The sequence below is a fragment of the Sarcophilus harrisii genome, chromosome 4, assembly GCF_902635505.1.
Source record: "Sarcophilus harrisii chromosome 4, mSarHar1.11, whole genome shotgun sequence".
In the NCBI taxonomy this organism is placed as follows: domain Eukaryota; kingdom Metazoa; phylum Chordata; class Mammalia; order Dasyuromorphia; family Dasyuridae; genus Sarcophilus; species Sarcophilus harrisii.
The window spans coordinates 120,666,430-121,243,145 of record NC_045429.1 but is presented as its reverse complement, the minus strand read 5'-3'; the positions used below and the strand labels follow the sequence as shown (position 1 = coordinate 121,243,145).

At 33.4% G+C, this 576,716-nt stretch overlaps 1 protein-coding gene and 1 long non-coding RNA gene across 6 annotated transcripts; both read left to right on the top strand.

The window, feature by feature from the left end:
• The first annotated feature begins 40,372 nt into the window (after window positions 1-40,372).
• On the top strand, window positions 40,373-90,136 carry LOC116419121. The gene is made up of 3 exons (XR_004229385.1): window positions 40,373-40,679; window positions 60,173-60,282; window positions 89,767-90,136. It is a non-coding gene; the product is annotated as an uncharacterized LOC116419121 (long non-coding RNA).
• A 78,711-nt stretch (window positions 90,137-168,847) lies between these two features.
• On the top strand, window positions 168,848-426,067 carry SMOC2 (SPARC related modular calcium binding 2). 5 transcript variants are annotated; one of them, XM_031937464.1, is made up of 14 exons: window positions 168,850-169,423; window positions 242,114-242,285; window positions 260,246-260,352; window positions 261,587-261,686; window positions 289,506-289,553; window positions 295,158-295,184; window positions 297,676-297,726; window positions 298,784-298,858; window positions 347,568-347,754; window positions 354,812-354,894; window positions 414,660-414,762; window positions 417,947-418,221; window positions 420,544-420,581; window positions 424,435-426,067. In XM_031937464.1, the coding sequence occupies exons 1-14, from the start codon at window positions 169,286-169,288 to the stop codon at window positions 424,450-424,452; spliced, it is 1,422 nt and encodes a 473-aa protein (XP_031793324.1). In that variant the 5' UTR covers window positions 168,850-169,285; the 3' UTR covers window positions 424,453-426,067. The 5 variants fall into 5 exon arrangements, with proteins under 5 accessions (XP_031793325.1, XP_023359097.1, XP_031793323.1 ...); XM_031937465.1 differs by lacking the exon at window positions 295,158-295,184 and having other exon boundaries at window positions 168,848-169,423; window positions 297,643-297,726; window positions 417,947-418,194; XM_023503329.2 differs by lacking the exon at window positions 295,158-295,184 and having other exon boundaries at window positions 168,849-169,423; window positions 417,947-418,194.
• Window positions 426,068-576,716: the final 150,649 nt, after the last annotated feature.

The window sequence follows — 576,716 nt, the reverse complement described above, 5'->3', positions numbered from 1 at the left end:
TCTCTCTCACTTCCCCCTACTCCTCCCTCAACAAATCCATTCATTATCTGATTGTGAAAGATTGCTCACAGGTATTGGACCTACCAGCCTCTTCTTATCCATCTTAGTGATAAGTAAAGAAGAGGTATTTGTGTTTGAGGTAGGAGGGGGTGGGGTGTAGAAGGACCTAAAAAGAGACTTTAGGTCTCTAAGAAAACAAAGAGGATCAGTGTTTAGGTCGGCAAAATTTGAGTACTCCTTCAGTATTCTTCATGGGCTATGTACTTTTTGTTGTAGTTAACAAGCTACTTTTGTGACCCTCATCATTATTTTTAGGCTTAGATAAAGAATCTGAAGGGAGTGATTTAATTTTGAAAGAAGCTGTCTTCATAACTTAAAGATAAATTCTGGTAAGTGAAACTTTGTCAGGAAGTGCTCAGTGAATTCAGTTCCAATGGGGGGAAAGTGGTTTTTTGATCAAAGCTTATAAAGGGATCGACAGGAAGGAGCAGAGCCAACAGCTGGAATTCCTTTAGGAAAAACAGATTTTGTTTGATGGCCCTGTTTGGAAAGAGAGGGAATCAGTTGAAAACATGAATAAAATCCTGCCTGTGACCAGTGGGGATTAGAAAGTGTCCATCTGTTTTGGTGATTATTTCTGTTTATTTTTCACAAGGTTACAGTTTTTATTCTTTTGCAACTCTCCCAACATAAATAAGAGAGTAAGGTTTCCCATACAACCAGGCCCATTTATCATTACATTTATTATTCTGCCCATCTTTCCCATCTAGACATGGATTTTTTTTTCTTTTCTACATTTAAAGTCCTTATATTTCAGTAAAATAATTAAAACACACACTGATGTAACAAAATTATCTTTTATTAAAATAAAAAATTTGGTTTAAAAAATCATGCTAATAATTGTTATTGTTCTTTAGTGTCTGACTCTTCATGACTACATGGGCAATATCACAGTAATACTACCCATAAGGTTTTCTTGTCAAAGACAGTGAGTGGAGTGGTCTGCTATAACAATAAAAAGCTTAAGAGATTATGAAATACAGAACTATATGTAGATCACAGATTTGGTCTTATTCTTCCAATCTCAATTTCACTGCAGGATGAATCTTCAGAATCAGGCTACATTATTCTATCTCTACTTAGGGTCCTACAAGGTACACTGAGAAAAATAAGTATTCTTCCAGGCTATTACTTTGAACCTCCATTCTAGAGTATTCCCCCTCAATATCAAATAATTATATTAATATCAATTAGTATTTACAAGGGGTATTCACTGAGGAGAAATTGTAAGACCACAAATACCAAAATAAGGCTTACTCTTTTCTTTACCACCTCAATTACTAGATAGGATAGACTTAAAGTAACTGCTACAAGCATTTCTACTACCAATTGCACTTTTGGGAGATGGTTGAAGGGCTCTTTTGCTTGTAGATCATAGTTTCTTGGTTGCCAGAGAGATTCATTTCTCAGAACTAGATAAATCTTAAATTCTACCCCTGGACCTCTGCAGCTTTTCAATCTTTCAAAATTTCAAAAGGCCTTGTACTAAGACAGAAATAGGAGCATCTCTATCTCAGACATAGTCCTTTCCTACAAGATTATGCACTAATTGGTTGTTTTGGCCATGTTATAAGTTGCTTTCCCACCAGCTTTTTAGAGCTAGAGAGTCATCCTTACATCTCTTAACTACCAGGAGAAAAAGATAGTTTCTCAAGTGGAGTCTATTCTATATACTCTGAGTTCTAGCTGGGCATCCTGCTAAAAGGATCAATAAGTAAGCACACAGCAAAAAGCTACAGCATACTTGCAAACACAAAAAGTTGAAGGGTACAACCTGGTAGGTAACCATTTTAAAGATATATTATCTTTCAGTGATAAGATGTTGCCAAATTCTATACTAAAGTGAAATGCAGAATTAACAGGAAATCAACAACAATAATCAACAACATATTCATAAAGATAAATGTCAACAAAAATCATAGGATTTAGAGCTCATTTCAAATATGGAATAAGTATTGTCTGCCTTGGTAGATTCAAACACAGATATTATGAACATAGAAGAAAAAACAGCTGAATCCCCAAGAAGACAAAGAGAAAGAAGAAACAGGAGGGGAAAAAACAAGCCCTACAAAATTACAAAGAATAGTTAGTTGAGTAACATGTGAAGCAGAAATTATAGATGGCCAGGAGCTAAAGGAATCAATCATGGAAGTAGGGAATGTTTTAATATGTCTTATGACATTTGTTGTCACTTTATATGCTCAGGCCCTCAAAAAGTCAGCACCCCAAAGCCTATTTGTTTCCTCCTAGAACATTGCCTGAAATTAAAGTACACAGCCACCAGGAGAATAGTGGTGTTTCAGTTATGATGTCATGAACTAAATGGTCAAGTTTCTTTTAGATATATTTGAGGGAGATTAATATATTTTTTCAACTCAGTTAAAAATATAATCATAAAATATATTATATATAAACATATACATAAATTAATATAAATATAAATAATATCATCACTTAGGCATGTCAAGAATAAACTTGATAATCAACATTCAATAAGTATTTAATAAGTGTTTACTATATGTCAAGTATTGCATTAAGCACTGAGGATACAAATAAATTCCCCTAAAACAAACTAACAAATCCTCCTGTTCTCTGATCTCCAGGAGTTCACAATCTAATAGAGGAGACAATATGAGAAATTAGATATGAATGATATATACACACTAAATTGGAGATGATCAAGAGACAAGTCACTAGCACTAGGGAAATAGGAAAGAGCAAAGCATGCTTTCCATATAATAGTTGATTTTCTTTTCTTTTCTTTTTTCTTTTTTTTTTTTTTAGAGGTAATGAGGTTAAGTGACTTGCCAGTGTCATCCAGCTAGTAAGTGTCTAAAACTGGATTTAGGTCTTCCTGACTCTAGGGCCCATGTTCTGTCCACTTTGGTACCTACCTACCCTCAACGTTGATTTAAGATATGAGGTTAGTGTATCTACTTTGTCTCAGGGTTCTATTAAAAAAGACATCTACTATCATCTTTTTTCATTTCCACATTTCATTTCTACAATTTCTTTCCACTGGTGACTGTGTTTTGAGTCCCCTGGCTATTTCAAGCTTGTAACAATTGGTTTTCCTTCTTTTGGTTTTCCTGTTTAACAGCCTTGTCCAGCTTTGTTTGCACCTTCTGCTTGGCATTTAGCCATGTTGGATGTGATGGTTTGTTGGGCTCTTATACATCCTACTTCTTTGGTTCTGTAATTTTTGGCTCACTTCAAACTCCTTGTTTTGTCCATTAAAGTGAAATGCATTATCCTCCCACAAAAAGTGTTTACAGAGTGCCTGCTTGAAATTCAGGTACTAGCTTCTTGCAGTGAGTTAATAGAATAACCTCCACCCAGTTCTGATAGCAGCTGCAGCTGGTGGTCATTAACTCATCTCCTGCCACAACTGGCAGAGCCTTGACAGAAAGCATTAGAGAAAAGCAAACACCTAAGTACAATTTGATAACTTTCTCATTAATCTTTAACCAGTATCAATCATTGCTTAATTTCATCCTGAGACTTGAGTAGAATTTTTTTTCACCACTTTGAATCATCATATATTTCAAATTAAAAGTCCTTATCATATGCTTATACTCAGTGATCCAAACTTTCAGGTCAGTTTTTGTGAAATTCCTACCCGCAACACATCTCTATCCCATCTTTGTTCTTGCAAAGAAAAAAAAAAAAAGGATACTTGCTCATAATCTATGCAGAGGAAGAAGCTTGGTAGAAGACTGTTTAGAATGTTGTGATTGGTTCATTTCTAGATTCTGACACTAGCTGTGGGAATCTCGACTTTTTTTCATTCTCAATTTCCTCATCTGTAAAATGAAGATAATAATAGGACCAACCTCACAGGATGATTGTGAGTATATATGAGATAATACACAGTCTTTACAAACCTTAAAGCATTACATAAAAGCTAGCTATTATTTTTAATTCTCTTTTTAAAATGTATAGTTAACTCACTGAGGAAATCATAGATGTAACAAAGCTTTGGGTAGAATTTGGCTAATATATATTAAAGCAAAACTTTATAAGACTTTCAATGAATTTGTGAAAGAGTTTCACCTAACTTTTCAGACTGTGATAATTGATTCAGAAAAAAATATCAATTAACTTTTTCAGCAAATATGTGGAAGTAACTAACTTTTCTCAAGACAATGTCCTCTCCTGGGATTCAGACAGTGAAAAGTTCAGGAGAGAAATTTAGCTCACAATGCAACCCCACTCCCCAACCCAAAAAAAACAATTCTACTTTTTGCTTGAAGATTCTTAAGGACTTTGAAATAATTTTCTATTTAATCTTTCTTTCTGAAGTATAAGTTTGGGAAATGCCTCCAAAGCTGTGATTAATCAAATTGACTGTTCTGGTACCATTAAGATAAGCCTGGAATAGGAAAAAGTTTGAAACAGGTGTCAAAATAAAAGGAAATGATTGTTCAACTGAATCCTCCTCTTAATGTTTCCAGATACACTAGTCAGTAAAGTCCTTCCATTTAACTACTTCCTCATCTCTGTTGCCCATCCCTTTTGTCATTGGGCCATGGTCCAGTTATTTCAGTACTATATGTAGGAAGGTTCTAAGCTACATAAATCTTAAAAATAGGAGATTGAAGGAAGTAGTGCTACTCTAATAACCCTAAAGCAAACTCTTGTAATAGTTAAATCATTTCAAAATATGAAGCAAAGTATATTCCCAGATTGGACATGTTAGTTGTTCATTGTTATCTTCACTCTTTTCATGGTTTGCTAAGATAGAAGGGACTTCAAAAACTCATCTAATCTACCTTCTACTTTCTGGAACCTTTCCAGGTAGATTATACATGACAAATGAAAATATAGTCCACTTTTAAAGATATTTCAAGAAGGGAATTTCGACCAACTCTTATTCCATTGTTTTTATTATATACTTTCAGTCCATTTTCTTCTATAGTTGATGTCTCAGTTTCCCAATTAATGGTTTCTACCTTGACCTCTAATATTTGGCTTTCATACCCAACAACCTACTAAATAAAAGATGCCCAATAACTTCTTTTTTTCCTGCTCATCTTCCTTCTCATCCTCTTCTTTGAATATCACCCCTTCCTTTTGAAAAACATTTTTTTAAATTTATTTTATCTTTAATTTATGGAATAAAACAAGCATATTTGTAGCAGTATAATTAAAAAAGATGATTGCATATGAAACTGAAAATCTATTATGTATAACTTGCTATTCCTTTTAAAAATATAATTAAGTTATCATGTAAATTTAATTTTTCCCCTTTTTTTCTTCCCATCCCCCATCTTACCATAGAGATGGCTACCATTAGACACAAACAGATATGTGTATATATAATATGTATATACACACATATATATACATATAAATTATTCTATGCATAATTCTGTTTATCAGTTCTTTCTCTGGATGTAGCAAGTGTCTTTCTTCATAAGTCCTTTATTTTTAATTTGTGTATTTATAGTAGACAAAATGAATTAGATGCCTAAAATCATTCTTAAAACAATGTTGCTGTCATTATATAGATTGTTCTCTTGGTTCTGTTCATTTTGCTTTTCAACATTTCATGCAGTCTTTCTATATCTTTCTAAAATCACTGAGTTAAGGAAACAAAACTATCACCCTTGCAAATGATATGATGGTATATTTAAGGAAGCCTAGAGAATCAACTAAAAACTACTTGAAACAATTAACATTTTTAGCAAAGATGCAGGTTATAAAATAAATCCACATGAATCATCAGCATTTATACATTACCAACAATGACGGCAGCAAGAGATAGAAAGAGAAATTCCATTTAGATAATTATAGATAATACAAAATATTTTGGAGTTTACCTGCCAAGAGAAACCCAGGAACTTTATGAACACAATTACACAACATTTTTCACACCAATAAAGTCAGTTCTAAACAATTAGAAATATATCAATTGCTAATTTGATAAATATGACAATTCTACCTAAATTAATTCTACTTATTTAATCAAGCTGCCAAAAATATTTTATAGAACTAGAAAAAATAATCAACAAAATTCATTTAGAAGATCAAAAGATCAAGACTATCAGGGGAACTAATAAAAAAAAAAAGGCAAAAGAAGGTGGCCTAGCCATAACAAACCTAAAATTATATTATAAAATGGCAGTTATCAAAACCATTTGGTACTGGCTAAGAAACAGAGTGGTAGAGCAGTGGAATAGGTTAGGTATACAAGATACAACAGTCAATAATTACTCTATTGTTTGATAAGCCTATAGACTCCAACTTCTGAGATAAGAACTCACTATTTGACAAAAATTGCTGGGAAAATTGGAAAATAGTATGGCAAAATTAGGCATAGATGAACATTTCATACTCTATGCAAAGATAAGATCAAAATAGGTTCACAATTTAGACATAAAGAGTGTACTATAAGAAAATTAGGAGAGCAAGAGATAATTGACCTGTCAGATCTTTGGATAAGATTTTTTTTTTTCTTGACAATACTTTTATTTAACAAAGTATACCATGGAAAAACATCTATCTTTTAAAAGTTCATTTTCTTTTATGGTTAGACATGCTTGACCAAAACAAAGCATAAAACTTTCAAAGAAAATATATACATGGTCCCTAATTAAGCTGCATTAACTTTAGTAGAGGTGATTAAATTATCCTGCTCCTATTCATACTGAGCAAAAGAGCAGTTTATTGTCCTTTTGAAAAGAAATCTACATTGAACCAAGAAATGAGGAGGGTGGGAAGAGGTTTAAAACATATTTAAATGTATTATCTGTAGTTATCCCATCGTTAAATTTGTATGTCCTTGAAAATATCAGAAGTGATGCAATCTATAATGAAGGCAATAACTTAACCTTTGTCCTGCTATAGTACTTTCCAGATTATTGCTCTTTAGAGACATTTTATTTACATTTCAAGTACAAATGTTTAAGGAAGAACATTTATAGATATTTGCTAAATTGATTTCAGAAAAAAGGTTCATGGTTCTATAGGAGGAAAAATTTTAACTAGAAATTGCTAACTTTGTAATATTTCTAATTTATGACCAAAAAAGAAATAGAGAACACAATAGAGAAATACAAAATGGATAATTTTGATTACATTAAATTAAAAAGGGTTATGCACAAACAAAATCAATGTAGCCAAGATTAGAAGGGAAGCATAAAGCTGGGAAATAATTTTTACAACTAGTGCTTCTGATAAAGGTCTCATTTCTAAAATATAAAAAGAACTGAGTCAAATTTATGAATACAAATTGTTCCCCAATTGATAAGTGATCACAAGATATGAACAAACAATTTTCAGATGAAGAAATTAAAGTCATCTATAATTATATGAAAAAAAAAAAAGCTCTGCCACTATTGAGAAATGCAGATTAAAACTACTCTGAGGTATCACCTCACACTTATCAGATTGACTAAGATAATAGGAAAAGATAATGATAAATGCTGGAGGGGATGTGGGAAAACTGAAACACTAATTAATGAATTGTTATTGGAGTTACAAACTGATCCAGAAATGTTGGAAAACAATTTGGAACTACCCCCAAAGGACTATTAAATTGTGCATACCCTTCGATCCATCAGTGTCACTACTGGATCTGGATCTAAAAGAGATCATAAAAATAGGAGAAAGAGTCCATATGTCCAAAAATGTTTATAGCAGCTCTTTTTGTGGTGGCAAGGAATTAGAAGTGAATGGATGCCCATCAACTGGGGAATGGCTGAATAAATTTTTGTATATGAATGTAATGGAATATTATTGTTGTATAAGAAATGATGAGCTGGCTAATTTCAGAAAAGCCTGCAAAGATTTACATGAACTGATGCTGAGTGAAGTGAGCAGAAATAGGAGAACATTGTACACAATAACAGTAAGATTGGGTGTTTTGTCAACTTATGAAAGACTAAGCTCTTCTCAGCAATGTGGTATCCAAGACAATCCAATAAACTTGGAATGGAAAATGCCATCTGCATCCACAGAGATAGCTATAGAAAAGCAATGTAGATTGAATTTTAATGTTTTAGTCTTTTATGTTGTTTGCTTATTTTTTCATTTTTCCCCCTTTTTGGTCTGATTTTTATTGCACAACATGACAAATATGGAAATACACTTAAAAGCACTGTATATGTATAGCCTGTATTAGATTCCTTGCTATCTTGGAAAGAGGGAGGTAGAGGAAGAAGGGAGAAAAAAATTGGAACTCAAAATGTCACAAAAATAAATGTTGAAAACTATATTAAATGTAATTAAAAAAATAAAATACTATTGAAATTTAAAAATAAAGTCGAGTTCATAATTTTTAAGAGAACAATAGTATTCCATCACAATCATATACCACAACTTGTTCAACCATTCCTCACTGGAAAAATTAGAGAAAAAATAAAAACAGTCTAACAAAATTATGAAAATAAAGTTAATCAATTGAAAAAAGAGATACATTTTAAAAGATTTTTTCCCACTTTTATCATTCACTTCCTTAGGTTTAATTATCATCTCTATGCAGATGACACATATATGTATGTGTGCATATGTTTATATATATAAATATAACTTTTACTTTGGATATATTGAATTTCATATGTCTGTAGCATCTAGGTAGAGATGTTGCAAGGCAAGTTGATCATGTGGATATGGAAATCAGAGGGTTAAGCATGTATGCACACACACGCACACATATATATGTATGTCATATAACATCCTGTCCTCATCCTTCTGGTATGTGTATAGAATATTTTATAAAATATATATGATATGTATCTATATACATGCATACATACACACATATATACATATTTGTAGTCCTCATCCATCTGATTTCCAGATCCACATGATCAATTTGTCTTGCAATAGTTTTACCTGGAAGTAACATTGGCCTGAAACAACATGCCAAAGTAAAAATTATTATTTTCCCCCTTATATAGCACTCCTTTCTAACTTTCCAATTGTTTGTACTATCATTTTCATAGTTACCAGGTTTGTAACAAGAATTATTCTCAATTTTTCACTTTTGTCTTTTTTACCCCATCTCTAAATAGTGATCAAGTCTTCTAATTCTATATCTCCAACACTTCTTGTATCTGTCCCCTCACATAATCCTAGTTCAGGTTCTCATCACTTCTTGCCTGGAATATTGCAAAATATTTACTAGCTTCTGGTTCTCCCCTCTTTAATCCTTCCTTCATGCAGCCAAATTGATATTTCTAAATGTAAGGACTCTATGTCATTTCTCCACTCAAGAACTCAAGAAACTTCAGTGGCTCCCTTTTGCTTCCAAGGTAAAACAAAACTCTTCTGTTTGACATTTAAAATCCTGTACATCCTAGATTCACTTTATCTTTCTAGATTGATTTTATATTTCTCCCTCTCACATACTCTTTAGATCAGGACAAATAATCTACTTACTGTTGTCTGTACATGGTATTCCATCTCTCGCTGACATGCCTCTGCATAGGCTCTTTCTCCTGCCTAGAATTCTCTCTTTATTGGAATTCCTAGCTCTCTTCAAGGCTTAACTCCAAACATTTGGTATTGGATAAAAACACAGAATAAAATTTTGATATTCCATAAATAAAACAGGTGAGAGAAGAGAATTCAGTAAATTAGTACTCAATTCACCTGAAAACATAAATCACATTGGAAAGGGTTCTTTACTTGATAAGTAGTTCTTATACCACATTCCAAAATGAATTCAATTCTACCATGCTATATAGGATCTAGTTTATACTCAGTAAATACCAAGTCCCTACTTTTGGTACTTAGACTAATTTTGTGTTTTCTTCATAATAGATTTAAAGAAAGCTAATATGAGTTCACTAATGTTTAGAAAATTTGAATATCCTTATATCATGACTTTAAAGAGACACAGCATAGCATTGTGGGAGAAATAGAGTTATGGTATGAAAGTTCTGCTATTTAATCACTCTAAACCTCAGTTTTCTCATCTGTAAAATGAGAATAACAATACTCATGGCATTTAAGTCACTGAATTGGAATGAAGCTAAAATGTGACTGTATAAATCATTCAGTACCTACTTACACAAAGTCATAGATCCATCAAACTATTAAATGTTCTGATAATTATATCTTATAAATTTAGGTCTACATAATGCAATTATTTCATGGCTGTTTAGGAATTCAAGTTCCCAGAACTTCCAAGCACCTTGCCTAAGGTTTACCATGAATTCTATTAGTTAATGATACACAAATTGATCTCCTTCATTTATCATTATTAGGGAAAAAGTAGAACTTTCCATTACCTTAAGTCATCTTTATTACTAAGATAATTAACCATAAACTAGTATTAAGTCAGACAGTCTCTCAAAAGTACCTGTCCATATTTTGATTCTTAAAATGTTATTAATAAAACAATGCTATCTTGGCTAAAAAATTCTCTTGATACTTGCACAATATTTTTAAATCTAAAAATAATAAATAAGAGTGGAATTATAAATAATTAGACAAGTCTATCTAAGAGGGTAAATTTTGTCTCTCAGGGCCAAATTTTTGGCTAGTTGTCAATGGTATATAGCAATAATTTACCATCTTTTATACATAAAGATAACAGAGGACTTTATATTTGGTTTTAAAGGTAACAAGGAACTACTGGTTTTTATTGAATAAAGTATGGAATATGACACAGAATTAAAACTTTATTTCTAACCCCATCTCCAATTCAACAAACAGGATGAACATTTTGATGCTTTTTTGTACAGGAATGATCTAAAGATTCATTATATAACATTGATAAATTATTTGAAACTTTTCAGAGATTCATTCTAGAATGGAGACAGAAGAATCTCTCTCTCTCTTTCTCTCTCTCTCTCTCTCTCTCTCTCTCTCTCTCTCTCTCTCTTTCTCTCATACATACATATACACACACAGATACACACAGAATGAAAAGTCTACCTTGGGAAACAAGACTAATATTCATAAAAAAGAAATTATGGCCCTAATTCACATTGACATATCACTTTATAATTGACAAAACACTTTTCTTAGAGCAACCTTGTAAGACAGATAGTGAAAGTACTGTTATCATTTACATCAGCTATAAAGTGTGAGATTTACTTTGTTAATTTTAATTTGTACCAAGTTCCCAAAACTAATGAAATCGAAAGTTCAGTTTCAACTCCAAAACATATTTTATGTCATTTACTAGATCTTCTCAAAGATCTTCCTGCCCTTCCCATTCTCTCCCCACTTCAAAAGTTCAGGTCTTATCTGACCATATAGGCTTCCTTGAGAAGAGAGATGGTCTTTTAATTAGTAACAGTTCTGAACCTAAGTCTACAATGTAATCAATTCACAAATTGTCAGCACACATTTATTCATTATTCATTATGTGCCAGGCACTGTACTAAGCATTGGAGATCCAAAGAAAGAAAATCAGACTTCTTTGAAGGAGCTTATATTTTAATGGGATGAGACAACATGTATAATAATAGATAATTAAAAGTATACATACACACTACAAAAATATATATAGAGAAAGACAGAGACACATAGAGAGAGTAAATGGAAGATAATCTTAGAGGGACTGACTTCAGTGGTTGGGGTAGGGAGGTTGAAAAGGTCTCTTTCAGTGGGAAAAGATTTCCAGGGATGAATAGCCAGTACAAAGTCAGAGAAGATAATATATTATGAATAAGCAACAGCATGTGGTCCATAAAGACTGGATTGTAGATGGTGTGAAGGAGAATAAAATATTAGAAAATGGAAAAAATAGCTATAGAAATAATAATAATAGCTAATATTTACATAAAGCTTACTATGTGCCAAGCACTTTACATTTATTTGATTTATTTGAAACTGAGGCAAGCTGGTTAAGTAACTTGCCTAAGTGTCTGAGGCTGGATTTGAACTCCAACCTTTCTGGCTCCAGACCCAGTGCATCTAGCTTCCAAGGAAAGATAGGAAATGACCAGGCTATGAAGAATTTTAAATGCCAAACCAAGGGACATTATATTAATTTTTCAAAATAACTAGAAAGATATACATCAGATCAGTTGGATCCAAATTGACATTTCAATATCCTATTTCAATTTCAAGAAACTGCTGTGACAGCAGGACACAATGAAGTTCAGCTTATCCTATATATTTCTCTATGGATGCTATGGTTCATTTTAACAGTTACATAGAGTTGTGAATCAATCCCATTGTTCTATCAAAAAAATGTTTTTCCTCTAAAGAAAATAAAGGACATAGAAGGAGCCCTGCAGAAAAACGAAGTCAAACTCACCAAGTGCCAAGGTTCAGGTGGAGCTGATGTCAACCTGTCACTTTCTACCACCTTTTCTGGACAGGTGCCCAATAGAGAATTAGTCTTTAAAGTCTTCATAATTACCGACAAAGAAAAGACTCCTCTGTAGCTTCTTCTGTGGATAAGCCTGAGCAGAGATGCAGCTGCTCAACGAGTTGTGTTTGAACTGCACAGTCCACAGGTGCTAACTTGTTGAAAATGAGCCTTAGAGGAGAACAACCAATACAGGGAAGTCAGAAGAAAAAAGTAATTGAAATCAACCTCAGTTGGAATACTGGACAGCTATTTGGTAACTCCCTTTGGATCAAGAGAAGGAGAACATATTTTCACTTTCTAAAGATCTGGAATTTAGCAAAGTCATCAGTTGATGAAATTCATCAACAGAAACACAGTTGCATATTGTTGAGTCTGGTTTATTATTCTTCAACAAACAAAGATTTGCTGAGTTCTATGGATGTTCCCAGAATTATGCTACACAGTGTAAGAGACACAGAAGCAGCTTAAGTATTGATGCTTTCAAAGAGTTTACAATCTAGCTGAGGAGGCAAAGCTAATATCCACAAAAAATCCAGCAAATTATAATCCTAACTCACATTGTTCTATTACTTTATGACAAACAAAATACTTTCCTCAAAGCAATCCTGTGAAGTAGATAGTGAACAGTATTATAATTCTCATTTTGTTTTTGAGGAAATTAAGATTCAGTCAAGTTAAATGACTTGCCCATAAGTATAAATAGTCAGTTTCAAGCGTCAGATTTGAATCTAGGTCATTCTTGACTCTAGGTCCACCATGGCATTGTCTATGGATAGTTAAAATTAAATGTTTAACTCATATTCATTATTAAAATAATTAGCTACATATGAATTTGATCCAATTTTTAATTGGTCCTCATTTCAACCAGGTAATCCTTTAACTTCTTTCTAATGGATTTTCTATCCCATTTCTCATAGAGACTATCCCATACCTTTTTTTTTTTTTTTTTTTTTTTTTTTTTTGCCTTTAGCTTTCCATATCTCCTCCATCTCCATTTACTCAGCTAAAAAAAATAGAACTCATTTAAAGTGAAATTCCACTTCTTTCTTCTCATCTCAATGTAGCTTGATATTACTCTCTACTTTTTTCTCCTTTATTTCTACAATGAAGCAGTTCTTCTCATTCAGGCCAATCTCCTCTATATGAACCCTTAATCTGATTCCTTTCTAGTTTTTCCTGCAGATTGTCCCTTCAATCACATTCTATTTTCCTGTAGTATTCAATCTTTCCCTATTTACTGGGTCTTCCTCCTTACCTGCAAAGATATTAAAATTTCTGACATCCTTCAAAAATACTTTTTATTAAACCATTTCCTTCTACCATTCCTATCTTTCACAATTGTTGACTCCACTTTCTTTCCTCTCAATTCTCAGATCTTTGCAATCTAACTTCTGTCATCATTTCTCAAAGTAAACTGCTCCTCCAAAGTTTCCAATGATTAAAAAGAAATCTTAAGATCTTTTCTTAGTCTTACCATTTTAACCTTTCTATAGCATTCAACACCATTGATTATAATCCCTTTTTGTATCAGGGGTTATTAACCTTATTTTTTAATAACTATTTTTCAATATAATGATTTTACTTTTTAATCCTGTGTATTTTTTTTTTTTGCATTTAAAAGATTATGTTTAAAGTGAACAGTTAACCAGAAAAAATATATTTGTCCCAGGTTTCTCTTATACTGGTCTCATTTCTAAAATATATTAGGAAAATATTCAAGTTTATGAGAATAAGATTCATTCTGCAAGTGAATAAGATTCATTCCTCAAGTGATTAATGGTCTTCATGTTAAAAAATGCTCAAAAAATCACCAATAATTAGAGAAGTACAAATTTAAGGAAATTCTACATCACACTGATCTGATTGGCAAAGTTAAAAAAAAATGACAAATGTTAGAAAACTGGTTCATTGATGGATTGTTGGTGGAATTGTTAACTGTTGCAAGCACTCTGAAAGGCAATTTAGAACTTATGTTTAAATGTTACTAAACTGTGCATATTCCTTGACTACTAAGCTTATATCTCAAAAAGATCAAAGAAAAAGGAAAAGATCTTATACATACAAAAATAGATCTTTTTGTACAGCAAAGAGCTGAAAACTAAGGAAATAACTTTCTTTTTAGGAATGACTAAAAACTTATTGTAGATTAAGGTAATAAACTACTATTATGGTACATGAAATAATGAAACAATATCAGAGAAGTCTGGGAAGAGTTTCATAAACTGATGCAGAGTGAAGTTAGTAGAACCTGGAGAAGAATTTATATTATAATGATATTATAAAAACAAAAAAATTTTTATGAACTTAACTTATTAGCATAATGATTGACCATGATTCCAGAAGACTGATGATAAAAATGCTAATTACTTCATGACAAAATTTAACTACATTTGAAGAAAACAGAAAACATTTTGGACATTTGGTTAACATAGGAATTCATTTTTCTTAACTATAAATATTTATTGTGAGTATTTGTCTAGCTTTGTTTTTGAGTTGGGGTGGTGATAGAAAGAAAAAAAAAACCCTAAATGCTTGAGAATTCAAAAAACCAAAATATGATATTATTCTAAAGAAGATTTGATAGGCTTTTTCAGACTGATAAAGGAATGAATCAAGTTAAGTCAGGCCAACAAGCATTTATTAGCACCTAACATACTGTGTTAAGTACTGAAGCTTCAAGGAAGGACAACAAGTTCCTCTCTCCATGCATTTTAATGGTGGATACAACATGTAAAGCTATGTACAAAATAATATTTGTGCAGAATATACTGAAAATAACAGGGGGAAGATACTGGTATTAAAGGGGATTCAGAAAGTTTTCTTATAGAAAGTGGAACTGGAAAGAAGAAAGGAAGTCCAACAGAAAGAACTGAAGAAGGAGTTAGAGCCATGGGGGACAATTTAGTGAAAATGCCCAATCCCAAAGTTAAAAGATCGAGTGTCTTGTGCAAGGAAGAGTGAAGATTCCAATGACACTGTATCAGAGAGCATATGATAGGTAGTAAAGTGTAAGAAAACTGGAAAGGTAGGAGGTGGTCAGGGTTATGAAGGGTTTTAAAAGACAAATAGAATTTTTTATATATAATCCCTGAGATAATAGGGAGTCATTGAATTTGTTGAAGTGGGGAGAGTGACATAGTGAAACCTATTTAGTTTCATGCTTTAGGGAGATCAATTTAAGGATTAGTTATTAATTTGAGGATCAATTAGAGGATAGATTGGAGTGTAGAGAAAAGATGCAAAGAGACAGGCCTATTATATTCTAAATGTGATGTAGTAATTAAAAAAAAATTAAAAACACATGTAGTAGTTAGAAGTGCTTTCTTGACACTTTTCTCCATTCTCCTCTTACCTGCTGAGTACTCTTTCTTAGTGTCCTTTGTTTATTCATCATCCATATTATAATCATTAACTGTGAGTATCTTCTTGTAAGGTCTTCTTCTTTTCTATTTACACTCTCTCACATGTTAACTTTATCAGTTCCCATTGCTTTAATTATCATCCCTATTCAGATAATTGAGATGAATCAAGATCAATATATCTAATTATAATCTCTCTCTGAACTACCAGTACTGCATCATTAACTATTTAGCTATTTCAAATTGGATGCCCATAGGCATCCTCTGGCTCATCAAAGAAGAACTCAGTATCCAAACTCAAACTTTTTCTGAACTCTTCTGTCTTCTAAACTTTTCTATCATCATCTCAGTGTCCCAGAATAGCAACCTTGGTGTTGTCTTTGACTTCTCATTCTCTCTCACCCACGTATACAGTCAGTGGCCAAATCTTGCCATCGCTACCTCCATAACATTTTTTATATACATCTTTTTCTCACTACTCACATGGCTACACCCTTAGTTTAAACCCTCATTATCTTTCACTTGGACTATTATAGTAGCCTCAGTCTCTCATCTCAAGTCTCTTTTCACTATAACCCATCCTCCATGTAGTTATCAAAGTGATTTTCCTTAACTGCAGGTCTAACCATGTCATTCCCATACTTAATAAACTACAGTGGTTACCTATTGCCTCTAGGATAAATTATAAACTCTTTCATTTGCTTTTTAAAACCCTTTGCAACCTGGCCTTAACCTACCTTCACAGCTTCATTGTATAACATTCTCCTTTCTATCCTCTATGGTCTGGTCAAACTGGCTTTTCCCCCCTTCCTCATATAGAGTATTTATTATAGTTCCCATTTCTGTACCCTGGACTGATTATCCCTATACTTGTAATTGTTGTTGTTGTTGTTTGTCCTTTGTTTTTAACAGTGTCATGACATCAGGAAGGTGATGTCATCACTTGGAAGTAAATTGGTTTTAAGTGAAACAGAGCTGTACAAAGTCACTCAGAGCCAACTGGTTCTAGGAGCTAGCATAGATCAGGACAACTGGAGATGGTTCTGGATTCAGTAGGAGATTTTGGTCTTTTAAAGCTAGAATCTTTCTGATATCTCAGTTTGTCCAAGGCACTGTCTCTTCAGTGATTAAGTCTAAGTAAAAAAATGAGGCAAGGAATAAACTCTTTTATCTAGTCAAAAAAAAATCAGTCTTGGGAGGGGAAGATCCTCAGGGTTTCTACCCAAATATACTTCCTTCCTCATAACTCATTTCTCTCAAACACAACCTTCTGCATGAAACTTTTCCTAATCTTTACCCCCTCAACTGCAGTCTTCCTTCCTTAAAGTATATATATATATATATATATACATATATATATATATATATATGTATATATATATATATCCATAACCTATATCTGCCAGTATGTACACACATTCATACACACACACACATTTGTGTATATATGTATATATATACATATATCTTTGTATCCTGGCACATAGTAAATATGTTTAATACATTTTTGTTGATTAGATTTTCAGAGAACTGCTCAAAGAACAGCCTCCCTAGGAGTTCTCATTATTCAATCACCTGTTTAGCATCCTCCAAAACTGTCATCATATTTTCCAATTTGAAAGACATTGAGTTTTCTTGATGCATATGTGATGATTGAGGGCATTGAAGAGGGTGATAATTGTGTGAGGTAATTGTCTTTTTTTCACCTTTCTTAGATGAAACGATCTAAACTAGTTCAATTAGTCATATAGAGAAAAACATAGGAAAGATTTTATTTAATTAAATTTCTTGTTTGGAATATGATATTGGAATGATATTTGTTATGTTTCAACCACACAGGTGTTGTAGATCAGTGATGCACAGGTTTCCATGGTAATTTAGCAACACAGTGTATTCATAAAGGTCATGGAAATATCACGTAATTCATTAGTTTTTGAGATTCCTAAGGCTAAGGTCTGAATAGGTCAGTATTCTACTTTTAGTGAACATTTTCTCACCTTTTATATAAATTCACTTTAAAAAAGCATAAATATCTTCTGAGTTACAGAGATTTGATGAACCAGATTCTGACTTTATAGAATTTTAAAATTAGACTACATATTCCCTCTAAAAACTGTTTTCCCCAGATTTATGAAATTTAAAAGGAAAATCTAATTTAGTAGAATCAGTTACTCTTGCTGCCTTTCTCTCTTTTTTTCATGCCTATCTCTGCTGTATGAATCTCTTTCAACATTTGCTATCACTAATTCACATTACTGTGAGTTCAGAGGGTACTCTTGGTACTGTACCAGAGACTACATACAGCATCTTAACTTGAAGTTCATAGGCTCCTTGGGGACTAGGGATAGATTTCAGAAGGTCCCTGATAATATACTTTTCCTGGCTACTTTTTTTTGTACTGACTGCACCTATCTATACTCATTCCTCTAGGCTCACTGATTGAGACAGGGGAGTTAGAATACTCCTTGCCCTCCATTACCATTTCCATGTTCTTTCCCTATCTCTATCACTCAGTAACTTCTTTGATGTTCCTCCTATTCTTCTCTACAACTAGATCAAAATCCTGACAGCTGTTATCTTCAGACCCTTCAGGTCACTCCCCTTCCTCAATGAGTCTGTTACAGGACTCAACAACCCTTTCCTTTATTCTAGGGGATATCAACATACCTATTGACTTTCCCTTCAACACCCTAATCACTCAGTTCCTCAGCCCTAACTACTATACTAGTAACCTCTCTAACTACTTACCCTAACTACTATACCCTAATTTCTAACTTTCCATGATCTACTCCTCCATTGCACCTCAGCCACACGCAAAAATGCTCATATCCTTAATGTAGCTATCACCCACAAATGTACAAGCTTTCACATTTAAGAATTCTAAAATCTTATCTAATTATGTTCTTTTTGGCTTTCCATCTCTTTACTTTTTATTGTGTCTTTATATTTATACTACTTAGGGTGACCTATACATAATAGGTGCTTAATAATTTTTTTTATGTAATTCTGGCTCTCCTGCTAATATTTTCAGTGATCTTGGTCAAATCATTTATCTACCTTGTGACTCAGTTTCTACATAATATCTTTCTAATTTTTCTATAGTAGTTTGAGAAATAGATTTTCAGTATACCTAGTTTACCACTTATCTCTTTTCACATGACTTTCTGTCATACTATTTCTATGCAGTTTGGATTGTTTTGTCTCAAGGTTTGACTGCTCTTGTGACTTGGTCATTATTATCACCCAATTCATTTATCTGCTTTTTCTAGTAAGTAGTCTGGCAGAAATACCCATTACTTTGCTCCTTTATTCGTGGAAAAATGCCTTACTTGGGAGTTTTATTGAAAGGAGAGGTGAACAACTTACCTCAGTCTGGGGAGTAGAAGGTTTTGAGAAGGAGTAATTGACAGATTAGCCTTAATTTCTGAGGTATTATTGGCTCTGTAAGGGTCAAATGAGACACTGCATGTAAAGTGATTTAGAAAAAACATTTTTATGCAGAATAAAATACATTTATTATTAAGCTTTTCTATTATATAAGGTAATGAAAGACAGAAAGAAGACTTCTCATACTTCATCACCACGACTTATCTGTCTTCTCATTTTATAAGTTCCTTTGGCTTATGGGTTATTTTCATCTTGGATCATTCCTCCATTCTATAGCCCCCCTTCTCCCATTGGTAAGTTCCTTTTGGGTCTACCATTTAAGGGAGGGGCCTCAAACAGGAATGCTTTATTTTCCTTCCAGCTCAGTTTATGACTCTGGACTTTACTACCATGTCCCAAACTTACTTTAACCCCCTTCCCTCCCTTTCAGCTCCCTTTTATCTATTGTCTTCCCTTATGTGATGCAAGCTCTTTAAGGACTGTTTATCTTGATTTTTGCTTGTATTTATATTCCCATCACTTAGAACAGTCCCTAACATGAAGTAAGAATCTAAAAACTGCTTTTTGTTGACTGCTTGATGGGGAGGGTATTGAAATTTTACTCATTTAATCAACTTAAATGAAGGTCTTACCTGAATGAAATGGTTATATTATATTTCATAGTTTCTTAATTCTAGCTCTTTTTTCTTGTCTTTAGGAAATAAGTTTATTGAAGGCAAGAGCTAGGTACTATTTCCCCAGCACCTAGAACAGTGTTTTGCACTTGGTAAGTGCTTAATAAATGCTTATTAGATGAAAGCTGGATAAATGGGTACCTCCACTGTAACAGATTTTATGACAACACATGCCATTATGATGATATTACTTAGAAGACTTTTTTGGCTGGCTAGTGGGGCTAGTTGTACATAGTTATCCACCTGTCATCATCACTCATAAGGATTGATGATTGCCCTTTTCCATTTCCATACCTTTCTTTATCCTGCTTTTACTTCCATTCCTAGATAGAGCCTCTTCCTGAAATTGCTGCTTTTTTTTTTAAGTCCTTCCCTTTCTTGGGGAAGACTCAATCTGGCCCAATCTGGAGACTATAATTCTTCCACAAAGTTTTCCCTGCCATGATACAAAGATATAGAGAGCCTCAGATAGTGGGGGAGCTCTGAGTAAGGTATAAGACCCTTAGTCCTCCAGCAGCTACTGGCAGGTGGCTCCCATATTACAACACAAAAATGTTAAGAATCCTTGGATTAGCTGCAACTCAATTTTCTAGCTGATTTTTTCTGGGGAGAAGAGGAACTACTGACTTATCATTTTGCATATTATCTATTCTTCTAAGCTTGTGCCATTTGTAAAGTTGATAAGGATTATATCAATGTCTTTATTCAAATCATTGATAAAAATGTAAATACAAATTGGCTCCCTGCAGGGGTGGGGGGTGGGGGTGGGGGCAACCCCATTGGAAATCTCCTTTTAAGATTCAAGTAACATTAAACTATTAAATACCACTCTTTGAGTCTGGGCAGTCAATCCATTCTGAATCTAAATAATTGTTTACACTTCATCTTGCCATATTTTCTACAAGAATGATACAAGGCAATTTATTAAACATTTGCTAAAAATCCAGGTCAATTATCACTATAGCATTTCCTCTGATCTACCACTTTAGTCATTTGCCCAAAAAAGGAAATAAAGTTAGTTTAGTATGACCTATACTTATTGAAGTCATTCTGGCCCTTTGTGATTTTAATTTCCTCTTCTACATTTTCAATAATCATCTCATTAATAGTCTGGTGTAGAATTTCACCTAGGATCAAGGCTCATTAGCCTATAACTTGTAGGTTTTAGTCCTTTTTATGAAAAACAGATTATTTTTGCTTTTTTCTCTGGTCCTGTAGAACCCTTTAAATTCTCCACAATTTTTTAAGATATCACTAACAAATAATTCTTTTGTACTTCTCAACCTTTCAGGTCTGGAATTTCCACCTATAAACTGGTCTGATTGGTGAGTACTTGACCTGGATCACTGAATCTAAGTAGCTCTTAGCTTCTTAAAATAAGACTGTACTTCATTTTACTCTCTGTCTTCTTGCCTCTCTCCTTACCATATCCTTTCTCCATCTATTCTTTTCCAGGTCTGGAAATTAAAATACTATTACTACCCCCCCAAAAGTGTGTCAGTCTCATTCCCTACTGCTTTATTCACCATCTTTATAATTTTCTAAACCATTATATCCTGTTCTGGCCACAAGTCCTTTATTTGTGTTGTCAATTTTTATTAAAATGGAAGCTCTTTGACAATAGGGACTATCTTTACTTTTTTTTTTTTTTGTATCCCCAGTATATGATAAGCACTTAATAAATGTATTTTCATTCATTCTTACTCAAATATGATATTTATCTGGAGCAGTATAGGAAAATTGATTTTAAAAAGCTAAGTACTCTCTTATTATTTCCTTATTTTTTTAGATATCATTCCATTTTAGTCATTTTTATTGTTTTTTCCTACTTCAAATTTTCTTTGTCAGAAAAAGCAAAAGAATTATTCATCTCTTTTTTTCCTCTATCAATAGTCAGCACCCTACCAAACTAAGCCTAAAACTTCTTTAATTGTCCTATTTTCCTGCAAAATAAGTTGTAGAAAGGCTATGATGAAAACGCCATTTATGTCCTTATGGTCTTCACTTTCTTGCCCAATACCATGTAATCTTTGGCAATGCTTTCGAGATTTCTTTTGGCAGTATCATTTGTGCCCATGTAGGTTACTAGAAGTGGGTAGTAGTCATTCGTTTTGACAAGTCTTGGGAGTTTCTCTGTTATGTCTTGGATCCATGCCTCAGTAAACAACAGACCTCTCTGTTGTTGTTATCAGATCTGCAAAGAGCTGTCTCAGTTTCCTTCAGCAAGAAGTCAACAGTGACCAGGATTACTCTTTCCTTCTTCCTTGGATCATTAGTGAATGTTTTCATATAGAATAGCTCCTATATTCACTCTTCCTTTAAGGAAAAGTGGCTTTTTTTCCCCTTCTAGCATTCTCCTCTCCCTTCTTCAAAAATAATCTTAAATTCATTTCTTAGCTTCAAGTATTCAATGATAATTTTTCATCTCATCTTCTCTATGACATTATCCTATCTTCTATCCTCCCAATATAGATTACAATTCTTTTATAATCCTTTAGATTGCTTTTTTCCTCTTGGTTTTGACATTGAAGCCTTTCTGGTTTTTAAAGGAATACTTCACACTCCTTGAATATTTGCAGTGTGGAAATATGCCTCAAAACACTTCATTCTTTCCCTTTTAGAATAGAGACCATTTCATACCTTATGCAAGAGTAGCCACCATTTGGTCAAAAGAGAAGCATAAGCATTAAACACTTTCAAATTTCCCTGGCTATCTACACTTAACTGATAGTATACTCCACACATCCTTTTATCATATCTTTACACTTTTACACCTTTATCTCCATTTATTATCTTTGTTGATTCCATTTTTACTCACTCTAATACCTTTCATTACCCTCTTAACAACTGGGTAGCCAAACTCAACTTACATTCCCTTTTAATATCTCTATAGCCATATCTTGGTACAATTTTAAAATATGAAAGCTTAAGGTTATATAAGATTTTAGGGACATTTTATATATATATATATATATATATATATATATATATATATATATATATTTGTGTATGCATACATATACATACATTTATATACATGCATATATACCACAACAAGGTGGCACAATGAATAGAGTACTTAGAATCAGGAAGACTCATCTTCATAAGTTTAAATCTAGTTTCAGGCACTTATTAGTTGTGGGATGGTGGGCAAATCACTTAACCCTGTTTGCCTAAGTTCCTTAATGATGGCAAAAGCTGATTGAATGTTCTTACTAAGACTAGCCATCACTAGTGTGGTGAGCTCCCATGAATTTAGGGGAGTTTTGACCCAGCAGTATTACTACTGGGTTTATATCCCAAAGAGATCTTAAAGGAGGGAAAGGGACCCAAATGTGCAATAATGTTTGTGGCAGCCTTTTTTGTAGTGGCAAGGAACTGGAAACTCAATGGATGCTCATCAGTTGGAGAATGGCTGAATAAATTGTGGTAGAGGCCTGGAGGGAGAGACTGGAACTGATTCTGAGTGAAATGAGCAGAACCAAAAGATCATTGTACACAGCAACAACAAGACTATACGATGATTAATTCTGATGGACGTAGCTCTCTTCAACAATGAAATGATTCCAACCAGTTCCAGTTGTTCAGTGATGAAGAGAGACATCTACACCCAGAGAAAGAACTATGGGAACTGAGTGTGGACTACAACATAGCATTTTCATTCTTTCTGTTATTGTTTGCTTACATTTTTGTTTTCCTTCTCAGGTTTTTTCTTTCCAGTTCCAATTTTTCTTGTGCAGCAAGATAACTGTAAATATGTATACATATGTTGGATTTAACATATATTTTAACATATTTAACATGTATTGGACTACCTGCCATCTAGGGATGGGGATGGGAGGAAGGAAGGGAAAATTTGGAACAGAAGGTTTTGGAAGGGTCAATGATGAAAAAAATTACCCATGTATATGTTTTGTAAACAAAAAGCTATAATAATAATAAAAAAAAAGAATTTAGCGGAAGGGGAGTACAAAGCTGCCTAAGAAGGGACAAACTAACACAAAGTGGAAATGGATCAGGGCAAAACTTCTATAGCTGATCATAAGTGGGGTTAGGTGTGTGAATGAGTGCTACATTCTCAGCCATGAAAAAAAAAATAAGAAAAAGGAAGAGGAAGAGAGGGATCAGTTGAAATTCCTAGGGAGCTCAAGATAGTTAACCTGGAGATGATAAGACTCTGGGGAATGAGGTGGGGGAGGGCTAAGGGATCAAAAGCTTTCTTGAAAGCTCATCATATGAACCAAATGAGTTCCAATAAAGCAGTAATGAATTGAACCAGCTACACCCAGCGAAAGAATTCTGAGAAATGAATATGAACCACTACATAGAATTCCCAATTCCGCTATTTTTGTCTGCCTGCATTTTTGATTTCCTTCACAGGTTAATTGCACACTATTTCAAAGTCCGATTATTTTTGTACAGCAAAATAACTGTATGGATACATATACATATATACATATATGTATATATATATATATATATATATATAATTTAACTTGTACTTTAACATATTTAACATGTATTGGTCAACCTGCCATATGGGGGAGGGGGTGGGAGGAAGGAGGGGAAAAATTGGAACAAAAGGTTTTGCAACTGTCAATGCTGAAAAATTACCCATGCATATATCTTGTAAATAAAAAAGTTATAATAAAAAAAAACAACAAAAAAAGAAAGATCATCATAAAGAAAAAAGGGACTAACTTTTATAGCTTGAGCCCAGAAGATAAAATTACAAACAATATAGACATTGGAGAAAATTAGATTTCAGTTCAATGTAAGGAGAAATTTATTAGGGCTATCATCAAAGTGGAATTAATCTTTTCAGGAAGGAATAGATTGTACCTCACTGAGCATTTTCAGGCATTGATTTTTAAAAATTCATTTTGAGGTATATTTTAGAAATATTCTTGGTCAAGTTTACTGGGACTAAATGGTCATTGATGTCCCTCCTAGCCCTAAGGTTATGATCTGACTGTTATTCTATTATTATCTGAATCACTTAGTGCAAGTCGTTTAACATCTATATCAGTCTCAGTTTCTTCATCTATCAAGTAATCTTTATGATGTCTTTAAATTGAAAACTTTGAACTTCCTCTGAACTGTAAATGACCTAAGAATCTATAGGGAATGAACATTAGATGTTCAGTTCTGGACCTTTGATCTTGTAACTATTGTCATTGTTGACATCAAAGAGCATTTCCTGTTTGCTGTCCCTAAAAGTTCTTTTTGGTTTCTTGTTGTCAGAAAGTGTCAGATAATTTTCATCAAAAATTATTTCCCAAGTCTGAGTAAAGTTCTAAACCAAGAGAAATAAGATAACTCCAAATATAGCTTGGGCTATAGAAGCAGTAAAACAGTCTACAATTATTTAATGTACTCTTTCCTCTAATCTGGCCCAAAAAGAAAAATGCATTTCACTGGGCATAAAGAATAGAAGTGTTTTTCTTAGTCTTCTTTTATGCAAAGAAAGAAAAGGCATTATTACAAAGATGAGCAAGACAGTTGAAGGTCACGAAGAGGCTTTAGAGACTGAGTTCAAATTTCTCATTTTACAGATGAGGAAACAGTCACAGAGAAATTAAGTGTCTTGCTCAGTAAAGTCTAGCACCTACTAGCTGCCTCAATGATAAAAGGATGTCTAAATATAGTAAGCACCAATGTGTTATTTCCACTTTCTAATGAATTTTAAAACTAGGAGGAAAAACAGACATGAATTTGGATAGAGTTTAAATCTGACTTCTTTTACTGGTTATTTATCCACACCAATCCTAAAGCTTCAAACATGTTTTTGCTCATGAAAAATAAATAAATACAAAGGCAAGAAATAAGTGATGTGTTTAAGCAAGGAGAAATGATTAGCAATTCTAATCAACAACTGGAAGCCTGGCTTATCTCCCTTCACCCATATTTTGTCACACAGACTGGTCATAAGATAAGACCAGTTTTCATCCTGTCTCTCCCTTTCTCTATGTTGTAATATCCTCATGAAGTTTCTCCATTTTCTTTGCTGGAAGGCAAAATCTATTTAGATTTCTCTGTTCTTCTAACAGGAAGGATTTGTCACTCATTATTTTCTTTCTCTGAATGGAATCCTCATCCAGGCAGGACAAGATACTGTTCTGAAGGAAGGCAGAAGGCTGACAAGGGCTCTCAATCTGCCAAATGTCCTATTAGGAGGAATCCACATCTTCAATGGAAGGAGATTTCATATCTTCTGGAATCCCATACACTCACTGAATTGAGTTAAAATGAACTCCACCCATGCTGATGTATGCATTATATATAATCATGGAAAAATTAATGATGAGCAAACTTTTTTTATTTGTAGGTAGACTACTGTCAATTTGATAATGATTGTCATAGATACACCAATAGACTAAAATGCCTTTTGAAGAAATTTATCATCTACATACCTATTCACCTGTCTACCTATTTTTCTGTCCATCTGTCCATTGATCTATCTGTTGGTAATGGTGTTTCAGAAGGAATGAAAGAAAAAAAATAACCCTTGGTATTTGGGAAACATGTTTGGATAATTCCCAGATGAAGTTTCCTTTCTAAATATTAAATATCCTCTATAAAAATGCTTGGATTGGTTAGCTGTCATCTGTTCCCTTCTTTCAAAGTCTGATAATAAACCTTCTCATGTTCTCTGTCATTATCTCATTTATTTCTATATCCTTTCCCTTAGGGTTTATATGTATGCATCTAGATCTATTGTTTGTTCCAACATGAAAAATGAACTTACTTCTTTAGACTAAAGTGCTTTAGCAAATCCTAGGAAGGGTTAGAGGCAGAGATATTTAAGTCAGAATGAGCTTTTCTCCTTAAAATGCCAAGAGTTTAGAGGTTATGATTGTCTCAAATTCTTCCAAAGCCTTCTCTCATCTTTATTTAGAACTTGGTACAATTAATCCTTTCAGTCTATAATTTAATCAATCAATAATTCTTTATGGAATACAGGAATTTGGAATGATAAGCACATTTTAGGTGGTTTCGGGGAAAATCATAAGCATGCATAGAGGAAAGTGTCTGGATGTATGATACTTCTCACTTATTCTCTCTATATAACATTATTTATGTTTTTAAAAGCATTAAGCAAAGTCTCAAGGAATTTGTAATCAACATCTGGGAAAATTGACATATGCAACAGAAAAAAATATAGCTATTCAAAGAAAGGACAGATCAGTGTGGGTTAGAGTAGTCAGACAAGGCCTCTTGGAGGAGATGAGACTTTAATTAGGCTTTCAAAGGATAGGAAAGTATTAAATAGAGTGGAGGAAAGATGCATGTCAAGTATTTGCTTTTTCTTGGAATTGACATATTTAAATCCTCAGTGTTTGTTTCTTACTTGCCAATGAAAGGTGCTTTTGTACATGGTTTTGACTGAGTGAGGAAGAAGACCATATCATTAGTTTACAATCAACAATTATAACACTTTCATTTTACTGATGAGGAAATTAAAGCCCAGAGTGACCTGCCCAAAGTCACAAAGGTAATAAAGTGCCTTTAGGTAAAGCTTTTGGTGTACTTGGAAAAGGATTTGGGGAGCTGGGAGGAGGACTGAGAGGAATATAGCATAGAATATCTCATTCATTCTGCTTAGCTGATTTATAAGTAAATTTTTGTGAAATCCTATAAAGAGGATTTTGGGGGCAAACCTAAGATTTGGTTTCTGTAAGGTGTTCCTGATCTAGAAATCAAAATTGGAGTGGGGAAGGATGTTCCCTTCCCCCAAGACCTGGGTTGCTTTGCTGTTTGCCATCACACAAATGTTTTCAGCATTCAACAATTCAGCAGGCATATTGTCAGGGCTTTCAGAATAAAGAATTTCAATCCTAACCTCCTATTTATGGAATAACAGATAAGAACAGCAATTCAAGGCTGTAATTTTCTCTGCTGCTGAACCACTGTGACTGACATGATCTGTCAACAGGTGCATGTAAAATGTCATGCTCTGATGGCTTTGGAACTACAGAAAGCTGAGGTTTTGAGAGAAGGCCAATTCATCAGCATCCTTAAATCTGAGAATGATAAGGTCAGAGGAAGAAGTCCAAAGATTTCTAGAAGTACATCTTGCTCCCACTTCAGAAGGCAAATCTATATAAAAACCTCCATATAAAGAGTTAATTAAAAACATCAAACCCATTCACTAATAAAACAAGCAAACAAAAATCAATATGACTTTGCTTTCTTTATTCAGTGACCTTCAGCACATCTTAAGCAATACCCAGGAGCATTACCTGACCTTTCTTTGTGGTATGACTCAGCTTTAGGAGGCAGCATGGTATCATGGAAAGAAAGATTGGTGTGTTTTGGAGTTGGGGTGATGATGGGTATTCAAATTCCCTGTCTCCCACTTATTATTTATCTCAGACAATTGGTCAATTAATCACTAAATATTTGTTTAGTATCTACTATGTGCCAGATCTGGTATTAGTACTGAAAAACAAAAACAAAAATCAGCCTACATTCTAACAAAAGATCAAATATGTATGTAAATAAGGTCAGAATCAATACTAGGTATATTTATGAAGGAGCATTAGTTGCTGGGGCATCAGGAAAAGCTTGGTATACAAAGTAGCATTTGATGAAAGCTTAGAAGTGAACATGAGATATAAGGGTGTAAAGGTGGAAGTATGGCATGTGGGAAGACCAATGCAAAGAATGGGGATAAAGATGGCATGCTATCTGTGAGAAACAGCAAGAAGGTAAGTTTGGCTAGTAATTTAACCTCTCTGGGCCTCAATTGCCTTCTCTGTAAAACTAGGAAGGTGGGATCAGGTGAGCAGAAGTTTGATTTCATTTCTAAAGCTATTATCCTTTTTCCCCTGGATTTTCAAGTTATTAAAAACAATTTTTTTTTTAAAAAGTGAAAAGAAGCAACATTAGCCCAGTTTTATGGTGACCCAGGTTAAGTAAAGTATAAAAATGATAGGTCTTTAAAGTTTTATTTTTATTGATATATTTTGTTTTTATATCATCTAAATTTTTCCTTGTATCTTCTCCCCTCCCACAATCAGCCTTTATAACAAAGAAATTTTTGATAAAAAGAGGAAAAATGAAAAAAAAAAACTACTAATATTTTTTCCAATAGTATTTTATTTTTTTCCAAATACATTCAAAGAGTTTTCAAATTCACTTTTTCAAAACTTTGTTTCAAATTTTTTCCCTTTCTCCTAAAACAGCAAGTAATATAGGTTAAAGATATACAATTCTTCTAAAATATTTCCATATTTGTCATTCTGTGCAGTAAAAAAAATCAGACCATAAAGGAAAAAAAAAAAAACAATAAACCAACAAACAACAACAACAAAAAGTTGAAAGTACTATACTTTGATCCACATTCAGTTTTCATAATTCTCTCCCTGGACACGGATGGCATTTCCATTCCAAGTCTGAAATTGTCTTGAATTACTGAAACATTTAATATATATTTATAAAAGACATCTAACACTATATTAAGTGTTCTAAACTAGTAGATATTCACCCCAAAGAAATGGGGGACACCTTTTTACATTTTTTGCAAGGAATCATTCTTCAGGTAAACTATAGGAATTTAGAGGCAAATAAGCTTACAAATTTACAAGTTTCACTTTCCTTATTAGTAAAATGAGAGTTTGAATATCATCTTTTATTAGTTGAGAAATATAAACAGACTTTTACTCTGAAAGTTCCTTTAAAATTTGGTATCTCTCTTTTTTAATTTTAATTTTTAGTTCCAAATTCTATCCTTCTTTCCATTTTCATCTAAACCATTAAAGAAGGCAAAAACATGACACTCATATGTAAGAAATCATGCAAATTACATTTCCACATTAGCCATGTTGCCAAAGAGAAAAATGAGCAAGAAAAATAAAGGAAATGAAAAAAATGTTTCAATTTTCAGCCTGAACCGAGTCCATCAATTCTCTCTCTGGAAATTGAAACATTGATATTTCTTTTCTTTTCTCTTTTTACATCAAGTTTATTTCTAAGCATATCTTTTTATAGTAAAGAAAAAAAGAATAAAAAGTTTACCAAAAATTACCAACAAATCAACTATGCCTGAACATGTATTTTATACCCAAAGACTCCTAACTCTCCAAATAAAGTAAAAAGTACATATTCTCAACTCTTTTCCAGAGCCCAAATTGGCTGCTTCAATTGCCTACTTAGAGCTCAGCAGTTCTCTCCTTCCATTACATGATAGAATGATCATGTAGATTCTCTTCTGGTTTTCCTTATTTATTTTGCGTCAGTTTATATCCAGTCTTTCCAAGTTTCTCAGAATTCTTAATAGTCATCATTTCTTATGGTGCAGTAAGAGCAAAGTTCTTTCTTTAAAATCCATGAAATCAGTTTTAAGAGCTAACTTACATACAGAGTGCTTTAAAGTTAATGAGTCAATGTGTATGTACATATGTGTATGTGTTTCTAATGTATATAAGTATGTTTATGTGTTTATGTTTATATATGCATATTTATTGTATATTTGTGTTCATAATTGTGTATATATTTGTGTGTGTATATACATAGCTCATAAGCATTTCTGACCTTCCCCCCACATCTAGTATTCTATTCATTAAGCCACATGATTCAGACCTCCTGCATATCCTTGATATCCTATGTTTCTTACTGTGATTTTCCATGACTTGGAGCTGATGCTGCAGAAAGTTGAAAGAACTGAAATATTTGATCAGTCTATAGTCTAGTTTGCAGTGGAAAACACTAGAGTAGATTACTTCTAAGACCCCATCCATACTATAATCTGAGTTCAAATTAGACCTGAGGGACTTAACCAACTGTATATAACAGGACCCAGGTAATCTGATTCCAAATGCAGTCCTTCTTTTATAGCAAAATATGTCCTATCACCAAAATATTTTGAGAATATCTTAAGTGTTAGGAACAGACCATCTTTTGTCATAATCAATATAATGGCAGTAACATATACTTTCCATATCTTTACTTATTCATTTTCTTTTAAAATGGGACTTGCTTAGCTTTCTCAAGGAGAAACAATGGTACTCAAAACAGGACTTCTTATTGTAGCAAAAAAAAAAAACAAAAAACAAAAAACAAAAACAGGAAACAAAATGAATGTCTATTAATTAAAGAATAGGTGTGAAAAAAATAAAACTATGGTATATGAATTTAAGAAAATATTATCATGTAGTAATAAATTAATTCTGAGACACATGGGAAACTTTGTATGAATTGATTCAGAATAAAATAAAAATAGTAAACAAGTACATAATGACTACATCTATGTAAAATATTCCTGAAAAGGAAAGGGAACTCAGACCAAGTAAGTTAATAGTCCAGAAAACAGAGAAACGTGCCTTCTTCCTCACAATAGAAAGTTGAGGGACTATAAGGGCAGAATATATTAGATTCCTTGTCAAATGTAATCATTGCATTGTGTATCTTTACTAACTTATTTTTATTTTATTATACAAGATATGATTCAATCTATTGCTGTAGCGCTTTAAAAATAACTGTTCAAAGACAAAATTTAAAGTAATAGTAAAAAATTGAGGAATAATTTATTTCTTTTCAAGACTATACACTTCAGTACAATAATATTTTTAGTCAGAAGAAGAGAGAACACATATTAATTTTGCTACTTAGAACTTGTGAGAACTTAGAGAAGTATCTTGCCTCTTGGGGAGTAAATTTTCCCATCTGTACATTGGGGAAATTCAGCTTTATCTGTAGGATTCCTTCCAACTCTGATGATCCTCAGAACCACATAAAATCATTTTAAAAGTTGAATATAAATTTATAATGATTTAATATTACAAAGATAAAGAAAAATTATTACAACTGAACAAAACCATTAAGGGCTTATACTTAGACTCTGGCTACCTTATTGTACATTATTATGTATTATTTTGATTCATCTCTATATATTTTCTAGCTAAAGCTTTTTTTCTAGAGTTGGGAAACATCTATGAAAGTATAGATTTAATAGAATTTGGACTCTCACAAAACAGCAGACCTGTTGTAATGCTGCCTTTATTACTTTATCGAGGTTTTTTGAAAAATATCTTTTTGTTAATCCCTTAGCAATTTAAAAAAACAAACAAATCCCAGCAACCTCCAAATTTTAAAATAATATACATTATTCAGTATGTTGCTATTTACAAAATTCTTTTCTCATAATAATCCTGGGAGTTAGATAATGCATTCTACTTACTGAAATTATCCAGGATCGTGAATTATCTAGGGTCACAAAGTAAGTTGAAAGCAAAAATACTTAAGTTCAGAACTTTTGACTCTGAATCCAGTCATCTTTCCAGGAGACTTCATTGCCTCTCTGTTAATGGAAAGTCATCTCTGAAGAAGTAGAAATAAATGCAAGAACTCAGTCCAATAGTAGTGCTTCTTCCATTATGCCAGAACATGTCAATAACCTTTTAAGAGTCTGGGTAAATCCTCCCCTGAGTTTTATTTTGAACAGATGGAGTAATTAATCCATTTCCATCTTGCTGAGGCACCAAGTGATCTGCATTAAAGAAATCAAATTGATTAGATTACAAAGTACCTCCACCTCCTAGGGTTTGTGAAATTGGTTGGAATTAATAGACTCCACATGGCAATGGATGTAAAAGGGAAATAGCCATCAGAAGGAGGCTTTGTCCTCCAACCCAGAACAAGCAGAAATCTGTAAGAGTCCCAATAGTGGTTTGAAATCAATGGAGGATTAAAGTTTTGATTTAAATTAGTATTGTGACCTATCAACTCCATGTAGCTGCAGCCTTAGTTTTCCGCTTTAGACAAATTCTGGGTCATGTTTGTATGGTAGGAGCGACACCTGGTGTCATTATTGAAAGCTGCAACAATGAATGAATGTTTAATTTTATTTAATTTTAAGATAAATGATTTAGCCCAATGCAGCCAGTTGATGTGTTTAACAATCAACTCTCTGGGAAAAAAAAAATGTATGCATGATGTATTAAGTTTAATTTGCATTATTAGAATTTTCTCTATCACTTTCTTAAATTTAGACAATCAACAAAGTTAGAAAAACAGCCTTAATATGTAGTGTTTGATGATTTGTAAGATTTGGCTTAAATTGAGCTATTTCTAGGACCCCTCTCTCTATGGTTAGCTAAACATATATACACATCCATATCTATGTATGTATAAGTATATGTGTGTGCACATCCATCTATTAGGATTTCCATTTATCTCTATGTGTGTCTATATATGTATATACACATGTACATAATACATACATACATACATATAAACACACACTGTGTATAGGTATATATGTATATAGTTACCTCTGCCACATAGTAACTTTGCTCATCATGGATTTTGACATATCATGGGTCAGCATAATAAGTCAAATGGGAATTTGGGGGAAATTTTGCAGAAGCTGCAAAAACTCCATAAAGGCTGAAGTTCAGACAATGTTTTTAAGTTCATATAATAAAACATGTAAGATGATAAAGGAATCTAAGACACAAAATACATAGGATTATTAAAAAAAAGGTTAGTAAAAGTTAAGATGTATTTTTTTCATTCAGATTGACAGCCCCCTGAAATCTCTCCAGGTCTGTGGCCCAGGTTTAGAAGTCCTGATCTAGTTCCCCCCATCATTTTATAGATAAACTATTGAAGGACCACAGGGGTGAACCGACTTCGACAAGATCACACAAAAAATTCATATTGGACCAAAATATGCTAACAGTATAAGAACTATAAGAAAATTAGACCTATTAACTAGAATCTGTCCTTACTCAACATCAGAAAATTTATACCATAGAGAATATACTGAAAGTGGGGGAAAAAAACCCTTAAATTGCACAGTCCATGAAAACAGAATGTTCTCTTATGTTATCTGTTCTGCTGTCTCCTACTTCTACCTTTCATTGGAAGTTCTTGACCTAGTACTTTGCACAGTTTAGGTACTTAATAAATGTTTGTTGAATTTAATTAATACTAGTCAGTCTCCATTATTTTAATTGTATACTATTAATACTATCCATTGATGAATCATTTATTCATTCAACAAGTATTTATTGAATGACTTGATTGTCCTAAGTGTGGGTTCAACCACATCATCCTCCTATTCAATCAATGTCACTGACTCCTCATCACCTCCAGGATCAAAAGGAAATCTTTTGGTATTCAGAACCCTTTATAACGCTGAATCCTTTCAGCCTGTGCAATCTTCTACATTACTCTCTTCAGATGACACTGGGCTCTTTTCTGTTCCTTGAACAAGACACTACATCTTCTAACTCTGGGCATTTTCACTGGCTATTCCTGGAAAGAATGTTTTATAGATTTGTATTTTCAAGTGTATATAGATTTTCATTTTTCACTAGTCTGTATTATGGACTTCATCACCATGCCCCAGAAACCTCTTCATCCTGGAAGCTCAATTCAGTCCTGGAATTCAAAACTCAGAAATATCCTCTTCTTGTTTGTTTGTTTGTTTTTTTTTTGACTGGAGGACCTTCACTGAATGAGGGCCAATCACATCTTTATTTTTCTCTTCAAACTTTCCCTGGGAGTCTCTTTTATCCTAACCCATTCTAGGGGTTGTCTTAGGTCTTAGGAAAAATGAATGATATCATTGAGTCCAACTTCTCATTTTTATAAATGAGGAAACTAAGGTCCAGAGAGCTTCAATAACTTGTCTAAGATAATAAAGTTAGCATCTTAGGTAGGATTTGAATGGAGATCTTCCTAATTCCAAATCCAAAACTGTGCTTCATCTTTACATTCTTTCCAACCATCTTTTCTTTTGTCATCATGCAGAATAACCATCTCCACATTCTCTTTCCCTCTCTACCTTTTGTTCTAGACAAAGTCATCAAATAAACAGCACTATTAATTCAGGAAAGGGCACATCAGTCCCTTGTTCTTTAAATCTCTGTAATTCCATAGATTAAAATTCCCTCTATTTAAATGTAAGATCCTTGAGGGCAGAGATTGTCTCCTTTTCATATTTATTTTCCTAGCACTTAAGAGAGTGTCTGGCACATAGTAAGCAATTAAAATATGTTTTTTTTTACTTCCCCCTTCATTCATAAATTTATCTGTTCATTCCTCTATACTATTGACAAATGGCCAAGAGTTTTATTTCTTCATTTAAATAAAATCAATCCATTCTCAATATTCTGATGTATTATCCTCAAGTGAAAAAATAATATTTGTACTCTTTCATTATTTTCTTTTAACCTAGAGCAGAAACATAAATAATCACAAATGTGATGTTGTAGCATAATTAGTTTTGTAATGAGAAGAAGGGACTGGTCAATGAAGACATAGTCCTTGAAATATACATAGATATTTCCTGCCTGCTGCCAATACAATGAGAGGAATTTCAGAAGCTAATTTTGGCCATGATGATTAGGAGGTAGGGAGGGGAATGGGATGGGTATACTGGTGGCTGGTAATTGGATGGGTATACTGATAACTGACTCCAGAGCTAGAGGGATTAATGACTTAGCAGGCATAGAGCCAGAAATAAGTTTCCCTACAAAAGAATCAATATCCTATTTCCCTCAACTCTTTAATGGTGGGAACAAATCAGGAATCATTGTGAGCTATCAGTAGGGAATAGGGTACATAGAAAGGGTACTGGTTGTTCAATCACCCTCTTAGGAACCATAAGTCTGTGAATGCATGGTTCCAATGATCCTTTTTTTTTTCTTCCTATCTTAAGTAAATGAACATTCTAAGTAGATGAGACTGAGATACATCAAAACAACCAGAGAGAGAGCTGACCAATATATGGAACTGTTAGCAGCAACAGGTACAAATGGTGAAGACTCAGCAAGCAATCTTATTAACCCAGCATAGAAGTGGATTGACTTGTCAACTGGAATATTTTATTCTATAGGGAGCTAGTCCCACTTAGCAAAAAGCAACTCTTCAATTACTGGTACCTTACCACAAAGTGACCTTGGTGGATACTTTTTGAAGGGATCAAAGGCCTCCCAAAGTCAGGATTCAAAAGGTATCCCTAAGTCACAAATGACTTCACTACCTTTGTACTGTAAGTTAGCTCTCCTTGTCCCTGTATATGCAAGAGCAGAGTATGTTTATTGTTTTGGGATATTGTTTTTAAATGACTGATCTTGTTATATTTTCACAGTAAATACTGAGAAATAATCCATCTGGAATTACTTGAAAAGAATAATAATAGAAACTAATTATTTACCATTACTCCTAGAATTTTGAATGGGGTAGTAATCATTATTATCCTTTGGGAAACCTACTGGATAGTCCATTAGGAATCCAAAGTAAGTCCAAAAGGATTGCTATGCTTTTCAACAACAAAAATAATTTTTTAACCAAATTATTATGAATTTAGAAGTTAGATATAAGCCTTGCTCTCTCCCTTATTGCATTCTGAATTCATTTCCCCCCCCATCTGTTCTTTATCTATTTATCCTAGTCTAGTAGGTTCTATCCTTGTTCAAGATTGACATCCTGGTTTCTACCCCTCATATCATATTTAATTCAATAATTATTGGTTAAACTTTTACTATCTGTGTTAGGGAAGGGAGTTACAAAGATAAGTAATCCAGATTCTTATCTTAATATTGGGAGTTGGGTAGGGAGAATTGGGGAAGAAGACACAAATAACTACATACTTAGTACAGGGGAGAATGTAATTAAGTGCAAAGGAGAGATCCAGGCAGTTTGCAGTGAGAAATTTGAGGAGGGAGTGATCACCTTAAAGTGAAGGAGGAAAAGGGCCATAATTAGTAGGATATGGAATGAATTTAACCTATGCCTGGGGGACATTGTGAACAAAGTCAGAGAACAGTATTTATTTGCTTTTCATTTATTCAATTACTTTGAAAGTTATATTACGTAAGGAAAATTTAAAATAATAACACATCAGAAAAGATGGGTTGTAGGCACAAAATAGAAAGCCTTTAATGCCAGGGGTTTAAATTGTATTAGATAAACACAAGATGCTGGGTGTCTCTGTGTCTGGTGAAATATTAATTAGCATTTATATAGTGCTTTAAGGTTTGCAAAGCACTTCATAAATACTATCTCTTCTATCTTCACAACTACCCTGGAGGTAAGAGCTATTATTATCCTGATTTTACAGATAAGTTTTCAATACCAATGAAATCTTTAGGCTAGTCCCTATCCCTAGGTGGTTAATGAAGAGCTATTGAAAGTTTATGAATAGTGAAGAGATATGATCAGATTAGTGTTTTAGGGAGATTACTTAGGTAATGGTGTGAAGAATATAAAAGAAGATAAATGGAAGTCCAGAAGAATTGATAGGAACCTGCTGCTGACTGGCTGTATGTAAAATTAGGACTTTAGTGTTGGGCCAGAGAATGAGATCACAAAAAGACTGCAACTCTGCCCTCCTTAACTCTTTTCTGAATGGCAAACAGCATTACGTCTTACCTCGTGAGTCCTCTCTTATTACAATAATGTGCATCTTTTCACTGAAACTGAATTCTATCCTCCCTATATAGAAGTGCCTCCCCCAGCTCTACAAATCATTTCCCCTTTAATCCCAATGAATGTTCTTGTACTTTTAAATTTTATTCACTTTATATTTTTGTTGCACATATTTTTCTATGTATTTATCATCTCCCTCATTAGAATTCAAGCTCTTTGCAAGAGGGGATTTTTTTCATTTTTTTTGAACTTGTATATGCAGTGTCTAAAACAGTGACTGGTTCATAGTAGGCCCAGTGGTAGAACAGTCACTTCTTGATTGAATGAATGATTTCACAGTGTCCATCCCAAGTAGTTATTCAATGTAAGTTCTTCAGATGAAATAGGTCTCAGAAAACAAAATGAAAGCCCAAGGTTTCAATGATATTCTTTGGATGTTAGACTATGATAACAATTGACATTTATTTGATCCTTTAAAGCAAGGATCCTTAGCCTGGGTCCAGGACTATGCATAGATTTCAGGGGGTTTTGTGAACTTGAATGGGAAAAATTATACTTTAATTTCAAAATAATTGTTTTCCTGTGTAACCCCACATATTTCATTTTATGCTTTTAAAACATTTTTTGAAGAGTCTATAAGTTTCACCAGATTGCCAAATTGGTCCATAATACAGAAATGGTTCAGAATCATGTCTGCAAAATACTGTACATATATTATGTTCTTGGGGTTTCACAGCCTTCCTGTATCTATTTCAGAGATAAAGAGATTGAAATGCAAAGATTTTATGATTTTTAAAGCATTCTGACAAGATTTAAACCCTCTGACTTCCCAGAATTCTTTCCACTATACTATGCTGTCTTTCCTATGCTCTGTAACTAGTGATTTCTTATGGATTTGTCTACCAATAAAATATTGTTTTGGGAAAACAAGAGTTAAATTTAGATATATTATCATTTACTAAATTTAAGCATTCACCTGTCTCCTTCAAAATACTTTATCTGTTTATGATCTTTCATCAATTTGGGCACTACCAATTATAAAGGAAAATCAAGAAGAGAATACACTATCTACTGTAGGTTTGTTAGTTGGATTATTTCTTTGGTTTGTTTAAAAGCCAATTGGTTGAAAAAATCATATATTTTTACAAATGGGGACTATTTCACAGCCCAAATTTGCTATCTGAATAGGGAACCCTGTATGTAAGAAAAACACATTATTTTCATATTGGGTGAAACCCAAGTTCAATCTTTTCAATATTTGCTTTTTGACTGGCCCCATGGGACACTTTGTGGAACATTTCATGTTTTTTTTTCCCATGATGCCAACTTCAAAAAAATTAGGAATACATTCCAAAAATGCAACTGAAAGTTAGCCTTTCATTTGCAAGGTGTACCATGCCTTCTTGTCTTGTATAAAGGGAGATGACATCCTCAGTGAAGAGTTGATAACTAATCTTCTAAACCATCTAAATGTTTTTAGAGACTTCTCTCCCTCTCTCTTTTTTCTTTCAACAGAGAACTACAAATTATTGGATTAATATTCCTTCTTATTTTAGTCATCATAATGAGTTCAGAACACTTCTTGCCAAAGTCTCAAGGGTAGTCTTTGCCAAGATCTGATCATTACCAATGTGTTTTTTCCAAATGTAACCCATAATACTCTTATACCACACTAGTGGTTTTGTAAGAAAGTTTGGGAGCCATACAGAAACATACTGAGCAAGTTGTCTTTAGTCGTTTCAATTTGAGAACATGTCTTTTTATAAATGATTCATTTTTACTGAAGCATCTGAATTTACTTGGTTTTTGAAATAAAAGAACCCTCTATTTCTAACATTCATGGTAAGATTAGATAATATAATTATTACTTCAATAGATGTTCTTTTTTAATCAATAGAGTCATAGAACATGAACTATGATTTGATTTTAGAGGTCATATAAACCAGCCATCCCATCTGACAGATAAGGAAACTGAGGTCCAAGGAGGTCAAATGACTTGACTCAAGTTACAAAGGGGACTTATTCAAGTAGGATTTGAACATATCCTTTTTGACTCCAGATCTAGTTCAGGAATACTTTCCACTGCCCACATGCACAAGCATTGAACTCACATAAAGTAATTATGTTTTACCCAGATTATGTCTCCTTATTTGGATTGAAATACAGAAATGAAGACTTTCCTAGATATATCTAATCAATGCAAATAACCAAAATATACAATTCATATCCCAGGCTCTTCTTAATTATAGGAATGTTGCCATAATTATTGACTCCATTTTATTTTGCCTATCTAGACACAACCTTCATAATATGAATTCTAAATTATTATTTGTATATCAATTGCTAGTTAAAATGTGATTATGTTATTAGCTAACTAGTATCAGATCATCACCAATGTATTTTTTTCTGTTATCTCCATTTAGGCTGTTATTCAAATGTCACCTTGACTCTTGGCAGTTATTGGCCAGTCAGGACCTCCTGTTATTCCTCATGGTTAGGGACTCCCTCCAATCTTTCCCTACTTGTTTTTGTTCAGGGATATTTGTTATAATTGCATGTCATTAATCTGCTCCCTGTTAAGTCTCAAAAAATGTGTTCAGGCCTTGAGTGGTCATGACAACTTCTCTGTGGAAACTCTTGCCTAATCTAGCAAGAATCAAAGTATTGCTATCATAGAGGATCCCATGTTCTGTAATCTTTCGTTTTCCTACATCTCATTGAATTTTTTTTTGAGAGAAAGGATAGGTCACATTCAGAAGGTATATCAGTTGAAATAATAATACTCACTAGTTTTTAAATGGCAGGAGCAGAATCCTATGAAATAGGGGTTTATAATACTTTCATGGCCTACCATACATGTTTTTTTAAAATATATATATTTTTTTTTGTGAAGAAAGTGCTTTGTAAATAACAAAATATTACTGAAACAGGATTGTTTATTGTTGTTGCTGCTAGTCTAGTATTGTAGTCTACAAAAGTATTTTTGGCCATTTTTTAAGTCTCCTTTGAGAAGTTGGTAAAACTAGCAAATCTAGTAGTTCCCTTAGTATTTTGGGAAGCTTTAGCTATTCATTTGGGTCCAATTCACGTCAATAAAAGTTTTCACACTGGACTGAGTGGTAGTGAATTGGACCCTTTCTTCTTTGTGTACTGATGGCCCCAAGTAGGGGATTTCAGTTGAACAGCTCAGGCCTAAAGGTTCAGATTCTTCATACCACTGAACATTTGGCAGCCAGTGTTTGGAGGCCCACATATTCGGAATATTTGTTCTTTTATACTCAAAAGAAGGTCTTATAATTAATTACATGTAATTTCACAGCTGCCCTGAAGGATAGGCTTTAGTTCTCAAGAAATACAGTCTCTATTGTTTTATAAGCTCTGCCTGTGGCTACTTCAGCAATACAAGGAAATTCTCAATGTGTATTTGTGTCCTTGTGTGAAAGAACCTTTTCTTTATCTTAGAAGAGCCATCCAGTGCTTGGAAATGAGAAGTTAACATTACCTGGAGAAAACACATGAGAACATCAGGATTCTGGGGAGGTAAGAAAACAAAATATTCCTTTTGGCTGTCTTAAAATAGTACTTCATGTATGCTTAGATGCAATGAAAATTTGAAAACTTGTACTTTGAAACTAAGAAGCAGAAACAAATAATTCAGATAGTCATTCATTTAGTTAGTCAATCAACATTTTTTTTATGGCTCCTACAATGAACATTGCCCTCCTCCTCTCTAATTCATACTAAATTTAAGCTCAGAATCCTTTCTATTCTCCCAGTCTATTTTCTTTGTCACTAACAATAATATTTTCATCAAATCTCGTGTTCCCTGGGCCTCAGTTTCCTCATCTGTAAAATAAGAAAGTTGAATTAAATGAGCTTTAAGACTTTTTCCACTTCTAGATATGGTCTATCCTAGCATAGTCTTATTCTTCTTCCAGTTTAGTAAGCTTGACTGAAAAGATATAAAGTTAACTTGGAATGACCTGTTAGTGATGAAACAATGTGGATTCTATGTTTTCTCCCCTTATCATATAGATTACCTTTAAAAGGGTTCTTGCCTCTTTCCTGAATCCTAGATTCACATTTTCAAATGTCTGTGGCACATCTTAATCTGAGTGTTCCACTAGTACCTCAAATTTAGGATGTTCAAAACAGAACTGATGAACCTTCCCTTAAATCTGCTTCTCCTCATTATATGGTATCATTGTCCAACCTAAATCTCAATTTTGGGGATATTTTTGATTCTTTCTATTTCCCTACCTGTAATGTTTAATCAATTGCTGAATCCTATTAATCCCACCTGTATAACATATCTGAAATCTGTCTATTCTGCTCAGTTTCCACTGAGAATATTATTACCCATGCATACTTTTCCAATAATTTTCTGACTTCTCTTCAAATATCTATACTGTCTCCTTTCAAATCTGCCCTTCATAGCATTACCAGAAAAATTATTTTATAATGAAATATGGCCATGCCATTCCTTTGCTTAAAATTCTTTTTTTCTTTCTGAGATAATTGGGGTTAGGTGACTTGCCCAGGGTCACACAGCTAAGAAGTGTTAAGTGTGTGAGACCATATTTGAATTCAGGTCCTCCTGACTTCAGGGCTGGTGTTTTATCCACTGTGCTACTTAGCTGCCCCTGCTTAAGATTCTTTAGAGGTTTTCTATTACCTATTGAATAAAATTCAGAAAGGCCTGGCAATTAAAGGCCCTCCACAATCAGGCAAGAGACTAAATATTTAATTATATTTAATATTATTTGGTGGTATAGTGGATAGAGTGCTGTGTCTAGAGTCAGAAGATTCATCTTCTTGTGTTCAAATTTGGTCTCAGATACTTTCTAGTTGTACAACTCTGGGCAAATCATTTAACCCAGTCTGCCCCAGTTTCCTCATCTATAAAATGAGATTGAGAAGAAAATGGCAAACCACTCTAGTGTTTTGCCAAGAAAATACCAAATGAGGTCACAAAGAATCTGAAATTACTGAACAACAACAACAAAATTTCATATTATGCCCTTTTACCTACTTTGAGTTTCAGTTAAGCTGAATGACTGTATATTACACCTATCTTTGACTTTCCTAGCTCTATGCTCACAACTCATGGTATTTCCTATAATCTTGAATGTCAGCTCTAACTAATTCTTTACTTGTTGAATTTCTATCTATTCTTTGCAGTTCAATTAAAACATCACTTTTTCCATAAAACTTTCCTTAATCATTAATTAATGGTTTTCCTCTCTGAGTATCACTTTCTTTGTTTTACACATCTGTAATGCACTTATTTCTAATAGTGTATTAAAGTTTACATATATGGGCATAATTTATCTACAGGAGAGTTGTTTGAGGCAAGAAGTTCATGGAGACAGATTAATTAAAAAAATAAGTATTGAGAACAGGAGACAGTTGAATTCAATTGTTTAACAGACTTCACATGATGAACAAAGGGTAGATTGGTTACAATCGAAGATTTAGTTTGGAAGAGATCTTAGAATTAATTATGTCCAAGGTCTTAATTTTACAGAAGGGGAAACTGAGTCCTAGAAATGTTAAAGGATTTGCCTAAAATCACATTGGATTTTAAGTGTATATCTGGCTTCACTTAGGTCATTTGACTCTTAATTATTGCTCTCATTTTCTCTCCAGTAGTAATCTTGGAGGGAGTACTCAAATTAAATTACCCATTCATTTTTTATATTGGGTTATTAGAATGAATTACAAAAGAACAAATAGGCCTGCATTGATGCCCTGGATTTCTGGGAGAAAGATATAGTGGATTCAAATGTTAAATTAATAATATCTATCTATCTATCTATATATATATTTTCTTATAGGTCTTTCCTGTCATCCTCTTCTTATAATTTCTGTTTTGTTTGCACAACTTAAGAAGTTGGCATTGAGTATACTAGTGCATTGGGGCTATCTATAGATTTTTATTAAATTAGGTGGTGTGTCTTTTACTGGCTAGTTCAAAAAGGGCATTTGCACTAAGGGGAGTTATCTAGTTGAAGGAAATTCAGTAAAACCTAGGACATGAAACTTAAAACTTCACATTTTTCAGTAGAAAATGGAAATAACAAATTGAGCATTTAATGAGTTCAAGCTCCTATTGCTATGCAGTATGCTTCTCTTCGTTCTTTTTAAAAATATTTATTTAAAATATTTATTTGTTATTTATTTTTTTTAAATATTATTTTTATATTTATTTTTTAAAAATATTTTATTTATGTTTTCCAATTAAATGTGAAAACAAATCTTAACATTCATGTTTTAAGATTTTTGAGCTCCAAATTCTCATTTTCTTTCATTATCCTTCCCCTTTCTGGAAAAGGGAAGCAATTTGATATAGATTATATGTGTGTAGTCATGCAAACCATATTTTTATATTAGTCATCTTGTGAAAGAAAACATCTACTAAAAAAAGAATTCAAAAAAAGTACAAAAATTATGCTTTGTGGGGCAGCTATGTGGCACAGTGAATAGAGCACCAGCCTTGATGTCAGGAAGACCTGAGTTCAAATCTGACCTCAGACACTTAACACTTCTTAACTGTGTGACCCTGGGCAAGTCACTTAAACCCAATTGCCTCAGGAAAAAAAAAAAAGTGTGCTTTAATCTATATTCAGATTCCTTCAGTTCTTTCTCTGGAAATGTATAACATTTTTCATCATGAGTCCTTTTGAATTGTATTACTGATCATTGTATTACTGAGAATAACTAAATAATTGAATCACTATATAATATTGCTGTTACATATGTTCTATGAGCAGAATCAATGCTCTCCTGATTCTGCTCCTGATTCTGATGCTCTTTGCATCAGGTCATATTAAATCTTCCTGTGTTTTTTCTGAAATTATCCTACTCATCATTTCTTATAGTCCAAGAATATTCCATCACAATCTTAGACCACAACTGAAAATAAATGTCAATGACGGTGGCCTAGTTGTGCCAGACCTAAAACTAAAAGCAGCAGTCATCAAAACCATTTAGTACTGGCTAAGAAATAGTTGATTAGTGGAATAGGTTAGGATCACAGGACAAAATAGTCAATAACTATAGCAACCTAGTGTTTGACAAACCCAAAGACCCCAACTTCTGGGATAAGAACTCACTATTTGACAAAAACTGCTGGAAAAATTGGAAACCAGTATGGAAGAAACTAGGTATTGACCCACACCTAACACCACATACCAAGATAAGGTTGAAATGAGATCATGATTTAGACATAAAGAGTGATATTATAAGCAAATTAGAAGAACATAGGATAGTTTATTTCTCAGATATGTAGAGAAGGAAAGAATTTATGTCCAAAGAACTGGAATTCATAATTGAACACCAAATAGATAATTTTGATTATATTAAGTTAAAACAAATTTGCACCAACAAAACTAATGCAGACAAGATTAGAAGGGAAGCAATAAATTGGGAAAACATTTTTACATTTAAGCGTTCTGATAAAGGCTTCATTTCTAAAATATATAGAGAATTGACTCAAATTTATAAGAATTAAAGCCATTTTCCAATTGATAAATGGTCAAAGGATATGAACAGACAATTTTCAGATGAAGAAATTAAAACCATTTCTAATCATATGAAAAGATACTCCAAATCCCTATTGATCAAAGAAATGCAAATAAAGACAACTCTGAGACACTATACACCTCTGAAATTGGCTAAGATGACAGGAAAAGAGGGGATGTAGGAAAACTGGGACACTATTCTGGAATGCAATATGGAATTATGCTCAAAAGATTATCAAACTGTGCATACCCTTTGACCCAGCAGTGTTTCTATTGGGCTTGTATCTTAAAGAGATCTTAAAGGAAGGAAAGGTACTCACATGTGCAAAAATGTTTGTGGCATCCATTTTCGTAGAGGCAAGAAACTGGAAAGTGAATGGATGCCCATCAGCTGGAGCATGACTGAGTAAGTTATGGTATAAGAACGTTATGGAATATTATTGTTTTGTAAGAAATGATCAGGAGGATGATTTTAAAGAGACCTGGAGAGACTTACATGAACTGATGCAAAGTGAAATGAGCAGAACCAGGAGATTGTTGTACATGGCAACATCAATATTGTACAACAATCAATTCTGATGAACATGACTCTTTCCAACAGTGAGACGATTGAGGCCAGTTCCAATGATCTTGCAATGAAGAGAGCCATCTATACCCAGAGAGGAGACTGTGGGAACAAAATGTGGATCACAACATAACATTTTTATTCTTTGCTGCCGTTCATTTGCATTTTGTTTTATTACTCATTTTCTTTCCTTTTTGATCTGATTTTTCTTGTGCAAAGAGAATTGTATAAGAATTGTATAAATATGTTTATACACAATAGATTTAACATATATTTTAACATGTATAACATTTATTGGATTGATTACCATCTAGGGGAGGGGGTAGGTGGAAGGAGGGGAAAATTTGTAATACAAGGCTATGCAAGGGCAAATGTTGTTAAATTATTCATGCATATGTTTTGAAAATAAAAAGCTTTAAAAAAATAAAACAAGAAAAAAAGCTCTTTGGAATACAGATCTAGTGGTAGTATTTCTGGGTGAAAGGGTAGGCATAGTTTTATAGACCTTTGGGTCTAGTACCAAATTGCTCTCCAGAATGTTTGGATTAGTTCACAATTCTACTGTTTTTTCTACATTCCCTACATTTGTTATTTTCCTTTTCCATCATATTTGTCAATCTGAGAGGTGGAAGATGGTATTTCAGAGTTGTTTTAATGTGTATTTTTCTAATTAATAGTGAATTAGAGCATTTTTTCTCATAAGACTATAGGTAGCTTTGATTTCTTCTTTTGAAAACTTTTTGTTTTTGTATACTTAAACTAATTCACTTATCTACCTCTCTATTTCTTAGCCAGTATCAGATTGTTTAGATAATTACCATTTTGTGATACAGTTTAAAATCTGATACTTTTAAACCACCTTCCTTGCATTTTTTTTCATTTATTTCCTTGATATTCTTACCTTTTATAATTTCAGATGAATTTTGTTATGACTTTTCCAGCTCTACAAAATAATTTTTGTTAGTTTAATTAGTATGATACTGACAAAGAAAATTAATTTAGGTAGAATTATCATTTTTGTAGTATTGCCTCACTCTACCCACATTCCTTGATTGTTAAACCTGGTAATTCATAGCTCACTAGTCTTCCTGGTTTTGAATATGTTACTGGATTTGTCTGGATCTCCACTTTGGACAGTGGTATTATTCCCCACCTATTTAGGTCAATCAATAAATAAACATTTATTAAGTATCCACCATGTACCAGGTATTATGCCAAGTGCTGGATTGTCATTGCAATCCCAATTCCAATCATGTCTCCTGCTTCAACTGACAATGATTTCTAATTATATCTTTGGGTATTGACTTCCTGTTGCACTAATTTTGGTAATATTTCTACTGTAATAACCCAGCAGAAATTTCTCACTCACTTCCCACTCATGTTTAGTTTTGACCCGGACACTCCTAAGGATATGGCTAGATGGAACCATATGAGATGATGGATACAGTTTATTCCCACTGTTACTTTTCAGTTCTTTACCTTGTAAAATATAATTTCTCTTGGTTAAAATGAAATATTAAAACAAGTTAATGTCTTTTTTGAGATGTAATTTTTCTCATTTGATCTCCATGAAATTTTGTGGAGTTGATAGGATTTCTATAGCTTCAAAATAAATTTAAATGGATAAAAACTGGCTCATTCACTGATTTGACAAATATTTACTGAGCATCATTGTGTAAATTTGCTTGAGTCTGTGCTTCACAAATTTAAGTTTATATAAGATTAGGTTCTAAAATTAGGTGTAAAATGAAAATTGCTCTTGTCAAAATCACCATTGAAAATACCTTAAATTGTTCATAAATAGCATAATATATAAAGTTTATCCTTCTTTAAACAGTTATATCTCAAAAGGGGCTAGGATTCCTTTAAAAGATGATACTCTATATCAGAGAAATGATGAATCTAATATGATTTTTAAGAAAAAAATGAAAATACATTTTATTTTTCACAATGTCTGGATTCAGGAGCCAGGTACCAGGTAGAATTTATACTTACATAGCAGGGAAAAAAACAGGTAAAGATTTATCTGGCAGAAAAATTTATTAGAAAGAAAAAAAATATTTTAAAGGGCTTTCACATATATGGGGTGATTATATTAAAGAGTGATTGTACTATTACATAACTTTCTCCTTGCTTCAACTTGGGGCAAGAGAGGACACAATGATGTCATGGAGAACACAGCAGGGGATTTCCATTAGCTGAGCAAGAAAGCTAAGAAAGCCAACTAAAGCTATCCCTCTCGGCTCCACTAACTTAAGCAGAATGAATAAACTATCTGTGGATTTGATGAAGAGGAAATTCTAGAATCACATGGTGAAGATAGATGCTAACATTATGAGTTGCATAAAGGAATTGGGATTCATTGAAAGAACAGAAGAACATATCTTATCTCTTGTCACTTTACTATTTATTTAGTGGCAAAGCCAATTAGTATAAGGTTGGAGTTATTGTTATTTAAATTGTTATGTCTACCCTCTATTTTTTTTTCCAGGCATAAGTAGAATTGGAGTGATTTATAAGTGCATATTGTATACAGTAATAGTAATATTATTTTAAGAACAACTTTGAGTGATTAAATTCTTTTGATGATTATAAAAACCCAGATTAACTACGAAGGGCCTACTAATGAAGACACTCTGCATCCAAAGAAAGAACTGATAATGGAAGTATGTATAAAGTGATTTTACATACATATATACACATGTACATAAATATATAAAACTATATATGTATATACATACATATTTCTGTCTAATGCTAGCTCTCTCTAGGGAATGGCATGGAAAGGAAGAAAAAAAGGAGAAAAAAAGGAAGTTAAATGATAACTTTATTATATATTTAAAAGAATTAGCAAATTGTATATAAGTTTGCAGTTTCATGTGCAATCATCTTTTTTGCTACTTTTATTCTATATTTTGGAAATTTCATTTTATTTCATAAATTAAAAGAAAAATAAATAAAAAAATTAAAATGTGTATGGGATACAATTCCATTATTTTCTAAAAGATGACTAGTTTTATAGTGAATCTGGGCCAGTCACCAGGACTTCCTTAGGATAAAGGAATAGCTTATGACTAACATCAAATACTTAGGATTTAAGCAAAAAAAAATGCTATAGATCATGCAAATCTTTTTTAGTAATTTTTTGTCTTATGTTTCACAGAGTGAATGTCTTAACAATAATACAATAAGGCAGCAACAAAAATCATACTGTATCCTAGGGAAAAAGGCAAGTCAAGGACAAAACAATGAACTTAATACCCTTAACATATAAACTAATGAATGGTAGGCACAGCTCAAGAAGTAAAAAATAGAACAAGTTGGGGGCAGGAGGGAGGGAAGAAAGCCAAAACAATGAAATAAAGAAGAGATCAGTGGGCAATCTTAGGGTTTGCTTTTCCAAGGATACCCCAAGTGACAAATAAGAAATAGTTATTTTTTACTCATTTTCCTTTATTTTTGATGTCTCCTATTTTCTCATATTGGCATTTCTACCTTTATCATAGCTATCCTGCATGTCCCATCCTTTCTGTTTCCATAGCTACCACTTTAGTATCAGCTTTCTTTGCTACCTGTCTGGACTACTATAATATCTTCTTTCTGCTTCCACTCTGTTTCTTTTCTAATCCATCCTTCACTTCTTATCCATAAATAAACATTCTTATTAATAAATATCTGCTTGATATATTTCTGTTCAATCATCTCTGTTATGTATTCAAATCACCTCTACTGATTAATAGAGGAAGGTCAGCCTCTTATGTATGTCATTCAAAACCCTTCACATTCTGGTGCCATTCTTCCCTTTCACACTTGCAGAAGGTTAACCCCCATCATATATGTTGCCATATAGCCAAAATGGACTCTGGATTTCCTCTGGATACATTCCTCTGGAACTTTTATTACCCAGTTCCTAATATCTATAACCCAGTACCACCCTCTGACCTGTTGAGATCTTACTCAAACTTTTACTTTTGTATATTTGTTTATTGTTCAGTCATATCCAACTCTTTGGGAACCCATTTGGAATTTTCTTGGCAGAGATGCTGGAGTAGTTTGCCATTTCTTTCTCCAACTCATTTTATGGATGAGGAAACTGAGATAAAAGGGGTTAAGTGAATTGTCCAGAATCATAACACTAGTGTCTGAGGCCAGATTTGAACTCAGGAGGAAGACTCTTTCTGACTCCAGGTCTTGTGTTCTATCCACTGCACCATCTAACTGCCATGCTTATACTTTTAAGCCCAAATTATGTTTTACCTTATCTAATCTTCCCTGCTCACCTTATAATGATGACTTTTCCTATTGGACATACATGATAGATACACAAGGAGGTAAAATGGCTTGATTAAAATCAAATTAGGAAGAAAAAAACAGAGTAAAGGATGTCATCAAACAAAGGTTTGCCTGAAATAGAAAATGGGCCATATACGTGCTGGGAGTAAGGGATAATGGGCAGAAAGCCCATACGTTTCATTAATATCCTTGCAATATCAAGAGAAAAATTGGAAAGCTCTTAGCACATAGGATGTATCTTCTCTAATATACTTGTGGAAGTAATAAGATTAGAGTTGCACAGAATGAATAGGCATGAACAGACTGCATTCTACATGAATGGAGGGAAAACCTACATTGATAAGATCACTGGTCTGTCTGCATACTGGAGCAAGAGGGATTATCTGGTTTATGACAGCAAATAGAGGGAAAAAATAATGAATAGAAAGCCTTGAAATATTGTCCAGGAGTAATAAGTTCTAAAAAACTCTTTTTTTCCCCTCAAGTACATTTAGAAACATACAACACACTGGGAATGATCCTAAACTAGGCAAGAAGAAAATATAAATTCTTCCATTTGGGGGCAAAGTTGGTTGTACAAAATGTGAGCAAATACTGGAAATGGGATCCAGGTGTCCAGAGTGACAAGAATGACTTACTTTAGTGTATGTTCTTTGTTTATGCTGTGAAAAATGCTTTGTTTGTTTAAATTATAATTGTGGAATGTGAAGTTGAACTTTGTTTAACATACATTTGGTTGTGGTGCAAAATAACCCATTGCCTAAAAAAAATCAGGTTGTAAAATTCGAAGCCATGCTGAGTCACATAGCCAGAAAGAGTTTGAGTGAGTTAATTAGGAACACAGCTGGAAAAGACACAATGCTTTCCCAGTGACTAGCATAAGAAGCAGCTTCAAAGCTCAAAACAGAAAGAAATTGTTCCAGAAGATGGGCTAGAGTAGAGCTGATTGCCTGGCAAAAGGGAAAGTCACTCCATGAGAGAAGAGTTAAGAAGTTGCCCAAAAGCTTGTTTTCTCTGGAACATATGAAGGAAAATTTAGGGTAAAAGAATAAAAAAAATTGAGATATTAGCACTGGGATCTAATACTTAATGCTCTTAACACTTAGCCCCATTGCTGTTTTGTGTTCGGGGTAAATTTCAGGGGATGTTCATTAATTATTACTCTGTAGTGGTTGTCTCATGGTACTTTTTGATACTATCTCTTCCAAGAAGTCATCTTTCACTTTTCTATTTCATATTGTTGTCTTTTTTTCTATAACTTCTTGCATCACTTATTAGTTGAATTACATTTGAAAATATCTAATTACATAGTATCCTATGTCATTTCTTAAGTCACAACATATTATTTTGGAAGGTACCACAAAGGCCATCTTGACTCTATGCCTAAATGATTAAGCACGTAAAGAAATAAACTTATATTGAGCACCTTTTATGTGTGAGGTTCTGGGGATACAAAGAGAAAAGAACTGAATTCAGAATTGGTTGAATGATGAATCAAACAATTGTGATTAATTGATGTCAACCTAGATGTTTCCAGCGGAATACCATGAAGATCCTTGGTTCTGTACATCTTTTTTTTAAAACCACAATATTAAAGATTTGAATTAAAACATATGCTGCCTGCTAAATTAATTTGTGAAGACAGAACTCTGCAGATGAAATTAGTAAGAATAGTTAATATTCTGTATGCCAGCCATAATTTTAAAAGAAATAAAATCATAGGGAACTACTACATAGAATTCCCAATTCCTCTATTTTTGTCTGCCTGCATTTTTGATTTCCTTCACAGGCTAATTGTACACTATTTCAAAGACCAATTCTTTTTGTACAGCAAAATAACTGTTTGGGCATGTATACATATATTGTTTAACTTATACTTTAACATATTCAACATGCATTGGTCAACCTGCCATTTGGGGGAAGGGGTGGGGGGAAGGAGGGGAAAAGTTGGAACAAAAGTTCTTGCAATTGTCAATGCTGAAAAATTACCCATGCATATATCTTGTAAATAAAAATCTATAATAAAAAAAAGTTCACCAAAAAACCAACCAACCAACCAAACAAAAAAGAAATAAAATCATAGGGATAAAAAGAAAAGAAGTTTCTTTTAAAATATTCCCAAAAGTAGTTATCTAGCTTCTGCATTAAGACCTTGAATGATAGGGAACTTCCTGTCTTTTGAATCATCCCATTTTACTTTTCAACAGTCCTTGTTAATAGAAAGTTTCCCTCTCTCAAGTCTAAATATGCCTTCCTATAAAGTTTACTCACTAGTCCTAGTTGTATAGTATGAATCTAAATATAACCCATCTTCTCTATTGAATGATAGTTTGGGTGTTGGGAGAAGTATCCACAGCCATTAAATTTAATCTCCTCATTTAAAAATGAAGAAACCAAAGCTCAGTGAGGTTGTTTATGGTCATTCAGATAACAAGCAAGAGTAGTGGAATTTGAACCTCGGTCCTTGACTCCAGGTCTAGTGATATTTCTACACTGTTTTGAGCTACTAAAGTCAAATATACCTTAATAACCTATGTTCCTTTAAGTTTTCTCTTCTCCACAGTAAAAAAAAAACAAAAAAACAACAAAAAAAACCTCACCTTCTTCAACTGCTTCTTAGTCTCCAATACTCTCACTGTATTATTGTCCTGCTTTTATAAACTTTCTAGTTTACCAATATCTTTCTTAAAATTTGATGTAAAGAGATGAATATAATGTATATTCTAACATGGCAAGATGTTTAACTTCATCATTCTGGACTTTATTAATGAATTCTAATATAGATTAGCATTTTTCTTGGATGACATATATTAGCTTACTAAGTTCAAAGCTCATGAAAACCTTTGAAGTCATTTTCATAACAACATTTGCATTATTTGTCCTATATTAGTACATTTAATTGCTATACTTTATAAATGCTGTGCTTTACATTCCTTCCTTCTTTCCTTCCTTCCTTCCTTTCTTTCTTTCTCTTTCCTTTTTATTTATATTATTTATTTCCTTTTGATTCCTTTTTGAATTATAACTAATACAGATATTAATTATTCTTACTAATATCATCCACGAATGTCATCATAAATTGATTTAGCAGAAAATATATATTTTCATTCATGTCATAAATGTTTGTTGAATTTAACTGGCTTGACAAAAAATGTGTTGAGCCAAGGATAAATCTTCATGGCACTATACTAGAAATCTCCAGGTATATATCAATTAATTAGTCACAATAAAATGATTTTAGTCATTCAATTTATTCTGAATCTACTTTATTGTATTATTATTGATACAACCCCATTCTATTTTGTACACAGTTATCATGAGATCTTGTCAAATGGCTTAATAGTATCCAAGAATCTTAAACTGACAACATTTTCCTAATCCATCAGTCTAATAACCTAGTTAAAAAATGTGATTAATATTGATGACTTGCTCTTGATAAATTAATAGTACTTCTCAGTGGCATTACTTCTCTTTCTTAAAGATTACAAACTATTATTTTATTGGTATGTTTCAAAATTTTGTAAGGAATATAAATAAGTTTATATTCTTTATTTGAATAAATCAAACACTATTTTATAGTTTGTAAAATTAACTCTTTCCCTCTTTTTATTTATTTTAAAAATATTTATTTATTTAAAACTATATACAAAATAAGAAATAAAAAACAAAATAGAAAAAAGAAAGACAAAAAAGGAAAAAATGCCATGTCTCTAGCAGAATATCAGGAAGTATTCAAAATATCTAACAAATTTTCACTTCAAGAAAACATATATAATAACAGAAAAAATTATATTCATGGCTGTTCATCTTTGCTTCCTTGTAAGTTATTCTTTTGTTCTCTGCATTTTTTACTTTATTCTTTTTTTCCTTTTCATTCTCCCTTCTCTCCCAAGCAGACTACAGGTAAGATGAGTATACATACATATATATATGTATATATATATATATATATACACCTAGATGCATACATATATACATACACACACATATATATTTATATATAAACACTCATTTACAGATATGTTGAAATGGATCTAAAACAATATGACTGACATAATGCAGATTTCTCTTCATTAAATATTTAAATTTGACTTTGTCTGAGATCAATGATTACTAGCTATACTTTTTTTCCTGATAAATTTTACTCCTAATCCTTGTTATGATGTTTTCCTCTTTTTAAAATACTTGCCCATTTCAAAAAAATGAGAGACTACTTTTGTTCTCTGCATCAAAACAAACAAACAAACAAAAAGCATTGAAAGATGCTGGGTGTGTTCAATTTCTAGGGAAACAGCATGACATAAGAGAAAGCACCTTGAATTTCAGGTTCATGAGATACGAGTTTGAATCCTATTTGAGACAGCAGCTGTAATGTCATTTTATCTCTTAAAAAGTCTCAGTTTCCTCATATATAAAATGGGGTTAATATTACTTGCAAAATCTCTACTGAATGAGGTTTTTGAGAGTTGTGCTTTTAAATGTTAAAGATTGATGTAAATAAAGGTTTAATTCTTTCAGTAGTATGGAATGTATTTTGTCTAGACAAACTTACCTGAATTCATTCAGGGAAAGTAAATGCTCTCTTATAGTCTCCACACTCACCTTGGATTTCAGTTTTCAATTTGGCAGTCTTGTACTGCCAAGATGCATAGGCACACCGTCTTGGGCAGTCTTGTATTAGTGTATTCCATATCTCACAATTGATTCCTAAGTTCTTCAGAGAGACCTTGAATGTCCTTTTATCATTTCTACTGACCTCCAGGTGATTACTTGCCTTGTATTAGATCTCTATAAAATAATCTTTTAAGAAAATGTATGTTTGGCATATGAATAAAATAGCAAGCCCATTGAAGTTGGTACTCTTTGAAATAAAGTTTGAATGCTTGGCATTTCAGCTTAGGAAAGGACTTTCGTTTCTGGTACCTTATCTTTCCAAGTGATCTTCAGAATCTTCCTAAATCAATTCAAATGAAAGCAATTCAGTTTTCTGGTATGGTATTGGTATAATATCCAAGTTTCACAGGCAAACAGCATTGAAGTCAGCACAACGGTTTTTAGACCTTTAATTTGCTAGGCAGTCTAATACCCTTTCTCTTCCATACTTTCCTTCTCAAGCATGAGCCAGCTCTGGCAATGCATGTGTTAATCTCATCATCTTTTGGGCTCTGCTTCTTCTTAGACTGCTTTCTTTGCAAATCACTCACACTTCTGCCTCACTATATAAATTTGTTTTTCAGTGAATCTTCATAGCATATCTTCAGCCCATCTATCTACTTCAAATTTCTCACCCAATGCAGCTTCATTGTTACTCAAGCCCAATGCCAAGGGCATGTCTTTGTGGTTCATCTTTTCCTTCTTCACATATTGTGTGAAACAGGGCTTTTTGTATGTTAGAAAGAACATTTGAATGATACTATGGCCTCTTCAGTAACCAAATATCAATACACTAAGGCAGAGATGTCACATTAATCTCTTAATGATCATAAATTTTTTCATAATCATAAATATTTTCTTTAACATGAATTCCTTTGGTAAAGGATGTGAACTTTGAAACCATAAGACTGGTGATATAGTTTTCATGTATGAGTAAAAGAAGATGAACTCCATCAACCAGCCAGCATTTATTAAGCATTGGTTATGTGCAAGTCCTCTGGTAGGTCTTGGTATGATCTTCTCAGAACAAGACTGAAACAAAACCACTAGAGACAGAAATAATTGAGCATTTGTTGAGTTCACTTCTACTTTATGGTTACTTTCAATAATCTTAATTAATCTTTGAAATTTTTTACTCAGTTTTACTAAGAAAAGTGACTTGTTCAGAGTTACACACAAACAGTGATAAAATTCACTTAAATATAGTTCAGTTAACATTTTTCCTTTCTTTGTTCTAATCATAATTCCAAAAAGATGAAAGGTAGAGATAAATAAGGAAAAGAGTCAACTGGGTAGTCATAGAAGGGTGATATTTTCTTAAATCCACCCCAGTTAATATCTAGTCCTTATCTCTTGCTATCATTTACACTTTCATTTGCCCTTGTAATATCCCTATTCTAAAGTTATTGAGGAATCTACACTAGATATTAAGAGTAAATAGAGATATATGATACTTTATCAGACTTTCTCCAATGGATGTCCATTAGCATGCTCTCTGGTCCATTCTTCCTTTCACAGTGTTCACTCATTCATTCAACAAAGATTTATTGAAATATCTATTATTTGGAGAACAATACCAAGATGTTGAAGTGAAGCTAGAATTTTTGTTGAGCTTTCCCAACATACTCTCTACAAAATGTTAAAAAAAAAAAAACAGGTTAAACTGAATTCTAAGTGGAAAAGCCAAGAAAAATCACAGTGAGGTATTTTTCTAAGCTAGGGCAGCATAGGAAGACAGAAAGAGAGATCTGAAAACTCTGGGGTGAATAATAACTGGAAGTTCTGCTAGGTAAAAGTACGACTGGCTGTGGGCTGTGGCTGTTGTAGCAATAAGAACATTGCTACATGTCCCAGAGATGGGAAAGGGGATTGAACACCTGATCAGAAAGAGATTATAAAAGATCTTTATATTAGCACTAGCACTGGAAGTAGGATCAGGTGCCACTTGGCAACTCTTTGTCCATTGCCTAGTTCCAGATTACAATTCTAGGATGGAGAAAAGCATTTGCAATCATAAGGAAGCAAAGACTCTGCATGGTTAAGGCCAGGAGGGCAGAAATGAGACCTCTCCTTGGATCACATCACTTTGTGAACACTGAAAACTTATAAGCTTCCACTGAGCTATGAAAATGGTAGGCTATTAAAAACCAAACCAAAACAAAACCAGAAGCTCAGGATAGACATCCCATCCTTCCCAACCCTCAGCAATGAGCAGAGTTAAACTCTAACATAAAGCCCAAAGTAAAAAAAAAAAAATAGGCTGGGAAATAACAAAAAATTTATCTAATCATAAAAAGCTACTGTGGTGATAGGAAAGCTCAAGACAATGAAGAAGGCAAAGACTTGAAAATGTCAGCAAAGTGAAGCCTCAAAAAAATTCCTAGAAGAGCTAAATAAAGAGATTTTTTTAAAAGACAAAAATGATTTTTTAAAATCTGTATTATTTGCAAAGCACTGTATTAGGAATTATGGGCAATGCAATTGAATCAGAAGGCATCGCCTCCTTTCAAAGAATTTATAATCATATGAATTAGAAACCAGATTTAATAATTAGAAAATGGAAAAGATTTATTTTAAAGGAACATCAGAAATCCTCTAATTCAAGCCATATCTTATGATTAGGTATCACTTTGACCAAATCCTTTCAGATACTTCTCCCTCTATTTGTGTGATTTTTTTTGAACCTGTTTTGAACTTTGCACTTACTGTTAATTTTATCCTTTCATATTTAGCCAATATTTTCAATCCTATAGAGATATTGGATTCCAATTTTTTCTTCCAACATGTCATTTATCTGTAGCACCTTTATGTCTTCAGCAAATTTGATAATTTTGCAATTTTTACTTTGATCCTTAGACATTGATAGAGAAAAAATTAGTCGACTTAAAAATATCTTACTTGTTTATGATTTTGTAACATTCTTTCATCCCAAACCATAGGATGTTAGAGATAAAAAGGATCTGGAGATTATCTATCCTACCCTTTCCTCAGTTTATAGATTAGGAAATAAAATCCAAAGAGAAGTCAAAAGACTTAACCAATGTCACAGAGACAGAGCTATAACTTAGATAGCCTGAATCTCATCCAGTGTCATATCATGTGATTTCTCTAATTAATTGCTATTTAATACTGTTTTTAATATTGTTTTGAAAGTATTTAATGACAGTCCTAAAAGGATAATGCTCACAAGATCATTTCAAAGTGGGAAGCAGAGAGCCTCACTTGGGTATATAAAATATCAAAGACCTCTGGTCTTAAATTCTCACTCTGAGACTTTATACTGATAACTCTCATTTTTTTCATTTCTAGTATTTTCAAAAATGAGTTAATCAGCACTCCTATTTAGCATTTAAGGAAGACTCAGAAAAATATTGACTTTAAAGTCCTTACAAATATAAACTAATTAATATTGCTACTGTATTTGAATAGAGTATATATATATATATATATATATATATATATAATATCCTTTTACAGAAATCAAGAAATTCACCCCACCAGTGGTCAAAACAAAACATTGCTCTCAGTGGAACCCATAGCTACACACCTGGTCTTACTAAAATTCTACTTAAAGTCAAATTTCACCACTTGAGTTATTATTATTATTATTTTCATTTTTCATCTTGCAAATGACTTACAGACTTGCTGGCTCTCTTTGAATCTTCTAGTATTTTGCAATTCAACTTCAAATTCTTTGGCATGGATGTAGCCTTGAGTGTGCCAAAATGAGCAAAGGGTGCTGAGTTTGGGGAAAGACAAATGTCCTGCAAAAAAAGAGTCTATGGCCTAATGATATAGAAGCATGTAGCTGTGTGTTGGCTCATCATATTCAATCATTTCTCATTTTCTCTCCACAGGAGCTTAGAATAAAGCAGGGGAAAAGAAGAGAGCTTGTCAATCAACAGTCTCTCTTCTCCCCTCCTTTTTGAATTTCCAAAGAGTATGACAAAAACAGTAATTATTTTAGTTTTTCTCTTTGCTAGCACACAGTACTTCATAGCTACAGCCTGTAATAATCTTCTCTGGAGACAGAGCATGTGTTAGAGAATGTGTAGGGATGTCTGGCCAGAAATTATTTGTTGAGAGCTTAATTCAGCTTGAGAGAGAACATGGTAGATTAGATAGAAAGCCAGCTTTGGAATCAGAAAGTTCTGGATTCAAATCTTGTCTCTGAGTTAAATTATCTGTGGAACTATGGGAAAGTCAGTGAATCTTTCAATGACCCAAGCAACTCTCTAAGACTATAAATTACAGATGTGTAACAAATCTGCGTCCGAAGAAAGTTTTCTCAAATGGGAGTTGCTTACCCTGATAAAAAAAGCAAGAACAGACAAAGAAATAATTCAGCATTTTCCAAAGGCTCGGAGCAGGATGGGAAGTCAGTAACATACATTTTTGCTAAAGCCTTTTCAAGGTTCAAGGAAAGTCATCAGATATCCATTTGAAATCAACTTAAGAATTCAATAAGGAAAACTATAGAACTTTTTTAAAAATATGAGAAAGACACAATATATGTCTTAATAGGAAGATCATGAATGTGTTATTACAAATTTGTTTACCTTGACTGTAAGCTTCCCTAGGGTAGGGAGTGTGTTTGTTTGCATCGGTAACACAACTTAGAAAAGTGTCTTCTCTAGTTATTTTTCAGGATGATTTGGTTTAATTTGATTTTCTTGCTAAAGTCAATATATAAAGCATATGGCATAAAGACATTGTGAAAATATGCATTTTCATCCATATAAGAACAATCATTTTCTATATATTGAATTTTTAATATTAAATTACTGTGCCGCTCATTTCTGCCTTCTTCTTTTATTTAGCCTCAAAGTCCCACATGGAATTTTAGGAAATGAAATCCTATGAAGTCAATTGCAAAACTGAATTTATTAAAAGAATCTATTAAAATAGCCTTTGTTAATCTATTACATAATCTATTAAGATAGTCCTGTCCAATAGTAGGCATTTCTAGATTACTTCTCCTGCATTGATTTATGTTTATCTACTCCACAATATCAATTGAGCAGCCCAGATATGAAGTATCTTAGAAGTTAAATTCTTACATATACCGCTTTTATAGTAGCAATCTTAAATCATGTTCCTGGCAGACTCCTTAACCACTTATGGTGTTTTAAAGTTGAAGTTCAGGGATGGAAGAGAGAAGGGCTTCTAGAGGTGAACCAGCTTTTGTACTCTGCCCTCTGCCTCCACCTTACCCTCCAGTCCCTAAATTGTTTAGTGCAATTGCTTGTACAAATATAAATTCATCAAAAATCTGTGATTCCATCACTAAAATGCCTCTAATTTTTGAGGCTCAGAGAGAATGTGACATATCTATGATTACATAGCTAGTAGATAGTAGAAGAAGGATTTGAGCTAATGTTTGCTAAATTCAACAACTGATTTAATATACCATCCTGACTTTTAAATACTCTTGTACTTAGTAGGTAATGAATAATGTTTGTAGAATTGAATTAAAATCACCTTTAGAGAAGTAGTATCAGAATTCAAAGTTGAAACCTCACCTATGGCATTTTTTTTGTGAGGAAAACAATGTATAAACTAAAAAGTAAATCTATAGCAGGTGTTCATCCACCAATAATTATCAGAATTATATTTAGCTGAATGACAGTTCCCCAGGTAAAGGCTTGAAGTAGACCTGCCATATACAGAGAAGGGATTTTTCTGAGAGAACAGGCTTGAAAGGATTAGAAAAATTACTTGGGGAGTGGAGGGTGGAAGGGGAAGAGGGACATGATTCAGTGTATCCCAATACTATTTCCCCCTTAAACTTCTCTTCATAATTCTTATCTAAACATTTCCAAAGTCTATCTGAACCCTGAGAAATAAGTTATTGACCACAAATAATAATTTAAGAATAGACCAAGTTCTCCAAAGGCTGTTCTCAAGTGTTTAAATAGGTATTTTTGATCTGTGGGTCTTCCCATCCCATCTTAAAAAAATCAGTCTCAGGACCTAACAATGTTTTCATTTTTCCACAGAAACATTCTATGTTTTCTTCTACTAAAGCTACAGGAAAGGTGTTGCGGGTAGAGAGGGGACCTTTACATCCCAACAGATGTTCAAAGCTAATTGATGACTGCATTCCAAGGTGAGGGGAAACCATACTCTTCAACCTGTGTGGTTTGTGTTAATCTTGTACACAAAACAAATTGGGCATCATTGATATTAGATCTAGGGCAGAAATGTTTCAATAGTTATATATCAAGATATTAAAATGAAACCTCCCTAGGAATATACATTAAGTTTCACATTCAGTGGGACATGCATATGTAGGAAGAGTTTAAAAATCCATCTTCAATCATAATTACTGGTTTATGTTGTGCATATTTTTATTAAATGTGAAAGATGTCTTTTTTTAGCTGACTTCAAACTATTAGCAATTTAATATGTTATATCTTATGTATTGTTTTGATTGGTTTGAAAAATCTTCAGATAAGTATAGTTTAGGACAACATATTGATGACTCAAGTTCTTAGCAGGTTTTGCTTAGGTTTTCAGAAACTGATCAGAAATACTTAAATTTAAAAGTATCATTTTGGGATTCTGGATAATATATTCTTGGACACACATGACTTTAGCCAAGTGACATAAACGTCTGTGAGTCTCTATTTCTCCATCTGCAAAAAAATGACATTGTTGGGCTAGATGACCTTTTAGATATATTCTCATTCTACATCTATATCTTCATTTAACATATATTCCATACAATAAGATGTAACATTTTCTATGCTTTATGCTATACTATGAACCGTCCACCAGAGGGCAAACTTAATCTATTCATTTGCCAAGAGCAGATAGGGACATTTGGTTATCCATAATCCCTGATTGTATCTTATACTTTGCACCCAGGTGTGGGCTTCATGACAGTTGTTTCTGGTTAAGAGAAAATAGTACTGGAGCTGGTTTGCATATACAGGGTTTTCCAGTTCCCTCACTGTGGGCTCCCTTTGCATCCTCAACTTTAAACCAATTCTCCCCACTTCCCTAAACTAAAACCAGATGCCATCTCCTGAAGTGAACAAGTGCTCCTTTCTTTGTTTAGTAGAGGAGTGGTCCAGATGAAATGCCAACAATGTAACACGCACAAAAGAGAGAAAGGGGAAATGTGATTCTGTAGCACCAGAACCACATGGACATGTGAGAGGCTTCATCCGAGACAGCCTAGTAAACCATCAGACAGCCCTTGATGTCCTTCCTAGTCTGGAAAGCATTAAGGGAATTGTTGTCTTTTTGTTTTTGACAGATTGGCAGGCATATGGTACTTGGAGATCCACAGGACTTTATGATTTAGAAAAACACACACATACACAAATGAATTGTTATTTAAAAAATCTGTAGTGTAATGAATCGTTTGGGTCAGGAAATACAAGACTGCCTGACCTCTTTGTTGTCGTTTTCAAAAAAAAAAAAAGAGGCAGAGACATTTCCTAGAGGAGTGTAACATTGATTTGGAAATGGAAACATTGATTTCCCTCAAAGGCAGAGGGAAATATCAAAGTATGGCTTTGGTCTAACCAGGCTCATTTTAACCATCTATAGCAGGTGTTCATAATCTGGAGTTTACATGCTGGTTTTTAAAATATTTCAATCACTGTATTTCAATGTAATTGATTTCCTTTGTAATCCTATGTATTTTATTTTATGCATTTAAAAACATTATTTTGAAATGTAGCCTGTAGACTTCACCAAATTGTCCAGTGTCCTCACATATTCATAGGCAAAATTTGAGAAAATGGACCCTGCTTTGTCTATATTCCTCATGCCTTCCCCACTGTTAAGAACAGAGAAAAGTAAACTTTATAGATTTTATTTTAAACCTTTGGGGTTTACACCTCCTTAACTATTGTCTGTTTAGTGACAACCGCCAAGTATGTCTACTTTAGCACTTGGTTTGTTACGATTTATAAGAACTTGGAGTAATGCCTGTTTGTTGCAAATTTTTGATTAGCTTCCTTTCCAAAAACGATTATTTGCAAGAGCAGATTTTTCTCCTGCAGATGTGTCTCCATGTGTCACTCCATCTCTGCTTCTCTCTCTCTGTCTTTCTCCATCTTTCTATTTTTTTCTTTGCTTTATTCTACTTCCTTGGCTCTATGACTTACAAATTGCTGTGGAATAGATCTTTGGAACAAGTGCTAGACTAGGAAGTCCTCGTGAGCCAGAGTTGATAGAAAACAATAACCTGCCTCTTTTGTTTATATGTATTGCATTATGGGCTGTGAGGTAGGTGATCACCGAGATTCTGCATGGAAGAAGCAGCAGTATGGATGCAGCCTAATTTGTTGGTCTAACTAATGCAGTATCCAAGAGAAAAGAATCTAATTTGAACTGAATTAAAGTCTGAAATGTACTTTTCTTTGTAATGCTCCATTAGATGTGATTACAAAGCATTAGTGGTTTCTTATAAGAACACTCAGGACAGAGAGCTCAGACATGGTACTTGTTTGGTCAGGGAAGGAAATGGTAGCACAGAGGAAAGTAGAAATGACTTCTTCAGGATCTTAGAAACTGGATATCTTGACTTAGTCCTATACTACAACATTTTGTATTCTTTAAAAACCAGACTTTCTCTAGAAGTAGGTCTTTGTCAAAAGCTAGATAAGAAAATGAGAGAGGTTCACTTTTCAAAATTTCATATGCATTATATCTTTGGAACCTTGCAAAACAATAATCAAAAGTTTTGTTTCAATTCAGTGCAATAAATATGAAAAAAAAATCCACTATAGGATTATATGCATAGTAAAAAAGAACTTTGACTTGAGTCAGAGGACTTGGCTTCCAGTTCTACCCATAACATTTACTGCATGACCTTAGGCAAGTCCCTGAGCCTCAGTTTCCTTATCTGTAAAATTAGAGGGTTCAATAAGATGGTTGCTAAGGTCCCTTTTAGATTTAAGTCACTTTTAGCTCTGAATCTATGATCTTATAATTTTAAAACATGCTGTTGGATTTTTAGGACATCACTTCAGACACTAGCACACCTGAATAATCTTACACAAGTCATTTAACCTTTTTTGCAGATCAGTTTTCCCCTTTGTAAAAATAAAGGGGATGGACTTCTAATGCTCTTTACAACCTTAAATCTATAATTCTTTTATGTGGAAGTCAACAAGTGTGATATGGAAAATAAAAAAAGTTTAAAATGGTACAACCCCTACCTTTTAAAAAGCATATAAATGAATAAGGAAAGAAGGAAATAAACTAACACCTCTACAGATGTACCTAAGTCAGGAAAAACTATATGTCAAAAGACCATATGTCGTATTTATAATGCATGCACTTTACATACATATATATATATATATATATATACACACACATATATTTATATGTGTATATATATTTTGACATGTCTCTTTCACTGATTGGAATGTTATTTTAAGGGCAGGGATTATGGTGGTTGATTGTTTTGTTTTGTTTTGTTTTGTTTTGCCTTTCTTTGTATCACTAGACTTTAGCACAATGCCTGGCTCAGAGGAAGTACTTAATCAGTGTTTGTGGACTGACATCACTGCTTCCATTTCATTGATGTAGTACTTGAGGCATAATTCAATAATTTGCCCAAAGTTATATAGCAATTAAATGGCAGAGGCAGAATCAATTGCCTCTCAATCAAAGGTGTTTCCTACTACACTCTACTATTTATCATTGGTATTAAAGCCTAAATTCAAGTTATTTTCATTGCCAAATCCATCTTACATCCACTGACTGCTCAGTAGGTTCTATAGTAGCTGGGGGAGGTAGATAAAGAAAAATAATACTATTACATTCTCAAGAATACATAAGCACTTCCCTGAACTTCTAAGTTCATTTAGGCTGTAATCATTTGAGGGAAGGAAAAGAGGCCATTTAGTTTCTTCTTGGCCTTGAATGAGGTTATGTTCAAGCTCAGAAACATGAGGACTAATGGGAGAGTCTGGCTCTTCTATTTCCCTTAGGCACTCTCTCTCCTTTGAAAAAATGTATTAGACAAAGGATATGTAGAGACTTGAAGCTTTTTGTTGGGCTGTGAAAAACATTCCTTTTAGAAATGGGATCTAGTCCCTTGACGCTGAGTCATCAGCAATCAAATCCACCTGCTTCTTGTCCAGCCACAGAGCACTGTGCAAGGCACATGCTGTCTGTGGTTTTTTATCAGTATTGCTCATTCACCATAAAAGGTTAATTGTCTATTCTGCTTTCTTTTTTCATCTAAAAATGCACTTTGGGGTTCACCAATAGCACCCTTGTTGGTGAGATTTGCATGTTAATTTCTTTCTCTTATAATTAGTTAACCCAGGTTTCCTTCAACCAGCCTTTTCCCTCATCTTACATTAATAGGAAATTTCCTCATGGAGAGAATGAATTTAAAGGAGTCTTTAACTGAGGTTGGCAGAAAGTCATATAGGTTTCTTTTAAGACAAAAATTAGTCTGTGACTATTTAACAGAAGCACATGTAGATCTGTGCTCCATTCTCTTCTTAATTTCTTTGGATATGGGTTTGTTGCATACGTTGATCACATTCAAGAAATGTTTGCACCTTCTTGCTTAATATAATTTTAGGAGAAAAAAAATCCTACAAAACCACAATGAGGGGAGGGACATGCACTGATATTCTTGCCAAGAAAAAAATTATCACTAGATGTCACCATGAAATAAAGGTATGAAGTGACTTACATCTTAAGATTTTAGTCTTTTAAGATCATATAATTTTTTTTTTAATTTAATAGCCTTTTATTTACAGGATATATACATGGGTAACTTTACAGCATTAACAATTGCCAAACCTCTTGTTCCAATTTTTCACCTCTTACCCCCCCCCCCCTAGATGGCAGGATGACCAGTAGATGTTAAATATATTAAAATATAAATTAGATACACAATAAGTATACCTGACCAAAACGTTATTTTGCTGTAGAAAAAGAATCAGACTCTGAAATATTGTACAATTAGCTTGTGAAGGAAATCAATGCAGGTGTGCATAAATATAGGGATTGGGAATTCAATGTAATGGTTTTTAGTCATCTCCCAGAGTTCTTTTTCTGGGCATAGCTAATTCAGTTCATTACTGCTTCATTAGAAATGATTTGGTTGATCTCGTTGCTGAGGATGGCCTGATCCATCAGAACTGGTCATCATATAGTATTGTTGTTGAAGTATATAATGATCTCCTGGTCCTGCTCATTTCACTCAGCATCAGTTCATGTAAGTCTCTCTTTTTTTTTTTTTTATTTTTTATTTAATAGCCTTTTATTTACAGGATATATACATGGGTAACTTTACAGGATTAACAATTGCCAAACCTCTTGTTCCAATTTTCCCTCTTACCCTCCCCTCCCTAGATGGCAGGGTGACCAGTAGATGTTAAATATATTAAAATATAACTTAGATACACAATAAGTATACATGACCAAAACATTATTTTGCTGTACAAAAAGAATCAGACTCTGAATTATTGTACAATTAGCTTGTGAAGGAAATCAAAATGCATGTGTGCATAAATATAGGGATTAGAATTCAATGCAATGGTTTTAGTCATCTCCCAGAGTTCTTTTTCTGGGCATAGCTAGTTCAGTTCATTACTGCTCCATTAGAAATGATTTGGTTGATCTGTTGCTGAGGATGGCCTGATCCATCAGAACTGGTCATCATCTAGTATTGTTGTTGAAGTATATAATGATCTCCTGGTCCTGCTCATTTCACTCAGCATCAGTTCAGTTAAGTCTCTCCAGGCCTTTCTGAAATCATCCTGTTGGTCATTTCTTACAGAACAGTAATATTCCATAATTTTCATATACCACAATTTATTCAGCCATTCTCCAACTGATGGACATCCATTCAGTTTCCAGTTTCTAGCCACTACAAAAGGGCTGCCACAAACATTCGTGCACATACAGGTCCCTTTCCCTTCTTTATAATCTCTTTGGGATATAATCCCAGTAGTAACACTGCTGGATCAAAGGGTATGCACAATTTGATAACTTTTGAGCATAGTTCCAAACTACTCTCCAAAATGGTTGGATTGTTCACAACTCCACCAACAATGCATCAATGTCCCAGTTTTCCGCATCCCTCCAACAATCATCATTATTTTTCCTGTCATCTTAGCCAATCTGACAGGTGTGTAGCGTATCTTAGAGTTGTCTTAATTTGCATTTCTCTGATTAATAATGACTTGGAGCATCTTTTCATATGACTAGAAATAGTTTCAATTTCTTCATCTGAGAATTGTCTGTTCATATCCTTTGACCATTTTTCAATTGGAGAATGGCTTGATTTTTTATAAATTAGAGTTAATTCTCTATATATTTTGGAAATGAGGCCTTTATCAGAACCTTTGACTGTAAAAATATTTTCCCAGTTTATTGCTTCCCTTCTAATCTTGTCTGCATTAGTTTTTTTTTTATTTAATAGCCTTTTATTTACAGGATATATACATAGGTAACTTTACAGCATTAACAATTGCCAAACCTCTTGTTCCAATTTTTCACCTCTTACCCCCCCCTCCCCTAAATGTCAGGATGACCAGTAGATGTTAAAATATATTAAAATATAACTTAGATACACAATAAGTATACATGACCAAAACATTATTTTGCTGTACAAAAAGAATCAGACTCTGAATTATTGTACAATTAGCTTGTGAAGGAAATCAAAAATGCAGGTGTGCATAACTATAGGGATTGGGAATTCAATGTAATGGTTTTAGTCATCTCCCAGAGTTCTTTTCTGGGTATAGCTAGTTCAGTTCATTACTGCTCCATTAGAAATGATTTGGTTGATCTCGTTGCTGAGGATGGCCTGATCCATCAGAACTGGTCATCATCTAGTATTGTTGTAGAAGTATATAATGATCTCCTGGTCCTGCTCATTTCACTCAGCATCAGTTAGTGTAAGTCTCTCCAGGCCTTTCTGAAATCATCCTGTTGGTCATTTCTTACAGAACAGTAATATTCCATAATTTTCATATACCACAATTTATTCAGCCATTCTCCAACTGATGGACATCCATTCAGTTTCCAGTTTCTAGCCACTACAAAAGGGCTGCCACAAACATTCGTGTACATACAGGTCCCTTTCCCTTCTTTATAATCTCTTTGGGATATAATCCCAGTAGTAACACTGCTGGATCAAAGGGTATGCACAGTTTGATAACTTTTTGAGCATAGATCCAAACTACTCTCCAAAATGGTTGGATTCGTTCACAACTCCACCAACAATGAATCAATGTCCCAGTTTTCCCACATCCCCTCCAACAATCATCATTATTTTTTCCTGTCATCTTAGCCAATCTGACAGGTGTGTAGTGGTATCTTAGAGTTGTCTTAATTTGCATTTCTCTGATTAATAATGACTTGGAGCATCTTTTCATATGACTAGAAATAGTTTCAATTTCTTCATCTGAGAATTGTCTGTTCATATCCTTTGACCATTTTCAATTGGAGAATGGCTTGATTTTTATAAATTAGAGTTAATTCTCTATATATTTTGGAAATGAGGCCTTTATCAGAACCTTTGACTGTAAAAATATTTTCCCAGTTTATTGCTTCCCTTCTAATCTTGTCTGCATTAGTTTTGTTTGTGCAAAAACTTTTCAGTTTGGTATAATCGAAATTTTCTATTTTGTGATCAGTAATGATCTCTAGTTCTGCTTTGGTCATAAAGACCTTCCCCTTCCACAGGTCTGAGAGGTAAACTATCCTATGTTCCTCTAATTTAAGATCATATAATTTTAGAACTAAAAGGGATCTCGGTGCTCCTCTAGGTCAATGACCTCATTCTTTCAGAGCAGAAAATTGAGATCCAGAGAGGTAAGATGACTGGTTCAACTTTAAACAGTCAGTTACTGGCAGAACTCATTTCTCCTCATTTCTAGTTTAGTATTCTTCTGTCTCTCAACTATGAACATAAAATCACTGCTGAATATAAAAAAGAAAATCCTCATTGCTAATGAAGTATAGGTATTGGCTGAGTCTCAGTACCCAACACAGTGCTTAATACATATTTGCTAAATTAAATTAAATCAATTTAAGGAGAAAAATCTTAAATTATGGTTGTTACTGGTCCTTCTAGCACTTTAGGATTTATAAAACAGATGGAGGAAAGAGAATTTTAGACCCATTTAATAAAGAACCTCAGTCATTTGATAATTACATAAACTCCTGTATAGAAACAGCAGAAGACCCACAGAGAGGAGTATAGGAACTGAGTGTGGTTCACAACATAGCATTTTCACTCTTTTTGTTGTTGTTTGCTTGCATTTTATTTTCTTCCTCATTTTTTTTCCTGTTTGATCTGATTTTTCTTGTGCAGCAAGATAATTGTATAAATATGTATGCATATATTGGATTTAGCATATATTTCTACCATGTTTAACATATATTGGATTACAACAAACTAGGGGAGTGGGTAAGGGAAAGGGAGGAAAAACACAAGGTTTTGCAGGGGGTTAATGTTGAAAAAGTATCCATGCATATGTTTTGAAAATAAAAAGCTTTAATTAAAAAAAAAAAAAAACCAGCAGTAGAAAAACAGTTTAACCAATGATAGTCAGATATGGAATGATATATTGGGAATGTAGAGATAACCACAAATGATGGCCTGGTACACAAGATATAGACTAATCTGTAAACAGGTTACATGAATGGCTACTCTGGAAAGGACTAAAGACTTACTGGGTCCCTTGGGGATTCTAATATATGTGTCACTTTGTTAATGATACCACTTTCAAATATCAATGTCTTGGGGTACTATACTTTTCAAACATGTGACTTCAATTGAGGAATTCTCTTGAATGAAAAAGCCTTGAACTGGAGATGTGAATGAAGGAATGAAAACCACAACAACACATTTATTAAGGACTTCCCATGTACCAAACATTTTGCTTATCATTGGGGAAACAAAAAGGAAAAATGACACTGTCTCTGCTCTCAGAGAACTTATATTCTAATTGGAAGAGAACACACATAAGAGAAATCTTCTTTAGGGCAACTGGAGAAGTATAAAAGTAATAAAGATTCAATGACAGAGTAGATAGCATGACCCATGGGGTTTTAACCTTAATTATAATATTCTCTCATTAAAGGTATAGCACACTATGTTGTTCTAAAGCATTAGTTACTGGACATTGCACTTGATGTATTTATTTCTTAAATATGTAAACAAGAAGTTGACATTCATTCATATTTTGCTTTCTAGTTTCCAAAGAACTGTCACATATATTATCTCAACCAAAATCCTATCAACATATTTATGTCTTCTTCTGGCAGCTATATAAGTGCCTGATGCACATTTTCACTGAAATTTAACACACTTAGATAAACATGTCTATTGAGAAAAGGAAGGAAAAACAAAAGTCTTGGGTAATGTTCTTTCCAATCAAGTCAGAGGGTTTTCTTGTGTTATTCCTGTTGAGCAATCTTTTATCACAGCATAGGAAACATATAACTTCACAAAGCTGGTATCTTGTAGAAAATGATTAATAAATCAAATACTGAGTATAAAACAAACTCTAGGTGATGATTCCTTAAAATAAGAATCATTTTGACAGTGAGGTGAACTGAGGTGAATGGAAAAAAGATTATTAAAAAAAGAAAAAGACAAGCAGTCAACAACTGCAAGAGCAGGTACAGAACACCTGTGTTTACTCATTTCAAAAGAGGAAATGTATTTTTAAACAATTTGCACATTTTATTTATCTACTAAAATCTGCAATTCCATTTCTTCATCAGAGAAGTGATGGTGTCAAAAAAGAGGGGAGTCTTGTCTTTTTGGGATTAGTGATGTGAAAATGTTAACTTTTTCATGGGGAAGGATCCTTAATTAGATCTTTGGCAAATGTGACACTTGTCACAACTCAGGCCAAGACACAGTTAATGTTTATGTGCAACAAGAGGAAGAAATGAAGAGAGTAGGTAAAAATTTTCAAGTCCCCCTATTTGCAGCAATGAACAATGGCAGAAATGGGGTATGCTTCTTTTAAGAGAAATATTTTGATTTCCTACAAGAAAGAACCAAAAGGGAGATGGGCAGAAACAATTTGTATAGATACACAATAGTGCCAAAATAATTTCAGAAAGAACTTATCTATTTTGGGGTCAAAAAATTGGTGTTGTCTTTGGTACTTTGCACAAGCTTATGATTTTTTTTTAACTGGTAGGGGGTGGGTAGAACCTGGACCAGTGAACTACCAATGAAACTTCCTCTTACCATTGAGGTTTTCAACATAGGTCAGTTACTGCCCTGAAACTTAAAAGATTTCCTGAGACAAGTCAAGGTTATTGGTTCCAGATTTAGATCTGGAAGAGAGGTCAGATGCCACTTAATCTGAGACCTTCATTTTATAGATGAGGAGACTGGTTCAGGTAAACTATACAATTTGCCCAGGGTCACATAGATAGTATGTGCTAAACTTGAAGAAAAATCCTCCTTGGTACATTGTCAATCCATATGTCATGCTGCCATATAAATCTTTATTTAACCAAAGATCAGTATTGGCTGGCTAAATAAAACTTTATCCTTATTACATATCTTCTTGGAATTATGATGTGTCACACACCCTCTTCCAAGCAGATCATTGCTGAATTCTTTGAACATGGACAATGTGAGCCAAATATAATAAATCTATGCATTTAGATAATTTTTCAGAGTAGGGATGTTTGAATTATCTCTTTTGACTCAATGACTACAGTAAAGCTTTAGAAAGTGAGAATGGGAAGAAAGTTATAGAGGCAGCTGTCACTAGCCAACTAATAGAACTCTGAGATAGTAATCTAACCTTGGTGATCATCTACAGATTAGAAACATCAAGAGCAGCCAGTGGGAAAAATCTTGGATTTATAAATGGCCCCCAATATGGCATTTATACTATCTCTTTCCCCTTATGCTTTATTGCTGTACATCCAGCCAATCGTGGGATTATAGGAATGGAGAAATGAGAATATTGGGGAAGTTCTTCCACTGAGTTAGCTGTTCTGAGTACTAAAAAACATTGGCTGGGAAAAAAACACTACTAAAAATTGATGGACTTAATGTACTTGCTACACTTGGACACAGGATATAAGGGTAGACTAAAGATGGAACCTACATTTTCAGACAAGGCTCTTTAGCTAGGATCTCTCCTCCTAAGTAGTTGGTCAGCCTGAACATGAGGGAAAGGCAACACAGAATGGATTAAATAACAACTGGTTTGAACCTATGCCCAAAACGGAAACTGAACCAGATCCAAACCTCTAGGGGAAAATGTACTCCAGATAACTGAAATTATGGAAACTATACTCTCTCTCATTAACTTGAGCAGCTGCCTGAGCAGGGACTTCTGAGTTCCTCTGTCTCCCACTTCATGTGACCTCAGAAAAGGTGGGTGGGCTAGGACCCAGCGCAGCTGGTCAAAAGAATGATTATGATGGTGCAGTGGTGTGGGAACCAAAGGACAAAGGAGAACATTAGGCCAGCCAAAAGAAAAAGGAACACCCCAGCTCAAGACTGAGAGCTACAGGGAAGGGTTTGCTCTTTCTTTAACCCTAGCAAAATATAAAGTTTTATTAAGTTTATGCAAAAGTAGTTCTTTATTATTAAATATTTAGAGAAGTTTTAAAAATCAATAAAGAACCCCTTGGTTACAAGTTGTCTGTAGGGTATGACTTTGAGTTGGCAACTCCAATAATAAAACTACCCAGGGTCCTTCAAATAGAATGTTTCTCAGATTTCTCAGTGATCAGTCGATATATCACCTAAACCATGGATTCCTAACATAGGTTCAGACCCTTCTTCAAAGGGTTTACTTCTAGATTTCAGGGGCTCCATAAACTTGGATAAGAAAAAAATGATATCTTTATTTTCAGTAACATTTACTGAATACTGAAATTTAGTATTTCCTTCAATTAAATAAAAACATTATTCTGAGAAGGGGCCCATAGACTATCAAAGGGATGTATGACATAAAAAAGTTTGAGGATTAAACTTAAATGATTAGGGGGGATTTTCTTCTGCAAGACAGTTGAGTAAAGAGAAAGGATTAAATATTTAGTATCAAAAACCTATGTTTTAATCTAGATGCTATGCTTTACTATATATGTGACCTTGAGGACTTTGTGACCTTGACTTTTTATCTCTCTCTAGATCTCAGTTTGGTCATCAGAAAAAAATGTATTATCTGACCCCTTCTAAAGTTCCTTCCCACTCTAAATACCATGAATCTTTAGAGATGTAAAACTGAAGCCTAGTCCTGTGGTGTTTCTCTTCTGTGATGAATTCTCCAGATATTACATTCCTAGTCAACTGTTTAGAATACAAAAATGTACATTATTTCTCTGATAGTAATCTTAGAGCATAGTTGATGCTCCATAAACAGTTTTTTATAACCATAGGTCAAATATAGGTAGTCATTTTAGACATGGAAACAACTCATATTAGAAAAGCTAAGAAACATTCCTTCCCAGATATCTTGTATGTCAATAGTTTTTCATAGATTGTCTCCCCAACTAGATTGTAAGTTCTTTAATGGTAGGTATTGTTCTTGCCTTTTAAAAAATGTCTAGTGCTTAACATAATACTTGATATATAGTAAGTACATAACAAATATTTGTTGAATTGACATAGATAACACACGAGGGAATTTTATCCTAAATTTTAGCTCAGGTCAGCTAAACTATCATTTGTAGATATCAGTCCTTGTGGAAAATAAGGTTCTTGGGGAAAAAGAAGGTCATTCTAGATCAGGCTCAAGATACAGCCCTTGGTTCTAGGTCAGAACTACTTTAAATATTATTCAACATTCCTATATTGCTTGGTTTTTTTCTTGAAATCCTTGTTTTTCCAGGATTCCTTTTCTCCGAATATTCCAAGCAATTTCTTTTTTTCAGTCCTTATTCACCTGGAAACATTTCATGTAACCTTTCTACCAATTCCATCTAGTATGACCTTAATTGTAATCATTTTCTTATTTCTTTGTTTTCTGGGTTTGTGTCAACAGGGAAATGTTGATAACAACAGTAGATGCGCTGGTGATGGGAAGGCAGGGATGATGAATAGCTTTGATGATATCAGGAGAAAAGAGAGAGGATATTTTAATATCATTTGAGGAAGATCTAGAATCAAGTATGGAGTAGTGCCACAAGACATAACATCAAGAGAATGGAATCAATGGAAATCAAGTCAATGAAACCAATTATTTTGTTTGTAAATATATCAAGAAGGGCATAGTTATAGGTCAGGGGTCTTTTCAGGGATTCCCAGTGGAAAGGGGGTATGCAAATCAGCTAAGCTTATTGAATTTTTAGAGGGTTCTTGTCTGAGTCAAGCAGAACTAGGTACTGGGAGACTGGAAATTGATTATTTAAAGTCTTGACCATTACCACAATTCTTATTTTGGCAAAATGACTTAGGGGATTTGAACTTCCCTGGTAATTTTTTCCATTAGCAAGGTGAAGAGGCTAACTAAAATCCTTTTTTAAAAAGATTTTGAGCCATTTAATGACAATTGGCAACTAGGAGGTTGGTTTTGTACTAAAAATTATGGAGTAAAGATTCAATATGAGATACCTTCAATATTGTGGTTGAGGAATTGGTTCTGAAATACTGTGGCAAAGACAAGAACCAGCTATTAAGTATCTGGACCACTCCCTTTTGCACCTGGCCTTTTTTATCAGCCTTTGATACCTGATTGGTCCAATGCAACATGTGGTATCACTCAGGTAAAAGTAATTCAATATGTGAATTAATTATCCTATATGTTAAAAAGACATATGGAAGTAGGAGTTTTGATAATAGATCAGGTCCTTGGTCCTTTTTCTAGAAAGAGGTCAATATGATTTGCTTTTTATCTATTTTCCCTCCTTTTAAAGTCTTCCTGTTTTTTGCCTGTTTGTAAATATCTCCCATTAACAACATTAGTTTCCATTCAATTGATAATTTTAAATATTCAAAGTATTCTTCCCCCTTTTTTCCTCAGGGTCCCATTAAAAACTGACATTTATAATCTTTCTTCAGCTGCAATTTAAAAAATAAAAGAGTGGTACCACTGAGGTGGCCTGTGTCACATATGGACATGGTTAAATGCATTTTTTAAAAATAAAGGCATCTTTCAGAGTTTTTTTTTTGTTTGTTTGTTTGTTTTCATACCACAAGATGCTAAGTAATCTGTTTACTTAGTAAAGTATGTATTTAATCCCCAAAGAAAACTCTAAAAGGTTTAGCATGCTCAAAAGCAGCAAGGGTATCTAATTGAATTAAGAATGAAATTCATTTGGGGAGTTCTTTGAATATCTGATATAGGAACAGAGCTTATAAGTGAACTGTTCATCTTAGTAACAATGAATGGTTTATACTAGAAGTTACTGGTAAGACTTAGGTACTGTATGGAGCATATTATTTGGGTAGCTAAAAAATTTCTTAGAATTACAAGTTACCTCAGAAACTAGGTTTATCCAAATTATGCTTAAGAATTCTCTCCACCACATAATCTGATAAGTTTGCCATTGTCTGAAGATTTCTAATAAAGAGATGTCCTTCTTCCTGATATAGCCCATTCCACTTTTGGACAGCTTGAGTTGATGGGAAGTTTTTCTTTCCAGCCAATCTAAATATGCATGCTATCATTCAACTTTTAATCAATTAACCAATCAAACAAAAAGGACTTATTATGAGTCGGGTGCTAGGAATACAAAGACAAAATTAAAAACAGGTCTTAGAGATATTGTAGTTTTGGTCCCAGAGCACTGCAAGAAAGTAAAAATTACAATAATACAAATCACACAATTTTTTTGGCTTTTTGGTGCATATAAAGTTCATGTTTATGTTATATGATAGTCTATTAAGTATACAATAGCATTATTTCTAAAAATTTATATCTAATCAATTATAGCTCAAATTTACATCAATTTAAAAATAATTTATTGCTAAAAATGCTAACTATTTTCTATCCTAATCTTTTTTGTTGGTGGAAGGTCTTGCTTCAATGTTGATGGCTGCTGACTAATCAGGGAAGCCACTGCTGAAGACTGGGTTGACTGTAGCAATTTCTTAAAATAAGACAATGAAATCTGCCTAATCAATTGACTCCTTCTTTCACTTGAACATTTAAAAATTTTTGTAGGATTACTAATTAACCTAATTTCAATATTGTGTTTAAGAGAACAGGAAGACCCAAGGAAAGGGAGAGAGATGGGAAATGGCTTTATAGAGAAGTGAAATTGTAGATAGCATTTATCAATTAAGTTTTCATTCTTATATGGGCACAACTTATGGTGTAACAAAGCAATTATAATAGAAACAGTAAAGATCAGTGATCAGAGATCGCCAGAAAAGCTATAATAATAGTGAAAAAGTTTGAAATAGTGCTATAATTACCAAAATGTGATACAGACACAATGTGAGCACATGCTATTGGAAAAATGACTTTAACAGACTGACCTGATGCAGGGTTGACCAAACCTTTCATTTGTTTAAAAAAAGGTAGTATTTAATAAATGCACTAAAGCAAAGTACAACAAAAGAAGTATGCTTGTAGTCCCACCTCTTCCCTACCCTAGGTTTACATTCAACTGGAGTGGTAATGTGGTTTCACCTTCATTTTCAAAGTGGACCAATGACATGGCAGGGTGACCTTTCATGGATAAATTGAATTTAAATAAGGCAGAGTTGTGCAAAGTCATCAACTTCATCCTCATTTCACAGTTGTCAAAATCCAGTGGGAAGACAAAAATCAGTAGGACTGGCAATAGACCAAGATATAGTGAATGACTTCGGTGACTTTAATGTTTGACCAGTCTTTAAGTGCTTAACAATGACTGCTTTGGCCATCTTCATTGGAACAAATTATTCTCATCTGGGCATTCCATGGGAGAAGACTTCACATTCTTGAAGTATAGATATCCTAATTTGCTAATGGATTTGAGGTCTATGGTTTTAGCATACCTGCTAAGTTTACAGGGTGTGTCTACTGTACATGCCATATCTTCTTGGAAGCACAGGTGATAGTTGAGAGCTTGGTGGACATCAAGAGTGGATGAGCAACCTTGAAAAGGGCTCATCAAGCTCTTGCACTTAGAGGTGCTAGTCTTCCTTGAATATCCCTTATAACTTAGGAGATACTTTTATACACACACACACACGCGCGCGCGCGCACACACACGCGTTATTAGTTAAAAAATGTAAAGGGAACTTCTACATAGCAAAATATTCAATGTTGATTTACTTATAATAATGAAAAGTTAGTAATATACTATACACATAAAAATAGGACCAGGACTAATAAATTATGATACATTAATGTATTTGAATGTACTTGTTCTGTGAAAATGATAAATACAAAATGATACGATTAATTATCTTGATGCAGTACAAAGTGATGGGAAAAACTAAAAACAACATATTCTTTTACTAATAATTATATTAAATAAAATTATGAATACATCATTCAGAAAGCAATACAGAATAAATTGTTCCATCAATAACTTCTAAGCCTACCTTTTAGGACCTGATGGAATAAAGGCAAAGTCCCTTTTACAATATAGAACTTTAAATACTTGAAGAAAACTGTCTTCTAAATCCTTTTACCTTCCTCTAAGTCATCTCATCTCTAGGCTAAACACCTCCATTTCCTTCAATAGATATACAAAGGTCAAGTTTGTAAGGTCTTTGTTCATTCTGGTTGTCAATAGAAACCAAAATGATTAAAGTCTCACTTGTTCTGTTCTATATTCTTTATTCTTCCTACCAGTCATTTTTTTTCCAGTTTTAATGAAAAAATTCAGATATTTTTGTATTCAACTCAAAGAATAATGATTTTTTATACATTGGAACCTCACTATAAACCTCAAATAGAGATCTTTCTTCACTGTGAGAAAGAATGTAAGACCTCATGGAATTTGAAAGTTGCTTCTTTAATGGAAAAGTATTCTCTTCTTTAAAAAAAAATTCTTTATTTGAAAAAACAGAGTAAGAAAAAAAGAAAAACAGAAAAGGAATACAAAACAAAATAATGCAAAACAAAAGAGAACACTGTCATGTATCTAGCAAAACATCAGGGAGGATTCAAAATATATAACAACAAATTACTAGATTAAGAAAATATATATATTAGTAGAAGAAATTATATTCAGGTATGTCCATTTTTTCTTTACTTTTTTATAAATTTTTCTTTGCTTTTCTGCTGCACACCTTATTTACTTTATTCTTCTTTCTCCCTTTCATTCCCCCCAGTACCCCAAAGGAAGTGGCAGTTAAGAAAAGATAAATTTATGTACACATATGTAGATATATAAATACATACATACATACAATACACATCATACACACTTTCCTATCTCTGCTGACTCTTCAATTAAATTCTGCTCCATAATTTGCCTTGCTACTACTTAACCTCCCCCCTACTCAAAGATCCCTCCTTTGTTGTAAAGGGCTGAAACTCTTAAAAGGTGTGCTTGAATCAGACAACCAGGCACTTACGGCTAATTACCTATTCCACAATGACTCTTAGCATATGTTTGGAATTGCTCTTCTCACAGTTAATGCTGGCTCAATGTTTGGGGTTAAGAGAATCATAGGTAAGGATTAGAGGGTGGGGTGAGAGTCAAGAGAATTGCACTTGGCCAGGGGACAAGGAGGAGAAAAGTGTGGAGATTCTGGACTCTAGAATCAAGGAGGGATCCTTGGCAAAACTCTTGGCAGTTTTGTCTGTCTCCTTCACTTCTACCCCTAAAGACCAAGGACTTTTGCTTATCCTGACTCTGGCTATCTTGAGGCCTCCAGGGAGCTAGCTTGGACTTTACACCTTGTCTTCTTTTTGTATTCTTTGCTTCCCCATCCATCCATCCCTCCCCTCTTATTTCTTTATAGATTCTGGAAGGTACAATACCTTTCATGGTATATATGCAGAATTGACTATTGAACCCATTTCCCAATGTGAATAGGTTTTTAGAACTACAAGCCCTCCTATCCCTTCTAATGCTTTTGTTTTGATTCTTCCTCTGCACCTCATTTATATGACGATTATTATTTTTATTTTAATTCTGACAATCTCTTTTTTTGAGCTACCCTATTATTGATATGAATCTTAAATATATAATATACATTCTCCATGCAAAAAAATCATAAACAATTTGTCCATGTTTAAACAGTCTGTCCATGTTGAGTTCCTTAAAATTGATCTTTGATATTGGCTTTTTATGTGCTAAATTTTCTTTTAAATTTGAGTTTGGTTGATAGAAAGTCCTGAAAATCTGCAAGTTTGTTTACGATCCATTTTTTCTCATTCAAAAATTATAGATAATTTTGCTGGATATGACACTTTTGGTCACAGGCCTAGTTCTTTTGATTGTTGGTAGATATGATTCCAGAATCTGTGATCTTTTATTATAGCTGCTAAGTCTTGTAAAATTCTAATTGTAGCTCCAGGATATTTGAATTGTTATTTTTTCTTATTTCTTGCAAAATTTTCTTTTTATCTAGGGATTTTAAAATTTGGCAACAATATTTCTGTATGTTTTTCACAAAGGATTTTTTTTGGGGGGCGGTGATCTGTGGATTTTTCTACTTTCCTTTAATATTCTATCATTCTAGGACAATTTTCTTTTTTTTTCCCAGTTTTTTTAGGGTCATTTAATTTTAATTTTTTCCCTTTTTTATTAAAGGTTTTTATTTTCAAAACATATGCATGGATAATTTTCAGCATTCACTCTTGCAAAACCTTATGCTCCAAATTTTTTCCCTTCCTTCCCCCCATTCTCCCAGATGGCAAATAATCCAATATATATTAAACAGTGCATTTCTTATATACATATTTCCTCAATTATCATGCTGCACAAAAAAAATCAGATCAAAAAAGAAAAAAACGAGAAAGAAAACAAAATGCAAACAAAAAACAACAGAGTGAAAAAACTATGTTGTGATCAAATTCAATTACCACAATCCTCTCTCTGAATGCAGATGGGTCTCTTCATTACAAGACCATTGGAACTGGCCTGAATCATCTTATTGTTGAAAAGAGCCGCCCTGTATATCAAAATTAATCATCATGTAATCTTTCTGATCTCTTGGTTTTGCTCACTTCACTTAGCATCAGTTCATGGAAGTCTCTCCAGGCCTTTCTGAAATCAATCTGCTGATCATTTCTTATAGAACAATAATATTCCATAGCATTAATATACCATAATTTATTTAGCCATTCTCTAATTGATGGGCATCCATCCAGTTTCCAGTTTCTTGCCACTACAAAAAGGGCTGCCACAAGCATTTTGTTCATGTGACAAGGCAATTTTATTGGATTATTTCCTGCATTATTGTGTCAAGGTTCTCTTTTTGGTCACAACTTTCTGGCAGTCCAAATATTCTAATATTTTCTCTTCTTGATCTGTTCTCTAGATCTGTTATTTTTATTATAAGATATTTTACATTCTGTTCTATTTTCTCATTCTTTGTAATGTGTTTTGTTATTTCTTTCATAGTCTCTCATAGTTTCACTGGCTTCTCTTTGCCCAATTCTAATTTTCAAAGATTTATTTTGATCTTTATTTATTTTTATTGAAAAAAACTTTTTTTCCCAATTGGTTAACTCTTTTGTTTCATAATTTTGGTTTCATAATAATGGTTTTCATTATTTATTTATTTATTAGTTTTTCCTCAGTGTCTCTCATTTTATTTTTAAAATTCTTCTTTAAGTTATTCTATAAATTTTTTGGGGGAGGGGGGCAGTGAGCCATTTCACCTTACTCTTTGGGGTAAAAGGTTTTTTTTTTTTTAAATTAAAGTGTTCTCTTCTAAAGATGAACTCTGGTCTTCCATATTCCCATGATGTTTCAATGGTGGGGTTCTTTCTTCTTTGTTGGTTCTTTTTTTTTTTTTTTTTTTTAAGGAAGGGTATCTCGAATTGTAGGGTAGTGGGATGATTCTTCAAGCTTCCTTTAAGCTTTCCCTTTGGACCAGAAACCTCAAAGCAAGAGTTCCATCCTTCTGCAAGTGCCCACAGTCATGAGTGCCCTTGCCCTGCTGTTTCTGCCCTCACTGGGTGCTGGTCTCTTCTCTCCCAGGACCACATCTTAGCAGCACAGTTAGGCTTAGTGTTCCCAATCAACTGAGGTTCACTTCACAGACTCAACAAATAGTTGAAAGTCTCTGTGGTTCCTGATAAGACTCCAGCCACACCCCACTAGCCCTAGGTTTCCCCATTTTATGTTTCTGTGGAGCTAATCTGGAGATGTTTGTACTTCAGATAGATTACTCCCAAACCTGGAGTCTTTCTTCAAATCTTCAGGAGTTGTATCAAGAGAACCTGTGTTCTGCCCAAAATCTTCTTGATTTTTCAACAGTCTATGTTCACTCTGAGATGGAAATTTATTCTATTTGTGGGGAAAATCAGGAGAGCTTGAAATTTACCAATTTACTCCATCATCTTTCCAAAATCCTCTCCAAGTATTCTCTTAAAAATGTTGTTAATATAAAAACTGATCTGTTTAGTTTGCATATATGAGAGTTTCCTATCAGTACTCTGAAGGACTAGAATATGTTAAGCTAAAGATGTGGTTCTCTGAAGTACTGCCTTGCCTTCCAAGTTTGATCAGTTCTTGGAAGATGAGCCTGATATAGGCCCATGCTTATTTCATGCTATATCCTTGCTTATTCCTTGAGTTGAAATTTAGGTAATTTTCATTCCATTCCAATAGTTCAGTAGTTAGTTTCATCTTTGCTTTTTTACTTGAATCAGCTATTTAAACCAAATTGTTCTGTTTTACCAAACTCATCTGGGATTTAGTAATTTCAGAAAATAATAGAAGTTTTGATCTCAACCCTAATAGTTGCTTATTATGCGACTTTGGAATGGACTCTTAACATTTGGATCTCTCAGTTTTCTCATCCATAACTCAAAGAATTCTTAAAAGCAGTCCTTAATATGGGTAATTATTTTGTCCTTGCTAATGCCAGAAGTGCTTTTTCTGATCCATCTAGAAAATCAGTAACAGGCAGGACAAATTCTGGTGGGTTAGGACTACTATTTCATTGTGATCTGAAAGGTACAGAGTTTAATGCCAGTTTCTGAAAGCTATAGGTAAATGTTCTATGGAGCTTATTGTGAACATCTTTGTAGAACTGGAAGATTCAAATATCCAAAGTCCAAGTTCTATATAAATGAGTGATATTATTTGTGGTGAAACTCAGGAAACCTACTGAAACCTACCAATGGAACTACATATAAAATGTAAGTCTGTGGGGTCCCACAATAACAGTGAGCCACATTCATTCTGAGAAAATTAGCAAGGCAAACACAGCATCTGTGAGTCATTTTCAGTGTCCACACTGACATCAGGCTTATTCTTATAAATAATGGAGCTTCTAAATATAAGATGACCTCATAAATAATAATACTTGTCAATATCAATAATTGTTTCATTTTAAAATATCCATGGACAAGTCACATCATGATGTACATAAAGATATTTTCATATAACCTATGTAAAATCTTTGCAAATATGGTAGGTGACAGATTTCCACCTAATAACATCCATATTTTAGTCTATTTTTTTAATTTCTAAAAGTGGTATAAATATGGTCAGATGCAGGACTGACTTAGAAATGTGACATAGGTTAGGTAAAGCTTTGGAATCCTTTTACATCTCTTTTCTGTTTTTTTTTTAATCTCCCCTGGTTTCTTGACAGTATATTTATACTGTCCTGAATTTTTTTCCTGTTACATTGAGACTACCTTCACTGGCACTGCCCTGAGGTCCAGAATTTTTTTTTTCAATACTCCCTTTTATCAGAATTCTTATTCTTGATCTCACCCATCTAAGAAGGGGGAAAAAGAATCTCTAGTTAAATTGATACATTGTAAAGTGTTAAAATTGCATTACTTTTCCCAAAGACATTTATATTTGAAAAAAGAACTTCTAAAAAAGTGAATTTGTAAAGGTTAAACTTCATACCCTATGACAGCTGAAGAATGGGGTACTTTAGAAAGGGGATAGGGCAACTTTTCCATTGTTTCTTATATCCAAAGCCTGATATTCTACATAGATGAACAATATTCTTTGATGGTGAAACTCAGGAAACCTACTAAAGCCTAGATCAATAGAACTACATATAAAGTGTAAGTCTGTGAAGTCCCACAGTAATAGTGAGCCACATTCATTCTGAGAAAATTAGCAAGGAAAACACAGCATCTGTGAGATTATCTATGGATAAGCATTCAAAACTTGACTCATTTGAGGAGCTCTTTCTTCCTTATTTCTCTGTCTTTGAAGGTGAAGTCGCTTGACTATTTTTAGAATTAACTTATTCCTCCAAAGCCTGTGTATATAGTACAACTAATACTTTGCACATTAGCCTAAGGCTTTGGCTGTCTGATTTATAATGTTCAATAGAAAACAAAACAAATAATTCCTTCCCCAGTTGTGGGAATATACTTCTCATTTTGTGATTATGTCTTTCCTGATTGACCTTGTAAAGTTAAATGAGTACTATAGAATTGGTATTATCTGGTATTTTCCTTAAATGGAATAATAGATAAGTCCTGGATCATAAGTTGGACATTAGCTCATGCTACAACATTAGCTCTCTCCAATAAAAACAATTGTGGCATGGCAGACCCAAGGAATTTGGTCTGCCATGACTTGTTTATTTGGTTTGTACAGATGAATCAAAGCCAACCCAATCATAATTTTGTTGCAGTATTGTGTAGTGGAAAGAGTTCTGGATTTGGAATCTGTTGATTGCAGATCAACAGACCTGGATTCAAATCTTAACTCTGCTTTTTACTACCCATATAACTTGGGTAGATAAGTTACCTTTTCTCCCTTATATATAAAATAAGAGGTCTTGACTGGGCAAATACTGGTAAAAGGAATGGTTCCTTATACTTCTGAATTTATATCCCATTAAATTGAAATAGATGATTAGAATAGTTGAAGTAAAAAGTACAATTACTATATGATTACAATAAAAATAGTAAGGCTTTCAGAAAGGATTCTGAGAACATGGAAGAATAGGTCAGAGAACTTTTGGCTTTCCAAATTTCCCCCAGAAAAAAATGAGAACATTATCTCAGAGAACAGACATAAAAACAGAGGTAAAGGAATTGTCTTCCTAAGACAATTTGAGAAGACCCCAGGAAAGAATTGACTTCCAGGGGGCAAAGGTTTGACTTGAGTGAAGTGTAAATATCTCCAGGCCAACTCTGAAGAATCAGAAATAACCATTTCTTGGGCAGTTGGGTTGAAAGGCAGCCTCAGTCTTAGAGACTTTCATCTTGTCAACAGTAGGGGGGCTCTGATTACTAAATACTAGAAGTGTGAATGACCTTCCACTGTTGAGGGACCCCAAGTACAGTTATGGAAATCAGACACATCCCAGGCTGTAGCTACAGGGAGGAGCTGGCACAAACCTGATGAATACAGTTTCAAGGGGACAGAAACTCTTTTGATTGTGGGTGCATACAGGAGACCAGAGTCCCTTGTTTCAGTTCTAGGGCACAGAGAACAGCTGTAGTTTGCAGCTACAGGAGGTTCAATAGAGAGAAAAATAATTTGCAGAATGGATGGCTGATGGCCCTAGCTGTGACTTAGGGTGGAGAGGATGGGGCTTGAGAAAGACCTTAGAAAATAATAGTAAGAAAGACCTGCGGCTCAGGGCATTTTCCATGCCTTGGGATTACAATTTAATTATATTAATAGCTGCTAAAAACAAAATAAAACAAAAATAAATAAAAGTAACCAAAGAAGAATGAACTCAACCATAGATAGTTACTATGGGAATAGAGAAGATCTGGGTTCATATTCAGAGGAAGATGGTAAAGCTTTCAAAAGCTACTCCTTTTTCAATGAGAAACAGCAAATAAAAAGAGTTTTTTGGAAGAACTTAAATAGGACCTCAAAAATCAAATGAGAAAAACTGAGGAAAATTAGAAAAAAATGAGAGCAATTGAAGAAAATCAAGAAAATTATGAAAAAGAAAGTCAATCAACTGGAAATAAAAACTCAAAAATAGAGAATAAAAATTCAAGAAAGAAAATAATTCATTGAAAATTAAAACTGGACAAAAGAAAGCTAACAGTGTTCTAAGACAACAAGAAATCATAAAAACAAAATCTAGAAGGATATGTTTTCCAAATTCAGAAATAAATAAAAAGTCAAGGAGATAGAGTGAGGGGAGGGGATAAGGGAGAAATTATTGAAGGGGGAAACAGGTTAAGGAATAGGAGGACAAGATAAAAGGTAGAAGTAAAGCAGAGGAGTAAGGAGAGATAGGGTAAATAGAGTGAGAAGGAAAATAAAGAAAAATACCCAATAAGAAATTATATCTTAGACTGTGAATGGGACAAATTTACCCATACCACAGAAACCAGAGTAAAAATTTTAATTCAATAATGTGTTGCTTTAAGAGACACTACAAAAATGAGAAATATCCACAAAGATGAAATAAATTGTAGAAGTAGAATTTAGTATGTGAAAAAAAGCAGGGATAGAAATCATGATCTCAAAGTTAAAGTTAAAATAGATTTAATCAAAAATGAAAAATAAAGAAACTAAACTATTTGTCAGCAATATTATTCAATATTATTTTAGATCATTTAAACTATCTACAGCAGTGTAAAATACATTAGCATACATCTCCTAAAATAAACATAGGATCTATATGAACATAAAAATAAAACCCTTTTTATATAAATTCAAATCTAAATAATTATAGTAATATTGTGCATGGTTAGGTAAAGCAAGGGAGATTTTCATAGACAAACTCTCAGGATATGATTGGATTAGAATATTGCTGTGGTGTAGGAAATGATGAGCTAGTAAATTTAGAAAAACATGGAAAAACTTGAACCTATGAAGGAAGATGTTATCCACATTCAGAAAATAGGAGGAAAAGGAGTATAGCATAGTTTTACTTATATGTCTATGAGTATAAACATGTATGTGTTTATGTATGTGCCTGTGTGTGTTTGTGTGTTTCTTCACACTTAATTGTAGCCTTCTTTAGAATGGTGATGGAAGGGAGTGGGAAAAAAAGGTAAAAAGTACACAGCAGAGAATAAAACAAAACCAACAAGAAAGTACAGAGAAGCTGAGCAGCTACAAAAAAAATGTGTAACATTTTCATATAAGTTTTCTTGAAATAAAAATTGTATCATATCGAATCCTCTCTTATGGTCTGATGTGTACATACTAATTTTTTTTCATTTTGTATTTAAGTTTTAAAGTTTACAAAAATATATAAATTGAGATGCTCTCAAACTATTCTATTAATGTTAGATAAATATAAGGATTGGCCCTGTAATATGTATGTATAGAGGATTTGGGGGTAAAGAAACTTTTTTTCTACTTGTACAGAATGAATGAATGGCTATTGGATAGAGTACCAAGCCTGGAGTCAGTATCTGACTTCAAATCTAACTTCAGACACTTACTAGCTATGTGACCCTAGGCAAGTCACTTAATTCTGTTTGCCTCAGTTACCTCATCTGGAAAATGATCTGGAGAAGGAAATGACAAACCACTCCAGTATTTTTGCCAAGAAAACCCCAAATGGGGTCACAAAAAGTCAGACATCACTGGGAACAGATGAATAATAACAGATTGGACCTTTCTCAGTATTTTATGGTGGAGAGTTATTTTGCCTAAAGCAGTACTGTCAAACTGAAATAGATACAGGGGCTACTAAAACATACAATAAGAATGCCTGAAGGCTGCATATTAACCTTATATATGTATTATATTATTTTTATTTATTTTGTTAAATATTTTCCAATTATATTTTAATCTGATTCAGGGTGCACTCTGGAGTATCGAGCAATGGCAAATTAAGTGACTTGTCCAGGGTTACACAGGAAATGTAACAGATATAGGAAGACTATTTCTATCTATTATGCCATGTTTCCTCCATATTTTATTTTTGTTAACTGGTTTTTTTTTTTTCAGTCCTATCTGACTCTTTGGGACTTTTTTGGGATTTTCTTAGCAAAGATACTGAAGTGGTTTGCCATTTCCAACTCCAGTTCATTTTATACCCAAGGAAACTGAGGCATATAATAGTAACTTGCCTATTTAAGTATTTAAGTCTGAATTTGAACTCAATTCTTTCCAGGGCCTGCATTCTATGCACTGCACCATTAAGTGTCCAAGTTTTTTTTTTTTTTTTTTTGTCTTTGTTCAATCATTTCCCACTCTTCATGTCTCCATTTGGGGTTTTCTTGGCAAAGATATAGGAGTGTTTTTCCATTTCCTTTTTCAGTTCATTTTACAGATGAGGAAACTGAGGAAAACAAGATTAAGTGGCTTACCCAAGGTCACTAGTGTCAGGGACCAGATTTGAAATCAGAAAGAGAAGTATTTTTTTTAATTTCATAAATTTTTTACATCAGACCACATTTTATCACCATTCAAATAATTTAATATTTGACAATTACTTCATCAACAAACTATACACATCCCTACAGTGCTTATGATCCATTTCAATTAACAAGCATATATTAAGTGCTTACTAGTTTAAATTGCAATTATGTATTTTTATTTTTAAAAAATTTAATAATAGCTTTTAATTTTCAAAATACATGCAAAGATAGTTTTCAACATTCACTCTTACAAAACCCTATGTTCCAAGTTTTTTTTCCCTCCCTTCATCCCACCTCCTCCCCTAGACAGCAAGCAATCCAATACACGTTAAACATATATAATTCTTCTATACATATTTCCACATTTATCATGCTGCACAACAAAAATCAGATCATAAAGGAAAAAATGAGAAAGAAAATAAAATGCAAACAAACAATAACAAAGGTGCAAATACTATGTAATAATCCACATTCAGTCTTCTTTCTGGATGGAGATGGCTCTCTCTATCACAAGTCCATTCAAATTTACCTGAATCACCTCGTTGTTGAAAAGAACATGACTATCAAATCATCACATGATTTTGTTGCCACTGTGTACAGTGTTCTCTTGGTTCTACTAACTTCATTTAGCATTAGTTTATATCAGTTTCTCCAAGTAAGAAAAGTCTTCTTGACTCCAAGCCCAGCACTCTATCCATTGTGCCACCTAACTGCCTTCACATTTTAGAGCTCAATTTAAATATTCTTTCTACATTTAGATAATTCACATTCAACTATCTTGGATGGTAGTGAATAGGATGACTCAGGATACTTGCAGAGGACTTTAAATGTTCTCTTATAAAAAAGAATGGATATTTATAATTTTCAGGTTACACATTTCAAAAATACAGAGAAATAACAATGGAAATCGGTGAAAGTTCTTGTGTAGTTTCTCAAAAACATTTTTGTAGGATTCAGAGAAAAGAGCTTTTAGTGTTGAGTTTTAGTGACCAAGAGATGGAGTCAAATATATTTTTAGTTTGTATAAAATAAAGATGTCTCCAAATTATTCAGCTGCCCAAGTTTGTCCAAATATTCCAGATGTGCCCAAATTCATGCAACTTTGATACATTTCTTTTCTGGATAGAATGCTAGGCCTGCAAGCAGGAAGATCTGAGAATACATCCAGTCTCATATACTTCCTGTGACTCTGGATAAGTCACTTAATGAGAATAATCATTTAACATATCTCCCAGGATGGTTGCAAAGATAAAACAAGATAATATTTGTGAAATGCTTAGTGTAATGGCACATAGCTGAAACTTAATAAATGCCAATTTTCTTCCCTCCGTCCTTTCTTCCTTCTTTCCTTCCTTCCTCCCTCTCCCTTCCTTCCTTCTTTCCTTCCTTCTCTCCCTTCCTCCCTTCCCTTCCTCTTTCTTTATTTCATTCCTACCTCCTTCCCATCCCTATGGCCAAGTATAATTTTTTTTTCACAAGAGAAAACTTCAAATACTTGAAGACAGCTATCATCCCCTACTCTCCCTTTGTCTTTTTTTTTTTTTTTCCCCCAGGCTAAGCAGCTCCACTTCCTTCAGTGAATTTTCACATAACATGGCCTTACTATAAGACTACCATACTGATCACCAACAGAAGTTGTCATCAGCAGAATCTGGCCTGCTTTGTTTACTCTTACCATATTTATGCCACTCCTCTTAGCCACCCTTTGTACTTTCTGGCAGCCACATTTGGCAATTTGAAGTCCATAGATTCAAAGAGATTTTTCTAATCCACTTTTTGTGTTCTCCTTCTAGTTCCATTTGTGCTCTCCTGTGTGAAAAAAACTTTAGTCTTCAGTATACAGGTGGCTAGTGTCACTCCCCTTTCTCCTTCAAGTCTTCATTATAATTGATAAGCTTATTTAGGGGGTTTCAGCAGAGAAGTCCAAGTAAAGGAACTGAATCACCCTCTTAACCTCCACTGAAGATCTCTATAACACAGTCAAAGTACAATAAACAAATGGGCAATCAGAGACCTCAAATGGGGGCAAAGGAGCAGAGTTCAGAACATCCAAAATGAGAAAATTCCCTTGAGTTATGACTCCCCTTTGCACCTGAGGAGAGCAATCTGTAATGACCATCAAGCTGAGATGTAAATGATCCCCGAGGTGAACAGGTCACTGACCTCTTAACTCCAGTCTTGACTGGCCCCAATCTTAAAGGAAGGGCTTTGTGTAGTTTGTAAATCTCTTTCTTATCTGAAATGATGTTATTACCTCTGATAACATAGTTGAGATTTTCACCGGATCTTTTCTTCTTAAGAGCCAAGGAAACTGCAGTTGGGTGGGTTGAGAGGGGTGAAGAAGGAACTTCCCTATCTTTGCTGTTGGATTTCCTTTCTTTGCTCATCCTCCTAGATTTCAACCTATCAGTTCTGAAAGCAGAGTCAAGGAAGTAGTTCATTTATGGAAGTGTTGGAGATGGATAGTCCCATGTCTGGAAAAAGCATAGTTTGTCAACTCCCCAGATTCCTGTGGCAGACTGTGAGCTTTCACTGTCAGTCAAGGACAGGGAAAACACACACACACACACACACACACGCACACACGCACATTTTGCCAAGTTTAAAACCACTCACAAATCACAGGTTATGAGTTTCAACTCAAATTCAACCCTTTTCAGGTTTTTTTTTTTTTGAATTATGTGAATTGTGCACATATGCCATAATTTTATACAGATATTGGAAAAAAGCAGCTTCCAATTTCTAAGGACACTAAAGAGATGGTGGGCAGGGTTCATTTTTTTTTATTTTTAAAAGACTTTAAGAGTCATCCTTCAACAAATGCCCAACTTCCAGCACCCAACATTTTGGTGAAACTGTGAATGAATCAGAGATGCATAGATTACATTTCCCTAAAAATAAATACATGTTCAGAAATTAAAAGGAAATGTGGTTAGCCAAATGTATTTGGGGTTTCAATCAAAACCAAGATATGGGGAAAACAACCATCCTGAAATCTTTAACTAATACCAGCAAGCATGTCCTCTCGCTGGTGCCCATCAGTACAAATATACAAAAGACCTTCTTAGGAGTTACCTAAAAAAGAAACTATGACTTTCTTAATAGAGTAAAATATATACTTTTATCTTCTACTAGAAAAAGGTACTATGAAACTCAATACTTGCCAAATGTTTTTATGATGCAAAGCTCTATTTGCAGTAAATGAAGTATATTTGTCTGAATCAGAAATAAATGCATGCATTAATTTTTTTTTTTTTGCCTTTTCTCTTTAGAGAGACCCAGAAATCATCTGACAGCTAGAGTTTTCTAAAATACACACTCTCCAAGAGGCATTAAGAGGGGAATAAAAAGCTTAAGCTGGCAGACTGACTATACTGCTTTGCTTTTTATGACGTGTCTATCAAAATGAAACCTCAGGGAATGTTTATATATCTGACAAGAAATAGTTGGAGATAGTTAGAAATATAAGTTTGAAAAGCCAACCTATCAAGAAATAGTCTTCAGAGTACATTTTTAGGGCTCGGTGCTGAATTTGGCTTTGGATACCGCTGTATTTTATCTAGCCGAGTTTATGAGAACGTTTAGAGCTTGATAGCCGAAGAGTGTAAAATACGTTAGAGAGCATTGTCCCTGACTTCCAGAGAAGCAGTCTGGGGACCTGTTGCTGGGTTTCTGTCCGGGGTTATAGTCTTCTTGAATGGCAACCACTGGGTTGAGCAGGGAGCCAAACCCACATCTAAGCTCACTCGGCCGGCCGATCCATCCTATCTGCAAGAGGCGATGTTATCCTCTGTACTGCTGGCAAACCAGAGACCAAGGTCTTCCTCCTGTGGAAAGTGGAGTGGAATCGTTTGATTCATGTTCTGTGAGATAAGAACATTTGTGGACTGGAAACAAAACTAAGTTTAAACAAATCCTCCTACCAAGCAGAAAACTGCTACTGCGGGTAGGTCTTCTCTCCTCCTCCCCACGCCTGCGGCTTCAGTTTGAGCCTCTGAAAGTCCATTGAAAAACAATGGGAGCTGCTGAGCAAGCTAATGATGTGTAAAAATACCCTTTGGCTGCTGAGGCAACAGCCCAGCTGCCAATCCTTTTGCTAAAAGCAGCTGTGCATCTCTGCGGACTCCTCGTTCCATATTTTCTTTCTGCTGTGAAATCCACAGGGCCCAAGAGCCCCAGGACGTAGAAACCAAAAGCTGTCACACATCCTTCAGGCAAGTCAGCTTTTAATCCCTGGAAGAAAGCAAGCGAAAATGCAGAGCTATGTACACAAGTATAAATGGGAAAATGGGGTGGGGGTGGTGAATAGCTGTATCCCCTAACCAGATCCATACATCAAAACCTAACCAAAACCGGCGCAAACTCCTTGGTTCTGGGGTTGTGCTCTCTGATCCTAAATTTGGCTCTTGCTTCGGGGAACCTTTGCCAAACATTGGGTCTAATGTTCGTTCTAGAGGAGAGGTCATAACCTTTGATCAAATTTTCAAAGACAGGGATGTGATGGGCTCAAACCTTTCAGTGAACCTCTGCCATATTTTTGGCAATGTTTCCTGGAAACCTGGCCTGAGGTTTGAGCACACCTGGGCTGATTTATAGTTTTGATTGGGAGCCATGCTTGATTCACTGACTTGGAGGAGGGGGAAGAGAGGTAAAACAAAGAGGTGGGGAATGTAGTATTTGTTTTGAAACCAGGTGACCCCCTTTTCAGTTTTGAAGCTCTTACTTTGATCCCCAAAGTTCTAACGGTAATCCCTAGAAGGCAGATACAAAATGAATTCAAAGAAAATACTGGGTTGACCCTATCCCCTATAGAAATTGTTGAATTATTTTACTGACCAGATTTATGGATTTAGGGGATCATAGACAATATAAAATTCGAGGCATTATAGAGTGATGAGCCCTCAAAGATTTTTCAGTCTAGTCTTGTTCAAGAAACTTTAAAAAAGCCTTTTGTAACGTATCTCTGGGGTACTTCGATATCTCCAAGTCTTGGTTAACTGAGAGTTAATCCCAGGCAAAATTGAATTGTGATGTCTGAGATTTGGTTTGTACTTTCTTCCTTTGTTTCGTTCCTCTCTATCCATCCTCCCTCAACTCCACTTTTCTCCTCCCACAAGGTACTCAATTTCTTATCTAACTCTGTTCTTCCTATAGATCAATCTATTAAGTAAAGAGACTAATTTTATGCAAGCTTAAAAAACCCCCAGCAATTTATTGTGTTTAACTCAATTGATCCTCTCAACAAGCCTGAAAAGTAGTTGCTATTATCTCCATTTTACAACGGAGGAAACTGAGGCAAAAAAGTTAAATTATTTGTCCAGGATTACATAGCTAGTAAATTCCTGAAACTGGATTTGAACTCATCTTTTTTTAAAATTTTAGGTTATACATGTACATTCATTTTTACATATTTCCATATGAGTTGGTTTGGGAGAAAAAAATCAGAACAAAAGGGAAAAAATACAAAAAGAAAAAAAAAGGTGAAAATAATATGTGTTGATCCACATTTCAACTCCATAGGTCTCTCTCTGAATGGGGATGGTATTTTCCATTTAAAGTTCATTGGGATTGTCTTGGATCACTGAATTGCTAAGAAGAACCTGTCTATCATAGCTGATCAACCCCTAATCCATTTGTTCCTGTGTATAATGTTTTCTGGGTTCTGTTTGTGAACTCAAGTCTTTCTGACTCCAGATCCCAACTTATCTACTGAACTCTTTAGGTTTCTCTAAAAAAATTATCAGATTTGTTGGTAACTGTGGAGACTATAGTTTCAGTTGAATAGTCAAGAAGCCAAATTGAGTTGAGTTAGTGAGAGAAGAGGAAGTAAAAACATCTGTGTGTTTTCTAAGAGTTTAACTAGGAAAAGGAGGAGAGCTATAGAATTCTAGCTTCTTATTTTGATGAATAATTCTTGCTTACTAGATATTAGGTATTACATAGTCAACCTCAGGGCCCTGTGTACTTCTTTCAAGAGGGCAATTAGAATGAAGAAAAAACTTGAGATTATCAATTAAAGTAGACAGGATACTAAAACATTATTTCGAGTAACATAATACTTGTTTTTATATATATTTGAAGGGCTCCATATAATGGAGGAATTAGACTTCACAGAATCTTAGAATTTTAGATTTGGAAGGTACTCCCTACTTCCTGAGGAAATCCATCACACTTTAGGGTAGATTTGATTTTTGTTGAGATTCAATCTAAATTTGCCTCTTTGCTATTTTTTTCCTATTGCAGTAACAGGTTTATCTCCTGAGACCAAACAAGATTAATCCCTATTCAACATGAGAGTCTTTGAAATATTTGAAGATAGCTGTCATGTCCCTCTTGAGTTTTCTCTTTTCCAAGCTAAACATTCCTTGTTCTTTCAATTAATCTCTATATGGCATGAACTCAGAGACCATCAACATCTTTTTTGACCTTGGCATACTCAGAGACATTATTATGTCTTTGTAAGACTTTGGGGTAAGGAAGAAGAAATGAATATAATAATTCAGAAGTGCTCTGAACAGTGGAATTGTTGCCTCCTAAACAACATTACCCGTTTTGGCTGATGTATCATAAATTCAATTTATGTTGATCTCATATTGATCCCAAGACCTTTTTAGACAAATTGTCTACATCTTTCCCATCTTCTGAAGGCTTTATTTGTAATTCATGCTAAAGGTTTTATACTTGTTCCTATTTAAAAAAATGTTCTTTTTAGAGTAAGAACAATATTCTAGTCTCTAATACCTGTTGAGTAATAATTCATTGTGTAAATGAACCCTCCCAACCCATAGGGTAGAATTAGTAGCAATAAATAGAAAGTGACAGAGAAACAGATTTTGACTAAAGGTCAGTAAAACCTTCCCAGCAATGAGAGCTGTCCAAAATGTGTAATGAATTGCCTCAGGAAGCAGTGTATTCTCCTTTATTAGAGATCTCCAATTGGAAGAAAAGATGACCATTTATCAGGAATGTGGCAAAAGTGATTCACATTTAGGGATGGATTGGTCTAACTAAATTAATATCCTTTCCAATGCTGAGGTTCTCCAATTCTAAGGCCTGGGATTTATTTAATAAGCACAATTATTAAATTATTAAATAGGCATGTAGGCCATATCTATGCATGATCTGGTCAACAGGTGATGAAAATTGTAATGCAAATGCATAGTAAGGGAAGCAAATGTATAGTAAGACTAGAGCTGTATATTTTGATGGTTTGGACAAATGTAACACATGTTGGGAACAGATCAGATGGAAGGCAGATTAGGAAAAATTCAGGGTTCAAATTTGAATGAGGATAGGCTTCAAATTCTTAAGAAGGCTAGAAGTAGAGAGTTTCCAGGCAAGAAAGGCAGGCATTGTTAAATTGACTAGGAAGGACACTATCCTTTATAATTCTTTGATGTTTAGCAGAATGGGTAGTAGAATGGCCAATCTTAGAAACTCAGGAGTGAATTTTGTCTAAGCTTAGAGGTAATATTTTGAGTCAAAGTAGCCTTTTGTTGGCTTCATTACAAAGAGTTGCCATAAATATAATTTGTTCATCCCAAGAAAACCATAGTACCACGTCTAAGAGCCATCTATACTTGTACTGATTTAATTCACTTTCAATTCTAAAATCCTATTGTACCTAAAGCACTAATACTAAACTAATATAAAATAAAGGTTTAGATAAGCAGTGGTTTCTATTTTCATGAAACTTACTTGTGCAAAAGAGCTCTAGATTCATATAGATCAAATTTAGTTGTGTAGCTTCTTATGCAGTCATGTTTTTTGACTTATCCATATCAACTAGCAGAGCATTAGAATTCAACTTGTCTCTAGGTTTCTTTAAAAAAAAAAAGAAAGAAGAAAGACCCTTGGTTCTTATGTAAGCACTATGACTAACAAGGCATAAGATAAAAAATAGATAATATTTACCCTCATGTAGAATTGCAAAGTACTTGTCTGCAAGCCTATAAACAGTCAAGAATTCCTCCAAAGATTTTAGACTTAGAGATTTGTATTGGGCAAACTCAAAGGGCAAAGAAATTAGGGTTGCTACAAAGTCAAGCATTTCTTTTGTGTATTCTACATTCCAGGAAGCAATATGATCCTTTAGCACTATAATGCTACTCTGTTTGAAATCTCTGAAATAAGAAAGAATTTAGGGTTGCTGGAGAGTAAATCAACTATTTCTTGATGATACCAATTTCCTAAGAAACTATATCTTCTTTACTATATTGGATAGCATCCCCTTATGAGAAGGGAATCCCTACTATAACATACTTGACAAGAAATTATCAAATCTCCTTAAAAACCTTTGATGAGAAGGAACTCTGTAGCTAAAAAACATTACAATTTTTGCTATATATCTAATTGTTAGCAATTTTTTCCCTCAAGCTTAAACAAGCTTCATTTCAATTTCTATCAGCTGTTCCCTATTATTCTCTCAGGCTCTAAACAAAGCAAATCTAATCCTTCTGCTATAGTCTTTGATATAATTAAAGATAGTTGTCACCTGTATAGTTCTAAAATATGTCACTATGGTCTATGATGGTAAACTGTTACATAGCCTAAAAACTGTAAGGCAATAAAATACAAGGCAAAGATAAGTATATTCATGGACTGCATAGTGAGTAATTAAGTTTTTAATCTACTGGAAAAACATAAATAAATAATGTTCCCCTTGATATTGGTGGACTGACAATCCACAAATAGAACAAATAAACAGATCCGACTTGGTATGGTAGAATATGTATTAAACACAAAGATAGAAAGGACCTGGGTTTGAATTGCAACTCCACCACTAAATAGCCATGTGCCTCTGAGCAAGCTCAGTTTTAACCTAAATTTCAATTTCTTCATCAGCAAAATGAGTAATTATTATAACTACCTCACTGTTTAAAGATCACATGAAATAATGTCTTTAAATCATTCTGTAAACATTAAGAAACTATATTCAAATGTTAGCTATTAGTGCAGTTAGAGACTATCAATAGTGTAACAATAGCAGTTTTAATAAGCAATAATTCAACAATTGTCTGCATATAAATTGATTTATATTTTATTTATATAATTCATTATTGGTTAATAATGAATGATCAAAAATGGTCAAAGAATATGGACAATTTTCAGATGAAGAATTGAAAGCCATTTCTAGTTATATGAAAAAAATGCTCTAAATCAGTATTGATTAGAGACATGCAAATTAAGATAACTCTCAGGTAACACTTCATACCTCTCAAATTGGCTAAGAAGATAATGATAAATGTTGGAGGGGATGCGAGAAAACTGAAACACTAAGACATTATTGTGGAGTTGTGAACTGATCCAACCAGCAATTTGGAACCATGCCTAAAGGATATCAAACTGTGTATACCCTTGGATTCATCAGTGTCTCTACTGGGACTGTATCCCAAAGAGATCATAAAAAAGGGAAACGAATCCACAAATACAAAAATATTTGTAGCAGTTCTTTTTATAGTGGCAAGCTGAAAACTGAGTGATGCCTATCAGTTGGGGAATGGCTGAATAAGTTGTGATATGTGAATGTAATGTAATATTATTGTTCTATAAGAAATGATCAGCAGAATGATTTCAGAAAGGCCTGGAGAGACTTACATGAACTGACACTAAATGAAATGAGTAGAATCAAAAGAACATTGATATAGCAACAACAAAATTATATGATGATCAACTGTGATGGACTTGGCTCTTTTCAACAATGAGGTGATTCAAACCAATTCCAATAGACTTGTAATTGAGAAAGCCATCTAAATTTAGAAAGAGGATTATAGGGACTGGATGTGGATCACAACATAGTATTTCCACCTTTGTTGTTTGGTTGCTTTTTTCTAATTTTAACTTTTTTTGATTTGATTTTTCTTGTGCATGATAAATGTGGAAATATATTTATAAGAATTGCACATTTAACCTATATTGTGCATTACTTGCTATCTAGGGAAGGGGGGAAGTAGAGAGGGGAGAAGAAAAATAAGGAATACAAGGTTTTGCAAAGGTGAATGTTGAGAACTATCTTTGAATGTATTTTGAAAAATAAAAAGCTATAATAAAAAATAAAGCAGCAGTGATTAAAAAATGAATGATCAATAGTAATAAACAATAATACTTTCAAAGCCCAAATCATCATACATGCTATAAGGTGGGAAGTAGCCAATCAGGTAATAAACATTAAATGCCTTTTATGTGCCAGGTGCTGTGCTAAGGGTTAAGAATGCAAAGAAAGGCAAAAGACAGTCCTTACCCTTGAGGAGATTGTGATCTAATGGAAGAGACAACAGGCAAACAATTTTGTATATATATTCAGGATAAATGGGAAGTAATTAACAATGGTGAGACACTAGAATCACTGCCTATAGAAGATGGAGATTGATAAAGTAAGAGAATCCTAACCAGGGTGATGTTCCATGGGCCCTCTTATGTACCCTGTTATAGGAGCTCTGAGGACCTGCCAGGAATCCTGAAATAGTAAATTATACTCTCAGAATAATAATTTATTATTGATTATGATCAATTAGTCATTGGTTAATATCCTGGACTTTGCAATGTAACTGTACCCACTAACCGTATAAGATATAGAGTGGGATACTGTCACAGATTGATTATTTTTGGAACCATCGTGATGATCAGCTTGACATGGAATATAAATGAAACTGTATCAAGTAGTGCTCCTTTATGTTACCACAATAAGGCATGGGAACAAATTTGAAACATGTAAACCAAGAACCTGAAAAGACTTATATGAATTGATGCTGAATGAAGTGAGCAGAACCAGGAGAACATTGTACACAGCAACAGCAAGATTATATGATGATAATTAGGTAGATTCTAAGATAACTTTTCTTAGCAACTCAGTAATCCAGGGCAATTACAATAAACTTGGATGGAAAATGCCATCTGTATCTAGAGAGAGAGAAAGAGAGATATGGAAACGCAAAGCATATTATTTTTACTTTTTTTTTCTTTCTCGTGTTTTTCCCTTTTGTTCTGATTTTTTTTCTCCCAACATGACTCATATGGAAATATGTAAAAAAAAATGAAGATAAATTATAAACTGTGTGTGTGTGAAAAAGTGGGAAAAGCATGAAAACACATGAAATTCTCTAAAGAAATGAATTTATTAATCTACAATTCTACATACTAACAAAAATGAATATAGATCTTAACAATTATAGATAAGAGTTTCATGATGATTTTTGTCAATGATATCTTGAGTTTTGAGTTACACAATAGCATATTTCAGACCAATGCAGGATAATCATAAGAAATAGCTTCATTGCTAAAATCAGATTAGATAAAATTAAAATGAAAGTTGAGGAGTGACTTAAATGTGAAAATAGACAAATAGAAGTTTGTAGGCATTAAAAATTTGTACCATGCAAGCATTAGACATGATACCTAATAGTGAAATAAATTATAAAAACAATGTTGATGTCTGAAATGGTTTCTAAAGAAGAGATAGCTATATTTAGAATTAGAATTCAAAGTCCTTTATGAACAAACACACTCTCAAAATATATGACAATAAAATATGAAAAATAATCAGGAACTTCACATAGCACTATATGATATGGCCACTACCCTAATAAACACCATAGGAGTAAAGGTGAAACTGTCAAGAAAAATTTGTTCATCAAAAACCATCTTGCAGAATAAGTTTGAGAATAGTATGGAAGATTCATGAAAAGACATTGAAATATCATTAATATGTAAGCAATATGTATAGTAGAATATGGGAATATCCATTTTGCATAATTAAAGGGAACAAAAAAAGAAATACATAAGTAAAATTGAATTCAGAAAACAAGAGTCAGAAATTTTTTATACTTATAAGGAATAAATGAAAACGAGTCAAAAGATTAAGACAACATGAAGAGTCAAAGTAGCATAAAGAATAAAATAAATACCTCAACATTTAAAAAACCACACTCTTCTATACAGTCTTGGGAAACAAAAAAATATTAGAGAAGAGAGAAAAATCTTTCAAAAGAATAGAATTTCTGGTTATTTTGCCCAACACAAAGTCTAAGTTGAACCAAATGCAAAATAGAAGACTTGTTACAGTAAACAAAAAAATTGTTAGTGGATATAATTGCAATACTTTTCTGCAAAAATGGAAAGTTATAGAGCTGAATGTGATCCATAATCATTGGTTCACATGTTTCACATGCACACATAAATTACCTGAAATGTACTTTATTAGGTTCCTTTCTGACATAAGCCTGATTTTTCCTTTTTTAAAATAGAAAGCTTCACCTACTTATTTCCAAAATATAAGAAAACCAAATAAAGACAAATTATGTGTTGTTATACTTTATGTACAACTTGTATTATTCAAAAATATTGTGAATGCTTATAAGCAAGAAATAACAAAATGTGCCAAAAAAGTCCTAGGAGATATAAATTCACGTTCAATTTTTGGATTATTTTTATGGGTCACCCAAAAGCCAAATAGCACATATATCACCATTGCTGAGTATCACAAATTCTCAGCTTCATTTCACCCTCATGGTTTATTCACCAATATTTAAAATAAATCCAGTCATAGTAAGAACACTATAGTAGTTGATGTCTACTTAGGGAACTATTCTTTATTTTTAAAATGCCAATAATACAATAATGTCAAGAATAGCTGATATAAAACATAGGCAAATAGATTAAGACTGTTGTGATTCTACAGAGACCCAAACCTATAATTCTCACTCCTGAGTAGAATTAACTTTCAAAGTTTTCAAGAATGCAATCACACCAGAATATTATATAAATCATTAGAGGTGCAAGGAAGGCATCAAGTTATATATTCCACTCAAAAATACATTAAAACACTTTCTTAATTGAAACTTTCTCCAATTTAAAAAAAAAAAAGTCACTTGGACTCAAGAAATGTAAAGTTCTTAAGGCATACCAAGGAAGAATGGAAACTGAAGACTTTTTACTTGAATTCAACAGCCAAATTAAATTGACTCAACATAGATAATATTTAGAAATGCCATAGTTTTGTCCAGGTAATGCATACTAAGTTTAACTAAAACTGACAAGGAGAAAGCTAAAGTGGTATATATTGAAAGTTAAGGGTATGTGTATATATATGTATAGGCTGATTTGTAACCTATAGTCAAAGTGTAAGGGGAAGAATATAGTTAGAGCAATTAATACCCACTCAATGCTATTCTTAATGTATATTTTTGGCGTGGTAGCCTGATAATGGATCTAGATGGAATCTAAGTAAAAATTCATAGGGGCTTATTAGGGAAATATAGAGATCATCACTTAAATGCAACAATAGACGGACTGATCTTTCATCAAAAATAGGAAGAAGTGTGCAATGTGGAAATATATTTAGAAGAATTGTACATGTTTAACCTATATTGGATTGCTTTTTAACTAGGAGGGGAAGGACAAAGGGAGAAAAAAATTGGAACACAAGGTTTTGTAAGGGTGAATGTTGAAAACTATCTTTGCATGTATTTTGAAAAATAAAAATCTTCTATAAAAAATAGGAAGAAGACTGATAATTTCCAAAGCATATTATAAATAGATTAAATGTTTAGAGAAATATAGTGATAAAGGATGTTAACATATATGTATCACTGTTATTTGTCAAATGTAATCAAAAGTGATTTAATGTCGAGATGGACCTTAAGTAACAGCTAAGATCCAAGAGTGAATTTAAAAGATGACATTCACAAAATCTCCTCCAACATATGTTGATAAAGAAGCATAAAACAAATAGCTGAGTCACTTTTAAAAAATGAAAATATAAAGGTTTTATGACAGTGATTGAGGACTGAGTCATTGCCAACCAGAAGTTATAGAAAGTCTGTCCTTGAAAAGTCTAATGTTATTGATTGATGCAGATTATGTAATAAAATGAAGAAAATAATGCAACATAGTACAACAATGACAAAAATTTAGCCTCTATAAAATACCAGAAAAGACACGATTGAAGGGCTAGGCTTATGCACCAGAAACTTATCATTTAGAAATGGTTAATTTCCATATTTGATACAAATAAAATTATATTTGAGAATTCAATTAATATTCTGAGCTAGAACCGGACAATAAGGACAACTATTTCATACAACTGCTTGGGCAAAATATTGATCTGTAAAAATTCAAGAACAAAAGATGTTGCCACATTGAATGCTCAAAATTTTCAAACTAGGGAAAGTTTTCAAGGGAAAGGGAAAGGAAAGGGAAGTTTTCAAAATTTGGAGTCTGGCAGAAGATATTGAAAACATGTAAACAGGGCATTCCTTGTGTCTAGTATACTACAGGAGGAAGTATATTGCAGAAAATGCTTTCACAAAGAGTCTATACAAATATTAGCCTACATCACAATATTTATATTCAATTATGCAAAACAGTTATTTTAGCCATTTGTTTAATAGGCCACAGAACACTAAATATAAGAATATTAGCAGGTGAGCAATTTTTCCTCAGACTACTTCTGTTTGACTTCAAATGTTTATAAAATGAGCAAGATAATGATAGTCATTTTTAGCATCAATGCTTTGCCAAATGCATTCACAGACATTGACATATTTTTTTCTTTACCGTAGTTCATTGAGGTAAATGAGGTTGGGATTATGATCTCTTCAGAGAAGCAAACTAAGCTTGGGCTAAGTGGTTTTTCCAAGCATATTCATCACAGCTAGTAAATAGCAGAAGCAGAATTTAAATTCAGGCTTTCTGATCTCCAATTCAATGGTCCTTCTGCTACATTATGTTTCTATCAGACCTCTGTATGGAATCCAAGACAAAAATCATACCTCGAAGTGGAAAACCTGAACAATGCTCTAAATGTAATGGTTAAGTCAGTATTAACCAGAAAGAAGAAACTCACCAACACTGATAATGCTTAACTCCTTAGAAATGAATTTAATAAATTACCTGGAAAATTTTTCCTTTCATACCTATAGATAAGAGAAAAGTTTGTGACCATACAAGAGATAGAGAGGATTATGAGAAGTAGAATGGAAAATTCTGGTTACATTACATCTAAAAAGCTTTTACACAAACAAAACTAATGCAACCAAAATTAGAATGAAAGCAAAAAAAAAAAAAAAAAAAGGGTGAAAGGATTATGATAATTTTTTTTTCTAAAAAAGGTCTCATTTTTCAAATATATAGGGAACTGAGCCAGCTTTATAAAAATTAGAGCCATTCTCTAATTGATAAATGTTCAAAGGATATAAACAGGTAGTTTCAAAAGAAAATGTTTCACTAACGCAGAGATAGGGAATGTCTGGCTCATGGTGGTATAAGTTCCTCAAAGTCATTTGCTAAGGCAACCACAGGTGAACTTCTTGAATGTAATGTTAATAATTTTGTATGGCATGTGAATGATTTCATAAATATCCAAATGGCCCTTGGCAAAAAAAAAGGTCCTGTCTTGGATTAGAGAAATGTACATTAAAATGATTCTAAGATATCATCTTTTTTTGTGTGTTCTTATTGTTTATTTGCTTTGTTTTTTCTTGTGATTTCCCCCCCCCTTTTGTTCTGTGTTTTCTTATACAATATGATAAATAGGGAAACATGTTTAAAATAATTGTACATATTTAACTTATATCAGATTGCTTGCTGTCTTGGGAAAGGGAGAGATAAGGGAGAGAGGGAGAAAAACTTGGAACACTAATTCAAAATGAAATGAGCAAAGATAGAAGAGCACTGTACACATTAATAGAAGTATTGCAATGATTATCAATTGTGAAAGATTTAGCTACTTTGATCAAGACACTTATCCAAGACAATTCTAAAGACCAATGAAGAAAAATGCTATCCATTTCCAGAGAGAAGAACTGATGAATTGAATATAGATTAAGACATATTTTTCCCAATTTCTCTATCCCAGTCTGTCTCTCTCTCTCTCTCTCTCTCTCTCTCTCTCTCTCTCTCTCTCTCCCTCTCCCCCCGCTCTCTGTCTCTCTCTTCCCTTTTCTGTATTTTCTTCTGCAATATGATTAATATATAAATATCTTTGCATGACTTCAAATGTATAATTAATATTATATTGTTTACCTTCCTAAGTGGCTAGGGAGGGACAGGAGAGAATTTGGAACTCAAAATCAAAACAAATCAATGTTATTTTTTACATGTAATTGGAAAATGAAATAAACAAAAAAGAAATAAACCTAGGTTATTGTCAATAATCACAAAAAAATATGTCTTTCTCTTACATAATCTGCTCTCAATACTCTCGTAGAACCAGAGATTTAGAGGTAGAAAGAATCTTAGAGACCATTTACTCCAATTACTCTCTTTTACAATTGGAAAAACGAAGACCCAGATGAGTGAAGGGACTTGCCCAAAATTAAAAGAACAGCAAGTAACAAGGCTGGGATTTGAAATCAAGATTCTCTAACTCCATATCTAGCTTCCTTTTTACTATATCACTCTGCTTTCAATATAGGAAATGTCATACTTTTGATATCTTTTAAAATGTTCTTAAGATCATTCAGAGTTGCTGCTTTCTCTTTGCAGACCTACTTCCTTAGAGAGCTTACAATTAACTTGTCCAGAAACAGGTTGTGTTCACTATTCTTAGAAACTATTCTGAAATCTAGGATGTATATAATAGATACATTACTTGCAATGCAACTTTTTAAGTTAAAAGGTGTCCATGTCACTATAGTTGGTTGGACAAAATCTCAGCAAAACATTTTAAGCACTAACATTCTATTTTAACAGATTGTAAATTCAATTCAATTCAAACCATTTTATGTAAAAATTTTTCAAAAAGTTAGTTGAACTAACATATTGAAATGGTTAAAGAATGAACTTCAGCATTATTGTTCTATAAGAAATAATCAGAAGAACGATTTCAGAGAGGCCTGGAGAGACTTACATGAACTGATGCTAAGGGAAATGAGCAGAACTAGGAGATCATTTTTATGGCAACAGCAAGATTATACAATGATCAATTCTGATGGACATGGCTCTCATCAATGAGATGATTCAGGCCAGTTCCAATGGTCTTGTGATGAAGAAAGCCATCTACATCTAGAGAAAGAACTGTGGGAACTGAATATGGATCACAACATAGTATTTTCATCTTTTTTGTTGTTTGCTTGCATTTTGCTTTCTTTCTTATTTTTTTCTTTTTGATCTGATTTTTCTTGCGCAGCATGATATTTGTGGAATTATGTATAGAAGAATTGCACATGTTTAATATATATTGGATCAATTGCCCTCTAGGAGAGGGGGTTAGGGGAAGGGAGGGGAAAAATTAGAAAACAAAGTTTTGTAAGAGTGAATGTTGAAAATTATCCATGTATATATTTTGAAAATAAAAAGCTTTAACTAAACAAAAAAAGAACTTCAGAATCAAGAAGACCTGACTTGAAGTTCTGCTTTTAACATATATTGCCTATGTGACTTGGACAAGCCACTTGATATCTTCGTGTCTTAGGCAACTAAGACTTTCCGTGTCAAAGTAGCTGCTGAACTAAATTGTGAGAGAAAGCTCCCTCACCAGGAGTTCCCTACACCAAAGAAATCATAGGTTCAGTTGGGGGAGGTAGTGGTGACCAGTCATTGCACTGGGCCTGAGAATACAAAGAGAAAAATGGACACTTTTTTTTTTTTCTGGGCACAAAATGTTATTCCCACAAAGAATATTTTATTTGGTCTTCTTGGAACTTGACCAATGTTATCCATCACTGAAATAATTTCTGTTTTCCAGTATCTGCTAACATGTCATAACTATGGGAATAGAGCTAGATTTAACTCAAATCTCCAAACTCTAAAAAACATTATTCATGTGTTCTTGATTCTTTTAATTCAATTCCTTCATCTGTTTGCCAGCATGAAAGATGAACTATCTCATTTCTATCATACAAATAGAACTATTTTCTTGCAGGAAACGCTATAAAATATCAAACAAAAAGAAGTCAAACTATTTTCAATATTGCGAAGAAAACTGATTAATTGATATTGAAGTAATTAAGGAAAAGTCAGATCTATCCAAACTCCAGGTCTGATGAATTATAAAATAAAGGAGTATTCACCGTCTTTTCCTTCATTCATGATGAGACAAATATTGAGTTTTAGAAATCAGTTCTAGAACTTATTTATCTTTATAAGCACAATAAGACCAAAGGGTTCAATTACAAGAAAGACAGAAAATGTCAGAGGATAGTAAAATAGTTTGGGAGTTTATTTCAAAAGTTCAATAACTGAACCATTCAGCAATCAATTAGCAAATTAAAATGTTTTATCTTTCTTTGTCTCATGCTATTTTTGTTACCTCTCAAAAAACTTCTTTCTGCAAGTAGCTTGCCATTTGTAAATCTATCATGCACTTAATTTCCTCCTAGATACAGTTTTATACCCCCTTACTGGGTTTTTAACCAAGAGAAGATTTGTGTCTGGGAAGAAAATCTGGCACATATATCATCAGCTAGAGAGTATCTCTCATTATACTGTTCTTAATCAAAATCCTGTAAATATTTCTACTTCCTAAACAAGTTTTTTTTTCTCTCTCTTTGAGTTGTTTATCCTGGGGCCAATGGACTTGATTTCATTAAACTCATATATTAATGATACACCCTCATGTGCAGAAGTGCTATCTGAACAAAAGGATCAAGGCACTGCTATCAGACTTTCTTGTAGAGATTTTGGGTGTGTCACTTGATGAGGTGACATCCTGACAAATGACACTGTGACCTATTCAAATGTGGTATGCATTTAAACAAAACAGGGCCACATTTCATTAAGTGAAAGAGGGATGGCAGTGGAAATGAAAGGTGAAGAGGTGAAGTAGGGGGCAGGTTTACCAGGTTTTTCTATCCCAGAATACTTAAAAAGTTGAATAGACAAATATTTTGAAATGCATTTTATATATATATATATATATTTTTTTTTTCTTAATCTTCTATCTTTTATTTTTTAAAAGGCAGACTTAGAGTAAGGGAAAACTTACAGGTGATACTTGGGTAAAACAAGATGCTTAGCCAGAATCATTTCCATCTTGCATTTTACGAGATGACTCTTGAGAATCTGAAATGGAGAACACATTTTGCCACATTTATAATCCCCTTGATCATTACAGGCTTTTGGTTTAGTCCTTTTTGAAGTCTTGTTCTTATTCATTCTAGGCAAATCACAAGGTTCTACTTCTAAGAAGAAATAGGATTAAAAAGACCATTACAAGGCATCATTGACATTAAATAGCTTTAATATTTTGAGGAGGTAAGTACAAATAAATCAGAGGCAGACATCACATTTCCATCAGATCTGCTGATTTAAAAAATTTAAGGACTGGGTGGATATCAGAAAGCATGTGGCTTTTGCCAAGCCCACCAAGTTAGAGGAATAATTTATACCACTCTTGGTCAAATGAGATTCAGATCAGGCACTTCTTATGAGATGCTTGTTTGCCTGAGATACTGACAGAAATATTTCTACCTGCCTAGAATTCTCTGACCAAGCTAATTCTTCCAATATTGACTCTTTCTGAAGAACTTCCCTTCATAGCTGCATGAGGGCTCCTTGTCTCTGTGTAGCATTTTTTAGGCAACAAGAGGGTGTTAATCACTATCTCAAACACAGAGCCTCCACGTAACACTGTGGAGGCTCTTAAAATACCCATTTCATTTGGTTGGAAAAGACATGGTAGGAAAACAAATCAACACATTGTGTCTGGAAATGTATGTATTATTTTGCAGTATTGGTCCATCATCATTCTGTCAAAAAATGTGTGATAGGCAGGGGGAAAGCAGCTAGCACACAAACATGCTCTACTGTTAAATTTTTAGGATGAGCATTTACACCTCAAAAACCCAGAAAATGTTAAAATCAGAGCTTGATTTAGTGTTCTGTTGATGATCTTAAGAAACTGATGAAGAAAATATGAACAATACAGATTAAACTTAAAAGGGTGTCCTAAACCCATTTTTGACCTCTCATCCTGAGTCCATTGTTAAATGTTTACCAGCACACTTCTGGTGATAAGCTTCATCATTTGTCTTCTGAAGCTAAAATTTGTCATTGAATTGATTAACCAGAGTTCTCTTAACTTTCAAAGTTGTTTTCCTTTATATTGTTGTAGCCCTAATGCAAAATATTTTTTAGTTTTCCTCATTTTCATCTGGATTAGTTAATCTAAGATCTTTTGGGCTTCTATGCATTCACTATATTTATTTCTTATAGTATTTCAAATATATACGTCAATCTTTAGATTCTTTGTTAGAAGAGAGGACTTCTAGGAAATGGGTGAAGTAGTAGGTAATGATAAAGAGGTAAAGAAAAGAAATAACATGCCATCAATAAAAGCATTAAAAAATACATAGAAGCAAACAAATTCAGAAGGAAGCACAAATGGGAACATTTTGTTACTATTAAGTTTAAATTCAGTGTATACTTTTCAGAAAAACCCTATACCAGAAATGTATAATACAATACATGTGTAAAATCACTGTTTTTTTTGTATACCAAAATATAAATGTTACTACAATTGTTATTTATTATTAAAAAAAACTTGAAAAATAGGTTGTAAATTTTAATAATAATTGATTAACCACTGTTCTAATCCTCTTATGAATAACTCTCACTTTTTTTTTCTTTTAAAAGAAATTTCTGTGGTATTTTATTTTCCCAAAGCAATGTAAAGATAGTTTTCAACATTCGTTTTTGGCAAGACTTTGTGTTCCAAATTTTTCTCCCTCCCCCCTCTCTATTCTCCCTTCCCAAGACACTAAGCAATCTCAAATAGGTTATATATGTGCAATTCTTTTAGACATAATTTTATATTTGTCAGGCTACACAGGAAAAAAGTAGACCGAATGTGAAAAACCATGGGAAAGAAAAAAAAAACACAAAGAAAAAAAAACAAAAAAAGGTATAAATATTATGCTTTGATCCACATCCAGTTTTCATAGTTATTCTCTGTATGTGGATGGAATTTGGAATTCTATTGGAATTAACTTGAATCATTGCATGTTGAGAAGGTACAAGTCATCACAGTTGATTGTCATGTAATCTTCTTGTTACTGTGTACATTGTTCTCTTGATTTTGCTCATTTCACTGAATACCTCTCATTTTTAATAGCATTTCAGAAATCAATTTCTTTGACATTTGCACAAAATAGGAAATAAGCAAATTAAGGGAAAGGAATTAGAGAAGTGATCAATATAGTCTTTTGCTGATCCTTATTCCCTCATCTTATTCCACAGAAAAGTCTAGAGCAATGGTATTGAACTTGATTAGAAAATCACATCAATGTTACTCATATTTTATTGTATTTTCAGTCATTTTATTAAATATTTCACAATTATATTTTAACCTGGTTCTGACTGTACTCAAGGGTATTGTGGGTCACTTGTACCCAAAGGGCAAAACTTTGACTCCTCTAGTCTTTAACTCCAGGCTTTTGAACAACTCTAAGAACCAGGAAGCTGCCATTTCTTAAGTACTCAAATGGATCTGAAATCTCATAGGTTTGGATATTTCTTTCATTGGTGCAGATTAAAACCCATTTTTGTCTGATCATTTACTGCTACTCTTAGCAGGGGTCAGAGACACCAATTTAACAGCATCTTAGACATTATCATTCATAGAACAACACAAAGCAATTCAATGCAATTCAATAAGCACCTATGGAGTGTTTACTTTGTGCCAAATACTTGTTTCTCAATTAAAAAACATAGCCTCTGAAAATATAATAAATGAAATACACTCTATTTTACATGGGAAAAACCACAAGTGCAGAAATGGTTAAGTACACAGAAATTTGGGGAGAATATAGTTCCTGAAGTGAACACAGAAGGAAGTTTTTGTTGTTCAGTCATGTTAAGATTCTTTTGTGACCTTGCAGGAGTCAATACTATTCAGGGGGTTTTCATGGCAAAGATATTGAAGTGGTTTACCATTTTTTTTCTAGTGAATTAAGGCAAACATAGTCAAATGATTTGTTTAAGATCACATAGCCAGGAAGTGTCTGAGGCTGGATTTTAATTCCAGCCTTCTTGACTCTATGTCCAGCACTATACTCACTGTGTCACCTAGCCACTTCCTTTGAAAACTATTAGGAATTCTAAGAGACAAGCAAAAAGAGAAAGAATATTTCAGACATCAAGGATATAAAATGGGGGGGGGACATAAAATGGATTTTCACATACATAAAATAGCAATTTAGTCAATCTGGATGAAATGCGGAGTATGCAAAGAGGTGGAATATGAGATCAGTCTAGAAAGACAGTTTGAAGCCAAATAATGAAGGATTTTAAATGTCAAACAGAGAAGCTTATATTTTCACCATAAAGCAGTAAAAACTCACTAACAATTCTTGAATTGAGAAGTGATATTTTAAAACCTATAATTTATTTTTTTGGAGCATAATTTCTACCTACTTATTTATTATAGAATTATAAGTTATTGGGCCAACCTGGAAAAATATGATAATCTTAATGTCAGTTTTTTCTTGTAATGAAGATCTGCAGCAAATTATAATGATTTTTTTTTTGTTTTATTTTTGAAGAGAACCAATGACATCACAGTGTGATGTCTTGACTTCAAGGGAACTGGATTTAAGTGAGACAGGATTGTTCGGGCATTGGGTTCACTCTCTTTTCTAGCGTTATCAAAGACCAGTGGCAGAATAAAAGTCAAGTTTACTAGCAAAAGCCTGAGATGTAGTGAATGACCTTTGGTACTTTAATACCTGACCAAGCTCAAATACCCCACAGCATCTGTTTTAGCTGCCTTCATGGCAATTGGAACAAATTGTTCTCATCTGTCCATTCTGCCAGGGAAGTCTTCACATTCTTGGGGGATGTCCTCCCCACCCCCAACTCATCAATGGGTTTGAGGCTCTTTGGTCACCCTCAAGCTAGGTTAGCCCATGTGCTCAGATGGCAGATTTTGCCAGGCTATAGCCACTGTGTGTGCTACAGTTTCTTGGAGTCTCGGGTGAAAGTTGGGTGAAGCTAGGCACCAAAGGTGGATGAGTAGCCCTGAAAAGGACTTGTCAAACTCTCATTCCAAAAGTGCTAGTCCCCCTGAAAATTCCTTATACTCATACTGAGCTATGAAAATAGCAGAAGCATTTGCAAAATACTTTACAAATATCTTAACTTATTCTTATAACAATGCAGGGAGAGAGATCCTTTTATTATCCCCATTTTGCAGGAGAGGAAATTAAGATTAATTGACTTGCAAAGGGTCATACAATTAGTAGGTGTTGGCTCTAAATTCAGAATTCTATTCATTGTAATCCTGGCTGTCTCTGATCTGTAAATGTTAACAATAATATAGTAATTTTCACTTAAGGAGCACTTTCTATCACTTACTTTTTTCTATCCTGACAAAATTAGTCTGTTTTTCTTCACCTCACCAGAGAGGGAGGGAACAAGCAACAGATTATTTGCATTTTTCAAATTTGAATATGATCCCAGATGAAAATGGCATGAAAATTTAAGTTAACATTAGTATTTAAAACCCAGAAGCCTGCCTTCAGTCCCTTTTCCCCTTCCTTCAATACTGCCACCATTCTAGAAACCATACTAAGCAGCCTTCCTTCCAAATCTGTAACAGCCTATACCTGTCATCTCTATTTCTCCAAAGATATATTCTTCCATTGGTGGGACCAGGTATGTTCCTCTCTACTTTTGTGCTCCTTCATCACTTTGTCTTTTTTTAACTCTCCCTTTCTCATTCTTTTGCCAAAATTCAACTTGTTAGATTAAATGTTGTGTTATAAATTTCCCCATATTGATAGGATGATCTGTGTTTCTCTTCACACTCTCAAAAAAAAAAAATGTCATTCCACAAGGAAAAAGAATAAAACTTGTGTGTGTATGTAGATGTGTGTATTTTGCAATCTGAAAGGGAGGTTAATACAATCTCTTTTTATATTAAATTAATTTTTAAAAAAGTTAACTAAATCCACTCTTCTCTCTCCAATTCCCTACATCCCTTGAGAAAGAAAGAAAAATAAAAAAATAAAACCCTTTTTACATACATGTAGCCAAGGAAAACACATTCATGCATTGGCCATATCTAAAAAAAGATATGTCCCAGTCTGTACTCTGAGTTCATCACCTCTCTATCAGAAAATGGGAAGCATATTTTATCATGAGTTGTCTGGAATCAGAGTTATTCATCATATTGATCAGAGCCCTTAAGTCTTTCAAAGTTGTTTGTCTTTCCTATATTGCTATTGTTATATAAATTGTTCTCTTGGTTTTATTCCTTACACTCTACAGCAGTTCATATGTCTTGCTAGTTTTCTTTGGAACTATTCTTTTTATCATTTCTTATAGAAAAATAGCATTCCATCACACTTGTAATATCATAATTTGTTCAGCTATTCTATAATTAATGGTCATCCTCTGTTTCTAATTCTTCACGACTACAAAAAGGTGCTATAAATACTTTTATACCAATGAGTTCATTCCTTTTTTATATCTTCAAATATTCTAAATTTCATCAGTGTTGACAAATTTTCACAAAAGCAAACTAACTACAGCTTATAGTCAAGTCAATCAGCTAATTAACATATATTAAGTGTCTACTAAGTGTTGGGCATTAAGAACTGAATATATGCCAGGTACTGTGCTTGGCACTGGGGAAAAGAGAAACCATTTTGGCCAGGAGAGTTAGCAATACATTGGGGATAATACAAAGAAAGTCCATCTTCTGAGACAACATGCAAGCTTTTATGTACAAAATGAGTAAGTCTTTATAGAAATATATGAATTAGGTGGTTTGTTTTCAATGTCTCCTATATTTCTATATCTTTTCCCCTTTCTACACTTTCCTATACTATACTCCTCTACCTCTCCAGTTCCACAAATTGACCAAGTGCTTTCACACTGTTCAGGGTAGCTAGGTGGCTCAGCAGATAGAGAGCTGGGCTTGAAATCAGGAAGATTCAAATCTAGCCTCAGGCACTTATTAGCTGTGTGACCCTGGACAAGTCACTTAGTCTTGTCTACCTCAATTCTTCATCAGTAAAATGAGCTAGAGAAGGAAACCACTCCATTATTTTTATGACTCAAATTGGGTTACATAAAATTTGACATAACTGAAAAAGACTGAACAACTCATACTTTTCCTTTAGCTTCGCAAGATCTTGCACCTGGGAAACTTCTAGGTTCAATACACTTCCTTCAGAAAATCAAATTGTATAGTCCCTTCCCTACTCCTACTCTCAGTACCTACATCTACATGTATGCCTTGTATCTAGGACAGGACTTAGCTCAGTTATTTTATTTCTACAAAGGATGAGAGGGTTATGGACACTTGACTTCAAAAATATTTCAAGTGAAAAAAGACAAGGGCTATTTTCTGATTTCAAACAAACTCAGTATGAGTCTGCAGTATGAGAAAAGTGACTCAAACATGTAATATAGCCTTTAATAAATATAATAGTTTTCTGAAGAAAGAGGCTAATGGTCTCAATCAACAAACATTTATTAAGAACTGAATATATGCCAGGTACCGTGCTTGGCACTGGGCAAAAGAGAAACCAATCTGACCAGGAGAGTTAGCAAGACAAGCTACCAATGAAATCACAGTTCCCAACTCTTTCTTAATTCATTTAAATGTAGCATTATTTAAAATACCCCCCAACCACCAGCAGTAACAACAAACAACATAGCACTAGGCTAGAATTTTTAAGACAGAAATTGAATTTATTCTCCAGAGACCCGAGTTAAGTAGGAGATATGAAGTAGATGTTTCAGAGAGTGAGAGTTTGGTTCAATATAAGGAAGAACTTCTTGACGCTTAGAACTGTCTAAAAATGAAATGAACTGTTTTGTGAGATAGTGAGGTCTCCATCTGATGATTTCTATTTTGGGAGGGATAATGACCCAAACGGACCAATTCTAAGATTCCATTACTCTATAATTTTGTAAATTGAGAAAAAAGAGTTTAAATGATTTACCTGTAGTCTCTCAAGGTGAAGGAGTGCAAGGATTAGAAAGAGAACTCAGATCTTCTGACTCCCACCTTAGTGCTCCAACTATCCTATACCATCTTTGTACTTTGTCTCAAGGTCCTATTGTCTACTAGGGGTTAGCTGACTTATCCTATTTACTAATCCATATAGGGCAACTTTGTGGCTCAGCGGACAGAGTCCTAATTTTGAAGTCAGTAAGTTTAAATTCAATTTTGGACACTTACAAGCTTTGTGATCCTAGGCAAGCCAGTAGATTCTGTTTGCCTCAGTTTTCTCATCTGTAAAATAAGCTGGAGAAGGAAGGCAAACTACTCTAGTATCTTTGCCGAGAAAACTCCAACTGGGGCTACAAAGAGCTGAACACAACTGAAAAAATGACTGAACAGCAACGCACATCAAGGTACCAATAAATATTATTAGATAAATTGCTAACTTCTCTATTATATCACAAGCATTTTAGAATTGAATGGCAGCATGGAAAGAATGTTGGACTTGGAGTTAGTGAGACCTACCTATTGCACATACTGGTTGTGTGACCTGAAGCAAATCAATTAATCTTTTGGTGCCCAAGGACTCACTGAAACAAGAAATTATAGATGAGTTTTTGAGAGAATTTTTGTAAGAGGAAATGCTTGGTCCCTATAATAGACATAAACAAAAAAATTCCATTCTTAAGAACTTATTCCAAAAAACCTGAAAAAACTAAAATCAAAACCAAAAAACTTTTAATGGTACAAATGGAACAAATATTTCACAGTAGGGAGGGAAATATTTGAGGGTAGATTGATCTATCATTGCTCCTCAAATCATAGTTTATAGATGATTGTCTATGAATAGAGACTGTGTAACATACTAGAAAAATAAATAATTAAGATTGTAAAGATCTAGGTTTAGGAATACACTGAATCCCGCTTAACTAGCTCTTGAGAGCTGAGTGTTAAATTTTCAGTGTGATTTCAGCAAATACTATAAATAAGGGTTTGAGTTCCTATTTTGTTGATTATCTAGACTTAAGAAAGTTGTAATAATGCAGATTCAGTTTAAAAGTTTGTCATGTGTGCTTTTCCCTCAAGTGGTCTGCTAAACATTTCCCAGTATGGGTCCTATTATTAACCTCACAAGTAATTGTGTAGCCTGCATTTGAAGGCCTCTAGTGAAGGGAATCCTAATGTAATTCATAGTACTTTGGGATAGTGATCATTGTTGGGAAGTCTCTTCTCTACAAAATTCCAAACCTATCTTTTCTGAAATTCCAACCCAATGCTTTTAGTTTTTTTGTCTTCCAAGAGAGCTTATAGTCCACAAAGATTCCCTGATTTTTTTCATAAGAACAACCACTCAGATCTTTTTTCCCCCTCTGTAAAATGAGAGGGGGGATTAGATTAGATAATTTCTAAGGATCATTCCATGTTCAACATTTTATGGTTCTACTTGCCAGCCTTGAAAACTATCGATTGTCAGGGTAGGAGTTTGCAAAAACTAAGTTAGGGCAGTCTCCAAGACTGAGATCAGCAAGTCTGCTAGAGGTAGGCGAATGAGTTTTTCTCTCCTTTCTCCTACCCTTATCCCTTGGCATAGAGCAGGGACTTGGCATGAGGTAGGAGAGACTGGCCAACAGCCTGTTGGGAGGTTGACAATAGCAGCTTTTTGAGAGGCTGATTGCAGCTGCCAGAGGCAAATACTTATAACTAGTGTTTGTTGTTAATGTTGGGGCCTTACATCCAGGGGGTAAAGGCTTCTGGCCCATCTAGTGCTTCATTGCTTCAGGCCCTCTGGGATTTGTCCAAACTGCCAGATGACCACTCTAGGTCTGGCAACAGATCCAGGTGTTGCCAACCAATTCATATTCCAGTAGATTTTTTGTAGCTACTGGAAACAGAGATTGCCTGGGACCTCAAAACAGCAGAAATGGTGAAATCTGGGGACAAAAGAGAAATTAGAATTAGGATACTGGTTACCAGAAATTTAAGTAATCAAGAAACTTTATATGACAGCAGATTAGAAATAGATATCATAAGAACTGAAACAGTAAGGAAAAAAATAGGAGATATGGTGGATTTTAGCCTATTTAAGGAATAGAAACACCATAAAGAAGACTAAATCTGTGATGTGGTAAAAATGCTTCCTTGAGAATCAAATAATCTCCCTATTAGTAGGCTGTGTAAATTTGGAATTTCATTTCACCTTTCTATATTATAAAGCCACTCAATTTGTAAAATGAGGGTCCTTAACCTGGAGTCCATGATTTGAGATTTTAAAAGATATTTTGATCATTCTATTTCAATATAATTAATTTCCTCCATAATTTTATATATTTCATTTTATTTTTTTTGCTGAGGCTGAGGTGTGACTTGCCTAGGGTCACACAGCTAGGAAGTGTTAAGTGCCTGAGGCCACATTTGAATGCAGATCCTGATTTCAGGGCTGGTGCTCAATCCATGGTATCACCTCACTGCCCCTATATTTTATTTCAAACATTTAAAAAAATATTCAGAAGTGGGAAGTCATTGACTTCACTAGTCTGCCAAAGAGATCCACAACCTCAAAAAAGATTAAAGACTCTTGGCTCCAAGGTTCCTTCCAGTTCTGAAATAGTATAGTAGCATGATGAGACACTGGTAGTATTTAAGTAGTCTGGAAGATAGGAAGTCCTTGGGAAACTTGACATGGGAATCACAGGACAAGATTTTCACAGGTTGAGATCAAGGTCCCAAAAAGACTCCAGGCAAAAACAAGGCAGTTCAAAAGGCATTTAGTGCTTTCTTTTAAACCTAGAAACTTACTGATTAATTCAACTAAACTTATTTCTAACTCTACAGTATTTTTTCAATAGTTCCCTTCTGACCACTCAAACAGTTTTTACTCAAGTGCAGGTCATGCACATCTTGCCTAGCCCATTCCAGTGGTTTCTTAATTGGCTTTCCTGCCTCAAGCTTCTTTCCACTATGATCCATTCACCAAAGCACAACTCTCTTCCTCACTCTCTCCTCTCTGCCTCCCTCCTTCCCTTCTTTCCTCTTTCCCTCTTCTTCTCTGCTTCCCTTCTTCTTCTTTATTTTCTTTCTTCCCTCCCTCCCTCTCTCCTCTCTCCCTATCCCTCTCTCACACCGGTGTTTTCTCTCTCTCCTTCCTTTTTCTCTTACTTTTTTCTCTCTCACTTACTTTCTCTCTTTCACACAGACACACACAGACACACACACACACACACACACACACACACAGACACACACACACACACACACACACACACAAATTCCAGAGGCTCCCTATCACTCCCAATATGAAGCCCCCTTTTTAGCTTTTAAAGCCTTCACAATTTATCCCTGTCTTTTCTTTAATGTGACTTCTTTGTGTATACTCCACAATCTAGCCATACTGACCTTACTGTTGTTCCCCACATACTAAATTCCAGCTCCCATCTGGTTTTTCATTGGCTATTCCTATACCTGTAATGTCCTCCCTCCTCATCTTCACATTTGGCTTTTCTCATTTACTTTAAGATTCAGCTCAAATGCCTACACGAAGTCTATCCAGATCCCTTTACCTGCCTTATTTCCTTAATCCAAAAAAGTTCTGTATTCATTTTATACACAAAGTGCCTCAAAATTCTTAGTGTAATTTTGAATAAGTAAAGCTTAAAGACTCTGTGACACTATACACATAAATACTTGTATACATATGCATATATATACTATATATACATACACACTTAAATCCTTGTGACACTATATATATACACACATATATAATAATGCACACAGACATATACATATAAACACATAATACAGATGCATATACATAGATATACACACACATGCCTTTTTTCCTTCTTTGAAGAGGTAGGAGACTATGGTTATATAACATTGCATATACTAGCAGACTCAGTTGATATATTGGTTATTTTTGCTGCTTTTTCTCTCATTCTTTATTACAAAGATATCTTGTTGGGTAAGAGATGGAAAAGGACATATTTGGGAATTAAAATGATATAAAAACAATACACACATATGTTTTTAAATGGAATGTTTCCAGCTGGGTTGTGTGAAAGTAATATAACTGTTTTTTTCTGTCACCTCAGGTTAGCCCAATGCCTGGCAAATAGTAATTGATTAGTAACTGCTTATTGACTTCTTGACCTGGAGAATTTAGGGCACATTAGTTGTGTCACAGCCTTCTAAGACTCTTTTCAGCTCCAAAGCTATGATCTGCTGATCTTATAACCTTAAATTTATCTCTAGCTTTGTCACTAGTAAGAATCTCTTTAAATGCCAATTTTCTCTTTGACAAAATGGTGATAAAAGTACTACTTGTACTACGTATCTTCTAGGGGTAGCTTGAAAATCAAATGAAATAGTATATGTAAATATTATACATATATAAGTATTAATATGAAAGGTGTTATCTGTTATTATTTAGTAAACAAAGAAACCATCCAGACATCTATCTGGAGTCAGAAAGATCTGAGTTTAAATCCCTTCTAAGATTCTTTCTAGCTATGTGACTGTGGTTAAGTCATAACTTCTTTTAGCTTGAGTTTTTCATTTATAAAATGGGAATAATAATATTATCTCCCTCCCAGAGTTGTTGTGATGATTAAATGACATAACATATGTAAAACTCTTTGCAAAAAGTGTTATATAAATGCTAACTAGGCTTAGAGAAAGCAGGTAGGTAGCAGAGCAAATAGGAAGGCTTGAATTCAAATCTAGCCAAAGATACAACCATGCTGTGTGAATCTGGACAAAGCCTTTAACTACTCTCTGCTTCAGTTTTCCCAATTATAAGAGGGGGATAATAATAACATCTACTATAATAATACCAAATAAGGATAATAATATTTGTAAAGTTCTTACTATGTGTCTAGTACATAGTGGGCATTTGTTTCTTTTGTTCTTTTAGCTATCCTTATCATCAATAACTATTATTATTAATATATCATTAACTATATAGCATCAGTGTTAATTATAGAATTAATATTATGACAAATATTATGTATTATTAAATTTATATATTATATATTGTGTAATTTTCATATTATATGTGTAGTAATAATATATAATTATGTAAAATATTATTATATGCTATATAATTTATTACAAGTAATATATTGTATTATAATATAATTGTTATATGTTATTTAAATTGCAATATTTTTAATATAATATGATTATTACATTATTAAATAGCTATAGCTATCATTTTAATTTCCTATTTATTCAGGAGCTGATTTGTACCAACTTGTTTTTGTGATAAATCCAGCTTTGGTAATGGAAATTAAAGCCTCCTCATAGACTGACACACATATGTACAAAGATAAAATGGGCAAAGAAGGAATAGATTCTTCTTTACACAGAAATGAACAAGAATGGTAAGTTTTAAAAATGTGAGAAAGCAGAAAAAAGTACACAGACTTGTTTGTTTGGCATATGATACTTTTTGAAAGGGTCCCAGATACAGCTGCTGCCTGGGTTGTGTCTATATCCAAAAATTTCCTAACAATTTAGTCAGTCCTTTGAGAAATGGCTCTCTTTCCCATCAATCCTCTTTCACTTTCTACTCAGCATTGTCTCTTGCATACATTACTTAAAAATCTGGTTTAAGAGAGAAAAGGGGCAATCTAAGGACGAGTTCTCTAATAGACTCTTTCAGACTAACATGTAGGATCTCTATGTGTGTTACTATTTCTCCTAATTTGCAGTCTTTAGAATCCAACACAGTACCTGACACACAATAGGCACATAATCAATTTTAATTGACTCATGGGTAAAGCTGAGCAATTGTTATTATTTATTTCTGAGTTAAGAGTTTTAAAAATTAAAGTTGAGTTACTGCTTTAAAAATTAAAGTTGTACCTTTGTAAATATATATAAAAGAAGAATCCAGTTCCCTCTGGATTGTTGATTCTTTCCTGGTTGAATATTTCAAACCCCACTGAAGGTATATCTCCAGCATGAAGACCCCTGATTCCTCTAGTGGTTAATGCTTCCCCCCTCTAAATTAACTTGTGATTTCTTAGTATATATTTCCACACACATACATATGTATACATATTTATATGCACACAATATATAATGTACACATATGCAGTACATATGCATGTGCATTTATTTATATGTGTGTATGTATATGTATATATACATAAAATGTGTGTATCTATATGTGTCTTACATATATAATTAAATGTAAATTCCTTGAGATCAGGGAATCTTTCATCTTTGTTTTTGCACGCCCAGACTCTAGCACTACAATATGTTCTTAATAAGTGACTCATTTTAAAAATTAACAATTAATTTATATTTGCATATCATTAAAAAACAAAATTATTGATATATTTTGGTTTTTCATCATCTTTATTTCATAATGAATCAGTCACCCCTTTCTCTGTTGTAATGCTTCACGTTCAGCAAATTTCTTTCCTCACAATTACTTTGTATTATTATTTTCATTTTTAAGGTAAGAAAAATGAAGCATGAAAAGGAGGCAGTTTACTGAGGAACACTAGCCAGAGACAGAGGCCTTGATTTAGAACTTTGATTCCAAGTCCAGCCCCAAGTCCTGCCCTATGTAAATTCCACTTCCTCAATGCCTGTATGCAACCCATGTCAATCAGACAGTTGTCCAATTAACATTTATTGTTATTAATACATTATCAATTTATTAATTATAAATAAATTATTAATGAAACTTATTACATATGATCACTGTATATCTAACTGCTCTCAAGAAGTTATATTTTAATGGAGGAAACAAGCTGCAAATCATTGTGTATAAATAAGATTAACACAATTTAAAGGAATAGCAAAGACCACTTGTAGAAGTTATATTGAAGTTTTATATATATATATATATATATATATATATATAATATTACTTCTTAGAAAGAACTTATGTTGAAATTATATATATGTAGCTTTTATGTAATTATATATGATGTGTGTCTATCTATCTATTTGTCCATCTATCCACATATTAGAAGTCATATTGAAGAAAGCTGAGAAATCAAGGAAAGAGAGATAAGGAGAAATAATATTCAAGGAAAAATCAGTGAAAAGACAGATTCTGAAGCTAGAGTGTTCTTGAAGGCCTGATCATGGGGTATCTAGAATAGGATAAAGTTTTAGAAGTCTGAAAAGGTAGAAAGAAACTAAATTCTGAAGGACTTTTATGATCACATAGTTCTCATATTTGATCCTTGAGATAGTAGGAAGTCACTAGATCTTATTGATTTAGAGGAGGGAGGGAGGAGACATGATCAAACTAATGCTTTAGGAAAATCACACAGGTGACTCAAAGAAAGAATGGAAAGGAGACTCTTCTTTGCCATAGGTTGTGATCTTTCTATGGCTGAGCACGAACAGTTAAAAAAAAAAATCCTTCCTGCTTGTCAATGATAGAGACACCATGTTTGAAAGTAGCACACCAAAAATGTGCTGTCCCAATTAAACAAAGACTCACTGTCAGCTGGAAATGAGCTTTGAGTTGTTTTTCCAGTAGGGGGATTTGTGCTAATCCCTTCAGACCCTCTTGCTCAGTGACCAATGGAATGCATCAGCTAGATGGTTGGATTGGGTGAGACAGAGAGGTGCTGTCTGTGTCTCTGAAACAAAGGGAAGATGTTTCCTAGTTTCAAGTAGGAAATCAAACTTGACTTTAAAAATATTAAAGAATGTTTGGAAGAAACTAATTTTTGTCTTCATTTATACTCATTATGTATACTAGTTAATATTAATTCAAATACAATTAGTATAATTATGTAATTAATATAGTTAATAAAGTCAATGTATAGACTCTCTAAGTGAGTTGATAACTATCAAATCCTGGCTTTTCAAGTGTGTCCTAGGGCCAGTCATTTCACCTGGACAGCTCAGATTCTTGATCTTTAAATAAGAGAATTGGTTTATATAAACCTCTGAGATCAATGGTGGGGGGTTTTCCACAGAAGGGGTTTTCTACCTCCATAAAATCTTAGATCTTTCATTGTATCTCCAATAACTCAACACAGTGCCTGGCACACAGTAGGCACTTAAGCAATTTTAGTTGACTAAAGGGCAAAACTACTTAATTGATATTATTTATTTCTGAGTTAAAACAACTTTTAAAATAATATAATCTTTGAAACATTGTATAAAAGAGAATTCAATTCTCTATGTATTGTTGATTCTTTCCTGGTTGAATATTTCAAGTCCATCAATTTGGCTTACTTTTTATTTCTTTTATAACAGAATGCTATTTTTTTCAACAAGATGGTTTATAGGTTAAACCACCATCATTTCCAAAAAAATTCTCTCCTCATTTCTATTTTATTTATTGAGTAAGGAAGGGGATGATAGAAGTCTTTAACTTGAATGTAGCTTTAACCCAGGCATCAAATGCTGCATGACCTAGCTCCCCCCTAAGTTTTGCATTACTTTTCTACCTAGACATACAACAGGGCTTAAGGGGAGTTCTTCCAGAGCTTTTGGTGTGGCTGAAGCAGGAAGAGGTCATCCGCATTTCCATGATGGCAAAGAGCTTCAAATAATTCTCTTGACAAGTTAGTGACTAAAATTAAATGTTCAATTTTAGGTTTTCTATGATAGAAAAAACAGTTCCCTATATCCATTGAAGAAAACCAATTTGTGGCTAATGACTCCCTAGAACTTGTCCCACATGTCTCTCCTGAATGAGCCACTGTTTATATTGCAGAAGGGGGAAGGGAGCTCTATTTTCCTGGGCCTTACTCATTCCAGGGTAATCCAGACAATCATCTACATGTTTTCAAAGACACAACATTTCCAACACCTTATGGATGAATGTTTATGGAGCCTGACAGAGAGTTAAACTCACCATGAAAAGGAAGGTTTTTCTTTAACCGTGTGAAGCTAACAACTTGACTAGTGTCAAGCAAAAAGGACAGAAGGTCTTGGCAGATTGTTTACCTTAGCAGTCAGGTTGCAGTCTCTGAGCCTGTAACTTGGTTTGCACTCATTATTAACCATAACTTCCCCTTATCCACCTTAAAACAGCTCTTTCTTTTTGCAGGCTTGAGGGATACATATCCAAGACTGCTTCCCTAAACACTTAACGCAAAGCAAAATTTAAAGTGGCCACATACAAAATTATTCTGCTTTCCACCTTTCCAGTGACCTCTTTTCACTGGTTGTGGGTTAAAATGATAGTGGCCATATATTATAGTAAGAGCTGGGATTGCAGAGATTGTTCTTAATTGGTTTAAAGGTTATTAATACAATCACTTTAAAGTTAGCAAAGCATTTCCCCAATAATATGATGAGATAAATTGCATAAGTATTATTCCCATAGAACAGGTGAAGAACTAAGCCTTAGAAAGTAGAAGTGACTTGCCTGTGCTGACATAGCTACTGTGAAAATTAGTATTTGACTTTTGATCCTGAGTACATTCTCTCCCTCTCCCTCTCCCTCTCCCTCTCCCTCTCCCTCTCCCTCTCCCTCTCCCTCTCCTCTCCCTCTCCCTCTCCCTCTCCTCTCCCTCTCCTCTCCCTCTCCCTCTCTCCCTTTCTCTCCCCTCTCTCTTCTCTCCCCCTCTTTCCCTCTATCTTCCCTTGCTCTCCTTCTCTCTCTCTTCTCCTCCCTCCCTTCTCTCTCTTTCTCCCTGCTCCTCTCTTTCCTCTCTCTCTCTCTCTCTCTCTCTCTCTCTCTCTCTCTCTCTCTCCCCCCTCTCTCCCCTCCTGTCTCTGTCATCATCATCATCTTCATCATCACCATCATCTAGATAGATTTCAAAGACATTTCTTAAATTTAGAATTTTCATGTAAATCCTTACTCCACATTCAGTGTACAAAATAAATAAAATAGAAATAAGGAGAGAATTTTTTTGGAAGTGATGGTGATTTGATCCATAAACAGTCTTGTTGAAAAAATAATAGCATTCTGTTATAAAAGAAATAAAGAGTATACTGCATTGGGGAACGTGAAATATTATTCAACCAGGAAAGAATCAACAAGGAGCTAGATTCTTTTTAAAAATATAATCTTGCAAAGGTAAAACTTTAATTTTTAAAATAGTTAATTCAACTCAGAAATAAATAATAAAGAAGGCAGTGTGCCCTTTGAATAGTTACAGAATACTGCTTAGTTGTAGGATATAAGAAGGTTTCTGCAGGGAAATTAACAAAAAAAAATTATTAAGCAAATTTCTATTATTTATATTCGAAGTATCCTTATATTTTTTGAAGATCTGTAAGTTGTCCTGTGTGATTCCCTTCCCAAGCAATGAAGATAACAAAACTTACCATATAACACTTGATAGCCAGTCTTTCAGAGTTATTATGGCCAGAACCCTTTTCACTTTTTCCCCTTTATAGCTTATTTGACACTTCTTCAGTATGTAGTGCAGACCTTCTGCCAGGCCCTCAGGCTAGGGGTTGACTGGATAAATGGAAGTGTTAATGAAATTAAAGTTCCTATCTGAGGAAAGTCAACAAGCTAATTAGGAAAGCAGAATGGACATACCCCAAAGAACACAAGAATAATTACACAATGGTGTATTGATAAGCACAAAAAGACAATAAAACATGAGTAATCAGGAGATGTTGATCAAAGAGATGAGCAAGACTGGATACAATTTGTCAATTAGAAAAGGCTTCCTAGAGGAAGTAAGTTTTAACCTGGCTCATGAAGTGAGTAAAATGAACATTGGTTTGTAGAAAGAAAAAAAGGAAGAGGAATCCAGATTGGAGACCAAAGGCATAGAAATAAATACCAGCAGATCCTAACAAGTTATTTCCCCCCAATCTCTAACAAAAGAGTTATTTTCTTTTATTTTTAAACCATTTTAATGGATTCTCTCTTGGATTACCATGAATTTGTTTGGAATGAATGCTCCTTGAGAATAAAATTATTACATCCTTTGTCCTGTTTCTCCTGTGCCTAGGATAGTACCTGGAACATAGTAGGCACTTAATACTTCAAAATATGTGGTGTTTAGTTCTTCTCTCCCTGTTTTTCTGTCAATACTAGCTTGCATTTCCTTCTCCAGCTCATTTTACAGATGAAGAAACTGAAGCAAACAGGGTTAAATGACTTGCCCAAATCACACAGCTACTAACTGTCTGACACCAGATCAAAACTTAAGAACATGATTCTTCTTGTCTTCAGAACTGGTACTCTATCCACTGTGCCATCTAGCTGCATTTCTGTCCCTAATAAGTTGTGTTAATTTAAACAAATCACTTTACTTCTTGTGACTGTTTTCTGGAAATGAGAGTAATACCATTTACTTACTTCACAGGATTATTGTGAAATAAAATGAGATAATAAATAAGTACACATTTTTAAAAATTAAAAGTACTAGTGAGAGATGATAATTTAATCATTAGAATGCCTGTTTTGACATTTTTATATTCTGCACAATTTCCTTTTGACTCTAAGAGATCTTCACTAGAAACTTTCACTAGAAAGGCACATTAGAGCACCACTCTCTCACTCCTCCTTCTAATGACTTATCTCTAAAGTTTTATAACCTCCAGCCTTCAGGATGAAGAATTGTACTTCTAAGAAAGCTGGTGTAGCTAATGTTATAATTTCTTCTTTATCTGAAGGATAGAAAGGACTGAAACTTGACTAGAGGTTTTTCTCCAGTCAAAATGATTATGAGAAGCATATTGATTTTTAAAAGAAAGCTTGATTTGGAGTTGGTTTTTTTCTGGAAGATGTTAATTTTTTTCTTTATAGAATTTTTCTGGAAGAGAGTTATTTAAGAATAATCAGCATTTACATTATTACAGAGGTACAACAATAAGGGTGCTGTAGCTGGAGCCAAAGACATGAGTCCAAGTCTATTCTACTTATTGTCTTATTTGGGCAATTTTATTCACTTCTTCAAATCTCAGTTTCCTCATCTGGCTCACATGGCTAGTGCTCTTGACCTCAAGAGGGTCCCTCAAGCAAAGAACATTTTGATCAATGAGTCTGTTAGATAAGAACAAAAAGATATGAATGTGATACATGTGCTATTGGTTATTTAATTTTTTTTCTTTTTTTCATGGTTTGTGACGGCCAGAGAATTCATTGTACAGTGGCAAAATTATGAGGAATAAATCTCTCCATACTGAGCTAGGTGTGTCCTCAGGTAACAGATGAAGTCATTCTAGCATGGAAAACTGCCAGAGCTGATTGTGTTTTGACAGAGACTTCATCAAATCAGAGTTAGCTCTAAATCATAATAAAGGACTCAAATAGGACTTTGTGGCAGGTTGGGTCTATCTATTCAAAAATTGTTGGTGATCAAAGAAATCTTTATTTTCTTAAATATCTGCTTCTACTATGGAAAATCCTGATACACTGTTTCTTAATTTTAAATTAACACACAAAATCACCTTTTGGTTGAAAAATTGTCCAGAAAATAATGATTCACTAAATATAGGATTCTTATGAAAGTCTGTGATCAAATGTAAAATATTGGTGCCAGTATAGGTGATACTCTCCTTTCAAATCAAACTTTAATTAGGATCTTTTAATACCATAGACACAGCATGTCTCATTAGTCTTGAACTTCAAAATATATTTCTTTTGGATTTTTTAACCTAACTTCCAATGTTTTCTTCAAAATTCTATACTTTTAGTCTTAGAGAAACAGTTAAAAACTACTTGAAACTATTAACAACTTTAGCAAAGTTGCAGGATATAAAATAAATCTGCACAAATATCAGCATTTCTATATATTACCAACAAAGTCCAGAAGCAAGATATAGAAAGAGAAATCCATTTAAAATAATTATAGACAATATAAAATATTTGGGAGTACACCTGCCAAAACAAATCCAAGAGCCATATAAACACAATTACAAAACACCTTTCACACAAAGTGAGATCTAAACAACTGGAAACAAATATCAATTGCTCATGGTTAGTCTGATCTAATATAATAATAATAAAAATCATATCTAAATTAATCTATTTATTCCATGCCATCCCAATTAAACTGCCAAAAATTATTCTATAGAAATAGAAAAAATTCATCTGGAAGAACAAAAGTTCAAAAATATCAAGGGAATTAATGAAAAAAATGCAAAGGCAAACCATACCTGACCTAAAATTGTATTATAAAGTAGCAGTCATCAAAATCATTTGGTATTGTCTGAGAAATAGAATGGTAAATCAATGGGATAGATTAGGTACATAAGATACTATGCTAAATTAATATTGTAATCTACTATTGAATAAACTAAAAGACTATAGCTTCTGGATTAAGAACTCACTATTTGACAAAAATTTTTGGGAGAACTGGAAAATAGTATGATAGAAACTAGGCATAGTTCATCCCCATACCAAGATAAAGTCAAAATGGGTTCATGATTTAGATATAAAGGGTGATATATATAAGCAAATTAGGAGAACAATGGATAGTTTACTTGTCAGCTCTTTGGAGAAGGGAAGGGATTTTATGGCCAAACAAGAAATAGGGAACATTGTAAAATGCAAAATGGATAATTTTGATTACATTAAATTGAAAAAAATCTGCACAAAAAACCCCAGTGCAGCCAAAATGAGAAGGGAAGCAGAAAGGTGGGAAATAATTTTTACAGTGGTATTTATGATAAAGGCTTCATTTCTCAAATTTATGGATAATTAAGTCAAATTTATAAACATACAAACCATAAATGGTCAGAGGATATGAACAGGCAGTGTTCTGATGAAGAAATTAAAACTGTAGACATATGAAAAATGCTCTTAATCATAAAAATGCAAATAAAAACAACTCTGAGGTACTACCTGATGCCTATTAGATTGGCTAATATAACAAAAAAGGAAAATAAAAGAGAAAAAAACAAATTGGAATACTACTCCATTGTCTGTGGAGCTGTGAACAGATCCAACTATTCTGGAGAGCAGTTTGGAACTGTGCTCAAAGAGCTATAAAACTATGTACATTCTTTAATCCATCAATACCACTATTAGGTCTGTATGAATAAAAATGTATAAATGCTATAGCATGTGGTGACTAGGAATTGGAAATTGAGGGGATATCCATCAATTGGGAAATGGCTAAATAAGTAGTGGTATTTGAATGTAATGGATTACTATTGTTTTTATAAGAAATGATGAGCCGATAGATTTCAGAAAAAAACTGGGAAAGAACTGCACGAACTGGTGCTGAGTGAAGTGAGCAGAATCAAGAGAACATTGTATATAATAACAGCAGAATTATGATAGATTTATTTAGCTCTTCTCAGCAATATAGTGATGGAAGACAATTCCAATAGACTTGGGATGATAAATGCCATCTGCATCCAAAGGAAGAACTGTGGAGACAATGCATATTGAAGCATACTATTTTCACTTTTTGTGTTGTTTTTTTTTTTTTCTTGCTCATAGTTTTTCCTTTTGTTCTGATTTTTCTTTCACAGCATGACTAATATGGAAATATGTTTAACATGATTGTACATGTATAGCCTATATCAGATTGCTTGCTATCTTGAGGAAGAGGAGAGAGTAGGGAGGAAGAAAAATTTGAAATCCTAAATCTTACAAAATGAATTCTGAAAACTATCTTTACATATAATTGGAAGAAATAAAATACTATTAAATGCTAAAAAAAGAAAAAAGAAAAAAAATTCCATACTTTCCTACTTTACTATTGATTCATCAGATCATAAGATGAATGAATGAATGACTGAAAGAAATAAATGATTACTATATTCTAGGTATGTATTAAAGACTATAGTTTGAGAGCTGGAAAAGGACCTCAGAGAACATCTAATCTTAATTTATACATGAAGAAAATGAGTGCCGGGAAAATTAACTGATTTGTCTAGAGTCACACAAGTCATAAATGGCAGCTCTTGGACTGGAATTATGATTCCATGACTCCAAGATGAGCATCATTTCTATTGCATCACTAACCTTTTCATTTATTTTATTTTAATTTTTAAAGGTTTTTATTTTCAAAACATATGCATGGATAATTTTTTTAACAATCACCCTTGCATAGCCTTGTGTTACAGATTTTCCCCTCCCACAAAATACAAGTGAACAACAACAAAAAGAGTGATAATGTTATGTTGTGATCCACATTTAGTAACCACAGTCCTCTCCCTGGCTGTAGATGGCTCTTTTTATCACAAGATCATTGGAACTGGCATCAATCATTTTATTGTTGGAAAGAGTCATGATCATCAGAATTGATTGCCGCATTATATTGTTGTTGCTGTGTACAATGATCTTCTGGATCTACTCATTTCACTTAGCATCAATTCATGTAGGTCTCTAAAATCATCCTCCTGATAGTTTCTTATAGAACAATAATATTCCATATCATTCATATACTATAACTTATTCAGCCATTTTTCCAAATGATGGACATCCACTCAGTTTCCAGCTTCTTGCCACTACAAAAAGGGCTGCCACAAACATTTTTGCACATGTGGGTGGGTCCCTTTCCCTCCTTTAAGATCTCTTTGGGATATGGATCCAGTAGAAAAACTGGTGGGTTAAAAGATATGCATAGTTTGATAGCTTTTTGAACATAGTTCCAAATTGTTCTCCACAATGGCTGGATCTGTTCACATTTCCACCAACAATGTATCAATGTCTCAGTTTTCCCACATCACCTCCGATATTCATCATTATCTTTTCCTGTCATTTTAGCCAATCTGAGAGGTATATTCTGGTATCTCAGAGTTGTCTTAATTTATAGTGATTTAGGATACCTTTTCATATGATTAGAAATAGTTTTTAATTTTTTCATCTGAAAATTGTCTATTCATATCCTTTGACCATTTATCAATTGGAAAATGGTTTGAATTCTTATAAATTTGAGTCAAATCTCTATGTATTTTAGAAATGAGGCCTTTATCAGAACCCTTAAATGTAAAAATGTTTTCCCAATTTATTGCTTCCCTTCTAATCTTGTCTGCATTAGTTTTGTTGGTACAAATTATTTTTTAACTTAATATAATCAAAACCATCTATTTGGTGTTCAATTATGAATTCCAGTTCTTATTTGGCCACAAAATCCTTCCTTCTCCACAGATCTGAGAGGTAAACTATCCTATGTTCTTCTAATTTGTTTATACTATCACTCTTTATTTCTAAATCATGAACCCATTCTGAACTTATCTTGGTATGTGGTGTTAGATGTGGGTCAATGCCAAGTTTCTTCCATACTAGTTTCTAATTTTCCCAGCAGTTTTTGTCAAATAGTGAGTTCTTACCCCCAAAGTTGGAGTCTTTGGGTTTGTCAAACACTAGGTTGCTATAGTTATTGACTATTTTATCCTGTGATCCTAACCTATTCCACTGATCAACTACTATATTTCTTAGCCAGTATCAAATGGCTTTGATTACTGCTGCTTTATAATATAGTTTTAGGTCTGGCACAGGTAGGCCACCTTCATTGGGATTTTTTTTCATTAATTCCTTTGAAATTCTTGACCTTCCAGATGAACTTTGTTATTATTTTTTCTAAGTATGTAAAATAATTTGATTGACATAGCACTAAATAAGTAGATTAATTTAGATATTGGCTTAGCCTACCCATGAGCACTTGATATTTTCCTAACTGATTAGATCTTTATTTGTGTGGAAAGTGTTTAGATTCCCAAATATTTTATATTATCAACAGTTATTTTGAATAGAATTTCTTTTTGTATCTCTTGCTGCTGGACTTTGTTGGTAATATATCAAAATGCTGATGATTTATGTGGATTTATTTTGTATCCTGCAACTTTGCTAAAGGTGTGAATTATTTCTAGTAGTATTTTTAATTGGTTCTCTAGGTTTTTCTCAGTGTATCATCATATCATTTGCAAAGAGTGACAATTTGTTTTCCACATTACCTACTTTAATTCCTTTAATCTCTTTTTCTTCTCTCATTGCCAAAGCTAACATTTCTAATACAATATTGAATAGTAATGGTGATAATGGGCAACATTGTTTTACTCCTGATATTATTGGGAATGGTTCTAGTTTGTCCCTATTACATATGATGCTTGTTGATGATTTTAAATAGATACTATTGATTATTTTAAGCAAAAGTCCATTTATTCCTATACTCTCTAGCTTTTAATAGGAATGGGCATTGCATTTTATCAAATGCTTTATCTGCATCTATTGAGATAATTATATGATTTTAGTTTGGTTATCGATATAGTCAATTATGCTAATAGTATTCCTAATATTGAACTATCTCTGCCTTCCTGTTATAAGTCTTATTTGGTCATTGTGTATTATCCTGGGGATAACTTTCAGAAATCTCATTGCTAATATTTTATTTAAGATTTTTGCATCAATATTCATTAAGGAAATTGGTATATAATTTTCTTTCTCTGTTTTCAACCTACCTGGTTTAGGTATCAGCACCATATCTGTATCATAAAAGGAATTTGGTAGGACTCCTTCTCTCCCTATTTTTTCAAATAGTTTATATAGTATTAGAATTAACTGTTCTTTAAATGTTTGGTAGAATTCACATGTAAATCCATCTGGCTCTGGAGATTTTTTCTTAAGAAGTTGAATAATAGCTTGATCTATTTCTTTTTCTAAAATGGGATTATTTAAATAATTGATTTCCTCTTCTGTTATCCTGGGCAATCTATATTTTTGTAAATATTCCTCTATTTCATTTAGATTATTAAATTTAGGGCATATAGTTGAGCAAAATAACTTCTAATTATTGCTCTAATTTCCTCTTCATTGGTGGAAAGTTCTCCTTTTCATTTTTGAGACTAACAAATTGATTTTTCCTCTTTCCTTTTTCTAATCAAATTCACTGAAGTTTTGTTTATTTTCTTTTTATTTTCAATAAAAACAACTCTTAGTTTTATTTATTAATTGAATAGTTTTTTTTTTTACTTTCAATTTTATTAATCTCTCCTCTTATTTTTAGAATTTCAAGTTTAGTATTTGATTGGGGTTTTTAAATTTGTTCTTTTTCTAGCTTTTTTTTTTTTTTTCGCTGTAAACCCAATTTGTTGATTCCTTTCTCTATTTTATGCAAATAAACATCTAGAGATATAAAATTTCCCCTTAAAACTGCTTTGGCTGCATCCCACAAATTTTAGTATGTTGTCTTATTATTGTTGTTTTCTATCAAGTTACTGATTGTGTCTATGATTTGTTGTTTCACCCATTCATTCTTTAGAATTAGATTATTCAATTTCCAATTATTTTTTCATCTATTTTCTCCTGGCCTTATATTGCATGTGATTTTTATTGCATGATGATCTGAAAAAAAAGTATTTACTATTTTTGCCTTTCTATATTTGATTTTGAGGGTTTTATGCTATAATACATGATCAATTTTTGTACAGGTTCTATGAACCACCAAGAAAAAGTAAACTTCTTTCTATCTCCATTCAATTTTCTCCAAAGAGCTATCATGCCTAACTTTTCTAACATTCTGTTTACCTCCTTAACTTCTTTCTTATTTATTTTGTAGTTTGATTTATTTAGTTCTGAGAGAGCAAGGTTGAGTATCATTTTGCTGTCTATTTCTTCTTGCATCTCTCTTAACTTCTCCTCTTGAAATTTGGATGCTATATCATTTAGTGCATATATGTTTAATATTGATATTGCTTTATTATCTATAATTTCCTTCCTTATCTCTTTTAATTAGATCTATCTTTGCTTTTATTTGATTTGAGATCAGGATTGCTACCCCTGCTTTTCTTACTTCAACTGAAGCATAATAGATTCTGCTCCAGTCCTTTACCTTCACTCTGTATCATTCTGCTTTAAATGTATTTCTTTTAAACAACATATCGTAGAATTCTGGCTTTTAATCCAATCTACTATCTGCTTCCATTTTATGGGAGAGTTTATCCCATTCATATTCACAGTTAAAATAACTAATACTGTATTTCCTGTCATCTTATTTACCCTGTTATGCTTTTCTCTTTTCTTTCCCCCTTCCTTCCTCCCCAGTATTTTGCTTTTGATGACCAGCTCCTTCAAATAGCCCGCCTTTAGAGCACCTTCCCTTTTTTTACACCTTTCCTCTAATATGTCTGTTTTCCTTTCTGTTACTCTTTTCCTTTCTTTTCTCTTTCCTCCTCCCATTTCTCTATAAGGTGAGACAAGTTTCTTTAAACCAAACATGTCTGATATTCTCTCTTTGAGCCAAATCTTATGAGAGTAGGATTTACACAGTGCTCATCCAGGTTCCTTCTTTCCCTTAAGTATAATAGGTCTTCTTTGACTCTTATTTCCTTTTCCTTTATTTTGCCTTCTTTTTCCTCTTTTTTCAGTATGAGTCCCTTTCCACCTCTAGTTTTTTTTTTTAATAATAAAATCATAGTATATGCACACTTCCCATGTATACCCATATACCCATTAACAGAGATATAGTTCTCAAGAATATATATATATATATATATAAAAAGGTAAATATATATATATATATATATATATATATATATATTTATTTTTATGGTTCTCTTGAATTCTGTGTTTGGAGATAAATTTTTTGTTTAGTTCTGGTATTTTCATTAGAAATAGATGAAATTGACCTGTATCATTGAATGCCCATCTTCTTCCCTGAAAGATAATGCTTATTTTAGCTGGATAGCTTATTCTTGGCTGCAATCCAAGTTCCTTTGCCTTTTAGAATAACCAATTCAAGATCCTTTGATTCTTTAAGGTGGAAACTTGTAGGTCCTGGGTAATCCTAATTGTGGCTCCTTTGTATTTAAATTGTTTCTTTCTGGCTGCTTTCAATATCTTTTCCTTGGTGTGATAGTTTTGAAATTTAGCACAATATTCCTTGGGGTTTTAACTTTGGGGTTTCTTTCAGGAGGTGATTGGTGAATTCTTTCAATGGCTATTTTATCTTCTGATTCTATAATATCAGGGCAGTTTTCCTTTATGATTTCCTGTATGATAATGTCTAAGTTCTTTTTTTCATCATGGATTTCAGGAAGTCCAATAATCCTTAGCTTGTCTCTCCTAGATCTATTTTCCAGGTCAGTTGTTTTCCTAGGAGATATTTCTTATTTTCTTCTATTTTTTTAATTTTTGGGGGGCTTCTGTTTGACTGATTCTTAAAGTCTTATTGAGTCATTCACTTCCATTTGTTCAAGTCTAATTTTTAGTGTATTATTTTCTTCAGGTACCTTTTAAAGCTCTTTTTATATTTAGCCAATTGAGTTGTTTTATTCATTGCATTTTTTCCCATTTCAAAATTATGTTTTTTAATGAATTAGTATCTTTTTCATATCTATTTTATAAGGCATTATATGCTTTTCCCATTTCATCAAATCTAATTTGTAGGGAGTTATATGTTTTTCCCATCCTTTCTTGCAAAGATCTCATTTCCTTTCCCCATTTTTCTTCTAATTTTTTAATAAGATCCTTTATGCAATCTTCCAAGAAAGCCTTATGAAAAATGGACCAACTCATATTTCCTTTTGAGACTTCATCTAGAGTTGATTTGCCTGTGGAACCTGAGAATCTGAGGTTTGCTCTTCTCTCTCCATAAAAGCTGCCTATGATGAGAGTTCTTTGTTTTTGTTTTTTTGTTTTTTTTTGCTCATTTTTTAAAGGCTTGAGGTCTGCTTAATGCAAAGAAACAACATCTGCTTTAGTTTTCCCTGGGGCAGTTCTGCTGATTGTCTTCCAGTTCTGGGTAATTGGGCCTAGGTCCTTTGTTCTTTTGGGTCTCAGTGGTTTACAATTTGTCTTTTGTAGCAAATCTGCCAGAGCATATGCTTGCAACCAGAACAGAATAGCCTAAGAGGTTCACAGAAGATTCCCAGGTGTATGTAAGCTGCAATGCTCTGACTCCCTGCCATCACTCCTTGCTGTGCTGTGGTCTGGTCTCAATAGACTGTTCCCCTGCCCCTTTGAAACATACCTGTTCTGAAGTTCTTCCAAGGTATCTTCTTCTAGAAATGTGTTGTACTTCAAATATTTGTGGGCTCTTTGACTCCAAAACCAGTTTAGAGGTTTAATCTACTGTTGATTTGAAAGAAGGTCAGAAGAGGTCACAGAAAGTCATGTCTGTTCTCCATCTTGGGTCTACCCCCTAGATTCATCAGTAACCTTTTCAAAGAATTATAGATTTAGAATCTGAAGTCACATCAGATAACTTCTAATAAAAATCTCCTCATTTCCTAGATAAAGAAATTGAGGTCTTACAAGTTAAGGGACCTTGTCTAAGATCACACACATAGTTATCTGCTGAATTGTATTTGAATTCAGACCAAATCCATTGCTTATTCATCTGTAGAAAACAATAAAATAGAATTTGAAAATAAAAATAATTAAAAAAATAATATGGCAATTTTGTGAAGGGGCAGATAGGTAGCTAGTGGATAGAGTGCTGGGTCTGGAATCAGGGAGACTCATTTTCATGAGTCCAAATCTAAACTCAGACACTTACTGGCTGTGTGACCCTATGCAAGTCATTACACTCTGTTGCTTCAGTTCTTCATCTCTAAAGTGAACTGGAAAAGAAAGTGGCAAACCACTCTGGTATCTCTGCCAAGAAAACATCAAATGGAGTCACAAAGAGTTGGATTTCTTTTCATAGTGGCAAGAAACTGGAAACTGAGTAGGTGCCCATCAATTGGAAAATGGCTGTATAAATTATAATATCTGAATGTGATGGAATATTACTATTATATAAGAAATGATAAGGAGGATATTTTTAGAGAGGCCTGAAGACACTTACATGAACTGATACTAAGTGAAATGAGCAAAACCAGAAGATCATTGTACACAGCAACATCAATATTATGCAACAATCAATTTTAATGAACATGACTCTTTTCATCAATGGGATAACTGATCTTGTGACCAAGAGAGCCATCTCGATTTAGAGAGAGGAGTGGGGGTACTGAATGTGGATCACAACATAACATTATCATTCTTTTTGTTGTTGTTCACTTGTATTTTGTTTTCTTACTCATTTACTTTCCCTTTTGATCTGATTTTTCTTGTGCAGCATGAGAATTGTATAAATATATTTACACATATTGGATTTAACATATATTTTAACATGTACAACACATATTGGTTTGCTATCTAGGGGAGGGGATAGGGGGAAGGAGTGGAAAATCTATAACAAAAGGTTATGCAAGGGTCAATGTTGAAAAATTATTTGTACATATGTTTTGAAAATAAAAAGCTTTTAAAATAAAAAAAGTAAAAACAAAAAAAACAGAGTTGGATTTGACTGAAACCACTGAAAACCACTGAAAAACATTAACAAAAATTCTGTGAAATAACTTTCTAATGGATGCCTGCTCTGCGTTTTGCTTCCAACATGTAGTCACAGGTTAAGGGAATGACTATCTTAGATTCTTTTAGTCGTACCCAGGTAATCCGTGGGTTTTGACTCTTAAAACGATAGCTTGCAAACTCATAGGGATATATTTGACTTCATTCATCAACTAGACAATACAATTATCTCAAAGATGTCTGCTTAAATAGAGTAGTAGTAATAATAGGATCTATAAAATACTACTTTCATAATCCTGGGGTACACTCTTCCACATATACAGTGTCAATGAAAAGGGAGGGAACACAAATTCAATACTATATGTATTTTCTTTTACTTTTCAGTGAAGTGTCATCTTAAAGGATGAGATTACTGTGATGTTTTCTATATTTTCTCCCATTTTCTTTTAATTTTTATCCATCTTTTCCTTTAAAGTATCTCAAAGCTTTGCTCCTCCAAGAAAGCTTTCATTGATCAACTAATTGCATTTCACAAAATGCATTCTTTTATTTCAGATTCCTTTCAGGGGTCCTCAAACTACAGCCCGCAGGCCAGATGCAGCAGCTGAGGATGTTTATCCCCCTCACTCAGAGCTGTGAAGTTTCTTTATTTAAAGGCCCACAAAACAAAGTTTTTGTTTTTACTATAGTCTGGCCCTCCAACAGTCTGAGGGACAGTGAACTGGCCCCCTATTTAAAAATTTTGAGGATCCCTGCCTTAGATATTTATGTTTTCTACTATAATGTTTTGCTGATATATTATTTAATTGTTCTTATTTTTTGTGTGTTTCTTTCTCTTCTTTACTCGGGCATTTGCTAATGACATTTTGCTGATGTATTATTATATAATTGTACTTATATCATATTTCTTTTTCCTCTTTACTTAGCTTCACCTAGGCAGAGAAAAGTATCTTGCCATTGTGCCTACTGAAAAAGTGGAAAGAATAAAACCAAAATTAACAATCAAACATTAGATAATGGAAGACTTAAACTTATTCCACCATTGCTGGAGTTTTATGTGATCAGTGATGTGTTAATCAAGGAAATTTGTAAACTTTGCTGAAAAGACATTTAGTTCGTTGGATACACTGTTGTTTTTCACATATCATGAGAAAAAAACCATCAAAAATGTTTCCAGTTATTTAAAAGCAAAAAACAGAAGCAACAATAAGCAGTTGCAGCTAACAAGTGAGATTTGCTCCTCTTCCAGGACATTCCCTTGAATGAACTACTCATGTTTGTGCCAAATGGACTACATGATAATGAGACTGAGGCTAATTCTCCCTGGGGGTTTGGGGTTGCCATGGTTTATATGTCTGAGCAGGTCTGGGCAACCCTGCTCTTGCTGCCCAGTGTGAAATAATGGGCTTCTTCCCATGCAAAGAGAAATGTGGCTTTATTTACGAACGTACTTCCTTTATACACTGGTCTGCATAACCATCATAGTGAACTTGAATAAGAATGGGATGGGGGGGATCAACTTGCACTTCTTGTCCTCCTTATCTGCTTCCCTCACACTGCTTTTCTCCTTAAAAGAACAAAAACCTTGATCTCACCTCACTGGTATTGAAATCATAAATAAAGTATTTGATTTTCTAATAATCAGAGCAACTTGAAGTGTTTTGTCTAATTTGGCGTACTATATTTAAAAGTGGACATTGAATAAATGCATGCCCTAAATAGAACAGATTAGAATAGCAAGAGGACTTGAAATCATGTTATATAAGAACAAGTTAAAGAAACTGGGGTTGATCAGTTTAGAGAAGAGGTGTGTGTGTGTGTGTGTGTGTGTGTGTGTGTGCGTGCAAGAGAAACATCATAAAATATTTGAAAAATTGCCATGTAGAAGAGGGATTATGAGATTATAGTAATTATGTGTGGCTCCAGAGGGGAAAAACAACAACTAGGACCAGTGTTTAAAGAGGATGATGATGAATATTTTATGACATATGAAAGAACATCCTGACAATGAGTTACCCCAAAATGGAATAGTTGCATTGAAAGTGCAAAAGTTCTTAGACTTTTTTGTGTGTGTAATGGACTCCTTTGTCAGTCTGGTTAATCCTGTAGCTCTCATCTCAGAATAATGCTTTTAAGTGCATAAAGTAATATACATAGTACTATAAAAGAAATAAATTTTGTTGAAATAGTTATTAATTTTTTTAAAGATCTTGCACCTTAAGTGCCTTGTTAAATTTTGATTTGTCCTTTATTTAGTCCAAATAATTATATAGAAACTTGGTACACTTATCAGGGATATTGTAGGTTTGATTCATGCTTCAAGTAGTCTGAATGTGGACACTATTCAAAAAGATAAATGGATTTCCAATTCTGAAATTCTCTGATTCAAGGATCCTGTTTCTATTGTCTCCTCTAATTGTCCTGGTTGGGTGTATCAAGCAATAGTTCCTACTTTAATAAGATAAATATACTACCACAATTTTCGAATTTGTTAGAATTTAGCATCCTATAAAATTTTCCCCTGAGGGAAGATTATTTTATCTAATTTGAAAATATAAGTAAAGAAGTATGAGCAATGGAGAAAAGAATAAGTGAGTGAGACCCCTAAGATGTAATAATCTATTTATTGTTCTCAACAAAGCTCCCCTAACTGTGCTTTCTCTCTCTCTCTCTCTCTCTCTCTCTCTCTCTCTCTCTCTCTCTCTCTCTCTCTCTCTCTTTGTAGTCTCTCTGTCTCTGTCTCTCTCTGTCTTTCTCTGTCTCTCTATGTCTCTGTCTCTCTCTTTCTTTCCATCCTTCCACTTAGTCACAAAAATCATATAGTTATAAAATCTTAGAGATGGAATGAACTTGGTCCAACCTCTACCTGAAGCATGGATCTTTTCCATGGTATCTTGACAAGTTATCATCAAGCTTCCATATAAAAGATTCCCATTGATTTTTGGGAAACAGTCGTTTCTGGGGCAGTACATTCAATTTTTAGATAGCAATAATTTTAAAGACAGAATTGAGAGAGAATTACTCTTTAAATGGTTTTAACATATGGCTTTCTCTCTAAGGCTAAGATGAAGAAGTGAATTACTTAAGGAGGTAGTGTCTTTAAATAATGCTGGATTCCAATTGCATATGCTATAGAAAGGATTCTGGTTCAGCTACAATCTAGTCTAGATAGCTTTGAAGAGCCCTTCTAATTCAGATCCCATGATTTTCTGCATGAAATTCAATTCCTCTTCTTCATGAAAGACAACCAGAACTTGAAAACAATCACATTTCTCCTAATTCTTCTCTTCTATAGGCTAAACTTCCCTAGTTTTTTCCACTAGATGTCTCACTAGCACCTTAAACTCAACATGTTTAAACCTGAACATTATATTTCCTCCCTGACCTATCCCTTCTCAGATCTAGTTAACATACTCCACTACTCAGTTTCCCTACCTCTATTGATGATTCCACAACTGTAGTCTTGCCGATTCGAAATCTTGAACTCATCTTTGATTTTCTCCTTTCATTCATGTCTACATCCATTCTATTATCACATTCTGTTTATTTTTTTTTCTGTTTTAATTCTTTTCATCACCCACTTTTTTCTATTCCTATTGTTACCATTCTAATTCATTTCCTCATTATTTCTCATATGGACCCTCATAATGTTTACCTTAAATCCATGCTTCATTTCATTTCCACAGTAATTTCCCCAGTGCAAAGATCTGGTCACATCATTCCCCTGCTCAAAGACCTTTCGTAGCTCCCCACTAACCATAATCTAAAATATAGTCTCCTTTTCGTGAAATTCAAAATTCTTTATAGTTCTGACTCCAATAGACCTTTTTAATCTTAGTTATTCATACTTCCCTTTATGGACTCAAATTTCCAACAGAATTCCAACAATACTCCCTGATTCTATTTTGTTCTTTTCTATTTCTGTGTTCATGAAGACAACCTCTTACTCTTGGATCATACTCTTTCTGCAGTATAAATTGAAATCTGGCCTTTTCTTCACAATGTAGCTAATGTGACAACTTTTCTTTGAGTCCTTCTCTTATGTCCTCAGCAAGAGGCAATTCATTTTTTCCAAAAATCTCATCCTTTGATTTCTACACAACAATTATAAGCTGACTTATTATTTATGAACATGTTATTCCTCTTACCTACAAGTAATTTGGTTGCAAATTCCTTGAAGGCAAGCCATTATTTTCTTCTATCTTTGCATCCCCAAAGTTTGCATGATGTATCATGCATAGTAGATGTAACTATTTGCTGAATCCAACTGCTTCAAATTCAACTTCTGGGGCAAAGGCTTGAGTATAATTGCCTCACCATTCCAGCTAAAACCTCAGAAAGTACATTATTATGTTAATTAATAACTTTTCTTAAATGGCACTCCAAATTAAATATAGTGTTCTAGATCAGTAGACTCAAAAATCAGAATATAATGGAATCATTTTTACTTTATTCTAAAACTTATATTTTTATTAAGTTTATTGTTATTTAATTTATTAATATTAATATTTTTATTAATACAGCTTAAAATCATGTTGATTTTTGGGGGTATTACATCATAGTACTGACACTTTCAGAATGGAAAGATCATAGGTAATACTGCAGTACAGGAAACTTAATACTCTATAGCAGAGGTTGTTAATTTGGTATCCACCAATCCTATGGGGAAAAAAAAATGAAATGGTCTATGAATTTGGATAAGAAGAAAATTACAACTTTGCTTTCATTAACCTCTAACTGACATTTAGCATTTCCTTCAATTATTTAAAACTGTGATTCTGAGAAAGGTTCTATATGCTTCATTAGACTGTCAGAGGGTTTGCCCATAATCTAGAGATCCAGTTCGATATAACACAGTAATCTCTGTAGATCACACTCTCAGAACTACTCTTTGGATGCCAAGTTTTCATTCTATGAAATTAAAGAACTGGAATCTATTTGCTTAGAGTTAAATTATGAGTTTCTCATGAATAGGGAATATGCCTTTTAACAAAATTAAGTATTGTGTTTAATATAGGTCTTTGGCTATATATGCTACTCAATAAATATTTGATAAATGATTAATAATATTAACTCTGTAACTATATATACATGATTTACTCTGAAAATGATAAATTACGAATACAAAGGACTGATGATAAAGTATATTATGCCACTTGACAAAGATATGACAGAGAAATAGAATGGAATATATATTTTTGGACATGGCCAATTGGAGAATTTGTCTTATTTCACTTTGCATAGTTCTATAAGGTTTTTGTTCTCCTCCTCTCCCTCCCCCCAAAAGGAGGGGAAGCTGAAAGAAAGAATTGGAATTGGGATAGAGTTGAGCTATCTCTATCTCCTCCACCAAAAACAAACAAACAAAACAAAATAAAGGAAGGGGTTATCAAAGCATTAAAAAAAAAAAAAAAAAACTAAAGAGAACAAAGGGAAATCTAGAAGGAACCACAAATCATTAGGACAGCTTTGAAAATTTCATGTTCGATTTATACTTTTGCATATACATGTATATATGTATACTTATATCAAGCAAATTCTCCATAATAGAGATTCTCAGTTTTACTCATGTATTGTTGCCCTTTAAATTACTTTATACATATATTTGTTTTTATGTTCACATCTTCTCAAAATAATGTAACCTTCTTTAGAGGACTATTTCATTTTTATTTCTGTATCCCTAGTGACTAATGCCTGGCATATACTGGACAATTCTTTTTTTTTCCATTTAAAAGTAGCATTTTAGTTTTTTTCACTTTTTTTTTAACTTATGGAATGAAACAAACATTTTCATAACATAGTATAATAAAAAGATGATTGCACATGAAACTAAAAATCTATGTCATGTCTCTATCCTCAAGGAGGTTCTATGTGGTGTTCACATGTGGTGACACAGATGTACAGAGGCAGCAATTATGTTCATATTCCTGAAAATGGGAGCAAAAAATTAGACAATTCTTTACATTTCAGACCACTGAGCATATCAATCCAAGTATATTATGGTGATTTTTGTTTCAATCCATTTAAATATATGGCTATGAGATGCTATGAAAATTAATTGAAAAATATACATGAAAGACTTTGACCTTCTCAAAAAGATTCTATGCAAACAAAGGCAGCCTGGGTAACTTGCCAAAGCCTTTAAACAAGTTTGCCTTGAAGCACACAGTGGAATTGAAGTTTCTTAACTCTTGGCCCTATGGTCTGTCTATGGTTAGCACATGCTGTTTCGTTAACTATGAATGTATTCTTAATAGCTCCTCCAGGCTTTTCTGATGTTCTGGAGAACTGAGGTGGCCAGTGGGGAGGAAGCTGTTTTTGGCATCTGCCTGCATTTATTCTAGCAAGCCTCAAAATTATGAGATATAAACTACTGTTCTAGTCCAATGAAAGGGTTGATACAAGGTTTCCCTCTCCTCTTCCATTGGCAAAGTGGGACCCAATGAAGGGCAGAGAGGGCAGTGCTATAGTTTGTATAGATGGCCTTCAGTGGGAGATAATTCTAGGGTCACTACTAAGTTGCTGGTTTGTAGTCTTTGTGGAAACAGCAGGCCAAAGGGGTGGGCATAAGGCCAGGGCTTTGTGGCTTTCCCCATCAGAGTTCAGCTGTGTGGACATACCTAGTTTTCAGCATAATTTTCATGAAATCTGCCTCCATCATTTTGAATTCATATCAGTTGAACAAAGCAAACTTAACTTTAGGACATGTCAAAAACTGTACAAGTCCCAGGTGGGCTGGGGAAGAAGTAAAATTGGCCTAAATGAGCCAAGAGTTTTTGTTTGTTGATGAAAGGTAAAATTACCCACCTGGCACTCACTGAACTCCTGAGCTACAGTGAAGAAATGCTTTTTTCCCCCTGAGATTTTTCTTAAGCATTTTTGCTATGCTGGGCTAAAATGGAAAGTCTATTCACATATGACAAAGTAGGGCTTGCATCCACTTTCCTTGGATATGGACTGAAACTGAGATGAAGTAAATTGAGTCCCCAAAGATCCCAAACTCTGATACACTGGAGAATTACTAATATTTTGGGAGTTTGTAAACATTTTTATGAATTATTCTGTAATTGTTGTCTAAAGCTAAACAATGCATAGTAAAAGTTTCTTATTTGGGATGGAAAACAAAGAGAAAAAAGAAAAGGGAAAAGGAAAAGCCTGAAGAGGAAGAGGAGAAAGAAGGGAGTTTAGGAAGCTAAAATGAAAGAAATAAATGAACGAAGAAAGAGAAAAGATTTACAGGCTTTAGAGATATGAGAACCTTAAAGATCAATCAAGCAATTAGTTTTCAGTTTACAAAGGAAGAAAATGAAACTGAAAGAGGATAAATGACTTCTTCAGGCTATAAGCAATACAGACCTGTTTTGAATGGAGGTTTTTATGATGCCAGATTCAGTGCTTTTTTTCATTTTATACACCTTATTTTTCATTTAAACACACTAAGACGAGAATATGAGCAATATATGCAAGATAATTTTCATGAAATGTTACTTTCAGGAATTTTATTGTCCTTGGTTGCTTTTAACACCTTGCCTACATATACTAGTCAGCACAGTTGCATGATTTTTTTTCTACCTCAGTTCATCAGAAGGCAGCTAGGAACACAAAGAAAGCAAATATGAGTCATCTAAAATTAGGGTTTTGTAAGAAATGAGCTGCAACAGGCCAAAGAAGGCAACAGGTTCCTGGATGAGAGGAGCAATGATCTCAGTAAGAGTTAGGATCATTTCTTCAAGCATTCAGACTTTTAAAAACCTGCCTGCCAGTTGGATATTGTAAAAATTGGTCAAAAATGCATCTCTTTTCTTTTGTCATTGAGAGTTTGGAGACTATAAATGCAGAATGTTACAATACATAATTGCCATATCATTTGGTTTTGCTTATTTGTTTTTCTTGATTATGAGAGAAAACTGATTGGGAAGTTTAGGAAAAATATCTGGAAGTGACAATAATATAAGAAAATATTGACCAAAATATCATATTTTATATGAAAAAATTAAAGGACCTTGGCTATAATGCCAATATAAAATGTCAGGACTAGAATCCTTCATACATTGCACAGAGGCCTTTGGGAAGATAATTAATGGCCCTCTTTATCATCATCATCTTCTTCATTAGTATGAGCAGCATAGCAATAGTAGTCATTAAAGACCATCAAAACAATCTTCTTTGGAAGGGATCACCAACATTTTTATTTCCATTTCTGTCAACATTGAAACTAAGGCAGAAGGAAATTAAACTCATATAGCAAATGGATGTGAACTCAAGTTTTTTGACTCCTATACGAATGTTCTTTTTACTAACGCCCTTCTGGGCTTCTGGTTCTTCAGAACCCATTCCAATTACTACCATCTGTCTAGTTCTTCTCCTATGTCTAACATGGTAATTGTGCGCTATTGACTATTGGAATATAAAACACCAATAACATATCACATACCTTTGCATTTTTACAATCTACAATTCTTTATATGCAGAAAGGAGCAACATTTCAAGAAGGAAGACAGGCCAGGAAGAGAAGTGTCTACCTTAGGAAGACACTTGAATAAAATAGAAGGAACATAAATCCTGTATCACTGAGTAAAGAGGTCAGAAGCAAGAGATTAGAGAGTGATCATGTAGCTTGACGGATAACTAAGAGGCAAGAGTGTCGACAATATCCAGGAAGAAGTTAATAGAATCACTTGTTACAGAGGTCTAGAAGGGTAAGGGCTGAAAGTCTTTAGATTTGACTGTAAATATCATTGGTAATTTTCTTTGATGTCCTTCCTAAATTGTTACTTCAGTGATTGAACATAATTCTTCAGAGTTGTTATGACTAGGATAGAGTCCAGAGAGGCTGTGGCCTTCTTATTCAGGGACACTATGTCTCTCTAAAGAAAGCCTAAGATTTCATTGCTTCTTTGGCTGATCTTTTGACACCTATTGAGCTTGCAGTACTTGAAATCTTCAGATACTTTTCAGTTTTTAAAAAATTATCTTAATCAAGCTTACTCCATTTTGTAATTATGAAGTTGATTTCCAAAACACTGTCTTTACATTTGTTCTTTTTCAGTTTAAATTTATTATATTTAATCTTATTGGAATGTTCAAATCTCTCAAGATGTTATTGGATCATGATTCTCACTGTAAATGTTATTTCCATTCCTTAGATGAGAAAACTGAAGTTAGGAGCATTTAAGTGATTTGTTTATGGTCATACATGATTTGAACTCTGGTATCTTCACTTTGAGCCAAGCACTATGGCTAAGCCTTTACTTATTTGATGATACTTTATTAAAAGCAAAAGAAAAAGATTTGAACAAATTTATTTACAAAATGTCTTACTGTCCACCTTGCAAAATGTATGGTTTCAGGGCTTGCTGAATCAGATACCTTGAATGAGAACTATAGGAGATTGTCCAAATCATATTGAAATTCCTTAAGCCATCAAATTTAATCTTTACATTAAAGAGCTTTCCACTATGACATATATGATTTTTCCATCCTGTCTAAAGACCTTCCAGAAGAGGGAACCTACCATCTCTCAAGGCAGCTTATTCCAATTTTAAAAAGTTATAAAGTTATACAAAATGATTTATAGGAAAATTCTTCAACTTCCCCCTGTTTTTCCTGATTCTGCCGTCTAGAGTAAAACAGAGCAAGTCTAATTCTTTCTCTGTGTCAGGCTTCTTCTGCCTTTGGGTGTTAGAGCCTCAATATTTTCTTTCTTTCTTGAACAACCTCCTGCTCCAACTCACCAAACTTTGACGTTTCCATAATATAAAATTCAGCTCAAGTGTGTCATATTCTCTATAACATACTTGGTTGAGCAGTTGGCAGGTAATGCCAAAATTCTATGTAATCCACCAGCTCAATAAATTTGTTATCTTATTTGACTCTTAAAATAACTTTAATGAGCAGGGACTATTACCCTCATTTTATACATAAGGAAATTGAAGTTGGCAGAGGTTAAGTTACTTGCTCAGCTAGTTAAGTGTCTGAGGCAGGACTTAAACTTAGGTCTTCCTCACTCAAAATGCAAAACTATATACCATGTTACCTTGCTTTCTCCTGACAATTATAATTACATGTAAATAAATATGTATTAAAATTATCTATAGCTTAAAATTGGAAAGTATAATCATAAAGACCCTATTTTTATATTATGTATTCTGAAAATTAAAATCAAGTAAACCCTGCCCTGATATTTACAGAAAATTTTTAACCCACTTACAGAAAATTACAACATGCACTTATGGATTGAGAGGTGTCTCAATCAAATTACGCACTACTCTGTCATAACTTTGAGGGGTTGCTTCATACACCATCAGAGGAGTCTATTCCACAAAGATTCTCACTTACTTGTGAAGGTGACCTTCAACTCTCAAAGACGATATCATTGGGTCACAAGATCTGGCAGATTCCACTAAACTAGAAAGACTGAGACTATGGTCCTGGAAATAGCTAGATGTCTGTTTGCTGAGAACCAATCTAGTGACATATAGAGAGGCTCATTATCAGTATAATGATCACTTACTGATGAATTATTTGGTCTCATAATAGGGGGTAGATAATTCTGAGAATCACATTGTTACCAGATCTACAATCTTAAAACTAATTTGGTAGTCTAAATGTGAGATTACTACTCAATGTATTCAAATTATTGACTTTTATTTGTCTTGAGATTCTCATTAGAAATGAAACTAGCAGACAGAAGGCAATTGCAGTTAAATGGAAGGATGGTTCACTTGTTCTCCTTGTAGAGATACATAAAGTAACTGGCAAAATTGTTTTTCTCATTGGTCCAAATGTACATCATGGCAATATGGTTATCTCATTTTGCAATGCTTATGATAAGAATTTTTAAAAAGACCAACATGAAAATAATTGAAATTAATATACCAACCTCTGAAATGGTAGAGGAATTCAGTGAAGAACTCAATAAGATCTTCCAAGTTAAATTAACACATACATTTATTCTAATAACTTTAGTGCAAAAGTAAAAACAGGAGAATATATAAAATATGAAACATTAATAAGGAATGAAAAAAGCTAAAGATTTAGAGACTCTATAGAAACTGTGTCTATAGAACTGAATACCTATGTTGGAAGCAAAATCAGAAGACAGAATAATATTATTCCCCAAAAGAGAGAAATTAATTATATTTTAATAAACAGGAAATGACTTGTTACTGATGTGAGAGTCATTCTTGAATAACCAGTCTGTGTAGTCAGGCCACCAACTTGTTAGAGCAAAGATCAAATTAGTATAAAGTTAGAAAAAAGAATAAAAGTGAGAAAAATATATGACATGCAATTAAAACAATTCCAAATTTATCCATTTAAACAAAATAGGCTGTGGGTGGAAGAAAGGATATATATACCAACTGCAAGAATTTCAACAGAAGGTTAACTCATGTAAATTAATTGATATAATGAGATCAACAGAGACTAAAAGTTCCTTTGATAGCAAACATTTGACTTACTTGCCAAGAAGAAGGATTCAGCAGCCAAAGGCAACACAGATTTAGAATATAAACTCACTTGTAAAATCTTAAAGAGAAAGATGTTGAAAGATTATAAGCATTATTGGTTCTTAAAACAGAGAAGAGCAAGAAAATTAATGTAAAGCTATTTTTTTAAAACAAAAAGTTTGGTTATAGACTGAACTAAGCAAAGTCATCCCATGGGCATTTAAGCATGAAATTGGAAAGAGATCAACAAACAGATGAAAGATAGAAAAATATTTCTAAAGATCACTATAGCAAATTCTTTTCTCCTTCATGGATAGTTAAAACTAGCATTTGAGTGTTTTATTCCTAGAGGTGCTTAAGGTATAAATAAAAACTCCATTTAAGAAGGAAAAAATATTATTAAAAGAATGTACTAAACAATCATGTTGTAGGTGGCATGCAACACTGAGGGACTGGTTCACAAGGTAGTGAAAGATGATCAAGGCATGGGGGGAAAATATCTCATATTTTTATAGTACTAACAATAACATAAAAATAAAAAGATCAATGACTACTGACTTATGTGACTAATTTGCATCTATATAAGTTTTTGGTTTACTACTTTGTTGATTTGATTTTTAAAATTAGATTTCTTTAAGAATTATCAACTTTATTGGTTTTTGCAAAGAACTGGTTTTTATTTTTATTTATAATTTCTATAGCTTTTAAAATTTCCAGTTTATCTACTTCTGCTTTAATATCTGGTATCTCTCCCTTTCAATTTTAGGTTTGTTTATTTGTTTGTCTTTTAATTTAATATATATATATATATTCAGTTCATTGTTTTTCCCTTTTTTATTATATTAATTTGTTTTTATAAAAAAATAATGAACCACCTCCATCCTCAAGAGGCTTTTAGTTATATCCCAGAAATATTGGTATTTTTTTCGTTATTATAATTACCTGTCACATAATTATGGTTTCTATGACTTGTTCTTTGACCTACTCATTATTTAGGATTTCATTGTTAAGATTCTGCTTAGATTCATTTTTTTCTTTATTTGAAAGCATGATTACAAATCCTGCTTTTTTGGATTAACCTCATAAATAGTAAATTTTGTTCCAGTTACTTGTATTTATTGTTGTTTTGCTTTTAAGATGTGTTTCTTGTAAGCAACAGATTATAGGGTTTTGTTTTCTTATATAATTTGTCACACTTTTAAAAAATTGGATTGTTTGATCCATTACATTTAAAATTATGAGTTATGTACATTTCTTCCATTTGTTTTTAATACCCAATCTCCTCTCTCCCAGAATAATCTAGTTCCCTTTTTCTAAATATGTAATACTTTGTCTCTTTAGTTATCTTAACTCAATCTATTTGAAGGAAACCTTATTTCCACTGATTTCTCTATTTCTCAAAATTTTCCTCAGTTATCTTTTATTTGTTATCTCTTATCCTAGTTTTGGAGTTTTGCTTAATTTATTAATTTTTCTTTCTTCTTTTTAATATAATTATTTAATTTAATTTTTTTGGTTTCTTTTCTTAATTAAGTAGTAAAGTAAAATCATTCTACTTTAATTTGTTTTGTTTAATGGTTTTGAAATTTTATTTTCAATGTCTTTCTTCCTTAAAAAAAACTTGCTTCTCATTTTCTTAATTATCTTTCCTTTTTGCTTATTCTAGATTTTTGTTTTTTTGGTTCATGACCATATATCAATTTAGTCTTTTCGTATCCTCTATATTTCTTAAGGAATTAAAGTTTCTAAGGGACTATTTTAGTGTTCTTTTACTGATTCTGTATTAATTGCTGAAGAGATTTTTGCCTCCTGACTCCTTGCCCCTTTTCTATTGTGCCTCATTATTAGAAATTCCAATTTTTGTGGTAAGAGACACTATTGCCCATCACTAGGATTCTCTCACTATCCTTCACTTTGCCATTCATTATTTACCTTTGCCCTTTCATTGGTCATTTCTCCCCCAATTTTCCATGAAATCTGTTTTCTGGATTAATGTCTTATTACTTTACTGGGAGTCAGTTGCCCTCAAGAGCTGTACTTCCACTTTTTCTCAGGCAAGATAAGCAAAAATTCCTGCAGATCATTGGGATTATATGATCTCTATCTCCTTTTATAGAACTCCCTATGCTAATAATCATCAGTGGTAACTCTTCTACAAGATTTTCCAGTGAAACCAGATTTTCCCTTTTCTTTCCCCCATTTCAATTCCTCACTATCTCTTCTCATCCCTTTTCTCTGAGGTATCTTATTCCTAAGAGATGACAGGAATTGTTTTTCATTATTAACCTTAGACTTGATTAGGGCTTTCACATATTCTCCTCTATTTTCTTCATCCTTTCTCCCCTTTTATGTACCCACAAATTCTATAATTTGTTTCTTTAAAGATGTTGATTCACTAATAGCTGGAGTGTTATAAAGGTTTAATTTACAATATCTAAAGGTTATTGCTCCATGCTCATTTTTATTTAATTTTTCCTTTCATTTATCTTTGTGTATTTTTCTAAAGAAGTCTCTTATGATGATTTTTATAAAGAAATATGTTTTTATTTTTTTTGTTTGTCCTTAGTTGATGAATTATTTCCCCTCATATTTCTGTTGAATGAGGTATCAGTAAAGCAAATAGTTTGTTCAGGTCTCTTTTTTTCTGGCAATGTTTCAAATACCTCCTTTTATTGAATTCTCATTTTTTCCCAAAAGAAATTATTTAGCTATTTTTAACTTAATAGTATTTTATTTTTCTAATTACATAGAAAGACAACTTTCAATATTTGCTTTTGTAAGATTTTGCATTTCACATTTTCTTTCTCCTTTCCTTCCTTCCCTTCCCCCCTCTAAGAGAGTAAACAATCTGATATAGGTTATTCATGTATAATCATTTAAAAAATATTTCCATATTAGTCATGTGAAAGAAAAATCAAAACAAAAGGTTTTGAAAAGCCACAAGAAAGAAAAACAGCTAACAAAAGTGAAAATAGTATGATTCAATCTGCAATTCAGTCTCCATAGTTCTTTCTCTGGATGTGAAATGCATTTTCCATCTCAATTCTATCAGAATTATCTTGGATCAATGTTTTACTGAGGAGAGATAAGTCTATCTTAGTTGATCATCATATAATCTTGCTGCTACTATGAACTATGTTGTATTGGTTTTTCTCACTTCACACAGCATTAGTTCATGTTAAGTCTTTTCAGGCTTTTCGAAATCAGTCTGCTTATCATTTCTTTAAGAACAATAAAATTCCATTACATTCATATACTATAACTTATTAAACCATTCCCCAATTGATGGTCATTGCCTCAATTTCCAATTCCTTGCCATCATAAAAAGAGCTGCCACAAACATATTTGCACATTTGACTCCTTTCTCCTCTTTTATGATGTCTTTGGGATACAGACTCTGTAGTGATACAATTGGATCAAAGGAGATGCACAGTTTTATAGCCTTTTGGTCATAGTTCCAAATTGCTGCCCAGAATGGCTCATCAGTCTACAATTCCAACTACAATGCATTTGTGTCCCAGGTTCCCACATCCCCTCCAATATTTATCATTACCTTTTTCTTTCATCTTAACCAATCTGATAGATGGTACCTCAGAATTGTTTTAATTTGCATTTCTCTAATCAATAGTGACTTAGAATATTTTTCTTTGAATATATATTTTTTAAATTAATAGTTAGATTTAGATATGTAGGATTTATCAGGCTTGGTTACATCTTAAGCTTCTTTGCTCTGAGGAATACAATTTTCTATTCCATCCTGTGGTAGATGAAGATTAGTCTTGTGTTATTTTAATTTATTTTCCTTTGCATTTGGAGATCTTCCTCTTGGTTGTTTGAAAATTTTTCTTCAGTTGGAACTGACCAATTTAAACAATATATGTACTATAATTTGTGTAACAGGGTTTTTTTTGTGTGTGCAATATTTTTTCAATTTATTTTTTCTATCCAAAAATTGTGTGCAGCTTTTTGGTGTTATTACTTGAATTGTGGTATTTACATTTTATTTTTTTCTTTGTCTTTTCTGGGTTAACTATTATTCTTAATTGTTTCAATACATCTTGTCTTTGAAATTAATAGATTTTGCTTGTATGGAGATCAGATTTTCTTTTAATGTTATTGCTTTTAACTTCACTTCTTCTAGATTGTTTTTCAATTCTTGTAGTTCTAATCAGTGATGCTTCTTTTTTGTTTCATGGTTGAGATATGCCACTGTTAATTCATTTCCTCCCATTTTTCCAATTACTTCTGCTATATGTCACAAATCTTGCTCCCACAATTTCTATTTGTCTTTTTAACTATCTAAGAACTCAATTTCTGTGTTCGTTTGGGAACTCACAAAATTTTCTGCCTCATCACATATTAATTTTCTGTTGTCTTACACAGGTCAGCTTGTGTAGTCTTGTCAGACTGGTGATGGGTGGTGTAGGGGGTGATGAGTGAATCAATTAAAGCTCAAGAAATAGCCATCTCTGATCTTAGGTTATTAATTTTTTACATCATTAAGGTTCTTGATATTCTAGATCATGTTGATAGATGAAATAGCTTCATATCTTGTGCATAATTTCTATTTTGAGGAAGTTTAAGATATTGTGAGGGTCAGGAAAGTGTTTAGTACTCCATATTGATAGTCATGTACCCAAGATGTTTAGATATAATTATTATAAAAATAATCTATACACACATTGGTGGCATTTTTGATGAAGATATTCATAGGGAACTGGCAGGTTTTTATATTATATTCCATAAAATACCTTGTTTTTACTATCCCATAATTGATTCAAAGTTAGAAAGACTACAAATTCCCACTTATCCTTTTGTTTATTGAATATAAAAAGAATAAAATATCCTTTTAAGTTTTTTTTCTCATCTACAAGTCAAAATCATACATTTTCCTTGAAAAATAGAATGATATAAAGAGTCCTCCTTGAAATTTCTTGGAATTACTATCATGTTAAGTATAGAATGGTCATATACTACAAAGCAGTTTGTCACAGAATAGATCCAAGTTAAAGACCTATTGAAAGTAAAGTTTTCCAAGTATTTATGTTTTTGTATGACATTTTATTGATTGCATCAGACCCCAGAATAATGTCCTGGAGGAGAAATGATACTTAATATTATTTAATTGTATAGGAAAAGTCTTCTTTAGTAAGGAAAAAAAAAACAGGAGAAACCAAGTGAATGAAGACTACCTTTTGCCCAGAGTATGATACACAACTTGATTGACAGAGAATTCATCAATACACACACATACAAGCCCACGCAAATATATGCATGTCTTGGAAAGATACTGCATGGACAATGAATTGGGCCTAATATTTAAAATGAGGAGAGCAGAGCCTTGATTACTTTAAGAAATTTCAAATTTGTTTTGATAATCCCAAACTTCTCCTTGAAACAAAATGTTTTTTTTTTTTAATAAAAATTCCAATATTCTGGCCTTGTTGTTATATGCTTTGTTAATCATAGGGTACTACAGATCAAAAAAAATTTTTTTTAAATAAATGCTACTCATAGGGCAGTAGAAAAGGGAAAATAAAAATAAAAATCATTCCCTAATTGATAAATGCTTAAAAGACATGAATAGGCAGTTTTTGAAAGAAGAAATCAAAGCTATCAATAGTCACATAAAATACCCTAAATTAGGAACATTAAAGAAATGCAAATTAAAACAAGTCTGAGATACCACTTCACACCTATCAGATTGGCTAACATGACAAAAAAGGAAAATGACAAATATTGTAGGGGATGTGGGAAAATAGGTAGAATAATACATTGCTTATAGAATTGCAAAACATTTTGGAGAAAAATTTGGAACAGTGTTCAAAGGATTATATAACTTTGCATATCCTTTAACCCAATTGAACTTCTATTTGGACTTTACCCTAAAAAGATCTAAGAAAAATAAAGATGATTTATGTATATAAAAAACCCCAAAACATTTATAGCAGTTTTTTTTTAATGTTGGCAAAATATTGAAAGTGAGGGAATGCTCATCAACTAGAGAGTGGCTAAACAAGAGGTGGTATATTATTGTGATGGAATACTACTGTGGTTTAAGAAAAAGATGAAAGGTATGCTTTCCAAAAAAAACATAAAATTTATATAAACTGATACAAAGTAAAGTGAACAGAACTAGGAGAACACTGTACACAGTAACTGCAATATTTTAAAGATAATCAGTTATGAAACATTTTGTTACTCTGATCAAGACACTGATTGACTATAATTCCTTTTTTTTTTATTTAATAGCCTTTTATTTACAGGTTATATGCATGGGTAACTTTACAGCATTAACAATTGCCAAATCTCTTGTTCCAGTTTTTCACCTCTTACCCCCCCTACCCCCTCCCCTAGATGGCAGGATGACCAGTAGATGTTAAATACATTAAAATATAAATTAGATACACAATAAGTATACATTACCAAAACGTTATTTTGCTGTACAGAAAGAATCAGACTCTGAAATCTTGTACAATTAGCTTGTGAAGGAAATAAAAAATGCAGGTGGGCATAAATATAGGGATTGGGAATTCAATGTAATGGTTTTTATGATTGACTATAATTCCAAAAGATTTATAGTAAAAAGTACTATCCACTTCCAGAAAGAATTGATGGACTAATGAAGATCGAAGCATATTTTCTCACTTTATTTTTCTTACCTTTTTGGTCACAATATGGTTAATGCAGAACTGTTTTAAATGACTTAATATGATAATGGATATTGTACTTCTTGCCTTCTCGGTGGGTAGGGAAGAAAGTGGAGAAAATGATAGAATTTGGAACTAAAAATAAATAAATTACAAATATATACATTATGTAATGTGTGTATTATTGGACTCTAATTGTTGAAAAATGGTCATTCAAATGTAGCCTGGGTATGGTATGGTATCACCATTTTTTCATCTGGTTAACTCATTCTCAAATTTGTATTCATGATAGGTTCTTTCAAGAGAATACCTAACCACACAGCTATAACTTAACTCCTTTCTCAAAGGCCCAGGAGTAACCCTAGCATGGGAAAGATACTGTCCTACTTGCCATTGTAGTCTTTAAACACCCATTAGCTTATCACTTACCTAAAATCAATCACTGTGCTATTAATTTTGAAATATAAAATTTTATCTAAATAATATTAATCTTAACAATTAATTAATAGCAGGGAACACCAGGAATAATCCAAATGTCATAACAAACCAATAAATCTGGGTCACTTTTCTACCAATGCACAAAGACTCCATAGGGGATAGTGGAGATATAGTTATAGAAATCTCCAGTGGAAAAACGCATGTATTCATAACAATTCACACTTCTGGACCTTTCTTCAATCAATAAAACAATCTCACTCTTCCATTCAACAAATTCCCAGCAAACTAGCTGAAGGAACATCTTAAAGGAAGGAAGCTCTCTTTGTCAGCAGCTTCTTCTGACTCTTCCAGAGTTCAGCTGAATCTTCTGCTTCTTCTCTGGCTTCTTAACAATTTTCCTATTAGTTTCTCAACTCTTCTACTTCTGGTTTCATAACAACTTCTAATTTAATATCTTAACTTAAAGCGACTGGTGGTCAGTGCATCAATTATCATTGTGGTAAAATTTACATTGGTATGAACCCAATAGTTTTTATATGATCTTCCCATAACACAGAGATATTTTATTTATAATTTTATCAATTATAAATTTCAAACCTCTAAAAAAAAGTCATATGCAAATGAGCTGATGTACCACAATGCCCTACAGCCACCCTTACCACAATTTGGGCTTTGTTTTTGAACAGTTTCTCTCAGTGCATCCATCTGAGGGATTGTTTTCTATCTGGTCTTTGAGAAAAAAAGAGAAAAAGGATAACAAGGAGAAGGAGAAACATACACACATAGAATGTAGCAGTACTCATTTAAGTTGTTCAGTTTAGCTGTCTTCTCACCAGCTACTACTATTGGAACTCATTAGCAAATAGTTCATAAAAGCTAACACTCAGGATAAACCATGCTGTTGATATGCTCTCTATTTTATTGTATCAATCTATCTAAGATAAATAATTACAGTGGGAGAAACAATGATTTTGAGGGCAGGAATTTGAGCAGGAGTTTGAGCAAAATTATGATTTGAAGGGATTCTTGAAATGAAGCCCTTTGGGATCTTGTCTTTTTTTGGACCTGAATGAATTTATAGGACTCCCTTGGGAAATTACTCTCCTGCAGCTGTTACAGGGAAGCAAGTCAAACCTGTATGTTTTTGGGAGAGTTGAGATACTTGGAGTGGAGTCTTGCTAATCTGTATTTGTTTGTGTAGTAGGAATGATCTGAGGAATTGACTTAAATTGTCCACATTGCTAATAAATTTGAGAGGCTATATAGATCATTGGCTCAACAGACTAAGTTTTAATCTGACAGTGTTGCTCTGAGGCCTTCCCTGTCTCCTTTCTTAAAAATAAAAGGCCTTTTCTGCATATTATGTATGCTCACCATAAGCATATACAAAACATTTTCTACTAACTAAACTAAAACAACTGTTATGAGGTTTTGGGGTTATGGATTCCCTTGTAAGCAGAAAAGGAATTTCTCAGAGCCTAGTTGTAAGAGTTTCTGGGAAACACAGTCCCAAACAGACAAAACCATTTTTTTCCCTCCTGGTAAAGATTAAAAGATTCTTAGGTAGAGATTGGGTAGAAATGGACATTGTAGAAAGAAACTAAATACAATTTTTATTTTCAGCTTTGCTTGCATTGGGAGATTTGATTAGAATTGGTCCAGTGAGAGCTAGAGAAAATACAATTTGGGCAGCTAGACTCAGAAATTTCTTTCTTCCTGCTGAGGAACAAGTTTCTTCTAAATCTTAATATGCAACTAAACTTATTATTTTTTTACAATTAACAACTAAACTTTAATTAAAAAGCAATCTAAGTATGGGTCTCCTTTTGATCAAATCATTTTCCTTTTTTCCCCAAAAAATAACTATTAAATTGTATCTTGTTGATCTAGAAAGCATACTTACAAATATATCCTGCTCCCATATAACTACACTTTATTGTGAAGGACTTCTGTTGACAATAACAAAGGATTAATAACTAGAATACCATTTTTCTAAAAAAGTTAACTTTTTGCCTTCTTTGATATACCAACAAGAATCCCAGGGCCACAACTACAGGCTGAGTAGAAAACAAAGTGGCCAAGGGTGCTAAAGGGAAAATTTATTTATATAATTTTTCTAGCTGTAGTGGTTTGGAGTGGGGGGGGGTCACAGATACATTTTAGCTGAGTGACCTTGGGCAAGTTAACAACTGTCACAACTTGGCTCAAGAAAAAGCACAATCTTACTACCAATTTGTGAAGAATTGAATTGGTAGGAAGAGAATGGGGTGGGTAGCTTTTCTCTGACCTTGCTCATTGTTGCATTTCTATCAGGTCCAAAAGATTCCTATCTTACTGGATTATTTATTATAGTCCTATTCTTCCTTGAAGTCTTGCAACTGAGGCCATTTAATCTTTGGATTTCCCCTATCTGAGTTTATAAGTCACCTCATTTTGGAGAACCCTGACTCCCTTCAAGGAGCAAAGTCAATTGAGATTAAACAAATTTTACACTATTATATTTTCCTTTCTCCCTCCCCCTCACTCAGGTACAAACCAGCCTTTATTTCATTTCACAGAAAATGAAAGACTCACAGGATCTCAAACAATGCAGAAAAATATAACAACTCATAAATGATTCATAATAACATAAGCCATCAATTTCTCTTCCTTTTTTAGTGATTCCCACTTTCCACCAGACTGTTAAAGTCCTCCAAACTCTAATTTGGACTCCTTTCAGAAAAGAAATACCAATGGAACTGTCAGATAGGCACCTTTCCTTTCCCTTTCTTTGGGATCTACGTGGTCAGTAAAATTCCTTGTAAGGACAGAGTGAAAAGTTTGGGTCACTTGTTCCTTCACAGTAGGGTTTAAACCTCTTGGTACATTAAAAACAGGGAGCCATAGTTCTGATCCATATTTCTTTCCAAGAAGCACACCACTGAGTCAATTTCTCTTTTCTCACTAAAAGTTCAAATTTCAAGGCTCAGACTTAGGCTATCACAGAAACATACCTCATGAACTCTCTTGAACTTTTCCCCCAAACCTAAACTTTCTTTTTAGGTCACCCAGGTAAGATCACAAAATTCTTCAGCTTCAAGGAAACCATCTTGGGGATGGGGGTGAGGGCATAATCACTTTCCCTTGCCTCCAATTTCTATATTCAGAATCTCTTTGGAAGTGAAAAAAGGAAAGAGAAAAGGGAACCCACTCGTCATCACAGTTCCCACTCATTTTTTGGGAGTCAATCAGAATTAAGTGACTTGACCAGGAACACATAACTAGTAAGTATCTGAGGCAAAGTTGAACTCAAGTCCTCCTGACTATTATTGTGGCCAGTGTTCTATCCAATGCCTCACATAGGTGCCTAAGACACTTGTTTCTTGAATCCATTAATACAACTGAGTACCTTATCCTGAGAACTTTAAACTGGATTCTTTTCTTCCACTGGCACCCAACCAAATGAAATACTGCAAGACCTTAGGAAATGTACTTCATGGTTTTATTAAATATCCAGTGAATAGTCTACCAACATTAGTGCCTTCTCTTCGGTTCAAATTCTACTCATTTTATAAATAGATTATCATAAACAGCCTGGCTTCAGTTTCTTCATATTCCAATTTATTCTTCATATGCTTGCTAGGCTATTTTTCATAATATTCTAGTTCAAAAGTTCCTTCCTTCCTTCCTTCTTTCCTTCCTTCCTTCCTTCCTTCCTTCCTTCCTTCCTTCCTTCCTTCCTTCCTTCCTTCCTTCCTTCCTTCCTTCCTTTTTTCTTTCTTTCCCTCTTCCTTCCTTCCTTCCTTTTTTCTTTCTTTCCCTCTTCCTTCCTTCCTTCCTTTCTTTTTTATTAAATTAAAAAAAAGTTTTACTTATTTATTGTTCTTAAACTATAGCCCTTCTCTAGTGTAGATATTTTATCTGCTGAAAGGGTCAGACAAAGTGCTTTTGAATGAAACACTCAGAAAAAGTACTTGAGGAGTGATACATGAAGTTTCAAAAGTACCAGAGTGAAAGCATGTTCTTCACAGGCAAGAGTACTTGTAAAATTGACTGCAGCACCTAATTTCCCATTAGTGAATTTACATTTGACTATTTTGAGGACCTGTGAGTTTATGCTGGGAAAGTGAATCGCCTAACTGTTTTGGGAGCCATTAGATTATTGTATATTAATTATTTGTGCAAAGATTAAGATGGGTCACTACATAAGAGGAACCTTTAATTTATGACATAAATAGCTAGATCAGAGATAAGAGGCTACATTGAGAAGCAACAAAAGACGTTGAAAAGAGAAGTTACTTAAAAAAAACAAGTCATTAGAAACTAGACAAAACATAGCTAACATAACTAAGAAGTCAACAAGGTGGTGAAATTGTCATGAGGTAAGTGTTAAGAACAACAGACTTATCTCTAGATAAGGCCTGAAGTTAATGAGGAGAGCTTTTCTGATTGGAGAAAAACTTTAATGCTGGCAGCTTACTGGAGAAAGCTGCATTTTTTTGCCAGATTTAAAGGTAACTACTTTTCACAAGAAAAGTGTTACATTGCCTTAGCACCTAGTTAACAGAACAGATTTGGGATACTCTGAAGATCCCAGACATAGGATTGCCATTACTTCATAGATCGTAACACTGCTTCAATGGCACAGGAGTAGCAGAAAAGTGGCTTTATCCAGTAGAAGACAAGAGAGGCTCTTCAGAGATGTATCTACTAAGAGGTAGACCATTCCCTAAAGAGACATCCAAAATTGTGGATTTCTTCCTACAGACAGATTTTCTCACTTATATTGCCTTAGTGTCAGATTACTACATCTGTATTTGCACTCTTGGTCTTCCTCTCACCAATCATTTTGCCATTTTTAGGAATTTTGTTAATTTTGGGGGTAGAAAAACCTTTAGAACTGTTTTATTTTCATTTCCCTTATTAGTGATTTTGAGCCATTTTCAGTTATCAGTAGTTTGCAAAACTTCCTTTTGAAAAAAAAATTCATATCCATGACCACTTATCTATTGAAGAATGGCACTTGGTCTTACATGTTTGCATCATTTACTTGGGGCAGCTAGATGATGAAGGTGATAGAGCACTGGACCTGGAGTCAAAAGATTCATGTTTCTGATTTCAAATCTCTCTTCAGATAGTTATTAGCCATGTGACCCTGGGCAAGTCACTTAACTCTGCCTCAGTTTTCCATCTGTAAAATGAGCTGAAGAAGAAAATGGCAAATATTTTAGTATTTGTTCCAAGAAAATCCCAAATGGGATCACAAGTCATATACAATTGAACAACTAATAATTATCTATATGTTTTGGATATCTAATTTCTTTTAATGCAAAGGTTTCCCACTACTGGATAGTTTATCTTCTTAGTTAGTTAGTTAGTAGTTTTGTTTTGTTTTTAAATCATGGGGGTGTGTGGGTGTGGTGGAGTGGCTATGTGTGATCAGGGTTAAGTGACTTGCCCAAGATCACACAGCTAGTGCACATCAAGTGTTTGAGGTTAAATTTTAACTCAGGTCCTCCTGACTACAGGGCTGGTGCTCTATCCACTGTATACCTAGCTAGTAAGCTGAAAAAAGCTTGTTTAATTTTATATAATCAAAATTATTTTTTTTTGTTATTTCAACTCCTTTTTGGTCAAAAATTCTGCCTTTAACTATTGATGTGAAAGAAATTTCACTCCCTTATGCTCTAATTTTTATTATATGTTCTTTTAGATATATAAGTAGAGCTGTATAGTGTAAGATGTTCATCTAAAGCTAATTTCTGTAAAATTGCTTCAAAGTTTTCCTAGCAGTTTTTATCAGCAAATCTTATCTTATCAGTAGCTTGTGTTTTTGACTTATTGGATACTGAGTTAGCCTTCTTGATTCCTTCTAATTCTTCATTATCTTGTTTCTTCTACTGATTTACTTTTGCCTTTAAATAACAGAAAATAGTGCTAATAAATCTTTTGGGTGGAGAAAGAAGAGGGAAAGGTTTAACCTGTGATTTAATTGGCTTTTATATCTTTATAATATACATTAAAGTTCTTCCTTTCTTTTTAATGATATTATTAATTTTATTTTTAATGTCAATATAAATAATTATAATTATTTATAATAAATGAACTTTAGTCAATAAAATATGTCATTTAAATCATCTCTTTTCATTTGTCTATTTCTGCCTATTTGCTTTTCCATTTATATGCTCATAGTTTTTTGTTCTCCTGGTTATGCTATTTGTATTATTTCATAAAGGCATTTCCTAATTTCTCTACATGACTCATATATGTTGAATTTAATTCTATTATAATATCCCATTAAACTAATGAACTACAATTTCTTTAACCATTTCTATGTCTGAAAGCTTTTGATTTGTTTTCCTTTAAATATTTTTTAACAATTCAATTTAAATATTTTTGAACAGATAAATTTTTTTGATGAGGAATATCACATTTGATGTAATTACTAGATTAAAGGTATTGTTATGTTTGTATTTTTTACTGAACATTGCCATATAGTTTTCTAGAAATGTTTTGTTACTAGTTTAAGATTCCATTGAAATTTAGCAAGTCAGTTTTTCTTTAATCTATCCAGCATTGCTTCATTGCTTTTGATTATTTTTACCAATTTGAGAGATCTTAGATGGTACCTCAAAATGGCTTAAATTTGTACCTCTGTTTTTAATAAAGTCACGCATTTTCCCTGTGATTCACAATCTATCTTTCCATTTTTATATAAATTATTCAAATCTTGACCTTTTGGATTTTGTCTTCAATATTTGTAGTAATAACAGAACTCTTAGGAGTCTTTACTATCAAATAAGTAAGACACCTGATTTTTCTTTTCTAAGTATAGGTTTTATAGAAATAGATGAGTGAAATGAGCTAAAAGAGATCATTTAATCCAGCATTCTGAATTGTCACTCCTATTTGATGGGGACAATAAGAGTTGAGAAATTTGCCCAATGCATCTCAAAACTAGAACTAGGATGCAAAATACGATAAATACTATCCCTGAACTCAGAGTAGGACTCCCTTGTGTATGAAGATGAAATAAAGCCAAGCCTGTAATAGGGCCAAAATTCCACTAAAAAACAATGAACTGGTTCCACCAAAGGCTTGAAACCTAGCCTATATTTGTAAGGTCAAAGTGCACATACTTTGTAAATCACCTTTTCTATTACCATGTGTCTCAAACATCATGTCATTTTTATAAAATATCTAAGGATTTTTTTTTTCCACGTGTTTCATTTTTTTCCTACTTTGAAAGAGGTAGAGAGAAAAAGAGTTGAATGGAATGTCATTCTGATGTGCATAAAAGGTTAAGAGGAAGACAGAGAGGGGGGAGGGGAAAATGCTGAGGGTAATTTGAAAGGTTTCTTTATTAGAGTATCTACTTACACTACTTTTCTGTCTGTATAAATTGCATCTGTGTGGTCCATGCTGCCAAGTGCTCCTGGCAAGTTGTGTCTCTGTTGTCATTTTAAAACTTTTTTTTTTTTTAAAGTAAGGCTTTGCTGGAGTTCTTTACTAACCCACTATCTAGTAAACTTCCAGGAACTATTAAGGGGATCGCAACCATCAGATGTGAAAGTTGTAAAGGTCTTTAGATTTACTCCATCTCTTCATTTTACAGGTAGGTAAACTGAGGTCAGAGAAATAAAGTGATTTGTCTAAGGTTGCATAATTAAGGACAAAACCAAGATTGCTGCCTACATTATCGCTTCATTCTCATGGTAATAGGTCGATAGAGGTCAACTTTTACTTAATGACTTAGATCAATTGAACAATTTGAATTTAGTTTATTTTCATTGCTTTCTGGAGTCATTTCCTTTTCTTTGTACTCATTGATCCTGACTGGATTTTGTACCAACTAACTTTTAATCAGTTCTATGTTAATATATTCCCTTTGTTTCATACACTAAATAATGTCATTGTTGAGTGACATGGGCAAAAATACAATCAGCACAATTGTGCCAACATGATAAATAAATAATATAAGCAATATGTCTCTACCATATAAGTTATAACATATCTTTTCCCTACTACCAAATTGCCAAGCTAATGAATTATCTGCTGTAATGCTCTGCCACTTCCTCTCAGAATGGTAGAGTGGTAGGATGATAGCATATTTATTGACCTTGAAGGGAGTGTTACAATGGAAAAGTTTTTAGACTATACTTAGGCTTGTGAAATAGAACTATCTTAGGAACTATACAAGTGTACTCATAGTAATTGCATTCATTAGAACAAGCAAAACCCTAAATATTTTAAAGATTGCACTTTTAGAATACAATTATGGTATAATACTAAATCAATATCAACTACTGTCGTTGTAACCTGTCAGTGGAGCTGTTGTAAACAAGAAGATTTTCATAAGCTTCTGTGAAATAAAATTAATATTAAATTAAAATGAAAAATTATTAAATTGATAAGATTAATATTAATTAATTAACATTAAAATCACCATTAAAATATTCAAAGATTTTTGTTTCCTTAGACATTAAGCAGGAGATTCAGGTTTCTTGATTTTCCACTGAAAGAGGAGAAGAAAGTACTTTATTGTATTTTAATTAGAATAACAAAAAATAAATCTCTGCTAATCTAATATATTAAACTCTAAGCTTAAAGAGCTTAAATTTCTTGCTTGCTACCAAAATCCTGAAATACATGCATATCTGTGTATGTAAAGAGAGAATATCTAGATATTATAAATGGTCAGATCTAAATATGCATATGGTATATATATGTATTTATATATTTGTGCACACATATATGTAATCTTTGAAATCATAGTTAAGTCATGGTCATAGTATCATAATATGTAAAAAGTAAACTATTTGGAAACTGATTAATAAAAAACCTCATTTAACCAAGATCTTCCCTGTCCTTCCCCTTCCAACATACAGCTTTTAAGAATGAAAGAAAATGGGAATAAAATAAGCTGAATTAAGTGGCATCTTTAAAAAACAAAATTAATTGCCAGAGTATTTTCTTAGTCAACACAGTTTCTACAACTTGTCCATTTATAGTTAAAGAAAAAAAAAATATTTAAAAATGATGACCTTAAAGCACAATAAAGCTTTAAAAAGCATCAAAAAATCAACCACATCCTAATGTTGTATTTAGTAAGTAAGCAAGAAAGTAATAAAAGCAAGAAAGAAATCCTAATGCATTTAATAAATAATTACACTACACGCTACAGTGGATACAGTGCTAGACCTGAAGCCAGAGAGACTCATCTTCCTATGTTGAAATCTAACCTAGACACTTACTAGCTGTGCCACTTTGGGCAAGTTACTTAATTTTATTTGCCTTAGTTCCTTATCTGCAAAATGTGGAGAGGGAATTGGGAAAAACACTCCAGTTCTTTGTTGAGAAAACAAATGGGGTCATGAAGAGTTGGACATGACTGAAAATGGCTGAAAAAACTAAATAAAGTAGCTCCCTAGGTAACTTTGAATTAACATGTAAAATAGTTAGTCAGAGCCTAGCATTCCAATAAGCATAATGCTATTCTTAATCATTGCCATTTTAGTATAATAAAATATAAAAGAATAAAACTATTTGATACAATAGTAATTTGGGAGAGGAGACATATAGAGAGAGGATATAGAAAAAAGGTACTAAGATTGTGAAAACTTGGAGATTATGTCATAGAAATGTCTGTTGGAAGCACCAGATATGCTTGCCCTGGAGAAGAGAATAAAATGCTGAAACTGAGGTGAGGAAAGGAGGCTCCAAGGTATCTTTCTTCAAGTATTTGAAAGACTGCAATGTAGAAGAGGGACTGGGATTATTCTGACTGGCTGCACAGGACAGAACTAGGAATGATAGATAGAAGTGACAAAGAACATTTGATATAAGAAAATTAGAATTTTCCAAAAGTGGAATGAAGATTATTCTTCGAAAGTGGGTTCCTATTCTCTGGAAGTCTTCAACTAGACTGAAAGATCACTTATTTAATATATCACAGAGGGACTCCTCAGTCAAGTAGTCATGCATCTGAGATTTTTTCCATTTCTCTGGTATATGATGATTAAATACAATACTTGGTGAGTTTTCCTCATAGTTTTTCTCAGTGATGCTAGTTTAAATTCTGTACCCAGGACAAAACTTTGTCCAACAGGAAAATTCCCAAAGAGTATCCATGCTACTTATTGATCACAAAATAAAGATGTCTCTGATCTTTAGAAAACTCTGATCTTTCTGCAACTCACCTGCACCCATCAACCATCAACAATATTTGTACATGTAATTTTCATAATTATTAAGTACTTTCACATATGAATCTTTCCTAAGTTGGCGTTTATCTGACACATATATCATTAATAACTTTTTATGTGTGTGATTTAAGGATGACAGACATACACATTTTATAGTGTAATTCATGAAGGTCTGATCCTTTTCTTTTGATATTGTAACTGAATAATTATTATCTCAATTCCATTTCATGATATCTATCATGGTGTCTTTGAGGTCTCTAAGATATTACTGGCTTTTCATTTAGGAAGTAGATTCTACTTTAGTGGATTGCACACATTATGATGGAGTGCAGCCCAGAAATCTTTTGGCAATCTTGGGCAATGCATATCATTTATGCTTAATGGGTTGGAAACCACCTGAGGATTTGTGGGTTGAAATGTAAAATATGTTTTTCAATCTCTGAATAAAAAAATATTGGTAAGGCCAAGAATTTTTTTCTACCCTGGAATTACTATTTCTTTTGCTTTCTCTCAGACTCTCTATCTTCCCTTAATTACTCCTCCTCTTCTTCCTCTTCCTTTTTTTCTCTTTGTCTCTCCCTTTCTTCCCCCTTCCCATAAAAATGTAAAAAGAAATTGTAATCCTATTTGAAACTTTTTGCAGCAATGCACATTGACAATTGGACTTTATAATCTTCGAGAATTACCTGGAGATGCTGAGAGTTTATTGAATAGCTTACATTGCAAGTATGTTTCAGAAGTAAGGTTTGAACTCAGCTCTTTTTTCCTCTGAGGTTGATCCTTTATAGTCACCATACCACACTGACTTCTTAAAATTATTAATTAGAAAATGTGGGCTCTATTTCTGGTTTTGCCACTAACTGAACCATATGGGATACCATATGAGGCCATACCAAGTCATTTAGTCCCTTTGTGTCTTGGATGTTCCTATATGAAGTAGGAATGACTAATTTTTTTCCTTTAACTTTCAATAAAGTGGTGAAGATAAATGAGAAATATATAAAGTTGTTTGAGCTTTATAGGATAATAACCTACTGACAATATTTGCAATGCTCTTGATAAGACAGAATTATAAGTGAACCTTATTCTGCTCCTATCTTTTAAAAATTCTAAATATTAAAAATTTAATTTTATAAGTCATAATTTCCAAGTATTCCATTTAATGTCTGGGGGATCGATCTCTTAAAATTAAATGAACTCATATTTTCTTTATCTTTATATTTATTAGATATCTTTTTTACCTGAACTCAATCTAGCTTGAACAACTCTAATTTCTTTTTGCTGAGCCATACATGGATCTCCAATGGGTTTATGTTATTATTAATATCTGTGTTTTTGAACTATAGAGAATAGCTTAGTCAATGAGTCTTTGGAACTGTATTAATTCCTTTGAAGTAAGACTTTTTCTTTCTCCTTCCTCTCAATGACATTTTCTCTATCATCTACACTACTACCAATAAATGAACAGCCAATAGCAAAATATTGCCCCTCTGTAAAAATGAGGTTTAAAATGATTTGAATTGCTTATCATAATCAAAATTAGTATATGAATTACCTCCTTGCTTCCAGACTTTAGTTTATATGGTCAAAAAGCTTTTTCAAAAATGACAGAATAAACACTTGGATATATTTTGATTGTCAAATGTATTTCATCATTTTCCAAATCAAATTAATTCTTTTTTTTAGCTCCAATAGCCATTTTCCATCGTTCTTTAAAGTTTGTACTCCTTTTCTTTTATATTATTTAAAACTGAAACTAATTTTTGTAAAGTTATAAAACTGAAGTTAAAGTATTTCAGTAATGCTGGATAGTTAAGAATATTATCCAGAGTTGAGTGTGCAAGATTCCCTAACTTACTGATTCAGCAATCAAAAAGAATTGTCTTGTTCTTGTCTCTGAACATTCATAGAATACCACATAAAATTCATCGTAAATTCTTTGTCAAAATGAAGTAAAACACATGTAATTGATACTCACACTTATTAAAACTACACGTGATATTTTTCAAATACTGTCTACCTTAGGGTCCAATTTGGGGGTCCAAGAACATACTTTTAGGATGGTTGGACTTAAGCTAGCTTCACTGGAACATAGAATTGTATTCTAGAGACCATCTAATTTAACTCATTTCTATAGAAATATTCACTACAAAATACCCAACATTGATCATTCAAGCTATCCTTGAAGATCTCTAGCAAATGAAAAAAAAAATGTTGTTTTCTGATTTTAAAGTACCACAATACATTTTAATTATTGTTAATATCATTATTATTCTTTGAAGATAACCTATTTTACTTTATTGTTGTTCGGTCAATTTAGTCATGTCTGACTCTTTGTGATCCTGTTTGAAGTTTTCTTGGTAAAGATACTAGAGTGGTTTGCTATTTTCTTCTACAAATGAGGAAACTGAGTTAAACAGAGTTAAGTGACTTGCCCAGGGTTACATAACTGTTAAGTGTCTGACGCCAGATTTGAACTCGGGAAAATGAGTCTCCCTGATTTTAGGCCTGGCACTCTATCCACTATAGCTCCAAGCTGCCCCTACATTTCACTTTAGGAAACTCTAATTCAGGGGTGGGGAAACTTTTTTTTTTCTGCCAAGGGTCATTTGGATATTTATAACATCATTTGTGGGCCATACAAAATTGTCAACTGAAAGATTTCATTCAGTGGGAGGTTGTTGTTGCCTGTGGCTGCCACGGCAGGGCCAGACCAAATGACTTTTCAGTCCTTATTCTGGCCCAGAGATAGGCCCAGGACTCCTGCTCTAAATATTAGAATTAAATCTTTTTTTTATGCAACTCCCACTTATTGCTCATTGCTCTGCCTTCTGATGCCAAGTGGAATGAACATGATGACATTTTTGAGAATATGATGACTACTGTCAAGTCATTTTTTTACTCTCATTACTCAGTTCTTTGAGCTAATCATTGTATATTATGATTTGATGCATTCTGTCATATTGGGTACTTTCTACTTCATACTTTTTTGCTTGTCAATTTATTTTCCAAAAGTCTATCATAATTAACTTTTCTAAAATTCTATTTACTTCCTAACTTCTTTTTTAAAATTTATTTTGTGATTTGAGGTATCTAATTCTGATAGAGCAAGGTTGGGATTTCCCCACTGGTATAGTTTTGCTGTCTGTTTCTCCTTGCACCTCTCCTAACTTCTCCTCTAGGAACTAAGATGCTATACCACTTGGTGCATATATATTTAGTATTGATAATACTTCATTATCTATGGTATCTTTAGTAAGATGTAGTTTCCTCCCTTATCTTTTTGAATTAGATGTTTTTGCTTTTACTTTCTCAGAGATCAGGATCATTACCCCTGATTTTTTTTTTACTTCAGCTGAGACATAATATATTCTGCTCCTGCCTTTTACCTTTACCCTATATGCATTACTCTGCTTTAAATGTATTTCCTGTAAACAACACATTGTAGGATTCTGGCTTCTAATCCAGTTTGCTATTCACTTCCGTTTTATGAGAGACTTCATCCCATTCACATTCACAGTTAAAATTACTAATTATTTTCAATTGGTTTTCTAAAGTATATATATATATATAAAACATCATTTTTCATCTGTGTGCTCCTGATATGATCCTCATTTGATATCAGTCAACCACTCAGTTTCTAGAAAAGGATATTTACTAAGGTACATATAAGAATTATTTTTATAATGCATCTCCTAAAAATCTGTGACATACTCTCCCATCAGTGGTCTAAAGCTTATAGAACACATATGGCAAAGTGGTATTTTTCAGTTCCTAGAAGTCCATTTGATGGAATCCTCAAAACTTTCCAATTAGGTATGGTGAACTTTTTCCACTGGGCTCACAATGATGTTTTCCATTTGTGTTTAGAGTGTCCTTAGTTTATGATGTAGACATTGCCATCAATCAACTGTTCCAAGGATGCTACTAGAACACTGTTGGGAAAAGGGGAAAGGACAAATCTTTTGGACCCTTTGAAGTTAACAAGTTTCTTTTTTACCAAAAAGGAAGGGGGGAGAGAATGTTACCAAATTCAAGAACAAGGCAAAGGCCGAGACTCTGCTTCTCTCCTCTCAAATGTTTCTCAGTGTTTAATTAGAATGTTCTGTCCTCTTCAAGATTATGCACTTGAATCTCTTCTCCATTTGGCTCAAAATTTTATAGATAACCCGTAGGGATTGACAGAGTTTTCTTAGCCAATGCAAATTTCCTGTAGAATATTACTCTAGTTGATAAATGCCTTTTTTGTGCTTAAGTTAGAATTTATGATTCATTGATTTAATAGAGACCTTGGTTAAAATACACAGGGCTAGTATCTTGACATGATTGTAGATAGTATGAGTGATTTGTTTGATTAACTCAATCTCCCTCTCCCATCCTTACAGTAAATTATGGTACCTAGAACTGAACGCAGAATGCCAGATGTACTCAAATCTGAGCAGGCCACAGTGAGACTGCCTTCTCCCTTTTTGTGAATACATTTTAAGAGTTTAATGTTTATGGCTCTCATGGTGCACTGACCTTGTAGGCCACCAAAAGTTTTAGATCTTTTCATATTAACTGTTGTCTAATCATACTTCTCTCCTTTTGTACATGTGAAGTTGATCTTTGGAGCCTAAATATTGGACTTTATATTTATCTTTACCAAATGTCTTTTATATTAGATTTGACCTTACATTCTACTATGTGGACTAATCAATCAGCCAATCCAACAGAAGAAATGCTGCATTAAAGGATGTGAGAAGAATCATGGAAGGTATATAAGATTCAAAGATGAAAGATACTTTGGAATGTAACTAAAGAGCATAAAATTTAGTCAGAGAATCTTGCTGATTAGTTAAGCCATTTGAGTTCTAAGCTTCAATTATACTATTATACTATAATATATATTAGTATTATACTAGAGTATCTTTATTTTCCCTTTACCCCTAATATCTGCTATATTCCACTCTTCCCTTTAAATTCCATATGAGGAAATTTACAAAGAGATACAATGACTTGTCTTGTATCATATAGGCAAACATTTACAACCAATCCTCTGATTCCAAATCTTGTGCATACTTGTTATACTGAAAGTGGCGATTTGGGAGCTTGCTGGAGGATGGACTAGTATGCTCTGGTTACATGCGATTTATTTAGCTTTCACCTGAAAATGCAGTACAGCTGTAGTGTGTGTGTGTGTGTGTGTGTGTGTGTGTGTGTGTAAGGGGAGCTGACAGTAGGGGTAAGAGTGATGACCTTTCATTGTAGGCAATGACAAAGATGGGAGCAGTGAGAATTTATATGTAAACACATATACATACACATACACACACACCTCCATAAATTTTAAACCACCTCTCTTCTTTTTGCTCTGCCTTTTGCAATCTACGAGCAGAGTTTCAAAGATCTCAGCTAAGGAAGGCTTCCAACCTGAGCTGGGAGGCAGCCGCAGCATCTGATCTGATAAGGGAGCTGAGAGCAGTGGCAGCCTAGGAAGCCAGCAAGGAAGGTGGAGCTGAAGTGTGGTGGTGGATGGGGTGGTGGTGGGAGGGGGTAAGGGGTGGAATCTGAGCGAAAAAGGGGTGTGTGGTGGTGGGGGGTGTGGGCGAAAGAAGGAGGATCCTGGAAGTTTCAGAGAAGATCTGTCAGAAGTGAAGGAAGTAGAAAAAAGGACTCGGGAGATATCTCTCCGTGCCCGGAGGGGGAGGTTATAAAATCCAAACAGCAAAGAGGGGGGGGTGGGAAGAGAGAATAAAGGAAGCAGCAGTTGCATCTCCCCCACCCCTCCCCCTCAGCCCCTCTCCTCAGCCCAGCCCAAATTTCAGAGGGGGCAAAAGAAAAAGCAGATCTCAGCCTTAACCCAGGCGCAGAAGAGGAGGATCGCTCTCGGTTGCGCTTTCTCTCCAGCCTAGCTAGGAGATTCGAGGAAAGAAGGAGCCAAGGGGCTTAAGGAAGAGCAGTGAGACTGCCGGGCAAAACTCTCTCTGTGTTGCACCCTGTCAAGGCCCGTGCGTGCCATTCTCCCTCTCTCGCTGTGTATGTGTGTATGCATCTGTGCGCGCGTGGCTGTCTGTGTACGTCTCCGCTCCGGATCAGGATGTTGTTCCCCAAAATTTGGTGGCTGCTGCTGCTGCTCCCGGAGCTGGTCCTACTGGTCCCGGCACAGAAGTTCTCCGCTCTCACGGTAAGCTCAAGGAGGTGCCTCTTCTCTTCTCTATCTTCCTCCCTCCCTTTCGCGGGCCGACCCAGAAGGCTACTACTCCAAGCTGTTTCGGCCGGCACTAGGGGTGACCCTTGGGTCCGCACGAGCGCACGCCCAAGACTGCCCTCTCTCCCCTAGCCCGCGTTTCTCTCTCACTGCCCCGTGCGCCCTCTGTCCCCTCCCAGCCAAATTGCTCTCCTTCCTTTTCCCTAACCTCGGAACAGGTTGGTTCACAGAGCTAACAACATCGGCAACCGCGCGTCTTCTTGAGGTGTCTTTATTATCCTATTTCTCTTCCCCCTCTAAATTGGGTGGCTTGATAGAGTGACAGTTCCGCATCCCTGTTAACTTCTTTTGCGAGATCCTGGGGCAGAGCAGTCACTGGTCTATATCTTGTAAGGGGTTCCTGTTGCGCTGTGGTCTGAAATGCTGGGGATCCGGGAGCCCCTCCTTCGTGCTTAAAATCCCAGAGGATTGAGAATTGGGTGGGTGGGGTGAATGTTTCAGAATTCGACTCTTGGGCTTGTGGACTTCATGGACCGACAGGAAAAGTGGATAAAAAGGAATAAAAGAAAAGTTGTGTTGTTTGAGGGTGATGAACTATGCTGGTCCTAGCTGACAGGCAGCTTCGGGACTGTCAGTCCAACTCGACAGAGCTTGGGGATACCCACCTGACCTCTGAAGCGGGAACTTTTGCACCCCATTCCCTGGTTTTTGTCCCCTTTACCCGACCCCATCCCATCCCACTCCCGTCTCATCTATTCCCTCCGTTTGACCTTTGTTGGATGGGGAGAACTAGCATTGGTAATTCTTACTCTCCCAGGGACCACGGAACTGAGGGTGGGGGTGGAGGGGATGGGAGCAATGGGTCAGAAAAGAAGAAAGAATGAATATTATTTTCTCTCTGAACTTCAGCATAATAGAACAAGTTGTTTTAATTTGTCCTCCCTCTCTGGGAAAGGCTAAGGGAGAAAGCAGTTTAAGTATGAGGTTAGCCTTAAGTCTCCTGGGCTTGAATCCATCCTTAGGTTTATTTCCCTAGCTAGGGCAAAAATCCTGCATTGAAGCAGCTCTCCCAAATGTGTGGGTCATCCGTGGTTGACCACTATATATTTTTTTCTTCTCAACTGCAAGCTTCTATGAGACAGTCTCTGGCTGTGTCCAGCACCTTATGCCAAAGGCAGAGCTATGTATAGGGGATGGGTGAGCCAATTCATTAGGATTGCTAAATAAACCATAAACCTTTCCCTAGCCAAGACCTGAGGTTTGCAGCTAATGGCTCAGTTCAGTCTTCTTGCGGCGCTTGCAGTGTTTGCAAAGCTATAATTAATGCAATCTGCAGAAATAAAAACATTCCACTTAGATGTGTTTTTAAACAAGTGCTTGAGAAAACACGAAGGTAGAGAGAACACCTCTTGTAGAGAGCAGCTTTTAAGTGGTGAGGGATGTGTCCTAAAGGTGTTTATTATATTAAAAATAAGGACAGTTGTGAAATGAGCTGTTTTCAAATTCTACTTTTCAGCAAGTATAAAGCATTTGTAGAGTTTTTTTTTTTTTTAAGAGAGAGTTAAAGAGTTAGTGAATTTGATTGTTCATACCTAAAATTCTTCACAAGAGGTCCCCAGTACCTGTTTTGTAGCCCAAGAGTTCAAAAGACTGGAGATTATAAATTGCTAATTGAAAACATTAAAGGCAAGGTTTCATATGTAGACCACTTGACTATCATTTCATCACCCAGATAAAAGCAAGTTAATTAAGTTGGAACATATATGTATATATTATATAAATGTATATGTATTCAATTCATAGATTGTCCCCTAAATATAACACCATAGTGTCTCCTTTCCCCACCAAAAACATGATAGCAAAAACTAGTGAGAGCACTGAAAGGAAAAGAAAAGATGTCAAAAATTTCACTGTTAGGATTGTTAGGAGATTGTTGGCTTTACACTGTAATCAGCAGACTAGGTAAATTCTCATGAAACCAGACCACTAAGGAGATTATAACAGTGCAGCATCAGCTACACAGCAGTAGGTCACTTCTAGTTTCTGCTTTTTTTTTTAAGAATAAAAAGCATACTCCAGGGCCCTATGGGATATTCCAATGTTGTTTGATTCATGACTGAAAAACAGAATCAAATAATTGCTAACATATATTTTTTCTTTTTCTAAGTATATTACACCTAGCTGTATTACAAGTTTCTCTCCCCCCTCCCCCATAGTTGTTGGGTGGCAGGTGGAGAGAGGAGGATTCTTAAAAGTTGCTATAGGCTTTTGTGTGCATGTGTATGTATATGTGTGTGTGTGTTCAAAGATTAGGATTGACAGGATTTTCATGGGATTTCTTTAATAAAGTTGAAAGTACCTCCTAAATTGTACCATTTTTTTAAAGCATAAAATTTTGCCACATTAAAACCTTTACTATAATAAGATTTTTAAAAAATAAATAAATAATTTATTGATTCAGGGGATAAATGGAAAATTTAGTTTTGTATCCTTATTATTTTTCTTTCTTTCTTTCTTTCTTTTTGTTGAGGTAATGGGGGTTGACTTGCTCAGGGTCAAACAGCTGGATTTATACTCAGGTCCTTCTAATTCCAGAACAAATAATTTGGGACAGAGATTTTATTATTTGGCCATCAAAAATATTGGGAGAGTGCTCATCTCTTTGCATCAAGATATGGGGTGTTTTTGATGATCTTTTTAGAGGCACTCATTCAAAGAGATGGCACACTCTTAAGGCAGTTTCTTTGGATCTCCAGCAGGATGCTGTCGACTGTAACTTGGTCCATGTAAACTACGTAAAGACCCTGTGATGTAACTAATCCCACACTGATGTGTCCTGGGGAAAATATTCTACTTGCTTGTAGAGAGCCTGTACATACATCCAACTAAAAGTCTTGAAAATATTACATTTCATATTTATCTATATTTGTATCAAGGTGTAGTTTAGGCAAATTGAGGGTGGCAAGTGAAGCTTGATGATTTATCTATTCCTTTCTGGATCACTCATTTCTCATTACCTATTAAAAGAAAGTCAGCCTCCTCTGAGAGTGAAAAATTTGTCAAAGGCTAGATCCTACCAATGAAGCAACTCTTACTACTTTGCAGTCCCTCTTTGTTTTCAAATACATAATGTGCCATGCTAATGAAAATGAAGCTTTTAGAGTCTATCACTGAATTTGATCATGTATTCATTTGTAGTGATGTGAATTACTCTACATGAAATCTAAACATTTTGGTTTTCCTCAGGAAGTCCCCCCCTTTTTTTTTTTTAAATAACTGAGCATGTAGAAAGACATAAGCAGAGAGCATCTTTTCATACTAACAGTCAGTGATTCATTCTAGGATTAGGCAATATCAATTTTTCATGTTGACAAATGATTTGTTTCATTTTGATACTCTTGGTGTGGGCTAAGGAATTATTTTAAGGAGCTCTTATTAATCACACTTTCTTTTATTCTTTCCCAAAGGACGAAATAGAGAAAATACTATTGTATGAGATGAGTATTGGGGTAAGATCAAAGCCATTTGGATTCTAATTTTAGCTGATGCAATTCTCATATTTCAGTTTTTGTACTGAGGAAAAGGGGATAACAATACATGATATATATATTCCTTCAGAAGTTTTTGAGGGTAATTAAGAGTAAGTGGTGAATTTTATAATTGGACCAATAATGACCTTTAGTTCCTCACCTTATCCTTTGCTGTTTCATTTTGAGTGAACATCCGTTTTTTATTTTCTGCTTTTGTTCTCTAAGATTCTACTGGTTGACTATTTTAGGAACTTCTCATACTGTCACTATCATGCTTTTTTGATTCCATGTGCCACTATCCTGAATGAAACATATAATCCATCTGTATACTAAATAATTAAAACAATTGTTGTCAGCCTATTTATATTCATCTATGTCCGAAAAAGACTGAGAAATGGATACTATCTGTCTAAATATACATAAAAGAATTAAAAGTACTTTCTCCTATTCTGGGCCAAACCCATGTGGCAGTTTGACTGGGAGATCTAATATTGATCTTGATGAAGCAGAAAGAAAAAAAAAATACTTTTCCATTTCTGAGGAAATTTCTCTTTGAAGTATAGCCACCAGTCTCTTTAACGATTTCTTTCATTAGAAGTTAAATATTTTAGGGAACTAATGTGGTTTCCCCCTCCATCCTTGTCTCATTGCATGTGCTTTGCAGTATTCAGTACCCTGAATAGACTCTATTTTAGTCACTGGTGTGAAATGTACCACTAAGGTAGTAGAGCAGAAGGAAACTAAACACAATCAACACTTTGCAACTTAGAAACCCACTTAGATGGCGTCTCCAAACCCAAACATTTGCAAGAGTTGCTTTAATTTTGACTTGAAACCAAGACCATAAATAAAACATAAGCAGCTCCAGATCCTAACAAGATCAGGCAGCAAATGGGCACTGGGGTTAGAGCAGCTCTGACAATAATGCATGGCTCAGGAATTCTCCATCAAAATAAATCTTTAAGACAACTCACACTTGAGGACTGGGAGCTATTAGTAGAGAATGGAAACTCTGATTGGAGGTCCTAGGTCTGATTTACACATAGAATACCATACATTGTATTTTGCCCAATACAAGACCTAAATCATCAGCTGACAACTGTCATTAGTATGGCATAGTAGATAGTTTGTTAGACTTGGGAGTCAAGAAGATGGTGTGACTTTGGACAAGCCATTTAAATTGTTGCAGCCTAAAATTAGGTTACAATCACATTTCTGCCATGGGGTGATTGTGAAGATTGAAGAACATAAAGTATATAAAACATTCTGCTGTATAAATCTTAAAGTACTGTATAAATGTGGGGCTTTTACTGGGAAGATTTAGAAGCTAAGCTTTCAAAAAAGATTCCACTTGTATGAATAAGCTATTGATTTAAAGCATTTTTATTTGCACCCAACTTGTAATAGATATTCTTGAGGGGAGAGATATTATTTCATTATACCCATGGTACATTGCAAGCTGTTTATGCAAGATAGTATGGTGTGAAGGAATGATTTCTTAATTTGGAATCAAAGGACCTGGAGTTTTAATTGTAACTACACTGCTAATTACATGTGTGACCTTGGACAAGTTGTTTAAATGGTCAAGGCCTCATTTTCACAATCTGCAAAAATGAGAGTTGGAGAGTGTGACCATTAAATCTTACTGATCCAGCTTTAAGTTCTAATAGCTTTAAAATTTGAATTTATTTTACTATAGATCATTTAAATATAGACATGAGAGTGGGATTGTTTTGTCAATTCCTAATTTCATCCATACTGAAATGAAGATTCTAAAAGAAAAAATAAATAAAGAAAGAAAAATTATCTTACAGTCCTTTAGCTGCAGGCTTCAAGAGACTAGGGCAAAAACTGTAGTGAAATCCAAAGAGAATGATAAGATAGTTAATATCTTATAGTTAATTATATAACAATAAGATTGTTAAAAGTAACATTTTCAACTTCAAAAATTGAAATATTATTAAATGAGAAGCATTTTTGAGTAGAAGAAATTTTAACATTTGAGGTTACTGGCAAAGAATCTTCAAATAATAAGGAAGTTTTTTAGGAAAGCAGGAAGAGTCATGGGTAAATACAAATAATCTGTGACATGTTTGATCAGTGGTTCAAACCACTTTAGTATGGCATCATTAGGATAATCTATTACAACAATTACATATCAGTGGCTATGAAACTGGTTGTATTTCTGTTAGTTCTTAAAGAACCAGTTCATCAGTTTAACAAGAAAAAAAATTTAAAAAGGAAGAAAAAGAAGCTCTAAGTACATAAAATGATCTCATTTAAGTTGGGTTGTTTGCTTTATTTGCATTTTGCTCTCTTTAATTATCAGAGAATTGTAAGCAATTGAAGGTTCCCTATCTGCTAGCTTTAGGCTCAGAAAAAGAAATTAGAATTCCTTCATGTGATTAGCAAGACCATATATTCTGTCTTCCAGAAAATGGGGTGATTTTTCTTTTTTGTTGCAATGAATAGATTTCTGAATGTCCTGGATAAATTCAGTGACCAGACTATAGTTTCACAAAGATAGTTGATAATTTCCTAGTCAATGCTAAGGATGCTTAAAATGTATTAATGGGTAAATATTTGATTGGTTGTTGATGATGATGATACTGATGAAGGTAGGGACTCATAAAAACTTGTTAAATAAAATGATTAAAACTCGACCTATCCCACAGAAAATATTCAACGAAATTTTCTGTCCTGAAGATTATAGTCCCAATTTGCTCAAAGAAAGCTTGAATGTATTTACCTAAGGGATGAGAATTTCGTCCTTAGCTGCCATGTAGAAACAGTAGAAGCAATTTACTCACTCCTCATGTCTCTGGAAGGTATATTGAGACATCATAGGATCACAGATCACAGTTTTAGAGAGTGAAGACACTTCTGGCTCAGCGCTTTCCTTTTACAGTTGAGGAAATTGAGGGTCAAACAGTTGGCAATAGTTAAATTTGAACCCTGGCTTTCTTGACTTGAAGATATCTCCTGCATCAAGCTGTTCCTCTGTGTCACATCTCTTCTTTGATAACATTTCTTCTATTCCTGCTTGTACTAGTACTACTATTGTTGTTGCTGCTGCTGCTACCACCACTACCACTACACTACAACTGCTACTACTACTACCACCATTACCACCACTATTGCTACTAGTACTAGTACTACTACCACTATTATTAACACCACTATCACCACCATTACAACTACTATTACTACCACCACTTCTCTTCTTCATTCTCCTCTTCCTCTTCTTTCTTCTCCTTCCACTCCTACTCCTATTCTTACTACTAGTCAGCTAGTGCTTTTTACAAAGTAGTTTGCAGAAATTATCTCATTTTATCCTCACAACAACCCTATAAGATAGGCAATACTATTATAATCTGTGAAAAATATGACTAAGAGAGTTTAATGACTTGGTAATAAAGTATATAAAGCAGGGTTTGAATAAGTCTTCTTGAGTCCCAGTTTAGCACTCTATCCACAGTATCACATTATCTCTCAAAATAATGAAATAATTTCTCTGTTTTCAAAATATTTTGAGAAGTTGTGAGTAGAGTACACTACTGAAATGAGAAATAACATTACTGTTGATCTTTGAATTTCCTTTTAAGCCCCAAATACTAAAATTTTGCAGATTATTAGTGACACTATTATGTACTTCAGAGGTCAGTTTCATCAGCTTATTTCCAAATATATCATATCTTTCCTATTAATAAATACTTCCAGCAACTAATCTAACACTTTATAAGCTATATAATGCATTGCTCAATTCCCTTTTTGGACAAGGACTGATTTTTTTTCCTGACCTGAGATTGGATTTATACTTCTCTGCTCATGTTTGCCCATTGATTTCTTCTGTCTTTTGACAAATCAAGTCCCTTAATTTACCTTATGACTACTCTTGCCATTTATAGATCAAAACTTTTAGTCAGTTATATTTCGTTTGCATCTGACTCTTCATCACCCATCTGAGGTTTTCTTGGTAAAGATCCTGGAGTAGTTTGCCATTTCCTTCTCCAGCTCATTTTATGATGAGGAAACAGGCAAACAGGGTGAAGTGACTTGTCTAGGGTGCCCTAACTACTAAGAATCTGAGGTCATATTTGAACCCAAGAAGAGATAGGTCTTTCTGTATCAAGGCCCAGTACTCTATTCAGAATACCACCTAGATAAGCTTGAAATGATATACATGCTATTTCTGCAGACTCTCTGTGAATAAACTTTCCCTAGGGAACTTGCCCATATATGTTTGAGATTAAAAGAATAGTTTAGTATTCCAATACATTTTTAGCATGGATATTGGCATTTTTTCCAGTGATGCAGATTTCAATCCTTCTATACCTGCCCATCCCATGAGACTCTTGTACGTGTCATCTGATAAATTCACCACAGAGGATCCACCCACTCCTAGTCATTGAGAAGATCCAACAGATAAGCTGTTTCCAACAGAGAAACATTGCAAATCCATAACATAAGTAAGCTTCAGATCTTCTGAACATTATTCCATTTTTCTTTTGTTTAAAAAAATATACTGTACTATGATGCCTTTAGCAAAAAGGTTTCTTCATAAAGACTTAATTTAATTATGCTCTACAAAATGTCAATAGTGAATTAAATTGATTTTCAAAAGCTTAGGTAACACTGAGATTCTTGTAGAGCATTTAAAATATAGTGGACATTTTCAGTATTATATCTCTTCATATGATAGAGGAGCACCTGGGCCTTTGTGGACTTTGAGTATTCAAGTAATCAAAAAAGTTTTAGGGAAGCTAAGTAACAAACATGGTTTCCTCTTCTTTTCTGATGTTCAGCAGTTTTAGAACAATGCAAAAACTTTTGAAGGTTTTGAGGATGGTTTCTTTATAATGAGGCATTGAAAAACAAAAATTGTTTCCCAAAATCTTTTTCTTCAATAAAATGTAAAAAAAAAGCCCAAATAAACCAAACACATATTTTCTCACGATAACTGTCTCAAAATGAAATAAAATTAAATGTTTAATAATACATATATATTTAAAACATAATTTCATATCGATTGAAATGAAAGCTAAGATAAAATAGCATCAAAGAATACACTTGTCAAGCTCCCTATTTCTTTTTGGCCAATCTTTAACTGGAAATATTCCTTCATTGCTAGAGTTAGGCATTCCCAAACAAAAACAAGTAGTTTTTCTCCTTAATAAAATGGTTCCTTGTCAGATATGGGCTATTAGCAATAAAAATTATTTTTAAATGTTAGCTACTAAAAAAGACAAGAGTACTCACCTTTTGTGTTACTGCCACTCCCTTGCTCCACTTAGAGCCTTTACAATTTATACAGTACTTTCAAATATATCATTCCATTTAATCCTGACAGGAACCCTAGAATGTCAGTCTTCTTTTTTCCAGTTTTGCAAAGGAGTCTCACAGAGGCTGACTGATCCAAGGCTACAAAACCAGAGAATTATGGGCTCTAGATTCAAATTCAGGTTTTTAGACTCCCTCTTTATCCAGCCTCCCTAACTATTCTGTCTCACAACAAATACAAAAATTAAGTCATGTGTTTTTTGCAAGAAACAGAAATTGGCCATTTAGAATCAATCACCATTGGAAAGGCACACGTGACTTTATAACTTCCGGTCAGAAAATCTAGGTGGTTTAAGTGAAAATAATATACTGGAGTTTTGTGATAATGTAATTTATTAAAGATTTGTTTTAAGGAACATTAATCTTGTACCCCATACAAAAATATATGGTCATTAAATCTATCAGCTTGTCTGGATTTTTGTGTAGTTTTAAAATCATAAAATCATGATGTTAGAACAGGTTACAGAATCACTTTAATATGTTGATGGTCTGATCAACTAACCTCTGTTTGCCACAGTTTCTGCAGTGGAAAATGAAGGAATTGGACCAGATGAACTCAAAATTATGATATTTCCAACCTTGTGATCTTAGCTCTAAAACTGGAAGAAACTTCAGAGGCTATCTCATTTTATAGATGAAGAAATAAAAATTCAGGGACCTTAAATGATTTGCCCAAGTTCACAAAGGGCTTAAGGATCAGAGGCAGTATTGGAATCCAAGTCCTCTGACTCAAGTGCCATATCATGCTACCTTAGGAGTTGACTATACAGCATCTGATTGCATATTTTTGGACAATTCTAATTGTTAGAAAGTTCTGCCTTATATTGAGCTGAAATCAGAGCTGAAAACATTGCTTATAACAAGAGATTTTATTTTACATATATTGATTAATCAAATGCCTTTTTCATCATGTACCCTTTCACAAATGAGGCAGTTATGATGTACCCATCATGTGTTTTATCCAGTTTTAGTATTCCAAGATCTTTCTATCATTCTTAGTATATCATTATTCTGAGATTCTGTTTGCCTTCTTCTGATAATCTTTAGTATCCCTTTTAAAATATGGAGGAAAGGTCTGAGTAAAGGTAATATTCCAGGGAATGGTTAGATGATGAATTATTTATGAGTTTAGGGGAAATGTCAGCTTTCCTGTTCTGAATACTTTACTTCTCTTAATGTATCCTAAAAGAGTAGTCACTTTACATTGTTGACCCATGTTCTTATTGTAGACCTCTAAAGCCTATAGTTCTTTTTCTTGTGTTATAAAATCACATATCTCCAAACCTATGTTTTTGTAGCTATTTTTGAACTAAGTACAAAATATTTGTTTCCATCAAGTTACATTTATTTAGTTTTGGTCTGTTCACAGAAATTTTATGCCTGGGGCTAGAGTGATTGATTCACCTAGGATATGGTCTTTTAGGAAGAGAAGCAAGCTATGGGACACTGAGATTTCTGTACTTTTGGAGGGACTTGCTGCTGCTGAGAAAATTTGATTCTTTTAGCTGAAGAAAGGACCAAGGCCTTATGCAATGGTCATCATAGGTGGTAGTATACTTTAAGATGATACTGAGGGAGAGGGGTGGTGAGGAATATATTATTTAGAGTATGGTCACTAGAAATGTATATAGGTACACGTGTCTTAGGAAACACCCTCAGGAAGATGATCAACACCTTACAGTTTCAGTGCCTTGGAATAAAGTATCAATCACTGTACCTTGGTTACAACTCTGTATACTGTTTTTCAACCAGCTACAAATATAGGAAACCTTGTTACTATTTCTCTCATATTTTCTTCCTTGCTTAAAACAATCTTTTTTAGAATGTAGCATTACAATAAGTCTCCGGGGGTGATATATCTCAGGCTTACATTCTACTTTTTTCTCCCAAAGCTCATGGCAATTTTATAAATATTATCTCATTTGTCCTTATGACAGATATCCTTCCCTGCCAGGTAGGGATATATTCAGTATGTATATATTTAAGGTTTTAGTAAATACCTCAGGGTAAGGAAAGTGAGCAGCAGCTCTGACCTGAACATACATGTCTATTATAAGTTATAACTTTGCCAGATACACGGATATGTGCTTATGATAATAAGTTCTCTATACTTAAAAGATTTACCTCTTGGAGGCAGTTGCCAAGGATAGATCTTTCTTTTATTCAGAGATATAATCCAGGTGGAGTCAAGACTATTTCCCCTACTCTTGGCTTTTATTTCTACCCGTCTTCATAATATCCTTTTATATACTGCCTGAAATACCCAGGTGCTATCATTCAGCTTGTTGAGCATGCCTGACAACTTTTTTGGAAATGATTTTACCTAGTATTTCCTGAATCTACCACATGAGGGAGCCCAAGAACAAACATCATCTCTTCTGACTTTGGGGAGGGGTAATGAAGGGTGGGATTTGGAGATGGGCCATGCACCTGAAAGCCCCACTATTCATGTCACTGACATCTTGGGATGCAAACACCAACTCCACATCATAGCATTTGATCTCAGTTTTCATGTCCATCTTTCAAAGTTTTAATGTTGGATTTAATAGGATACATGATGGAAATGTATGGAATAAAGAAACATTAGAACTAGCCTATTTAAAAAAAAATCTAATCATTTTAGTTACAAAGATTCTTATATTCAATATAAGACATACAAAATATAGTCAAGAAAAAGTTTTTCTGGTGCTAATGTTAAACTTCCTTTCTTCCTTCCTTCCTTCCTTCCTTCCTTCCTTCCTTCCTTCCTTCTCCTTCCTTCCTTCTTTCCTTCCTTCCTTCCTTCCTTCCTTCCTTCCTTCCTTCCTTCCTTCCTTCCTTCCTTCCTTCTTTCCTTCCTTCTTTCCTTTCTTCTTTCCTTCCTTCTTTCCTTCCTTTTTTCCTTCCTTCTTTCCTTCCTTCCTTCTTTCCTTCCTTCCTTCCTTCCTTCCTTCCTTCCTTCCTTCCTTCCTTCCTTCCTCCTTCCTTTCTCCCTCCCTCCCCTTCTTTCCTTCCTTCCTTCCTTCCTTCCTTCCTTCCTTTCTTTCTTTCTTTCTTTCTTTCTTTCTTTCTTTCTTTCTTTCCTCTTTTCCTTCTTTGTTTCTTTTTTCTTTTTAATCTGTCTCTCTCTTATCCTGGATGATTGATAAGAGATTCTCTGTCGAAACATTAACTTGGTTGACTTTGCTTGCTGTTTTCTTTCCCTAGCAATATAAGTTCATTCAATGAATCAGATTTTATTTAAAGAGATGACTTAATTTATTTTTGCTGCCAAATTTATAGGACTATGTTTCAGTGTTCTCAAGGGATGGCCATTCTCAAGCATGTCAGATTTTGTGATGGATTTTGACCTGAAAGGATTTAGCTGTTACAAATCTGAACACTGTGCTAAGGGTTTCAAAGTCATCTTTTCACTAAACATTTTCCCATAGAGACTTCAAATATGGCTTTATGGAAATAATATCTCATTTGAAGTTAATTGGCTACCTCCCTGTTCTATATAGCCTTTTATTGATCATGTATTAGAATGATGATTTAAAGACACATAAGAATTCCTAGCACAAACAACTGAGAATCTTGATTAAAAAACAAAACAAAACAACCTCATTAGCCCCACTTATTTATCATTACCATTCCTTGGCCCCACCCATATTTACCAACACCATCCTTTAGCTTCCTTTCTATTCTACCACCTTATTCTGTTCCCTATGCCACTGAAAGAAATAGGGAATTGTTTACTGAAAGTATGCTCAAAGTTTTCTTACAAACCTAGCTTTCCATGAAAAGAAATAGAAACAAAAGTAAGAAGTTATTAATTTTCAAATAGTCTCCCAGCTTGATTTTCCATTTATTAAAGGTGGGAAACCTTCTCTCATTAAAAGGATAAAAATTTCTCCAGAGTCTTTATCACCTATCAAGCTGTGCATATGTCAAACTGGAAGTTACGTAAAAAAAAAAAAAAAAAAAAGTGATATATTATATAAACGGAAGCAAACAAAAATCATGCTAATTTTCTTTACATTTATGAATTTGAAAACACAAGAAACTAAATTTTTAATAATTTTGTGTGTCTATTGATTATGAGTTAAGAATCTAATGTCTGTTCTGGAACTTTTATACTACTATTAATTTTCCACTAAATTTTCATTTCTTGTCACAGATAACTTTCTGGTTTAATTTCATACAATTTCTTTTCAGATACTCTATATTCACATTGATGCACCTACATTTCCGTAATGCATCCTACATTTTCACCATTCTTTCACCATTAATGCTTTGTCCACATTATTTCCTGTGCCTTGAATGACCTTTTACCTAGCACATTCCTACATATCTTTTAAGGTCCAAAGATAATAATACTCCCTTTTTAAAAGCCATTACTAATGTGTAATATCTTCTGTCAATCACATTGTATATTATTTTGTATTATATTTATGTGTGCACATGTCATATTTCTCTACCAGACTGTAAGTTTCCTGAGGATAGAGCCAATTTTAATCAAAGAAGTCATTGTAGTATAATAATAAATGACATTTAAAAATTTTAGAGTTTGCAAAGAAGTTTATATAAATTATATTATTTGGATCGGACAAAAACTCTATGAGCTAAATGCTCTTATTATTCTAATTCTCTGAAACTGAGATTCAGATAAGTTAAATGACCTGCTTGTAGTCATATATAGCCAGACAGTATCAGAGGTGGAATTTGAAACCAGATTTTTCTGATAGCAAGTATTGTACTCTATGTATCTGGGTCTAAGCTCCCTTATACCACATTGAGACCTTCAGAAATTCTCCCTGGGCCCTTGATCAAAATGCTAGAGTTAAACTACATGAGTTCTGAAGTTCTTTCTAAGTCCAACATTCTGTCCTCTAAGATTTGCATCTTCTCTTATGCAATGCTGTGCCAAGAGTAGACATTAATAAATATTAATGGAATTGACTTCAGGTATTATTTGATTGAGTTATGTGTGAAAATATTGATTCACAATGAAGCTCTTACAATGCATGACACCTATTTTAATTCTTTATTAGGATGTTTTAAATGTCTACTATGTGTAAAGCAGTACGCCATTATTCCCATTAAAACAAGGAATGATTTTATTGGATTTTGTGTAATTACATTACAACTACAAAGTCCAAAAAAATAATTATTTCAAAGGATTGTCATTGGGGCACAGGCTATGATGACCCTGGGAAAAAAAGTGTTTGAATTTCTCTCCAATATATGCATATAGTCTATGTTTCTGACAATATCACCTAAAGTAGAGAGTTTATTTTTGGGTTATTTGGCAGTCTGGTGGAAACTATAATCTTCTTCTTTGAATGCATAAAAGAGGAAATCAATTATATTGATATACATTTATCAAGACTTTTAAAAAAAAAACTGGTTTGCCAACTTTATGTTAAGAATATGTCTTAGAATATGACCTCAGAGAAATGTATAACAGTAAAAAAGATAGACTGGTTTCATAGAGAATGATAACTCATGGTCAGCCCAAGTACTATTGATATATATGCAATGTCAGATTAAAAAGAAAGGTTTTCAACATGCTGGGTGGATGCCATGCTGGGTGGATGCCTTGTGGTGGCGGATTTATGAAAATCCATGAACAATAGTCACAGTATGGGCAGTCATATAGGCTGTGATCTACTTTGCTGAATTGAATACCCACATAAATGAAATAAAAGATTCTTTAACGTTAGTTTCTATTTACTTATTAACATGTATTTCACTTATGTGTTATCAATGGGCATTCCAGTTTGTGTTTAATTATGAACATCATCTTCATGAGCAAAAAAAAAAATGGTGTACAGGTCATAAAAAGCCCTATTGGGGTTTGGGGATTCATGGGAGATTGTGATTACAAAGGAAGGAGCACTGGCTCTAGAGTTAGAGGGTCCTGGATTCAAATCTTGACTCTGTTTCTATGTGGATGATTTTGGGCAAGTCACTTACCCACTGAGACCTCAGTTTCCTGATTTGTAAAATGTAAACATATGCTAGACTCCCTCATTTTAGTTCAAACTTTATGACTCTATAATGTGCCCACATATTTATGGTGCCCTCTTCTGTATAAAAAAGACAGAGAAATGGGGGAGTTAAAATTGGAAAGACAATATCGAAGGAGAGACAAGCTTTTTAAATTTCTACTTCTTTGGAAATTTTTTTTTTAATCAAAATACAAGGAGCCTCAACTTACCAATGGGCTGTGTCCCACAAGTTTAATTGCAAGTTAGATTGCCAATCAAAACATATTTTCTCACAGATACATAGTGATTAGATTTTCAGGTGAGCCCCGGGGAAATCTATAAAACTCATAATGTATCTGAATTGTAAAATAATACCAAAGTAGAGATAAAATACTATTTCTGTGGGAAAATGAATTCAGAGTTCCATCTTGGGATATAAGAAATGTTTTTTTTTTTTTTTTTTTTTTTTTTTTTTTTTTTTCCTGCAGCTAAAACAGAAAGTAATAGCTTATATTTATATGGCACTAAAGTACTATGTATCTAAATTGTTTTTCATGACAAGTCTGTAAAGTAGGTAATAGAAGTATTTTTTAAAACCCTATTTAACAGTTGAAGGAGAGGTTAAATGATTTGCCTAGGGCAACGGAGGAAGCAAGTGTCAAAGCCAGGTTTCAAACCTAGAACTTTCCTGATTCTCAGTCCTGAAACCATGCTGTGTCATTTGAGATTGTGGACTTCCTCTCCCCACATCTTGCTGGTCAGTAGGAACTGGTACTTCCTCAGGTTTAAGTGACCAGTGGTGCTTTCTGTGGCCTGGCATATATTCTTCTTCATTTTAGGGGCCAGGCTTTCAGGGAGTTGGTGCTCCCTGCTAGTATAAAGTTGAGATACTTCTCAGTCTCAGTCTGGCTTCACATACCTTTTTTCTTTTCTTCCAAGAGGTGCAGAAATGAGTTACTCTCTTTTTCCATTGCCACTATTTGCTTCTTGGGTTTTAAAATTAATAAGAATGATAGAAAACAAATAAGTTAAGGAGAAGCTCTCAAAAGCACTATTTCCCCCCCCCCTTTTTTTTTCATTTGAATGATGCTGAAAATGTTCTTAACCTGAGGTACTTTATTAAATTAATTAAAAGTAAATTAGTTAAATATTTAAAATATTTTTATTACTATTTGATCTAATTAGTTTCTTTTTAATCCTCTGTATTTTATTTTGTGAATTTAAAGACATTTAGAGAAGGGTTAGGTTTTATTAGATTACTGAAGGGATCCATGAAACAATAAAGGTTAAGAACCTATCCTCTACCAAGAAAAACAAAAGTACATACAGTGAAAAAAACTAATGTAAAACATTTATGTTTCAATGAAAAACTGGGTTCACATGGGATTAAATGAAAGCTCAGAGATAAAACGTAGGACAAACTTTCTGGGAAAAATGGGTAAGGTTTGGCATCATTTTTGCCTTGTCCTAGCATTGAAGGAAGTTAAACAAAATGTGATTCTCAAAAATGCACTGCACTTTTTGGTATGTTTTTTAACTGCATCTTTTTTCTAAATATTTCTTTGGGGGAATATAAACTCATTTTAAAAATAAAAAGTAGTGGAAAAGTGAAATTCAGCATACAAAAACTCATTTTAAGGTAGTTTTTTCTTGGACAATGAGAGGAAGTATGATGGAATAGGTAGAGAGTTGACCTTGAACCTAAGTTTATGTACTACTTCTAATACATCCATAGTTGCTGTATTACCCTGGACAAGACATTTACCTCTCACTACTTTGAAAAACTCAATAACACTATAAGTTGCAGAGAAATTGCTGACCTGCTTTGGTAGAGGGAGTTTCCTCTTTGGGTCTTCCTTATATTAAGAAATTAATGGTCCAGGCCTAATCCCTATTCTTATTTTTCTTTTTTCCTTTTCTGTCATGTTAGCCTATCTAATAGGTGGTACATCTTGAGTTGTTTTAATTTGTATTTCTCAATTCAATAGTAATTTAGAGCATTACTCTAACCACCTGTTCATATTTTTTGGCCATTTGTCAATTGGAGAATGATATATATATTCTTTTAAATTTGACTCAGTTCTTTATATAATTGAGAAATGAGGCCTTTATAACAGGCATTTACTGTAAAAATTGTTTTTGAGCTTTATTCCTATTTTTTGAGACTTACTCTATCCTATAAATTGAGGTATTCTGGTACAAGCAACATTATTGCAATTATTTTAAAGATAATTTCATTTTGGAGAAAGATTCTGGTTTTAATAAAAATGTTTATATTAATAGAAATGACAATACTTAAAAATCCTTTCATCCTTAACATCAAGCATTCTCATGAAATTGCATCTTCCATCAACAATTTTGGAGAACAATTTTTAACATATATTTTAATTTGTTTACAATCTAGATTTGATCCTTTATAACCTTCTCTCTCTCTCTCTCTCTCTCTCTCTCTCTCTCTCTCACTCTCGCTCTTGCTCTCTCTTTCTGTCCATCTCTCCTCCTACTCTTTCAGTTTCACTGAAAAGTTAGTTTTATATAACTCAGTCATTCTCTCTACAATTTGAATGGCTTTGGCTATGTGGCCATGTGTGCCTGATTTGAAAACAAACATCTGACAGCTCTAACAAAACACAAAGTTGTTTACAAGGTGATCACTGGGATGAAGCCATCTTGTCTAACTCAACAAGAACAACTTGCATTTATATGACATTGTAAAGTTTATAAAACACTTTATATGCGCTATGTCATTTGATTCTCATGACAGCCTGCTGAGATTACTGAATTTATTATACCTGCTTTATAAATGAGAAAACAGAGACAAGTTAAATGAATTCTTGGTTCTCACAGCTATTAAGTATCTAAAGCAGAATTGGGATTTGAAATCATCTTTCTCACTCCAAATTCAGTAACCAATTAATCAATCATTTTTAAGGACCTACTATGTACTAGGCAGTGTGCTAATAAAAGAGGATACAAAAAGAGGCAAAATATACTCTATACTCTCAAACAAACCATAAATAAAATAAATAGGGAATAATCAATAGAGGGAAACAACAAGGATTGAGACATGTTGAGAAAAGCTTCTTGTAAAAGATGGAATTTTAATTAGGAATTAAAGGAACGCAAAGAACTAAGTAGGTAGAGTTGAACAGAGATTGTTTCAGGCATGAGGGATATCTAGAGAAAGTCACCGGATCCAAGAGATGTGCAATCTTTTTATGGAACAGCCAGGAAGCCAGTATCACTTGACCTAAGAGTATGTGTTGGGAAGTAAGATAGAAGACTGGAAAAGTAGGAGGGGAATAGGTTATGAAAGGCTTTGACTGCCAAACAGATGATTTTGTATTTGTTCTGAAGGTGATAATAGGCACGTGAGTTTATGGAATCTAAGGGACCACTACTTTAGGGAAATAATTTCAATGGCAATTATTAGTATTAGTATTAGTATTGGATGGAGGATGGATTGGAATAGGGAGAGACCTGAGGCAGACACAGATGAAAAGGACCCATGTGAAGTGAAGATTATTGACAGTGTAGGAGGAGAGAAGGGGGCATATTAGAGAGATGTATATTCTAATTTATTTACCCTTTAATTTTTCACAAGGTGCACTATCTTTCTAGTTAGCATCTTTCCAGCTGACTTTTGAAGTCTTTATTTGATCCTTATCCTGGGACTGGCTCATTAGGGAACTAGAATCTCTTTTTTTTCCTGGTTGGGGGGGCAAATGAGTGCAAGAATTTTACTTTGAAGCCAAGGCCTACTTACCCTATCCTCTTCCTTGAGTTTTGGAAAAACATACTTGCAGGAGGATACCAAGGAACACATAAGAAGGAGGATTATCACAACAAAATGGCACATTTTTTTATTTTTGCTTCAAAGTTCATGCTGGTATCAGTTATTACTTTTACAGATCTATAATATTGGTTTAAAAGTAGGTTTTGATATAAAATATAGAATTTTTGTTTTCAAATTTAAATTTAATTAATATTTTAACATTCAATGTTTAAATATCTACATTAAATATAATTTATATGTATATGGGATTCTAGCATCTATTGAATGCCATTTCAATCTCATTATGTAGAAAAGTAATCTTGAAATATATACAAGATATGTATTGTAATTTGTGCTATTATAGAATCATTTGGAAATAGCATGATTGATAGAATACTTCATAGATCAGAAATTTAGGTACATATGAGTCTAATTTTATGTCTATAAAGCATATGCCACATAAAATGTGAATATAGATGGTAAGCAATTAATAACCCTCATCAAATAGAATTGCACACATTCAAAGGAAGTTTTCATATCCTTCTGATTAAAAGGGCTATAATATTTGATAGGCCATTCTACATGGTATAAATAGTATTCAATAACAATTTTTGTTAATACTTTCTTTTTTTTTTTTTGAGGAGTTTGAGTGTACATCCACAAAATAAAACTGTAAAGTTTAGCTGAAATGTTTTTTTTCTTCTTAATTTAGTCTTCTTGACTTCTAATCTGAATTACAAATAATAAGAGAATTTCTCACAGATATTCAAGACTGTCAATTTAAGTCTGGCTGGAAATACCACAGAAATAGCCTTTTGAGGTATGTTGGTGCTTTTGCTTCCAACCCAAACCAGAGATTATAATGGAATGTAAAACTGAGATGGGTGGGGGTGGGGAGGAGAAGAGAGAAACAAATCAACTTTTGTAAATTTGGTCAGGGTACAAGATCATTTTGAGTTTGAAAGAAATGTGTATACGGTATGATTTATATATTATTTTAGTAGATCATTCCACCTGCTTTTGGTCTAACTCATTTAATTTACAAAGCAGGACCTATACTTGTAGTTACCTACAAGAGAATATATTGATTGTCACAGTGGCATAGCTTATAACCCTATGGCTCTGAGTGGAAGGGGAAAGCCGGGGGTGACTTTATCTTTAAATCAGTTTTAGAATATAGGTTTATGGGGGACAGAGGGAAAAGGGGAAAAGAAACATTATAAATCAGTAGGTATATGTGGAATCATTGGAGTAGAAAATGGCAAACCATCCAGTATCTTTGCCAAGAAAACCCCAAAGGGGTCATCAAGAGTTAGACATGAGTGCAACGATTGAACAACAATCACACAAATGCAATCAATGAGTTTTGAGTGTTTTCATCTCAAGCCTAGCATCCCTCTTTCCTTTCATTAGTTTCCCTAGAATGCTTGCTATATTGGGATGTTTAAGAAACCTCTGCTCCCTCTTGGTAGGGCAACAGGGCCTCTGAACCCCTGGGACACTGAACCATGCCTGAGGACTTTTCTTAAAGTTACACTGTCATCAACAATTTATTAACAATAAATTATGTGAACAATAATGGTTATCGCTTGCATATTAGAACTAACATTTCTATAATGCTTTAAGGTTTACAATGTGTTTTACCTATATATCATTTGACCCTTAACAATTCTGTGAGTTAAGTGCTACAGGCTGACATACATATTTTTCTCCCCCCTTATATCTGTTTGTCTCTATGTCTCTGTCTCTGTCTCTGCCTCTATCTCCATCTCTCTGTCTCTGTGTCTCTATCTTTGTTTCTGTTTCTGTTTGTCTGTCTTTCTGTCTCTCTCTGTCTTCTCTGTCTTTCTCTGTCTCTGTCCCTGTCTCTCTGTCTCCACTTCTCTCACGTTTGTTGAAATTTCTCTTTCAGTCTCTGTCTCTCTCTCTGTTTCTTCCTCTTTCCCTCTCTAATGTCTCTGTATGGAAGCCCTAGATTAGATTGATCTTCATTTGCTAATTTTCTGAATAGTTTTAGACCATCAACATTCCTATTTGCTTCTGAGGAGAGTTTTGGTATAGTGATTTGGGATTCCTGGATGACAGATCTGTATCAGAATAAGGAGGGAAATTTTCCAAGTCTATATTTTATTCCATCTTTTTCATTTGCTATCGATGACTAAATATTTATTGAATTATTGGTTATTTTCTGAAATGAGATAGAGATGTTTGCATAAAGGGCAGAAGCAGGGGGAGAGAGAAAGAGAAAGAGAAAGCAAGAGAGAGAAAGAGAGAGAGAGAGAGATGTGAGTTTGAGAAGGTAGGAAGAAGAAAGGAGAAGATAATAGTGGGTAAAGAAGAGAGAATAAACATAAATATTTGATAGAAAAGATTAAATTGTCAAATGCATCACAATTTCATAGGTCAGAGTTCAGATTGTGATGCCCGTACAATAGAGACTATATTTCCAGGAAGGACCCTAAAACAATGACCATAAAAAAGGAAGAAAAGAATAGCTCATAAACAGATGTGCACACATATGCTAGAATTTTTATTATCAATACTTAACATTTGCTTGTCTCTTCTTTCTGCATGTATGCTACTGCCTCATCTCACTCTACTCCATTCCAAACACTCCATTCTGAGGTTGGATGAACATTGATTTTAGATTCTTATATTATTTCCTCTTTGTGTATATATATATATATATATATATATATATATATATACACACATGTGTGTGTGTATGTATGTGTACACATGTGTTAATTAAATCATCTAATTTTTGCATCATTTTTGAAATAAAATTAATAATTCTTGTCTTTCTTAACTGTTACCTGACTTTATAACATAAATACCATGTTTTGTGTATTGTAGGTACTTAATAAATACCTATTTTTGTTGGCTCCCTTTGACTAAAGACACTTGTGTGATTTCCAGGGAATTAATATTATTCTTCCTTTTAAAATATCACATTTAACACAAAACAAACATAGAAAAACCCACCCTACCACTATCACCACATGCTGCTAAACAAAATACCAACATTTGCCAGGAGGATTTTGGTTTTGCCGTGACTGATTCAGCTACAAAGAAAACTCCTGGGAGAAGTCACTCAAGCCACAATTACTTAATCCCTTTCTTTTGCTTATCCTAACCCTTGAAGACATCATTTGTAAACACACAGGATGCCAGATTCTAATCTTATATATGTGGTTAAAACAATCCTTTCAGACTGAAAGAAAGCAAAGCTCAATGACAAATTTTTCAAGACACCTTCCTGATTGCTGCCACGGATGTGAGATTAGTTGCACATTTATCTCTATGTTGCTTAGCAGGCAAGCAGGGAGGCAGAGAGGCTTTGTAGATAGTACTATCCTGTAACTCTCTGTTGGACCTCTTAATGACAAAGAAAAATAAATTTTTAGAAATTAACTCATTGGATAATAGAATTGCAAAAAAGAGAACCTAAGAAGGCTAAAACTGAAAGGGATCTGCCTTGGGGACTGGCAAAGTTGACCTAATATTGTTGTGTTGGAGGAGAAAAGATAATCCATATGAGAGAAAGTCTGACCCTGAGATTTGTTCATCTTAATGATAATACTAGCTATAACATGTATTTATGTAGTACTTTAAAGTTTGCAAAGCACTTTAAAAAAATAATTTAATTTTATCCTTACAATTACTCCAGGAAGTATGTGCTTCTTGTTATCCCCATTTTACAGAGAAAGAAACTGAGTTAGGTGCCGGTTTAGTGTCTTGCCCAGGTAAATGTCTGAGGCTGAATTTGAACTCAAGTCTTCCTAGTTCCATGTTCTGAAACTCTACCTACTGTGTCCCCTAGCTGTTTTACAGTCGATATAAGGCTCTTTCTTTAATTTTGGCTTAAATCCCTAGAAGCAATTATTCTGCTACTACTACCATATGGGGTCAAAATTAACACACAGGTGAGGGTTCATTTTCTTTAAACATGTGGCTCAAATGGACACAATCCATTATATATCTGAGAAACTATTAGGTTAAGTTGCATTTGTACTGGCTATTTTATCTCAGTGTATGGAATGGTTTGGGAAAATATAATTAATACTAAGAGATTTAGACAACAGAGAAATCAAAGGCAAAGGTCAGATTTGCACCCAATACATACAAAGGCCTGTAGCAAGTATTGAAAAACTAACTTCTCATAGACTCATATACTCTATAAGAAAGCTATTGATTATACCTGATTTCATTGAATGGAAGTTAAAGTTATCTATAGAAAACAAAGCATGACAAGATAATCTGACAATTACATATATATGTGTGTGTGTGTGTGTGTGTGTGTGTACACACACACGATATTCAGAGAAAGAGATTTTAAGAGTGACACAAAATGCTTGAAATACTTTAAGACTTAGCAAAGTAGATATTATCTGGTTTGGTGAATGTATTACTTTTATTTTTTAAGCAAACATAATTTGGAGCTCCCTCTATTAAGGGATTGTCTTATGGATTAGTAACATGAGAGAAGAGGTTTGTTTCTTTTGTTTGAAAACAGAAAAGGTCAGTGAGCCAAAGAAGTGATAACAAATTCAGGAGTTATCATACTGGGGACAATATTGCATTAATTCTCAATTTGGAAATTTTTAAAATACTAGATCTCCCTATTTCACCTGCTGGAAATGCAGCAGCCACTCATGGATTGATCACACACATCACAGAAACTTTGACCTGCTCCATTTATAACTTGGACCAATTATGATGTTTAGGTATCCTGGTGATCCCCCAAAGCTCAAGTCTGGGCTATCTATCAGCCTCAGTTTTTCCTGGTAGTGAGAACTACAGGTGGACATCACCACATAAACTATGAATTCTAATGTTCTGTTAATCTATAGACCCCAGAGCCAGAAGGGACATGAGAGATCATTTAGTCCAAACATGTCATTCTTCAAATGAGCAAAGGGAAGCCCAGAGACTTATTAGGCTCATGGTAAATAACATTTACCATGCCTTTAACTCAAGGTTCAGTATGCTTCTTCTTTAGAATGTTTCCTCTAATGCTTCTAATCCTAATGTCCTTTCTAATATGGTTTTGATAGATGTAATTTGTCTGCTGGGACCCTATTTTTATCATATTCAATGTGGCATAAATAAGAACCATAAAAATCTTTTGAAAATCTGAAGAATGAAGCTCTGGTAAGACAGGTCACAAGTAATACTCATGCTGGTAGTTTTCATTCACAGCATGTTTTGCTTTTTGGAGGGTTTTTGATTGATTAGCAATCAGGCAAACTCTGCCTCAAGTGATTAATATTCCCCAAAAGAAATTATAGTTTAGAACTTGATGTGGAAACAAATGCTATGTTTCTTAATTGAATTTGATTCTCTTCTTGAACTTGAGTAAGTAATAAAAGTATGATCAATGTAGAAAGAACACTGTATAGGGAAATAGAGAATTTAGGTTTGATTGTTTCTCTCTATCTTTGTGATCATCAGTAAATCACTTACCCTTCTTTGTATCTCAGTTTTCCAATATGAATAAAATATAAGTGTACATAATCTTTAAGAGCCCATTCAATGATAAAACCTCAGACACATGCCTCATATACATACAGGTGCAGGCAAAGGTTGAAGGGATACTGTTGGGTGCCATTCTTGGAAGATTTTAAAAGAATTAGCTAAATCAATTTTGCTTTGGGAGTTTGTAAAATATCTTTGAAAATTTTCATGCACTTGTCATGAGATTGAAGGCCTCATGAAAGAAGGAGAGGGATTTGTAATTGTACCCGAGTGGGTAACAGGATACATTGCATGTTTAGTTAGCTTGTAAACATCTTGAATGACTGCAAGGAGATAACCTCTAGCTGTTTAGTTGCTAAGTAATAGGAACATCATACTTATATAGCTGGTATAGTTTCTGCCTCAGAATGGACCCTTTTTTTTCTTTTGAGTTATATGATAAGCACACATCAATGAATTATAATAGCTTCTGTAGAAACAGAGATGATGTGTTTCTTTTTAGATACAGTACCTATTTTGTCTTTTCATGCTATTATTTCAATCACTATATAACCAGGGAAAAATTCAGCCCATATGTTTAATTATTGTTTCTTAATTATTTCAGTCATGTTTGACTCTTTGTGACCTCATTTGGAGTTTTCTTGTCAGAGATAGTGAAACTATTTGCCATTTCCTTCTCTAGCTCATTTTACAGATGAGAAAAGTAAGGCAATGAAAATTAAGTGACTTGTTCAAAGTCATATACTTAGTAAGTTTCTGAGACCAAATTTGAACTCAGAAACATGAGTTTTCCTGTTTCCAGACCCAATACTAGATCCACTTACCCACTTAGCTGCCCCACCTATATATTAAGATAATACAATATTAGAGGTAGAAGTGATCTTAAAAAGATGTAAATTTCTTGAAGGCACAGTGCTTGGTACAAGTCTTATATTGTTCAACTCCCTCATTTAAGAAGAGGAAACCCAAACTCAGAAAGATGAGATTCACAAAAATTCATATGGTGAGTGCCATGGCCAGGGTTCAAAAATGGGTCCTTTCACTTAAAACCTATTATGTTTTCCCATTGTATTATACTACATCATTGAGACAAAAGACAGTTAATTATATCCTTTGATATTACATGTTTGAAGTCACAAGGAAAATCCAAGGTGACAGTTTATAATCCATTTCACCAGCCTACAATCTCAGTGCTAGAATTAATTCTTTCCCCAAGATTTAGGGTTGCTATGACTTCTTACTCAAGTCCCCTAAGGGCTTGATAAGCCATATTCAAGGCTGCTCTTTCACCTTTGATGTCCATTTTTCACCTAACTCTCACCTGTGGCTCCAAGAGGCTGTAACATTGTTCAGTGGACACACCTTGATAAAACCTTCTTGGCAGAAAAGTTAAATCAGAGTGAAGATGAGTGATAAGTGACTGAAGGAAGCTGAAGCAGGCTCTATGGAGCACTTACCATTTGGTCAGATATGGAAGGCTCCAAGGTCATCCACTGCCTCCTGGGCCATCACTTTTCTCTTGTCACTGGAATTTGATGACTCAGGAAGAGAGTGAGACTGACAACTTTGTACAACTCTGCCTTACTCAAATCAAATTCATGTACAAGTCAAGACATCACTGCATGATGTCACTGGTCTTCTTAGAAACAAAAGAACAACATTCAAGTCGTTTATGACAACTATTATTATGAACAGCTGATTTTGTTGGTTGAGTGGTATTAGAGAGCCAATATTACCTTTATATAAAATGATTTTCAAATTACTACTACCATTACTATTATTATCATTTTTGGATTAAAAACATACGATTCAAATTTTATGAGCATTGACTTAGGTTTTCTTTAATTTTAAAACTATTTAATCACCAACACCATAGTAAGAATGCTTGATCATGGTGAACTGGTGAATTCTTAGAGATGAGAGTATTGAGAACTAGTCTATAGTCTGTTTGGAGTTGAGGTATTAAATATTTTAGTATATTTTAGCAAAGTTTGGTGTGTCTCAGAAAAAAATTTTGAGGACTTGATTGAAAAGGTTAGTCAAATTAAGCATTGTTGCTATAGGATATTAGACATACTTTGTGTTTAAAGTGAAACACATGTGAATATTGTGAGAAACATCATATAGACCCCCCCCCCCCCAAAGAATAATAAATCCCCAGGACAAATGGATTTTCTTATACTGTACTCACTATTTCCCTTGAAGAACTTGTAACTATAATTTGACATTCTATTGGCTTTACATTAAATACTGGTACTATATTGAATTTTCTGATTATTTATTTTGCTATTTTGGAAGACATTTCTATGAATTTTCAATGTAGCTTGAAGCATCTTGGAAGTAGGATGAAAACTTAATATGATTAAAAATCTAACAATGCATTAAGACCTTTCTAATTGTCAATAATGAAGTATGTTTCAGATGATCAAATTTGGTGAATAAGAAAACAAACACATCAGATAGCATAGCTGTCTAGCTGATGTTTGTTCATTTTGAAAAGTACAATTGGTTCTTAATGTAGTATCAGAAAATAATTTGTGTCAGATTTTGAGCTTCCCCCTCCTCTATAGTATCAGTAGGATTATAGAAATTAACTATAAGGTGCTTTACAAAATACCTATTTTAGTAAAATGAAGTCACAGTTAAATACCCAATTCAAGCTCTGTTATTTTAGGAACAAAACTTCTTCCCCTCAGATTCATTTTGTTCAAATACAATATCAGTATTTTCCTCTTCCTTGCATCTTCATTTTCTATATTCTTTTGGATTTCTGCTCCCTACCTTGTACTTTAGGGTCTTATATAGATTTCTTGTCCCTCTGGCAGTTTATTCTCTTATCCTGTTCTTAGAATTAATATATATACATACATATATATATATATTAAAATTGTAAGGCACCTAAGAGCACATTTACTATAGTCTGACCCTTTTATTTTATATATAAGGGAGTGAAGCTCAGGAGCATAATGTTACTTCTGAAGGTCACATAGGTAGTAAGCAGAAGAATTAGGATCTGAATTCTGGTTTTGCAACTCCAAAACTAATATATGTTCTACAATACAACATTTCCTCTCCTATTCTCCTAGTTCAATGCTCTGTTATCTACGTGAATCCTGTCTTCAATTTTTCTTTCCCTCATCCTCCCCCATTTTGACCCCCGAATGGAACCATGGACACTACCTCTGGGATTCTGAGTTTTAATAGAAGAGCTTTTGTCTCATCTTGCCCAGAACCAAACATTCATTCCCCTTCCAGATCATCTCTATGCCCTATGGTCTCCTGCTTCCTGTTCTACTCTTTTCTACTTTATATGCTCTTTTTCTCCTTTAGAATATGTACTCTGAGGGCAGGGAAAATCTAGCTTGCTTGTATATCCATATGTTTTAACACTTGAGCTTCCTATCTTTTAAAGCCATGTCAATGGTTTTATTATTGAAGCTGTATCTTTAATTTATTAAGGAGGTTATTTAGCACCAGAAATACAAGGAGCAGAAAAGAGGACTCAATTAAGAATCAAGATAGTGGTGGTTTTAGGGCTAACTAATAACTGGGGCCACTAGCAAGTCCTAGAAGATGAATTTTCCCCCCTCAATATATGTAAAGATAGTTTCCAAGATTCATTTTTTAAAAATGTTATTTAAAAAATGTTATTAGCCTTCTATTCTCCAAATATATGGAAAGATAGTTTCCACATTTACCTTTGCAAAATCTTGTATTGCAAATTTTTCTCTTTTCCCTTCCCCCATCCTCTCCCATGGACAATAAGCAATCCAATATAGGTTAAACACAAATATTTTCATTTTTGCAATGTTTTCGTCCTCTCTCCCTTATCTCTTCTTTCTCCAAAAATCAAGCAACCTGACATAGATTGTACAGTGTACATTGTACAATAGATTGCACATGTACAATCTTTTTGAACACGTTTTCATTTTTTGTCATGTTGTGCAAATAAAATAAGACCAAAAGGTAAAAAAAAAAAAAAAAAAAAAAAAAAAAAAAAAAAAAAAAAAAAAAAAAAGGACAAAAAAAGCGAACAAGCAAGAAAACAAGCAAACAAAAAAGGTGAAAACACCATGCTTTCATTCACATTCAGTTTCCATAGTTCTTTCCATGGATGCCAATGGCATTTTCCATCCCAAGTTAGAAGATGACTTCTGATTTCTTTTAAAGATGTACATATTGGTTGGCTACATAATTGCTTTTTTTTATAATTATAACTTTTTTATTATTGACAGAACCCATGTCTGGGTAATTTTTTACAACATTATCCTTTGCACTCATTTCTGTTCCAACTTTTCCCCTCCCTCCTTCCACCCCCTCCCCCAGGTGGCAAGCAGTCCTATACATGTTAAATATGTCACAGTATATCCCAGATACAATATATGAGTGATATATGAGTGCATAACCAAACACTTCTCTTGTTGCACAGGAAGAATTGGATCCAGAAGGTAAAAATAACTCGGGAAGAGAAACAAAAATGCAAACAGTTTATGTTCATTTCCCAGTGTTCTTTCTTTGGGTGTAGCTTTGGGTGTAGAAGGATCTGTCCATCATTGATCAATTGAAACTGAGTGAGATCTCTTTATTGAAGAAATCCATTTCCATCAGAATACATCCTCATATAGTATCATTGTTGAAGCATATAATGATGTCCTGGTTCTGCTCATTTCACTTAGCATCAGTTCATGTAAGTCTCTCCAAGCCTCTCTATTTATCCTACTGGTCATTTCTTACAGAATAATAACATTCCATAACATTCTTATACACAGTTTACCCAACCATTCTCCAATTGATGGGTATCCATTCAGTTTCCAGTTTCTAGCCACTACAAACAGGGCTGTCACAAACATTTTGACACATACAGGTCCCTTTCCCTTCTTTAGTATCTCTTTGGGATATAAGCCCAGTAGTAGCACTGCTGGATCAAAAGGTATGCACAGTTTGATAACTTTTTTAAGCATAGTTCCAAATTGCTCTCCAGAATGGCTGGATGTGTTCACAATTCCACCAACAATGTAACAGTGTCCCAGTTTTCCCACATCCCCTCCAACATTCCATATTATCTTTCCCTGTCATTCTAGCCAATATGTGTAGTGTGTATCTCAGGTGTGTAGTGGTATCTCAGAGTTGTCTTAATTTGCATTTCTCTGATTAATAATGACTTGGAGCATCTTTTCATATGGCTAGAAATAGTTTCAATTTCTTCATCTGACATAATGTTCTTTAACTTATTTGAGAAAATAGCTATTTCAGAGGTTAAGTAGAGGAATAAAATTTTTTTTTCTCTTCTTATTGTAGGTAGAGTTGAGAACAACTTATTCCAGCTTCCAGTAGAAATCTGGATTGGGCATGCCAAAATGCATTTAAAACAGTTTGTTCTTTTCACTGAAGACATGAATCAAGCAACTGGAAAAGGGACTGCTACAATGGTGATAACTTTTGTGAATCAACATTGTGATAGCTATTGTGTCACAAGTTATTCACAAATGATTTCCAGCCAGCCATTTTTTGTTAAGGACATCAATGAAACTGGCCCACTAAATAATTTATAAAAGCTAGGAGAGAAGAGTCTTTGTAATTTTTAGAATGACCAAGAAACTTTTAAATTAACTAATTCCAATATTACCTCTCCTGATTCATCCAGAAATAAGCACATTGAAAATCAATCATTTTCCTAAGTCTTCTCAAATGACTTATAGATTACATCAAAAGGGCATAGGAAACTGAGATGTTAATACAGGTGGTACTACCATATGAAAAAACAGTGTACCTCCATGAGTTAGTTGACCTTGTGGATGGAGGGGCTGACAAAATTAGAACATGGAATGTATTTTAACTTGAATAACTCTTCTTCCAACTCCCCTCTGCCAAATGATTCAGGATCCCTTTACATTCTGATAATTCCAGGGGGACTGACCTTGTAACTCCTCAATAATGACTCATTTCCGCAGGTGACTGAGAATCTTTTTGGGGTAGAGATTTCCATAAAATACCCACTTTGAGTATTTTACCATTCACTATGCTTTGCCACAGGGGCCTTGCAGAAATGAATTGAATGAATTAGATATAACTTTGTTTTATGAAAATTCAAATAATATTTTTCCCCAATTACTTTTCATGAACACCAACTCTGGATTTCCAGATTCAGAAGCTGTAGTTTCAAGTACTGTATGACATGCAGCTATTACAATATTTTCAGATTGGCCAGGAGAGGCAGACCTGGAAATCTCATATGCTTAAGTCTGTTTTTATTATTAATATACATGGTAGCAATAATATCCTGAAGGATTTCAGGTCATTTTCAAAATTATATTAATAAAACTCATTCTACCTCTAAAGTGTTTACCCCTACAACAAAATATGCCTGTCATTTCACTTCATCAGCTTAATCTGTGAAAACATTCAGAAAAAGGTATTGAAGGTATGCATTGTGCAAGGCAGGAGGATATTCTACCACAAACTGTAAGGAACTGTATAAATGTAAACTATAGATACTTTGCAGCATGAAACCAATAATGGTGTCAATTCTTGGATAGTTGGGTCGAAGGATGCATCAGAGTTCTGAATGTTTATATTTAGAAATATCTGTGGGTATAAATATCATAGGTAGAAAAGCAAGGCTATTTTCCTTCACCTCTCTCCACCCCTTAAAAAGGTGATTTTATTATTTCATAGACACTGCTCTCTAGCCAGCAGCATTCTGTCCTTCTCCATCTTTGTGAGCACTCCTTCTCCTCCCTCCCCCAATTATGAAAGCTTTATTAGGACTTGTCCTTGATCTCTCTTAGAAAGAGAAAGTTGTCAACTTTCATATTCTCATGAGATGTTGTTTCCTAATTTTTTGTGTAGGTTTTTTGTTTTTTGTCCCATGTAGCCAATATCAATTTTCTTTAATGTTAAAGATCTTTTCACTTTGGTTAAAATGCTCTCTGCCAAGGAAGATGGATACAGACCATAGTATCTGCATTTATTTTTAGTTATTATTTGATTATTATTAATTATTTAGTTATTAATTAATTATTAGTTATTATTAATTTTATGAGGGTGGCACCACAAAATATTAGAGTAGAGAATTTTAGCCCTGGGAGAAAGCTTACACATGCTAATGACTAAGTCAACTCTACGCCAGGGTTTGGTTTAAAGAAGACAGGGAATTGTTTGGGAGAACAGTATTAGGGTGTCCATGGGTAGCAGAATCCTCAGGCCTAAGATAAATGGGATCAACAATTGCTTGGGCAGAGTTTGGGGGCATAAAACCTGCCCCAGATTAGTTAGTAAAAATACTAGAAGTGCCAGAGACTTAACTGGCTGAGTCAGTGGGAATCCTCCAAGCTCCATTTTATTTATTCCAGCTGTTTGCATTTCCTGCCCTTGGATGATGTGGTAATGAGAGAAGTCCCCAAGTCTCTTTCTGAGTCACCTGAACCTCCTCCTTCATCATAGACACATAAGAAGACAGTTTAGATATACTTGTGGATAACCCCATTAATTTACAAATGAAAGGAGTAAGGTCCTAAGAGATTATGTATGTTGCCCAAAGGGGCTCTCCTGATCTTCTGACTTCTGATCCATCATGTTTTCCATCACCTCAGATTACCTCTGATGCAGAAGGAAGAACATTTTCCTTTACTTTTTGGAGGCTGTATGACCAAATTTAAGAGAATCTGCTTTTATAACAATATCCCAAAGCCAACCTGAAGAGCTAATTATTTCCCAGTTGCCTGGATTCAGCTATAATGTTGGAGTCTAAAACACTCAGATTCTGGAGCACCTACTTCTTTTCCCTAAAAGTTTAGACTTGAGCTCTTATCTCTCCAGACTAAAAACCAAGTACAGTGATGAGCATTAAGATAAGCCATTGTTTTTATGCTGTGACAAACCAAGGAAGAGTTAATGAAATCTAAGTGATTCATTAGGGGAAATTGTGATTAAATCTGTATTAGGACATTGCATTCTTGACAGGCAAGTGAGGACACAGCTTCTTAATTTTCCTCTTTTGCTTCCTCCAGTTGCAGACAATTTTAAGAAGAAGGCATATTTTCCATGAGTATTAGTAAGTGCAATATAATTGTTTGGGCTTTCTGTGGTATGTCCCAGGAGACCAATACTTCACAACTCAAATAAGAACACACCTGCAATGTGTTTATTTCAGTGTCAGCCAGGGCTAATATGTGGGAAGGAAAGAAGGATGCAGGGTTGGCTAGAAAGGTTCAACAAATATGATAATCATAAAAGTACTCATTCCCCAAAGATACTTTACTTGATCTAAAGAATGGTGGATGGTGCACTGGGAATCCAAATCACCAGCTGCTCCTTAAGCACTTATTTAGGAAGAACATGTTCTTTCCTGGGATAATTTTCATCACTGCTGCAAGTGTATCATGTATGAAGATGGATAGAAGTTATGTCCACTGTTACCAACAATCTTAGATGTTGACCTCTCGGTGCTAGTAGAGGAATATTATTTAAGCAGTAACATAATCATGCCCAAAGAACAAGCATTTTTAACCTGTTCCAGTCCTAATGTTTTTTCAGAAGTTTTATACTTTACAATTAAAGGAAATGCTTAAAATAGAGGCATGATACAAATGTGGTACATAAAAATTACAGAAAGGCATTTCCTGTGATGTCACTTGAAAGATTTCAATGAACATCTTAGAGAACTATTTAGCCATCTGCCTTTGGAGTAGTTATGTACTCAACCACAAAAAATTTCCTCCAGTATTTCTAGGATAAACTTCTCACTTGAGTTTAAATTTTCCTTTACTCATAGAACTAGTCACAGACTGTTAGAGCAGAATAGAACCTTGGAGATTATCTAATTCAACTCTTTCACTTTATGAATAGCAAAACTGAGTGGAGGGGTGGGGAAGGGGTAGCTAGGTGGCTCAATGGATAGAGAATCAGCCCTGAAGTCAGGAGGACCTGAGTTCAAATGTGGCCTCAGACACTTAACACTTGTCAGCTGTGTGACCCTGGACAAATCACTTAACCCCAGTTGCCTCAGCAAAAACAAAACAAAACAAACAAACAAACAAAAAAACCACAAACAAAACCCAAAATTGAGGCCCAAAGATTTGCTTAAAGCCATACAGTGAATAAGTGGAAGACTGAGGATTGGAACTCTGTATGACTCATAAATTCCACCTCATTCCCACATCACTATGATTTTTGATTAATGCTAGAGTGTCATCTCTGTCTTTCCATTGAAATGGTCTTGCCTGCATATTGTTAGATGGATGGGTAAATAAAGGAGGTTCTCCTTCCTATTATTACCCAGCATTTTGAGATAATTCTAACTATAGCCAAGATAAGATCCATCCCTCATGTCTATACTCATCACCACATGAATTTTGAAACATTTATAGTGTGACAATATGAATGGTAGTTATATAGCTTCCCCCTCCCTGAAATTCATGTCCAGGAATTTTCTTCTTTCTTTTTTTTCCTAAGAGCTTTATAATACTGTAGTGATGATATCCAAATAGCTTGAGGAAGAAAGACACACTTGAAACGAGTGACAGCTTTTCTTTGTTAGTAGTGACTTGCTGAATTCTTAAAAACAGAAATGGAATTGTTACATTATCAAAAGATAAAGATTTTGTCAGTTGGGTCTTACAAATAAATGTAATACAAGAAAGTAAACCTTTGGATAGAGAAGCAAATTGATTTTTAGCTTCTAAGTTGCAACTTATACCCCTAAAGTTAATTGAGTATTTCAAACCCACCATACAAATTCAAGTCTGTAACTAAAAGCAAATTATTTCACATAGTGATGAAAACAAACAAAACATTTTGGTTTTCTTACCAACTTAATTGGTCAACACAGATGACCTTTCTAAAGACAAAAACTATTTACTCTTGTCCAGAATGCTGCCAAATTTGCCAATTTGAAATGTTCATTGAAATACTAGTATATTTCTTTAAAAAAAAGTCAATAGAACTGACAATTCATTCAATAAATAAATTCATTTTTGTGTCTCTCAGCTGGAAATTGTGGGATAATTGGATTGTAACTTTAGAGCTGGAAAGGAGCTCAGAGGCCATCTAGTTCAACTTATTTTCTTGAAGATGAGTAAATTTAGGCCAAAAGAGATTAAGGGATAGTACTTGTATGCTCCCTATCATTCCCTCTTACAACTCTGGCTAAATACTCTCTATTATTATCCCCATTTCTTGCTAATTTTTTTCTTTCCATTCTGTGCCCTGGCTTTTTTCTTGTTGCTTATAAACATTGCCCTCAACCTTAAAAAGAGAAATTCTCTTCATTGACCCCTACTAACCCTTCCAGCTGTTGTCTTTTCTCTACTCCCTTAATAATTAAACTCCTAGGGGGAAAATGTTATCTCTACTTAATGTCTCTATTTCCTCTCCCCTCACTCATTTCTCAACTCCTTGTAATTTGGCTTCCAATCTCATCACTCAGCTAAAACTACTCATTCCAAGGTTACCACTAATCTACTCAATGGCCTTTTATACATCCACATTCTTCTTGTACTCTGTAGTATTTAACACTGTTGATTACTCTTCTGTCTTTCTCTCTGTGTCTCTATCTCTATGTCTCACTCTGTCTCTCTTGTCTCTGTCAGTCTTTCATTTTTTAAAATTGTTTCTCCTTTCTGAGTGGGCTTCCTAAATCTCCCTTGTTATTCTAACTTTGAAAGTTTTCCTGGGCTCTGTTCCCCCTTATACTTTCTTTCAGTGACTTCATCAGCTCACATAATCTCCCTGATCATTTCTATTTAAATGACTCCTAAATATTCTGCATATGTCTATTCCTAGGTCTTTCTCCTGAAGTCCTATCTTTTGTTGACTATACCTATGGTTGTCCCAAAGACATCTCAAACTGAACGTACTCCAAAACAATACTTTTTATCTTTTCTCCCACATCTATTCCTTTTACAAATTTCCTTATTTCTTTCAAGAGTATAATCATCTTTCCAGTCAGTCAGCTAGGCAACTTCACAGTCAACCTTTCTTCTTCATTCCCCCTTACTCACATATCCAATCAATTGTCAAGTCCTATCAGTTCTCTTTCCACATTATTTCTTACTTCCATACAATTCTCTCTATTCAGAAAGTTATCGGCCTAATTTAAAGCCCCTATCACCGCTTGACTACAACAATAGCCTATAATTGGTCATTTTTCTATCCACTCCAATCAATTACACAATTTCAAAGCGATAGTGCTAACAGTCAGTCTCATCTTGTAATTCCCTTGCTTAAAAACTCCATTGATTTCCCCATTACTTTTAGGATCAAATATAAACTATTCTTGACTTCCCTTCCCTCCCCAGGAAGGCATTAATTCCAAAAGCATAGGTCCTACAGTCAAATCTCCCATCTGATGCTTCATATCTTTGTGACTCTGGACATTAAAACCACTTAATCTTCTCTTTTTAGTGTTCTCTTCAAATGAGGAGGATGGGGTGAGAGGCTCCTGACAGCTCTAAATCTTTGATCCTAGGATCCCTTCTGGTTCTAGATCTATAAAATGATTCTACCTTTTTGTACTTTTTGTACATGACTTTCCTTATCACACTGTATTGTTATTATTTGTCCTTTGTTTTCAAAGAGGACCAATGATATTATGTATGACAGTTCAGACAAATGTGTGTGCCACCCCCTAGCTTTGAACCTTTGCAGAGGTGTTCTCTTATGCTTGGAATGCCGAATTTCCTCATCACTGCCTTTCTTCAAATCTATGCTCCACTGCCATCTCCTATATTAGGGTTTTCTGGATCCCTCTGATTGCTAGCAACTACCCCAACATCTGAAATCATCTGTATTGTATTTTCATTGTATTTATTTTACATGCATAGATGCATGTATACATATATGTGGTCATATGTATATGCATATACACATATAAATACTATATATCCTTTGATCTAATGTAAACATCTTAATGTCAAGGACTATTTCATCTTTGTTTTTGTTTCCCCAGCTCCTATCACAGTACATGGTATGTCATAATAAATGTTTTATTAAGTGGTTACAATGCTTATTGGTAAGATCACATAGCATATAACTGTCAAAGACAATATTTGAACTGAAATCCTGTAACTCCAAATCCAGCTCCTATTAATGGTTACAAGATTAGAAGAAATTTCCCCATATTTTCCTTTTAATAAAATGCACATACACATGCTTGTACACACACACACACACACACACACACAGACAATGCAATTTACTTTTCTTTATTTGAACCAATTTCAGAAAAACATTTAACAAACTTTTATTAAGCTTCTATTTTATGGAAGGCATGGAGGCTTTCAGTGACCAGTTCTCATAATTGTGTAACCTATATAACCAATCATCCTTTCAAAGGAATAAAAGAATTTTATTTTAATGGCTTAAAATAGCAAATGGTAGCCTTTGTCTTTTTGTCCTTAAATTATTTTCATTCTTATGGACTCTACCAGAAAAACAAAACAAAACAAAACAACATAATAAAAGATAATTTGGGAATATGCAATGGTAAAACTATAGCAAAAATTCTCTGAAAGGTAACTTTTTCTGAATTTTATATATCCTCCATCATCAATTTTTTCTTTAAAAAACTTACATCAGGCACAGTTAGGATTTTGCTTCTAGAATTTTACCAATTCTTCCCTCTGTGTCACTTGATAGTAAGCTTTCTAGACTAACAACAGTTAAAGAAAACAATACATATTACATATGTCCTTTGAGGATTAAGGAAGTGCTACATTTTTACTGTGTATCATGAGCACCTAAAACAATGGTGGCAAGTGCTTAATAAGATTTGCTTGCTTGACATTTTTAAAAGATTATCATATCTGCATTCTGAGATTTTATTTGCCTTAAGAACTAAAATCTTTACTTAATCTTACAATAATTTTGTAGTTTCTATTTCTATAGGACTATGGAATGTTTTTCATTTTTCAATGTGTATATAATGGCAATAATGATGAATGCTATAGGAACAGCAAAAGAATTGTTTCTTTAGTTGCCAGTTCTTTTCTATACAAGGCAGTATTGCTTCATCTTTATTTAAAATAGAAATACTTCTACTTCTCTACAACATGAAAAGATTATTGGATTTTGGTATTTTGTTTCTACAGAATAACAAGGCTTTGCTGAGTTTGATTTGCATATCATCAATCATAAACATGGCAGGAAATCCAGATTCCTTTTCTTCCAAGAAATTAATCATAGATCACAATCCAGTGATTTTTGTGCATAGGAATCACATAACTTCTGCACTTGTTTAACTTATTTGCTAATCTTTTAAGTTGCATGGCATTATAAAAGTAAGACTTAGCCCTTTTCATGACAGAGATTATCAAAATGCAAAGGTACTGTAATATTCCACAGGGATTTATGTTTGGATCGTCCCTCCAATGATGAAGTTGTTGTCCATTAATAAATGCCCATCCTGGATGGAATCTGCTAATGTTCTCTTATCATTTGGCCAAATATAGTCCAACAACTGTGCTAGTTGTCTTCCTTTGGATCTCTTGCCAATATGTAGATACTAATGAACCATATAAATTAGTTTTTTGTTATCCTTCCTTTTCAACATTTTTATTTTTATGTTATATATTTCTTTTGTAATATTTTTTATACTCCTTATTTTAAAACTATTGGAGCCTGAGCCTGCTCATTCTGAACTCATTACCCATTGGCCTCTGAGTAATCTCAAACTTCAGTTCTTTAAAGACTGGAACATTCTATGGCCCACAGACATACAGTATTATTTGGACAACAATGTTATCTAAAATATGTCCTTTTTTTAGGTATAAATTAGGAAGAACTTATTATTAAAGGAATTCTGTAATTTTCCAAAGGCTTTCTAATTTACAAAATAAGCTTAATAGTGTATATGGTATCAATAAAAGAAGTAAGAGAGAGCTATAATTCTTTTCCAATTACACTCCTTAACCATTGCATATAGTTTGAGATCCTACACTAATAGGTTTATTCAGTCATTTTGTAATAGTATGTGACCCTTTGTGATTTCATTTGGGATTTTCTTGGCAAAGATACTGGAGTGATTTGTGATTTTCTTCTCAAGTTCATTTTACAGATGAAGAAATTAAGGCAAAACAGGTTAAATGATTTGCCCAGGGCCATTACAACTAGCAACTGTTTGAGGCCATATTTAAGCTAAGGAAGATTAATCTTCCTAACTCTAGGCCTGGCACTCTATGCTTTACTAAGGTAAGAATTTGTTACTGTATCAAAATACTCCTTGCAGGTAAAGACTTTACATTCTTTATCATTCTTTTGCATCTTAGTGTAAACCATTTCCCCCTGAGGACAAAGTTTTAGTAGGAGAGAAGGGGGCAAAAACCTAATGGAGAAAAACCATCAGGTAGAAAAGATTAGGAATTTGGGACAGATGTGGCCAGTTGTGAAGGCTGAGGTCACCAAATAGAACCTACTTATTTTACAATTTTATAAAGAATCATTTTTTTAAAGGAGTCAAGTGGTAGCCATAGAAATTAAGGTTCTTTTTATGGTATAATGACAACATATTTTAAACACTTTAAAAATACAGATTTTCTTCTCCATTTTTATAGTCTCTCATAAACATTATAACGAAGTTCTCTACCTTGACAAGAATACTTATTTATTCATTCAACCAATAATCATTGAACACTATGTATAAAACTATATGGAGGACACAAAGAGATTGTCCTTGCCCTGGTATTTGTAATATATTGGAAGATAATTACAAAGATACTGTTATAATTCAAGATGTAATGTGATAAATAGCATAAATGTGTAATATCATGGGGTTCATTTGTGAAGACATAAGAAATATTTACATGATCCTGGCCATAAAGAAATAAGTAACAAAAATTTTATGAGTATTTGTTTGGGACCCTGGATTCCCTGTTTTTTTTCTTCCCCCAGTAGTTAGATACCTTTATTAGCTTGTTTTATTACCTTGCTCCCTGATTCAATCTACTGGAAATCTCCCCATTTCTTTTTAGCTTCAGGAATGTTGACAAGTGTCATTAGACTTCATATCAGTAATAATGACCAATTATTTTAAAAACAATTTAAAAAACAAGCATTATGATTTCACGAAATATGTTGTAAGCAGCATTCCTAATGCCTGTGCCCTGAAGAAGCTCATTTTCTGTCACAATGGGAAGTTGGAAGGGACCTCAGCAACCACACAAAGAATCCTTACTGTCACATACAAAATAAGGAGTGTTCTGGTTTCTGCTTGAAGACCCCAGAGGAAGAGAAACTTGTTATATCATAAGGCAGTCCATTTTACTTTTGAAGAGCTCTAATTATTAGAAAATGTATCTTGACATCAAGCCTAATTGCTTTATGATTTTGAAAAACTATCATCTTAATTGATCTTCTGAGAGCCTCCACTGTGTCCCTTACATCATCAGACAGTGATAATTCTTTAAGTGATGATCTAATCTTTCCTAATTATCAGGACATCTGATTAAAGTTTCATTCCTAGTTCAAACTTTTACTGAATTTTGGCTGAAACAATATATAGTTTTGTGACTTCTAGTTGTGACAAGATGTGATCAGAAAAAAAGACTGTCACTTATTACTTAAACCTCAAAGTATATTTGTATGTGGGAATCCAAAATTAAATATAGATGGAATTTAGAAAGTAAGGAACTGTCAAGAAATAATCATTGCCCCCCCCCAATTACTTGAAAATTAATTGTGTATTTCAGAGTATTCTAACTATATTCTGGGTAGAGCTGTAGCTCAGCGTATCTTAGTAGATAAGTATGTGATTCTGTGAAGCAATTAGGTAGTTGGATAGACTGGTGAGCTTGGAGAGAAGAAAATCCAAGATCAGTTCTAACCTTAGACATTTGCTACCTGAGTGGTGCTGAGCATATCAATTAATCTCTAGCTTCCTCAGTTTATGGGTAAAATAGGGATAATAATAGCACTTATCATTGGAAGTTTTTTGGTAAGGATAAGATGAAATAATAATTGTAATTACTTTGCAAATTGTAAAGCACCATATAAATAATAGTTATTATCATCTCTTTTAAAAATGTATATTGCTATTTTTTTGTTCTTACATTACCTTAATTTCCCAATATATCTCTTCCAAAGAGCCCTATTATATAACATTTTTTTTTAATGGAAGGAAACAGTTATATGACACTAACTCATAAAACAAATATAAAATTAAATGATTTAGTCTATACTGATAATCTCTTACCTCAACCTATAGGTGAATAGTGCATTTTTATAACTCTTCTTTGCTGGTCCCATATTTCTTGTAATATGTCTTTATATGTGAAATATTCCTTTTTCTTTGATGTGATCTTTCAATATATATTTTTTTACCAAGAACAAGTAGCTTCTCTCAGAAAATATGTACTCCCATAATAATGAGACCTCACCTTCATTTGTAAATTTAGCATTTAATACTGGAAGTTAGGAATATCTGCCTCTGAAACATATTCATTGTGGTACCCTCGGAAAAATTGATTAACCTCGTAATGCCTGGGTAACCCTTTAAGATTCTTTGTTTCAGTGACAATTTTGTATTGGTCAGGGGTGATGCTATGCCAAAGAAATCATAGATTCAAAACAAGAAGAAAATTTATATCATAATGACAACCAGGCCATTATCCAAGTCTGATACTGACACAACTTTTTACTTGAATGACTTTGAACTTTTTTCAAGTTTAAAATGAGAGAGTTAGATTAGATTCCCTAACATGGAGATGTTATTACCACCCACTTAGATTATTGCAAATGGTCTCTTTACAATTCTATCTTCATCAATTCTTCTTTCCCTTTTAATTCATCTTTCCTAAGTCAGAATTATCTTTATTGTGTATATAACTGTACATATTTTTTTGCTCAAAACTCACTGTTTTTCTATTGTTGACCTAAATAAAGTTCAAAACCCTATACCTTGTCTTCAGAGCCCTTTCCAATCTCTTCCCAATTTGGTTTTGTTCCACTTTTCCAATCTAATTATACATTATTCCTCTTGTGCCAAACTACCCTTCTTTATATATATCTTTTTTCATCTCTTGGCCTTTCATTGACTTGCTTCTTTGATTGAAATACATTTCCTCTCTAGTTTCACACCTCAAAATCTGCCTTAAATAATCAAAAGGAACTTTTTGGCTTTTCTCAGAAACCAGTATGTTGTCTTCCCTTGAGGGTAAAAACAGTTTTATTTTGTATTTTCTCTCTAGTGTTTAGTTTAGTATAGAGACTAGAAAACAATACAAAAAATTCTTGTTGACTTAGTAATCGACTAATTGATGACATGTATATGACATATACAGGCTATGTCCTATTTATATTTTGTAATTTTCCCAATAACTACCATAGGCTTATTTACGCAGAAAATCCTTAATAAATGATAATAAATGTTAGATGTTGTAGTTTTCCCTTTTTATTCTCAGTTCTGTGATCCATATTGAGAGAGGATCTATATGTCTGAGTAAATGACTATAGGGAAGAAAAGGGAAAGGGAAGAAGACATTTTTTGTCTCATTTACTGCTATTTCATAAAGGTTAGTCATGAGAAGCATAGCAAATATTAGAGGCTTGATTTGGCATATTTAAACGTCTAAAAGAGCTGTTCTTTATCATATTAATTTAGTGTTGGCTCATATTTCTTTAGTTTCCAAAACTAATGTTGGTTGCAAATGTATCCAAACCAATCATAATTCACCAATGAATCAGTAACAGAGTATTTGGGAGTTGATAAGTGAAAACATATCTGATTCCATATTTAGTTTGCTTGGATTCTCTTGTGCTTCTACAGTGTTTTGCAAAAAAAAAAAAATTCCAGACCCAACTTTATACTGTCCAAAGCCATGTCATATAACTAACTCTTTATTATCGAATATTAGCCCTAAGACCTTAGTTATGAGAGTATAGTATTCCTCCTGGAAGAGAAGCATATATGAAAGAGAGAGAAAGAGACAGAGAGAGGGAAAGAAAGAACGAGAGGACAAAAAAGAGAGACAGAAACAGAGAAAGAGGCAGAAACAGAGAGACAGAAACAGAGACAGTGACAGTGAGAAAGACACAGAGAAAGACAGACAGACAAGGAAGTGGGGAGGGAGAGAGAAAGAACAATGTAATGAGTGAATAGGACTTTCCACTGTCAATTGTACTAACTTTTTAATAGGTGTTTTTCAAACCTATATAATCATGTCCAGGTGTACTGTGCATAATGCATGAAGTTTTGAAGATTATGGGTATGTTTCTAACATTAGTTCTTCATGTTCTACTTGAGAGAGGTTGGGGGTACATGAAAGATTACATTTAAAAAATTTTTAGCATCAGTGACAGAAATTTATATTCTTCCTTGAACCTCAGGATTTCTTGTTGAGAATTAGCAAGATTGACTGAGTTTTCTATCTTGTCAGTCAGTCAGTCATCATCATCACCATCAATATCATCATCATCACAGTACTTATTATATGCCTGGCACTGTGCTAACAACTTTATAATTATTATTTCATTTGATCCTTATAATAATCTTGGAAGATAGGTATTATTATTATTACCTCCACTTTTAGGTGAGGAAACTGAATTTAAATAATTTGTCCAGGATTATAGAACTAGGAAGTATTTGAGACTGGATTTCCACTCAATTCTTCCTGACTCTAGAATACCACCTAGAATTCCCCAGTAATGGTTATTTGACCTAGTTACTGGAATGTTTGGTCAAAGCAGTATATATCTTATGTATAATTAATAAAGGATATTTGCTTTTACAGTCCTCCCTTTTGCTTTCAGTCATCCTGATATATATCTGGCCACTGGACCCAGAGGAAAAAGTAAGGCAGGTGACCTGGTACAGCCCTTTCTCACTCAAATCCAACTCACTTGCACATCATGACATCATCTGAATCACATTCCTTCCTCTTTCTCTTCTCTTTGATAAGTTCCCCATCAAATCTCACCTAGTCTGTGTTTCATCCCCTTAGGCAAGGCTGTTGATGGATTGAATAGAATTGGAAGTGTATTGTAGAAATAAAACCTGGTTGGGAGCTAGGAGATTTCTCTTGTGCTCTGTCATCAGTTTGATTTCCCAGTCCTCAGTTCCTTATTTGTAAAATGAAGAACTCTAAGGGCCATTTCAACTCTCACTTTCTATGAATTAAAACTGTGAACAAATTCATTAACTGTGTATCTTGATTCTTGTTTCATCTCATCTGTTATGTAGTGCACTATTTTACCTTCACCTAGCATTTTTTGCATTCTTTATGTTTAGCAGAATACTCACTGTGGAGTCCCTTCATCTTATCATTGCCAGCCTTAAAATTATCTTTCTTTTGGTAAAAAAAAAATAAAAGTTCCATTTTCTCAATGTTCTAGAACTTATGTTTTGAAGAAAACATTTGGATCAAATAATTTACACTGAAGTATGGGTGGTTGAATTTTAGCATGCAGAGTAATTACATTCTTTATAAAGAAGAACTTATTCTATACAACTCAATCCATACAAAAGGACTTTATTAGTGCTGAAGATAAAAAGATGAAAAACACCACAGGACTTGATTTTGAGTTTATAGTCTAGTAGGAATGATTACATATGCACACAAATAACTACAACATAAGTTAGAAAGTGATTTAGTGCACAAGGATTCAAATAGAGTTGTTTCAGAAATTCATATAGGAAGATATAATTTGTAGTTGTGTTGGTTCTTGTCTATGTAGCTTTCAAAAAATCACTTTTAACCATTGAGCTTTATTTTTCTCATTTACAAATTGAATAAGTTGGATTCTAAGGTCCTTTCTAACAGTAAAATCTTATGATCTTAGGAATTATATGAAGGAACACATTATAAGAGGGACACCTGAGCTGGGTCTAGCAACCAAGTGATTTCACTAGACAGAGATGGGAAAGTCTGAAAAGGATGAGGTCTGTTCTGCATATGGCAAAGGGTTTGCAAATACCTGAAAGAGATTAAAATGTGGGGAAAGCAAAATGAGGAACAAAGAATCATTGGCTTAAACAAAATACATTGTGCTTATTACGGCTAGAAGGTTGTTAATTAAAATATGAAAATGGCTTAATGACTAAGGAGTTGACATTACATGGTAAAAGTAACTAAGCCTGTGATTTTGTAGGTAAAGAGTATTCTCAAGTGAGGAAACTAGTTATACCAGTCTTTTCTGCAATTAAATTCTTACAGAATTGCCTAGGACATTGAGCAGATAAATGACTTCCTTAGAGTCACATAGCCAGTTTATGTGAGTTGAACCCAGGTCTTTTGAGTCTTGAGGAGAATTTTCCATCCAGTATGCCATACTTTCTCTGAAAGGGAGTGATGGGATCAAGACTGTACATTATGACATTGCTTTGACACTATGAAGAATGAATTGGACAATTGAGACCCTGAATGCAGGAAGATTCATTAGGAAATTATTATGATAATCCAGACAAAAGTTGATGAGGTACTGAAATTCCATTTTATCACCTATCAAGTGATCCAGTCACAAAAATAGTACTTTCACACATTGAAGTTGATCCCAGAAGATAAGAATATGGAATAGAACAGGCTGAAGAAACATTGCAATTCCTCACAAACATACCAACCATCCTGTATTGTGTTCATCTGTAGACGTGTACATAGATTTGTGTGTAATGTGTGCAACATAGGTGGCAAGCTGGCTATGACATTGTATTAGTCATAAACAGCTATATAATTGTTTTGATTTAAGGAGAAAAAAAATCCACAGATAGATGAACTGTCTTGATTTTGGGATTAGAAAAATGTATTAACCATTCATATTCTAGGCAAATTGGGGTTCTCATTCCCTCTCTTCTGATTTCTCATCTATATAGCTTTATTCCTACTGATTTTTTTTGCCTTGGAATGAATATATGTTTATTAGGAAGAAATCACTTTATTTGTATTGTTGGTTATAAATTATAGTGCACAGCTAGGTAACAAAGTGAATAGAATGCCAAACCTGGAGTCAGGAAAACCTTTTTAATTTCTGAATTGTCAAGACCTCCCATAATGACTTGCTGATATTGTAAGAGGCCAATAAATATCTGTTGAACTGCATATAATTAAATGAAGGGTTTTCTGCTGCCTAATAAATTATGCCATGGGTGTTTCCATGTATTCATTCTAATTTAATATGGTCATTTAAAAATATTCAATAGATGTCATGATTTAATTTTGAAGAATAGTCTCAATTTTAAACATTTTACTTGTTTTCTCTGTAGACAATCCAAATCTCCTGGATATGCCACTTTTTTTTTTTTTTTTTTTTTTTGTAAATAGTAACTGAATCTATGCAATCAATTAACCATAAAATAGAAATCACAAAGGACTGTAAGTCATGGAAAATGGATATTCACAAGTTGAAGAAACATTATGATTACTCACAAAACACATGCAGGCTATTCTGGGTTTTTACATTTATAGCTATGATACATGCAGAATCTATGTCACTGGTGTATATATAGTACAGGTAACAGGGAATAACTGTGTGGATGTACCATTGGTCTTGACATTTTTTCCCTATGATCAAATGGGAGCTCCTTGAAAGCAGGCCTATTTTATTTTTTTGCCCTTGTGTGCCCTATAGTTAGCAAAATGCCTGATGTGGTGAATGTTTAATAAATGCTTATTGACACATAAAAGCACTTATTTATTTTTAAAATTGAATTTTATTGTCTTTTATGAAATGTAAGCTCCTCAACACCATTCACTATTAGATTTCTGTTTTTGTATCTCATATATAATCATCGATAAATTATTTGCTTTCTTGTTTGATTGGAAACTTTAAGAAAATTTTTGCTCATTAATAGTCATATTCAGTGCAACACTCAATTACTATTTCTTCTTGTTATTCATGGGGAAATGTTGGATGATGACAAAGGTTGAAAGTTGTAGTATTTCTACTTTATCTGTTTTACTGTACCATATGGATTCAGTGACAGGCTATAAAATAAGAAAAAGAAAAAAAATGGTAGCATGTGTTTATGATAACAAAGAAAAAATTCCTAGCACCTTTGAAAACTGTGGTCTTTGGGGATTTACTATTAGGAATGATCTGATAATTTATTGGTTTCTAAAACAATGAGATAGACTATAAGCGATAAGTATAATGTCTTAAAATATCCATTTTTGTATCAAGGCCCTAGCATCCAATTGATTTTAATCATTGTGCCAATATGCAAATGTATTAAAGATCTTATCAGTTTGGATGCTATATGCAATGGCTTAGGTTACAACCCACCTGTGCCTTTACAACCTGCACAACACTTATTGATGTGCTGCCATTAATTTTGTTGTAGGATGTACATCCAATGCAATGGAAACCTTTTTTTTTTTTTTTTTTGCTTTTATCTTTTCTTATATAAATACAAGAACTAAATTTGAGTAGAAAAGGCCATAGAATCACAGAACCTGGATTCAAATATCATGCCTGATGCTTATTATCTACATTTGGTACATCATTTAATCTCTTTGAGTATCAGTTACCTAATTCATAAAGTGAGAGGGTTGGTTCTGTAAAGGATCAACTTTCATTGAATTTAATTTACAGTATCAAAATGCTATAGGAAGAGTTTTGAATGAAAAGTGGGGAGATTTAGCCTCGAGTCCTAGTTGTCTAATTAAAAGACTGTGAGATAAGAATCAATGTTTTTTTTTATTTTTTTTCTGAATTTTAATGTTCTTTGTAAATGACAGAGTTGGGATAGATGGTTCCCAAAGACCCTTGTAGATCTAACTTGCTTTGATACCGGTTTCTAAAGCCCCTTCAAATGCATATTTTATTGTCCATTATTTATGATTTATGCATTGGAAAAATTACTGACCTGGGAGTCAACAGAACTGATTTCAAATTTCACCCTTAATACTTACTACCTGTTTGACTCAGAGCAAGTAACAATCTTCTCGGGCCTCAGTTTCTTTTTCTGTAAAATGAAGGGGGTTGCATTAGATCCCAGATTCTTAAGCTATGGTTCGTGACCCCATATATTGTCTCATAACTGAATAGGTCTCATAATGAAATTATGACTTATCAGTAAATTTTTATTTGATCAGTTTTCCTATTTCATATATCTCTATATATGGGGTTATGTAAAAATTTCTCTGGCGAAAAGGGGTTGTGAATGGAAAAAAAGTTTAAGAAGCCCTATATTTGATGATCCAAGAAGTCCATTTTGGATCTATGATTTCTCAAATATCCTTGAACATTTCCTGTACTGCCATTCATCTTATCAATGTCATTTTACAGATTTGAAGAATATTTTTAAATAGGTTTCCTTGGAACTTCCCTTTTGCCACCATACATTTTCCTCTGAGTCTAACTCAACTGCCTCCAGCAAGGACATCTCTAAGGAGAATGCAACCTGATGCTTGATGAATTTCTAAAGTAGTAAATTAAAGGACCCAGTGATAAATTGACAGTTTCACCTTTCTACCTGCTGTCTGGCTAATCATCTGCTGTCTTTGTTATTTTGCTTCTCTTATTTTCCCTGAAAGACAGATAACTTCCAACCTTTACACTTGTAAAGGTTTTTTTAAATGATGGAAAATATGTCTTGACCTTCTTTCCCTTTCTTAAAATGTCTTGGAGACCTGAAATCTAAAACAAGCTCCCCCCAAACCCCCCATATCTCTGAGTCTGATTTTCTTCAACTGCTAAAAAGTGTACCAAATAATCTCTAAAGTTCCTTATTAGCTCTGGAATTTTCTTTTCTTCTGTGCCATATTCTCAAAATATAGTCTCACAAGTTAACTTTAAATACCATTTTCCCCTAAAATGCTTCCATGTTTCAATACTTTTTGATCTACTGTATATTGTACTGTAAGGAAACACGCACAACAAGCACAAAATATCATCTTTGCCCACAGAGTTTATAAACTAGATGAGTAGATGAGACAGTAAAACGAAGAAATGGTCACAAAAACAGTACAGTCTTGGAGGTGACATCTCAGAAACATAGCTATTTGAGATTTAGCTAAGAACTCATAATAAATAAAAATGTCTTTTAGCAGCCAAAGTGGATGATACAAAGTGCCCATACTAAAGTTTATATATTTTCTTCATAGTAGAGTCTCTTGAGCTTTCACTTGGAGCTTATTTATTATTATTTTAGACATGATAATAAACTTGATGAGCTGTTTTTTCCACTCATAGAAATTTAGAAGGGGGTGTACTGGGGACAAGCACCCTGCTAGCAGCAAGAAGTGACAAGGGACAGCTCAACAGAAGAAGACAGAAAATGTAGGAGAAAAAAAAGAACAGTAATATAGAAGCCAACATTCCTACCTTTCTTAGTAGTCTGAATTATAGTAGAATAAGTATGCTAACACAAGTTTCTCAGTTTTCAAAAAAGTTAAATGCTGTTCAACATTCTTTGTGTAAGCAGATTGGGAAATATATAACAAATTTTAGAAAGCTTTCTGTAAAAAGTAGTAAAACAAAATGATTTTGGCACAGAATGAATTTTTACTTTTCTAAAAACATTTATTTTTTCAAAGATAAACTTTGAATTTAAAAATTATTAAGCACTAGAAAATATAACAGCCAATTTTTCCTAAGTCCTTACCTCTCTTTTTAATGAAGGGCAAAACAGCTTTTGGTAAAATTGTATGAAACTGATAAATTGATTTTGGACTTCAGTGATAACTTCACTTTAAGTGAAGTGAGGACTTCACTTTAAATCCTCTGATCAGAAACCTAGTGTTGCTTCCACTATATCATGCATCAGTGCTCAAATCTTTAATCATAGTGCCTATTTAAAAAGCACTGCTTAATGACATTTGCTTATTTGTCTAGAGGCTGCTAGATAGCATAGGGGGCAAAGTTCTGTGAATGGAGTCTGGAAAACCTGAATTCAAATCTGACTTCAGACAGTAACAAGCTGTGTGATCCTAGGCAAATCACTTACCTTCTCTCTATCTAAATTTTCTTAAAGGTAAAATGGGGATAATAATAACTATTCCATAACAGGATTGTTGGGAGGTTGAAATGAGATAATATATGTAAAACCCTTAGCAAATTGCTGGACACACAGTAGATGCTTAATAAATGTTTATTCTTTCCCTTCTCCAAAACACTTTTAACTAAAGATAGGAAAAGCTACTATAGAAATCAGAATGGATTTTGCAGTATGATGGGCTTATTCCCTTTATTTTATAGATGAAGAAATCCCTCATGGAATGGAGAAATACTTTCCTGGGCTTTTCCCTCTGGTTGGATAGGTCATCTATCTGAGGAGGATGCCCTGACCAGACATCTCTTCACTTATCACAAAGCTATGTACTCCAGACTTTTCTATCATGCTTCCACCTTGGGTAACTTTCTTCTATCCCTTTTCCAATTTCTTTTTATCTTTCCCCTCCAGAATACAAGCTTTTCAAAGGCAGAGACTATCTTTCTTTTTGCTTTTAGTTGTATTCACAGTGCTTAGCATTTTGCCTAATCCATAGTAAGCATTTGATAAATGCTTATTGAGTGATTGATTGATCAGCGATAGTAGAATAAGAGGGATTTTGTAAACCACAGAGCTTAATAATTACTAATGAAGTGCCACAATGATTCTAAAAATTTTGCTGGGCTTTCCTCCCTAGGGATATTCCTTCATTTCAGCACAATTTCACATCATTCCAAATGCCCTAACTCTGTCTCCATGGGAGTCCAGGTTAAGACTTAATTTGAGATGTGGAAGTCCTAGACCCATCAGTAAATTAGGATAGCTCACTGAAGAGATTGACTTCACTTAAGTATGTTTACATATAATTTAAAATTCAGAACTGAATGAGTGGTAGGCAACATATTTTCCCTTATAAAAGATGACCCTGTATAACTCTTGGTAGATCACCCCTAACAATGGGAAATATTTCTGAGTGATCTTGTATAATTCTCAGTAGGTCATCCTTATTAGTTGGAAATACTTTTCATATCAGGCTTCTACTATCATGTATCTAACTAATGCAGTGTTTTTGATCTAGGTCCAGTTGAAGTTGGCTGAGTTTGAATTATGAAGAAGAGAGGCAGTGCTGAAAGGAGAATATTGACTTTATTTTGTGGAAATGACAAGCTAACTCTGTGCACATAAAATTAGGGTTGCCAAGGTAATGTCAGGCAGCTAGTTTCCAAAACACTTGAATAGTGGGGTGAAAGTGAAGGGTGAGCATCAGAGAAGAAGTTTTTAAGGCTCTGATCATATGAAAAGAGTTCAGGCAGGCTGGAATGTTGAGATTTGTTTGGCTTTGGAGCCTTGTAGTGATGATATCTCTTATGGCATGTCTCTCTTAAACCAAGCATCCTGGGTCAAATTCAGCTCTGAAATCTGCATGCCTGACTTCCACCAAAGTTAGTGGAAGTTGCAAGGGAATATCTCAGGATCAAAATTATTATGACTACTAAAAATAAAATAATGAAAAATTTAAATCCAAACATTAATTTGATCCACTAGTTAAAACAGCTCCACAAACAAGCAGAGTTAGTGTTTCCAATCTTATTAACTGGGGAAGTAAAAGAACGATTTGTCTTCAACTAATTGTGATTTCATTTTATTGTCTTCAAGGAGATATTAGCTTGCAGGACATGTTGGAAACTATTTAAGTAAAATAAGCTAAAAATGAAATGGAAATCAGGGCTTGAAAAGTTATAAACTCAATTGAAACAAAAGTTGTGGGTTTGTAGATAGCTAATTTACCACAATTATTTTAGGAGTATCATGTAGCAAGCCATCCAGTTCTTCTGTTTTTTTGGTACTCCTTTGTTTTGCTTTTTAAAACAATTCTTTGGGATCTTCTCTACCTCCAATATTAAAAGACAAGTATTGTTTGATTCCCTTCACCCCTCATCCACCCCCCATCCACCCCCTACTCATATATGGAATAAGCCTCTATTGTATTTTTCCAGCTAGAATTTATATATTTCATTGAAGGTTTTTTTTAAACCTTCATTATAATTATACACACACACACACACACACATATATATATATTCAATATAAATTCATGAACATGTGCCTATGTTCACGCAGTTAGTTGGTGGATAAGGCCAGATTTGAACTCTGGTGACTTCAGATCTAACACTCTGCTTATTGTGCCATAATTATGAACATCTTTTTTTGGGCTGGATTCCCTCCTATTCGGAATAGAGACCTTTAGTATCCATTTTTTTGGTAGTTGATTAATCTGGAAAGTCAAAAAGTATGTATTAAGTAGGTATTATATATCGACAGTGCCTTCAGTCTGAATTTACTTGTGTCCTAAGAATGTGTAAATAAGGGAGTGTAAAGGAATAGACAGTTTCCTCAGAGACACAATTTTCAACTATCCCTCCCTATTTATGAGTTTAAAGGCAACTTAAAGAAAGAAATCCTGACTTGTCACTTTATGGAAACATTCTTTGTGCTTGCCTCTCTCCCCACTCCTGCATCTACATAGACATATAAACTATGTAGCCATAATTGTATCAGTAACTAATACGTGGTGGTTGTACCTTTTCCCAGCAACAGTTTCGAACAGCCTTTTCTCTTCTAGCTATCAATTTTCTTTAAGGAAGAAACAATTACAAAAACATATAGAAAATAATATAATCACATAGTATAGGGCAAGTTCCCACTGTTATTTGTTTCTCCAACCTTCCTTGACATAAATCAGTGGTAGAACCTAGAAAAAGAGCACTCTTTATATGTTCAGTTGAGATCTCTGATATATTCTAGTAAAGTGGAAGCAGCTAATTACAGTGACAAACCAAAAGCAGCAAGACAATGGTCAATTTCATGGTGATAAATACATAGCAATAAAAAAAAGTACTTTACAGACTAGAGAACTTACCATTGTGAAGCTACTGAGCTGTCTTTTGATTGACATCCTGGTAACGGAATTGTGAGATATCATAACTTTGGAAACAGATTCATTTGAGATAAATGTATTCAAATGGGATTCAGAAAGCTTGTATTCTAGTCTCAATATTGCTACCAATTTATTATATGACTTGAAAAGTTTCCACATTTCTAGGCCATGTTTTTCTTTTCTGTTAAATAATAATTTAACAATTCATATATATCATGTATAATAGGAACAAAACACTTTATATGTATATAACATATAATAGGAATAATAATTTTGCAATTTAATTTAATTTAGCAAGACTTAATTAAGTACCTATAATGTATCAAAATTCTGATCTGAGTGATGATTGATGAAAAATAGCCTGGTCTCTATTCCTATGGTAGTCCATATTCTATTAAAATAGATGTATATTAATAATTATGGTAGCGTGTAGAATGGAAAAAGGTAAAGGTGGAGGCATGTTCCAAATAAAATAATGATCTATTTATATAGCACTTCAGGGTTTATAAAAAGGCTTTTCTTATTTTTTAATTTTTTTAAATATCTTTTTTTTATTATTTTATTATTTATTATTATTATTTTTTATTTAATAGTCTTTTATTTACAGGTTATATGTATGGGTAACTTTACAGCATTAACAATTGCCAAACCTCTTGTTCCAATTTTTCACCTCTTACCCCCCACCCCCTCCCCCAGATGGCAGGATGACCAGTAGATGTTAAATATATTAAAATATAAATTAGATACACAATAAGTATACATGACCAAACCGTTATTTTGCTGTACAAAAAGAAGCAGACTCTGAAATATTGTACAATTAGCTTGTGAAGGAAATCAAAAATGCATTTGGGCATAAATATAGGGATTGGGAATTCAATGTAATGGTTTTTAGTCATCTCCCAGAGTTCTTTCTCTGGGCGTAGCTGGTTCAGTTCATTACTGCTCCATTGGAAATGATTTGGTTGATCTCGTTGCTGAGGATGGCCAGGTCCATCAGAACTGGTCATCATATAGTATTGTTGTTGAAGTATATAATGATCTCCTGGTCCTGCTCATTTCACTCAGCATCAGTTTGTGTAAGTCTCTCCAGGTCTTTCTGAAATCATCCTGTTGGTCATTTCTTACAGAACAATAATATTCCATAATATTCATATACCACAATTTATTCAGCCATTCTCCAACTGATGGGCATCCATTCAGTTTCCAGTTTCTAGCCACTACAAAGAGGGCTACCACAAACATTCGTGCACATACAGGTCCCTTTCCCTTCTTTATGATCTCTTTGGGATATAAGCCCAGTAGTAACACTCTGGATCAAAGAGTATGCACAGTTTGATAACTTTTTGAGCATAGTTCCAAACTACTCTCCAGAATGGTTGGATTCGTTCACAACTCCACCAACAATGCATCAATGTCCCAGTTTTCCCTCATCCCCTCCAACAATCATCATTATTTTTTCCTGTCATCTTAAAAGGCTTTTCTTATAATGACTTTGATAAATTATTAAGGACAAATATTACTGCAACCAATAAATAAGGAAATTGAGAGATTTTTTTTCTTATAGTGCCTTACTTATATGACAAAGCTGAATTTTTAAATTGACTCTTCTGATTGCAAGTTCTGTACTTTTTTATTGCCTCTATAACATACATTTTCCTCAATTAAAAGCACTACTTTGATGTCTCATGTGGTATCATGGTAACCCTTGGTGCTTCAAAGTAGAACAATAGATATTGGAACAAATTTTGAGGGGTAGTTAAGCTCAAATTTAGAGAAATCACAAAAAGTTTGGCCTTCAGGTGATTATGATTTTTAAGTTTTTTTTGGCAATGGTAAATTATGAAGATAATCTTTTAAACCATAGAGGGGCTGCAACCTGTACTGGTTTGATGAAATCACAGATCAAAAAAAGCAATATTTGTCCTGTATATCTCAACAGATTATTGGAATGAAATAAATTCTCAAAGGTGAAAAAGAATTGTGGAAATAAATAATTAATTGATGGAATTAATGAAAAAATTAAGTATAAAATGCTTACAACTTGTCAAGCACTATGCTATTCACTTTGGGTAAAAATACAAAGCAGAACCTTCAGGAAACTTATCTTCTTCTTCTTCTTCTCCTTCTTTTTAAAGAGGATTGTAGTATAGAAAGAGAGCCCATGCATTGTGACTATGAATTAATGAGTATGATTCAGTAAAAAAAAAAAATTATTTGGCTAAAAAAAGGTTACACTTCCAAAAATATTTTGAACAATGGCAATAATATTAGAATGGCCTGAGCAATTTTAAATTTTATTTAAATAGGAAAACAATATTACAGATTTGAATTTATAAATTTAGATAACATCACTTTAAAAAATGTCAGTAACTGATCAACATTTAGCAACCCTTCTGTGTACTAATTGATATATTATTCAAACCTTTTATAAGAGGAATGCTATGTTGTTACTGTGGATGAAAGTTTTGTGAATTAATGTTATTCATTCACTTTTATAAGGTACTTAATTCTCTTTAAGAATGAAAGCAGCCATGTTATGGCTCTGAAATGGATGTCCTGTATCTAAAGGTCAAGGTTTCTCAAGTTAGTGGTTGCTCATGAAAATGAGGAACATCACTCTCTGATAAGATTTGGCTCCATACTTGATCACATCTATAATAGCACTACCTAGCAACATTATACTCAGGATTCTGTCATGCTTCCCATCCTAATATCCAATTTATAGTCATTTTAATTTCTGGCTAGTTTAAGTCAGGTTGGGTTGAAGTTTGGCAGGCATGTTGACAAATCTGGATATAATTTTATTTTTCAAGAAATGGTGTAAGCCAGCCATTATCCCCCTCCTTGGTTAGCTGGGTCCAAAATGAGATATTTCATGGACAGCTTTGGATTAACTACACATCTTTTGGTTAAAGAAGGCCTTGTTGCTACAAAAACAAAAGTGATTCTTGCCATTCAGTAGCACTATATACAGATTTTCAACAACCTTTCCTAACAGAGTAACATTCCCTTTAGAAAACATAAGCTGCATATATGCAGTAGCTGCTTTGTGTAATTTTGTACTGTCAACAGCCATGGAACCAGTAACACTGAAATGTTTTGATTGTGGAATCATTATGATGGAATGGAACCATCCTAAATTAAAGTTCTGTCTCAGTTTCCATTATAAACCTCACTGTTTTCTTGGTTTGACAGTGTTCCAGTCACGTTGGTCTCCATCTTGGCAAGATCATTGAATACTTACACCAGATGTTATTAGAAATACTTCTCCTCCTTAAGTATCATGAGTGAATTTAGCTTCTATGAACTGGCAGAATAACAAACAGTCTTAAAACCAAGAAGCTGGGCATGTGGTAGCAGTTGCTGGGATAACCTCTTCATTTGTTCCAATTTAGGAGTTTTTATATACAAAGGTTTTTAGCAGACACACACCTGCACACACATATGGCACCACAGGAAACACCTGGCCCATTAAACACATTAATACAAAGAGATGACTCCTCCTCTCCCCTGGAATTCCACACCCAACTAGGCTTTTTGGCTTTTAGCTCAAAGACTTCAGTAGGATGAGCAAATTTAGCAGCCTATTTTTTGATAAATGGATATAAACTGAATATGACTTCCTCTATACCCTCACTGGAATAATATGAAAAATAGATTTTAAATTGCTGTTAAAAAGAGCTGCTCCATTTTTCTTCCAGGGAGATCCTTATTAGTAGCACTGCTCTGGAGACTAGTTGAACTGAGAAAAGTTCATTTAGAACTATTGAAAATTGAGAAGGTAACCATTTCCTTCTCCAAAATGATATATTATGAATCTTCCTACATTCTCATTTCCTCCCCCAAAATATAGGGAAGTAGGGAAATGGTAAGACATCAATTACTCTATGGTCCAATACAATCCTTAATTAATTAATAAGTGTTTATTAAATGTCTACTATGTGCAGGCGTTGTGCTAAGCACTAGAGATACAAAGTAAGGCAAAAGGTAGTCCTTACTCTCAAGTTGCTCACAGACCAAAGAGGGAGACTACAGGTAAAAAATTATGTATAAACAAGAATATATACACATACACACACACACACGTGCATTCATGACATATGATAAATTAGAGATAATCAACAGGGAGAAGTCATTAGTATTAAAGTAGATCAGAAAAGCCTTCTTGGGGAAGGTGGGATTTTTATCTAGGAGTTGGAAGCCAGGAAAATCAGGAGAAGATATAATGACAGAGAGCATTCTGTACAGCAGGAGGAGTGGGAGAGGCAATCATTGAAAATTCCTGGAATTGGGAAATAGTTTGTCTGTATGAGAAACAATATGGAGGTCACTGAACTGCAGAGTATATGAGAAGATTAAGTTTTAAGAACAATGGAAATTTAAGGGCAGTCTAGTATATGAATGACTTTGAATACCAAACAAAGGAATTTATATTTGATCCTGGAAATGAGAGAAAGTAGTAGATATCATGCTTTTATCTGGCTACTTCTGTATGTATTACTAAAATGGAGGAGGAAAAAAGGACTGCTTCAGCTATAGCCAGTGCATGTCTCTTTCAGCCATCAGAAGCCATGAGGCAAGGGAAGATGCAGCTGTTTTCTAGATACTAACAGCTTTCTCCTCCATCTAGACTTGCACCTACCTGGAGGAATTAATGAATATGTACAATAAATAAGTACACATTGTAAGTCACTAGTTCTCCCTCTAATTTATTATGAGAACGTGTGTTACATGTTAAGAAAATGTGCTATATTTAACTCAAAATTATAGTTTGGAGATGTTTGCTAGTATGTGACCTCCCAAAAACTCTAGTGTGAAAAATGTAATCATCTCTAATTAAGTTTATACATCTATAGTTGCAATGGAATTTAGGGGGTGTAAGGGGATGGTAGTTCATCCTTCTTATATTACAGAGGAAAAACTTAGGTCCAATGAGATTAAGGGACATATGCATCATCATACAAGTAATGAGTGACAAACTTAGGTCTTCTGACTTCAAATGCAGTACTATTTTCACTATGTCATGTTACCTCCTTTGTTTCTTAGAAAGACAATGATCATGATTATTTTCTGGTGAACAGAAAAGTTAACAATATTTCTTATGACTTCTTTTGAATAGATGCTCTGGACCTATTCTTAAGGCAGATTCAATATTCTTCCCACTATGGTATAACTAAATAATTATTTGTAGGCATTAAGGGAACCGTGAATCCAACAGAAGAAATTCTGCCTCTACTGAATATGGATTACACTGTTCCATGCCTTGGTTGAAAGTTTTCTTGATTGCTTCATGATCTGGCTAAATAAAATTAATCAGCTGATATCCATATGTAAAAATGATATCATATGTAAAATTTTGATTGGTCCTTGGACAACAGTTATTCTAAATCTTGTTACAACTTGGTAGTACCTCATAGAGCTTGTGATCTGCTAACACAACCTCTGAGAACTGAAGGTCACTTCCAGACCACAAAGGCAGAAAGATTTAGGTATAATGTGTGTAAAATATGAATTATAAGCTTTACCATACAAAAATATACTTGCTTGCTGTATATACACCTTTATATCTTATGATGCTCTTTCACTCATTATTTGTTAAAATACAATAAAAATATTCCTTGAGTTTCAAACTCCCAATCAAAATGTATTCTGAAACTGGGGTCCATGAACTCACCATCCACCTATATAGCTATTTCAATATTATTTGATAACTGCTTCAATATATTACAATATTTCTTTTATAAATTGATGTATTCAATTTTATGCATTTAAAAATTCTGGATTTCACCAAACTGTCATAGAGGTTTGTTGCACAAAAATTTCCAATCCCCTTCTCTTTGAGATTTCCTGCAAATATTTTTGCTGTCCTTGCAATTTTCTTTCTGATGTAGTTTCTTTCTCTATAAAGTCCAATCTATGTTTAATAGTTTTATGAGAATGTCAGTGGTTTCCGTAAAGTGAAGTGAACTGAGTGCCCACCAACCATCATCTATTCCCTTTCAATTTCTCCATCAACCCCTCCCCATATCAGATGGTTCCTATCTACACAATCATGTTTTTCTCTCTTGGTTTTTCATTGTTCACAATTCAATTAATTCCAACTTAAACAATCTCTTTGTTCTTTCACTCTTATAACAGTATTGTCCTGTTACTTCAGGAAAATATTTCCTTCTTTCTGTTCTATTTGTGAGCCTTCCAAATCAAGAAGATCTGATTTTAAATAGAGGGCTCAGATAGTAGCTATGTGATCCTGGTCAAGTCACATAAATCCCTGCCTCAGTTTCCTTAACTATAAAAAGGGGAAAATAATTACATCTAATTTCCAGGTTTGTTGTGAGAATTACATAAGATAATATACGTAAAGTATTTAACATAGTGACTGACATGACAATGTAGGCATGATATAAATGCTTATTCCTTATCTGCTCTTCTTGAAGATAAAGACTTTAAAAAAAATTCACTGTGGCATTATTATCGTCTTGCACAATACTTGCCATGTAGAACAAGCTTAATGAATGTGTACTGCATTGAAATGATAAGCATTATAGTGATAATGTAGTACAATTTTATTTAAAAAAGAAATTCCTTTTCAAGTGAAATTCAACCCAAAGAAGATGGACAATGTCTAAAATCCATGAAAATGACCAGAAGGTCTTTTCTTTGTGAAGTACCATTTATTTTTTATTTATATGTAATAAAAGGGCCACTATTAAAGATAAATATGAAATGATATCTTATTCAATTTGATTTTGTTTTGCTTCATTTTATTAGGAATGTTGCAGCAATTTTTTACTATTCTCTGAATGTTCAGTATATCATAGTTTAATAGATTGTATGGGCTAACTATAATTTAAAATGATGTTTTTATGGGAAAATATATTCTACATTTCAAACAAGTGACTTACAATTGATTTTTATAGCATTGCAGTTTATAAGTTCTGAGTATATTTGTTTTTTTAATATACTTAAAATTTTCACTAAGTTTTATGAGTGGGTTATATTGTATTCAGTTAGATACTAGAATATTTTTTGGTTGATGTAAAAACATAAAAAGGATAAAGGATGCTGGCAGCATCGTTCAGAATTATGATTGTTTTTACCTGAGATAAAAAAGAAAGGTTAAAAAAAAACTGCTGCAACATACTTAAGAGGTGTCAGATGATCCATTACAGAATCAGCTTATGTGTAGAATATGCTAGCTTTCTAGAATGGTTTCTAACTATCTCTGAAATTGTATTTACACATTTCAGTAATCAAGATAATTCTGCACAGTGATGTGAGAGCATCAAGGGATTCAGATGTTCTATCTCAAAGACCCATGAAAGAAATTCTCTTTGAAAGACCTGCTTCCCTGGCTATCTTATAATGTAAACAAAGTATGCTAAAAATGTGAAGAATCTATTAGGGTTATATAAACCAAGGAAAGAGGGAAAAATGAGTCATTGAGCATTTTCTTCTTCTTGATTGTGCTGAAATAGGAGCAGGCATCGAGCTTCATGCAATAGAGGGTGAAATGACAAAAGGAACTTTGTTTCTGGGTTTCTAAGTACTCAGGAAATGGGATCATAAGTTCATAGACTCAGAATTAGGAGGAAGGAGACCTTAGAGGCTATATAGTCCAATGCTTTAATTTATCAGATGAGAAAAGTGTCCCTAAGGGCTAAGTAGCTCATCTAGAGTCACACAGATAAAATTCAGGTCAGAAACCTGGATAAAATCCAGGTCAGATAATGGCAATTTTACCTTAGTGACTTCTCAAGTGTTCAGTAGTGTCCAATTCACCAGCACTTCATTTTAGTTTTTCTTGGTAAAGATACCGGAGTTAATTTGCCATTTTTTTCTCCATTCCACTTTACAGATGAAGAAAGTGAGGCAAAATGGATTGAGCCCATAGTCTCCTAGCTAGTAACTGTCTGAGAGTAGGTGGTATAAGGGATAGAGTGCTAGGTCTGGATTCATCTATGTGAATTCAAATCTGGCCTTAGACATTTACTAACTATGTGACTGAACAGATCTCAAGTACCATATGTAAAAGCCACAGAATCTTGGAGTGACTCCAGTGTCCTCTTTTTCCATCAACTCAGATAGAAATACATATACATATACATATATATATATATATATATATATATATGCAGCCTATTCCTGAGTTAATAAAGTTATAAACAATAATAAATAATAAAGTTATAAAAGTTAAGGAATACTAATTTTATATTTATTCTAATTAAGAGATTCCCTTGCTGTTTCCATAGATGTTTGGGAATGAATACTAGAAACCTTGTTTAAGCTTAAGTCATATCTCTGATTATAGAAGTAAAAAAAATTAAAAAAAAATTAGACCATTGAATTATCTAATTGAAAGCCATGTGATTACTTTAGTTGGTTTACTGTCTGTGCCACATTTTTTCCTGCTCTAATTGAACTCTTTCCAGATTACATTTAGGTGCCTTATACCTCTCTAGGGCTTAACTCCCTGGATTTAAGTTTGAAGACCACATGATATTTTGCTCCCAACTTAGTTCAGACCCTTATTCTCTTTTGCTTTGACTGGGAAGATAAAGTATAGCCTGACCCTTCCAATTCTTTCAGAACTCTCTCGCCTATATACCTTTTCAGTAAACTCTAATGGCTGCTTACAGTCTTTAGGATCAGACCTGAACTTTTTGGAATTTGTTACCTCATAATTGTGTCCAATCCCCCTCGGCTCAGTCTGTGGTCAAACAAAACTGGCATCTTTGCTATTTCTCTTGCTCAATATCCCATCTCACTATTCCATGCCTTTATGTTATTAGAATGTATTCTTTCTCTCCTCCTTTTGCAGTCCCTTATTTCCTTTAGTACTTATCATTCTTGTTCTCTGTTCTAGCTTATCATGTCTTTTCCCATCATGTTATCTTGTATTTTAAAAATATTTTGTTTATACTTAATCATGTTGTCTTTCTTTTTAGAACATAAAGTCCTCAAAGACGGAGAGAAGCATATTTCTGTCATTTTCTAATGCCAGCACAGTGACTAGCACTTAATGTGTTTAAATGGAGGTATATGTAGAGGAATGAAAGTTTTTCTGCTTCTCACCTTCAACTCTGCTCCTCTGTGACTTTTGTTTACTTCCACTATTTGATGAATGATAGTTCTTATGCATTCCCAATATCCTCAGATGTCATGCTTTAATGGAGAGACCAGAATTAGCTCAAATGCTTTTTTTTGTTCTCTAAGCATGACTGAGTTATCTTCAGCTGGACACCACATTCAACAGAACTAGCATAAGTGAACTAATCCATTTAGGCACATATTGAGTTCCTATTACGTATTTAACACTTGCCTGAGGAACAGGTTAAAAATATTAGTTATGATCTGAATAATATATAATATTTTAACATTATTTCTTTCTATCAACAACTAGGAATTCAAACATTCTGAAATCCTCCAATCCAATCAATATTCTCAAGATTTATTCCAGAACATTGTAAAATGAAAGATGTATAGAGGGTATCATCAGGATTTTAAAAAAAGATTGGAAGAATGTGGTAGACATTTTAGAATAATGTGAATGTCTCTAAAGAACCTACAACTGAGGAGAAACAGGACTGGATAATAATAGTAGAGAGCTATATGAGGAGAGTATCTTAAAGTATGTACAAACTTTCACTGGAGACAATCTTTCTCATTCAGAGATAAAAGTTCATTCATGTCTGATATATTCAATCCCTAACACCATTTTAAAAAGTGAAAATAAGATTGGCATATCTATACATCAGGGCTACCATGTAATCTTTTTAAAGTGTGAACAATTCCTCCTCACCTGTTTTGATAGAAGAAAAGGTAATTTTAATAATCTCCACCCCCCACCCTGGACATCTCTACTATTTTTTCCTTTGGCAGAAGTTTAATAATTCTACCTAGTACTTAATTTAAACTGAGATAGGAAAAGCCATTTCATGCCCCAGTAAGTTTCTAGAAAGCAGTAATTTTAATTAGCATCATAGTCATCCTCATCAAAATATATTTTGTTATTTTTAATTCTATTTATTTAATGACTATGATCATGGAAGCTTACAATCTAAAATAAACAAACTAACTTGATAAATAATTAAAGATGGTATATGATGAAATCAAAAGCAGAAGATCAATTCACAATTAGATGGTAAGCATCATAATCAGATGAATCTTGGGGATGATAGTCATTTACAATAGAGGAAGCAGGTTTCAATCTCCCTCCCTCCCTTCTTTGTTCCTTTTCATAAGGTCAATGTTGGAAAGGACCATAGAAGCTATTCAGTCCAATCCATTATACAGATTAGAGAGAGAAGTTAAGTGATTTGCCCATGATCACACAGGTAATAAGTATCAGAAAGGGTATTTGATTTCAGAGTCAGTATTCTTTTCATTATGTTTCCTATGATGCTATTTATTAAACTATTTATTTATATGTGTTTATACATACATAGTTAAATGTATATATGTACAAAGTGTTCCAAATATCTTAGTGTAGTTTTAAACTATTAGGATTCAAAATGGAAATAAGACTTGGGATAGCCAGCACACATACACACATATATCTATACATATGTATGTACATATATGTATGTGTGGGATACACAGACTTTTTCATGTATGAATGTGAATATGCATACACTTGCATACACTTTTTAGTGACTAAGCTTCTAAACTGGCCATTGCCAGAAATCTGAAAGGTGCTTCAGAAGCTATCTAATGTGATCTCTAGCTGAATGAGAATTGCTTTTATAACATAATTGTCCCAACCTTTCTTGGGAGGGAGGGAGAATAATGGGAAGAGAGACAGAGAGAGAGAGGGAGAGAGAGAGAGAGAGAGAGAGAGAGAGAGAGAGAGAAAGAGAGAGAGAGAGAGAAAGAGGAGGAAGGAAAAGAGGGAGAGAAGAAGGGAGGGAAGGAGGGAGGAAGAAAAGGAAGGAAGGAGGGAGGGAGGGAAAGGGAGAAGAGAAAGACAGAGAAGGAGAGGGAGAGGGAAAGAGAAAACAAGAGAGGGAGACACAGAAAGAGAGAGAGCATTAATAGTGATACGTTTCAGGCTCTTTTTCCTTATGTTAAACTGAACTCTATCCATGTTCAGTATAAACCATTATTATCTGTACAATTAGAAGGAAGAAATGTTAAGTATAGGTACCTTCTTGCTTAAGCTTTTATTATCACATATGTGTATATGTTAGATGTACACATATCTTTATAGTTCTTGGAAAGATATGGAATATTATTGATTTCCTCTATTGATGCCAATTACAACATCTCTACCCATAGTAGTTCATCTTCATATATCCATGAACATCACTATCATCATTTGGTATTTCACTTGGCATTATCACTTTCTGTCACAGTCTTCTGGTGATGAGCCTTTCCAAACTTAAAATGAATGGTTCTTGATGACAGACTTACGGACCCTTCTTGGTATTAGATTTGACATCTTTCAATCTTGATTGGATAGAAAAACGTTTGGACCTTGCTGGAATGGCCATGCAGCCTCCAGCATCACTAAAAAGTTACAAAGTAAGACTTTAATAGGAGAAACTGATACACATGTTTTGATATGTTAAAAGGTTGTTGAGAGGAAAGTGTTTTATAAATTTTGAAATAGGAGCTATATTTCTTATATTTATACATAAAATATATCTATATCTATAGCTATATCTCTATAACTATATACATATGTAGATATTGCATATTTAAATATTGAATATATTTAATGTAATAAATACATATTTATTACAATTTCAATGTATCCACAGAGATTTAGAGAAAATATGCAAGTATATATGCATATATAGGAGCAACTTGATGGCACAGTGGCTAGAGCACTGGCCCTGAGGACCTGAGTTCAAATATTTCTATTGAGTTTGCCACCATTTCCCCAAAGTTACCCTGGTTCACAGCCTTGATTTTACACTCTTTCTTACCCAACATAGCAATTAATTGGCAAGTTTTATCTATTCTTCCTCTTCCACATCCTTATATCTATCCTGAACTAGGATAGTTCAGGCTGTCATTATCTCTCATCTGGATAATTGCAGTAACCTCTTATTAATTTTCCCTCACTCAAGTCTTTCCTTACTTCAATACATCCTCCAAGTATGCCGGTATTGATGGTCCTGAAGTACAAGCTTTCCTATGTTACTCCACTGTTCCTCTAACTCCAATTGCCTCCTTTTGACTTAGGACCAGATAAAATCTTAACTATTTGTCATTTTAAGTCCTTCATGATTTGGTTCTAACTTTTCTTCCAAATTTTATTACATATTTCTCCCCTCCATGTAGTTCATATGAACGAGCCTCCTATATTCATCAAATAGTGTTCTGTGTCTTATCTCCTTGTCTTGTATAGGATGGTTTCAACTCATGGAATATAATCTTTTTTACCTTTGCCTCTCAAAATACCTATCTTCCTCCAAAATTTAGCTAAACAGTTTGTAACTATGCCCAAAGGGCTATAAAATTGCATATACATAAAGAAAAGTTTTGAATAGATGATCTCCATTCTATCTGTAAATTTGAAGTATATATTATACATGTATGTATAACCATTGAACATATGGATATTTTGTCCTCTATGCTCAAATATAATGTTGTAGATGATTTCTATATAGTTTAAGAGAGTGATTCAGAATGTGAATACAGCCTTTTACTCTATATCATTTCCCTGATGCACATGCAAAATACCTCTAGTCTATACCTGTTACCATTCTTTTTGTGTCCTGGTGCCATTTGTGATTTCCTTCCTAGTTACCATATGATACCTTAACATCAATTAAGCTACTCTCATTTCCAAGAGATGCATGTGATAAGATCAGCTCATCCATTTTCTTGCATTCCACATCTTTCCCATATCATTTGAAGCTGGGCTCTAGTACTTCCTTAAAGTATTTCTTTTGCCCAATGTCCTTGTGGTTACCCTACTTTAATTTCTTTACATAGTAGCCAAGATTTTTTATTATCCACAAAGACTCAGAAAATTCCTAGTTTAGACTTAAGCTTTCTAAAAGCTAAAAATGGAATTAGATTAAAATCTCTGCCTATCAATCAAGCAAATAAATAGCATATATTAACTGAAGTCTTATTTCGTCTATACCTGGCACCTATGAGATGTTATAATTGCTATAAATGGTATGGAAATTTGCTATACATTGGGGAAAGCTGTATGAAACTTTAATTCTTTTAACCTGATCTTTTTGTTTACTAAATTCCTAATACTCAAAATTGTAGAACTAGAACTTAGAGATCAACTAGATGCTTGATGATGATTTATTAGTTATAATATACTGACAGCCTGTGTAACATCAGGAAAGACTGGGGTCAAGCCCTATCTCTATGACATTGTGATTATTGGCAAGACACACTAACTTTTAGTGTTTCAGGCCATTTTCTAAGTTCTGAGTTGCAGATAGTTGCTGATCCATGTGGATAGAGAGGGTTTGATTTTCTGTGTTCGATTTTCTCTTTATCTGTGAAATCACAAAAAAAAAGAAAAGAAAGAATATAATTATGATAATTTATATTTATATTATTTTTTAAAGTTTACAAAGTCTTGTCCCATAACAACTCTGTAATGTAGGAGGACAAATAATTATGAGCCTCATTTTAAGAATGAGGACTGAAGTCTATAACATTGAAATGCCCTGCCTGCCATCACACAATTAACTAGTTACTGGCAGAAGAAAGGCTTGAAGGAAAATATGTTGACTATTTATCCAGAGCCCATTTCATTAGAACATATTTTGCCTCCTGATACCCTTACTGTGGATAAAAGAGAAGCACAGCAAAACTCTCTAAAAATAAAATAAAACTATTGTAAATAGGCATGATGGCACATTGGAAAAAGGACAGGCAGGATGCAAAGTGAGGAAAAAAGTCAAGTCTTTAATGTACTGGCTGTATGACCTTGATCAAGTTATTTACCTTCTCAGTATCCCAAGCAACATTTTAAAAGTATAAATTGTAGAGTTTTTGTAGAAGTTTTCATTACCAATGAAATCACAAACCTACCCTTGTTTACACTGCCTTTTTCCTCAAAAAGTGTTGTCATGAACAATGCTCTTTTCTTTAGAGAAAAAAAGAAAGGGGGGAAAAGTTTCATAAGAGTCATTTAGCTTTTCCTTTCCAAATTCTTAAAGAAAAGAGTATTTTTCAAGGCAACGCTCTTTATTAGAAGTCTTTGTAGACATAAAACATTTAACCACCCTCTTGGATGTTATATTTTACATAGGAAGAGTAGAATCACTAAAAGAGTAAGCTTATTTAAGCATTATTCAAATGCTATGGAAATAACTAATCTTAATTACTTTGCCTCTTTCTTGTGGCTCATCACCTGAAATCAATATATGACATTAGCAGCCATAATAACTAGCCAATAGCAATGATAATAACATATATTGCTTCAAAGGTTTGACCCAGCATACTTTATCCCATAGCAACCTTGTGAAGTAGGCAGTGTGAGTTTCAAGTGATCTAATATCAAGTGATGGGCTTGATTCAATTTTAATTGGTTACCATAATGATTTTTTTGACTAGATGACCTCTAATGTATTTTACAGTTTTAGATTTCACCAAAGAGGCTATACACACTGTATAAATACATATTTAGAGAGGGTATGTGAGTGTCCAGAAGCTTTACTTAAGAATCCAGATAATAAACTTGTTGAGGGAAGGGCTTGGCTCACTTTTGTTTTTGGATCCATCTAACTACCTATCTATCTATCTGTCATCTACCTACATCCACTTATGTGTACATATGCATGTACATTTGTATTTACATATGTATAATGTACACGCACATGCACAAGTGTAAATGTACATTCATATTTGTGCGTATACATATATAGAGAGAGCAGAAAGAGAGACAGAGAAACAGAGATTTGATGACAGTTCTTGCCCTCATTTTACCTGCTTTTCTTGTTTTCCTTTCCTTGTTCTTCAACTTTCGCAAAATGTGTTCAGAACTGGGAAGGACATGGAGAAAAAAAATATTTTGGTACTCATGCAAAACATATGGGGTAACACCATGGTATTTGGTAGAAAAATGGCTTTCAGTTAACTGTTATGGAAATGAAATTGTCTCCCATTCTTTGCTTCAGTGAAGTTCCCAGATTCCAAGCTTGACCATTCCTAGTAACAGATTACCATCCAAAATCCATTAAAGAGCTCCTGAATAGGAAAATCTAGCATCTAATTAGTCTTTAACATCAGTGACTTAGGAATTCACCTTTGAAATATTATGATTGAAATTTGCCCTTTGGCATTAGTGATTTAGAAGTTCACCCCTGAAATATTATGATGAAAATGGCCCTTTGGTTAAGTTTGTATTTCATTTTCAATTTCATCACTTCAGCAGTATAGAGAGTTTGGAGGAAATAATGATTCAGCCCTTCCCTTGTTATACACATAAGTATATAAATCTAGACTCTATTTATATCCACACAACTAATATTGTTACTTTTTCCTAGTCAGAACACATCTAGAGTATTGTATTTCACTTGGGATACATATTTTAGGAAGAGCAGAAGATGATGAGGATGATAAATAGAATTGGCTGGGGAAAAAAGAAGTCAACAGTGACATAATTGTTTTCAACTATTAGAAGAATGGCCATTTTGAAGAGTGGTAAGATTTGTTAGACTTGGATCCCCAAAGCAGAATTATGCATCACAGATTTAGTTATCATATAAATATTTTTAACAAATAGAACTATACAATAGTGGAACATGTTGGTATGTAGAGAAATTGAGCTCTCTCTCAGTGACAAATCATTTTGCCTTCATTTGGATAAGGATTACATCAGGACATAACATTATAGAATTTGAAAGGATTGTAGATATGACATAATCCAAATGTTTCCTTTTACAGATTAGGAAACAGAGGCCCAAAATCAGCTGGTAAATTGACAAAAATAAGCACATTGATTTTGTTGCATGAAACTATCAAGTATCAGGAGTAGTGTCTAAATTAATTTCTTTTGAGAATACTTCTGAGACAATACCATTAAATAGATAGTGTGTATTAAAATTGTCTTAGCTTTCTCTCATCTATACTTCCTTCTGGTTTGGTATCTACTTTTTTTCTGATCAGTTGATCTGACTCCATGCAGATAGCTAGATTCTAAAATTATATATATATATAATTCCTGATGATAAATAATTAGTAGACTCCTAAGTTATCTATAAGAATCACAAGTCTTAATTTTCTGACATGCAAATGATTTTACTGATCTTCAGTGACCACCTTCCTATTACAGTGACTGATTTACCTTTGAGGTATACAATGTATTAGTTTGGAGGATATTCTCAGGATCTTATAGAAATTCTATATTCCCCCAGTTTATGTACCAAATGTTAATACATTATTAGCTAAAATTTATGGTTATATGTTTATTTATTCTCTTCCTAAGATTGTTGTTCAGCTTGTTCCAGCTGTGATAGATTCTTTGTGACCCTATTTGGGATTTTCTTAGTAGCTACTAGAGTGGTTTGCCAATTTCTTGTATAGCTAATTTTACAGATGAAGAAACTGAGTCAAACATGGTTAATTGGCTAGCCCAGGGTCACATAACTAGTAAGTGTCTGAGGCTGGATTTGAACTCAGGTTTCCTGATTCCAGGCCTTCTATCCACTCTCTACCATCTCTTGCTGGTGGCCTCTTGAATACTGAAAAGTAAAATGGTCAAAAAGGTATAATATTGCATTTGGTTTCATGAGGTAATGGACATGCTTTTTTATTGCCTCTTCAAAGATAGCTTGTGAGTTGTTCTACTAATTGCAACTTCATTTTCTCCTCTGGTTTAATGTATAGCAAGAATATCATTAAAGTAGTGTTGCTTAGGAGAGAATAAGAATAGCTATTGTTTTTGTTTTTGTTTTTTTTTTTTTTTTTTTTAGTATTTTAAGGCTTATAAAGCACTTTATTTCTATCATCTCATTTTATCCTCACAATAAGTGCATAAAGTAGAACAAATATATTGACAGTACCTCCTTTCTAGCTACTGGGGTATCATTTTATCAATCATTGTGACCTTGAATCTCATATGTAGAGTCTCATGCTTTTCAACCAAGTTTTTCTCACATTGGCCTGACTTGTTATATTTCTAATTTTAAAAAGTTGGCTTCAGCCTACTGAGAAGGTGGGTAAATTTGATAATGCTTATTAAATATTTAGCCTATTTGTCAGATATTTGGAGTTTATTGTTAAGTCTCCAATTATATTTCTCCCTTTTCCCCCACTTGACTCCCGTTCACCTGTATGCATGTTGTAGGAAATTTAATCCACATGTTTTTGATTCATTAATTTATTGAATGTATAAGCATCATGATGTCCAAGAAAGAGACTCCTTTAAACTTTTTAAATGATATTTTTAAAAAAGCAAATTATAAATTTGCAAACATTCTAGTTAGGAATTTCTTCAAAATCTGGGGACATTCCAATTCCAATGGGTTCTCAACTATGTAATAGTCAATGATCATTTATTAATCTCCTTATAAGTTTCAGGCACTGTGCTAAGTGCTGGAAATACAGCATATTTTCCCAAGAAAGGCAAAAGTCTCTCTAGGAGCTCTCAGACTAAGGAGGAGGAGGGGAGGGAAGGTGATAAAAACAAGTATGAATTTACAGAATATGTACAGAGTACATTGAGGATTATCTCAGAAGGAAGACATCAAGATTAGGAAGAATTAGAAATATTTCTTATAGATGCTGGGATTTTAATTGAGTTTTGAAAGGAGCTAGGAAAACTATACAAGGAGGGAGAGAGTTCTAGGCATGAAGGAGAGAAAGAGGAAATAGCCACAGCTGGGAGATTGAGTGTCATGTGTAAAGAACAGAAAGATTAATATCACTGGTTTGCATATTATGTGAATGAAGGTATAAGGGGGGTGTAAGATTATAAAAAAAAACTGGGAAAGTAGAAAAGCCTGTTATATATATTTATAAAAGTCTCTATATGAAGGCTTTTATATCTAATTCTGCAGACAATAGGGAGCCACTGGAGTTGAGATAGGAGGGTGACATAATCAGACTAGCAATTTAGGAAGAGCAATTTGATAGCTGGGTAGTGTGGGTAGAGGATAGCAAGTGCCTTTTTTTTTTTTTTTTTGACTCATTCAAAGCCCCTCAGCCATGTACCTTTATGAATAAATTTTCTTGAACATTAAAAACTCAGTTTCTCTGAAATAGCTTGGATTAAAAATGCAAACAATTTAGTTAGAAAATTACTTTTCTTTCTTGGACTGTCTTGAATTGCTATTAAAAAGAGAGGGAAAACGTGCATAAAGTGTTCTCTTATTGCTGGATAAGAATACTTTCATTGTTAGTTCCTGTGCCATGAAATTATCAAGAATTATGGTCAAATTCCAACCTCATGAATGCTATTTTTATTTTTTTTAAATAAAAAGATGTGGAGGTTGTCTTTTTTCATTTACAGAAAATGATAATTACAATGTCTTATCCCTAAGTCATATGCATTTCCTCACTTAAGATTTAAGGAAATGCTAATAGACCACAGCTTAACTACAAAAATGAACTGGATCTAGGTTGTCCTCCTCTTCTGTCTAAAATAGAAAAGAATTAAACCTTTTATGCATGTCATAAATCTCACTGGTCCTCTATCAAAACTAGGGATCCTTTCACAGAATAATGTTTTTAAATTCATAAAATAAAATACAACATTTTTACCAAGAGAAAAAATAAAATAGAATAGAACTGTTTATGGGTCAGGTCTTCATTTAAAATAAGGAGTCACGATTTGGGGTATGATCAAATTGAAACCTCTGTTGCTTTCTCTTTGCTTCCTCTTGTGAAATGCTAAACTCTCCAATTCAGCTATGTATTTTGAGAACAAATCTATCACAATTTGCAAATATTTAGAATTGAGGGAAATGAAGCAATGTTAAAACTTGATTGAGGCAACATTTTAGTGGGTGGATGAAATATCTAAGGGACTGTCTTACAGTACCCAAGAGAATGATTATCTCTTGGCATCTACATGCCTTTCATGCCTTAATGCTTATACAGAAAACAGTCAAATGCTAGAAAAATGTGTTTAAGGACTTCTGTTCTTCTGGTTCTTCCTGAACATTAGCTCTCTGGTACTAGGAAATTAAAATGCATTTTATTTTAAATGAAAAAATGGGTGGAGGATTAAAATGCCTCTTTTTGTCAAAATTCATTTAAAATAATTAGTGCTTACTTTGTCCAATTTTGAATAATTGGGATAAAAAGAAAATGACTTATTTTCTATATCCTCATAACATAATAATTATTTCCATTTAACCTTTTCTAAAATATCAAGTGCTACTTTCTTAAAATGGATTTCTTAGAAATATAGAGCCAGCAGTTTAAAAACTAATTTGAAAAACAACAAACAAACAAAACCCAAAATATTAGCCTTGTGCCAGAAGTGCCTGAGCAGGACAGCCCTGGATTATCTCTAAGGGCTTTATGATACCCCTATTGGCTTTAGCCATAGCCTTATACTTCTCCCTTTGTCAACACTCATGGCTTAAATGACCAAAAAGATTTCCACAGCAATAATTATGTAGCACTGTCTACTACTCTGCCAAAGATAGTGCACTTTCCACTCCTATTTCCATTTTATGGAATTGCCATATGGTATGTGAGGACAGTATCTACTCCTATAGATCATATGCCAAAGAAATGATTGTACTTCGTTGGCAGCTACTCTTCTTTGTACTTCATTGTATCATTAAAATCTGGAATATCTATTGATCATTTGCTATCTATTATGTACAAGACATGATGGCAAACTTTATGTACACAAAGGCAACAATAAAACAATCCCTATATTCATGGGTGAGAGATAGATATATATGAAGATAGAAAGATGAATAGGTATATTTAGATAGATAGATGGATAGATAGATAGATAGATGACAGGAAGAAAGAAAGATGGATGCATGTGGTTAGATAGAACATTTATCATGTTCCAGAAACTATGTTAAGTATTTAGGAGAAAAAAAGAAGTTCCTTGTTCTCAAGGAGTATTATTTTGTTCCAATAAGGAACACTAGAAAAGGAGAAGAGGGCGTGGGAGATGGAACAAATGCCAGGACGAGCCAGAACTGAAGCCAACAATGTAGTTGGACTACATTGGTGTGGTAATCCCCAAATATCATAATCCTGGGTATGATTACTTCAAAGTCTGCCTTTATTTTATTCCTACTGTTTGTACTACTGATTTGTTGAGGCATTAAGCAGGCATTGATCATTTCCCCATGTTCCCAGATAATTCAACATTATGTTTAGTTATTACTTGGACAATTACCCCCGCTAACACCTGATTAGAACAAGACCCACTGTAATCCATTGCAAAGAAAAGTATAGAGGAATAATATTATGGTGTCTCAACAAGGAAAGACACCAGAGCTATAACCAGGTAGATCAGGTGTTCTTTATCCATGACATGACCAAATTTTGACAAAGTATTTTGCAAACTGGGATCACCAGCACTTTTAGCTTCTCTACCAAAGATGATTGAAGAGTAGGAGCCAAGAACCTCTATTTTCTTTTTGCCTCAGAGTTCATTTGATCATGGTTCATAGTTCCACAACTCTAGGTGGGGCAGAGGCTATAGAAGGCACAATTATCAATTGTTACATTAAGAGACAATTGATCTAGACAACTGACTCATGGCTAATTAAACATTTCCAAATAAATATACAAAGACATTCATGATAATGTGTTAATACTTTATTTGTTTTTTTGTTCTTACTCCTTTGCTACATCATTATATATTTTTCCAAAATGTATTTTTTTCCCTTCCTTAGTTTTTGAGAGTGGATCAAGATAAAGATAAAGAGTGTAGCCTGGATTGTGCAGGATCCCCTCAGAAATCACTCTGTGCTTCTGATGGAAGGACTTTCTTATCCCGATGTGAATTTCAACGAGCCAAATGCAAAGATCCTCAGCTGGAAATTGCCTATCGAGGAAATTGCAAAGGTAAATCTCTCAATTCCTTAGTTTACATGATATTTGGCTGAAACTATTTGTGTATATTTATGTTCTCAGGTCTTCCAAATTTTTGTATTTTTTGCTTGTTTTTATGGTTATCCTTTGGCAAATACTTTTCTCTATTTGTAACTTTTAATTTACTTTTTTTTTAAAGAAAAGAGATAATATCGCTGCAGTTTAGAAACTGAATAAATTGTATAAGTTTGAAGATCTTAGAAATGCTTATACCATAATTTGTTGTCTACTCAAGTGCTTTCCACAGGGTTTTCCCAACTCTTCTAAATATTCCTCTTTACTCAGTTCCTTTGGCTATTCTTCCTTATGAAAGATACTTCACATTTGTCTGCGTAGCCATTGTGGTCATTGCATTTATTTATTTAGTTTTATTGCTGTCCCCCCAATTATGTTTCACTCTTTGGACTTAAGAAATGGACAGTTTTTTGCCATGTTTGGAAGGTCTGAAATAGTTGGAACACAACAGAAAGCACTGAAAATCTTCCCATTATAAGTACAGGAAGCCAATGACCTGCTATTAAAAATTAATGTATTTGGGAAAGAGATTTGCTTCCTTTACTTTGCTAAATAGAAGAGAGGAGACTACACAGACAACCTTGTAGAGATGGTTGTTTTCTATTATCTACCTCTAGTAACCCTAATAAGTCAATAAAGAAAAAAACAATTATTTCAGAGAAATGAGTTTTCTTATTTCCAGGCTAGACAGTTTTTACACTACCTTATTTCTGTTTCCATGAAATGTTTCCTTGTTACCAGATTGGCCTGTATCACTTCTTTCTTTGACAATTGTAATTACTATGTTCCTTGGGCTAGAGGTTCTGTTTGTCCCCATGAATTATACAGGGAAGCAGAATATGCTTTTACTGACCATATTTTATGTGTTAGAAAAATACCATGACAACAGGCTTGGGATAATTTTCATTGGCCTGAGCAGTCCGATTGTCATTTATTTATGACTTCAAGTTTGCCACTGGAACTTAACATCCCTAGAGCATTTGCTTTTATATTTATAATTTAGATAATTCCAGGCCTAAGGCCTACAGCTATAGTTTATTAAGCTGTGCTTTTGTTCTTCACATACTACATGTTTTAAGTTTATTTTAAATGTTTTGATATCTTTTTAAAATGTCAACTGAATTTTCCAATTTCTCATGCCCTCCCTAGAGATCTTGATATTTAAAGACAAAAAAGAGAAGAAAATAAAGGAATGAAAAGAAAATCTCAAGAAAATAACTAGCATATTTGTATACAGTGTTAAACAGTGAATATACACTCATGGCTGGGGCCTCTGCAAATAAGGGAGGAAGGTACATTCCCCTATCTTTTCTTTGGGAGCAAATTTGGTATTGTATTCATATAGATTTAAATTTGCAGTATCCTCTCCCCCTTTTCATTATTGTAGTAATTGTGTTTACTGTTTTCCTGTGTTTACTTACCTCTCTTTGCATCATTTCATATAAGACATCAAGATCTCGGATGGAGCTTCAGACAGTCTTGGAAACCATTAATTGCAAAAGGAGTTTAATGAGCAAGAAATGTAAGATACCAGAGATGTTACCAGTTATGAATATTGGTGAATGTAATGTTCAGACCTCATATAATAGTGAATATCATATCATAAAACAAACTTTCAAAACTAACTTTACTGCTAAAGAATTTTTAGTGGATTCCCATTACCTCTAGGATGAAATACAAACCCATCAGAACAATCTGGTTCTCCCTATCATACATTTTGTCTTCACTATCTACATTCTGATTATGTATCTGTTTGCTGACTTTCTCCCATACTGGGAATTCCCTTCTTTAACTCTGCTTCTTAGAATCTTACCTTGGTTTCACTTTCAGCTCAGATGTCATGTCTAATATGAAACTTTTTCTGGAAATTGCATGTTGTTAATGCTCTCTTATTTCTCAAATTGCCTACTGTTTATTTATCTGTATATCTTATATTTCCACCAATAGATTCTAAATTCCTTGTGATCGAGGACTATTTTTCATTCTTGTCTTTTCATTTTTGCTTAGTACTTCATGTTTGTGGCATTGAATTGATTTGGAAGTAAAATTTAAGCAACTCTGACAATGAAAAGGAAGAGAGAGAAATTTCCCACTTTAGCTATTTAAAGCAATTATTCCAGTAAGGTAGTCAGGCATTCCAAATTCAAGCAAGTTAGGGTACTTAAAAATTTAATTATTATCTAGGTATTATATCTAGAAAGATACTAGATATGAAAGTCACGATTAGAAAAAGAATTACAAAAAATTTAAATCTCATTACCATTAAAATCATTGCTGAAAGTCAATTTCTTTATCAGTATACTTATAAATTCTTAAAAATAATTTTAAAGCAACCATCTCAAATTTGATTTTTCATCTCTATTTTTACAACTCAGATTTTTTTTGTGTCATTTCTTCCTTGATATCCATCCCACCCCACAAAATGCTTGCATGCCCTTCCATTTTTTATCTCAAGAAACAATTATCAGAAGTGTTTCACAGTGAGTGTGAGATGGAAAATGTGAATCTATGGTGAAAGTTATCACTGTGCCTCTCCTAGTACAAACATCTCAAAGATGAGCATGATTCTAGGATGTCCTCTTTATCATGTTCACAGTCTATCTGTTCTCCTTAGGTTGGTAGTACTACTGGGAGGGTAGCTGATGTTCCTAGTTCTCCTGGTCATCTAAAAGACCTCTGCTTTGTTCTCTTTAACTCCTTTTATCCTCTCTTGCCTCTAGGTAAAACTGGAAGAACAAATAAGATGATGTGATTGACATCCAATGTAATCACATCTATGTATCTGAAGCCTTTTAAGCATATTTTCCCCAAATTATCAATTTTCCTGCTTTTGTTTTTGTTTAAAGAGAAGTCCTAGTTACAGCCTCTCTCATTCATAACTGAGCTGTGTGTAATGAAAAATAAAAGAACCATAGCTAACATCCCATATCCGTTAAAAGAGACAATAACACTTTCTGCTATAACTATTTGAATATACTGAATTGAACTTTTTGCAAAATTTCAATGAATATCTTCCTTCCTCTCTCCCTCTCTTCCTCCTTTCCTTCTTCCCTCCCTCCCTCCCTCCCTCCTTCCCTCTCTCTCTCTCTTTCTCTCTCTCTCTCTTTTTCTTTCTTTTTTCTCTCTCTTTTTCTCTCTTTTTTTCTTTCTCTCTTTCTCTCTCTTTCTTTCTCTCTCTTTCTTTCTTTCTCTCTCTTTCTCTCTCTCTCTCTCTCTCTCTCTCCCTTTTTCTCTTTCTCTCTTTCTTACTTTTCCAGGGTCACACAGCTAGTAAGGATTAAACTGTCTGAGGCCATATTTGAACTTAAATCCTCTTAACTCCAGGGTTGTTGCTCCATTTACTGCACTCCCTTGCTGCCTCCAAAATTTAAGTGGTTTTTAAGGATAATGTTTATCATTCATGATGTTCATTTTGTTTTCTTTAGAATTTAAACCTATGTGATTCTACTGTAATTAGAACTCACCTTCAGTGGAAGGGACTGTTTTGAGAAGTCATGAGTTTTCTCTTAGTAATGATTAATGACAACAACAATAATGATGATAACTTGGATTTATATATTGCTTTTTGACGCTTTACAGATAGTGTTATTTGAGCCATTATCACAACCTCATGAGGCAGGTGCCATTATTGGTATTTTACAGATGAAGAAACAGAAAGGCAAAGGTTAAATGATTTGACTATAATCATCTAACTAGTAAGTGTCTGCACTGGGGTTTGAATTCAGGGCTTCATTATTCTAGGTCTAGTGCACTATCCCCTGCTCCTCCTCCTTTGGATTAGTGGTTAAGTACTTGTCAGCAAAGTTGAGGGAAATTCCTGTTTAAATTAAGGATCAGTTATGATGTTCATACTTTGAAAAGCATGGGAGAAGCTTAGACCAACTAAGGAATAATTGATTTCATTTTCCTATCTAAACCAGATGGCCTTTGAGGTCCCTTCCAATTCTGGCCCTCCCTGATAATGTATAGGGGCTTTTTACCCTATTTGAAAAACATATGAAAGGCTTTGTGGGCTTTGTGTCAGTATGTGACATTTTCTTAATGTTAACTAGCACCAATTGTTTCCCATACTGCTAAGCAGGTCAATATATCTCTCCATAAAGGAAACAGTAATAACTTTCATAGCAATGCAGAGCATTTGAAGATAACCCACTGAATTGGAAATCCAGGGCACTTTAATTCTAAAGGGCCTTATAGCACTTGTTCCTGCTGCACTTTGAGAAAGGAGAGAACTTATCCTTTCTCTAAAGTTTAGGAACATAATTGAGACTGGGGGTGTATGATAATTATAATTTGAATATGAGAGAATGCAGAGAGGGGGTCCTTGTGGGAGGTGCAGCCTGATCATCAGAAAACATGAAGAAGGCAAATGGAGAAAGGCTTTACGCTCATGTTATCTGAGTGGAGAAAAGAAAACTAGGGCTTAGTGTCATTAAAATTGTTCTCAAATACTTTCTGGAATATGCAATTGTCACTGAAAGGTACAGAGTTGAGAGATCAATTGTCTTGTATGCATAACTTGCATGAAATCTTTTATATCTGCAGGGATTTTTTGCTGCTCCCTCCAAAAAGCAATTATTGACTATATCATCAAAGACAGTAGAATCTGTCTTTGGATTCTGAATAGTAGAGCCAGTTAGTTTCCCTTTCTTTATTTGAACTCAATAAATATTTATTATATTTAAAACTTTATGTTAAGGCTGGATGGTGATAATATAGAGACAAAATATATATATATATAATACTTTTTTTTTCCTTCAAGAGGCTTATATTCTCTTAAGATGGGAGAATCAATTGTGGTTTCTTCACAGAGGCTGAATATTTAATTACCATCTTTACTGTCAAGAAGTTCCTGCATTATATGGTGGTGTTAAGAAAATGAAAGAATGAGTATCTCCTTTTAGAGATCTGCATATTTATTACAAAGGATAATTGATAACTTTCTAAAATTTTGATTGAAGCTCCAAATTCAAACCCACATTCCTCAAATAAGAAGATAATCTTTGTTTCTGTATGATGTTGATCAAATGGGTCATTTTGATTTATTTTTTCCATCTTGAACTGCAACTGTCAGGATTCCCATATTTTTATTTAGAGAAATGTAAGATTTGATGATAAAATTAACTTAAAGTACAAATTATGAATAAGAAACTTCTTCCAGTTTGTAGCAGGTTATTTTGGATGGATGTAGGCAGGCAAAAGGAGTTATATTCCTTTGACTGTGTTTATCTACAATGAGTAAATACCAACCTCACTTATGATCTTGAACAGAAGATATATTTTCACATAGTAATAGTTGTCATATATCTCCATGTAGGGAAATAAGGAAATACTTTACCCTTGAATATTAAATGGCCTGTTTCTTCTTTACTTATAGAAGTAATTATTAATGTAGGCTTAAGATATATAAGCATAAAGAAAAACATAGGGGAGGTGAGTTCACCTCATTAATAGTTTTAGTTTCATATTCTTTTCTTTGCTATCTTCCTTTAGATAATTTTGATTAAATATACTGGTGAGGACATTGCAGATTTCCTCAAATTAAGTTTTTAACTTCACCTTTTTTGCCTTTGAAGATGGAATTCTGTTTCTAGATCTTACAAAAATTTATTAGATATGGACCAGAAGGCTTCTACCAATAGAAATCAAACAATTACAGAAGTTTGTATTATAGTCGACTTTAAAAACTTATATTTTAGCATTTTTTCTGACCTCTTAAAGATACAAAACTGAATTACTTTTTGACATGGGTAGTAAATTTGAATGAGATATAGATATATTCTTGTGAGCCTGTCTATGGGTATAGCCTGATTTAACCTTGTACTATTTTCTTGTTTGTTTTATCAAAGTTTTACACCATGAAAAGTGAGTTTCTTATCTCCTACTTTATGCTGAAGTAACAGGGTTCTCAGCTCCACGTAACAGTTGTTCAGTCATTTCACTTGCATCTAACTCTTTGTGATTCTATATATTTTTTTGCAAATACATTTCCTTTTTTAGATAATTTTGCAGAAGAGGGAACTGAGGCAAACATAGTTAAGTGACTTGCTCAGGGTCAGACAGAGAGTATCTGAGGTCAGAGTGAAACTCAATGAGAGTAGTCTTCCTGACTCAAAACTTGGTATTTTATCCACACTGTACAACCTAGATGAAACAGAAGTAGCTAGCCATTAACTTTTTGCTACTTTCTTCAATATCAGGTAAAAAAAGGAAGTTAAATAAAACAATACAATATTAGAGCTGGAGGCAAACTAATCATTATTTAATCTACTCCATTTTGCAGATGAAGAAACAGAAGTCAAAGAAGATTCATTGGCTAAAATCACATAGATAGTGGATGGGTAGAGACTGGATTATAGATTTCTTTAACTTCTCTTCCTGACCCTTTCTACTATATCACTTTGTACTGTTTAAACAGTTCTAAAAAGGAAACAAAATTTATAACTGGTAGCCCTCTGTTAAGTCAAGAGATTTGCAGACACTTATAGGATTCGAAATATGGTCTGGTATTATATAACTTTTTGGCTTTACTCTTAGAAGTCATATTGTCTATCTGTGGCTGCAATTCACTTGGAATGTGACTATGATAATCCCATGAATTTCTAAATCAATGATTGAAAAATCCATATGCTTATTTTAACATAACATGTAACAGGAGTCTATATGTCTTAACTCAGAATTTACATTGATAAAAGGACAAAGGGCAAGATGACTAGAAAGTACCCTGGAAGTTATGTTTAAATGGGTTATTCCTCTGGTTTCATCACAGGCCTCCTGCTTGCAGAAAATAATAGAGAATTCTACTCTGGTGAGTTACCTGCAGGACTGATGCTTGTTTGCCTTTACATCATCCACAGTTTCCTTACATTCTAATAGTTGTAGACATCTCCCATACAGAGGAAATGTATCCCATTTCCACTCTCACTCCCACCCCTGATATCCTTGATTATTTTAGACTTCCTATATTGACTATTTCTTTATTATCATTTCAGTCATTTCAGATTTCCAGTCTATGATGTTCACCATCTATCTTTTGAGAAAATGCAGAAGGGTGTGGGAAGATGGATAGTATGTGTCAATTATAATAATTTTTAAGGAAGGAAGGAAACAGGCATTTATTAAGCATTTACCATGTTCTAGGCATGGTGTTAAATGCTGAGGACACAACTATAAACAAAAAATATAGAATTTGTCCTTAAGAAGCTTAATTGCTCAAAAGGGAAGACATTACATGAAAGGGAGTTGGCAGCAATGAAGAGAAAGGAATATACCTGATGCAGGGGTATAATTTTGAAGTTCAAAGAAAGTCAAGAAAAGGATTGAGATAGGAATAAAAAAAGATTGGCTTAGGCCCCCTCACAAAATGGAAGCTCCAGGAAGAACTTCAGTAAAGTTAGAAAGAAGGAAAGCCTCTTGGAACATATTCTGGGTTGAATAGATTGCATGGTAGGATGTTTCAAGACAAGGAGACTCCAGGAGGTCAGAGAAGTTATAGGATGAAGCAGCAAAAGAAACATGATTTTGAAGTGCAGGGAAAATCAGGAACAAGGATAGCAAGGAAATAAATATAATAAACAAAGAAATAAAAGACTGAAACAAAGTTATACTTTCCTTAAAAGTAATAAGAGGCTATCCTTCATGTAATTCTCCTATATGAATTTTCTTATCTTGAATGAGAGTCTCATCTATTTAAGTCTCCAGTTCCTATATATGTTTGTTGCATTACTTTTTTGGGGAGATTGTGAGGTATCACTTTTAGATGATACATAGAATTTCAAATCCAAAAGTAATTAGATTTATTTTAAAATGTCATATTTCACATGATAATTTTACTATATCATTGATTTTATACATAATCATGATACTTCAAGCTGATTAATTTCATGTTTGTGGTGCTTGTTCTTCTTGAATGAAGCATAAAAATTAATGTTTTATTTTTGAACCAGGAGTCCAAATTTTTTTTGTTTTGTTTAATTTTCAGCCTGGACAAATAAAAAGTAGCTAAATACTATTAATCCATGGAACTGTGCTGATATTTCTAATATCAGAATATGACATGTTCAAAAGCAAAACAAAAATTAGCTCTTTGAGAATATTAAGGTAATTTATAAAAAGCAAACTGAATTTGGATGAAGGAGATTTAATAACTTATCATTTACTTTCTTATGTTGTATTATTATTATCATCATCACTATTATTATTGATAGAGTCAGCACTTCTTCCTGAGCAACAAGTTCTAAGAATTATTATATAGGAAGTGAACTATTATCATTATAAAGTCAGATTCACATCCTATACAAAGAAGAGAATTACTATTGTCACTATTAAAACTGAGATGATAAGTTCTTGGCTCCTTTGTTCTTCCCTCAAATAATTCCCGTAGTGTTGTGTAGGATTTTAATCTGGCCTAATAATGAGTATTATTGTTATATAAGACTTAGTACTTATTTATGGTACCTTTCATCTAAATTCAGTTTACTTATTACAAAGCTTTTTATCTTTATAATCTCCTGAGAAAGCTTGTTGCTTAAATTTTTTTCTACATGATTAAGTTAAATAACTGAAAGTTTTTCTTATTTTCTACATCATATATTATAAAGATATTGATACGAGTAGTACTCTTACAGCACCTTTTGTAAAATACTGGTCATCATTTAGTTGTTACTGATCATTCCTGAGAAGGACATTAAGGAGCTCCTGACTTGATTTGTTTGAGAACAAATTTTCAAAAATCTGATAAAGCAAGATCATATAAATTAAGGCATTTTAGATAATGGTCAAATCTCTTTATCTTCCATGTCTGACCTACTCCTTGAATGTATTTGGTCTTTAAGTGAGTAATATCCATAGAAGAGGTGTCTAGTGAAATAAAACCAGATTTTTAATTGTTCAGATAGAACAGTGGATATTTGTCAACAGTAACTTGTTTGACTGCATGCCTTAATTTCTTTTTCTTTCTACTCTTCTCTTTTGGTATGTTTTTCTGCTTCTTTATGTGTTCTCCTTTCCTTCCATCTCTCTCTCTCTCTCTCTCTCTCTCTCTCTCTCTCTCTCTCTCTCTCTCTCTCTCTCCTCCTCTCCCCTTCCTTCCCCTCCCCTCCCCTCCCCTCTCCTCTCCTCACCTCTCCTCCTCACCTCTCCTCATCTCTCCTCTCCTCTCCTCTCCTCTCTTTCCTCCTTTTTCTCTTTTTCCGTTGCTTCTATGTCTCTGCCTTTGTCTCTCCTCATCTCCCTTTGTATGTATGCATGGTTTGGCTCTGCCTCTCTCTGTCTCTGTTTTCCTTTTTCCTCTTTCTTTCCTTTCTCTCTTACATACATGACCAGATATATATATATATATATATATATATATATATATATATGTATATATACATATATATATATATATATATATAATACACAGAGAGAGAGAGACAAAGAGACAGAGAAAGAGAGAGAGAGAGAGAGAGAGAGAGAGAGAGAGAGAGAGAGAGAGAAGAGGATCCAAGCTGCTGGCATATATCTTCTTAAAGATTCAGTCAAGTTATTTGAGTAAGTAATAAGTAATATCAAAAGGACTTGTCATATTTGAAGTCAATAAAGCTTTCCAGTAGGATCTTGGCTGAGTTTCTGTAGTTATAAATCATCTTCAATTGGTACAATAGTATATTCTCAGAATTTCCTTTCTTAATTTTTATTTTCATTGTGGAGTACAGGATATAGTACCTAGCATAGTTCTGGATAACTTGCATGCACTTTATAAATATAATAATAAGATATTCTTGTTATTTTATTTTTTCATGTATTTTTGTTTAGTCCTGGTTATATACCATTAACTGGATAAATGACTAACTTCACTCTTCCAGTCTCAGTTTCCTTATTTACAAGGAAGAGATTGAAATAAATGATCTTTAAGGTTTAAGAGGTTATGATCATTGGGGTGTTTTGGTTACAGTCTTCATCTGCTCCTTTTCTTGAAGCATGAACCTTAGGAATCATGAAGATGACAGGACAATTTACAATTGTACCATCAACAACTGAGATGTTGGGATGGTTTGCTTAATCCATAAAAGAGCACTTAGTGACAGTGAACCCTCTTTAGTCACTGCAAGACTATGGAATTACTTGTCCTTGATAACCTGGAAGTAAAAAGTTTACATTTTGTTACCTGAATCACCCTTCCCCTTCCTGAAACAAGGTGTTCTAAGAACATGACGAATAAGAACAATGACTCTTTTCTTTAAATGGGCTCCTAGAACTGGTCCTCATTCATATTTTCTGCTTTTAAATTATAATTTCATTTGATTCTAAATACACAAGGTCCATATCTGAAACAGTCATTTCAAATACAATTGGACTTGTGCTTTTTAATCATATCTGCTCTCCTCTCTTACTGAAATTCTATATGCTTGACGTTTACCTTAACTTTTTTATGGTCCTTTAAATAGGTTTGGTGTTTAGAAATGTCTTTCTTTATAGGCTAAAGTAGACATAACAAGAGGTTTTACCTTAGGTCTCAGGTTCAAGAAATGATCAGAAACACACCAAAATATGTTTGGAATGTCACAAAAATATATATCCCTCCCTTTTTGCTTAAATGACCTATATAGCTATGAAATAATAAGTAGTCATGAGGTGAAATACCTTCAAAATAGGTAAATCGACTGAACTCCCAAGTAGGTCTTAGACAGTGTTAAAATATGTCTCCATACATCATTGGTCTCAGGAATCTTGTAGTCAAATCTAACTACTTTGGAAATGATGGCCTTATATATAGTCATACAATCTGATGATGATAATGGCCATGAATAGTCTCCATCTTAGCATATTTTGCAGTGATTGTTTATATGTTTTAATAAACCACAAATGGCACATAGTTCTAAGTTTAACCTCATTGGCAGCTGTAGCTACTCTGGCAAAAAGCCCACTACTCTTGATCCCATGTGTCTCTTGCACTTAAAATAAAATTAGTTCTAGTGGCTGAAAACAGTGTCTTTTTCAAATTATTTGGAATACTTTATTAATATGCTTGCCAGTTATAGACAAACTGAAGCTTTTAATATAATTCCCAGCAAAATCTTATGGAGAAATGCCACTATATTAGGCAACCCGACTGCATATGAATATTTCAAGTGCTTGGTCCTATTTGAGGACCTAACATATTTTTCAGTCAAAATACAACATTTAATTTAGGTTTTCTAAAGAGAAAGAAAGTATTGTTTATGCCAGTGAGAATACCAGCACAATATTTTAGTTCATAGTTAACTATTAGAATGATAAGTGGTTTAAATATTACCAATTGGAAAGTCACAGTGTCTGTTTCTGTCAGATGCCTATCAAAAGTATATGATGTGTAAGTAAACTTATTTTGTATTTAATTTATACTTTAATATATTTAACATGTATTGGCCATCCTTCCATCTAGGGGAGGGGGTGGGGAGAAGGAAGGGAAAAATTGGAATAAAAGGTTTGCCAATTGTCAATGCTGTAAAATTACCCATGCAAATAACTTGTAAATAAAAAGCTATAATTAAAAAAAGTATATGATGGATTAAGATTCTAGTACTGGACAAATAAGATTGGTAGGGAATTTATTTCAATATTATAAGAAATATAATGAAGGCTTGAACTAGAAGGACAGACATAAAAAGATGACAGGTATGAAATATTTTGGGGGGATAGAATCAATAGTATTTCATGATGAATTGGATATTATGATTTTTCTGGGATAGAGTTGATTCAGGACAGTACCTTGGTATTTTGTTCAATATTGGAACAATAATAAATACTTGTAGTCCATTCAATAGTTAATAAAAAGAGATTGACTTAGCCATAAAAATAAATATTCAATAAAGATAGGCTTTGGAAACATGTTGAGTTGAAGAGGGAAACTTCTTTGTCTAAGTTGCTATTGTTGCCATCCCTTATGCCAAACATCAGAGAGTAAGTAGCTCTCTGTGGTTCTCTTGTACTCAGGCAAGCAAAACCTGATTTCAACAGCCTCAGTCTCCAATTCCTTGAACTAATGAAGCCTTGTGGGTGGTTTGAATACACTTTCAAGGAAAAAAAATAATCTATATAATCTGAAACAGGGGTAATGAGTAGGATGTATTAAATATATGTCCAGGGTTTTGAGCACAGAAGGACTGGAAAAATGACTGGCAATAACCAAAATAAGGGAAGCAGCACCCCTGGGTTTAGTGTAAAAAATCTGAGGATTTCATCTAGTCCTGTCACTTACTACTAATTGATCTTGGGTATATCTGGGCCTCAGTTTGCTCATCTGTTCAATGAGGATGTTTCAGTAGATGATCTCTAAAGTTCTTTCTAGGTCTAAATGCGACAAGTCAGAAAGGAGAAAGTTTTGCTGAATTTGTTTTTAACATGTTAAGTATGAAGTGTCAGCAACACATCAAGAAACAAATATCCATTAAGTAATCAGATCAATGAATCTGTATCTTTGGAGAGAATTCAGGACTAGACATACCAATTTGGTATTCATCTTCTTTAAGCTACAATCAAACCATTGGATGTGTATATGATTATGAAAGAATATAGTATAGAAAGAGAAAAGTAGTGAATATTTGAGGGGACTGGCCTTGTAGAAGGAACAGGATCCAGCAAATGGAAGGAGAGCAATCAAATAAATATAGTAGGACAACCAGGTCAAAAAGAAGAATTCAATGTCACAGGAGTTTAGAGGAGGAAAATTGATCAAGAAGTATTGAATGCTGCAGAAAGATAAAAAAGAGAAGAGAGTATAAGAATGATTTGTTAGGAGATCATTAGTAACTTCCTATCCAGTGACAATAAAGGAGTAGAAGGGGAAGCCAAATTGAGAAGAGTTAAGGAGAGAGTGGTGATGAGGAGATAGCTAATGTTTAATACTTGTTGATGAAGCCTGACAGAAAAATGAAAGAGAAACATAAGCCACTTGTAAATATTGTGAAAAGCTCAAAGGAAGTTTTTTTTTTTTTAAATAGGTTAAAGAATTATTGAAACAGATTCTGTTGAAAAGTAAAGTCATTACTATGTGAAAGGCACTATTGTAGGCACTGAGGCCACAATGACAAAAATAAAATAATCACTCCATTCAAAGACCTTAAATTCTACTGGGTTTGGGATAAAGGAAGCTATAGCATATACAAAGATAAGAAAAATACAAGGTAAATTTGTTTGTTGAACTGAATGGACTTGATCCAGGGAAATAGTAAACTAAGACACTAATTTTATATCACATAAATTGGGACCTTTAAAAATAACTTTTTCATTATTTCCTAAATATAGTATCTTTTAGAACTCTGGTGAATTTACTCAGGAGGGGTTAAAAGTATGAGTTGAAAGCATAACACATTTATTTCCAGGTTTTTTTTTAACTTTTATACAGTGCTGCATCATGTAGAACTTATAAATAAAAATGTCAATTAGAAGGCCTTACCAGGGGAGCTGTTCAGCCTTTGTAACTATCAAACTCAGTGGTGTCTATAAACATCAGTGTATTATTAGTCCCCCTTGGTTTCATCAAAGCTTTTAGCACAGTTCAAGTAATGCTTTCTAAAATCTTTCTATGTAAGATCTTCAGGACAGCTGTCTCTTCAAATTATTGTTTAACCCCTATCTGAGAAGTTTTTAAAAAGTAGGAAATTGTTTGCTTCCTGCTAAAAGAAAAACCATCATCAGTACTAACAGATGTAAGACACTGTGGTTTGTTTCTATTTCCTAGTTAGAGCCATTTTAATGCTTCTTATGAAAAAAATATTTTGTTGAACAAACAAACCATTTCTAGTTATCAAAGTAGAAAAAAAGAATAAACAGTTTTATTTCCAGTGAGAGAAAAATTCTTTATTATACACATTAAAATTTTATGTTAATTAAAGTTATTGTTTTAAAAACAATTCATTTATGAAAAACCTTGTCTGTGGCTATATTGACCTGATGCAGTCTTTGAAGTAAAAATTCCCAGTATCCATAATCAAATCCATGTCACACACTTTTTTCTTCCCATTTGTAAGGTTGAAAAGCTGGGACTGGATGAAATGAACTACTTGCCCTCTTTTAGGATTATAAGTATGATCTTTTAGGTTTACTTTTAATTTGCTGTGGGGTAAAAATTGGCCAAGCCATCATGGTTTAAAAACAGCTATGAACAAGAATGGCATAACACTTGTCCTTTGAAGATTCAACATCTGGACAACTAGAATTACAGTGTCCAGAACAAAACCGCAACAGATGCCTGAGCACTAAAGAGCAAAACTATTCGAGAATGGGCCAGATCTTACTGTTTTCATGACTGAACATATCAAAGTAAAAAATAATGTAGGTGCAAGCATTCATGAATTATAAATATTTAAAAAATGAAGAGACAGCTTGTAGTTCTATAGTTCTACTATAGAAAATGTAAAGAAAATCAGCTTTGAAGTAGAATAGAATGTATGTAATTAGGAAGAGATATTAAAAAATTAGGTACTGAATTTGCATGAATTAGCAAGTAGTATAAGAAATATATATGAAACATAAAGAATTTAAGGTGGTACTAGTAACAAACAGGAATTTTACTTTGTTTTTTAAAATTTCTTTGAAGTGCTGATTTGTTTGAAATAGCAGCTATTTAAAAATATGCATACACATTAATACCTAAGATTGGGCTTATATGCTTATATATGGACATATGCATGCACATGCACACATCTACAGATTGGGAGCTAGAACTATGATTTTGTTGACATAAACAGGTAAGAAGGAAACTCTACAATATGGATTAGCACTTTCTTTGCAACAATAATTTTGAAGAGTTACCTTGAACATTGAGACATTAAATGACTTATTCAAAGTTATCCTGCCAATATATATCAAAGGTGGAACAATGAACCAACTCAACTCTTCATGACTTTGAGCTTCTGTCTTTCTCTTTTTGTACCACACACACACACACATACATACACACACACATATATAATTATAAGAACTGTTTAAATTATTCCACAAAAGCAAGTTAGTAGTCACCTTTACTTTATTAAATAGAAATATTACAATAATGAAGGAAGGGTCTAAATATTATTCCTCATATCTCATACATTATTCTTTTCATCCCATTATCCAGATATTCCCTGTCAGTAAACCTTAATTGCTTCCTATGACTAAAAAAATTAAGAAATGTTAGGCATAAAGTTGAAATTTAATATTCTATAAAATTGACAACTACAGGTTTTGGGAGTATTAGATCAGTTGCAAATATGAAGTTTTTAATAGACATAGAGGTCCAGGCCAGGAATAAAACTGGTGAGTCTTAGAAAATTCATCATTTTTTGACATTTTCCATGATAATTCAAATATTAGAGATAATTTATAACTCTATCTGTACCATAGTCGAGTCCTTGCACACTGAAACTTACATCACTTTTCCTTTTTAGACAGTCAAACCACAGATTCTACAAAAAAAAAAAAATGAGGACAGAAGTCCACCAAAAGCAGTGATTTATCCTCAGTTAAAAACACAGGCTACATTAAAACCACATGTTGCTAAGTGCTGGATAGCCAAGACCAGTATTCAGAATAAAACTTAAGGCACTGAAACTTGGATAAAGGAGATGTTCTTAAATGCTCAGGTCTGTAGTATATAATAGAGGATGTTAACTAGGTTGAGTCTGTCAAAAGATGGTGTCAGAAACTCAGCAATCTTAAAGAAATGTTGAGGGCAGAAACTGTCTCTAATTTAGCACACCCGCTGCTACAGTGCAATGGCCTAGAATTCCTTAGCAGAAGCGCTATAGAACTCCTTATCTTACACAGTTGATTTAATAGTACTGATGATTAAAAAGTCCTGAAACAAAGGCTCTGGAGAAGAGAGACCATGTTTGAGGAGTATCCTCAACATATGAGGAAACCTTTAAGCTCTCCTAAAGCAGCTGATGATGCTTGCCCAAACAGGGGGTACAATTACTTTTAAATTATAAAATTTAAGGCAACTATATTTTATGATCCAAAACAAGTAAAATATATTCTTGAGGTGCTAATCCTAGGACTGTAAATTGTTGGGAGAAAGCATCAAGAAGTATTCAATTCTTAGAAAAATGTTTTTTCTGGCCCTGAATTTCTCAATTTCACTGCGGTAATGTCAAAACTTTAATTTTATCAGAGGCCTAAGTGTAGCATTGATAAATAATATAATTAATATCTTAATATATTTGAGAATAGTTCAAGATTGACAAGAAAAACTTATCTTGAATTACCTATTCCATTTGTTCCAATCAACTAAGCCAGCATATCTACATAAATTTATATGTAGTATGAAAATATGAGTCTTATACATTCCTATTTATTTATATATTGCTGTTTTAACTATTATTGATTAGAATATAAGTTCTTTGAGGGTAGGCATTGCCGTTTTTATATTTGGGGGAAAATATTCTCTGTGCTTGGTAAGTTGTAAAAATTTTAAAAAATGGTTGTTGATTCATTGATGTACATCCTTCGGTATTAATTTTGTGATCTTTCCATGTACTAATCAAATTTTCCCATAATATTATAGACTTTTATTGAACACATTTGTATCAATTCATTGAGAACAGATATGCAATTTTTCTAAGTAAAGAAAAATAAAAGATATGATAATACAGTAGAAATATTTTAATACTTCAAGCATTTTTAAGGGCCTCTAGGTGGTATATAAAATGTTGAACCTGAAGACAGAAAGACTTAACTTTATAAATCCAAATTTGGACTAGGCACTTATTAGTTCTATGATTCTGGACAAGTAATCTAAGCCTATTTACCTCAGTTTCTCATTTGTAATATGAACTAGAGAAAAAAATGGCAAACCACTCCAGTTTCTTTGCCAAGAAAACCCCAAATGGGGCTCCGAAGAGTTGGACGTAACTGAAAAACTGAACAACAATAACAATAACAAGCTTTATTACATAAGAGTGGATGTTCCTTTTATAGATTCAGGTGACAATCTTTCTATAATTTAGCAACTAGTCATCAAAATACTGTGGTCCCCAAATTTGTCACTTTGCAGATAATCTGGGGAGGAGTTTCTTCAGAGTTATTTCAGATGGTCCTCCGGAAATAGTCCTTACTGAAAGCTTTGCCAGATTAATGGCAACTTCCATAGCTCTCTCACTGTTGTGCTTAGCATAGTGTTTGGCACATAGTAGACATTTAATAAATTTTTATTGATTAATTTGTTGATTACTTAAAAAAGCTACAGTCGCATCTATTCCTTGAAGGCAATAGCATAAGATTTTAGTAGAAGATGGCAAAAATAATAGTTTAAGCTTATTGAAGAATTTTGTTTCCTAGTTATCCATATTTTTTTCCCTAAATAATTCCTTGAAGTTGGAAGAGGAAAAATCATTTTCTTTTTTATGCCAGGCAAACTAAGGAATGAATAATTGGCATAGTCTTACACATAGCCTGAGTTCCTATTTTATGAGCATCGTGGATACCTCTATTTCTCTAGGACATTTCTTAATTCCATCTATTTTTTTATCTTTCGTCTAGCTTCTGGAGTGAACCTAGGGCTGTTTTCTTTCTGAGCGTCCATGTGATTGGTACAGTTCATTTGAATATGTCTTTACTCTACAGATAGGATCTAGTTGTAGATAAGCTTGTAACTTCTATCTTTTATTAAAAGGTGCTTATCAATTTGTTACCAATATTGCATCATTGCCATGGTATTTCTCTTTTTTCTAACTTTGCTATGGATCAGATGACTTCTTTTGTTATATAGTGTTATAAAGAGTAAACGGTGTTGTAAATATTCAATACAGGTTAAATGATCTTATTTGCTTTTCTTTTAATGGATAAAAAGTAGATTCTACATGGGAAAATTTTATAGAGAAAAAAAGTTGATTTTTTTCTTAACTCTAACATTTCTATGCCCTTTGCATGCCAATCTCTACATTTTAAATGAGATGCTACCATTTTCTTTTCTGTAGATATATCAAGATGTGTGGCAGAAAGAAAGTATACCCAGGAACAAGCACGGAAGGAATTTCAACAAGTTTTCATTCCAGAATGCAATGATGATGGGACATACAGCCAGGTTACAAACTTTTTTTGAGTTCTGCATCTGAGCAAGTAGGGGAAGAGGCCAATGAAAAAGGGAGGGAGAAGGTAGTCAAGAAATAGATGGATGTAGTACAGGGAGGAAATTAGCCATTTGTGATTTGATGTTTGTTTTAAGTCATTATTTACTTAGATAACTATGGGAGAATTCATTTGCACTCACAATTATTCCTGTATATATTTATTATTAAGTGGTGGGAAGCGGATTTATTGTAATAGAATTTATATCTCATGCTGATGATGAGTATAATATAGGCTAGCTTCCATTTTTATGATTCTCATATTAGGACATAACAGTTCTTACATTATCACCTTTCAGAAGGAGGAGAATCTTTTTTAAACCCTTATTGTCGCAGAATCATTGTAAAATTATATTAAATTGTCTAAGCTAATGTCTAAAATATACAGGTAAGAATTTAAGAGGCTTAGAGAGTTTAAATGATTTCTTTCAAATCATAATTGCTAGTTGATGACAGAGCATATCCCAGAACTCAAGCCTACCAATACCCAATTCGTTGATTCTAAGGATGGTAATTTATATTTTATAATACTGCTATTTTTTCATTATTTTAAGACCAAATAAATAAAATTTTAAGTAATATAATTTTATTGAAAATAAAAGATGTAGATTTTTAAGAGTCCATTATTCAGATTGGCTCTCTAAAATTTCCATGATTTACAGAATGATTTTATTATTCATTTATACTATTTGATTATATAGATCTCTGTTCTTTGTGAAAGTTATAAAATATCTGAATGAGGAAGAGGGAGAATGGCAAGAGAGGTAATTTTATGGTCTTTCAAAACACATGATGCTCATTAGATGGGGTCTTTGTAAAAACAGAACCAAGAACAAGGCTTGTATAATAAAAGAAACAAAAGGGCACTTGAGTTTCAGTCCAAGCTCTCTTGCACTGTATCCTTGAGCAAATTATTTAATTTTTTGGACCACAGATCCATGTTTATTAAAAAAGGAATGGTTGGATTAGATGACCTGAAAGTTCTCTTAAAGCTCAAATATTTTATGAATAGAACCATGGAGCTATTTTTTCCCTTTATTATAATAATTACCAACATATCAAAGACTCTGTGTATATCCTAGATAAAATAACTTTTCATCTGTTAAAATGTTTTTAAAACCACATGTGCTAGAATAAGTATGGTACATCTCTCTATGATGAAATTCTATTCATTGTGCTATTTCCTGACAGGTACAATGTCACAGTTACACGGGATATTGTTGGTGTGTTACTCCCAATGGACGGCCAATCAGTGGCACTGCAGTAGCTCATAAAACACCCCGTTGTCCAGGTAGGTTTAATAAACTGGTCACACATACATGGTTGCCCTGTTATAGTCAACAGGGTAAAGGGCAGGAATTGAATAGTTTGTTTTTATTTTTCTTTTTGTTAGGCAAGTGAATGATATTAGAGATAGAGACTGAGTCATAAAGATGGTGGAAATGGGTTCTAGTCACCCACCGGAAAGTCTAAAAGTCTTCATTTTTTTTCCTTCTCCTCTCTGCAGTATAAGCAAATCAAGGGCAGGGTGTGTTCAGTTTCTATCTTTATATTCTCATTGTTTGGTACTATGTTGTACATGTTATAAGCACTGAAAAATACTTGGAAATGATTATCTTTCTTTGGGGTGGAGTGGGGAAACCATTTCAATTAGGAGACAACTTACAAATATTTCTTAAAGAAGCTACCATCAAAGCAAAATTGTGATAGATGATCTGATCTTTTCCCCCACTGTATCTTGAAGATCATAGTCACTAGAGAAAATAACCAAATTTTGCTCTTGGAGAAAATATTTATGTGTTCTCGTTTTGTGTATAAATCTTTGCTAAGGAAAAGTGACTAGTTCTACATCACTCTATTTCCAGACATTTTATTTGTGTTATTTTATTATCCATATAAAATGGGCTTGATGTACTAAAGGTAATAATGTTGGCAGAAGAATAATCCATAAACTGGTCTGTTTCCTATTACTATTTTATGGCAAATGCTGTAAAAGATTCAGATCATTTTCATTTTTAAAAGGTTTTGCTATCCAACTGCAAGCTCCTTTTCTGGGACTGTCTTATCAAATATTCATGATCAACCCATCAAAATCATTCAATTGGGAATTTTGGAATGGGTACATTGTACATTTTAAGAAGACTAATCAAGTCAAAAGTATATTTACAGATTATTATTCATTATGATACAAATTTATATTTTAGAACTCAGAATATTTTCTCTTCAGAGCAGTAGATATCTATCAAAAGCTTCTAAAAGCTGTTAAAGATAGAATGATGAAATGTATATTTATTATGTACTTGATGATCCAAAATATTTGGTTAACTAATATTTATGGAATATCTATTACAGAGTGTCAAGGATTTAAAAAAAAATTAAATACAATTACCCAGATTCTGAATGTATTCTACTTTTAAAACAGACTTTTATAGTTTAAAATGAATTATCTGATACTTTAATATTCAAAATATATGATATAATTGGCAAAATGTTTTTAATTTAAAGTTAATTGTGTAACAATATAATTTAATATTTAAAATACAAATAAATTACTCCTGCTTCAAAACTTTTTGAAACTTTATTATGATTTAGAAAGTGCTAATTAAGTTTTCTGAATATATTGTCTGAGAAAATGTGAGCTGTAGATTGCACAGAATGGGCTTGGAAAAAAATAAATTTTCAAATTCTAATGTCTATATCAAATTGGTTTCTTCCCTCTTTATAGTTTATCTACATTAGTCTTTTCCCGACCAATTTTCTAACCAACATTTTGATGTAATGAAAAGTACTGGATTTAGCTTCACAAATTCCATCTAATTTTTTATGATGATTGGACAAACAAGTTGTAGTAAAAGGTTACTGATATGTTTTTGTAATTGTATACAAATAATAAAAATGCAATGGGAAATAGTAAAAAAATCTGGGGAAATGGTAATGTAGAAGCACGACTGAAGAAGAAATGAGATAGTGTGTGAAAAATAAGGGAGAACATTCTTCTGATTCAAAGATAATTGGCAAAGAATATGGTGCAGAACATTCTAATCAATCTAGAACAAAAATATTTTGAATTTGTTTTTAAAAAGAAAAATTAGGTAGAATTTGTCCCTGTTTATGACATTGTCTTCCAAAGCTGTTTAGTCTCTCTCTAAATGTTTGTTTCTTAGTATGTAGACACATCCTTAATGATGGTTTAGAAGCACTCCTTTACACCTGGTTGTTACTATTAATTTGTTCCACAAATCTCACAGAATATTTATATGGATTTTTTTTACCTCCAGATGTCATTCATGTTTTAGTTTGGAAGGGGAAAAGCATTAGCAGTGGAGCAGGTGCATATACAAAGACTTCTTTTGGAAATTGCATATAAATGTGGCAAAATGTCAAAGGGCTGTTAAATTTTAAAGCAGAGGAAAGGAATAGGAAAAATCTGCACACATTAAGAATATACTTCCACTTTTTATGGATATGAATGGCTCTCTTCCTTTGTTGGTACGGTGGAAAGAATGCCTCGCACAGTGCCTGACACATAGTTGGAGTTTAATAAATGCTTGTCAATTGTTTGTTTTTATTTATTTTTGTTTGTTTGTTTTCAGTCCAAAGAACCAGGTTTGAATCATAGTGCTACCATTTCTTAATTGTGTGTAACCTTGGAGAGGTTCACTGAGCCTGGTTCCTTATCTGTAAGATGATCTATAATTTTGAAGACTCCTTCTACCACTAAATCTTATAATCTTTGTTTTACATGCCCCAATATAGATAATTTAGAACAAAAGACAGAGTATTTTTGTTTCAATCAAGCAATGAACTTACTGCTTGCCAGACACTGTGCTAAGGACAGGGAATACAAAAAGAGGTTTATAAGATATAGGATATCTGTTTATAATATATCATTGCTAGTACCAGAAGGAATATTTTGCCAAGGGTTCAATTGAAAAATGCAAGAATTTCAGCTAAAGGGCAGTCAAAATGAGCTAGCCTTTCCTCTGAAGGAGCTTACATTCTTTTGGGGGGATAGTAGTGAGAGAAGAGGACAGCAATAAGTATCTGAATATGTATGTAGAAAATATAAAATGAAAAAAGTATCCCATAGTAATTTGGGGGGCAAGAGCACTAGGATGGAGAAGAGGCAGGAAAGACTTCATATAGAAAGGATACTTTGAGTTGAATTTTGAAGGAAACAAAAGATTTTAAGCAGGGGTGCTGAGGAAAGAGTGCATTCCATACAGGAGGAACAAACAGTCAACACTATGATGTACTGTTAAAATTCAAGAATTAAAATTGAAAAAAAGGCTACAGTATTTGGCAAATGGGAATTATTGATTTCCCGGGAAGAATCCCATAACTCCAGGAATCTGAAAATTAGCTAGAACCTTGGTAGTCATCTAGTCTAATCTATATATCTATATATCTCTCTATATAGATATATAATGTATATATCTATATCTCTAATACAGTATACTAGCAACTGGTCATCAGATCTTTAAGGAGATTTTAAAGAGTTAAGCAATCTTTTCTACTTTTTGAACAATTCTAATTGCTAGGTATTTTCCCCTACATCAAATCTAAACAGCTCTTCAAAACTTACCTCATTTATATATCAAGACAATTTTTCCCCAACACTTATAATTTTCTTTTTTTATTATATTAACTCATATGATAGGTGTGAAGTGGTTTCTCAGAGTTGTTTTCATTTTTACAACATTTGAATTCCAAATTTTTCTTTCTCCCTCCCATCCCTTTCTTTTTTCAAAAATGGTAGGCAGTTCAATATAGTTTATACATGTGCTATCCTGTAAAACATATTTCCATATTAGTCACAGTTGTTCAAGAAGAAACAAATCAAAAGAAAAAAAACACAATATTCTACATTTAGAGCCCATCAGTTTTTATCTGGATATGTATAGCACTTTCCTTCATAAGTCCTTTTTATTTGTTTTGGATCATTGGATTGCTGAGAAGAGCTGAGTCATTGATAATGGATCATCACCTAAAGCTGCTGATATTGTGTACACTGATTTCCTGGTCTTGTTGATTTAACTTTTATCAGTTCATAAAAGTCTTTCTAAGTTTTTCTGAAATCTGCCTGTTCATAATTTCTTTATGCTCAAAAATATTCCATTGCATTCATATAGTACAGCTTGTTCAGCCATTCTCCAGTTGATGGGTAGCCACTCAATTTCTAATAATTTGCCACCACAAAAAGAGCTGCTATAGGTATTTTTTCATAGTAGATCTTCTCCCCCCCATTCTTTAAAGATCTCTTTAAAATACAGATCTTGGGGTTTTGTTGGATCAAAGGGTTTGTACAGTGTATTTGCCTTTTGGGCATAATTACAATTTTTTCTGCGGAAGAGTTGGATTAGTTCACAACTTCACTAACTAGTGCATTAGTTTCCCAGTTTTCCCATATTCTGTCTAACATTTATCATTTTTCCTTTTTTTTGTCACATTAGCCAATGTGATACATGTGAAGAAGTATCTCAGAGTTGTTTTAGTTTATACTTTCCAATGAGTTGTTTAGTAGATTTTTTTATATAGCCTTTTCCATTTGCCTAATTTTACTTTTTAAGCAATTGTTAATCCAAGCTGTGGATTCCATTCTCCCCGCCCCCCCCCCCCATTCTCTTTGTATCACTCTCATTTCTTTTCCCAATTTTTTCTTCTATTTCTTTTATATGATTTTTATGCTCCTTTTTTATCTCTTCCACAAGTTCTTTCTGGACTTGCGATCACTTCCAGATTTTCTTCGGGGCTTTGCCCATAGATGTTTTGACTTTGTTGTCTTCTGAGTTTGTGTCTTGATCTTCCCTGTCATCAGGATCACTTTCTATGATCAAGTTTTTGGTTATTGTTTTTTGCTCATTTTTAAGAGAGGGTTTCCTTTCTTTTAAATTTGAGCTCTATTTCCAAGGTGGAAGGAATGCTCTTAGGCTTCTTGTGACACTGAATATAAGCACTGGCTGTTTACTTAGTGCTGCACTGATGTTGTCCTGAGACCTATGGAGACCCGTGGTTCTGATGCTGTACTAAGGGAATGGGAATAAGGAATAACTGTAGCTAATGGATGGTGTAGAGATCTGGTAGCCTAACTGGTGATGAGATATGGGGTCTTAGTCTGTTTTTCTGTTGAAGGTGTTTTTGCATTTATTTGAGGCTACACTAAAGCTCATGATAGTCTGACTTCTGGAGGCTATACTGAGACGTGGAGGAGTTTGCACTGCAGCAGCCTGTTTGGTTAGGCATCTGTAGGGTTGACATCTGCCTGTTTGCCCAGCATGTGGAAGCAAATGGTGGTCTGGCTTCTGGAGAATGCCTGTTTGCCCAAGGCTACACTGAAGCACATGGAAGTTCTGGTAGCTGGAGTCCACCACATCTAAACTCAGGATCTCCTGGTTTGCTGACATGGGGCTTGTTGTCAACTCTCTTGCAAGTTTTCTGTCCTGGCTGTTTCTCCTTTTCTTCCACCTTTACTAAAGTGTACTCCTATTGCCAATCCTTCAAGTTTCTTGGGTTAAAAAATATCTTCACCCCATCTACTTGCTGGTTCTGCTGTTCCATGACAGTTTTGGAGTGCTATTTTTTTATTTCTGGCAGGTGAACATGGGAAAGTTCCAGCAATTCACTGCTTACTCCATCATCTTGGCTCCTGGAAGTAGTATTTCTGTGAAGTTTTATAATCTATATCAAAAACTCAATATCCATTCTTCCACCTAACATTCTGCAGTGAGTCTGAGCAAAGATATTTTAGTTTTTCGCCCCTCTTTTTATTCTAACTTGAATATTCTTTATCATGTGTCTCCCTTTGGATTAGTGGGATTTTTTGAAAGTGGTACACTTTTAGATATACAGTATTCCACCATTAGCCTTGTAATCAAAATTTTGGCAAAATTAGAACTTCTATTTTCTCATTTCAGTCATGGTTTCCATCACTAAATTTCATTGATATTTATTGTCACAGTTATCTGCCTCCTTGTATTGAAATCTTATACTCATATTATTACATATAAACCATATTACTGGGAGAAAGAATTGTCAAACAGAAGCTAAATGACCAACAATAGGAATGTACAGAGATAATCTATTTATCTATCTATCTATCTATCTATCTGTATGTGAGAAAGATAAAGAGAAAGAAAGAAAAAGTGAGGGTTTAAAAAACACTAAAGTACCTACAGTTTTCCACTTTTTATAGGAAGAAAGGCAGTGGATTTCTGAAGGTAGGTAGGTAAAGCAAAAAGTGTGAATTTTATCCATGAAAGGAGGCGTCTAGTGCCTCAAGTGATTAGAGCCCTGGGTCTGAGTCAAGAAGACCTGAATTCAAATCTGTCTTCAGATAATTTCTAGCTGTGTGATCTTGGCAAGTCACTTAACCTCTGTTTGACTTAATCCATTGTAGAAGGAAATGGCAAACCACTATAATATCAATGCCAAAAAAACTCTATGGAGAATATTGGCATGCTGTAGTCCACGGGGTCATGAAGAGGTGGACACGATTGAACAACAACAACAATTATCCATGAAAATGACTATCTGGTTACCCTGACATAGTATTTTTTGGCTGACTAGGGAGTGGTATGCTATGGTGGAAAGAACATGATTTGAAGTTGGGAGACTTGAGTTTCATTTTCAGCTTCATCTCTGTCTTTGTGATGTCATATGAATAATTTTATGTCTTTGGGACTCATGTTTCTTAGCTTCAAAATGAGGGGTTGGATTATAGCTATCTTTCAGTTTTGTGATTTTAAAAAGTACTTCATAGTTTTGCCATATGGAGTATGCATATCATTTTCCCCTTGAGCTAGCTGGTAAAAAATAAGTTTCAGATGGTAAGAGGATAGGGGTTAGGAATTACCTAATGCAATATGGATGCCTAACATTAAAAGCCAATCTTTAAAATACTTCTATTACATAAAGTGGGTCAATTAAAAATAAAATAAATCAAATGGATTTCCAAACTAGTTTTGCTTGCGGTAAAAACCATTGAATACTTTTTCTTTAGCTTTCCTTTAACCTCTGACTCTCACAGTCAAATTCTAAGAAAAGAGTTAGAATAACACTCTTGAGGAAAATCAGTGGATGGAGTAGATGGACATAATGACACCAGCTACTTCAAATCTCTTTGATGGCTCTCCTCTGACCTGTGGCAAAGAGCAAACAATGAATTTGCTAAAGGGGCAGAAGTTGTCATTCACTGGAGGGATAAAGCACTATTTATATATTAGCTAGTGGATAGAATTCTGGGCTTAATGTTACAAAAATCTAGAATGTGGATGGGAAGTGATCGGTCATCTAATCCTGGAAGTACCTATATGAGAATTTCTTCTATAGCAAACCTTGACAGTGTTTAAAACTTACCTTTGTTAAAAACCAAAACCCAAACTAAAAACTTAGAGTGATGGAGAAACAATATTTATTGCCTGAGTCAGACCATTCTACATTTTAAAAAATAAAACTCTAATTCTTTTTGGATATAAAATTCTCAGTGAAGAAACTTCCTCTACTGAGGCAGATCTGTAATTGTTCTGAAATTTCTAATCTTAAGAGTTGCTGGGAGTGGGGAAAAGGAATGGGAGATAGATATTTTAAGTGATTTGCTCAGGATCACTTGGCTAATACCTATCTTTCTGACTCTGGGGATTGTTGTTTATTCACTATATTTCAGGATCTCTCATTTTACATTTAGATAATTAGTGAATTATTAAGAAATATTTTCTCACATTGAAACTAAAAATGAGATAATATTTTTTAAACCTTATACAAATCTTAAAGCATATATAAATGCTGGTGATGTTATTATTATTCCTTCTATTCACTGGTTTTGTTTCTGTTCTCTAGGACTAAGCCGAATGCATCTAATTCCTTTCCCAAATGACAATCTTTCACATAATTGAAGAGAATTATCACCCACCTTTCCCCTACACCCATCCTAGTTTTCTCTTCTCTTGGCCAACCATTCCAATTTCTTCAAACTATTCCAGGGGATACTTTCCAATTTGGATTTAAATATTGTTCCAAACTCCTCTTGTTTGATAATTTCTGATTTGTTTAAACTCTTAGAATGTCAGTTTCTTCTTCTATAAAATAAGTATAATTATATTTTTGCAACTTATCTGACACGGCTGGTATAAGGAATGTAAATTGTAAATTTAAAGCACTTCGTAAAAGTGATTGATTATAATAAAGGTCATTGGAGCCCTCTGACGCAAAATACACAGCTAAAGAAGTGTGAGAGACCAATTTATAATCCTAGAGTCAGAAGTTGATAAATTATAAAAATAATAAAGTTTTGTTTCAGGCTTTTTTGTAAGTGTGTCCTGATTTAGTAGAATAATCAAAGTTTCCATGATAAATGTCCTTTTTACAAGAAATTAATTTGACCTCGACCTTTATCTTTCCTTCCTTTCTTACTCCCATCAGCAAACAGGACAGTCTGAAAGACTTAAAGTTGGGATGCTTAAAGAGCTTTTGGATATTCTTTTTGGGCTTGGAGAGACATTTGTCAAGGGTTATCAATGTATATTTTGTGGGTATACTGGGCCAATAAACTGTCTTTGCCTGCTTGCTTAGGCTTATCTATAGAAACTTTTAATTGGTCTCCTTTTCTTAAATTTCTCTTGTCTTCAATTCATCTTACACTCAGCTACCAAAGTGACTTTCCTAATATGTAAGTCTGACCACCACTACTAGCAGACATTTGTTAAAATGAATAAATAATATATATATATATATATATATATATATATATATATGTATAGCATATATATGGGTATATGTGTACGCACATATGTGTTTATGTAATAGTTTATTTTCCCAATTAAATGTTAAACCAATTTCATACATTTTTAAAAAAATTTTGAGTTTCAAATTCTATCCCTTGCTCCATCCCTGCCTCTGCTTCCTGCCTCCCCTCTCCCCTTTCCCCCATCCTGAGGCAGTAAACAATCAGATATAGATTATACATGTGCAATCATATAAACATGTTCATATTAGTCGTTTTCCAACAAGAATTTATTAAAAATTCTATATGACATTGCACTTAGCTCTAGGAATACAAAGAAAGGGAAAAACAAAAACAAAACTTATTCTCTGCTCTCAGAGGTCTTATTTTAATGAAATACAATGCTACCTCAATGTTTAGTGAACTCCACTGTCTTTATATTTTTTTCAGGATAATAAAAATCTAACACATATGCATGCATGCGTGCGTGTGTGTGTGTATGTATGTGTGTGTGTGTGTGTGTGTGTAGGGCAGCAATGAATAGAGTACTGGGGCTATAGTCAGGAAAACTTATCTTCCTAAGTTCAAATTTGGACTTAGGAATTTAATAGCTAGTTGTGTGACCATATGTTACATGTGGGCAGCACAGTGGATAGAGCACTGGTTTTAAAAATCAAGAAAACTCATCTTCAGGAGTTCAAATCTAGTCTCAGACATTTACTAGCTATATAACCCTGACCATGTCACTTAATCATGTCTGTCTCAGTTCCTCATCTGTAAAGTAAGTTGGAAAAAGAAATGGCAAAACCACCACAATATCTTTGCCAAGAAAACTAAAATTAGACTTATGAAGAGCCAGCAATGACTGAAACAACTGAATAATGCTAACAAAATTATATGTTACATTAGCACCTATTGTATCTGTGTATGTATATATGTCTGTATTATATGTTCATATATGTGTATGTGTATATAACACATGAATATTCATATACTTATTTTATATGTAGGTGCAAATATACATACATGTATCTGTATATTTGTAAATAGATTCATGATGCACATCTTTATTTATAAATATGCATTATACAGTTGTGTATATACACAGATACATTCATACATATGTATATATATGTACATAGATCTACTTATTCATGTTTGTGTGTATATGTGTACAGGCACTAGAGACTGGATAAGATCTCATCTTATCCACTGAACAGCTGAATAATTAATTTATCTACTACTTTCACACCTTTATTCATAAACTTTACCTGTCTAGATGGTGTGGTATTCAAGGATTCTTTACATGAGCCAAGGTCATACTAACCTCAAGAGAAATATAATGGTGAAATGCAGATTTATGCAGTTTATTTTTCCATCCAAATGGAACCTTTTGTACTAGCAGATGAATCAATATCAATATCTCTACATTTGTACATATTTGATTTATGTTCCTTAATTATGTTTTCCATTAGATAACAAATTTAGAGCTAGAAGGGGCCATACATTTCCAATCTCTCTTTTTATAGATGAAGAACTGAACCCCCGAAAGGTTAAGTAACTTTTTCAGGAACACAGAGATAGCAGCAAATGGCATTTTTGGGACATAAACCCAAGTCTTTTGTGTTTAGTTTCACTACTTTTTGCACTATCTCAAGTGATTTGTGTACATTTAAACAAAAATGGAGGGAAAATAAGCTTTTAAAAAAAGAAAGATTTTTCTTTCCCAAAGGAAAACAGATAGCGTGTTTTCTATTACTAGGGAATGGTTTCATCTTTTTAATCTCATTTCTTTTCTGTAACTATGGTCTGTGGCCAAGATCTTACTTCTGGCCTAAAGACAAACTGTAGTTTAATATATTGCAAACTGAACCTTTTTGCAAATTTTTGAATAGTTTACAAATTAATTAATTTTATTGTTTAGCTCAGCAGTAAGGGTGTTTTTAAGGAAATCTAAAGACATCAATACACAGAAAAAGGGAGTAGAAACTCATTGTAAAAATCTTAGCTAATCAGAGAGAAATGTAGTGTTTAAAAATAATAGACAAAACTTTATCAAACACAATTTATAGGTAGTACACTTTCTTGTGCAAGGAACACAGAATACCTCAAGTACTTTAAGTTTCTATTTTTCAAAGTATAGATGAGAAGACATTTATGTTTATTTCATACTGCTTGTATTTTATTCCAAATTATATGTTATATCTTGAAAAATGATCCCAAATTCATTTTAATAGCTTATCCTTGATAATTTCAAACTTGTCTTTTTACTTGGCATTTCAGACTTTGTATTTTGAAAACAGAAAAAAAGCCATGTTTCCCCTAAAATTATCCTCTCATTCCAACTTTCCTATTCCAGTTGAGGTCATAACCTCTTTCCAGCTATCCAGTTATCATCCTTGATGTCACCCTCAATTCAACTCTCACTTCACATATCTAATCAGTTCCTATCTCTCATATAGATTAATATAAAGTCTTATTTACTATTTTCCCTGTCTCAAGTATCTCTTCATTTCAACATTTTCTTCACTTATATACCTGAAATGGATATCTAACCATGAATCTGCTCAATTAGTTACAATGTTTCCCTGTTACCTCCAGGATCAAATATAGTTCTTTGTTTATTTGCAACTCATCCTCTTTCCATCCTTCCTGTTTTCTCATGCTTTATTCTCTTCCAAAATCCCTAAAATCTGATTGCTGCTCTTCACACAGAACACTTATTTTACATCTATGTGTCTTAGTGTTGAGTATTTTCCATACTTGGAATTTTCTCTGTTTCTGTCTCTTTGTCTGTGTTTGTATCTATTTGTCTATTTGTCTCCCTCCCTCTTTTCATTACCTCTCCTTGTTTCTTCCTTCTTTTTTCATCATCATTTTTTTCTTCTCTTTTTCTCTTCCTTTTCTTCCTCCTCTTCTTTCTGTTCTTGTTCTTCTTGTTTTTGCTTGTTCTCCTCCCTCTTTTCCTCCTCTTCTTCCTCTTTCATCTCTTTTTTCACACACACCTCATTTTATTCTCACATCAACCCTAGAAGGCACATACTACTATTAACCCCAGTTTATCATTGAGAAAGCTGAGGCAAACAGAGGTTTAAGTGCTCAGGCTCACACAACTAAGACTGGATTTGAACTCAAAGCTTCTTGATTCTAGCCCCAGCACTTCCCATTTTACAGATTTGAAGAAATTGAGTGACAGAGAGGTTAAATCATTCTCACAGAGTCACACAGCTATTAAGTATTTGGGGTAGGAATTAAATTCAAATCTTTCCGAGTGCAAGTCTAGCAATAGGTCTATGTCAAAATCTTAATTTTTTTTCCAAAGAAGAATTGAAAATCTAATGGCCTTGGGTAAAACAGATTGAAAACTGTTGAAGGCTCTCTGGCTCTATCTAATGTTATTCTTAATCTCTGAGTAACAATCTCTTAACTGTATCCTTTGTCTTTTTATAACATTTATTCTTTTATTGCATAAGATGAATTGTTTTTGAAATATTAACGATAGTTATGTGATACTCTCTATGATTTGGGAGAAGAGCTTTATACAAAGAAAAGAAGGCAATATATTTTATTTTCACTAGTTGGGAAGGTAGGAACAGAGCTTGGATGCGCTGAGATATTTAATAATCTTATGTTGTTGTTAGTATTTTTTCATACAAATTTAAAAATGAACCCCTTCATTTAATTTAATTTTTATTCCATTAAATAACTAATCAGATATTTAATGTACTCATTCATTTATTTTTCAAATATAAAAATTGTTTTTGAACATTCATGTATTAAAAATCAACACAATAGTATAAACACTGCTACTGTTTTAGTGTTCCATACTATGGCTTAGCAAGATGTGCTTAAATTTTCAATATAAAGTTTCCTCATTTCAATTTAGCAAGGATAAGAATGAAAGGAAAACTTTAATATTTCCCAGAACATTATTTCCTTAGCTCTGAAGCTTCAGTTTATAAGAAATTACATTAAAAATAAAATCTTTCTCTCCCAAATTACACTTTCCCCATAGAATTTAGAATTAAAAGAACCTTAGCAAATATCTAATCTAGTACCTCCATTTTCCTAAGGAGAAAACTGAAGTTCAGAAAACAAAACTATAACTGTATTTCCAGGTGAAGTGAGAAATATTTTACAAAAATATCTTTGATATGAAATAATTGGTCTCTATTCAAGTGGTGCATGAATTGTTGAATTTGTTAGTTCTGCCCAGCTCCAAAAGGATATCCATGAAACTGCAAACATGTATTTGTCTTAATTCAGTAAGACTTAAAAAAGTCAGAAATAAGATCTAGGGAATCAGAAATATATAATGAAAATGAGAATAAACCTGCTTAGCACCTTTTTGTTGCCTCTATAATATTCACAGATGAAATTCTTAATATTCAAACAATAATAATTTTGATCTTAGATTTCTCAAAGTTAAGTGCACTTTTATGTTAGCCAAAAGACATGGCTAGACCTTAAAGAAAAGCTTTTGAACTTGAAAGGAATTTCAGTTATTACAAAAGAAAATATTTTTACCATCAGTACATTGTTAAGATGTTGAGCATAGGCCTTTTCAGTCTCTTAAGGTCCAGTTAAGAGGCTTGATCATTTATAATTTGGCCTATTTAGGCAATTTATTTAAATTTAAAGTTTAATTCTTTTTAGGGAATCCTATGAACTAAAATAATGATAAAATATGATAAAAATGAACTACCCCATATTAAATTAGGCAACTCAAATTGTACCTGGTCAGAGATCTAGCTTGATTTTCTCTCTGCCTCTTTTCTCTATGTTTCTCTGTATATGTCTTTGTGTTTCTCTCTCCCTCCACATACATATACACAAGAACATATAAAAATGTGTATGTAATAAACACAATACACACATCTACATTAACACAAATAATGAATGTGTATATGTGTGTATAGTTATATATGTGTGCATGCACATTTCAGAAATCAACATAGTTCTCAATTAACTCTATAAAAAAAGGAATTTTCATTATTATTATTACACAACTATTTTTCTAGTTTTTTTTTCTCAAGCCTCAAATTTGACCAGCTTTAAATTGATCTAAATAAATTTTCTGCTGAGGACAAAATTATAAATATAAACCACTTGTACACCAATATATATTGTGTTCCTAAAGTCTTATGATAGTTTTAAACTTTAAAACATATTATTAACATGTACTGTTATTATATTATGTTAACATATATTATATATATAGTATGTATGCCAGCACAATATACATATACATACATATACATATTTGAATGGAACAAGTTCTTTTCATTCATAATTAGTTTTTAAAATATATTTCCTTGTGTTTATCAGATTAATGAAATGGATTCAAAGGTGGGTTTTTTCTGCTAATTAAAGCAAAGTGCTTTTGACTGTGAACTGCTCTCTTATTTTCATCTTCAATTTGTTTTTATAGATGTTATTTTGAATTTGGTTTTGGACTCTATAATTGAAGCCATCACCAGTTTATATGAATGTAATATAAAAAACCTGATCAAGTATTCCTTACTTATATTTCTGCATGCAAATATCATGTTTTCCATACTTTTTAATTCAAATTATTAAAAAGAGAAATGGTCTCAATTTAGAGGAACCTTTTTTTGAAATAAAAAAGCTGTGAGAGACAGTGATTTATTGAAGGCTCTGGAGTTAGTGTCAGACTTAAAATTGGAGATCTAAATACTTCTTCTTAGTACTTCATTTCACCTATTTGGTGGTCACTTCTTTGGCAAGTTCAACTATTTGAACACAGCCAAAAGCCAGAAATAATAACTGTTCATATTTCTATAACCCTTTAAGACTTTATAAAGCACATTTCCTTACAGCAACACTTTGAGATGGTGTAAGCTTATTATTACCACTATTTTGCAGACTGAGGGGGATTAAGTGAGGGTCACATATCTAGTAAATGGCAGGGATAGGATTCAAAGCAAGATCTCCTAAATTCAAGAACAGTGATTGTTGTACTCCATAATACCTTGTGGAAATTAAGCAAGCAGAATGTCAAAGCAAAAATTTGCACAATATGCAACAGAGTTCATTGAATTTACACATAGCATAATGCTTTATGTCCATATTCTAAGTCTATTGATTATTTTCCAGTTTATTTGATTTATGGAGTAAATCAGTAAAGTGGAAGAGAAAAAAATAGCTGGTTATGTAGGTAGGTACTCTAGTTGCCCCCAAAAGCAAGAAGTGATAGTGGAACTTTCCATAGAGAGACTAAGCAACCATGAAAAGCATAAAGAAAAACTCAAATAATCATAATGATAACTGGCATGTATATAGTGTTTGAAGCTTGCAAAAAAATTCATTTTTTTGGTTTTGTTTGTTTGTTTTTGCAAGACAATTGCAAAAATTAAGGCAACTGGGGTTAAATGTCTTGCCTAGGATCACACAGCTAGTATGTGTTAGGTATCTAAAGCTAGATTTGAATTCAGGTCTTCCTGACTCCAGGATTGATGCTCTATCTATCTAGCTATTCTTTTTTTTTTATTTTAATAGCTTTTTATTTACAAGTTAGATGCATGGGTAATTTTACAGCATTGACAATTGTCAAACCTTTTGTTCCAATTTTTCCCTTCCTTCTCTCCATCCCTTCCCCTAGATGGAAGGATGACCAATACATGTTAAATATATTAGAGTATAAATTAAATACAAAATAGGTATACATGTCCAAACCATTATTTTGATGTACAAAAAGAATCGGACTCTGAAATATTGTACAGTTTCTAGCTATTCTTTGTAAAGAATTTTTAAAACATCGTTTCAATTCATAACTGTTTGGCCCATTTAATTAGGAGCAAAATACCCCAGTTGTTTTAATAATGTCTGAGGGCAGATGTTAATTCAAACATTTATTGGCCACTTAGGCAAGATGCTATCTTTTTCATAGATTTTGTAGTCTAGTAAGAGGATTTGAGATAAAAAAAATATGAAAAAAACCTTACTGTTATCATTATTATTAATAGCTAACATTTATATAGCACTATGTCCCAGGCATTGTGCTAATTGCAATTATTGTCTCACTTGATCCTTTATAACAAATCTGGTGGGATTATTATCACATTTACTAATGAGAAAACTGAGACAAAGAGGGATTAAGTGACTTGATCAGGATGGCACAGCTAGCAATTGTCCGACGCTGTATTTGAACTAAGATCTTTCTGAGGTTAGCCTTTCTCCATTAGAAAGGTGAAAATAAAGTGCTTTGTGGAATTCATAAGGAAGTTAAGGATGGCTTCCTAGAGAACGTGGCATTGGTTCTTGGCTTTAAAAGATGATAAAACAGAGGAGAGGGAGGTATGATATTTCAGCAACTGTACAGGTATAAAGGAGAGAGGTCAGGTATAAAGGATGGAATGGAATAATAGTATGATATAAAGCTGAAAAGCTAGGATTGGTGTAAGATTAGGAAGGACCTGCAATATCAGACAATATATGTGCTCCTTATTTGCAAGGCGACAAGGAGTAACTGAAAGATTTTGAACTTAATGTCACTGCCAGAACTATTTATTAGGACTATAAGTTATATAGCCAGTAGACAACTGGATCTGGAATCAGGAAGAACTGAATTCAAATCTGGTCTCAGACACTTACTGGTTGTGTGACTTGAAATGTCACTTAACCTTGGTCTATTTCAACTATAAAATGGAAATAATCCCAGTATAGATTTTGAGGATCAAATGAGATCTATGTTTGTAAAGCACCAGTGCCTGACATGATAGATACTTAACAGAAATTTATTTCTTTCCTTCCTGTAGAGAAAATTCATGAGGTAGTACTGATATGAAATGTAAATTGGGGGAAGATGGGAAATAGAGGTAGAAGGGCTAATTAAACAGTTAAAATATAACAGGGTAGTGGAAGTATGAAGCTGTGCTGAGATGATGACAGGGGTCATAAGATGTTTAATAAATTACATCCAATGGAATTTGGACACAACTGTTTAACACTTAAGGTGAGAGGGAAGAATTGATGATAGCAGTTATAATTATTGATATCATAACAATGACTCTAAGAATAAAATTAAAATTCAGTATATTTGAATTATTATCAACATTCATAATAATTGATGTTCATAATTGTAATTGTTGACATTCATAGCAATAACTGAGAATAAAATCAAAATTCAGCATACCCCATTAAAGAAAATACAGAAGTGTATCGCTTATTTTAAAAACAAAACATGATGTGAGTAGATTGTCAACATCTCAAGGACAGCAACTGTTTTATTTCTTCATTTTCTTCCATCAGAGTGCTTTACCCATAGTAAGTACTTAATTAATATTGATTTAATTGTTCAACTGAATTGATATCTATGAAAAATAGTTAAAATTTAAAAATTCGTTTTGGTGCTTGAATAGGTCAGTTTATCTAGAAAACAGACTATTTTGAATACCTTAATGCTAATAATGCTGGATAATAAAATAACCAATAGAATGCCATTGAAAGTCTCAGTGTGCAGGAGTGACATGAGTCTAGGTTTCCTTTCCTGCATTTCAATATTTTTTATGAATAAAAGCTTTGTGTAGTTATTAGGGATTTTAAAAATGAATAGATGCAAAATGCTCTTTAGTTACTTTCCTTTCTCAAAATTGACCTGACTTAACTGAGTAATGAATGGGAGGTAGATGCTTTACCCCCAGCAGTTACAGACTTTATTCTACTCATTTCCAACTATCTTGCTTGGGTGACTGTTGGGCCAGAATGTGACGACTGAATCTAAAGAGTAAGATAGAGATTTCCCACGATTTAAATGATGCTTAGCAGTGTTGTATTCATAGCAGACACTTAGCAAATTGAATACTTAGTGAAGTGAATTGAATTGAAATATTGCTGGTGATACTTTTAAATAATCAACTGATAAATAAGCATTCTTAGATACCTATTATGTGACAAACACTGTGCTTGGAATTAAGAATAAATATGCCAAAATAAAAAAAAATCCTGCTGCTCTTAAAAATATATTTTCTTGAGGAAGGCAATTGGCACATAGGTAAATATTTTCAAAATACCTACGATAAATACAAAACAACTGTAGAGGAGTTTAGGAAATGATTAGCATGAATCACCTTCTTAATTCTTTAAAGTTTTTTTTAATAATACTTATGGGCATTAATCACTTAACTAATGTTTCTAATGAGAGAGATCCAGTAAATTTAATTTTTAGCATAGATTAGATCAAAGAAGAAAGGAGCAGTATCCTTTTGAAATACTGCAGATCACACAGATTTTTGAGGAACAAGCAGTAGTCTTTTGGATGGTATAGTAAAGAGAAACTGAAGCTTCCAAATGAAATTATTGTATTATTAAAATATACTGTGCCTCCTTCAAGTAAGTGTTAAAGACACTAGTAGCCAGGAATTATTGTAAAATGTTTCTCTACTCTGGTGAATAATAACCAAATATCTCCTAGTGATGACCACACTGTGTATTGCAGATGAACAAAGTTTTTATTTAGATTATGCTATGATGGAGCTGATTGTTCTTTAAAGGGGTAGTGGTGGTGTAGTGCAAAGACTTTATTACTATGGAACTGTATCCCAAAGTCACTAAATTGTGCATAGTCTTAGACAAAGGAAAAGGACCCATTATATAAAAAAAAAAAAAGATTCATAACAGTATTTTTTTTTGTTGCAGGAAAGAAAAACAAATTAATGAGATGCCTATCAATTGGAGAATGGCTAAACTAATAATAAAATAAAGATAAGTAGCATTTATATGGCTCCTACTTGTGTGCCATGAACTGTATAATCATTTTACAATTATTTCAATTTATCTTCACAGTAACTATGGAAGATAGGTGCTACTGTTATCCAAATTTTATATTTGAGAAAACTGAGGAAGAGGTAAAAGGATTTGTCTAAGGTCATATAATTAGTAACTGAAGTCATATTTGAATTCAGGTCTTTCTAACTCTGGTCCTAGTGCTCTATCTATTGCACTACCCAGTTGTCTACAAATTATGACTTATGAATTTAGTGGAATACAATTGCAGTATAAGAAAAAGACAAAATAATGGTTTCAGATAAACCTGATGATGTGAAATCTAACCTAGTCCATCCTGTCTCCACTTTCAGGAATGATGTGAACTTTAATCAAGTCCATCCTATTCCCATTGTCAACTATAGCATGCACAAAGTAAGGCACATTTCCTGGGATTGTCGTTAGCATATCTAAGGCATACTCGACAGTCTCATTGTGTAGTTGCTCACATAGACATAATGTGCATGTGAGTTGTTCTTCATTAAGACCCTCCCTCACTCTTCTCTAATCCTTTACGTTAAAAGCTTACTTCCCTTTCCCTCTTCCTTCTGACCTATAAAAAAAGAAAAACCTTGAGTCACAGTTTGTTGCTAATTTAGTTTGATTTTGCTCATGAGCCTTTTCATTACAATAAAGGGTCCTTGTGACTATGATAATGCCTAATGTGAATTTTTCACATTCTGAATCACTCTTCCACAATGGAAGAGTGATTTTATTCATCATTGGGGAGATTTGTATCAAATTGAACTGAGTTGAAATATCCCTCTTATACCTGTCAATATATTTATCTACTTAAGATAACCAGACTAGGTTGGTTTATTTACTTCTTCCATGTTGCTGGGTAAATCAAATTGTCACAGAATCGATCCCAACGGTGTGTGAGTAGATTATATGCATAATCCCAAATGCATAATCAGAGTTAAGTGGGAAGAGCTAGAGAAAAAATTATATTATTAAAATGATGTAAAGGAAAATAGTTTGAAATATATAAGAACTCTGATGAATACATTGACAAATCATGGATTCAGAAAATTAAAGGTGAAATATTCTTTTGGAAAAGAGATAACGGACTAGAAGTGATGGATAAGATGTTTTCTGAAATGGTCAGTGTGTGGATTTGTTTTGCCTTGACTGTTTTTATTTGCAACAGGGAAAGGATTTTATTTAGAAATGGGGAGAGTGGGGTGAAAATAATATGATTCAAAAACAAAACCAAAAAAACATAAATAAAGCATTTTAAAAATACATAGAAAGAGCTGAAGTTCAGAAAAAGTGAGTAGGATAATTTTGTACTATTAGATTTAATAGATTGAAAACCAAACCATTCATAATAATTCTCATTTTAATATAGAGCCCTCTTTTTCTGTTTTACTATTTAAATGTTTGTTTTTATTGATATTTCTTGTTCATTTTACATGTACCTATATTTATGTGGATACACATGCATGAATTTATACATATACATGCATACATTTATATATGCAACACATATAAATACATATGTGTATGCAAAGAATCTTGAGACAGTCTTTTTACATATATACAATATATGTATATATATATAGTCCTTCATATACATACATAATCTTTCTTCATATATATACATATGTATATATAGTCCTTCATATATATGTATATATATATATATATATATATACACACACATATAAATAAACATGTACCAATATGTGTATAGTCTTTCTTCATATATACCCAAGTGTATCTGAAAAAACAAAAAAACAAGACTTCAATCTGAAGATTTTGTCTGAATCTTGAATTTGACATCTAGATATGTGTCCATGGCCAAGTCACTTAATGTTTCTCAGTTCTCATATATAAAAGTGGGACTATAATATAAATTCTTTCTGGAGCCTATACTACCTTTCTCTCAGAGTTGCTGGGGTCAATGAAATCTGTCAGTCCTAAAGTGCTAAGAAAATGAGTGTTATTCTATATACATGTGATTAACAATGATTAATAATATATTTGATTCCCAAAAGTTTTCTTAGTGAAACTAACTTTGCTTTATGATTTAACTTTGCTTTCAAAAGTATCTTATGACTGCCCTTCTCACAGAATCCTAGGATATTAGAACTCATAAAAACCCAAGATGTTATCCAGGCCAATTTTAACTCCCTTGTTTTACAAAGAAAAAAAAAAAAAACAAGGCTCAAGGATCATGAAGGTAGTTAATGACAAAACTGGAACTAGAACCTAACACTACCAATTCCCCATAGATTGTTCTTTTACAAACCTCATGGGACTCTTCTGTTGAGCCCTGAACAAGAATAGCAGAGGCAAAATTGATTTTTATATCCTTATTCTAGAGATTTACTCTTACTCCCTAGACTCGCTAGAAAAGAAGAAAGACTTCCTTTCTTATCTGTCTCCTTTCAAGCAAGAGTTGTGACTACATCTGTGTGGCTTCAAAAAAAGATTAAGGTGAATTTGAGCTTTAGGATTATGCATATAGTCTACTTTTCATATAACCTTTGAATTCAATTCTGGGGCAATTTGATTTGCTCAGAAAGATGAAATAACTAAACCAACCTAAGTCCAGTTATTTTCAATAGAGAGCTACACTTATAGATATAAGTTGGATATTTTAATTTATTTCAATTAACATAATATTTAAAAAACTCTACTGTGTATTAGACACTGGGCATTCAAAGACAAAAGGGAAAAAAAAACTGTTTCTGCCATCAAGGAGCTCATATTTCTTCTTGAAAGTTGCAGAAGGGGTAAGGAGCACTAAATTTCTGTAATAATTTAGAGAATCTGGAAATCTCATCAATGTGATTGTTCCTGTCTGTTGATCACAGTCTGTCCATCCTTGCCCATGCTATGTGAGTTTTGCCCTTGGCCTCCCATAAGCTCTGTCTGAAGAGTTAGGACGTATCCACCCATCAATTTGGCTGTTCTCCTCTGGCTCTCTTGACACATTAAGGAAAGAATGGGACAAGTTGGCTGTCAGTAACTTATCCATTGCTCTTGTTACGTGAGTGGTCCATGTCTATGAAAACATCCTTTCCACTGTTCTCCTAGGCAATTTCTTGTTTATAATGTGTAGAGGTCTGCTCACAACCAGATAATTAAATAAAAGATAATTTGAAGAAGAAAGAACATTAACAGCTGTGTGATCAGGCAAGGCTTATAATGGAGAATGTCACCTAAGTTGAGATACCTGCTTTCAGGTTGTCTAGAGTTAACTATGATGTTTGCAAAAATGAAAAAAAAAATGGTTCACTGAACATAGTAAGTACATAGCCCTCTGGGGCCTGTGGGTATATTTTGCCAAAGAAAAGCCATCTGGCATTATAAATCTGTCCCAGAGACTTAAGAATTCCAGAGATGGATAAATCACCACAGACTGGCTTGTTTAACTTTGTGCTGATGGATCGATCAATCCAGCATGTTAAACAAGTGCTTAGCACAAAGATCTGACCTCATTAAATGCACTCACTTCTCCTTTAACAGTCAGTATCACAGATCTTTCTTTTCTTATTTATTTTTCAAGTGCATTTAGAGCTTGTGAAACAAGATGTTTTTAGACCACCAACTCATTTAGCATAATGCTATGTATTGCATGGGGGTTGGCTTTGGCACCATCTTGCAACTACTAGACTAGTCTAGTTGATTTGAAACAATTATTCTTAGAAATGAGAGACTTAATAGCTCATTATTCTTCCCTAAACTGTAGCATTCCCCCCCACCCCCATTATATGTTTTGTGGTTTCCTTCACAAGCAATACATATACTAATTGCTGAAAAAAGTAAAATTTAAATTGAGTGAGATTTCACAGAATCTCAGACTGAAAGAAGTAGAATTATGTATCTTTAAGAAGAGGAAGATGAGTGATATATAATATATAATAAAGTTCTTTAAAAATATCACTCATCTTCCTCTTCCTAAAGAGCCTAGAGATTGTGGGAAAGGAAGAGATAAGACATTAGTGAATGTGGAGTAGAACAAGGAAGATTTTATAAGCTGATGAATATATTCATATACCCCGAGGTTTATAAAATCTTCCTTGTTCTACTCCACATTCACTAGTGTCTTATCTCTTCCTTTCTTACAATCTCTAGGCTCTTTTCCTACTTTAAAAACAAGATTCTTGACTATGCCAAACATACTCCAATGTTCTCCCACCAACACAAATTTCCCGAAAATATAGAAAGAAAAGAAAAAAAATAGTATTAAATTGCTTTTCATTCTTGGGCACATTTTAGTTTGCATGCTTGAGTTAATACTGCTGAGAATAAGGTTAAGCTATTTTCCATCTTCCCTGAAGACAGACTAAGCAAAAATGGACTTTCATTGGGAAACTGGGAAGCAGAAGGAAAGAGTTCTTTTCTGCCTAGCGGCATTGGGATTGACTAAATGACTTCTCAGCAAATCTTTCATCTGTACCATAAGATAAATTACATATTAAGCATCTTAATTGCCTACTTATTTAGGGAAGCTCTGGAGTCTTCTTTCCTACATTTAAAGAATAGACTATAACTTTTGAAAAAATCTGGAATGATTCAAGTTATCATGGTAATGAATAGATAATGATGAATATTTTTTTTTTTTTTTTGCTTCTGTTCTTTGGAATTAGCAGGCATCTTGAATAGAGTTAACTGCTCATTTAAGTTTGAATCCTGGCTCTGATATTTCACTGTGTGACCAAAGCAAGTCATTTAACATTTTGTCACCTCAATTTCCTCATTGTTAAAATTAAGGGATTGGCCTTAATAAATTCTAAGGTCCCTTCAAATTTCTTTGGAACAATATCTTTTCTTTGACTACACAATGAAATAAACTTTTTTATTATGTCATTCTCTTGCCCAACAAAACTATTAGTTGTCTATCTTTTCATTTAGATTTCATTTCTTTGGATCTTCTGCTTCTATTAATAGTGAGAACATTAATAGAGATATTGTTTAGCCTTTTCAGACATTGATCCATTCAGTGACTGTTAGATAAAGGTCAAACATTAAAAAATGGATAATTCAGGGTAATATTTGCATATGATCTAACCATTATATGATCTTTTGACCCCTTAACCTTATTCTACCACTGTTCTACCATCGTTACATGGTGGTCAGATCATGGCATGCCACTAAATAGATTAGTACACATATTATGAGCAGACATGACAAATGGACAATGAACTGAGAATAGATTAGAATAAAAACCAGGAGACTTGGCTCAAGGGATATTTGCAGTATATTTAATTATCTCCAAAGGCTAGCTGTTGTAATGTGGTGATGCTATATGTCTATGAATGTTACCATAACTCAGGAGAATGACAATTGCAGATTATCCAAAGAACAAACACAGATGTATGGCAGGTTTAAGTGGCCTATAGCATATTGCCAAATATGATTTATTTCCTAAAAGTAGCATAGACCAGTAGTTCTCAAATTGTGGTCCACAGAATCCTGGGGGAGTCTCTGAAACCCTTTCCTAGGGCCTACATTTAAAATTAGATTCTATTTCTAATATAGTAAATATCTATAAATATAATCAACATAAACAAAAACTCTTTTGACAAATTCTCAATAATTTTTAATAGTATAAAGATAATGAGAACAAAATTTTAAAAATAAATGGCATAGAAGATGTCATCAAAGACTTTCATGATTAGAAAAGAAAATGGACTGATTACATAGCAAGAATAAGGGATCATAGTTGAATGCCTACAAATATCCATGAAATGATAAAGGACTTAAGAAGACCTGCCATTTTATAAATAAATCTAAGGAAGTTGTAGGAAGAGAAGCTGTAGGATGAGCTCTGATCTATTGCAGTGGAAGAAGTATCTATGTTGATAAGATCTTACATCAATAGAAGATTGATTTAAATCAAGACTGCCTAAAATGAGAAAGTTGGATCAAGAGACTGGTGATAATTTTATATTTATTTAATAATTATATTGGTTAACTTTGAGAAAAGAACTATACCTGGGAGGTATAGTTAGATAATACCCAAAGCTTTGTATTTTGATCTCTGCCCTTATCAAAAAATATACATACTATTATTCCTTTTATATCTTGGATGAGTTATTATTTTTCCTATTATTATTATATATTATTGTTACTGGATAGTGTATAATATTATTTTACAATGCTTAGGTAGAGGCTAATTATTTTGTATTATCAACAGTCTTAGCTTGGGACAATGATATATTGATGACCTTTAAAAATTTGGATGTGCTGGTTTTGTCAAAGGAAATTTTAATATGATTTTTCATGGTTTGCTCAGTTTTAGAACAATATTTAAACACTGACTAAATCTAACCACTTAGCTGTCTTAACCTCTGCTGTCACTGAATTTCCAAGTCAAAACAGTGGTCTATACATCTGTATTTTTCCCATGAAATATACAACTAATACTCTCAGTATGTGACCTCATATGTTTACCTAAAAATGTTTGTTTCTACTATCTATATATCTATATCTATATAATTTCTTACAAAAATCCAGTTATTTTAAACATTTAAATTATTTAGTCGTCAGTTTATTTCTGTCATCTTAAATTATGACTTTCTGCTATAACCCAAGTGGTATTTTCCATTTCTTACAACCACAGCTGAAACAAATAATAAGCACTTTAAATTTTCTGAATATATCCATGCAATATATTTATATGTATTGAAAAAACATAAGTTACAAGAATAATCATGACAATAATAACTATTAGGCTGTTTACAAAATTTTCTAAATTCAAGTGAAAATTAAATCAGGTGAAAGATATATGTTTTTAATTTTAAAATTTAAAGTGATAAATCAACAACTTTGCTTTAAAGTGAATTCAAATTGTTTCATGTTATTCTTTTTGATGATTTCTCCACAGTGGTAACATTGAGGTCACAAATATAGATGCTATAAAAGCAAAAAAGTGACAGTGATAAATGGGTGGCCCATCAAACATATGTGAAACCGCAGGTTACTCTGAAGAGAAACCAACAATCTATTAGCCAGTCTTTTATTCCATTCCATTAATGCCTGGAATATGACAAATTTTTTGCTCTCCATCTTCTTTCTAAAATAATTTTGTTACTTTCTACTTTATGTTTTCATCTCTCTTCTCTTCAGTTCTGATGGTGGCAAACGTATTTGGCTCTAATATTGTTCCAATAAATGCCCACTTGAGTGAGGGGATTATCTAGTTTCAAAGTCAAATGGGATGGGGAATTAGGAGGGTCTCACATCTGTAACTATCCTTTTAAAATGTCACTATTTCTTATTATCCTTCATTACCAAGGATGACTTATTTACAAGCAGAGAGATTATGGAAAAGCCTTCCTGAAATTATAAAATCTATAATTTTTAAAGACATTTTAAACAACACAACAGCTTTTCAATCTTTTGCTTTTAGATCATCTACATTTTCAACATATCTTTCCTCCTTTCCCTTTAAAACAACAATTCCTTATAATAACATGGAGCATTCTGTCAAGCTAACTTCCCCAACTGTGGCACAGGACAATTAGGTCTCAAGAAAAAATGGCTAGTATTATAATCATGGTTCCAGGTATAACCCTATTGGTATATCTCCATTTAATAATCAGGCAGTAGACTTAGTTTTCTTTCTTTACAAAAAACATTGAGTCAAATAGTATCAACAGTCATAAAATATTCCCTTCAAAATCTTAGGTGGACTCTTCCTCCAATACTCATAGAGTCTATGGGAGGAAGAATACACACAATGTAAATTATAAAGTTAAGGCATGTATGTAGGGAACACAAGGTAACATAACTCTAGAGCTGCAGAGCCTAGCTATTTTCTCTTTCTTTGGAAGGCCCACATGAAGTTCTCTATGGATTGTAGTATTTATGTTGAATGTTATTGTTGTTGTTTGTACTTCGTTCTCAGCACCCTGAGAACCAGGTTGCTTTCAGGTCTCAGCATCTTAGTTGAATGGATTAATATTGAGTTGCTCAGATTCAGAGCTGGCTTCTCACTTGACTTAGTTGCTGCTACTCTGGATAGGGTAGATTGCACTATCTCTGGGCTAAGCTGAGTAGGTCTCTCGTCCACTAGGCATCTCCTGCCAATATGGGCTAGATAGATCATCCGGCCCCGGCTTTTCACATTCGACTTAGAATTTCTGCTGGAGAGTTTTATCTCCTAGACTCCATAGGCTTGTTCTTCAATAAGCTGGTTTTTATAGTGCCCTAAAAAAAAAAAAAAAAAAAAAAAAACAAAAAAAAAACCCAAGAAAACTTGAGTGTGAATATTCTTATCAGAAAAGACAAACCCCTTAATTTAAGATTGACAAAAGTCATTTCTCTTTGACTTATTTTAAAGTTTCTAGGTAAGAGTGGAGAGATGTGTGATCTTTCTTGTTCAACAATTCTTCATGGTTCAGAAGTGGGGCAATCTCAATGAAGTAAAATAATTTTTCTTATGGTATTCAGTCTGATTACACTTTCCAGATTCTTATTGGGTCGTATGTGGGCGAGTAGCTGGACATTAGAGTAATAGTGCTCTGGAGCAAATTAATAATTTCAGTCTTTGCAGATGGAATTGAGCTATTAAAGACGAATGTCTTTTTCAGGGTGTAAAATGTTTCTCTGGCATCTAAAAGGTCTTCACTTTGATATTTCATTGTGTGACTTGATATCCTCTGACTTTTAGTTTCAACAGGGATATTTTTTAAAAATAATAAAAAAAGAATACTAAAAAGTAGTTCAGGATAATTTACTAAAATATGGAAATAAGCTGACACAAGCATTGTTCTATACCCAGTTACTTAACTCTGCAAAGAAACAAGAAACTTGCCTACTTCTCTCTTCTTGGAATGCCAGCATTGCTTATTATAATTTTGTAGCATTCAGATTCAAAGGTTTTATTTTTTATAATATACTTTAAAAGAAGAAACATTTGGATATTTCAAATATTAATCAATTTAAGATAAAAGCATTCTTCCAGACAAAGGGATGTTTAAAATACTATGTTTTTCTTTGAAACAGGATACAGTTAATTATATTTTATAATAAAATAGTTCACAACTATATAATGTTTTATGGCTATAAGATACTTAATATATTTGTATTTTTTGATTGTTACAATTCTGTATAGTATTATTATAAATATTTTCAATCCATTTTTCAGATGAGGAACAGGCTCAGAGAGATTAAAGAATTTCCCAAAGGTCACAAACCAAATAAATGTCAAAAGCAGAATTTGACCTCAAGTCTTTTGATTCTCCCACATCCGGTGTTCTTTCTTTTACGCCACATTGCCTATCATAATACCATAACAAAACCAAAGAGACTATACCATGTTACTAAAATTTCTTGTCACTATTTCCTGAAGACAAATGCTCATAAAAATATATATAGGGATCTTTTTGCTCTTGTCACTTATCATTGAGGCTTTGAATATATAAAGAGAAAAAATGTGAATTTCTCTACCATTATTCTGAAATTTTAACAAAAATCTACATAAATATTACATAAAATAAAAGTTATAGAAGGCAGAAAATGTGAAAATATCAAAAATTTCAAAAATTAGTAAATAGTTTGGCACAGAAAAGCATAAACAGAGTTTAAGAATTGCAAGACATGCCAAATCGATACTAAGATTTTTTTTCTCTCATTTTAATTTGTTTTTAGGTTCTATTACTGAAAAATTGCCTCAACGAGAGGGCACAGGGAAAACAGGTAAATATCTTTAAATGATGTTGGAAATATTCTATATGCATTATTATCCTAAGGAAAAGTTTCTTTGGAAATTTATTAGAAGCTATAAGCTAAATGTAATGTTTAAAAATACATTTAACTAAAAGCTGAATGGAGTTTTTATTGTTCTTATTAAACTTCTGCATTTCACCTTATGCTTAAGGTAACTTGCCTATAGTGTAGGGAAGTACATTAAAATCCAAAATACTTTACAACAATTACAACATGCATTTTAAAAAGTGTTTTCAGAGATCACCTTGACAAATTTATTTTGTAATTTATGTAGGCTTCCTGGATCAATATTTATTCTTTGGGTATTCCAAATATCCAAGCAAAATCTTGTTCTTGGTAGCTTTACAATCTTGAATTATCTTGATAGTTATATCCTGGTAAATATTACCTGCTACCACACTACTCACTAAACTATCTTTAATCCTGGTTTCGTTTTCTTTTTCTTTTTCTTCTCTAGTGCCTAACCACTTTCAAGTGATTTGACTCTCTCTTGGTTTAATACATTCTTCTTCTTGTTGTTGTTGCTCTTCTTCTTCTTCTTCTTCTACTATCTTATTATAATTATTAAAGACAAGCAGAAATAGGAATATATAATATAGAGAACAATTACAGCTCACAATACAAAAAACCCCCAACATATAGAATCCTTAAAGTCAGAGTAGGCCAAAAAGCAATTTGAAAGGCAATGGATTTTAGTTTAATACAGAAAAGCAAAGAAGTATCTTCATTGCAAGCATAAATTGAAACTGTCACCATATTTCATTAGGGGAATAGAAAGGAACAAAAATTTATTAAATGCATATTAAGTTCAAGGAATTGTGCTTAATTATCTAATTTCATTTTCACAGCAATCCTGGGAATTATGTTCCTCATTTTACAATTGAGAAAATTGAGAAAGACAAATGTTAAGTACTTGCCTGTAGTCAATTAGTAAGTGTCTGAGCCCAGATTTAAACTCAGGTCTTCCCGATTCCAAGTCCATGTTTTATCCATTTGTGTGATCAAGATGGCTCATTAAACAAATATTCTTTTTCCACTGAAGATTGGAGTAGAATTTTACAGCTAATTGTAATTTGTGTGAAGGTGTAAGTTAGGTGAAGAAACTACTTCCTAGTAGAGAGGAATGAATAATTTATATCTTCACTCCTTACCCTGTCTACTCAATCTACTGATTGAGAGATGCCAAAATGAGAGTCTCACAAGCTGAGAGGCTCTGAATATTACATACTTCAGAGCAGTATGGATTACATAGTTAAGTAATTTGGTTTTACTGAGTTGTGAAAAAAATTTTAGCAACATCCAGTTAGTTAGCAAGCTTTTATTAAATGTTTATCATATGCCAAACACTGTGCTAAATAATAGGGATTTCTATTCCTCTGCCCCACCTCAAAAAAAAAAAAATAAAAAAAGCAAAAACAATGTGTTCTCAAGGAGCTCCCACTTCAGTGGGGAAGACAAAATGCAAACATCTAGGCATACATGCATATAAGATGTCAATGGAAAGTATCTCTAAAGGAAAGCAATAGCATTGGGATGAGGAAGGTCCTAATGGATTGGCAGGCTAAGTTTCTTGTAGGTGGGATTTGAGCAGGCTGAAAGAAATAGCAACTATAGAACTTTTAAATAATTTATGTTATTCATTTGATTTAGGTTTAAGAGATCTATTTAAACTATTCTAGAAGAAACTATACTTTACATTCCTTTTATATTGAGCCCATTTTTAAAATTGGGGGGTGGGAATAAGTGATTTCATAGAATCATGCATTTCATTGATTAAGAACAGAGGTGTCAAACGGGCAGCATGGGGGCCTCCAACATTCCCAGGTGCTTCCCTAACAAGATTAAAATGGAGCTGGAAATATTAAACAAAATAAAAAATACAATAAAACATAGATAGAATGACATTTTAAAAGTTTTGTAGTATTTTATTTTTCTAAATACATATAAAATTAGTTTTCAACATTCCCCTCTGCTAAACCTTGTATTCTAGATTTTTCTTCCTCTCTTCCCCCTCTCCTTCCCTAAGACAGCAAGCAATCCAACATAGGTTAAATATTTACAATTCTTCTAAACATATTTCTATATTCATCATATTGCACGTACACACAAAAATCAAATCATAAGAGAAAAAAAAACATGAGAAATGAAAAAAAAACAATCAATCAATCAAACAACAACAAAAGGTGAAAATAATATACATTGATCCATATTTGGTCTCTATAGTTCTCTCTCTGGATGCAGATGGCATTTTTCATCCCATACCTATTGGAATTGCCTCAGATCTCATTGTTCAAAAAGAACCACATCTATCAGAGTGATTATCACATAATCTTGTTGTTACTATGTACCGTCTTCTCGTGGTTCTGTTCACTTAGCATCAGTTCATGTAAGTCTTTCCAAGTCTTTCTGAAATTAGTCTGCTGAACATTTCTTATAGAACAATAAGATTCCATTACATTTATATAGTGTAAATTATTCAACCATATCCCAACAGATTGGCATTCACTCAGTTTCTAGTTCCTTGCCACTATAAAAAGGACTGCTATAAACATCTTTGCACATGTGGATCCTTTTCCTTTTCTCATGATTTCTTTGGGATACAAATCCAGTAGAGACATTGCTGAATCAAAGAATATATCATTGCATTTTAAAATTAAGTCAATATACAACCCCTTAGAATCCTTACATATGGTTTGGTGATTCCTGTTTCTCTAAGTTTGACACCATTATAGATCAATAACCTACAGTGGGGATTTATGATGAAAAAACTCCTTCTGTCAAAGCAGATCTGCTTTACAATTTGGGGGTAACACTGAGAAGTTAAGTAATTTACCCAGGATCATTGGGGAACTAGAGATACCTCTTGAATTCTGGTCTTCTATATTTAATCTAGTTAACTATCCACTATACCATCTGGCTGTTTCAAACCTCTTTTCCCTTACTTTATACATAGAATGTATACAAATTATTGAAAAAAATAGATATCTATTTTGTTATGTGTTTAATACAAAAATTCTTATAAAAATAAGGAATAGGAATATCTGCAATGAAAAAGAATGTTAGGTTGCAAGATAAGAGTCAGCAAACCTGGTATTCATAGAGTCAAGGAGGAAAGGAAACAGGCATTCATTAAGTCCCTGTTATATGCCGAATATTAAGTGTTAAGTGCTATATAATTATTATCTCATTATTTATTATCTCATTAATTATTACCTCAGCACTTAACACTTAAGTGTTAAGTGCTATATAATTATTATATCTTTTAGTCCTCAGAACAATCTTGGGATTGTGGATGTTATTATGATCCCAATTTTACAGTTGAGGAAACAGAGTTAGAGGTTAAGTAACCCAGAGTCACACAGCTAGCTATTAAGTGTTGGAGGCTAGATTTAAATTTAGATCATCCTGACTTAAGTCCCAACACTGTATCTGCTATGCAACTTAGCTTCCTGGTAAAGAGAAAAATAAACAGAAATCTTGAGTGAAAGAAAGAGAATTCACTTAGTCATTAACTAAATATATACTTAGACAGTAGTTTTTTTATGTAAAATACCCGAGGGTTCCAGTGAGTAAGCTGAATGTGAGTCAACAGTATATCATAGCTCCTCAGAGCCACAGTGAACTTAGGTTGCTTTAAGAAAGGTAAATACGGGTACTGAAGATATTAGTCCTGCTATACATAAGGTGTCATAGTTGTACATTTTGGTAGGGTTATGTTTAGCTCTTGGCACATTTTCATAAAGACATTACTAAGGGGTAGAATGTCCATAGGATGCCAACTAGAATAATGAGTTCACTCAAGCAAATAAGAATGTTTACCTTGCAGGAGAGATTTGGGGGAGAGAAAATGGAAAAGGCAAAGTAAAGATAATTATTATATTAAGATATTGGAAGGAACTAGGAGTGATGAATAATACTTGCAAAGAGGAAAATTAAGGCCCACATGGAACAGATACCTAATATTAGGTAAATTAATTAATATTAATTATCTAATTAACATTAGAGCTGTCCCCAAATAGGGCAGGCTTTATTAGGAGATTTTGAGTTCCTGTCACTAATGATCTTCAGGCAAAGAAGGTTCTTGTATAAGTGGTAGATGTGCCTGATGACCTCAAGGGATTCTGTGATATTTAGGCCAAATGCTGAACTTTTATTGAAAAATAATGGTCCCTTACCATTATCTTAGGATATTTTTATCTACTGAATTTGTGTAGATGAGGACAGTTTCTCCATTTCCTTCTGACAACATGAAAGAGCCTACATTACATAACACAAATCAGTTTTATATTATATAGCTAGACTAGTATTAATTCTTCATTTACTCTCAGAACTAAAATCTTCTGTACATAATTATCAGCCAGCATTATATCAAGACTCTCCTTTTCTTTTCTCTCTACATCTTGATCAATTTAAAAAACATATTGACATTTAAATCCAGCCTCAGAATGAGGAATAATTAATTAATGGAACAAAACAGCCTCTTTGCCTCTCCTCTATAATCCCTTAAATTATTTATCTCAGAGTGTTCAAGTTATAGGATTAAATGCATAAATGCTGAGTATAACAATGTTGTTCTTTCTTCTTTCTCTCTGATTATCTTTCAAATCTTGCTATATATGTTGTTGTTGTTTTTCTGTATGAAATTGGACAAGCTTTCTGAGTTTTTCCATTCACACTCAGTTTATGACAAAAGGTGTTACACTTGATTAAAAATATCCTGCTAGGTCGATGTATTACATGGTAGCACAGAAACCCATTTAAAATTTCAAATAAACTTGCATCCACTAAGCAAATAACATTTAATTCAATACATGTATGTTTTAAAGTCTTTATTTTATCTAATTCCACTTTAAACAGGTGTGAATTGAGCCAATGGTAGGTGTCAGGCTTTGTTAATTTCACTTATGTTTAGATGACTGGTTCATTTCCAAACGACTCTCTGAGGCCAAACGTGCTGAGAAATAATTTTTCCCATATGCAACACACTTTTCTTGCCAGTGACTGATAAAAATGGAGTCAGTATAAATGATTTATCCTTTTACTTTTTACCATTCTGTTCACCTATAATTACATTAGCTGGGCATAGCATACCCTGCTAATGCTTTTCATTTTTTCTCTGTTTTTCTTTCTTTCTTTAGCCATATTCTGACCCTTTACTTCACCTCTCCTTTCCCTACCCTGATACTTAATGAGTTCTTTTAAAATCTCAGTTATTAAACCAGCCCTATAATTAACATAAACTCTATTTTAGGTTTCCACATAGGCTGAGAAATTATTTTAGGTAAATTCACTTTGCACTAAATTATTTTTAGGACAAATATTCTTAGAATAATTCCATAACCATTCAAAACAATTTGGTTTAACCATTCACATAGGAAAACAAACAAACAAACATGAATGAAGAATGTCTATTGCTCAGATTTTGCCATGCAAGTCAATGAACAACATATCTCTTGCCTATCAATATGTATGAGTGTATGTGTGTGTCTATGTATGTACATATATACATATATTTATTTATATTTATTTTTATATATATATATATCCAATCCAATCCCTTCTACTCTGTTCCAGGCCCAGCATCTATACTATTTATTCAAGGTAAACATATTAATAGATTAATTTAATTAGTTCATTATAATAATCTGGGCAATATGCATTGTTCATCCAATTTGTTTTTCCAGTGTGTATGATTTGATTAGTCGCTGAGGATATATAGCATTCCTGGGAGGCAACATGGGCCATTAGACTTGGAGTTATGAAAGCTAGATTTGAATCCCTGCTCTGAAGATATTTATTTTCTATGTAGTTTAGCATAAGTCCCTTTACTACCATCAACTTATGTTTCCTTATCTCTAAAATGAGGGGGCTATACTAAATGGTTTTTGAAATCATTTCCAGCTCTAGATCTAAGATCTATTGAACTTTAAGATATATTTAACATTCTGTAACATTAAACTGGTGATCTAAAGACCTGGATTCTATTCCTAGTTTTCCTACTACTAACTAGATGCATGACTCTCTGCATTTCCTGTTTCTGGACTTCTGTTTCCTCATCAATAACATGAGAGATTTGAACTAAATGATGGCTAAGGTACCTTCCAGATATGACATTCTATAACTAAGGTTGAAAGTTAGCATGAGAAAATAACTAGAAGCAATAGGTAAAATTGACAAAAAGGTAGGCAGAGGTTGGATGTAAGAAAATGTTTCAAACATTTAGTTATCCAAAACTGATTGGGTGTCTGAGGGAAGCAGTAGTGATCTCTTCAATTCAAACAAAGATTAAATGACTCTTTATCAGATGTGTTGAAGAGGGGAATCCTTGTTTGGATTTAAGTTGGATCAGATGACTGATCCTAATATTTTGGTAGTTCTCTAAAGTATTTGTTTGAATCATGGAAAGATCTAGAGCAGAGAAGATACAAAATGAAGATTTTGTTTCAGAAAGCTAAATCTCTTGGTGTCATGGCTAACTCATTAAGAATATGGGAGACTCCTCAACCCAATGTAGTGGATGTTTTTTAATTATCTTCTTCATCTTCCTGAGCAAATATTAATTCAAATGCTATGTGAATGTAGTGGCAGATTAAAACACTTGCATACAGAGTCATATTGAAAAAGGAACAAATTCCTTTTTCTGAGATCACTTCTAATTCTAGGAGAGACCCACATAGAGCAGAGGAACAACAGAACATGGGGTGCCAGACATTTGAATCTTATATGTTTTCATTTTTCAGATATTTTTCATTCTTTTTCCAAATCATTTTTGTTAAGATACTATATATATATATATAACTGATCCTAAAAAGAAGAGAGATTTCAAATGCAGAGTGAGAGAATAGGCTACCAAAGAGAGGATGACTTGGGAAGAAGAAAAAAAATAATATAAAATAAAGAACTGAACTTAGTTTGTCACTAGTGGGTAATATGGAAAAGGCAGAGGGACACACTACCATCAATCTATGTTCTCTCAAGGACTGCATTGCTGTAGTTTCAATTGCAATTGCAATCCTGACTTGTCTTGAATTTTTTTTTTGCTTGTGCCCTTTGGGGGAAAAAACCCAAAAATTTGCTGACTTCACTTTTAGCTTACAGCAAAAAGAGAAAGAAACTTGTTTAATTGAACTCACTCTATATCACTTTTAAATGTCTTCTCTTTATAAAAAATATGTTTTTTCTCTCTTGAACTCCAATCCTTAAAAGAAGGTGAAACAAATGATGTCTGGGTCCTCTTGAAGAAAAACTTTCAAAAGAAACAGTGACTTATTGTAGTGTAATTCATACCACTAAAATATATATATATATCTCATATAGAACTATGATGTACAATTCAGTTTTAAGATCTGGATTGGTTTAAAATATACACATATATTTGAAAGATCATAATTTTATTCCTTTGATCTCCAATCTTTCATTTAATTAGTTAATAAAAGAAACAGCCACCTAAAGCAAACGATTTGCCCCCACTACTAAAAAAAACTCCAACAATAACACTTTTGTAATCTATTTTATAGTGAATAATAGGTAGAAAAACTAAGTATGGATAATAATCTGGTACAACAGTAATTCACTTAATAGCTCTTTAATCTGTATTTTTCACTTATGAAAACAGTGAGAGTATCAAATATATTGTCTTGCATCAAATAGCTCAATCTTTTATTTAAAGCTTTCTGTTGCATTCAATTAACTAAATCTTCTATCTTGCATTGTCTTCTCTTTTGCTAGCCTTTCTTTTAATTATATCTCCATATTTTTATCCTCTTTAAATACTAGTTCTTGATCAAAATCAAAATCCAGTATTCAATCCCCCTCCCCCCAGTCCCTACTTCTTTGAGAGTAGGAAACATTTCAAATCAGTGGTCAATTAACATGCTGATTTACTGTCCTTATTATATGAAACCACAGCTTCAGGGAAAACTTTGTAAAAGTGTGTTTTTTTTTAAAAACTGAAGTAAAGTGTGTAATATGTTGTTTTTGTTAACCTTTGGGGGCTATGAACAGATCATTAGCATTAATCATATATGCACACTTATTTAACTTACTCTCATAATTGTAGTCTCCTTGCAAATCTTTTCCATTCTGAATTCAGATGATGCCTCAGCTCCTGCATTGGAGACTCAGCCTCAAGGTGATGAAGAGGGTAAGTATATTTTAGAAATAGTCAGAAGATATCAGATAGTGAGTATTTAATAGTATGAAGGTGGGACAGAAGCAGAACAGTGGAGAGTTAGAGTGGGCAAAATCATGGGAATTGAGAAAATTAAATCTTAGCCCAAGCCCTACTAATTCTAGAGATTATATTGGCCATTTGCCAATTTTATGATGGAAGTTCTGTCATTTTTCCATATGATGAGGGCCAAGTGACTTTCAGTATTGGCTGTTGGAAACATTTGGTCTGAATGCTTTCATACAGAAGAAAACTAAATTCACTTTTATTAAACTTTTAAGACAAATGATGAAGGCAGCCTTTGGCTAAAGTTTATGAATTAGAAAGTTGCATTTTGGCTTCAACTTGCCTTTTAATAATTAATATATTTATGTTTTAAAAACAAACCATAATTCTTGCCATATTTCCTGAACATATTTCATCTTTTTATAAGTAGTCATTATAATCATAATTTCTTATCCCTTCTCACTAATGGAGTTTTATTTTGGCACTTCTCTATTTGTAATTTATGATCAAGTTACCAGGTAGTTCTATTTAAAGAACAATTTATTCAATGGTAATTATTGCAAATGTGACATAGTTTGAGTGGTCTTATAATCTTATTTTTTAAGTCAAATTTTACTTTAAATATGCAAAGACTGCTTTAATTTAAGGAAACTACAATGATCCTTTTGACAATGAAAACTGTTGGGGATGTAGACAGCTCCTCTTACCAATAGATTTGTTTTGTATGATCAGGGTTTTGTCTCAAAGTGGAGCACACTGCTATTCAGAGACTTGCAGTTGCATGAAGAAAGAACAAGAAATAGATATGATGCTAAGTACAAGATGAATTATTTCAATTTCAATTATTTCTCCTTTTTAATCATTTATTTTTTATGCATGTGCAATCACTTTAGCAATTACAAAAGAATTTAAAATATCTCTATTTTCTACATTGATATTTAACTCTTAGGACATAAACTGAAGCAATGCCTACTTGCTGCATTTAAAATATGTCATTTTCATCTTATTATGCTTAATTTCCTAGATATTGCTTCTCGTTATCCCACATTGTGGACTGAACAAGTCAAGAGTCGACAGAACAAAACCAATAAGAATTCAGGTAAGATAACAATCTAAGGTTCTTGGTAAATGTTGTCAGAAGCAAAAAGAGTTATAAAATTTGTTTTAATTTAATAATGGCATTGGCTCTTGACAAAGCCATATAAAAACTTAGCTACTCTGGCCTTATTTCTCTCACAAGTCATTAAGCTCTAATAACCGTCTTTTGGTTTAGTTGCACATTAGTTTCAGAGAGGCTGGGGTATGTAAAAGGATGTGATTAGGGGAGGGAGAAGCAACAGTGATCCTTACCTCAAAGTCACTATAGGGAGGTCGCATTTATTATCTTAGATTCTGTATTTTTTGTTAACTAACTGATGATATGAGCAGTCTTATACCTATTTGAAATATCCAAGGATAAGGCCTGATGAGGCATTATCATACAACTTACCATTTAAGACTCTGGTATAAAAGGTTATAATTTAATTGACATTTTACCATATCAATGATATTTAGTTGAAATATTTTTCTTTCCATTAAATTTCATTATTTAGAAAATTTAATAATACCTTGTATCCCAATTAGCTAGGGAGTATAGAAATTAAAATATTTAAAAACTTGTTGGAGTGATTTTTAAACTAAATTAGCTAATTTCAAAAGATACCCCAATGCCAAAAAAATCCCTGGTAAATTCATTAAAAAAAAAGTAAAATGAGTCAGTTTTTTTAGTGTTCCAAAGTGTTTATTTTAGTATTGCATAGGAATGCCCAACAGGGTCGAAATAGGTACTTAATTTTCAGTGATTGCTTGGAACAACTTTTGTGAAAAATGACTCTTTTCTTAATTACCACTTAGCTTCTTGGTTGATATCTTTATGAATATTTTCTTGGTCATTGGAATGAAATTTTGTCTACAATTCAATTTGAAAATAGTGATCATTATACATTTAAGACTTCAGCTACTGTAAGGATTCCATTTCAGTAATGACACAAATCCAGTATAATTCAAAAAAGAGAGATTGGAAACATCCCTTTCAGACAATAGTCTGAAAGCCTTCATGTGACCTTTGGTTATGTTTTTCTTTGGAACATTCTTTGAAAGTAAAAACAAATGAATAAAATTAAAAATAATTTAAAGAAGCAGTTGAATTTCCAAAAAACATTAAAAAGTAACAGAGGAAATGGAGAGAAATATTCAAAGGTCAAGCAGAATATATTGGTTCCCTTTCTTTTTTAGGTCTAGGAAGTGTCAACAACCTTTGAGATTCTTTTGGATTAAAAAAAAAGCAAGAATGTTAGAATTGAGACCTCAAATATGTCAAGACCTTTGAACTGAATGGATTCAATAGGAAATTTTGTTGTTATTTTGCACAGCTGTTAAAAACAAAACAAAGGAAAGCAAAACAAAACAAGCAAAACAAAACAAACAAAACAAAACAAAAAGTTGATCCAGGAAAATTGATGGCTTTAGGATGGAGTCCTTCTATAAAAAGTTGATAAGACTACATCCATGTTTGAGGACAAAGACTTTTCTTTTTATATTTGTGTTCCCTATACCTTAGTATACTGCTTGGTACATAGTTAAGGAATAAATACTTTTTGATTGATTAATACATTAATTGACTAGTAATATTGTTTATTAGCCATTTAATATATACTATGGTTGGTGCTAGAAACACAAAGACAAACATGAAAGTTTCTGCCTTTCAAGATATGAGAACACCCACATCAACCATGATGACCATGATGATGGGGGAACTGATATCAATGATATATTGGCAAAATATAATACCTTGTATCGTTATGCGGAAGAATAGCTCCCTAGACTTCTCTCCTGGGAAGTGCTTTAGTGCTAAACATCATTACTTGGGCTCTTTCTTTAATGAAGTAACTTGGGATAATCACTCAATTGTGATTCAATTCTGGGCAGACTTAACATATGTCATTTTACAATTAAGAACACCAAATTATTTGGTCAAATACAAGGCTAGACATGTAGGTGCTTGGTAAATATTAAGTCTTGACAGTGAGGATGGATCACCATGATGGAAATGTGATAATGGTGATAATAAACTTTATGGTAAATTCAGTTAGCTTGCTTCAAAGCAGAAACCAAACTTCCGCCATCAATAAATTTTAATGGGAAGCTAGTCAGGTGGTTTGCCTAGAAAATGAGAAAATTAGCAAAGAGATGTGAATGCATAAAAGTGGCAGAAATATTCTTGTGTAAATGAAAAGAAATAGTAGAGTTGAACAAGGTTAAATCTAAAGACCTAAATATTTTGATGAAAGAAACTTTTGATCTGATGTCACAGGATTCAAGTTTAAATTGGGTACCTTACTTAACCTTTTTGGATTTAGTTTCCACTTTTATGAAATGAAGGGACTGGTCTAGCTGGCCTTTAAGATTCTATCTGAGATATATGATTCTGTCATTTACTTTTTTTTCTTCTTCCAAAACTTATTGTATTTAAGTCAACTTTATCTGTTAGAATGCTATATTTATTTTTCAGTGTGTTAAGAACACATTGTGATGTCTCAATAATTTTTTTATTCCATTGAAGGACTATTTTTATTAAAGCTTTTTATTTTCAAAACATATGCATGGATAATTTTTCAACACTGACCTTTGTAAAACCTTGTATTCCATATTTTTCCCCTTTCCCCTTACCCCTTGCCCTAGATTCATGCCTCAATAGTTAAGAGGAAAAAATAAACAAAAGACTTGTTGATTATAGCAACAATGGTTACATTAAAATTTTGCATTGCAAAAGCTAAAAAAAAACTTATGAGGTTAAATTTCCATTCCCCTTAACATGTATAATGAAGACTTATGAGGCAGAAACAAAGAAATACTCTATGATGAATCAGAGGGAGGGGCGTTTAAATTTCAACCATCCTTTTCTTGATTCTTGGAAATATTTTTAATTTCCAATTCCCCATATGTTAAACTTTTTTTTAATAGTATGACTTTGTTTGAATCAATGTTTCATGCAAGTACAGATGAAATAAATCGTCTGAGCCAAAATTGGTCCCAGAGAATTTTGAATTCCATTGATGTTGGTGAATTCCTGATAAATGAAGTCTTCTAGGTATGACTGTCATGAAAGATGAGTCAGACTATAATGATAGATAAGCAGGTTATAAGCGGAATAGAAGGGATTTTATAAAAACCTTACTTCCCTCTGACATACCTCAGTCATTATTGGAGTCTCAGATCAAGATGGAATATTTTCAAATTATGCCTCTTTATAACTGTTCCTCTCTCCTTTTTGCTTTTCTTTTTGAACTGAGAACTGAGAACACTATTGTTTGGAATGGAAAAGGCACAATGGCATAGGTTTAATCATTTATCTTGAATGAGAGATATAAAGAAATTCAGCTTTATTTTTGTAAGGTTGATTAAAATATGATTGTTATATGCTGTCTTCTCTGTTGTATAAATATTTACCTCAGAACTGGTTTTGACTGTATTATGCTCTTGCTCCGTGTATTCCAATGGCTCTCCACTACCTCTAGGTTGAAGCAGAAAGTCCTCTGATTGCTATGTAAAGCTCTTCATAACCTGGACTCTTCCTCCATTTCCAGTCTCTTATACTTCACTCCCCAGCGCAGAAATGGTGATCGAACTCTACTGGTCAACCTTACTTGGATGTCTAATTCTATCAACTCTGTTCTTTGTACTTTTGTAGTGAAAATCTACCAGGTCTGTAACATTTTCTCTCTTAAGTCTCTGCCTTTTATTTCCTCAGTTTCTTCCCAGTTTTGACCCAAATCCCACTGCAGAAGACTTCTTCCACTTCCTATCCTCACTTTTGCTAATGTTTTTTTTTTTTTTTTGCTTAGGCAGTTGGGGTTAAGTGACTTGTTCAGGGTCACACAGCTAGGAAGTGTTAAGTGTCTGAGGTTAGATTTGAACTCAGGTCCTCCTGACTTCAGGCTGGTGCTCTACCCACCGCACCTAGCTGTCCCTGCTAATACTTTAGAAATTTTTTTTTAACTACTTTCACGTATTATTGAATGTATTTTGAATATATCTAGTCACATAATGTCTGCTCCATTGGAATGAGAGCTCCTTGAGAGTAGGAACGGTTTTTCTCTTTTATTTTATTCCCAGTACTTATCAAAGTGCATGGCACATAGTAAGTGCTTTATAAACAAATGCATGTTCACTGAGTTCTTTGATCTAATATTAAGGTTTGAGGTTTTATGCAAAAATGTCTTCATATTTGTTAAAAATTATCTTGAATATCATTAAGCCTTTTAAATTTAATTTCTGTATTTTACACAGATTTATTCAGAGATGACTTTTGTATTATTTTTATCAGATTTACTTGTTTAAAAGTTTGCTATGGTAAAAGCACTAAGACTTTTGGAACACTATATATATGTATAAATATATATATGCATATATATTTATACTTATGCATGTATGCAGACAATGTATATATACATAAAAGTTTGCTGTGGTGAAAGTTTAAGAATTTTGTACATATATACTGTACATACTTAAGTATATATTATAAGGACAATATATATTTTATATAAATGTTTGCTGTGGTAAAAGCACTAAAACTTTTGGAACACCTATATATACAAATATATGTATGTGTTTATATATACACATATAAGTATATAAATTGAATTTTATAAATGACATATCTTGTAAAAAATGTCACTGGAAAAGTCAATCATTTTGAAAGCATACACCATTGTGTTGGGCAATACTATGTGTTTGGTTAGACTAAGGCCCAGAGACACACAAAACAAGCACATTTTTGTGTTACATCCTTCAGTGGATTTTACCAGATTTACAGGCCTCTAAGTGACCTGCCAATTATAATTAACCAATAAAAACAGTACAGACTTTCAGTATTTGGTGGTACTGAAAATAATCTCAGGAAATTCCAGTTTACATCAGTTACCCTACACTATAATTTGATTTAAATCAGCTTAAATGAGTTGAGCACAAAGAGATGACATTGAGGAGATTTACAGATGTAGGGCATGAAATTACTGGATTATATTTAGGTACTACATACTGCTTTCCCTGATACATGTTCATTCTGTCAGGCTGAAGAAAGTCATAATTAGCTGGCATCCTAAAAGGCCTTGACACCATACCATTTACTTCATTAACTTTTGACAATAAAATGTTAAGTTGTGGCAAGAGTCACATGATACATGCTGGTGCTGGGTCTTCAGAAATTTTAGACATCAAAATATTGTCATGGCTCTTGAATTTTTACATTGTTGATTTTTTTGGAAGATGTTTGACTTTGTAAACATCCTTGGTAGCACATTTATTTAATAAAACAGAAATAGTTTGGGATCTATTCAATGTTTTTTGTCTTCAGCATTCTTCTCTACTCTTTTATACAAAAGCCAAAATTGGTAATTCATTTTTCCTCTGGGGTGTTCCTTTATAGCAGTTAAAAATAGCATATTTTCCAGGAATTTGTGACCAAAATATATAGCCTTTCATGCTACTGCTTAAATATTAAAATATTAAAAGAAGCATCATTTCTTTCTTTGCTAAATAAATTGAATACAGTTGTTATGTATACTTTGAAGGGAAGGGTCAAAATATGCTTTCAGGCTTATAGTAACAATATTGAAGTAGAAAAGGGAAGCAACATCCATTTCCCAATCCATGAAAAAAGAAAAAAAAAGCTAAGATTTATCCAGTGCTTACCATTTACAGGGCACTTTAAAATTATTATCTCTTTTGATTTTTGCAGTAATGCTAAGAATTAGGGGCTATTATTATCCTTATTTTATAGATGAAGCCACAGAAGGAAACAGAAGCTAAATATCTTGCCCAGGGTTGCCTAGTAAGTAAATGTCTGAGGTCAAATTTTAACTCAGGTTTTCCTGACTCCAGGCTCCCACTGTAACTGCCCCTAATTCTAATTCACAAAAATTTAAGGTGGTAAAGAAAATTAATAGGGAGAGATTAAACTAAGTCTACTTAACTTTTAAAATCCTTGGGATAAAATTATTATCCTCATTATATATATCATGTTAAATAACTTATCGTCACAAATTCTGGATTCCAGAGCTCCTGGGTGACAGTGAGGAAAAACATGATATAAGTGGAAAATGAGAGTGTCTGATTGTGATAGTATCTGATTGTGTAGTTAGTAGCTATATACAATATTGAAATGACTTCTCTAGAGAATATATCTTGAACACAGATCATCTTTTGCTCCTCATGCAGAAAGTTTCTTTTTTTCTCTCTTTTTTTGTAACTAGGATATCCAATTTTCTCCCCTCTATTTGAAACTAAGAATTTACAGATCTCTTTCTTGCACATCTGAATAAAAACAATAAAAGCTCATTCAATCTATGTCTCTTTTTCTTAGGTTAGGAACCTTTTACAGAAGAACAATTTGGAAGATAACAATCTTGTAATGTAGTCTATATATTTCATTTGATAAGTTTTGATATCAGCATGCTTATATATGGTCTAAGTGCTAGGGATTTGTTCCTGAGAAGCTTATGTTGCCTTGGAGTCAGAGTACCTATGTATATATCTTGGTTTTGTTATATGTAATTTGTGGGTCAAAGTATGCCACTTTTCATCCCATTCTCCTCTTCTCTAAAGAGAAGAAGTTGAACTAGTTGGCTTCTAAGATCCCTACAAGCTCTAAAGTCTTTATTTTATCAACCATTAGCATAAAGAGTTTGTTAGATTAGCTATTTTACAACAGAAGAAGTTGGATCTAAAGCTATAAGACTTGGAAAAATAATTGGGCTGAGAAGAGAGGAAGAAGAAAGTTTGGCAGCAATGGAAAAATAGACAGGGACCTCTAAGGCTTGGAAGTTTAGCTTGGAAGTATAGGGATGTGCTTTTTCTGGCAGTAAATTATGAATGAAAAAATTGAAAGCTCTAAATTTGAGCCAGATCTTTTGCTCGCCCAGGCTAGTGATGACACAATGGGAAGAACACTGAATTTTCAGTCAGAATGCAGAGGTTGAAGCCCAGCTGTTACTCTAATCCTCAGTTTCCTTGTCTGTAAACTGAGATTCATTTTAGGTGAATTCCAAGGTTCCTTGACACTCTAAATTCTTATCTACATACAATCCACAGAATTTCATGGAATTTCAGAATTGAAAGGGACATAAGTAACCATATAGTCCAACCTATACCTGCAAGCCATCTCAATAACATGCACAACAAATAATCATACTTTTTTTTTTGAAGATTTTTTTTATAAGGGGGAAGCCACTGCTTCCTTAGGTCACCATTTCATTTTTGAATAATTCTAATTATTCATAAGTTATTCTTTACCTCAAATCTGAATTTGTTTCTTTGTAACCTCTATCTATTACTTCTAGTTTGTGCTCTTTTTTCTTTGCCAAAGAAAATGTTCTTTCATATGAAAACAGCGAGGTTCAATGAGATTTGAAACTCAGAATAAATAGGGACATAATAAGACACCATGATATGGTCATGATGAATTCATTTATCTTTAGACCAAGAAAATCTACAATCTATGGCACTGAAAGACATGACGAGTGGAATTGCTTAGCTACTCTCAGTAATCCTTGAAAAATGAGTTGAACAAATAGATGGGAGGTACGGAAAAGTGACGTTGGACTTGATATAAGGAGGAAGTGGTTCACAAGTATCATCCCAAGGTGGAATGGGCCATACAGGAAGGAGTGGGCTCGACCTCACTGGAGATTGCCAAATAAAGTGCAATAGACCATTTGTTGGGTTTAGAAGGGGATTCTAGTGCAGATATGGATTAAGTAAATAGCTTCTGATCTTTCTTCCAACTTTTAGATTCTGGGATTGCATTTTAGGATGCTTCTGTCAGTTCATTCTCTCTAAAACAAATTTGGAAAAGATATTTTTTTCTTTGTATGAATTACATGTATATGACAGCCTGCATTTTTTTGTTATTATATGGCACATAAAATTCACACTGGCTGAATACCTCATTCCTGTACAAGATCAACTCCTAGTAGATGAGGAGTTGAATGCTTTTTGTAGTTTTAATCCATAAATCTAAATAGTGCTCTCCTCTGTGCCCCGAATGCTTTCAGGGTTTCTTCCAGTTTCTGTTACAAACTAATCTAGACTGTCAAAGAAATGGGTGGGATTTTTTGTTTGTTTGTTTGGTAGACTTATTAATACCACCACAAAATAGCAAATTTCTCCTGTAAAGTCCACACCCCATAAGTGAGTTCTATACCCTAACAATAATAAGACATTATGTATACAGTGGAGATATAAAGCACATAGAGGGGGTTCTCCATAAAGAAAGAGAAAGAACTCCAATTCAAATAATAGTTACTGTGTTATAGTTTCCAATTGTAATCACTGGCCATGGCAATGTGGCTTACAAAAATAAGAGAACTGAGCAAATGGAAAGACTATTAATATAAGGCTCATGTTGGGAAAATGAAAAAAAAACAACAGATGGCACGAGTTAATCAGAATCTTAAACTGATTGTGTAGATACTTCTAATTGTGATTTTGTTTTTTTTAATTATGTTGCCTCATACCCATTATATAGCACAATCCTGAGTTTTTGCACACTTTTCCTATTTGGTAGAGCTTTTTATTTCAGGTGTCATATTTACCTTTATTTTTAAAATTATTAACCAAATTCTTTTTTAGATTATATTACGAGCAGATAAAAAACTTGTAGAGGCACACTTCATCTCAAGATCTGATTTAGTCATTCGTCAATTATATGCCAATATATAGCTTCTGCCAGTCATCATACAAAATATTCACCAGGTATATAAAATTCAGAGTACCATTGCATCAAAGACTTTGTAGTTTTGTTTGAGGAGTATTTGTAGTAGTATTCATCAAAGACTTTATAGCATTTATTTAGGTACCAAAACTTCCCAACATCTTATAATTAGGCAGGAATAAAAGAACCATGTAAAGTAGGTAATGAATGGCAAATTGAAGAGTGCAAAATTGCACTCTTAGATAATATATGAGATGATTTTCCCATTAGAATTTAAGTTAGAAGGCAGCTATATAGTATAGGGGATAGAGTACCAGCCCTGGAGTCAGAAGGACCTGAGTTCAAATTTGACCTTAAACACTTAGCATTTCCTAGCTGTGTGACCCTGAGCAAGTCATTTAACTCCAATTGCCTCACAGACACACACAGAAAGAATATGAGGAGACTCTTTTCTCTTTTTCTTTGAACCGCCAGCTCTTAGCACAGAACCTGACCTATAATAAGCACATAATAAATGTTATTGACCAACTAACAGCATGCAATAGGAGTGCAGGGAAGGGAAAGAGAATCATTGCAGAGAGTAGTTGAGTTCATGGAAAAGAAGTGCCATAAACTAGACTGTGATAGAAGGGTGGCATTTGAAGAGTGAAGAGGTGTTCTTATCAATGATATATAGATCCAGTATGAAGTCAAATCTGAACATTGGAACTAAGAATTCCTATTTCTGAAAATTTGGTTGATAATGAACGTTATTTTGGGGAAGTTATATCTCATTGCTTAGTTATATGCATGGACAGAGTTCAATAAAATAAAATGGTAGATGCAATGGACATATTTTTGAAAAATCCTTAACTTCCAAAGAATGAGTATGGTATTTGTGAAGAAACAGGGTCAATACCTTTTGACCTCCAGGGTCAGTTTCAAATAAGAAGATTCATTGGCCAGATTCATGGTATTGCCTAAATTCGTTGGTTTTCCATTTCTACCATGTGGGGCTCAAAAGAGAAAATTTTTCCTAAATTCTACATCCTTGGCATCATCACTTTTCCTTTCCTTTTTTTTCTTTTAATCTATTCTTTCCCCTATAGTCTTAGTAGGCAGTATAAGTATTGAACTTAACTTTTTATTTTTAAGTTTTCATTTATTTTCTTTTCCTGATTTATTTTTTCTACTTAATAGTATTTTATTTTTTTGGATTGCATATAAAGATAATTTTCAACATTCATTTCTGTAAATTTTTAAGTTCCAAAACTTTCTTACTCTCTTTCTTTTCTCCATCATCTTCAAGATAGAAAGCAATCTCCTATAGATTATACATGTATTATCATGCTAAACATATTTCCATATCGGCCACATTGTAAAAGGAGAATCAGAACAAAAGTGAAGATCATGAGAAAGAAAAAAAACAAAAAACAATTTTTTTAAAAAAAGGGAAAAGACTATGCTTCAATCTGCATTCAGCTTCTATAGTTCTTTTTCTGGATTTGGATGGCATTTTCTATCACTATCTTTTTAAAATTGCCTTGGATCATTGTATGCTGAGAAAACTAAATTTATGATAGTTAATCATCATACAGTCTTGCTGTTATTGTTCACAATGTTCTCCTGTTTCTGCTCACTTCACTCAGCATCAATTCATGTAAGTCTTTCCAAGTTTTTCTGAAACTCACTTGCTCATCATTTCTTATAGAAAAATAGTATTCTGTTACATTCAAATACAAGTTATTCAACCATTCCCTGATTGATGGGAATCCCCTTAATTTCTAATTCTTTGCCACTATATAAAGAGCCACTATAAACATTTTTGTACATGTAGGTCCCTTTGCCTTGTTTTTGAGCTCTTTGGGATACATACCTAATAGAAGTATTGATGTATCAAAAGATATACACAATTTTACAACCCTTTGGACATAATTACAAATTGCTCTCCAAAACTTTAGTGTCCCAGTTCTCCCATGTCTCCTCCAACATTTATCTTTTCTTTCATCATTTTAGCTAATCTTACAGATGTGAGGTGGTACCTCGGAGTTGTTTTAATTTGCATTTCTCTAATCAATAGAATTTAGAGCATTTTTTCATATGACTATTGATAACTGATTTTTTTCATTTGAAAACTGCATTGAACTAATCTTTTTTAAAAGTATGAAGAAATTTCATGATACAAATTATATGCAGTAGAGCTAAAATATAAGTAAATTCTCTTCTTATTCAGCAGTTTGGTCTATTATATAGGTTTTATAGTATATAGAGCTAGAAGAAAACTTACTCCTAGGTAAAACAAAGCCCAGAAAATCTGAATGATATACCCAAGGTAGTAAGTAGTCAAATCAAGAAGTGTAAACTATGCTATATAGTAGTTATTCTCCATTGTATTTCTTTTTTTGTAATCTACAGTTTCCTTTTCATTATTCTTTCTTAACCTACTCCTACTCTTCTCTAAACTTTCCCTGCGCTATTCCCATCCACATCCTTCAAACCTATCACGTTTTTTTTTCAGGTTCCTAAATTCCTGGAGAAGGAAAAAAAGGTCTTTTTTTTTATCTAAAAGCAAAATTAATCTAAAATTAATTTAAAATGAATCTAAAAGCACAATTATTCCCAATATTCTTTGCTTAGGGAGTCTGACTGCCATTCTCCTTGGCTATTGAGTACCCATTATTTTATTAGTTTGTCTTAGGCAGGTAAAAATAGTTAAAATTTTAATTCAAATTTGTTATACTATACTCTGGGAAGTTACTCAGCATGGGCCCCAAGGGAATGGGGACTGTGATGAGTGTGTACAAATGAGGAGCATCTTTGTGCCATTCACCTGTTGAATACAAGATACCTATGGAACAATTCATTTGAGATGTCCCAAAGACAGTTGGTAATGTGTGATTATAGCTCAGAAGAGAGGCTAGTGGTGTGTGTGTGTGTGTGTGTGTGTGTGTGTGTGTGTATGTGTGTGTATGTGTGTGAAGGAAAGGACACCTCAGGACAGAGCATTTAGGGAAATACTAGATAAGAATACTTTGGAGTGGTCAGGCAGGTAGGAAGAAAATGAAGATAACAATGTCATTAAAACTCAGAGAACAGAATGTGGTCAAAAGTGTCAAGGTCTCAGAGGAAAAATTAATTATTTTACAGATGAGGAAGTCACACGTATATAGGTGATAGAGTGAATAGAATCCTGTATTTGGATTTTTAAAAGATTAGTTTAGGTCCTTAGACATTTACTAGCTGTGTGACTCTTTGTGAGCCATTTTATCCTATTAACTTCTTCTGCAAAATGGTGATAATTTAATATCAACTTCAGAGGGTTGTTGTGAGGACAAAATGGGACAGATTATGTAAAAGTGTGTTTAAACCTTTGAAGCACTATATAAACCTTATCTATTATTATCCTTATCGGTGATCTCTTCAGCTACCACGGATTCAATTGTATTTGTTAATGCAGATGACTCCCAGATGTATCTATCCAACTCTAGTCTGTCTCCTGAGTTACAATTCCACATCATCATTGGATATTTTGAACTGGATGTTCTAGATATCTCAAAATAAACATGCTCAAAACAGAATTAGTTATCTCTCTCTCCCAAACTTACCCATCATCTGACTTCTCCATTACTGTTAAGGGAACTGCCATTTTTCCAGTTTGCAACCTCTGTGATATCCATAATGCTTTACCCTCATAAATCAATTAATGAGCAAGCACTCATTTGCTTACTATGTTCCAGGCATTGTGCTAAGGACTGGGGGATACAAAGAGAAGCAAAAACACAATCTGCCCTCAAGAAACTCATGTTTCATTTGGGAAGGGTGAGGCTAAAACATACAAATAACTATATCCAACATGCATATGACAAATGAAAAATAAACTCAAGTTAAGCACAAGCCTCACTTATCTATTTAGTTGCCAAATCTTACCATTTCTTTTCTCTCAACAATATCTCCATTCTGTTTATATAACACTCTTCTAAATCCCACTTAATCTTGAATCCAGACAATTATAATAGCCTGCAAATTAGTCTCCTACCTCATTCCAATCTCTATCCTCTCCAACTCTACGTTCTCCTATCCATCTGCCATACAAATGTCAAAGTGATTTTCCTAAATCATAGGTCACACCTCTATTCAATAAATTCTCATAGCTCCCTTGTTATCACCATGATCAAAGATAAACCTCTCTGTTTGACATTGAAAGCCCTTCGAAACCTGGCCCTTTGTTGTTTTTCTCATTTTCTTATATATTTCAACCCTCCAAGCCTTACACATACAGCCAATTTGTTATTTCTTACACATGACATTCCTTGCTCTGTTTGGGAAGTCCTGGGAACAAGTGCAGGCTGGTAAATGGTCATCTATCCCACTTTTCATCCAGTAAAAAGTCTGTAGTGCCAAGTCTATATGGAATAGTTCCAGGATGAGAGAAAGGATTGCCAAAACTGAAAGGGATTGTACAGCTTCCTGGTGCATCAGGTCAAGTGGTGGGCTCAAAATCAGTTTTCCAGGCTATGGTTTCCCTCTTCTCTCTTATTTTACCCCCTTCTTCCAGTGAACTTTCTCTATGCAACAGAATTCTTACTAATTGATTGATGATCTTGATGCCAAAAGCTTCTCTTTAGAATTAGACCAATTCTAATGATTAATGATCCTTTCAGAGTCCCCTTTTAGCTTTCTTGCTTGGTATTAATCTAGTTCTACAAGGCCTATGGAACAAGATCCAGACTCAGTTTTCTAAAATATAGGTTGGTAAAAACACATATCTTTCTCCATTTTTGTAAAAGAGTTAGAGGCTATTTTCTTTTAATGCTTTGGAAATAATTGATTAATAGGCAAAAAGCAACAGTATAATCATTCTTTGATAAACATTTTTAAAGTGTGGTAATGAATCTTACATATTTCAGTTTTCATCTTGTATTTACTTTGGAGGATTTTTTTTTCCATAGGCCATAACTATGTGTACAACTACCACCCAATGAGCCCACTCTATTGTAAGAGGCTCAGGCAGTGAAAGAACCCTAAAAGAGTAAACTGAGAGTCAACATACTGTACTGTTCTACTTTCAGTCTCCATGGGTTCAACCAGGGGCCTTTAGAGATTATCATCACAACCTTTAGGATACCATAAAACCCTATTTTCATGCTGCCCCGACTTAAGCTAAACACTCTGAACTTTTAGGAGTTTCTTCAATACTGTTGATTAGCTTGGTGAGAATTGATTGCACATGTGACTGGTCTTGAGGAAAGGTCAAGATAACAAAGAGAAAAAAGCATAAGCCCTAAATATAGTATTCAACAAGTATTTAATGAATGGCTAATTAGCAAGGGTGACAGACCCTATCAGCATCTTTTTGTTTTTGTTTTCTTATGTCATAAGTGTATGGGGAAAAGGGAAGGAAAAGTTAGGATTTTGGTTTGATTTGAGATAAGGAACTCCCAATGAAGAAGGATGTTATTGAAGATCTATATCAGCTCTGCAACTTTTACTTTTAGAAAGTTACTGATTCCTAAGAATTCCAGGGAATTGCCCACTTTAAAAGCCATTATGTGTTCATTTAAGTCAGGACTGGAGTTTCAATTCAATAAAAAATAATTCAAAGTATTAATGTTTACTTATGTGCCAGGCCATGTGCTAACCTTTAGGGATATGAAAAAGAAAAAGGCCCACAAAAAGTTTAAAATCTAAAGGGAGAAGGCAATACATAAAAGGAAACTGAAAAGGGAGATAGACAAGTTACCAAGGATCATCCTTAGGGAGGGGTCTGCTTATGGGGCAATGATGGCAACTAAGTTGTACAGTAGATAAAGCAGAGGGTCTGGAATTAAGAATATCTCAGATCAATACTGGCCTAAGATATTTACTAGCTATGTGACTCTGTGCAAGTGACTTATCTCTTCTTGCTGTAGTCTCCTAAGCTATAAAAAATGGGGATAATAGCATCATCTATTTGACAAGATTGTGAAAAACAAATAAAATATTTAGTAAGCACGTGACATAATACCTGACACATAGTAGGCGTTATATAAAAGTCACTTTCCTTCTCTCTTCTCTTCCTTGGGATCAAAACTAAGCAGAGCTGGTGATGGAAAATAGAATTATCTGAAAAGTTCTGAGTCCTCTAAAAAAGAAACCTTTTGGGAGACTTTAATAGCTTACTTTCCAGTCCTCCAATCAGAAGGAAGAGACAAATGAGGGAGCTGAAATGTGGAGTATCAAAAGCTGAGTCATTCTGCATGGGATGAAGAAATTTCAGCTTATCCTAGGGGAGGCAGGGTGCCCTTTGGTGTTGAAACTATGCAGTCATTGCTAAATTCAAAATTTGACCTCAAGTTTTACTGATTCTGAAGAAATGCAAATATCCCTTCTGGGAAAAAAAGGGGGGGAGGGCAACTTTAAAGACATTTCCAGTCATATTCTAGCAAGTTTTGGAGAGAAATTAAGGATGTAAATAAAATCCAACTAATTATAAATTATATAATGCATATGTATATAAAATTACAAATTAATAAAATCATCAATGTAAGGAAAATAATAGGTAGTTTAAGGTCATAAAGTCTTAAACCTAATGCTAATTATATTTTTATTTCCTTTTTTATGTATGTATCTGTTTTCTTTCTAATGGGACAATTAGAAGAGTTCTTAAAAGCCATCCACTCCAAGCTCTTCTTTTACATATAACATGGGGTAAAGTGTTCCTCATCTCAGTTTATATAATCAAGGAAAGTAAGGGTTATATAACCAAGATAAGGAAATACAAATATCTTAGTAAACAACAAAGAACTTTGATATATGCATATACAAACACATACACATACATCCTATGAGGCCATCATTAAATAATAGAAAATTCCTTTGATTGAATTGGAAGGGGAGCTTAGACTTAGCTGACCAAAGATCAGCACTACCTTCTCTTATAGTCCTTTAAAAAAGATAAGCTGGAGCAGTCAAAACATATTGAAGTCAGGAAACCACTTTTGTGTCATGTGACCCCTAAATCTTCAGCAGAGGGAAATTATTGAGCAAGGAAGTGATCAGCTGTGGAAAGGAACAGACCTAAGGGGTCCAAGTGAGCAACTCATCCAGCAGAGATGCTGTGCCTTGGAGGAAATAGGGTAAGCAAAATACAAGAAAAGGGGCACTCAAATCCTGCAATCCTGGAGTCACATTTTGGTGTCTTGTTTATAAGTGTTCCTTACATGTTTGCCTCACTTCAATGTGTTTTAAATTAATCTCATTCTTCCTACTGATGATATCTATGTATATCATATGTGTGTGAGAGAATCCACCCCCAATTTGTGGGGAGTTCTGTTGTATACCATTGTTCTTACTATATTAGTAAATGCCTTTATTTTGAAGGAATTATGATCGCCAGCTGATTTATAATGGTTATTATACCAGTAGGGGCTCATGAGCCTCAGTTTTAGGAGTTTGGCTTCCTAGGTCAGTGTACTTTCCCTGTAACCTTCAAGAATCATCAGCTCTCTAAGGGATCAACTTGTACATGTATGAGTTTGGGAATACAGACTCAGATGGGCTATTAAATACAGATAAGGAAGCTGAAGCCCAGCATTAAGTAGGTTACTTAATTCAATAAACATTTAATAAATACCTATTTTGTGCCAGGTACTGGGCCAAGAAAATAGTAATTGTCCAATTCAAGGTAACTTTAGAGGTTTTTACCTTGAAAAAAGTAAAATTTCTGTATACAACATGATTTGTAAAAGAGGCCACGGCATAAATTCCTGTCCTTTTTATCTTGAAGATGACTTAAAGAAACAAAACCATAAAGGACTTTAGGGTCCTCACTTTGATAATAGTAAGAACTAAGTGCTATGACTGCCTTTTATAATCTATGCGATCTCAGACAATTTAGTTAATCTTCCTGAGCTCCAATTTTTCTTACCTATAGAATGAAGAGTTGGACTATATGTCTGCTTGGTTCTTTCCTAGCTTCATGTCTCTGATCCATCCTATATCACAATAGTATACTTGGGATGACTTGCCCAGGACCTTGCTAGGAGTTGGGAAAAGGGTAAAAAGAATTGACCTTTTCTCTAGGACAGGCTAACATGTTGCCATTTTTCAAACTGCTGCCTGCCTCAGTAAATGTAAGCTTTAATTATGCAGAATAGACTGGTTTGTTTGAAGTGTGCTATAACTTGAATTCCCCCTCTTCTATTGGAAACACAGTGTTGTTGAAAAACAGCTGCAGTGTATAGAAACACTCTTATTATTATTAACTTTTAAAGTCATTCAGTTGTTCTGAAGGGCTGAATTGCCTTGCCCTCCCCTCCCCCAAAGTAGTTTTCCACCACAGCAAAGGTCACAATCCTTTTGACATCAAAAGCACTTGTGGTAAAGGAACCTGTGCCAACCAGAAGTTAAACCTTCTGATCAGGGCTGGAAAACTGGTCAGAAGCAACTTCCGACCAACTATTTCATCAAAGCCTGGACAGTAAGTTGGGCGGTGTGAGCCATTGGCAGAAGGACCCTCTGGTCTAAAGAGTCACTAGCAGGTATTTGCATGTGGCTTTGATTTCTCTGTTCAGAAAACCAAAAAGCAGTTGGGTCAGTGCTGACCTGGAAAAATTAGATTTTATTTCACCATTTAAATTATAAATTGGTGATAGGGCTGGTGGTCTCTCTCTCTCTCTCTTTATGTAGGGGTATGGAATATGCATGGAGAGTCTGTTTTTTCTCTTTTCTCCATGACTCTTCCAAAAGCCATGTATTGTGAGATAGAAGATAAACCTTTCCAGACCTCCCCAGAGCTTCTTCTATGTATCTTCCATTGCAGGCTGCTTGGGTATGCTCCTTAGAATTTGGTCCTATCTTTGATAATCCTCTTGTTTTACAAGTATTTCATTTATCTTCTTTTTGATTTTGCATATTAGCCCCAGAATGCCCCAGTTTTGACATCTCTAAAACTTTCCTCCCACTAAAGATTAAAAAAATAATAATGATCCTTCCTCCCCAAACCATTAAAAATAGTTCTGTTTTACATCCAAGAAGATATCCTTTATGCTCAGGATGTTCCACAGTTTTATTGGACCCCCTCAGTGAAAATATTTTTCTGCTTTATGCAAGATTGATAATTTTTGTTTTATTATGCATACTAAAATGGGCGCCAAAAGATAATAATCTTCCCTTGAACTACTTTAAATCAGAGTATATTGAATCTCATAAAAATGAAAAAGTCCAAATCTTCTATTTCAGTTTAAATTTTTTTTTATATCCCCCATCTTACTTCCTAATTACAAGCTTGTATAATAAAAATGCTGCTAAGTTTCATAACTCCAAATTCACATGCTAGAATGTACATGTCTTGTTTGTTATAATAAGAGTTGGAAATCAAATTAATCCATATATCATTATTTAAAGATGTTTATAAATATATCTTTTATATACATCAATCACAACTGAATTTTATTTGTTTTCTTAATTTTTATGTGCTTTTTAAAATATTAAGCAGTTTTACTCTTTCTAGTCTTAATGACTCATTCAAATTTGTAGCCAAGTAATAGAAATACAATATCCAATCATAAAACTCCAGGTCAAATAAAGATAGCAAATAATATTCAATTTTGTTAAAATACACAAATGAACAAAGTGCATTTTTTTTTTTTGTTTTTTGTTTTTTGGTAAGTCAGTATTATAATGAGACAAAGTACCTTTGAATGACCTTTGTATTCTATTTTGCATGTTTTTATTCACATTCTCTGATCTAGGATCATAGAATCAGTGATTATGACTAGGTAGTCCCTTGGGAATGTTCTAATAATGGATTTTAGAGGAGAAGTTTGTAATTTATACAATTCTACAGAAAATACTTTGTCTCTCTGTTTAGAACTTTGATTTTCCCTCTGTCTTTCCTTTTAACTTATAGTCTCTCCTTTTTTAATAGAAAATAAAAAAGATATAGCAGTAGTTTGATAAGAACAAACTCCTAGCTCTGTGCTTTAATTGTTACCATAAAAGAGGTGACAAAAGTTAAAAATAAGTTCTTTAAAACTCAAATTATTTCATAAGGATTTTTGTCCTACTTTTCTGAAAGTAGATTTTGAGTGATAATCATAAAGAATTAAATTATTTCTACAGCTAACAAACAACAAAATTCCATCAGAAACAGTTCTGCCACTGTTTATGCTGGATAAAACTTCTTAGATGTGGTATAGATGAGGTTCAAATTTTAAGTAAGGGTTGAATTACGTGATGTGTAAGCTGCATTCAATTCTAAGACTCTGTGTAGTAATTCTAGATAGATATAAATGTAGTAAATGGCATGTTATAAATTATAATATGTGGGTATACATACATGTAGTGTATATGTATTTTAATTATTTTATAGAACCTCTTTCTCTAGATACTTATATGTATACTTACATATATACATACATACATACATGCATGCAAACATCAGGAGGACCCACAGGCACTCTCTCTCTGTCTCTCTTTTCTTTTTTTTTTTCTCTCTATATTGTTTTAGATTAGGTTTTCTATTTCACCTATGTTAGAAGTTCAATGACCATGAATGCTTTGATCTGCTCCATTTCTGATCTGAGTCTATTCACTCCTCTTTAGGCAACTTGGTAACCTTCCATTCCCAAGCTCATGTGGGCTTAGTGTGCACATTAGATTGGCTTAGTCCACTGGAGCTCAGAATCTATCTAGTGATCCACCAATCTCAGTTTCCCAGGTAATTCAGATTATAGCTATGTGCTATCATGATCAGCACAACTGATGATCTGCCTATGTCTTTGCTATTGCAAGGTAATAGTATATGAAAACCTTTCAGTAATATGCTGAAATAATATAGTATTTAAGTACCTATTTAGATATAAATTTAAGCAAGAAAATAGATGGAAAACATTTGGAAAAAAATATTTCTAGTATAGACATTACTTCTTACACTACTACAAATATCTTTGTAAGTTCCTCCTTTAGAGAGAGATTCTGATGCTAAACATTCTCCTTAGAGAGCTAGGCTTATATATGGCAGACAAGTATTTCTATGAGGATACAGCAAAGTGGTGATACAGGGAGAAAAGAAATTAACACATTTTGTAAGAACACAGATGTGAGACTTATAGTGGTTATTGTAATACTGCTATTGTATCACTTGACTGGTGTATGTTCAATACAGGGACAATCCCGACTGCTTTCTAGATTATGTGAGTACTTCAGATTCTGGTTTATGTTGCTTGGTGTGGGTGGGAAAAACAAGTCAGAGTAGGAAGAAAGTGAATTGATTCCTATCATACTTAGACCCATAGATATAGCTTCCATTTAGTAAAATTGTTTTAAGAAACAACAATAACAAATAATAATCAGCACTAGATAGTATTTCAAGGTTTGCAAAGCATTTTATATATGTAAATGTATATATACATATACATATATATGGCTATGTGTGTCTGTAAAATCATTTATTTTTCAACCACTCTACGAGGTGGGTGCTATTATACCTCCATTTTATACAAGGGAGGATATTGATGGTGACAGAGGTCAAATGACTTATCTAGGGTTCCATTGCCAATAAATAGCTGAGGAACAATTTGAACTCAGGTCTGTCCTATCAAGCCTAATACTCTATTCCTCTAAACTGCAAAGCTGCCTGAGGGGAGACTATCACTGTCTGTGGAATTTCCTACTAACCAAGGTCATTAATGCTACTTATTCTAAAAATAAAGCTCTTTGTTAGAGTAGCAAATGTAAAATTAATTGCTTGTCATCAAATGTAATCTACTTAGATCAGCCCTGAAGATTATGAACTGCACAAATATGTGGTAGAATATTTTCTCTAGTTTTGTTTAAAGTGTGCAAACTTGAGTAAAAGTTTGAGAGCCCTGACACTGGGAATAAAAGTCTTGTTACTTTCAAAGTCTTCATACACAGGCTAAATATGAACGATTTCTAATAGGAAAGAATGCAAAAATCAAACATTATACTGAGTTTGACATACATATGCAAAGTAGACCTTGCCTGTAAAGAGCTTATATTCCATATAATGGCAGAGTTGTAATTAATATAAAAGAAAGAGATAAAATGATAGAACTGGAAGAGAGTTTGGAGATCTAGTTCATCCTTTGCCTAAAGCATAAATCTCTTGGATAGCCATGATATCTTGCTTTTGCAGGGCCAGTGTTTGGAAATTCATCACCACCACCATATACTGAGGGAATTCTAATTTTTTCTCCTTATTAACTCTATTCCTTGCAACTTAAAATGATTATAAAATGCTTTAAGATTTACAAAGTACTTTACAAATGTTGATTTGACTTGATCCTCACAGCAGTCCTGTGAGGTACATTGTTAGTAGCCCATTTTACAGATGAGAACTTTGAGATTGAAAAGTTAAGTGACTTGCTCAGTCACACAGTTAATAATTACTGAGACAACATTTGTACTCAGGTCTTTCTGATTCGAAATCCAGCACTCTAAGATCTGTGCTACTTAGCTATCTCTATTACTGGTTAAAAGAAATTTTGAACTGAACAGTCCAGCCAATTTATTTTATAAATGAGGAAAGTAATACTAAGAGAATTTAGATGACTCAGCCAAGGTCAAACAAGTAATAAGTAGCAGAAGTTTCTTGCAAATTTAAGTTTTCTTACTCCAAGTGCAATGCCCTTTTCACTTACTCTGATTGGAAGCAGAAGGCAGAATTAGGACCATTGTGTGGAATGGGGGCAGAAAGTATGGAAGATTGACTTGATTATGGAACAGTGACATCTCAATTTAAAGTTACCATTCTTCCTTTTCATATCTGAGAATAAAAAAAAAATCTAATAGGACAGAAATAACTTTGATTTTCTTTCCTATTGTTTTCCTATTGGTTAGAAAACCAAAAGAGGGACTGACATTATCCACAAAGAAAGAGGCTTTTAAAAATGACTCACAAAGAAAAAGTAAAATTAGATTCCCCACCCTTATCCATATGGGCAGCAGAAGGAATTATTTGCCAATGGATAACTATTCTAAATGCATAACTCTTTCTAAATAGCCACTCTTTACCAGCCATGGGCAATTAATTTAAAATGAGTACACAATAAAAAAAAAAAAAAACAGTCCATACAAAGTATTATTATGCCGTCTTTTTTTCTTTTTTGAAATAGACAAGTATAGTAAAATGAAATTGTCATTCTGTACTACTTACCCAGTAGAAACCACTGGTAGATGTACAATTCTCTTTAGGGCTTAATATAAGTAATACTAATAACTAGCATTTATGTAATATTTTAAGGTTTGTAAAACATTTTACAAATTACCTCTTTTGATCCTCACAACAACCACTTAAGATAGGTGTTATTTTACAGAAAGAGATTTAGACTTATACAGGTCAAATTTTCCAGAATTATACAAACTAGTGAATAACTATAGAAGGACATAAACTCAGATTTCTCATTACTTGCACAGAATAGGGCTCCTATCTCTTGCAACTACTGTAAGTGACATGGTACTACAGTGGCTTGAAAGAATTAATGTTTTCCTAAAGGTTATTGGGGAAAAATTATGCTTCTGCTTTAAAAGCTCTTATTAGAGACATTCCATTTGTTTACCTTGAATGCCAGATTTCACAGATTTCTATTTTTGTAGGTAAAATCCCCTTTTTTTCTTTAATCTTTTCTCATAATAATTATTACATTTCCCCCTTAATCTGCCTATTTTCTTGAGTTATATTCCAAATAAATATTAATAATGAAGCATTTCCTTCTTTCTATGTTTCCTGAAATGAACATAGCATTTAGTGTTCATTGCCAAAATTCACTAGGATATTATATTGTAGCAGAAACAACAGAGACAATGGTCAATAACTTAAAATGAGTCAATCCTGGAATAAGTTTTGATTGAATGCAGCGGTTGAAATATTGATATAAACATAAACTCCTTTATACAATATTCAGGCTCTGTATGCCTACATGAAATATTTGTTTAAGTTAATTATTCAGGCAAGTCAATCCCTTTAAAATCACTTTCACATGAAAATTCACATTAGACCATTCAGGTAAGCAATTGCTTCAATTTTTCAATCAAAATTTTTCAATTTTTCAATCATTGTTTGGGGTGTGTGTAATATGTGTATGTGTGTGTAGTCAATATAATGATTCAGTTCACATTTTAAAAACTGCATAATTCCTGTGATAACCCTAAAATGATCCTGTGATTAGGCCACAATGATTATTCCTATTTGACTTCCCTCGGACAATCACACATATATCACACATCCATACATATTTATAACACAATATGTCTTGATGACATATTGTTTTGTAATTGATTTCCTGCTTGTGCTTTCTGGGTTCCTCAACTTGATAGTTTGTGTTCCTTGACTTGAATTCAGATTTTATTTAAGAGCAGAGACCTAACTTTTTATTTTATTAGTCAATCCATGTTAGTTAGCATTTATTAAGTACTTGTCATGTGCTAATATACCAGGCACCACATTAAACATTGGGGATACAAAGAAGGAGGAAAACAAAAACAAAAAGTAAGAACAAAACCAAAGACATATTCCCATCTTAGAAAACTCAAAGTTTAATGTGAACCAATTAGCATCATCAGTGTCTCTGTAATACATTAACAGGAAATCACTTACTGTTTAGAACCTTCTGTTAACTAGATTTTGTCTATAGCTTTTGTGGGTCTGTGAAACACATAGTATTTATACAATTGTTTGGTGGGAAAAGAACACATTTACTGAAGATGTCAACCATAGTATCTTTAATTTTAATTGATCTGTCAAATATTTCAGAATGTTTTATATTTTGACAGTGTTTCTGTATTAATATAATTTTTCTATCCAAGGATGTATTTTAGATTTGAAGGCACAGATTAAATCTGGAAGAAAAGAGAGGATATCTGGTATAACCTCATTATGTAGATGAGGAAATTGAAAGAGAGACACATAAACATACAGACAGAGAGACAGAGAAAGAGAGAAAGAGAGAAAGAGAAAGAAGGAATCAGAGAGAGAGAGAGAGAGAGAGAGAGAGAGAGAGAGAAAGATACAGAGAGAGAGACAGAGAAATAATGATTTGCCTAAGAAAATAGGGTTAGTTAGTGGCAGAGTCAAATTCTAATTCAGATCTTCTGAGACCAAATTCAGTGTTTTTTCCACTGAGATAACTTTTAGATGTCCCCAAATCTTCTCAAATCAAACATGTTGAAAATCTGAGCAACTCTACATAAAACAATTTTGAGACTTTCAAATGATCTGTATCTTGCCACTAGAACCAGCTGGCTCTGGAGGGGAAAGTGAGGTAAGTAATCTTGCAGGTCACTTCCTTCACTTAAATCCAATTCACTTGATATGTCATGACATCACCTTCCTGATGGCACAGTCCTCTTCAAGAATGAAGGAGAAACAACAATGAATCTGTTGTAGAGGGGAAACTGATTAGAGATAAAAGGTTGTACTGGCCATCATTTTTCTGAGATGGCTCACATTTATGTTAGGTAAAGAGAATTAAAGTACAGTGATATGGCTCCTATGAGTACATATCACACACACACACACACACACACACACACACACAATGTTATTGGGCCAGTCATTTAATCTTTTTCTGACTCATTTTTCTAATCTATAAAATATAGGCCTTGGACTGCATTGCCTCTACTATCTCTTCCAAACTCTAAATCTACCATTTTTGAACTTAACTTCTTAGGATCTGTTAAGCTGGATTGAAGAAGAGCACCTAGACTTAGTCTTCTTTTGAAAGTTGAGTTTTTAGTACATTTTTTCTTCTGCAAGATTTTTAGTACCTCATGCTTCCAGGACTTCATGGTTTTCAGTGGTTCAATCGAAAACCATTTATAGCTTTGCAAAGCTAAACATTATGGTCACCATCTCTATGCATGCCTAGATCTACTCACCATTGGCTTCATCCCAAGGTTATTCTCACTCTTAAACCCTGTTCGGCAAGGAAGAAAGTCTGGAGTGCAATGAAGAACTGCAGAGTAAGAAGGAGGTCACATATTGGATAGTCACATATAATATCTGTGATATTTCACTAGGATTTGTTAAAAGTCAGATTTGAGTTGTGATGGAATTTTTCCAACATTCATCTTAAGATCTTAAAATTTTGCTTAGGGAAAAATTAAGAATTTTCCTCCAAAATATGTTGTTTTTTTAAAGGCTAGATAGCTTTTATAAAAAAAATAATGTTTTTAATCCATGGAAACTATCTTTTATTTTCATGAAAACAAGCCAAATGAAGTTAATTTCAACTGAGAAATTATTTCATCTATTTTATGAAACCACAGAAATGTGTTTTGCCACTTCTCTCATAAAGTCTTAATGACATGTAAATGTGTTCCCTTGTGCTGTTAATAAACAGCATTGATACCATATTTAATGAGTTAAATGAAAACTTTTATGCAATTTATGAATAAAAACAGGGCTTTTAAAAGGATCATTTAAGTTGTGATGACAATTCTGTATACAGTACTGTACTATGTGTTCATAAATCAGTCACAGAAATGCTTGCATTCATAAAAGAAAATTGAGGCTATATTCATTTTCATACTTGCACTCTTTTTTTTTCTGGTACTATACATAGTATTAGATAAACCAAGCCATATAAAAGGACTCACATAGGCTCTTAAATCTTTTCTTTTGAAGAACATTGTAAGAAGGTGCCAACAAAATGAACAAGTATTTCCAGGCACTTTCTTTTACTATTTAACCCTTGACTGAGAATGCAAAAGAACACTCTTTCTACTCATCCACTTAACCATTAATAACACTTGAGAATAAAATTTTCCAAGATTGGGCTCAACTAACAGACATTTTTTTTTCTGTTGTTTGGAAACTTGGAAATAGATTTGTTTATCTTTTCTATTGTGACTGGATCATGACAAAAAATGCTTTCCTCATTTTAGACAGAGAGTACTTTAACAAAAGAGGGAAAAATGTTAAAAACTTGATGAGAAAGATTTTTCCATTTGAGGTATTTTTTAATTTTAAGTAATTCAAAGAATTTTTTCATGGGTACTAAAATATGTTGTTTCATATTTTAGTTGCATTTTCAGTTTAGGTTAAAATTAGTTTCAACCAAGTGTTATAAAGTTCTAAATGGACTAGGAATGCACCCCTTTCCCCTCTCCTTACTTCTTTTGTAAATAAAGAAGCAGTTATATAACATTTATTACTGGATTGTTTGACTTACTGTAGGCTTCTTGAGACCATCAAGTCTTCATTTCTTTTTGCATCTTTTCTTCTGCAGTTTCCATATGGTATAAGGCAATGACAGGCATATAAGAAGGGCCTACCAAAATATATACTTATTGAATAAATATTGAATAAATAAGTTTTAATTATCCTGAAACATAATTAAAACAATTATTGATTTTTCTTAAATAAAAAACTTCTAAAAACTCATAATGTCTGTCACTGAGACTTCTAGTGTTCTATCCATTGTGCCATCTAGCTACTCCAATTTATTTTATTTTTAATCAATGTAATAAAACTAGCATGATGATTTTCCAACAGAAACTTTTGAAAAAATAAAATGCTATTATTTAGAAACACATACACAGTAACTTCTTTGAAATATTTGAAGGGTTTTCATGTGGAATAAGGTTTGGATTTATTGTAATCTAATCTGAATTATCTAATTTGAATATTAAAGCAATATTATTAGTTGATGTTGAATACTGTGTTTTTATATTTTGGGGATGCTCAATATTAGGTCTGAGTATTAAGAAAGTATTTCTAATAGAGAATTTTTATGTTATCATTGATGAAAATATATTTCCTGTGCATGTTTTCCCATTTATGCAAAAAGTAAAATTAGTAACTTAATCAATACAAAACAAACATATATAGTATCTTTTGTAAGGTTTAAATGATGTGAATGTTTTCATTCCTTTCCTGACTATCTGGCAAATAGATGTCATAAGAAAGTAAACAAATGGTTTATGTGGATATATTGGTGATATTAAACAATTGAGCTATCAGATCCTTATTAAACAAGAGTATCTTTTTAACACTTGTGTTTTGCTATTGGTGCTTTATAGTTACCATTTTTTTTCCTGTTGTTCGGGAATTTGGAAATAGATTTATTTTATTGTAACTTAATCATGACCAAAAAAATGAATGTTTTCCTCATTTCAGAACAGAAAGGACTTTAGCATCATGGTCTCAGTAGAATCATAATTCCAGGTGATTCCAGTGAGAGTGAGAAGATGTATGGATAGTACCAGTAGAATGAACATATTACAAAGGGTGACTTACAAAGGCCAAATAGTAAGATGTATCGTTAAGGAAGCCCTGAAAAAGAGTACTAGATGGTCTTCACAGTCCCTTTCAACTTTATATTTTTATCCCAGGAGAGAGTGAAGAGTTTGATCTGAAGGTTCACTTATGTCAGGAATTTCTGATTACATTTGTAGTGGGTTGCTGTCCTTTGTTCTCAAAAAGGACCAAAATGACATCATTATGTTAGAGTTGAGTTACAGTGTTTCTGACTATGGCTGATCTGATCAAGACGAGCTCGGAATGCTATGCTATGGGTCAGACACAAATAGTCTCTACGAACATTTGGGGTAGCTTCTCTAATTTTGTACATCTCACGTTTCTTTTGGGCTAATTCAATTCTTCTTTGCTCACAGAGCATAGCACCTTCTCTGATGAGGGCACACTATGCTGGATGGTCCTGTGCCAGTGTCTCCTATGTCATACAATCAATTTTAAAGTTCTTTAGAGAGACCTTGAGAGTGTCTTTGTATCTCATTTTCTGACAATTTGTTAGTGCTTGCCCTGGAAGATGCTTTCTTAATGGATTCTTGTGTCTTCTTTTCTCCAATCTGTGCTTGGGCCCTTTAGAAGTCAAGTAATTGTTCTGAAATACTTTGCATTATTCTTTCCATTCTTTTGACTTCTTTCAGCTCTTTGGAAGACTAAAGCTGATTATTTTTGGTATTCATGCTAAGTAGACATAGTCAAGTTTTGCTTATGTCAGAATTTTGTAGTTGGAGAAGGGGTGTTCTCACTATCCTACAATTAATTGTATGAGCTTCCACAGTTATGAAGTTATATTTTGTTTTCATCAAAACCTGTGACTTCTTTGGAACAGAAAACTTCCAGTTGAAGAAATCCTCTCTATCAATGCAAATCAGAAATCGTTTCATAACTTAGGGTCTTTAGAATTTAGATTTTCCCAGAATCACCCAGCAAGTGTATATCAGAGATGGGACTTGAATCCAATTTTCATGAACTTCAGTTTTCTTATCTGTAAAATGAAAAGGTTGCAGTAGATGCCTCAACTCAAATCTTTCCAGCTCCAAAACAATTGTCTTATGATTGAGACCCTAGAAATACTGAGGATATATTCATAAAGTTTTGCATCATTGTGAACTGAAGAATTGATAGCATCCAATTTTCAGTTTTATTGTATAAAATATAATTAATTCTTTATTCATTTTAATAACTGTGTTGCAATTGTAACTCAAATTTATTTTATGAAATTTATTTTCATAATTTCATTTTCATTTGTCAAAATAAAGTCCCAACAAATCCTGGAATTTTTTTTTTCTTTTCTTTTTTCTTTTTTTGGTTATTACTATGAAACACTGGCCTCTCTTTAAATAGATTCACTTTAAATTGACTTTTTCTGCTACCAATTATCCTCAGATAACAAGGACCTCCTGGGTCTCCTTATATTTAATTTTCTTTGTTTGCCAAAGGGTTGCTTTGTGAATGTTCAACTGAACTAAAAAAATGCTGCATTAAAACAATATATCTTTTGCAGAGACTAGAGTTGAATGCTAATGTTAAGAAAATAATTTTGAAATGTTTAATGGACCAATTTTTCTCACTGAAATAGACCATTGCATACATCCATTCCATACCTCTCCCTCTTAACCTCCAATAGACATATTTTTTGGACATTATCCAGACAAAAAAGGTTTTGTATATGTGGAACTACAAAATTCATCATTTTGACCTGAACATTTACATATTGAGTTCAGTTAAGTAATCCATTCTTTCAAATTTAAGATCCACAAAACAAAACAAAACAAACAAACAACAACAACAACAAATAGACCAGAGGTCTTTTGAGGCACCAAAAGGAATAAACCCACAGGAATAATAGGACTTTGTTGATTTTGTTATTACTCAACTAAGTAGCCTCATTTTATAAAGACAGAAGCCAGTTTGTAAGAACTATATTTATATGACCATCACTTCTGTTGTCAATGGGGTCTTTTGAATATTGTCTGAATTAGTATAGTTATACCTATCACACATTTACAGTCAGAAAACGTGAAAAGGGACTAGGCCAATGTGAAGAATGATCAGATTATTTTGAATGCCATGACTTTTTCCTTTCTTTTTAAAGTGGAAGTAGAAGTAGGTTAAGGAAGAGAAGTTTGATTAAGATAAATCTAAACATTTGAATCATTTCAACTACTAAGATAATAATTCCAATTTCAAAAAAATCTATTTTCTTATTTAAAAAAAAAATCTTCATGTAAATGTGCACAAACTGAAGTGGGCAGTAGAATCAGTGAGCCAGATCAATGAGACCTGGATGAAATTGATATTGTGACAAATATTGATTTAGCCACAATATCTAATCTCACTTATGCTTACCATTTCATATGATAAGCAATGTGATGACACAATAATGACATAGTGGGATCTAAGAATTTGGGACTGACATCTTCAAACTCTGCCAGTTATGTATCAACTAGATTGGGAAATGAACTATATATTATTAAGATTTTTTAACATGAGGATTATAACTTTCCACTCTTTTGAAAATGGGTATATTTTGGAAAGGCATTAAAGAAAATTTATGGTCAAAAAATGCCCAAGAAAATATCTTGGATGAGCAAGGGTTCAGATATGATATTGTTATTATTATAGTGATGACAACAACAATAATAGCTAGCATTTGTATGGTGCTTAACATTTACAATGAATTTTATATACTTTATTTCACTTGATCTTCACAATAATTGTCTAAGGCATAATATAGGTATAATTAACCAGATTTGACCAATGGAGAAACTGATGATCAGAGAGGTTATATAATTTGTCCTGGTCACATGGCTACTAAATATATGAGACATAATTAAGAGTCAGATTTTTCTGGATAACTAGGACTTTCTTTCTGCTGTAAATAAATGAATCAAAATCATCTGTTATGTTATTATGCTAAGAAATGGAGATACAAATGTAAAAGATAGTTCCTTTTTTCAAGGAGTTCACATTCTAACAAGAGATAACTTATAGAAAGTTCTAGCTTCAATTTAGATAATAACAAAGTCCTGTGTTCCTTAGCCTGTAGTAAATCTGACAGTAATGCAATCTTCTTTAATATCATTTCCACTGACAAAATCACACCCCCTTTTCAAAGTTTGAAGCATATAATAATGTCATGGATTTAGAGGTCAAGACCTTCTTTTCAGATCTTTAGTATATATAGCTGTTGAAGAGGACTGGGTTGTCATACAAGCAAAAGGAGTTTTCAGGTCTCTCTATAGAGGATTTATGTCCTAGAATGTTGACTTTGCATTCTGGGCTAGAAAGAGAACTAGTAGTTGAGGAGTGAGAATTGCTACTCCCCGCGTTCTTGGATTTATGTGCCCAATGTTAGGTAGTTAGCGAGTAAGTCATTTGGTACAGAAAGTGAGCCCATCCTTCATAATTGCTCCCCTTAGTTGTTTCCTCCAAGCTTTTGGGACCCAGCTGGAGCCATCACCTATGTTCTAGAGGTCCCGAGATTCTTGGGTTCAAAGTTCTGCTTTATGTCCATTGAGTTCTGATGAGAATTTATGGATGAGGTTTGACTTGTGCTTCCTATCTCTCCTTCAGGACAACTTTTGCTATTTAAATTAATCTGGATTGCTTGTTTGATGGTTTGTAATTTAGCCTGTGGCTGTTGGTGGGGACGACTGGGGACTTCTTCCTACAAGTTACCACTTACCCAGATAATTCTGGGGCTGGTTGGAAGTAGGGCTGTTATCCAAAGCAATTCCAATAGAATTTGTACAAAAAAATGCCATACGTATCCAGAAAACGAACTATGGATACTGAATGTAAATCAACACAAGCTAAGTTCATTTCTTTTTTCTGTTTTTTTTTTTAATCTCTCCCATGGTTTTTCCTTTTTTGCTTTGATTTTTCTCCCCCAACATAATTCATAAAGTAATGTGTATTAAAGATAAATTAATTAAAATAAAATACCAAAAAATTTGAATAAAGGAAATAGGACCAATGGTCTGGAGGACCCTGTTGAGCCCCTCCAGAACTCTAATGTTGCTGGCAGTTGATATTCCTGATTAGTTAGTAAGGTGGTCTCTCCACTTTCATAGCTCCCTTCATTGTTGACCAAAGGGTTTTGGATCGCCTCATTCTATAGTTAAAAGACATTGAGGGATCTAATGAGAAGTTTGACAGGTTAAGATAGCATTCTAGGTATAAGAAGTAGCACAAGTAAAGACATGGAGAAAGTTAATCAGTGTAAGTCATATTTGTAGGATTGTGAATTGGTGTGTGTGTGTGTGGCATAAGGGTTGTGTAGAGAAGTTTTGGAAAATAAAATCTGGATCTGAAAGATGTAAGCAAAACTTCTACTAATATTGCTTGCCCAAATTTTATTTTATTTTATTTTTTTATTTATGGTTGAACGGTCTACTGTGTGCCAAAAAACAGATTGAATCTCTAAGTGCTAGGCTTTAGTTTTAAACTTCTGTGATCTCTTAAAAAATTTACATTTCTCATTATAGTTCCACTTATTAGCTAGCAGCCTAACTCTCTTTTTTCCAAATCAAAACAAACCCTACCCACCCCTTCCACCCCCAAAAGTAATATATGGATAGTGAGCAAGATGGAGAACAACAGAACTCTCTTTGCACAAACTGTAATAAAAATATTTCCTTATTAGGTGACAATGCTGGTGTTGCAGTTTCCTGTGATGTTGGTTATCTGCAAAAGTTAAATATTTAGAATCTGTTTTATTTGAGTGGTTCTGCCAAAAACAGGCCTTTAGGTTCTCTGTCTTGTCTGAGAGGCCTTAAAACTAAGCATTATGATACTGAGGTCTAGGCTGGGAGTAGAGAAGAATGAAAACGTTTGTGGATAATATATTTTTTTTAAAAAAAAGAAAATTAGCCCTTGAAATGTATTCCTTATACTAACCATTGCCTAAAGTATTTTCTTAGATTATTTTTCCCTATTGATTAACATTTCTATGATAATTCAAACATTGTTAAAATAGTTAAGTTCCCTAAAAGGGCACTCCTCTTATATTAGATACCCTAGGAAAAGAAAACATAAAAGAAAACTTGGGGTGAACTCTTTAATGTTAAAATTTAATCAGAACAAGAAGACCTGCAGCCTTCTTGAGCCTATCTATCCTCATATCCTTGAAGAACAGGAGCTTACACACAATTCTTCAGTAAAGTGGTAACAGACTCACTTAAGCAGGATGTGGGCATGCTATTAATAAGCCAAATCTGACCATTATGGGTGACAAGAAAATTTTTTACTGGTTTCCTCAGACTCAAAGGAGATGATGAAGTTCTTCCAGAAGTTCCGTTGTCCTCATTGAGTTCAAAGGTATAGCCAAGCCAAGGGTCTGGCTTTACCGTGAAAATCAAAACATAAGTGGATTCATTTGAACCAACAATAAACATGTAAAAAATAAACTGAGTAAAACAATACAAAAATATTGCTGAAGCTAAAAGGAAAGCATCCCAAGACATTCCAGCTAACTGGCTCTTGGCTCCTTTTTATGCATGGACACAGAGATCGGCCAATTTCAGTTACTCCTCTGTAATCTTATTCAAAATTTACCTACCTCTCTAATTAAGAAGACCAGTTTCCTTTGTGATTACTCAGTTTATGAGGTCATAGTTCTATTCACAGGACTCTATTTTAGCATTCTTTTAACCTATTTTAGTGCTTGAAAAACTGCAGTGATTTAAGGTCTTAAAACCCCTATTTGTTGCCATACCCTAAAACTGGACTGCTGATAAAATTGACAAATGCCATATGAGAATCACTTGAAAGAACTGGGCAATTTATCTTGTGGAAGACATATCTCAAGGCTGCCTTATGTAGCAGAGATTAAACCTGGTCATTTTGACTTCAGAGCGGCAGAACTAGATTCAATGGAGAGGCAGTTGCAAAAAAAGACCACCTTTGCCTTGATGTCAGGAAAAGCATGCTAATAATTAGAGCTGCTCACAAATGGGACAAAGAGATATGAAGTCTGAAGAGATGGTCTTCCCTGCCCTTCTCCTTGTCCCTTCAAAAGTCTCCAAGCAAAAGCTGAACAACTATTTTTCTGAGTAGATTATGGAAGAATTTCCTTTTGTGTAGTAGATGGAGTAGATGGTTCTTTCCAAATCTCAATTTATTTTTTATTCTGTGAAATATTTATGGAATGCCTATTTGTATGTGGACATTTTGCATTTCTATTGGTCCCCTATTTGAGGGTGGGGAAAGCTCACATTTGTTCAAGACAAAATCTCTACACTTCAAGATTTTATAATGTAGCGAGAAAAGACAAAATGCATATGAAGTATACTACAAAATATTAAGTGATGAATGAGTGTTATAGACAGAAAAAGAATGCTTTATTTGAAATAAAAGAACCTGGATTGAATCTTATTCTATATGTGACCTTGGGTAGATCTCTTCAATTTTCTTGGTAATGTTTTCCTTATCTAGAACATGAAGAATTGGATTAAATGGCCTCTAAAATTCTTTCCAACTTGAAATCCTGTGAGTTCATTTGATCCAGATTTGCAACCTAGGAGTCATCAAGGACTCCTCACTATCTCTTATCCACTACATCCAAGATATTGCCAAGACTTACAGATTTTAACTTTGTAACATTTCTTGAGATATGCCTTCTCCCTTCTGACACTTCCAGTTTTCTAGTATAGCACCCGTACCTGGCATTTTACAATAACATTGTTGCTTCCCCCAGGTTTCTCCTCATTTCAATCCATCTTCCATTCTACCATTCTAATGATTTTCCTAAATCATAGATCCTACAAAATCACATTTGGCATTCAAAATTGCATTTTGTTTCTCATAACAATCTTTGTTGTACTGTCAACACCATTTTGGTTTGATGAAATCAGAGATTAAGTGATTTATTTGGGATTACACAGCAAAGGAATATATGAGTCAGAATGTGAATTCAGGTGTTCCTAACTTCAGAGACTCATACTCTTATCTATTATGCTGCCTAACTATATGTCAGCTAAGGCAGTAAAATAAAGTTTTACAGAGCAGATGAAATGGAAATTACATAAAGTTTTCTTTGCTAGAAGATATAAATTTATTGTGTATCTCTCACTTCTAATGATTTGATATTTAGCCTAATCTTCACAATGCCTTGAGATCTCTTTTGTCTTAGCTATTGACATAGTCGTGGTTTGGGGACAAGAGATGGTTGGAAAATGACAGCATTTCTCAAATTGATCAGTTGGTGACTAAAATAAATGCTAAGAATGTTAAAACTTCAGACTTTCTTTGATAAGTGACTAATATGGAAATGTTTTATATGATTGCACATGTTTAATCCATACCAATTGTTTAGCATTTCAGGGAGAGAAGATAGGGAGGGGAGGAAGAGATAGAATTTGGAACTCAAAGCAGAGAAAAAAAATATTAAAATTATTTTTGCATGGAATTGGGGGAAAGTTAAATATTATTTTAAAAGGGGGGAAAGGAATATTAGATCTTGGAGGGATTTTAAAGATCAGTTCATCTAGTCTACTTACTTTGTAAAGGAAACAAAAAAGGCCCAGACAATTAAGGAGACACACAATTACTTGAATGTTAAGCCTAGAACTAGAATGTGTGTCTCCTAACTCTTAATTTAAATCTCTTCCCCGAATATGGTTTCATTTGTCCCTGCCAAGTTGAGATCTTTAATGATTATTCATAAGTAAATGTCTTTATCATCTTAAGACTTAAGTAAACCTGTCATCCAGCCCAGTCCCAATAACTCTTTCTTAAGTTTTTCATTCCCTACAAGCATTTTGATTTAAAAAAAATATATAACCTAACATTTTCCAAATACAGTAACTACTCGAGTAGTCACATGCTGTAGTCTTGATGAGTTTGCAATGTGACTTTGTTATTGCTCCTTGTGGGAAAGAAGTCTCTGCACTGGTTCTGTGAGTAAAGCGAATTCTAGATTTCAATCCTTTTTAAACATTATTAATGAGATTATTTCTTCCTTTTAGATACTTTTAAGATTTGGGGATTTTGAAATTTTACTTATGGGAATTTTAAGAGTCTTCAGATATAAGAATTTCTAAGAAAAATAAATTTCTTCTAAACTACTTTAAAACAACAATACAACAAATCCAGTCATCTTATATGTTGGCCTGCTTTTCTAAGAACTCCAAAGATCTGTACTTATTTTCATTCTTTACCATCAACAATGTATTTATCTAATATATATTTAATTAGTGGCACTCTAATGTAGATGATCATGAGCATCTTAAAATTTTTAAATAGTTATCTTTTCCTCAAATATCCTTTCCTCCCTTTCAATTGCAAAATTTGGACCAATTTTGTGAGCTCATCAGTGTGGAGAGCTCCCAGTGTGAAATAGACACTTTTTATATGATATATACTCACTGAGAATTGCCTGGAATACTGAGATTGTGACTAGCTTAGTACCACACAGCCAATATATAACAGAGAAAGAGCATAAACTCAGCTTTTTCTGACTCTGGAATTATATTTTTTATGAAATTCTAGATCTTGCTGTTTTCATATGTCACAGAGATTTGAAGAATTCTTCAAGTTGCTCCTCATGTCAGAGGATGTACAGAACATGCACTGATATTTTTTGCCTGATCCCAGATTATTATGTGGAATCTTTGGGGGCCTATTTGGAATCATTAATAACTCAAGGGTTTGTTATATGAGATGTTATATGAGATATGAGTCTACTCATTGAAATCATGAATGACAGAAAGTTGAATCTCAAGACTCAAGACTCAAGACTCTCAAGACTGTCTTCTGGAAAGACAGAGACTATTTTTACATGATCTATACAGCCTATCAAGAAGGGGAAATCTGAACAGGAGCTATTTTCCTGTCTCACTAAGGAGCCAGCTGGTTACACAGCTGTTCTTCATTGTGTAAAGTGTAAAGAAGGTGATGATTATGATGATAATAGGTATGATATATCATGTATAAGGTCAAAGAGCTTGTAAAATAGTCCCATATGTATCTCATATATATCAAGGTAGTACTATCATAATGAAAAGGACAATGAATTTGGAGTCATGAAGATTTGGGTTCACATATATATCAAACCCTAATCAACTTTATGAATCTAGAGAAATCCTATAACCTTTCTGAAGCTCAGTTTGATGAGCCTCTATTGAATAATTTTGATAGTAGCATCTACTTCACAAAATTACCAGGTGGATCTGCAAGAGTAAATAGAAAGTTCTTCAATGCCCTAAGGTATTCTGGTTTCCTATTTCTTCAGAATTCTTGGATTCTGGTTTCTGATTGGTGACTTTTGTCTTATCTAATCTCATAATCAATTAATAATTAATAATCTAATCTTGGTCTACCGTATCAGTTCTCCAGTTGCTCTCAAGAATTTTGTCACAAAAGAGAGATGCCCTATTGCATGGTTTGGAGATGATCAAAAACTGGTATTGTGGACTAGTTGGTATTGTATGTTATTGAAACAAGAGCCCTTAGTTCTAATAAAGTTGCATTTTTTTTTTACCAAGTCTACTAATAACTCTGACCTTGAATAATGAGGTTTCTGAACTGAATTATTTCTGGAGTCCTTTCTAGCTCTGTTTCTTTATCTTAAGTCAAGGGAAGGACCAAAAACTAGAATCTTCCCTAGTATTAAAAGACCATATTGTCAAAGCCTGTTTTATAGCTTAGAAAATTTAGAAAGCTTTAGAGGAAGCATTTCCAAAATATTCATGCCTAAAGAAGGAGGCACAGTTGGGTTATCAAGATAGATTCATGTTAGCTAGATAGGAAAGTTTATAGAAAATAGATCTATGATGTTGGTGAGTTTAAGAAAATAAATTTGTCAAGGATCTTTAAAACCATGAAGTGAAGGTTATATTTGATTCAAAAAAAAGGAATCTAGTTTTTCTGAGTATATTAATATTCTGATTGGAATAGTTCTGGTAGAATCTTGACAAAATGACTTGAAGTAACAGAAATTGGATCCAAAGGGACAAAATCTTGCAAGAGGCTGTGTCAGATGTTATAAAGTGACCAAGGCAAGGATAGATTATCTATCTCTATCTATCTATCTATCTATCTATCTATCTATCTATCTATCTGTTATTTCTTTGAGATAGCCCAATCCTCTCTTTGTCCAAGAAATGAGAAAAGATTTGAAAATATAAATGAGGGCTAAGATTAAGTGCCTACTATGTGCATACTATTGTGCTAAGTCCTAAAGAAATAAAGAGAAAAACAAAAGTCTCTGTCATAAAGTTCTACTAGGTAATTCAGTTTCTCAATATAGAAGTCACATCTTATCTCAAAAGAAAGTTATTACATGTTTAATCTGTTCAATTCCATCTTCTTTCATGCCTCCACTCCAAAAGAACAAGGAAGTCACTAAAAACCCCTGCGGTAGAATAAGGTTACTAGGATACATTAATGTGAAACGAATGTAGAAGTGCAAAGGAGAGAAATAAAGTAAAGGTGATGCTATTGCTCCAAATTTGGGGACAGTCATTCATTCAATTTTATTTACTTTATTAAATTTACTCACTTTGTACCTCCTATATGCACTATGCTAAATGCTAGGGATACAAAGAATTGTAAAAACCAGTCTCTGCTCTAGAGAGTTCGCCATCTAATGGGGAGACAGCTATGCACAAACAAAATGTGGACAAGATAAATTGCACATAATCTTGCAGGACGGGAGCTGAGATTAAGGAGGACTGGAAAAGCTTCTTTCAAAAGGAAAATGTTAAATTTAGACTTAAAGAAGTTAGAGAAGTCAAGAGACGGAAAGAGGAGAGAGAGCATTTCAGCCTTGAGGGAAACTTCAGCCAGGTAAAGCTTTCACAGTTGGGAAATGGCATTTCAATTGAAAGCAACACCAAAGAATTCAAACTCTCTGGTTCATAGAGTGCATAGGAGAGAGTAAGGTGTAAGAAAACTGGAAAGGATTTTACAGATTTGATGACAAAAAAATAAGAGAGAAGTCACTATTTGAATTTTCAACACACTCGTTAATTCATTCAATAAGTATTTATTAAGTGACTACTACATGCCAGACAACATTCTAGGTACTAGTATTAAAAAAGGGAAAAACAAAATGTACTCAGCCCTGGAGTCACATTACGATGTGTGCTAAAAATCCAAGCTAAAATCCAATTATCATTTGTCCTAATGGTAAGATGAAACTCCTGTTGTTTCAGGATCATGATCAAACTTGTGTGGTTTAGGAGTATCAATTTGGTGGCTATGTGTGGAGGATAAATTTAAGAGAGGAGAAGCTAATGGTAGAAAGACAAATTTGGCAGCTTTCACAATTGTATAAGCAAGAGGTAACAAGGACCTGGATTGGGTAGTGACCCCATAAATAAAGAAAAAGAACCAGATGCAAAAAATATTCCAGAGATTTTGGCGGGACATGAAGTGAAATTGTCTTGCAGACTGCTAATGATTTAAGAGGGAAGAAAATGTGGGATATCAGGGCCAAAGATGCAGATTTCTAAATCATTCACAAACAGGTAATTATTGAAACCATTCAAGGAACTGAGACTTGAAATTATTTCAATTTGCCCAGATGAAAATGGGGCCTGACTATTTTTTTTTTCCAGGAAAAGTCCTCAAATTTGTGTATCAATGTAGAAATAATATATGTATATATGATCACATTATAGCTAAGCTTTGGAAAACAAATGTCTGGAGAAGGACAATTTTAGTTCATGCAGGCATGGTCAGTATTTTCTCTAGGTGGAAACAATCTGCCATGTGAAACATTTTAACTACTTTCTTCTGACTAATGTATTTTCTTATGCAAAAAGGAGATTCCCTGTCAAAGCAATTAATCAATCATGACTGATTCTTGTAAATGGCAAGCAGTTACCCAGGAAAATGATTGGTTAAACATAGAATGTCAAAAACTCTGGGTTAGATTATTAACCTCCAGAGGTTAATAGCTAGTATTGTTTGTAGTACTTTTTTTTTTTCTTTCTGGCATAGGCAAATTTTGAAACCATATGTTAGAGCAATTTTGTACATTTTTGCCCCCTCATGGTCAAGGTTCAACTGTACAATAATTTCTGAATACTCTGAACCCAAATTTAGTTTTTTAATGAACATAAATATGTGAAAAATTATATTTCATTTAAAATACAATTTTCATTTTTTCAAACTGTTTCCTACAAATCAAATTCTAGTTAAGGGTTTCTGATTTATTAAATTATTTGAATATGTTTTCTTTTTTGTGTCATCTTTAATTTTTTCATTTAAGTGATGCATAATTAAAAAGAGAACCACATAAAAATAGTTCTGCTACTGATAAAGTATATACAAAGTTTAAGAGAGTCAACTGTAAGAAGAATGAATATTAACATTCAGAAATGTGTAAATGGATGCCATATGCATTGGGTCTGAATCGCATTGGATTTTATGTGGGTCCATAATGCATTAATCATGCATCTGCCTTTGAATTGTTTGTGTTCATGTGCCCAAGATATTCATAATGGCTTAGAAAAGAAATGTGATAAGACTGTGGAGAAAAAAATGAAGCCACTTACGATTATATATATGTGTGTGTATGTGTGTGTGTGTGTGTGTGTGTGTGTGTACTAATGTGAAGAGTTGATTTTTTTCCAAAATATAGAATAAGTTTATTTACATCTTGTAACTTCTTTTTAAAAAAATTTTTAATAGCCCTTTATACAGGTTATATGTATGGGTAACTTTACAGCATTGACAATTGCCAAACCTCTTGTTCCAATTTTTTCCCTCCTTTCCCCCACCCTCTCTCCCAGATGGCAGGATGACCAGTAGATGTTAAATATATTAAAATATAAATTAGATACACAATAAGTATACATGACCAAACCGTCATTTTGCTGTACAAAAAGAATCAGACTCTGAAATATTGTTCAATTAGCCTGTGAAGGAAATCCAAAATGCAGGTGGGCAAAAATATAGGGGCTGGGACTTCAATGTAATGGTTTTTAGTTATCTCCCAGAGTTCTTTTGCTGGGCGTAGCTGGTTCAGTTCATTACTGCTCCATTGGAACTGATTTGGTTCATCTCATTGCTGAGGATGGCCAGGTCCATCAAAATTGGTCATCATATAGTATTGTTGTTGAAGTATATAATGATCTCCTGGCCCTGCTCGTTTCACTCAGCATCAGTTCATGTAAGTCTCTCCAGGACTTTCTGAAATCATCCTGTTGGTCATTTCTTACAGAACAATAATATTCCATAATATTCATATACCACAATTTATTCAGCCATTCTCCAATTGATGGGCATCCACTCAGTTTCCAATTTCTAGCCACTACAAAGAGGGCTGCCACAAACATTTGTGCACATACAGATCCCTTTCCCTTCTTTATGATTGAAGAGTTGATTTTTTTACTTCTAGTGAAGGTAGGCAACACTTTATGAGGGATACCTCATCTATTTAGCTGAAGATCTCCTGCCTTCTCTCACCAGGTAGTATCAGAGTTAAAATATGTAGTGTCCTCTTTTTGCCACTGCTTGAGACTGAGATTGGCTAAGTCCATTCAAGAATACCTCAACTATAGTCATTCAAAAAGAATTCTGTCTACCATGTGATTAGCAATCTGCAATCAATTACTATTAAGGACAATGCCTAGGTGAAGGAGCAGATCAATTCTCTGAGAGCCTCTACAGCTGTGAATCATAACATCTGAAGGAGTTGCAAAGCAGCCTTTACTGACACAGGTGTTGCTTGTGGACTAGGAATAAAATAAATTGGAGGCAGAGGGAAGAGTAGAGAGGCAACTGCCTCTCAATGGAGAGGTCAGAGAACACAACTGCATCTCAGTCTCCTAATATCATTATCATCATTCTCTCACATGAAGAGATCCATTCTATAGGTCTGAGTTAGACCTCCAGCAGCCACTGACAGGTGGTTCCCACATTACAAGTTACATGTCTTTACATGCACCAAATTTTCTCCAAAGCTCTTCACTGAACATCATTACTATTCTCAGAAGGAAAATTTCCCAAGTTGTCCCATGTGTAGAATTCTATCAGCTAAACATAATGATACATTCTGTACAAGTTTACAAGTATTGGGCCCATTTACTAGTCCTGAATTACATACAAATTACAACCTATTGCATCTTTTTTCACTCCATGTGACATTTTTCCATTCCAAGTCACTTCCAGTCATTTTGATTTATGTCTCTTCCTCTGGTCTCTAATGACTCCAGAGGAGAAAGTAAAGCTGATGACTTTGTACAGTTCTTTCTTGCTTAAATGCAATTCACTTGCAAGTCAACACATCTCTTCCCTGTTAGACTTGGTGTTTTTTGAAAAACAAAAAAAGGATGAAAAATAAATAATCCATTTTTACCCTTAGCCTCCCTAAGTTCTTCAGAGGCTCCAAACAATGTGCTACAGACCTTCTTGAACTTTTCTGTTTTATGCTTCCAAAATGCATTTATCTTTTCATTATATTCTTACAATAATTATATGATGTAGATTGTTCAGCTCTTCTTGTCAACTTTTGACAAATAAGGGAAACAGACTCAAACATTAAGTCATTTTGTCAAGGTCAGACCTCTAGTTAGAAACAGAGCTCATACTGTCACCATTGTTTCCTTATTCAATCTGGTGCACTTCCTACTATAATGCAGTGCCTCCTATAAAAAACAACAAAATTAGTACAAGAAAACCTTTAAAAAATGCACACTCATGACAAGTTAAAGTGATCAGGAAAGAAACAAAACTGAAGGAGGAAAAGTGATTGGAAATAATAATATTCAAAAGAATAATTTTTTATGTATCATCAGTCTGGTGATAAACGAGAGTAACTGGAAGAAAATATTACTATAGTTAATGTATAAATTGGAATTTTAAAGATTCATTTGATTTTTGATTACTTTGTATGTGAACAATAATTTCACAGAATCACAGAATTCAAGAGCTGGAGTTCTGAATAGGGGGTCTATTCCAAACTGTACCTGAAAAAAGAATGCTTCTCATTAATAACAAATTGTCTTATAAACTTAGCCATTGAGTCTGGTTTTTTCCTTCTTTCCATCTTCATTTCCTTAAGAAGCTTTAAAATAAAAAAGCTGGTTTTCAAATACTACTTGTCTGTGATTTGTTCCCTAAATCTAAATCTCTAGACCTCTAGCCATTTAATTTTGATTACACATTTCCAGTTTTCAATAGTACAAATCCTTTTACATATCCTGCTATCTGAGATATCTTATCTAAAATTATCTACAATGTAGCTCAGATATTTCCATTGCATGTTATTTTATATATCTCTCTTGTTGATTGTTTTGCAAGCTAAGAATCCTGTATATAAAGTAAAAACTTTTTATTAAGAGGTTTACAGATTTTACCAGAGAGTAACTGAAAAAAAAATCATTTCTTATCCTTTAGTCATCTTAATCATGACATATCCTACACAGAGGAAAAACTTTTGAAATTAGAGTTAAAGCAATGGATAGTATATGTAATGAGAGTCAAATAATTCATCAAATATCTATTTTTTTTTTTTTTTTTTGCTGTTTAGTTATTTTTCAGTTGTGCTGACTCTGATTGATCGCACTTGGAGTTTTTGTGGCAGAGATAATGGAGTGCTTTGTCATTTCCTTCTTCAGCTTATTTTTATGAATGAGGAAACTAAGGCAAACAGAATTAAGTGAATTGCCCAGGATCACATGGTTAATTGTCTGAGATCAGATTTGAACTAAGGAACATGAGATTTTCTGACTCCAGGCCTAGAACTCTACTCTGCCACCATGCTATCTCTGTTTCTGTTTAGTGTTATAATTTCAAAGGTAACTGTTACTTCAAAGAAAGTTTTTTGGCTTAAATGGAAGAGGAAAAATATGGACTTGTTACTTTATTGGTATAAGACACTGGTGGTAAAGTATCTCCCTTTAAGTCTGCTTATATTCTGAGATAGTTTTTGGGGACTGACAGGTTGTATGACTTGTCTGGGTTACAGTCAAAGGAAAGAGTTGGACTCAAGTTTTCCTGATTCCCTGGCCAAGTTTTTATCCAGTGTGTTGTGTTTCATCTCTTTGTATAAGTTCTGAAACAGAGGAGGAAAATTTCAGAAGCCTTTCCAAAACTGCTGTATAGATGCAATGTGTCCCTGGACAAGTCCACATTAAATGCACTTCTGTGGCAAGGTAATCAATCTTAAACCAATACTTATCACATGTCTGAAAAAGGACCAAGTAACTACCAAAGCAAACCAATATATTTCCCAGGAGTGTATAAACTTGAAAAACAATCATCATCATCATCAGGATGATTGGAAGAGGAGACTGATTTGTTTTAGGTTCTCACTAGCAAATAATTGGATATTTAATAATATATTAACTACTTCAGGATACTTTAAAATTGTGTTGTCTCTTAAAACCCTATAAGCAAAATTAGTACTTTTTCCAAAGGCATTAAAAGGCATTTTACTATGTGAAAATAGCTTGTATGTTATTCTCAAGATATAGATTGAAAGAATAGCACTATTAATATTGAATGCCAATGGATAGGGATAAGTCCTTTAGAATATCTGGAATCTAAGAAGGTTCAGTTCTGCTATTCACAAAACATGTAGGGAAAAAATAATCATTACATTCATAGGGGAATTATGATAAATTACTGAAGAAAATGAGTATGATTGTGCAAGAAATACAATAGTTCTTTTTTTTAGTTATTGGAAATGTCTTAAAATTTGAAAAATGGCTATATTTGTAAATTCTATAAAATTGCCACAGTGATCTTCCTAAAATACAGATGACCATATATATGATATTCAATAAATTCCAGTGGCTCTCTATTATTTCCATGCTGAAATCTAAGGTATTATTTTTGACTTTTAAAAGCAGTCTTAACCTTTACCACCCCCACTTTTCTTACTGCCCTCCACATCAATCAGACATTGACTGAATATTTATTAAGCACCTGATCTATTATTAGCACTGTGCTAATCTCTGGGGATTACAAGAGGCAAAGAAAAAACAAAACAAAACAATCTCTGCCCTAAAAAAGCTTACAATTCAATTAAGAAAACAAGAAAACATGAACAAATAGGTCTTATAAAGGAAATATAGAAAATTAAAAACTCTAGAATTAAGAGGATTTGGGAAAGAATTTGTGTGAAAGATGGGATTTATTGTTGTTCAGTTATTTCACACTCGTTTGACTCTTCATTACCCCATTTGGAATTTTCTTGGCAAAAATACTGGAATAATTTGCCATTTCCTTTTCGAACTCATTTTTCAGGTAACCCTTCAGACAAAAAGGGTTAACTGACTTGCTCAGAGTCACACAGCTAGTAAGTGTCTGAGGCCAGATTTGAATTTAACTGCTTGATTCCAGGCCCACTGCTTTATCCATTGAGCCACTTGAAACTTACTCAAATGCTAGTTGACTGACTAACAAATGAAGAACTGGTTTAGGTAAATTCTAAGATTCCTATCAGCTCTAAATTCTACATTTCTACAGATTCTAATTCAACTGATATAACAAATTAATTTCAGAATTTATTATGAATAAATGATGAAAAGGTAACAGGTCAGAATTACTCCACAGACGGACTCCTAAAACTTTTAAGCAGTCTTAGATAATCCCTTCTCTATTTCTAGTATAAAATTGTTTCCTTACTTATAGAAATTTTATTTGCCAAAATTAATGTTGATGTTTTGGGTTGAGGTTGAGAGGATTCAGAAAAATCAGAAATCCTTCATCCTTGATCTATTTCTTTTTCTAAGTTATATTTTAAGCCACATAGAATTGTCATGTTGGGGGGGCGGGGGAGAGGGATTTTGATGATTCTAGGATTTGAACTGGCTTGTCTATCTCTATATCTGATAGAGATCTAGGTGGTATAATGGATACAGTATTAGCCTTGCAACTAAAAAGTTCAAATCTTGCCTCAGATACTTATTACCTGTGTGACTGTGGCCAAGACACTTAAATTTTCTCAACTTCAGTTTCCTCATGTTTAAAATGGGGATAATAATAAAACCTAACTCACAGGTCTTTTGTGAGTATCAAATGGGATAACATGTCCAGTGTTTGGAAAACCTTCAAGTGCTATAGAAAGACTAATATTATTAGTTATTCCGTAAAAGATTTTTAGATGAAATACATTGATGCCTTTATTCTAATGCCTAATCCTAATCCTCACCTTCCCTTAGATTCTACCATAGCCAGAAATAATTTTTAATCTTTGTTAAGAAAATTATATTTCCCAGTCCTTGTGTTAACACAACTCTTGAATTACTAAAAATCATGTTATAATGAGAATATATGCTAGGATTGGTATACCTTTAGTCACTCCAGAATCATGCTTGGATCTTCTCCTCATTTCTATCTCCTGGCTCTCCTGGTTTCCTTAAATTCTTAATAATCAAATATTATTATTAATATTAAATAATTATTAATGTTATTTATATTATATATATGTATATATATATATATATATATATATATAATGTTTGTATCCAGTAGTATGCAAGTGGTCTTCTACATGGAACTCCTTGAGAGCAGAACTATTTGTTAACTTTTCTTCACATCTCTCTTAACACAGTGCCTGGTACATAATAGATAATAAATAAATGTTCATTGATTGACTAAAAGTACCCCAATACATTATCTAATACTGTACAAAAAGTAAGTTAAATAGACACTTTTCCTTGTCCTTTTAACCTTTACAAGCTAAAGATTGGGATTGGACTAGTATCTACTCATTCTGGTACAGGGGAAAGGTAGTAACTAGGAGAGGGACCAGCTATGGGGGAACAAAAGCTACTGAAGATACAGATGTTCATTTTTTTGACTTAGTTGCTTTCCTTTGGTATTTCTCAGACCATCTTGCTTTTACAATTGTACTTTTGGAATTTCCAAAGCTTGTCCCTCATTGTGTTAGGTGTGTGTTTGTGATATCTGTGAGTGTAAGGGGAGACATGTTTGGATGAAAAAGGTATGGGTGGTGGGAATGTTGGTTTTTACCAGTATAATCTAGCCAAGTGAACCAACTACAAACACAAAAGGATAGAAATATAACTTGTGATTCCATTGTTAGTGGAAATTCTTAGAGAAAGAAATCTTTCTACCAAATGCAACTTGTCTTTTGCTTTACATTTTATAGTCCTGGAGAATTGTTATAAAACTAAGAGATTCAGTGTTTTTCCTTAGGGTCAGAGAATCAAATGTGCATTAGATAACAGGATTTGAACCCAGGACTTCTTGGCTTTAAGACTAGTTCTCTATTTACTATTCAATGGCTTCCTCTAACTATAAACATAAAGGTAAAGTAGATGGAAAAAAATTGTTTACCACATTTTATGTAGTGAAAGTTTTTCTGGAAAGCTCCATGTAAAATGACTTTTATAAATCCAGATAATTTTCTTCATTGAATTACATAAGAAGTTCTTATTTTCTTCTGGATTTGCAATTACTCTATATATGTGGTTCTATCTCTCTGTTTAATAATCAGTTACCAATATATGAATAATTCATTACCCTTGAGGAAACTTCTTTTTAAAGAGATTCATTTCAAATTGAAGAGACTTATCTTTCTAAAATCATTATTTTTATTGGAGAAGGTAGAATTGGAGTGGAGGAAGGTGCCTGTAATAGTTTCGCATATAATTTGTGCTGTTTCTGGTTGCCAGGTGTTTAAAGTAAGGGCTTAAGAGATATTTTGTACTTCCTTCTCTCTACTATTACAATGGCTAATCTCCATGATGGGAATGACCTCACCACTTATTTCTGCCCCTTAGAATTTCTAATGGCCTTTAACACTTAGTTCTAGTGCCCCCTAGGGACAAACAAAATCACCTTATATATATTTTATAAATATGGGTATGCATGTATATGGATGTTTTGTCTTTCCTAACAGAATGTAAACTCCTTGAGGGTAGGGAACACTATATTTTCCTTTAAATGTTCACTCTAGCAGAATGTTTTAGCACATAGATGTTTAATAAATTCTTGTTGATTGATCTGAAAGAGCAATAGATTTGGTTTGAATAGACATGAACTCAAGTTCCAACTCTGCTATTTATTACCCTTGTGACTTTACCTCTCTAACCTAGACTTCCTCATTCCCCAAATGTCAAGATTGGACTACATGATTTGTAAGATTCTTTCCATTTCTAACCTTCTCTGACCTATGATCTACATTCCATTGTCAAAGATCATCAGCATAAATGACCGTAAATCAGTAACACTTTTGCAGTACTCAAAAAACCTTAAAATATCTGAAAAAAAAATTAGAAAGAGCTAAATAAAAAGAGCCCTTAACAATTATCAATAACAATATTAATAATAGTATTACCTAAGCAAGAGTAGTAATGTAGGCAGCACAGAGAGTACAATTGGTGTGATCTGGGAACATAATGAATGAATCATAGAATAAAAAATATGAGGAAACACCCTCTCCCCTACATGTCTAATCAATATTATTCAACTAAATAAGTATTTAATAGATACCAACTAGCAAGGTAGGAGGTATGGAGACAAAGGAGAGAGGCAATGAAGTTCTTGTGGAGTAACTCCACCATTTGAGTGGAGCTTTGAAAGCATCAGGATTCCCAAAAGACTAAGATGAGTAGAGAGTTCATTCCTGACATCGAAAATATGCAGGGAAATTAATAAGTGTGTGGAACACTTTGGTTGAAACAGAGAATACATGAAGAGGGTTAATGTGAGGGATAGATAGTTCATCCTAGACCTAAAGAATGAATTGAATCTATTATTCCCTCCCAAAAAACAGATAAAGAAATGCATTGAATGCCTTTTATTTCACAGATTTTAAATTTTTTTTCTTTTCACTATGCTCAGGACAAATATTAAAACATTAAATTTTAAATATGAGGCAGAAAATAGGATTATTTGTGGAACTATGAACTGTTGCATGAGGTTTTTTTTTCTTATGTGTGTTAATATGATATGAATAATGGTTTCTTTTTAGTTTAAATTTCCACAGAAAATATTGTCTAAAATATTGTAAATTGAAATTTATTTGTTGGATTTTTTTCCTGTTTGTTATTCTTTTCCTTTTATATTCAATGAATTTTGTAATTAAAAAAATTCTACACCATAAATATGTGTTGCAATTTATGTAGTCTTAGAATTATGGCTAGTTGTCAATTTTTAGTAATGGAAGACTTTCTCTTATAATTATGGTCATAAATGGGCTTTTACATGAAAGACTTCTCTGATATTATCTAGTATAACACTTTAATTTGTTAGTAAGGAAATTGAAATCTAGAAAGGTTTGGTGACATGACCAAGGTCATTGAGTTAATTAACCACAGAGAAGAGATCACAATCCAAGTGTGTTTTCTTCTTGTAAATCATGCTTTCTACTACATCATGCTACCATAGTCAGTTCTTGGAATGGCCTATGATAAGCAAATAGAGTATTATTCAAAGTTCAGCAACAGAGCTTTTGATATTGTAAGTTGTATATGCCAGTGTGGGAACTGCCAGAATGAAATAGCATTCTAGATCTGGCTTTTATGTTGACTAGATCTTTGCTCTGCATACAAAGTAGATGAACCAATCTAGTACATTTGATGGTCAAGTTACAAACCGTAGCAAGGACTTCATTATATATACACTATTGACATGGATTAGATTTGGCTTATGGGCATTGAAATGCCAATGCTTACTTAGCATGTTACCATTCACAAAGAAGATACTTATGTTAATTAAACAAATAAATGGTGATCATATTTTTGCTTATGGACCATATGTCTAAGGATCTCTTTTCTCTACTTGAAGTCACTTCATTTTTCGTCTTACTTTCCTCTATCTTCCTTACTGTGTGCTATGTACCTACTGTTTACATGTCTGTGAAGTTAAGTCTGTTCATTTTCTTGTTTACTTCAGCATCATCATGTGATCAAGAACATCAATCTGCATTAGAAGAAGCCAAACAGCCTAAAAATGACAATGTGGTTATTCCTGAGTGTGCTCATGGTGGTCTCTACAAACCTGTGCAGTGTCATCCCTCCACAGGATATTGTTGGTGTGTCCTAGTAGACACAGGACGCCCCATTCCTGGCACTTCTACAAGGTAAAGGATTGTGATATTAAATTTTTTTCAAGCAGTTACAAAATAAAGGCATCACTATTATTATACATTATTATTATATTACAATAGCTGATATAATATAACTTTTATATTGCATGACATATAGAGCTGGCCTTGGAGTTAGAAGAATGTGCATTTTAGTTGCAGGTCAAAGTGTAATTTTGTTACACTTTGTAACAAAGTGATGAATCTGATAAGGCAAATCTGATAAGCAAGATTAAGTGAAGTAACCTGTACAAATAGGTGCTTTATGAATGCACCATTCTTCTTAATCTCTCATAGATGTAAAGCACACACTGACTGTAATCCTGGGTAAAGCACTTAATCTCTTGGTATCCAGGTAACTTTCTAAGAGGATAAATGGAGCTACGATTTGGGCAGCTGTGGGAGGAGAGATTTGAGGGAGAGAAAACTTAAGATAGGGATATCAATAGGAAAATTGCTGGAATAACCCAGGAAAGAGATGATGAGGGACTGAACTGGATGAATGGAAATGAAGGGCCTTATGTGAGGGGTATTGTAGGAGTAGTGTGGCTCAGCAATAAACTAAATATGTGAAGAAAAGGAGAGTGAGGAAGTGAGGATGAATGAGAAGTTGTTAACTTGAGTGACTAAAAGAATGACTATTCCCTCTACAAAAACAGGGAAATTCGGGAGAGGGGTCATAAAGCAAGCCAAAATCTGCTTCTTCCCAATTTCCATCTATTGCTACTAAATGTCTTTTATGGGACCAAGCAAAACAATTCTAATACACCTTACAAAGGACAATGCTCCCGGTACTTAAAGATACCTATCATATCTCTTCTGGTTCTTGCCTTTTATAGGTTAAACAATCCCGGTTCTTATAATACAGTTTAGTTTAGCATTAGCATTCTTAACTGTTTTCTCAAGATTCACTGTTGACTCAAACTGAGCATGAAAACCACTAAAATGTAAGGATTTACATTTATCCCTCCTAAATTTCAAGTTGATAGTTTTGGCTCAGTGTACTTGTTTTACAAAATCCTTCTAAGTCTTAGTTCTGTCAGCCAGTGTGTTAATGATCCCTTCAACTTTATGTCATTGTGAATCTGATGCGCAAACCATCTATGATGTTATTCAAATTCAAAGGTCAATAAAAATGATTTTTATACATAGGTGCTGTATGAATGCTTCATTCTTCTTAATCTCTCATAGATGAAGCTAGTTTATACATTTATCTAGAATTATAAATGCATCTGTATGTCTATTGTCTTAAACAAAAGCTTTATGGCATTTCCATTATATCTTTCCATTGATTTATATATGTTACCTTCTAGAAATTCTGAAGATCTTCTCCTTGTAGATTGATTTTTTTTAACTAGGTAAAATAGGCCATTCTTTGCTTCAGTTCTTACCTTAATCACAAAATGGGTGTTGCCTCAGTCAAACTGAGACCTGTTAAAGACCTTAACTCCCACTGCATCCAGAACCATTTCCAGTAGTTCTGAATTACATCTTGCCACTGGACCAGATGGCTCTCCAGGAGAAAGTGAGGCTAGTGACATTGCACAGCCCATCCTCACTTGCATGTCATGGCATCACATCCCTGATATCATGGTTTCAAGAATGAAGGACAAACAACAACAATAGTATGTTGACCCAATTAAGATCTTGTCTAAATGCCTCACTGTAGTTTGGAAGTGACGCTAAGGACTCAAAGGCTACTCTACTAGAATAGAAACTCTATCTCTAATCAACTAATAACTCTCATTAATAGGTCATATTGCTTTCATCCGAGGATCAGATTCAGTGGATAATGGACTAGCATTTTTTGGCTTGAGCACTTTATAAACTTAACTACTAATATGTGGAAGAGACCACAGTTGCAATGGGAATGGTTGTGGCAGAAAGACACAGCCATATTGATGAAAAATTCCAGATCCTCAAAATATTTAAATATGATACTTAGGAGGTTGAAGCTGGAAGCAAATCAGCCCAGATTCCTATGTCAGCAGTACAGATAGCCAGCTGATAATGTTTTATAAGGCTCAACCCCAAATTGTCTGCAGCCTTGACTACTTCTTCAGCCCATTTTAGCAGTCTCCATGGAATCACTGCCTTGGAAATGATAAAGGAATAAAATATTCTTATAAATATATTATTAATAGAAGTATATAGTTTACTCATCTTGGCCAAACTGGACAGATGACAGAGAACCCTGAAGTGTGTAGAATAGATGCAGACTACACTAATATCAGATTCCAAAAGAAGCTATTTTGTTTCTGTAAGGGCATCATAGGAACTAGCTGTAAACCATTTCAGTTCAACCATCAGTTCTTTCAAGGTTTTGGTATGAGATCTTTTTTAGTTTTATTTTTGTTGTTGTTTTTATCCCTGTGCAATAATGTATATGGGGAATAGTTAATAGTTTTCTAAGAAACCCTTCATCTCTAGGAAGCAATATTTCTGTGTTTTTAAATATAATTTGTTTCCTGTATATTTGAGTAGGAGGTAATGGTTTAATATATTTGAGACCGTACCAGCTGCAGGATCAGGATGCAAACACATATGCTACAGCAGAAATAAAATATTATTGACAGATCATCGGCTTCAGCCAATGGAAATCCATGAGTTGTCTAATCCTTAGTCATGAGACTAGTTCTGAAATCATGAGATCAACATTTGTAATCTTATCCCTAAAGAACCTGTAAACATAATGATTTTGTAGCATCAACCTTTTTCTTTTATCCTAAATATTATTTTTCCTTCTGTCTATACTGTGTCCAGTTTTCAGAAATGGAAAAGTACCAAAGACCTCCTTACAGTACTACAAATAACTCAGGGAACATCTCTCAATTCTCCCTTTGTCAACTGAGAACAAGGACATTTGATTTGCCAAATAGTTACTCCATGAGTGGCTAGATTTAAGCTGTTCTTCCTTATTCTTTCTTTTTTTTTTTTTTTTTTTTGTCTTAGAATCAGATTCATTTGATTTAACTGCTGCCCATATCTTTACTATATGGCATTGAGTCTATCTTTCTTGTTCTCTTCTGTTATCCATATTTAGGATCTTTTTCACTTTAATTGTTTCCTTCAATCAGGAATGGCAACTGACCAGCTTTAGGATAGGTTAATCAAATGTGAATTCTTTTTTGGCTTTGTCTTATGTCTGCCTTCTGTTTCCCAGGTCCTTCTCTGATTCTGTATTCTCCAAGTTTCAAAATGAGCATTCTTGAAGTCTCAGGGGAAACAAAACTACATTATGAATATATCTTATTTTTTTGGTTTGCCTTTTGGTTATGGACTGAACATTTCTGTCTTTCCTACTGATTCTCCCTATAGCCAGTTGTTTTTATTCTCTTTATGTGGAAAATAATTTATATAATTTTACACCTATTTTATATTTATTCATCTGTGGGTATGTCTTTTTCCCCTAGAGAACAACTTCTTTGAGAATAGGGGCAATTATATAATTGTCTTTGAATAAAAAATATATAGTTCAATTCTATGCCCCATGTAGTGGGACATAGTGCTTAATAAATTAAATTTAAAAAAAAGTTAAAATCAAGCAAGGAAATCAGTAAGACCTTAAAAATGTGAAAGCTAGTTCTCTCTTTTCTTCTATATAAAGAGATGGGAAAATTAAGATGATTTAATTTAGAGATAAGAAGTTTGGAGAGATCACCTAGTTTAACTTCTAATAAGGAAGAAGCATGGTCAGGAAGATAAAGTGATTTGGGTAAAATAACACAGATAGTAAGTCAGATAGCTGGAATTTGAACTCAGCTCCCTGACTTTAGAATATTCTTTCTACTACCCAATGAATTGAAAAATATCTCCTTTGTTTTATGTCAAATGCTAGAGAAATGAAGAATAAAAAACATTTCTGTGAGTACATTCTAGCATTCTTTTCCATTCAAAATGTTTAGATGAAATGATCACCAAGAAACCAAGGCAGTGGCTTTAACACTTGTTTGTGTCTATGTGCTTTGCACATAAAGCATTTAGCATAATATTTTGAACATAGTAGGTGCTTAGCAAATGTTTCTTGATTGATTGGGAAATAATACTTTTAGTTATGTTTTCCAAAACTTCTTAAAGGCCTGGTACAGGGTTCCTGTATAATACCATTCTGTTTTAACTAGAGAGTGGAACTTAGAGAAAAAGTTTCACTTCTGCATACTAATTATAGAGGGAAAATTGTTGAAGAGGGATATCAAATTAATCAAGGACCAGGCTGGTTGCCAGGTACTACATTAGCATGTAAAACTTAGAAACTTCTCTTTTACTCTTTTCTTGGCTGATGGAAGAGTTCATCCATCAGCTATCAGAATCTCAACCATTCTAACCTCTTGATCAAAGCAGCTTCTATTTCTGATTCCATAGGGTGCCTTTCTCACTTGTGATACATGCATAGAGTCCTAAGCATGAAATTACATTGCACCTTGGCAGAAAGCATGGTATCTGATGGGCAACTGGACAATCCAGAAATTTTCACTTTGTCATATACAAATAGGCTAAAACAAACAGCAAGAAATGAGGTGGGGTGGGGGAGAATTCAGTTTTGAGTTTCTATTCAATAAGTCAAAATAACCATGGCCTATATTGTGAGGGTGGGTATCACATTGGATTATAGTAATTACTTGATAATGTTTTTAACCAAAGGTGTGATTTAATTAGGCAATTAAATAGGCAGCTTAGAAATGCAACATCACATATTTGGACATCAGTGTTATAGTTTACTCATAAGTTTTTCCTGTCACTATACTTGGAAAAGTACCAAAAGTATTATGAATGGATGGCTAAATTCCAATCCACAGATCGTCTAATTTAAGACATTCACAATACAAAGATCAAGATTATTACAACTTTTCTCCCTATCAGCCATGCGAATATTAAAAGTAATGGACACCCCTGAGCCCTAGTGGCATCCTCATACCTAATTGATATCAGTGCTTTAATTTTTCAAAGCTATGTAATAGCATATAATACTGCGGTACTTTTCTTTGATGTGGGCTTGTGAGAAGATGCTTTTTCAAAGTGCTGGAGTGATTTGGCCTCTGTTGGGAATTCCATCATTAGTGCTTTCTAGGCATCGTTCCACCTCATTAATTAGTCATCTGTCCATAGTAATGGCAACCTCCTGTCTTTTTGTAGCTCGCATTTCTTGGATTGTTCGTTGTATAGCAAGTCTGACTCTCACAGCTGGTCACAGGGAGCAAGGTTCAATATGGATATCCAATCTGTCCCCCTCCTTTCTTGCTTCTCCTTCTTGCTTCTAATTGAGTTTTTCAATTTTGAGACTGCCTAGGGCTCACAGAGAATTAAATATGGGTAAGAAGATGTAGAAACCTAGTATCCCCTTTAATGATTAGCTTCTTTTAAATAGCTTCTTGGTGAACTTTCTTTTTTCCCTTGTTCCCTGTGTCTCTTAGTATTCTAATAGGAACAGGAGGCACCCTATAAGAAGTGCATTTATACATACTATTTTCACATCATGGATATGTTTTTTTGTCTTATACTATTGAACATTACCATATTTTAAAAGGATATAAGTTAATGGGCTTTTGATTAAAATTTGATAGCTTAGATGTTTGCTTGAGTATATCAGGAACTCTTTAATTTCAAAACTAACATTTCCAAAAGGCATAATAAATTATTACTCACAAAGCTGGACTATGTGAATGGCTATTATGTTTTCTAATATCAAAGAGGCCATTCAGGGTGTTAGGGTAAGGGAGACAGTGAACAAATTTCACTTATTACATCACAATCCACAGAAGGAGTCCCTCATAGAATTAGCCAGAATTATCATGGGGATGTAAGAACACTTAAAGGCAACCCCTTAGGAAAGAAGATTATTTTCCTTTCCTATTATATAGTGGAAAAGAACATTATGGAGGAATATGAACTTAAGATGATCCCTAGTGGAGTAAAATCTCTTATATACTATACATGTACCCATTGTAAATCAGGACAATGAGAAAGGTAAAGTCAGAAATCACATTTCAACATCCCAGCTATGAGTTGTTATAGATTGTTATGGCCCAGTGAGCTAGAAATAACAGAGGAAACAAATGGTATCTAAAGAAAATAGGACCTAATTATTAAGCCAATGCGAGGGCCAACCCAGATATGCATGAGTCCATCAGTAAAACATACAGATTGGAGATGTTTCACAGATTTATTTCGTTAGAGGTTAGCAGATTTGGATGAAAGTTAAACTTTAAAAATGTACTTCTATTGCCTACTCTAATTACATACTAATGATCAGCACCAAAGAAACTGTATATTAATTCTTTCTAGAGCCTCATGATCAAAAACCTGGAAGGTCTCCAAGAGTCTATTTCCATTTCATCATGTCTTCTGTGATGAGTATAAGCCTTGGAAATTCATGCTACCAACATGGAGAATTCAAATTTATATCTTTTTTTCCCACTCCACCACTCAGTCAAAAAATATTAAGTACTTACTGCATGCCAGACACTGTGCTAAATTCAAAGAGATATGAGTAAAGGTATAAATAGTTTCTGCTCTCAGAGAAGCTCACACTTAAACGAGAGAGACAGCATGTAAACAATTAGTGTATGGTATATTCAGAGTGACTGGAAGAACACCGCCCTCATCACATTCCTTATTTCTTACATTTCCACTCATGGAGCCACGTCATTTATTGTTATAATTCTATCCATTAGGGTGAGGTATCAGATCTAAGAAACAGAGAGCCAAATGCCAAATCCTCTTAAAGTAATATGGGAGGAAGGTGTTCTGAATATAATAACTAATCTTTAATGAGACACTGGGTTTCAAAGTATTGTCAGGAGCAGTAGACAGTGTACTGCCTTCTTACTTTTTGGGTTCAACAGGCTTACCACAATTAAATTTTCTCCAAAGAATTCAGGTAATAAATCATGGGCACTGTAACATGAGAACCAAGTGTCATAGCATGTGCTGAGAGCCAAATAAGTGTACACTTTAAGTGTGATCATGTGAGACCTAGATGGAGGCATATTTCAAACTCTAAACTGTTTTTTTTTTCTTTCTTGCCTCCCTCACCCCCATTTCTCCCCTCTTGTAGGTATGAACAGCCGAAATGTGATAACACAGCCAGGGCTCACCCAACCAAAACAAAGGATTTGTACAAGGGCCGCCAGCTCCAAGGTGAGTGTAATAGATGGGTTTTGGCTGGAGTACATTTGTTACCACATTTGGATTCAAGGCTGATTTGTGACAGGAAGGAATTCATCCAAATCTGTCTCCCAAAGGGATTGAACATTATTAAGCTGATTGGCTAGTAAAGCAGTTCTGCATCTCTACTGAAAGAGAGCCTTGAATTCAACCCAGACATGCACAAGGCCATCAGTACAACATAGAGATTGGAGATGTTTCACAGATTTATTTCACTTGAGGTTAGCAGATTTGACTGAAGCTTCCATTTTAAGAGTAAAACATTTGAAAAAAATAATCTAAGTGCAAAGTCATACTCTAAATACAGTGTGCTTTGGATCTTTTTAAAGAAAAGACATGTGTATGCACACACACAGACAGAACCAAAGAATCCATTATTTATTTTGCTAATGTGAGAATGGTAACTCAAATATTATTTTCTGGCTTAAAAAAACTTAACTAAAATTTCAAGTGGCTGAAGTTAATTTTTTAAAATAAAATATGGCTTAGAACTGTCTGCATATCAAATGAGTCTAATTACAAGGTACAATTTGAAATGAAACAGAAACAGTGAATATTAACTCATAATTTTTACCTACATATACTTGAAAAGACACTATGAATTCTGTCTTTTTTCTTAAAAGCAAATATTGTACTCTATGATACACCAAAAATGATTACTGTGACATCTACACCTTTGGTACAAAAGAGGTGGAAAATTCTTTTGGAACCAACAGGGTGCAATTTATGGAAGGTTTGGAGAGAAGCTTTGTGTTCATGGAGCAAATGCATGGGTTTTACATTCTGGGGAAAAACTATTTAATTGAGTCATTCAACAAACAATGTCTATTAGAGGCAGAATTTTCAAGAGATGATGGAAAGGTGGAATTAAGAGGAGTTATTAATATGGATGTGAGAGAGAATGAGGAGTCACAGATGACATATAGATTGTAAACCTGAAGTTTGGGAGGAGGAAGATGTTTTCAACAGTAAGGAGGAAGCTTGGAAAAGGGCAGAGTTTGGGAGGGGAATGATGAATTCAGTTTTAGGCATACTGAGTTTAAGATCTATTCCATAAAAAGGTCAAAATGTCTAATAGACAGTTGAAGATTTGAAATTTAGGAATTAAGAGTGATAAGGACTTTACACAATAGATCTGAGAATCTTCCTTATAGATATGACCATGATCATTGAATTCACAGAATTTAATGAGATTGCCAAACCATATAGAAAACTGTATAGAGAAATAAGAAATAAGAAAAGGACAGAACCTCAGATAACACCTGCAGTTAGAGGGTACAAACCAAATGAAGATCCAACAAAGAAGATCAAAATGGAGCATTAAGATTGATATGAGTAGACCCTAGAAAAAAGATAGGATTACGAAGAGTGTGATTGGCAAAGACAAAAGAATCATGATCCATCTAGAAGCAGATCACTGAAATCAAATGGTGAGTTAGATTAGGATTCCAGATTTACAATTGAAAAAGGATGACATATTTAACATGTATAGGACTGCTTGCCATCTGGGGGAGAGGGTAGAGTGAGGGAGGGGAAAAGTCGGAACAGAAGTGAGTGCAAGGGATAATGTTGTAAAAAAACAATTACCCAGGCATGGGTTCTGTCAATAAAAAGTTATAATTATGGGGAAAAAAAAGGATGACAGAGGTCATTGGCCTTAACCTTTTCATTTTGGAGAGACTTTAAAAGACTGGTTCAATGTCATACAAATAATTTTAAGTCAGAATTTTAATCAGAATCTTTGGACTCCAAATACAATATTCTTTCAAATGGAATATCTTGCCTCTAAATAAATAAGATTCTCTACAACCAGGCAAATTAGTCTTTCAAAAATAATTCCAATATTGTATAGATATGAAGTCAGAGACTAAAAAAAAAATGCTTTAAAAAATATTCTCTTCCTTTTTACAATTTCCTAGAATACTTTATCTAGATTTCTTTTGTCTTCATCAGACATCCTTATATTCTAATTTATACTGATTGATCTTCTCCTATCCCCCTCCTCAGATATAATGTAACCTATTTTAGTTCAGAAACAGTCATTTTTATCTTTTAACTACAAGTACATAACACATAGCTTTCCACATAGTACTTTATAAATATATATGGATGGATGAATTTTAAAAGGCTATAAAGGAAAAGGCTTATGCCTAAACTATTCTATTTTTCTTGTGTTTTTTTTTCAGGAATTTGCCTTTAGTATTTTTGTTTTGTTTTTAGAGGAGTTTTTTATTTGTTTGTTTATGAAGCTTTTTAGTTTAAGGATTAGAGAATTTTTTAAAGATATACAATTAAGAGGGTATTTTCCTAATCATAAAATGGGTGCCTCTTTTCTTTCCTCACTTCTCTTGTTTTTTATCTTTGTTCTCTTTCTTTCGTTCCTTCCTTCTCTTTCCAATCTTTTCTCTCTTACTGGTGATTCATTCTCTTCCTCTGTCATCTCTATTCCTCTCCTGATTCTCACATCTTCATCCCCCTTTTTGTCTCTAAATTTATTTTCTTTATTTGATCCCCTTCTCATCCCTTTCCTTCCTAATCTAAAATGTTATACCACAAAATGTTGATTTCATTTGAGCTGTCTATTATGTGAAGTTATTTAACATCATTAAATTCAGCTTTTTCCATTTGTACTCTTTCCCCTTCCTTAGCCTCAGTTTTTCAAATATTTTATGCTTATTTGAATTTTCAAGAATTCATTTAAGTAAGAAAGGGAATTTATGTTTTAGTTATATGAATTAGATAAATTAGTTTGATTTCCTAAAGGCAGGGAGTTGATTTGCATTTTGTCACATGGGTATATTGTAGTTGAGAGAACTTAATATTTCCACTTTTGAACAAAGCAGATGTTTCCTAAAAATATAGATATGCTCTGATGGGGAGGTGGCTTTCTGAAGAAATAAGTCTTGTTGAGTATATAATTTTTGTTGGCTTAAGTAATTATTGGTCCAGAAATGTGATTCTTGTTAAAATTTTGAGAGAAATTTCCCATTCCATATGTAATATTTTTGCCAGTGAAAAGAAAAAAAAATTATCTTTGATAATTAAAGTTCTATAACATATATAAATCTTATATGATTATATAATCCATATCTATCTATCTTTCTATCATAAGTTATAGAATTTGCTCTCAAAGAGGTGATTTGAAGAGACACCTGGTTTCAAAGGATTAATCATTCCTTCAAATATTAGTATTGAATAAAAAGGAAATCACACAGGAATAATGCAATGATTATCACCAGAATCTGACATTTCACCTTCAATTGCAAGAAATGTGATACAGACTTAGTATATTGAGATATTTACTTATATGACTTGTTACATTATGAAGAAATGGGGAATGTTATCCATTCCTTTTGTGTCCAGCAGCCTGGGGACCCCAATTTCCAAACTAAGAGCGATGTCCACTTTGAGAAAGTGTCACTTAATACTAAGCATAAGTAGTAGCCTTAAATGAGATGAAAATTCATCTGAAAGGACTTCCTGTAATTTTCATTGCTTCCCTGCAATTCTTATTTCCATCTCACTGTTAGCCTTAGGAAATAGATGAGAGATATGATTCTCCTGTGTAGTACTATATCTGCAGGTAGAAGAGATATGTTAACCTGCATTAAGATAATTATCCTTATTTTTAACTTTTTCTAAAAATGACTTGCATATAGGCTGAATCAGTAACCTGATACTCTCTCTTGTATTACCTGCAGCTGGATCAGGTTAACTGTAACTATTAGAGTGATACATTATCTCTATTATTTTAATAACCCTTGAAAAGTCAGAATATTATATATTCATGAAACAATAAAATTACCTCATTTTATTCTTTTGTAAGGGTGATATATCATAAAATTCTTTGAGATGGAATATGAAAACTTTGGTTTTACATCAGTATTATTTTTTAAAAAAAGGATGACTCCATTGTTCTCTTCTATTCCTTGTTGAGACTGGTATTCTATTGTTTTAAACAGAAAATAACATATTTTTCAAGGAAAATGCAGATATTCTCATTCTTTTTTTCCCCCTGAGGCAATTGAGGTCAAGTGACTTGCCCAGGGTCACACAGCTAGGGTTTGTTAAACATCTGAATTCATATTTGAACTCAGGTCTTCCTGACTTCAGGCGTAGTGCTCTTTCCACTGCACCACTTAGCTGCCCCTAGATATTTTCATATTTTTCTTAAGCTCTGAATTGCTTTTGAGCTGTCTGGAAAACTGAGGGAACAAAAATAGGACATTCTCTTTCTAAAAATTGAATTTCCAGACATGAACATTGATATTTTTCATAACTTTATAGATTTTGGTTTTTGAAGCTAAGATATATAAAGTCATTCATTTCCTCCTAGGCATTATGCAAATAATGTTACTAGTTATCAATAAGTTAACATTAGAGACTGGACTTGTAGGCACTTTAAACCATCAATTTAAATAGAATTCTTATATATGTGAATAATAAGACTCAGATTTTAGTAACTTAATTAGCATTTCCTAAGCACTTAAAATATGCCAGAAACTAGGCTAAATTACTGGAGAGTAAAAAGGCAAAAAAAAAAAAAAAAAAAAAAAAGTCAAGTGCTTTTGTATACAAATAAAATGACTATATTAGCACATTTTAATTTCTTTTTTTTTTTAGCAGTATATTATGTAGAAAATGATAAATCATTTATAGCAAAATTCAAAGAAATGTGATTAGGTGGTTTCTCACTAACTCATTACTACTTACTTACTTAAGAGAAACAAGACAGAGAGTAGATCTGTAGTTTCATTTTTAAGGGGAACCCTTCAATGAGTAAAGAATTTCTATCAATGCAGGTCTCTACTTTCTCTGCAATTCAAAGTATTAGTGTTTCCTAGAAAAGAAATGTTGGATATTTGTGTAACTCTTCCAAGTACAAATTGAGCCAGATTAAATGTAATTGGGAAAAAATAAAATACAATAGAACACAGATAATGTAAAGATGTGATCTTTCTAAGTTAATATACTATCCATGAGGATCTGGACATTCAGGTAGTAAGTAGGAGAGATAGTATCAAATTCAGTTCAAATAGCTCCAAATCTAGGGATATTTCTATATTTCTTTTCAGAAAAAAAAGGATTTTAACTTTTTGTTCCCTTAATTTTTTTTCCATGAGGGCAGGTCTAGAGCTGTAAAATAGATAATAAAAGAGCACTATATCCATACAAGTATATCCCTGGCATGAATAACACACAAAAACTTCATACTTAATGCATTTTCTTATACATAGTGGGTATCAATAAATATTTATGAAGCCAATAAGCATTTATTAAATACCTAATATGTTACAGGCACAGTACTATGAGCTGGACATACAAAGAAATGCCAAAAACATTCTCTGCCCATAGGGAATTATTAAATCCTTTATGATGATTCCATTAGGGTTTAATAAGTTACTTAGGGACTTATCTTTTCACCTCTTCCCTTTGAAGTCATCGTTAAGGATAAGTGGTCATATGATGTCTGCTGAATTGTCTCCCTCATGAAACTGTGAGCTCCATGAAGTTTGGGACTAAGTTTTTGCTTTTCTTTTTATTCCTAACATTTAGCACAGTAAGTTAGTGCTTAATAAATGCTTATTGGCAAATGGACTGAGTGACTTGTATTTACCTATGCTAGTTTCTTGTGGTTTAAAGCCTGGCCTCTTTCAGACTTAATTCTTTCTTAAATGGTCCCAACCCCTTTCCTTTTGAAATAATTAAATAAAACATATATATGTTTATAAAATATTATGCATGAATATGTTTAATTTAGAAGTTAAATTCATTTTTATATATAAAATATATAAAATGTTCTCAAAGAAGATCAATAGTTGTTTCATACACTAAGTAATTTGAATTAAACAATTAAGCTAACCCATTGACAAAATATGCCACAAGGAAAGAAAAAAAACTCCCAGATAATTATTTTACTTTAATATATACATATATTAAAGTATATATGTATATATATATAATATATAGTATGTATATAAAGTATATTATATATATTAAAAAGTATATTATATATTATATAGTATTATACTATTAGTATATAGTATATATATAGTATATAATATAACATTATATACTATTATATAGTATATAGTATAGTATTATATAGTATATTATATAATATATAGTATATTATAAAGTATATTATATATATATATATATATATATAAAGTATATATATGGAAACCCCCTATTTCAGATGTCATACCTATAATTGTGTCTGAAACAGAAATGCTCATTTAAGTTGTAGTCAGCAACAACCAGCGACCAGTATTAGAAACATCAGATGTTAGTATTGTGTTTCCTGGATTTTAGATGTACTCTTCAGAAATAGCTCTTCTCCAAGTTTTTCAAGTCATAGAGACATTCAGTAAAGTCTCGCCTGAATTAGAAGAATGAAGCCACATTCTGCCTGTAATAAGAAAAAAAAATATTACTGTTAAACCATCCTAACAAAGATGCTGTTGCCTCACTCATACCTTTAATGAAAGCCAGAGTTTTGAGGCAGCAAGAAATCATGTTATGCTAACTGTGGAAAGGTCAGCTTATGTCTGTAATTGTAGATGTTTGTGAATGTCCTGCTCATAAGCACTTAGTCACTTTGATTATTTGGAGATAATTATCCTTATTAGGAAAAAAAATTGCATCTTAAAATAATCATCTCATGAACTTCTCAGTGAGGAGAATGTCTCCAAGGTAACACAGCTAGAATTTGGGTAAGTGGCTACTTCCGGTCATATTAGGCTAATGAATTTTCTTCTTAAAGGGTCAAATCTCCATTTTCTATTGCTTTTATTCAGACTAGGGAGGATACTGTTTTCCAAGTTAATCTGGCAATATGTTCAGAAAGAAATCGCACACAGCTCACTTTTTCTTTTTTGGCTGCCAAATATTTATTCACATCATATGTAGAGGAGTCAACAATTTTTTTCCATCTTACACCAAATTGACAGTAAATGATGATCTGATCTTTGGAGGCCAACATTTTACATATGGGAAGAAAGATCCTGTCTAATGGGTTTCATATTGAAGAACAGATCATTTACTGTGTTTCTTGAAGCCTGTTCTTCTAGTCCACACTTTGACTTTCCTATGGACACTATCATCTGCTCCGAAGAGAACTCATAACATTGAAACTTATAGATATAGCAGCCTAGATTTGCTGAAATATATTGAAGTCCTATCTCCTCAAATTTACTTTCTTCCTTTCATCTTTACATGAAGAAATCATAAAAAGATAACTTTTCCCTGCTTACAAATCAGTGTTTGTCAAATATGTTGCACACTTCTCTTGTTATAAATTAAGCATGTCGAACCATGTTTTTTTCTTCTTGCTTTCTGGTTAAAGCAGATTATAATTTACATCATTATTTTGAGTAATATTAATTGACTCTAACTAGATAATAACTTGAAGGGTTAACACACAGGGCTTAGTACTAATTAAGGGATGCTTGAATTTCTAACACAGGAAGGAAGCCTTATTTTTTCCCATTAAAACAGAAGTTTTTGTCTAGTTTGATGCCTTGGACTCCTTTAGCAATCCAAGGATGTTCATGAATCCACTCTCAGAATAATGTTTTTAAATATGGAATAAAATATATAGCATTGCAAAGGAAACTAATTTATATTGAATTGTAATTCTCAAAATATTTTTTTAAAGTCATGGACCCCAGATTAAGGGCTTCAAAGGAGAATTAAGTTCATTATTTCTATTAAAAATTAATATTCTTCACATTAAAAGACTTATAGACTAGCAATGTGACTTGAGACAGTGATGCCATCAGCATCCATATCTCTATTCCTCTCTGCTTCTTTTTAACTCATAAGAATAGGCTAGTCAGATAAAGGAACAATAGCAGAGGTTCACAGAGCTGTATTTGACATTTGAAACTTCAAGAGTTCAGCTCAGTTAGCTGATCTTAGTTCTCCTTGGGATAATTTAGAAAAACCCTACACTAAACAACCACCAGACAATTCTTAACATAGCATTAATAGTGGAAGGTGCAAGATCCAGACATTTATCTGACTAATAGCGAAGTTAAAATTAGATTAATTTGTTTTGGTTTGAATTTTTATGGCTTACCAAATGATTCATAGTGAAAAATATAACTTGAGGGTGTTGATTCCCCCTTGCCTCACCCTATCCCTTTTTCTGTAATGCAGTCCAAAATAGTCAGCACTAAGTGATACCACTAGAGAAATAGATATTCAAATCAACTTTTTTATTGATATTTTAACTCATCTTACTCTGAAATTACTGAAAGAAGATGTTTCTTTTGTAGCTATTATTAATTACTGATCTTTATACAGCTATATGTATATAAATACACATATATATCATATTATACAATAATATTAATATGATATGTTATAATATATGTAATAGTAACTATAATAAAAATATATCATGATATTATACAATTAGAACCCTTACCCTTTTTAAACATGTCACATTTTGAATAATCCTCAGAGAGATGGATTAATTTGAACCAGGCTTGATTGCTATTCAGTGAATGGTTGGAGGTGATGAAAAAAGTATTCACATGTAATGGTCAGACTTCCAGTAGAATCCCTGAAGGAGTAACATGCTTTCAGGTATCTTTGTGCACCCTCCTGCATAGCAATAATCTCTTCCAGTCACATTTCTCTTCGACCCATAATCATTATGACATCCGTATGGATCAATTAGTAGTGCTAAATCTTCCTCATCCTCTATTAAAAAAAAATTTAGACCCTGCATGTATTCAGCTGCTCATCCCCCTTGGAAGGAAAATTATATTTGAAAAACTTAACTTTAAAATCTAATAAACAGTCAGTATACTTAATGGCTTCCTTAGAAACAACAACAAAAATTTGAAATTTGATGAAATGATCTCAAATAAATGAAATTCTAGTTTCTTAGAATACTAGTAGGCAATTTCAGGTTTAAAAAAGTGAACAAAAGTGAAATGCTAAAAGTTCCTCTTTAACTTTTAATATAATACTTCAATAGTTTTCTACCTACTTTCAATATTAATTAGTCTCTGTTCTAGCAGCACAAATGGATACTTTAGTTGCCCCGGGCATAGTTTAAGATGATTTCCCATGAGACAATTGGATCCTGAATAAAATATCAGATTGATTTATGCAAAGGATTCTGTGACACCTAGGAAAAAAATTCAGTATTTACTTTTACTCTAAAATGAAATTAATAGCCAGTTTAAAAGTTTATTCTGTAGTCTTAGAGGTTCTTTTCAAAGTCATAATATGAGAATAATCTGAGATGGCAATATTTCATCAATTAATGTTTCCAACTCCTGCCTAGTCCTACCCTCAGAGCAAATACTGAGTTCACAGATATATTATTAGTCTGCAAAAGTTTAGTCTGGGTAAGAGAACAGACTGTTCTGTTTCAGCTTGGGATGTGTAACCCTCAAAGGTACTATTAATGTGGATGGCACAATTCTTTCTAAATGGTGCTGGCAATAGGGAGCTTTTATTACTTCATTGCTTTCACTAATAAATGTTCTTGAATTTATGCACTATATATGTGTATGTATAATTATAAATATTTACATATATATATATATATATATTAGCATCTTACTAAGGGAAGAGGCAAGTTTTAAAAAGTTAACCCCAAAAATACAAAATCATGATATGTGTTTATATTATTATAAATGTCTTAAAGATAATATTATTCCTTCGAGTAGAAGTACAACTGGTAAAGTGAAGTACCTCTAGAATAATGAGTAATTACTAAGCTTCTGTCAGAAGTGGACACTACTACAAGTAGTAGTGTAGTAGTAGTGTGCCTCAAAGTTTAGTTCTGGATTTCATGTGATTTAGTATTTTAACCCCCCAAAAATTTGAGTGATGAACTTAGAACATACTCATTAAATAGGCAGATTCATGACATTACTAACATCTTAGAAGAAAAAACAAGAATCAAAATCACAGAGGCTTTTTAGTAAAATAGTATGATTTTTGAAAACAAACTAAGGGATGAGAGGCCTTCATTTTTGAGGCCTGTTCTCAGTTTTGCTATCATTTGCTTGATCTTAAGAAAGTCTCTTTATCTTTCAGTTTACTTTTCATCAAAATGAGGTTAAAATAAATGAACTCTCAGGTTTCTTGAAACTCTAAAATCTACAATTCTGCTTTGACAAATGAAAGATGTGGCATCTCAGATGAGTATATATGAAAGTATTCTTAGGTATAACAATTAAATGAGTAGTAGACTGAATTTATATCCCAGAGATTTTACACTCTAGATGAAGCAAGAGAAAAGGGAAGAAAAAAGTAGAAGTAGGAATCTTACATGTTAGGAAGAATAAAGACCACAAAACCAACTCCATAGAATTCGTAAAGCCTCCTTGAAATCCTGATAACAGTGATATAGCTAATTTATGGGAGGTTACAGTCAAAGCAATGGAAAAAGTCCTAGGAGTCATAAGGAAACAACAGTTAAATATGGAGTTTATCATACTATGTTATTGCAAAAAAAAAGGGGGGGGAAGGGGACAGGCTACTGTGTTGTAGCAATAATGTGCAAGAAATGAAAAGTGATAATTCTGTTATATTTAACAAGATATTGTCAAAATTTTGTTAGTGTATTTGGTTCAACATTTTTTTTCCCTCTCAGTCTACTTATTAGGGGATATGGAGAAACTGGAGAAATTCCAGAGGAGAGTGGTGGGAATTGCTAATGGGTTAGAAAATGGAACCAATGGGGAGAGGGCATAGGAGTTAACATTTTTCAGTAAGTTAAAATTAAAGGGCAAGTGAATAACTTTATACAGTTATATCAAATATTTTTGTAGGGAATGTGCTAGAAATTGGTCTTGATATAAACTTGAATCTTATAGTGAAAATAATGCTGAATTTGCTGTCCCAGGATTTACATTTTTTCCAAGTTTTAGTTTTCTTGCATGTAAAAAAACAGAATTAAATTTAAAAGATTTCCAAGATCTATTCTAGCTCTAGATTGGTGACCTCTTATGAATCTACCAGAGAGACTTGAGTTAGAGCTAAGGAAACACTGTGCTACCAAGGGATATTGGAGAATCTTTCTGCAGATATTTAACATTTAAAAAAAATTGTTTTAAATGTTCTTTATGTCTAGTAGTTAAGAGGTACATGAATGGATTTCTTGTGGTTCTTTTTATTAAATATTTGAGAAAGCTGATTTCTTTCCTTTTTTTATTGAAGGGATTAGAAATTTGAAATTAAGGGGAAGCCATCAATTGGGAAGGGCTGAACAAACTGTGGTATGTGAATGTAAGGAAATACTATTGTGGTATAAGAAATGATGAGCAGGATGCTCTCAGAAAAAACCTGGAAAGACTTCCATGTGGGGCAGCTAGGATAGAACACCAGCCCTAAAGTCAGGAGGACCTGAGCTCAAATCTGGCCTCAGACACTTCACACTTCCTAGCCATGTGACCCCGGGCAAGTCACTTAACCCCAATTGCCTCAGCCAAAAAAAAAAAAAAAAAAGACATCCATGAGCTCATGCAAAGTGGAATGTACTAAGTAAAAAGTAACAGCAATATTGTAAGATGATCAATTATGAATAACTTAGCTATTTTCTGCAATGTAATGATCCAAGACAATTCTGAAGGATTTATCATAAAAAAAATGCTACCTATACCCAGAGGAAGAACTGATTGTGTCTGAATATAGACTGAAGCATACTTTTTAAATGTTATTTTCCTTGAGGGTTTTTGGGATAGAGGAAGATCTGAGAAAAATGATTTTCTTTACTGATAAATTAACAGAGAAATGTTATCAACAACATGCTCCTTAAATGACAATTATAATGCTTATGAATTATCTAAACTGCCATGGCATTGAGATTAATGGTATCATAGTGATAATTCTGATACTTGCATAGATTTGCAGTGGTTACAGTATATACTTCATCCACCCACTGCTTTGACAAAAGTCTGACCAATCTTTTTCTCAGGCTCATAGCTTTGATTTGAATAGAAGGGACTGCTGACAAGATGGACACCTAGGTAGTGCAATGAATAGAGTGCCCAGCCTGGAATTCAGGAGGAAGACCTGAGTTCAGATTAAGCCTCAGACATTTACTAGTTGTGTGATCCTGGGCAAGTCACTTAACCTGTTTTTCTTAGCTCCTCATCTATAAAATGAGCTGGAGATGAAAATGACAAACTATGATCTTTTCCAAGAAAACTCAAAAATGGTCAGACACAACTGAAGTAATTCAATAATAATTGACAAAGTGTCTTCCACCCTTTAAGTTGGAATTATTTACAATCCAGTATCAACTATTTCATGATACCACATTGTAAAGATGAAGGGAAATGAACATAATGAAGGAATATTCAGGGGACCAATATGATTGAAGCAGAGAGACAATGTTTATGTGTGTGCATATGTGTGTGCACACATATACACACTATATATGGATATATATTAAGGTTAGTGAATTGCTCACAGAAGTCACTCTTGTTAAAAAAATATTTATTAACAGGTAAGAAATGGTGAACTATTGGGAAATTTGCAGTTCACCAAAGGAAAAAGGCTATATATATATTTTTCAATAGTTTAAAGTGTTTTAAAATTTTAACATGGAAATATGCTTATTGGAAAATATGATTATAGTACAAGATAGATCTGGAAATAATTGAATAATTGGATCCAAAAGTTTTCATTGTTTAATATTGACTCAATACATTCCACTTTCCATGAGCTCATGGAAGTGTTTCCAGGTTTTTCTGAGAGCATCCTGCTCATCATTTCTTTTTATCCTATTAGATTAAAATAAAAGTCAACTTCGTGAGTACAAGATTAATAGAGCCAACATTTATGTAGTACTTATCATGTGCCAGGCTCTATGCTACATACTTTATAATTATTATCTCATTTGGTCCTCACCACAATCCTGGGAGGTAGATGCTTATTATCCTCCTTTTATAGAAAAAGAAACTAGTGTCTGAGTCAGAATTTGAATTTTAGTCTTCCTAATTCCAGGCCCTGTGCTCTATCCACTATGAAGCCTAACTCTCAATAATTCAACCAATAAACATAAATATATCTGTTAAATACTTATTATAAGCCAGGCATTGTACTAGATATTGGGAATACAAAGAGAGGAAACAACAATAACAGTTCCTGATCTTAAGAAGCTTATATTCTAATAGAAAAGAAAACATGTATATGTATATACGCATATATGCCAGAAGATACAGAATATATGTAATATAGATGTGACGTAACTTTAGAAAGAATGATACTGGGACCAATGGTACATGTAAAAGCCTTCTAAAGGTGATGGCTCTTGAGTAATAGATAAAATTTGACTTTATTTGGTCTTCATTTGGAAATATGTGCACATTTTAGAATTTCATTTAATGCATGAAAATATATCTGCTTAAAGACAAAATGTGGAAGGCTCTTAAAACCTCTTTATTTTAGTTACATAAACTTCTACTATGCTTCATTTTAAAGTCTATTCCTAACTATTGTGTGTATTTTCAAAATAACAAAATGGAAGTAAAACTATCTCTAACTTAGACTTTCAGTATGATTAATTCAGACTGACTTTCCCCACAATGAATGAGACTTTATTGTTACCATGACTAAAATACAATTAATGCAAGAATCTTTTAATTCACTTTATAGAATTGTTTCTTTGAATGGGTAAAATAGGCATAAAAGCATAGCATTATAGAAGTGGAGAGAAATTTGGAAGGTCATTTAGGGTTGCTAGTTTTCTAAACCACACCTAAGCTGAACCAGAAGATGAGAAACTCTCTGTGGTTTAAGATTTCCAGGGAAAGAAACTTCTCAGCCTCCTGCAGTAATCTATTTTAGCTTTTGGTGACTAGAAAGTTCTTTATACCTCACTCTTCCCTTTTCTTTTGGCATTCTCAGTGCCAGGACTCTTTTTTGCTGATTGTTTGGGTAAGCTATATTCTTAATTTTACTTTTCTTATTCTGTTTTCATTATAAATGAGAAAAGATAGCACTTAATACTCTGCATACAAATTTTGTTTGTAGTTATAAAGAATTATTTGATCCAATTTTAAAAACTATGTATTTAATATTTTTCCAAGATAGAAGAGTATAAACTCCCAAAGGACAATCAACAAACATTCAGTATATTGAAAAGATTGTACTATGACTTCTACATGTTAACATATTATTTCATCATTTAGTTATTTATTCACTTAATTATTTTTTGAGCACTTAAAGCTGCTTTGGGGATATAAAAAAATGGAACAGATCTGCCCTCCTAGAAAGTTTACAATTCTGTTGTCCTCAGTGCAATGCTAGAAGTGATAAAGTCACATTTCAGATAAATAAGCTTAGGAAAGGAGAGAATTGATCATAATTAAATATTCATTCTACATCAGAAAGTACTGTTGTGGTCTAATTCTTGAAAGATATTTTCCAGAATTTGTGCCTGTTTCAGGACTATCTCACTCACTCACAACCCAGATAGCTGAACTTTCTGAGTTAGTGGTCTGTGGGCAATGTCTACTCAATTGTACATTCTGAAATGTTTGGGAGTGAAAGTGAAAAATCACTTCTCCACTTGAAACTCCAAGGGGGATTGAGACAAGTGAAATCCATTTATCTAAGTTGGATATTGGCCAGAACACTAGGGTTGATGCTTCTAGAGTGGAAGCAGGACTAATGAAAAGGGAACAGCTGATAGCAAAAATTGAGTTACTTTTTCCAGATAACTTAATTCTATAAGAATTTAATTGGGCACACTGATGTATACCTAATATCCTAATGTTCAGACTGTATTTCAAATTATACCAACTCTCCTACTTGACCAGCTGATGGTAGTGAGGGTTTCACAAGCTTGTTTATAATGAACAACAGGCGACCATAGCAAATTCTAGTATGTTTTCCCTGCAGGGATATGCCAACATGCTTAAGTTTTCCTTAACTCTCTTTGGGCTTGTCATTTGTTTTTCTTAACTCTCTCTGGGCTTGTCATTTCAAGGGCAAAGTTTCAGAAAAATCCATCGTTCCTCCTTCCCCCATCCATCTTTCTTTGACAGAGAAGGATTAACTGACTGTATTTCAGATGCTAATTAGCTTGCAGAATGTCCTGAAATAAATTGTTGGAAAGCTAGATTTAAAGTTTCGCTTTCCCTCACATTCTTCCTTTCTGATCTACTTGTACTCTCTCTTTTTAAAGTCAATCATCACAGAATCTGATTCACTATTGTGGTGTGCTATACTAATCAGAGATTCCTTAAATTCAATATTTATGAAAAGTTAATCCAGGAATTTTTGGAGAAACATGAATTGTGCACAGGGTAATATGATTGAATGCTTTGGCAGGCTTTAATTATGCTATTGTAATCACCATTTTATTTTTTACCAACTTAATGTAAATTAAATTTCTTGCAAGCTTTATAGAAAACAAAAAACAAAAAACCTTGTATTTTGTTGAGAAAAACCCAGAAGTAGTCAGATTCATGTATTAAAATACAACAGTATAGGAATTGTATCTTTGTGAACTTTCAAATAAAGGGTATATAGAGTATTATAGGAACTGTGGTTATCTAATGCATGTTCCTGCATTCTGATAGAATATCTTCCCTTCTTAGTAGGGGCAACAAACTCTTAAGAGTCAGGAAAATGTATCAGTGGTTTGATGGAGTAAGCTTTGCTAATACCCCCTCTTTATTCTTGGGTCCTGCATATTTCATTTTCATACTTTCTACCAAATAACAATCATCTAATACACTACTATGTCATTGCTAATTAATCAATCATCATGGCACTTCTACAGATGGAATATGTATGCTTCACACATGGAGAAGCTGAAATAAAGAAAAGATTAAGACATTCACCTAGCAACATGTTATTGACAGACTAAGACAGAATTGCATTTCCCCACCTATTATTCAGAATTCTATTATTCAGAATAGAACTGAGGTATCACTGATTGGCTATATTCAAATACCAGAAAGGTCATTAAGTGGAGACTGATAAATGATAATTTTCCAACTCTTTGGAGAAGAAAGAAAGGAGAAATGGGTAGAAGCTATTTTAAAATAAGAGAAGTTAGATTAAATAAAAGGACAGACTTGCTAGTCTTGATGGCTGTTGAACATTGTTAATGGATTACCCAATGAAGTTGCCATATATTTTCTAACTACCTTTACTAATAAGGTTCATTGTCACAATTATTTGTCTAGAGAGGGATTTGGATACAGGAAAGTCTAAAAACTTAGGCATAGGCAAAATTTCATTTAAAGTGTTTTTTTTTTTTTTTTTTTTTTTTTTTTTTATAATACTGATCCTTCCCTTCCTTGCTTTCTTAATCATCATCTTTTATTCCTTGTGGCCAAAATATCACGGTATAGACTGGAGCCTGCCTCTGAAGCCTCTGGAGCCTGCCTAGAATTAACAAGGCCAAGAAATAGAATACAAACTTTCTACTCAGAAGCATTTCCTTAGAACATTTTCACAAAGATGTCTCAAAAAAGGCATCTTAAAGGAAAAAGGCCATCTGAAAATTCTGTAGGAATTATTTCAAGATCAGAGTACAAATTCAATCCTCAAATGAAAAGATTATAGAAAGGAAAATGAATCAGTTTTTTGTTTTGATCTTTCTCTTTTATAATAGAAAGTACAATACAATGATACAATAGAGCAATTGTAAAGTAAATGCTACTAACATTGAGGTGGCATAGTGGAGAGAGTATTGAAGCTGAGGGAAGGCTAACTGAATTCAAACTCAGCTTCAGATACTTGCTGGTTGTGCAACTGTATACAAGTTACTTAACCTTTGTCTCACTTTCCTCATCTGTAAATTAGGAATACTGATGACCTATTTCCCAGAAGATAATGATGGGACCTATTTCCCAAGATAAATAACTTTTAAGTTATTATAGGATTGTCTTCAGTCATTATTTAAATATGAAACTTTTGATTAGACGTTTGATGATGTCCCTTACAGCTTTGGATCGATCATCCTAGATTAATTAAAAGTAATTAATTAAAAGTACATGATAATGTAGTCTTCATTTTCAACATACACTTATTAATCTGAGTAGTTTACATTTAATGAAAATTAAACTCAATAGAAAAATACATGAGGCTTATAGGAAAGCCTTTAGCCCCCATGGATGCCAGTTGGGCATTTTATTGTCTGGTTCCATTTAGTTTTTAAATTAATAAAATAATGCATTATCTTCATTGTATAAATACATACAAAATAAAATATATTATGTGTATTATATATGTTCAAAAATATACACATGATTTTTATTTTTAAATTCATATACATATTTTAAAAAAAGACAAAAAATTCTGTCATTGAAATGAAGAAATAAAATAATTTCTTATCTTTCTCCTTTTCAAATGGATGTCTTGTTATGAAAGCCAAAGGCCAATCACTTCAATCTTATTCTAGTCAAAAGTATTCATACCTCAGTTACATTGCAATATAAAGAATAATATAAGAAAATGTGTAATTTCCCCATTGTAATTTCTCAGTTTAGTAACTGTCCTGTATTTGACCTGTAGTTTTGGTCAAAGTTTTTATCTAAGAGTTTTACATTCCATCTTCCTCAAAATACTATGCATTCTTGTACTTGGAAAACCATATCTTTCAGGTTTCTTGTGATCACTGCTGAAGTTCTTTGTTTAATAATAATTTGTTCTAAAATATTCTCTCCATTAAAACTTTGATAAATGAAACAGTTGATCAACTTCTATTTCTATTAAAACATGCCAGTTAAAATACACCTGAACTTTCTTTTCAGTGGCTTGATATTTGAATGATTTTAATTTTTGCTTATAAAATTCCTTTTCTACCATAATTTGGCACTTTGACAGAGAAAACTAAATATGTTGTGTCTTTAGCAAAAGTCACATGTAAATAGGAATTACTTGATTCTTATTTCAATCTGTGTATTTAGGCTATGTTTGAGTGATGCAGTGTGATGGCTATGAAATGTAATTTATCTTTAGAAAAAAAAATGACAGTTAATTTGAAACTTTATCAACTACAGAAATTGTCCATTTGGAATTAGGATGTAGGCTTGGAATTGCATCAGACATCAGTCTTATTGAAGATTATGATTTATTGGGACCCTCAAGTCCCGTCACTCAGAATGACTTCATTGATTATCTGCTATGTAAAGAACATTTTAAAAATACAGAAAGTTAAAAGGAAGGAAATTGGAAGCATAGTCCCTGTAGTCAATCAGTTTCCAAATTGATAAGAAAGATACGAAAATAACATGTAAACATATGACTGTTTCAATATTTCAATGTTTTGATGAAACTATGATCTCATTGGTATGTAGTCTTTTTATTGGTTCAGACTGCAATACAATACATTTTATCTTGTGTTATTTTAACTGGAGTCCTCTCATAATTGCTCCAAAGAACAGCTACTCTACTCTTATTTGCAAGATGACTTTCTCTACTCTTTTTTACATTTCATGTGTACTACTTCACATTATTCATCAATAATTTCTCATTTGAGCAATATGATTGGACTGCCTCCTTTTCTAAGCATATTTTCCTCCTTATTTTCATATCATTTCTTATGTACAAGTTACTATCAGTAATATACCGTAGCCTACATATGCCCACCATATGCTTCTTTTGCTCTTTGGGTATGATTACAAAGTAACATTGACAGAAATTTATATTCAAAAAGTTTAAGACATTTCACATACATTTTCTAATTTGACCAAGCAATGTGACTTTCTTTTAAATATATTAGAATGCATTTTTTTAGAATGTTAGAACCATAATGGATTTCATCCATTCCAAGCCCTATGCTTTACTAATGTTAAAATTGAAGCATGGAAGGGAAAAGTGATTTGCTCAATACACAATTTCAAAAATAATTGTGTCCTTCTAAATAAGTCCCTTTGAAAATCACATTTTCATCCCTAGAGGGCTGCCAATTTATTAAAATCATTTTAAAAACCGCTCTTCAGAATCGGCTTCATTAGATGCAGAAGAGCCATTTTATTGTCCTCAAAAGATAAATAGTGTAAATTATGGACCTTTGAGGATTGAAATGAATTTTGGAAGCAGCAAAAACACATTTCCTAGGAGTTACATTTGAAGAATAAAATAGGCTTTAAAAAAACACATAGAGAGGCACTAGATGGTGCAGTGGATAAAGCACCAGCCCTGAAGATGGGAGAACTTGAGTTCAAATCTAGCTTCAAACATTTAATATTTCCTAGTTGTATGACACTGGGCAAGCCACTTAACCCCAATTGTCTCACACACACACACACACACACACACACACACACACACTCACACACACAAACACACACACACACACACAAGTTTAAAAAAATACACGCTCTATAAGTTTTGGTTAAGAATAAGGAATGATGATTAAAAAATAATAATTTATGTTTGTACCATGTACACCATCTCTGAAAGCTATCCTAGTATTTATTGGAATAAATTTCTTAGTATATCAAGTTTGAAAGAGACAGCACTCTAGACAGCACTCTTGCAGAAGTCCAAGAGAGATAGTTAAAATCATTCCCATGACTTTATAACAACATCTTGCATATGAAAAATCTAAATAAAAAAATCTTTGCTCTTTGTTATTTCACAATTCATGGTATGCTATTATGTTTCCTATTCTTCAGTGCTTCAACCGTCTGCATTTGCAGTTTTTCTAATTATTTCAGTGAGAAAGCCAAAAGTGTTATATATATATATATATATATATATATATATATATATATATATATATGGATATACTTTGGTGTATATATATATACACCAAAGTATATCCAGTTGTCTTGTAAACATTGTAGATCTTCCTATTAATTCAATCAAAAAAGATCTTTTGATTGAAATTTTAAAAAATTAGTTTTCACAGATTGATTGTATTAGGCAGTTTGATCCCCTAACTTGAGATAATTCTTTGTCACAGTACTATATAGCATTTAAAGACTTCCCTACTTAAAGGGATATCTAGAAGGAGATAATTTCTTAGTTTATTACTATGATTTTTAGAAAGTTATTTTTCATACTGCATCAAGATCTCTCTGTAACTTTTATCCACTCATTCTAGGTAATTCTTCCAGAGAAAAATGGAATAAGCCTAATCTATCTTCTACTTGATAATTCTTCAGACATTTGACATCAGTCATGTGTTTAATCATGCCCACTATGAAGATTTTTTTTTATTGCCTTCAACTTTAATTTTTTTAAATTTTGTTAGAATCATAGATAATGCTAGCAGAATATCAGAATTAAAAAGATAGATCATTGTTTAAAAAAAAAAATAAGTTTGGCATCTAATGGTACTGTAACATTTCCCAAAAGTCAATCCAAACCTTAGCCTTACATTCCTACCTGGAATAGGATATTATTCCTATTCCACAACTTAGAGTCTATTTTATCTATTCATCATATCCACCCAAGATTATATATTTATAAAATATACATATATGCATATATATATATATATATATAAATGTATACATGCAGAGTGTCCCACTTAAAACTGCATTAAAACTTTTAGGACACCCTACACATTATAACATATTGCATTGTATCATATTGTAAAATATATATATATGTATATATGTATGCATATGTTTATACATATATGTGAACATATACATACATATATGTATGTTTGCCTAGACATGCAAAGATACAAAAGAAGTATCTCATATATACTCAAACATTTATAGCAGCATTTTGCTAACATGAATGAATTGAAGGAAAAAAAAAAAACACCTCAGAGGACATTCCCATTAAATGGAGAATGGCTAACTAAATTATAGTACCAGAATGTGTTAAAGTATTATTTTACTATACGAAAAGATGGCTGGCTATGATGAATATAGAAAAACATGCAAAAATTTATATGAAGTGGTATAAAATAAGCAGAATCAAGATAACAATGACTACAAAAGTATAACTGGCAACGAACAACAAAGTATAAATTGAATGTTGTGCAATTATATTGGCCAAGCTTTTCTCCAAAGAAGAACTAGGAGACTATATTTATTTCTTCTTTGCAGAACTGGGAGATTGTTGTTGAGGAGACTATGGCTATAAACTCGGCTGATATATTGGTTGGTTTTGTTGAATCATTTTTTTTTTTCCATTAACGTCTCTTGTTTTTTCTTCTTTCTTATAAAAGTATCAGCTTTTTGGGGGTAGCCTTCCCTGTCTTTCTCTGTTCTTCCACAGAGAAACACATTAGGAAATAAAGATAATGTAATACAAAAAAAATTCAATAAAATTTTAAATAAATGCCCAAGACAAACAACAAAAATATTGGATAAATAAATTTTAAATTTGGCAAGAATCAGATGTGTTATTTAATCCAGTTCCTATCTGAAATATAACTCTTCCCCAACATCTATTTGTTGCAAACAAACAGAACTTATAGCTTATTTATGCCAATGCCATTCTCTTGCTTTTCCAAATGTTTGAATAAATTACACAATTTTCTATGAGAATTCAGTGATTAAAAATTCAACAAATATGTATTAATCCCTAATCTACTACATTCAATATAATGGTTTTTGTACTAAAATTTAGTGGACTCTAATGTCTCTGAAAGAGACAGTGAGACTGATGACTTTACACTTGCCTCATTTAAATCTAATTCACTGCAAATCAAGACATCACCCTATTAATATCATTAGTCTCTTACAGAACAAAGCATGAACAATAAACTTTCCTAGCTCTAATAAATTATTTTTGCTCCTATGTGCACATGCATGTATGCAGGCACACAGACATGAACACACACGTGTACTTGCATGCACATGGGCACACACAGTAATGTTTAACAGAACCCAATTATAATGGAATTTTAGCATATAGGATCTCTCTTTACATGCTTCCAAGTTGTATATTATGATCATCAGAAGGTGCTGACTCCCTCCTCTCCAACCCTTCCATACACTTATAAATTGCATCTTCTACTACCTGATCTGTACTATTCAACTAGTAGCTCTGTTCCTTACATCTGTTCCTTTATCTTTATTTAGTATAGGATTTGTGTTGTCATCCAATCAAATATCATAGTTCTGGCCCTTATACCACTAACTCCTCCCACTCATCATTTAGTTGCCCATTTTTGTTTAAAACATAGTACACAAGGCTTTAATCAAAATGACCCAAAGCAAATCAATTAAAGTGCATCTAGAGCTTTCATTTTTAGTTCCCCACATCAAGTCTTCAATCAGAAATTAGAGGAAAAACTTAAAAAAAAATTATCCTGAGGAGCTAGAAGGGTTTTTACCCTATGTTTTTCTCTACATTCATTTCTGTCTTGGTGGACTGGTTTCTAAAGGCAACCCCAGTTGCAAAAACAATATAGCTGTAATCATGATTTCAGGACCAGACAATTCGTGGTTCCCTGATATCTAGCTATTTCTCCTTGCTTCTGGTAAGTGCATTTAATTTCTAGTCCATTAATATCCTTAAAGTTTGAAAGAGTTCCTTCCCACTTCCCATCCCTGAATGACGTTTATTAGTTGAACAGGCAGAAGTATAAACCTTATCTCTCTCTCTCTCTCTCTCTCTCTCTCTCTCTCTCTCTCTCTCTCTCTCTCTCTCTGTGTGTGTGTGTGTGTGTGTGTGTGTGCGCGCGCGCGCACACACATGCTTGGAGCTCAATGAGGAGGGATCTGGTCTCTTATTCTACTGAGAAAATTGATATTATTTTAACTCCCTTTTCTCTATCTCAAAATGCTTGCACATTATCTGTTAATTTACCCATCCAGCCTCAAATAATGAGATGGTCTTCTCCTTGTCAAGACTTTATATGTGCCCTCCTGTCTTTTCTTTTGTGTCAAAAGAGAGTGTAGAAGACTCTTTTGAGAAGACAATGCAAGACTATCTATCTAATAATTTCACTGTCCTGTGCCGTCTTCTCTTTCTATACTCTCTTTTGGTGATCTGACAAGCTCTCATATATAGACAGATGATTCACAAATGCATATATCCAACATATTCTCCCCTGAATTTCCATCCTGAATCACTACATAACTGCTATTTAAACATTTCTAACTGGATGTTCCAGAGTTAACTGAAACTCAATATGTCCCAAATGATCCTTTACCCACTTCCAAATTTCCCAATGTCTTTTGAAAACACCACCCTTATTCCAGTCTCCCTGTTTCGTAACTTTGATATTATTTTCAAATTTCTAACCTTCCCTCACTCCATACATCGAAGAAGTTGCCAAATCTTGCAGTTTTTATCTTTCCAACATTTTTTTGAATTCATCTCCTTTCTTTAATTGTACATCTATCTTACTTAGGCCATTATCATTTCTTCCTTATTCTATAGTAATAAAATCTTAATTTATCTCCTCAAGCAAAGTCAACATGTTTTTCTTTAAATATAGATGTGATTATTATTTCTCTATAAACTTCAGTAGTTCATTTTTTTTTTACTTTTAGAATAAAATGTAAACTCCTCTTTCATTTTTAAAGCCCTTTACATTTTGACCCCAATGTCTTTTTAGTCGCATCTTTATTCCCATACCCTCACTCTTTGGAGTGGTACATCTCCTTTCCCCATACCTATCTCCCAAACCTGGAATTTAGTCTTTCCAAATCTATAAGAAATATCATCCATCTCTTCCTTCAAGACATACTTGATGCATCATTTAAATCACCATGAATTTAAAAACCTTAGATTTATTTTGTATGTATTCATTCTGTACATATTGACAAATATATATCTTGTCTTCCTTTATAGAATACGATTTCTTTGAAAGTAGAGATACTGAGAAGCTATTTATATTCCCAGTGTCTAGAACAATATATTCCCCCCCCCCTTTTTTAATCTTACATTTTAATATATTATACTACAATGACTTTTGGGAATAAATTTATATATTTTTGTTATTTTAAAAGATGAAAAACAATTTAAAAGACAGAATGACACTATTATATTATTTATTTTAGAAATATATTTCTTGTGTTGGACTACAAATTGAGTTTTTTTCTTAACAAAAATAATAATAAATATTGCCTGATTAATTGTTCTGGGTTTTGAGCCTTGTAGAAATGAATGTCAGTGTGTATGTGTGTGTGTGTGTGTGTGTAACCATGTATATCCCCATCTAAATTCTATACTACATGCCAATTCCTTGCAAAACAGATAAAATCGAAACTATAAATAAAATTGCTTATTTTTTATTTTTTCTCTATACTTGAATTACCAATGAAGTGATACTGAATTTTTTTGTCAAGACAGTTTTTAAATCAGTTTTGTCCCCAGGTGTTCTCTTCCTTAGCTTTTTTTTTTTCCCCCTTAGAAGGAATAAAAGCAATTTGATAAATGTGACAAACCAGCGGGATGAGGAGCTAAGAATTTCCCCCTGTCAGCTCCCAGACATTTCAGGGTTATAGTAACACCTCTACTTCCAAAGACTCTGTGGTTATTTACTGCCCTGAAGGAATGATATATATCATCAGGTAATCCAGCACTCCTGAAGGATTAATTTACCTCACCTGTTAGTTAATAGTTTAATCCCCTTCAAGTAACACACCCTCTGTGATTCACAATAGTTTTCTATCACTGGGAGAGGAAAAGAAAAATCAAAGGGATCGCAGATTGAGAGTTGGAATGGATTTTACATGTAGATCATCTAATCCAACTTCCTTATTTGACAGAGAAGGAAACTGAAGCCCAGAAAGGTGAAATTATTTATCCAGAGTCACACAGAAAATCAGTGGAAAAACTAGGATTTAAGCATGTCATTTGACTCCAAAGTTACTCTTCCCCCCATACCACTTTACTATGCTTATTCCTTATTGTTAGAGTTAGAGAAAAATTAAAGATTATCTAGTCCAATCCCCTGTTTGAAAATAAAAACACAAAGATCCAAAGAAAGAAAATGATTTGACCATGGTATTATTATTATAATTGATTACAAGCATAGCTAGGATACAAACTAGTTCTTCTGGTTCAAAGTTCAGCTTTCTTAGTTCTTTATCTCTTATAGGGTTAACTTTCACTCCTTTCCCTCAGTTATTCTTCTCCTCCCCCAATCTCTAAGTATATCCCTAAAAATTCAAATTCCGGGCCCAAAATTAAATTTGACAAGAATATCCCTTTCCAACTCTCCTATCTTTTCCATAAATAAACTTGCCCTTCACCTTATGTCCTTCTCTGCCTCTTTGATATCTCTGTGCCTCCCCTAAAAGAGAGTTTAATTTATTTCATTTTTGACCCTGCAACTTATTTTATGACTAATTAATAAAGCTAATTTCCTTTTGAAATTTTGATATTCTTTTGTGAATGCATTTATGTTATATGTAAAGAGAGTAAGAGGCAGGCTGAGAAAGTTTTGTGTAGTCCACCATGATATCCCTCAAATAATTACTTAAATAATTACTATATTACAAAAATGCACCCAACCCCATTCTCTGATCCAGTGTAAGATGCAGTTCAGCCTCAGGGAGCATGAAAGTCAAGTTTTGAGTACAGAGAAAAACAAACAGACAAGTTCTGGATTTTCTCTCCCTTTGCAGCAACAAGCTCTTCAGAGGAAGAAGTGATTCCTCCTGTTTATACGTGCAGCAATGTGTCAGACACTTTCTTGGAGCACTGGAGTAGGGATATTGGTTGTTTTTTCATCTTCTATAGGAAACCAAGATAATTCAGAAGATGATGAACCAGTTTTTCTCACTCATAGAGCTGTCTAAGGTGGGGGTGGCAGGATAGAAGGAGAAGTCTGTCATTTCAGCAAAGAGAAAAAAATAATTCTACTAACCTCACCAGAGGCAATGGATCATCCATCCAAAATGAAACAAAATTCCTCATGAATGAAGGAGACGAATTCCATACACTGATTAAAAATAGTCTTTATTAAGAGATATGAAAGGGTCGTTCTTCTGAAACCTAGGGAAACAGATCCTGTATGTGGTCTCTTGGTTCACAACCAGGGCTTTTGAGTTCATGTGGAAATTTTGGCTGTAAGATAATTAATTTATCTATTATTCAATTATCCAAACATATTATGTGAATTTTCTTCCTCATATTTCAGTTTGTTCTCTTGATTTCAAACAAACCAGTTCTGAATCAAATTTCAAAGGGAAAATCCCTTTGTGAAATCAAGGGAAGAGTTCTAGGTTTGAAGTCAGAGAACATGGATTTGAATGTTGCCTCTAGCGATATTTAATCCTGTATCACTTTGGACAGTCAATTCACCACTCTGCATCCCAGTTTCCTTACTTGTTAAGTGGGGAAGTTGTACTAGATAGCCCCTAAGGTCCTTTCCAGGTTTAAAGCCATGATAGCAAGAATACGGAAACATAATGTACCCACTCCTTTCTCTCCCCTCCCTTTTAAGAAATGATTAGACTTGTGCAAAACTTCTACATGTGAAACTCAGATTACTTGACATATTCCAGAAACAGTCCCTAAATCTGCTACCCAGCTGTATTTTTTTATGTGTGTTCTATTAAAGAATCAAAATGGACAGAGTTAATGAGAAGATTGAAGCTTTTTTTTTTTTTTTTTTCATAAATGTGGAGGTAGCTGTTCTGGTCTTTTCAGTGGTGGCTACAACATTTCACTGCAGTGAAAACAAACTCTTGATTACACTGAGGGGAACTGGAATCCCCTTCCCTACCACAGTTACTTTTTTTTTTATCATGGCCCTGTCACCTTTAACAAGTTGTGACACCACCTGCCTTGATTTAACTTTCAAAATAGAAAAGGGATAAAGGCTAAAGTGATTTCTAGTTACAGTGAAATCAAACAGAGGCAAATGGTACGCAATACAGGGGCAGAGTAAGAGAACGTGGAATGGGATAGGGTTTAAGACCATGTTACATGGGATACATGGGATACAAGGGAAAAATTAAACAATTTAGACTCTCAATCTGTCCTTCATTGTGCTTATCATCAGTCACCAAGATGACTAACTCATAATTCCCCTTCACCAGCCCTCACTCCCCCAATCTTCTAGGTCTAAAAGTTGATTTCTCATTGCCTAACCTCATCTAAGAAGAGAGAGAGAGGAAATGATATAGGAAATGATGAGTCTTGGCTCACCCTGGGTTTTCAGAACCATGGTAACAATTATCTCAGTATCTTTGGACAATACATATGGTGAAACTGCCAAGGTAAAGATAGAAGAGCAGCTTCATTCAAGCAGATCTGTCATTATTTTAAGGAAACAAGTCCCAAACATAAAAAACTCTTGGAAATCAAATAGAAAAACTCAATTACCTTGTGAGGAAAGAACTTAGAATCACATTGTGAGTATTCCCTCAATACTCCATGGTGGAGAATCGAGGATTGTTAGGTCAGTGGAAATGAATCTCATAAATTAGCATATTCTTTGAAAGAAAAGCAAAAGGATGATAAAACTAAAGCACATATTAACTATACAATTTCTCTAACAAAGACCAAATTACTGTTTCTTGTTTGCTGGTGTATTTTGAAACTCACTTCCTCCTAATGAGTATTTTAAGCTTCAAAATATGTATCCCTTGTCATAGAGAAAGACCAAATAGAGCATGTGGGAGACAGGAAAACTTCTTCACAGGGTGCAAAAGAGAAACCTAAACTGGAATTTTAAGAAAAGTTCATGATTTGAAAGCACACTAACTATATACAAATTGTGTTCAATTTAACTAGCAATTTTGGTTGTGTGATATCTGTTTTCATAAATTCCTACTTTTTTATTCACTGAATGGAATTAGAGTTTTCAGAATATTGCCTAGAAGCATATAGTGGTTGCAATTAGAGTGCCAAATTGGGATTCCACTGATTAGGATTATGGGCATTTTGTAAATAGCCTTTGAAGATGATCAATTGAGGTCACTGACAGTGCTTTTTATAATCATGTTTATTGATGAAAAACAGTATTTATTACTACTCCTCTGGCCACCCTGATGTGTAGGAGAGTAAATGACTTTTGGTCTTAGGTTATCCAAAGGCATTACCCTGCTAACCTTGACCCCAACAACTTTTAAAAAGGACATTCTAATTTTCTTAAACAAAGCATCAGTTTCTTTTTTGCTCCTTGCTGATATGATGCTGGTTCAGATTTCACATTCTCACAGTGAGAATATATACAACCCCTCTAACTATAGGCTTAATTGTCTCTCCCCCCTTCCTCCCCCAAAAAAATCTCTGACATATTTTTGATTGGCTTGCAGTTGTAGCTTCTGCCCTTCTTTTGACTCCTCCCTTTTAAATACCAGGCAGAAAATGAAGCCACAAGACACCCATTTATCACTTGTCTCCATGATCAGTTCATTGCCCTCTCAGCACTCAGTGTGTTTATAAAAGTGGCTTAAAGGGCTCCACACATTGTATTGTCCAAAGACTGTGGCTGTTCTGTCCCGTGTGGGCTGTGTGTGTGCTTTGAGTTTTGGAGGATTTAATTAAGTCAGTCTGTTGTCATCTGGAAATTTTTAATCCAGAAGGGATTACTGTAAACAAATCATTTGGCTGCAGTTACAATGAGAAAAAATCCCTAGAGCTATATATTAACTCCCTATATTTAACAACCCTCCCTCTTCTGCACAGCCCTGGGAAACATCAGAGTAGCAGGAGGTGAAATTGATTGTTCAAGCCCTTTATTAAACCAACACACTTATAAGCTGGCAGTTGAATCTGAAGAGAAAAAAAAGATGAATAGAAATTATAGTAAAAGAGCACACTGTTTTTACTTATATTTCCCAATATGTTTATTAAACAGCATTAAATAAAATATGGTTTTAAAGCACTGCTGAAGGGCAGGCATTTTCCAATGTTTATAAAAACAGGTTTTGATCACCTTTACTTGTATTGATTTCTAGAATTCAATAATTAATTTGCTTGGCACAAGCAGGTAGCTTGTGAAACAAACACCATTTTAGGAGCTGGAAGAATAAAACACATCTTTCTCCAGTGAAAGCTTATTTTATAGAATTCCTCAGTACCATGTATTTGAAGTAGGGATTGGTTACCTTGATAAAAAGGGATGAAAAGGCTTTATTGTCACAATCTTATTCATAACCACCTGTGGTGTATAGATTAAACAAATTTTGTGTTCATTCATTCATTTTAAAGTCCCTTTTAAAAAATGAACAGGATATGTGAGAATGAATGATGACAAGGAGAAATTTTATCCTCCTGTCCTTGGTCTGAATCTCTAAAATAAAAGAAGACTAATCTCAAGAGCAATCATCCCCATAAACTAGAGAAAGCAATGCAATACATATACCTATACTATATATTTTGAGGAGGTTAGTGTAGTTCAAGAATATAATATTTAATAATAGTTTTATTTTCTGAAAGGTACAGTTATGTTTATAGTACCCATCTACCCACAATTACCATTACCCAGACCTGTCATAAAATGTCACTATTGGGACTTCTAAATCTTTCTAGTTCAAACCATGCTGGAACAAGATTATCCTTTAGAACATACCTAATAAATAGTTTGCAAACCTTTCTTTCTGTCAGCATAGGAAATATGGGTAGTTAGACATGACTTGCTTTTGACAAAATTATAATCAAGTTCTCTTCTAGATGTTCACTACAAATCCAACTAAGAATTTTGTGATAATTCTAAGTAATACTCACTTATGCAACGTTTAACTTCATTTTCCTCACTTTTTTGGAGAAAATTGAAATGTTTGCTTTGCTCCAACTTGGAGATGCCTTATCCATTGTCCAAGATCTTTCAGAAATTACTAGTGACAGCTTACTTCCCACTGCCAAGTTCATTCACAGTGCCGTTTAATGTAATTATTCTGATCTGATGGTTTGAAATGAATCCTTACAAATAGACGCAACACTTTATATTTACACAGTACTCATGCAGTTCCCAAAGGGTTTTCACATGTCACGGCTGCATTTGATTCTTTAAACAGCCCTGTAAGATAATCAGGGTAGGCATTATTATTCCCAATTTAAACAAAGAAAAAGAGTGAATTGCTGACTTACTTAGCTAATAAGTGGCAGTCATGGAAGCCCAGTGGTGGTGTAGAAGGAGAGTTAACTAGAACTCATGGGACCGCTGTTCAAATCACAGTTTTGCCACTAACCACCTTATACATGTCAATCTCTGGACCTCAGTTTTCTCATTCATAACATGGGATAATGAACTTGGTTCTCTATGAGGATGCCCCTACCTCTAAAACTTTGATCTTATGTACTCAAACTCATATCTTCCAGTTGCAAGTTTAGAGTTCTTTCTAAAAATATTACACCACACTGTTAACTTTGAAGAATTGACATGTATTTTTGTGGATGTAGTGTAGTTTTAAATTGATGTTGTGACCTATGGATCAGACTGTGGTATACCTTACAGAAATATCCTAGGAATTCAAGAAAATGTCAAGCCACTGGGGACTGGCACAAGTAGAGCTTGCTTCAAAAAGAATAAGATTGAACTAAGCAAAAAGGAAAATCTGTGAGGAAAATGAGAACAAGGGTATGTTCATTATTCCATCATTGAATTCACTTGCTCTATGCCAGGTAATTATAGAAAGGATAAAATGATTTTGTAGAATGTGAAATCTTTTTAATAAATACTCACTTGCATTCATTTAGCCTTCTTTTTTCATTTCATTTAGAAAAAAATGAGTAAGGAACGAACACGTTTGTAATCTAGAATGGATAAAGATTTTCTTTTTCTTTCTTCACCTTTAGGCCTCTAATTCAATCAAAATCGACCTGTTTTAAAAGTGTTAAGGCAAAGAAACTATGACTTCTAAACTTTACCTTTTTTATTTCGTCATTATTATAAGCCACCATACACTTTAGTAAATCTCTTTTAAAACAATGTGGAAAGTGATATGTTGATTTCAGGGAGCAGAAGAATGAGTAGTGGAAGGTAGAAAAGAAACAGTTATTTTCTTTCCTCAAAGGGGAAAAGGGAAACTGGGAACTAAGGAACTTAGAGAGAGAAAGGAAGTTATGGCAACAAGAAAAACAAGGAGTTTTAATGCTATCCATCTTTGACCATCAGTTCAGATTGAATTAGTGGAGTATGGCATTAAATTTTCTATTGATCGCATTATATTGAGATAGGAATCAGACTAGAGACTTGTTTCCAATAAAGTAATTAGAATCTTTATTCTGAGTCCATTTCAAAATCACAATTCATACAAATTACAAATGAACAATGCTTTCCATATATGTTTTTAATTTATGTTATGACTTTGAGATTCATTATCTTAAATAATGTAAATTGAGTTATTAACATTACTGACAGTTTTCAAGTTATTTGCAGAATTGATAATTTTTTAGATTATTATAATGAGCCTTTTTCTCCCCAAGGGAAATTAATACTTAGTTTTCCTAGAAATACTCTGGCAATAGGGATGTATTTTGAGTTAATCCAAACTACTCCAAACACAAAAACATAATATTTATTTTTAAACTAAATTTTATTTTTTAATGAGCAAAAATCTATTTTCTCTTTCTTCTACCTCTTCCGTCTCTTACTGAAAGAAAACATCAAAGCCTTTATAACTTATGTACATAGTCACATTCAACAAATTCTTGTGTTGCCCATGTTAAAATGTGTGTGTGTGTGTGTGTGTGTGTGTGTGTGTGTGTAATTCTGCACCTTGAGTCTATCATCTTTGTAAGGAGGTGGATAACGTGATTCTTTGGAATTATGGTTGGTGATTTCAAAATACTCAGTTTTTAAACACTGATATTCTTCTGATAAAATTGTGAAGCTGTAAATAATAGCATATCAAGATGTTTGGTGGATTTATGTAATTGAAAAATTATTTGAAAATAATTAAATTTCTTGAAATTGATTGTATAAAATACCTCACTAAAGATATATATGATAAAGAAAGATGTCAACCAGTCATGTAAGAGAAAAGAATGTTATTGATTTACTCCAGGTACTATATAATATGTCTTCAAAGTCAGGTGACATGGTTTAGAAGAAAGATTATGAGTCAATAAAGACCATGATTTGCAAACAGCTTTTGAGAATTATTACCTTATATAATACTGGACAAATTCCTTAACTCTGCTAATCCTAAATTTGCTTATTTGTAAATTGAAGAAATTGTACTGCATTAACTCAAAGGCTCCTTCCATTTTTAACATTTTGTGATTTAATGGACATGAATCTGGGAGCAGATTCAGTCTGAGACATAGGTTTCTAAAGATCTGAGTCTGTCATAATTGTAATGTGGTCTTTATCCTGGGGCTGCTATAAATCTATCCGTAGTTATATGCTTTGATATTTTGAAGTTTGTATTGTATAATGATATTAAATCCTATAAAAACAAAGGATTATCTGTTAATTTCTTATTATGACTATTCACTAGACTTTTAACATGAACAATTTTTTCTATGCTTTTAACTATAGTTGGATTATGTTGCCTCTTAAGGTTGCTGGAGGTTCTCAAATGCTATGTCTGTAGGGCACAAACTTTGATGAGTGTTAACCAAAGTAGAAAGCTTTTGAGGATTATTTGAGCCATAGATCATTTATTTAAAGTCTGCAGATTAGCTTTATTAATTTTAGAGACTTATCACCATAGTTACCATGCAATATGACTTTTTAAGTTAAAGAAACTATCAAAGACAGATTACTAAATGACAAGAGACATGATCTGTATTGACGAAAAGGGTACCTACCTTTGTAAAAATCACAAATTTATGTGTTCTTAATTATCCCCCATAGGATAACTGTTTCAGATAAGAGAATCATCTTATCCAGTCACAAGGTGTTAAGTAGCCATTTAATAATGACTTCTTTAATAGCTAAATTTAGTTTCAGACCAACAACTCTCTTTTCTTCCTTAGCTCCAAAAGCTGTCTTTAAAGAGAGTAACAATTATCAAACCACATTTAGGGAACAAGTTCATCTGTGGTGGGCCCAAGTTAAATTCCAAATTAAGACTGACTTCTTTTCCCTTTGATGAGAACTTAGTTACAAAAAAAGTATTTTTTAAAGGAAATATTAAAGTTTATTCAAAGGATTTTTTCCTTCATAATTTAGTGCTTGTGTTTGAAGCCTTCTATGACCAACCATGATTTCAGAAGACCAATGTTATATAAAAAAAAAAAAAAACACAAAAAAACCAGTAGTTCTCATGGAAATATACATTTCATATTTAGTAGTTTCTATTAAATACTTGAAATTTGAAAAACTTGTGTGAATGGAATTCTTTGAGGTTTCAAACCCAGAGGGATAGGATTATAAAATCCATTCCCAATGTTTTCCATGAATAATATCTCTAGTTCTTCCCTTTTAACTACTGTGGTTTTTATGTGTCATTTAGTTATGCTTTCAAAATTTGATTTGGATATGTTTTGATGACAACTTTCATATTCTTGACCTTCTATTTTAATCACTTGTTCATTCATTTGTTCATTCATTCACTCATCTATCCTTCCATACATTTCAAATAATTATTCTTTTAGATTCCTTCTGAGTCTCTTTTGCTGGAACATCATCTAAATTGTTCTTCTTCAGTGTGTAATCCCAAAGATTCTGCTTTAAGTTCTCTTGTTCATCTATACTTTTATCCTATCAAGGCTGCCACCTTCATTTTCTCCTTGTCATACCATTATATAACCTCAGAGTTATTTTTAGCTCTTCACTTCTCCCTTACATTCCAAAATCATTTTCTCTTTATCATATTTATCCCTTTCTCTTTATTAACCCAGTTATCAAAATTATTCAGATCTTCCTCACATCTTTCATTTGGATTACCAGATTTAATTTTCTTTCCTTTCTAACTCATCTTCCATATAAATGTTAACATGTCATTTTTAAATCCCAGGTTTGTCATGTCATTCACATGCTCAACAAATTCCAATGGTTCGCTATATCTCTATGATTAAATATCAACCCCGTTGGCATTTAATAACCTGCATGACTTGATTTCAGTTTACTTTTCCAGAATTTCTATCTTCTTTCACATACTCTATAAGATAGGCAAGTAAAGTATATCATATATATATATTTTTTTTTTCAGGATATCTGAAACAGTTATCCTATTGTAAACCATAGACCAGTAGAAATGTGGGTTAAGATTTGTATCAGACATAACTTTGTGACCTTTGGCAAGTCATTTAATGTCTCCCAACTTCAATTTTCTCTTGTGTAAAATTTGAATAACAATATCATCTATCTCATAGAACTACTGTGAGGATCAATTGATTTGCCATATGTAAACCATTTTTAATCTTAAAGTACTTTATAAATGCTAGCTATTATTAATGCAAGAATAAAGTGGCAAAGTGGCAAGAACGGGTCTTGGAATCAGGAAGACTGCTCTTCATGAGTTCAAATCTGACCTCAGACACATATTAGTTGTGTGAACCTGAGCATGCCATCTAACCCTGTTTACCTCAGTTCCTCATCTATAAAGTGAACAGAAAGAGGAAATGGCAAACTACTCAAATATCTCAGCTAAGAGAATATCAAAAGAGGATCAACAAGAGGTGGACATGACTAAAATGACTGAACAACAACATCAATAGAGTCCTTCCATGCTGACCCTCTTTCTTTTACTCACATATGACTTTCAGTTTCCCTTTTTCAAACAGCACAGGCTGTTCCTCATTCTTGGAATATATCAACTTTTCTGTTCCACTTCTTAGCATTCATATGTTCACTCAAGATTCAGCTCAAATGCCCCAATCTTATGTATATCCTGCCTGTACATCCTTCTAGGTTCAAGTGCCCCATCCTATAATGTCCCGGCTAGCTCCCTGGAGGGCCTCAGGATAATCCAGAGTCAGGATAAATCAAAGTCCTTGGTCTTTAGGGGGAGAAGTAAAAGAGTCAGGCAAGCAGCTACATGGCTTGCCAAAGATATAGCCTGGATTCTGGAGTTGGGAGCCTCCAGCCTCTCTCCTCCTTGTCCTGCCGCCAAGTGACTCTGACTTCTCTCCCTCAGCCCTCCAATCCTTGGAGTGAAGAGTATCTTAGTTCAAATTTGATCTCTGACACTTCTTAGCTGTGTGAGCCTGAAAAAATTACTTAAACTGTGTTTTCCTCATAGCCGTCATTTATAAAATAAGGACAATAGTAGCAGAACTTGCCCCTCAGGTTGGTTGTGAAATAATAAATATAATGAAAAATAAATGCAATGTTCTTAATATTTGTAAAGTTGTAAATTGTAAAGTTCTTAGCTCTATGTGCATGGCACACAGTAATACACACTATAGAATATTAATTGTTGCATGGTGATAATGATGATGAGAAGGAGCAGCACCATTGCTTACAAAACTCTCTCCAAGAGTAGTTTGGAACTATGCTCAAAAAGTTATCAAACTGTGCATACCCTTTGATCCAGCAGTGTTCCCACTGGGCTTATATCCCAAAGAGATCATAAAGAAGGGAAAGGGACCTGTATGTGCACGAATGTTTGTGGCAGCCCTCTTTGTAGTGGCTAGAAACTGGAAACTGAGTGGATGCTCATCAGTTGGAGAATGGCTGAATAAATTGTGGTATATGAATATTATGGAATATTATTGTTCTGTAAGAAATGACCAACAGGATGATTTCAGAAAGGCCTGGAGAGACTTACACGAACTGATGCTGAGTGAAATGAGCAGGACCAGGAGATCATTATATAAATCAACAACAATACTATATGATGGCCAGTTCTGATGGACCTGGCCATCCTCAGCAAGGAGATGAACCAAATCATTTCCAATGGAGCAGTAATGAACTGAACCAGCTACGCCCAGAGAAAGAACTCTGGGTGATGACTAAAAACCATTACATTGAACTCCCAATCCCTATATTTAGGCCCGCCTGCATTTTTGATTTCCTTCACAAGCTAATTGTACAATATTTCAGAGTCTGATTCTTTTTGTACAGCAAAATAATGTTTTGGTCATGTATACTTATTGTGTATCTAAGTTATATTTTAATATATTTAACATCTATTGGTCATCCTGCCATCTGGGGGAGGGGGTCGGGGGTAAGAGGTGAAAAATTGGAACAAGAGGTTTGGCAATTGTTAATGCTGTAAAGTTACCCATACATATAACCTGTAAATAAAAGGCTATTAAAAAAAAAACTCTTGCCAAGATGCCCCCTTGTAGTGCCTAAGCAGTTTATAATAATTAGTTTTTTAGAAAAAAATATTTACAAATAAAATTATAGCAAGGACAGAAATAAAAAAAAATTTGCCCTCTCAAAGCAAAATAAGTCAAAAAACCAAGAGGCACATTTTCCACATGATACACAGTAGGCTCCTGGGGAAAGTAAGTTTAAAATTAAAGAGGTTGGTAGAAAAGACTCCTGCAACCCCAACCTAGGGAAAACATTCTCCTTTCTATGCATGTACTCCCAGATCTCTGGGCAGAATTGGCTCAAATTTTAAGCACAAAAATACTGAAGCAAACATATAGGGAACATATGAGGTCAAGGGATGTCTCCAGTCCCATGAGTCCTTATGCAATATCATAGAATTCTCACCGTTTGTTTCTTAAAGAGATCATCAGTGAATAAGTTATTCTCTTGGTTAGATGGGCTGGTTTTGTTAATGGGCTAGATGATTTTTGGACTAGCTACTACTGCTACAATCTTCAATTATATCATCTCCAACGGCTGCTCCAACCTCTGGAAGATTACAAAGTTGTATGTTGGTCAGTCCTTTTTCTGAATACTTATTCATTTATTCTCAGGAAAAAAATAAATACAAGAGAAAAAAGAAATAGAAGCACGCTGAGTTCATGCTTTTTTCCATTTGCCAACTCAATGAAATTCTTATCCTCTCAAACTTTTTATGTGTGCTCAGTTCCAGCTCAGCATCTATTGAATCATTAATCTGCCATCAACCAGAAGACTTTTTAACCTCACCCAATTACTCATGGCCCTTCAATCACTCAGAATCAGAAAATGGCTTTCCAAAGTTTTTCATATTGCATTAGCAGTATGCAAAGACTATCCCCGTGCTGTCTGTAATTTACCAGGAAGGGTAAATTTGCACATTCTTGAAAATCCCTCAATGGTCAATATCTCATACACTCATAAAATGGGATTGTCCTTCTTTGGTTTCTTATTTTGGTTGATGCAAATCATTTTCCATGAATTAAGCTGGTAGACTGTAAATTGGCAGATATTTGAAAACCATAATTACATTGAACATTTATCAGTGAACTACTCTGTGGTACTTAAAACATGTAGAACATCACAGTAATGGCTCTTCTTTGAATTTTCTGCCTATAGTATTTGTCTTAATTCTAAGGCACAGCAGAGAAGATTAAGAGCTGTCAGCTTAAATTCTGATTTTTCTTGCTTTTTAAATGTGTGTGGCTTTCAGTCAGAGCCTAAGCATTATTTCAACATGAGTTTATTGTGGCTTAATAAAGTATATTATATTATATTTGGCTCAAGGGATCCATTACATTCAGATGCCAATTTTCATATGCTCAGGGAAAAAAAAAAACTTTGCAGTATAGACCAATCACTCCTTCAAGTATTTTTAAGTGATGTAGATAAATTAGGGCAAACTATCATTTAAAGAATAAATAAACTAAGTCTAATAAAAATGCAGCATGGTAAAAGTTGATCAAAAATGACTTCATAAAACATCTTCACAGTTAAAGGTTCTGATAAAGGCCTCATTTCCAAAATATATAGAGAACTGACTCTAATTTATTTAAAGAAACCAAGCCATTCTCCAATTGATAAATGGTCAAAGAATATGAACAGACAGTTTTCAGATGATGAAATTGAAATCATTACCACTCATATGAAAGAGTGTTCCAAATCATTATTAATCAGAGAAATGCAAATTAAGACAACTCTGAGATACCACTACACACCTGTCAGATTGGCTAAGATGACAGGAAAAAATAATGATGATTGTTGGAGGGGATGCGGGAAAACTGGGACACTGATACATTGTTGGTGGAGCTGTAATAATCCAACCATTCTGGAGAGCAATCTGGAATTATGCCCAAAAGTTATCAAACTGTGCATACCCTTTGTTTTTTTTTTTTATTTAATAGCCTTTTATTTACAGGATATATACATGGGTAACTTTACAGCATTAACAATTGCCAAACCTCTTGTTCCAATTTTTCACCTCTTACCCCCACCCCTCCCTAAATGGCAGGATGACCAGTAGATGTTAAATATATTAAAATATAACTTAGATACACAATAAGTATACATGACCAAAAATTATTTTGCTGTACAAAAAGAATCAGACTCTGAATTATTGTACAATTAGCTTGTGAAGGAAATCAAAATGCAGGTGTGCATAAATATAGGGATTGGGAATTCAATGTAATGGTTTTAGTCATCTCCCAGAGTTCTTTTCTGGGTATAGCTAGTTCAGTTCAGTTACTGCTCCATTAGAAATGATTTGGTTGATCTCGTTGCTGAGGATGGCCTGATCCATCAGAACTGGTCATCATCTAGTATTGTTGTTGAAGTATATAATGATCTCCTGGTCTCTCATTTCACTCAGCATCAGTTCGTGTAAGTCTCTCCAGGCCTTTCTGAAATCATCCTGTTGGTCATTTCTTACAGAACAGTAATATTCCATAATTTTCATATACCACAATTTATTCAGCCATTCTCCAACTGATGGACATCCATTCAGTTTCCAGTTTCTAGCCACTACAAAAAGGGCTGCCACAAACATTCGTGCACATACAGGTCCCTTTCTAGCCACTACAAAAAGGGCTGCCACAAACATTCGTGCACATACAGGTCCCTTTCCTTCTTTATAATCTCTTTGGGATATAATCCCAGTAGTAACACTGCTGGATCAAAGGGTATGTGCATACCCTTTGATCCAGCAGTGTTTCTACTGGGCTTATACCCCAAGGAGATACTAAAGAAGGGAAAGGGACCAGTATGTGCCAAAATGTTTGTGTCAGCCCTGTTTGTAGTGGCTAAAAGCTGGAAACTGAGTGGATGCCCATCAATTGGAGAATGGTTGGGTAAATTGTGGTATATGAATGTTATAGAATATTATTGTTCTGTAGGAAATGACCAGCAAGATGAATACAGAGAATCTTGGAGAGAATTACATGAACTGATGCTAAGTGAAATGAGCAGAACCAAGAGATCATTATATATGTCAACAACGATACTGTATGAAGATGTAATCTGATGGAAGTGGATTTCTTTGACAAAGAGACCTAATTCAGTTTCAATTGATCAATGATGGACAGAAGCAGCTACACCCAAAGAAAAAACACTGGGAAATGAATGTAAATTGTTTGCATTTTTGTTTTTCTTCCCAGGTTATTTCTACCTTCTGAATCCAATTCTCCCTGTGCAACAAGAAAACTGTTTGATTCTGCACACATACATTGTATCTAGGATATACTAGGACATATTCAACATATATAGGACTGCTTGCCATCTAGGGGAGGGTGTGGAGGGTGGGAGGGAAAAATCGGAACAGAAGTGAGTGCAAGGGATAATGTTGTAAAAAAATTACTCTGGCATGGATTCTGTCAATAAAAAGTTACTATAATACTAATAATAAAAAAAATGACTTCATAAGCTCTATTAGTTTAGCCAATGGAGTTACTCCCTCTGAGCCTCCAATGATTCAAATTATTATTCAATTAAAGAAAACCAACCAACCAATCAAAAAAAATTGTTTAGTGCATATGATGTGTCCAGCAATCCTGTGGGAATTTAATGGGGAGAAATACAAAACAAGATCTCTATCTTCAACAAAATTCAGTTAGCTGGAGAGATGAGGCATATAGAACATAAAGTCAGTATGAATTTCCACAGATGATTGAGAATGGAATTATAATATTGATGTTAATGTGCATATCAGAGGAAACAAATTACCCTCTCCCCATTTAAAACAGAGGGGTAAGCAGGATTCCATCTTATTGGGTTTCAATGTTCATAAATGTTTAGCAGTACTGTACTTGGCCATGTCTGTCAACATTTTCATTTTACAAGTCTTCACTTTCATCAGTGCTTTAAAACAATTCTGCATTTTTGGCAGAAACTAAAATCTCAAACTCATCTGCCTGGAGCTAGGTTGCTCTAAAGTACAAATCTAATTACCAAATTGAATATTTATTGGCTTAATTTTTTTTTTGTCTAGACTTCTTTAGGTCCTTTCCTCTGAAGGGTTCACAAGGCTAAGTGTAAAAATACATTTCACAATTTGTGTTCTTTTAAAATTTATTTCCTTCCAATTTAAAAATAGCTTCATGTAGAAATGAATTTTGGATGGAAAATAATCTAATAGGAAACAGTTTACTTAAGATCAATAGATAGTGCAGTGCTTTAGAAGCAGGTGCTATGAATTCAGAGCAATAGGATTTTTTCCCTAATTATTTATTTTTTATTAAAGTGTTTTATTTATAAAACATATGCATGGTTCATTTTTCAACATTGATCCTTGCAAAACCTTTTGTTCTAAATTTTTCCTTCTTTTCCCCCATTCCCTCCCATAGGTGGCAGATACATGCTAAATATGTTAAAGTATATGTTAAATCCAATATATGTATACATATTTATACAGTTATCTTGCTGCACAAGAAAAATCAGATCAAGAAGGAAGAAAAAAAACTGAAAGAAAACAAAATGCAAGCAAACAACAATAGAAAGAATGAGAATGCTATGTTGTGGTCCACACAGTTCCCACAGTCCTCTCTCCAGGTGTAGATGGCTCTCTTCATCACTGAACAAATGGAACTAGTTTCAATCATCTCATTGTTGAAGCAAGACATTTCCATCAGAATTGATCGTCATATAGTCTTGTTGCCATATAATGATCTGGTTCTGCTCATTTCACTTAGCATCAGTTCATGTAAGTCTCCCCAGGCCTCTCTGAAATCATTCTGCTAGTTGTTTCTTAAGGAACAATAATATTCCATAATATTCATATACCATAATTTATTCAACCATTCTCCAATTGATGGGCATCCACTCAGTTTCCAGTTTCTTGCCACTACAAAAAGGGTTGCCACAAACATTTTTGCACATGTGGGTCTTTTTCCCTTCTTTAAGATCTCTTTGGGATATAATCTCATTAGAAACACTGCTGAATCAAAGGGTATGCACAGTGTGATAACTTTTTGAGCATAGTTCCAAATGAGCTCCAGATCCAAATGAGGATTTCATATGAGACATCAGTAACTTAATTTCTCAATCTCAGTTTCCTTATCTGGATTTAGACAAGATCCTTAAGATTTCTTCCAATTCTGTAATTTGATGAGAACACTTAATTTAATGAGAACAATTCTCCCTTGTGTATATTATTTCCTTAATAATATATATTAGGCAAATAGCCAGGATAAAACCATTTTTGGAATTGGATTTAAATATTCAAAAATAATGAATAAAACTACTTCTCCACTAACTACTTTGGTGAAAAGCATGTATGCAAAAATAACCATAATTTTCAGGTGTCAAAATTAGTAATTAGCCCACTGAGATTGAACAGAAAGGCAAACATATCATAGGAGAGCAGATGTGGTGAAATTGATAGAATTAGGATCACTTAATTGGGACTTAGAAATTCCCAAGATAGAAGGATTTCTGATTTTCCAAAAATAATAGATAGGTTAGTGATTTTGACCATGAGGTCCTCTCTAGACCACATATTATATTTTATCTTGTATATTGTTGCATAGTGGTATTTCTTGGTCAACAGTCCCCTCTCCCCCACCATTAATTATGAATTTCCTTTCTTTGGATAAAATCAATTGACTAATATGCAAATTATCTTTTTTGTTTTGATGCTTACTTTACATTTAGGGGAAGTCTTTGGGATATGTAATGATTATATCAAATAGATAAAATCACATTTAAATAGGGCAATCCCAATGTATCTTTTGAGTTTAGTATTCATTGTTCTCTAATGTGTCATGAGTGTGGGTAGGTGGTGCAGTGAATGGAGCCCTAGACTTGTAATCAGAAAAACTCATCTTCATGAATTCAAATTCAACCTCATATGCTTACTAACTATGTGATCTTAGGCAAGTCATTTAACCCTGTTTGCCTCAGTCTTCTCATCTGTAAAATGAGCTGAAGAAAGAAATGGCAAACCGCTCCAGTATCTTTGCCAAGAAAACCCCAAATGGAGTGACCAAGATTTGGACACAACTGAAAACAACAATATGTCATGGTGGAAAGAGGGCTAGTTTAAAATCAAATTTAGATTTTTGAATCCAAAATCATACTAACTGTAACCTTGGGCAGGGCTTCGGTTTCTTCAAATGTAATATGAGAAAACTGGACTGACTGCATAATATTCAAGGTCCTTTCTAGTTTTTTCTATACATGTCCCACTACCATCTGAAACTCAGTATGTCCTAAACAGCTCATTTTATGTGGAAGCTTTTTTCTTCTTCACAATTTTTCAATGATACTGAATGCAAAAGCAATCTCTTAGTCACCCATATTTACAACTTCTCTTTCAACCTCAATTCCTGTCATCTCAAATATTAAATTGATTTGTTGAATCCTATTATTCTAGCTTTATAATTTAGTTCAGATCCCATCCTCTGTAAGACCCAGATTTCCCAGTATCTTCCAAGATCACCTCCCATTTACACTGTTATCCATCTATCTATCTATCTATCTATCTATCATCCATCCATCTATCTATCTATCTATCTAGTTGTTTTCACATTGTATCCTTCATTAGCATTATGAGTTTGCCTTTGTATCCAGTGCTTGGTGAAGAACGTGATACCTTGCCACATAGCACCAAGTGCTTAATAAATGCTTGTTGACTTGACTAGTTATGGCCTTTTCCCGAAAACCATATTATCTTCCTCAAAAACTTTCTCTACAGATATGTATATACATATATTAAATATATAATATTATATTAGTAATTGTAATTGTATTATTATTATAAAATAACATATCACACATACATAGATATAATTTATAACTTCTTTGTCTTTTCTTGTTAGTCATAAATCTAGGCATTTTAAATATTTTTTGGACTTCAGAGGGGTTCTCCAGAGGAAGGGAATTTCCAGTTTAATACTTAAAGCAACAAGCTGAAAATAAAAATTAATGTATCTTTAGTAACTAGGTAAAAATTGGGGGAAGTGCATAAATAAATCTGAATGTATACTACATATAACTTAACCAATGGCCCTTCCTGACAGCTGAAGGCAGCAGGGAGTGTGTTTTGGGAAATAATATAAAGAATCCAATTAGCAGCTTGCTTTTCCATGAGCATTCTACATTGGAAGAGTAAGACTAGGGAAGAGACAACTTAATTAATCCTGTATCATTAATCGTCTATTCTCTTTAATAAGGAACAGAACTGATAGCTGTTGCACTTGTGATTTTATTTATATATAGAACTTCCAGGCAAGGAAACTTCCTCTGCAAATGCAGGGTAGTACCTTCTCTGCAATTTATAGTTCTAATGAGTTGTCAAAATTAAATGGTTTGCTTAGGGTATTATAGGAACAAGGACAAATAATCCCAAATTTTACATGGGTACCTATGAAATTTGAAAATAGCTAGAGGAAGGCCTTCAGGGCATTGGGGAGCTCTTTCATGGAAGATCATTGTGAAGTTACATATAAGAATTGCACAAAATAAGTAGCTGTGGGTGTGTTATCATTTGTATCATTGTAGGTGGTACTTTATCAAAGAGAGCATGTATTCATTTGGTTATACTTCTGAATTTTAAGATTTCATTTTTCTTAATACTCCCTCTAATGACAAGAATTATAACCACATTCTCTTTTAGTTGAAGGAAGAATACAAACATTTATTAAATATCTAGTTTATGCCAGGTAATATGCTAAATGCTTCAGCAATATTATCTCATTTTAGTTATATAACCCTGGGTGGTAGCTTATTATCTCCATTTTACAGTTGAGAAAATAATGCAGTCAGAAGTTAAATAAGTTTTCCAGATTCACAGTTAGCAAATAATAAACTAGATTTGTGGTTTCAGGACCAGAGTTCTATACATTCTATCCATTTTAGTCATTTGACTTACCTCAAAAAAAAAAATCATTATCTTCTGATGATGAGCTTTTCTTATAGTAGGGTAGGATCTGCCAAAGATCACAAACTTCCAGCTTACTCTGAGAAACTGTGATAAAGCACTATGCAGGAAAAATAATAGAAATTATGATAATGAATTTTAAATGCTTTCTGCTTTACAGCAATCTAAATTTTTCATTGGTTGTCATATGTTTTTCTCTTGCTTTTTAAAAAAATTATACTTCAGTTTGATTATACTCAAATATGGTTTGTTATGTGGCAAATGTGTACAAGTACTATGGATGTATACAATGGCAAATGAAAAACAGCCCTGCCCACATAAAGATTATATTCTGTTGGGGATGTGTTGGGGGTAGAATGAGGGAAAACCCAAAAGAAGAGCTAAGAGTAATCTATCCAAGCCTTTTTTTTTTTAAATGCAAAATCTCTCTTTGCCTCAAACAAGTAATTTATGGTTTCTAACATGCCCAAATTATAATATCTAAGCTTATGAAACCAATTTCTCAAAAAAATTTTTCAGCACTGGATTATTTTTGTATTCTAGTCCTCCTGAACAAAACTTTTTAATGAAGTCTTCCTTGAATCTTCTTTTTACAAAGGACATCTTTTCTGTACATCTTTTCTCAAGGTTAACTGAAAGTATTAAAATTTGTTGGGAACACAGTAGAAAGATGTTTCAGTTTGGGGTAGCCACCATATTATCTTACTCGATTCTAACTTGTTTGTTTGTGGGTTCTCATGATCAGAGATTTGTTTCTTCCTTTTTAGCTAACATGCTATTTCCTTGCTCAGATTCCACTCCTTACTGGCTCTTTCTTTCCCAAGGTGGTCTTTTAGAAAGGATAAAAGATAAAAGTACCATACCATATCGTATTCAATTTCATGCTTCTGGAAGTTCCCTGCTAAATATGTCCCTAGGAAATGTAGGAAGGACTGATGGAAATTCATAAAATCAGATTCTGATTTAGAAGCCATCTTTGAGGAAATATAGTTCAATCCATACCTAAATAGTAATCCCCTCTGCAACATGCCTGACAAAGGCATATCTAACCTAAGTCAGAAGACCTTTCATAAGAAGGAATTCCCTATGTCCTGAAGTACCCATTTTACATTTAGACATTATGAATTGATTAAAGGAAACCATTATTATTCATATGTAGCTAAGATATGTCTCTGCAGCTTCTACATATTACTTCTAGCTCTCTTTATTGAATTAAAATAGAACAAACCTAATATCTTTTCCACATGACAGTTCTATATATATATAGCTGCCAGACAATGTTATTTGTTTCGTTGTTTTCAATCATAGCCTACTTTTCATGATACCTTTTGGGGTTTTCTTGGCAAAGATGCTAGAATAGTTTGTTATTTCCTTCAGCTCCTTTTAAAGATTAGAAAACATAGGTATATAGGGTTAAATGACTTGCCTAGGTTCATGCATCTGGAAAGAGTCCAAGGTCATATTTAAATTCAGATCTTTCTTACTCTGGATCTGGCACTCCATCTATTGCTGCACCTAGTTATGCTAAGACAGTTTAACAACCATGGAGAATAGAGAGGAGGGTGTCTAACAACCACTTTTAAGCTTAATTGGCATTATTAACACTTCTTTCATCGGTTTATTTCATTATTTTATTTATTTAGTTTTTGCTTAGGCAATTGGGGTTAAGTGATTTGCCCAGGTCCACACAGCTAAGAAGTGTTAAGTGTCTGAAACCAGATTTGAACTCTGGTCCTCCTGGCTTCAGGACTGGTGCTCTATCCACTGCACCATCTGGCTGCACCATCAATTACTTAATTTTAGGCAATTAATAAAACAATAAATCAAGCTATTATTTATAGTATGCTTATGCGTGAGGTATAAATGCTCACTTTGGAATTTTAACAATTGGCTGTCACAATCCAATTAGAGCTGGCTCCAGCACATTGCTGCATGTTAGTTCACTACTGGAAAGAATGGTGAAGAGTTAAGGGAACAGCAGGCTTTGAACTGCCTTGCAAAATTTCAGAGGTCATAGATTTTTTTTTTTAATGGTCAAGAAAATGCTTAGTTTTCAAATACTATGTAGCTGTAAAACATGAGACCCAGAGTACTTGCTTTCTATCTATTAAATCCACCTGGCATTCAAAATAACAGTTTAAAAAGATACAGCATTAAGATACAGAGACGAGTTAGTAAGACAAGAAAATAGGAATTTCTTTTAAATCTGACAGTTTCAAGTTTAAGGTTGAAGTTTATCCACTCTGGCTATGTTAGTTTTCTCGCTCACTTTCATTAGAGAGCATGAAAACAATCCAAACAGAAAGAGGGTTGATCAGTGGAATATTATTTCCTGAGAAATATAACATGGTCTATTTGCATGCAGATAAGGGATGTGTGTGTGTGTGTGTGTGAGTGTGTGTGTGTGTGTACATGCATATATGGTTACTTGACCTCAGTAGAAAACTTAAGTAGAACAAAACAAGCAACTTTGTAAAAGAACAGTCATGAAACTAAGGCCTTAGTGTCATTATCCTGAAGAATGCTGAGGACAGTCAAGATTTCTAACTACAGACAATTCCTTATTTAGATTCAGCCAGACCTTCATGTCTCATTAATCAAATTGTCAGCTGAGTGCTGTGTCCACAGTTTTTGGCTGCTAGTGGTAATGCCTGGATGTACAAATGACAAGTTGCTTAAAAAACTTTCAAACTGTAGCAGACCCGCGGTCAGTAAGACCTCATATTTCCTGTACTAACCAAATTTTGTCTCTAGTTTACCATTGTGATTTTGTATCTGTCCTTTGTAGCAAACAAAAACTGTGTTATGCTATTCACATTTATATAAAAGACTAGTTACCCTGAAAAAAAAAAAAAAAAAGATGTGGAATTAGCATTTTGAGGTTACATACTCAAATTAATCTAATTTCATTAGATTGAAAACTCCTAAGAAGTTGGGAATGTCTTTTGGTTTTCTTTGTATTTCCATAGTTCCTGGCACATGATAATTGCTTAGTAAACGTAGATTGATTAAAATTATACAAATTCAGAAGTGTATCAAGGGATGAATCCTCTTTCTCTCCTTAAGGCTTTAAAAATACAAATAATTGAGGCAGGAAAGTCACTTTACATAAGTTCACACCCCACTTCTAACATTTATCTGATATATTATCCAGGTAATTTTTCTCATTCTTCCTGGGTTTTGGTTTTCTCATATATAAAAATATGTAATATTTCATATTATGTTATTCAGTTATATTAATATAACATACAATATCACATTATGAATTAATATAATACATACAAATATAATGTTATATTATAATCAGATAGTTTTATATATTATATTAATATAAAATATAAAACTATCTGATTATATTATATATTAAATATTAAGATATAAGATATATAAAAATCCTAGTTCATAGGGATGTTGTAAGAAATAATACTTGACTCCCTATTCTTCCTCTCCTCACATATCTTATCAATTCCCAAATTGTATCCCTTCTATATTTCATAGTACTTCTCATATCTGTCTACTTCTCATCACTTACCCTGTCACCATCCTGATGGCAGGGATTCATTCCTCTTGCTTGAATCACGGTAGATTCATTGGTTTCTCTGCCCCAGTCCCTCTCCTAATCAATCCTTCACTGTCAAGGTGATTTTCCCAAAGTAGAGTTCTGTCTGTGTCACCCTTTTGCTCTCTATTATTTCTAGGATCAATTTTCTTTTGAAAGTTAAATTTAAAGTCCTTTTTTTAAAATTTAAAGCTCGTTATTGTTTGTCTTCAAACTACATATATAGAGTTTTATTCCATTATTTAGTGTTTTATATCCTACATTTCAATCTATTTTGTCTTTGTTGTTTCGTAAACTGTGCCATTCTATCTGGAGATGGAACACTCATTTTCTACCTCCTCCTTTTCAAATTCTTATTTATCTTCAATTATTAGTATTTCTATGTATTCTCAAAATTGTCTGATTCAATTACCTCTTATGTAGTCTCAGAGCATGATAAGGTAGAAAGGGTTTTGACTCTGGGATCAATGGACATGGGGGCACATCCTGACTGACATATATTCCTCTGACTGCAGTTTACTTAAATGCATTGTGATTGTAAGACATCATTTTCATTTTTCAAATGCTGGTAAAAGAACTGTCAGTTCAGACTCCTCTACCATAGGTGTAATCTTTTCATCCTAGCATAGTCAGACATAAAATAAGCACGGCAACCTGATTCTCATTAGTTGGATTTATACATTTGCTTTTTATGAATCTTTTTTTACAAGCTTCTCCTATTTGGAACTGAAGTTTTATTTGCTCTGTGTCTTATACCACTGAAGTCTTCAGCCAGACATCATTGAAGTAGAGGCAGCCAAGGTTCTCAAACACTGTGGTAGCATTACTTCAATACTTGCAGATCCTAGCAAGCTGAAAACCCTCATAGGTGTAGGTCCCTTAATGGACTGCATGTATGTCATCTGAGGCCCAACCTAGTGAATTTCAGAGTAGTTTATCACCACTTTGCCAACAGGATAATAGATTCTTTGGCCGCAGTAACTCTCACAGACCACATATTAGGTTTTAAAAAATGCTACAAATATTGTATCTCATTTTGTCTTTTTAGTTACCTTATCAGGTAGTTGCCTCATCATTTTTGTTTGCTTTGTATCTTCTCTTGACAGAATTAAAATATATTTATTTCTTGTTAGAAAAAAAATATTAGAAAAAAGTACAAAGGATTTATGTGTGCAAAATATGTAATGGGATTATGTATTTAAAATGGTTATCTGACTTTTCTCTTGTCTTTATTTCTTTTGTTGTTGTTCAGTAATTTCAGTCATTTCCAAATCTTTGGGACCTCATTGGGATTTCCTTGGCAAACATACTGTAATGTATGTATGTAATACTGTTTCCTTAGCCCACATGACCAATGAATGTTAGTCTTATAGATTTTTTTCCATATCATATCTCTCACATCAATACCATCACCCCATGACCAATAAGTACCAAAGTCTTATTGATTTTCTTTCTGCATCATATCTCACATCAATATTATTACCCCATTAATAATGGATATCCAAGTCTTATTGATTTTATTTCTACAACATCTCACATCAATATTATCATCCCAAACATTTAACCCTATTTTAGGTTCTCATTACTTCTCTCTTGGACTGTGATAATGTCCTTCTAGTTGGCATCTCTGTTTTTTGTCTTGGATCTTTGCCCCCATCCTTCAAATAATTGCCGAAATATTTTCCCCAAACATATCTAACTATGTCGCTCCTTTACTCAAAAATATTTAGTATGTCCCCATTGCTCATTAGGTGAAATAAAAATTCCATTGCTCAACATTTGAAATTCTCCATCTTTCTCCTACCTATATTTCCAGATGACCTCTCGTCTACACTAGTCTGCTATTTGCTAAACTCTATACACCATGTTCCATATCCGTGCACTTAGTTCAAGTCATCTTGTTTGCCTGGAGAATCTTCATTCCAGAATCATTGTCTTCCTTCAAAATTTAGTTCAGGTGTCATCTCTCTTTTGAAGCTGGTCTGGATCTATGCATTTGTTATTACATTCTCCTCCCCTCTTTAATTTTTCTTGTATGTGTGTCATTTTAATTCAGTTTGATAGGCATTTATTAAACATATAAGGTGCTGGAGAGTCAAAGATATAAATTAAACAATTTTAGATCCTTAAAGAGGATTTACATTTTATTTTACATTTTACTTTACATTACATTTTACTTTAAGCAAAGGTGAGGGAAAAGAAAGAAGGAACAATCTGTTTATAGAAAATCAAATACATGATCAACATGTAGATAATATTGGTATAAATATATTTGCTCTATGAGAGTTCTTATCCAGTATGAAAGGAAACTTGCTACCAATAGATGGTATTCTAAAATACACAATGGAAATGTAAGATAGAATGGATTAGGGAAATGGGAGGGTATAGGGTCAGCATGGATAATAATAATAATAAATGAGGGGAAAAGAAACAGTGGCCTGGGAAGTAAAGTTTGGCTTAAGCATATGTGACATAGAATCAGAATAGTTCCTAATGATACTATAGGACATCAGGTTATCATAGAAGCAATGATCATGTTGATTTGATTTTCAATTTTTGAGTAAGGAAGAAGATTTGGGAAAGATTTCAGTAACCTGGGTTTGGTGGAGTTTGTGGTCCTGGTTGGTTACAAAAAGGTGAGGCATGTTGGGCTAAATTGCAGTTCCAAGTCTGACCCAAGGTTTGTTTCAATCTGCTCTAAATTCCTTACACCTCCTGACAGAGGTGTTAGTAGAAATTTTAATTCAGGATTAGGGTTGCAGGACAATTTTTAAGTTCCTGATTTAACCAGATAGTCTGTCTGGCTCTTCCCTCAAGAAACTATTCTTGAGGACAGGGATTACTTTATTTTTGTTTTATTCTCAACACTTTGCCAATGATTACATATAAGAGGTTTGTAATCAGTGTTTATTGAATTGAATCAAATTATTTAAATATGTAAGGAGAAAGGGGGTAGAGATGAAGATTGAATTAAATTGAATTGATTGAATCTTTTGTCTTGGATTATGAGTATTCATTTTCTATACTGAGTAAATGAATGAAATCATTGCCACTTGTCCACTTCACTTTGTAATATATTAACTCGAGTATAAAAAATTAATAGGGAAGTATTCCAACCTAAATAGAATGGAGTAAGCTTAGCAAAAAGCTTTTATCATGCAATGAAGTAGGTGGCATTCTATAATATCAATTTGTACATTGAAAGAAAAAAAGAAGAAAAACTTCATAAGCTAAACTTCTTGTGAACAGGAAGATAGCATGCATGGCAGAGTAGAAAGAATGCTGACTTCGCATTCAAAATACCTATATTCACATCCTCTCTCTTATAATAACTACTCAGTGTTCTTCTTTGTAGGTTGAAGGGGCTGAACGAGATAATCTCTGATATCCCTTTTAGACTATGAAGTAGAGATTCTATAGCTTGAACTGTTTGATTGATAAATTGATCTGATTGATATTTAATAAAGGTATTTTGATGATGATGATCCAACTACCCCCCCCCCATACTAGATCTGAGATTGATACAGTATGAAATTCAGTGATATACTGGGAGATTCTGGTTAAAACCCTGTCCAAAGACTTTAGATATTTAATAGCTCCAGTACTGTAGACAAGTTGGCAAGCCTCATTCTCTGAGCTTTTATTTTCTCATCTATAAAATGGGGATAATCATAGCATCTACCTTATAGAGTTGTTGTGAGAATCAATTGAGATAATATATGTAACATGCTTTGTAAAACTTAGCCATACCAGATGTCTCAAGTCTTGGTGCATTTTTAAACTTTACTAGATTAAAATTGCATTAAGAATTTTGTATTCATGTGAGTTATTATTATATGTATGCCACCTGTGTACATTTTAGGAATCAACTCATAGACATACTGATTATTAGAATTGGAAGGAAATGTATACAGCTTTTCATGGGTTCATTTTTGTTTTTATATTCCTTCACACAGGACTTGCTATTTTGATTGACTGATGGTGATCAGATCCAACTAGTACATTTTATAGTTGAGAAAAGTAAGGCTTGGAGTGGTTAGTAACAAAATAACAGCTCATTGGGAGTCAATCCAAGATTAGAATATATTCTTCAAGCTAAGTTATTCCCTTTTTCAGTGTTTCCACAGGAAGCACTTGGTTTCTAAATAAATGAGAATTATCCATCTATCTTTTATAAAGCTTCTTCAGCCTTGGGGGACCTAGCAAAGTCCTTTCTCCCTTCTTTCTACAAGTAGATCTTTTTTTTGGTTTCTTAGCAGCCTGTGAGGGCATAGTAATAGGACAGGTCATACATATATTATATATTTTAAATGAGCCTCTTGAGTTTCTAACTGAAGTGAGGTGTTTGTGTATGTTCCTGTCATGCGTGGTATGTATTTGTTGGTCTAAGGTTTCTAAAGCCTATTCTGTGTTTGAATGGAGAACATACTTGTGGGTAAAACTATCCCTAAAGTAAACACTTAATTTTGTGTTACATCTCTGAACCTCCAGGGTAACACCATGTGGTTTTAACTCCAACCCTTTAACAACAAATTATTTATGTAAGCTGTCAAAGCCACACAATATAGGCAGTTGGACAAAACGAAATTAGAGGAAGCGGGAGGCAAAGGAGAACTATCAGCCTTTCAGCCTGGGCTAACCTTTCCTTCACTACATACTGGCATGTGTATAAATTATTCATTACATAAGACCTAAGTGGCCCAGACCTACCTTTTTATCCACAGCATGGTTTGTGGCATGGTTGAAAGGTCCAAAAGAGTTGTGCCATCTTGATAACACCTGCCAAGAACAAAGAGTTCACTATTTCTCAAGGCCATGTACCTGCAACTGCACCTATGTACATGCCCACTGAAGTTATGACTTGTCAGAAGCTGAATATTTTCTCTGTGTTTGAACAGTAACTATTTTGTGGCTACTCATTTTCCCTTAAGTCATTGAGTTAGTCATGAACATTTCTACAGGAGCTAGCTTTTGGGTTTTAGTAGCAATATTTCATGGTGGGTTTTCTGCCCTACTATCATCACTCTCTATGCACTAAAAACTTACCTTTTCCCTCTAAAAGTATGCAATGTTATTTCTTTTTATTTTAAATTCAGACAGTTAATCAATAAGCATTTATTAAATACCTATTATATACCAGACAACAAGCAAAGAGATGAGGACACTCAGGGAAAAAATGTCTTTGTCCTCAAGGAATTTTCATTCTATTGAAGGAGACAGCATGCAATAACTAGATCTATGCCAGATGTATAAACAACAAATGGGAGGCAATCTGAGAGGGAGAAATCATTAAAGATGGCTTTCCCTTGGCCTACCCCTGCTTTAAAAAAAACAAACAAACTTGAGGGACTTAGCTTTTAAATCATCATATACTCAGCTTTCTCCCCTCCCCCCCCCCAACTATTAAGAGGCAGTTGAGTTGCATACTGGAAAGAGTGATAAGCCAGGACTCTGAAAGACCAGAGTTCAAATCCAGCCTCAGACTCTTATTATCTGTGTGATCCTGGGCAAATTACTTAACTCTGCTTGCTTTTTTTTCCTCATCTATAAAATGAACTAGAAAAAAAGAAATGACAAACTGCTCCAGTATCATTGGAAAGAAACCCCAAAATGGAGTCCTGAAGAGTCAGACGCTACTGAAAAAATGATTGAACAATATTGCAACAAAATGGTTATTCTCTTCCCTGATCTCTTCCTCCTTCCCCCTCCTTCTTCCCTTTCAGGATTGACATTAAGATTTGATTTGATTTTGTTGGCCTGTGAGGGCTAAATTATGGTGAATGTTCAGGGGAGGTAGTTTTTAGGCCTTGGCTAACAATTAGACCCATACAAGAGAAGCATGGGCTGTCTCAAGAAGTAGTGAGCTGCCTGCCCATCACTCACTTAAGTGGTGGCTGGATGTTGTAAAAAAGTTCCTAGCTGAATTCAGAATGAATAAGATAACTTGAGGAGTTGCTTCCAATCTCGAGATTCTGTGATTACTAATGAATGATTACTAAGAATGAATAAATCTAATGCTGTTGAATGTATTGAAATCCACACAATTCAAAGGTATAGTTATATAAAGCATGGTAAATGTTTCCCAATGCAATGGAAATATGCAGATCAATTCAAAGAATATGGCCACTTTGGAAAATTTATTGTTCACTTTAATGGGAACCTAGTTGGAATAGTCCTAAGGGGTAGCTTTAAAAACTTCAAGTATCTTAAGATTTTAAGACCATCTAAGATGGGCCAAAGTTTGACTGAATATTTCTAAAGGGGCACACCCATGTATTTTCCTTTGTGACTTCTTATAATTTTGGTTTAGAGACAGGCTGACTTGCAAAGTTCCCCTCCTCTGTCTTCCATTCATCAACAATCAATTAATATTTATGAATCATTTATTACATTCTAGAGCCTGTGTGAGGACTCACAGATATAAGAACAAAGAATAAAATAAACTGTGTTTCCCTATAGAATTTTAAGCCATTAAATTTCCTTGTTCCATTTCTCTGGTTAAGATAGACCTGGCCTATTTGAGTGGCAGGGTTGGTATTATACTGGCAAAGGAAGGTACCATTTTATAGAAGTATAGAGCCAAAAAGGCATTTCAAAAAGTTTTTGATGAACCACTAAAATTTTCAGGGTAGCAAAAATATCCATGTTATTTCTTTCCAAGAAAGATATTTCGTCATATACATGTACCAATAGATAACTTATTTTCTCCCTTTACATAAAGAGTAGGTACCAATCTCATCATGTCTATGTTCTCTGTAGATAATAATCAGTCTTTTCCAGATGTGTTCAAAGGAAAAGAGCATTACCTCCCCCTTGTCCTCTCAATCTCCACTCCCATTCCATTCTTGCTGAAGATTCACATCTGTTTTCTGATATGGGAAGTTAATGAAGTAGACCTGGCTTAAATATATTCCTTTTATATACAATTTTTATATATACAAGAATAAAAGAAAAGTCCCAAGTGTCAAAGAGAAATTTATAAGAAACACGGTACTTTTAACTGCATAAACATATTTTTTTCCCAGAATCTAGCTGCTATATTACAGAATAAAAAAACCAAAGTCATTCTTATTTTATCAAGTCTCAGAAATAGCTAGTCTCACATTCTAAATGGGGTCTTATTTCCTCATTTCCTCATGGTTCCTTTGAGAAATAATTTTCTAAAACAGAGCTTTCTAATCTTGGATAATTCTTTCTTTTGCTTAAGGCATCACTGGGAAATATAATGAGATTATTAATCCCCATTGATGGACTGATCTTTTCCCCTTAAACCTTCATATATTGCTCTTTTTTTCTATACTGGAGAGACTCCAGAGTAATTGGGATACCCTGAATGATTTTCTAAGACTTTTCCACTCCTTTTTAAAATTAATTTTTCACAGAGCAGAAGTTAGCCTGTCAGCAGCTATGTGTTTGTCATCTTCATTCTTATTACCAAAGAACATCAGCATTCTGAAGCTAGAGTGGTCTAAGAATTTCTGTAATGTCTCTATCAAGAATGAGTTGAGGACCTTGTTTATTCATACTAGTAACTTCAAACTAATAGATCTCTGAGCCTTAAATTTAACACATTAAAGCCTTACTAGAATTTTAGGGATTAATAAATAAGTGGGAAAGAAGATATATTATCATGGGATCTTTCCAAATCTATAGAATCACACATTAGAGGTACCACTGAAAACTGCCAACTGTATCCATTTCTAAAGAGAGATGATAGGAAAGACTTTAATTTTTCCCTCTTAGTACCAGAGTGTCCAATTCTTTGTGAACTTCAAAAGAAGAAAATTACAAGATGAAACTGTGATGATGTGGCATGTCTGTAAATATTCAAAATAACTCAAAGGAAAACTTGAAAAGGGGCTCATTAAAAATCTCTAATTGAACAACAGATTAGAAATCATGAAAATCAAAAGTGAAATTAATGATTGGAAGTTTTTTTTTTTATTTAAAAAAACACAACTATTGAAGTAATAAATAAATCTAGGAGCTGGTTTATGGGGGTAAAAACAAGGTAGGTGGATTATTGGTTAATTTAATTAAAAATAAAGAAGAAAACCAAATATCCAGTATCAGTGAAAAGGTTGAAATTACCATTAATGAAGAAGAAATTAAAGCAATCATTATGAAATAATTTCCCCAATTCTATGCCAATAAGTATGACAATCTGAGCAAAATTAATGAATATTTGCGAAAATATAAATTACCTTGAAAAACAGTTCAGAAAGCAGAAAGCCTAGATGACTCAATCTTAGGGGGGGGGGGAAATTGAACAAGCCATTCATGAACTCCCTGGGAAAAAAAATCACTAGGACCAGATGGGTTCACAAGTGAATTCTACCAAACATTTAATGAATAATTAATTTCAATACTATAGGAACTATTTGAAAAACAGGTAAAAAAGAAATCTTGCTAAATTATTACCAAATCTTACCAAGGAACAGCGAAAACAGAGGAAGAAACTTATAGATCAATTTCCCTAATGATATTGATGCAAAAATTTTGAACAAATTACTAGTAAGATGATTATAGCAATCTATCACCAGAATTATGTATCATAACTAAGCAGGATTTATACCAGAAATTCAAGATTGGTTCAATATCAGGAAAAAAATTGTCATAATTGGCTGTATCAAAAACAAAACCAACAAAAATAATGTAATTATCTCAATAAATGCTATAAAAGCTTACTTGCTATAAAAATTAAGCGAATGAGATAATAATATACTTAAGAGAACGGCAGAGAACTAACTAAAACAATTACTTTAAATGATTAACAAATTTGCAGGATAGAAAAAAAATCCACCTAAGTCATTGTTGTTTTTTTTTTTTTTTTCATATGACCAACAAAGTCTATCAGCAAAAGATATTTTAAAAAATTCATTTACAACAACTGGAAACACTATAAAGTACTTAGGAGTCTACCTGCCAAAATAAATACAGGAACTATGTGAATACAATTACAAAACGCTTTTTATACAAATGAAGTCAAATCTAAACAATTAGGAAAATAGCAATTGCTAATGGGCACATTAAGCCAATATAATAAAAATGACAATTCTGACTAAACTAATTTACTTATTCAGTGCCATGCTAATAAAACTGTCACAAATTATCTGATAGAACTAGAAAAAACAACAACAGAATTCATTTGGAAGGAAAAAAAAAACATCAAATATATCAAAGGAATTAATAAAAATGTACAAAAGGAAGATGGTCCAATGATACTCAATCTCAAACTTTGTAATCATCAAAACTATCTGGTACTGGCTAAGAAATAGAATGGGAGAACAGTGAAATAGATTTGGTACATACAGCATGGTAGTCAATGACCATAATAATCTAATGTTTGGTAAACCCAAAGACTCCAGCTTTTGGGGTAAGAATTTATTGTTTGACAAAAACTGCTGGAAAAAGTATAAAACAGTAGGAAACAAACAAGGTATAGACCAGCATCTCACACTATCCAGAGAAGGTAAAAGTGGGTATATGATTTTGACATAAAGAGTGAAACCATAATCAATTAGAAGAGCAATGAATAGTCTACTGTCAGACCTATGGGGAGAGGAAAAATTCATGACCAAACAAGAGATAGCATTAGAAAATGCAAAATAGATAATTTTCATTATGTCAAACTAAAAGGTTTTTGTACAAACAAAACCAAAGCAACCAAGATTAGAAGACAGCAGAAAGCTTGGAAACAATCTTTATATCAAATGTGTCTGATAAGGGTCTTATTTCTCAAATAGATAGTGAACTGAGTCAAATTTATAAGAATAAAAGCCACTCCTCAATTGATAAATGATCAGAAGATGTGAACAAGCAATTTTCGATGAAGAAATCAAAGCTATCTATAGTCATATGAAGAAGTAAATTGCTTTTGATTAGAGAAATGAAAATTAAAACAAATCTATGATACCACTTCACATCTATCAGATTCCCAATATAACAAAAAAGGAAAGTAAATGTTGAAGAAATTGTGAGAAAAATGGGACACTTACACTGCTGGTGGAGTTGTGAACTGATAAAAACATTTAGAAGAACAATTTGGAACTATGCTCAAAGGGCAACAAAAAAGTGTACATAGTCTTTAATATAGCAATACACTAGTAGGTCTATATCCCCAAAAGATCACAAAAAATAGAAAATAATTTATAATTTATAATATTATTTATTACAAAAAAATACAAACAATTTATAAAAGCTCTTTTTGTGGTGACAAAGAATTGGAAATTGATGGGATGCTCATCAGTTGTGGAATGACTGAACAAGTTTTGGTTTATGAATGTAATGGAAAATTGCTGTGCAAAAAATTAATGAACACGCAGATTTCAGAAAAACTTGGAAAGATTTCTACATATTGGTGCAAAGTGAAATAAGCAAACCAGGAAAAACAATGTACACAGTATGAGCAACATTGCATAATGATAAGCAAAGCATGACTCAGCTCCTCTTAGTAATACATGATCCAAGACAAGTAAAAAAAAGGAATCACAAAGGAATATGCTATTCATATGCAGATAAAGAACTGAGGACTCTGAATGTAGACTGAAACATATTTTTCACTTACTTCATACTTTCTTACGTTTTTTGATCTGTTTCTTCTCTTACAATTGTGACTAATATGGAGATATGTTTTACATGATAGCAGGCATATAAATGATACTAAACTGTTGACAGTGTGTAGAAGGGAGGGAAGAGGGAGAGAGAAAAATTTGGAACTTAAAATCTTTTTTGTTTTGTTTTGTTTTTTATACCTTTTTATTTTTCCAAATACATGCAAAGATAATTTTCAACATTGACCTTTGCAAAACATTCTGTTCCAAATTTTTCTCCCTCCCTACTTTCCCATTCTGTCCATAGACAGCAAGCAATCCAATATAGGTTAAACATGAGCAATTCTTCTAAACATATGTCTGTATTTGTCATGCTGCACAAGAACAATCAGATCAAAAGATGAAAGGAAAAAACGAGAAAAAAAAAAAACAAGCAAACAAACAACTGACAACAATAACAACAACAACAAGTCAAAATACTATGCTTTGATTCACATTCAGTTTCCATGGTTCTTTCTCTTCATGAGGATAGTACTTTCCATTACATGTCTATAAAATTGCCTTGATTCATTTCACTGTTGAACAGAACCCAGTACATCACAATTTATCACCATAGTGTAACTGTGCACATGTTCTCTTAGTTTTGTTCACTTCACTAAGCATTAGTTTTTGTAAGTTTTTCAGAAATCAAACTGTTTATAATTTCTTAAAGAACAATAATATTCCATTATATTCATATACCACAACTTATTCAGCCATTCCTCAATTGGTGGATATTCACTTAATTTTCAGCTCCTTGACACTACAAAAAGAGATGCTATAAATATTTTTGCATACTTGGATCCTTTCCTCCTTTTTTTTTATCTTTTTGGGATACCAGTATGAGACACTGCTGGATCAAAGGGTATGTACAATTCGATAGCATAATGGAACTCAAAATCTTGCAAAAGTGAATGCTAAAAGTTTTCTTGATACATAACTGAGGAAAAATAAAATTCTATTTAAAGAATGGTTTTTACACTTAAAAAAAAATTAAAGCCCTACAATAAAAAGGAGGAAAATACACGCAGTCCTCAGCAATATAACAAAGTGAAACTTGTTTCACAATGGATAGAGAGGTAGAAGTATAGAAGGAAGGAAGGATGAAATGAAAGAAGGATGGAAGGAAGGAAGGAAGGAAGAAAGGAAGGAAGGAAAGAAAAAAAAGGAAGGAAAAAAGAAAGGAAGGAAAGAAGAAAAAAGGAAAGAAGGAAGGAAGGAAGGAAGGAAAGAAGGAAGGAAGGAAAGAAGGAAGGAAGGAAAGAAAGAAGGAAGGAAAGAAGGAAGGAAGGAAAGAAGGAAGGAAGGAAAGAAGGAAGGAAGGAAAGAAGGAAGGAAGGAAAGAAAGAAGGAAGGAAGGAAGGAAAAAGGAAGGAAGGAAAGAAAGAAGGAAGGAAGGAAGGAAAAAAGGAAGGAAGGAAAGAAGGAAGGAAGGAAGGAATAGAATTACAAAGAGTCAAACATTACTGAAAAAAAATGATTCACCACCAACAGCCACCCCCATTTTGCAGTTAAGGAAACTGAGGCAGAAAGAAATAAAATGATTTGCCAACAGTCATACAACTAGTGTCCAAGACCAGATTTGAACTTAGAGCTTTCTTACTTGAAAGCAAGCACTCATATCTACCATGCCATCTAGCTGTCTCTCATGTGATCATATTTTTAAATATAAAAATATATATGTATATATATTTGAAATTTCAGGTTGTCCTGGGGCCAAGAAGAATGAATTCCTGACCAGTGTTCTGGATGCTTTGTCCACTGATATGGTACATGCTGTTTCTGATCCCTCTTCCTCATCAAGCAGGTAAATTGTACTTCATTTTAAAGGGATTTGAAATGAACGTTTCATAATTGCCACTGAAACTGACACAACAATATTATATAATCAGGTTTAACTGACACTCATGGGAATGATGTTTTTTGCATTAAAATACAAAACATGTCTTCCCTTGGAAAAATAAAATCTAGAGGAAGGAAATGATATCTATAGGTACTTTATTCAATAGTAGGCTATGTGATCTTGAGTAAGTCATTTTTTTATCTTTCAGTGATGCTCTAGGCACTTAACTATAATAAATACAAAACATTAAGTTGAATAGAAAGTCATAACCTATGTTCTTTGAAATTAGAAGTTGGTCCCATTTGTACAACCTATCCCAATCCCATTCCTTCAAGTACTTTTTGTAATAAGGTTGAAAATGAAAATATTGTTTATCATAGAAAAAAATCCTCCAAAAGAAATATTACATGTTTTATTCAGAAATGTGGGTTCTGCCCAGAACTCTTGACATTGTCTGATTGAATTTTAGCAATTATTAATTAGAATACTGAATTTGTAATTTTTAGTTCTTTTTTCTTTTGGAATACTTAGTCATATTGTTCTTTCTGTATTATTTTGACCAGTTCTTCAAATCTATTGCCAAAAGACATGAACCAGTTTTTGCTTCACTTGAAATTTCCTTCTATAATACCAGTCTAATGAGAACATTTTTTTCCTGGGGCTCATTTCTGTACCCTAAGGATAATCAAAAGAGAATCATTGATTTCCCTACATTGGCACAATTATGACATATTAATCATCATTCTTTTTTTTTTTTCTGAGAAGTAATGAAAATTTCCCCCCTATATTTTCAGGATTAATTCTCAACTTCTAGTATCTAGGATATAGTTTTAATCATTTTTCCCCAAATTTAGTTCAGTTCTGTTCTACTGAAAGGAAGGAAGAAGACAAACTAGCATTTATTAAGCACTTATCCTGTGCCTGCCAGGCATAGTACCAAATAAATAAGTAAAAGAGCTTACATTATAATGGTAGGCTTGAGGTGGAGAAGACACCCAAAAGAGAGCTAAAGAACATACCGAAGGAAATGAAGGTATCTCCAAGGATATGGTTATGAAGTCTGGAAGCCAAGAAGAAGGCCTGGAAGGGAATTGAGGGTCAGCCTGAGTCCCTCCACAAAACTGAGGTCCCAGGAGAAACTATCCAGTGGAAGAAAGGGGTAGGCCTTTACAGAGGAATATTTCAGATTGTGAAGGCTATAGGGATGGTTAGATGTTCCAGGGTAAAGAAACCCTAACTCCGAGGGAAGTTGCTACAGAATGAAACATTGAAATGGTTTTGAAGTCCAAAATCCAGTAATGTAACTGGACAGGAATGAACGTCCAAGAATTTTATTTTCCCTCAGTTAAAAATCTCTGTTACAGTAATTTAAGAGTAGGACATGAAAAGAAAAGGATTAAGATGATGGAGAGGAGGCACACATTTGCTTAAACTCCGAGTTTTCTCTCAGAATTCGATTCATGACAAGCCTCAGAATTAATGCTTGATTGAAAAAAAAACCAAAATAATTACCAAGAGAACACATCTTTGAAATTCACCAGGAAAGATCTGTTTTTGCTCGAGGGCGAGGACGGTTTTAGATGGGGGACAGGATGAGGGCAGGTAGCAGCAGGGAGAGCATGGCAGGCAGCTCTCACAGAGCAGACTGGAGGGGGGTGGGATGTGATCTCAGCTGTCTCTGCGGGGAGAGCTTTTCTACAGTATTGGATACTTTGCCCTGGCAGCAAGCCAGTAGACAAGCAGAGAAGCTAAAAACTAAAAACACAGGGGGAAAAGACTGCAACCCTGAACAGCTAGAGTTTCTCGGGACCTGACTATCCCCCCACAGTGTCTCAGCACGCTCTCAGAGTCTCAGAGTGCAGGTGCAGTACAGCCATTGCTGTCCTCCTAGTGCCTCACTGCTGCCCCCCACAGTCTGTAAAGGAAGCTCGATAACACCACCCACCTCCCCCCTTCCCCCTCAAAAAAACAAATTCCATTTGTTTTTTTTTTCTTTGCTAGATTGTCTTCTTTGATTCTTCTCTGACAAAATGAGCAAAACATTTTAAAAGATCTTAACTACTGATAGCTTCTATATGGATAGAGAGCAGACTTTAAACCCCGAGGAGACTAAAAACAGACTGTCTCCAGATGAATCCCCAAAGGAGGCTATCATCTGGTCCTCAGCACAGATGACTCTCATAGAAGAAATTTAAAAGGCTCTTACAAGAGAGCTAGAAGAAAGATGGGAAAAGGAGAGGGAGGCTTGGCAAGAGAGTCTGGCGAAGTCATCCCATTCACTTAAAGACAGAATGGATAAAGAAATCAAATCTTTGAAAAATAGATTTAGCGAACTGGAAACAGAAAATAGCTCTCTAAAAAATAAAATTAAAGATTTCCCTTCCCACATACACACAAATACAAACATGCACATACATAAACCCCTCTTAGAAATAACACTAGAATAGCACCAGTGAGTTAAGTGCAAATTGAACTAGAAACATATGAATTCAATTGATTTCTTTGCTGTTTGGTCTCCTGTTTGAATTGGAATATCTTCTTGAATTAACTATATAAAATAAGTATGGTTGTGTTATTTACAATTTGATCATTACCAAAGACAATACCTGACTTTTACTAAATCAACAATATCTTAGAATACTTGAGTAATTTAGAAAGCTATATGGACAACTTTTTGACAAAATAAATTGACAAATTTTAACAAAATACAAAAAAATGTGTTTTTCTAAAACCTTAGAAAAATGTAATTTTTTTTCCTAAAGCAAATATGTGAGAACTCAAAAACCATTACACCAAAAAATCTAGGTAGAAACCACTGCTAAGCATGTTGATAGGTTTTATCTGTGCTTTTGGAAAAGAGAGCAACACATAGCTAGGAGGAATAAGGTTGATGAACTAATGTCATAGTATTATGTATTGTTTTGTAAAACTTAAGATAATTCAAATTTATATCATTATTTGCAGCCATTTTCCCTACTTCAATTAGACCTCAAGCTCCCTAAAGACAGGGGTTAAGTGGTATTTCTTTTATGTCCCTTAGTAGGAGACAGAGAATAGATAAACATGGTAAATAACCAATATAGCCTTTTTTCAGTGTTATATAAACAAATGGATTTCAAGAAAATCTCATACTTTGTTTTCATTTTAGACTTTCAGAACCTGATCCCAGTCATACTCTAGAAGAGAGAGTGGTCCATTGGTATTTCAAGCTTCTTGATAAAAACTCTAGTGGTGACATCGGCAAGAAGGAAATCAAACCCTTTAAGAGATTCCTTCGAAAAAAGTCCAAACCCAAGAAGTGTGTTAAGAAATTTGTTGAGTATTGTGATGTGAATAATGATAAATCCATCTCTGTTCAAGAATTAATGGGCTGCCTTGGTGTTACAAAAGAAGAAGGTAAAGCAAACACAAAGAAACGTCATAGTAAGAACTTTTTCTAACTTCTTAAATCTTTGAATTAATCAAAACTTGGCATTTCTTAGATTATCTTTTTAGATTTTACAAATTGTTTCTACTGCATAAAACATCCAAGAGTTTTAGAACAGAAGTTATTTTTCGCATGAGCTTCTTAAGTCAATCATTAGTCACTAGGATAGGTTCCTATTAGGGATAAAGGAAGTTTAAGCAGATAGAGTTTACATTGTTTCTACATTGTTTCCCTAAAATCAGATTATGGATAGGGAAGGGAAGTCTTTATTCCATTAAAAAATGTTTTTCCTCCAGTTCCCTGAAGGGCTTATCTGAAAAGAATCAGAAGCATTTATTTCATGGACCTTGCATTTCTGTGTTATAATAACTGAGAAATTTTGGGATATTGTCCTATTTATGGAGACTTACTCTGGAGACAGACATAGGAAAGAGTTCTATATTCAAGTAGGATAGGCACTTCTCTGGGGTCAAGAATGCTGGTGGTGGTGATAAATTCTTGGAAACATCAACTCATAGAACAAAGAAAGATAAAAAGTGCCCCAAATCCTGTGCAGATACTTCCCCTTTTTCAATGACAATGGAGAAGCAAAAAAGAAGGTAGAAGATGCTAATAATAATTTTAAAAATTAGTCAGTAGTCAATTTGCTTATATTACTGATTTAGCTGTTAGTATTCTAAATATGAACTCCTTTGTTGATGACAAACTCTATGAGTGACTAAATCATCTCATTTTTATTGTATAGGAAACTAGGAAGCTAAAGGAGAAATGTTGTAAATGATGTTAGTGGAAAAGTATATAAGTGGGGAAAAGAAAAGGCAGTAGAGGTTGCAAGATTGGTAGGACAGCTTGTATACTCCACTGGTGTCTGAGTAGTGTGAATGGAATATGAGGAATACCATAAATTGTTAAGTTGAGTTGCTCATGCAAATTAATGGGAGGACCCAGATTAGAGTTATAGAACAAAGGTTGGTGTGTTTAGGTTATAATTCTTATTACTGAGGCAAAAACCTACATCCCCAACATTATGGATCTGTTGTTATATTAACATTATTGGAGAGATCTGAATATGTTTGTTGGCAAAAGAGAAAAAAATCAGTGTGGAGGGAGAGAATGAAGATGTAAACAAGATAGCTGTTTTTCCACAATTTTTTTCTGAATACTTATTATACTAATACATTAAATTTTATCTTGTCAATTTAAACACAGATCTAATATAAGATAGGATGATATGCTATTAAATGAAATAATTTTATTTCTGAAAAATTAGGAGTTACCTTGAATCATGTATTGGTGGGAATTAGCATTCTACAAAATAGGAGATCTGAGGATTGCTATCAACTTTATTTGTATATGAGCATATTCTTATATGATGCCCTAATACATAATCATTTCTTAACAGACATTTCTTTCAGAATTTCAGTTAAAAATGTCTAAAATAGCAATTGCCTATATTTTAAGAATAGTTTCTGCGATCAACTTGAGTATTCATTTAAGTTCAACAAATTTGAGTTATTAAGTACATTGAAGGGGCCCTCTCTTGGACTTTCTGGGGATTCAGAGACAAAAACAAAATAGTCCCTGTCATTACAGAGTATCCATTTTCCTAAAGGTAAGGTGGAATAAGGGAGACAATGTGTGCTCAAATAAGCAACTATGAGATATGTGGGGGAAAAAAAGAAGGATAATAGTGACAGCAATTGAAGAGATCATCAAAGGCCTTGTGTAGGGAAAAATACATTCTGAACAGTTCTTTAAAAGAAGTTAGAGTGCTAGAAAGCACAGATGAGGATTGGGTATATCCAAGATAGGGAGGATTTTTTTCGTGTGTGTGAAAAAGTATGGTGGTTGGGGCTGGAATGTTATATATGGGAAAAATCTGACAGTACTCTTTAACTAGAGCAAAAGGATATAAAGAGAAAGTGTCATGAAATAAGGCTGGAAAAATAAGGATGCCCAAGTTAGATTACTTAGGACTTTCACGATCCACATAGGGATTTTGCTTTTTATCCCAAAAGCAATGGGAACATATTGAAGATTGGGGGTGAGGTTATAAAATGATCAGATCTATGTTTTAAGAATATAGCCTTGTGAAGAATAAATTGGAGAGGAGAAATAAATGGTAGAAGAAATGAGGAAGCTATTGGAATATTCAAGGTCAGAGGTGACAAAGGTTTGCATCAAGGTATGAAAATGAAGGAGATAAATGTGAGAGATGTGGAGCTAGAATCCAAGTAAAGACTAGTCAAGATACTTCTCTGAAGTTGGACTAACTATGTGAAATGAAATATAATTTGAAATGCTTATTTTTCTTTCAGCTCCTAAAGTCAGTTCTGAAAGTACTTCTAACAGGCAGGTAAGTGTAATATCCTATAAGGATTATTAAAATCCTGTAGGCAGAATATATAAGTATACACTGAATATATGTTCACTCATTTTAGTCATATCCAACAGTTTTGACCCCATTTGGAATTTTATTGGAGAAAGATAATGTAATAGTTTGTTTTATCTCCCCAGCTTATTTTACAAATAAGGAAATTGAGGCAAAATGGGGTTAAATGACTTGCCCAAGGTCACAGACCTAGTAAGTATTTGAGACTGGATTTGAATTCACCTCTTCCTGACTGCTGGTTTGGTATTCTATTTGATGTACCATCTAGCGACCTTATATAGAATATATAGATGTATATGGAATACCTATATATGTGCGCATATGTATATAGTTGTTTGTATATATACTAACATCTATGTAGATGTATTATATATTCACAGATATAGTACATTAGATATCTATATCAATCTATGTATGTATAAAGATCATAATGCAAATCTGTGAAATAAATAGACACAATTGTCATAAGTATTTTTCCCTCTCCCTCTTTTGTTCAAATCTAGAGTATTTGCTAAAAGACAAACATAAGTTGAATCATTTCTCTATCTCAAAAGGCCAGAGCAAATTTCCCTCCCTCACTTCAACTAGTCAATTTGTTGTTTACTTTGCCTCTTTCCTAGTTTGATGTTCCCTACAAAATTCCTAAAGCAAATTCTGCTTTTGTTATGGTTTTTAAATGGAGACTTCCTACACCTTGGCTGAAGCTTAAAACCATTTCACAGAACAAGATTTGTGATAAGTTTTTCTTTGTTTAGCAAATATTTATGGTTTTAACTTTTAAAATTCCTCCACAAACCACTTACACTTTAAAAATGGGTTGGCCTAAAAACAATTTAGAAAACTGGAACTCCCCAAACTTTCAATCAAGGGTACACATGCACTAGATTCAATTACTCATGAATAGTCAGTTGAAAATACTGCCCATTATTCTGCTAAGAATGTTCTCTTAGATACACCCATACATTTTAAAGTTTTGTTTTTTTTTTTTGACACTATTACTGTAAAACATGACTTTGTAATTAAAATTTGCTGGGTGAGCCACTAATGACATTTATGTAGTATAATAATAAAACAATTATAAATATTCCTTGTGAGGAAAAAAAGATAATAGGGGGCACTATCCAAGAAGATGCACTTCTTTTCTAGCATTTAATCAGAAAAAAAAAAAAATACTAAAGATGACCCATCTAAGGTCTCTATTCAGTTCTTTTCTTTTTTTCTATTTGAAATTTGTATTTCATCAGAGCAATATCATCTATTGTCCAAAGAAAAAGTAGATTTCAAAATGTTTGTACCTTTCTGCTCATCCATTGTACTGAAGTGCATATTAGTTCTATTAATTTAACTTCACCAGTTTCTTAATAAAGTCAAATTGTTCTGATTTTAAAGATACTTGGAATACTGTTTCCAAGTAAATCAAACTGAATAACATAAAAAGTCGTATTATTTCTGTAGGATTTTTAACCTATTTTTGTGTCTTGGATTCCTTTGGTGGTCTTGTAGACAGTGGACCTTCTTTTCAGATTCATGTTTTGTAATGAAAAAATCTATTATCAAAATGTGTTTCTTAAAAACTTCATGAATACCAGTTTACAACTAAACTGTCTTAGAGAAATAAAATGCCAAGCTGCAAAGGATCAAAAGGAAAAAAAAAATTAGTTTGGAGATAGGGACGAGACCTGTGATTTCACTTATTATAGGGGATACTAGGATAAAGGAAATTCCCTCTATCAATGCAGCTTAATACCTTCTCTGAAATTTATACTTTTAAAGAGTTGCCTAGAGCGTTGTACTAATTTAGTAACTTACCCAGAATTACACTGCCAATCTATACCAGTGGCAGACTGTAAACCAAAGGATTCCTGCTTTTGAAGCCAGTTATCTAATCACTATACTCACTGATCAAGAAAATTGACTTCAGCCTCACAGATTTGGACTATCACTTTTGGCTCTTAAATGTATATATGTACATATTTGTACATATATAAATATATATAATTTCTAAGGAATTACAAATTCTCATGTAATAGGAAATGGATATATTATTTCACAACTTAGCCAAAAATATTTCTGAATATAGTCATTTAAATAAAGTTTCCCATTATTTCTTTAATAGAGCATGGTCAATAAAAATATTCTTCAGTTTTTGTCTTTACATTGTTTTGCTTATGAGCTAATATATATGCATATGGTATACATATCTCTCTATATATTTAAAATAACCAACTCACTAATGTGTATGTGTGTATATACATATCAGTTATTTGCATTACTATAGCTATGATATATAAAATGATTAATACACAGTATATAAAATTATTTTATTTTGAAAAATGAGTAAAAAGCTTTTAAGATTACTTCCAGTTTTGAATTTAGAATGTTCTAAGATGATGCTGTCAAACTCAAATGGAAACAGGGGCCAATAAAATGTACATAATGATCCCTGGGGGACCCATATATATTGACTTAAAATATATTATCTCTATTTTATTGTATTTTTATTCATTTTGTTAATATTTGCCCATGACATTTAAATCTCATTCCTTCACTGGGGAATATTGGGGGCCACATGTTTGACACCCCTGCTCTATGAAACCATTGGTAAATTTGAGCTTTCTGAAAGGTACCTTTACATAAGTCAAGTTTATGTGGTAGTCATTATATGATTTGAGAAACATACCCTCAGTCCCATTAAAAGATTCCATATGCAGTATTTAGGGTAATTGTATCCCCAGAGAATTTTATTGTTTGTTCCATAATATCTCTTGCTCCATTTCATTGTGTTCTATGTAGACCAATGAAGCAAATCAGGAAAATAATCACTGGGGCCCAGCAATATGATATTCCTAGAAACAGTTGAATTCATGGCTATACCAGTGTGAATGTAGAAGGTGCTTGATTCTAGGACTATGAATGAAATCCTTGTCTTTTTCAAGATACTGCTCATAACTGTGGTAAACACTACATGGGCATGTGTATTCCTACTTGGCTCTTTTGCCCTTATTAATAATTAAAAAATGCTGAGCTAGTGGGATCTTTTCTCCTTTTCTCTGGCAGCCTGCCTTTACAAAAGGAGTGAAAAATAGAAATGCATTTAGTGTCACAAGACTCTATGTGTGTGTATGTGGGGTGGGGTGGGGTGTTATGTGTGTATATAAAACCTAGTTAATTGGATTATACAGTCTTCAAACTTATGACCATAGCTTTATTAGCACCTTTGTCCTAATTGAATGAGCTGGAAGATGGGGGAAAAGATGTATACCAGGGAAATACCAATGAATTCTTTTGGGAGAGAGTTAATAAAAACACATTCTTCAGTTGAAACTAATATTTTTTGTAAAATCTTTCCCAAAAGGAGAATGATATTTTTAAAGGAAAATCAATATCCTCAACTTTATAATCTTTCCTTCTCCTTGAAATAATATTTATCTTCTTGACTGATTATTTTTCCATTTTACACATTGAGTATTTGAGTAAACTCAATATCTTGTTGGTTGATATCTTTAATTTGAAATGTATTTGGGAGTTGAAAGAGGAGACAAGGATTATGAAATGGAAAATTTGATATCTACACAAAATGTTGACTATTAATTGCTATTGAACTTACTGATTATTTTAGCAACCAAGCTTTCATTACTTTGAAATCAATTTGAATCTACTGGGATTTTTCTCTTTTAATTGGTGAAAATGAGTGGAAACTGATTAATCTTTAAATATTTAAAAGAAAAACAATTATATTCTTATATAAATACATATAATGTTATTTTAAAATATATGATTAAATCTGACCTTTTAAAATACCCTTTTCTCTTTTCAGCCAAAGAAACAAGGATGAATGGCTATCATAGCAAGGCAGATCTTCGACATGTGGGACATTCCCTCACCAAAAGGCAATTAAGAAAAAAAAAAAAAACAACCATAGTATTTGCACTTTGTACTTTAAATGTAAATTCACTTTGTAGAAATGAGATATTTAAGCAGACTTTTAATCTGTGAAAATGGAATGGCTAGTTTCAAAAAAAAATTAATCACATACAATGTATGTGTCTTCTTTTGACCTTTGAAATCTGTACTTGGTGGAGATGTATTAAGTTTGCATTTGAACTTTTTTTTTTTAAATTTTAAAGCATTTTTCTGCAAACATTAATGTAGTAGATACCATCTTATTATAGTAGGTTATTTTGGTTCTAATACCATGCCTCTTTTCCTAACCAGTACAGTCATTTAACATAGTTATGCTGACAATTTGCTTTATTGAAATCTACTGTACTCATAATATTCTTGAATCAGTGTTGGAAGCTTTAGGTTTCCAAAGAAAGTTTGTAAAATACCGCTGACTCAGCTTTGCAGTTATTAAGAATGGATTTGTAGCATAGGGAAGGGTTTATGTTTTCTTTTGCTTTCCAAAGATCATGCTCATGCAGTGAGCTATGCAACCACTACAGGATTTAAACAACTACATTTAGTACTCTTGTAGGAAAATAGATTTTTCTAAACATTTGCTATGCACCTTCCATTGTAATCATTTGCTTAAGTTTTGCCTTTGGCTCCAATTAGTCATGCAGCAAACGGAGAGAGAATGAGGTGAATTGGAGTGTCACTCAGAGTTGGTCCTGCCAAACCCTAGAGCATGTTCCTACTGCTGTCAGGACTAGGCAGTAAAGAGGTAGATTTATTCCGGATAGTAAATCTAATTATGGAGAGACAAGGCAGGCTAAACATGCTTGTCTGTCTTGATTTTCCCTTACACCTGGCAGAACCCTCTTCTACCTGAAGCTGCCCTCAGGTCCAATGGAAGGTAAAGCTATCACCTGAATAAATGGTGAACAGTTGCCTCCAGGAGACACGGCCAGTCAATGCTTTAGCCATTGGCCTTGGAAGTCAAAGATAGGTTTTCTGACCTCCCCTCTCACACTTCCAAGAATGCCTCCAGGAAGGAAGAATTTGCAGGTGAGCTAAGAATTTTGTGTCTGATGGGACGCTGAGAGAAAAGATTCTGGAATTGAATACCTATAGGGTGTATGTAGCAGAAATATCAAACATCTGTTGGCATCTCCAAACCTGGAAGGAGGTTTGGAGGAAATTTTGCTGCATTCCAAAAACATGAATTTGGGGCATGACATTCAAGAAATGAATAACAGTTAGTTGTGATGCTGTCTAGGCTTGGACTTCTGGTTGGGAAAAATCTTTATGGCAAATCAAATACTCATGGAAAAGAACTTGTATGAATATATTTAAAATTTGCAAAAAAAAATGGATTGTAAACATTGGAGCAACAGTAAAAAGTACAAATGTGTTTCATCTTTGTTTAAAGAAAAGGTTTAATCCAAAATTTATTTGGTAGTCTTTCATATTGTTAAACTTTGAATTTAATCTTCTTTTTAGATTAAAACATAATATGCTATCAAAGCAGTTTCTTTGTCTTTTATTCTAATAAATTTGAGCAGCTATGCTGTTTTTGTTGAAGTGTGGAATATAACCAGATATTACACATATAGTCTTATAAATAGAAGAATCAATTAAGCAAGCTATCAGTCCACCAATAAGGATACACTGAGAATTGCTGTGTGTTTAACAGAGTTGAGCACCTTGGGACATGCAAAAATATATAAAGGATATCCCCTGTCTACAAGGAGGTTGTGATGTTTGTAAAGACAAAATATATACAACAAAGTAATTACTATATTGGTACAAATATAGACTATAGTGGTTCTTCTCCTTGCATATCAAGCTTGTAAAAAACTTGAATAAAGCTTATCTGCAATGACTGACTTTTCCCTATCTTTCTATGAGTCTGGAATGAAGATAGAGTTTGCTGTGTACCTATTACTTTTTCTCCCCTTCTCTTCACCTCTATCAGCTATGTGAATATGTATTCACACCAGCTTGTCCATGCAAGCACCCTAGCAATTCTTAGGCCACCATCTTTCCATTTTTGGCCTTGGTTAGCATAGCTTGAAATACCACAACAAACTCTTTGGCCCTTTCCCATATACCCATCTACCTACCTTTTATACTAAATATATTTAATATGGTAGTTTTGTCATATGTTTCAGTCTTTAACAATACCTTTTTTTCCCAAAGAGATATAATTTAAAAGGTGAGACCTACATCTTTGAGAGTAATACATTTAGATCAATGGTATAATTATGAGGATGTTATCAATTGTCAAAAACTGAGTAAATACAAAAAGAGACTGAAGAGAAGTGAAAGTTATCTTCAAGTAATCAAAAAGCTGAAAGGCTATTGTGTGGGAAAAAGGCAGGAAATAAGCCACCATATATTTATTAAACAGGGCCAGACATTGGAAAAATCCTAGTATTATACATACAAACAAAAAAAAAGATAGTCACTATCATAAAGGAATTTATATTCCAATGAGAGAAGACAACATGTAAAAGGTAACTGAAAAGCAGGAGTGGGCAGGAGAAAGGGGCATGGTCGTGAAGTTCAGTCAGAAGCACAGCTAGAAAAATCAAGTATGGCAAATGTGCATGTGTCACCAAACTGGAGACTCCTGGAGGGAATTCACCAATGTGAAAAGGGCACCAACATAGTAGAAGGATATTCCAAGATGGGAAGACTAATTACTGAGGGAAAATAAACAATATTAAGATTAAAAGTGATTAAAATCTTTAGTTTGGCTCTAGAGGAAAAATTGGAAACACTAGATGGAAGTTGCAGAGACATATTTAGACTTGAAGCAAAAAACAACAAAAAACTCTTCCTAACAATTAGCTGCTTCACTAAATGAAATGTGTTGCTTCAACCTCAGGTAGCAGTAGGTTACCCACTTCAGCTTATTGAATTTTCCAGCAGTATGTAGGGGATTCTTTCAAAAGTCCAAATTTCATTTGTTGTCCCCTTGTCCTTTCTAGCTCTTAGTATCTATCTTTCTTTGATTATATTATTAAGCTAGATTCTGAACCAAGAATCAGATATAACAGTTCTGAATTGTCTTTCTAAGAATTGCAGAAAAGGTAGAAAGAATCTTAAATAAAAATTCACAATCTTATCAACATATATTAAGCTAAAAAAAATATATGGGTAACCACTTGAAAATACATAAAACTTGAAAAGGTATTTTACTCTATTTCTGGCTTCCTTCTAGCATTCTGTAGATAATTGTGCTCAGTTCAAGTTTAAATATTTGAAGGCCAAAGCATATCATCTGGCTGTTCTACACATTGCTTTCCACAAGGTCATGTGCACCTGGAGGATTAATCTTAACTGATGAGTGATAAATTAATTCAATCCCCTCTGAGTTTTCAAGAGTTGAAACAGACTAACCTTACATATCTTGCTATTATTATTATTTTGGAAACCATAGATTTTATTTCTTTACATTACAGGTCAAACCACACACAGTAATTAGATTTATTTCTGTTTTAAAAGGTAAAAAGTACCTACAAATTTATTCCCAAAATGCTTTTATAGTGCTTGTTTTGTTGGTTACTTCAGCATTCCTATTAAGAAGAGAGGTATATTGAGTCAAGTTGGTTGCAAAGAAATAGCTTGAAAACGTATGTCTTATAAACATTGGATGGATATAGTCATGCACTGATCAAATTTATGCAATTTTTTTGAATGAGGCAATAAAAAATTAAGTTTTGTTATTTAGTGAAAGCCAAACCTATTTACTTTTATATCTAATAATAGTCTATTTAAAAAAAAAATTAGTTGGCAAACTGTTTAGTTAAATGAGTGCTACTGTGTTATTAGAAAAAATATTTTGAAACTGAAGTTAACAGGATAATTTTAATTTGTTTTAAGACCTAGCATGAATTGGGAAATAGCAAAATACATGAATATAAGGGGATATAACTATGCAAAAAATGGTAGATATGAAGAATTCAGAGAAAGCTAGAATGAATTAATATGAATTACTGTAGGTAAAATAAGAAGAATCAGGAAAACAACATGCACAATCCTTATAGCAGCACACATAGAATTCCAGCTTCCATAATGCTCCACTCCCCATCCATATTCCACCCATTGCCAGAAGCAGCAAAGTGGATTTAAATAAACCAGACAAAGACTGACTCAGATACTCAGATATGTGTTCCTGAGCAAGACACTTAATTTTAGCCTACTTCTTCTGAAAAATGAGGAAAATAATAACACATGCCCCTTAGCCTTGTTATAAGATTTAAATGGTTAACCGGCCCCCCCACTACCTAATGATCAATAATACTATATTTTACCCATTTCTAAGGGTTCTTCTGTGCCCTTTAAAAGGTTTTAGGTTATTTAGAGCCTTTGTCATTAGCTCTAGCCCCCATATTAGTGTCCTTTTTATTGTATGGGGTCTTCTACATCACAGTTCCATATAACCACTTAAAAGCTGAATTTTTTTTCCTACAATATTATTAATTATTTCAATGCTACATAGATAGAATAAATACACAAACATTCTCAACACCTGAATAGGGTGTGGGCAAATAATTTCTGCCCAGTACCATTTTATACTCTTGGGAGAAGAAGATTAGTTTGAACAGTAACAAGTTCCAAGTCCAAAGACCCATCTTAGATATGAGTAAGCTTGCTGCATAATTGGCCAGCAATCCTTCCTCCAAGTTCTCCATAACTTAAATTCCTGAGTTATATAGCAATTCTATGTTGGGAACACCTAGGTGGCATAGTAGGGGCATCTAGGAAGTGCAATGGATAGAGTAAGTACCCAGAATCAGAAAGAGTTGCTTTTCTGAGTTCAAATCTGGCCTCAGGTACTTACTATTTGTGTGACCCTAGACAAATCACTTAGCCCTATTTGCCTCAGTTACTCCATTTATAAAATGAGCTGGAGGAGGCAATGGCTAATTACTCCAGTATCTTAGCCAAATCGAGGCATGAAGAGTCAAATATGATTGAAAACACTGAACAACAACAACATCATTCCTAGAACTGAGGAATTAAAGATAAAATGCCAACCCTAACCCCTATTTCTTTAGGTCACAGATTAAAAGGAGACAGGAAAGGAAGAACTTCCTCCTACCCATTTAGGTCATGGTGCCCACTCTGTAGGTAATTGTGAACTTCACATTTCTGGAGTGGGAGAATGAGGATAGAAAGAATATTTTGGAATTTTAAAGATACAGTTTATTCCAAGTGAAGAAGGCTATTTTTATTCATGTATTAGGGGAAAGCAGAATGTCTAGAAGTAGTGTAATTCCATCTTAGTTGAACTTAGCAGGTGGAAACAAAGCCAAACTAAGCCCTAATTACATATATAAAGAACTTTGCAAATATTAAAAGCATTATATACATACTAATTATTATTGTTATCCAATCTCTTCATGCTCCAGTTAAATCAAAGCTTACCCATAAGCTTCTGAAGTTCTAACATCTAGACCTTGGGAATCTTCCATTTTCACTAGATGCATTCTCACTTATATAAACCTAAATTCTCCATATAAGTCTTTTCTATGATCATAGCTGAACTGAAAATATGAGAAGAGGAATTCAAGATTTGAGAGGATTGGAGGGATTAGGGTTGCCTGATGATAAAGAAAAGGAAAGGGATGGTGGGAATTGTGAGACTGCCAATATAGGTTCAAGGATGGGATCTCAACTTTTTCTTGAATCAACTGGGCCTTTTTCTGATACCCCGAATTCCATAAAAAATTCAGACTGACCAAGGGACTGACGCATAAAAGGTGTATCTCATTGCTATGGGAAAACCAATAATTTTTGATTCTTTCTACCTGCAATAAACCTCCCAAGGAAGGGGAATATAAAATGGATTCCAAAAGCCTTTTATATACAATTTGGGAATTGCATATGGTCCAGAATGATGTGCTTTCTTCTGCACAATGCCTCTATTATTTTTTTAAAATAATAGCAATAATAAATAGTTTACTGTTCATAACTCAATTGATCATGATAAAAATTTTCAAGAAAAATGCTATGATTATTTCCATTTTTTATAGATATGTAAACTGAGACATAGATCAGGCAAAGAGAGGTTAAATTTCTTGCCCAAAGTCACATATTTAAATTCTAAAGCATTATTTTAATTCAGGTTTTCAAAACTTCATAGTAGTGCCAGCTAGCCTACCTATGTTGGATTAATTGATAAGTTCCACTCTTACTGTCTTCACTTTATATAAATAGTCTCATGTGTTTGGCAATCCTCCCCTTGGCCTAACCATACTCACTATCAGCCAGAAGAAGGAATAGTGCTATCATACCTGAAGGCAGACAAAGATAGTTGATGGTGGTAGTGAAAAGAAGCTATTTCACTCTCACCCTTATATGCCAGTCATTCTGGATGTTCCATAAATATCCTAAGTACTTTCTGGTTACCAAGAATAGTTAAAATTGGAAACCATCTTTTCATTCTTTTCATGACCTACTTCCTAGAAATAGTCATCTAGACTGCTTAATTTCATTATCTCTTCTTCAACTAGTTTCTAAACGCCCTGAAATCTTATTTGGGACATTGCTAATTAAATTAAAGTGATCTCTCCATGTTCTAAGGAAAATCCCATAAAACCATGAGTCCGTTAATCAATCAACAAACACTTATTAGGTGTCTCCCAAGAATCAGGAATGGTGCTAAACTTTGGGCATACAAAGACAAAAATGAAAGAGCTCTTGCCTTTAAGGACCTAAAATTCTAATGAAAGAGAAAATGTACACACATATAATTATAATTAGAATATCTGTAAAAATATGTAGGGTAGTTTTTGAAGAGAGATAACTAGCAACTGGAGAGGGGGGAGGTATGGATCAGGAAAGGGCTCATTTAGAAACTTGCATTAGAGCTAAGTTTTGAAGGAGAGAAATGTTTCCAAGGAGTAGAGGTGAGGAAAGAAAGCAGTCAGTGGATTCACATATAAAAATAAATCTATTGAAAATGATGTGAAATTCATTTAAGTTGAATTATCTGAAGAGTATATAAAGCTGCATATCGGCCAACTAGAATTCATTAAGCACCTATTTTATGCTAATTACTTTGATAAATGATGAAAAATTATGGAACAAATATATTTTAAATTTAATGCATCATTCCTTGGTATACACATTTGTATATCTTAAAAATGACCATTTTAGTTAAAATGGACTATTTCCATCATGAAACAAACCATAGACATTGACACTGGCTATGCTAAAAAAATAATGCTGTCAGGGCAGCTAGACAGTGCAGTGGATAGAGAACCAGCCCTGAAGTTAGTAGGACCTGATTTCAACTCTGGCCTCAGACACTTAACACTTTCTAGCTGTGTGACCCTAGACAAGTCACTTAACTCCAATTGCCTCAGCCAAAAAAAAAAAAAAAAAGAAAGAAAGAAAAAAAAAATAATGCTGGCTCATGATAGGTATTTATTAACACAGTAGGATAAGACACAGTCTTTCTGAGCCTTTGTTGATATATGTTACTGTGTTTCTATAATCAAAAATAGTAATTTCACATCTGATGTATAATCAAAAAATGAAATAGATTATATCAAATAATGATTCTTAGTTTTTTCAAGGTCTTTGATCATTGAAGTGAGATTCATTTTTAAATTTATGGTCCTAAGTCAACCACTTCATTTTATAGATAATGATAATGTTTATTTAACACTTCAATGTTTGAGAAGGGCTTTACAAATATTATCTCATTTATTTCTCACAACTTGATTATGTTAGGTTTTATTATTATTTCTATTTTACAGAAAAGGAAACTGAGGCTAAGGTTATATATCTTATCTTGCACTTGACAACTAGTAAGTTTGAGATTGGATTCAAATTCAAGATTTTTAACTATAGAACTCTAATCTCTACTCCAAGAGCTTTTGCAGCTGAGTAAACTGAAGTTGCAAGAATTGAGTTCTTTACCCAATTTCATGCAGCCAATGAGTGGCAAGGAAGGCAGTAATACAGACCTGTGTTTATATTCTGATCTAGCTTTAAAGTAGGAAGAGTGGAAAGTTGAGAGAGTCAGCTCTCAATTTTAAATGTCCTTATGAAACTAATGAGATATATATGTCTGATGGAAAATATTAACAGTTTATGAAGAGGAATGGTAATAGTATTTTACATAATTTGAAAGTCCTATGTCTACTTAGCTATTTCAACTTTTGGATGTCCTTAAATATAGATAAATAAGTTATATTAAAGAGTAGTCTTTAATCCTCCAGTAGATACACATGCAAGCTAAGTAACATTTGATGAAAATTTCAGAGTAGAAACCAACATATATTTCCAAATTAAGAGCAGATTTCAACAGGATGAAGGAACCTGAGCCACAACAGAGATGAATTTCCTTTTGTATTTTTATGTACTAAAGCTGCAAGCAAAATTTAATTAGACATTTAAAAAAAAAAACCATCTTTTCCTGTAACAATAGATCCTCTTAAGGTTTGGCTGATAGAGTAAGCTTTAATATATATATTTTAATCAACACATCGATGGTGAAGGATTATAGCAGTGTTGGCTTTTTTTGTGGTTGCCTTTATGTTTGGACCATAGTGGCTAAAAACTAATGATTTAAATACTTTCAAAAATCTTTAATCTAGGGTTGGGAACATGGGAAGCAGGAGTGGGGAAAATGTTAACAAAACACTGGAATAGGTTGACTTTTTAATTTAGAATGGAATTTTCTGAATGATTCAGTCTCTACCAATAGATGCCTTTAGACAGCCTATTTGTATGAACCTAAATTGATTTCCAAAACCAGGATTATTAAAAAAAATGTTTGCATGATAGTAAATTGTTCCCACCCAAGTTTGTCAGTGATGTTAAGGACACGTTCCTTTGCCATGCTCCTTCTTCATTGCTGATGCTGTTTTTCCCAGGCCATTTTCTTCTACTCAGTTTATCCAAATTCTATCCATATTCACAAATCAATTCAAGTCTTCTCAGAATACTCCAGTTGACACTTGAACTTAAAAGTTCTTGATAGTGTGCTTAAAGTCAGTACCACACTGTTTAGTATTTAATATTCTCCTATGATTTTTGTGTATGTTAGTCTTTCTTATCCAAATAGATTATATTCTTGAGGAAAGGAACCTTATTTTCACAGCATATATTTTGTTTTTTGTATCTACTATAACACCTAGAGGAGTACCACAGAGCCCAGAACATAGAAGAAGCAGGAAGCTATTCCACAAATATATGTAGATTTGCAATTATGTGTGTGAATATTTATATATATACATATGTACATGTATCGATTAAGCATATTTTACTTTTTCTGACAATAGCTTTTTATTTTCAAAATTCGTATAAAGATAGTTTTCAGCATTCACCCTTGTAAAACCTTTTGTTGCAATTTTTTCCCCCTCCCCTAAATAGCAAACAATCCAATATATGTTAAACGTGGGCAATTCTTCTTTATTTGTTTCCACATTCATCATGATGCACAAGAAAAATCAGATCAAACAGGGGGAAAAAAAGAGAAATGAAAAAATCAAGCATAAAACAAAAAAAAAATGTGAAAATACTATATTGTGATCCATATTCAGTTTCCATAGTCTTGGATGCAGGTGGCTCTCTCCATCCCAAATCTATTGGAATTGGCCTGAATCATTTCACTTTTGAAAAGAGCCACTTCTGTCAAAGTTGATCGTCATATAATCTTGTTGTTGCTGGTACAATGTTTTGTTGGTTCTACTCACTTATTTAGCATCAATTCAAGTAAGTCTCTCTAGGCCTTTCGGAAATCATCATGCTGATCATTTCTTATAGAACAATAATATTCCATAACATTCATATACCATAACTTATTCAGCCATTCCCCAATTGAGTATCCACTCAGTTTCCAGTTCTTTGCTACTACAAAAAGGGCTGCTATAAGCATTTTTGCATGTATGGGTCCGTTTCTCTTTTTTATGATCTCTTTGGGATACAGCCCAGTAGAGACACTACTGGATCAAAGGGTATGCACAGTTTGATAGCCCTTTGGACACAATTCCAAACTGTTCTTCAGAATGGTTGGATCAGTTCATTACTCCACCAACAATGTATTAGTGTCCCAGTTTTCCCACAACCCCTACAACATTTATTATTTTCTTTTCCTGTCATTTTAGCCAATCCTGACAGGTGTAAGCACATTTTTACGATAATAGAAATGAGATTATCTTTTCTTGAGCAGCAAACAATCAGATTAGTTCCAGTCTTATTTTATTTACCAAACATGGCTTTGCAGAAGAACAAATTTAGGTCCAAAGAGGAAGAAAGTAACCTGATGAAGAAGAATTAAAGACACTCAACCAAGAGATGAAAGTGCTATTAATAATTCCTTTCTCCTTTCTCACATTTCTAAATTCACAGATATAGTCTTATTGAGAATTTCCTACTTTTTTCCTATTTCTTCATCTGAATCATTATCTCAGCAAATGAGAATGTATTATTACTTATTAATTTTTAATACTCTTCCTAATTCCAAGCTTATCTTCTTAATACCTTACATATATGGTTAGTCATTTCAACAACAACAACAACAAGAAAAACACCAATGCCATCACACAAAAAAAAATCCTCACTTATTGATCATTTTTTGTGAAAAAGAGCTAAAATTATATATAAGTTCCTTGAACAAAGGGACTGTTTTCATTTCTTTATATCTCCAAATGCTAGAATAGTCCTTTCCACATAGTAGGTACCTAATAAATGTTACTAAATGTTCTCTTAGAGGAGTGATTTACAGGTAATAAGTGAATAATCAGTATCTGTTGATTTGAATTAAAACATTCTTCTCAAGCTTCTTTCCTTTTTGGGTTTTCCCTTTTATTGTATTTTCATCCCAGGGTCTGTGCTATATCCACTGTACTACCTAGATGCTCCTACATTTGCATTTATATAGAATTTTTAAGACTTGCAAAGTATTTTACAAACATTATCTAATTTTATCTTCACTACCACCCTAGGAGATAGGAGCTATTATTATCCTCTTTTACAGATAAGAAAACTAAGGTAGAGATAATTAAGTAGCTTATACAGATTCATACATTTACTAAGTGTCTGAGAATGGGATTTTCATTCAAATCTTACTAACCCTAAAGTTCATTGTTTTATTCACCATGCCATTTTATTTCCTTTACATAAGACCAACATAAAATCTGTTTTGGGGAAAAAATAATATTTGGGGTTTAAACAAAGGCATACACTTTACATTTCCCAAACTTAAGGAAAAACATACTCAATAGAAATCAAATGTATATTAGCAATTATTTGTATTTTGTACTGGGGTTTACTTAATCTATTTTTTTATTGGTTTCTAAACTTCTAAACTATATAGGAAGTGATGGATAAAATATTTATAAGATAGATTAAACCTAAAAACGTGCCGTATATACTTTTTATTTTTGTCTTTTTTAAAAGAAGCAGTTGTTAAACATTGATTAGCATGCTCTTCTTAGAAGCAAGTTGTGACACCCACTAACTGTGGGACCATCTGCAAGTCACAGCATCTTTCTGAGCCCAATATTCTCAACTGAAAAATGATATTATTGATACTTGCAATGCTTATCTCCTGGTCAGCTGTGTAAAAAAAAAAAAAAAAAAAAAAGCACATTGTGAACATTGAAGCATTATAGAAACACAACTTGCTGCTCATATTATCATCATTATCTATATACAAAGTGACTGCTGGTGTGATTCCATTTGGACTCAATTAAATAAATAAACTAAGAAACAATTGAGGAAGCCAAAAGATGGGAGCAAACTATGCATCGGAGCACATATTGTTATATGGTATAGCAAAAGTCACAATAGACCACTGAGATCAGAAGAGAAAATAGTTAAAAGACAATGAGTTCCATATTTTTGCTGCTTTGGAATTTTAAGAAATGCAAATGTGGAATGAGTGCTCATTGACAGCTGTAATAGTTTTAAAATGTAACTTTGCTTTTGGTTAGTATCAATCATACATGAGAAACCTGAATCATACGGATTGAATTAGCTATAAAAGCTAGTATATTTTCTTTCTTATTTATAGTTGAATATTTGACTGCTTTTGAAGAAGCAGAACAAGAAGAAGAAGAAAAGAAGAAGGAGGAGGAGGAGGAGGAGGAAGGAGGAGGAGGAGGAGGAAGAAGACTTGGAAGAGAAAGAAGAGGAGAAAAAAATTACAGGTCTTGCCATGTTTCTTAAGTGCCATAGATGAAATAAAGTAAGGGAGCCATACCAAAATATTTGTTTCTAGTGTTGTTGTATAATGTAGACTTATCAGAGGACAAAAAGTCTTGGGTGTGGTTAAGGATAATTAAAAATAAAATTGGTTAAGGGTATATGGTTTTTCTTTGGGTTTCTCACAGGCCATTTAGGGAATATAGTCTTTTAATTGACTGGTAAGAGTAAGTGTGGTAATTAGCTATTTTTAAAAACTGAGGATAGAGGTAGAAAGTATCTATTAAGTAATTTTTATCTATTGTTTTGTCAGTCTAATATTATATCATAAGGAATGTTGTTAATATTATGTATATACATTCAAGGTACAGTTTCCAGTTAAGTTTCCAATTACCATTGCTAATTTGGGTGGGGGGGGGGCTGTTGTTTTTATTTTTCTGCAATTTTTTCATTGGACTCTCTTCTGAGTATGTGAATTCCAGAGCAGCATTTATGTGGCTGAAGCTTACAGAGAGCTGAGATAATAACACTAAGGAATAAAGGTTAGAGTTTATAAGTGATTCCTCATAAGGTGGAAGATATTAGTCATGAATGTATTTTTATGAGACAGTCAGTTATTGATAAGACAAGTCTTGGTTTGGCCCAAGATTGTGAATTTTGTATTTGCCATGCTCTCTCTGCTAAACCCATTTTTTAGTCCCAAACTGTTGTCTGTGAACATATGAAAGTGCTAAGTTCTTTGCAGCCTTAGTGATACCTGGAGGCTGATACTACTCATTTCTTCTGCCTAAATCTATTCACATTCTGGAAGCATTTTGCTCAGCCTCTCCTTGACTGTAAAGTCTAAAAAAGCTGAAGAAAGAAGGGTTCCTCAAAGCATTAAAAGTCCAATATCTGGACAAGAAAATTCAAGGGATTCTCTCTGAAAACTGTGTAAAGACTCTGGCATTAGTGAATCCATGTGTGAAATTCCTTTCTTAAGCCATCATTGTTGACCAGTGTGTTGACCAAAATAAGATAAACATTTAAATATGATGACTTTCAGGGAGAAAAGGGAATAGGTTTTACTAAATCAGAAAGGGCAAAGATGAGTCCAGAGTTCACACAATGAGTTTGCAGTGACACAACTCCTGAAGTCTAGACATGTCCTATTATATGAAGCTGAATGACTAATTTTTTTTCTGGTTATACATATATGTTAACTTTTAAAATACATATTTCTTTATGAATCATGTTGGGAGAGAAAAATCAGAAGAAAAGGGAAGAACCACAAAAGGAAAGGAAAAAAACAAACAAAAAAAAGAGAAGTGAACATAGTATATGTTGATTTACATTCAATATCCATAGCTCTCCTTCTGGATTCAAATGGCATTTTCTATCCAGAGTTTATTGGGATTGCCTTGGATCACTGAACCATAGAGAAGAACCAAGTCTTTCATAGTTAATAATTGCACAATCTTGCTATTACTGAGTACAATGTATTCCTGGTTCTGCTTATTTCACTCAGCATCAGTTCATGTAAATCTTTCCAGTATTATTTGGTGAGGCAATTAGGGTTAAGTGACTTGCATAGGGTCACACAGGTCCTTCTGACTTCAGAGCCAGTACTCTCTCCATTACACCATTTAGCTAGCTGGAGGACCAGGTGCTGCATTACAAAGAGGCAACACAAATATCATCATCATTTTTTCTGTCCACATTCATCTTGAAGTAACCCTTCCCTTCCTAGCCTGCCTTTCTTCACAACTTCAGCCTGAAGGTACATTACAATATGCTTAGGACATTGACAGTTGAAAACTAGTATGTTAGTAGCATAAAACAGATTAATGGTCACAAACGTCTAGGGATGTTATTCATTTATTCAGCAAATAATTATTGAATTATCAGGATGTCATTATATAGACTCTTGAATTACAAGACAATTTTTACATTGTGATTCAAAGGCTATTAGAATAGGAAGGTATTGTAGCAATTTCCTGGTTTAACTTTTTCATTTTACAGATAAAGAAACTAGAGTTCACAGAAGTTAAATGATTTTGTCAGGGTTATGGTTAAAACTGATTTCCCCATTGTCATAAAACCCTCTATCAAGTATCTTACACTTGCCTCTAAACGGAGCTCATTAAACCAATATTTAATAGTGACATCTATTTTCAAAGGTTGTCTTATGTGGAATCATGAATCACAGAAGGGACTCATCTGGTAGGACACAAGAAATAATCAAATCCAAGATGCCCATTAAAGAAATGTAGAAACAGCGATCAAGAGAAAAGAGAGAACAAGTATATATTAAGTGCTTACTCTATGCTGATTTCCCCATTGTTATAAAACCCTCTATCAAGTATCTTACACTTGCCTCTAAACTGAACTCATTAAACCAATATTTAATAGTGACATTTATTTTCAAAGGTTGTCTTATGTGGAATCATGAATCACAGAAGGTACTCAGCTGGTAGGATGCAAGAAATAATCAAATCCAAACTGCCCATTAAAGAAATGTAGAAACAGCGATCAAGAGAAAAGAGAGAACAAGTATATATTAAGTTCCTACTCTATGCTAGCCATTGAAATAGGTTCTTTACAAATAGTATCTCATTTGATTCTCACAACTCTGAGAAGCCTGATTTTATAGTAAGGGATTAATGTAGACAAAGGTTAAACTACTTATCCAGGATCATAGAGCTAGAGAGCTTCAATGACTTTCTTAGGACCATCCTTGTTTGTGATTGAAATGAAGGTGGAGAAATAGATCAAGGAAACCGAGTGGATTGAGGAACTGAGTGGTGAGAATCAATAAGTATGCTGAATTCCCCTGGTATGAGAGCAGTACTTGGGAAGGAGAAAAATATTGTAGACTATATCTCAGTTTCTTCAATTATAAACCATGGAAATTTATCTGTTAGCTCCCATCATGTTCTCAATATATGCTCTCAGCGTCTTTGATTGACTCTTATTAGTAAATATTTGGCCTATATCAATGTATCCATTGTACCATATATGTCTGTGGTCAATCCCAAACCCCTCTCGGGTTTACTTGCTAAACAGTTGATAGATGATGAATTTGTCTTGAAAAATTGGATGGATGATTGACATATTGGCCTGCACATTCTAAAACCTCTTAAAATTTATGATGTCTGGAGATTTCTCAATCCAGAAGTAAGCCCCCACCCTGCCCCAATATATTAACATAAATGGCTCTACTTTCATTTAATGCTAGTTTGTTTTGACATCTGACAAGTCAATCATCAGAGAGAATTTCTAGTGGATGTATTGAAAATGATCATGAAGAAAGCTAGAATTATATCTGGAGCTAAGATATTGATGTTAGAACTCTTGGTATATGGAATCATACTCCTTCCTTCAGATGTTAATTAGAGTTCTTGTAAAGGGACAAAGGCAAATTGCTTTTAGTTTTAAATATGAAAAGACAACAACATTGACTAGGTACTATAAACTATTTTGGGGAGAAATTCCTAAAGGATTTTTGCTTCCAATTGAAAAAATAGGAGCTTTGAAGAAGTTTCAAAAATGCATAATCAATGAATAAATCAATCCATAAAATTAGGGAACAGCATAATTGCAGATTATAGGAGAACATGTAAATATTCCATATTTTACATCAAATGGTTACATTTTATTTTTAGTTAAATAGAATATCTGGATGCTTATGAAGTGCTTTCAAAAAAGTTGTTTCAACTTCATTCTTATTTCTGCCATCTTTCTGGAAGAAATTATATGCTTTTACAGAACCTCTGATCCTATCCCAGAATCCAAATTCTTGCCCAATTTGACTGACGTTCTAATTTTGTGAATAGAAAAAAAAAAAAAAAAGCTTCTGAGTTACCACTGAAATAAATTCTTTACATATTTACATATGTTCAGTATAATAGATTATCCCACTTTGGCTTCTGAAATAACTTTCAGAATAACACATAATAATGATAATGATGAGAAGAAGAATTAGAATAAGTCTAAAACGAGCAAGAATTGGCTCTATTACCACTTATAAAATTCATATATTGGAATTATATTAGAAATATTAATGCTCACCTTATATTCACCACAATATTGTTAATTTTTACTTGTAGCAAAGAACTGAAAATAACACAGACATTCATCTATTGGAAAATGGCTATGCATACTGTGATATATGAAGGTAATGGAATATTACAAGACTGTAGGAAATGATAGATTTGATGAAAGAGAGAAACAAGAAAAGACTTATATGAACTGATGCAAAATGAACTAAGCACAGCTAGAAAAACAATATATTCATAATAATTACCACAGTGTTAATGAAAAGAATACAGTAAAAAATTAAAAATAAAAGTTGTGACCTTATAAAGAATAAACTTGGTCTCATATAGAAGATATGAGGGGGAAAAAACTTATTCTACTGCTTTGTAGAGGCTATGGTCTATGGATTTGGTATACTACATGTTACACAAAATTTTGATATGCTGATTAGTATTGCTGAATTTTTTCTTCTCTTTATCCTCTTTCTTCTTTTGAAAAAATTTTTTGTCAGGATCTCTGAGAGATAGCAATACAGGGAAAATGTAGAAGTAAAATCAAAATACATAAATAAAAATCTATTTAAAAAGAAAAATCAATTCTCATCTTGAAGTTTTCAAAAATTTTACTTTTAAAATTGCATTTATTTTTTTCTTTATTTTCTTTTTAATTCATGGAATAAAACAAGCATTTCAATAGCATAGTATGATAAAAAAGATTATTGAACTTAAAACTGAAAATCTATTATATGCAACTTGTTATTCTTTTTAAATATATAAGAATTATCATGTAAATATCTTTTTTCTTCCCTCTTCACCCTTGTCCTAGAGATATACATATCTATATGTAAAATTATTCTGTTTAAATATTCTATTTAAATTCTATATTTTCTCATCTCCATCCACTTGAGGATATCAGTGAGGTCTCAATAATAAAAGGTTCACAATCTATCTCAGGTTAAGTGAGATATTGTTCTTCTTTTTCTCCTAGCATAATAACCAGCACTCACATATTAAGATACATAAAATACTTAATTTTTTATTATAACTTTTTATATACAAAACATACGCATGGGTAATTTTTCAACACTGACCCTGCAAAAACTTCTCTTTCAACTTTTCCCCTCTTTCCCTCCACCCCCTCCCCTAGATGACAGGTAGTCTCATACATGTTAAATATATTAAAGTATATGTTAAATCCAATATTTGTATACATATTTACACAGTTCTCTTGTTGTACAAGAAAGATTGGATTTAGGAAGAAAGCAAAAATAACCTGAGAAGAAAAAACAAAAATGCAGGCAAACAACAAGAGAAAGAGTGGAAATGTTAGGTTGTGGTCCATATTCATTTCCCAGTGTTTTTTCTCTGGGTGTACCTGGTTCTTTTCATTACAGTTCAGTTGGAACTGATTTGGATCCTCTCATTGTTGAAGAGAGCCACATGCATCAGAATTGATCATCATGCAGTATTGTTGTTGAAGTGTATAATGATCTCCTCGTTCTACTCATTTCACTCAGCATCAGTTCATGTATGTCTCTCCAAGCCTCTCTGTATTCATCCTGCTGGTCATTTCTTATAGAAAAATAATCTTCCATAACATTCATATACCAGAATTTATTCAGCCATTCTCTAATTGGTAGACGTCCATTCAATTTCCAGTTTCTAAGCCACTACAAAAAGGGCTGCCACAAACATTTTTCCACATCCAAGTCCCTTTCTCTTCTTTAATATCTCTTTGGGATATGAGCCCAGAAGTAACACTGCTGGATCAAAGAGTATGCACAGATTGATAATTTTATACATATAGTTCCAAATTGCTCTCCAGAATGGTTGGATCTGTTCACAACTCCACCAACAATGCATCAGTGTCCCTCCCAGTTTTCCCACATCCCCTCCAACATTCTTCATTATCTTTTCCTGCCATCTTAGCCAATCTGACTGGTGTGTAGTGGTATCTCAAGAGTTATCTTAATTTGCATTTCTCTGAACAACAATGATTTGGAACACCTTTTCATACGAGTAGAAATAGTTTCAATTTCTTCATCTGAAAATTGTCTGTTCATATCCTTTGACCATTTATCAATTGGAGAATGACTTGATTTCTTATAAATTAGAGACATTATATATTTTGGAGATGAGGCCTTGATCAGAACCTTTAGCTGTAAAAATGTTTTCCCAGTTTATTGCTTCCCTTCTAATCCTGTCCACATTAGTTTTATTTGTACAAAAGCTTTTTAACTTAATATAATTGAAATTTGCTATTTTGTGATCAATAATGACTTCTAGTTCTTCTTTGGTCACAAATTCCTTCCTCCCCCACAGGTCTGAGAGATAAACTATCCTGTGTTCTTCTAATTTATTTATAATCTCATTCTTTACTGATTTGGCTCATCTCATTGTTGAAGAGGGCCATGTCCATCAGAATTGATCATCATATAATATTGTTGTTGAAGTATATAATGATCTCCTGGTCCTGTTCATTTCACTCAGCATCAGTTCTCCCTTTTCATTCTTAAGACTAACAATTTGATTTTCCTCTTTCCTTTTTCTAATCAAATTTACCAAGGGTTTATCTATTTTGTTGTTTTTTTCATAAAACCAACTCTTAGTTTTATTTATCAATTCAATAGTTGTTTTTACTTTCAATTTTACTTTCAATTTACTTTCAATTTCAATTACTTTCAAGTTCAATTACTTTCAATGCTCTCTCATTTTATTTTTAGAATGTCAAGTTTGGTGTTTGATTGGGGGTTTTTAATTTGCTCTTTTTCTAGCTTTTTTAGTTGTAAACCTAATTCATTGATTTTTTTCTTTCTCTATTTTATGCAAGTAAACCTCTAGAGATATAAAATTTCCCCTTAAATACTTTATTTTTGTAATATTATTTGATTTAATCTTCACTTATTCCTCGGAGAAGTAGCTGCTATTATTATTTCCATTTTCCAGATGTGTAAGCTAGGACTAGCAGAGACTAAATGACATACCTTTAGTCACAAAACCCAAGGTGTTTGAGACTGGATATAAGCTTAGGTCTTTATGATTTCAGATGCTATAACACTATGCATTGTACCATTTAGTTTTAAAGCATCCCATGCTTTTTTTAAAAAATCTTTTATTTTTAATAGTATTTTATTTCTTCAAATACATGCAGAGATAGTTTTTGCAAAAACTCGTGTTTCAATTTTTTCTTCCCCTTATTTTTTTTCCTCACAAGATAAAAAGCCATCCAATATACATTAAATACATGTAATTTTTCTAAATGCATTTCTATCTTTGTCAAGCATTCTAAGCTTTAAAAAGTCCACCTTATGTAACTTAATCTTCCCAGCAACTTCTTGAGGTTAGTATCATCAAAAATATTTATCCAACATCTATAGTTTCTACAATATGTGTCAGGCTTTATTGAATTCTTGAGGTCATATATTTCTTTTCTTTAATTGGCTTTCTCTTAGATACTTAGGAGTTATTCTATGCCCAGTGGCATTAAAGAATGGCTAAAACATTCAGATAAAGTCTAACTGATTCTCTTCCCTGTAATAAGCCAATCAACTACATACATTTTAAAAAGTAAGACTGACACCCTCATGAAAATGTAAAGAATGTGAGTCAAAATAAATAGGTACTTTCTCATTCGCTTTTTTGTTTTGTTTTGTTTTGTTTTGTCTCTATCTAGACTAATTCCTGCAAACATTCATTCTCTTTTGTGGCATTTCTATAAAGTAATGGTTCTCAATTTTTTGGGGTTTCAGGAATCCTTTACACTTCTAAGAATAACTGAGGACCCCAATAAACTTTGTTTATGAGTGTTAATTTCCTGATATTTGTGATTTTAAAAGTAAAACCATTTTTTAAAAAAAATTCACTTATAATAAAACTTTACTTGTTAACATGAGTATAATTTCATGAAAATAACTAATTTTATAATATGCTGAAGAATGGCATTGTTTTACATATTTTTGCAAATCTCATTAATGTCTGGCTCAATAAAAGACAGCTGGATTTTCATATCTGCTTCTGTATTCAATCTTTGAGATAATGTTGTTTTGGTTGAAATAAAGAAAATCCAAATTTAAATAGACATGCAATAGAAAAATAGGGGTTGATAATCTTTTTATATAATTGTGGATATGCTTCTCTGAAACTAGATCACACTTAGTTTTTAAGGATTTGTTGCAATATGGAATTTTAAACTCTTATCATTTGTTACATTCATCTATCATCTGTTACATTCAAATTCATTATTCTTTCCTGAATTTTGAATGGATCTTTTATCTGTACATTATTTTGAAACATTATACATTAATATTTGGGAAAATATTTGTTCATTAAAATATGTAGATCTTCCATAGCTTGACTTATTTCTTCATATGATATCAAAACAAATGAGTTAAAATCAGCAGCCAACCACTTAGATCAGGAGTAGTATCAAGAGCTATCAAACTCATGGTGATATATATGTTTTACAAAATTTTAATTTTCATTTGAATTTTATCATTGGTAACAAATACTGAGGAGGCAGTTAGATGATAGAAAAATGGGTGTGAAGTCGGGAAGATCTGAATTTACACACTTAAATCACTTAATCCCTGTTTGACTCACTTCCTCATCTATAAAATGGCAATATACTAGACAAGGAAATGGCAAGTCATTCCAGTATTTTTAACAAGAAAACACAGTGGATATAGTTCATGCTGTCATGCAGAATCAGACAGTATTTTAACCAATGAAAACAACAAAACTAATACTTTAAGTTGTTTTTCTTTGAAATAACAGGTTCATTTCATTCTTAATATCTCTAATAATTGTCCACTCCTTTCTTCTTGGTATCCCACCACAAATTATATTTCAGGCTCTCAGAATTAGGACTGTTAATATTCTACTATTTTCTTTGACTCGAATCTCTTATTCTCCAATCCATAATGAGTTCTACCAATTCTCAAAATTGTGCTATAGCCTCGTAGGAATGCTTGAGACCCTTTCAGAGCATCCATGATATCAAAACTACTTTAATAATAATATTGTTATTATTTGAATTTCAAGTCAAATTGTCTTGTATGTAATAGAATTCTCCAGGGGCTACATGACTTGTGAATTAAAGACTTAGCTGCAAACATGAAGAGCCAATTAATCTCTCATTTGCATCATGTTACTTTTTGCTTTACAAATGGATAAATTCACAGACATGCCTGGCATATCTGGTATCAGCACCAATGAATCATTAAAGATCTTCTTTTATTTAAATGTTTGGTAGCAAACAATATGACTTTGAAATATTCAAAATATTGAGTAGCCTTTTTTTTTTTTTTTTTTAATCTTATGGTTTATCTTGGAACAATAGACAAAGATTTGGGTAATCAGCAGACATTTTCTTGATAATGAATGAAATGGAACAAATATTAGAGATTTTTAGGAGAGAAACTGACTTTGCAATTCAAAGGGAACTTCAAAATTTTAAGATAAGATGACTGAGTAATAATAGATATAGATAAGTTAGGAGAAATGACAGGTTTTAAAGGAAAGATGCATTACTTTTGAGATATATTATATTTGAGATTTTGTCAATATGTTGAAATGTTGGAAAGACAATGGGAAATGCAGGAATGGAGCATGAAAAAGCTCTCTGAGCCAGATAGATTTATGAGTCATCTGAATAGAGGTAATAACTAAACCTTTCAGAGTTGATAAGATCACTATGGAATAGAATATGAAAAAAGAAGAGAAGATTACAGTAGAGACTTTTATTTATGGGATGAAAGAAGGAAGATGAACCAGGGAAGAAAACTGAGAAATAGAAGAAAGGTGGGACAAAAAAATGACAATGTTATGTAAGTTATTAATTCTCTTCATGAATGCTATGTTCTGTTATTATCTCAAAACTATTCTTGATATTCAAATTTCTACTTTCTAAGCATTTCTAAGCATTTACACAAGTTATCCGTCAACACTGAAAATATTTTCCCTTATTATCCCTGCCTTTTAGAATTCCTATGTTCTTTCTTAGGCAAGCTCCTAATCTCTCCAGTAGTCAGTGTTTTCTTTCATCTCAACTTCCATTATAATAAATTTATTTGTTTATATGATATATGCTATATCCCACTAATAAAATGGAGACTCATTATGCAATTTGGTTTGTATTTCTACCTTGAATATAGTATATTATGGCAGGATTAAATTCATTAAATCAAAGTGATTAAAAAGAAGAGTAAAAAAAGAGAGGAATCAATAGGACCAAATGCAAAAAAAAAAAAAAAAAAGTAAAAAAAAAAAAAAAATAGAGAAGCTGGGTTCAAATCTTAACTCTGTCATCCATATGAAAGGGCTGGACTTAAGCTCTTCAAACTCTAAATCTATGACCATATGTGTAAAATACTGGTTTGGACACTAATTACCAATTGTTCAAAATGCACTTCAAAAGGAATTCCTCCTTGTAAATTCAGTAGTACTGCTAGACACATATAACAATCATGGACTCTATACATACATCCCTTAGCTTTACTTCATCAGACTTTAATCATATCAGCCATAGGTAGATTGGCCTCCTATGTCCAAGGACAAATGTTGGACTTCCACACATAAATCCATGTAGAGAAACCTAGTAATTAAAGCAATCCAATCTCTTGTTTCTCTTTTACTTTACCCTCAACTACAACTAGAAAAAGGAAGTCTATCCTAGATTTCTAGATTTGGAGCTGGAAAGTATTTTAGAGTTCATCCATCTCTCCAACTCTTTCATTTTACAGATGAGGAAAATGAAACAGAGGACTTATGACTTGTCCAGGATCACACAACTAATTAGGTCTAGGGCAGTTTTGAATACCTGTCTTCTTGATTCCAAATCCATTATCCTATCCATAGATAAACTCATGTTTAAAGAACAAAGTGAAAATAATATTTTAAAAACTCCTTTATATGTTATGCTAATCCTCATTGTTCTATAAGCAAATAACTGAATTATTCTAATTTGATATTTTTATAGTTTTATCTTGAAGATGGATTGCATCTTAGCTAAATTGTTAAATTACCATGAGCTTTCTCCATATCCAGCACAATATTTGCACACAGAAGGTACTGAATAAATAGCAGAATTAAACTTTTTCAATTTGGTGCAAACACAAGGTTCTGTTTGTAGAAAAATAGATTACAAAGTTCAAAATCTTTTGCACATCAGAAAACGATTACAAATCAACATTTACATGAGTTACAAAAAGTATAAAGGAATCAGAAACATATGGGTCACAATTTCTTTTAAACTACATTCCTGTTTAAAGATAAAGATGGGGTGGGAGTGGTGTTCTTGGATTCACTTTGTCCAAAGTGTTTCAAAATTGATGGAGGCATTTAGACAATAAACATGTTTCCCTATTTAATCAGCTCCATTTATAAATTCTACATTATGATATTGTTTTGATGCCTTGTTGAGGCATAGAGAGAGCCTTGGGTTCTTGAAGGTCAAATCAGTGAAGCCCAGTCTTTTTAGGTGTTACATAACTGGTAATCTGACAAAGCCTAATGAACTCATGAGCAGAAAAAGCTTTTAAATATCCAAAGTAAAATATATAGGATTTAAAAAGAAACCAGCTATATTGAAATGGACATGCATCGAAGTTCATGGATCTCATCAAATCTATAAGCAAGATAATACATGGAATATAAAGTAAGAATCATTGTTCTGGTTGGGATTTCCCTTCTTTTCTTAATGTCAGTAGATCAGTCAATAAGCACGTATTAAGTGCATACTAGGTGTCAAGTATTGTACTAAGGACTGAGTAAAAATAGCATTTGTATATATATATATATATATATATATATATATATATATACATATATACATATACACACAAAATATTATACATATACATGTGTGTATTCATATATATGTATGGTGCATTTATATTATATTATATCCATGTGTCTATAATATACAACTATGTGTGGGTGTATATATATATATATGAGTGTGTGTTTATCTGCATATATCATATATATTATCTATTCAGAGAGGATTACTTTTTTCCGTAAAATTATATATAGTTATATATTCATCTGTATGGATCTTTATATACAAAAAATGGAAGTTTAATCACTATATGGTTGTACTTTTGTGGGAATATATATGTATCCCCATATGGATATTTTTATAGGCAATATATACTATATATGCACATAGAAGTGTGTGTGTGTGTGTGTGTGTGTGTGTTGATAATAGGTCCATGGTTTCCTCAAAACAAATATTCTCTCAGGAGGTTTAACCCTCTGGATGTTAGTGATTATTCTCTCTCTAAGAAAGGTCACTCTCCAGGTCACAGGATTCATTCCTAGACCAGGAGGTGTTTGACCTGGGGGGAACACCAGAAGATCTAACACAGGTGATTAGTGATTAGTCTTCCTCTTGAGCTCCCCTGGTTACTAGAGCAGCTGCTTCAGCCTCCTGCCGGGCAAGAATCCCCTGAAGCAGATAATAACAGTTTAGTAGTCCACTGTAATTGGTTTCCCTAAATAAAAGGAGTTATCTCTGAATATAATTCAAAACCTCACCTCAAATTTCAAAATCATAGGATCACCACCAACCGTTTAGACAGCATGCCATTTATTTATGGATAAACAATTTAGTTATGTTACTTTTTTTTTGTGCTAATACGCCATTAGATGCATCATGACTCATTAGATGAGCTTTATGACTCATTTTCTATTAAATCTATCTAGACTTTCTGTGTGTGTGTGTGTGTGTGTGTGTGTGTGTGTGTACAAGGCAGGATTCCATAAGCATAGTAATTTCCTTATATCATTTGGTCATTTCTGCCCATTTGGAATATTGCTTCCTCCTAGGCTTTTTTTTTTTTTTTTTGCTTCCTTCTCCCAAAGGGCTGTGTCTCTAAGCCTCCTCCTCATATTTATTTTCAGGCTGAGTGTATCATCTAGTTCTGTGTTATTAAGGATATCTTAATTTGGAGGTGGTTAAGTGGAACAATGGATAAATCCCTGGGCTTGGAGTCAGATCTGAATTCAAATTTGACTTAATGCATTTACTAACTGTGTAACCTCAGGAAAGTCACTTAGCCTATATCTGTACCAATTTTCTCAACTGAAAAAATGGGGACTGATAATAGTGACTACCAAATGAAGATCAAATGAAATATCTGTAAAGCATTTAGCATAGTGCCCAACAATAGTAGATACTTAACAAATGCTTGTTCTCTTGCCCTTAAACCCTCTTCCCTTTAATACCCTCTTCTACCCTTTTCCCCAGGTTCATCTCTTCCCCAGGTTCAATATGCCTATTCTTTCAAATGACACTTACATTGCTTGAGCCATGGCCTTTCACTATCATCTTTGTCCTGCTCTGAATTGATTGATTGGTAAATCATCCAAATCATACTAGCATTTATTCAACATCTACTATATGATAAACATTTTGAAAAGTCTCCATTCGTATATACAGGAACTGTACATATATGAGTATGACCCATATAGATAGAGAGATGAAATATGAATTTAAGGAAAATCATCTGAAGTTAAATGATCAGTCAGCTTATTGATCATTTCTTTCTATAAGGCAATCCTTCTAAAATCCCAGTGTGAACCTACTGTATAACATGGAACTCCCTATCTGAGAAATATGATTGTTTTATTACCTTATCATAATGAAAGGCACTACCTTTTTGTTGGAGTTTTTCTTCCATTTCATTCCATTCCACATTTATTAAATACCTATTGAATATTTTTTAGGTAATAAGGAAATTTGCTTTATTACTAAAAAAAATACTAAAAATAAAATAGTTACTGTACTATATTTGAATCTAATCAGAAAAAAGAGTGCAGTGGGCCTGAAACCACCATATTCTTCAAAATTATGTCTATTAATGAGGCCCAAGATTGCCTTAGATCTTTTAGCTGATATATCACATGACTGAATCAAATGGAGCTTTAAGTTTACTAAAATTTCCAGGTTTCTTCAAGAAAATATCTATACAGTTATACTTCTCCCATTTTGTAATTGTGAAGTAAAATGTTATCCCAAATGTACAATTTTCCATTTACTCCATAAATTTCATCTTACTTCATGGTCAATAAAGATGAATGGTGATGGTCGTGATAAAAAAATGTCTAAGGCCACAGATTTTCTTTCAATATTGAATCTGAGGTTTCCAAAACAAATCATACACAAAAAATTAAGAATAAGGGCCACATAAATAAAGGCCAATGATTCTGTGGTTAAAATTTAATTAAGGAGAATAAACAAAGCTACATTCATAAAGGAATGATTTGCTTCCTTTGGAGCCAAGAGTGCAAAGTAGTATAAAAATGTTCTCAGTGGATTCAACCAGGAGGGTAGTAGTGTAAGGTTTAAGTAGTTTAAGAATAAAGGAATACTTTCTATATTTCCTATTCATGAAGATTGTCCTTTAACTTGAAACTACTCACTACATTAAAGGTCCTTCTTAGAGAAGGGTAGTCTATAGGTGTTGTACATTGCATATATTCTTGAATTTTTTCAATATCTTGCTTGGTTGTGCTGATTCATTCTTCTTTTTTATTCCCTTTTTTTGGTCTTTAAAAATTACTATTTGTTATATGGGGTGACAATTTGGAGAGGAGGGAAAGTGATATTGGGGGAAATTACATGTAAAAAAGCCAGACATTAATACAATTTTATGTTTAAAATGTGATTTTGGGATTCTATTTCTGCTTCATGGGCAATATTATATCTATACTCCAGTGAAATGTAAGCTCCTTGAGAACACGGATAGATTTTTTTTCCATGACAAAGCAAATATTCTTGCTACCTATTACACAGTAAGTATTTTATTAATAAAATCACTTGGTTGAGGCACAGATTCTGACAAGAAGCTGGTAACTCTAGTTGTGCTAAGATGAAAAAGCTTTTGGATATCTTGAATAGGGAACATGTGTAACTATTTTCTCTATCCCACACAGATATGCCAAGAATGTAAAGGATCATTGTAGAATTTTGGAAAGTTTGGCTTTAGAGGAACAAGTTAGACAGTATGATTGACAATAGATTTTAGAATGGCTGAAATGACTGCACCCTTGCAATAAAAAAGGGAATACAGATCTTTTGAATGAATTTCTATTACAAAGATGAGATTGGAAGTAGACAACAACAAGAAACAGCAAAAATAACTGGATAAATTAACTAGTCTCAGAATAATATAGAGCAGTACCAGGATAGGCTGTTCACTCAGAGGACTGCAACCTGATAATTCCATTCCACAGAGTAAATCATTGAATACTTAAAGGTTGTCTTTGGTGGGGGCAGTGCTGTTACTCATCAAAAACTGGGCAATGCCCCCTTTCTGTGCTAAATTGAGATGTGCAATTCTAATGTGATAGAGGAAAAGAATACATGGAATAGTGTGATTATGGGGTTACTGTGTTCTAGGAGGATAATATATTCCTTTTCTTTTGTATAAATTCTCAGTTGTTCTCTGAGGCACAGCTTAAATCAGATAGAGTGCTGAGTCAAGCACAGTCAAGAAAGAAGACTGTTCTTAAGTTCAAATATAGCCTTATGCATGTATGACTGACTAGCTGTATGATCCAGGGCAAGTCACATAACCATGTTTGCCTCAATTTCCTTGTCTGTAAAATGAACTGGAAAAGGAAGTGGCCCACTACATCAGTATCTTTGCCAAAAAGACTCCAGATGGGGATCACAAAGAATTGAGCATACCTTAAACCAACTGCACAACAGTGAAAATCTGGCTTCTACTATAACCATTTTACTGAAAGTCACCAATAAATTTTAATTTCTGCATCATGTTGTATCATAATTGTCCTTTCCTAGATTTTTTCTCCCCTCTTGGTGGCTATGATGACATTTTCTCCTTTTGTCTTTACTCCAATGACTCCTTGATCTTTTGCAGAGATATTTTGCACTGTTTCCTCTTCTTATCCCTCCAAGTGATCTCTATCCTTGCCCCTTTTTCTCAGATATGTTCTCCCTTGCAAACTCATTTACTCTAATGGCCTTATGAAACTCATTCTATATATCTATATATCCTATTTCTATATATCTATTTTTATTACATAGTCTCTCACCTAGTCCCACAATTTCAAACTAATTGTTTCCAACTGGATGTTTATCAAACACATTAAATTCAGCATGGCAAAATTCATCATTTTCCATCAAAATGTTTTCCTCTTAACTTTTTTCCTTAGATAATACTGCTGTCTTCCAGGTTACCCAAACTGAAAAGCTTCTTGATTCTTTCTTCTTCCTTGTTTCCCACATTAAATCAATTATCAAATCTTATCATATCTTACTCTAAAACATATCTAGCATTTGTTTCTTTTTCACTCCATTCTAGTAAAGAATTTTATTAGCTTATTCTTCTACAAATCTTTCAGTATTCCCTATTTGCTTACTGAATAAAATACAAACTCCTTACCCTATTATTAAATGTCTTCTACAAATAGACTTAATCTGATATTGTGGAAAGGGTAAAAGGATATCCATTTGGATCTCATCATTACTATTTTTGCTTATTTGACTTTAGGGAATCACTTAACTTCTCTAAACTTTTTTTTTCTCAGTTTCTCCCCAAGAAACTGGATTGGGAGTCTCTTGTGGCTTTAACCTTATGATCCTCTTTTTCTAAATTTGTTTCATGGTATTGAACTTTGTGAAATCTATATTTTTGCTAAATCAAACCATTTTCTATTTCTTAATCTCATCAAATTGTATAGTCTCTGTGCATCTATAATAGTATATAATTTGAATATACCATTTCACTAATTTCAATCTATTGGAATCCTCCCCTTTAAGGCTAAATATGGTGCCTTTCCTTCAAGATGCTTTTTCTGATTTCCACCCTCCCACCTCCTATCCCCTATAATATAAATATATTTACATCCTTAGCATCTGGCCAGGAGTGTCCATAGTAAAATCTTAATAAATGTTTATTGAATTGTACTGAAGTGAATTTTAAAAGTTGCCCAAGAGGGTGTTTTCCTGTTTGTGTTTTATAGGGGAAGGGGCTTCAGTAATGCTACTCATCATGTCTCTTTGGGGTGGTAAAAGCAAATAGCTTGAATTTTGTGTTTGAAGTTTACCATAGTAGCTTTTATAATTTCTGAAAACATGACCACTCCAGAGATCTTAGTCTCTTACAATAAATTATTTTCGCTATTAATTGGATTTCAGGAATTACAAATATAACATGTGATATTTTATAAAAATATATTGAAAATAACATAAATTATATAAAATATAATATATTATGTTTAATGTGAGTTATATAATACTATGTGTAATTAATTTATAAATGTTTATTACATTTCATTCAGCATAGCCTATAACAAAACAATTTTTTTTTTTGAGGACTTAAGAATTCTTCTTATAAAGTATGGGGTCTCAAAGAGATAGTGCAAACTAATCTTCTTCTCATATATTTTAAAGGCTATTTTTGTATGGATACTTCAGATTTTTAAAGTTTTCTTGTGTGGTACCATAGGACAAATGCACATACATTCAATAAATTTATAAAGGGAACAGGGAGAGGGAAATCCATACTCATCTCTATTATAAGGCTTTAGTGTTTTCTGATGAAACATTTAAAATGAAAGAGTGTTAGTTAAATACACATGATAGTATATGTACTAGATTTCATGAATTGTCATCTTGACATTAAATTTATAAATGATAAGGTAGTCACAAGTCCCCACGATATCATCTTTCTTGAGATTAATCTATGTCAAATGAAGACAACACATTTAATAAGTAACCAAACTGAAATGTTCCATAAGTCAACACATTTGACTCCTGTGTCTTATAGGAGCTTACCTCTCAATGACAAGAAACATTTCAATGATGCTCATTGTCCAAACAGTGAATGCTTTGGCATTTGTAATCCTTGTGCCCCGGGGTCTAAGCTGATCACCAGCTGGGTTCAGAAAGGAATGTCTCCCTCCTGTCTATATAGTATTTCATGACAGGCCAGGTGCTCTGTGGAATGTTTACCCTGCCTTTCTCTAAAGCATCAAGTAACAGTCATTATCTTAGAGAAGAGAGGCTGGGCTAGGTCATTCCTGTATCATATAGTTTCAAGTGGTCTCTTCCTTTCAGGCTGCTAGCACTATAACTTTTTCTCTTTTCTTCCCATTTCTGCTTCCCTAGACCCAAAATGAAAGGAGTAGAAAAGAAAAAGAATGATGTTTCCCTCAAAAATTCCCTTAAAAATGATAGGCATTTGGGTAATTAAATGAAAGAATATTAATGGGTGAATCCCTCTATTCAATTAAAAATATTAAGTTCATTGTGCCAAAAGTTGGGGATACAAAGAAGAAACAAAATTAGTTCCTGTCCTCAAGGAACTTACATTCAAACAGAAAAGACAACATGCACTTAAAACTATATCAATAAAATGGATTTATAGTAAATAGAAAATAGTCTTAGAAGAGAAAACTCTGGGAGCTGGAGTGTCTGGAAAAAACCTTTCATGAAGTATCCCTTGAACTTAGTCTTAAAGAAAGCTAATGTTTCATCATTTGATTATATAATGATTATATATTATTGTAATTATTAATTATATGTTATATATATTATAAACATATATATGTGTTATATATGTTATATATATTATATAATCTCTATATATTTCCTCCTAAAAATCAAGAGGAAAGTAAAAGTTGGGAGGGAGAGCATTGCTTGCATGGACAAAGATTGCAAAGGCACAGTGATGGAAGACAGATTTGATTGGTTCTTACTACATAAACATCTAGAGAATGTCCATCTAAGGTAATGAATTAGTTCATTGATAACTAATTAAAAGAAATTTTGAACATAACTCTTAATTGTCAAGGTGTAAAAGAGGATTATCACTCTGGAAGCTATGAAATCTATATATCCTCATAGATTGACAAAAATATTATAACTCTGAATGGAGAATACAAAACCAGATGATATCTTAAAAAACTTTTTAGTTTATGAACTTTGATTACCCATATCATCTGGGGGCTCTTCCAGGTTTCCTTAGAATCTTCCTGGCTCATTCTTGGCAAAAATCTATCTCCAGGTGTTGAAAATCTGCTTGGCAATTGCAGTAGAAGGAACATTAGACCCAGAGTCAAGAGGTTCTAGTTAGGGCTGTTAATGACTTCATGTGCCTATATGCGCGTCACTTTAATCTTGAGGGCCTAACATTATGGAGTTGAACTCGATTACTAAGACCCCTAGTGATTCTGAGATGTTCTTTGAGAGACTGTTATGTTGACTTGCATTGTGAATTTCATATTACTCTGCCTTTAGGGGGGATTGGGGAGATATGGTCTTTTAGATTGGAGTTTTGTTGATCACTTGGACTCCCAGACTTGTCCTATTCTGTCTACACAGAAACTATTCACTTAAGAATAAGACTGAGCTACATTTTTTGCTAGTGAATAGAACCCAGAGTTGTGCTAACGTCTCTGGGTATGCAGGACATTTTCCTATTTGCAAAGTTACAAAATTGATAGCTATTCAACTATATAGCAAAATTAAGATAAAATATATTTTAATAAAAAGTGAATCAGATTTGAAATCAATGAATCCGAGATCAGCTTTCTGCTGCTTAGTATCTCAGTGATCTTGGTCAGGTCACTTTATCCTTAGTTTCCTCATTTATAAAATAATGCCTACCTCATTTAAGAGCTAATTAGGTAGAGCACAAAAGAATGCCTCTGGGACTTACTAGTGTGTGACTTGAATTAACCACTTAACATTTCAATATACTGTGCAGCTTTTTAAGACAACAAATTGAAGAGAAAGTGAAGACTTTCATTGTTAGAGAGAATTGCTTCATTTGGTAGTTCCTTTTATGATTGAAATAACAAATCCATCCTCTATCCTTATTCTTTTTTTCTACTTTCTTTTAAAATTGTTTTTTAATTTTAATAGTTTTTTATTTTTCCAAATACATGAACATAGTTTTCATCATTCACCTTTGCAAAACTTTATATTTCATTTTTTTCTCTCCCTTCTTCCCCTCCCCAAGACTGCAATGAATCTAACATAGGTAACCATAGGTTATTCTTCTAAACAAATTTCTATATTTGTCACGCTGCACAAGAAAAATTAGTCTATCCTTATTTTTAATGAGAAAATTCTTTGCGAAGCTACACTTCTATTATAAGAATGAAATTGTAAAATATATTCAATGTTCTACATACATGGACCTACTAAGAAGTTGGGAATGAAAAAAAGTATTTTTTTATATGTCTTTTTTTGAAAGCAGGCCTTCCTCATTAAACTTAATTTCTGAAGAACTCTATAAGGCAGTTTCATGTATTGGGTTGCTTTGAAAAAACAAAAAAACATTTGTACAACTATTTCAGTGTAATTGGTTTCTTTTGTAATGCTGTAAATTTTATTACATACATGTAAAAATTATATATATATATATATATTTTTTTTTTCTGAGAAGGGGTCCATGGGCTTCACCAGAATTCCAAAGAAGTTCATGACAAAAACCCATGCTTTTGAGGGAATAGAGCTCAACTCTTTACAAACTTCATATATTGTGCCTCAGAGTTTGTGCTCATCTCATTCTCTTTTCCTGGAAAACCTATAGAAAGAGGATGGAGTGAGAACCAGTGGCGTGAGCCAGATTTACTATTAGAAATATACATTATTTATCAGGTCCCACCCAGTCTATGAGTCCCTGGGAGTTACCTGAAATACATACAAAATTAAGTGATCCAGAATTATGTTACTAATAAATGCCAAAAACTGGCTTTAAATGTGGCTTCTTTTCCCCATTTGAAAACAATTAATAGCTTTTCATGTTCAAAACACATGCAAAGAACCCTCAATATTCACCTCTGCAAAACCCCATGCTCCAAACTTTTCTCCCTTCCTTCTTCCCACCCTCCTCCCCCACATAAAAAGAAATCCAGTATATGCCAAACATGTGTAATTCCTCCAAACACACCTCCACATTTATCATGCTGCACTAGAAAAATCAGACTAAAAAGGAAAAAAAAAGAGAAAGAAATAAAGGAAGCAAACAACAACAAAAAAGGTAAAAATACCATTCTGTGATCCACCCTCAGTACCCATAGTCCTCTCTTTGGAAGCAAATAGCTTTCTCTATCAAAATCCTTTAGAATTGGCCTAAATCACCTCATTGTTGAAAAGAATTCCAAGTCTATCACAGTTGACCATCACACAATCTCATTGTTGTTTTGTACAATGTTCTGTCTTGGTCATGTAAGTTTCCCCTGGCCTTTCTGAAATCAGCATGCTTATCGTTTCTTTATTTTGTTTTTATAGAAAGCTTTTTATTTTCAAAACACAAACATAGATGTTTTTCAACATTAACCTTTGCAAAACCTCGTGTTCCATTTTTTTTTCTTCCTCCCTTCCCCTAGCTCCTTTTCCTAGACAGCATGTAATCCAATCTATGTTAAACATGTGAAATTTCTATACATATTTTCACATTTATCATGCTGTGCAAGAAAAATAAGATCAAGAAGGAAAAATAATGAGAAAGAAAACAAAATGCAAGCAAACAACAACAAAAAGAATGAAAATACTATGTTGTGATCCACACTTGGTCCCCACAGTCCTCTCTTAGGATGCAGATGGCTCTCTCCATCACAAGTCTATTGAAATTGACCTGAATTATCTCATTGAAAAGAACCAAACCCATCAATGTTGATCATTGTTGAAATTGACCTGAATTATCTCATTGAAAAGAACCAAACCCATCAATGTTGATCATTGTATAATCTTGCTATTGCTGTGTACAGTGATCTCCTCATTCTGCTCACTTCACTTAGCATCAGTTCTTCTAAGTCTCTCCAGGCTGCTCTGAAATCATCCTGCTGGTTGTTTTTTACAGTACAATAATATTCTATAACATTCATATACCATAATTTATTCAGCTGTTCTCCAACTGATGGATATCCATTCAGTTTCCATTTCTTTGTCATTACAAAAAGGGCTGCTGCAAACATTAAATATGGATCTTTATGATTCCAAATCCTGCCAACAATATATTGTGCCACATTGCCTCCCTGTAGCATGTGTCACTGATAAATTACCTAACAAATAGATGCTTAAACAGGTGTTACTTTTATAATATTATTTCATACTATAATGTATCAAAAATTTATATTTATGGTCTTCAAAATATGGAAGTCATGGGAACTTCACTGGTATAGTGCATGTTGCTCAAAACTGATAAATTAAATTTAATGAATTACTATGCCTACTATAAGGGTTGCCTTTCTACTAGCCTATAGTCTATAAAGACTTTTCAATGAAATAGGCCTAGCTTTAGCATTTCTATCTTAGTCAGCTACATGGGGGAATCTTAAATTTAATTAGATCAGAATAACCTTGTTGCAAGTAACCCAGAGATTTAGGGTAGCCTGCTAGATATTTTGTGACAAAGTTCTCTCCCCCTCCCCCTGCATCTTATACAAAAAAACACATATCTTTTAGCTTCTGATATTACATGTACTCCTACTGATGCCACACAGATTTTGAGGTCTTTTTCCTAAGAAGTCCTTACTCATTGCCCTAATTGTCTATCACAATGTGAACTCTAAACAACTGTTCTTGATGGCCCTTCTTGGCTTCCTTTAACTGTTTCCAAAGATGCAGAGGATTTATAACAACTTATGACACGTATATAGGACTTTCAGGTTTGCGATGTGCTCATTGGAGCCTCACAAATGTACTAGGGAAATATTAAAATATTTTACCCCCCAACCACTTATCCTTAGTGAACCCCAGTTCCCATTTAGGAACTTTTCTGTATTCATGCAGATTTAAACTTAATTTTCCATTTTAATCTTAAAGAATAGTATAAGGCACTGAGAGGTTAAACAACTTGTCCAAAATAATAGGCTGCATATGTTAAAGGAGAGACATGAACTCATGTCTTTCTGACTCCACTCTCTATCCACTATAATATATTGCCTTTTGAAAAAATATTATTGTATTTTTAGATAACATAATATATATGCTCATATATACACACACAAAACATATACATAAATATGTTTTATATGTATGTATTATATGCACATACAATGTTTTTACAATATACTATATGCACACCGTTGTGTGTATATAGTGTATATATGTGTGCATATATACATACAATTATGCGTACAAACATTTACAAACACACATATACATATGCATATCTATGTACTACAATGGGTGGAATGCTGGGCCAAGAATCAGGAAAATTTGAGTTCAAATTTTACCTCAAATGTTTACTATCCAAGTGGCCACAGGAAAATCACTTAATCTCTGTCTGCCTAAATTTCCTCAATTGTGAAATGGGGATCACAACTGCATCAGTATCCCAGGGTGATTTGGAGGATCAAATTCAATAATATGTGTACAGCATTTATCACAGCCCTGATATATGTGGTAATTAATAAATGCTTCTTTCTTTCCTATCTTATCCTAATTTTATAACTGAGAAAACTGAGTCTTAGAAAAGTTAAGTGTTTTGCTCATGGTCACACAACTAGAAAAGCGTCAAGGCAGGATTCAGTCTTATCTCTTTACAAATATATCACTCTTTCCACTACAGTATCACTGTTTCCATAGTTAAAGAAAAGACTTATTTAATTGAAAGTGACCTTAGAGATCACGTTCTAACAACATTTTGACTTATAAATGAGGAAAGTAAATCCAAAAGAAGTAGGATATTTTTTTTTTCCCCCTTTAGGCCATAAAGCTCCATTGATTCTAGAGCCTTACTTAGACTGGAGGTCTAGGGATGAGTAGAAAGGTTCAGACTGAGCTGTAACAGCTAGGAATGATGAAGAATTCTTCTTCCCTCCCCTCCTTCCCTCCCTCCCTCCCTCCTCTTTCTCCTTCCTTCCCTTCCTCTCCTTCTGTTGAGGTTAGGAACCGAATGTTGAGGTGTAGACCACATGTTGAGGTCTACATTTGGGGAATACCTAAATGAAATTAGGGTTTAGTTAAGGTCTAGTGGCAGGTTTGGGGTACAGGCAGTCAAACAGAGTTCCCCTGCAACCCCCTTAGATTCAAGCGCAAGAGATACGGTATATGAGGTCTAGAAGCATGTGGAATTCCCAATAAAAGCATTTATTGGCCCAGAGAACTAGATTAATAAAAGAGGTTTATTATTGAGTTTAGAAGTAGGAGATAGGTGAAGGTAGAGATAAGGACGGCACTGGACAGAGGGTCCAGTGGACAGAGGATCCTCACATGAGCGACCATGTTTGGAATCTCTGCAAGAGGGTTCCCAGTGTGGTCCTTTAAGTCGGAGACTTAGCTTGAGGGCTTTAGGGTGTAGCCCCAGAGTTGGCTCAGATCCGGGTAGGGCTGGGACAGGTCCGGACCTTCTATTGGAATTCAAAGGGACCAGGATTTGTGAGTCAAAGGGTAATTTACATTAGTTAGTGGGGTTGGGAATCAAAGATTGGAATCTTTCCCGCATCATTTCCTCCTGCCTCCTTCCCTCCTTCCTTCCTTCCCTCCCGCCCTCCCTCCTGCCTCCTTCCTCCCTCCCTCCCTGCCTCCTTCCCTCCTTTCTTCCTTCCTTCCTTCCTTCCTTCCTTCCTTCCTTCCTTCCTTCCTTCTTTCCTTTTCCTTCCTTCCTTCCTTCCTTCCCTCCCTCCCTCCCTCTCTCCCTCCTTCCTTCCTTCCTTCCTTCCTTCCTTCCTTCCTTCCTTCCTTCCTTCCTTCCTTCCTTCCTTCCTTCCTTCCTTCCTTCCTTCCTTCCTTCCTTCTCTGGTTTTTTTTTTCTTTCTTGTAGGAGCTCTTGAAAGGGCAGTCTGATATGAGTCGGCTGCACACAGCACAGTAAACTTGCAGAAAGTTCAATTGGCATTTCAATGATGTGATTAAATTAAGGAATGAAGGATTGATTGAGACCTGAAAGGGCACCTTACAGCACATCTATTGAAAGTTGTCTACTGTATAAAGAAACTAAAGTACTTTCAGGTTAAGTGACCCACCTAATAAGTTGTCTGAATCTGGTTTTGAATCCAGGTCTTCCTGACAGGGAATCCAGAATCATTCTACCACATTGCCTTTTAAACTGAGACTTTTAGACTGAGAAGAGGGAGAGGAAAAGGAAGAAAAAGACAAAGGTGAAGGAGGAGCATTATATCATATAAGACAGTTAGTGGCACAGTGGATAGCATGTTTAGCCTAGAAGACCTGAATTCAAAAGTGTCCTTAGAATCTTTTATAGTTGTATGATTCTGGACAGGTCATTTAATTTCTATTTGCCTTAATTTCCTAAACTGTAAAATGGGGATAATAATAGCACCTATCTTGAGGGATTATTGTGAAGTCCAAATGAGATAATATTTGTAAAAAAGCACTTAGCCCAGCACCTTGCAGATAGGAGGTGCTATAAAAATACTTATTTTCATCCCTTTTCCTTACAACTCCAATTACCCACAGTATACTGCCCAAGTAACTCCAAATAAGTAATTGGCAGATCTTCAGAACATACAAAAAAAAAAGGAGGGACTGTAGGTGAAGGAAAAAGTAAGAGAAGAAAGAGATGGAGAAAAGAAATATAGAAATTGGATCAATTCAAATAAATGAAAATTTTAGAGTCCCTTATAGGATATGACTTTCTTCTGGCCTATAGAACTCTACATGATATAATCATAGCTTCAGTGTTTCCACCTTAAGCAATAATATAGGGAATATTGATACTAAAATTTCAAAATTCCTTGAGATTATGAATTTATTTTCAATCAGAATTTCAATTCAATTTGGGTCTCTGTAGGTTTCTTATGCAAATATTCTTACGAGAAGAGAGTCAACCATGAGATCCTTTGGATGAGATGAGGTGCAATGAACTTTCTGCAAAATCCAGTTGGGCAATCCAGATTTTAATGAATGCATCTTTTTGTATGAGTTCTGGCTTGGAAGATCCTGAGGACATTACTTTTCAATGTACGCCTGAGTTTTCAAGGAAGGGATTTTATTTGGAGCTACTATGAGAACACTGCTCCTTCTCAGCTTTTCCAAATGAGAACCACATGCTGGTAACTCTGGGCTATACTGAGAACCACACTTGTTTCTTTCTGCCTTTGTTTGATTCTGCACTGACAGGTCTCTCAGGGGAGAGTATAGAAAAAATCTAAACTCAGAATGGCAGCCGGAGAATCCCAGGATTGGAGCAGTAGATCTTTGTGGAAGGAATTGTTGAAAAACAAGCTAAGCAAGCTCAAAATTTTGCTATTTCTTTTCACTGCTAGGACATTCTGGATTTTAAGTGATATTTTAATGTCACAAATATGAGATGGAGGAAAGAAGGAAGGACATAAGGGAACAAGAATTTATTCAGTGCCTACTCCACTTTACAAATATCATCTCATGATCCATATTTTATATTTTAGGAAACTGAGGTAGACATAGAATTTCTAGAACCCCACAGCTATTAAATGTCTGAAGCTAGATGCAAACTCAGGTCTTTCTTATTTCAGGTTCAGTATTCCATCCATTGTAACAGTTAGCTGCTTCTAATTTAAATAACTTATTTTCAGTTTTTAATGGAAATAATTAAATTTATTCTGAAAGATACAAATCTAGTCACTGGGGAGCTAATTTTGGAGTCAAGAAATCCTATGTTCAAATCTTCTCTCTAACATATATTGGCTAAATGTCCAAAGGCACATAGCCTATAACCTTTCTGTATTACATATAGCTCCTTAATACAAAATTACAGAAAACTGGCAAATATGCATAGATAGTTTCCACATCTGAAGCTGTACTACACTCACTAAATCTCAGGTCCTTTTACAACAACAAAGGTTGACAAAAGAGAAAAATGACTAAAATTTGGTTGAACTAATAGGAAATCATATAAATGAATTATTTGTGTATACATTTTGTTATAAATCCATTTAAATTCATTGCACAAAATTATTAAAATGTAATTTTTAAGAGGAGTCAGCAGGGCAGGATGGTTTAATTTATGCCTTTTTGATGGTCTAAATATAGGATTTAGATGAATTAGTGGCATTCTAAATAAGATCTATGACATTTAATTCTAGTCCAAAATCTTATGAGCTGATATCATGAACTCAAACTGGTGGTGAATATTTTCAACATATGATGAAGTAAAACATAAGCAACTTGAGGATAGGGATTGTTTATAACTTTGCTTTTGTGTTCTTTACACTTGACATGGTATCCTGCACATAATATGTGCTTGATAATAGATAAAGTGCTAGATCTGGAATTGGGAAGACCTGAATTCAAATTCAGCTTCAAATACTTCCTAGTTGTGTGAGTCTGAGAAAGTCGTTTAACTCTTCTTTGCCTTAGTTTCCTCATAAGTTAAATGAGGATAATAATAACATTTACCTCCCAAAGTTGCTGCAAAGTTATCTAAAATGCTTAGTACAGTGCCTGGCACATAGAAAGGGCTTTACAAATGTTAGTTATGATTATTATGATCATTATTATTATTATGTGTTAAGGGACTTAAATAAAATGATGTTAGACATGGTTAGAGTTAAGTGTGTCTGATAGCATAATTGGACAAGAGTTAGGTGAGAGAATTAAGATTAGAGTTCCAAGTGACTAGATAAAAGGAGTTAGATGGAAGAGATAGATATAGGGGTAGAAATGGCAAGACTTGGCAGCTTATTTGGATATGTGATGTGAGGAAGAATGAATTGAAGATGATAATGAAGTTACAAACCCAGAGATTGGAACAATGATAATACTTTCAATAATAATAAAACAAAATTCTTGGTAAAGAAAAGAGAAGTGAAAGAAGAGATAAACAATTTTTTTATTCTATTCTCTGATATTTGTCCTATCCATTCTTTCATTAAAATAAATTTATTGGTATATTATATTTTTGTATCACCTACATTTCCCACTGAATCTCCTCTCCCTCTATCAATGACAATCCATTCTCAGCAGTGATTCTTTTTTGTTGTTGTTGTTCTTACCTTTTCCCTTAATATAGTTTAAAAAAGGAATACCAACACCTTTCTGTTCTCTTTATCATTCATAGTCAGCTTCAGCTCATTCTGAGCTTAATATCCCTGGCCTGGTTATTGGGCCAGATTATATCTGTACTGGGCTGAGCTGTTCCTTGAATGGGGTAAATAATTATATAATCTTTCAGAAAGAGCAGAGATATTAGCTGGAATTTACAGAAGCTTCTATAGTCCTGCTTCCTTTTCTCCATTAGGAGGGATTATCATCTTTTAGGCAACAGGTGATAGCAGAGAAGATTTTGTTCTCTTTTTTTTCTAAATATCTCTTTCAGTCATCAGGCCACAATGCAGAAAAGTAGAGCTTCTTTTCCACAAAACTGTAAGATGTATTCTTAGCCTAACCCTTCCTATTTCAAGATTGGGTCCTGTCATTGAGAAACTTCATTCTAGCCTACATTAGTTAACTAATATATTTACTAAATTCTCATCTCTTTCAACTAAACCATAATAAGGCAAGGTACATTTGTCCAATAATCATAAAATAATTCTGGGGTTCAGTTACCCATTTAGTAAAATTAAAGTTTTACTATTTGTTATAAACAAATGAGCAGTTGGAAAGGAGGTACCAAGTCTGATTTTCCCCCTTAAATTACTCCATTATTGGTGAGCTGCTTTTTTACTGCTTTTTTGTCCCTTTTAATATAAATACAGAAACCTTCTTCACATATTCCAGTGTGGTATATTTATAGATTTTATCCTATCAAATTAGGTAAAGTCTACTTTCTTATTTTATTCTTCCCCTTCTCACATTTTCTTCATCTATCTCCCCACAAAATAATTCCTAAATAATAAGTATGCACAATGAGTTCAGGACAGAAGAATAGGTTTTTATTAAGCCAAGTTTTTTGCCATCTCAGTCACATTCTCTCCTTCTCCTAATACTCATACTTTTAAATTTCTAATCCAGCTCTTGAGTTTTGTGCTTTAGTTCTTTTCATAGGTAGCCAAAGAACAATATCAGACATTTAACTTGGTTAAAAACACATATTTCTTCACAGTAGCTTGTCCCACTGTTAAGAAACAAAATGCTGCAGGAAAGGAAATGGTAAACATTGTTTTGTTTTTTCCTCAAAGATTAAATGAACCTGAAAAATCAATCTCTGAATGCGATTTTTACCATCTTTAATCGGCATATAGAATTGTGAGGATGGAGTAGAAATGGTCACAATTTTTTTCCAGATGAGTATTTGTCCCATTGTTACTACCTTGGAGAGTTTATCAAGATATTTTAATTTTCTGGACATAAGTTTACTCATCCATAGGACTAGAAGGAATGGATCAGATGGCTTCAAAAGCTCATTCCAGCTTTGACTGGGATAAGAAGAAAACATACTGAAGGAAAGAAAATATGTGCGACTCCATCAAAAAATTTATCAAGTATTTTTTAAAAACATTTTGAAACAGTATATCAAGCGCTGAGTTTACAAATACAAAACCAAAACCAAAAAAAAAAAAAAAACAAACCAAAAAAATAAACAAACAAACTTTTCCTTAAAAAGAACTTAGATAAAAATAGGCAAAACATTAATTAAAATGATATTTTAAAATGCATTAAATGGTTGTCATAAATATAAACAACTTAAATATAAAGTGAAAAAGTAGAAATAAACCTAAATAAGTAAAATACAAGGTAGTTGGAGCAGAAAGTCATGAGCAGTTAGGAAAAAAAAAAAACAGAAAATGTTTTATGTGGAAAGGATGATGATTTAGTGAAATCACTGGAGGCCATTTAATTAAAAAAAAAATTTAAGTGCCCACTATAGACAAGATATTATTCAAAGTACTTAGAAATGCAAAGATAAAAATTAAGAAATCCTTGGACCCATGGAATTTATATTCAATTGAAGGAATTAACTAGATACTAATGTAGGTAACTTCAAAGTGCATGCAAAGTAAACCAAAGTGATTGTAAGAGGGAAAAAATGTTTATATATCTGAGAAAATAGGAAAAGGTAACAGATCATTTATGAAAGATGCCATGTATTTCCTGAGGGGTAGGCAAAGAGTAAAAAGATTGCTGACCTAGAAAAGCTTTTGTTTTAGGGCCTGGATGCAGATGACATGTCAGCAACAGTTAGGAGACCAGTTTGCCTAAAATGTATAGCATAGGAAGGGGCAATGATATGAAATTAATGGAAAAGAAAGTGATGGCCCTTTGGTGCTGAGAATTAAAGACAGACCTACAGAAACCATAAACGAAGGTGACTAGCAGAGAAAGAAGTAGCTTGAAGTGTCTTGGGGAAGTGTTGACATGTGGTGAGATAAAGATCATGTGTTAAATATCTGGAAAACTATTAATCTATATAATAAATGAAATGTATTTGGTGAATGTCTAGGGAATTACACATAAAATAAGTATATGACAACAACAATTAAAGATGATAATAATAAAAGAGTTAATCAATGAAGAGCTATTTTAAGGAGAAATTATATAACTATAAGTAAGTAACCTCAGATACTTATTAGCTAATAAGCCTAGAGAAGTTACTTCATCTCTGTTTGCCTCAGTCTTCTCAACTGTAAAATAGAGAGAATAACAGCGCTTCTTTGGAAGAGTTGTTATGAGGATCAAATGAGGTAACTGCAAAGTGCCTTGCAAACCTTAAAGTGCTATATATATGATAGCTGTTTTCCTCTTTTCCAGTAGCTGGGCTGAATATATTAAAAATGATAGTGCCATCAATTTAGAGTTAGAAAGTGTGTTGGAAGTCATGGAGTTCAATCTCCTGATCTTTCAACTGAGGAAATTTCACTCACTAGGGAGAAATGAGTTCTTCTCAGTCATGGAAGTAGGAATGAAGGAATTTCCCCCATCCCCTCAGTCTTTCCTGGATATAAGAGGGACCATTATTCTGTGGATTGAATTAGAGCATTTATGAGGCTTCTTTCTCTTTCTAAATACTCTGATTTTAGATTTTGATTCTGGACTGAGCAACGTCTTCCTTTTGCCCTTTACTATAATCTCTTTTAGGTAGCTAGGTGTAGTAGTAGATAGAACGCTGGGTCTGGAGTTTGAAAGTCCTGAGTTCAAATGTAGCCTCAGATACTTGCTAGCTCTATGGCTCTGTGCAAGTCACTTCACCTCTTTGTGCCTTAGTTTCCTCAATTTAAAAATGAAGATAATAATAGCATTTACCATTCATATTTATATTGAGAATCAAAGGAAACACTAATCATAAAAAATGCTTAGCACAATGCCTGGAATATATAAATTTTAACAGATTATAAACACTATACAAATAGCACACACACACATATACACACACATTGGCCTTTATCATTGTCATTATCATCATTATTAGCTCTTTGATATTTAGAATTATTCTTATACTTTCATGAGCTGTTTTGTCTAATCTGGCTCATTTACTTGAACTTTTTACCTTTATTCTAAAATCATTTGTTTAGTGTCAGGAACACTTTCTCCTTTTTGGACTGAGTTCCTTAGTTCTTTGACACTTTTCTCATGTTCTCCCAGGCACAAAAGATTTAGTTTTATGCATGTGAAGTTGAGCTGTGGAGGAATCTCTCTTAAAAGCTCATAGCTTCCTTTACCTTCTCTCAAAATACATCTTGGCTGTCTTGAGTCTCTAATTTCTGCCAAATACTGCTCTACTTAGAGGGTCCCCAAGAGTAAAAGAGATTACTCAGATTATATGGCCAACAAATAATGAGTCTCATCAACACTGCCAGTTTACATTTGAGTGGGTCTCATTCCTATAGGAATTTTTTTGGGTGGAGATTTATGGAACCTTTTCCAACAAAACTATTTTATTGTTTCCATGAAGAATGGAGGTAACTCACCATTCTTGGAAAGGATAATATCATCTCACTTTAAGGTTTAGAAAACTATTTAACAACCCTGGTGATGTAAGACATACTGTCCTCCAACCCTTTCCCTAATTTTGAAGGGAAGGAAACTGCTAAATCTGTTGATTTTATAGGTATAGGGAACTTCCAGTGAGAGAACTCCCTTTATCATTATAAGTCTGCCAATAAGTCAACAAACATTTATTAAACATTTCTTATGTTCTTACACATTGTGTTAGGTGTCAAGGAAGACAAAGAAAAGCACCCCCCCACACACACAATCCTTACCTTTAAGGAACTTGCAATCAACTTTTAGAAAATTTTAGAGAATTGAGGGGCTGGTGGTTTCCCTAGGGGTTATACAATCAGTATGTCAGAGAGGCAGGAATTGAAGGTAGGACTTTATTACTGAGGTCATGACACCATGCAAGGATCTCATCTCACTGAAGACTCAGAAAAAAATATGTGGCCTCTCTCTCTCTTTCAAATAAGTTTCCAGCTAGGAATTTCAAGCTATATCTTTCCTGAAATCAAGTCTCTTCTGTATCCATGTCTCTGCTTCTTTCCTTACACAATATTGACTCTCCAACTCTTCCTGTGAAGGTCTTAATTAACAGGAGTAATACACATGTTTATGGTAGCCTGGGTCTTGATAATGTAGGATATCAATTCAAAATTGTCCTGGAGTTCATAATCACTCCAATTCTACCAATGCAGTTGAAAAAAACATGTCAATTACCTCCCTTATGTCCTATCTACCTCTGAGATTTCCTACACTCTAGCTATTAGCCTATAGTCTTCATATAATTTCATATAATCTCGTTGAGGCTGGGACTGTCTGGCTTTTGTGTTTTCATCCTCTTTATTTAGTATGGTGCTTGACTGTAGGAAGCACTTAATAAGTGCTTTTTCATCATTTAGCTGTTTCTTCATTTGAGTACAATGCTTATGGATTTCCTTGTATGAGGCCTGAGAGTTTGCATTTATATGTAGGCAGCTTGATGACTTTGTGGATAGAGCACTGGACCTCGAGTTGGGAAGACCCAAGTTTAAATCTAACCTCAGATACTTAATTCTTTTGTGATCCTGGGCAAGTCACTTAGTCTCTGTTTGTCTAAATTTACTGGAGAAAGAAATAGCAAAGCAAATCACTATGATGTCTCTGTCAAGAAAACCCCATGGCCAACTTAGTAACATTGGTGTGCTATGGTCCACAAGATTATGAAGAGTTAAGAGTTCCCCTAAAAAAGTGAACAATAACAATCTGGATACTTTGTTAAACACATCATAAATATTGTCTCACTTGATTATCATTATACCCTTTTTATGGGTGAAGAAATTGAAGTAAACAAGTTAATTGAGCTAATAAGTATCTAAGGATATATTTGAATTCAAGTCTTCTCAACTCCAAGACTAGCTCTCTATTTACTGTACTACCTACCTACTAGTTGAAAGACAAAGGGACAGTGTTAAAACTTTGCAAAGTTTAATAGGCAGCTATGAAAGAACATATGCTTCATAGTCAGCTATAGTTAGCCTTCAGCACAATGTTTGGCACCTAGTAGGCACTTAGTAAATGCTTGTTGATAGACTGGCTGGTGGTTTTATTACGTTCAAGTTAAGAAATATTCCCAGAAGAAGAGGTGGGAGAGGAGAGATATGAATATTAATATTAAGAAAATGACTGGAATAGACAGGCTGGGCTTAGCTGGAGAAAGGATGACTTGGGAGTGTGTGATTACACATTCACTGTAATGTAGGAGTTCAAAATTGAATTACTTTAGACTCTGGAGGTTTTGGCTCTTGACATTTGGTGGTCCAAATGTTGTAATATCATCGTCAATGGCAAGAAGTGGTTTGGAATTCTTATTAGAATTCCAAGTAAATTATCAGAGTTGTCAGTTAAAAATGTTTTTTTTTTTTTTTCAGTTCTGTTTTACATTTTCTCTGCATTTTTTATTATATGCTCAGTTTGGGATTTGGGCAGAGACATATTAAGAACAAAACTTTCATAATGAAATAACACTGTCCAAATACATTAGGTATATAAATATATAATTATCTCTCTCTTTCTACATATATATATATATATATATACATTTATATATAAAACATATTATATTATACATACATATATATGCTGCAAGAAAAAAATATATATATATAATAGGAAAATATATTTCAAAGAGCTGCTTCTTACTGTCACAGTTTTTAGTGGACACTTTGGGGATTTTTTAACTATTTAAAAAAGGATGAATATAAATAATCATCTACCTCTTTGTCATTCCTCAAATTCCAATCAAAATAATAATAAGTCTTAGGGGAAAATAAGTCAAACATTACTTGTATGACTCAATTGAGAAGAGAATGATGGGGCATATCCTTCAGTCCTAAGATTTGGCCTGCCCTTTGTAGAGAGGAAATATCCCCAGGGGTTATAATATCTGGGTTTGAATCTATGTTACTTAGTAACTTTTTGATCTTGGGTGAATCCCTAAAGTTTTCTAGGACTGTTTTCTCTCATCAAAATATGGTTGTTGGAATAAATGATCCCAAGGTACCTTATTGGTCAGCTTGGTGGTGAAGTGAATAGAGTGATGGGCCTTCAGTCAAGAAGACCTGAGTTCAAATCTCAGACATTTACTAGCTTGGGTGACCTTGGACAAATCACTTCACCCTGTCTACCTCAGTTTCTTGACTATGAAATGGCAAACTGCTCCAGTATCTTTGCCAAGAAAATCCCAAATGGAGTCATTGCAACAACAAAATCCCTTATCTTTCTAAATGTCATGATTTCATAATACAACATCGAATTTAAAACACAAAAGGACAATTTTGTTTCCAGGCCTCAGAACAAGCTTACAAGCAGGCAAGATGGTAGAAGAAAATTATACGTCTTTGACTAGACCGGAAGCGATTATAAGAATCTAGAGAAAACACACACAGGTCTTGCTTCTTCTTTTGTTGTGGCTGTACTAAGGGCTGCATCAACCCTTTTCTTGTGGCTCTTTGCCTGATTTCATATCTTTGTGGTACTCTTTTCTTGTGGCTAGTCAAAGAACCACATCATTTTTGTTGGATCTGGTTCTGAGTCAAACCTGACAACAACATAGTCTCTTTGGCTCCCTTTTTTGGTGGACAGTTACTTTTTCTTTTTCTGACCACTGTGCTTGGTTTGGAACTGATAAACTGTGGAAATTAATTCTAAGAAAGCTCCCAAAGTCCCTTAAACAGTATAGATTTCTAAACTAGTTTTGTCTTTTTTGTGGGAATGTTGTGTGACTGCATCTTGAGGGTGATTAAAATACATTTTAATTGATAAGTTTTAATACTTCTCCTAAATTTATATTTTATTTCTCCTAAATAATATTTGTCCTAAATTTCTCCTTCTCTCTATTCTTTCCAGAAAGCCATATCATGTATCAATAAATTTTTAAAAGAATAGAAATAAAAAATAATCAACAAAAACACACTATACTAAAAACTATCTAAAAATATATGCAATATTCACACCTAAGTACATTCTATCTCTACAAAAGAGTCTTTTCCTCTCTCCTTTGGGATCAGGTTTATTCTTTATATCCTATAACATTTATTATTTTTTTTTATTTTATGGTTTTTCTTCCCATGTACATTGTTCTCTTGGTTCTCTTTAATTCCCTGTGCATTAATTTATGTAGATCTTTCCATGCTTCTCTGTAGTCATTATATCTGTCCTTTCTTATAGCACAGAAATCTTTGTTTAAATTCATACACTTGAGTTGTCACTGTCTGGTGGACATTTGCTTTGTTTCTAATTAGTTGCCTGGCAGTTTAATCTGAGAAAGGACTTCAGTGTTCCATACCTTATCTTTCTAGGTAATAATAGAATCTTCCTATGACAATTCAAATGGAAGTAATTCAGTTTCCTAGAATGATGATGGAATACTGTACAGATTTTACAGGTATACACAAAGAGTCAGCACAATGGCTCTATAGACCTTCAGTTTGGTAGATAGCCTTAAACCTTTTCTCTCCTCTAATAATACATGGATCAAACTCATTAATACTGCAAAGGTAAGTGAACTTATCCAAAGCATTCAAACTCTGTTTGCTGTAACTGGTTTCATATATGGATGGTGTAGTATTGGTTGGTGGAGAATCTATTTTTTTTTGGTGTTAGATCAGAATTATTATAAGCAGCAGATTATTCATCCATATTTAGTTACCTCTCAGCTTCAGAGACTGAAATGAATATGCATTCATCTGTGAACAGAAAAGTCATGCACTTCCTTTCACCTTGGTCTGCAGCCTTTTGAAGTTAAATAATTTACCATCAGTGTAGTTCTTGACCCTGATGCAGTGTTTGTCCTTATTAAAGGTATCTGAAAATACTGCTGAAATATGCTAAACAGCATAGGAGCAAACACAAAACCTTGCTTTACTCAATCTAAACTCTACTGCAGAAAATACAGCTCTGATGGACAGGTCACGTAGTCTGAATGCCAAATGTACACTTTGCCCAAAATATTTTTTTATGGAGAATTCATGCAAGAAAGACATGTGATCAGAAAAAAAATTAATACAAGAACATGCTCAAGGTCTCTCTGAAGAATTCTGGAATCAATTTTGAGACATAGGAGATACTGGCAAAGGACTACCCAGCATGGCACGCCATGTCAAAAAAAAAAAAAAAGGCACTATGACCTATGAGCAAGCAGAATTCTAGTAACTTAAAGCAATGTTAGATGAGCAAATTTAAATAAATTTCTTCCCCAAATATTCACGGATTATTTGTGCCCACCTTGGGGTAAAACATTTTGAGTTTGTATTCATTTGATTAGCCAGAGTCAACACACTCTGACTTGACTCCAACATAGTGACATCATTTGGGTCCTCTTTGAGAATGAAGTGCTGCAGAGGGTCACAGATAGTGGGGGAACTCTGGGTGGGATATAAGACCCTCCAGCTCAGACAGGGAACTTGCTGATGTGTCTGGTTTGGCTCCTCATCCCTGCTAGAGACATCTCAGTTTTCCTCAGAAGAAGGGAGCATGACAACCTGTGTTGTAATTAAAGCTGAGTTATACTAAGTGGCAAAGAGACATATACACACAATAGCAAGTTGTTTATGTGGTTCCACATGAGCAGTATATAATTAGCACATATGCAGTGTGCTATAGTTATATAAGGGTATTAGGGTATATAAGTCTGAGAGAATTTGGAATAAGTGGACTCCATGTTTGACTATCCACATGAATTGTGCCCTTCACTCCTCACCCATGATCAGGATTTGGGCCGGTACTGAAATCTTCCAGTGAGTGAATCCAGACATTATATTGTGCAATAACCAATTCTCTGCTACTACAAAAAGTAGTACTATAAATGATGCATATGGACACTTCTATTACAGTTGCCTCTTTAATGTATGTACTTTGTGAGGGAATCTCTAAGTTAAAAGATATGTATATTTTAGTTTCTTTAGATGCAAATTTTCAAATTTTTTCCTAAATGTTCATATTGATTTATAGCTCTACCAATAATACACTACTATACCTTGTCTTTCCCAAACTTCTCCAAAATTGATTCTTCCCCTACTTTGCCATTTTTTTCTTATTTGTTGAGTTGATGTGAAGCTGCAGGGTTGTTTCTTTTGTATTTCCCTAATTATTAATGATTTGGAACATATGTGGTTAATAGTTTAAATTTCTTTTTCATTCTTAATAGTATTTTATTTTTACCAATTATATATAAAGATAATTTTCAACATTCATCTTTGTAAGATTTTGAGTTCTAATGTTCCCTCCCTCCTTGCCTTTTACCTCTAGCATTCCCTAATAGCAAACAATCTGATATAGATTATTCATATACACTCATTTTAAACATTTTCCCAATTAGTCATATTGTAAAAGAAAAATCAGAACAAAAAGGAAAAAAACACAAGAAAGAAAAAAAGTGAAAATAGTTTGTTTTGATCATCTTTCAATATTCACAGTTCTTTCCCTGGATATGGGTGGCATTTTCCATCACAAACTTATTGGAATTGCATCACTGTATGGTAGAGAAAAGCTAAATCTATCATAGCTGATCACTACATAATCTTCATGTTGCTGTGAACAATGTTCTGATTCTACTCACCTCACTCAGCATCAATCAGTTCATGTAAGGTTTTTTTTAGGCTTTTCTGAAATTAGTCTGCTCATTACTTTTTATAGAACAATAATATTCTGATACATTCATATATTACAACTTAGATTCTGACTTTTAATCTATTCTTATATCCACTTCCATTTTATGGGAGAGTTCATCTCATGCTCATTGACAGTTACAATTATAAAGCTGCTTTTTTTTCCCATCCTCTTTTCCCCTATTAATATAGTTTTCTATCTTTTTTAACCCCTTTCTTCCCCACCTGTGTTTTATTTCTGACCCTTATCTTTCTCTATTTTCCCTTCCTTATATCAGCCACTTCCTCTTTCTGTACTTTCCCCTTCTGCTCTGGCCCCCTCCCTTCTGCCAACTTTTCCTTTTCCCTCCTACTTCTCTATAGGGTAAAATGAATTTCTGTACCAAACTAAGTGTGCATGTTATTGCTTATTTGACCTAAATCCAATGAAATTAGAGTTCAAACAATGCTTATCCCTCTCCTTTCATTCCCTGTACTATAATAGGATTTTGTCTCTTCGTGTGATATAATTTACCTCATTTTGCATTTCTTTTCCACTTCTTACAATTTAATTCTTTTCCCAGCACTTAATTTTTTTTTTTTTATATCATCACATCAAAGTCAACTTATACCCATACCCTCTGTCTATGTATAGTCCTTCTAACTACACTAATAAAGATACAGTTCTCAGGAATTATATTATCATCTTCCCTTGTAAGAATGTAAACAATTTAACCTTTAAATAACATTGTTTTTTTTTCCTGTTTACCTTTTTATGATTCTCTTGAGTCTTGTATTTGAAAATTGATTTTCTGTTTTGTTCTGGCCTTTTCATCAGAAATGATTGAAAGTCCTCTATTTCATTCAAGATTCATCTTTTCCCTAGAAAGACTGTGCTCAGATTTTCTGGGTAGTTGATTCTTGCTAACTTTTTTGTCTTCCAGAATATCACGTACCAAACTCTCTAATCTAAGTAGAAGCTGCTAAATCCTGGCTAATTCTGATGGTAACTCCTTAATATTTCAGTTGTTTCTTTTTGGCTTCTTGCAGCCTTTTTCTCTTGATCTGGTAATTCTGGAATTAGTTACAATGTTCTTTAGAGTTTTAATTTTGGAATCTCTTTTAGGAGGTGATCAGTAGATTCTTTTAATGACTATTTTATCCTCTGATTCTACTTTATCAAGGTAGTTTTCCTTCATGATTTTCTGAAAGATGTTGTCCAGATTTTTTTTTTTTTTTTGATCATGGCTTTCAGGTAGTTCAATAAATTTTGGATTGTTTCTCTTGAATTTATTTTCTAGATCAGTTTTTTTTTTCAATGAAGCATTTTAAATTTTCTCCTATTTTTCACTTTCTTTTTTTTTGACTGATTCTTAATGTCTCATTGAATCATCAGCTCCTACTTGTTGAATTCTAATTTTTAATGACTTATTTTAGGGGCAGCTAGATTGTACAGTGTTTAAAGCACCAGCCCTGAAGTCAGGAGGACCTGAGTTTAAGTCCAACCTCATATACTCAACACAAGCTTTTTGATTCTGGGGAGCCATTTAACCCCAGTTGTCTTGGAAGAAAAAAGAATAAATTATTTTTTTCAATTAGTTTTTTACCTTTTCCCCCCTAATTTGGCCAATTTTAAAGGAATTGTTTTCTTCAGCATATTTTCCCCTATTTCACCAAATTAATTTTAATGAGTTATTTTCAACAATCTATCTTTGTGCTTTGTTCCCTAAGCTGTTGACTTTTTTCCTCATGATTCTCCTATATAGCTTATTTCTTTTCCCATATATATTTTTTAATATCTCTTACTTGATTTGGGGTATTTTGGGCTCTTCCAAGAGAATCTTTTGAACATTTGAAAGCAATTCATATTCCTCTTTGAGGCTTCACATGTAGGCATTTTACTATTGCTGTCCTTTTTTAATTGTTATCTGATTTTTCCTGTTGCCATTGTAGCTTTCTATGGTCAAGGCTCCTTTTATTTTTCTGCTCATTTTAAAAAGTTGAATTCTGCTCCTAGGCATAGAGGAGACTTTTCCTAGCTTCTTTTGCAGCGGGGATAGGGATGTCATCACTGGCTTTCTTGCTGGGCTGGAGGTGCTTCCAGCTTTCCCTCTTCACTAAATTGGCCTGGCTTAGACAATCCTGTTGTGTTGGGATTTAGGGGTTCACAATTTGTCTTTTGCACTGGGATTGAAAACCTCACAGCTAGCCTGCTAAGTCAGAATTGAGGTTTCTTTGCTGCTGATCTTTGCTGTGACTCAGAGCTCTAGCTCCTGCTAGATTTACTGCACTGTGTCTGTGCTGCGACAGACTTCCCTTTTACCCAAATGAAACTGGCCTTTCCTGAAGTCCTTTTAAGCTGGAAAATTGTTTTACCCCACTTTTTTTTTGGTGACTTCTGTCACTCCAGAATATACTTAAAGACCTGATTTAGCATTGTTTCTGCATGAAACTGGGGAGAGCTCAGGCAACTTCCTGGCTTCTCTCCACCATCTTAGCTCTGAATAGTTTAAAATCATTTTGTGAACTTTTTGTTTCTATTATTTGGCCCTTTATTTATTTGGAGAATGGTTTTTGGTTGTACACACAAACACAAACACATGCACACAGTTCTTTCCCTTCTTATCCTCAATGTATTGTGTGTGTGCAGAAACTTAATTTCATATAACAAGCTGTCCATTTTATCTTTCATAATTGCCTTTATTTATTGCTTTGGTTAAGAATATATTTTCAGTGTTAGGGTGAGTATGGGAAAACTAGGACATTAATGTACCTTTGGTGGAATTATGAACAATTATTCTGAAGAGCAATTTGGAACTATGCCCAAAGGCCTTTAAAACTGTCCACACCTTTGATCCAGAACTACCACTCACTGGGTCTATATGCCAAAGAAAAAACATTTTTTTAAAGGAAAAGGACCTATGTATACCATAATATTTATAGCACTCCTTTTGTGTTGTCTAATAAGTTGTGGTGTATGTTTGTAATGGAATATTATTGTGCTATTAGAAATGATTAGAATTATGATTTTAGAAAAAAAAACTGGAAAGTCTTACATGAACTAATGTAGAAAGAAGTGAACAGAATCAGGAGAACATCATACACAGTAAGAGCAAAATTATACAGTGAATGACTTAGCAGTTTTCAACAATTCATTGATATGACAAGCCTAAGAGACTCATGATAAAAAAGTGCTGTCTCCAAAGAGCTGAAGATGCCTGAATTTTTTGTTCTTTCCTTCCTTCCTTCCTTTCTTCCTTCCTTCCTTCTTTTTTTCCTTTCTTCCTTCCTTCCTTCCTTCCTTCCTTCCTTCCTTCCTTCCTTCCTTCTTTCCTTCCCTTCCTTCCTTTTTTCCTTCCTTCTTTCTTTCTTTCCTTCTTTCTTTCCTTCCTTCCTTCCTTTCTTTTTCTTTTCCCACATTCTTCCAAGTTCATTAATTTACTCTTTTAAAATGTGGTTAATGTGTGCTTTAGGCATATGATTCTTGTTTGAGCACTTCTTTAGCTGAATCAAATTTTTTGTTTCATCATTATTCTTTTTTGCATAATTATTATTCCTATGATCTGTTCTTTGACCCACTCCTTATAAAGACTTTCACAGTTAAATCTCTTTTTTAAGACTGTTTTTCTTCTTTCACTCCCTCTTCTGATTACTATTTGGATGTGTTACAATCTGTAAAAGATGTGTTTATTGTTTCTGCCTTTGTTTTTACATTGAATTGCAAAATTTCTGTGCCTTAAAACATTCTCAATCTTTACAAAACATTCATTTGATTCTATGAGACATGTATATTATTTTGCAGCTCCTCTTGGAAGACACCATACATTTTTGTTTTCATTTTTCAAAAATTTGTTCATCTACATTTTATTTGCCATTCTTTTAGATTGGTCCAAATCCAAGAGAAAGACATTGAACTTTAATTTGTCTTCTTTTTACATCTGCTCCTTGTTCTACAATCTTGAGAACATGACATAGTTGTTGTATTTTCCCTCACTTTTGCTTCAAGTCTTTTCTTTGTCTTTTAACACCCTTAGATCCTTCAACTGATTCTGGTATAATACCGATTCTAAACCTAATGGGATAATGAACTTCATTTCTTTGCTCTCTACCTTATTAATTGCTTAAATCTGATGTCAACATACTATCTTAATACTCCTTCTGTGAATCGGGAGATTATAACTTAGCTAGACTGATACTTAGATAGAAAATTCATTGTTACCTATGTATATTTCTTTAACTTTGGGTCCATGGCAAAATTCTTTTAATTTTACTTTTGAGAATTTTTTTTTCCTTTTTGATCTAGTTAAGTCATTAAATCTCCACAGGTTTTATCTTTATCATCAATAGAATGAAAGGAGGATTCTAGCTGCTTTCTAGGGTTTTCACAGCTTCAAATTTATAATTCTTTGAAAATGAAATAATATATAAGGGTATCATGTAGCTAAGATAGATATGTTTTGAATTATTGAAAACAACCCTTCCACCAAAAAGGGGAAGAATTAAGAAAGCATCTATTTAAATAATTTGGTTGTTTATTTGCATATTTCAACACTCAAAATACTAAATAAAGTATTGAACAAGGAGAAAAACTGACACCACACAATCTGTATTGAAGTGTCCATATTGGGAAAATAAATTCATATATTTTTTTAATTGTCTTTCTTAACATAAGCCTAATAAGCATTCAAGAATATGGCAAGAAAATGTCTTGTTGGGTAGGGCAGAGCCAAGATGGCAAAGAAGAATTCATCAAACACCTTCTGAAAAAGACCCTAGAATAAAAACTCCAACGAATATTGTAGCCAAATTTCAGAACTATCCGATTAAGGAAAAAATATTACAAGCAGCCAGGAAAAAACAATTTAAATACCCAGGTGCCACAATAAGGATCACTCAAGACATGACTGCCTCCACATTAAAGGATTGAAGCACCTGGAATCTGATATTCTGAAAGGCAAAAGAACTTGGAATATAGCCAAGAATAAACTACCCAGCTAAGCTGAGGATTTTTTTTCCATGGAAGAAGGTGGACATTTAATGAAACAGAGGAATTCCATTTGTTTCTAAGGAAAAAACCAGATCTAAACAAAAAATTTGATCTCCAACCATACAACTCAAGAGAAGCAGAAAAATGTAAAAGGAACTCTTGAGAACTGTATTTTTGTTGTGGATATACATAAAGACCACATGTATAATTTGATTTTACTGATATAACATTAAAAAAAGGGAAGTAGAAATGGAAAGGGGATAGTGTCAGAAAAAGGGAAAAGGGGAGATAAAGAGGGAAACTACATCCCATGATGAGGCAAAGGAAACCTATCATATCTGAGGGAACTTAGAGAGGGGGGAGGAACATTGTGTGAATCTTATTCTCATCAGAGTTGACTCAAAGAGAAAATAATTGACATTTTTGTTTTACAAAGAATCTTCTCTCACTTCATTAAAAAAGTGCAAGAGGAAAAGGGAAAAGGAAAAAGAGTAATAAGGGAAGGGTACAACAAAGGGGAAGGGATTCAAAGGGAGGGGGGAGGGATAGTGATACCTAAACCAGGTAGGTTGACAACAGAGAAAGAAAATTGTAGGTCAATTTCCCTAATGAATATGGATGCTAAAATCTTAAATAAGATATTAGCAAAAAGACTATAGAAAATCATTCCCAGGATAATACACCATGATCAAGTAGGATTTATACCAGGAATGCAGGGCTGGTCCAATATTAGGAAGACTATCAGCATAATTGGCCATATTAATAGCCAAATTAACAAAAACCATATGATCATCTCAATAAATGCAGAAAAAGCATTTGATAAAATCCAACATCCATTCCTATTAAAAACACTTGACAATATAGGAATAAGTGGACTTTTCCTTAAAATAATCAGTAACATCTATTTAAAACCATCAATAAGCATCATATGTAATGGGGATCAACTGCAACCATTCTCAATAAGATCAGAAGTGAAACAAGGTTGCCCACTATCATTGTTACTATTCAATATTGTATTAGAAATGCTAGCTTTGGTAATGAGAGGTGAGAAAGAGATGAAAGGAATTAGAGTAGATAATGAGGAAACAAAACTATCACTCTTTGCTGATGATATGATGGTATACCTAGAGAACCCCAGAAATTCTGCTAAAATGCTATTAGAAGTAATCCATACCTTTAGCAAGGTTGCAGGATACAAAATAAACCCACGTAAGTTATCAGTATTCTTATATATCACTAACAAAATCCAACAGTTAGAGTTACAAAGAGAAATTCCATTTAAAGTAACTACTGACAGTATAAAATATTTAGGAATCTATCTGCCAAGGGAAAATCAGGAACTTTATGAGCAAAATTATAATATTTTTCAACACAAATAAAGTCAGATGTAACCAATTGGAAAAATATTAACTGCTCTTGGATTGGGCAAGCAAATATAATAAAGATGACAATACTATCTAAACTAATCTATTTATTTAGTGCTATACCAATCAGACTCCCAAAAAACTATTTTAATGACCTAGAAAAAATAACAACAAAGTTCATATGCAAAACCAAAAGATCAAGAATTTCAAGGGAATTAATGAAAAAAATATCAAAAGAAGGGGCCTAGCTGTACCAGATCTAAAAGTATATTATAAAGCAGCGGTTACCAAAACCATTTGTTATTGGCTAAGAAATAGACTAGTTGATCAGAGGAATAGGTTAAGTTTGAAGGACAAAACAGCCAATAACTTTAATAATTTAGTGTGTGATAAACCCAAAGACCCCAATTTTTGGGATAAGAACTCACTGTTTGACAAAAATTGCTGGGAAAATTGGAAATTAGTATGGCAGAAACTAGGCATTGACCCACATTTAACACCGTACGGTCAAAATGGGTTCATGACCTAGGCATAAAGAATGAAATTATAAATAAGTTGGAAGAGCATAGGATAGTTTACTTCTCAGACCTGTGGAAGAAGGAATTTAAGACCAAAGAAGAACTAGAGATCATTATTGATCACAAAATAGAAAAAAATGATTATATTAAATTTAAAAGTTTTTGTACAAACAAAATAATGCAGACACGATTAGAAGGCAAGCAATAAACTGGGAAAACATTTTTACAGTCAAAGGTTCTGATAAAGGCCTTATTTCCAAAATGTATAGAGAATTGACTCTATAAGAAATCAAGCCAGTCTCCAATTGACAAATGATCAAAGGATATGAACAGACAATTCTCAGATGAAGAAACTGAAACTATTTCTACCCATATGAAAAGATACTCCAAATCATTATTAATCAGAGACATGCAAATTAAGATAACTCTAAAATACCACTATACACCTGTCAGATTGGCTAGAATGACAGGGAAAGATAATACAGAATGTTGGAGGGGATGTGGGAGAACTGTTACACTGATATATTGTTGGTGGAATTGTGAATACATCCAACCATTCTGGAGAGCGATTTGAAACTATGCTCAAAAAGTTATCAAACTGTGCATACCATTTGATCCATCAATGTTACTATCTTATATCTTATATATTCCAAAGAGATTTTAAAGAATGGAAAGGGACCTGTATGTGCAAGAATGTTTGTGGCAGCCCTCTTTGTAGTGGCCAGAAACTGGAAACTGAGTGTATGCCCATCAATTGGAGAATGGCTGAATAAATTGTGGTATATGAATATTATGGAATATTATCGTTCTATAAGAAATGACCAACAGGATGATTTTAGAAAGACCTGGAGAGACTTCCATGAACTGATGCTGAGTGAAATAAGCAGGACCAGAAGATCATTATTTACTTCAACAACAATACTATATGATGATCAATTCTGATGGACCTGGCCATGTTCAGCAATGAGATGAACCAAATCAGTTCCAATAGAGCAGTAATGAACTGAACCAGCTACACCTAAGGAAAGAACTCTGGGAAATGACTATGAACCACTACATAGAATTCACAATCCCTCTATTTTTGTCTGCCTGCATTTTTTATTTCCTTCACAGGCTAATTGTACACTACTTCAAAGTCTGACTCTTTTTGTACAGCAAAATAACTGTTTGGACATGTATACATATATTGTATTTAACTTATGCTTTAACATATTTAACGTGTGTTGGTCAACCTGCCATGTGGGGGAAGGAGTGGGGAGAAGGAAGGAAAAAGTTGGAACAAAAGGATTTGTAACTGTCAATGCTGAAAAATTACCTATGCCTATATTTGTAAATAAAAAGCTATAAAAAATGAAAAAACAAAAAAGAAAATGTCTTGTCAAAGAATTCTTCTTCAATTTAATGAAAGATTTTTTAAAATAATTTTTTAATAATTATAACTTTTTATTGACAGAACCCATGCCAAGGTAATTTTTTACAATATTATCCTTTGCATTCACTTTTGTTTCTGAAAAAATGCAAACAGTTTACATTCATTTCCCAGTGTTTTTTCTTTGGTTGTAGCTGCTTCTGTCTATCACTGATCAATTGAAACTGAGTTAAATATTCTCTTTGTCAAAGAAATCTACTTCCATTAGAATACGTCCTCATACAGTATTGTTCTTGAAGTATATAATTATCTCCTGGTTCTGCTCATTTCACTTAGCATCAGTTTAATGAAAGATGTTTGTAGCTTTTTAAAAACTTCTTTCTTATTTGTTTACCTTCAAAATTTTATGTGGTGAAACTTACAGAAAATTTGCAAAAAGTATTAATTAGTTTGCAATATGATAAAATTCTTTTCCAAACATTTTTGGGAATACTATTGTTAGATTCTGTATCAGAAAAAAAAGTCATATTTTCTGCACTTTTTATTGGAAATTATAACTATATCTCAGTACTTTCCCATGGCAACCACTTGCTTCACAATTTAAGCAGAATTAATTAAAAGAAAATAAACAAGAAGAAAAAAAAACATAGTTAAAAATGTAAATTAAAGGGAGTATCCATAGATCTTTCACTGACAATAAGAAAAAATATATACAATTAACATATCAGGTTTATAATTAATCTTAGGAACAAAATTATATTGTTTAGTCTTTTCAAGGAATAATCATTTTAGGCATCATACTCTTTTTTAAAAAATCCACCCATTCTATAAAGATGTTTTATAAAACCATAAAATCAAGAGCCAATGCTTCATAGATGAATGGCAAATGGATGTTTTCAAAAGGAAAAATATAAACTGTCAATGTTTGAAAAAATATTCAATGTTGCTACAAATCAGAGAAATATAAATTAAAGACATCCTGAATTATTCAAATCTTGCCCATCAAATTAACAAAGATAGAAAAACTCAACATCAGAGTGGCAGTGGAAAAGCATTATTTATATATTTATATATCCATCTAAATATTCTATGAAACTATTTGGAATTATGTAACAAAACACTAACTTTGTCTATATCTTTTGACCCAAATCAGATCGGTATTGTTCCTTACTATATGGCAATTAATGTCACAATAAAAGATTATATGAGTATTATTTTTATTGCATCAAGTTGGAAATGAGATGTGTATCTAATGATTAATGAATATAAATTATATTATATGACAAATAGCATTGTGCCATAGGTACTAAATAGGAAGCATTCATATAAGCATAGAAAGACATATCTGAAACAATGCAGAATGAAGAAAGCATGGATCAAAACAAAATACTCACAATGATTGCATATCAATGAAACCAAGAATAAAAGGGAGGAAATCATTATCATCACTACCATAGCCAATTCTATCACCAATGTAAAATCTTGATCCAAATGAACAAAGCTATACTCACTATTAAATTTAAAGCTCACATCTTTTCTTTCTGCTTAGTGTCTCCTGAATCCTAATTTCATTATGACCTTCTTTTAGATGTTTTAAACTAGATACTCTGGATATTTCTCAAACTTATCATGTGCTTGGTTTCTGATACTCTTTCCAGTTTCATTATATTTTACTCTATTCGCTATACTTTTTTGTCCAACCAAACTGCCTTTTTTTTTTTTTTTTTTTTTTTTGGTATTTCCTCAAATATAGCATTCCATCATCTATTCTTATGCTTTTTCATATCAGCCATCTGTCATGTCATACCTGGAATGAACTTCCTTTTCCTTTCACCTTATGGAATTATTAATTTCTTTAAAATAGAGCTCAAGTAGCATTTTTTTTTTTTTTTTTTTTTTGCTGAGGCAATTGAGGTTAAGTGACTTACCCAGGATCACACAGCTAAGAAGTGTTAAGCATTGGAGACCAGATTTGAATTCATGTACTCCTGATTTCAGGGGCTGGTGCTTTATCTACTGGACCACCTAGCTGCCCTTCAAGGAGAACATTTTTACAATGCCTCCCCTGATCCTGCCATCTGATTCTTATAGCTTCCCTCCACCAACTACCTTATATTTATTTTACATGTATTCTACATATTTATTCTATAAGTCAAGAATATGCTGGTTCACTTCATACATGCTTATGAGTATCAGTTGTTAAATTTTCAGTGTGAGGTTTTATATCCCAGAAATTGGAAAATCTTATGAATCAAGGTTTGATTTATTGTTTTGTTGATTATTTAAACTTCAGAAACTTATGGAGAAAAATGGTGCTAGCACATGTTAAAGTTAAACTGTGTTGTATAAGGGGTCCACAGTGGCATGGTCACTGACTAGATCACTGTGTCACCCTTAGGAATCTTCCAATCTGGTAGACAAATGGACTGAGGACTTAGAGAACTATAAGAATGTGTAAGAAAATTTTACAAAGGTAAGTGCTATAAGGCTTCTGTAACAAAGTACTATGTAGTATTAAAGGAGAAAGAGTGTTAACTTTGAGAATTTGGGGAGACTTCTTGGAGAAGCATTTATGTTGGGTTTTAATAGATAAAAAATAAAGGAGATACTCCAGTGCCTCCAATAATAAAATATACAGACTTATTCACTAGAAGTTTTGATGATAATTCAATTTACATTTGTGCTTCAACAATATTAAAGAATGTTAGGTTAAAGAATCTCAGACAAGCAATATTGACTACTATTTCATGAAACTAAAATTGATTATATTTCTTGTGGTCTCAGGTGAGAAGAGAAGCCAGGCTTTCATCTCACTGTAACATTCTTCTGTTGATCATGTCACCTGAGGGAAGAGGCAAGGGATTGGACCAGGATAACTTCTGTTTGGATCAGTGTAAGGCAGCTGCCATGTCCTGATGCCCATCTAATCTTTCACCTAAGAAATAAAGATCCTCTGGGGAAAAAAGAAATAACTTTTGCATTGACTGCAGGTCTTCCAATATCCTGCTGTGTCTGTCTCAACACATCTGATATAGTGATTATTTCCAAAAATTTATATGTAGCTTTTCTATCCTCTGAGGGTTACTTTTACTGATGCTTTGGGTTCCTCAGAGAAAAGTTGATTAGTTACATCTTTGCTTGATTATTGATGTGGATACCTCCAATGAATAATGGGATTATTCTCTATTATTATCAACTCAATATCCTATTATGGTATATTCTCCTAAATATTTACTCCTGACTGTGACTCCACCATTATTTAACCAACTGAAATTGATCAGTTTCTCAAAACTAATACATAAAAGATCAGAAGAGAAGCAATAAATTGGGAAAACATTTTTTCTTTTTTTTATTTATTATAATAACTTTTTATTGACAGAACCCATGCCATGGTAATTTTTTTTTACAACATTATCCCTTGCACTCATTTCTATTCCAATTTTTCTTCTCTCTCCCTCCATCCCCTCCCCTAGATGGCAAGCAGTCCTATATATGTTGAATATGTCGCAGTATATTCTAGATACAATATATGTGTGCAGAACCAAACAGTTCTTTTGTTGCACAGGGAGAATTGGATTCAGAAGGTAAAAATAACCCGAGAAGAAAAAGAAAAAATGCATACAGTTTACATTCATTTCCCAGTGTTCTTTCTTTGAGTGTAGCTGCTTTTGTCCATCATTGATCACTTGAAACTGAATTAGGTCTCTTTGTCAAAGAAATCCACTTCCATCAGAATCTTCATACAGTATCGTTGTTGAAGTATATAATGATCTCCTGGTTCTGGTCATTTCACTTAGCATCAGTACATGTAAGTCTCTCCAAGCCTCTCTGTATTCGTCCTGCTGGTCATTTCTTACAGAACAATAATATTCCATAACATTCATATACCACAATTTACCCAACCATTCTCCATCCATTCATTTTCCAGTTTCTAGCCACTGCAAACAGGGCTGCCACAAACATTTTGGCACATATAGGTCCCTTTCCCTTCTTTAGTATCTCCTGGGGGTATAAGCCCAGTAGTAGCACTGCTAGGTCAAAGAGTATGCAAAGTTTGATAACTTTGGGGCATAATTTCAGATTGCTCTCCAGAATTCTTGGATTCGTTCACAACTCCACCAACAATGCATCAGTGCCCCACTTTTCCCGCATCCCCTCCAATATTCATCATTATTTTTTCCTGTCATCTTAGCCAATGTGACAGGTATGTAGTGGTATCTCAGAGTTGTCTTAATTTGCATTTCTCTGATTAATAGTGATTTGGAACACTCTTTCATATGAGTGATAATAGCTTCAATTTCATCATCTGAAAATTGTCTGTTCATATCCTTTGACCATTTGTCAGTTGGAGAATGGCTTGGTTTCTTATAAATTAGAGTCAGTTCTCTATATATTTTAGAAACGAAGCCTTTATAAGAACCCTTGAATGTAAAAATGTTTTTCCAATATCTTCACAGTTAAAGGTTCTGATAAAGGCCTCATTTCCAAAATGAAAACAATTTTCAGATGAAGAAATTGAAATCATTTCTAGTCATATGAAAAGGTGCTCTAAATCACTAATGATCAGAGAAATGCAAACTAAGACAAGTCTGTGAGGTACCTCAACATATCTCTCAGGTTGGCTAAGATGACAGGAAAAGATAATGACAAATGTTGGAGTGGATGTGGAAAAACCATAACACTACATTGTTGGTGGAATTGTTAACTGATCCAACCATTGTGGAGAGCAATTTGGACCTATGCTCAAAAGGTTATCAAATTGCATACCCTTATATCCAGCAGTGTTTCTACTGGGCTTTTATTCCAAAGAGATCATAAAGGAGAGAAAGTGACTCATATGTGCAAAAATGTTTGTGGCAGCAAAACTGTGGCAAAAAACTGGAAACTGAGTCGGTGCCCATCAGTTGGAGAATGGATGAATAAGTTATGGTATATGAATGGAATATTATTGTTCTATAAGAACTGATCAGCAGGATGATTTCAGAAAGCGTTGGAGAGACTTACATGAACTGAGGCTAAGGGAAATGAGAGAAACCAGGAAATCATTGTACATGGCAACAGCAAGATTATACTAAGATCACTTCTGATGGATGTGGCTCTTCTCAGCAATGAGACAATTCAGGCCAGTTCCAATGATTTTGTGATGATGAAAGTCATCTACACGCAGAGAGAGGACTCTCTGTGTGAGTGTAGATCACAATAGAGCATTTTCACTTTTTTTTTTTCTTGTGCAGCAAAATAATTGTATAAACATGCATGTCTATATTGGATTTACATATATATTTCCATGTTTAATATATATCAGATTATTTGCCATCTAGGGGAAGGGTAGGGGGAAAGGGGAGAAATTGGAATACAAAGTTTTAAAAGGGTCACTGGTGAAAAATTATCCTTGAATATGTTTTGAAAACAAAGTATTTCAATAAAAATTTTAAAAAAAGGAAAATTATGTTATAGAGGCAAGGAAAACAATCATTGAAACACAAGAGACCTTTTTTATTTTCAATTTGTGATAGTAAAAATTGTGACCTTGGATAAATCCCTTAATTCACTAAATACTTATTAAGCAAAAAAGAGAGAGAGAGAGAGAGAGAGAGAGAGAGAGAGAGAGAGAGAGAGAGACTGATCAGTTTTTTTTTTTTTTAAAGAGATATTCTTTGAGTAGATATTGTAAGAACAAATGTAGTAGAAGGAGTTTATTCTCTGAATCCTGGAGATAGATAGTGGACTTATATTTGAAATGATTGCTGTAAAATCTTTGCCTTTTAGGTTTACTTTTGAATGTGGCAATGTCAATTGACTTTTGTTCCCTTGATTGCAGAAACCAGTATCTTTGATGTTGATAAACTCCTAAGCTTGATCAAGCAGGTCATTCAAGGCTTCCCTCTTTAAATTGCCACAAAATCTGATAGCTCAACTCCTAAACACTTTCACACATTTTTCAGGGTTATAATCTTCTTAAATATGCTGTTACTTTGGAGCAAGAAAGACAGAAAGAAGCAACAACATGCTCCTAAAGACCTGTGGCTGAGTGCGAGAGGACTAAAACTATTCCTCCAACAGAAGTCCAACAGAAGTTTGGCCTCTTCACTTAAAAGTGGCCAGTCAGGGAAAAGAAGATTGAATCATTACAATATCTTTCGTGCGGACTCAAATGTTGTTCAGAGGCTACCAAAAAAAAACCTTTCCTCATCAAACAATATAAGAAGAGGAAAATAGAAATAGAATTCTGATTCATTATCTGAAGTGGAGAATCAGACTCCTTTAATTTTGTGTTACAAGAGCATTCTAGAAATAGACTAATCAAACTCACATGCTACTGGGATTCATCTTCCATTGGCTAGTGCCCCATTACATATGCAACTTTATGTATCAGGAGTCTGCCACTTTTCTGTTGTGAAGAAAGAGGTTTTTTTCTGTTATCTGTTCTTCAGTATCATTACTTCTTTTCCTTTTAATTACTCAGTTCAGTTTACTGATATTTTCATTAGCATTATTGTAATTATTGTGTATATTGTTCTTTCCTTTTCATTTATTTCATTTTTCATTCATTCATATTAAATATTTCTTAGTATAAATATTTAGTTCATATCTTTTTGGCTGTTTCTCAACTTATGAATATTTATTTTGTTTCTAGACTTTAGATGCTATAAAGAGTGTTGCCTTGAATATGTTATGTAATAGACCTTTATTTCTGTCTTTTACTTTCTTGGGGATATATGTGGAATAGCGAGACCACTGAAGAATAGAAATTTTTCTGTAATACTAATTCAAAACAATTTCAAAACTATATTAACATGCCTTTCTTCCCCCTGTCCCTCCAGCACTGACAGGTTGCCATTCTTATTCTCTCTGCCAATTTGTAAGGCAGAAGATTTGCACTTTAGAAATATTTTAATTTGAATTTTTCTTTCTCTTAGTGATTTAGTGAATATTTTTATATGATCTCTGATGAATGGTTTTCATTCTTTTGAAAATTTTGTTCTTTCATCTTGTCACTTATCTATTGGCCCTTGATCTTGTATATTTATGTCAACTCTCCATTTATTTTATATATAAAATGTTCATGCATGATACAGTTATGGCATACATGATAAGTTATGGCAAATATTTCCCTACTCAATAGTTTCTTTTCTATATATATATATGTATATTTTATTTTGTTCTTGATATAATTAAAAAACTATATATTTTATCTTTTATGATCATTTATAGGCCTTGTTTGGTATTGACTAATATCTCTCTTATATTACTTAAACAATTAGTTAACTTTTACCAGGGAATATTAACTTTTACCAGGGAATATTTACTAAGAAAGTATAGCAAGTGAAATGACTTCCAAAACCCAGTTTTAGTTTTATATTCCTAAGTCCTTAATGAGAATAGGCTCAAACTTAAAAGTATCATTTTCTAGCAGTGATACTCATATTTAACCTTTTTTTTTTCTTGAATAGTCTTTTTTACTATCATTCCTCTTTCCTTCCATCCAATCATTTCTGCCCCCCCCCCAAAAAAATAATAAACCATTGCAAGTTATCGAAATTTCAGGAAGGGTAAAGGGAAAATTGGATTAGTAAAAATGTTATTTCTCTTTTTTAATACATTTTAGAAATGATTAAATTTTCTCTGTGCCTTTTCTCCTCTTTTTCCATCTCTCTTGCCTTTTGTTTTTATTTCAGAGGTTAAGATAAAAGAGGGCTGAGAAGTGAAAAAGAGGATCTATCAGGAAAATGTAGTTCCATAAAAATAAGAAATGAGTTGGGACAAAGAAATGCATTCTAGTGTCAAGGGAAAATACGAGTAACTGAGAAAATTAGCATAGATTCAAGGTAAAGATTGAATTAAGGAGAGAGCTGACACAGGGTAAGGAGCATTTTCAAGCCTGCCTAAGGGCTCCATGGCATGTTATAGAGTCCTTATTTGAAGAAACATTACATGAACCTAAAAATTAAGCATGGGAAACAAAACAAACAAAACACCACCACTCTATTAATCATACTATATGGATGAGTACATCCTTGACAATTATAGGACAGAAATAGGCATCACAAACCACTTGTCATAATAGCAACTCTGTTCTCAAGAATTGATTCAATAAATACTCTTGGATTCCCTTCCTGCACTGAATAAAACAGGAAGAATAACTAGCTAACCTGTCTTAATAGAATTATGGGGAAAATATTCAAAGAATTAATTAGATCTTATCTATTATTATGATTGAATTGATTTGATCTTATCTATTCTTATGGCCTACCATTGAAGAAACAACAATACAATCTTCAGTCTTGTGATCCTTCTCTCTCTGTCTCTCTCTGTCTCTCTGTCTCTCTCTCTCTCTCTCTCTCTCCTTCTTCTCCTTCTCCCTTTCTTTGTCTCATTCTATCTCTCTCTCTCACTCTCTCTGAATCTGTTTGTGTCTGTGTTTGTATATGTATCTCTATATCTGTCTATCTGTCTGTCTGTCTCTGTTTCTGTATCTGTTTGTGTCTGTGTCTTTCTGTCTGTCTGTCTGTCTGTCTCTTTCTCTCTCTCTGTGTGTCTCTCTCTCTCTCACACACACATACACACACACACACACACACACACACACACACATGCATGCACACATGCAGAGAGAAGCAATTGTTGCTGACATACTGTGGTCAAAAAGAGATTCCCTATTCAAGTTCCATTACCCTAAAGGAACTGGTGAAGTAAACGTTTTAGTAAGCAAAGTGACCTTTTGAATGAGACTACAGCAGGATTAAAATATCCTTCAAAACATCCTGGATGAAATGTTAAACATCCCTGAAAATAATAGTGGGCTATTTGTGAGTTTGTATTTGCTGTTGCTATTTGGGCAGCCATTTCTCCATTTAGAGTTTAGTTGGTCTAAGTAGAACTGTGTTTGGCTAATGTGAAATAAACTCCAATTACCACATGTCTATGTGGCAAAGGCTTCCCTGGGTGATTCTGGAAATGCTGTCTATATCTACTTTCATTCTTCTCGGAAAATTTATTAAATCATTTTTTTTAATGCCTCAAGCAAATTCCAATTAACCTGTAGAAGGGTCACATGTGAGGATGTGAAGAGATTTCCTTTCTAGAAGGACTATTTGCACTAGGAAAAAAAAGAGACTTATGTAAATTAGGGGTATTGGTTGAAATGATTTGAAGAACCCCACACATTTTACTAAGTGTGGTCTCCAAAGCATTCATTTGGTCTCCTGTTAATTTTTTGTCTTAGTTTGCATGGCTCTGGCTGAAGTCATATGGCCATGCTGGAGTCTCTAACAAAATCAGTGAATTTCATCTGACACTATTACATATAGGGTTGTGAGGTTTTGTGGTTTCTTCATCAAACATGTAGTTAAATGTTACAAAATGAAACCATAAAAACCTTGTCTAGGAAAAATTCACGTTTCTCTCCAAAGGCACCAAATGTGCTTTAAAGATTTGAAAGAGTTCAAGAAGGATAGAAAGGGTTCATTTAGAAACTCAGCTGGTTTTTTTAAAGGTTTTAATTGAAATATAGCATGTTTTTAAAGTTGAAAATGATTTTATGGCTCAAAATAAGAGCAAAATATTTTACTGAGTGTTGGTTTAAAAAATCATTTTAAAATCTACAAATATCAGGTGTTTGAAATTATACTTTTGCGTGATAGCCATAGAAAAAACATGTTATTGTTTAGACATTGAGTCATATCCAACTCTTTGTGACCCCATGGACCACAGCTCGCCAGGTCCTTTTATCCCTCACTATCTCGCAAAGTTTGTCCAAGTTCATGTTTTTTGTTTCCATGATATTATCTATTCATCTCATCCTCTGCTATCTTTTTTTGCCTTTAATCCTTCCTAACTTCAGAGTCTTTCCCAGTGAGTCCTGTCTCATATATGGCCAAAATATGTAAGCTTCAGCTTTTAATATTTCACCTTCCAGTGAATAGCCTGAATTAATTTCTTTAGGTAATGACTGATATGATTTCCTTGCTGTTCAAGGGATAAAAGTCTCATAAGTCTTTTCCAACAATACAATTCAAAAACATTGATTCTGTGTTGCTCAATTTTCCTTATGTCCAACTCTTACAGGTATATATTGCTACTAGAAAAACCATAACTATGACTATATGGTCCTTTGTCGTCAAGGCAATGTCTCTGCTTTTTTGTATGCTTTTTAGTCCAGATTTGTCACAGCTTTCTTTCTAAAGAACAAGTGTCTTTTAATTTCATGGCTACTAGCGCCATCCACATCTAACATTGCTTCCATTTCTTCTTCCTCTATTTGCCAGAAGTGATGGGAGTAGTTGCCATGATTTTAATTTTTTTGATGCTAAACTTCACGTCAATTTTCATATACTTTTCTTGCACCCTCATCAAGAGTTTTCTTAATTACTCTCCACTTTCTTCCATCAAAGTGGTGTCATTTGCATATCAAAGATTATCAATATTTTTCCTGATAACCTCAATTCCAGCTTTTGATCTACCCAGCTTGGCATTTAGCAGAATGTCCTCTGCATATAAGTTAAATAAATGAGTTAAAAATATATAGCCTTTTTGTACTTTCTTTCTGATATTAAACCAATCAATTGTACCATATTTGGTATTAACTTTTGCTTCTTGATCTGCATATAGGTTCCCCAAGAGACAAGTAAGATTATCTAGTACTCATATCTCTTTGAGAACTTATAAAATAGTAATATGATCTTCACAGTCAAAGGCTTCAGTGTAGTCAACGAAGCAGAAGTAGATGTTGTTGTTTTTTTTTTTTTCCTGGAATTCCTTTGCTTTTTCCATAATCTAGTAAAAGTTGGCAATTTGGTCTCTAGTTCCTCTGCCTTTTCAAAAACCAGCATGTACATCTGATAGCTCTTAGTTTACATATTGCTGAAGTCTAGCTTGTAGAATCTTAAACATAACCTTGCTGGTCTGTGAAATGAATGCAATTATTTGACAAGATATACATTCCTTAGCCTTGCCCTTCATTAGGATTAGAAGATGAACTGTTTTTTTTTTCCCTCCAATCCAGTGGTCACTGCTGAATTTCCGAAATTTGCTGACATATTGAGCGCAGTAGTTTGACAGCATTATCTTTTAGAAGTATAGCTTCTGCTATACATACTGCTTTCCTAAGACACACAGTTTCATGTTCTAGGATGCTCTATATCTATATAGATATACAATATGTGTGTGTGTGTATTTTTTCCACTTCTTAACCTATTTATGAAATAATATATAAAGCTTCAAAAGTGTCTTTTTAAATAAATTGGATTAGACAAATGATTTTGAGTTTTTTCTTGCTTCTTCCACTCCTCCCATTTTTCCTAGAAATACTCTATGTGCATCCTTTCTGCAAACTTAAATTCTTTTTAAATTAATTTCATTTTTTCTCAATTAATCAACAACCAAACATTTATTAATCTGGACTCAGTACTCTATGATAAGTATAATCCCGTTCTAGTTTTTCTCACCCCAGTGATTCTGAATGTCATTGCTTATCATCATCTTTTCACTCTCTATCCCTACATCCCCATATGCCTCTACTCATAAAATACTCTACTCAAGATCTATTTGTTCTTGTGGGCCTACTCAAATACCGTTCTATAATGAACAAATCTTCATTTATTTCAAACCACTTTTTATCTCCCCTTTTCCATCTCTTGTCCGTCACATCTTGCTCTCTGCTGTGACACATTTTCCTCACACTTTTTCTAGTACTGTCTATTCTCTGTCATATTCCTTGATTTGCTTGTGTATGTGGGGGGTCAAAATACCCCTTGCTTAACCACTGATGTAATGCCAGAGAAACTGAGCAAGATAGAGATTAGAGAGTATTTAATAATTTATTTAATGGAGAGATATACTGGGACCAGATAAATCCATGGTTTGGTCCCAGGGCTGAATGAGACTGTTGTCTCCAAGAATCCAGGAATGTCATTCTTTTATAGGGTAAGAAGAACAATGACATAATGGGGAAAGTATCTGCATAGGGATGATCTAATGGGGGAGGCACCTAGGATAACATAATGGGAGGTACTGGAGAGACTCCTGATATTCTAATGATCTCTAAAATGGATAATGACCTTTATCCCATCAAACATTAAGAGGGAATGATTATAGCCTAAGGTCTAAGATATAAGACCTTTATCCTATCAAACATTAAGAGAGAATGATTATAACCTGAGGCAGAGTAATTGAATAGGACAATTAGGGAAACTGGGTCAGGACATTAAAAGAGAACTGTGGCACAACACCTCCAGAGCTTTCATCAAATTCCTTCACTAATGTATTTCTTTTCCCTTTAAAGTTTGTATTATTCAAGTGTAGCACTTAATTCAAATCTTGGTGGCTTTTATATATTGAGGCTCTGGTTATTCTCCTTCCTTCCTCAATGGATTCCATATCTGGATAACAACCTTTATACCCTTGACCCACAAATATTTCATGTCCATGTTCATTGAACTATGAAATTACTTTATTCAATCACAACTTTTTATCATCCCATTTTCCTATGATTTACAACTCCTAATCCCATTTTGTTTTCAATGTAACCTCCATTGCCTCTACCCCTCAATTCTTTTCTAGGCTCTTTTCTCCCTTGCCTGTATTGACTCTTTGGTGAATCAACTCCACACTAGTTTGTATCCTTATGCAATCACTAGCCAAACACTAATCCTGGATTACTTTCACTATCTGCTACCTTTACTCTTAAATGAATGGGTCCATTATAATGAAGTTGGAAAACCAATAATGACTGGAGACACTATAAATCTTTATTATATAATCTTATATGGAGCCCCCAACTGAAAAGTAAACAATCCATTTCTTCCAACTAATTCACAATCCCACTCTTCATAGTGGCTTTCTGAAATCTTTTCCATATATCCCATGTTTCACCTTTTCCCCTCATTGGCAGGGATTTCTCTTTATTTTTTCACTTGAAAAGTTTAAACCATTCCATGAATTTCCTTCTTCTGTCATCCTTATTCATGTAACATCACTTTAATATCTTTCTCTTCCTACACTCTTATCTCATAGGAATAAAAGACCTTAATTGTTAAGATAAACTCCTCTGCATGGATTCTTGAGCTCATCTCCTCACCTATCCAGCAAATTTGTCCCACTGTTATTACCACTATCTTTTATCTTAAACATCTCTTTTTCTGCTGGCTTATTTATTGCTAACTATAAACATGTCCATGACTCTCCCATTCCTAGAAATCCTAATTTAATCCAATCATGTCTACCAATTATTGCCCTATAGTCACCTCTAATTCATAGCTAAGCTCCTTGAAAAAGCAATTTATAATTTCACTTTCTCCCTCTTCTATACCCTTTGCAATCTGGATTTTGATTTCAACATTCAATTTAAAAGTCCCTGAACAAAGTTACCAATGATTTTTTAACACCAATGCTAATTACCTTTTTCCATTCCTATTTTTCTTGACCTCTTTGTATCATTTCACGCTATTCATCCCCTTCTTATAGATACTATCTTCTTTCTAGGTTTTCATGTCATTGCTCTTTTGTATCCAAACAAACCTCAGTTTCTTTTTCTGGTTCTTTATAATAATAATAGCTAGCATTTATGTAGTATGTGCCAGGCACTGTGCTAAAAGCTTTTTAATTAGTATTTAATTTGATCTTTTCAACAATTCACAAAATAAGTATTATCATCATCTCCATTTTACAGATGAAGAAACTGAGGTAAAAGAAGATTAAATGACTTGTCTAGAGTCAAACAGCTACTACACATCTGAGGACATGAACTCAAGTCTTCCTCACTCCAAGCTTGGTGCTCTACCCATTGTGAAACTTAGCCATCCATCTTAAATTATACACCACCATGTGTATTCTTTCAAACTATATCTTGGGTCTTTTGTTTTTGCTCAATTTTACTTCACTTGGAGATTTAATCAATTGCCCATGGCTTCAATTAACATCTCTATGCAGATTACTACCAGAACTATATTTCTAGACCTAGTTCTTCTGTTGAAAGGATACTTCTTGACTGCCTCCCAGACACTTTAAACTGCATATTTATGAGCAGATGCATCATGTCCAAAATGTGATTCATTATCCATTCCCCTTTCCCTCCTAAATTTTCCCACTATTCATTTTTGTTTAATAGAGCAGAAATATATTTTATTTGACTACTCACATTTAGTACAAGGACATTTTTCTCTAATAAGATAGTGGTGGGAGAGAAGATACATTTAATTTATTAAAAATAATTATAAAAATACAAATTATGTAAAGAATTGGAAAATATCAAAGAAAAAAAAACAAAAAAAATTACTCCTCCTCCAAATAGTAAGGAAAACACAATTTCTATAGACAAAAAGACTCATTTATGTTCTGTACTAGCAGAGGAAACAATTTAATTCCATTGGGGATAGCATCATTAATACATTCATAATTCTAACCTCCCAGAATCTCACAAAATCTAATTCTTTTATTTTCTTTTTAATTGTAGAAAATTTATTTTTATTACACATTGCTTTATGAATCATGTTGGAAGAGAAAAATCAGAGGAAAAGGGAAAAACCATGGGAAGGATAGAAAAAAAGAAAAAAGAAATGTACATAACATGTGTTGATTTACGTTTAGTCTCCTTAGAGCTTTTTTCTGAATGCAGATGACATTTTCTGTCCAAAGTCTATGAGTGAACTACTGAGAAGAACCAAAACTTTCATAGGTGATCATTGCACATTCTTGCTGTTATTGTGTAAACATATTCCTGGTTTGGCTTGTTTCACTCAGCATCAGCTTATGTAAATCTTTCCAGATCTTTCTATAATCAGCTTGTTCATCATTTTTTATAAAACAATAATATTTCATTATCTTAATGTATCATAGCTAGTTCAGCCATTCCCCAATTGATGGGCAGGTACCTATTCCTTTTCCCATGGGCAGGTACCTATTCCTTTCCCCATTCTTTGCCATCACAAAAAGAGTTGCTACAAATGTTTTTGCATATGTGGGTTATTTTCCCTCTTCTATGATGTCCTTGGGATATACAACCAATAATGGTACTGCCAGGTCAAAGAGTATGCACAGTTTTATAGTCTTTTAAGGAAAGCTCCAGATTGCTCTCCAGTATGGTTGGATCATTTCATAACTCCACCAATAATGCATTAGTGTCCCAGTTTTCCCACATGCCCTTCAACATTTATCATTATGTTTTCCTGTCATCATAGCCAATCTGAGAGGTATGAGGTGGTATCTCAAGAGTTGTTTTAATTTGCATTTCTCTAATCAATAGCTATTTAGAACTTTTTTCATGTAACTATAAATAGCTGCTATTTTATCAACTGAACACTGTCTATTCATATCTGACCATTTATCAACTAGGGCATGACTTGTATTCTTATGTAAATCTGACATACTTTTTTATATACACTTTAGAACTGAGACCTTCATCAGAAATACTGGCTGTAAAGTTTTTTTCCTTTGTGCTTCCCTTTTAATCTTGTTTCTATTTGTTTCTTTTGTGCAAAACATTTTTAATTTAATGTATTCAAAGTTTTCATTTTGCCTTGCACAGTGTTCTCTAGTTCTTCTTTGTTCATAAATTCTTCCCTTCTCCAAAGATCTAATAGATAAATTACTCTTTGTTCTCCTAATTTGCTTATGATATCACCCTTTATGCCCAAATCATGTATCCTCATTTTGTTATGGGGTATGAAATGTAGGTCTCTGCTAAAGTTCTGACACATTATTTTTCAATTTTCCTAGCAATTTTTATCAAATAGTGAATTCTTATTCCAAAAGCTGGAGTCTGGGGGTTTATCAAATGCTAGATTACTATAGATCTTGATTATTATATTGTGTTTATCTAATCTATTCCACAGATGCACCACTCTATTTCTTAGCTGGTATCAAATAGTTTTGATTACTGCTGCTTTATAATATAGTTTTAAGTTTGGTATTGCTAACCCACCATCCTTTGCATTTTTTTTCATTAATTTCCTTGATATTCTTGATCTTTTGCTCTTCCAAATGAATTTTGTTATTTTTTTCTAGTTCTATAAAATGTTTTGGCAGTTTGATTGGTATGGCACTGAACAAGTAGACCCATTCAGACAGAATTGTCATTTTTATTATATTATTTCAGCCTAGCCATGAACAATTGATATTTTCCCAGTTGTTTAGATCAGATTTTATTTGTGTGTGAAATGTTTTGTAATTGTGTTCATATAGTTCTTGGATATTTCTTGGCAGGTAGAGTTTTTTATTTTATTTTGCCTACAATAATTTTAAATGAATTTTTTTCTTTCTGTCTCTTGCTGATGGGTTTTGTCTACAATATATAGAAATGCTCATGATTTGTGTGGGTTTATTTTATATCCTGCAACTTTGCTAAAGCTGTGATTTTTTTTTTCCATTAGGCTTTTGGATGATTTTCTAGAATTCTCTAAGTATATCATTATATCATCTGCAAAGAGTGATAGTTTTATTTCCTCATTGCCTATTCTAATTTCTTTAATTTCTTTTTCTTTTCTTTTTACTAAAGCCAACATTTCTGGTATGATGTTGAATAATAATGGTAATAATGTCTTCCTTGTTTCACTCCTGATCTTATTGGAAATGCATCTAGCTTCTCTCCATTAAAAATAATGTTTCCTGTAAGTTTTAGACAGGTACTGCTTATCATTTTAAGGAAAGCTCCCTTTATTCCTATGCTCTTTGGTGTTTTTAACAGAAATGAATGCTGTGTTTTATCAAAAGCTTTTTCTATATTTATTGAGATTATCATAGAGTTTCTGTTGGTTTTGTTAATGATATGGTTGATTATGATAATAGTTTTCTGATATTGAACCAGCCATGCATTCCTGGTATAAATCCCACTTGGTCATAGTGTCTTATTCGGCTAATAAGTTGCTGCAATCTTTTTGCTAATATTTATTTAAAAATTTTTGCATCGATATTCATTAGAGAGATTGGTCTGTGATTTTCCTTTTCTGTTTTGGTACTTCCTGTTTTAGGTATCAGTGCCATATTTGTGTCATAGAAGGAATTTGGCAGTGCTCCTTCTTTACCTATTCTTCCAAATAGTTTACATAGTATTGGAATTAATTGTTCTTTAAATGTTTGGTAGAAATGACATGTGAATTCATCTGGCCATGGAAATATTTTCTTGGGGAGTTCATTAAGAACTTGTTCAATTTCTTTTTCTAAAATGGGACTATTTAAATATTTCATTTCCTCTTGTGTTAACCTGGGTAATTTATACTTTTTCAAATATTCATCCATTTCAGTTAGATTGTCAGACGTGTGTAATAGAGTTGGGCAAAACATTTTCTAATTGTTACTTTAATTTCTTTTTCATTGATGGTAAGTTCATACCTTTCATTTTTGATGTTGGTGATTTTTTTTCTTTCTTTTTTCTCATCAAATTAACCAAAGGTTCATCTATTTTATTAGTTTTTTTCTTCATAAAAGCAACTTTTAGTTTTGTTTATTAGTTAATTTTCTTAGTCTCTATTTTACTGATCTTTCCTTTGAGTTTCAAAATTTCTAATTTGGTATTTAATTGGGGGTTTTAAATTTGTTCCTTTTCTAGCTTTTTTGTTGCATGCCTAATTTATTGATCTCCTCTTTAATTTATTTATGTAACTATTTAGAGATATACAATTTCCCCTAAGAACTGCTTTGGCTGTATCCCATAAGTTTTATTATGCTGTCTCATTATTGTCATTCTCTTGGGTGACATTATTGATTATGTCTATGATTTGTTCTTTGACCCACTCATTCTTTAGAATAAATTATTTAATTTCCAATGGGTTTTTAGTCTATTTTTCCCTAGTCCTTAATTGAATATAATTTTTATTGCATTGTGGCCTGAAAAGGAAGAATTTACTATTTTTGCCTTTTTCCATTTGATTGTGAGCGTTTTATGCACTAATATATGATCAGTTTTGTGTAGATGACATATAGTGCTGAGAAAAAGGTGTATTTCTTTCTGTCCTTATTTGGTTTTCTCCAGGGCTCTATCATATGTAAGTTTTCTAGGATCCTATTAACCTCTCTAGTTTCTTTCTTCTTCATTTTGGGATTAGATCTGTCTGATTCTGAAAGGGGAAGGTTGAGGTCCCCCATTGGAATACTTTTGCTATCTATTTCTTCCTGCAACTGGCTTAAGACTCTTTCTAGGAATTTTCGTGCTCTACAATTTGGTGCATACACATTTATATCATTACCACTTTATTATTTACTGTACCTTTTATCAAGATATACTTTCCCTCCTTATCTCTTTTAATAAAATCTATTTTTACTTTTGCTTTATCTAAGATCAGAATTACTCCCCCTACTTTTTTTTACTTCAGCTGAATCATAATAAATTTGCTCTTTATGTGTTTCTTTATGTTAATTCTTATAAACAACATAATGTAGGATTCTCTTTTTTTATCCACTCTGCTATGTGTTTTAATTTTATGGGGGTATAGACTTTTTTTTAACATTATAAAGAAATAGGAGGAGAATGATAAAAAGAAAAGGAAGGGACAAGATAAAAAGGAGGGCATAAACACTAGGGGAAAAGGTAAGAGAAGGGGAGAAGAATTGATAGAAGATAAAGTAGTGGGTGGATTGGATTAAAAAAGAACAGTACTAAGAGAAGGGGGGAGTATGAAGGGAAATAAGATGTGGGGGGGGACCCGTAAAAAAACAAAAACAAAAACAAAAAACACACAAAACAAAACACCACTAGGGATAGGGTGGAAGGAGAGGACAAAAGTATAGAATGGAGATAAATACAGAAGTGGTAATCATAACTAAATGTGATGAATTCCCTCTTAGAACCAAAACTGATGAGATCAAGCTTCAGACAAAGCTCATTCCCTTTCCTTTTTTCCCCTCCCTTTTAATAGGTTTTTTTGTGTCTCTTGGTGTGAACTAATTGTGGCATTATACCTCCCTTTTCCTCTTTTTCCAGTACAGACATTTTCCCACTCTTTAATGTCTTTTTCTTTGATGTCATTCATAACCACACCTTCAGTTTATGTATTGTCCCTCTCTATTTGTCTCAGTGACTGATATAATTCTCAAGAGTGATATATATTGTTTTCCCATCTAGGGATGTAAATGGTTTAATCTTTAAATATATATTTTCTCCTGTTTATCTTTTTATGGTTCTTTATTCCTCTATTTGTACATTAAATTTTCTGTTGAATTTTTTTTTTCAATAGAAATGAGTAAACATTTCTTACTTCATTGAAGCTCTATCTCCTCTCCTGAAAGATAATATCGAGTCTCCCTGAGTAGTTAATTCTTGATTGTAACCCCAGGTCCTTTGCCTTCTGGAATACTGTATTCCAGGCCTTCCAATCAGTATTATAGAAGCTGCCAAATCCTGGGTAATCCTGACTGTTGCTCCTTGATATTTTAATTGTTTTTGTCTGTCAGCTTGCAGTATTTTTTTCTTGAGATTATAGTTTTGGAGTTTCACAACAATGTCCTTGGGATTTTCCTTGTGGATCACTTTGCAGAGGTGATTGATAGATTCTTTCAGAGTATTTCCCTCTCTATTTCTAGAATATTGGAGCAGTTTTCCTTAATGACCTCTTATAAAATGCTATCCAGGCTCTTTTTTTTTTTTTTTTTTTTTTTTTATCATGGTCTTCAAGTAAGCCAATAATTTTTAAATTATCTCTTCTGGAACTATTTTTCAGGTGGGCTGTTTTGCCAATGAGGTTTTTCACATTTTCTTTCCTTTTTTCATTATTTTTAGTTTGTTTGCTATCTCACAAAGACATTAGCTTCCATTTGCCCTGTTCTAGTTTTTAATGTGTGATTTTCTTCAGTTATCTTTTGTATCTCTTTTTCCATTTGTTTTATTCTATTGTTTAAGGTGGTGTTTTCTTCAAACAATTTTTCCCCCTTCCTTTTCCAAACTGTTGATTATCTGATGCATGACTCTCATTTTTTTTCTCATTTTTTCTTCTGCATCTTTTATTTGCCTTTTGAAGTCTTTTATGAGTATTTCCAGGAAGCTGCTTTGGGCTTGGAACCCATTTATATTACTCTTTGAGATTTCTTCTGTGAACATTCTGTCCTCTGAGTTTGTGTTTTGGTCTGCCCTGTCACCATAGTAGCTTTCTGTGGTCAAGGTTCTTTTCTATTTCTAGCTCATTTTCTTTCCTTTTCTTTTGGTATTTCCTCTTTTTATACTTTTTTTTCCCCTAAGGCATTTGGGGTTAAATAACTTGCCCAGAGGTCAGACAGCTAGGAAGTATTAAGTGTCTGAGGCCAGATTTGAACTCAGGTCCTCCTGACGTCAGGGCTGGTGCTCTATCCACTGGGCCACATAGCTGCCCCCTTTTTACTTTTAAGGTGTAGCTCTGATCCTGGGGTAAAGAAGTATTATTCCAATCTTCCTGTGCTGCTCTGAGCCTTGACATAGGGGCTCCCGGTATTTGAAGTGGGTAATCAGGAGTCCTCAAACTTTTTAAATAGGGGGCCATTTCACTGGCCTTCAGACTGTTGGAGGGCCAGACTATAGTACAAACAAAAACTTTGTTTTGTGGACCTTTAAATAAAGAAACTTCATAGCCCTGGGTCAGGGGGATAATAGTCCTCAGCTGCCGAATCTGGCCCACAGGCTGTAGTTTGAGGACCCCTGAAGCTGACTGATCTTTTTAGGAAAAGCCTGGTTTCCAAGAATTTGCCTTCTGAAGTAGGGCTGGAGTGCCCTACCGATTTGCTCCTCATCTAAACCTGGACTTAGGGTCTTAGCTTCTGATTTGCTGTGAGTAAGACCCTGTCACCAGCTTTGACAGACTCTATATGACTTTTGGTTGAACACTCTTTTCACCCTAGTGAGACCTGAGTTTTCTTGAAATTTTTCAGTCTATCTTGAGCTGGAGAGTGGTTTCATTCTATCAGACTCTGTTTAGAAGCTTGGTTTCATATGGTTTTTGAGGGAAACTGGGAGAGCTTCAGCAGGTTCCTGACTTTACTCTGCTATCTTGGCCCCATTCCCTGACCTTACTCATTTTCCTACTATTCTTGACATCTTCTCTGCCACTAAACATAATAACTTTTTTTTTTTTAATCTGGTGAAATTGAAGTTAAGTGACTTGCCCAGGCTCACACAGGTAGGAAGTATTAAATGTCTGAGACCAGATTTGAACTCAGGTCCTCCTGACTGATAGTCCAGTGCTCTATCCATTGTGTCACCTAGCTACCCCTAAACCTTATAACTTTAATAGTATAATTGACTCTACACCAAATATGGAGCCAGCATGGAACAGTGAGAAGGGCCATTTTTTCAAACATATGCTAATAGAATCATAGTCCAATAGGTAATTAGCCTTAAGTGCTCCATTGTCTGATTCAAGCACACCTTTTAAGAGTTTCAGCCCTTTACAACTTTCATCTCAAATACCCAATCTGTTGCCAAATCTTGTCATTGCTACCTTCACCATATCTTTCATATGTCTCTCTCCTTTCCTTCTACTCCCTCACAAATATAATAATGACTAGTTTGGGGTCTCATCATCTTTCCCTTGGACTGGTTTGACAGGTTTGTTCTCCAATCCAACCTCTTTATTAAGCTGCTAAAGTGAATTTTTTCTAAATCATATATTTGTTCATTTTCCTCAGTCCCATCAATGTATTTAATGCCTCTCTACTACATTTAAGATCAAACATAAAGTCTTCTGTTTTACTAAAACTCTTTTTTTACTATCTTTCTAGTCTGCTTCCATCTTCTTCCTCTCTATGCACCATATAATTAATCTACTCTAGCCTACTTACAATTGCTTTTTTTCATTTTTACTGCTTTTTATTAAAGCTTTTTATTTTCAAAATATATACATAGATCATTTTTAACATTCACCTTTGCAAAACCTTGTGTTCCAAATTTATTCCCTCCCTTGCCATAACTTAGTAGCAGTTCATTTAAGTCTCTCCAGACCCCTCTGAAATCATTCTGCTGATCATTTCTTGTACAATAATAACACTCCATAGCAATCATATACCATAATTTATTCAGCCATTCTCCAGTTGACAGACATCCACTCAGTTTCCAATTCCTGCCACTAAGAAAAGGGCCATCACAACATTTTTGCACACGTAGGTCCCTTTCCCTCCTTTAAGATCTCTTTGGGAAATATGCCCAGTAGAAACACTGCTGGATCAAAGGGTATGAACAGTTTGATAATCCTTTGGACATCTACTTGCAATTTCTAAAAAAAAAAAAAAATTCCATTTCTCACAATTTCAATGTCTTTCATTTCTTAACGCTTGTATTCTTGCTATCTGGACTGGCTGCTCATGCCTGGAATGCTTTGCCTCTTTTATTTCAGTTCTTAGTTTTTCTGCCCTCTTTCAAGACTTAGCTCAAATCTTAATGTCTTTCCTTATTCCCTCAATTATTAATACCTTTCCCTTTCACACCACCTTCTTCTACTCAGTATATATTTTGTATGTGCATGGTTATTTACATGGTGTTTCCCCCATTAAGATGGGAGATTTTTGAGGATTGAAGGTTTTACCCTTTGTAGCAGCATTTAATACAGTGCCTGGCATATAGTAAATACCTCAACTTAATGTTGAGGTTACAAAGACAAAATGAAAAAGTCCGTAGCCTCAAGGACCTTATATTCTACTACAGGATGCACACATGAAAATATGTGCACAATAAAAACAAAGTAATAGCAACTTTGGGGATCAAGAAAGGTGTTATATGGCACCTGGGCTGAGCTTTAGAGGGTACATGATTTTCTAAGAAGCAAAAGTGAGGGAAATATTTTAATAGACCTAAGGGAATGTAAAGGCAAAGAAACAGAGGATAGAATGTCATTGGTTTCTCTTTGCAGTGTGGGTCGAAAATTGGTTTACTGCATAATGGCTGTGAAGGGTTTTAATTGCAGAACAGCCATTTTTACTTGATTTCAGAGATGATGGAGAATCAGAGCTAATTTGGTAGGAGAGTGACATGATCATTACCTGTGCTTTAGAAAATCACTTTGACATTTAGCAATCTGTATGTTATGTCATGGTAAAAACATTAACTGAGAACTTGTTTTATGCATGGTATGATCCTAAGAGCAATTTCTTATTCAATGCATTCAGCACCCCACTTTTTTTCTTTGAATTCATATATTATTTAGAATAAATGAAATTGCTTTATAGTCAAGAAACCAAAGTGTTGTGATCAGTATCTGGAAGTATGTGGCAGGGGAATGCTAGATGGTAAAATTTTTTCAGCAATTGAGGCTATGTAGCATGGTCATGATAGCTTCAAGTAGGAGATCAAATTACCTTATTCATGCTTTGGTCTCCTGTGATGCAATGGGAAGTAAATCATTTTGCTATAATATTAAATGTATCTATATCTATATTGATACATACATGTAGTGTTCTGGTCTGTTTTCTGGAGGTCTTTGGACCAGCCTTCATTTCAGCAGAGTAATCAGCATGAGAATAGCCAGGGAAAAAGTCAAAATTCTTTATTATCTCCTTCAGTCTATTTTCCTTGCCTGGGACCCGGGCCAGCTTTCTTGAGGTCCTTTGGAATGTGTCTTGGTTTCTGTGGGGGAGGCAGGAGGACCACCACCATGGTCTCTGTCTTTAAGTCTGTCTCAGTCCAAGAGCTTGTGCTCCAGCCTCCAGTCTGTCGCTGAGCCCCTCTGAGTCTGTCTCTCTCTTAGCCCTCTTCAATCTGTCCAAGTCTGACTCTGGCTGAGTTTATCCCAGTTTATATACAGTATACTGAGTATAAGCCAATCATTATATCACTAGGGAACCATTATTTGATTAATTCAATCATACTTAACTAGAAAACTATTAATCACCATACTAAACTAGATAACCATTGTCTTTTCAATTCCACTAACTTAACATCTTGTAAGAATCCTTGTTTCAAGTACAGAGTTCTGGCCTATAACATCTCCTGCTTTCTTTTGTTTTAGAACATAGATGGTCACACCCTCCCTGACTTCTCAGGGAGGTGAGAACCCCAAAAAGGAGATGATCATGCCTTCCTTATCTTCTCAGAAAAAAAAGAGTGAAAACACCAAAAAAAGAAAGTGATCGCACCCTCCCTGATGTCTCAGGAAGGAAGATGAAAGCACCAAAGGAAAATGGGGAATCAAACCAGATTAGCAGGTTTCTGAAAACCCTTCAGAAACTATATACTTGAAAGAGGTATACATAAATCCATCAACATGGGAGGTATTACATAAGCACATAGCAATATAGTACAGGCTAGTAGTGATGTAACAAACAAAAAAATCAATACGAGGAATTATACATGTCCATAAGTCCTAGACATAAACCAAAACCAATCTATTGTCCATTACTTCATGTATCAAGGAATCAAATGATTCCTGAAAGTTTTGAAGTCCTGCAATAGTCTGTTCATGTGTCAGGGAATCCAATGATTCCTGCAGATTTTGAAGTCTTGTATCAATCTTATCATGTCTCAGAGAATCCAATAATTCCTACTGGTTTTGAAGTTTTGCAGCAGTCTTATCAACAATTTTTCATTTTAGGGAATGCAATGATTCCTGCAGGTTTTGAAGTTCTTTAACAGCCTTATTATCAGCCATGCTCTTTCAGTATCAGATGTTTCTTAGGTCTTCTTGATTTCTAGGTTTTTCTCTTTTTCTGTCTCAAAGTGCTCATTGCCACCATCTGATTCCTTCTCCATCTATAGAGATACAAGCAAACCCTCTTCCCCAAGCAGTTAACCTATCTAATCCCTTCCATTCAACACTTTCTGGATCTTTCCACATCACCTGGAGATTATATTGGAGCTGCTCACACTGGACACTGTTCTTCTGTCAGGTTAAAAAGCCTTATTTTCCCAATTAGAATTCATTTCTTCCATCTGGTTGCTTCTGTGCTGATTGATCATATCAAAGTCCTGAACTTTTAAAGACTCTCTGGGTGTAAGCTCGGCTGCCATCATGCATCCTTTTTTTTGCTTGAGGTCCTGGAGCTGAGCCCCTCCTCTCATTTTCTTGGATCAGTCTACATTCAGAGGCCCATTGGAAGCCTCTGTGGCTTTTTGGACATAGGGTTTTGGGTCTTGTTCTCTCACCCTGTCTTCTCACTCTATCTTTATGCCAATATTGAGCTTTCAGATGCCCAACTTTACTATATCGAAAGCATTGATGAGTCTCTTGGGAAGTCTCTTGCCAAGAGGGACTCTGTCTTCCCATGTTCTGCATCATAGCCTGGGTATAAAAGGCATTTGTGCCCACTGTGGCACAGCATCTTATGATTTTCTCTAAAGGAACATCCTTGTGTGATCCTAGTATAATTCTTCTACAAACCTCATTAGCATTTTCTTTAGCAAGTTGTCTTATAATAATTCCTATAGCTGCGTTTTCACCAATGGTTCTTGTGACAGCTGTCTGCCGACATCCCACGAAATCAGCAATAGGTTCATTTTGATCTTGCTCTATTTTTGTGAATACTTCCCCTCTATCTTGTTTTCCTGGGAGGGTGCCCCATGCTTTGATAGCAGCAGCAATTTGCTCAGATGCTATCAAAGAGTAATTAATCTGTCCTAAAGAGTCTACATACTGACCTTTACCTGCCCGTTGATTAGAGGTGACGGCTATTTTAGGTCCAGTTTGCCTATTTCATTGGTCTTGTATTCTACATAGTTCACTATACTCTGAAAGCCACAACAGGTTTTGTTCAGGTTCTAAACACATCCTTGCTATGGGTTTCCAATCACTAGGGGTTAAAATTTCATAAGCCAAATTATCTAGTACCACCTTAACATAAGATGATGTAGCACTATAAAGAGTACAAGCCTTTTTAAAACTCTTTGATAATTTTCAGATCAAAAGGAGTGTATCTTCTCCTTTATTGACCTGAAGAGTCAAACTCTTGAATAACAGGGTATGCATTTATTTTTAAATCAGATATATCCTGTCTTTTTTTTTTTTTTTTTTTTTTTTTTAGCTTTAACTAGTGCCTTTTGTAATCATGTCATAGGATGCGTCATAGGGCTTGCTGATTGTGTCACTGACCCTGACCCTTCTCCTTCTCCCTCCACCCATTAAGGGTTAATTGAGACAGGTAGATTAGAGGATGGACAATGCCCTCATGGCTCCTGCTGTGAAGCACCATCTCCTTAATTTCATCAGCCTTGTACTTAACTCCATTCTTGTCTAATTCCTCATGCTTTTCACCTAGTCTGTCAGTATCCTCCCCCTCCTGCACTTTCTTCTTTTTCCTTATTCTATAACTTATGAAATTCCCTAAAGCCAATTGTATTAAGTTATATGTATAGATTGTTTCTCTAGAAATTGAATCAGGACCATTATCATTGTAATATTCACTTAGTTGCTCTCCTAATAGTTTCCACTTGTCTGGATCCAATTCTTCTTCCTTAGAGAACCAAGGAGATGATTACTATAATGTTTCTAAAAGTCCAATGATCTGCTCCCAAGTTACAATCAAACCTTGGTTTTTTGTCAGTCTAACCATGCTTTCTACACACTTTCCTTGTGGTGGAGAAGGCTGTTTTCTAAACATTTGTCCCATTTCACCTGAAACACTAGTTTAGCCCTTAACAAAGTTTCCTTCTTGCCTATTTTTATATTCACCCTAATTTCAGGGTCACAGATGTAGATCCTTAGCTCCATGTTTAGATGCCAAAATGTAGTGTTCTGGTTAATTTTCTAGAGGTCTTTGGACCAGCCTTCATTTCAGCAGAGTAATCATCAAGAGAATAGCCAGGGATAAAGTCCAAATTCTTTATTATCTTCTTCAGTATAGTTTTCTTGCCTGGGGCCTGGGCCAACTTTCTGGAGGTCCTCTGGAATGTGTCTTGATTTCTGTGGGGGAGGCAGAAGGACCACCACCATGTTCTGTCTTTAAGTCTGTTTCAGTCTTAGAGCTTGTGCTCCAGTTTCCAGTGTTCTTTCTCCAAGTCTGTCTCTGAGTCCTTTCTGAGTCTGTCTCTGAGCCCCTCCAAGTTGGTTTCTTGCAAAGCCCTCTTCAATCTGTCCAAGCCTGACTCTGGCTGAGTTGGTCCCAGTTTATGTGCAGTATACCGAGTATAAATCAATCATTATATCACTAGGAAACCATTATTTGATTAATTCAATCATACTTAACTAGAGAATTATTAATACTATGCTAAACTAGACAACAATTGTCTTATCAATTCCACTGACTTAACATCTTGTAAGAATCCTTATGTGTGTATGTATATGTATACACACACATATACATATACATATATATGTATATATTTACATGTAGTGGGAAATGGGAAAAGAAATAGTGTTTGGGAAAAGAAAGAGTGTTGACAGATTTTTTAATAGATTACTTAATCTTATCTGCTCAAAACCAATTTTCTTAAGATTTGTAACTTTGGACAGGCTAGTCTTTTTGGGATAACCAAAATTTGTTGGATTTGCAAAATTGTATTGGAAGCAGAAACAGATGGAAGAATTTTGTATTATTGTAGACTCTAATATTGTTAAGTTATAAGCAAGCTTATGTGTTCAAAAGTATTCAATGCTTTAGAGTTAACATGTATGTGATTTTAGAGTCAAGAAACAAAGTATTTAAAATACTTTAAATAAAAAGTTTTTAAGTATTTAAATACTTAAAATAAATTTAAATTTATTTAAATAAACTAATGACACAAAAAATGGGAAATGGATATTAAAAGAGAGACTAATATGAGCAATTGCCATTTCCTAGGGAAGTTAAACAAATGTTAATCTGTAACCAGAATGAAGAGACCAAAAGAGCTTAGAAATCAACTTTCTCAACAAATGCTTGACTCTGCTGGCAAAAAAAAGTAGTACAGCAACCCAGGGCAATGCTAGTTTGAATACAAACTTGTAAACCTCAGGGAGGGGCAGCTAAGTAGCAAAGTGAATAGGTCACAAACACTAGAATCAACAAGACCTGAGTTCAAATCCACCCTCACACAGTTACTAGCTGGATAATCCTGGGCAAGTTATTAAACCCTGTTTGCCTCAGTTTCCTTATCTATAAAATGAGGTAGAGAAGGAAACAGCAAACCACTCTAGCATCTTTGCCAAGAAAACCCCCAAATGTGATCCAATGAGTTAGAGACAACTAAAACTATTTAACAACAACAAGACTTTATGGAGGAAGATGATAGAAGTTTTACAGCAGCAACATCTTATAAAATAGATGGAAGAAGTAGGGAGAAAAGAAGGAAGCTTGGGCAAAGACTTTTTGCAGATTATGCAAAAAAGAATTAAATGGGAAAAATTAACCAGGAGAGTGGCACAGAGACAAAACATTACAAAGATTTGATAAAATTCCCATAACCAACTATTTTCTCCAGCAATAACAAAAGAGCTGTCATTTTTGAGCTTAATATCCAGGGCACAATCTATTATGAGAAATAGAAAAGGTACTAATAAAAAAGGAGGTTCATTCCACTAAATGCTTTAGGCTAATAAGTCTCTGACTGGTAGATTTAGCATGACATTCCTCTTCCTTTACAAAACTCAAGTATAGAGAAGTTTTTCATGGTGTCTGAAATAACCAACTATGAATGAAGATATTAGAATTACTTTGAATTTTCCATAACTATTAATTAATACTAGGTGATTAATCTTTGGAATAACATATGATTGGAGATAAAAGGAGGACTCATATCTCTCTCTAGCATGAGTCTTCTTAGAGTACTTAGTCTTGGTCCTAGAAGGCATTTGATCTAGAGTAGCTAGTAGTAGCTAGTACTCCTGACCAGAATACTCTTTAGCACTATAAAACTTAAAATCCAAATGTGTCCCAGCCTCCAAAAAACTTTGGCAGGACAGAATAGAACAATGTGATTGCTTACTTTAAATAGCACCTGAACTAAACAAAATCCAGTTCCTTTTATCATAGTTCCCTTGCATGCTGACAGGGTTGAATCTCCATCATTGCTTTCACTCTGAAAATCACTATCACACCAACAATAAACTAGTCTTCAAGTGAGTACTAGTGACTGGGAAAAATATCATATGTACCTATTATGCTGCTATACAAAAGAGAAGGTGAAAAAATAGGAAATAAAGTAACTGTCTTAGATTATAATGTTGGATAATGGAAGGACTTAACTTTCCCTTGGTGAAATTTCCAGAAGATGGTTCCATAGTAACACCAAGTATATATACAGAGATGACCTGTGCTGAAAGTAAAACAATTTTGAGGGATTGAGTGATCAGTTCTTAATATACTGATAAAGGCTAGTATAATGAATACTTGGGCAAAGTCATAGAGGTTATGATTCAGAAAGTTGACATCAAGAAATCAATGAAACCTCTAAATCCATATGCTTTTTCTGAGACCAATCTAGTTGTTCATAAGAGGACATTCTAATGATGACATAAGAAAGGAATAGGCATATTTTGTAAATTATATTCTAGAGCAGACTGAACAGTTGTATAATTGACTTAAAAGTACAGAGAATATGAGATTCCATTGTGATTATTGCTATTGAGTAAGAAAATCTTTTGATTTAGTAAACAAAATGACATATTATAGGCCCTCCTCCAATGAGGTCTCTCTAATACACGTGAAACTCATTAAAGAGAATAAGAGAAAAAACAAACAAAAAATTACTTTATTTTATAACCCTCTGATTATCGATATCATGAAATATTGTCATATGGGAGCCACCTGCTAGTGGCTGCTGGAGGTCCAACTCAGACCTGTAGAATTGATCTTTTCATGTGAGAGGATGATGATGATACAAGGAGTCTGAGAGGCAGTTGCTGTTCTCTGACCTCTCCATTGAGAGGCAGTTGCATTGTCTGACCTCTCTTCTCTTCCCTCCTGTCTACAATTTATTTCATTTCCTATCCATAAGGAACATCTGTGAAAGTAAAGGCTGCTTTGCAACTCCTTCAAGTGTTATAATTCACAGTTGTGAAGGCTCTTGGATAACTGACCTGCCCCTTCACCTAGGCATGACCTTTAACAATGGGAAGCACAAAATTGGAAAATGGAGGTTAGCTGATGCTCATTGAGGATATCCAGATAAAAGGATAGACTTCTATAGATCAAGGTCATCAAACTATCAGTTATTTTGCAAAATGTTAAAAAAATTCTTAGTTCATAGGTTATATAAAAATAGGCAGTGGCTGGATTTAACCTGTGGATCTTAGTTTGCCAACTTTTATAATAGAAGGCTCTAAGGTCGATAAGTCCTCTCAAAGTTCTTCTTTGAAAATGATATTGTTTTGATTCACAGAGTCTTCTAGATGAGATTCATAATTATTCAAAATAATTTGATCTATCAGCATATGTATAACCAAGTAGGTATAGAAATTCTATAGTATTCAGATAATTAATGACTCTGGTTTTTATTTTTTATTTATACTAGTTATATTATTTATACCATTTATCTTCATCAGACAATGCAGATGAAAAAACTGGGAGGACAAAATTGCTTTTATTAGGGAAGCCTCACATAGTATTTTTAATAATCCTAGAAAACTCTCTGAAATAAGACTATCTTATCAACACTAATGCTTTTCTGATAATGACTATGAAAAACAGAATGATAATCTTCATAGCATTAAAGTTGTCAAATTACCTATAGAACAATAGAAAAATATATAGCAGGGACAAGAAGACTACAGTATGATTCCAAGAAATAACTGGACAGATAAAACAGTGAAAAATATAGCATCAAAGAAATGTATGACAGAAAAAGGTGTTGGATTGGTCCTGCAGCAAGAACAATAATTGATGGTTAGCTTGTTAGCTACACTGGTACCCATTAATTGTCAAGAAATCCATAGAATAAGTCTCCAAGCATGGGATAAATGAGTTTAAGTGGGAGATTAGCAAAAAAACCAACAACAACAACAACAACAACAAAAAACCCAGTCACCCAGTCAAAAAAACCCAGTCAAAAAAAAAAAAAACCCAGTGACCCAGTCACAACTCTCTTTAGAGCTGTCAGAGTCTGAAAAAAGCTATTGCTTTATTGCCAGAGGTTTTGAAAATGCTCCTACCTCAATGAAATATCAGAGAAGAATTATTGTATACAACTCATAATAAAAGACTGTATGTTGTAGATATGACATTAATTAGAAATGAGAAGTGATAAGTATTCAGAAGAAGGAAAGATCATTTCATATCTCCATAGATCAAGAGTTGAGAGACCCTTAGAGAGAAAATAGTCTAGTGTTCTTGACTAGTGTAATATCCTATATTACATATATTCAGTTTTTTTCTTTTTCTTTTTCCTTTTCAATCAAGAAAAATGGTGAACACATCACTTGATCAGTATCTAGGGGAAAATGCACAAATGTATGTGAAGTTGGAAGTACAGAAGACAGGGAGACTTTAAATAAATGTTTCTACTCAAAGACTTCCTTATCTTAACACTTCAGAGTAAAAAAAAATAAATAAAGTCACAAAAATCACTTTGAAAAGTTTTCTCAGTATTAGCCTTATAAGTTATCCAAGTAACCAATGATCTTGTTGATGGGATTAGTAATTTACCAAGACAATCCTTTTTACTACATCCAATCATGAAAAAAAGTCTTTCTGACTAGTTGTCTGATTTATAAAAATCTCAAAACCAGGAATGAATTCTTCTGATGTAAGTCATGTTCTACATTTAAATACACATAACTTAAGGGACAGAAAATACCATGACATTAGTCTTTTATAGTCTTCAAAAAAAAAATTGTGACTCCTTTTAGTGAACATAATTGTTATTCAGTCATTTTCTGTTGTGTCTTTCTGACACCATTTGGGTTATCTTGGTAAAGATATTGGAATGGCTTTCCATTTTTTTCTCTAGCTCATTTTATAGATGAGGAAACTGGGGCAAACAGGATTAAGTGACACAGCTAGTAAATATTTGAAGTCAGATTTGAACTTGGTAAGATGAGTCTTCCTGATTTCAGGTCCCACACTCTTGCAAAGTGCTGCTCTTAATGAATGGAATACTAAACTTAAAGTCAGTAAAACTGAGATGAATTCTCACCACAGAATCTCCATAGTTGTATGACTTTGGGCTTTGGTTTTCTCCTCTGTAAAATGGGGATATTAATTCCATCTTCATCGAATAATTATGGAATTAAATAAGATAAAGTGCTTTGCAAACCTGAAATCATTATATAAATATGAGTTGTTATAATTGTCTATTATATGCTAAACCCTGTGGTGGAGACTATACAGAAGAAAGCAAGGAAATCATAAAATATGGTTCTTATTCTCAAGGTGCTTATAAACAACAAGGGAGAAACTTATTTATACTTAAATATTTCAAGGATCCATGGCTTTCATTGATTTTTGGATTTTTTTTTTCCATCTACAAAGATTACAATTCTTCCATGCTTTTGTACATATTTCTGAAAGCTTCTAGTACCCAACAATTCATTCCTCTATACTTAATCAGCATTATATGTAATAATATTGAATCAGAGGATTTGGCCTCTGAGAGCTCAGTTAAGCTCTTTTTCGGATGACTGGTACGTATCAGGCACTGGGTCTCTCTTTAGAGTTGTCAGAGTCTGAAAAAGCTATTGCTTTATTGCCAGAGGTTTTGAAAATGCTCCTACCTCAATGAAATATCAGAGAAGAATTATTGTATACAACTCATAATAAAAGACTGTATGTCGTAGATATGACATTAATTAGAAATGAGAAGTGATAAGTATTCAGAAGAAGGAAAAATCATTTCATATCTCCATAGATCAAGAGTTGAGAGACCCTTAGAGAGAAAATAGTCTAGTGTTCTTGAGTAAGCAGATGGGAAAAAAAAAAAAAAAAAAAAAAAACTTAGACTCAGAGTACTTAAATAATTTGTGTGACACTGCATGTAAAGGCAGGACATCCACCTAGATGGTCAGAGTTCTTTTTCATCAGTTTAAGGGAAAAAAAGAATTAGAGAAAGTTTGTGTGTAGTGGATATAACTAATTTAGGCCTTGGTTACAATTTTGTGAGGTGGTGATTGAGTAGAGAGAGGATATTCTAAAAAGAAATGGTATGATCAAGGATACAGAAGGAAAAGAGAGAAAGTACTATATGTGTAACTAAGATTAATTCAGCTTGAAGGCAGAACTATTCTAAAAGAATAGTGAAACATAAATTTGGAAAGGGATATGGAGGCATTTTGTAAAAACAGTTTTAATGCAATTTGGCCAAAATGTTGTACTTTCCTCACAATGTCATTAAAAGTTTTTGAGCTAAGAAGTACTTAGAGCAAAGGAAAATTTTGGGAAGATTGTGATGAAATGAAAGAATAACTCATAGAGAAGTAATTGTAGAAGTAAAAAGGAAGACAAAATCATAGAGAAGGGGACAAAAACAAAAACATTTTCTATGTAATGATTTTAATTACAGCCAATCTAATAAAAACAACAACAACAAAATTTTAGCTTGGCAGGTTCAACTTCTACTACTATGATTATTATCTATTTGAACATGGGCAAGTCAGTTACCTTCCTTGGGCCTCAGTTTCCTTATCCATAAAATGAATATTTTGTGTATGTAAAATGGATTAAAAAGGTATTATGATTCTGTGATACTTCAAGTTTAAAATTTAACTATGCTAAGAATGGGTCATAAAGTAGAGAAATGGAAAGGAATTAAAGTCCAATTAGACTCCATTGGAAATAGAACTTTGTTAGGAAGATTCAGATTATAACACCTAAGGATTAGATTTCTTTGGCTCAACTTTCATAATGGATCATGAAATATATTCTTTATAGCTCAGCTCTGGGTTTACCTTAGTTATATTCTCCTCAGAAAGAATTAACCTGAAATTTACATTTTTTGTAAATACTTTAATGAGCAAATCCACAAGTCATTTTATTTTATTTATTGAGTTTTTAAAAATTACATTTAGCATCCTACATTTATAATCTAACTTTGTTAAAAAAACAAAAAACAAAAAACAAAAACCTTGCTGAGGTAGAGCTAAAATGGCAGGATGATGGAAAGCAATGCAATGAGCTTCTGTCCACAAACTTCTAAGAGATCTAGAAAATGTACCAGACTGAATCCTGATAGAAAAATCCATGGGACAAAACTTTCAATGAGCCTTTTGTTCAGTCCAAAAGATATGCAGGAAGGTCTATGGAAATTAGAGGCAGGGATAGACCAAAATCATACCTATAGAGAAAATTACTTTATCCAAGAACATTCAAGTCACAAATTCAGAATAGAATAATTACAAAATATGTAGCAGCAAAATCTCAGAGAAAAACACATCTTGTACACAAACTCAAAGAAGAGGTGAATCAAGAATCACATTAGAGTAAAAAAAGGATATTTTAAAAAATGGAATAAGAATACTTGAGGGAAAAATAGAAAAGAAGTGAGACTTATGAAAGAAAGAATTGGAAACAAATTAAATACAACTAAATACAAAACCTTATTTAAGTGACAAGCACCCTTAAGATTGAAATGGACCAAGTGGAAGCCATGAAGCAACAAGAAATATTAGAAAAAAGCCAGAAGACTAAAATAGAGGAAAGTATAAAGTATCTTATAGCAAAAACAACTGATCTGGAAAACAGATTGAGGAGGGAAAAATAACAATCATTGAACTATTCTAATTTCATGACCACAAGAAGACATCATTAAAAAAAAAAACAAAACCAGATCTCATAATCAGAAGAAAAAGAAAAGATGAAATAAACTACTTTCCTCTTCTAAAAGAAATTCCAAAATGAAAATTCCTAGGAACATCATAGTAAAAATTTAGAACTCTCAAGAATAATAATAAAAAAAAAATACTATACTGAGGAGCCATAGTCAGCATCATACATGATTTAGCAGTCCACACTTTAAAGGGGAAGAAACCTTGGAATATGATTTTCCAGAAGGCAAAAGCTATTTTATAGCAAAAAATATCATACCTCACAAAACGGTATTAATGCTACTAGAGGAAAAAAAGAATCTTTAATGGAGTAGAAGATTTTCAAGCTTTCCTAATGAAAAGATTAGAGCCGTGGAGAAATTCTCTAGTATACACACAGGAATAAAGAAAAACACAAAAAGTTAAGTTATGGGGTTGTGTCTGGGATATATTGTGACATATTCAACATATATAGGACTGCTTGCCATCTAGGGGAGGAGGTGGAGGGAGAGAGGGGAAAAATCAGAACAAAAGTGAGTGCAAGGGGTAATGTTGTAAAAAAATTATCCTGGCATGGGTTTTGTCAATAAAAAGTTATTATAATAAAAAAAAAATTTCAAAAATTTGTTAAAAGAGGATTCCCATGAAAGAAAAAAAACATATGCTTATGATAGAAGATGGGGAATTTGGAATAGATTTAATCTGAGTAATTTATCCATTTGGAGAATGGTGTGCCTCTTGTTTTCCATACCAGTAAAAGTATTTTCATATTCCTAGGGCTAGTTCTAGGTATAAATTGGAATCAACTCACTGGTTATCAAGAACAAATTGTTAAATTTTCTATATGAGGTTTTATGATTTAGAAATAGGCAAATCCTACAAAACAGGTTTTGTTAATTGTTTTATTGATTGTCTACACTTAAAATGATGTAAAATATATTAAAATGCAACATTTTTTTTTTAAAAAAAAGTTAAGTTTTGGGGTATAAATGTAATAGAATATTATTGTAGTGACCAACCAGGATTTCAGAGGACTAGTAATGAAACATGCTATCTACATGCTATCTACTTCCTGATACAAAGGTGAAGGATTCACAATGTAGAATGAAATAAATAATTTTTAGGCTGTGGCAAATATGGATATTTATTTTGAATGACCGTATGCATGTGTAAGTTTTTTTTTTTCCTTCTTGTGTTCTCAAGAGAGGTGTGAGGTGAAGGATAACAAGAAAATCTTGGCTGATTAGAACAAAAGATGAAAAAATAATACCAGCCATTTCTAAGCAGATTGTGAGATAGCACAGTAAATTACTGAGTCTATAGTCAGGAAGACACTTAGCAGCTGTATGCTGCTTGTGCTAATTTTGACTAGTCAACAAGAAGAAAACAGATTCTTCACCAGCCAGAACAGCACCATCCATACATGGAACCATTGTTTGTAGCAATGAAGAAATTTTGAATTTTCTGGATAAGTTCATTTACTTTGGCATTCCAAAGATGTTCAGATAGATGATGAGGTTGGTGCATATATTGAGAAAGTTAACTAAGCTTTTGGAAGATTTGGAAAGAAAATCTAGGAAAGAAGAGTATTAGGCTGCAGTACTTGATTGAAGGTCTACAGAGTCATTGTATTGACCTCTTTTTTTTTTTTTTTTTTTTTTGTTGTTGTTGTTGTTGTTGTTGTTTTATGCCTGTGAAACCTGGACAGTCTACCAGGGTCATGTCAGAAACTTGAATTGTTTTGGAAAAATTCCAGCAGAATAAAGTACTCATATTTTCTCTTGAGTGGAATTGCCAAGCATTTAAACTCTATTTCAGAGAGCGCAGCCCTGATAGGTTGTCTACTTAGTCCAAATGCTACTACAATTGCGTGAAAGACTTTTTTTTATGGAAAATTCACAGAGGTCAGAAGAAATAGTAGTAAGGGTCCTTAGTTTCTTTCTGAAAAACATTACTATAGATTGTGAGATATGCTGGCATAGGGCAACCCAGCATTGTGTACCTGTGTCAAAGATGGCATTGAACTCTTATACGTAAAGCATAATTGCAGTAGCACAAAGAAAATGTGAAATGTACAAATCTATAGACCTCTTCATCCCAAATATTTGAATGAACTATTTGTGCCTAATTTATGGTAGAGCCTTCCAAGCTCATATTGAATTGATCATCCACAGTAGAACACATTGTACCCAGACTCCGAGAGTATGATGTCATTGGACTTTTTTGAGTAGGAAGGATGAACAACAAATGATCTTGAAAAAGTAATTTAACCTCTGCTGCAGGTTCCTGCAAAATGGGAATAATAGTAATATCTACCTCCCAGTGCTGTTGTAAGAATCAGGTGAGATAATATTTGTAAAGCACTTAGCACAATGTCTGACACCTAGTAGGGCTTAATATAGGCTTATGTCCTTTTTTCTAATTCTTCTATCTTCCACCTAAGAAAGGTCAGTGAAAGCTTTTTCTTTTTCTCCTCAAGGTTTGTTATACTTGGATTTTTATGAGACATTTTCCCAAATGTGTTTTGACTCTACTGCCAATTACTTTTGTTATTGTGAAAGTGTACTCTGTGCATAATACATAATAAAAAATATTAACTCACATTTTCTATAGGACTTTTCTCATAACAATTGACGCAAGTGAGATTGTCCCCATTTTACTGATGAGACATCAAGGCACAGAATGGTTTAATAAATTCTTAAGGTCACACAGCTAATAAATATTAAAACAGGGAATTCATCTTGGTACATCTTAGTGTAATATTCTTCTCTAAAATAGAATATTTTCTGGGAGCAGGTTTCGTGGGGGGCTTCTGGAGTCAGCCTTAGTTTCAGTTCAGTGTAATCACCCCGAATGCAGCCAGGAGTTAAAGTCCATATCCTTTATTGTCTCCTTTAAAGTCTTGTCTCCTTCACTTTGGCCTAGTTAGCTTTCTTAGAAGCCTATTTCTCTCCTTGGTTCCAAGAGCTCTTGCCACTAGTCCTTTGCCTCTGCTAGCTTTAGCCTCCAGCTCCCTCCGAATGAGCTTCTAGTGGGCTTCTCCTTTATGGCTCTGAGACCTCCTCCTTATATGCCCCACACTGAGTATACACCAATTATTATATCACTAGGAAACCATTATTTGTTGTAGTATTAAATCACTATCTCCTCAATTCCACTTAGTACCTTGTTTCAAGTTCTAGCCCATAACATTTCTTTGTAGGATCAGATCAATCATACAGAACCATGCCAAATTAGATAGTTATTGTCTCTATCAATTCCAGTGACTTAGCATCTTATAAGAATCCTAACATCTTAGTCCAATTTATTGTAACACTTGTTGACTAATCCTCTCAAATTGTAAGCATCTGTAATTGGTGTATTCTGAAAATATATTACTGAGAAATCAAGCAATGCAATTAAGCATAAATTCAGACTTGGCCCTACAGCCTAAGTATGGATGTCTTTTTCTGGAATATTTTCACTGCATAAATGGATTATAATTCAGTTAATTGGAATATTACTTTCCCTATTCATTTAACTTAAATGATTTATTATACAAGTATGGTTAGGGTAAGTAGTTCATAATTTTCATTTTAATGTTCTTGAAAGCAGTCCAGTGGTGTACTGGTACTTTTCTGGAAGAAAAATAATGACAAACATTTAAGTTTAAACTGTATTATTAACATTTTCTTTGACACTTTCTTAATTCTTAACAAACAACAAAACTATTAAACATTGATTCCTAGCATTTGCCAATTCTGTGACATAAGTGCTCACTGAAAATTAATCAATTTTGCAAAGCAGTTTGAGCTGGCTCCAGCCCACACCTTGAGCAGTCCTATGAGACAAAGGTAACAGAATGAAAGAAAGTAGGAAATAGAGTAGTTTTAAAAAAAGAAACATCTCTGATTGAATGGTACCTGTGACATATATAAACCTATTGTGTCATGGGCTGCTTCTGTCTCAGATATACTTTCTTCCTTCTGTTTAGCACTTCAAATCAGTAGCTTTTTTAGGATTCTTTATAGCAACCAATCAATTAATCAGCATTTTAAATTGCCTACCATGAACCTGGCACTGTGCTAAGTGCTAGGGATACAAAAAGAAGCAAAGACAGTCCCTGACCTCAAGGAGCTAACAATCTATATTACATATCTGCAATCATTCGTGTTAGAATTTTCCATGCTAGAAACTTCCAGTTGCAACTGGGTATTCTATAATCTTCCCTACTGGTTTTATATCAGTGATATGGAACTAAGAGATCAAGTAGAAACATTTGCTATTGAATCCCATCTTTTCATATAAAACTTCCTACTTATCAGATATTTTACCTAGCTGTACTGATACTTTACCTAAGTGAACTGTTGTGTATAGAAATGAGATTCCCTCACTTAATTAGAAAGGATAAAAGCCATCTATCACCTGGTTACGAAGTCTGGGGGGTGGGAGAGCTCATAATTTCAAAGGGTCACTGCTTTTTCCTGCTGTCGACCTAAGATGATTTCACTAATGGCCCTCTGCTGGCTGATCTGTGAACTGTTTATAAAAGTCTCCATCACCCTGATCTGAATAAATACTTTGCCTTGAAACTTCTTTTGCAATGGGCCAGAGACCCTTTGATCAGAACCTCCTGGATTCTGTGAGTTAGGCTTTCTTTCTTTCTTTTTATGAGTTAAAATGCATTTGTAACAAAGACCCATTGTCTTTATTACTGTCAGTCACTCAATAAATATTAAGTATCTGCTATGTGCCAGGTTTACTTCTGTAGAAACAACAAAGATTCCTAAGCATTTAACTGACATACATAACCTGGAGTTTAAGATAAATTAACTGAATTTTAGAAATTTGCAAAAAAAAAATTATTTCAGTACTTTGAAATAGTTTGGGGAGTAAATCGAGGTAAATGGAGGCCTGCTTGAAAAAAAAAAATACCTGTTTTTAATGAATACAGATTTTGTTTATGTATTTTTATTTTATTTGTTTATTTGAAAAAGTGTGTATGGGGGAGGGCTTCCTAAATGATGATAAGCAATACAGAAGATATTGTAGGGGACAGATTCTTACCAAATGAAAACCAAACCAAACTAAACAAAACAAGTATTTTTATAGCACATTAAGGTTAATTACTTTGAACAAATTTGGAAGGTAAGTAGAAGTATTTTTCCATGGTATAGTGCATTATGGTATATTCTCTTTGAGAGGCATATTATATTTATTAATATAACCTTCTCTTAAGAGAAACAATGATATAATCTCAGGAAAAAACTAACAAACCAACAAAAAGCACCCTTTCTCATTAAAAAAGTTAAATAAGAAGGTATTCTCTTGTTCTATGGATCATTGTCAATATCATAAAAATAACTGAGGCTTCTGTATAGATAATTTCAAATAAAATAATACATGTGATTTTGAGAACTTTCTATATACAGAGACATATTCTATCCATGTGGGTGCAACCCAGTACATTCATATTGATCTGCTTGAATTTTTTAATGGATTAGAAAGGTATGAAGGATTTGAGAGTATGATTGTGGGGAAAAGAGATCATTCCTATCCTGGATAAACTTTGACTGATTGCCATTCATAAAATTCATATCTTTAAACAACTTCCTTCAAGTCTCTCCACATCCCAACAGACAGTTTTCTTAAATTCCTTGGATTAAGAGGCCAATAGACTGTTGGAATGTGCTTTACGATGCTCTGTTGACAAATTTGTTATGGCCATCTGGTCACTTGGATGTGAAAGCAATTTCTTTCAACACCCTACTCACCCTTCACATACACACAAACCACCACCACTATCATCCTCCCTCCCTCAAAAAAAGCAGCGCAACAAATTCTGTTCATTTTTCTTTCTGATAATACAAGGCATCTCATACTACAAAAAACAGAGAAGCTGATAGACTTATTAACAACAACAACAATAACAACAACTGTTCTGTAACAAAGAATGTAAAGATGAGGAAAAGACAAGCAGGGTAAAGACTTTAAAAGTAGAAACTGACAAAAACCCACAGGACATGAACACCTGGAGAGGTAAATCAGGTCATCTATGGATTGATTGCATTCCCTGGGATTCTCTGTGCCAGAAATGCCTTTCAGGTCACACCATTTCAACGGGAGACAGAAGCCCACCTGCTTATTCTTTTACAGGGAGGAGAAAAACTGTTATTTATTTTTTTTAATACAAAGGAGAATTAAAAAAAAGAAAAATAACTTAAGTTCACTAACCCCGTTCTTAAATGTTCTGTAGATGAGAGGGTCTTAACATGGAGTTTGTAAACTTGTTTTAAGAAATATTTTGATAACTTTATATCCATATAATTGGTTTCCTTTTTAATCCTGTATACATTGTTTTCCATAAATTTCATCACATGATCAAATGTTTATAAATGCTGTCAAATGATATAAAAAAGCATTAAATATGATATTTTCTGCTCCATAATTAAAATAGAACAGAACAAGATCTTAAAATCTCATATATAAATATATGTCCTTATAAAAATGTATATTTTTATACTACTACATTGTGCATGATAATTTTTTTACATATATAAATATAAATAATCAATTGGCTTAGTGGTACTTATTAGCTGAGAAACTTTGGGCAATCTACTTAACCTCTGTTTCCTCCAATTTCCTCAATTATAAAATTGATTTGATAATAGCACCTAGCTCTCAGGGTTATTGTAAAGATCCAAATGAGATCTTATTTATGAAGTGATTAGCACAAGGGCTAAGTAGGAAGTACTATTTAAATACCATAGGATTATGATTGATTTATTTTCTTTTACTTTGCTTTCATTCCAAAATATATACTACCCTTATCTTTTCCTCCCCAGAGTAGAAAAGAGAAAAAGAAGGGAATAAGCATTTAAGTACTTATCTTTTGTTTTTATTTTATTTTATTATTTTTTTAAATATACATTTCTTTATGAATCATGTTGGGAGGGAAAAATCAGAACAAAAGGGAAAAACCATGGGAGAGAAAAAAAAAAACACACAGGAAAAACAGAAGTGAACATAGCGTGTATTGATTTACATTCAATCTCAGTTCTTTTTCTGGATATAGATGTCATTTTCTATTCAATATTTATTGGGATCATTGAACTACTGAGAAGAATGAAGTCTTTCATAGTTGATCATTGCATATTCTTTTTGTTACTATAAGTGCCCACTATTTGTCAGATGCTGTACCAAGTTCTTTTTAAGAACTATTATTTATTATATTTATTATATTTTTTAAATATTATCACACTTGATACCCACAACAACCATTTGAGGGAGGTTCTATTATTCTCACTTTACAATGGAGGAAACTGAGATAAATGGAAATTAAGTAACATGTCCAGGGTAAACAGCTGGTAAAATATTTGAGGTTAGATTTTAATTTAGATCTTCCTAGTCATATAACATCCTTGGGGGGAGGAAGAAGAAGTGGGGAGAGAAAGGAGAAAAGAGAAGAGGGGAAAGAGAGGGGGAGATAAAGAAGGAGAAAGAGAGAGAGAGAGAGAGAAAGAGAGCCAGAGAAAGAAAGAGCCAGAGCCAGAGAGATAGTCAGAGTGACAGAGACAGAGACATGGAGAAAGACAAAGACAGAGAAACAGAGAAAGACAAACAGACAATCAGACAGAGAGATGAAGAGACATAGAGAAAAGGAGAAAGTGGGAAAGAAGAAAGGAAGAAAGAAGGAAGAAATGAAAAAAAGGAAGTGCAATTTTCAAGAGATTACAAAAAAGAATATTCTTTCAAGACCTTCTGGTAGCAACAACTGAAGTAAGCCCCTTTTCATAGATATAACATTAATCTCAATGTATTCTCTCAATCAATCAAGAGTTCTTCCTCAGCAACGTGCAAAAGTGCTCCAATCTAAGATGGAGATCAGTTTGGATTTTATTAGACCATGTGACCTACTTTTAGATTTAGAAGATCTAGTGATGGTGAAAAAGATGGTGAACAAGAATAAGGAATGGGAAGAGGCATATTGGGAAAATATGTGTAAAAAAAAAGAACTGTGGTAGTCTGTTATGAAGAAATGTGGAGATGGATGTTAAGGATCACAGAAATGATTGGGTAGAAAAAAAATTTAACACGCTAATCATTTTTCATTCAAATTCTCGTAGCACTTTATCTGATTCTTTTTTTTTCCAACAAATTCCACAGTTATACTTTTTGTTCATGTCCTATGTTCTTGTCTCCTTAGAGATAAGTTCCTTGAAGAAAGAAGTGTCATTTTCATTATCATCTAATGAAGAAGGTTCATAAATAATATACACTGATACACATACATAAATGCAAATATATGCATATGTATATTTATATCTATATTCCTACTTGATAGTTGAATGGGATATTTGTTATTATAATTGTTTCTTTATGTGTATTATGCCATTACTAAATTGATAATAAGAATTTACTAAGGGAGAAGTTAGATGGTGCAGTGGATAGTGTTGGGCCTGTAGTCACTAAGACCTAAATTCAAATCCAGCCTCAGACACTTGCTAGCTGTGTGACTCCGGCATGTAAGTTAATCATATTTGTCTCAGTTTCTCCATCTATAAAATGAGTTGGAGAGGAAAGGAAAAATATGTCATAATCTTTGCCAAGAAAATCCCAAATGAATTGATTTACTGTTTTCACATTTTCTTTTATAGGTACTGTATTCAAATGTTAAGCTTTAGTATAAAATACAAACTCCATTTTGGTTTTTAAAGCTTTTCATGATCTGATTCTTGTCTCTCTTTACAGATTAATTACATATCACTTTCCTTCATGCCAACCCTCTAAATTCCAGCTCAAATGGCATACTTGGTGCTTATGAATGTAAATTCCTTCTTCAACCTCTGTCTTTGCAAAGATTGACTTTCTATGTTTGAAACATTTCCCCTTTTCATCTCTAGTCTCTTGGAATCCCTTTAGCTACATATTTTTCAAAGATCACTTCTCCTGTCATGCACAATTCCATTAACCCCAGGACAGGAAAGATAAGTTCTATCACAGAGAGCTTTGATTTACTAAACATATAATTTGGCATAAGGATGTTTTGAAAATGATAATTTTTTTTAAAGGTGCTGAGAAGAAGATCATTTGCGTTGCTTGAGGTTTTTTTCTCTCTTACCTGTTGTAATATAGAAATTGTTTCTCTGCTATATTATCCCCAATAAATGTTCATCTATTCCCTGCTTTCAGATCTTCAGTGAAGGGGAATACTCTACCTTGCAAAGTAGTTTGTTTTAATTTGAGTCTTCCCAAAATACATCCATTTTACTCCTCCATTTTGGATCCAGGATAGTAGGAAAAATGTGGAATATTATTTGGACATCAAACTACACAGTGCATTGTTTTATATTGTAAATTATCTATATGGGAGTCTCAGTCAGAAATAAACCACTCCTTTTTTTCTCTATAGATACACAGAAAACTCACATACTAATAAGCCTGGCAATAAGATGGAAATCAAAATATGTATCTAATATACAAAGGAAAGAAAATCTGATAGATATCATAGTATGCCTTACACAATGTAGTATTGATCTACTTATCTTCCACAGACTCATAGTGGATAAATATTTCAAGCTAGCTCCAAAATGATATATGTTATAACGTGTTTCTTAATTGGCATTCATTTTTTTGTGCTTTGGGCAGTTCAGACTTCTATAATAGTATGATCTGCATCTTCAGCTCCTTTTGAAGGGCCATGGACAAAGCCCAAATTGTATGCCTCCTATCATATATTGAATCTATTGTTTTAACCCCTTTTTGTGCCCCATAATAACTGGGTTACTTCAAGCAATGCCATTTTCAGTTAATTCACTGTGATTCTACAATTCTGTTGGGAAAAGAGGGTATCTGAGAAACATATTTTCTTCTAATGTTTTCTCTTAACTATTCCTAGAGTTATGATATTTGTTCTCTTTAAAAAATGAATTTTTTGACTTTCTGAATGCCTAGATTGCATCCTCGGGTAATACTTATTCTGGAATCATAAGAAAGTTTTCCAGAGTTGCCTCTGTCCTTGATCTATGACTAGAAAAATCTATTAAAGGACTTGGTATCATCGGTAAACTAGTAATCCCTTTCCTCATGTAGTTTACAATCTAATGACTAAGTCAATATGTGAACAACTATGTATAAACAAGATGCAAACAGGATAAATTGGAAAAAATCTCAAAGTGAAGGCATTAATATCAAGGGAAACCAAGAAAACTTCTTATAGTAGGTGGAATTTTAAATGATACTAGGAAGAAGATACTGGGAATCCAGGAGGCAAAGATGAAAAAGGAGGCATGAGGAACTGATATTGCATATATACATAAGTCTGAGATGGAGTGTCTTGTTTGAAGAAGAGCAAGACTTTCAGAAGGGGAAAGGAATCACAAAGTACAAGAAATAGAATAAGATATAAGAAAATTGTAAAGGAAAGAAAAGGCCTGGTTATATGGGGCTTTGATTGACAAACAAAGAATTTTTCTATTTGATTCTAGAGATAATAAGGAATTACTTCAATTTGTTAAATTAAGGAAGGGGTTTATAAGGCCAAACTTGAGTTTTAAGAAGATCACTTTTAAATTAAAGAAATTAGAGTAGGTAATGAGGAAACCAAACTATCACTCTTTGCTTATGATATGATGTTATACTTAGACAAGCCCAGAGATTCTACTAAAAAACTGTTAGAAATAATCCACATCTTTAGCAAAGTTGAAAGACACAAAATAAACGCACATAAGTCATCAGCATTCTTATATATCACTAACAAAATCCAACAGTTAGAGTTACAAAGAGAAATTCCATTTAAAGTAACTACTGACAGTATGAAATATTTAGGAATCTATCTGCCAAGGGAAAGTCAGAAACTATATGAGAAAAACTACAAAACTGTTTCCACACAAATAAAGTCAGATCTAACCAATTGGAAAGTTATTAAATGCTCTTGGATTGGGCAAACAAATATAATAAAGATGGCAATACTACCTAAACTAATCTATTTATTTAGTGCTAAACCAATAAGACTACCAAAAAACTATTTTAATAATCTAGAAAAAATAACAACAAAGTTCATATGGAAAACCAAAAGGTCAAGAATTTCAAGGGAATTAATAAAAAAAAAAAAAAATCAAAGGTGGCCTAGCTGTACCAGATCTAAAATTATATTATAAAGCAGCGGTTACCAAAACCATCTGGTATTGGCTAAGAAATAGACTAGTTGACCAGTGGAATAGATTAGGTTCAAAGGACAAAACAGCCAATAACTTTAATAATCTAGTGTTTGACAAACCCAAAGACCCCAGTTTTGGGGATAAGAATGCATTATTTGACAAAAATTGCTGGGAAAATTGGAAATTAGTATGGGAGAAACTAGGCATTGACCCACATTTAACATCATACACTAAAATAAGGTCAAAATGTGTTCATGACCTAGGCATAAAGAATGAGATTATAAATAAATTAGAAGAGCATAGGTTAGTTTACCTCTCAGACCTGTGGAAGAGGAAGGATTTTATGACCAAGAAGAACTAGAGATCATTATTGATCACAAAATAGAAAAAAATGATTATATTAAATTTAAAAGTTTTTGTACAAACAAAACTAATGCAGACAAGATTAGAAGGGAAGTAATAAACTGGGAAAACATTTTTTACAGTCAAAGTTTCTGATAAAGGCCTCATTTCCAAAATATATAGAGAATTGACTCTAATTTATAAGAAATCAAGCCATTCTCCAATTGATAAGTGGTCAAAGGATATAAACAGACAATTCTCAGATGAAGAAATTGAAACTATTTCTAGCCATTTGAAAATATGCTCCAAGTCATTATTAATCAGAGAAATGCAAATTAAGACAACTTTGAGATACTATTACACATCTGTCAGATTGGCTAGAATAACAGGGAAAGATAATGTGGAATGCTGGAAGGGATGTGGGAAAAGTGGAACACTGATACATTGTTGGTGGAATTATGAATACATCCAGCCATTCTGGAGAGCAATTTGGAACTATGCTAAAAAAGCTATCAAACTGTGCATATCCTTTGACCCAGCAGTGTTATTACTGGGCTTATATCCAAAAGAGATTTTAAAGAAGGGAAAGGAACCATTATGTGCAAGAATGTTTGTAGCAGTCCTCTTTGTAGTGGCCAGAAACTGGAAACTGAGTGGATGCCCATCAATTGGAGAATGGCTGAATAAATTGTGGTATATGAATATTATAGAATATTATTGTTCTGTAAGTAATGACCAACAGGATGATTTCAGAAAGTCCTGGAGAGACTTCCATGAAATGATGCTGAATGAAATGAGAAGGACCAGAAGATCATTATATACTTTAACAAAAATAGTATATGATGATCAATTCTGATGGATGTAGCCCTCTTCAACAATGAGATGAACCAAATCAGTTCCAATAGAGCAGTAATGAACCAGCTATACCTTGCAAAAGAACTCTGGGAGATGACTACATAGAATTCCTAATCTCCCTATTTTTGTCTGCCTGCATTTTTTATTTCCTACACAGGCCAATTGTACACTATTTCAAAGTCTGACTCTTTGGACATGTATACATATATTGTATTTAGCTTATATTTTAACATATTTAATATGTATTGGTCAACCTGCCATCTGGGGGAAGGCGTGGGGGGAAGGAAGGCAAAAATTGGAACAAAAGGATTTGCAACTGTCAATGCTGAAGAATTACCTATATATATATATATATATATATATATATATATATATATATTAAATAAAAAGCTATAATAATAATAATAATAATAATAAACCACTTTGATGCTAGTTGGAAATGGAGTAGAGAGACTTGTGGCAGGCAGAGACTTGAGACAAAGAGATCAACCTGAAAGTTATTGTAATATTCTAGGTAGGTGTGAGGTGATGAGGGTCTTGTGACTTGGAAACAGATTGCATATGAAGATATGACCTATAACGAGGGCTAAAAGTGGCAGTGTCAAAGGACAGAAGTTTGTAAGAGTGAATTTATCATGACTAAATTGCTAGGACTTGGATACAATTTGGATATAGGGGAAAAATTGAGGAATGAAAGATGATACCTAGGTTTTATACCTAAGTTACTGGGGAGATGGCTGTATTCTAAACAATAATAGGGAATTTAGACAGTGCAGAATGCATTTTGGGGAAATATAATGAATTCACATTTGGGTATGTTGAGTTCAAGATGTTTATGAGACATCCAGTTTGAAATATCCAATAGACATTTGGAGATGTGAGACTGAAGGTCATAAAAGAAGTTACAGATAAAGAAATAGATCTGAGAATTATTTATATAGAGATGTTATTCTAATCTAATCTATGGGAATCTATATCATGGATATAACTAGTATTCAGAAAGAAGAAAGGACGAACCAGTAGAGTCCAAAAGGTAAACATAGGCAGCAGCCATGTCGGATAAAAATCCAGAGTAGAAAGAAGAGGTCAGAGAAGTAGGAGAAGAATAAGGAAAAATCAGGATTAAGAAAATCTAGAGAAAAGACCATCAAGGAAAAGAAAGTGATCAACAGTGTCATAGATTGCAGAGGGATCAAGGAGGATAAAAATTTAGAAAACTTTATTAGAAATGGTAATTGAGAGATTATTGATAACTTTGGAGAAAGCAATTTAAATTAAGGTCAAAGGCCAGATTATAGAGTTAAGAAAAGAGTGAGAAGAAAGGAAGTGAAGGCATCGATTGCAGATGGCCTATCAAGGAATTTAGCCATGAAAGGGAGATATAGGATTGTCTGCAGACATGGATAGATACATCAAAAGAGAATTTTTGAGCATGGCAGTGGGGAAGGATATATATGTATCTGAATGCTATAGGGAAGCAGACAGTTAACAAAAAGAGAATAAAGATAAATGAGTAGTAGTTGTGGTTAATATGTAGCAATCTGCTAGAGAAGATGGAAGGTGAATATCATTGGATCACAGAGTGAAAAGTATAAGAAGACAAGAAAGGTATAAGAAAATAGGAAAACAGCAAGGGGCCAGGTTATCAAGAACTTGAAAAGTCAAATGGAATATTTCACACTTTATCATGGAGGTAATAAGGAACCACTCGGATTTATTCAGTAGAAAGTGGGAAGGTGACATTATCAATTAGGAAGATTAATTTGATTGTTGATAGGAAGATAGATTGAAATGGGAAGGGATTTGAGTGTCTAGTAGTAGTTCAGGAATAAGGTAATGAAGACCTATATAAGGATACTATCAATGTCAAGGAAGAGAAGGGGAGGTATATTAGAGATATTGTGAGGACAAAATTAGCTTGGAAACAAATTGGATGTGGGAATATGAAATACCACCAATAATTGGAATTAACAGATATCTTTCACTGTCCTAAACATCAGAGAAACTTTTCTTCATATGGCTCTCCATATTGCAATCTCTAATGGTAAAAGATCGACTGATGGGCTGAGAAGCCACTTTAAGAGTTGGGGATGGGCTTTCTGACACCTCAAAAGGGAAAAAGGGATCCAAGAAGCATGGTGTAGAAAGAAGCAACAATACCAGCAAGGTGGAAGAGAATGTGATCAAAAACTACCAAGCCAAGAATGGTTTGTTAGCTCTCTGTGATTACAACTATGGAGAACACCTTGAGACTTGAAAAAGTAATTTATTGGATTAATAAAAAAGTATACTACTTTGCATACTAGGTAGTAAACTTATGGAAGTCGTTACCTTAAGGGTTATTTATTACAAACTAAAAGAAAAATGCTCTGAAAAAGAGATTCAGATAAAATTATGGATGACAGATTCATAATGGATTACAAAAGAAAGTCAGGATATTTTGGGTTATGTCCTTAATCTTTGAGGTTGAAATCAAGGGGAACAATCCTGGCCTACCAGAATGCACTTAAGATAAGATCTTCATTTGAATGGAGCAAACAAAAGTCTGGATCATTCTGTTTTAACTACATTATCTGTTATTCAGTTAAATTCTCCATTTTATGACAGTAGTAAACTTCTTCTAAAGTATTTTAAGGACATTTTTTATTGACTAGGGGAGGGATGAAAAGTAAGAGAGAAATGGATAGTGTGTGATTTTATTAAGAGAACTCTATCCATGGAAGTAAATCAGCATTACATGACAACTGCTTATTGTATTAAAGAATTTCCAAGGAGAACTGAGAGACTAAGAGACTTGTCCATGGTCACAAATGTGTTAGAGATAAGATTTTAACTTAACTTTTCCTTACTCTAATTTTGACTCTATACCAAGTTTCCTTTCAAAGAGGATTTTTCAAGACAGACATTTATTGCCGTACTTTTAAAATGTATAAATATTTCTTCCTCAAAGATAATTTAATTATAGCTTCAGGAGACTGTATGGAGGGCAAATGACTCCCTCCATTTTGAATATTTTGAATGAATATTTTGAAAAAGTAATTTGAATGAATAAAATCTTTTTTTGACAATGTTAGCTGACTGTCCGCACAGACAAATAGACAACACAGAGATAATATCAGCAGCGAAATATTTCTTCAGTGATCAATCATCTTTCCAATTTGGGCATTTTCTCTATTAATTCAAATTGTACATATTTATGACTGTACAGAATGTTCAAAGTCCAAAGAAATCAGTCAGTCTACAAACAAACTGATAGGAAGTTTCCTCAGAGATTCCTGGATTGAACATAGAAAGGCAAGCATTTATATGGGAATAGTTCCTGACTTGTCTACTCTAGATCTTCATTAGAACAGTTTTTAAGATTCTTTGGTAACTACCCAACATAATAAGGTATCAGAAAGATTTGAGGACGATTTACTAAGTATCTCAAATAGTGATCTTTCTAAACATAGTTATGGCAGCTCTTAGAAAATCATTATTCTTCTTATAGGATATTCACATTTATAGAAGACTTGATTAAAAATTCTAAAGACAATTTTAATGGCTTAAAGCATTTTTCATCCTTTCTATGCGGTTTTCTAGAGTATGAGATAGGATATGCTATTCTCTAAAAGGCCATTGTGTGAACTTTTTTTGTAGAAATGTAAAATTTAGAAAAGCTTTTGTGTTTGAAATGCAAATCTGGATGATTTTGTGATTCTTACAGTGTGGAGAAATTCTGCTTTGGAAAGTTTTTCATTCAACATAAACGACTTTATTTGTTTTCTGCGATGTGCACTTAAAAATTAAATTTATTTCTGTATAATTGGTTTCCTTTGTAATTCTATGTATTATATTTTATATATTTAACAAATTTAGAAAGGGTCAACAAAATTTACCATTTTGGCAAAAAAGTTTAAGAACACCAAATGTAAATATATGTACATATACATTATATATATGCATACTTATCTTCTTGATTACTTAATTTTTCTTTTTTTAAAATTTAACTTAATTATTTAAAAAAATATTAACTTTTATTTTCTCTCCTTTCTACCTCTTTAACTCTCAATCGATCAGCAACAACAGGAGGAGGAAGGGGAGGAAGAGGAGGAGGAAGAGGAGGAAGAAGAGGAGGAGGGAAAGGAGGAGGAGGAAGAGAAAGAAGAGAAAGAGGAGAAGAAACCCTTATTAAATATATGAATAGTTGAGCAAGATAAATTCTGGCTCAGGCCACTTCCAAAAATTGTATCTCATTTTACCTGAGTCTATTACTTCTCTTTAAGGAGATAAGGAGATAAAAATTTAAGGAGATAATTTTTCTGTAATCCTGATCAACTGTTGTGTTAAGATTATTCAAGACTTTCAAGGCTGTAATCCCACCTCTCTGAGGCATATAGAGGCTAAAGGACTCACCTAAAATCCTGCAACTGGTGTCAGGATTGTGATTTGATGCCCAATTTTTCTGATTCCAAAATTAACACTCATATTTTATATAGAAATAGCTTTTTTTTTCAAAATTTGGAAAAAATTATCTGAAATAGTATCCTTGATGAACCTGTTTTTTTGTTAAGAAACTGCAGAGTTCAGGGATCTTTGTGAAAGTTATTTCTTTTCCAAGATAGTTGTCACCAGAGCAGAGCTGGAACTAGCAATTCTAATTTCTAGAGCAGCAAAAGTGCTACTTGGGACAAGCAGTGAACCAACTTTTCCAACCTGGTTCTCAGTTCTGTGGACAGAAGCTACTGCTGAGGGAAGTATCAATGGATTTGGAGTTAAGTGGAGAAACTGGAGTGTGAAAATCATCTGGATTGTAGCTTTCTTGAGAAGTACCATCTGAGGAGTTTTAATGAATTCTTGTTAAATGGGTATTAAGCTCTTTGTTGTTGTTGTTGTTGTTGTTGTTGTTGTTGTTGTTGTTATATGATTTAAATATTTTCATTCCCTTATAACTGGTGCCTTGGGGACAAACTTCAGTCATCTTGTTCTGAGTAGGACTGCATCAAAACTGTATACAGGATCATTTCTCTGCTTAAAAATCCTCAATTCTGAAAACACGTGTTATTGTAAATTACTTTTTTAAAATTAACAGATGAATTAGCTGAGGAAAAATCCAAACGAACAAAATCAGTGTATTATTCCAAAACTAAGTCATCAAAATACCATATTAGGACAATATCTCATTTAATAAAGTTTTTAAAACTTGTCTTTTAGATAACTTTGACAAGAAAAATTCCATTTTTGCATGTCATGATTTCCTTATCTGAACTCAGAGAATTTTGTGCTTTTCTTTCTTTTTTTATTTAAATAACTTTTTATTGACAGAATCCAAGCCCGGGTAATTTTTTTACAATATTATCCCTTGCACTCACTTCTGTTCCAATTTTTCCCCTCCTTCCTTCCACCCCTTCCCCCAGATGGCAAGCAGTCCTATACATATTAAATTGGTTATAGTATATCCTAGATACAATATATGTGTGCAAAACCAAACAGTTCTCTTGTTGTACAGGGAGAATTGGATTCAGAAGGTATAAATAAGCTGGGAAGAAAAACAAAAATACAAGCAGTTTACATTCATTTCCCAGTGTTCTTCTTTGGGTGTAGCTGCTTTTGTCCATCTTTGATCAATTGAAACTGAGTTAGATCTTCTCTTTGTGGAAGAAATCCACTTCCATCAGAATACATCCTGATACAGTATTGTTGTTGAGGTATATAATGACCTCCTGGTTGTGCTCATTTGACTTAGCATCAGTTCATGTAAGTCTTGACAATCCTCTCTGTATTCATCCTGCTGGTCATTTCTTACAGAACAATAATATTCCATAACATTCATATACCACAATTTACTCAATTCTCCAATTGATGGACATGCATTCATTTTCCATTTTCTAGCCACTACAAACAGGGATGCCATAAACATTTTGGCACACACAGGTCCCTTTCCCTTCTTTAGTATCTCTTTGGGGTATAAGCCCAGGAGAAACACTTCTGGATCAACGGGTATGCACAGTTTGATAACTTTTTGAGCATAGTTCCAAATTGCTCTCCAGAATGGCTGGATGTGTTCACAATTCCACCAAGAATGTATCAGTTTCATAATGTATCAGTTTCAAACTCATAAAGTTTCTGATTTTCCCTTGGCAGATAGATTCCTAAATATTTTATACAATCAAAATTACTTTAAATGAATTTTTCTTTGTAACTCTAACTGTTGGGTTTTGTTAGTTGCAGTTTGTCCCCATTACATATGATGCTTACTGATGGTTTTAAATAGATGCTACTGATTATTTTAAGGAAAAGTCCATTTATTCCTATATTCTCAAGTGTTTTTAATAGGAATGGATGTTGGATTTTATCAAATACTTTTTTTGCATCTATGGAGATGATCATAGGGTTTTTGTTAATTTGGTTATTAATATGGACAATTATACTGATAGTTTTCCTAATATTGAACCAGCTCTGCATTCCTAGTATAAATCCTACTTGATCGTGGTGTATTATCCTGGGGATATTTTCTGTAGTCTTTTTGCTAATATCTTATTTAAGATTTTAGCATCAATATTCATCAGGGAGATTGGTCTATAATTTTTTTTTTCTCTGTTTTCAACCTGCCTGGTTTAGGTATCAGTACCATGTCTGTGTCATAAAAGGAATTTGGTAGGACTCCTTCATTCCCTATTTTTTCAAATAGTTTATAAAGCATTAGGACTACTAATTGTTCTTTGAATGTTTGGTAGAATTCACATATAAATCCATCTGGTCCTGGGGTTTTTTTTTTTAGGAAGCTGATTAATAGCTTGTTCTATTTCTTTTTCTGAAATGGGACTATTTAAGCAATTTACTTCCTCCTCTGATAATCTGGGAAGCTTATATTTTTGGAGGTAGTCATCCATTTCACTTAGGTTATCAAATTTATTGGCATAAAGTTGGACAAAGTAACCCCTTATTATTTCTTTAATTTTCTCTTCATTGGTGGAAAGTTCTCCTTTTTCATTTTTAAGACTACTAATTTGATTTTCTCTCTCCTTTTTCTAATCAGATTTACCAAAGGTTTATCAATTTTATTGTTTTTTTCATAAACCCAATTCTTAGTTTTATTTATTAGTTCAATAGTTTTTTTTTTTTTACTTTCAATATTATTAACTTCTCCTTTTAATTTTAGAATTTCAAGTTTAGTAATTGATTGGGGGTTTTTAGTTTGGTCTTTTTCTAGCTTTTTAAGTTGCAAGCCCAATTCATTGATCTTCTCTTTCTCTATTTTATTCAAGTAAGCCTCTAAGGATATAAAATTTTCCCTTATTACTGCTTTGGCTGCATCCCACAAATTTTGGTATAATGTCTCACCATTGTCATTATCTTGAGTGAAATTATTAATTGTGTCTATAATTTTCTGTTTCACCCAATCATTCTTTAAGATGAGATTATTTAGTTTCCAATTACTTTTTGGTCTATTTACACTTAACTTTTTGTTGAATGTAGTTTTTATTGCATTGTGATCTGAAAAGAAAGCATTTACTATTTCTGCCTTCCTGCATTTAATTTTGTTGTCTTTATGTCCTAATATATGGTCAATTTTTGTGTAGGTTCCATGAACTGCTGAGAAGAAATTATATTCCTTTCTGTCACCATTCAGTTTTATCCAGAGATCTATCATACCTAATTTTTCTAATATTCTATTTACCTCTTTAATTTCTTTCTTATTTGGTTTGTGATTTGATTTATCTAAATCTGAGAGTGCAAGTTTGAGATCTCCTGCTATTATAGTTTTGCTGTCTATTTCTTCTTGCAACTCTCTTAACTTCTCCTTTAGGAAGTTAGATGCTATACCACTTGGTACATATATGTTTAATACTGATATTGCTTCATTGTCTATAGTACCCTTTAGCAAGATATAGTTTCCTTCCTTCTCTTTTAATTAGATCAAGTTTTGCTTTTGCTTGATCTGAGATAAAGATGGCTACCCCTGCTTTTTTGACTTCACCTGAAGCATAATTGATTCTGCTCCAGCCTTTTACCTTTACTCTGTATCTATCTCCCTGCTTTGAATGTGTTTCTTGTAAACAACATATTGCAGTGTACTGATTTTTGATCCAGTCTGCTATCTGCCTCCTCTTTATGGGAGAGTTCATCCCATTCACATTTATGGTTAAAATTACTAATTCTGTATTTCCTGCCACCCTAATATCCCCAGATTATGCTTTTCTTTTTCTTGCCCTCCTTCCCCCCTCCCCTAGTATTAAACTTATTGGTCCCACTTGGGTCATGCAGCTCTCCCTTTTTAGTATCCCTTCCTCCTCCCTTTGAATCCCTTCCCCTTTCTTGTACCCTTCCCTTATTACTCTTTTTCCTTTTACCTTTTCCTCTCCCACTTTTTAATGAGGTGAGAGAAGATTCTCTGTAAAACAAATATGTCAATTATTTCCTCTTTGAGCCAACTCTGATGAGCGTAGGATTCATACAATGTTCCTCGTCCTTTCTAGTTCCCTCAGATATGATAGGTTTCCTTTGCCTCATCATCACACGGAGTTTCCCTCTTTTAATCTCCCCTTTTCCCTTTTTCTCACACTATCCCCTTTTCATTTCTACTTCCCTTTTTATGTTATATCAGTAAAATAAAATTATACATGTGGTTTTTATGTATATCCACAACAGAAATACAGTTCTCAAGAGTTTCTTTTACCTTTTTCTACTTCTCTTGAGTCCTGTTGTTGGAGATCAGATTTTTTTTTTAAGTCTGGTTTTTTTCCTTAGAAACAAATGGAATTCCTCTGTTTCATTAAATGTTCATCTTCTTCCATGGGAAAAAAAAATGCTCAGCTTAGCTGGGTAGTTTATTCTTGGCTGCATTCCAAGTTCTTTTACCTTTCAGAATATCAGATTCCAGGCTGTGCTTTTCTTATGCTCTTATCCAATTCCACTTTTTTGTATTATGTTTGTGTTTTCTATCCCTTTTGATATATTGTAAGCACTATTTTTTGTGTGTTCAAGAATATAATCATTTATTTTTCTATTATCCCTACCATAGATAATTGTATGGTATGAAATTTAATAAATATGACTTATTATTAATTTTGAATAAATAGACACATAACTTCAAAGGGAGCAAGGAATAAGTGGTAGTGAGAGTATTCCCTAAATATAGTTCCCAATAGTCAATTTATATATGAGACCCAGAGTGCAGATGCATAGGATAACAGTAGACATTTGGGGCACAGCAAACTTTGTTTTTTTCTTTTTTCTTTTTTTTTTTAAGAAGTCAAGAAACATTTATTAAATGTGTTAGATATGGTGCTAAGATTAGAGATACAAAGAAAGGCAAAAAACAACAACAATAACAACAAAGCAAAACAAAAACAAAAACCGAAACCTGCAGAGACTGCCCTCAGAGAGTTTGCAGTCCAATGAAGGAGATAAAATACAAGGATGATAGTAAGTACATCCAGGATATATGTTAGAGGGAAAGTCATATGCAACAGCAAGAATCTAGGTAAGATAAAGTGAACTTTAAAAACTTAGTTGCATACATAGATAAGCATATATAGAAACCATTGCAAAATGGGAATAGGAAACCCCTGGAAGTTGATTTCTTCACTGTCCTATATATATAATGCTGTGGGAAAGGAAGCCAGTTGCCTTATAGGTAGTACCCATAGATGTGGTATCTCCTAGAAGAAGAGTGTTGTTACTTTCCAGAAGGTAACATTACAAGATGGAAAAAAAAATGCAAGGGAAAGAGACTTGGGAGCATAGATTTACAGTCAAAGGGAATTGTAGAGATTACCCAGAGAGACAACTTTAAAGCGATAGTGGGATAAGACTTGAATTAATGAAAGACAAACTGGTGCAACAGAAAAAAAAAATGTCAAAGGACAGTTAAGTGACATAGTGGATAGACCACTGGGCATGGAATCAGAAAAACTCATTTTTCTGTGTTCAAATATACTTCCAGATATTTATTAGTTATGTTACCCAGAGCAAGTCACTTAACCCTGTTTTCCTCAGTTTCTTCCTCTGTAAAATGAACTGGAAAAGGAATGGCAAGCCATTCCAGTATCTTTGCCATGAAATCCCCAAATGTGGTCAGAAAGAATAAGTCACAATAGAAAATGATCAAATAACAAAAAAAGTCTATGTGCAAATTGTACCTCTGTCCCTTTTTGTCTCTGTGATATTAGGCAAGGAACTTTACTTGAGTCTCACATTCCTTGATAAGAGGGTTTAATTATAAACTGTAGTGGCTGTCTATCACCTTTCTCTAGGATCTAAGATAAAATTATCTTTTTGATATTCAAAGCCCTTCAAAAACTGGCCCCTTATACCTTTCTAATCATTTTATGCTTATTCCTCCCTGATACTCAGGAATCCAATGAAGTTAGCTTCATTGCTGATGTTATCTTGAACAAAACACTATTTCCTAACTGGGAACTTTTACTGTATGTTTGCTATGCCTAGAATTCTTTACCTCCTCCTCTCTGTCTCTTGTTCTCTATGACTCTCTTCAAGTCCTGGATTAAAAACAATTCCTCTTAATGCTAGTGTTCCCTCTGGTGATTATCTCTAGTTTATTCTGTTTGCATCTTATTTATATGTAATTGTTTTTTGCATATAATCTTCCCCATTACATTGTGAGTAACTTGAAAGAAGGGACTGTAGTTTTTTTTTGTTTGTTTGTTTGTTTGTTTGTTTGGTTTTTTGCCTTTTTTGTATCTCCAGCTTAGCCTAGACATATTAAACACTTAATGAATGCTTATTGAATATTAACTGATTCCAAATTCACTTCAGCTCTAATATCTATGATTCCATGATCCTATATCATTTAAATGTGTTGGCATATGGTACAATCCAGAGCCACTCCATCATAAATGAGGATCTTTCAGAGAAAATACATGTAAATTAGCTATCTCATCTTTTCTGCATGGGCTTCATTTCCTCATCTGTGAGATAAGAGTTTGGGACTAAATGACTTCTGTAGTCTCCCAGCTCTAAATCTATGATACCTCCAAAATATGTGGTTAAAAGATAGACTCTAATAAAAAGAACTCTGCAAATCAAAGCCACTACCATAAGCTACTGGACCATTTTTTGTCTTCAGTCACCAACAGACCTATAATAGGGATTCTCATGCAGAGAGCTATTGTTAAACTTAAAGGACATCATTCTATTTTGCTTGCCCATAATGAGTCTCCTTTTGTGAACTGAACCACACTACATCAAATTCAAAATTGCTGTTACTAGCAATACATGCATTTACTTTCATCCAAAATGTTTTAAACCCTGTATGCCAGTACTTAGACCACCCTGATCTTTTAGCAGCATCTATAACTCTGTGGTAAATATTAGTTCCTGTGTGTGGGACAAAAGTGTTTTTAGTGAATCATGGGAAGAATTATAAGAAAAGTTTATTTTCCTTCTCTTTTCTATAATTACACTTTCTCAACTCAATATGATTTAAAGAGGGAAAAACAAACAAATGTCCTTTATTGTTGATTCCGTGTCTTCCTTTATTACTTTCCCTTTCTGTGGTGTCCAAAAACTTTAAATGGACCTTGACTGGAAAGGTTTGAAAAATAAATCTAATGTACTGAACTGGTACTGGTCAGGGAGAGAATAAAGATGAAGAGAAGGGTGAGATGGGTGCTGTCTTTCAGAAATGAATACCTGTCAGAAATCTAATAGGTTTCTTAGATGATCAGGCATTTATTAACTTCATGCCAATATATATATATATATATATATATATATATATATATATATATATATATAATTCTCTTTTATCTGCTTCTCAGTGATTCACTTGTCTGATGAAACTTTTCTAGCCTTTTATTGCTGACATTTCTAAGATTTTCCATATTCTTTAATTACAGTTGACCAAAATAAGAAATACTGTTCCTTATTTTTGTGCTGTGGTGCCTCCTTTCCTCCTTTTCTTTGTTATCTTTGAACATGATGCTTTATCTTTTTTATCCTGCATTTATGATTTATCCAAAAAAGTGAATGGAAAATATTTTAATGAACTGTGCAGATAGATATTTTAGAGAAATCTATCCAATATACCTTATTTCTAAAGTTCTAAGAAAATATAAGATTCCTTGGGCATCACACCATTTCCCTCTAGTTTCACATTTTGAAGAATTAGGAATTCAAGTTAATTCCATATAATCACAGTGTATTTGAGGCTGAAAGAACCTTAGAGATCACCTAATTTCCGTTCTTTTAATATATAAAGAAACTAAGGGCTTGAATACTGAAATGGTTTGCTGGGATTTTAATTTAGATATTCATATTCCCATTTATTCCACATAGTAACACAAATAGCTATCATGCAAACTTAACATTTTCTTGAAAAATAAACTTAATATGTATATAATATGTATATATACATATATGTGTGTGTGTGGAGTAGGGGGAAACTTTTTAAAAAACTAAATCTGTGATTTATTGGTTTAGAAACTTCATGAGTAGGAAGGTAGATCTGCATCTGCTTTACTGTTTACAGTCTTAGCAAGTTGCCCAGGGCAGAGGTGTCAAACAATGGGCTGATACCACATGTGGTCTATAACACACCAGAGTACAGTTTGACCCAGTTTAAAATGTAATTGGGAAACATTTAAAAATAAACTAATAAAAAAAGCAAATATATAAATATATGTGTTTTTCTAAGTCAATATGCAGCTTACAGAGATTCTTTTGTGTAGTTTAGTGGCCTTTATGGATATTTGAGTTTGATATTACTGGTCTAAGAAACTGAGAATTGAGGTGACTTATTCATGGCCACACAGCTAATATATAGGGGTTAGATGATGGGACTTCATTCCAGGTCTTTCTGTCTTTGATGTTTATTCTTTATTTATCATTCCATATTAATTTTATGTTTTACATGCATAGATAAATTATATTTTAGAAACTCTTACAGGAGAACAATGTAAAGTCACTGATTTATTTTTACAAGCTCAAAAATGCATGACAAGTTTGAATTTATTTATTGGTATATATCCACATGGGGCAACTGGATGGCAGTGCCAGACCTGGAGCCAGGAAGATTTATTTTCCAAAATTCAAATGTGATCTTACACACTAGTTATATGACCCTGGGTATGTCACTTAACTCTAATTGCTTCAATTTCTTCATTTCTAAAAAATCTGGAGAAGGAAAAGGCAAACCATTCAGTTTCTTTGCCAAGAAAATCCCAAATGAAGTCACAAAGAATTGTTAATAACTTGCATGTCTACATATGAAATTAAGAAAACAAAGCTCTTGAAATGGCTATCATGTATAATCACAGTTTTTTCCAACCATCCTTGAATGATAACTTTGTCTTTGAGTTTTTCTGAGTTTGTAAAAAACAAAAACAAAAACAAAAAAAACCAACTACTATTACTTCTATATCAAATCACCTGTGAAGTTGCATGTGGATATTATTTTAAATGAGAAAACTCTGTAATCTCCTCAGCAAAAGATTTTAGTAAATAATTCTTAGAAAGCTGACTGAGACACAGAAAGGTTAAATAACTTGGCCAGAGATACATAAATAGTAAATGTTAGAGGAGGCACGTTGTTACCAGTCTTCTTGATGTCAAGCCAAGTACTCTATCACTGTATTGCTTTGGTTTTTTAAAAATAAACAAAACAAAAACTTTGAGATGAGGATTAGAAAGAAAATCTTTAAGCAAAGAGAACAACATCATACTCTTGAGAAGAGACAAATGCACAAGCTCCTCACTTTCTCTAGTAAAGCAGAGAAAATCTTAGTCTGGAAGTACCTTTAAGAGTTAAAAGAAATTATGATTAGGGTATTCCTAATGGTCCTAGAAATGGGTTTATTTAGGAAGTTCTACCTAGTCTAAAGTTTTGTTTGTAAACAATTGCTAAAAGATAGGAAAGCTATATAAAAGATTCATACCATCTCTATATTTAATATTGTAGACTAACTGGAACCAACCTTGCTATATAATGTTTAAGCCTTTATTTTGAAATTATCATTTGATGCTATAGCAAATTAAATATTTGGAATATTTGTATGGTTGTAGCACATCAGCATAAAAAATATACTTAACACCAGATGGACCAGGTGTGTCAATTGATATAAATTTAAAAAATATAATTTTATTATTAAAGAACATCAGAAACAGAAATAATTATAAGCAAGTGCTATATCTTTGCTTTGAGATAATTTCCTTAATTTTATTTGCTTTTTGGATAAAAATACTATTTCAATTGACATAGCTTATTCCTTTGAGATATCATTAAATTCTTCAATTAACTGGAAATGAAATCCAATAGTTTGAAATAACTTGTGGGGACTGATAAAATTCCCAAATTCAACCAAAAGTTAAGCAAAATTCCCAAGAAAAGAAATAAAATGTACTGACTAAGACATGTGGATGTCTTTACTCCAGGGGAGGGAAAAGAAGAGAATAAATTTTGACAGGAAAGGTGTTTAGTCAGTCTCCTCCATTTTTACAGTATACTTTCCCAGAAAACACACAGATGTCAATGGAGAAGAAGTTGATATAACAGCTGTGTTAAAGCTGTTTTTGAGTAATGGAAAATTCAGATTGACTCAGCATGTTACCTTTCAGAAGAGTCTTTCTATATAGAGGAAATTGGGAAAAGCCTAGCTATGATTCTGTTGTCTGTATTAACTTTCTGTGCATTACTGAACTCTGTCCTATACTCATAACTATGGCCAAACAGGGCTCTCTGGATATTAAATTAATAACAATTAATTAATATTTTCTCTCTTTTGATTCCCATCTTCCTCTTTCTGGTGAAAAAATATGACTGTTACATTTAATATCCTTTTAGAAATTAGGTTCTTACCAGATCCCTAGTATAATAATACATTTTGCTAATTATTATAGCTCTGCATCTCATTGTATTTTGGTATCTCTGGTTTTGGCATCCTTTATGAAACAAACAACACTTTCTATTGGATTAGATTGGGGATGAATATAAGGAATTTTGTTTACTGATCATTTACTTGTACTCTTATCACTATTTTTAAATTTTGTGAGTTCCTGAATGAATATGTTGACTTCTGCTTCTGAAAAAGAAAATACACAACACAATCTTTAATATAAAATAGTTTAAGCAATTAACAAGAGGTTCACAAACATTGGTGAGTGATAAATGATTCTTAATGATTTTAGTTGATCATTTAGTTGATCTCTGTACTTTCTACTCAAATGATTACCCAAATGCTACCATTTGCCATGCAGTTGACAGAAAGATAGAGTGTCATATGAAGAGAAGAAATTTGGATATATGTCAGTTGGGAAATGCTTGAAGAAGTTATGGTCAATTAGTATCCTGGAGTTTTGTCACACCTTAAGAAATGAGTGGCATGAAGTATCAAAGAAAGATAGGAAAATTTGTCTGAACTGATGCAGAATTAACAAGAATAATCTTCATTCCCAAAGATCAAAGCATGAAATAAATATTCCTCCTCTCAACAGAATGATAACAATGATATAATTATACAATGTTGCATAAACCATCATTTGTTATTCTTGGTTGGTTTTGCTAACCTGTTCTTTTTTCATTACAAAATAATGATGAACGTATAAGTAAATAAAATATGATATGAAAATCATCTGTCAAAAATGAGAATGAAAGAATGAGAGACAAAGAAAGACAGAGAGAGAAAGAGACACACAGAGACACACGCAGAGAAAGACAGAGAGAGACAGAGATAAAGGTAAACAGGAAGGAAAGAGTATATCTGTACTGAAAGTATTTTAACTTTTTTATCTGAAGTCCAATGGACAAACATAAGAAACATTAAATTTTATTTTGTAAATCAGTCTCAGAAGGAAGGAAGAAAAAAAAGATGGAAGGAAGGAAGAAGGAAGGAAGGGAGCGAGGAAGGAAAGAAGGAAGAAAGAAAAGATGGAAGAAAGGGAGGAAGAAAGGAAGAAAGGGAAGATGGAAGGAAAGAAGGAAGAAAAGAAAGAAGGAAGGAAAGAAGTAAGTTAGGAAGGAAGGAAGGAAGGAAGAAATTGAACTTGATCTAGGATAGAATGTCAGCTCTGGTATTTACTATTGGTGTGATTTTGGGAAGATGACTACTCAGATTTTCATGTCCATCTGAAAAATGTTCTATTCTTTCAGGTTCTTTCAAGGTCAAACTCTGTGATCTTTAAGAAAGAAATTGCCTTGCTTCTTGCTTTAACAGATAAATAATCTTTGTGTGAGATTTGTTTTCTTGTGTTGCTCACACTGCCTAAAAAATCCTATGGGCCATGGTTTATGTCACAGTACACTAAAGTATAAGTATGGAATTGAGGCCACCCACCTAGGTAAAGAGAACCTGCTCTGATAGGGTTTTTCACCTGAGTCATCTAAATTACTTGAATTCCCTGCTTTGCTTTGACTATGGAGAATTGGCTTTTAATCCTCTCCAATGATCTCAGAATAAATAAATAAATAAATATATTATGAAACTACTACCTTGGATACAATGCTTCTATTAGAATGAAGGGGATGGATTTCATTATTCTTATTTTATAAATAAAAGAATCAAGGCCTGGAAAAGTTAGCACGTTTGCCCAATGTAACTTCAAATGTTAGTGTCAGAACTGGAAATGAAATTTAGATCCTAACACAGTCTACTGTTGAGGCTGCCTACAAAATGTTTTAATATTATTCAGCAAAATATATGGGTATTTAAAAGAGAAATCTGTATTTTACAACTTAGAATAAATGTTAAACAATGAGAAACACTTGTTCAGATTCTAGCCTTAACACTAGAAGGGGAAAATACCTTCTTAATAATCAAGTACATATGTGTGGTTTGGTCCTGAGGGTATCAATTAAAATCACAGGATTCAGAACTGGAAAAGATTTTTGAGGTCATCTAGACTTACTCTCTCTCTCTCTCTTTTTTTTTTTTTTTATGGGGAGATAAATTGAAAGAGGGAGAATGTCTTTCCCAAATTCATAGTTAGTTATTACTGGAACTCAACCTACAACCCTCGTTTTTCAAATTTCAAACCTAGGGATTTTTCCACCATATTGCTTTGTCTTTCTTTTTTTAAATTAAGTTGGAGGTATTCCACAAAAGGATCAAAGTGTAGTTAAATATGTAAAACCTATTGATATATCATTATGAATTAGAGGCTTCCATGTTTCTTATTTCAGTATTATTTTATAATATGAAATGTGATATGGGAAGAATTTCTATTTACCACCTGATACATCAGCTGTGAGCTAGAACCACATTTTGTTTAATCTAACTCAATTATATTTATAATTAAAATTAGAAAACACACATACATTAATTTGCTGTAGATAATTCTATTCAGTATGTTAAAATGCCCTTAATATCATGAAATAGATCAAAATATTCTATATTTGTACATATAAACTTGAGCAAATAACAACATATTTCTAACTGATAATATTCTTTTTTAAATTAATTGTTTTATTTAATCTTTTTATTTACAAAACATATGCATGGGTAATTTTTTTTAACATTGACCCTTACAGAAGCTTCTGTTCTAAATTATACCCTCCTTTTCCTATCCCTACCTCCTCCCCTAGATGGCAGGTAGTCCAATACATGTTAAATGTGTTAAAATATATGTTACATATATATGTATACATGCTTATATAGTTATCTTGCTGCACAAGAAAAATCGGATCAATAAGGAAAAAAAACTGGGAAAGTAAACAAAATGTGAACAAACAACAACACAAAGAGTGAGAATGCTATTTTGTGGTCTATACTCAACTTCCACAGTCCTCTTTTTGGGTATAGATGGCTCTTTTATTACTGAAAAATTGTAATTGGTTTGAATGATCTCATTATTGAAGAGAGCCATGTCCATCAGAATTAATCATCCTATAGTCTTGTCATTGCAGTGTATAATGATCTCCTGGGTCTGCTCATTTCACTTAGCATCAGTTCATGTAAGTCTCTCCAGACCTCTCTGAAATCATCCTGCTGGGCGTTTCTTACAGAACAATAATAGTCCATAACATTCATATCCCATAAGTTATTCAGCCATTCTCCATTGATAGGCATTCACTCAATTTCCAGTTTCTTGCCACTACAAAAAGGGCTTCCACAAACATTTTTGCACATGTGGGTCCCTTTCCTTCCTTTAAGATCTCTTTGGGAGATAAGCCCAGTAGAAACACTGCTGCGTCAAAGAGTATGCACAATTTGATACCTTTTTGAGCATAGTTTCAGATTGCTCTCCAGAATGGTTGGATCCCTTCACAGTTCCACCAACAATGTCTGGTAATATTCTTGTTGCAAAAATTTTAATTGAAAATTTTTTATATGAAGTCATGAATGCCCTTCCAGGAAAGGCAGTGTGATTACAATGGGGATTAAAAGGAGTGTATCTGTATTTAAAATACATTTGTATAATAGTACTTAAAGTACTTCTTAATCTTGAGTCCAATGTATGAATATAGGAGACATTAAATTCTACTTTATAAATCCATCTCCCAAGGAAAAACATTGCATGACCCATGAATAAGTTATTCTGGAACAGTATTATATGAAATTCTATGTCCTGGAAAGAATATTGTATGAAATCACATTTCTATAAACTCTATGTCCTGAATTTTATTAAAATATGTTTTTTTTAATTAGAGAAAATATGATTATTGTGAAATTTGTTAACCATCAAGATGTAAGTATAATTACAGATATAATAATAAGCCAAAAGTCTTGGTACAATTTTAAGCTATTTAAACTATAATGGCACTTTTTCAAATAGTTTTTAATGGCACAAAAACTTTTGGAATGCCCTGTAATAACACACACACACACACACACACACACACACACGCGCACACACACACACACACACACACACACAGAGACAGAGACAGAGACACACAGACACAACCTTTGTTCTATTTAGTTTTATGCCAACTTTTTTTATTTTAAATTTGCTTGAAATACAGATGGGCAAATTATGTAATCCTTATGTAAGAATATCTCTGCAGACAAGAGGGAACCAGGTATCCTTAACAAAACAAACAAACAAAAAAACGAAAAAAACTCTTTTCTAGCTTGTTACTTTTTCCTGGGGAGGGGGAATTCTTCTTCTTTTTTTTTTTTTTTTTTTTTTAAGCATAGACTTTTCCCCTTTGGGAGCCACTAGCATCCTCTTGCAAGCATTCAGTTTCACAAGGCTTCAACACAGAGAACAGTATTATTTCACAGTAAAGGATGAGAAAGAACATGAATCTGAGCCTAGTGAATTAAAACTTTCATTAGGGACATAATATGGGTTTTTTTGTTTGCTTTGTTCATTTTTTGCCTGAAGCTCTTTTTCAGGCATAGATCTTTGAACATATCTCCACCATTCTGCTGTCACTATTATACCTCTCCTCTCTAAGTCAGTAGTTTTAGGTTCTTTCACTACTGCTGCTATTTAAATTTGTTTTACCACTCCCTTCTCTTTATTCTATCTTCCAACAGATGGTGCTGGTTATCTCCTCCCTAGGTCTTGAACAGCTGGTCCATAGAAGTAAATCCCTCTGGGACCAGAGAGACTCTGGTCTATTTAAATCTTTGGTTGTTTTATAAGGAGGTCAGACAGCCCCACCCTCCACAGGTGGTTATGGGAAGGCTTATGTGATCATTCAAATGGTTTCTGTTTTCCATTCTGTGCCAGCTCATGGTAAATTCTTATCCATCTCCATTGCTTCTCTCCCAGCATTTGGACAATGTGATTCCTGCATTTCTGAATGAGAAGCTTTTCTCACTCTCTTTTCATTTCTCTTTCTATTTCCTGCCTTCTTTTGGAGCAAGTGAGCAAGTTCTTTAAATTATCCACCACTTCCTTCCTCAATAATTTCTAAAAGAGGAGCAAAGAGGAGTAGAAGTGGTGACTATAGATTACTACAAATATATTGATGCAAGGAGAGGAGAAATCTCTTATTACATGTATTATATATCTATCTGCTCAACAGAAGCAGGGACTATATTTTGCTTAGTCAATTTAGCCATGGTACTTAAGCTGTAATATATTTAAACTTGGCTCGTGATTTTATACTACAGGGAACTCCTGGTAAGGAAATTCCCTTACTGATGCAAATAGGTAACTCCTGTAAGTGGATTATATCATTGTGATGTTGTGACTGCCAGGGACATACAACTCACGAGTATCAGAAACATAACATAAATCTAGATCTTTTTGGCTTTGAGACTGGATCTATAGCTATGCTATCTCTCTGGTAATAATTGAAGTTATTTTAGAGTTTTTAATACCAGAGAAAATGAATAAAATGGTCTTGAGAAATAAAGAACTAATGGCTTGTATAGAAAAGCAAATGCCAAACTATGCTTAATTTCTTGGAATGCAGATAGATTAATATGTGATGAAAAGATCATAATCCAAGTGTGAGGAGAGTGATTTTAAACAAATTAACTTATATCCATAATCAATTTTTGCTGAGAAGGTTAAGAAAATTCAGCGAATCACTAGAATTGTGCATTGTTCCCTAACTTCAGTTAGGATTTGGTATGAGATAGCAATCCTTTTGCTTCTCCATAACTGATTTCATTCATACCAAATCTTTTATCTACTCAAATTTTCCACACCTTCCTTCTCTCTTCTCTGAGAATCTCTCCTCATATTGATGGAATGAATAAGATTCCAACAAAAAGATTCCAGTCCTTGGTAGTTAAGTGGGTCAAAGGGAGTGTCATTGAGAGAAAAAAAATGTTGAATTTAAGGAGAATTTTGTGAGCTTTCATTGCAGAGCCCTTAGTTGAATTTCCATAGCTACTCCCAGAGGGAAGGGAGGAGAATTGATGATTTTGTCCTTAAGTGTGCCTTTATTGCAGAGGGTCCTTGTTGAATTTCTTATAATGATGAAATCATCATGACTCCATAGTTACTGTATCCAGACAAAAGGCTATGTTATAGATGTCAAGCATAAGATTATTTTTCTTCTATAAAAGAACCTGCTGGTACACAACTTTTTTTTAAAGTATTTTGTTGTTATTATTATTGATTATAACTTTTTATATACAAAGCATATGCATGAGTAATTTTTCAACATTGACTCTTGCAAAAACTTCTGTTTCAACTCCCCCCCTCCCCTAGATGGCAGGCAGTTCCATTTATGTTAAATATGTTAAAGTATATGTTAAATACGATATATGTATACATACCTATACAGTTATCTTGTTGTACAAGAAAGATTGGATTTAGAAAGAGGATAAAAATAACCTGAGAAGAAAAAACAAAAATGCAAGCAAACAATAACAGAAAGAGTGGAAATGATATGTTGTTCTCCATACTCATTTCCCAGTGTTCTTTCTCTGGGTGTAGCTGTTTCTGTTCATTACAAATCAATTGGAACTGATTTGGATCCTCTCACTGTTGAAGAGAGTCACATTTATCAGAACTGATCATCATATAGTATTGTTGTTGAAGTGTATAATGATTTCCTGGTTCTGCTCATTTCACTCAGCATCAGTTCGTGTAAATCTCTCCAGGCCTTTCTGAAAACATGCTGCTGGTCATTTCTTATGGAACAATAATATTCCATAACATTCATATACCACAATTTATTCAGCCATTCTCCAATTGATGGGCATCCATTTAATTTCCAGTTTTTAGCCACTATGAAAAGGGCTGCCACAAATATTTTTGCACATACAGATCCCTTTCCCTTTTTTAATATCTCTTTAGTACATAAGCCCAGCAGTAAAACTGCTGGGTCAAAGTGTATGCAGTTTGATAACTTTTTGAGTATAGTTCCAAATTGCTCTCCAGAAGGGTTGAATGCATTCACAACTCCACCAGTGCCCCAGTTTTCCCACAGTCCCTCCAACATTCATCATTATCTTTTCCTGTCATTTTAGTCAATCTGACAGGTGCGGTACACAACTTCTTTGCTAACTCAATTGTCACAATGTCTAGTTCATTAGAAATTTAGTCTGCCTTATGGCTTTGCTAGTTTATTAGGAACTTAGCTCACTGCCAACAGTATAATAAAATTTCTGCATCTTGATATGGAGATGGTCTAAGTCTACAAATTATTTGGAAATACCTCATGACATCAGCCAGAAATCCCAAAATATTTTTGGCATCCCAACTCCTGCATACCATCAATACTACACTGAGAAAATGTTTCTTCAGGTTCATCTCTTACTCTTCTCTGCTTTATAGAATACATTTACATCATTACCTGCTCTTTAGTCCTCTTATCCTCTATCTTCCAAAGATAACTTTCCTATGTGTGCTCTTGATCTCATGCACTTTTGTCCTCTCCCTAAATTTCTCCTTCAGTCATTCTCTTTATTTAATATTTAATATCTCCTATCTACTTGCTCTTTCTAAGGTATCTATAAACATATATCACACCCCATACCCATTCTTCCATGTTTTCTCCTTCCAATTATTTTTTCTTTTCTTTTTTATTATTAAAACCTTTTATTTTCAAAACATATGCATACATAATTTTCAGTGTTCACCCCTGCAAAACCTTGTGTTCTAAATTTTCTTCCATCCCTTCCCCTCCTCTCCTCCCCTGGACAGCAAGTAACCCAGTATATGTTAAACATGTTCAATTCTTCTATAGATAGTTCTACAATTATCATGCTGCAAAAGAAAAATCAGATCAAAAAGGAACAAAAAAATGAGAAAGAAAACAAAGCCAACAACAACAGAAAGAATGAAAATGCTATATTGTGATCCACATTTGGTCCCCACAGTCCTTTCTCTGGGTCCAGATGGCTCTCTTCATCACAAGATCTTAATTTTACATCATTGACCCTTGAAAAACATTGTATTCCAAATTCCCTCCCCTTTCCCCCATCCCTTCCCTTAGATGGAAAGTAACCCAATATATGTTAAATATGCAATTCTTCTATACAATATTTCTAAAATTATCATGCTGCACAAGAAAAATCAGATCAAAACTTAAAGAAAACAAAATTCAAGCAAACAACAACAAAAAAGATGAAAATACTATGTTGTGATCCACACTCAGTTCCTACAGTCATCTTTCTGGGTGGAGATGTCTGTCTTCATCACAAGACAATTGGAACTGCCTTAATCATCTAATTGTTAAAAAGAGCCATCCCCATCAGAATTGATCATCATATAATCTTCTTGTTGCTGTATATAATGATCTCCTGGGTCTGCACATTTCACTTAGCATCAGTTCATACAAGTCTCTCCAGGCATCTCTGAAATCATCTTGCTGGTTGTTTCTTATAGAACACTAATATTCCATAACATTCATATGCCATAATTTATTCAGTCATGCTTCAACTGATGGGCATACTTTCAATTTCCAGTTTCTTGCCACTACAAAAAGGGCTGCCACAAACATTTTTGCACATCTGGGTCCCTTTGGCTCCTTTATGATCTCTTAAGAATACAGACCCAGTAGACACTGCCCAATCAACGGTTATGCACAGTTTAACAGTCCTTTGGGCATGGTTCCAAATTCTTCTCCAGAATGGTAGAATCAGTTCACAACTCCACCAACAATGTATCAGTGTCCCAGTTTTCCCACATCCCTTCCAACATTTATCATTATTTTTTCCTGTCATTTTAGCCAAATTGAGAGATGTATAGTGGCACCTCAGATTTGTCTTAATTTGCATTTCTCTGAACAATAATGATTTAGAGCATCTTTTCATATGGCTAGAAATAGTTTCAATTTTTTCATCTGAAAATTGTTCATATCCTTTGACCATTTATAAATTTTTCCAATTACTTTTCAGTATTATGTATTCTCACTTTCTACTGGACAGATTTCTCTGCACAAACTTCTCTCAACAGTTACCATGATAATTTAAATAATAAATTTTGTTAGCTTTTGTTGTAAAATCTCCTGCTTTTTCAATATATACATCCTTCCTATCCCCTCTAAAGGACTATCATCTCAAAAAGAATGATATCCTTGAAAAAATAGCTAACTGTGTGGCTTTTTCTTAGCACAAGCACATTCACATTATTCCCCAATACTCCCCACTCTGCTCCTTTCCTCTCCTATGCAATTTCTTAACCTTTTCCCTCTGAGTTACTTGTTGGCCCTTAAAGATAATTATAAGTTCAATAACCTGCTTTCCATTGTTGCTGCAGCAGTGCCTTTGGGAAAAATAACTTCTCTCGCTTGTAGTACTGAATATCACTTTGCCATAATGTAAATGTCCTTCAGAGACCAGGTTTTAAAAACCTGAAAGAGATCCATCTTGCAATTTTTTGTTTTGAGTGAGACAGAGTTAGTAAATAGAATGACCTGGTGTGAAGAAAATGTAACTTAGGTTACAGTTATTAGTTAGTCAATAAAGATTTATTAAACACCTTCTATGTGCCAGGCAGTAAGCTTTCATTACCTTATTTCTTCCTCCAAATTCATGGATCTTCCACATTTTCCTACTCCTTTTGGGAATAACACCATTTTTTTAGTCAGTCACCTGGGCTTTCACAACTGTCATGTCATCCTTGACTTCCTATTATCTCTTAGGCCACATCCACATATCTAATCAGTTGCCAAATTTTGCTAGATCTACCTTCATATCTCTGTTCTTTTTTCTCTTCTCCCAGAGCCACTGACCTCATTTATCACCTTATCATCTCTCTCCTGGACTTTGGCAGCAGCTTCCCCATTTAAACCTTGCCAAATGGCTCTCCCCATTTGATTTCATTTCTCAGACAGATGGCAAAGTGATTTTTCCTAAAGTGCAGGTCTTACCATTCATTACTTCAGTTAATAATCTCTAGTGATGCCCTGTTGACACTAAGATTAATTATTTTATCCTCTTCATATAATCCTTTTTTTAAAAAAATCTCATTTTTGTGTGTTTTATTACATGGATTATTATTGATAAACTAAGAAATAATTTAATTTATAAACAAGTGAAAAATGTATGCTCTAAAATTTGAATTGTAAGGATTTCTCATAAAAAAGTTTGGAGACTACTGCCTCAGAGATGAAAATTACTTGATTTTTCTCTTTTGTAATTTTTTAATGGTTTGGTCTTCAATGTTCAGAGGTTTTAGGTTTATTGTGGGATATGATACAAACTCTTGGTCTAACTCCAATTTCTATCAGATAGTCAGTTTTATCAGCAATTCTTATCAAATAAGGAGTAATTTTTTTTCCTAGGAAATTTGTATTTCCCATTTATTGTACTATAAGTTATTGAATAAAATTGTTTTCTATTCTTCCTTATCAAGTCTGTTACACAGATATAGTTTTTGATTTTTTTCAGTATTAAATACTTTCAATAATTATTGTTTTGCAGTATAGTTTGAGATTTGAAGTGTTATATCCTCTTATTGCTACTTTTTCATTATCCCCTTGATATTTTTTTTTTAATTCTTCCAATTATATTCTTAAAATTATTTTTTGAACTCTGTAGGGCATCTCCTTGGTAGTTTGTATGTGTATTTATACATTCACACATGCATATATATGTATACATACATAGGTATATATACATACATACACATATATTACTAAAGCTATACATTTATTTAGGTAATATTGATGATCCCTTAATTACCAAATTTAATAAATTTTCCCCAATCCTCATCCTTGATGTCCTCTATTGAATCTTGTGGTATTGATCATTGCTTCCTTCTGGATTCCACTTTCCCCCCTCCTCTCTGGGTATCTATAACATAACATTTTCTTGCCACTTATCCTCCCTAACTTAGCACTCCACCTCAGTATCCTTTCCTGGATCATAATCTATATACTTCTTCATAACTGAGGGTCTATCCACAAGACTCTGTCCTTAGCATTCTTGACTTCTCTTTTTATACTCTTTCACCTGATGTGCTCATTAGCTCAGATGAGATTATCATCTCTACATCTCTACACTCCATCTGTAAAGCTAGCTCAGGTTTCAAGTTTGAACTCAATTCCAACATCACCAAATATGTACTAAGCACTTCATCCTAGATATTCCCCAAATAGCTCAAACTCAACATGTTGAAAACTGGCCTCATTATATCTTTCCTGTCAATCCTATTTTGCTTCTGAATTTCTTTTTTTTGACAAGGCCAATACATTTCTTCTATTATTCCATTGTATAGATAGTTTTGGTATTATCCCCAACTCTTCACTCTCCATTACCTACATATTAAATCAGTTGCCATTCACAACTCTAACATCACACTCCACTCACTATTCACATTGTCCACATCTTAGTTCATCACCTTTCCTGGACTAGCCTCCTAATTTTATTCTAACCCATCCTTTAATCTAGTTGTGAAAGTGATTCTCCTTGAGTGAAAATCTGAATGTTTCAGATATATATTTACTAACTTCTAATGGTTTCCTATTATCTTTAGGATAAACTTGTAACCTCTCTGTTTAAAGGCTTCAAGCTTTTTATTACGTGACCCTCACTTATCCTTCCAGAGATATCATAATATTCTTCTTTCATCTCTATATGATTTAGTCAAACTATGTCTCAGACACAATAACCCATCTCCCATCTATGTCTTTGAACTGGTAGCTTCCTCTCCCTATAATTTACTTAATTTTCACATCTACTTGTTAGAATTCTTTACTTCTTTCAAGAGTCAGTTCAAGCATATAAAGTATATGACCCACACCCATATGTATAATTTTTTTTCTGATTGCTTCATCTACTTCTGATTGCCTCCTCAAACTACTTTATATTTTTCATCTATTTCACGTGTATGTATACATACATGAACACACATCATATATCTATAGATAATATATAATCTGTAGTTTGCATGTAAATGTGATTTCTTCCATTACAATCTAAGCAGTTTGAAGGCAGCAATTGCTTCATTTTTTACTTTGTAGCTCCTAAGCATCTCTAACAATACTTGTTGAATTTTTCTTTTTGAGTCATTTCAGTCAAGTTTGAGTCTTTATGACCACATTTGAAGTTTTCTTGGCAAGGATACTGAAGTGATTTGCCATTTCCTTCTCTAGCTTACTTTACAGATGAGAAAACTGAGCCAAACAGGGTTAAGGAACTTGCCCAGGTCACACAACTCATATGTGTCTGAGTCTTTAAACTCAGGAAAAGGTATTTTCTTGTTGTCAGTCCCAGTGCTCTTTCCACTGGTACTTAATTGATGCTTGTGACTTGGGTGATTAATCATGTAGTATAAACGCAATAAATGTGTGTTTAAAGGAATCATCATATTCAATCTTCTCAAAAATTTTTTCCAATTAGGAAACTGAGACCCAGAAACAGCGAATGATTTTCTTGAGCCATGTACTTAGTTAATAGAAAAGTTAAAATAAGAGCCTAGGATTTCTAATTCTCAGTTTTCTATTCAAACATGCTACTAGGTCAATGGAGAAACATAAAATAACTAACTGAAGTGAAGCAATGAACTTTGGTTATGAGGATTGATTTGGAAAATGAGTTAGTATAGCTAGTAACTCTTACTATCTTCTCCTTTTCCTGTACACAAAGTCCTTGAAATGTGTGGACCATTCTCCAAATAATTAATCAGAAACTCAGATGTCCGCTGGGGTCATCAATGCTGCTCATATCTTAGTATGCATATTTATAATATTAAGATAAAAAAGTCAGTTCTATTCTCTCAGAGTTATGGTGATTATTTATTGGCAAGTGTGTGCAAAATGTTTGGAATTCTTTAGAGTTATGTGAAAGACACAATTGTTTCCTGTTCTCTGGTTCTCACCATAGCAGCATTCCTATACTTTCCTGGAAAAAAGAATTTAATGGGCTAGCTTTTTATTCCTTTTAATCTTCACCACCAGGATGGTGAAAGAGAGGGGCATCTCTTTCATGCAAATTATTATGCTAGACACTATGATTAATAGAAAGATAGATATGAACCCTTACATAAAGAAGGTTATAATCTAGTATGGAGACATAACTTACATGGAGAAAATATAATAAATGCAGTCTTAGAAGGTGTAAGAGGCATGACATATAAGGATATAGAAAAGTATAGAAACTAAATCACTTATAAAGGAATATCTTCACTTTCCCATTTAGATCATATTATGGTTTCTAGGAAGTTGGAGTCAGCTTGGTAACCTAAAGTTTTAAGTCATATTGTACATTCAGAATTTTTGCTTTCCTTCAGTACCCTAAACAGGTACCACTTCATCTGTTAAGTATTTCCCGATCCTTTAGAGATTACTTTTTTTTTTCATCTTTAATTTTCCTAACACTATATGTAGCAGTGAGAAAGATCCCAATTTACCCAATAGACATCCATAAAAGTCATTTCAGGTTTAGAATGATTTTTTGCTTAAATTTAATTTTAAAATTGCTTCATGAACCACCAGCAGTGACTTTTCCTAGGCAGCCAGAAGACACCAAAAAATTTTAAAGCAAAGCTATTAATGGAGTAGAAAAAATAATAAGTAGCAATAATTTCCTTTATAAATCTGTGACATAATTTTCCACAATTATAAATGAGTGACAAGAATAGAAACAATTACAGTTGTGTACAAATTAAGTTGGAGTAGATTGTTAAATTTATCAACTTATAAATAAACCTCAAAAATGTTTTCATCTTATAAAAATAATTCACAATGATCTTCCTTTTGTAACAATCACTTGTTTTATATAATTTGACACTGCATTCACAAGATTTTGACTTATATTTTTAATTCTTTATCATGAAACTATATAGTTATCATGAGCATTTGATAAACAGTCCATTTTGTACATCTAGTCTTGATGTGAGAAGAAGTCCATAGATTTTTAATAACGTTCAAACAGGTAAATTCCAAGGTAATTTAAGCTAATTTTTCTCTACCTTTTGGGAAATTTTGTTAACTTTCCCTAATGTGTGGCAAAGTGGAAGACTGTGTTTCAATATTCCATATATACTTTAAAATTTCTGTAATTCCTAGACAATTTTTCTACTCAGTATTTCAATGTATTTATGAAAGCTCATTACTCAAAAGAGACAAAACCTTCAGGTCCATGGGAGGTAAAACTCCCCTAGAATTTAGTATCGTTCAGTTACCTGGCATAGCAAAGCTATAAAAATTCCAAGTACTCAGAAAAGAAACCATATTCATGTCTATCTGATGACACTTTTACTAAATGGTACTACTGATGAGAAGGGTAGAATAAAATGGATGGGGCATGGGAATGTTCCCAGTGTTTTTAATTAGGGTAATATATTCTAATGGATAAAAGAGGTGAGTGAAGGAGGTATAAAAAAGAGAGATAAGTGTTTCACTATTTATAGTTCACATCATTACTGATTTGAATGTTATTCCATTAGACCAATAAAATCACATTTTTCTTATCCACAAGTATTTTTCATACGATATCAAAATAAAAATTAATCCAGTTAAAGGGCAGACAAATAGAATACAAGTGAAAATGTATTTCACATTCTTTTATTCTTCCTTTTTGTTTTTTTCAACTGGGTACATAGAAGAGATCAAAAAGTTTTGTGGTCATTTTCTTTGGGAACTCAGAGGTGGGAGTTTTCCATTCTCAAAGATATTTATTTAAGTGCTCCATCATCCAACCCAAAAGCCTCTAGTGAACACAGAAACTTTCAGTGGGGAGGCACCAAATATCACTTCTTAAGACACTTCTCCATTCCCTTCGAAAATGCAGACCCCATGCCAGGATGAATACTTTCTAACTTAGAAACTAGACAATTCTTGAACTTAATGGGCATGTAATTAGTATCTATTCACTCTATCCTAAGTTAAATTTCACATTTATTTATTTATTTATTTATTTTTCTGCTTCAGACTCCTATACTTTCCCTAGTGCCTACCACATGTGGCCAAAATAAAGTATAATTTAGGTCTTCTCACATACCACCCATGGCCCACATGGCCTGTCTGGAAGCTGGTGCATAGACTAGTTGGAATGGCCAAATCCTCAGACAGATGAATGCCAGGCTAATAACAATATTAATACTTGTGGGACTTAGAATGCAGGTAGCCTCTTGTGAAGACCTGTGATCTTGTGTATGCATAACATGGTTTAATTTTGATTTGCATTATTAATATTTTTCTCTCTCATTTTCTTATTTAGAGCACTAAAAAACCAATAAGTCAAATGATGATTTATAGTTTTGGTTGATTCTAGAAGTAAATGCTTACATTGACAATGTAACAATTGGCTATTGAAACAGGTTCATGCTGACTCAGTCAATCTTTCTTCTAAGTTTTGACTATTAGTGATCTGCACTCCTAAAGGACAAATTATTGTATCTCTTTTTGTATCTCAAAGAGTTCTAGGAAATGGGTATATGATAGGGACTTGCTTTTTTTCATTTCTTAAAATCATAGAATTTGAGTTTTGGAAGCAACTTCAGTAGATATCTATTTCACCCCATACCTGAAAAATAGTTTCTATAGCATACTCTTAAAAAGATTTTTTTGCTCTGAAATCTCCATTTAGGGGGAAACCTTCAAATGAGCCTATTATACTTAGGAATTTTTCTTTTCCAAAAAAAAAAAAATAGATAAGGGGCAGCTAGCTGATGCAGTGGATAGAGCACCGGCCCTGGAATCAGGAATACCTGAGTTCAAATCTGCCCTCAGATACTTGACACTTACTAGCTATATGACCCTGGGTAAGTCACCTAACCCAGATTGTCTTGGCAAAAAAAGAGAAGTAGAAAACCTTTTCTTTATTAAAAAAATTAAAATATAAGTTTTAGAAGTCTAAAAATAAAAATAACAAAACAAAACGAAAAAGGGTCTTTTAAGCATCGCACGTCCTCTCCATTTTGAGATTATGGAAAGTTGTAAGATTTATTTGGCATTACTTGCTCATTTACACAATTACATTTTGGCCAGTTTTCAAAAACTTTATTAGATTAAATCCATTCTTTGTCACAATTAAATTCTATTTGACATAAGTTCTTTTTATTACTTAAAGGAAATAAGAAATTAGACCAGAAAAACATTATTCAAATGATTGCTTCTTCAAAAATTTATCAAGATTATTGTTTAAAGAACAATTGAAGTTCTTGGCATTTTTCTTCTTCCTAATACTCTTAACAACTAGCCACAGTCATTTAGAATCACTTAAAAAATCCATTGATTTAGAATGATCTAGAGTAGCTTTCTCATTTTAAAGATAAGGTTAAAGCTCAGAGAGGACTAGTGACTATTTTAGATGGAGGAGTTAGAATTTAAATTAGTTCTCTCACTTCATTAGATTGTAATTCAATAGATTATAAATACCTTGTGGACAGGGACATTTTTTTATATAGCTTTTTATTTACAAGATATATGCATGGGTAATTTTTCAGCATTGATAATCACAAAACCTTTTGTTCCAATTTTTCCCCTCCTACCCCCTCACCTCCTCCCTCAGATGGCAGTTTAACCAATACATGTAAAATATGTTAAAGTATAAGTTAAATACAATATATATATATATATATATGTATATATATATACATATATATATATATATATATATATACATGTCCATACAGTTATTTTGCTGTACAAAAAGAATCGGACTTTGAAATAGTGTACAATTATCTTGTGAAGGAAATCAAAAATGCAGGTGGACAAAATTAAAGGATTGGGAATTCTATGTAGTGTTTCATAGTCATCTCCCAGAGTTCTTTTGCTGGGTGTAGCTGGTTCAATTCATTACTGTTATATTGGAACTGATTTGGTTCATCACTTGTTGAAGAGGAATATGTCCATCAGAATTGATCTTCATATAGTATTGATGTTGAAGTATATGATGATCTCCTAGTCCTGATCATTTCACTCAGCATCAGTTCATGCAAGTCTCTTCAGGTCTTTCTGAAATAATCTCGTTGGTTATTTCTTACAGAAAAAATAATATTCCATAATGTTCATATACTACACTTTATTCAGCCATTCTCCAATTGATGGGCATCCACTCTGTTTCCAGTTTCTGGCAACTACAAAGAGGGCTGCCACAAACATTCTTGCACATACAGATGCCTTTTGCTTCTTTAAAATCTCTATGGAATATATAAGATATAAGATAGTAACATTTCTGGATCAAAGGATATTCACAGTTTCATAACTTTTTGAGCATAGTTCCAAATCGCTCTCCAGAATGGCTGGATATATTCACAATTCCACCAACAATGCATCAGTGTCCCAGTTTTCCCACATCCTCTCCAACATTCTGCATTATCTTTCCCTGTCATTCTAGCCAATCTGATAGGTATGTGGTAGTATCACAGTGCATTTCTCTGATTAATAATTACTTGGAGCACCTTTTCATATGGCTAGAAATAGTTTCAATTTCTTCATCTGACAATTGTCTGTTCATATACTTTGACTACTTATTGATTGGAAAATGGCTTGATTTCTTATAAATTAGAGTCAATTCTCTATATATTTTGGAAATGAGACTTTTATCAGAACCTTTGACTGTAAAAATGTTTTCTCAGTTTATTGCTTCCCTTCTACTCTTGTCTGCATTTTTTCTATTTTGTGATTGATAATGATCTCTAGTTCTTCTTTGGTCATAAATTCCTTCCTCTTCCACAGGTCTGAGAGGTAAACTATCCTATGTTCTTCTAATTTATTTATAATCTCATTCTTTATGCCTAGGTCATGAACCCATTTTGACCTTATCTTGGTGTACAGTGTTAAGTATGGATCAATGCCTAGTTTCTGCCATACTAATTTCCAATTTTCCCAGCAGTTTTTGTCAAACAGTGAGTTCTTATTCCAAAAGCTGGGGTCTTTGGATTTGTCAAACACTAGATTGCTATAGTTATTGACTATTTTTCCTGTGAATCTAACCTATTCCACTGATCAACTATTTGATTTCTTAGCCAATACCAAATGGTTTTGGTAACTGCTGCTTTATAATATAATTTTAGATCTGGTACAGCTAGGCCATCTTCATTTATTTTTTTTTTCATTAGTTCCCTTGAAATTCTTGACCTTTTGTTTTTCCATATGAACTTTGTTGTTATTTTTTCTAGGTCATTAAAATAATTTTTTGGGAGTCTAATTGGTATAGTGCTAAATAAATGGATTGAGTTTAGGTAGTATTGTCATCTTTATTATATTTGCTCATCCTATTCAAGAGCATTTAATATTTTTCCAATTGGTTAGATCTGACTTTATTTGTGTGGAAAGTGTTTTGTAGTTTTGCTCATATAGTTCCTGATTTTCCCTTGGCAGATAATTTCCTAAATATTTACCAGTCAAGTGCTATTTTTGAGGCTGATTTTAATAATTAGTAATGAAGGATAAGAGAAGCTTAGAGAGTTGTGTGTGCCTTCTCCACCATCTTGGCTCCACCCTCAGAGGGACTGTTTTTTGACTCTATATTCCCAGTTGTTAGCATAGCGATTGAAAATACTAGATACTTAATAAATGTTTATTGACTTCAGTAACTGGAGAGAACAGAGGAATTTTGTATTTATGATTGGATTGTGCCAATATAATAAAAATAAAATTGCTTTGTAAATTAATATGCTTAGTTCTTTACTAATCAAGCCACCAAGGTTGTTTTTATAGTATTAGACAAAATAATTACAAAACAGGTTTTGAAAAACTGAAATTCAAGTTATTTGAAGTTATACAATGATAAAAATACAATTAAAGGTAAATAACACATGGTTATTGGTATTTTTATTAGCATAAGTCAAGCTTTAGAAAGTGGATCATTAGAGCAGACTCAAAAAATATTTCAGAAATAGTTGAACTTAATCTAATTTTAATTTGAACTTTTGAGAATACTGTTTAGAAACTGAAAAGAGATTTGGAAGAAATTAAGTTTTAAACTAACATCTTAGGTTGAAACTAACAGCTTATACCTTGTTTCACTATACGGTCAAAATGAATATATGATCAGAATAATAAAAATGATATTATACACATACACACTCATTCACCCATTTAGACTATAACAGTTTCAAGTAAATCTCAAAACTATGGGTCAAGAGAGAGAAGAATCCAACACTAAGGGAATAGAAAAGCATTTTTAGAACAAAATCCATTCCTTATTGGATATATTGTTAAGGATATGAAAAAAATCATTGTTTAAAAAAATAAGAAAAAATCATTGTTAAAGGAATTACAAAATGCTATCAGGCATAGGACAAATCACTTTTAATCACTAAAAATAAAAGAAATGAAGATGAAAGCAAGTTTTGAAGTTTTACCTAATGTCCCAAATATTAGCAATGATGGCAGCCCATGGGAATAGTTAATCATGGAGTGATTTTTAGAAAGACACCTTGATATATTGTGTGGCTTTGAATTGGATCAGTACTTTTTAAAAAGCAGTTTGGAATTATGTTAAGAAAGTGCCTAATGAATTCTTATGTGTTGATACAGAGTTCATTGCTACTCAAAAAAATAAAATTAAAAATAGTTTTAATATAAACCATGATATTCAATCATTTTGTAGAAATATAGATGTTCATCATTTGGGGAGTGGTTAATCAAATATTAAGATACATGGATTATTCAATAAGAAGGAAATATGAAGAAAGTAATGAAGCATGGAAATATCTAAGAACAGATTCAAAAAGAAATAAGTAAAACAAAGGAAAAACTCATACACAATGACTAAACAATCCAAATGGGGATAACAACAACAACTGAAAGTCAAAGCTACATTAAAAAAAAAGAAAGAAAGAAAACATCACTGTGGTTATGAAGAATAGATATTAGACAGCCAGTTCTTCCTTTTTTGTTTTTTTGGGTTTTTTTTTTTTTTTTTTGTAGATTTGTGGGAGCTTGGATATAGACCACACATGTATTATCAGTCTTGTTTAATGTGTTGATTAGTTTTACGACTGATTTTTTCTTCTTTTGGCATTTCGTTTTATGGGTACGGAGGATATTTACAGAAATGAAGGCACAGAGGCAAGAGATGGAATGTTGTAGTTGAAGAATTTTAGCTAAGCCAGTTTTCTGGAATGTAAAATACGACTAGTATTGCTACTGTTTTTCCTCTTCTTCCTCCTCTTCTTCCTCCTCCTCTTCCTCCTCCTCCTTCTCCTATTACAACTACATCTTCATTTTTTTATTAGTAAGAAAAAGTGTTATTAAATTGATAGTTTTATTTATTAATTTGAGATCTTGGGCAAGTTCTTTAATCCTTCTATAACTCAACTTTTTCAATGTAAAATGGCTATATTAATTATTTGTTTTACTTACCTGGTAGAGTTATGGTATCATTTGAAATTATGTGTGCAAAGTACTTTATAAATTCTGAGAATCCGTATAAATATAAGCTATTTTATATTCTTATTCTGGCATGAGTAAATAGCCAAAGGAAAATATTAATATATCCACAAAAAGGAAAAGAATAAAGTGATTAAATTTTCTTTTTACTCCTATTGATTTCAGAATTAAGATTATAGCAAATCTCTCTCTAGTAGCTAAGCTATAAATGAAAAGCTTCCGTTTTGACTAATTGCATCATCTCAGGCAAGTTGTACTTTTTGTATCTAAATTTTTCATTCAATAGAGAATTTAAATAAGAAATAGCTATTGCATATAGGAAGCCACAATACAACATTACTGTTAAGGTGTTTCTTTTTTTTACGTCTCCTCCAACCTCTCCTCACCAACCCAATCTTATTATCTACTTGTAATAATTCAAATGAATCTATAGGGTTTATAAACACTCAAGGTATTCATTATAGAGGAGATCCAGATATTCAATAAACATTTATTAAGCCCCTATATGTTCAAGTCCTTGTGCTATATAAAAAAGAATGATCTCTGAAGACTCTTCCAAATGATATTCTGTGCCCAATTTAAAAAAAGAGAGATTATTTTAGATATCAAAAAACTCTTCTTTTATGTATGGCAAGGTTCTTCAAGTTTATCAGTTATGGATTCCTCCCATGAGAGGTGATTTGGTGGCTGTTATATCTAATGAAGTTAAAATGAAGTTATATCACATATAATTGGCTTGAGAGGCAAAATTAAGTACTTATACAATAGAAAGAGGGAGTAGAAGAATTTTGGTTTTGAAGATAAAAGTATACTTGTATACTTGTATTGGAAACAAACTGATTCTCTTCTACCTTCTGATTGATCATTCACTCCGATGCCATATCATCCCTTCTTATAGGCTACTTATGTAGAGTCTAATGGTATGTTATAAGCAAAGATCAATTCCTTTTTTTCTTTACTGAGCAAAATTTTATTATAATTAATTCCAAGATAATATTCACATTTTTATTCTACCATATTATATATATGCACACACACACACATACATATATACTTTGAAGTTAGTTTCACAATGTTCCATATTCATCTTATGTACTGTACATAATTTATATGAAATTTTAAGGTTATTATGTTATGACTGGCATAAATAAGAGCAATTTAAGATCACATATTCTTTTTTCTTATAAATAGCATTTTATTGTATTAGGATTCGTTTTAATGGGATTTACTTGCCAACAACACTATACTTTATATTCCGTAGTTTTGATAACTTCTATTGCCTCATGCCTGTGTTCATTTTGAATTATCTATTAATAACATTTCTAATTTTTAAGTTACCACAAAGGTAAATTCCATTTCTATTCAGGTGACTTATTATGGTGAAAAGAGCATCAGCCTTACAGTTGACTTGGACTTAAATCCTGTCTATGCAACTCATTGGCTACCTATATGCCTATATAATCAGCTCCCTTTTCAATCTGATCGCAGAAAACCCAAGTGCCTTGACTGAGGTCATTAAAAATCCATGAATACTCAAATATATTCACAATGTATGATTAGTCATTGAGAAATTTTCCTACAATCTTAACTCAATATCTGAAAAAGTTCTTAATTTAAGATGATTATAGGGTTCTGGCTCCTGGATAAAGATAAATTAGATCATACAGAAAATATCTTGTGGTTATTTAAGGGAATTAATCACATGTATGGGGTCTGTGTATTAAAATATCACCAATTCAGGTGTTGATGTCCCTAGCAGAGGAAGAATTTCAGTTGGTTCAAAAATGTAGCCAGTAGGAAAAAGAAAAACCAAACCTCTAAGAAGGAAGCACTCTTGTGAAAGAGAATTGAACTTTTAGACTTTTTTTTCATCTTCTCCCTCTTTGACCATATCATTTGAAAGATTAGACCAGTCGGAAACATTGTATATTACCAGGAGAGGAGAGCTACATTAAAGGCAAACGTGAATACTAAAATATTTCTCTTGAGAGATAAACCAGATTCAAAGTGTGTGAACTATTCCTGGTACCAGAGAAGAATGTCACCATTAGACTAAGAAAGAATATCCAGTACATACAGTTCCAAGAATTGTGAGTGACCTCTTTGTCATCAATATATCATATATGTGTGTCTATGATTGTATTCTAAGTTTGAGATTACTTTTTCAATGGAATCTGTGACTAATTGTGGAATAGTGTTTCCTGACATTGGAGGAAAAGTTTTGTACCAAATTTGCTTTGCTGTCTTACTAAATGCCTTTGTTAGAAGCAGGTTAAGTCCAATGGCTAATTATTAATGGGAATCACATTAGTTAGGGTTATGAATTGCACTGCTAAATGTATTACCTTCCTGCTATTACTAAAACTAAAGATGGTAGTGGCCTACAGAGGCCAAGGAGACTATATAGCTTTAATCTATTTTTCTTCCACTTTTTAATTTTTGACCCTGGATCAGTCACTTAACCTCATTGACACTGATATCAACACACACACACACACACACACACACACACACATATATATACCATATGGTATATATATATGTGTGTGTGTGTGTGTGTGTGTGTGTGTGTTTGTGTATAATTTACAAATTACCACATTAGGGCAATGATTTTATATATATATATATATATATATATATATATATATATATATTTCTTCTACTCCATTAAGAGGCTATTGCATAGTTGAGTCTTTACTAATTTATTTCTTCATAATAAACATTTATTAATCACCTGCTTTGTGCAAATGATAAGAATAGAAGATGAATCAAAATGTAATCTTGGACAATGATGGTTTGGAGTCCAGAGGAGAGAATGGAATGCATATAACATGGATGACTCCATGTTATATGGGGATAGAGTGAAAGAACACAGTACCTGGCACAGATTAGATGCTTAATAAATGTTTATTAGTTAATTGAACTGGGTAAATTCATTCTGGAGAAGAAAAGACAATGAGTGGCAGGAAGTGAAGACAAGATTATTTTATTTGGCTACATAGAGAAGAACCACAAGGGATGGGAAAAATAAAAGTACAAAATGAAAAAATCTTTTGATGTCAACAGCAACAAAAAAATCCTAATAATTAGAGCTGTCCCAAACTATAAAAAGCTACCTTCAGATGAGGTGGATAATCCCTTCATGAAGGTCTTCAAGCAAATGTTGAATCACAACTTATATATGTTATAATTTGAATATATGTTATATATGGTATATGGTGAATTCTGTTCAGAGATAGATTGGTTCATATGACTACTAGGATCTTGTGCTACTCTAAAGGTCTTGAATGCTAGGATTAGTGGTTCATATTTGATTTAATATTGGTGGGAAAATATTGAAAAGTTTTGAAAAAAATTACATACTTAGACTTCTGATTAGGAAGTTAATATGAGATTAAAAGAAACTAGAAGCAGAGTCCACATTATAGCTGTTGAAGAAGAGTAAGAGTTGATAAAATTAGAATAGCTTGAATTAGTGATATATTTGGAATAGATTCAAAACATATTGTAGAATCAGAGTTAACAGGATATGTCAACTGATTGGATCTAGAAAATGCAAAAGAGTCAGTGATGCCTCAGTATTTGAATTTGGGTCATCAGAAACAAATAGCAATTGCTCAGAGGAATATATTTTGTAGGAAGATATTGGATTTGGTTTCTGTTGACCCAAAAGACATTATGGCATTGTTTTCTGGGAGACAGTTGAAAGAATGAGATTGTAGTTTAGGGAAGTACCCAAGAGTCAAGATTTCAATGTTAGTGTTATTTTCATAAAGCTTATACTTAAAGCTACAAGAGTAGATAAGCTGGACAAAGGAGAGGTGTGGAAAGAGAAGAGTGTCTAGGACAGAGCTGTTGAGTACAATTTACAGGGGGTGAAAGGAAGAAGAGGAACCAGAAAAAGAACCAGAGAAGGAACAATCAAAGAGATAAGAAGAGAATCAGGATCAGAAACATAACCCACAGAGAACAGTCTGAGAGAATATCTCTGTATAATCTATCTGCCCATACTTAAGTATATCTCTCAACATGACCCTGTTCCTTACTAGATATATAATCCCAGGTAAACTTGAATCCTCATTTACACACACACACACACACACACACACACAGTAGTATAGAAAAGACAGGTTCAAATTTTGATGCTGCTACATCCCCCTTGGAGTTTTCTGGTTTCATGATTTTGAGCAAATCCCCTCAACTCATGTCATAATTGTTTTAGCCCCAGGCAAAACTGTTATATTTTGAGTGGAAGAAATCAGTGTCATGAAATCCAAAGGAAGAGAAAATGCCAGGAAAAAAAGTGATCAAAAGTTCCACATGTGGCAACAGAGTGAGTACATAAAAGATTCTAAAAGGTTATATGGTACTTTTATAGTGTGCTGTCCAAATGAAACAGACATATTCCCTTGAAGATATTTTTTTTTTTTCTTGCTGAGGCAATTGGGGTTAAATGACTTGCCCAGAGTCACACAGCTGGTAAGTGTTAAGTGTCTGAGGCTAAATTTGAATTCAGGTCTTCCTGACTTCAGGGCTGGTTCCTATCCACTGTGCCACCTACCTGCCCCTTGGAAACATTATTTTGAAACATTTCTAGAAGTTATTTATATATGGAAGATTTATTCTTTTAACTGATGGAGTACTTGAGATGGCATATGGATTGCTACCTAGAGCAAAGATATGAGGCATTTAAACATAAAACAAAATGGAGCCTGTTTAGAAGAAGGAGAAGGAGTTAGTGCTTTCAGATGCCAGAGCATAGCAAATTACCACATCAGGGCAATAAATTTGATTCTGAACTTTCTGGTACACTGGCCATTAAAGGGAAATTCATAGTTATGCATAGTTTTCACTTTCTGACAACAGGAATATGTAAATCCAAATGCATCATCATTATCAGTATTATGATTACCACTCCTTGAAGTCCTTACTCATTTAATGAACATGTCTATGTTACATGGAATTAATGGGGGGGATGGCCAAATATGGGAATATCAGAAAAGTAAAAGGATTTGTAACAAGTATTTTGTGCTCTCTGAATCCACTGTAGTAGCTGGAAAAAACTTGCAGAAATCCTGTAATGCCAGACATATAGGCATAAGAGGATGAAGAAGAGGAAGAGGAGAAAAAGGAGGAGGAGGAGAAGGAGGAGGTTAGGTCAGCATGCCGACCCATGTGGTATAATTCCTTCTTTCAATCTAAGAAATGAACAAGACAATTTTTTGCTTTACTTACCCTACTTGAAATTGAAATGATCAGTTTAATAAAAATGCTAGAGTAAGTATGTCTCATTAAATTTCTAATATCACAGTGAGGCAAGGTCTACTGGAACAAATGCTAGATAGCAAAATCCCAACTGCAGAAATGCTTCAGAATAGATGGTCCTGATCTTTATAGTAGATGAAATGAGTGCATGGGAAAGAACAAAAGCTGTGAGCACCTTTATTAAGCACCAAATACTACATCATAACAAGTTTGGAAAGAAATCTGACTATTAAAGGAAAGAACTTAATGCCACCTTTTGTCACCGTTTACCTCAGCTCCAACATAATAGATGGAAACTTGAGCCAGTGCAGAAAGACTAGATAGTCCTGAAGATTCTTAAGATTACTAGAGAACCCTGGTGGAGAGATGAAAGCTAACATCTGGCTTTAGGGCTGTGGAAGTCAAGGGAGTCACTTCTACATAAGTATGCTGAGGAATTGGGATTTTGGAAAGGTCTAGGGAACATTTAAGTGGATATTAAAAGTCATTTAACATAAAGGCAGGACATAGTCATATATCACAGAATGACATGGTTCATAATACCTTCAACTACAATTTGACATAAAACACATGGATTTTGTTCATCCAAGTGGTTACTGAACAGAAACGTTATAATAGCAAAGGAAACGTATTATTAAAACACATTGTTCTGTTAAACCAATTCTGTGAGGGAGTTCATGGTATACTAGTGAAAGAAAACCTAACGACTCATGGAAGGTAAGCAAAACATATGTCTATGCCAAGTAGTGAGAACCAGCCCCTCTGATATTTAGACAAACCCTTTTGTGAATAATTACAAAGTCATTTCTTATTAAAAATACATTCCTCCATATTTTGTTAGGCAGTATCAAATCTACCAAGGGAATACTAGCTTCACCAATGAGTCTTTGTAATGATTATTCTGGAACTAGAGTTGAATGTTTATCAATTATCTTGTCTTTACAAAGTTTTTTTAAATAGCAATTATTTTGTGACTTTTTAAATTCTCACAGCAACAGTCTTACATTCTTTATAAAAAATGCAATAATTGAGTAGTTTTTTTTCCTGTCAGCATTTCTCAAATCGTGATCTGTAAAGTCCTATATGAATATGATTTCCATGAAAGAATTTTAATAGTGCAGGTTTTTCTTTCATAATATGCTAGATATAACTTGTTTATATATCTAAAATATTTATTATTTGTAGCCTTTAGGAAAGAGGAAATTAGATTTAATTTCCTCTACTTTTAAACTAATATTCTCCAAATTCCATATATCATTGATGCTCTATACCCTGAAACCTTCTGCCCTAGCATTTGTGAATCTATCAATCTATTTCAAGCCTAAATTAATGTAGTAAATCAGTTTGGTGAAATCTAGTCATATATTGATAATATGTACTAAAGTTGACATTTCCACTAAATTGCCTTGTGTGTGTGTGTGTGTGTGTGTGTGTGTATGTGTGTATATGTTTATATTGTTCATGTGTTTATATAGATAGCTATGAAGCTTTGTTAAATCACTGCTCTTAGGTAGATGATAATATATAGACGTCTCTAAAATCTTATCATTCCTCTCCAAGAAAAATTTTGCTTTTTTTTTAGGTAGAGAACAAGGGACTAAGTCTATCAAGACTCTCTATTCAGAAAGAAGATTGTGGATTGGATTAGATTTATAGCTATTTTTCTCCTCCTAATAATCATTAGTCTAGGCAAAATAATTTTTAGTGTTAAGCCGAGGAAGAAATGGTCTTTGCTATATTCAAAGGTTTAACTCCCTTCCCTCCAAATTATGTAAACACTATTACAATAGTGAACAGCAAATAAAATCATGTCTCAGCTGAAAGCAAAAAACTCAGAGAAGTTACGTAGAAACATACCAAACAATGCAGAGAGTGAATGAGTTCTTTCAATGGGGGAGAGATGTTAGTGAGTGAGTGAATGTGTGAATGTGTTTCTATACAAGGCAGAAAAAGAGAAAGGGAGGCAGCGAGGGAGAGGGAGAAATGAGGAGAGAGGAAAAGAGAGAGAAGGAGAGAGAAAGTGAGAGAAAAAAGAGAGAGAAAGTTCATGCACAAAAGAGAGGTAAAGTCAAAAATTTGTGAGAAATTGGAGAAAGGAGAACTTATTTTTCTTTTGGTTGAGGGACAAGAAAAGGGAGAGAGTTAGAGAAATCTCCATGTAGGAATTTGTATATGAGTTGGCCATAAAGGATAGGAAGAGTTTTTCAAAAGGTGTAGGTTTTGGGAGATCTATTCCAGGAATGGGGGAAACTGTGAGCGAAATCATAGAGGAGGGAGAGAAAATTGGAACAAAGGACAGAAAATAGTCTGATTTGGCATTAAATAAGAATGAAAATATAAGTTGGAGCTAGACTATATTAAGCCTTGCATGCTAGGATCAGTAAATTATATTTTATTAGACAATAAGGAGCTCTCAAAGGTTTGAAGAATGAAATTTTGGGTAGCAATCTGAAGGATGTATTCAAAGTTTTATTTTAGAATGGAGGAGATTAGAAGGAAAAGAGCCAGTAGGAAGGTACAGACTAAATGTTTATGAAAAAGAGAAAGAGTGAGAGATAGAGTAATTTCATGGAGTAGATGGAAAAAAGTTGGTATCAGGGCAGCGAGGTGGCACAGTGGATAGAGCACCAGCCCTGAAAAGGACCTGAGTTCAAATTTGACCTCAGACACCTCACACTTCCTAGCTGTGTGACCCTGAGCAAATCATTTATCCCCAACTGCCTCAGCAAAAAACAAAAATCAAACAACAAACAAAAAATCCTCAAAGATGGCATCAAAAGTATACATGGAAGGGAAAACTTTAATAATCAAGAAATATGTCATCAAAGAGAGAAATCTACACCATGTGTCAGTCATTTTATTATAGTTTTAGCTTGTTTTAGATGTTTACATATGAGTAAATGCATATACATATATGTCTCAGTATAAGTGGGAATATAAGCATGTAAATCTATATGTTTGTGTGTATATAGACGTGTGTGTGAATGCGTATATATGTATATATACGTATATGTATATATATATGTATGTGTATAAATATATCTGGGCTTAACTGTAAACAACTTGGAGAAAGTGGGGGGATGAAAAGGGAAAAAAGGATAAAGTAAAAATTGCTTAGCAGACAACAAAAGAATAACCTACAAAAAAACAAAGAAAAGATGGATACTCATGAATATAATTTCTATTATTATGTATGTTTTCTTGAAATGGAAATTTATTATTTTATATTGTGAATCCTCCCTGATGTTCTGTTGAACACATGATGATTTTTAAATTTTTATTTTCTATCTTTTGTTTTTTTCTTATTTTTGTATTTAGTTCAATAAAAATAAAAATATAAATGAAATAATGCAACAAAAAGTTAAAAAGGAAAAATAAAGGAAAAAAGAAAAAAAAGTGTCATTATTTAAGCTAAAAAAAGTGCTAAATGTTTTCTTTTACTACAGGAAATTTTCTCTTTATATGCCCACAGATTTAGAACTGAAGACAATCATAGAAGTCTTCTGGTCCAATTCTTTTATTTTAAAGATGAAGACATTATTGACATAGAAAGAATAAGTAATTTTTCTAACGTTATCTATCTAGTTAGGTCTAATAGAACTACACATTCCTAGTTTTCTGACTCTAAATCCAGACCTTTTCCTCTTCAAAAATGGTTGGTCATATCCTTCTTAAAAAAAATAAACGAAAGAAAAATAAATAAAGCTTATTAAGCATCTAGTATGTTCCAGGTATTATACTAAAAATACTTTACAAATTTTTTTTGTTTGATCTTCATAATAATCCTGTGAGGTAGATGCTATTATTATTCCCATTTTGTTGTACAATAGTTTTTCAGTCATGCCTATTCTTCATCATGCCATTTGAGGTTTTCATAAAAAAAGTTTGGAGTATCTTGCAATTTCCTTTTAATCCCCATGTTGCAGTTGAGAAAATTGGGCTAGACAATAGCAAGAAGTTAAGTGACTTTCTGATTCCATTTCCAAAGCTCTATCTAATCCTCAATCTAGTTATCTTTGTGTGTGTGTGTGTGTGAGAGAGAGAGACAGAGAGAGAGAGAGAGAGAGAGAGAGAGAGAGAGAGAGACGAATGGTTGCCCTAAGAACTCTGAGCTTGAGCAAGAACATCTCTATTATTCCCTTCAATGGAAAAAAAGATTTGACAATGATAAATTTGTGTTCAATTTATTTTACCAAAGATTCCCAACTTAGATTTTATAGCTCTGGTGAGTTCTGTTGAAGTAGCCCTGTTGTTCAAAGACTGGAAATGGATTTAAATGGCTTTCAATACCTTGCTTCATAACACAGGATTGATGTTTGTTTCTTACTGAGAAGAAAACTCAGAATAAAGCCATGCCAATTACTGCTCTCTTTGAGACTGGAGTATAATGGTATAATTAATGGTGCAATAGGAAAAGCCCTAGAGCTAAAAGCCCAACTCTCTTACTATCTGTTTGGTCTTAAGGGAGTCTATTACTGCATCTTTCTTAGGTCTCAATTTCTTTAATTTTAACTATAAAATAATGTTATCATACTCCCAGAATTTAAACTAGGATTAACACACCAGAGCAAATGAGTTCTAAGAATTAAATCCTGTAACTCTACGGTCTAAATAAAGATTTGCATTTTCTTCATGAAAACACTATCACAAATGCCTAGTTTGTCTCCCTTCCCCCACCCCTGCCCCAAAGAGAATTCTTTTTAAGAGGAATCTTGGAATTCATGCTGAGCTAGTTCATTCAAAACTTAAAAAGGAAATGGGGACTAGAGGCATGACCAAGTGTTTGAGGAAAATTGGTTCTTAAGTCTTGTTGACAAACAAGTTTTATTTCAAGCCTTTACCAGAAGTTCAGAGGCCATTGAAACTCCTAATTTCACAGCTGGCTTAGGTAAAGCCCCAAAGGAGCTAAACTGTATATGGTTTCTAAGCCTTCCTAAAAGAATTAACCACTCTGCCTGTTTATGCTGCTGGCTTCTATCCAAAATAGAAACTAGAGATTCCATGGGACTTTGTGAAAACTGTTTAAAATGGCAAGGTGTATCATTCTTGTCCCAAGGCTCTACATTTTAGCTGCTTAGAAATTCTATATGTATCTCTCCACTCCCATTCTCCCAGATCTCCACAAAGGTGTATCTGACAACATGTATGTTCTTAAAGTTAGGTATTCATAACAATTTCCCCAATTTTGAAAGGTTTAATTTGAAAGATGCCTTATTTTCATTTTTGACTATTTTTCTGAGGACCAAGTCTATGAGAAACTTTTAGGCTTTAAATTTCTTTGCCTCTCCCATGTTTTTTCCCAGGTAGGTAATGAATTTGTAAACAAAGCATGGGGAGCAGGGGGTGGGGGGAAATTCTTATAAAAGGAAGCTAGGGGGGGAATCCTCCTTTAAAGGACTAAACATTTTGTAATGCAACCGAAGCACCCTCTAATTTATCTATTTTGCAAGTTAGTGTTCTTAAAGGTTTTCTTTAAAACAATTGCTTTCTGACCTTCAATTTAAGAATGGATCATTGATTTCATGATGAGGAGAGTGGAGTTCCCTGCTGGGTCCAAAGAAAAGAAAAGCCTCATATTTTCCCTACCTGCAGGCTTTTTAGGGTAACCTATTCCTTCTAGAGAAGCTTCAGAAACTCCCTCTGAGATGGCATAATAATACACTGCTGGAGACTTTCGGGTAGGAGTATGGGTGTTAAGGGCAGAGAAATAAAAGGAAGAAAGTGAAACAATATAGGAAAGGGCTCTGAACAACCACTAATCTGACCCTACTGTGCTGATGGGTAGTTGCTTACTTTGTTAAGGAGAATTCTAAACTCCTTTCTAAATAAGTGAAGGAATGAAAAAAATATTAAGCTCTTAGTACATTCCAATTCCCAGTTGGAAAGTGGAGAAGTCCCAAACAATAATTGCTCTACTCCCCACTCCCTCCAAGTTTACCCTTCTCTGAAATGGATGCAAAAGAGGTGAATGATATACGATTGGGTAGTGGAAAGTATAAAGTTAGGAGTATTGTATGTTTGAGGGCTATTTCTGTTATTTCTTGGGTGTATGAGGCAGGTTATTGAATTTCTAGATATCTATTTCTCCCATTTTATAATGGAGATAGTAATAGTAGAGTTCTTATGAGATGTAAATGAGAGAACACATGAAATAAGTGCTTTGCAAACCTGAAAGCCCTATATAAATAGCAGTATTTATTATTACATCTTTACTTTCCATATGTTTTTCTTTCTTTTTCCATTATACAACCCCACAGGTAGGTCATTCAATTTAATTTAACCCTGCCAGACAGGTAAAGGATGCATTTACCCCTTCTGTTTTTTAAATTAAATTAAATTTATTTTAAGCTCATTAAACTTTAGTTTTAAACTTAAAATTTAATTTTATTTATTCTGAAGTTAAGAAATAAATAAAGCGAGCATTTCCATAACAGTATTTTAAAAAATGCTACAAATCTATTATGTACAATTTGCTATCCCTTTTAAATATTTAATAATATGTAAGTAGAAAATTGAGGCTCCAAGAAGTATGAGTGTTGCCCAAGGTTTGTGTTGGGGAATTTGGGGGACCAGAAGGTAGGTGATCAGGTCTGGGGCATAATTCTGCCACACAGTGTTGTCTAATTGATTAATGACATCTAATAGAAATTGTTTAAGGT

Bases quoted from the DNA above. Each gene is read 5' to 3' on its own strand.
- SMOC2 (XM_031937463.1), top strand. From the start codon at position 169,286: ATGCATCTGTGCGCGCGTGGCTGTCTGTGTACGTCTCCGCTCCGGATC. The intron at 169,424-242,113 runs GTAAGCTCAAGG...TCCCTTCCTTAG, and splicing joins AGAAGTTCTCCGCTCTCACG to TTTTTGAGAGTGGATCAAGA. The intron at 298,859-347,567 runs GTAAGATAACAA...TGTTTACTTCAG, and splicing joins CAAAACCAATAAGAATTCAG to CATCATCATGTGATCAAGAA.